At 43.0% G+C, this 576,716-nt stretch overlaps 1 protein-coding gene across 13 annotated transcripts; it reads right to left on the bottom strand.

The window, feature by feature from the left end:
- Positions 1-2,663: 2,663 nt before the first annotated feature.
- Positions 2,664-458,064, bottom strand: CADPS (calcium dependent secretion activator). Of its 13 annotated transcripts, XM_070390905.1 has the most exons (32): positions 457,286-458,062; positions 349,829-349,942; positions 339,994-340,326; positions 256,824-256,904; positions 243,876-244,109; positions 239,100-239,221; positions 185,429-185,540; positions 177,823-177,962; positions 166,667-166,733; positions 157,603-157,711; positions 151,288-151,500; positions 137,886-138,022; positions 134,185-134,372; positions 132,074-132,232; positions 119,484-119,585; positions 118,024-118,087; positions 117,567-117,690; positions 115,158-115,226; positions 114,272-114,289; positions 101,915-102,021; positions 96,966-96,986; positions 95,594-95,750; positions 94,677-94,818; positions 87,134-87,280; positions 83,663-83,818; positions 79,814-79,961; positions 73,285-73,359; positions 72,323-72,406; positions 48,668-48,700; positions 41,737-41,844; positions 6,983-7,087; positions 2,664-3,864 (listed from the first exon to the last, which is right to left on the bottom strand). In XM_070390905.1, the coding sequence occupies exons 1-32, from the start codon at positions 457,724-457,726 to the stop codon at positions 3,685-3,687; spliced, it is 4,290 nt and encodes a 1,429-aa protein (XP_070247006.1). In that variant the 5' UTR covers positions 457,727-458,062; the 3' UTR covers positions 2,664-3,684. The 13 variants fall into 13 exon arrangements, with proteins under 13 accessions (XP_070247006.1, XP_070247010.1, XP_070247007.1 ...); XM_070390909.1 differs by lacking the exon at positions 87,134-87,280 and having other exon boundaries at positions 457,286-458,064; XM_070390906.1 differs by lacking the exon at positions 96,966-96,986 and having other exon boundaries at positions 457,286-458,061.
- Positions 458,065-576,716: the final 118,652 nt, after the last annotated feature.

Here is a 576,716-nt window from a genome sequence, read left to right on the forward strand (position 1 = left end):
GACCCTTTCACAGGGGTCACCTAAGACCATCAGAAAACACATATATAATTACATATTGTTTTTTTGATTAATCACTAAGCTTTAATTATGTTCAATTTGTAACAATGAAATTGGGGGTCACCACAACATGAGGAACTGTATTAAAGGGTTGTGGCATTAGTAAGGTTGAGAGCCTGGCTGTTTCTGGCAGTGCCGATGAATATGTGCCCTGATTGTTATACAGTGAATGCTTTTCCATCAGGTTAACACTTCCATCAACACCTCTATGCCTCACTGTGCACCGAAGGGTCGAGGATTCGATTCCCAGTCAGGGCACATGCCTACGTGGAGGGTTTGATTCCTAGTCAGGGTGCATACGGGAAGCAAATGATCAATGTTTGTATCTCTCTTTCACCCTCTACCTGCCTCTCTCTAAAATAAAAAGGGGGAGGGGAGGAACACGAGTTTCCCAAGAGAGACTACCCACTGCTCATACATATGTTATAAAGCATATGTATGGACTCCATTTTTATAATCAAGTGAACTACAATTATACACCACTACACCACTTACCAAGATGATAAAAATTAAAAAGAGTGGCAATACCTCGTGTTGCCAGGACGTTGCTTCCCTGCTGGTGAGAGTATAACTCTGTTCACCTCCATGGAAAACTGGCAGTGTCTCCTAAAAATGAACATGCCTTTACCCATCACCAGGCAATTGCATCAAAGGACATGTGCAATGAAATTCGTGGCAGCATTATTCCTAATAGCCCCAAACTAAAAAACAACAACACACTTTCACATGAATAAATAAACTTGTGGTAATGTCATACTTTGGAATATAGAGTAGTGAAAAGAAATGAACCACAGCTACACCAACAATCTAATGTAGAGCACAAAGAAAACAGACGCTAGAGAATATATGCTGTGATTCTAATGATGTAAGGGTTCAATTCAACGAATGCAACTGGAAATCAGGATAGTGGTTACCCCTGGAGAGTAAGGAGGGGGTAGAGATGGGGAAAGGGCCTGGGCATCGGTATGCCTGGGGGTGTCCATTACCTTCTGTTTATGACCTGGTGGTGTTCCATGAGTGTGTTCTGTTTGTGGTAAATCACTGAGCTGTACACTTAAGATCTGTGCACTCTTCTGTATGTCTTATATTTTAATAAAAAATAATGAAAAGCAAAGAACAGAAAACTTAAGATTTTATCCTGAAGGAATAAAAAATAAGAAAGATCAAGATACCAACACTGCCTCCTTCTCAGCTTTGAGTGTCTAGGATAATCGTGACTTAACCTTGGCCAGTCCTTCCTCTCTGATCTCTTCTGATGCCACATCCTCCCCACAGCCCCCTTCCGGGACCACTACTCACCACACCCCTCACTGGGAGGCTGTGAGGAAGTCTCCTGTTGAAGGAAATGTTTTAACTTTGGTTTTAGAGACAGTCTTTATGACTTGCGTCTCTTTATGCCTCCTGGATCGTGTCTTTAGTTAGTTATCTGACTCGCTCAGTTTGCTCTCTCCCAGAGTTCCTGAGCATTTTTTCTTTTCCACTTTCATACAGTAGGCAGATGCTTCCTCTTTACTTGCACATTTTTTTAATTGTTTGTCATTGTTGCAGGAAATATGCTTTAATTTGCAACTCAGAACATAATACAACTAACTTGATAAAAATGTTGTCACACTGACTTAACGTGGTGCCATTGGGCAAAGATTGTTCCCACCTGAATGATGCATCCCACCACTCATAGCACCGGGACCTCTGGATTCATGTTTCTACAGGAAGTTGGGCCAAGGTTGGACAAGTTACCTTAACCTTTCTCATTTCAATGTTCTCATTTACAATCAGGATAATAACAGTCCTCTCCTCTCAAGTTTGTTGTGATATTTAAATGAGGTAATATATGCAGATTGCCTGACATAGAAGAGCTGCTCAATAAGTGAGAGTTATTCTTATAATCCCACCAAGGGCAAGGAGTACTGTGATTTGCACCTGCAGGCGTCGAGGATTAAACAAGAGTGGGAGGTGCTATTCAGAGGGATTGGTTTGTAGAGAGCAAGGGGTGAGCACTGTGCCTGGTCCTATTGGAAAAGTGGTCATTTCGCCTAAACCTCGGTCAGCCCCAGGCAAGGTCAGCCTGATTTAGGGACAATCACAGATGAAAGAGACCAGGCAACGCCGCCTTGGTTTCTTTCAGACCCAGGTGATTACATTGCTGACAAGGCTGGGGAAAGAGAGACGTGCTCCACATCGTAGAGAATCCTGTAAAATGCTGTAACAAATATATAAGAATCATATATAATTGGCACACGCTTTGTTTGAATGCAAACACTGCTGTTAAAGTGGTGCTTAAAAACAGTTTGTTGGCCTTCTCTGCGCACAGGAGAAACATTTCTCTCGTTTACACGACTCCCTTGCTTAGCAAACCCTTATTTATCCTATAATGCAAGTGTAATCTGCCCAACATGTCCAAATGCCCGCAGACTCTGCATCAGTGGAGGCTGAATCCACCAAGTTTCCGGCTGTCCCTTGTGCAGACTAGCTCAGAAAACGACCCAGTCCGGCAGGTGCGAGAGCGCGCTAAGAAAACCACTCCTCCCTCCCATCCCCACCGCTTCCCGCTTCCTGTGTTCCAGTTCTGACTCCAGGAGACAGAGGAAGAAAGACTCACAAGGGTATTCTTCGTACGTTTGAATACTTCTTTATTGAGAAGCCACAGTTGTTCACACTTTCATAACTGTAGGCTTTATATAAGGCAAAAGCAGGATGGATCCACTAGTTTACACAGAAAGAAAGAGCTCTGCAGCGGACCCCAGGGTCGTGCAGTTACAGGTCAAAATGCAATGTACATGACAGATATAAAAAACAGGTGGAACCAAACCATTGAAATCATGGTTACAGTCTACTGAGGGAAATACCCATATCTTATTATAAACACAGGTATAGCCTAGGGTTGTAATTTAAATACTCAGTTTTTTACATACACGGTTATTGAAACAGAAAAGCATAATGTAACATGTAATAGGATAAAGTTGGACAGAAGACAGTTGCTCTGAACTGTGCTTGATGTGGAGTCTCGGTAGGATAACCTTTGCCATGGCAATGAGGAGGATCAACCTACAGGTACGTAGCCATCCTGTTTTGGCTAACTATAAGGAGAAATGAAAGGGTGGTAACAAGGTCACCAGGGGTTCATTGTTGAGCTTGAAGGGAACAGAGAGAACCAAACGTTGGTTGTTGGAGCATTGCCTCTTGTTTCTCAAAAAACAAAGCGGAACTATGTGTCTTAATTAAATATTTATTATACTCATTTAAATAACTGACACCCACATACGTGAAACAAAGAAGTGAAAGTACGGGGTGAACTGGCCCTCACATCCATTCACTGTCAACGCATACACGGTACGTTAATGAAGCATCATTTGACTTTGCTGGCAAAGGGACACGCCTAGCAGTGGGACTATGTGTTCTCCATGAACAGGACTTAAAGAATGGTGCTCCAGATCGCTGTAAACATATAGTCGTGGGTCAGGAGATGGCGGGGCTTGAAGGTCATTTGCTAATCTTGATACCACAGAGCTAAAATGGCAATTGTATTGGTAAACATCTCATGGGCGTGGTGGGGGACAGAAAATTCCCTAAGGGGGTAACTAACAGACTAAGGACATGCATTGGTTACAGGGTCCAGGCCCGGGCCTTCTAATCGTCCTCTTCGTCCTCCTCGTCGCTGTCCTTCATGCTGATGCCCTGCAGGCCGCCGCCCTCGCTCACTGATGCCGTGGCTTCCTCCACAGTGAGACGGTTCCGGATGGTTTCATACGTCTTGCTGTTCAAGGTCGAGTCCAGGACCCCTTGCAATCGGAAGTCCCTGTAGGTTTTCTAGGGAGGAAGACATGCAGGGATAAGGGAGGGGAGGGACAGGACAGAGCAGGTGGGGTGTGAGAACACTGGCCGTCAGCCGCAGTCACACTTCACGCGTGGTCAAATGAAAAGCCACCACGCTCAGATTGCACTGGCACCGAAACAGACTTGTTGAGTGACAGAAAATGAGACACTGTGACAGGATACACTGTATTAGATGAGACAAAGCAAAGAACATAAGCTTGTGTTTATTCAGTTCCATAAAGGGAAATGTTCCAGAATTGTTTTGGTTCCTTTTTTTTTCTTTTTTTTTTTTTTTTGGGGGGGGGGTCTGGTTCTTTCTCTTACATTATTATAATAGGATATGAGAGACAGTGTAAGGGGCTATTAGCATATAAATTATGGATCGAGTGATTATGGTATTTTGCGATTCGTGTTGCAGTCTGGTCTTTAGTATTTTTGAGGCTCATAACTGCATGGCCCTCTGTCTCGCTCACAAGACAGACATATGCATGTGGTGTGGGAAGTCTATTAGGCGCAGCAAGGATTGCGGGAGACGGAGCGCTAGAGCCTCGCCCGCATGTTGCAGGCATGTGACTCGTGTCTCGTCTCCTTGGGAAAGAAGCACGTCTCTTCCGCTCACAATTTCAGGGTCTCAGGGAAGAAATCTGGCCCCCTTTCAAGATGACTGGTTTGGGATTACTGTACCACAGACTCTTTCTTTGTTCCTCCAGGCAATTTCTCTCGGATTTCCTTAGGTAGCCCACGGACTGTTTTTCTAGAAATCCCTTAGCGTTAATTGAACATGACCAGAAGCATCTGGCTGTCGTCTCCTTCGTAGGGAATTGCACTGAGAGAGTCTCTCTCTTGCTACAGCTCTTCCCGTCACACTGCATCTCATTTAGCTGCGAGTCTGCTGTTTGCTTCCCTACTGACGTGGGGAACTTGTTACGGGAGCGAGAGAAGGACCGGGGACACACTGCAAACCCCTCTAAAGCAGGCATAGTGTCCCGGTCCCAGTGTCAACCCCTCCTGAAGGTCATGCATTGTAATGACTGCACAGTTAACTAGCGAATGCATCCAGCTCGCAAAGGCCAATCATATAAGATGATTGACAGGATGACTCCATGTCTACTTGGCCAGCTTATACCTGCTGTCCCGGCCTGATTTTTCATAGCACCTGCTTTTCCCCTGAAAAGTGACCTGGTTCTGACACTAAGTTAGAAGGTCATCCTAAGTGTGGATGGACACGCTAGCTCTCTAGGTAGCTACCTGAACTGTCTTCACCTTGAGGGGCAAAGCCAGGAGGCTGGGTAGATGTAGGTACCAGGCAGTTAACCTGATTTGTTTTGTACTTTTCATTTATCCTGCGGACACTTAGCATAACTTGTTTTAAAAGGTGGAAAGCACTTGAGTGTTCTCCCCTTTATGTGTATTCCAGAGCAGTGTGTTCTCCAGCTGGGCAGGGACTGCATCTCAGTACTTTTCAGTTCTCCATCTTGTACTATCTAAGTTCAACTAATGTTTGTCCCATGTTGGATGGAGGAGGAAAAGCTGCTGAATAATGAATGGCTGGGTGGATACCTACAGAGGCGGGAAAGCAAACCAGTTACCTTCTGACGTCTGCCTCGGAGAAGGAGACTCTGGGTAACGTACTTTGTAAAGAGGAGGTGAATTCTGCCCCCCCCCCCCCCCCCCCACATACTGAGGCTCTAGTTAAGGGCGGTCGGGCCCACTCTTGACAAAAGTGAAGGGGTCCTTTGACAGTGATGTTTCTGTGTCCCTCCTCTATGGTTCATGTCTTTTTTTTTTCCAGAAGGCTAAGAATAAACCTCCTCTCTGATATATTTTTTTTCTTAATAAAATAGTGCTAATTCCAATATTCCCAACATAGACCTGGAGATATTAGTAGTGGGAAGATATTTTTAAATATTAAAATTAATGTCTCCTTTTTATGTCTATTCAGTGGGGTCAAACAGAAATTCCCCCAAAGAGAATTTATACCCAGAAAATGGAATTCAGGTAGTCAAACAATATGGCTAAGTGAATTTGCTTTAAGGAACTGAAATAAAAAAATGTGAAAATTCTGTTGGGGCACAGTTCGAGTGGACATATTCTTCTTTAAGAGCGGCAGTGCACTGCTGTAACCTCCCCTGGGTGGACACTGCCAGATCACGCCCAGATGATAATAATTACACTCAACAGAACAGTAGCTGGTTTTGTCCGTACTGGGGAGAGGAGCACCTCAGTGAAATGGTGCTAATCCGAAGGAGACTAAGAAAAGGAGGTGGGGAGGGGGGAGGGTAGCAGGGGTGTAGGGACCTTTGGCAAACTGTTAAGCAATATAAATTCAGCTACGTTTTATTGCTAACATATTTTGAAAGAGACTTTGAATGAGACTTTTGCATACAACTGTTTTTAAACCTGCTACAGAGAAGCATCGAATGGAAACTGAAATGATCAAAAACGTATTTACCCCCTTCTGTGATCTTATTATTTCATGTAAACCACTGAGATTTCACGCTGAAATAATTATCATTAGTCCAAGGCACACACGCAAGAACAGGAGAAAAGCTACTTTCAGGGTATGTGATCTCACCTTTGTGAGCCTTTCCATTGGGTCGCACGCAGGCATTGTCAGAGAAACTACTTCAATTAACGACAGAACAATATTGATTTGCATCCTGATAATGATCTCAGGACATATTTTAGAAATAGCTGGAGGTAAATATTTCTATTAAATCAATTGTGGCAAAAACGTATTTAATTCAACCATAAATAAAATTGGTAACTGACGTGATTAGCATGGTGGTACCAAAAGTCAGCTTTTGAAAGTATAATGCAAAGGGTGCGAAGGCCCCTGTGGTATTTTTACATGGCAAATACATAAAGTACTTTTGCAGCCTTGAAAACATGTCAAATTTTTTTCTCTTAAATTTTCCTTTGACGTCTGAGCAATAAATGAACCATGCACCCCACAATAACTTGAGAGGTTTTTCTTGCATGAGATACTGTTGTGGAAATCATTTTGTTTTAATGTAAACCCACATTCCTTGTGTTAAGGAAGTTCTGCAGTTTGCCAATGAAACGCATTTCAGTAAGCTATTTGCAAAGAAGAAGAATGCTTTTCTTTTACCTTTACCATCCTAATTAGTGTTTTCAACTGATAAATGTGAAGCTGTAAGTCCATCCGGTCCGTCAACCAGGTGCAGATCACACTCATGGAGCTGTTGTACCATTGCTGAAAAGAGAGACAAAAGTTCTCCAGCGACACGTCATGGGCGTTTATAGAGCAGAGAGGGGCAGGCACCCCACTCCGTTCCAAGGGGAAACAAAATGGTTAAAGAGGATTTGAGAGCATAGAGATCATGAACAATCATTGACACACAATCTCAAGAGACCAGACCAGACTTTTTAAAAGAGATGGGTCTGGACTCAGAATGTAAAACAGAATCCCTCCACTATAGACACCTCGTGTACTGTATGATCAATTCATATAGATCACACTTTTTCTTCTGATTCTCCGTTTTGTTGGTCAGTTTTACTCACTGGAGACTCAAGTCTCTGTTTATTTCCTAATGCTATTGTCTTGGTGCCCAGGAGATAGGGCTTCTCCACTGAGCTAACTGATGCCACTTACTACTTACCTTTTGAAATATCCAGCCTTCGTCTGCTAAGGACAATTCCAAGAATCATGGTTAAGAGCCTTAAAAAAATCTAGGACCAAGTTTACTTTCATTTTCCTCACTGAGGTGTTTGGATCAAGACAATGAAAGAGGGTTTCTCTTTAATGGCCAAATTATACTCTGGGCCTCTTCCGTGCCCTTACATGGGCTGTGCAATCTGTTTTAATCTTAACACCAAAAAATTATGGAAGATGAGAGAAAAAAAACCATCTAGAAATGAGCTCATTTCAAGCTGTTGAAATCATACTTCCCCTGAAGGGGGTTAAATTTTGCTTCTTGTCTGTGAAAAATGCTTGAAGCTGTGTCACTTTAGACTGCCACCCCTGTGGAGCAGGAAGTCTCTGGTGCGGTTTAATTCTGCAGCACTGCTCATATATTCATAAATCTCACTCGGAGACATATGAACAGTGTTATGAAGTGTCAGTATGAAAAAAAAATCTAATCTTTTAAACTTCACCAGGTTTCATTACGCATTGCCGCTTATACCAAACAATTTACAAATAAAATGAAAAGGTGTGGATGGACCTATGGAGTTATTTATTGGGCATCTATATGAACTGGGCACAGAAAAGATGTAAAAAAAAAAAGAAGAGAAGAGTGGTTAGAGAATTGAGACGATGCACACGCTCATGCTAACCAACACACATACATACATATGCACACACACACACACGCACATACACTGCACACCAGTGGGGATCTGAAAAGCATAAATAAAAACATGTTTCTGAGGGTAACTCCACCCTTTCTCACCTAAAGATCATCCAAAATCAGTTTATGCCTAACACTCACAGTTTTTCCCAAGCCTTGTTTCTGACTTAATTTTCTTAAAGAAAATTAATTTGGGTTTTTACTTGCGAGGGAGAGCTGCCAAGTTTCACCTTGCAAGAAGCGGCGGCGTCTCAGCCATGGCGCTCAGCGGCCCCTCTCAGATCTTTTATGTCTGGGCTCCTTCCTCGGCAGAGCCAACTGCGCTCTCCTTGGAGCCCAGCCGCCATCAGAGACCACACGCCCCAGTCAAGGCAGCGCCGCAGCCTCGCCGCCAACTTCTGCTCTTTTAAAGATCAGGAGGCGACGCTGTCGGGGGAGGCACCTTCTGTCCCTCCCCAGGGAGCAGGCGGCAGGGGTGGGGGTTTCTGTCTTGAGATCTGCGCTCCCCTCCGTGGAGGGGCGCTTGCCGGGTCAGGCTGCTTCAGGCATGGACAGGTTTTCCCCTCTAGGAGTGAGAACATGTTACGGAAACTTTTTTCCAGGGGGGTAGTGGTTATTGGGGTGTTTTTGGCACCTCCTGCCTTGGGATCTGGAGCCTGTGCTGTCACTGGATTTGGGTTTGTTAAGAAGAGGCCCAGGGACAGGGGTGTCACTGGGTCACTGGCGTGACCTTACTCTGGGCAACTGGGGATGCTCTTGTGTTCACCCCAAACCTCAAATTCCACATTTACTGGCTGTTTCTGACATGCAACCTAGGGACTCGGATAACCTATTTGGAGAGTTATGAGCAATCCCTCTATAGTCTATATCCTCCACCCCCAGCTCCTGGGGATGAAAGATGACCTTCAAGGGGCCCGGATGACCTCCTGGCCAGACCTGCAAGCCCAGGGCCTTACGATGGCGCCTCTCAGGGACACAAAGAGGAATGCGGCGCTCTGGCTTCTAGGCAGAGGTGGCATTTTGCTTTGGCTGTGACAACAGGCAAAGCGGCGCTGGCTCCGCTCACTGCCAGCAAGCCTTGGGCGACATGCCTTTTCTCTTTGCTGAGAGACGTGCCACCTTCCAGGAAAAAATAACGACCCCCACCCCTGTTTTACAAGAGTGGCTCCCCTTCTTGTAAATGGCTTCGAGGGAGTAAAAAATAAACACACACAAAGGTAGAGCACCATCAGGACGCCCTCCGCTGCGGAAAGGGTGGCGGGGCGGCCCCGCAGAGCGCAGCGGCTCCGTGGATCACACGCACAGATTCCCACCCCAGGAGAGCAAGCAAGCCCTGGAACATCCATTCCTCCTGGATCTCACATCCAGCAAGAGAAGTGTAAAAAGTGGATGATGCCCCATTGGCTACACATTTAAAGAGGCAAAAGGGAGAAGTCGCTCCTTCCAAACCTTCTGCTCAGGAGATGAAGTTGGCGGCACGTTTGGCGCAGCACGGTGCTAACTTGGTTTTCTGCAAAGGCGCTTAGAGGCATTTGGATGTTGGAGAAAGCCGGAGTCACTGCCTTCTAGAACTTTAAAATGGCAGAGGGGAAAGGGACCTTTCATATTATCCTTTGCAGAGGAGAAAACAACGGCCCAGAGAGGTGAAGCAACTGGCCCAAGGTCACACAGTGAGTGAGTCCAATTCTCCAGGATTAAGCACGGACTGAAATAGTGGCTCATCTGATCACTCCTCCCTGAGAAGCTAAAACAATGGTGTGCTCTTCAGGAGAGCTAGTCCCATGCATCTCTTCCCAGCTTCACATCCAGGGTAGCACCTTGGTAGGCAGGAAATAGGCCATGGCGGGAATATTTACACCATGGAAATAGGCTAATGGCACAGACCAGGGCATTCTCCCTCCCGGAAAGCCCGTTGTTAAACAGTGATCAGCCGGCTCCTGGTCTCTGGGTGGCTCCTGTGCTTCCTCATGCAATTTATGGGGCTTACTCGCCAGGTTTGCTTTAGTTGAGATTGATGCTAATATAGCAGATTTGTTATGATTCTTCTGAAGAGGAAATTAATACAACATTTTTAGTTCTTCCCATTTTGTTTTCTCTGTGGTTCAGATAAGCCTTTTCCAGAGATATTCTAACACCTGGGCACTACAGTTTTGGCAAAATGTTCTCTAAATCCTTAGGAATAAAAATTGTGAGCTGATGACATGCACTGAGTATTTAAGTATAATCGCGGCTCCTTTGCTGCCTGCTCTTAACTTGGGTATATTCATTGGAAACTTCCTAAGTAAGGTTATTTTATCCTAAAAAAGCACTGGAGAAATAAAATCCCAGCACCCTCGGCAGCTGTACAGTATGCCCTCTGGGGATATCTTGGAAGGGTTTGGTAGTTGGAACCAGAAGGGATGCCTGTCATAGCTGTGGCCTACAGGACAACTGGGCCCTGGGAAAGTTGGGGACTGCTCCAGGAGCAGCAACCACTTCCGAGGGCTCGAAGACGAGCTGGAGGCTGATCTAATACAGGGCCATTTAGCTCTTCTTCCTTCCATCCTACAATGTGGGCAGTAAGAGCACACACCTTACCTGTCTCTTGCCTGAGTTTGTGACCTTGGACAAGTTACTTACATTCTCAGAGACTCACTTTTCTGACCAAAAAATGGGGATTAACCAGTCTTTCCTAGCCTTTTTGATGACTAAATGAAGTCACGTGCGTAAAACCATCATCACAGTACCTGGCATGTGATAAAGGCCTCAGTAAATGCTGCCACCATCGCCACCACCACCATCACCATTGTCATCATCTTCCCCCTCTCCTCTCACTCTCTCTCCTTCCTCCCTTCCTCCCAACAAACACCAGGAAACAAGGGGGGAAGCAGAGCAGGCACTGGGGAAAGCCGTGTGGTGCAGGGGGAAATGATTCCTAATGCGTATCTCTGGAATGGCAAGCATAAGTTTTAAAGGACACATGGCTAGCTCTTAGCAATGCAATTCTGATAGGCCATCACCCAAACCGACTAAACCATTCTGGAGGCATAAAGCACATTTTAAGTATGCTGATCTAGATTCAAACCCTGAGTTACAGCTTCATCTTGGGTTGCCCCCTGTTGGCTGGGTAAGCTCAAGCAAGCAACTTGACTCTCTGACTCACTTTCCTCTCAGGGTGAATACCGGTCCCTAATTCATAGGGTTATTGCAAGTATTAAAAGAGACCATTACTTTATGTACAGTGCCTCACAGAGCGGCTGCCACATAGTAAGCACTCAACAAAATGTAGCCACCTTTGCTACTATTACTCTCAGAAATATAATAGATACTAGAGGCCCAATGAATGAAGATTCATGCAAGAATGGGCCTTCCTTCACCTGGCTGCCGGCACCAACTTAGCTTGGGCTGGAGCTGCCTTTCTGCCTTCCCACACTGTCCGCACCACCCCCAGCCGCTCGGCACCTGCGTATGAAAATTAACCCACCATCGTTGTTGGGTTAATTTGCATACTCACTCCTCATTGGCTCGTGGGTGTCACAAAGGTATGGTCAATTTGCATTTTCTCTTTTATTAGTGTAGATAAGTACTTTCAATATGGAACACAAAGGCGTTTTCTGGATTTATGTCTAGTAGAAGCTTAGGTCACTAACATGCAGGTATACCAGGTCACACACTCTGCCCTGTAAACACACACACCGTGCAGAGCACCCTTACACATAACATGTCTCCTCTGCAGTGTCAGGCTGCACAATAACCAGGGTTAGGGAGAAGCAAGAGAGGCAGGGTCTTTGCAAGCACAGGATTGGATATTGTCTTTAATTAATATTTTGACAGTTTGTTCCTCATGGGTTTTTGGCATTAATTCTGATTTTTTAAAATGTTGTATTACAATATTATTTTTTCGATTCCTATATTTTTTGAAACTGAGAAGTTCCAAAATTTTGCAACTGAGAAGTGACTCATGTGCCTTCCTCCTCCCCACCCTTAGGTTCACTGTTCCACTGGAAACTTTATCTCTAAGAGAAGCTGCAGAGTTGAGAGATAAGACAGATACTTCACACCTCACTGGACAATATAGAGTCACAGAAAATGGACCTTCATTTGGATTTGGAAGGTCCCTAATCAGCAAGATGGAGCATCACTACAGTGACCATGGTCACCTCCACTTAGATCCCCATCCGGATGTTAATTTGATGTCCTAAAGAGACCTTACTGTTAATGACTCACTTGTTTTCAGAGCAAGTCATGTATCACACGAGTGGCAATGGAAACAAGGAACCAAGGCTGAAAGGAGGTGGAACTATTCATTGTGCTTCCATACTCACTAATCATGAAGTTAACTTACCCCTTAACTTACACAACCTGTCAGACCAGCCCATTCTATAAGACATCAGAGTCTACTGTTTTAAACAAAGTACTGTTTCATACAAGGTTATACACACACACACACACACACACACACACACACACACTTAATAAAAATAGCTACCAAGTTGTTGAATACTGAGCCCTTACAACATGCAGACACTATGCATTCTACAAGCATTACATCCTATATAATAAAGAGCTAATATGCTAATTAGACTGAACAGCAGAACGACCTTCCAGATGAAGCCGGGGCTTTGAGGGATGCGAGGGGGCTGTGAGGGCCGGTCGGGCTGCGAGGGCCAAGCCCCTTGCATGAATTTCATGCATCGGGCCTCTAGTAATTACATAAGAGGTTGACACTATTAACAGCTCTGTAAAAAAGGGGGGCATAGATAAATTAAATAACTAGGTAGCCTGTTATTAAGCTCAATATTTTAAAAAACTAATGGCTTGTTTATATAGAAACAGCTCTAGTTCCCTGGGCAAAGTCATTCCGCTTGGAACTTCTCAAAGGAGAAGTGTGTGGGTAGGATAATGCTGTTGAACCTGTCTCAGAGCCAGAGCGTGGCTTGGTGTTGAACAGATTCTACTTTTTATGGGCTTAGAAAGTTGCTAAGCCCAGTGTGGGGAGTCAGGGGGATTCCCATGGAAAACCACTCAGTAGCCGTAGAGACCTGAAAGATGAGAGTCAATCACTATTGACAGTTAAGGGACATGATTAGAAGTTGGGTGGGGGTGAAGGGTGCCATTTGGTAATAAGAATCAACATATTTTTTCTTTTCTCCTGTAGCCCTGCCTGACTTACTTCCTTTTAGGTTGGTAACTCAGCAATTGCTACTGGAAAAAAGTGAGAAATTCTCACTGTGGGCAGTTTGAGTTTTCAAGGATTGAATTTTCCTAACAAAGTTTTGCAGATAAAAAGTTCTAACACTGATCAAAATTTTGATTCTGAAAACTTACACATCATAAGCTTTAAAATTGTCAGTGAACAGGGAGCGTGCAATATAGTAGAGCCTTGGGGAAATTCAGTTTCCTGTGAAATTAAAGAAGATGTCATCAGGGTGCCCTATGAGAGAGACAATATGGACAGTCTCATGAAAATGGTGTGGTGCAAAACTCAGCTCTTTCTGTGCTGCTTTTTTCTTTAAAGAAAAATTTTGTTGAGTGTGACATGCATGCGGTAGTGTATCACTTTCAGGAAAACACACCCACATATGCACACACTTCCAACAAGACATGTTTTCCCAGGCCTATAACTGAGGGCAATATTTTGCCCAATATCGTAAACATGAGCTCTTTTAGAAACTGGATGGTATTTGACCTAAGGAGCAATAATTGTATCATGCACAAACACATATCTTTTTTGATCAAAAACGTGTGACTCAGTCCAATATATCTTAAGCATGAATGGGTGGAAATTCACAAGGATGTGAGTTCTATTGTTAGTTCACTTCTAAATATGTATTTCCTTTGAAACTGGCATGTTCCAGTCATTATACTGCAGGCAAGCAAAGCACTAAATGCCTGGATAGTTCCTGGCCACACTCTAAAGAGTTGAGTCTTTATTATCCTCGATAGTCTCATTTCACAGAGTAAAGTGGTCCAGCAGCTAGCAAGATATGGAGCCTAGCCGAACCGGTTTGGCTCAGTGGATAGAGCGTCGGCCTGGGGACTGAGGGTCCCGGGTTCGATTCCAGTCAAGGGCATGTACCTTGGTTGCGGGCACATCCCCAGTAGGGGGCGTGCAGGAGGCAGCTGATCAATCTCTCTCATAGATGTTTCTAACTCTCTATCCCTCTCCCTTACTCTCTGTAAAAAATCAATAAAATATATTTAAAAAAAAAAAAAAAAGATATGGAGCCTGAACTCAAGAGCTGAGAGGCAGTGCATCCTAGTGGCTAAGAGAATGGCCTTGAACCGGGCTTCTCCTGTGTTTGATTCTTCACAAACCTGTTAACCTCTCTCTGCCTCAGTTTTCTCCTCTGTTAAGTGGGGATGGTAGTAAAAACTACGTAGGGTTGTGGGATTCAATGAGTTAACCCTTTTTGGTCCAATGTCGAGGCTGACTCAACAGACCAGGTGCTAGGAGCAGGTCCAACGTTAAGGCTGAGGTCGACACCGCAAACCGGTTCAACATTCAATCCCGTCAATTAATTTGGACCAGACTGTTTGAATTCCAAAAATAAAATTGGACCGCAAAGGGTTAATATTTGCGGAGTGTTTACAACAGTGCCAGGCACGCACCCATTGTTAGCTGTGATGAGCTGAACCATGAGTAAGAAAACACACCTCCCTAAGTACAAGCTCCTCAGGGCTGTGCAAAGCTTTCTGAGCAGGTTCTATTCTAAAAAGGTCTGAGCAAACAGGTCATTTGTAACCTCTTGGTAACCAACCTGAATTTCCGGACTGAAGAAGCACTGTGAATGCTGGAGGGGTTTTAGCTTTTCTTTGGAAAGTACCCTTTCTCCCACTCGGTATCTTGCCCAGAGTGTTTAATGGAGAAAGGGCATTTTCTTTGTTGGCAAGGAGTCAAAGAGGAAGATAATACTTTGTGCTACACCCATGTGACAAAGTTCTTCTCTTTGCTTTTTGTGACCAAAGTGGGTTATAATTAGTTAGGAAAAAAACCCCACAGCCTATTTAAACGGATATATTGAAATACTGTAATGAAATCTTTTATGTTTGAAGCTTTCAATGCATATTTCTTCCTTACAATTTGGGCAATTTGAGAGCACGTGAAAGCATCATCCAGGGTTTCTTTACGCTTCTACCGAAGTGTCCACAGCTTCATTCACCTGAGCCGAAATTCCACAGCTGTGTCTCTCGGGTGGAAGGATGGCCAGGCTGTGGCTGCATTTGTGTTCTAACTCAGACTCCCAGAGGCGGTGCCTAAGAAACACTGGCAGGCTCCAGTCTTCCTTACTAAGCGGGCAAAGCCCTGAAGGACTGCATGCAGGTTTCAGGACTCGTGAGAGCTCCCTCGGGGCTTATCTCAAAGGGCATGTCATCTGAGTGCTTCTGCCTTATTGGAGTGTTGTCATAATCCAGGATTTGATTTACCAGAACAACTGCTCCCAGAAATGGGTATTTCCCAGTCGCAGCGTCAGGACGCTCAGCTAAGAGCACAAAGACCCGGAAATCAGAGGTTACAGATTGTCGGAATGACCTGAAAGGCTGTCCCAGAGGTTCTTCGCAGTTGAGGGTGTTTTTTTCAACATCTGTAATTCTTTGAGTGCCTGAAACCCCATCTATTTAAAGTCTTTGTACAACTGTCCCAGTGCCATGGCTCTTCAAGGTGCTAAACTCTGGACTGCATCCCCTGAAAGTCTGATGCATCCAGCCTGATGGGGAAGGCAGGTTACCTTGTTGAAAACCACGGTCCCATTGGCTATGGTTTCTATAACCTGGTGCCGAGGGTATACAGCTATGCTTTTGCCTTTAGCTTCTTCTTCTAAGAAGAGATCGTGCAAACAAAAAATAACTTTTAAAACGTAATTTAAATTCTTTACTGCTCAAAATTTTTGCTTCTTCTCTAGGAATGTATATAGTATTTAGCTTTTGGGAGCAATATTATTTTAACCTCCTTAAAAAGTACCTACATATTACTTTTACTAAAATAAGTCAGTGATTTTTAACCTTTTTAATCTCATGGCACACACGAACCAATTACTAAGTCTGTGGCACACCAAAAATCTATTATTTGCCAATCTGACAGAAAAAGATATAATTTTGATTCATTCACACTGGGAGGCTATTGTGTTGGCTGATGCCATTTTTAAAGGAAAAGAGAAGAGAGTGTCCCTAACTAAATAATCTTGCAGCACACCGGTATAAAATCGCTGAAATAAGTAGTTACCTATTCAACACCAAATCTCAAGTCTCTAATCCTGAAATGTGGAGAAATACCAACCAACAAGTGTCTTGAGTATTGAGATTTCATATGAATGATCAAAATGATGACTCCATACTTGGACTCCTGACCTACTGTGCTGTGGTCTTCTAACCCAAGTCCAGTGCTGTCACTAGCAGTTGCCTGTGAGACATATAAGACAAGTCGAACCTGAAGGACCTTTCTGAAAGCAAGTCAAGCAGGAGAGCTTACAATTCAAAGCTAAGCTCACGGGAGACTCTCCCTGGAAGACATGTTCTTTGTTTTTATAAGTGGTTTGATTAACTTGTTGGCAATATATTTTAAAATTGTTATCTATTAATTTCAGAGAGAGAGAGAGAGAGAGAGAGAGAGAGAAATATCAATTTGCTGTTCCACTTATTTATGATTCATTATTTGATCTTGTTATGTGCTCTGACTAGGGATCAAGCCTGCAACCTTGGAATTGGGACAATGCTCTAACCAACTGAGTTACCTGGCTAGAGCTATTTGTTGGCAATCTTAGTAAGCTATCCAAGCTAGCCAAAGCCAGACTAGAAACGAGTTTTCTTTTCTTTCTTTCTTTCTTTTTTTTTTTTTTGCCTCTGCATCAATCAGATTGCATGAAACCCAACTAGTCATACGTTTTCTTGCATCCTGCCCAACGCCATGTTTCAATATGGCAGGTGGTTACCTGCAAGGAGATGCGATGGTCTCTGAAAGGCTTTCTTCTCTAATACTTTCCAGTAGGTATTGCTGGACATGGTATGCCACCTCTCAATGAAAAAGCCAAGTCAAATCAACTCATATGTTTACCCAAAGACAGGAAGGCACTAATATCTCCCTAAAGCAGAAGCTGAGTCAACTCAAACAGAGATCCCACTATGCCACCATTCCCACAACCTAAGTAAGTGCTCTATAAAAAGATGGAGGTCAAGCTTTAGAGAACCGATGCAAAGTAAAAAAAATTGAAAGCAGGATCTCCAAGAGATATCTGCACACCCATTTTCATAGCAGCATTATTGATAACAGCCAAAAGGTAGAAGCAACCTAGGTGTCCCCTGATAGATGAATGGATAAGCAAAAGGGGATATATACACACCATGGAATATTCTTCAGCCTTAAAAAGTAAGAAAACCCTGCCATATGCTACAACATGGGGGAACCTTGAGGGTAGTGTACAAATAACTGAAATAAGCCAGTGAACAAAAGCCCAATGCTGTCTGATTCCCTCTTCCACGCAGTATCTGGAAAGTCAAGTTCATAGAGAGAAATGGGAAGGCAGTAGCCTGGGGCTGGGAAGAGGAAAATGGGAGCTATTGTTTAATGGGGACAGGATTCAGTGTTGCAAGACGAAAAGAGTTCTGGAAACTGGTTGCACAACAGTGTGAATGTGCTTAACACGACTGGAAGTGTACACTTTGAAATGGTCAACATGGTACATTTTATGTTTATTTTGCTATAATTAGAGCAAAAAGCTGGGAACTGAAAAGTCACTTCCCACCCTGGAAAGGAAACTGTCCTTAAGAAAGCTCGGTTATTGAGCAATAACTGGAAACACAGCCGTGTCTCACAACACACCCCACATTCTTTGTCAGATGAACATGGGCATCTTATTTAATACCAGGACTGAGACAATTTCTCCAGGCCAAATTTTGAGACTGAAGAACAAAGAACAAATCTGGTACATTTGCTCAGTCATTTATTTGCTTTATTTAAAACATGCCATGGGGCCAACTTCTAAATCTGTGAAACAGAATTAAATGAAGCCCCGAGATGAAGACTGAGATCCTCATAGAGAAACGGGTCCAAACAACAAAAAAGGGCACATTTTCACACTGTCACGTCACCTCGTGTCTTCACGGAGACTCCCCTTACCAGCCCCCACCCCTGACTTGCCAAGCACAGATTTGTTCCAGCAGCGCTCAGCCCTGACACCCCGTCCCTCAGCCCCAAAGGGCAGCAGCTCCCCACCCAGGAATCACTCCCACCACCACCGACTTACTAAGGTTTGGAATGTGTGCGCAGGGAGCCCTTATTCTCGGAAACAATTAAGTAGAATTAGGCTAATAATGCGAGGCTGGCAGAGCTTTTGCCCTTTGCTGAGGAATAACTCCTACATGGAACAGTTATACTAATAAAAATCATGTAATACTTAAACGCCTCGAAATGATCTTTGCACCAAGCTCAGCAATTGGCACCGTCCCTCTGAGGAGCATTCATTCCCCAGGCTGGGGGCTAAATCTCCGTGCTCGCTCCACCAGGTCCTCCTTCGGTGGAAATACAGTCTGAGGCTTCGGGCAGGGAAGAGAATTTCTGCGAGTGGGCATGTCACACGGGGCTCAATTCCCTGGTCATTTAGAGGGTGCAAGGGACTCGGGAAGGGCTGGGTGCTCCCCGCTAGGCCCCAGTGGAGGCCCAGGCCAAGGTTTTCTTGCCCCTGTTCTTGACCTTGAGGGAGGATGGGAAGAAGGCCTTTCTTCAGGTGGCCTTGTCTATGAGGGGTTTTCCCTACCACCCAAGCCCACTCTCCTCCTCACGGGAGCTATTCATGGCCTTCTTCTGGGCCAGAAGCAATAGATGCGCCACCTCCAAGTCTGGGCAGAAAGTGACCGCTGAGCAAAAGGGGGACGCAGACCCTCCTGCGGGGCGCTTTGTCTCCTTGACAACACCCCAGCTGGTGGCCCGAGGAACAGACTTAATTTCTTTTCGCTCTTGCCCACCCTCCCTGCCCCATACCTCTTTCCCCTTTTCTCTCTAGACGCAAATGTACCACATCCAACATAAAGTCGCCGAAATAGCAATCTTGTCTCTGAATATATAAATTGCAAAAAATTGATATGAATAAATCTGCAAGTAGCACACTGATTGTGGCACATTTTATCAACAAACGGCGCTTGGGTGCCTGGTGGCTGGGGAGGGGGTGGTGTCATTACACGTACAGAAAAACAGCTGCAAACTCCCAGTGTGTCTACTTGGATCCGAACGGAGGCCTGACCTCCTGTTCCTTGCCATGAACCCTGAGTTCACACTCATATTTTACATGTTACAGGAAGCCCCAGCTCGCCCCAGGGGTGCTGCAAACAGACACGCCGAAGCCAGATGCAGCCCCCCTCCTGCTCCTTAATGCACCTGAAGAAGCTCGACATTCAAAAGCTGACATGCTCACAGCTTAAGGTCACTTCGGATTTTGTAAAGAGGAGGACAAAACCAGGAATGCTTCTAGGGCTGGGCTGCCAGCGGGGAGGCGGAGGGATTACAAGAAACCTGTGACTCTGCCTCTTTCTGCCTTTGCTGGTAGTTTTTTTTGTGTGTGAACAAGTGCCATACAACAGATTGAGCCTCGTATAAAGGCCTGAGACTGTGCAAGGGCTCCCCGCTGGGCCTCAGCTGTGCTTGCAATTAGCAATAGGCACGGAGTGATTATTGTTGGGGTAGCGGATGGCAATGCGAAGTGACAAGTTTTATGGGGGAAGTTGGGAGTGGGGATGGTCTGCAAGTTTCTCTTTCTTTCTCTTTTCTTTCTCTTTTCTTTCTTGTTCTGCAAAAACCCTTCCTTGGGAGGCTGCAACCGCCCGTTTCAGTGAAAGCTGCTCGCCCCCCTCATCATTGAAAGGAATATTTTTCTCGGTGCTTTAGAATGCGGTTTTCTAGGTCAGAGCTTCCTTGCTGCCCTATTTAATGTCAGAAATACCCATTTGCCTCAAATTAGCAGAGATCTCGGAGTTGAGGGCAGGAGATTAAGCACACAAAATTACTCAGCAGGTGACGGTGGGGTGGATTTGGGGGTTGAGAAGTCTTTAAAACTGACTACAAGACATTATATACTTCTGACAAAGGAACGTAGTAATCCTACCTGCTTGCTTTAACCACTGTTGTTTGCCTATTATTAGGTGCTTTAATGCTCATGAGAGCAAAACTATTGCTGCTACTACTCAATTACCATAGTAACTCACACCAGTGACCTCTTAGCGCAGGGCTTCCAGCCCAGCTGAACCAATCCAGAGAGTTTGTGTCTTTTTACTTCTTTAAATAGTGACATAAACTTGGACTGGAAAGCTCCAGAGAGAGGCTACTCCCCTCTTTGTCCAGGGGAAGAACATGTTTTGAAATTTTGAGTAAGGGCCTTTCACCTTTTGAATCCAAGGTGGTTCAGAAGTTTGTGGATTCGAGGGGGGGTGGGGAACGCCTTCAACAACATTATGAAGACACCGAACAATGCCCACTAAAAAGCAAAGAGCCTGTGCATCAAAGGCAGCGGCCTCCCAGCTGCGGGAAAGCCCTGCCCCAGCCTGAGTCTCCAGCTCCTTGCCCCAAAGTTTGGGAGGAGGAAAATTGGAGAACATCACAAGCTCGAACATTTGTGATGGGGAACGTTTACTATTTTATAACATCAGTTGGGCTAAAGGCAGACAGGACAAAACCACCCAGAGGGATTTGGTTGCAAGTTTTTAAGAGGAAATAACATTAACAGTAAATTTCCCCAGCTTTGCATTTTTCACGGGCCTGTAAATGTGTATGTGAATACATACAGGCATTCTGTACACTGTGCCTGAATACGATTGGCCATCAGACTCATAAGGTTACAGTAACTTTAAATGCTCTGAGAAGTCCTGCAGTAAAAAAAGAACATCTCCATTTGACTTTGGTTTGTATTTTCCAAATGTATTTGACTAAAAAACAACACTTTTCCTGAGCCACCTATTAATATCTCTTAGGGTACTTATGTTCCATTGAATTCACTTTGGAAACGAAGTTCTATAGTGACATTAATAATAATAATTATCAATAATAATGAGATAAAACAGTGGTTCTCAACCTTCCTAATGCCGTGACCCTTTAATACAGTTCCTCATGTTGTGGTGACCCCCCCAGCCATAAAATTATTTTCGTTGCTACTTCATAACTGTAATGTTGCTACTGTTATGAATCCTAATGTAAATATCTGATATGCGGGATGTATTTTCATTGTTACAAATTGAACATAATTAAAGCATAGTGATTAATCACAAAAACAATATGTAATTATATATGTGTTTTCCGATGGTCTTAGGAGACCCCTGTGAAAGGGTCGTTCGACCCCCAAAGGGGTCGCGACCCACAGGTTGAGAACCGCTGAGATAAAATAAAAATTAGCAATAAAAATAATGAGTAAATATGTAGTGAGCATTTATGTGTCAAGCACTATTCTAAGCAGTTTATATCGAACTCTAATTTACCTAACAACCTCAAGATGTAGTTACTTTTTAAATCCCATTTACATTTCGATAGCATATACTATTTATATGAATTTGTTCTCTCTGCAAAAGAGAGAAAGGGAAACATAGTAAGCCATATCTAATAATTGGTTTTTAATTTGCATTATATGTTTCCTGCTTCCGACTCTCCAGAGATCCTGAAGCAACTGGGGCTCCTTCAATAACAAATTCTTCCTGTAACTCCGTGCCCTACTTAATACCAAGTTAAATGAGTGAAGCATGACTTCCTGCAAAACCCTTCCACCTTTGAAGTGAAGGTGCCCAAATAGCAAAATATGCCTTTCCCTTCTCTCTCTCTTCATTAGTCTCCCAAGCCCTCCTGTCCTGAAAGAAAGAATCCAATTTCGGTATCAAAATTAGATCTGTGCTGGCCTGTACACAATCTGACTTCTGAGACTGCTGGGCGTCTAAGTAATTGAATAAAAATGTAACCAGTGGTCAAGCCCCGAATGAACAATGGAACATGGCCCACCGCTAGCTGTTCTAATGCCCCCTGGCTGGTCAGCAGGAACCATCACAGCAAATCAGGACGGACTGGAGCGGGTGACTGCTGTTAAATAGACAAGTTTTGTAGCAAATGTCACTTTCAGTGAGCGGACTAAGGGAACTGTGATACTTAAGAGAAAAGAAACAGCTCTCTTAGGTACCTGGATTTCCTCAGTTCAGGCTCTTTCTCCCTTCAAGAGACATGAATAATGAGTGCAATGTGATTAAGCCCCAATCAGCTTCTGTCCAGGCCTTGTCTGCCACCTGGGCCGCCCAGGGCAGGTGTGCAGTTTGCGAATTAACAAACTGACTCTGGTTAACAATACCTTTTTCTGGGGCCTATTTTTCTCTGGATATGTTGGGGATTTAGTCCTAGGCCTCCCTGTGCATTGAGAAAATGGACCCCCGTGCCTTTAGCCTCTGTCCTCTCAAAGGAACCTACTGTTTTGAGAAAATGTATAGTTACAATCCAAATTCACACTTTCAGGCCATCTCAATCACTTGACACTCAATTATGTTGAAAACAAAATTCTAGTTTTGGTGGCACATCCTCCCACCTATTATCCACGAGAGGAGTGGGAATAATTGATCTGAAAACTATTCTCTGATGTGCATTCAGGGACTGCCTAGGTAACGAGAGGGATTCATTCTGTGAGCTGAACTCAGATTATTCACGAACAGCATCTGCCCACCCCCTGATTGCTTCTTAGGTACAGGAACTAACTGCCTTCGGAGTTAACTGCATTAATTCACAAGCAGATTGATGTAAGCAACTGAACAAGAAATTTGCATACCATATAGAAATGATTATAGAAATCAGACTCTAAAATAAGGATTGTAACTCATGAACAGAACAGAAAGACCAAGTGGAGTGCCAGCGTTGTCTTCTTAAAACAAATGTGGTTGGTTAATCACATTAGGGCTAATTTCATAATTTGCACATATTAAACTTCCTATAGTTATGACTCATGAGAGTTTTGTGAGTCGAAGTTGAAGTTCTTATGCAGGAAAATTCACCTTGACTTTCAGGGAGCTGTTCTCCTGGCTGGGGCAGTTGAATCGTGACCCTCGATATAAAACCACACGTGATGCGTGCATTCACATGTTTCCCATGTTACCACATGGAAAACGCTCAGGTAAATAGATCAATGCTTTAGGTCAAACCACCCAGCTGGCCTCCCAGCAGATAATGAAAGGACATGACTGTACCAGCCTGGAGGCACCGTCCAGAGCTCAAGAATTCCAAGGCAACAAAAACTAGCAACTATAATGAGGCCAGTTTAAAATGTAAAAGTCCTCTAAGCCCCTTACCATGAGCTCTATGTCAACCTACTCAGCCTGGGCTCTCGGAAGGCTGATTTCTGAAGAAGGGGTACCATCTTTTTAGGAACCAGAGATGGCACCGAGCGGTTTCCAAAAGGCAGTCAACAGAGAAGGCTTGGGCGCAGGCATGCTATCGGATGGTGGCCTGGAGCTGGAGGGAATGTTGGGTTTCAACAGAGAAGGAGGAGTGGCGAAGGCAGGAGAAAGGTGGGAAGTGACCGCAGAGCACGATCGCGCAAGGCTGGCCAAGGCTTCTCAGACCCCCGGAGGAGACCTTGGGGGTGCAGAGCCACCGCCCCAGTGAGGGAGGCCGGAAGCAGGTGCCGCTGCCCCGGGCTCAGGGCTCAGGGCTCAGGAAAGAGCCGCAGTGCTGCCTCGGAGCCGTGAACATGTGTTCCCCGCATGCAGCTGGGACCTGCCTCCCATGGCGCCCTTTCCTCTTGCTTTATTTTTAATCTCTGGAAACCAACTTCCCCTCTTACTACTTCTCACTGCGTGTGACTCTATTTTTTCTTCTCTTTCTGGGAGAAAAAAAATCAACAACCCACATTTGCCAGATCGCTCACCCCAACCCCCTCCTGGGGAACCTGCTACCCATCCTTGGAGAAGGCATGAACCCCCAAGCCTGTCTTTGCACAGGACATGCTTGACCTTGCTGGGTGTCCTCCGCATCTACAGCTGGTTTTGGACCGCCCGGCGGGGAGGAGAAGCCGGCTCAGACCCCCCGCCCCCACTCCACACCCCGGCCTCTCAGCCAGGTCTAGGGCCCGAGCACACAGAGATACACCCCACATCAGCCATGAGTTAATGTGCGGCCGGGCCGGCTGGGATCACCCTGCCCCGCCATAAATGCTCCGCGTCTGTCCGCAAGCCTCCTGCCGCCCCCCCCCCCCCTCCCCGTCTCCGCCACCCCCCCCTTTTTTTTGAGGCGACAGAATAAGAAATTAAACACTTGTGGGTTCATTCGGAAGAGTGAATGAAATTGAATAAGCTCTCAGTACTTGAGGCGCACAGCGAGCGCCTGAATGGGGCAAACCTCCTAAGTTGAATGGAGAGTCTTTTGGGACCAATTTGTCTCTTTTCACTCTTTATTCTTCCCTTTTTGCTGACAGATGTACAAAGGCGGAACTGCGCCGTGCAGCTTATCCGCATGCACCCGCAGCAGCTGTCACTTTTGTCGAGCAAGTTAATCAAGCAAATGCCACCATATCCCACTTCTATAAGGAACAACATGTTATAGACAGGAGTCTTGCTAGAAAGAGACTTTATTTTAACTTTGATTGGCTTGGGTTCCCCGCCCCTCCCAATACACCCCCCTTTTTCCCCCCAGAAAGGAGGGGGAGAGGGGGATTGTGCCCAAGCCAACGATTTGGCTACGATCACGTTAGATTTAATAATAATATTGTGCGTGGGGCTGAGGACTCATTTGGAGTTCTCTCCCAGGGGCTGAGGGGTGGCCCGGGTCTGGGTGGGTTTTTTTTAGCGTGCTATAGTTTGTGTTGGATTGTTAGGCTGTCTGACTCAAGTAGTAAAAAGAAAAGCCGAGGGCAGAACATAGTATTACCCCGTGGATGTCTTGGATTAATTTTATTCTCTTTTCCTTTGTAAAGCAGGTTGTGTTATTTACATATTTCTTTTGATAGACCCCCTTGCCCGGCCAAGCTCACGAAGTCTGCTAAACACATAAAAGCATTTCTTTGTGCCTCTTGCCATTGGTGAGTTCTGGAAGCGGGCTGCCCACATCCATTTCTAATGTGCACCAACGAATGCACACAGGCCTCCGTTTCTCTGGTTCTGTGGGAGCCAAGCGGGAGCCTTTAAAGAATCCCGTCAGGTCCCCATCCCGGTCCCCTGTGCGGGGTCACCACGACTTGGTGACGTGCAAGCAGCCACAGGCAGGAGCCAGCCTCGCTAAAGGGTGCACGTGCTGGCGCAGCTACTGCCCCGCGCCCCTCACTGGGGAAAGTGAATGCCGAAAGCAGACATATTTTGAATAAACAAACTCTTTAGAAACAATGCAGAGAGAGGACTTTCCACAGGCCAAGGGATTTGCCACGTTCAAGAGCTGGCTAACAGCTGACGATCTATCTGGTAAGCCCTTTAAAGCTTCAAGAGGGAAAAACAACTCTTTCCCTCCCTCCCTCCCTCCCTCCCTTCCTTCCTTCCTTCCTTCCTTCCTTCCTTCCTTCTTTCCTTCCTTCTTTCCTTCCTCCCTCCCTCCCTCCCTTTCTTCCTCCCTCCCTCCCTCCTTTCCTTCCTTCCTTCCTTCCTTCCTTCCTTCCTTCCTTCCTTCCTTCCTTCCTTCCTTCTCTCCTTTCTTCCTTCTCTCCTCCCTCCCTCCCTCCCTCCTTTCCTTCCTTCCTTCCTTCCTTCCTTCCTTCCTTCCTTCCTTCCTTCCTTCCTTCTTTCCTTCCTTCTTTCCTTCCTTCCTTCCTTCCTTCCTTCCTTCCTTCCTTCCTTCCTTCCTTCCTTCCTTCTTTCCTTCCTCCCTCCCTCCCTCCCTTTCTTCCTCCCTCCCTCCTTTCCTTCCTTCCTTCCTTCCTTCCTTCCTTCCTTCCTTCCTTCCTTCCTTCCTTCTTTCCTTCCTCCCTCCCTCCCTCCCTTTCTTCCTCCCTCCCTCCCTCCTTTCCTTCCTTCCTTCCTTCCTTCCTTCCTTCCTTCCTTCCTTCCTTCCTTCTCTCCTCCCTCCCTTCTCTCCTCCCTCCCTTCTCTCCTCCCTCCCTTCCTTCCTCCCTCCCTCCCTCCCTCCCTCCCTTCCTTCCTTCCTTCCTTCCTTCCTTCCTTCTCTCCTCCCTTCCTCCTCTCCTCCCTCCCTCCCTTCCTTCCTTCCTTCCTTCTCTCCTCCCTTCCTCCTCTCCTCCCTCCCTCCCTCCCTCCCTCCCTCTCTTCCTTCCTCCCTCCCTCCCTCCCTCCCTCCCCCCTCACTTCCTCCCTCCCTCCCTCCCTCCCCCCTCACTTTCTTCCTCCCTTCCTCCCTCCCCCCTCCCCCTTCCCCCTTTCATTACCTTATCACATTGTTTATTGTAAGCTTTGGCTGGTACCAAATCCAGGAAGGGCTTTGGTGATACCCGATGGCAAATGTTCACCTCGCTGACACCTTAGGCATTATTGGATAATGACCACATAATGACTTACTTGCAACTACATTTGTATGATACACAGACTGTATAACCAGGCTATTCTGTAACTTTGGATTACTTCGCCCTCCTGTAAAGTATTGCCGATCTGTGAAACCTCATAGTGCCATTGAAAACAGCTATGTGGGTAAGTTAGAGTCAACAAGGCCTGGAAGGAAAATCTTGAGTGATGTTTAATAATACCAGAGTGTCAAGCTTTGCTTAAGGAACTTCAGCTGCTACCCTAAACCATTTATCAGCCGTCTGGGATGTAATGGCATTGTGTTACCATCACCGCCTCATCTCCCTCCTCTCCTCCCCCCCCCCACCCCAATAAACCACAAAACTTTATTCTTATGGGATAAAAGATCCTAGACAGAACACCGAGGGAGATACAGACTGAAAGCTAAGCCCACCCTCAGCGGGGCCTAGGTGGACGTGGTTTTTTGGTTTTTGCAGCACATATGGGATGCAGGCTTCGCCATGGCGCCACGGTCCCTCTCTGCTGAGGATGGGGTTTTGCCCTGAAGGGGGCGCAGTCGTGCTTCTAGGGGCCTCCCACTTTTAGGTCCAGATTCTGCTGGCATTCCTGGGACTTGAGCCCAGGGACAGTGTCCTCAGATCCAGGAGGAGGCCTGCCCCAGCGGGGCTGAATTCTTCATAAGGGGTCTGCCCAGTGAGCTATACAACTCCCCAGATTGTTGGTGGACAAGCCCCTCTCTACAGGGGGTCATGGAACTGCAGTTTCTGTCTTCTGTCCTGCCATGTGGGCAATAGCGACTTCCATCGCAGTGAGTCCACTGGATGCCCTGGGGTGCAGAGCACTGTGTGTGTGTGTGGGGGTGGGGGTAGGGGGTGGGGGGCGGAGTCTGGGGCACATATTTGAACAGTGTAGGTTTTTTCCTAGCACATTGTGGTTAGGTTTCCAGTTTGCAGCAGCAGAAAAAAAAAAGACTTTAATTCAGAATTGATCACTTCCCAGGCTTCCGAAGGTAGTGGTATTGACCTCCCAGTGCAACTGGTTTATCTGTGAAAACCTGCCTCACAGGAAGTTATAAAAATTACACAAATGATTACATTTGAGTGCCTGGCACAGTACCAGGTACATAGCTAGGGCCTAATAAATATGAACTCTTACAAGCTTCCACAGCTAAAAGTGAGAATCATTAGCTACCCACCTCCTGGGGCTGCTAAGGGCATGTAAGAGAAAGAGTATCTTTAACAAGAAGATGATGCTATTGTCTCCAGTGTACAGTCAGGAAAATATACACAAGAGGAACTCTAAGTTATCAGTGTTGTCATTATTAAACAGCCATTTATCTCAATTAATTGCAGTCTTTCCCTATTTGCATTTGCCTGTTAGGAGAAAGCTGCCCTTTCCCTCTTCCCCAAAGTCCTCTTTGGGATCGAATCAAAAGAGCAGCTTTCGGAACGTTTTCATGCTAATGAACATTTCAGCCCCACCTTCTCAGACAGGAGTTGTGGCAGAAAGAGGCCTGTGTTCGGAGAGCGGGAAGTTACTAGCTGTGTGATCCTGGATAATTCCCTTTGTTTCTATCCCAATGTCTAGAGCAGTGGTTCTCAACCTTCTGGCCCTTTAAATACAGTTCCTCATGTTGTGACCCAACCATAAAATTATTTTCGTTGCTACTTCATCACTGTAATGTTGCTACTGTTATGAATCGTAATGTAAATATCTGATATGCAGGATGGTCTTAGGCGACCCCCGTGAAAGGGTCGTTTGACCGCCAAAGGGGTCTCGACCCACAGGTTGAGAACCTCTGGTCTAGAGAGTGACGCTAGGGGCTAGTAGGGCACAGCCAGTCTTGAAGGATCTCCACCCAGAGAATCAGATTCTGTTTCAAATGCCCCGTAAGGCAGAAAACAGAACTAAGACATTTTAGAAATTATTTCAAGGTCTCCCCTTCAAAGACATCAGGTGACAATTGCAATAATTAATAGTGAGATATTTAAGGGCTCTACTTACTACTCTTGAGTTAGAATTGAAAATAGAAATTATCCTTGATAAGGGGCTAAGAATTCATCAATACCAGATGAACAAGTAATTATTGAGAGCTTACATATGCCAGACACTGGGGGTGCGACGGTGAATAATATAAACAATATCACTGCTCTCAGGGGGGCGATGGAAGAACCACAGTTTCAGGATGGGGTCCCTGGGGCCTTGGAGTGCTGGGCGAGCTCTACTGGACCTTAGATTCTTATCTTAAAAGTAGAAATAATAGTACCTTCCCCTATCTTTTCCTACTGTTGCTAAATAAACAAGCAAGCAAATAAATAAGGTTATGCCCTAACCAGTTTGGCTCAGTGGATAGAGCGTCGGCCTGTGGACTGAAGGGTCCCAGGTTCGGTTCCAGTCAAGGGCATGTACCTTGGTTGCGGGCACATCCCCAGTAGGAGGTGTGCAGGAGGCATCTGATCAATGTTTCTCTCTCATCGATGTTTCTAACTCTCTATCCCTCTCCCTTCCTCTCTGTAAAAAATCAATAAAATATATTTAAAAAAAACAAATAAGGTTATAGAGTTGTCTTGTAGGACATAAAGTAAGAACAATATTTATAGAAGTAATAGAAATAAAGATGTTTTCAGTTTCTTTTATGCCCTAAATCAGGATTCATGAACCTCATCACTGTTGACATTTTGGGCCGGATAACTCTGTTGAGGGGGCTGTCCCGTGCAGTGTAGGCTGCTGACCATCTACCATGGCACCAGAATGGCACCACGCTGTCATCCGTAGCATCCAGCCCCTAACCAAGCATTGACAGCAAAAGTGTCTCCAGAGATTCCCAAATATACCCTGAGTGACAGAATCCCCCACCGTGGAGGATCACTCCCCTAAATCAGTGGTTCTTGATCCGATCACACCCTTGGATTTATTTATTATTTTAAAAAACGTGCCTGAGTCCTTCCCTAGATCTCCTGACTCAGAATTTTTGGTATACAACTTGGATGAGGACATTTTAAAGATTACAAACAACAATACACAAGTTATTCTGATGCACACTCTGGTTAGGAAGCACATAGTAAAAGACAACACCTATTAACATAAAGAGAATTTAGCCCTTAGGGCTATGGAACAGCTAATGCCTACAAAGCGAATATCCAGATGCCTAGATCGGTGTCATCACAGCCTGGGTGACATCATCCCTTGTCTCAGTTCTAAAAGGACCTGTCCAAAGGGAAGCTCCGCTAAGGCTCTTGAAACATGTGTTGGTGGGTCAGGGACGCTCTCCGCTTAGTGCCTGAGCACAGAACCCTTCCTCTTTCTCTTTTCCCAGTCCTAGACATCTGTCCTCCAACCATGGAGCTGTGCCCTCTGGGGCTCCAATCGCACTGGGTTCTTCCTCTACTTTAAAACAAAGTTCTTTTAGGGACCCTGCATACAACTGAACTCTTTGCTACTTATTATCATGACCTCTGATCAATTCATCTCTGGCTCTGAGAATCCCTGGAACGTATCACTTTTCTTCTCTCTTCAAAGCTTATCTTGGTATTAGGTAAGGGTGTCAGCTGATTCTTATGTTATTACTTATTACTACCAGTGATGGAGATGAAAGGAGAAGCATTTGTGGAGTAATTTCTATGAGGCAACCATTGTGGTTTATGATTTATAGGCATCATCTCATTTAGTCCTCCTAATCCAAATAGCCAGGTCATGCTTTTATCCCCATTTTACAGAGGAGGGAATTAAGGCTTGGTAAGTAAGTTATCCAAAGGCACCCAGCTAGCGAGTGGCAGACCCAGAAATGGGACGTGAGGGTGCCTCACTCCACTGCCTATGCTCTTACTGTCTGTTCACTGTAAGGGAGCCAGTTCCTTAAATGCTTCCAGGGTCACTTTCCAGTAGAAGAGCTGCTGTGATCCTTATTTTTTTTTAATGTTTTTTAAAAATATATTTTTGTTGATTTCAGAGAGGAAGGGAGAGGGAGAGAGAGAAACATCAATGATGAGAGAGAATCATTGTTTGGCTGCCTCCTGCAAATCCCCTCACTGGGGATCGAGCCCACAACCTGGGCATATGCCCTTGGTCAGACTTGAACCTGGGACCCTTCAGTCCACAGGCCAATGCTCTGTCCAGAGACTAAATGGCTAGGTCTGCTGTGATCCTTTCGTTGAAGCACTGCAGCTCCATGGGAACACACATGGGCGAGTGTTAAGTTCAAGGTGTTAACTCCTTGGTTTTTATTTTTTAGGCCCTAAAAAGGTAGTTAGAATGAAGCTTGTCAAAAGGATTTTTGATATTCATTTCTTTTTTTAAAAATTATTTTCCTTTTTTTAAAAAAATATATTTTATTGATTTTTTACAGAGAGGAAGGGAGAGAGCTAGAGAGTCAGAAACATCGATGAGAGAGAAACATCGATCAGCTGCCTCCTGCACACCCCCCACTGGGGATGTGCTCGCAACCAAGGTACATGCCCTTGACCGGAATCAAACCCGGGACCTTTCAGTCCGCAGACCGATGCTCTATCCACTGAGCCAAACCGGCCATGGCTTGACATTAATTTCTGAGCAATCTTCCAAGTAGCGTATTCTTCAGAGACAGTCACTGGTGTCCCTGGGTGGGAAAATGACCCTCTCAAAGGGCCCAGACCATTCAAGACAGGATTTTTCACTCTACGCTATTGACCTGTGGAGCCGGGCCATTCCTGGCCGGGGGTCCTACCTGTGCATGCAGGATGCTTACAGCCTCCCTGCCTCCTCACTCACTTCGAACAGCACCTTCCCATCTGTGAAACCAGAAATATGTCCACATGTTGCTGAATGTTCCCGTGGGACCAAATCACCTCTGGGTGAGGAACACTGGCCTGGTGCTCCCAAAGCCAGCGAGGCACCTTAGCACGGCACTTTCTCTTTAACAGGATTGTTTCCTAGGCTGAATAATGACTTTTCTGAACAAAAGGGAATGCTATTTCTCCTCCTTAAACACTGAGTTAGAGAATTTCATAAGAAAGCTCATGAAATGAACTTTGCTTAATTTACATATTATTTGTTCTTTCTAAAATTTTTTTTACACAAAAAACGAGAGGGTCTTTTGTGTCCCAATTGGCATGCAGATCTGGTAATTAATAATACCCCCATCCTGGGCAAGACCTGGGGGTTTGCTGGTATAACTGGCACTAGTCCAGGGATGGTCGGAGTGAAAAATCTGCCAAAGGCAGTCAAGGCGCCCAATATGGCAAGTGACACTATCATCGCACGCCGTCCGACGTGGGAATATCCACACTGCAGGCAAATCACTTGACTCCATTAACCGGATTTTTAATCAACCCCTTAACCTTTCTCCTCTGAATTGGGAATTTGGAATGAATGAAGTATTCAAGTTGAGCTTTCTTTGCAGGTTTTTGGACACACAAAAATAACTGGTAGCCACCTGGTCGAAGCAAAAATTAAAAACAAAACAACAACAACCAAGGTCCAGGTGGAATTATACAAAGCAAAGCAAAGCAATTGAGGGAGGCAAGCGGGCATCCATACTGCTGATCAACTGTGCTGCCCGGTCCTTCCCTGGGCTCAGAGTGGGACTGTTCAGGGGAGAATCGGGGGTGGAAGGGGTGGGCTGCGGGGAGGAGTCGGGATGTCTCACAAGCTTTTCCAGCCATTGCACCAAGCTCTCCAACACAGTCTACTTCGGAGACTGGCACAGCTCCTGAGCGAGCTCCCGGGTCGACCATGTCTGGAGGCATTTTTGGTTGTTACAACTGAGAGGGAGATGGTCCTGGCATCGAGAGGGTATGAGCCAGGGACGCTGCTCCACATGCTCCCATCCACAAGCGGGAACCCACAGCAAAGAGCCACCTGGATCAAAGGTCTGTGAGGCCAAGGGTGAGAACTGGGGCAAGGTGGTGACCTATGAGCGCGTGTGGAACCTTTTGATCGGTTGCCACCAATCTTTCTGAAGATGGACTAGAAAATCAGAGTGTAGCATAGTGCAAATGTCAGCTCAGAAACTTTTGTTTCATGTGCATATGGGTGTGTGTACACACACATACTGAGTTACAATGTAAACTTTGTTTCTTGTGAGTCGTGATCTTATCCAGTCACTGATCTTATCCAGTATTTCTCAAACTTTAATGTTCACTCGACTCAACAGAGGATCTTGTTAAAATGCAGATTTGGAATCATTTGGACTGGGGTTAGGACTTGGATCTGGCACTTCATACAAACTCCCCGGTGAGACTGATGCTGAGCGTCCATGGAGCACACTTTGAATAATAAGAACCTAGATGATGCTTTAGATTCATTCATTAAAAAATATTAGAGCAAGTGACTGAGTATGCTTAGACAGTGACATCTTTAGAAAGTAGCCACTACACAGCCGAGCAGGGAGAGAAACAGTTATTTGGCTAATTCATGGGAAGTATTTGAGGGTTTACTATATCTTGTGTCTTGCAACACAATGTGATAATATTTGTTCTACAAAATGCGCCGTGACTACCGTATGTGTGTGTGTGTGCATGCATGTGTGCACATGTGTGGTGTAAGAGTGTCCCTTACTGCCTCCATGCTGTAAGCCTGTCACAGGGGAAAAACATCTTTCCTAAGACACAAAAGCATCCTATGGGTCATGTTAGCAAGGATACCGTGACCTTAACATCACAGAGCAATCAGTCTGGCTTCTTAGGATGAATATTGGAACATTCTCCTCTGGAAAAAAAAGAAAAGGAAAGAAATTGACTGTATCCACCAAACGCCTCCTGGAACGCAGGGAGCTGTTCCGGTAAAGACACGTAGCAGAACTCGTCGTTGCACACGGCTCCAGAGAAATTGCAAGACTGGTTTTACATAAGGTTTGCCCCAAAGTAAACAAGACCTATTTCTATGACTGGCTGTAGGGGGAAGAAGCTGGATTAGAAAAGAACTACTTAAAGACGTGCCACTGAAGTGTAAACCTGTAAGGATGATGCTGACAAAAACAAACCATTCCCTTTGGATCGCAATAACCCATTGGACACAATCCAAATAATCCAATACGATGAATGACCCTTATCTTTTCTGCACATAGGGTCGCTGAAACCTCAAACAGCCCAGGCCTGGGAGAAAAACATTCCCATGTCCATGTAGAATAAAAATGTGTTCTATATCTAAGAACTCCAAAAGCAAAGTAATGAACTGTTATTGTTTACGCGTTATTGTGAAGGCCATGGGGTGAGAAAGGATTCGCGTTTGAATGTGAGATTCACTGTAACAAGGCATCGGCATACGGAACTTCTTTACAACCCTCTCACCCTGGTAAGAGCTTGCTTTCTGTCATGTCAAAGATCAGAAACTTCTCTTAGGACCGCCCTTTCCTTTTGGCTAAATATTTGTAATATATATGATTACAGACAGATATCTTACAGTGTAACAAAGCCAGGCGAGAGGGGCCAGGCCAGGCCTTCTCTTTCCTCCCGCTGCTCACGCCCGCGGACTGTCCAGTCTCCACACTATTCTCTAGTGCTTGACCCCGGACACGGCTTAACTCCCAGAATTCACTTTGGAATTCAATATTCAGTGGAAAATCAGTGGCCTCGCTTTTCTCAGCTGCCTTTCCTGGTCCGTGCTGACTCTGTTTTCCTGTCCCAATGTATAAAATTACGCAGATTCTAAAGGCAGTCCTAGCAGAGGGAAGGGCGTGCTCTTCAGCCTGCTAATTGAGGATGATAGGGGCGAGGCCATAGTTCAATTAAAATTTGATCTGAAGAGAATTGAAAGCTCAGCTTCAGACCGACTTGAAGGGCGTAATTTCAGATTGATAACCTCAGGAAAATCCTAGTAGAATTAACAAAGGAAACTTCCCCATGACCATGTCAAAGTTACTGGTCCAAGATTTCATCAAAGCAGTTACAGTGACACAGGAAATACTGGACCATGACCATGGACCTTAGATTTACCTATTGAGCTCAGATATCTATTCCCTAACACACGAAGTAAAATCCCCGCAGCTCTTCACATGGCCAGCCTGTGTCCTGGCCTCTGTGGGTTTATTGTCTTTGTTTTTTTTTTTTGTTTTTGTGTGTGTGTTTTTTAAACTAGCTTCAGAAATTCTCCTTACACACAGAGGACAGCTTTAAAAAACCCTGATTGAATTATGCTGAGTTACTAATTATGTCTAAAAAAACTACTTGGTTGAATTCAGCTAGATTTTTTTTTCTCTTCAAATCAGTTCTATGTTTAGATAGTAATAAACTCCTCCAGTCTGCAGAACAATTGGCGCGGGTCCTCTTAACAAGTCAGGCTCAGGAAAAAAGGGCCAGTGCTGGAAGAAAGAAATGCAAAGCGCGTCACAACCAGATGTGGTGTGGGGCCTGCCCTGGATCCTCGTTGGCTCAAACCAGCTGTAAAGAATACTGTGGGGCCCGGCCAGAGTGGCTCAGCTGGTTGAGCACTGCCCTGTGCACCGAAAGGTTGCCTGTTCGATTCCCGGTCGGGCACATACCTCGATTTGGGGTTCTATCCCGTCGGGCCACGTATGTAACGCAACCAATTGATGTTTCTCTCTTCCTTTCTGTAAGCATGTCCTCGGATGAGGATTAAAAAAAAAAAAGAATATTTTGGGGCAAGTGGGGAATTTTGAATATGGATAGTGTATTAGATGAACATTTGTTGACAAGGAAAATGAAGATCACTAACTTAAAAAAGCAATTTTTTTCCTTACTTATTTTAGTACAAAGTACATAATGTATATAAGCACGCAGAACAAGATCCAAATGAATAAACGCTCAAGTAATAATCTCTGGGTGCTGGGAACATAACATTTTCTCATTTTTGCTTAGCCGTATTTTCTGAATGTCTACAAGGTATGTATATTGCATCTGTAATAATAAAAGGTATTAACCTCTTCTCCCTTTCGCCCCGCCCCCAAATTCCTCGCATTCAAAAGGCCAGTTCTGATTTATTTGCTAATGCACTGCAGTTTAGTTTAGGGCAGTGGTCGGCAAACTGCAGCTTGTGAGCCACATGCGGCTCTTTGGCCCCTTGAGTGTGGCTCTTCCACAAAATACCTACTTCTGCGCATGGGCCACAAAGTTTCAATCACACTATACATGCACGCCCACACATGGTGTTTTGTGGAAGAGCCACACTCAAGGGGCCAAAGAGCCGCACGTGGCTCGCGAGCTGCAGTTTGCCGACCACTGGTTTAGGAGATGGGCCTACGTCATTTCAACATCTATTGAAGGAATGAACAGCTCTACGAGATGATGATGATGACAATGAAAGACTTGCTGAATATTTCATTATGACAGTCTACACCCATTATGTTATTTAGTCTTCCAACAACTATAAGAAGTCAATTTCTTTACAGATGGGGAAACTGAGGCTCAGAGAGGCTGCGTAGTTTACCGGAAGTTAGACAGCCCAGAATGGCAAAATCAGGATTCCCGCTCTTGTCTGGCTCACTTCACAGCCCCGGTCCTGACCACAGCTGTCCTGCCTGTTTCGGAACGGTGTGTTACCACAGGTAAAAAGGGCCACCAGGCCCCTCCGCCAAGCAATTCTAAGCCAACGGGGGGTTGATGTCTGAAAGTGACAGCAAGGCTCTTACGGCACCTGAGGGCGGTTGTGAAGTTTTGTTTCACAAGAAAAGGATGTCTGAGAAAAGCACCCCCCCTCAGTGACGGGGAAGATGAAACAGTGGTGATGGTGGTGGTGCTGACACTTTCCAAAGGCTGCCCCAGGTCCCGGGCTGCAGCTGCGCACAGCCTTTCACCCCGGGCAGCTCCGGGAGAAGGTTTCGCTTATCATCATCTCGTTAGGCAGGTGGAGAAGCCGAGGCTCAGCGACTAAACACCTTGTCCAAGGTCACCCAGCTTGTAAGGATCAGGGGTGAAGCCTGGAGGCTCCAGAAGCGAGGCCATGGTCACTACACAGAGCCCCCATTTGGGGCAGTCAAGCCCGCTATTGCTTCCGGGGGAGACCACGCACTCTCTCACTCTCTCCGCCCACGGGGCCAGCGCCTGGCTTCTGTGTAGTCCGCCCCGAGAGCTGCAGCCTGCTGACTGCGGAGCCCTGTGCGCCGCTCCCCACTGCGCGCTTTTGGAAGTAGTTTCCCTCACCCGGACAGTGGGTGGGCACCTTACAGATTTTACATAATAACATGTTCTCCTTGTAGCCTGTTCCTCCGTACTCACTCCCTCAAGCAGACTGACTCCTACTTTGATTGGTATGTGCACATGGAGAGCGCTTCTGTGATTTAATAAGGTTATTAAAATAAGGTCATCTGTGGTTTCACACACAAATACAGCAAATCCAGGGTGGGGCACAAGTAGGTTTACAGTGGCTAGCCTGGAAAATAATACAATAATTATTAAATAATAATACAAGAATGAACTCTGTTTGGGGTACTCGCAACTATAAACCTCCTTTTGCCCCACCCTATTTTAATAGGCAGAGGTTTCATTTTTCCAATTGCCCCTTTAAAGGGAAATATTCACACTCAATGATTGTGCTCACACCTAAAGTGGACACATCTACGATTTGAAAATGGAACAGCAAGTGGAAATCGGTGCAAGGCAAAGGACCCAGGCAGTACCCCGCCCGACACTGACCGGGCCATGAAGCGCACCCCTCCCTGATCTGGTAACTGCCACGGAGAAGCCAAACGCAGAGTCAATCTGCGAAAACCTAATCCTCCAGAAGGCAGATTAAGCGTATAATTGACCTATATAATCCACGTATCATCTCCAGGCAAATGTTCCGGGCCCGGTGCAGGAGCCAGTGCGGTGCGCGCTACCCGGTGTGGATCCCATCCAAGTGCGGATGGCTTTTAATCACTCATCTCCGAGCCTGGGAGGGTTAAGCAGATGAATTCGCCCTAAGCATTAAAATCTCTTTTAATCCTGATTTTCTTCTCAGTCTGTGTCTTCAAGAAGTACAAGGAGGAAAGAAAAGAAATTAATTTTTGTTTAGACCTTGAAATCTTAGGTGCTTCTCTTGATGATCTGATCTCTAATTTCAAGAAGCATGTTTCTGTTTTGGGGAAGATGTTGAATTAATCACCAGAGAAGGGGGAGAGCCATCTGCATGATTTATGGACACTCGAGCTTTTAAATCACTGCCTTTGACTTATTTCTTGGGCTGTGCGATCCTTCTCATTTGCTGCTGTAGGAAGATGGAGATGATTTCATATCCATGTTTTATATTTTCTTTAAAAGTCAGCAATAATTTTCAAGGAGGCCAGGTTTCCCCTTGAGTCTGACAGCAATCTGATTCTCTTTCAAAAAATTCAGTATCTTTAATAAAATTTAAATTCATTGCTATTGTACATATCCTCTTGCCTTTGTTTCAAAATTCTGTAAACTGTTACTTTGCAGTAACCGAAACCAGTTTACAATTGCATGTCATTTTTTAGAAAAAAAAAAAAAGAAAGACAAAACGCAGATAAAAATGTACAGCTGCATATCTCAAATACTATGCGAAGCTTTCTGAGGGCTCTTTTCCAATCAGCACTTAATTTTGGACAGTTAGGAGCATTACCAAAAAAGTTGAAGGTATTTTATAGGCCTCTGTAAATCAATTATATTAACACACAGGCAATCTTTCACTGCATTAAAAAGACCTGGTTAGGCAACGTTATGTCGGAATATATTTCTCCAATAAATCTAGAGAATGCCTGCTTTAAAAAAAACAAAAACGGTAAAGATGAATTTAGAAAGCTGTTCTTACGTTACATAATAAAATAGATAAAAATGCAGAACATCAAATATAGAGCCCCAAATGCTATGCCGATAATCCCCCACAAGCACCCAGTTCCAGCCAAAAGTACATGACGAGGCAGAGAAAAAACCAGCTCCGAGAGAGCACTGAAATGAAGGCCTGGCTGACACGGAAGAGGCACACATTCAATGACCAGCTATTAGTCCAAATATTCCCAGATAGGAACCCACACCAGTGCCACCCAGCCTTCCCTACAAGGCACTCTCAAAACGCCAAAGAGGGGGCTCATACTAAATAGCAAGAACGTAAAGGACTTATCAGGTAAATAAAACCAAGACTAGAAACACAGCTAAAAACACAACAGGATCCCTGAGAACGTGCCTGGGAGTGACAGATGCCAGCAGGAACTAACCACCAGAGAATGCCACAACAGTCAGAACCAACAGCCCCCAAATAGCAAACAATCCCAGAGATATAGATCCCCCCCATTCAAAATGCTAATTGTCTATTATTCATTTGTGCCATTTGTCAAAAGGCAACAATTTGGAAGAGAAACCTCTCAGATCGACATTTTTCTCAATGGGTTTCTGCCAATTGTTTAGAAACCTGCCCCAGAACCCCCGTCGGGAGGAATGCCGTGGCAAGGGCAGGTCTCTGCTGCAGGAATTTAGGGTGGCAGGTTTCACAGACCTCTGCCTTCCCCTTCCTGTCCCCTTGCTCAGCTCGGTGGACACCAGGGCCCTGCAGCGCAGATATGCAAAGAAATAAACACCATGCTTGAGGAAACAGAAGCCGAAAATAATCAAACATGTTGGTAATCTGATGTTTTGCTGCTAGATTATAGAAAAACAGTAAGTCCTGAATTAAATTACCGACACGGCATGGTAATGAAGCTTCTTGAGCAACTTAGGTTTTTTAAACGACAAATGTTTCAAATCCACGACAGAGTCAGTAACTTTTCTGCGCTTCCTCAGTGAGGCTGCCTGGCCCCAATGTTCTGGGAGTTCGGGGAGCAGGTTATTTGAAAAGTAAGGAAGTCAATGGCAAAGAAATTTCTCTCTAAAGAAGCTGCTGATGCTCAGGGAATGACTGTGATGGTGAAGTCTGGAAAATGCCATCCTCGGGGAGCTGGAACTAAGACACCCTCAGGAAAACAGAACCGGCACAATCCAAGACTAAATTGTGGGGGTTCTCGCCACGTTGCTGAGGCCATTTCACGCTGGTCAGCGTGGAATTCCCCAAGGGACCGGAATATTTGTGAATTTTCGCATCGCCTTAAACATAATTTGCTTTCTGAAAAACATATTCATTTTTGTTTTTCATTATTCATTTTTCTTTTCAGTATTCATTCACACGAAAGGCCCGAGGGCTTGAGTTTGCCTGCGTCCTTCAGTAGTCGGACGAGTCTGTTTTTGCCATCTGTGCGAGCCAAGCCTGGACTCTTACTTTTCAAATAATTCAGCTGCACTTTCCCTTTAAAGAGGTCACAGAAGAGGACAACCTGCTTAGAGCGGCAACTGACGGAGCAGCTCCTTTCGGCTCAGTGGCTGGCTTTGGGAGTGCAGACACAGGGCTGCCTCAAAAAAACGTCCCCTTGCCCTTCTCATTAAACAGACAGAGAGGGCAGTGCGGGGCATTTGCTAATGGAGCGGCAGGCGAAACTGCAGATGAAACATCAGATTCAGCGCCAGTTGTTTTAAAGTTTGCGCGAGCATGAGGTTATTCGCATACACGCTCACACAGGAACACGCACGCACGCACACGCACGCAAAGGCCACACAAAAGTGAGAATCAGAAGATACTGATCAAAGGGGGGAAAGGCAACCTAGGCATTGAAAAGAACAATCCACAGGCTTCTGGGAAATGGGTGGTTTGGAATTTAATTCAGTGGAGATGGGCAGTGTGTCCACACGCCTAACCGCAGACCCGAGGGTGCTGCCGGCCTGTTTTCAATGCCTATGGGGTGGGGGACCGTCCCCCCGGGCATTCTGGGCTCGGGCCTGTCATAGAGGCAGCATGCAGACAGGGGGAGGGCCCGCCGAGAGCTCAGTGCAGGTATGAGGCATTCTCAGTGGGTGCGGGTCATGCTAGAAGATGTACACAGGAAGATTATTTGATTCTGATTCATGCCACTTGGTATAATGTGATAAAACATTTGACATGAGAGATAAGTTCCATTTTAACCCGAGAGGGGACGGGTGGGAATTAAAAGTAAGAAGGGTTTCTCGGAGAAAGGAGATGCGGAGGAAGGAGCGATATTGAGCACAGAAAGCGGATGATGGGGAAAGAAAGAAAGAAAGGGGCCTTTTCAACACACGAGGAAAGCAAATGAGCTGGAAGACAAGGCCTATAAAAGTCAGGAGCTGCAATTCCCTCAGCGGTGCCAACAATGAGCTCACTGAGCTGCGGAACAAACACACACACACACACACACACGCACAAACGCAATGTAAACGGAACACAATCACAGGGAAATATAGAAACACGGATCCCATTGTAGACCAAAACATTAATGTTCGGGCTGGCACCGAAAACACGGGAACCTGGACAGGAGGAGCTCACGCTGCACGAGACAGAAGTAGGCGGCACGGTTGGAGCCACACGAGACAAGGGCGGTCGCGTCCCTGCACTCTGGCCGGGGCTACACTGGCAAAGGCGGTGGAAACTCGAAGCAAAATATCTGGCTAGATCAGACAGCCCCGGCTGCTTTGGCCTGAAAGAGGTGGGCGATTGGAGACCAAAGCAGATTCCTTTTTCCTTTCGGCTCAGTGGCTGGCTTTGGGAGTGCAGACACAGTGCCGGTGGAAGTGAGAGCGCGAGGCCCCTGTGAGCCGTCGGAAATCTGTGTGTCCAAAGCTCAGGCTGGGTCGGCAGCCTGACGTGGGTGCTCTTTGTGCCTTTGCTCTTTGTCCCAAATTTTCAAGTGGGAGGGTGGGCAGGGGCACCTTGGCTTAGAGCGGCAACTGACTGAGCAGCTCCAACATAAGCGTTTGCCAAAACCCAGGGCTAAGTAAGGATCTCTGGTCTCCCAGAAACGAATCCTTTTTGAAGCGGTAACAATGCCACGGTTAGGCACATCTGCACGCCACAGCTGGTGTCCGGGAGGGTCCGCCCCCAGGAGGGGAGCTGGCTCCGCCTCCCCACGAGAATATTCCCTAAAGCAAGGCCAGATTGCAAGGAGGAGAGCCATGACCAGGAAAGGTCTTTGCGGGTTAGAGAAAGCTGCCCCCAAGCGTCCTGCAGGACCGAGCCTGCTGGCCGAGAGGCTGTGCGCCGTCCTGCGTGCCACACAGATGGGGGCTGAGACGCGCCACACCAGGGTGGGCTCAGAACAGACACAAGACAGATAGGAGCCTAAGGCAGAGGGAGAGGAAAAGATTTTGTTTGAGTCGGGACCAACCCATGTTCTCAAAATGTGACTTATCCTCCTGTCTCTTATTTTGTCACATTTTGGAGGGTCTCCTCCTTGGTCTGCAAGGAGGAGAAGGCATTTACTTACATCAAATAACCTTTCTATGTACATCTCCTCATTGACCTTATCACGAAGGACATCCTGAGAGTGGCGGACGAAAGTCACGTAGGCATCGGCCACGTCCATCCCGGGTTTCTGCAAAGAAACAGGAGAACATGAAAATGGAATTCACCCCTGCATTTTCCTCTCTCCTCCCCCCTCCCTCTTGCGGGAGTTCCAAGCTCTCCATGGTGTATGTCACAGCTGTTCACAGCCCGGACTGGTCAGAATAGGTATTTGAGCCTTCTGCACTTTCTGGAAATCACACCTGGCTGAGAACGGAGTCGGGATTACAGGGTTTTATACATATTTTTCTACTATTAATTTTTTTTCCTGGCAAAGATACTCTAATGAATAAATATTCACTGGGTAACCCAGAGACATTACCTGGCTTTTTTTGGGGGGGGGGGATTGAACCCTCTTCCCCTTTAAAAAATACCCACATATACTCTGTCTTCCATGGTCTTTCCTTACTGTAACGTCAGAAAGGTGACAGCCTTCCCACCCCCTTTCCTTTTAAAAACATTAAGAAAGTGCTAAGTAAAGAAATCAGAGTTCAATCTATACCCCTTCCACCCATCCAAGTCACATTTGGGGGGTAATTTAACCGAAGTATGTAGTATTTCCTCATCAGTTTACTCAGGAGACATTCAATCATTTGTCTTTGCTCCTGGGTGCAGCTTATAGTCCAAGGATTAAAAAAAAAAAGGGGGGGCAGGGTCAAAGGATTTGATTTTTAAATAAATTAGATTTTCTGGAAAGGTAAGCAGGTGGTTCATACAGTACAGTATAGGAAATGATTTATTGTAAGAAAAAAAAAGAAACTCAGAATGCACACTGCTTGACATGTCGTAATCAAAGTTATCTCCAAAGAAACCTATTAAAACACTGTAATATGGGTCATTAGGAGAGCTGCCACAAACCCCTTAAATTTCCACAGCAGATATGTATATTTGCTAATAACTAAAAAGATTAGCTTTCATTACTGTGATTTACCTTAGATCACAAAGTATCATTTCCCTACAAGATGGGACTGTCAAGCACTGCAAATTGAAGTTAGTTAACACTTCTGTGTAATTTCCAGGGTGAAAATGAGGAAGGTTTGGAAACAGTAGGACTGTATTTTTTTTCAAATACAAAGCAAACAATTATCAAGCAAAGGGCCAATGCTTGGCCCCTGGGATGCTAGTAACATTTCTTAACACCTGCTGAAACAATGACAAGGTATTAATTTGAAAAACAATGAAGACAACCCAAAGCCACAGCAGTCAACTGTTACACTTTCAAGCAATTTTCATGGGATGGATTGAGCAGGTTCTGTGACGGGCCTATAATTGCGGCAGTTTCATGATAGCAAACAATAGAGGTCTCCAATGAGATGGAAGTGATAGCTCTCCGTTCTCAAGGCACCTCTCCCCTCCTCTCCCTGTGGCAGTATCAAAAGGCATCTCCGTGGGTATAGGGACCCCTACCTGGGGGATCTGAGAAACTTATTATTACTGTTTCCATTCTTTTCCTGGTGCTGCTAGTGGCAGACATGGCCTTTTCCAGGACACATGCAGCCACAGTAGAGCTAAGACCCAAAGCCACAGCCTGCAGACAGATTAGTGACCCTCAGTGATAGAAACAGTGATCCACAGTAATTGGTATTTTCACCACATTTGTTATCCTCAAAGGGGCGTTTAAGTTTTAAAAAGTTTGATTAAAAACCCCCACACAGGATGATTCATCTCTCCAGGTAGGTAAGAAACTCCATAATTCTCTCTTTCTTGACTGTGTTTAATTGCCCTTCATAGCACTTACCAGTATCTGACATTGTACTATGTATTTAGTTACTGTCTTTTGCCTGTCTTGGACAACTAGAACCTAAAATCCATGACTACAGGGACTTTATTTGCTCTATTTTCTACTGAATCCTCAGCACATAGTTGGATGCCTGGCACACAGTAGGTGCTTGGTAAATGTTTGCTGAATGAACAAATCCATGAATAAATAAGTCCCTCCCACCTCCTTTCCAAAGCTCTCAGTCTCTCTACGGCAGGTCCTCCACTAACGTTGTTTTCTTTCATGTCTTTCTGTTATAACGGTGACAAGATGCCCCAGGAACTTGACTCTTGATGTCCATTAGCCATGCTAAAATCGGTTTTGTTAGTTGTCATTTTACTTAAAGGCACAGTTTCCAAGAACCTATTGGTGATGTTAAGTGAGGGCTTTTTAATTGGACCCCCCACAAATGGAAACTTGTGAAAATCATTTAAATTTCTCCGGGCCTTAGTTATACCATCTGTGAAATGGGATTAAAACTCCCTACTTATCTTAAACATTATTATGATTACCAGCTAAAATAAAGTATGTTCCAGTGCTTTAAAAGCCATATATTACTATATAAACATCGAGCCCCCGAATGTTATATTATTTCATAGCCTTACCTACCTTTATAATCTACTTTGGAACCAAGAAGAAGAAAAAAGGACCTCAGAGAAAGCACCAGCAAAATAAAAATGACAAAATCTCTGCAGGAAAATGTGTAGTTTTCTTTTAATAGAGTCCTCAGGCCCCCACTCACAACCATCTTCATTTCTAACCAGCTTTCCATCCAATTCCCAGGAGTTTGTTTTTCATCCCATTGGTGGCCAGCAAGGGGTGAGTTGGTAATAGAGAACTACTGCTTTCCCTGGTGCCCTGTATGGGGGAAAAGGCTGCCAAACGGTAGCTCCACACATGTAGGGTCACCACCAGCTGGGGTCTGGGAGAGGCAAGCTACCCTACCACTCGGGGGCCCTGGGAGTCACAGTCACTGTGGTGATCCTCCGTCATGGAGGAAGCGTTGAAGTATGGCCAGTTCCCTATTTAAAACGGCAGGGGAGGATGCGTAATGCATTTTAAGTAGATTTCCAACCAAATGGTTAAAATAAAAACTGTTTACACACAAACAAGCTAACTTGTAATTATAGATGGAAATTTCTCTTGGCTAAACAACCGATGCTATTAGAGAAATTAGGCTTGATACCACATTGCTATCTACAAACAGTGGGGAAAACGCTAGGCAATGGTTTTAATACCCCACAATTACAGTGCTTATTTTAAACGTGGCTTGGACATGAAATAAACAACAAATACATTCATCTCTGTGTAGTTAACTCCATCCACCTGTGGAAGATATCATTGTGAAGGATCCACTCTGTGGCTTAGAAAAAATAAGGCATTTAAATCAGAGTTTGTTCCTACCAGGATACTTCTGAGTTTGAGAAAACAAATTCAGATTCTTCAGGACCCTTAGCAAGCCCTAGTTGGGAATGCAAACCTGCTACGTATACCATGTTTGAATACTTCATCTAAGACAAAGTGATGCTTTGGGATTTATGCCACGTTTTCAATGACTGGCAATAATGCTTCTCTCCATTAATGTGGATAATTAAGAGACAGGTCTCTAAGGTAACTAACTACTAATTCCCACATAGAACTAAATCAGCGAACCACGTGCCAACCTCACAGAGCAACACAAATGAACTCAGTCTTCAGAGCTAGAAATAACTTGAAAGATGATTTTATCCAATAGTTGTTAAGCCGGCTACAGATGATATGGACCTGGGAGCTTTAAAAACACCGATGCCTTGCCAAAACTGGTTTGGCTCAGTGGATAGAGCATCGGCCTGCAGACTGAAAGGTTCCGGGTTCGATTCCGGTCAAGGGCATGTTCCTTGGTTGCGGGCACATCCCCAGTGGGCAGCTGATCGATGTTTCTCTCTCATCGATGTTTCTAACTCTCTATCTCTCTCCCTTCCTATCTGTAAAAAATCAATAAAATATATTAAAAAAAAAACACAAATAAACAACAACAAAAAAACACCGATGCCTGGACTCCACACCCCAGAGATGGTTTTAATTTGGCAAGTGACCTGGCACTAATGGCTGTAAAAAGCTCCCCAGGTGTTTCCAATACGTAGGCAAGGTGGCGAATCACTGATGGAGCCCATTGGTTCCCAAACTTGGACCTGCCTATCAGAATCACGTGGAGAGCCTGAGAAAGAGACTTCCAGGCTCCATCCCAGAACCACTGAGTCAGCATCTCTGGAGACGAGGGGCTAGAAATCTCTATTAGAAAACAAAACAAGACAAGACCAAAATCCTTGCCAAGTATTCGTGCTGCACATTCTGGTTTGGGGACCACCAATTCAATAGGCAATGGCCGCTGGTGTGCTGGTAAACTGGCTCTTTAACACAACAAAACCAAACAACACAAACAACCGACCTTGATTTGTAGTGCTTGCCAATTTCCATGGTGTAAATACTCTCCCCATGGCCCAGTTGGTGCTGCTAATGTGCCCTCATCAAAGACAGAGTTGGAAAGAAATGCACACAGTTGGCTTTCATGGGAGCCAGTGCCAGCAGGCTCCCTCCACTTAGTCAAAGGGTGAGCACCTGACCGTTCATGCTCCTGTTTACTGGCCCGGAGGCCCTGGGCATGCAACTAACCTCCCTCCTCTCCTCAGTTGTGGAACAGGATGAAAACATCACCCCTCGGAGGGTGGTTTTGAGAAGGAAATGATTACTGTTATTCACTACATGTAAACAATGGACATATAGAATACGTCTTCTATACACTATTATTTTCTCTAAAATTGTTTATCAAAACATTACTTATACTATTATTGCTATATAATTATTGTAATACTATTGCTACTATATTATGATAATTTACACTATCACTATAATAGTATTTGCTATAAAGCACACTTTAATCAACTTAATTTTAAAGTTTATCTTTTTTTCTAAGCCATAATAATTGGTAAAATCATCATGATTTGTAGTTTTTCCAATACCGAAGTACAGTAATTACTCAATTAACCAAATAAAGATGTTCATCTGCCCACTCACTGAAACCAGCTGGCAGGTGCACAGTGTTGAGAGCACTGCTTGAAATTTCAGCTCCCCCACTTAGCAGCTGTGGGACCCTACGGACGGGAGCCTCTCTGGGCCTCAGTTTCCTCATCTTGAAAGTGGGGTTGTTATCAAGATTAAAAGTAAAGTGCTTTGAAGGGTGCCCAGCGCAGAGTGGGTGCTTTAAAAGGTTTGGCTGCAGTTGTCATCCTCATTGGGAAGTGTGCCACATTTGGGGACGTGCTGCTTCATTTTCTAATGCCTCCCTAGAGGGCGAGAGACTCGGCTAATTCTTTTGGTTCCCCCAGAGCCCAGCGAGGCTTCTGCTGTAGCATAACCCATCCCTGGACATGGGATGGCTACAGAGCAGGGCACTTTTGCTGTGCATTTTCCTTCAACTTTACCGTCAGTCTGAACCACAGGAAATCGCCAGTTTTTGACTTTTCTGACCTCCCCCAAATGTCAATTTGAGTTGCCCGACCAAATTTCTCTGCGTATTTGGGCCTTGCCTACTCCTCACCTGTTCTACCCTCACTGGTGTGATCTTCCCTCTTCTTTGAGGCCGACAGAAAACAAACCTCAGCCACCAGATCTTTGAGTCACACGCCGAGAATTCCAGTTTCTATTACTGTTGAAGACCATGGCAGGCCAGAGCTACAGTCAGCAAACCCAGCCCCCACTCCCACCCTCCCGCACTGGATTGTGGGCCTCACACGCCCACCCCCACCCCCACCACGTGCCCTGCTCCTGCAGCTGAAATGTCTGATGAGGGCCAGGCCTGGTGCCCAGGGTTCCACACATGTGTGCCATTTAAGCTGCACAGCAAACCCGTGTCTTGAGTACTACTATCCCTTTTAAGGATGGAGAAACAGGCCCAGAGAATGTGAGTAGTTTGCTCCCTGTGAACTGAAAGTTGATAGTTTGGGGCTAGGGAAAAGAAATTGCTTAGCGTTTCTCTCCCTCATTGTAAGGATTATCTCTGTGAAGGAGCCTGAGGTCCCTCGATGAGAAATATTATATAAATTCAAAGCACAATTATTGATTGTACATTCTTTCATTAAACAAACAATATATGCTAATGCCAAATTCACTCCAATTTTCCATTTTGCCTTCCTGTGAGGAATAAGCCAATAAACCATTACACACTCAACTTCCTGGGGAAATGAATTTAAATGTTAATATAAATCCCTTTAGAGAAACACAAATTTTAACAAAGAAGTATTTGAACAAGGAGGGCACTTAACCACGTTCAGAATGAGAAACATTCAGTCCGAGACCCTTGGTGGCTGTTGAGATAAGCTCTCTAAATTTAATATTTTATAAGAGACTCCCACCTCTTTTGTTAGAAACGGAGATGCAGAATCACTTGCCTTCCCCTTCATTGGCATATGCTGAAATCGCTGCAATTTTATTTTGCTAATAGGCAGGGCAGAGTCCGCCTACAAACGTGTCCTGCTCATCACAGGTAATCCCACGCTCTCGCCTCCATGTGCGTACTTAACCTCAATTTAAATGTAAATCCTGGACACCTCCAAGTGCTTCGGCTGTGAACTTGGAGAGCTCTCTTCATTAACGAGGTCTGCACTAATCACACACAGTTTGGTGAGGTTTCCTTAAAACAATTGCAGCCTTGACCCCAAAATGAACAAATTCAGGATTTATTTGTTTTTAAAACATACCGGCACCCTGTGCACGTTTCTAGGTCATGACTCTACTTCCAAGGGGCGCGTGCAGCGGGGAGGTGAGTGGCCACAGACTGAAATATGTCAGAGAAACTGTGGTTACCCTCAAACAGGACCCGTCTCCCTGATGAAAGAAGCCGTGCCCTCTTCTCATCTGATACAGTTTTACCAGGAAATGTTCGTGGCCTCCCCGCTCTGGTGATTCAGTTCAGGAAGATACACAATTTAGCAGCGACTAATGATAACAGCACCATCAAACTTCTCATAAAGGCAAAGCAAAACAAGACAAAACCCCGCAAGTAAACAAACAAACAAAAAACCCACCAAACCCACCAAGGCAATTTGCATATACTCACAGGTACATCCACATACTTGGAAGCTGCCTTCACCTAAGAAGGAAAGAAGAGGAAGGGAGTGAGGCTGGTGTTTATGTTTAATTGTTCACAGCTCAATGCTGAATCCCCATCAGAGTTACAACAATACGCTGGCACCTGGAGCTGGCCAGGAAACATGGGAAGGTACGAAAAAATAAAATCTGTTTGCTATTTTCCCCCAAGCCATAGCTATTTATTGCTTGAGAGAGAGAAAGTGTGTGTGTGTGTGTGTGTGTGTGTGTGTGTGGTGTGTAAGACAGAGAGAGAAGAAGGAGGAAAAGAAGGGGGAGAAGGAGGGGGAGGAGGAGGGGAGGGAGGGAGGAAGGAAGGAAGGAAGGAAGGGAGAAGGAGAGTAAGGGAACAGAGAGAGAGAAAGAGAGTGAGGTTTTCCTGACTGAGAGTCTGTAGCTGGGGTGGGACCTTTGCATTTTCCTCCCTCCCTTTAAAAGGGAGAAAAATGACTGTAGCTAAACCCCGGCTGATGAGTGGAGGGCTCCCCAGTCTAGAAAAGCACCTAAGGCCGGTGTCAGTCTTTGGCTTGGTGTAATTTGGCTGCAGGTTTGTCTGAATTGAACCCTTCCGTTCTCAGCTTCAATGAACTCTCCTCAAGAAGAGGGATGTGGTGGGTGGGCGTCCTTAGCCCAGAGGGAAGTGGGTGTCTGCGGGTGGGTGTTAGAAGGGGTACCAGAGCCTTCCAAACCTGTCCCAAGGGTGCTGTTGTGTCTCTTGGATTTAATTACTAGAAAACCCAGAAGGAAGTGCAGGAAGTGGCTATGAAATTTATTTTCAGTTTTTGGAGAGGTAGTCTGGCAGAGTAGAGTGTTTGAGAGCATGGTGTTCGGAGTCAGAGCAGGTTCAAATTCTACCTTTTCAACTTACTAGCTGTGTGACCTTGAGCAAGTTACTTCATCTCTCTGAGGCTTAGTCGCATCATTGCGAAATGGAGATCCTACTAGAGCCTGCTTCAGCTGTCGCCATAAGGGTGAATACACACAGAGTCCTGGGACATAGTAAGCATGCAACAAATAGTGGCTAAGATGTGAAATTCCTAAGCAAACCTGGGTCAATCAACAGTGGGGTTTGAGGAATAACATCTATGGGAGCCCAGTTGCTATTCTATGTGCCTCATTCTGACTTGCATTTGGTCACACATGCTCCTCTAGGCATAGGTAAGACTAAGGGGCTATATTTGGGGTCAGCGAGGGTTTCCAGTGTTATGGGCGACCACAAAGGCTGCGATGCACACACAGCAGTTAGGGTGTCTTTTCCCCTCTCAGGTAGGCTTCCCCTTGACATTGGGCTGTGATCCATATGGGAAATCACAACCTCCACCCACATCAAAGTACCCGGGGGAGGATACCTGCCTTTTTCCCAGAGATACTTCGCAAAATGTCACCTCCCAGGGGCGAGAAGTGTGTGGTGGAAGGAGCCTAGGGTTTAGAGTCAGAAGTTCCATAAGTGACAGGACCAGCTGGCCCTGGGATAATCACTTCTATGTCTTAGTCTTGGTTCCTAGATTTCTACAACAGGGTGCTAATACTGTGCACTTTGTAGGGTTGAGAGCCTGATCATGTGAAAAAAATATTAGAAAGTGCTTCATAAACATTAAAGGGCTGAGCACACATCGATTCATCATTGAGAGAGCGAAGCATCCCATCTTCTGGAGCCACGCCAGCACCCAAGACGATCCGCAGGCCCCTGTCTAACCAATTCTCCCGCACCCCACACTTTTCCTTTGCCGCCCTGATGGCCACGAAGGCCAGGCACTTTTGTGCCATGTCTGTCTCTCATAGATTGGCATGTCTCACTCATGCCTATCTTCCCAGCGACTCACTTGGAACCTGTCTTAGAAAAGGCACTTGGGGAAAATTTGTAGCAGGAAGGAAGGAGAGAAGGCTAGTGAGCAGTTCTGGCTTCAGGATGGTTGAGGAATAGCAGAGGAATGACCAGATCAAGAAGCCACTGAAAGCCGACATATATATATATATATATATATATATATATATAGCGCTAATATGCTAAGTGTCTGACTGTTTGACCGGTTGCTATGACATGCACTGACCATCAGGGGACAGACACTCAACTTAGGAGCTGCCGTGACATGCACTGGCCATTTACAGAGAAATGGCACTGCGGACCTGGTGCTGACAAAGCAACACTTGGCTTACCCCAAGTGGGACACAGGCCCCACCACCACCCAGGAACAACACCCCACCAAATCGCAGCTGAGACCGCATGGCATAAAATGTGGACCACAGCCCAGCCCAGCCTGGAAACGGTGGCTGTGGGTGCCGGGTAATGACATCACGTAGCAACGCCTGGCTTCCTCTCCCTAGCAACTAGCCTCCTTGGAGTTTCTTCAGCCTAGGAACAGGACTTGCTTTATAGCCAGGTGGAAAAATTTTACACTTTAACCAAATGTCTGTGAAGCGTTTTCACATGCCTCATCTCATTTGATCCTCACAGAAGTCCTGGAGTAGGTAGATAGGAGACTCGGTGGAATCCTATTTTCTTTTCATTAGCAAGACAACAGAGATTTAGAAAGCTTAGAAACTTGACCTGACTGAAGAGAAGTAAGAAATGGTGGAACTTAAAAATGACTTCAGGTTTTCTCACTGAGCAGAATATAGTCAAACACTGCTGCAGTTAAATATTTTACCCTTTGTTCTCCCTGTGTGACCTACAATAAGAATCTGCTTCGTGTTGATATTTACTGCTGTGTTACTGACAATTACCTGAAAGAGAAGTTGGGGTGTTTCACTGGGCTGGAAAAAGTTTATCTACATGAGAAAGCAGGTCTAATTAAGCAAGTTTATTCTATATCTATAAAAGGTTAAGTTGACTCACACATGCACAAAACATATAAAACTCTTACTGGTGCCAATCACATGTGTGTGTTTTGATCTGTCATGTCGATCATGAATTTGGTTGACACTTCTATTATAGAGAAAGGGCAAATAGTGATATTAAAATATTTCTTCTAATTAATTTTCTTTCAATGTGCACGAATTTGTGCACCAGGACACTAGTGTTTCTATATAAAGCTGGCCACCTGCAAAGCTGGTGGGAGAAGCAAACTGCTCTGGACCATTAAAAGCTTTGAGGAACGTGTTCCCGATTTTGCACAATACTTATATTAAATTATTCAAACCCCAAATCATTCCTCTCCATTCCTGTTCCAGATTTTAGTTTGGGCAAAAAGGTAGCTTTCCTTTCTTCCAAGTCTCCCCCATTTAAAATAACATCTAACACTTTTAGGATGTTTTTCACTTTGCAAAGAACTTTTATATGCAGATACTTTTAAAAATATTATTTTGTTGTTAATCCTCACCCAAGGATACTTTTTCCATTGATTTTTAAAGAGAGTGGAAGGGAGTGAAGGGAATTAGAGAGAGAGAAATATCTGTGAGAGAGACACATTGATTGGTTGCCTCCTGCACACGCCCTGACCTGGGCCAGAGATTGAGCCTGCAACCAAGTACACGCTCTTTTTTTTTTTTTTTTTTTTTTTTTTTTTTTTATTTTTTTTATTTTCCTCTTAAAGTATTACAAAGGGTATTACATAAGTATCCTTCCCCCCCCCCCCGCCCTTGACAAACCACTACCCTCCCTTACCCCCCAGTGTCTTATGTCCATTAGTTATGCTTATATGCATGCATACAAGTCCTTCGGTTGATCTCTTACTCCCCTCCCTCCTGCCCCCCAACTCTCTCTGGCCTTCCCACTGCAGTTTGACAATCAGTTTGAGGCAGCTCTGCCTCTGTATCTATTATTGTTCAAAAGTTTGTAATGGTCTTTATTATCCATGAATGAGTGAGATCATGTGGTATTTTTCCTTCATTGACTGGCTTGTTTCACTTAGCATAATGCTCTCCAGTTCCATCCATGATGTTGCAAATGGTAGGAGTTCCTTCTTTTTAACAGCAGCATAGTATTCCATCGTGTAGATGTACCACAGTTTTCTAATCCATTCATCTACTGATGGGCACTTAGGCTGTTTCCAGATCTTAGCTATGGTGAATTGTGCTGCTATGAACATCTGGGTGCATATATCCTTTCTGATTGGTGTTTCTGGTTTCTTGGGCAAGTACACGCTCTTGACAGGAATCAAACCTGAGACCCTTCAGTCTGCAGGCTGACACTGTAACCACTGAGCAAACTGGCTAGGGCTGTACAGTTTCTTCTTTAAGCCACCCTGTAAAGTGGGGGCTGTGAATCATATCTATTTATGACTGAGAACACAAAAAAACCCCATAGAACTTAAGAATTTATTTGCTAATGACCTCAGCCAGGAGGTGGAGAAGCCAGGAGCCCTGAGCCCCAATTTTCCCTTTGGAACTCCTGATCTCCTCACCAGTGACAGAATCGGGCAGGGAATTCAAGCATCAGTGGTCAGAGCAGGTGCTGGCAAAATAATGGCTCAGTGGGAAATGGCCTCCTTTGCTCCATAGAGTTGGTGCTTGGCAGTTGGTAGGAGTTTTTGCTGCAGCTGAAATGATCAACCTTTAAACACGCCTACTCTCCATTTACCACTAACATGCCGTTCCAATCCGGAGAATGACACCAGTCAGATCCTGCTTCTTCCCAGGCAGTTCGGGAAGACGGAGCAAGCTCTGTGCAACTAACTAAAGCCGTCCGCTCAGCTACAGGCACCGCCTTCAGTTCCTGAGGCTTGTTTTTTTCTTTGATAACCGCTGACCTGCACGGGGTCTTATCGATCTTCCTCCAGTCCCATAACAACAGGAAAAACTGGCTCAGAGTAAACGGTGGTTCTATTATTGTTAGAAACATGTGGTGGGCCGTTTTTGGTTCTGGGCATTGAGCTTGAAGAAGGATGTTGATAAGGGTACAGGGGAGTCTGGAAGGGTCTGTGTAAGGGAGTGAAAGCAGAGGCATCTTGCAGCAAAAGGGTAAAGGCAAAGAAAACCATAGTCTTCTTGTAGTGACGCAAGGGCTGCAATGCAGGTGAAGTGTTGTCCACGGTCCTCCTAGCGCATAGCATCCAGATGATGAGTGAAATGACAGGGCCCCGAAGAAGGTGCGGACACCTATCTCAGTCTAGCCGGGTGCGGGCCAGAAATCTGCTCTGTGGGTAGCTCCAGCAGAGGCCATGGGATGCTCTGGGTGCGAGCCCAGCCCTCCGTGCGAGGCTCCCTCCATGGCTGTGTCCTGTTCTCTCATGCTCATCTCCTTGAGCTGCGGGCAGCTACCACCAGCTCGTTTTCACAGCAGACGTGGTGAGACACAGCAGAGCGGGCACCGACAGAAGCAGGGTCAGAGCTCTGGTCCCTGGAGCCCCTCCTGCCCAATGTCCACAGTGCTACCTTTACGCATTATTTCTTTTAAGCAGCCCTAGGACTATGTATTTACCAGCTGCGCTCTACACAGAGAGGAAAAGCCAGCTCCCCCCCCGCCCCGCCCCGAGCCTTTGAAGTTATCGCCAAGGTTAGAAACTCACGAGCACGGATCAGATCCACAGCAGGCCTTACAATCGCCACAAAACTCTCTTCCATCACATGTCGATGCTTTGATAAATAAAATATAAATGTCTTAAAAAGTACTACCTACTTTATAGAATTTTGTCACCATGTATTTTTCGCCATCCATGATTCTCAAAAGTGTGTGTAGTTTTCTCTCTCTTTTTAAAAAACTTTAAAAGAAATCCTGCTAGTGACGTGACTAAGAGGAAGGGGCAGGATTGCTGGTCAGAACTCGGGCTTTGCCATTTCCTAGCTTGTGACTTTGCGCAAGTTGCTTCATTTCTTTGAGCCTCCTTTGCAAATGGGGCCATCGTAATGTGACTCAAAGGGACACTGAGAGGGCTGAATGAGGCAATCAGATAAGCATGCAGAACAGTGCTGGGCGCGCGGTAAAATGTACCTGTTCCTGTCCTGATTAGGGGACATACTGGCTCACTGGTGTAGAGAAAGCTCCTTGCCCCCACCTCTAGACCACAGGCAATTTCCTACCATAAACAAAGGACGCTGGGAACTCCCCAGCTTACGAGCAGGTGTCTGAGCAGATTCCTGGTCTGGCACACACTCTGCCAATTCTGTGAACATCCCAATGCCTCGGAGAACTTGCCCTTGACGTCCTGGGGCAGATAGCAAAGCCCTCTGTCCCTCCCTCAGGATGGCTGAGCTGAGGCTGAGCCCAGGGGCGTTCCCAGACCAGTGTACTCTGTGATTCAATGACGCCTACTTACTGCTCTCTGGGACGCAGCTATGTGCCCTGGGCATGGGGGGGTGAGGATGAGGGTGAGGGGTTTGCCCCGACACCTAGTCTGGCACCCTATCTAAGCAGGGACCCAAGTACCCTCGAAGGAGAGGCAAGGAGTGTGACTTCATTTCCTGAGACTCCTTGCTTTCTCACCATCCCCTCTGGTGGGATGAGGACTACCCTTTCTCTAGTAGTATCCGTGGGCCCCCTCCCACCTGACCGCTGGAGACGGCCAGTGCTGGGAAAGGGATTCGAAAAGGAGACACAGCTCAGGGGCGGCTGTAGGGGCGGAGGGTGAGGGTCGGGGATAAGCTGACAGTGAGCAGCCTGCTCGTGTGGCTGCAGGTGAAGGCTGTGCTCCGCGGTCCAGGGCCCTGTCCTTAGACGCTGTCTGAAGGCACGATCTCTCCAACACTCGCAGGAGTCGTTTCCACCCAACAATTACGATCTGGAAGTAACCCTTCTTGAGTGCTGAGGACTTGCTGGGTGAGGAGCCGGGAATATTGCATTTGTTGTATTTCATCCTCACAACAACCTTCTGAGGACAGGGATGTCCTAGTAACATTCCCTTTTTACAGTTGAAGAAACTGAGGTAAAGAGCAAGGAAGTGACTTGAAGTCACACAGCAAATAAGTTACAGCTTTGGACCTCCCATCCCTAGGATGCCTATTATTCAGTTAAAAACACACACCATCACACCACTTCTATTGACCAGTCTTGGTGTGTGTGTGTGTGTGTGTGTGTGTGTGTAGATGCCACCTAAAATGGCCTCTCCAGGAACATGTCTGAGGGATTTGAATAATTATCTGTGCTGACTCAGTTAGGGCAGAAGGTCCAACACGGTTTCTCTGGCCCGAATGTCCCAGTTAATTACCCGACCCTCCACCTGACTTAGCGTGTGTAGGCAGGCTTAATGGGTTCTCCGTGGAGCTCTTCCATTATTTCTCAGGTGCCCAAGGTAATCTTTTCATTGAGCACTCACCATTCCGGGCTTTGCACAATGCCGATGACTAAGGGATTTTCTTCTGCCTGCTCCTAACAAGGGGACCTGCGTTAATCATTGTGAAGCTTTGATAGGAAGCGCGGCGGGGGCTTAAGCCACTTCCCTGGCTTCATTAGGGGAAAAAGCGACCCAGGTGCAGACCACGCGGGCCTCAGGGTTTGATACTATTAAATCAATGCACAGACAAAAAAAAAAAGTGGATTAGGCCCTTTTTGCAAACAGAAATCTGGTGGGTCAGATTCAAAGATGGGAGGGAAAAAGTCTGAACAGATACCACTGCATTAGCGACTGCCCGAGCTCTCCTCTCTCCCCACGGTCTCTTGGGGAAAAAATCGGCCAAGGAAACAATTTACGCTCCACCTCTGCCTGTCTGACTTCACAAGGGCTCTGAGCTGATTTCTCCGCTTTTGCCTGAAAACGCTGACCACACCACCATCTCAAGAGACTGGCAAAATTGGCTACGACCTTTGGCTTTAAAAATTTCTGCAGCCAGCCCAGAAATCAACCGAAGCCATTATGCTTAATTAATATTTGATAAAGGAGACAATAGCATACAATGGAGTCAAGACAGTCTTTTCAATAAACAGTGTTGGAAACATTGGACAGATACATGCAAAAAAAAAAAAAAAGAAAGAAAGAAACTAGACCACCAACTTACGCCATACACAAAAATAAACTCATAGTAGATAAAGGACTTAAACATACGATGGGAAACCATAAAAATCTGAGAAGAATCCACAGGCAGCAAAATATCAGACATATGTCATAGCAATATCTTTATCAATATGGGTCCTAGGACAATGCAAACTAAGGAGAAAATAAACAAATGAGACTACATCAAAATAAAAAGCTTCTGCACAGCAAGAGAAACCATCAACAAAACAACAAGAAAGCCCACTGATAAGAGAACATATTTGCCAACGATATCTCCGATAAGAGTTTAATCTCCAACATTTACAGGGAACTCATACAACTTAACAAAAAAAAGATAAACAATCCAATCAAAAAATAGGCAAAAGACCTAAAAAGACACTTTCGAAAGTGGACATACAGAAGGCCAAGAGACATATGAAAACATGCTCAAAGTCACTAATCATCTGAAAGATGCAAATCAAAATGACAATGAGGTACTATCTCACACCTGTCAGAATGGCTATCATCAACAAGTCAACAAACAATAAGTGCTGGTGAGGATGTGGAGAAAAGAGAACCCTCGTGCACTGCTGGTGGGAATGAAGACTGGTGCAGCCACTGTGGAGAAAAGTATGGTGTTTCCTCAAAAAATTAAACTTAGAACTGCCATTTGACCCAGTAATCCCACTTCTAGGAATATATCCTAAGAAGCCAGAAACACCAATCAGAAAGGATATATGTACCCCTATGTTCATAGCAGCACAATTTACAATAGCTAAGATTTGGAAACAGACTAAGTGCCCATTGGTAGATGAGTGGATAAAAAAGCTGTGGTATATTTACTCAATGGAACACTTTGTGGCTGTAAAAAAGAAGGAGGTCCCTTTGCAACAGCATGAGTGAACCTGGAGAGCATTATGCTAAGCAAAATAAGCCGGTCAGAGAAAGACAAATATCACATGATCTCACTTATATGTGGAATCTAATGAACAAAATAGGTCCAGAGGCTTGGATCATGGAACAAAATGACAAATCTCAGTGGGGAGGGAGGTAGAGGAGATGGGAAGAGATTAACTATAAAACATATATGCATATATGCATAACCCATGGACACAGTAATAGTGTGGGGAAGGCCTGGGGTGGGGTTGGGGCTGGATGGAGGAGGGTAAAGGTGGAGGAAATGGGAGACATATGTAATACTGTCAACAAGAAATAAATTTTAAAAAAACACACCATTAATGAGCAACCTGATTTTCACCTGATCTTTAATGATTTTATTGAGCACATGCGTGTGGGGTACTGTGCGAGGCACCTTCTGTAAAATTAACTCAATCATCACTGAGCATTAGAAGACTCAATTCACCATCCCTGCCCCACAGATGAGGATGTTGAGGCTCAGAGAGGTTAACCAGTAAGTGGTGAAGTGGAATACACGCCCAGGTCTGGTTATAATGTGCAGAGTCCTTTCACTACCTCAAGTTGTTGATGTTCTGAAAATGAAATTCTAAATCTATTTCTTACCTACCAGGCACCTGGGATCGGGGAGAAGGGGCTTGCTTTGTGGGACATACAGGGGGCTTTGGATCAGCCAGTACTTGGTTTTCATTACGTGCCATCACTTACTAGTTGAATGAGCTTGGGAAGCATTATGTAATTTCCTACGGCTTCTATAATCTCATCTTCAAACTGAGATAGTATGATAGTATCTTCTTCAGAGGTTTCTTGTGAGGCCAAACGGATTGACATCATGTAAAGTGCTCAACACAATGCCTGGTACACAGTAAGAGCTCAAGAAGCATCGGCTAATAGTATTACTAGTGTTTAACTCACTTGTGGTTCCCTGGGCGTTGATTGCCAAGTGTGCTCCCCTCTATCCTTAACCAACTAGAACAAGGGTCAGCCAACGATGGCCCATGGGCCAAAGCCAGCCTGCTGCCTGTTATCATATGACCCACAAGCTACAAATGGCCTCTACATTTTTCAAATGGTTGAAAGAAAATCCACAGAAGAACACTACATGTGAAAATTACAGGATATTGACATTTCAGTGACACAGCCATGCCCGTTCACCTACATCTTGTGTATAGTTGCTTTCATGCTACCAGGGCAGAGGTTGAGTGTCTGGGGCAGAGACCTTGGAGCTTCTAAAGCCAGAATATTTCTTGTCTGGTCCTTTCCAGTAGAACCTTTCTGACTTCTGGATAGAACATGATTCAAGTGGGAGACGCGAGGTGTGGGAAGAATCACAAAATGTACATTTCTGATCCTAATTCACTAGTTGACTGACCTCTGCTACTTGCCCAACCCGTTGGCCTCACGTCTTTATCTGGTGTAATAGGGTGCTGGGGTGATGGTTTTCCTGAATTCCTTCTGGAACTAAAACGAAAAAATGCCTGTGACTGTTGGCTGGTGTGCGAGGTAGGTTCTGGTTAGAACGTGGAATAGGAAGCACTTCCCACCTTGGCAGGGTTATCCATACTCTAGCAGGAAAGCAAAGGCTGCTACTATTTTAGCATGAATAAGAGCTCTGGAAAGGGGGCTTTGGGAAAAACTATAGTAACAGGGAAAAGGGAAAAAACATTCGAGATAAATAAAGACCATTCACACAGGTACAGGCAGTGTAGCGTGGCCAGTGGGTAGACTTGGCAAAGACATGAAAGGACTACAATAGGCAGCATGTGCTGGTGGTTACTCGGTGCCAGCGCTGTTTTCGGTGTTTCTCACGAGCCACCTCATTTCATATTCCAGCTCCCCTTGGTTGCTGCCTCCTCATCTGTACCTCCTTGAGCTGTTGTAAAAATTAACGAGGAGGATACATGCACAGGGACATAATAAAGGGACATGGCAAACCCTCGGTGCGTGCGAGCCACTAGATGACTCTTGTTGGCATCACCAGGCCAAAGAACAGCTTCCTGTGGCTGGGCTCCTGCCTCTCTGCTGCTTGCCCATCTCCCCCTCAGCCTCCAGTTTATGTTCTCCTTCTGTGGCAGAAATGGGGTGGGCAGGGTTTACATCTAAACGCACGGTAAGCATCGTGTGGGCCAATAACATGGAAGATCCGTGACCACACCATTGGAAATGGATGTTCCTAAAACAGGGAGTTTCCGGTGGGGATTGGAGGCAGTAGAGGGAAGTGGTTTAGAGCACAGACTCTGGCATTGGATCACCTGGCACCAGATTCTAGCTCTACCACGTACCAGGCACATTATTTAACTTCTCCGCGCCTCACTTTCCTCATCTGCAAAATGGGAGGAATAGGACTCCCCATGAAGCTGTGCAGTTGTTAACTGAGTTCCTAGAACAGGTTTCAGGGCACAGTAAGGACTTTCCAGGTGTCAGTGATGACTATCATTTCTGCTGGAAATTCAGGCTGTTCCAGGTAATCAGGTTTCCGTAGTAAACTTGGTCTGGCCTTGCACGATCCAAGAGCTACAGGGGGCTATGTGAATTTATGAATTTAAACAAAATACAGTGAAAAATTCAACTCTGTGGTGGTACTGGCCACATTTCAGGTACTCATGAGCCACATGGGGCGGTGGCTATTGCAATGAACAGTTCAGCTATAGAATATCTCCATTATTGCAGAAAGCCCTATTGAACTGTGCTGGTCTAGACGTAAGAGATGTTCATCAATCAATACACACGAATCCATTTTTAGTGACAGAATGAAGAGATGGTCATTCAGTTCCCATTTTAGACCCAGAGAGCAACTGGAGGAGAAAGCAGGGGAAGGAAAGGGCGTGGGTGTCCACAGCTTCATCTTGTGGGTGAAATGAGGACTAAAGGTGGATGGGAATTATTTAACGTTGTAAAGAGAAGAACAATGCTACCCCATGTAACAGGAGGAGGAGAAGGGGAAGATGGTGAAGTGGGCTAAAGCTCTGTGACATTGAGGGTCAGCCTGTAGATCCATCAACATAAGGACAGTACCTAGAGCAACGACGATAAACACAAAATAGTTTCACAGGTCCCTCCTGGGGTAAGGGATGAAGGGTGGAGAGTGGTAGGACAGAGGGATGTCATCTTTAAAAAAACTGTTATCACAAATGCCTCTGTCCTATTTCATTTTTTTAGCCATGTCAGACTCTATATTCTTTCATTAAAGTTTGTTGAGAAAAGAACAAAACAAGTGATAGAATGTTTAACACTCAGGGAAGGGCATCCTGCAGGAAGGCCTCCAGGCTGTCTGCTGGGCTGAAGTCATGATTCTGAGATGTGTCTTCTGCCAAGGCACAAGCGAAGCCCAGCAGACACCTCCCTCGGTACATAATCTGGATGCTCAAGTGCATCTCGGGAGGAAGAATGCATTGCGAGTGCCAACCGAGGGACCGACTGCTTGGGGAAGACAGAATGTGCCAGTGGGTGGATGTACTGGGACTGTGCGTGCGGGTGAGCAGTTGAGCAAACCTCAGGGGCTCCTGCTTGGGGCCAAGTGACAGTGACAGTGGGAGCCCTGTCCCACACTGTCTGAGACTGCAGAAAACACAGCCCCGGAAGCATATCTGGAGTCCCAGGCGGTGGGATGAATTCTCCGAGCTCTGTCACTGGAGGGGTGGACCCGTCCTCAGAGCTGGCGGAAGACCAACGGCATTTCCACCACCTGGGAAGCCTGTGCCCACGACGCACCCTGGACGTGCTACATGAACACGCAGCTCCCTGGGTTTTCCTTTTCAGAAGGGCCAGGTGTGGGAACTGTGACACCCAACATTTTTTATGGGCAGATCATCAGGTGGCCATTGCTGAGAAACATGATCACTGGCTTTCAAACTCAGATTCATATTTGAAAGATAAGAGTTAAGCATTGGGATGTTTTAAAATAAGGTTTCCCTGAGTTGTCAGTGTTAAATGGGATGAGTGTTAAATTTTTTTTTTTTCAGATACTAGGGAGTATTGGATGCCAAGTCTGGACTTTCAACTGTTGTCTATGTGACTCTGAGGAAAGCATTTTTTTTTTTTTGGCTTTCTCATAGACAACACAGAAATACTTAATAGTGATACATAGTCACATACAAAAATACAGATGTATTTGCCAGTGATTGAATGCCTGATTTACCCCATCTTACTCAATTCTTCTAAGAACTTGCCATCTCATTTTGCAAATGAAGGAACTGTGGCTCAGAGAGCTTAAGGAGTTTTCCCCAGGGAACACAGCTACAAGGTGGTAGAGCTGGAACTTGAACCCAAGTGGGTCTGACTTTAAAGGACCTGCTACTACATTATGCTGCTCCCTCTGCTGCCCTACCCTTTTCACAAGAGAGTTCACCAAAGTCTGAAGATGACTTTGGAAGTACTTTGAAAACCAAAAAGTGTTATAGTGATGAGGATACACACTTACGATCACAAGTAAGACCTCATTGATAACTACTGATGCAACCACCATGGATATTCTGCAGTGGCCCCTGCGACCCCTGAGAGCTCCGGAGGGGCCAGCAGGAGGAGGAGAGGGCCCAGCTTTCCTGGAAAGCGTCCTTAGGCGAGAACACGGAAACCCTGAGTTGCAGGGCTGCTGGGCTGATTGCGAGGCTTCTGTGCATGTTCATAAATATTGATCGTGATTAAACTATTATCATAGTGATGAGGGTAATGATGCCTCCTACAGCCCTTCCCACCACTCCACTCAGAGTCCCCACCTTCCTTTAAACAAAGAGCTGCTGGCACTGCTGGGGCGCGGGGCCAGAGGCAGGGAAATGATCTCTATTAAACAAAGGCATTCTGTTCCACGCACCGAGTAGGAGCTGCCGCCTCATTAACCAGGAGAATTGTTCGCGTCTCCTGTTGCTCAGGGTACTGTGTTCCGAGACTGGGTCCAGGAAGTGTATGTTCTCATCTCTCTTCCCCCCCGGGGCTTCCGAACAGATGCCCGATTGAAGTAGACCGTTTTCCTTCCAGTTTCCCTTGCCTCTGTCCCAACCCTCCCTTCCCTGAAAGGATTTCTGCAAGGCTCGCGGCTCCTTCAAACCCACCCTGTGGATGCCGCTAAGACTTAACAATGGCTGCATGCTTACTACCTGCTTGGCACAAGGCTAAGCCATTGGTAAGTAATTCGCCCTCACTACGGGGGGCATGATGAGGATCATTACAGATGAGGAAACTGAGGCTCAGCGAGGCACAGCGCCTTCCTAAAAGACCCACAGCTGGTGCATCCGAGAGCTGCCTGGAAACATGGGTCTGTTGGCTTCAGGTTTGCCCTCTTACTGGCACTGTCCTGCCTTTTTACTCATCTACGTGGCAAACACTCCTTTTAGAAGAAACTCAATGTACAGATGGGGAGTTTTAATTTTGTAAAATCTCTAAGCAGGTGGGAAGGCTTGTTCTTATTTGATTATAAGTGGGGGCCTCTGCCCACTCTGGCACTTTCAGGTTTTGCTTTGCCTTTTGAACATCTCTCAACACGAAGGAGCCCATAGAACGCAAGCTCCAGAGCGTAAGGGCCAGATGTCACTTGTGTGCCTGGCTCCGCATGGCCGTGGTGCCGGGCGAGTGAGGGCTGTGTCGTCGTTACTGAACAGTGATGTCTCTGCACAGGGATCACCTGTCACCGTGATGCCCTGCCCTTCCCCGCTTGGCTGCCTCAGTGTGAACTTGAGGGTATAACTAGTTTAATCCCTGCTGCCAGCAACTTCTTGTCCTTTATTGTCAGCCTAGGTCCGTGGTTGGCAAACTGCGGCTCACAAGCCACATGCAGCTCTTTGGCCCCTTGAGTGTGGCTCTTCCACAAAATACCATGTGCGGGTGCGCACGTACAGTGCGATTGAAACTTTGTAGCCCATGCGCAGAAGTTGGTATTTTTGTGGAAGAGCCACACTCAAGGGGCTAAAGAGCCGCATGTGGCTGGAGAGCCACAGTTTGCCGACCACTGGCCTAGGTAATCTACACAGTGGAGTGTTTTTACTTCTTTCCCCCTCTCAGCTCAGATCGAGTGGGGAAAACAAACACATGGAAGAGATAGCAGGTCTGGGTTCTGTGCCTGAGCTAGATGTTCAAGCCATTGTCCTTCTCTGGTCTCAGTTTACATGACTGGAAAATGGGGTGGTTAGAATGTATCACAGCTTCCCAAGTCTCTGGCACCCACGCCACCTTTCTGATTTTCGCTGTTGCCTGTATGCCATCTATACTATATTTACTCATTTTCTTAATATTCTTCTTTAAATTGGTTCAATTTAAAAATACTTAATTATAAAAGAAAATGTTGTATCACTGCCACACATGAAAATCACTATCACTTTCAATAAAAGAAAGTAAAATAAACACAATATAAGTAAAATAAAGTTATTACATTCTAAGTAGACAAGGTTGCCTGATAAGAATGTGGAGCCCAAGGCCTATGCTCTTTCTCTCTCTCTTTCTCTCTCCCTCTCTTTCTTTCTCTCTTTCTCTCTCTCTTACACATGAAGACTTGACATATTAGAAAAGTGAAAGAGACAAATAAGCACCCAATGGAAACTTTCTTTGTAATGTAAGGATAAGAATAAAAATAAAGTTATAAAGGGAATAACCCTCTCACAGTGTGATTGGAGTTATTTAATGCTGAGTTTTTGTGGCATCTGATATCTTCCCAGGTGCCAGGTGGTACCTACCTTATGCTTGGAAAACACTCAGTGACGTACTAATGAAAAGGTTCTGGAGAAGGAAAAGAAAGGAGAAGAAGAGGGGAAGAGATGTCCTCCTTGGCTGGTAGTGTTTGCCTATTCACTGGTGCAAATAGTCCATTTCAAGCTACCAATGTGACATCACTAACTGGGGAGACGGGGAGGTGTGGAGAACTGACTCTCCACAGTAGTCGGAAGTGAGCGCACAGCCCTCCAGAGCATCACTGGAAACACTGGGCCACAAAAATCTCAAGTCACTCCTGTGCATGCACTTTAGACAGTAACTTTCAGGTAACAAAGATAGGGCCTTTTCTTTTTTATATCTTTCCATATCTACAACTCTAGCTCAATAATGTACATACAGGACTCATTTAAAACATGGTGGCTGACTGAGTAACACATTCTTATACTTAGTACTTGGTGACATAACCAGAGTAATAACCACAATAAAAGCCATACCTAACACGTAGTGAATGCTTACCCCATTCCAGGTATATAACTCTAACAAGACCATATCATATAGGTCATATTATTATTCCCATTGTATAGGTCAGTAAACTGAGGTCAGCAGTTAATTAATATGTTCAAGGTTATACTCTAATAAGGGCAGAACTGAACAAATTAGTACATTGAGATAAATATGATCCAAAATATGCTTGGAGAACGGGTTAAGGAATTCTGGTTAAGTAAATATTTGGGATAATAGAGAGGTAATCTAGAGACCATGTATGACCGAAAAGTTCTTGAAGAATTAAAATAAAACACTAAATGCTAAAAATACACTATGCTTAATGGAAGATACCTTAGATGAATCAAAGTTTTGAGTGTCAGAATGTGCTGAAATAGAAGTTATAAGAGAGTTTTGGATGGTCCTATTATAGATAATAATTTGGGTTGCTTAGGAGGAATGATTGCAATGCTAAGGAGTGAACAGGTGAGAAAACTGTTGGTTAAAGTCACGAGGGCCATTTAACCCTTCTTACAGGTTTAAGTGGAAGGTACGGTTACAATGGCTATTTGTAGGGCACGGCGCTTTTTTGGTCCATGTGAACAACATGTCAGGTACCATGCAAGGCCTACCGCTCACTTTATTTCTATTTGTCCCATCAGCTCTCTGAAGTAGGCACCAGCATTCCCACTCTTCAGATGAAGAAACCGAGACTCACAAATGGTCAATTACTTGCCCACATTTCTCTTAGTCTGCGCTTCACAGTCACATGGCTCCCTCTGACTTTCTGGTGATGAGCTTCTCACTGCCTGGGCTGAGAGGTCAGGTCAAAATCTCTAACTTTTTACTTCAGAACAATTATTTCATATTTGAAGCCACATGCGTATTCATGAGGTACTTCTTCCATAGCTGACATTTCTGTGACCTGGTTGCTTGCACCTCCTAGTCTGAAGAAAATACTGTGTTTGTCTTATGTTCACTTTGAGTGATAAACATCTGTCTACCAAAGAATATTAAGGGAAATGGTTAACTTTGGATCCTTATTTTTTCCTTCTGAAAGCTTCCCAAGGGTTACTTTGGACAGCAGGTATGTTAATTGTCAACTGTGTTTTCAAGGCATGACATGGAAATGAGGATGATGTCCTACTAGGTGACAAAATTATCTGTCATAGACCCCAAAGTCGATGTCAAATCCTGAAACGTTGGGGAGTGGCTGATGAAAGAAGTTGGGAGGATCAGTGCTTTACAGTCTGGCACAGATCTTTGTTGGTCTATGTGGACAAAATACATTAGACAAAATAGCTTTGCCTTCCAATGGTGGCTCAAGGCTTCAAAATCAGAGAAGACCATAGACCCAACACCAACTTATAACAGGTAGCCTGTCTCTCTGTGACCTCTCTTAGCTTCTCCAACAGAATCAATTTTGATAATGGCTCTGTGTAAACCCTTAAATTCCATCATCAGGGGCAAGCTCCTTTATGATCAGTCTCCTGACTAGCTCTGTAACCCCATCCCTGTCCTTTTTTCCTTTGATTTGACCTTTCCCCAAATAACAATGAACTTCCAGTCCTCAGAATGTACTTCACCTTCTCTTTCTTCTTTAAGTCTTTGTACCTTGGAAACCTCTTTGTTCTCTTCTTCACTAGGTGGAATTTTTCTTATGTATTAGATCTTAGCTCAAATGTCAGTCAGTTTCTTCATGGTTTCCCACATGAGGTTGGGTCCCTTTTGGATATGGTCCCATTGCATTGGCTCCTTCTTTGAATAATTGCCATGCTTGTAAACTACTTGTTGAGAATAGATCTCCCTCATGGAATATACAATAAAAAACACTGTCCCTCATCCATTGCTAAGCCCCCAGTGCCTAGCACAAAATAGACACTCAATAAACATGTATTGAATGAATAATTAACATGAAACTAAGGATTATCTGGAAAGCCACAAAGGAAGTAGGAAATTTTGAATGTCTATTCCTTCAGTGTTATTGCAAACTGACTAGCTGGTTGCTAAATTATTCATAATTTTTTTCTGGTCAGATATGAAAAATGATGACTCTTTCTTTTAAGAATGATATCAATTTGTCTCCTGGAAGAGTCGCTAACTGACTTCATTTATGGGTGTCTGGGTTTCTATGGGAATAACATTCTGATGATAATACAGGAGACTCTACGGTGGAGTCTTAGTAGCTGTGTGACTTTGCATACCTTCTTCAACTTCCCTCATCTGTAAAATGGGGATAATAGTTGTGTCTACTGCATCAGGTGAATGTGAGGATCCAATGAGAAAGTAAGTCACTTAGCACAGTGCCTGTCACAGAGTATGTGTTCAATAAACATCAGCTATTACGACCACAGCTTTATCTCCACTCTGAAATATAGAGACCAACAGATTGGCATCTCCAGGAATTCAGCATCTGATCGCTCTGAGGGTGGCCCAAGACCTCTCTGTCTGCACCACCATCACCAGCCCACAGTGCAAACAGCCATCTCTCCCAGGCAGGGAATCCCCCAAACCCAAAGCAAAAGTGGAATGCCATCGACGACAACACTAACAAACTACTGTGAACACTCACCCACACTAAAATCTGAACTGCTTCCCAACCAAAATATTCTGTAGACAGAAGCGCATTTCCTTGGTCCAGTTCTGGCTTTGACCAGGTGGCAGTCTTGTTCTGTGGTGTGACATCGAGACGCCTGCACAGAAGCAGTCCAGGCTGCTGGTGGATCTATGCTAACCCCAGCCCTTTGTGGATTTCTATAGCAAGAAGAAGCACGTCTACTTTGTTTTGTTTTAAGTGGCAAAAAAATGCTTGAAAAAGGGATAAAGTATGAATGAGGGTAAGTTGAGACCTAGCAGATTGGACATATAATGGGGTTTGGGTCCCTGACAACCCTAAAGTGGACGTTCTGGATCCTGTCCCAAGGGGCTTCCATGTTATGGTATGACCACCTCAAATGAATTTGGTGGATGGGGGATCTTGGGTGAACTCTAGGGGGCTTCAGAGGAGTTGATGTAATTGTTCTGTTGGAGCGAGGGCTCCTCCCACATCTTCACTCCTCCTTGGAGGCTGCAGTGTTGGGAGGAAGGGCAGATGCCAGTCAAGCTGGAGGGCTTCCCCTCTCTGAGCCTCAGTTTGATCCTCTGTGGAAGACTGTTCTAGAATGGCATTGTTCAGGGGATTCACGAGGAAAATCTATTGAAAGCATCTAGCCCTGTGCCAGGCACTTAGCAAGTGTTTAAGCTCTCGTAGCTATTTCAGACTCGAATTCATCTCATACCACTGGCGTCACAGTACACGGAAAGGAATGAAAAGCCCAGCCTGGGTCTCCTAGCCCAGGTCACAGAGCTCCCTGGTGAGGGTGGAGCTGGGGTTCCCAGGCCTCCCCACTCGGGCTTGTTACTGTGCCCACTGACTGTCAGGACTCATTCGTGCAGCCAGCTCCTCGGGCATCACAGCTCCCCGCCTTCCACCTTGGCCCACCTCCATCTGCTCAACCCCAAATCCTGTTTCTCTTACCGCCATAGTATCTAGAAAAATCCCGCCTGCCTCCCTGCCTCGAAGCCATCACAGGCATTCTGTCCAGAAGATTCTCCTCTTCTTTACCCAAGGCTGCCCCTTTTCCACAGCTGCCCTATACCTTTCAGCTCAGTGCCCGCGTCCACCACCATCCTAGCTGAATTGCCACCATCCCCGACCTTCCGTCTCTTTCTCCCTCTCTTTCCAGTATGTGGTGTCGGCACTTTCCCTATTCTACAGTTTCCTTTCCTTTCTTACTGTCTGTTTCCTTTCCCGACTGTAAGCTCCAGAAGGACAGAGAACATGTGACCCCGGCTCCTGGCACGATGCCTGGCGCAGAGGTGCTCAGTCAACATGCCGGGTGGGTGAACAAGTGAATGAATGAACGAATGACCGAGCGAACCAGCATATTCGCTAAGGCCTGGAGACGCCCTGCAACGGACGTGAACTCGCTGGGAGAGGGCCCCTGGCACCTGCTCGTCCTCCTTGCTGGCCTCCTAAAAGAACAGCGTGAAGCTACCTACAGGCAGGACTCCTGCCGGCAGGCAGCCCACACAAAAGCACATCTTGCAGGCAGGGGAAATGGGCGGATAGTTGCTAATTGCGACTTCCAACTGGGCTGATCTTTCCCAAGTTCCAAAGGCGCCTGCCTCCCTAAATGCCGGGCTGCTGCCGCTGCCGAGGGAGCCGGGCGGGAGGAGGGGCGGGCGCCTGGGCGCGGGGCTGGCACCAGAAGCCCCATCTCCTCCCCTCCTCCCCCCAGCTCTTCTCCAAGAGAGGAAGCAATGCAGATGGAGATGAGAAATAAATATTCCTGCCTGCTCTGTGCCACTGCAGTTTCCAAAATGTCTGGCTTGGACCACGAAACCAAGCCCAGGAAAGGAGGCGCTCGGCGGGAGAAAGAGGGGGAAAGGGTGGCATATTTGTCGATACTTGTCAGCTTTCTTGGGGGCAGAGCACATGGCTCATCCTTGGCAGCCCCGCTGGGTGGGGACGTGGTAAGTGCGCAGTAATACTTGCAGAGCGGATCCGAAGTGGGAGCCAGGGAGGGGGTCCTGCCAGGGTGGCACCCTATGGCTCCGCCTTTGTCCGGGGCCCAGGACTCCTGGTTCTCTGGGCCTTGATGGCTCCTCCCACGACACCCGTTGCCCTGCTCCCTGTCCCCTGCACTCCTCCTCCCGGTAATCAGCGCGGCTGGGCTGCAGGCAGGCTCCAGGGGCCTCTCAGATTTGGGCAGGAGCTCAGAATCCACGCGCGGAGATGTTCCTGCCGCCTCTCAGCACAGCTCGGTCTCCAACATGGGAATCCACAGAAGATGAGAACACGCGCTGCGAACGATAAGTGGGTGCCTCTGGCCTGGGGGTGGCCACGTGTGTGGGAGAAGAGTCACCGAGGAAGGGCAGGTACAGCCAGCACAGGCAGGGAGGGTCCTGCAGTGGCGGGGCCTCCAGGAGGCAGGCCGTGTGGCTGCAACACGTCTCAGAAAAGGGAGAGGAGAGGGTGACGATTCCGGCTGGGACACTCCTGCAAGTTCTGCGAGGTCTTCTTTGTTTCAGACGCTCCCGTGAGAATCTCCCTGGTGCCAGGCCCTTGGCAGCACTGCCACGGGACCCCTTTTACTGGTCCTCCTGTGAAGGCCGTCATTCGGGAGGGGCCTCTGGTGGATGGGATGCTGCCCAGGAAGCCGTAGAGGAGCTTTCGGGGTCAAGGCCAATGCAGTCAAAACCTTTGCTCAAAATAAAGGCTCCGAGAAAGTGATGTCTTCCGTGGGAGTCAGGGGAACATCTTCCAGAAGTGCTGCCTTTCATTCTGCCTCTTTTCACCATTTCCATGACTTCACCGAGGCATGAAAGATTATCTACTATTTCCCACTCATGAGCCCTGAATCCTTCCTCATGCATCTTCCCCACTCAGTTTCCCATCTGCCTTCTAGTGCCAGGCAAGTGCCAGCTGAATCCCACTCTCTTCAGGAAGCTGTTCGGTGGTGGGGGGAAGCTGGCAGAAACCTGGGTTCCTGTTCCCATGCTGCCCATTGCTGTGTGACCTTAGACAAAGTACTCCCCCTCTCTGGGCCTTGGTTTCTTTGTTTGTCAAAGGAGTGGGTTGGGTAGGTTTTCTTTCAGCTGTGACACATTATGGGTAGTTCTACAGAGTGAAATCAGATACAATTCCTTTTGTCACCACTCTCTTCCTGTTGTGCCCAGATTTCAAGATTCCCAAGAAACCACATCAGGGAGCCAATTCGATGTAAAAGCATAAGAATCTGTATTCAAGCTAGCTTGGGCTCCCCATCCACCAGGCTCACCGACATCAAGGCAAACCAAATGGCTGAGCGAGCAAACCCCGCCTGAAGACCGGTTATATAGGGGGGGTTGGAGTAAGGGGAGGAGAAAGAACTGTGCTCTGCCGCCTGGGTGTGGCTAGCAGAGTAGGACGTAGCCCCTACCCTGGGGCAACCTAGCCCTCGCCCTTTCACTTCCCACCCCACCTTTGCCAATAAATTCCTGGGACTGGGGTCATCACGCTTTCTGGGATTGAGTTCAATTCTCACACCTCGGAAGGTCAGAGCTGCATATCAAATCAAGATGGGCATGCAGATGCGTGGATGCTGTCTAGAATTGTTTTAGATGTTCTCTGTCTACATTTCCTTTAATTCCCATGAAATCTAATGTATGGGTTAAGGAAAGACCAACGAAGGGCATGTTTAGAAAGAACTTGTGTGTGTGTATATGTCTGTGTTATATAACAAACATATTAGATATCTTTTATTAATAATAGTTGCTACTTTTTGAGACCTACTGTGTGCTAGGACTATGCTAAGCTCTTTCACTTACATTATTATCCTCAAAGAAGCTCATTGTGGAAGACGTTATTTACTCCCTACTTCCACACAATATTGGTATTAACTGCAATTAACACACACACACACACACACACACACACACAGAAAAATGATACAACAGCACACCTCCCTAAAATCAAAACCAAAACCAAAACCAAAACCAAAACCAAAACTAAAACAAACCCCAGGAGGATGAGGCTCAGGAAGGATGAGACACCTACTTAAGATCTCACAGCTGGTCGGTATTGGTAATGGGATTTGAACTCGATTTTGTTGGATTCCAAAGATGATGATGTGCTACCCTCCATCCCGTGCTGGGCCTTGCCTTGGCATTCAAGGCCCTTTTAGGAAATTCTTCATAAATGAAGTCTCTTTCAAAGACTCAAAGATAGTGGGTCCTAAATGGCCTTTCCTATGGCATTGTCAGAGGATAACAGCTGGTACCAGAGCCAGCAAGACCCCTGCCATCAGAGATGGCAAGGAGGCCTGCAGCTGCAGTGCCCGCCTAGCACAGCAAGGGAAGGACAACACACCCCGGAGCAGTCCACTTACAGCCACCCACCCCACTTACCTCCAGAGAATTAGGCTGGCCTCTGCCCACCACCTAACTAACTTCTATGGCCATGCCCGATTCTGGCACAGACTTAGAGCCTCTCAGATTTGTACAGATTCGATCATGTGTGCCAGGGGTGTAAACTCAAGTGTCCCCAAGCCCTGGCAGGTCTATGAACGAGCAGGACAGTCCGGAGGGGGCTCGAGGAAACTGGCGAAAACGGCTGGACTGTGAGACACTGTGACTGAGCCCTGCAGACGGCTGCTGTGCCCACAGACAGGCCTTCGTAAAGCTGCTGACTGTCACTTCATAGAGTCCTGGGATTCAGGCTTCTCTGTGAATTCTGATTTTTCAATGCGGGAAACTAATTCAGTTAAGGAAAGTGTACCCGACACGGCGAGGACCAAATAAAACATATTTCCAAGCTCTCTCTGACCCGTCAGTCTCCACTTGCAACCCCTAAAATTAATTCACAGACGAGGAAATGGTAGCTCAGAAACGGTAAGTGTTTTCACCTAAGAAGCTAAGGTGGGCTCAGTCCACCAACTCTCCTTGGATACAAATATATAGAGGCATACAAGTGTGCACATAGTGTATATTCACAAATGAAACAGAAGCAGTGTGGCGGCTGCTAGGAAGTGCCCTGCTCCTTCTCCCAGTGTTATCAGCAGACGCTGATGGGTGACCGAAATTAACACACACACATACAAATCCAAACCAAATGCCACAGCAGCACTCTCCTCATGTCAGCTTCTTGACGTTCACCAGCTCATTTTACCCAGCGGAAGCATTCCATATTTCCTTAAGAAAACGATGTAAACCTCTTTACTTACGGTGAATGACAAGAAAGAAGAAAACAAGGTCCCTTCGTCATATCTGGATAATTTTGCCAACACTCCTTCCAAGATAGTAACGAACTAGAAAAACCACAGAAGAAAAAAAAGAATTAGTGTTCCAGAGTAGAATTGCTCACGATAAAGAGCAACATTTCCAACCAGCACGGAGCCTCTGCTCACGTTCGCCTTCTATTATGTGATCGCAGCCTGCGGGGAGAGGAGTAGACGCCTCGACACAGAAATATTTGACTTATCCGGCTTTCTCTTCATTATTATGTGATTGCAAATAGAGAGTGCTCCAGAAGTGCAAAGTGACAAAATATTATTGCGTTGCATATAGCATGCGATAATATTAAATGCACTTTTCAAAATCCCAAACTGCGCAAAGCCGTCTTTATGTTACATATTAGCACTACATTTAATCCAATCTATTTTTATTTGTATTTTATCAGTAATTTGGGGGAAACAGAAGTTTAGCACTGGCAAATATAAATGTCTTCCCATTCAACATTACTTAGTTAAAATTCTAGAATTCATGAGGGTGACTGAAATAGCTTTATCTGACTTTTCTGCTTTATTATGACTCTCACTGCATGTGAAACTAGGGGGAAGGGGGTTCCTATGATGGCAGAATTCCTTATTACCGTTTAACTTTCTGTATTTAAAAACCTAACTTTGTCAATGCTGAAAAACAAAACAAACATTTCCTGCATAACCTAGTGCAGCGTTTGGGGACAAATTCTTATTAAGTTAACATATGCCACTTCATCGCTTCATCCTCACTCGGCTCGCAATCATCAGAAAAATCACTCGGCACTGCGGCTGGGTGAGGCGCAATCCTGTTTCCTGAGAAATATAAGTGCCCGGCTCAACTTTTTGACGTGTGACATTTTAATGGGAATGCAGACATAACAAAGCAATGCTCACAACGAAACATTTCACCTGAAACGGAAGATTACCTTTGCCACCAAGAGTGTTATCATTTCTTTAACAGTTTCTTCAATTAGTTCGTCTATTTTTGAATGGTATTGATGCTGAAGAACACAGAGAGACAAATATTAGCATGTTTGGGAGGTGATGGCATGGCATCCGTCGGTCATTTTTAGACAACGCAATTTATACCTAAAGCCTGGCCTGCCCACCCCGTCCCTCTCCACAGTCCTGGAAGCAGCTGCCAGATTCTGACCCTGTGTCTTTGATGAGGAGAGATTCGAAGCTCTTAAAAAAAATTACCAGGCACATTGCTCCTCACCCAAAGCGTTCAATTGCTTCGATATGTGAAGAGACACACAGGCATTTACAAAAGCTGGCATGGGTGGCTTCACAGCCCAGCAGCGTGTTGATCTGGGTCGTACAAAGCCTGATACCACAACAATTTAATACAGGGACGAAAATTATCTTTTGGAAACTGCTGGGAGCGGTGGCTTAGGAGTACACCCTTCCGAAGGGAATTTGACCAATACACTGCGTGGCTTTGCAAAAACTGTTCTAAGACCTTTGGCTCTTTGGGGTGAATGCCTCAGCGCCCCTCATTCCACCTCAGTATGTTGACTCAGTGCCCGGGCAGCGCCTCTTTCTCAACCCTGGTGGCTGCCACTCGTCTTCTCCATGATGGGCAAGCAGACCCAGGCTTAGAGCACTAATCAGTCTGCTACTAAGTTTTTCAAATTCTCTAACTGCTGCTGTCGGTTATTAAATTTAAATAGTAATGCAAAAACAAACCCCACACAAACAAAATCTGCTGCACATGCCAGGAGGAAAGAAAACGCGATTTCAACAGAAAGCACTGTATGCCAGCTCCTTGACATTTATTAGAGCATCTCAATATCCATTGAGTTATTCCACATTTCCTCAATGGAAAACAACAATGCCAAGCACGGCTCTCCGGAAAGAAAATGCACTTACCCACTCGTTAGCAAACTTTCAGAGGGAGGAGGAATTAGGAATCGAAAGAAAAGGGAACAATGCAAATGAAAATTAGGACAATAGGGCACATGAGAAAAGAAAAATTAAACAAACCATCCAGAAAGCTATGAAAACATGCAGAAATCATAAGCCATATTAATGTGGTTTGATATTCTGATAACTGGCGATCAGCAGTATTGAAAGGGAGCAAGGGGATGAGAATGAGGTTAATTCATTTCAAGTCATAGTGGGGTTTTATTTGCAACTGGAAGACCTAGACAAAACCCCAGTGCAAAGTTGGTTAGTTATGTTGCCTAAGAAAACATAGTTCGGTTTCTTCATCTGTAAACAATAACAACAACAAAAAACCCTAAAAAACACACACACAACAGATACTACTACTACCTAGGATCAATGGGACAGGGGAGAAGCCAGTATAAATTATTAATGATTTTGTAATGGGAATGAGGCACGCCCTGTGTAAAGATATTTAGCAGGTCTGTTTCATTATTACTATTTATTTATTTATTTATTTATCCTCACTCAAGGATATGTTTTTATTGATTCCAGAGAGAGAAGACAGGAGAGAGAGAGAGAGAGATCAGGAGAGAAAACATTGATTGCTTGCCTTGGATATGAACCCACATGGAATGGGTGGGGATTGAACCCACAACCTAGGTATGTTCCCTGACCTGGCACTGAACCTATAATCTTTTTGGTGCACAGAACGATGCACCAACCAGGTGCCACCCAATCAGGGCTATTAAAAAATCAGGGTCAAGTTTTTTTCCTGGCAGTCCTGCTCTCAGAATCATTGATCTAGTTTGAAGATGTACTGAGGGTCTAGATGTAGAAACATTTTGTCAACTTATAATTGCAATTCCAATATAATTTGTTGAAATTCATAAAGTAGAAAGCAAGGGTAGGGGGAGATGGTCTTATTGCTCCGTCATCTCATTTTACTTGCCTTTTAGTTGACTAGAGAGAGAGAGAAAAAAGCAAATGGTGGTGTTGCACAGTCCTGATAAACAGAACCCACGTTGGCTCTGCTGCTAACTTCACCAAAGAATTTACTAGGAAGTGGCAGAAATCTAGGGCTAAATGCAAACACTATCTGCAGGGTTCTGTGCTAAAACACAGAAAGATGTCAGAACAAAGGACCCCAGGAATGTTGACAGGGCTCCCAACTCATTTTTAGGTCTTGTGATAAGATCCTGAGTCACACCCTCACCTGCCCTCACGTGACTGCGCCTTCTAGATTCTCTTTGGATCACTATAAGTGATTCACATTTATGACATTAATGATGAGACTTAACTCAGAAAAGTTAGCTGTTGGCAAAGATAATATAATATGAAATATTAAATGAGAAGCTTCTAAACAAACAAAGAACATCATTGAGAACAGAAACATTCTCTCAAAAAACTTAGCTGAAATGGCAAGCAGAGCCAAGAGCATGTTCCCTATGCATCACTCACGAAAGATCTCGGCACGATCTGTCCTGAGGAGTTAACAGTGTCTTTTCTGAAAGACAGACAAGCTTTCTCTTCCCTCCTCTAAGGAATCCAGACGGAAGTATATGGAGACACGGTGGTTTGGGGAACCTCTAATTGCTCTCATGTTTTCCATGCCAAAGTTGGCCCTGACTCCTCCCAGGGTACTCCCACTGTCTCTCCCTTTCGCTATCTATGAATATACGAGTATTATCACCACTCCTGTCCACATTTCTTTTATTCTGCTTATTAAAAAGTGGGTTTTTAAAAAAATATATATTTTTATTGATTTCAGAGAGGAAGGGAGAGGGAGAGAGAGATAGAAACATCAATGATGAGACAGAATCATTGATTGGCTGCCTCCTGAATGCCCCACACTGGGGACCAAGCCCACAACCCGGGCATGTGCCCTTGACTGGAATCGAACCCTGGACCCTTCAGTCTGCAAGCCAACGCTCTATCCACTGAGCCAAACCAGCTAGGGCTATAACAATGTTTTGATATGCTTATTCTGCTTCTTACTTCTAGAGGAAATTTGAGTATGTCATTTCTGTTAGTCTATTTCCTCATTTACTCATCGGGGCTAGAATTATCCCTGTTGTTAATATAGAAATCACTACAAAGTAATGAAACAATGCATGGGCACATGGTTTGGAAACTTAGAAGTGCTACAAGGCAATATTACTGCTGCCGTAACCAATGATTAGCATGGTAGTTACATGTGTGTATTTCTCTAAACTCATCTAAAACCTACATACTTTGTTGTATGTCAATTATAATCTCAATGAAATAAAACCCACTTTGGAGGGATAGTAGGGCAGGGTAATATCTATTCTGCTTATTATGTAGCAAAGGGGTATTTATCTAAGTAGCCTTCATTCTTACACAATTAATTACCAAATACATGGATTTCTTTTATCAGTTTCTTCCAAGACTTATTTGATTGACTTTTCTGGAGCAACAGTGAGTACTCTGCCTTTACTCTGCTCTTTCTCAGGGGAGTAATTGTTCCATGCAGATGTGACGCTCCAGGAAGGAGTATAAATACTACCAGGTATTGTTTAATTATCATCCTTCCCCACCCCCTCTAGATTATCTTATCACAACATTTTTTGCAGTCAGATGATTTATCCAATTTGGGTACAAAGAGCGCTCTTTCTTATTTTTGCATTTTTTCAGTCCCTTCTCCTGGCCTTCTTGGATTGGCTTGATAATAATAACTAATAATAATAATTATAATAATAATACATTATATTCCGGGGCCCTAGATCATGATATAGCAAGGGAACTACTAATCTTCAATGGCATGGAAAGTTTGGGAAGTTTACTTTTGCTTCTAATGAGCTAAGTTGCTGCAAATTCACAATCACACTGGGAAAATCATTCCACTTGACTCCCAGTGCTGCACATTTTGCCTTGTCATGGAACAGATTGTGTGTATGTTGTCTTTCTGTTAAGACCATCTGACCTTGGAAATGAGACGAAAACACTCTAGACCAAGTGAGAAAGTATTTAATATACAATTTCCTCTCTATTGGTGCTTTGCAAATTTTAATGAAAAAATAAATATTTAAGATGGAAAAGTATGGTTAACAAATGTTTCAACAGCTGCCTTTAGATGCTACTTTACCCCAGTGATGAAATTCAAGAAGTGACTTAAAACTGGAGAATCTATTCTAAAACTCCTTGAGGGCATTGGAATCCAGGTGGAAACAGGCATCGGTAACTAGATCTATAATAGGAGTTCAATATCAGATACTCACAAAGTGAAAACTCAAAAAAAAAAAAAAATTAAACGTTCATCTATTCTCCCAATTTCAGGATGTTCCCAGTCATCACCTTTGGCCAATGTCGTTCTAACTGTTCAGTTCTACTTTGGAGATAAATGTCCCCATTCTAGAAGATGGGAAGAGTTGACGAGGGACCATTTGCATGAGACTTCTCACTGAAGTTCTACTCAAGGTCACAGCCATGGAGCAAGGTCCCTCAGAGGACTTATTTCCTATCATATATTTCCAACGGGGTCTTCAGTTTGGCCTGACAAACTTCCCGGGTCCCTTGAAATTGTATGTGAAAGTATTTTTTCCTGGGAAATGGCTCCATAAGTTTCCTGGAACAACATGTATAAATCTTAACATTATGCCAGATGAAAGAAGGCACAAATGCCACATGTTAGTATATTCCATTTATAAGAAATGTTCAAATAGGCAAGTCCTTATTAACAGAAGTAGGGGCTGGGGAGGGAGGGTTGGGGAATTATACTAATGGGTCCAGGTTTCTTTTTAGGGTGATAAGAATGTCCTGCAACTGATTGTGGTGATGGTTGCACAATTTTGTGAATATACTAAATGCTACTGAATTGTATACTTTAAGAGCGCATTTTATGGTATGTGAATTATATCTCATTTTAAAAAAAATAAAGCTCCAAAGAGAGAAAAGTTCAGGAGGAGAAGGATTCTGGAAGTCACTCACGATTCTTAGAGACCATCCAAGACAGGTTTTTTTAAGTGGGCTCTGTGAAGCCCAAGAGATGGTTCAGAGTCACCCAGAGAAATGTGAGTGGGTGATGCCCCCACTGCATCCAGAAATTTTATTCGTTTCACATGCTTGCCCCTCCCTTTTTCCTCCAGTAAGGTCTGAAGAACTGATTCTGCAGCTAAAAGCAGCCTGAATAAAACTAGAATAGTGCTATCATTTTACAGATGAAGAAACCGAGGCCCAAAGAGGCTGAGCCACTCAACCAGCTCTGGTGGGCAGCACAGCCCGGGTGAGACCCCCCCAACCAGGAGGCTGTCCCCAGCCCGAGCCTCCCCCAGGACGCTGTCCTTCCTGCCTGAGCCCTTCTCCACTCGGGTTTGGATACTGAACCTCCAGACCAGTGGTTCTTAAGGTGTGGTCTCCAGACCAGCCAGTGGCATCAGTATCACCAGGGGATTTGTTAGAAATTCGAACTCTTGGACCACACCCCAGACCTATTGGGAACTCTTGGGGTGAGACCCAACAATCTGGGTTTGGGAAGCTCTCTGATTAGCCTGATGCACTGAAGTTAGATCTGCTGCTCCAGATTGCTCACCTCCAGCAAAGGGAACCGGCAGAGAGAACCCCTTGCATGTGACCCAAAGCCTAGACCATAACCTCGGGGAAAGGTCCCCAACCAGAAAGTCACAAATGTGGCGGAGGAAGCTGGTCGGGGGGAAAGAAGCTTAAAGATGATCTTGCCAGGAAGAGAATACCACCAACCCACATTTAAAAATGGAAGGTGCCGAAAGAGAAAATAAATAACGAATAAGGAGCAAATATAATTTAGTAAAAAATTCTGAGCATGTAGGGCTGGTATCGAAAGATCTGATTTAGGAGCAATTTATGCCAATTGGCAACAACACGAGAGTTGCCAGAAATGTTTTTGCATTAATTCTAAATTGGTATATGAATATCTCGCTGGCGTAAGGCCATCAGAGGAAAATGATCACGATGGTCTTTAATCAAGCCCGAGTTGCTGTTGCTTTCTCCTTTACATTTTAAATACCACTTTGGAGCTGGAAACTTAGCAAAGGACTAAACTTTTGGTCAGGGAAGATGCACAATCAATCTCAGGAAAATTAAAGTCTGTGATTTCTTAAAAATTCAGAACCTGCTGCTGGCGACTGGGTAGCAGGGTGAGCCAACATTATAGATCCTGGAAGATGCTAGATTCGAAAAAGAGAGCTCTCCTGCCGTCCAGATGTTCAAAGTGATAAAATGCACTTCAAATGTGAAAATGACTTGCATTCTGGCAAACATCTGTTGGAGATACCAGCCTAATAAATAAGATCATCAAACATCATTGGACTTAGAGGAACTTAAGGGCCACTCCAACGCCAGCCAAGAATCACTACCAAGTGACCGGCATGCTCATTAGCACAAGCCTTAGACATTTACTTAACAAACGGACACCAAACATTCATCTGTGGCTTAATCTACAAATGTTAGAATATATTTCTGAAGTTAGCAGACTAGTGTAGATGGAAGGAATTTGTGAAGTTTTCTTCTACATGATCAATGGTGGGAGGGGGGGCTGTAAGGGAGGAGAGATCTATATATATATATTTTTACCTCTTGGCCCATTTCCATGCTGCAAAGTTTTGTTGATTGAGCTTTGGCATCAACCATAACATTAAACATGGTGCATATTGACTGTGGGACTCGAAAATCTGTTGATCGACTGGTTTTTTGCAGCTTAACTTCAAATGCAATCCTGGTTCTATTAAAACAAAGTAGGAAAAGACCAATTCAGCATTCAGATGGCAGCGGGAGGAGGAGACATTTTCTGAGAGGTCAGTGGAAAAGAAAATTGAAGGCTGTAATCAGTTTCAATCGACAATGACTTCACATGTGTTCTTTGAAAAATGACTTTCCCAGCTCAGGAAGGCCTATTCAGGGAGACAGCCACGCACACCCTTCTTTCTCGGCAGTGCACAGAACACCTGTAGCTTGGCGTATTTCTGTCTGTCGCTCACATGCTATGGAGAAGTCTAATTGCAGGAGAATGAATGAATGAACAAAAACCCAATTACAGCACGTGTAAGTCCTCTCACACTGGCAACTACCTACCTTGAATCCCTTCATTTATAAAAACCACCCCCCCCTAGCAAAAAAAAAAAAAAAAAAAAAAGAAAGCAGTTTCTAATCTTCACAATCTCCTGGTGGGGAAAAAAAATCTTAAATGACATTTATTGTTTTATTTATTTATTAATTTTATCCTGACTTTGAAAGAGGCTGAAATTAAAAACAACAACAACAAGCTTATTAGATTGCTTTAAAGACTAAAAAATGAGATGACTACCTTTGCGGAGGAGAGTGAAATTAGGAGAGGTGGTAAGGGGGGGGACTTCCACTATGCTTGCTTGTTTGTTTGCATTGCCATGTCAATGCTTTCTTTGGCAATAAAGAACACATTATACTTATAAGTAAAAATGTCATGCCATACTTCCCACTTCAAGACTTGTGTAATGGTGGAGATTTACTGTGACATCATTCTGACTTAGGTCAAACTATGATCCCAGCAATGTGCTAACTGCTCCCGGAAAAGCTCGGTTCGACCTGGCCAGCTGGTGCTACAGGTGTGAGATTTAATCCCTGATATCAGCCTGTAGAGGGGCCCAGTTATGGTTTGAAAGGTTTCAGAGAAGCAGGTCACATCCTCATCACATGTCTTTAGAGAAAAGCACCTGGTTAGTAAGTGGTTTTACTAAAGGTCCTTTGTCCAAGGCATCTTTTCAGCATTGTGCCAGGTCAGGTTCTAGAGATCGCGCAGCCCCCAGGAAGGCATCGCTTTAAGAGGCATTTGTAGCAGTTTCCTAACAGTGAAGAGAGGACCACACAGCTAGCTAGCTCGGAGAGGGTGCCAGCTTGCTAACACACCCTGGGTGCATGGGAAGCCAAGTATAATTTCTAAGGTTGGAAGCCCAGCTCTTAAGCAAACTACTAAAAAAAATGCCTTCAAACACTCCTATATATTATATGATCATGTTAAAGATAAATGTATCTTGGCTTCTGAGGACTCGGTGCACTGATGTAGCTTTCTGATCACGATGATCATTTTAAGCTAAGCTGCAAATACATCACGTTCTGGTTTTGTGCAAAGGAGGCCTGATGGGGACTGAGTTGGACAGGTCCCTGTGCTGATCTTCTCAGGCTCACTGGTCAGTCCCGGCCCAACTTGAGACAGGGAAATGCTAAATTGATTCCTTACAATGAATGAAGTAACCATCTGCTTTCCCAGGAGAGCTGCTCATAGCCCTTACAGCGTGGGGCTGTGAAAACAGGGAGCCGAATGCAAAATTAATATGACCAAGAGGGCTCTACGGGGCCAAAAGGCAGGAATGGAGAGGTCATTTAATCCAGCTGATGCTTTTTGAGGGCAGAGTTAGGGCACCATGTTGTGTGTGGAACAAGGCGCCTGATGTAGACTAGACTAGAGGCTCTGTCAGGTTCACTAAGTGGATGATATCATCAAATAAGTTATTTCAATTTCTTAGAAACTTGGCAATGAGGAGTACCGATTGACTTCGGTGTTGCCTATTTACATCCATGAAATCATGTCCTTATTCTGTTATCCTAGAACAGGGGCCCTTTATTCTGTCCCAAACAGTAAAGCAAAGGTTCTAGGCTTTGCGAATGTGGGCTCTATGTCTTAAAACACCCACGGACTGTTTCATGTCTTGCCCTCTGACTCTGGCTGTCTGGGGACGATATTTCCACTCATGTTTGCTCTTGTCTGGTTTGTGCTTAGACTGGGGCCTTAACTGGAAGGGACACCAGGGTCAGGAGTACATGTGCAGGTGACCAACTCCTAGTAATAAACAGTTACTTAACAGCTACCATGTGTCAAGCATGATGCAGGGACCTGGGACGGGCGAGGAACTCAAAATGAACAAGATACACTGCCTGCCTCTGAGGAGCTCACACTCTCTGAGTGGCTGACCCCTAGCCCATCTATATGTCATCTCCTATTACTTATTATCTATGCAAAAGACTGGCTCTCCAGAGAAGGGCACTCGTGTCTTTCTGTACAACAGCGTGCACAGCTCAGAAGCGAGTGGGCCTTCATTCTAATGCCTTACAGTCCCAGGGAGCGTTTTGCCAGAGGAGCCACTTTGACAAGCAGTTTTTGTGTGAAATGGTTTAGCCATAGGAGAAGATTGGCTTTTCCTAAAATTGAGACAGACTCTGTAGGAGATGGTGAGAGTCAAAACCCTCAGGAAACATTTTGACCTTGGGGTTGAGACATAGGCCTGCCTTTGATTCCAAGAGTGGGAAGAAAAGGACGAAGCGCAGGACCTGGGTCACCGGGACTTAAGTTCCTGAGGATTCTCCATAGCACGTTGCTCTTCCTCTAATTCCTGCCAAGAAGCTCACCTACCTGTGACTATGTCATTTTTGCCTTCTGGTTCCAGTTTTGATGCTATTGCATCCCTTTTCTTTTTCCAAGATATAACACGATGAACTCAGAGCACTCCCAGCCAAACCCAGTCCCTCACTCCCACAACTGGTCCATCAACTAAACTACACAACATCTGGAAAGCCAAGTGGCCTGTGATGCTTGCCGTCTTTTTTTTTTTTTTTTTTTAAAGAGGAATAATAATGGAATTGTTGGGAACTGGCAGAAGCACTTGGACAGGTGTCTGGGGATAGACAGGGTGATGATAATGGTGTCACATCTGAGGCTGTGTGGATACAGTCACTCCATGAAGGAAGGGTTCAGTCCTTGGTACGCTGGGAACGCAGTCCTGTGCCTGCGGAGAGGAGGAGCTCAAACAATTCCTGGAGAAAGGATGCACGCTGTTCTCCTTTTCTTCTCCTTGCCTGCAGAACAGTCACCTGGGGACTGCAAGTGCAGCCTTCCCACCCCAATCCCACATCCCACGGGGACAAAGCAGGCAGCATGCCCTCTTGGTGATATCTAGTTAGATTTTGCACAGGACATCTAATAGCTGGCAGGTAGTACAGGCTCGGTTCCCATGTACAGAATGAATGATGCTGCTCAGGTCCTGCCCACATGGCTGGAAATTCCCTAGATTCCTGCTCCTGCACTGGAGTCACTGGCTCAGGAATTGGATGTGCTTCTTTGATTTCCATCTAGCTGCCCACCATGCATACATTCCTACATCTAAAATATGTTTACTAAGTATTTTGTGCCAGATGCTGCTAGATATCAGAGATATAAACAAGAACCGACATGGAGCCCTTCCTATGGAGCTCAGTGAAATAACAGCCACGTTGTTCGCTTGGGGCAGGTGTGGGGCAGGTGAACAGAAGCTGGACTTGGGTGGCCACCACTCCAACTGACATTGATAAGCAATCACTTTCTCAAAAAAACTCCAAGTTATGGCCAATCAGCCCTGCCCTGGGCCAGTGTGTGGTGGGAAAGGCGTGCAGAGACCGCCCAGGCGCCGGGCTTACCTTTTGACACAAGATTCTATCATGTCACTTGCCATCAGCTTCAGCCGTTGCTCCAGGTGCTTCCCAAACTCTTCCTCGGGCCAGTGTAAGTCCCGAATGAAGGTCTGAAGGGCATCGAGCTTCCAGAACAGATCCTCCGAGGTGCCTGATCCGTTGCTGGCAGGGTAAAAACAAAAAACCAAGAGTCACCCACTGGCCTTGGGCTCTGAAGAGCTGACACAAAGACAACTGGGACTAGAAGGCTCGAGGCAAACAGTAGCTTCAACATACAAAACGACGCGTGTTGGCGGTGGAGGTGGGGGCATTCTCCACCGGCAGATTTTGAGTTTTACCATACATGACCTAGGCGGCTTTGTTCAGCCAATTATTCAGACCAGTGAGAAGTCCGAGGGACGTATTGCCCCATCACGGCCAGGAGAACAGTGTATGGTAAAAATCAGCCTTCTTTTAATAACCACATTAACACATGTGATGATTCTGATGAAGGCCACGAACCAGAGGGGGAAGTAAGTCTCAACAAATAATAACTACATGGCAACATGCAGTTATTAAAATTCGGGCTTCATGCATTTCCCCAGCTCCCCTCCAGATGGAGGCCTCTTGGAGACTGCACAGACTTGGAGTTTTAAAGGGACAGTGCTAACAAAGTGGTGAGCGAGGACCTGCTTTCTCTCTTGAAGAGCTGGAGAGAAGTTGGGGTGACTCAAATGGAGATGAGTCCACCTGGATACCTTGAATCCATGCGTCTGTTCAGATTGGTCATTATTCCAATAGACCAGCCCGTTGCATAGGCAGCCCCAGGAGGAGGTTGGGGGTGGGGAGGTGAGTGGACAAGAGATATTTGCAAAGCTTGTTTGTTTGTTTTTTTTTAAACCATTGCACCATCTTACCCAGTCCAGATGGAGGAATTGGTCCTGATTCCTTTCTGTACAATGATGTGTAAGAAACTTTTACCTGGGGCCTCCACGGAAAGCCTGTGTAGGGGAAACGCTCCATCTCTCACCCTCTTGCCCTTCTCTGGCTGGCTTTCTCTTTTGTAACAACCCCATTTGGAGCTCTGAGGGGTGGCCACCTCCCACCCCCTTCCTCGCATACCACTAATGCTAACACAGTAATTTATAAAATGTCCAACACACCATGCATTACCACTTGTTCTGACATCGTCTATAGAAACAGATGAGAGTGAGTGTTTCTATTGTGACAGATGCCAGCTGCATTGAATTAATGCTTCAGAGAGAAATATAGCTAGTGCATAAATGCATACACAGCTACTGCGGGGGGGGGGGGGGGGGGGGGCGGGGGTGCTCCCAACATGCCAAGAGGGAGCCTACGGCCTCGACCAACAGGGACATGTTTTCAAGGACAGACCAGCCTGAGGTCAGTACGTAGACGTATCTGACACGGAGGAGCAGGTAACATGGAGACACGACCTTTAAATGAAAGGTGGCAAAGGAGGAAACTGGAATTATGAAAAGATATAGAATCAGGCATTTCCTGGTGGGCGATTGAGAAGCTAGGCCTTCTTTTCAGATACTGCCATACGCATTGCTCCAAAGTGGGGGGACGCTTCGTTTCTCCGTGGAGGTTCAGCCTTCCCCCTTCCCCCATCCTAGGCTTGGGAAAAAGAAACCCCAACTTTGTCTAGTCTAAACCCCGTTTTGGAACTGCATGGTTGTATGTTTTAAATCATTAAGTACATATGAATGCAATAATTGGTATTTATTACAACAACATTTTGACACCCATCTGGTTTCAGAGTTTCAAAAAATTCTTCTAGGGTTTTTTTCTTTTTCTTTGAAGAGCTTATTATTAAGTTTTGACATGAGGAAAAGAATATTTTCTTTTTATTTTTAAGATAAACTGTTAATGTTAAGGCAATAGCACCAAGATTATTTTGATTGCTGAGCAGTTACCAAAATGTGTTCCCACTCATGCCTTAATTAATCGACAGAGACCATTATCTGCTTTATTACAATGTCTTGATTCATATCTTTTCAAAAACAATGTCACAGAGCATGCAGAGAAGAAGGTAAAAAGCTTTCAGATATTTATTTTTAATTATTAACAGATAATACCTAATCTAACTTTTAATATAGTCATCTTAGCATGAATATGACTTATGTGAATTTTTTTTAGATCTTTTCAGATATAAATTTTTAGAGATTGTGATTCATCTTTAAAAGAGAAACAGACACACTGACCCTGTGATTTCATTGTGAACTTGTGAACAAGCTCAGTTTTTAAAAAAAATATGGGCAGCATTGGAGGAGCCCAGTAGAGCAGTGGTTTTCAGATCCTGTGCTCTACCTGCATCACAGTGCAATGGAAATGTCCCAGGCCATCTTGACGGATGTGATTTCGAGGTTTCAAAACTCACTGCCAGTTTCAGATCATTTTTTATTCCTTTGATAATAACACTTCCCTTTGAAAACGTGCCAATTTATTCTTTCAAGAAAAAGCTTATCTGGCCTATAATTAGCTGTGGTCTAAGAAAAGGATCAAAGGGGGCACAGAATCGCGAAGCCTTATTTCACTTATTAAATCACGCACGTGGTTCTCATTTCATTTCCCTGAGGTGGAATTTAGAGGTGCTGGATCTTCTTCTTGCTGAGGAAAGAGAGGATTCGTTTCCAAAGCCTTGGGACAAATGGCGGCTCAGCCTCCATTCCCCTGACCTGCTGGCTGGCATGAAAGGGATGGCTCGGCCTCCAAGAAAACGAACCCCGCGTGGCCCGGCATTTGGTCAAGAGTTTCTACACTCAGACCACAGGGGATACCGCTACCAAAAAGCTTCATTATTTGTTTTTTCAGTCTTGCAGTCTCCCATTTAGAGACTTTGCCACCTAGGTCTCAGTGCTCAGTGCTACTCGATGACCTTGGAAAGTGTTGTTACGTACATGACTGGGGCTCGATCCATTCAGAAATTTTCATTTAGCCCTCAACATCCTGCTACTATAGCTTGCCTTTTGCTGACACCAGAAACACACTTTCTGGTTTAAACAGTCTCTGGGAATTATTTATTATTATTATTATTTTCAAAAAAGAAAGCTTCAGGTAGGTGTGCTTCCCTCTTAAATTTGGATCAGGCCAGAGATGACGGGTCAGCCCATGAAAGAGGTTTCCTGGACTATTTCTGGATGAATAACTCCTAAAGCCATGCCACCTGTATTAAAAATAAAACAAAACAACAAAATATGGGCAGGATCTTTTTGCAAAAGAATTCAGGAAGTGAAACATAGTCCTCAAGCATTCAGTGGGCGTAAGAAAAATTGTTAGTGCTGTATATATAGCAAACATCTTACAAACACGCCACATGCCAGAAATAAACAATATCGTCTCTGTATGATCAGCAAAATATGTCTAATTATCCCTCTCCATCTCTGTTATATGGGATGTATAGAAATAAACAAGACATATCCATGCCAAGATCACTTAAATTTAAATTAGATCTAATGTGAACTGAATACACACTCAGCATCATATATAGCAGCCATCCATGACGGTGCCGAAAAAGTAGGCATTTGTGGGATGCCTAGAGGGATGTTAACTGGTAGATTTGGTACTTTGGGAAGGTTCACATTGGGTAGGTTCACATTGGGTAGGTTACTGGTTAAACTCCTGTGGAAGAAACAGACAGAAAGAAAAAATACCATCACAGTGACAATGCAGATGAGGCAGAAGCACGCGACAGGTGTAAATAAATTGGCTACGTCCACAGCAAGACAACAGAGACACACTTCAGAAAGTAGCTGACGGATGGGCAGCGGTGGTGTGGCTCAGCAGTCAGAGAAAATGACAGAGTTTAATGGAGAAATTAACCACAGAGTGACCTAAAAGCGTGGACAGTCATGGACACCTCTCCACAATGATCACATATTTCAATGCCTTTGTGCTGGGTCTGCAGCTTCCAAATCCATTACCATGAGCGTCTAGAACTTGACCTGTGCTAGAAACGTGAAGTGCGTGGAATCCTTGGCATTGCTGTGGCTAAGGGTGCTGAGGAGTAACTGGGATGGAAAGAAAGGGCAAGCACTTTTATTTTTCTTACTTTTGTTTGTAACCTATTTTTGATGGGGTCACATTCCTTGGGTCAGATATTAGCTACACGATGTAACAGGAAATGTACCCACCAGGTGGTGGTGGACAGAAACAGAATTCTTTCCAACCGCTACTTCTGAAGACAGCTGTGTGTGCCATGGGGCATCTGAGTTGATGGCAAAGACGAAGGTATCAAGAATGACTGGCTTCAAATACTTTTACAGAACACTTGAAAACAATGGAAACTTCCCCTCTCAAATTAAGTCTAACTAAAATGAAGAAATATTTACAAATTACAAATTAAAAACACACACCCAAATTTAGCTCTTATAGTAAATTCTTTGGCCACAAGTGGATTTAAAATGTGGCCTCATGTTATAGTGATTGCCCTCAAACATGAGATAGAGACCTTAGAATGAACGGCGGTGCTCCTGGGGTGTTGAGGGGGGCTGTTTCTTGATGTGTGTGGTTGTTCTATAGGTGTTTTTAGTTTGTGAAAATTAAAGATGTATTTTCCTATAAGAAGTTAAAATTTAAGTTAAAAATGAATAAATCATTTAAAAGTGTGACTTTATAGAAGCTTTTTGTTGTCGAACGAAGATCGATCAAATGATGTGATGAAAGAGAGAGGAAGGGCTTTATGACTGGAGAGAGAAAAACAAAACAAATCAATAACCCCAACTCGAGTCAACCGTGCCTCTTCCAAGGACTGTGTCATATGCCGTCCCAGGCTGGCACCGCGTGCCTCTGTAGCGGCATTTTAAGGGTGTTCATCCAGCCAGAGTCACTGGCACGGTGGAGCCCAGCCTATGCATCTGAGAGGAGCCTTCCTGTGGAAGGAGGGTTGACAGCACTTTGGCAAAGGAGTTGAGGCTTTCTTTTTGGATCTTGCAGGAGAAGAGCGAGTTTGCCAAAGCAGCTCTGCCCCGGGCAAGCTGTGTTTGCCTAACAGAACTCTTGCAAGGGCTGGAGCCGCCTCTGGGCTTGCTCAGGGGGGCAAGTCAGAAAATCTGGCCCCTGTAGGCAGTCTGGGCAGGTGTCTCCCTTTAGAAACAAGTTCTTTCACAACGACAACATGGCTCGTAGATGGAAAAACCTAGAATGTAAATTGCCAACCGGCATTCTCTTCCTGAAGGGACACAGGTGTCTCACAGGTGTGTCCTTTACCCTTCATATGTGGGAAAACGAATTGTGCTTTTCTACCTGGGACTAAAGGGTGCTCTTGTGGAAATGGTCAAAGGAAGAAGCTAAATATGACAGTTAAGTAGAAGGGAAAATGGCACTTTCTGTTCATGTTTCTCTGTTTTCCTGGGCATTTGCCTTTGAATTCAGTCCCTGGTGGTTCTCAGTCTTAAATGCTGCCACGTAACAAAACCGTTGGCGATTTCCACTGAGACATGTGTAAGCCCACATAAGCACATGTGATCATTAGATGATGCACACACTGAATAATGATCGAGGAATTAGGAGAGCTTTAGAGATGGCAGTGTAGAAAGTTAAAATGTCAATTCTGAGCAAATTAAAAGTAGCTAGAAATGAATAACATACAAATGTATGCAAAAGCAACTTAATTTAAACACATTAGTGGATGGTGGCTACACAAATCAGAAATGAGCTTCGTCTTGCACACAAAAATTAAAAAATACTTATATTAATCAGAACATATTGTACTTGTAAAATATGACATTTTGGCTGGACTGCTGCGCTGGACTCATAAAACATTTCCTTCATGTGACATATTATAATGCTCTGCTTTCAGAAGGCTGAAGCATGCTTGATATTTCTGCTTTTAGCAAAATAATATCGTGCATTACTAAGGTTACTAATATTTCATTTGGATATTAATAACATATTAATAATTAGAGAGGCAATTCCAAGCATTAGATACATGTGGATCCGCTGATGGATATAACCAATTATTATTTTAGAGGGCCCGTTAGCAACTACCTAAAAAGTCCATCATGCTTCTCTGTGAGAATCATAATTGGATATCTCTGAATAGTAGAAGTGTGAATTGCAATCCTCACATCTGATACATGTTAAAAATTAGACTCATTCATTTTGGGGATGTGCTGAAAAAGGATCACTCCCATGCGTGTCAAAGGGCCCCGTCTCCGGAACATTGAATTAAAAAATTCTCATCTGCTCGCTCCCACATGGATGAAAGCAACAACTATGTGGGCACCTCATCATCTCTGCTGATGGCAATGACTAGAGCGAGAGTCATTCCTTGCTTCTGGAATTGATTATAATGGAGACTGGGTCTCCCTGCAGAGATGACATGGTTGGGTCTTCTCTCAAAGGAGCTTTAGGTTTATGGATGGGTTCGATGTAAGATACGGATGTCTTCTATGTTATCAGCCATTTGTTGCTGAATATATGTAATACATCTTGTCGTCTCTCGGTGCTCTGGACACGAATGTCTCTCTCTGTGCTTTTCTTAACTCTTATTCCTCCTTTGAGGCATGGGCACTTTGAAGTCTCAGAGTTTTGGGCAGTATTTATCAACCTTTTATTCATTATCATCATCGAACCTCCCGACTGCCTTCCCCATGAAAATTTAATAGCACTAATATACTGTATGTGAATGTATATAACAAGAGCAAGATATTTCTTCCCTCCCCCACTCCAAGAACCAATCTGCACCAGCTCCGGGAGCTGTAAAGCCCCCGTTTAGAATGCACAACCTGGAGAATAAAGTTTCAAACTTCCTGGGATTTTAGAAGGTCCCACACATTGCTCCAACCTTATTGCTTGCCTCCTTTATAATCCATGCTGGCCCAACAGGGCGTTGAGTTTCCATTGCACACCTCACTTGCCCCCATGTATCTACTTCTGCTCATGCCCTTTCCCAGCATCTCTGCGCCTCTTGAAATCCTAGGCTCCCAGCTGTTTATTTCATGACTCTTCAGCAGAAGTTCATCCCCTTCCAGGCTAAGCTCTTCCTTATGTGATTTGGTAAATACTATGGTGAACATTTAAAGTCATTTTTCTTGCATGCTTATTGCTCAGACCCAACTAGACTGAAATCCCTAACAGGGGGATATATCTTTTTCTTCCTCCTTTCCCACAGTTTTTCTGTTGTATCCTTACAATTTTTAGCCTATATGGTTCCCTAATAAAGGCCAGTTAATCAATAAATACTCACTGCACACCTATGTCCCAGGCCCTGTTCTAGGTGCTAAGGAGGCAATGGTGATTAAATGTGAATATGGAAAATCACATCTTCTAGAAGGTTAGTGTTGGAAAAGTCTTGGGAATTCAAAGTCTTTGGTTTTCAAAGAAAGATACTAAGGCACAGCAAGGTCTGCTGACTTGCCCAAGGTGACCCAGTACTTTGCTGGCAGAGTTGGGAGTCTGACTGCATGCCTACATCTTGTCTACTTCAAACAGGCCATCTACATATTGCTAAGGTGTCTTTGGTCTGACAGTTTGTTATTCATTAATATATTGACAATCTGGAAAATGATATTCTTTTTAAAAATAATTTCCATATGTATAGCTCAGACAGAGAGAGGGAAAGTGCATGTTGAGAAATTCAGATTTTCCGTGTATATACATCAAGAAGCAGGGTTCAGCTCTCCCACTCAGTCATCCCCGCCTGAAACAGGAACCACGACATCGTGATTCCCTGTGCCTGCAGCTGTTCACCTGCAGATCGAGAGAGGATCTGCCAAGGAGAGGGTAGTGCAGAGAGGGTACTAGGCTTGGCAAGCTTTGGATTAGACACTTTCTAAATTTTCTTCCACAGTGACTTGACTAACAGCGGACCAACTCTAAAGAGCTGGTGGAAATGTTGCCCATCTGCTAGTTAGGACCGAAAGCTGATCCTCAGGGCTGCCGGAGGGCTGTGCACACCTGTCCCGCTTGGGTGGTGGCCCAGTGACATTTCCTGACGGAGACCTTGGAGGGGGCTCTGGGCTCCAGCTCAAGCCTGGCCTGGAGAGGCTGTCTGTCTCCAGCTGTGGCGAGCAGCTAAGTGCTAATGTTCTCCGCCCGAAACACAGAGGTTCTAACCGTGACTCTCTCTGGCTTGATGGGAACAGCGATGAACCTCCCTTTGTTCTCCTTGCAGAGGTGGAAGGCCATCCCTCTAGAGTAGTGGTTCTCAACCTTCTGGCCCTTAAAATACACTTCCTCATGTTGTGACCCAACCATAAAATTATTTTCGTTGCTACTTCATAACTGTAATGTTGCTACTGTTATGACTCGTAATGTAAATATCTGATATGCAGGATGGTCGTAGGCGACCCCTGTGAAAGGGTCGTTTGACCCCCAAAGGGGTGGCGACCCACAGGTTGAGAACCGCTGCCCTAGAGAAGGCAGCACTAGGACTGTGTCTTTTACCCTTCCTGCCAAATAACTTGTACCAAACCCTAAAGATGATTACATCTCTATTTGCTTTTATGTGGCCATATTTTAAAATAAGAAAATCTGAAGAATATTTAAAATCTGCTTTTAGTGAGCTTGTCAGAGTGCTGTTTTTCTTTAACATTTTGAACACCAGTTCCCGTGAAGGAAGCTTTTGCAGTGCACTCTGCAGTCATTTAACCTATGGTCAGATACCTATAGTTATGACTTTTGAAAAGTGGAAGAACAGAACTGAGTGTAACAAATGTTTGAAAGAAGGGCTGTGGTCTCTCTATGTGTGTATATTGGGGAATCATGTGCCAAACCTCAAGAAGATTGAGGAAACCAAATCTACTTATGTAAGTCAGTTTCTTGTTTTTGAGTAAGTTTGATGAAAAGCATTCCAAAAAATCATTTTTTACTTAGAAAAACATCCACAAAGAAAAATAAATCTCTGCTTCTTTATCAAGCCCCTAGCTGGTCAGATAAATGTTTGTTCTTACTTCGTTTCTCTTCACATGGAAGGGAGTACAGAGAGACTCATTCCTTTTAGCACGTAAGCATGTCCCCAGGATCCTTCCCCTTCGTTTCCTGCTGGCCATTCTGCAAATCTGTCCCATGGTATCCACACTTTGTATACAAATCCCCTAATACGATGTGTGGTTTCCATGAATTTTAATTTAGCCTATGTTTTAGTTGGCACTTTCAAATATCTCTATATACTCTGAAGGGCATATCCTATTTAGCATGAATTGGATAAACCACAATCATGGTAAAAGCTACATAAAAAATACATCAACAAAAAAGATTCTCAGGTTATTATTTATGACTATCAATCCTTCACTAATTTTCAGACCTTTAAATTACTGATCCATGAGTTCAAATTTTATTTTGTTAATCACTTAAAAATACCCAATAAAATATTCCCGCAGTAAGACCTCCAACTGTGAAAATCAGTTTGATTCTGTCTTTACTTCTGACAATATTAAGAATAGTCAGCACTTCAAAAAAGAATTAGCAGTAATTTGCTTGGTGTCTGAAGAACGGAACAGATTATAAAGTGGCTTTAGTGGCCTTGTCACAGAACTTCTTGACAATTCTTGGACACCGAGTAGGGACATTTTTAAAAGTCAGTTTTGCAGATGAGAGAGCAGTTTCATTGCTTTTGTTAGCCTTCTGGCTAGTGAGTGGAGGGCGAGGCCCTCGCTCTAGGGCCCTTTAAGAAGCAGTGCGGGATGCCAATCATTTCTTCCTATGTGTGTCCATAGTAATAGCCTCCACATCTAAACCCAAGCAAGTAAATGCTATTTCAATACCATAGCTATTTTCAAAATGTGAATATTACTACATTTTAGCCTTTTCCCTTCACAATAGTTCTTTAAGCACAACTGTGGGGATTACAGTGAGCATTAAAAAAATAGAGTCCCTTGTTAATCAAGGGACCCAGTTTTATTCTCATGAGTTAAAAGTCACAGGGAAAATAGTAAGAGACTGTTGTGGAATTGAGAATAACAAGCTCAACTCCAGATTTCTTGGTATGTGTTTGCAAATAAAGAGCTACTGCCTATTAACCTGCTCGCAGTAGGGTAAGTTAAGACACTTCCTTCCCGGCTCTGATGTGGAAGGAGGGCTGAGAAAGCTATTTTACATTAATTTCTTTATTAATTATCTCTATCTAGGAGCCCTCTACGTCCCCAGAACGCAGAATCTGGACCTGCCCTCCGGCATCTGGGGTCCGGCCCTCCTCCTTGCCTGGGAGTGGAGATGGCAGTGAATCCGCTAGACATTTCAAGTAGATTCCCCAGGCAGTTGTGGATATGCTAAATTCACAGTCCACAGGATTTCCTGGAATTTGTCCTTTAGATTGATATCCCATTAAAAAAAAATGAGTACTGTGGTCAAATAACCCTGGGTTAAGCAGAGTTAAACAAGGTTCTGTATTACTATGTTAGAGTTTTGAAATACACTGACTGGTTGCTTTGTGGCTCCCCAGGAGGCAAGGGTGTGGAGTACATAGAGGTTTCTAACCGTATTTGGCCACAGAGTCCTTTTCTTGAGGTACATCTCAAAGGCTTAGGCCAGAGAATGGCTAACTATGGCCCACAGGCCAGTCTCCTGCTTTTGCAAATAAACTTTCACTGGAACACACGTTTATTCCTTTACCTATTGCCTATAGCTGCTTTGGCGCCACAGCAGCAAAGTGGAGTTGTGACAAAGATCATGTACTTTGAAAAGCCAGAAGATTTATTACATGGCCTTTTATAGAAAAAAGTTTGCTGAGCCCTTGTCTAGACCCTGTGGAACACACTTTGGGAAACGTTAACTCCTAGGGAAACACCAATGGAGTAAGATGCTCAGTAAAAATACCACAACTGGGGTTCTATCCCTTATTCCTTATTTACTCTGTGAAATAAAACAAAGATTTCATTTCATAAAACATTTATCGACCTCTTTCCCACTCCCCCTTTGGCCAAAGAGACCATGTGCATCTGAGTTGGAAACACGGCCAGTGTTTGCTCTCCGTCATGCTAACACTGAAAACCATAAGACACCGTTAATCCACTTCCGTATGACTCTCCAGCTATTTGCACCCAAACTCCAATGGTATCAAAAGAGGTTTCCTTACTTGACTGGTTCCCATGACTCCCGCTCAAAGCCCCTGTGAATGGATTGTGCAATTGAGGACTCCATCAGATCCACATATCTAACCACAAGTGGGGCAAACAGGTCTTGCAGGTGCTTGTGGAACTTTCCATTGCACAGATTATCTAGAACAGAGAAGCAAAGTCTTGGTAAGGGCCCACAGTTGCTTTGTCAGCATGCAGCATACACACAGAAGGATTGTCTTTGACATTAAATCCATGGCTTCTAAGAGAGCCCCTACCCCCAAAAAAGAGAAAGAAAAAAGTACAGGAACAGAACCAAATTTCATGCTTCAATCTGTGTGGGAAAAAATGGAATTCTAAAACATTTTACCCATTTGTGTCCCTCCTCTCAAAAGGAAAAACAATCATTTTCCCTTAAAAGCAACAAAACAGCAACCGACCCTTTCTTAGGAGTTCCTGGCACCCACTCCCTTCCTCCCACGGTGTTACCGGGAGGAGAGACTATGCTACCCGCCCTTCATCACGGTCCCTGGGCAGGAAGGTTCACTTTACGACTCTGTGTTCGGTAAAACACTCCAAGATGCTTAGGGTGTTACTTAGCTAGACTTTTTTTTTTTTTTTTTTCCATCTAAAAAGCAACTTTGGATAAAAATTGAAAAAATGTGAAGAGGTTAATTAGCTTGTTCCAGAACAAAAGAACCCCACAGACACCACTCCTGCCACTGCTCTGGGGTTCTCCGGCTTGTTTAAGAGAGGGCTTCCCTGACACAGGACATTTGTTGGGAGAAAGGCCATCACCTGTCAGTTTGCTTGTTTTTGAATGAATAATAAACCTAAAAAGAGCTATGTCCAACCTGTAGTCTGTCTGGGATAAACGCATTTGAACAAGGTGCTCATCTGCCACGACTTAGGGCAAACAGTCGAAGGTGATACGTACAGTCGGTGCGCAGAAAGTCATTCAGCAGCTGGAACAGTGGGAAACTGTCCCACGTGTCTGGCGGCTGCACCTCTAACGCTGCATCCATGTCCACCGCGAAGAGCGACAAGAACGTCTCGGCGTGCTCCACCATCAAGTCCGACCACCACGCAAAGGCCTTTGGAATTTGGCAGAAAAACAACAGACAGAAAGGCAATGAGCTTCTCACTCCCCGACGTGAGATGGGAAGTGAAGCCCTCGCTGGCCAAGGTTAAGTGTGCATCAGCAGGGTTTGGTAGTTTTATTGTAAAGAGAACAGTATTTTTGATTCAACAGGGCCTCTTAAGCGTGCCAAGGCCATGCTTTTCAGGATTCCAGTCCTGCCTTAGGAAGTCTTTCCTCTGACCCACTGGTCAGAGGCCTCAGCTGTAGCTGTGACAGACACGGAATTTCTGTTCAGTTTACAATAACTCGGTATGTTTTGGGTCATGCTCTTCATCACTGTTGTTGGCTGGTTCTTGCTCGAAGGTATTAGAATTTGGGAGTTTCTTCACTGTGTTTATGGGTTTTCTGCTGGTCTAACTTGAAAATTTGCAATGAGTGTTCGCTTATGTCTACACGTGTGGGGCTTAATTGTCTACAGTCTCATAGAAGGTCGATGACTCGTGTTTCTCCACTCGTTGGCCATGTTACTCCTCTTTCATACCAAGGCAAAGGAAACCATTGTTGCAATTGTCACAAAACGTTTGAGTCAAAATCTCTGTAAGTGGGGAGGCTCTGGTTTTGTATCCTGCCTGGAGGGAAGATCAGGCTTACTCTGGGAACCAGTAAGATGAGGACTTACTTTGCTACTTTTCAGAGGGCGGGGTGGGGTGGGTTTGGACACATATGTACATTGAAAACCAAAAAATATCAGTGAAGTAACTCATTTTCATGCACGTGGGTCCTTGGAAATCATTGTGCAGGGTCTCGGGGCGACATTCACATCGGACCGGGCCAGATGTGAATGCAATTCAGAGGCATGCATGCATGTTGACTAATCAGTTCTGGCAGGGAGCATGCAGAATGAGTGGCGGTCACAGGCCCTTTTTTTGCTGATTTCAAAGACAGCAATAAAACAAAAACATCGCCAGCCTCGTCTTGTCCCCCGCCTCCCCACCCAGTGCCGTAAAGTATTTACATGGGAAACACTTTCAGGAGCATTCACCGAAAAAAAGATGGAAGGCGTTTGACAACATGAATGATGATTATGGAAATAATTCCATAAATGAAAGTGTTTGTTCAATAGCCAAGCTTTTCTGTAATCTATGGTTATTTGGGGATATTCTAACAGCCACTAGGAGGCAGAATAGCGGTCCACCTCTCCTCTTTCATGGGATTTCATTTTACTTACTTCTCCTTTATCAACATGTGGCTGGTTTGCAAATTAAATGGAAAAAATCAAGTCATGGACCATTCTTCAAGGTCAGCTTGGCTGGAAATAGATACCTGCTGTTTCCATTTTCATTTACAGTAAAACCTCACTGATTCAGAGTAATGGCAGGGGAGAAGGGCTAGTGGGTCAGCATAAAAGCCTAAATTATTGGACTTCCTAAAAGTAAGTAGTTGCTGCTTTCAAAGGCAGTCTGAGCATCAAAGTAGAAGGTACTCACTGGGTATTATATGAATGCATCATAAATGTAAAAGTGTTTCTTTTTCAAAACTTCTAATAATCGTAGATAAATTGACATATAAATTGAAGTCAAAGGCACAAAGGTTTAATTTGGCAGGTCCCGAGGTGACACTTGTAAGGAGAGCCTTCAGAATTTCCAGAGAAAGCTGAGATCATGTTACACACTTTACTTAAGAAAAATTAAAAGATACCCATCTGCAATGGCATTGCCACAAATGTCAAGTGTTTGCGTCTGAATCAAGGAGGTTTTATTGTAGGTTTACCACCTGAGGTGTGGGGCTTGCTCGCTGACTACCTGGTGGAATCCGGCGGAGGCAGGGGGCCTCCAGCCCGCCCTGAGCTCTCCCAGCAGCAGCCTTTTAGGCAGAGACTCTCTGCTTGTTGGACTTTGCTGGAGCCCCGCCCCCACCCTAACTGGAGGGCTGACTGTCATCCATCCTGATGCGGGATATTCACAGAATTCACAAAGGCACATGGAAATATTGGCTGGTACTTATTCTACTTATTCTTTAGTTATTTGATAAAAACAGTTACTGGAGAGACTGAGTTGCTTTCTCTCCACCCCCCACCCCCCACCCCAGGATAACAGGACAAAACACCAGCCCTAAATGCCTGAAATTAAAAATTGTTTAGCCTAGCCTTGAACCTGTTTCTTACCACCTTTATTTAAAAGTTGAAAACCAGAGACCATAACCAGCACCTCCTTTACTATTTGTAGAGAGCTCAGTCCCTCCTTGGAATTTAATAAGTGATCGAGCAATTGTCTGCAGTTGTAGTGTGAATAATCATATAGGTAGGTAGCCCTGCAAAGAACCATGGCTGCTGTGATAGGAATGCTTGCTCCTGAATTCCGGCAGAGGGACTTAGGGTTCTAGGGAACAGAGAGAACTGAAATGCGTGGCTGTGAGGGAAGGAAGGCCGGAGCTGTTTCTGGGCGCCCAAGGTGATTCTTTCAGAACCTCATCCTTGAACCCGCCTCCGAGGAGGAGGAAAGATTCTGGCAAGGGCAGGAATGACCAAAAATGAGCAGAGTCTGTGTGACTGGATTGGGCAAGGCAAGTCTTCAAAATTAAAAACCAAAACAATACTTATTGGTTTTGTTTGCTCAGACAGGTGGACACAATTTTGGTGCATGAGCTAACTCAAGGTCTGTGGGCATTGAAAGTCTTTAGAAATCTTTTCCAAAGAAAAGAAGAAGTTATACTTCGGCTTCTAAATACTTACCCAGTGCTTTTCATTATTTAAAGGCAAAGATGTATGCTTTAGGGGTACAGTCAACCACACTGAACACACTGTATTTTTGTACACAAATTCTAAATATATATGTACCCCTCTGTGTACTACCACAATACATATATACATATACATACATATACATAGAGAGAGAGGTTGGGAAGTTAAAGCAACAATACATGAAAGTGTAGTGTAGCGTGTGTGTGTGAATAACTTAGGCTCTGAGAGCAGAATTATGCTGCAGGTAAGAGATGAACGTGACACGGCTACCATACACTACGTGTGTGTATGCGATGTGTTTGTAGCCATGGAAAATTTTATCTCTTGGGGCATTTAATTACTTTATATTGGAATTTAAAATGGCTTTAAGGATTATTGATTTTTGGTGCGAGAGCAAGTCTGCTTGTCACTTTCATTTGTGGTGCCACCAAACATCATGGCTACACAGCCAAGATGGTGCTTAGGATTCAGTAATTTGTTAGTTTCTTGAGCACCCAGAGGATGTGGCAGTGAGTACGGGCAGCAGAAAAAATGTTCAGACTTCAGCCTTGTCTCTAGCATGCCAGGGCAAATCCTACTATGGCGGCACCCCTGGCTCTTGACTGGGCTCCCTACTGTAATCAGCCAGGCAGTGTAACAATGGCCATACTTAGTCCCTCCCATGAGATTCCACCTAATGGACCTGGGGTAAGACCTGGGCGTCAGCAATTGTTAACAGCTTCCCAGACGATCGCAATCTGTCAATGAGCCTTGAGGACAGGTGCTGGTGCCCGTCTGGACAACTCCACCTTGAAACCAACCCACTCACCTTTCAACATAGTCTGTCTATAGCATTAGTTTGGTGCTCTCCACCTCGGTTTGTACTTTTTATGGTCCTTTTTATATGTTCTGCTTCCATACCAATTTGTTCCTCATCACACAACAGTAGAGTTTTGTTGAGTGCTTACTATGTACCAGGCTTAATACCAGATGCTTTGCCTAATACAGCCTTCCATCCTCACAGCAGCCACGTGAGCTAGTTTCTATAGTTATCTCCCACTTACAGGGCAAGAGAGGTTAAGTAACTAGGCCGCGATCACAGAGCAAGGAAGAAGCACAGCTGGGATTCAAACTCCAGCGTCTTTGGCACGACTGCCTCTGCCTCCTTGTCCTTCAAAGAAGCACAGAGGCCATCGCCTCAGTCTCAGCACACAGGTAGCTTTTGACTGAGTGAGTGCTGGAGCTTTGTGATTGGGTGAAATGACTAATTCAGGAAATAATCCTGTACTTTTATCTAAGAACCAACCGGGTCTCCAAATTCCAAAGCATGCTGAAGTCTTCATGCCTAACTTCTAGAGCTAGTAAATGAAAACAGAACTGAGTTGATGTTTACCCTGACTGGCTTTCGCAACATGTAAGATTAAACTATTTTTGTGATCATGGTTACCAGGGCAGTTTCAGATGATGATTAGCCCTTCGTGAAAAAGTATTTGGGGAAAAGTGAAAACTGTCTTTTTTGGGATATCAACGTTGCTTTGGTACCTCTTTTGAGTAATTTGGGGAAATACCCATCCTTTCTTAGCCTGTAGCAGCCTCAAAAAGAACTTGATGATAAAGCAAGGACATCTGCCATTTTCCTTCTTTCATTTAATTAAAAGTACAACAGTGACTGAGGAAGGCCTTCTTCTTTGTGTGCGTGTCTTCAAAAATGTGTGATTTGGTTTGTTATCAGGGGAGGGCAGTCCCGAGCCCGCCACTCCCTGGAGGTGCCCTTGCAGACACCCGGAAAGAACATACTTACCATCCCCTGAGCCCCAAATGCCCCCAACCTGTAAAGAACTGCTATCAGATGGGATAGAGTAGGAAACAGTTCTAGCCCAACTTAATTGTATGTGTCTGGATGTTAGTCCCAGGCCTCTGTTTGGAGGGTGCTGGCTTGGCCCCTCTCCCCGCTCCCAGCTGTGCGTTGCTGGGGCAGCAGGAGTTAGACACACCCATCTGGAGGGGTCCTCACCCCATTCCTGGGAGGGTTCCGGACAAGTACCGATCCTGTGGCACTCTCTCTCTATATAAGTACTGTATATACAGTTCACAGACAGACAGTTGCAGAGGGAGATTAGTGTCACTCTGGGCAGCTACTGGTTACCACGCTCGGTACTCATCTGCGGTAGGTACAGACGGACAGAGGGACTAGGACAGGCTGAGGACAGAGTCACGGCAGGAAGGAGGCACGTGTCGGGATGTAACTGCAGTCGTGGTCAGGTGTATCCACTGCTTCATGCACGCACGAGAGGATCCCCCCACATTCCTCTGGCGTGGAGGGCCCCCCATTTCACAAGCAGCCCCCTGCAAGTTGCTGTTACATTCCTTTGGTCAGTGTTAGAAAGCGGGAGCCCCGGGAAAGTCCCATCGGAAGACAGGGCACCGGAAGGGCATGCACAGACTACGACAGAAGGTGGCTGGCTCATTCGGTGCAGGCACATACCTCTTTCCCCTGCCACGATCAGCCACGATTGAGTGGAACAGTAGAAAAACAGGGAGGAAATTTAAATATGCAAATCAGGCATTATTCGGGATGACTGGGTTTATGGGTATTAGATATTAGTTAGCTGTACTGTCAATTTCATTTAGTCGCAGGAATGACCATTTTAGGTGCTTGAGAAATTACTGTTATGGATTGCCTTTTCTTCCCCTTCTGCTGTAGAGTTGAATGGAGAGGAAGAGTGGGATTAGTGCAGTTTTCAGAAAGAGCTATGATCTTAAGCCTCCATGTTGAAGGAGGCAGTATTTTCACAGTGGGACCACAATGGAACCTTGAAATCTTTCTTGGAGGATCAGATTATTTAAGTCCTTACAGGTTTGGGACTTAGTTAGCCTTGAAATCCCTTGGTTTATAATTATTATCACCGGAACCATAGTTTTGACAGTGGTCTGTAAGAAAAAGTAAGCTGTATCTATTTAGATGTATGTTGGAGAATCGACAAGTGGAACAACACAGAATAATTCACTTCTGGCCCTGGGTGTAGCCACCCAGGTCGCCTGAGGTTAACAAATGAAGATAAATCCAAAAACGTGGCCTGCGATCCACACACCAAATAAAAGAAATAAAAGCAACAGTGGTGGCAACAAAAACAACCACAAAAGACCAAAAAGTATTTTGCGTGCTCCGGACAATAACCATATGCTGCTTGCATATTATTTTAAAAACACACTCACCTCTTTGGCTTGTTGCTAGAAACATCTGAAAACTTAAGCTGAAATGTACAACACGTGATCCCTTTTGGGTCGTATTCAACAGCCTTTCCCAGGCTTCTCCTCACCCACCTTCCACTTGCACTCCCTTGGCAAGGCCAGTTGAAAGCAAAGGGGGTTAAACACCTCATTTCCCACGTCACCTGTACCCTCAGTTCCGCAGCCGCAGCTGAGGAACCCGGGCCGTTTCCCAGGGTGCCGCTCACCTCTGCGTGATGCTCCTCATTCTGCTGGAGAACCTCAATGACTAGTTCAGCGAGACGGATTGTGTCTTCGAGCTTTTTGGCGGGAGTGATTAACCGGCCTACATTTTCTGGAGTACAAGAATCGGCGTTAAAATTTGGTGAAAGCAGCGGGCTGGTTTGGTGGCCGTTAGCACGAGTGGATAAGAAATTTTGAATAGTCACCAATGTTTTAAAAAAAGTGTCATGCAAATGTTAAGAGCCACAAGATTAGTAGTGAGCAAACCAGAAAGCCATATTATTGTTATCATCGCCATCATCATCATCATCATCATGATCGATATTAAGGGAAAGCAGTGCTCCAGCTTCCAATTGGCATGTTAAGCTACAATTTCTTTGACAGCCCATTTCAAATTGAGTGACGTTTTGTACACACGTTCTTTAAAGACAGCATAAGGATTCTATCTAATAGCACAGGATGCTACAGGACCTTGATCTTGATTGCTGCTACATTTGTTGCCTGGATTTGTCCTTAATCATGTGACACTACAGAATCTTTTTCATTATAAGTCTGCAAGTTTAACAGGCATTGGAATGTTCGTTTTAAAAAAGCAGAGTCACAGATCTTACTGTTTTAAGTTGTCCAGGGAGGAGACTGAAACTTACTGAACATCCCTGGGCCATTAGGTAGAAGGATCAAATTGTTGGAAGGGTGTTGGGGGTAGATTATTGGTCGTCTGTGGTACTGGGGGGCACAATTGAAATCTTATAGGTTAGGTGGCAACAAAGTACTCAAAGTTTTTTCTCTATTTTCAGTTTTTATTGTGTTGAAAGGGTTCTTTTTAGCTGACTCAAGCACAAACCGAACTCTGATTTAGGTTGCACCCTTTATAGAGTTGAATTCATGAAAGTTTAACAATGTCATCACATTACGCAAACTTACAAACTTTTTTTCCTGGCGGAAAAAAGTAATATTTAACATAAAAAGGGTTTTCTTAGCCAATGAAATTGCCTGGATTCAAACAGTCTGAACTCACAGGGGTCTTGTATTTCATGCTTAGACCCTTCACACCTTGAAGCCTCAGTCAGTTGTAGCCCTGGGGTATAATGGCAATAGGGACCACTTAGCCCAATTCCACAGGCAGGCACATATGTGCAAGAAAGGACTGCTGACACTATTTCATCTCTTCATCAAAGCAGATGTGTTTTGGCTTCAGGATTTTCCTTGCTAGAGAAGATTACTTAATGCTTCACTGGAAGGTTTGTTGTTTTGTTTTGTTTTGTTTATGGGAGGGGTGGTGTTTAAACAAAATCATAGGCCCTGGCTTGGGTTGCTAAGTGGTTAGAGCCCTGGCCCACAAACCGAGGGTCTCGGGTTCCATTCCCCGTCAAGGGCACATAAAATCCCTGTCCTGGTAGGGCGTGTGTAGGAGGCAACCAATCCGTGTTTCCCTCTCACATCTATGTTTCTCTCTCCTCCTCCTCCACTCTCCCCCCTCCCCGCCCTTCCACTCTCTTAAAAAAAAATATCAATGGGAAAAATCTCCTCGGGTGAGGATTAACAACAACAACAAAAAATCATAGGAAGTTGGTCTCAACTTTACAAAAAAAGTGCCCCATAATTTTCTCTTTGTGCATTTGTTAGATAGGTGATGACTATATCAAATGATCAGTAATTTAGGCTTAAAAAAGGAAAAACAAGTTCAGTGAAACACTATGCAAAATGAGTGCCCTAGCCCCTCTGGGAGCTAAGAGTGGTGGCTGGGACTGGTAAGATTATTGAGGGAATTCAGCCAACGAGCCTGGTGACTAGTGTGAAAATGGGCTTTCTGGATTCGGGCCAGCGGAAAGCTCCATTGTCTCTGCCGTGCTCAGGTGGCAGCGTGGCTGGATATGGTTAGGGCCTGAAGGTGGGAACTGAAGGGAACATAAATATGCAGAGCAGGCAGCCACTACCCGACACTCAGAGCAGGCAGGTGTGTGGAGCTGAGCTGACAGCACAACGCTTGGGCCAGAGCAACCAATATTTGGAGAAATAGTGAGGGGTTTGTGTGCTTTGGGGGCACCTGGCCTGTCTATAATTTCATAAATGGACTATGATAATTTCATTAGTAGACTTTCAGGCATGTCTACAAACATACTGTGTATATATGTTTGGGTAATATGTGTAGAGTGAGGTGCTTGCATTTTGATAGTAAATATGCATAAGGCTACTAGTTTTTATTTAGTTGATACTCACATTTACACATCAATTTGCAAATTCCTCAGTCTATGCTTATTACCCATTCGACACATACACCCACATACATACATCACACACTTACATACATTTTCTAGTAACCAGACAAGCCTGCACATTAATACAAGTCTGCAGGAAGTCCAACTTGGGCACTTTGAAATCTCTTGCTTTAAAAATAGGGAGCATTGTCCTTTTGGGTGGAATACTTACTAAACGTAGGGAATTTTGGCTGCACATGATATATCATGTAGAAATGAAATAATTCCCACCAATATTTTCATGCACCTCCATTTAAAAACTGTGAATGATATTTATGTTTGGAGAAATCCAAGATGCTTAAGCTAGGACCACCTGAAGGTTTGTTTTAATATGCAGTACTTTTAGATCAACTACAATATATATCGATAGATACACATAAAGTGTATATGTGCATGCAGCCATTCTCTGGGTGCGTGCACATGTACACAGACATGTGTATGCCTGATGTATATATACAGACAGTATGTTTAATAAAACCTTTTGCAATTTTACTTTAACAGGTAGCCATTAGAGTACGCAGGTTAAGGATCCTTTAATCTAGAATGCTTGATTCTCCAATTAACCTATGTAGCCAGACTTTCATTTACCATTAATTAGCTGCAATTCCACTGTATGGAGATCAAGCCACTTTATTGAGACATAAGACTCTTTTCCTCTTTCTTTGCATAGCTAAGTTAGTATCTAAATGGCAAAAAAAAGGTACTAAAAGAGACTTCTCTAAGATGTTGTCTTTAAAGAAAAGATTGTGCAAAATCCTCTAGCACCTCCTCCCTCTCCCGACAGAGGTGAAGGAGAAATTTGAGCTTAGAAATTATTTTTTTGGGTCTCTTTTGCTGTCTTGAAATGTATCGCAATATTCCTCTCACCCAATCTTGTACTAGCTGGAGCACTGAAGGGGAACTAAAAATACAATATACTTAGTAAACATTTCATACAACAGAATTGAAGCTCATAACATAGAAAGAAATCGTCATGCAAAATGTTATGCAACAACAATGTTATTTTGTGCTGACATTGAGATTTGAAAATGTTGCATATGTCAGACATAGCTAGACAAAAAAAAATGTGGACATTTGGAAATAAATGCTCTCTTTCCTAAAACCTGGTGTCGAACTTGAGAGCCCGAGCCTCAGCTTAGTATTCCAAACCAAAACAACATTTCAAGAAGGAAAATGAACGGAAAAGCAAACCAAACTAGGAAGCTGCCGAGTAAAGAAATAGGAGAAGTTTATGGTACTTGATTTTGGCCTAGTTCTGCCGTTGAGCCTCTGACATAAAATGCTGGTCTGCATTTGGGTGGGCGGAGGAGGCCCAGGCGTTGGCCGGGGAGCGGCTCAGGTGGGTGAAGACAGAAGGTAAAAAAGTAAAGAGACAAAGTTGACTTTCACAAAGAGTGACCAGTAGGATGACGAACTCTGAAAAGAACTACCAAACAAGCAAGAATGATCAAACACAAATGGGGAGCCGCTGCTTTCTCGGCGTCACTGCCCCGTTACTGGACTGGACTCTGACCAGTGCCACCAGCACCACCCTGCGGAGACACTGATTGGCTGAATACTCAGACTGGACGTCTTTATCCAGAGGGATGCACATGAAGGATGATGGCAGCATCACTGACCGAAACAAGACACACTTTTGCACAGCCACGGACGCCTGGATGGTAGAGACTGCCTCCTCCTCCCGGTGATCAGTCATAGCTGGGAGACTGGCGTCTCCCCCTTCCTATGCTGCTCCCCCTCCTACGGAGCCTTGCCCCTTCTACTTAAACCTCTCTGTGCTTCGGTTTCCTCATCTAGAATTTGGGAATTCGAATACCTTTTTGGTGTACCTTGCAGGGTCGCTGGTAAGAGCAAATAAAACAATGCATGGGCTAGATCTCTGCAAAGCCCAAGGTGCCTACCAATGTTCATTGTTCTCGCCAATATTGTGCCAAGGCAGGAATTAATTGCCTCGCAAGAACAGATGAAGGGCCGCTATTAGTTCAAGTGTGCTAGGGAATATTCTTGCTCCCTTTGTGGAATTTCAACATGTCAAAATCTGTCATTTGGGGGGGAAAATGTGTGGTATCTGATTGTTTCCAGCTCATTTAATTATTTTCAATTTGGAATTTTCATGGCTTTTATATTGTGGGTTGAATCATATATAAAAGCTTGCCAGCTTATCAAATATGTTACTTGCTATTCCAAATGTTAGAATGCCGTAATCAGCACTTGACCCATCTGTCTGGTGGTTGACAGTATCAGCACAGCAAACATCCTAGGACAATGGCCACCCCTTCCACAGGCCCAGGGCACCCTCTGCTCCCCACGCCCTCCCTCTGACAAGCAACTCATTAACCTCAGACCTGCCGCTTCCCAATAGTTCCCGTTTATAGAGCAGCCTGCGCAGTGAGAGGGGACATACTCCATTGCCAAGTTTGCTTGAATTTTCTACTGGGAAAATGATTTTTACTGCGGGCTTATAGCAAAGTGTAATTCTAGCGACATTAATGAAAATATCCGTAATACGAATAAATATAATATTCTGGCAAAACTATTGATTAAAAGCAAAAGTTGATGAAATTTTTTTCTTGCGGGGTCACCTCAAAGTTTGAATGCATGGCTAAAAAAATTCTTTAGTAGTCTCCTCTTGTTTAAATCTTTTGTTTGAAAGATTGTGTGTAAATGGAATTTAGAAAAATTAGTTTTAAATAACAGCTACTCAAAAGAGGACAATGACTGAGGCTTTCTTTATTTAAAAAAAAAAAAGTACTCCTGTTTAATTTTTCTTAAAATCTGGTCTTCTACCTACAGCAGAGTTGAAAGTTAGGGACGTCTCTGATGACACAACCTAGTAACACCTCCTGGCTTTTTAATGAATGTGTGCTACCTGAGTGTGCAGTTCTCATGGGAACTCTCTTTCTTACCAGAGAACAGGGCCTGCGTAGAGAAACCCTTGCACTGTGGTTTATAGAACAATGAAAGGTCCCAGGCTGATCCGTAACCCGCCAGGCAGCAGCTACATATTTCAGCCAATGGGTCTTGATGAAAAGTTGTGAAGGGATTCCCGGCTGCCAAGTGTCTGTCCAGAATTCTGACAGTGAGGTTTGCCACTATAGAAACACAAGCTCCCTATTTTTTCCCCCTCACGGAGCAAAACAAAAACATCATACCTTGGTTTCCAACTTCATTTACCCAATTACCATTGCTCATGTTTACACAATTAAATCTGTTTGGCTTCCAGAGAGAGAGTTACATGTGACTGCAGGAAACAAAAAGAGAATTCCTCTGCGTGCTCAGCCCAGCCAAGGAAGGGAAGCATCCAGGAGCGAGAGGCACTCCAACTAGCCCTTAAATAACCTGAGCATCCGGGTTCCAGGGAGCGAAGTGCCAGCCCCCTGAAATACCATGTGAGACGTGGATGTGCTTGATGGAAGCCCACTTACTACAGGCTCCAATCTGTGGATGTGTCGCTGAAGATGCCAGTGTTTGTATTGTGCTATTACTGCAAATCACTAGCCTGTAGCCATTTGCTATGATTTGGGACTCGGGATGGGTAAGAGCTAGATAGGAACAGAAAGCTAAGGACATAGCCACGGCACGTTTCCCGGGACCCTGCCTCCCTCATAGGATGGCTCCACAGGCCATACATTTAATGCAGCATTACAATTCAGCACCATTTCCTCAGTGGGGCTGTCAATGACATCCCCTTGCAGGACCATCACTCCCTTTCAGAAGATTCCGTCTTTAGGGGAGTATGAGGTATACGGTAATACAGACTGCTGGATGAATCATGGCTCCTTTGCTCTGCTCTTTTCACTGCAGTTGTCTTTGTCTCTGCTGTGAAACATGCCCCTGAGCCTGCCCTACTCCTACTCAAAGCCTTTAAGAGATCCCTTTCATAACAAGAGGGTGCCTTCATCACAAAGCTCAACTCCTCTGCTGATACCCCTACTTGTGCAAGTATGGCCTTTAACAATAGCAAACCATACACATATCCCCCTCCCTCTATGCCCAGCGAATTATGTGTTTCTGGGGCTTGAACAGAGCCTGCCCATGGCAGGTCCTTAAGGTGGGAGGAAATCCTCAGTGGATCCCACCCAGTGCATTGCTTTCATGGCAAAGCAAAGACTCGGTATTGCAACACGCATAGACCGGATGCAGCAACTCTTCTCTCCTAACCAAAGCCCTTGGTTACCTAACGCATGCACTAAGCTGAACTGTGAATTGTCAAGAGTGTAACCTAAACTTCCAAACCCGAGACCAACTTTAGGTGTCTTAATGCAATTTAAAATGATTTCAGATAGTTAAAAATACTTTTTATTTAAATTAAAATAATTTGTATCTACAAGGAAGAAATAATGCTATTATGGTATTTTTCTTCTCTAATTTGGTATCTTTGTCCTTAACAATGAGCTGTTGCACTTAAAGAAAGTGAGCTTAATTCTGGATAGACACAGTCAGTAGTAGATATCTGCTATTCTTGTACATGTAGTAACCTTCCTCAGGAGAACTGCCTTTCCTCCACTCTATGTGGTTCTGGTGTGAATGTCAAGCAATGAATCCCACAGGGGCAGTCATGTGAGCCAAGCCAGGCCAACCATATACCAGCACCGTCATGGAAATTCTGATTGGCTCAGAGATTAACATGTGACTCAAGCATGCCAATGAGACCCTTATCTGGAATTTTATACAGTTTCTTGGAAAGAAAAGCTTGTTTTCTTTTAGGGTTTATTTAGCTAGGATGAATGCTGGTCCTATCTGCGACCATGTTGTTCCCAACCTCTCTACCATGACCTCCAGTCACATTAAAGACACCTGTCAGCAGTTGGAGAGATTAAAACACACTAAAATTCTTTATCCTGAGACCAGTTCCTCCAGGCATTTCCTAGCTACACTGGCTAAAAAAATCCCTTTTCTTGCTTAAACTATATGAGGTGTGTGTGTGTGTGTGTGTGTGTGTGTGTGTATTTTGTCACTTGCTTTAGAAGGAATACTGATTTAATAGTACTATTAAATATCCACCCAGTCCCCAAATAAGCTTTCACATATATGGCCGCAAGCTCTCTGGGGCAGGATCTTGGAGCATCTGGAAGGATGATGAATAGAGGCAAATATTGTAACAAGGCCAGGGGCCCCTTAGACAGTTCTTCTTGGGAAACCAGCCCTTGGCCTCCAGGATGACATCCTCCTTGCAATGCATCAAAGACCCTGGCCTTGGTGAAGACGCTGCAGCACCTGGCATTTCCCTTTACTACAGGCAGAATGTAACTACATGTTTTATGCCTGTGCTCCCACTATAATGTCAGCTCCCTGGGGGTAGGGACCATGACTGCTCTTGCTTGTTGCTCATTCCCTTGTTATCTGTCATGGATCCTGGAACTTAGTAGGTATTTAACAAATATGTGTGGAGCTATAGTGCTATGTTTTATTTTGAAATTAATGATAAAAAGATCAATCAACTGCCTCCTATATTCCACTGACATCCAAATTGCAATCCCTGGATCAGCAGCTCTGCATCACCTGGGCACTTGTTAGAAATGCAGGTTTCCAGGCCCTGGTCCAGACCTGCTAACTCAGAATCTATGTCTTAACAAGATCCTCAGGGATTTGTATGAACTTTAAAGTTTGAGATGTATTCTTTTATATTCCAATTTTGAAATAAAACAATATATCCATGCTACACATTTAGATTGGGACATTTTCTTTTAAATAATAATAAACAGATAATATAATGATGCTAACTATGCGAACAGGCACTATGCTAATAGCTCTTTTCGGAATATGTGTTTCAATCTTTGCAACAACCCTTTGGGGGAGGAAAATAAAAGTGAGGCTTAAAGAGGTTAAAAAGCTCACTGGAGCCAGGATAGCGATTTCAGTTTTGGTGCCCAGGCTGGTCCTGAGGTGGCATTTTCTTGGAGCTGCATATCCAGGATCCTGTCCTGTGGACATTGTTCATCTTCAGCTGTCATGCTGAAAATTCGGGCCAGATGGGCTGGGGTGAGGCCATCGTCTCTTGGCTGAAAGGTAAGGTCACCTGGTTGGGGGTGAAGGCTCCTGAATAATGTGCAGGATCCCAAACTAGGGTCACTAACTGCCCATCTTATTTAGAAACCTCTAGGCCTCAGTTTTCCTGTCTTTCAGGAGACTGTTTGGGACTAGATGATTGAGAAACCCCTTTTTAGTCTTACAATTTTATCACTAACAATCACGGTGTTTCATAGCTTACAAGTTCAACATGTAGGCTTAGGAATTAAGCTCATGTTCAAATTCTGTCTCTGCCACTAACTAGCTGTGTATGCTTGGGCAACTTACTTAACATGTCTCTATTTCTCTCTCTTTGTATTTCCATATTCAAAGAGTGAATTCTTATTTCATTGAGTGTAAGTGGCACATTTTAACATTTCTGAAATTGGGTGCATTTACATTTGATGGCGTCTAACAATTTAGTTGGCAGCATTGTTTTGTTCTTAGGAGTATATAAATTAATGGTACATCTTATAATTGATGGCCTTTAGAGCCAAAGAAATATGGTAATAAAATACTACTTATAGAGTTGTGAGAATTAACTGAGATATGCATGTAACTACTAAATACATACTAAATTCTCAATAAAGGACAGTTGTCACCATCGTCATCAGCAGCAGAAGCAGCATCTATTTTTTTTTTTTTTTCTGATAGAAGAGACACTGGTTTTACATGTATTGGTTTATGGCATCTTTTTAAACACCTCCTTTTTTCCTCCGGGTCCCTCCTTGGTGACAATGTTGGAAACATGTTCCTCCTTGCCTTCCTCACTTTTTATAACATAGATGAGGTATTAGTCTACAAAATAATCTGGGCTTAGAAACCCTGAGTGATGCGTCCCTGAAACAAGAAGGAAGGGAAACATTTAGTTTCCTGTGTAAGACATGAAGCATGAGGTGGTACCTGGTGGGAGGGGATTTGCCCTTGGGTAGGTGGCTCTGCACTATATGTTCAAGGATTGTAAGCTTAGTTGTCTCTTCTTCTCCTTCAACTGGCCTTGGACCTGTAGGAAGTTTGGCTGAAGACAGGGAATGACACTGAACCTCAGCACTACAGATCTGCTTGGTAGTCCTTTGGGTGAACTTGTCCTAAGTTAGAGGGTTTCTGTCAATTGGGGAGAAAAAAGTCTGCAGTTCTTTGGGAATCTCAGGAAATCTCAACTGCCCTGAGGAAGACTTCACGATGGAAAGATTTGGGCAGTGATCTGGTCTCAGAAAGGACTTTCTGCCTTTGGATAGTCTTCCTGGATTAAAAGTTGTAGGTATTTTTGAAGGTATCCATTCATTGATAACTATCCAAGTGCCTACCACATCAACTGGGAAGGTGGGAGTGAGAAAAGAGATGAAAAAGCATGGTGTTTGAATTTAGAAAAATCTGGTTCAAATCCTGCTTGAGAAATTCTCTTATCCTCTCCAAATCTCAGCTCCCTCTCCTGTAAAAGGGGTAAAGATGGAGTCAGATTATACATATGAAGTCCTTAGCCCAGAGGTGGGTTGGCTGGCTGTATATCTATCTATATCTATGTCTATGTCTATGTCTATGTCTATGTCTATGTCTATGTCTATGTCTATGTCTATATCTATACCTATTTATCTATCTATCTATCTATCTATCTATCTATCATCTTCTATCTATCATCTATTTATCTATCATCTATCTACCTATCATCTATATATCTATCTACATCTGCTTATCTATCTACCTATCTTTTAATCTAATTTTGCAAATCTTTGGTATAGTTGAAGAAAAAGTTTTTTATTTTAAGTTTCAATAGAATTTTTATGATGCTCATAAAATTATACAATTATTTAATCAAGAATTGAGGCAAAACAGCAATAGGAGTATATCCATAGAGCTTGCTGGGTTCAGAACATGTGATGAGTTAAGTGGAAATATATTTAAAATAATAAATTTATGTGCGGGAGTCACAACTTTTCTTTCATAGAGTAGCAGCCTTTTAATTTTTTGAGATACTGTAATTAAACTGAATATTTAATTTTTAATAATGCTACCAGACAGAAAGCACAAGTCCACCAAAATGCCATCTGCCAAATCTCATAGCCCCTCTAAGCACAGCCTGAGCAAAGGGCTCCTAGCTGTCCACACTCCACCCAATTAGGGCATGTAACTCTAGCTGTGCCCTGCTACCTCCATACAGTTGGTTTTGAATACCCACCCATGTATTTGTGCTTAGATCTCTCTGAGGGAATTGAAAAAGGAGAGAGAGGGTAAGAAAAAAGATGAAAAGATCTGGAAAGAAGTCATTATGATTATGATTGAGGTTTGTTTTGCTTAGAAGCCGCAGACATACCAGGCTTCAAACCTATCTCTGCTTTGACCTTAACTTTTAGGCCCAGTTTTACTCAAGTCCTCCTTCTTAGTCCTTTCTCTCCATCAAAGCCAGTGTGATTGTCCTGGAGTGCCAATCACCAAGCCACCCTCTTGCTTAAAGAGCCTTTACTGGCTCTATCATCTTTGGATGTGAGATGTGTGGAATTTTTCCTTTGAAAATCTATATGCCTTCAAAAGTTGGCATAGAGTCCAGGTTAAAAACTTTGGACCATGAGATATAATCTGAACTCTATTATTAGGGCATATCAAGGCTTTTGAGATCTTGCCTACTGTCTACATTGCCATCATCAGCACCCTTTACTGCCATCACTTCATTTCATTGCAACCACATTGAATTACAGAGTAGTTAAGACTGTGGCCTCTGCCTGGACTCAGATTCTGTCTCTACCCTTATTCTACTAGAAGTGTGTTATTTGACCTCTCTGTATCTCGGTTTGCTCTTCTCTAAAATGGGAATAATAGTAGTATCCACCTCATAAGGGTTTTTGAAGATTAAATGAGTTTAGCACATATAAAGCACTTAATAGTCATACCTGGTACATAACACACACTGAATAAGCATTCGCTATTTTTATTAGCTATATGGTTTTACGTATTTGCGCATATTACTCTCTCTGTCTAGGATGCCTCTCCCTTCCCAATCCCAGCTCCCTTTCACTGATTCTAATTCATCTTTCAAGATGCAGTTCAATCCTTCCAACCTTGTGAAGATTTCCAAGGCGTCTGACAGTGACCTCTTATGCACAACACATCGGTGCAGCTGCATACTTAATTTGTAAGTGACACTAGGCACCCATTTGCACACAGTCTTCATAAGGTTATCAGCTGTTCCCTGTTGTTTACATAGTCCCTGGGTTGCACTACCGAACCTGGCACATGGTGGGCCCCACTAAAAACTTGTTGAATGAATGACAGAGTGAATGAGTGAATGAATACCTTCCCTTCTCAGGAGAGAAAGGCACATGTGTCTTGAACATAGGTTCATGAGTCTTCAAACACTTATTGCCAGTCTGGTGCTTGGCATGTGCTCAAAAATCCTTTCTGAGTTGATCTGAAATATGTTCATCTTTGATTAAATGAAATAGGTTTAAGTTCAGTGAAACAATAATAATCTTTTGAGAATCCTTTAGACCTTAAAAACAAAAGTTAATACTATATTTTCACTTATTAGAGCTTTCCTTACAAAATGCTTACAAGTGTTTGGACTAAACAAGAAGAACACATCCAAAGTCAGAGAATTTTCTAAGAGCTTTCCTCTCACGAAGCTTCTGCCCTGTGCTTGCGCCCTGCCTCACCACACGATACACAAAACAGCACAAACACAACCTCTCTCCATCTTGGCTGATAGACATTCATCAAAGAACACAAACTTCTCAGTAGGGTAGGAAACAGAAAAAAGAAATGAGAAACAAAAGGGAAGATTCGTTTGGTTCAGTAACTATTTTTAAAAAGCACACGAGGCCAAATCCCTGGAATCCGGAAACCAAGGATGAAAAGTTCTGTACAAACCAGAATTCTGTTCCTCCAAAGCTTATGCCTTCATGGAAATTCTACTCTATAAAGGTTAGCATCTGATGGGCATGAAGGGTATCAGACAGCACAAATTAACTCCTTAAGTATCATTGCAACTCCACGCCAGTCTTTGGGAGTACATACATTAAGGAGCCGTTAAAAAAAAAAAAAAAGAAACTAAATATAACTCAACAATCCTGATAGTTTATAATGCATATACAATTGGTTCACCTGCGTCCTTTTGATTCTCTATTTGAAAGAGAGAGCACAACGAGGAGAAAAGAGAGAGAGAAACAAGAACACATATGCAGGATTAATGAGCAAGTGGACCAAAATGCCCCCCACTTATGTGTGATATATGACATTGGAAGAAAAGGTCGCCCTTGGGTTCCCACCGCCCCGAAGTGTGGGGGCCAGCAAAAAAAGGCTCCTTCACAGAGGTGAAAAATGCTGCACAAATAGAAAATTAGTAAAATTAAGTTTAATGTGAAATCAAGCTATGAAACATACATGAACTTTCCAAGTGACAATTAAGTCATATGTTCTAGCCAAAGCTTAGAGGACAAGGACAAGTCAAAATCTCCAGAGAGAACAAGGAAAAGCTTTCCAGTTCGAGAGAAAAGAGACAGGAGGCATGTAAGATCTCATTTTTACAGAGAATGGACCACCTCATGTGATCTTATACCCACAATAGTTGGACATGTTAAACATGGAAAAGAAGGCATGATTTTGCCCCAGCTGTCCTTTATCTGGCACCTAACATATTGCTCCCGGCCTAGATGCTATCTTTTTATTGTGTACCAGTGACAAGCACTTTACAAATTGAGGTTACACACAAGCAAAGTAAAAATGCATTCAGGTCACAGACAGAGAATAACTGAAAAACTTACAGACAAATCTGAGTTTATCACAAACAAATGGCTTAATTGTCTAACCTGTTTTAGGCTGATAAAAAGTGACTGGACTTCTCACACTGGATTTCACAGACAGAATCAACAGACAAGCCAATGCTAAACAACTTGAAGCAAGGAGAGTGAGTTGATTGGATCTGTATTTTCTTGAAATAATGAAAACAGAAAGAGTGAAGACAGCATGGCGAGGAGTGGTAGGTACTCACGAATGGTTAAATCCATCACTTGGGAGGCCAAGCAGAAGACAGGATGCTCATACATTTCTCTCTTTTTCCCTATAAAAGAGGATTTGGGCATGCAAGAGGCTTAGGTCAGAGGTAAAGAGGTTAAAGGTCATAGGTTAGAGGAAAACGTTACATTAGCTCAAAGGAAATTAGCCACAGAGTATTTTGGGATAAACACAGGATAAAGGAAAAAGGAGTTTCAAAATCGGAGATCTACTGGATTAACCATTCAGCATGCCGTGAGTCACGAGAGAGATTGTGACCATGATTTTACACGTCTCTTTAGAATTGTTTGCAAGAATACAATGACCAAAAACATCATGAGTAAAGGGAAACAGAATTTCATTGATTTAAGGCTCCAAGATACTAAGGATTTCAGACTTTAGTATCTAAGGCTCTTGAGGTATTTCTTCATAAACATAGTCGCCAGCAAATATTACTACAACTTCTTTCCAAAATTCTCTGGAAACTAAGCTGTCAGTGCTCACAGAGGGGCTCAAATGTAAAAATGGACAGTTTCTTTTCTGAGTGTAGGATTGGAACCTTGTAAAAGAAAGTTGTCTGGTAGTAATATCTTTACAGCTGCAATGTCTCAGCCTATGGTGGACTATGTTCATGAAAGAAAACCTGATACATGCAGCCAGAGGATGTTGGGTTGTCTGAATTAACAATCCCAGCATGCTTTGAAATTGGCGTCACAGCCACTTTTGCAGAGATAATGTCAAAAAGTGGCTGAGCCAATCGCGAACAAGGAAGGAGAGAAGCAAAGAGAGCAGGTAGTGTGGAATGAGGTACTTCTCTGAAAAGAGAGTTGGAAAAAAAAGATTGGTTTCTTCAAAGAATCCCCAGACCTAAAAGTCACAGTGCAAAAGATAATTAACACAACCAAGAAGAATTGAGGCACAAAAGGAAATTACAGACCAGCTGATCTACTTTGGAAATGAATGCATTTTTACTTACAGATCTTAAAGTTTGTTTTTGGATATATTTATCTGAAAGAAGAGAGCAGATCTTACCAAGACTAGTAATAGCTAGACCAAGACCTAGGAGGCAGCAGCCATGGCAACCGAACGTTTCTTGATTCCATCCCATCTCTGGCCTCACCTAGAATTATTAGGTGCCCGGTTGGCATTACCAAATACAACCAATCATTGTGTCCTGGGAAGGTAAATGCTGGAACAATTATTTTCTAATATAGCCCTTTTACCAATCTTCTTGTTCCTCTATTTTTGTCACTCATTACCAAGTCAAGAGTTGATAAACATCCTTTTAGTGCCCAATTCTTAAGTGTTTCTCCCTGGATGCATAACAATGAATTCATTACCACTGGTACACAATTTGCATTGTCAGACAGACAAAATTGAGAGAGGGAGACATGTAATGTACAGAACACTGTGAATTTGACATGATCTTCGCCTAATTCTCTAGGGAAATAAGGACTTTGGCAGGATAACGGATGGGTTTTGGTAGTTGGTTAGGTCTTTTTATTTTTCCCCCCAGTCATGTCCTGAAGGCAAACAATGGGTATTTGCTGGCATTTCACATGTGAGAGAACATCAGATTCCAGAATGCGAACACATTGAGTTTTGCACACAGAACTTCCACATTTATACACTTACACCACTGGTCAAGTTGGGTGTGGTTTTCAAATCACCCTATAGCAGCCAACAGGGTAACAATGAAAAGTGATTAATAAACTGCAAATGAATAGGTCCCAAAGAACCATATCTTTTCAAGTAGAGTTTACTCAAGGTGACTTTGGGGTAATTACTTGGTCATCAGTGACTGCTTCCCTAAGGTTTGAGAGGGCAGCAGTGACGGCCATCCTAGGTCTAATGTTGCAATAACAAATGAGATCAAAAGCAAACTAGGAGCCATCAGAGAGGGCTGGACATTAATTTGCCGTCAAGTTTGAAATGCTACCAAAGACAGCTCTTCGTAAGTTCAAGGGACAAGAAAGAGTTCAGCAAAATCTTGATGTTGCTTTATTCAATTGTTACTTTACTTGCAATGCCATCAACAGTGGACAACAAACTGCTTTGTTTTCCTCTATTTAAAGCAGGTAGTAATCCCGCAGAACTCCTTCATTGGAAGACATCAGCCACTTTGGGCTGACACAGACTCTCAGAGGGACCTCAGTTATCGGATAACATCCCACGTTTAATATTCTTCCCCTACAAAGGCTGATTTCTGAGCCTCTGATCTTCCATTCACTTATTTGGCCACATCCAAGGAAGAGTTCACATTTTCATATTTTGAGTGCTTTCAAGTTTCAGCTTAACATACTCAGATGGACCCCTGTTTCCTGGTGCCCATCAGAAATGAGAGAGACTTCCCCAGGGAGGCATACGAAGTTTTAAATTAAAACCTGGGGGCAGAAGGGAGTCTTACCTTCGATTTTGGCATACTCTGATAGCCGGGAATAGTTGACTAAAGCAGCCTGCTCTAGACATTTACGGATGACTGTTTTTACCTCCTCTTGTGGCACTGGGGTAACGATGTCTTTCATCAAAACCTTAAGGTAAGGAAGGAAAGGTTATTCAGATGGTTCAATTAGCTGCATTACTCATTTATATTTCTTAGAGAGTTCAAATGCACAGTTAGAATGGCAAAGCCTGTCCATGAACCAGGGAAGGTCCAGGAACATGTCTTCAATAGATCCAACTATTTGTTGTCTGGAGAGAAAACACCTAGATTTTAGGCAGTTTCTTCATGCTTGCTTTGATATTTGATGAATGGTAAACAATACCTCAAAAATTACAGTCTAGGTTATTCAACCACAATATTCCATTACAATTTTGTTCATGTTTCTATATATGTGGAATCTGTCTTTGACTTTCATTCTTACCCTTTCCAGGAGTGAGAGAGTAGCTTTCAAAGCACCTTCGGGTCGACCAAATGGAAAGCAGTACCTAAAAAAGAGAAAATTCTTCAGGTTGCCCGATTTATTACACTTTAGCATGAAGTATACTGAAATTTGATTCCTATAGACATACTGTGAGGAACAGAAAGTGCTTTCTATTTTGTCACGTTGTGTTATGTTAATCTGAATTCACACCATCTATGTGTGTATATAATGTATATATGTGTATGTGTGAATGATGACTGAAGAGAGACTCTGCAGACGTCTGCAGCAGACAAGAATATTTAGGGTGATGACAAGGCTCTGTGTAGATTTCTATTGTGAAGAGAACCATTTGTTAGCTCAAAGGAGACCTTAAATATTATTATAGAGACCAGCATTATAAAAATATTAGTTGAAAGAGGGTAAGATTAATCCCTAAAGGATTCATATGGAAAATGAAGGAAGGTCTTTTAAACAAATTCATGGTTCTGCAAATTGTCCTTCTTTGCCTGTGGTTTTTAATTATTAATGGATTTTCCATTATTGGCAATGCATCTTGCATGTAGTGAATGATCAATAAAGATTTATCCAGGGGGGTCTGTGTTAGATATCACTAGGAATTCCACTGTTTTAAGCTGTCACCAGCCCTTTGGGACACTGTTCCTTACGGTACAAAGGGACCAGCATGGGCTACTTACACTCAGACTGGCCTGGGGCAAGTCTTGAACGTCTCTCAGCCTCAGTTTACTTGCTGTTTAAATGGGGACCACAATAACTTCCTTACAAAATTGTTCTGAGAATAAACAAATAATGAGATGCTTATCCAGCCCCTGTATCTGGAAGGGCCTATAACAAGGATGTATTTATTATGCCATTATAAATGGGCTTCTTATTTTTGAGTTACTGGTTCAGGCTTCGGGTCCAGAACCACAAGTGCAGCATTAGAAATGACGGATTTGTCCCAAGGAGAAGTGGGCCACATGGCACCAGGCTCAAGGCAGCCACTCCTGCTGGCTCCAGGGTGTGGAGAAGAGCCAACCTGCAAGACCCATCAGCTTTCCTTCCCTGAGGAGCAGCTCGCCCTGTCCCTGAGGGGAAGGTGGCTTCCCCTGTGGGTGCCACTGCCTTCCTTCCCTGATCACATGATGTGGTTCACAAGGCCTTTCAGTGCTTTATTTAGGAAACCTGAAGAAGCTTCCCATACAACTTTTTAATGGATTAAACAAAAACTAGGTTGATGACCACGGTCAACTTGTACAAGGAGGGGCTGTTCCTTTGGTGGAAATGAAATGACCTTAAGATTTCAAAGTCTCTGAGCTATTGTGGAGCCCAGTCTTATCGGTTTGCTTTTTCATTCGGTTATTTCTAAATATCCAATGTGTATCTGATGGACTTACCATTTCAGTAAATCAAGCCCCCCTAGTCTCCCCCTCCTAAGGAGCCCCTCTACCCCAGATCCTTACCTAAAATGTGTAATCTGATTTTCCAACAGAACTCGGAGTCTCTCTTTGATTTCTTCAAAACGTTCCTTTTCTTCCACAGTCACAGTTCCGATCCCATCGGGCCTGAAGGAAGACATGGCAATGAAGTGACAGGAACCTCGTGTGCTGACACCATCCAATCAAACCTCCAGCAGGAGGAAACTGTCTCTTTCAGAAGAACAATGGCAATGACAAATGTAGCCTTAGGGGAAGTCCTGCTTCTCAGAGCTGGTTACTAAAGGGGGTGCGGTGTTTTGGGTTATCATTTGCAAAATTGTCGCTCATTTATTGTGAAATGGTAAAATGTACAAACTAGTGGCTTGGAGGTTCAACTTTTAGGTCTGTGTGTCTCATAGTTTCTTAAAATTTTTAACTATTTGCCAACATTTTTTAAATTAGGAAAGTTTTGTAATACAATTCTCTTGAAAATTTGGAACAACTGACATTAGCAAAAAAACAAACAAACAAACAAAAAACCCCAAACAATTTGATTAAAAATTGGGCAGACAACTTAAATAGATGTTTTTCCAAAGAAGACATACAAATGACTAACAGGTAGGTGAGAAGATGCTCAACATCATTAATCATCAGGGAAATGCAAATCAGATTCACAATGAAATATCATCTCGCAACTGTGAGAGTGGCTATTATCGAAAGGTCAAGTATAACAAGTGTTGGTGAGACGATGGAGGAGAAGGAACGCCTGTGTACTGTCGATGGGAATGTCATTTGGTGCAGCCACTGTGGAAAACAGTATAGAGGAACCTCAAAAAATTAAAAATAGAACTACCAAATGATCCAGCAATCCCACTTCTGGGTATATCTGAAGGAAAGGAAATCACTATCTTTAAAATACATCTGTACCCCCATGTTCATAGTGGCATTATTGACAATAGCCAGGATGTGGAAATAATCCAAGTGCCCACTGACAGATACATGGATATATATTTCACACATATTTTCATATATATATTTCATATGTATATAACATATTAAACATATATATATAAAACAAAGGATAAAGGAAATGTAAGCTATTATGTGTGATGAAATATTCAGCCATAAAAAAATAAGAAAATCCTGCCTTTTGCAATAATATGAATAGACCTTGAGGGCATGATGCTAAGTGAAATGTCAGTCAGATAAAGACAAATATTGTATGTTCTCACATATGGAATCTAAAAAAGTCTAACTCATAGAAATAGAGAGTAGAATGGTAGTTGCGGGGGCCTGAGGGGTGGGGAAAATGAGGAGGTGTTGACCAAAGGGTACAAACTTCTAGCTAAAGCAGAGCAGGGGGACTCTAGTGAATAATCTATAATAATAAAAGCATAATATGCAAATGACCAAATGGCCGAACAGCAGAAAGACCATCCGGACGACCTTCCAGTCGACATTCCGGGCAAAGCAGGGGCTGCAAGGGCCTACTCTTGCACAAATTTTGTGCATCGGGCCTCTAGTACTTATTATATACTTCAAAGTTGATAAGAGAGTAGATACTAAATGTTCTCACCACACACAAAACAATGGTAATTATGTAAGGGGATGTAGGTGTTAACTAACCTTACTGTGATAATCATTTTACAATATATCTGTGTATCAAATCATAACATCGTACACCTTAAACCTACAAATATTTGTCAATATCTTAATAAAGCTAAAAAAAAAAAACACAACCAAACAAGCCACATATGATATTTTTCAATCTTAGCAAACTATTGTTCATTTTAATACAACAGACCTTAGCACAAATAAGTGAATTTCAGTTTAATCATGGTATTCCCGTGTTTCTAAATTGGCATTAGGTCCACACACATTTTCCCTGTTTGGTTTGGACCATTTAAGTTGAAAATACAAAGGGACACTGCATATCTACAGCTCAAGTTTATCTGTGCCAAATTAGATGGAGGGTAATCTGACCCATTCAAAGACTTCAGCTTCCCAGATCGGTAGTGACTTGTTTTGACTACTGCCTGAGCCAGTTTGCAGGCTGGTGCGTCACCATGAAACTTCTATTGGAACATTCCTCAGTTTGCAAATGCAAGTCATCTTGAGACCAAACAAACGGTCTTATTTATAGGCCTTCTCAAGGATCCAGCATAAGTTGGGAAAATCCTGTACACTAGACCAGTCTGACTACACAAAAGGCTTGGCAAATTATAGCAATGTACCTCCTGTTAGGGGTTGATCGGTCAGTTTCCTTCTTTGAAAATACTGAAAATGTCCCACTGGAAAAAAATGAGAACGCCCCCCTCCCCGCCACACACACAAAACACTGCTAAATGGTAAAATCCTGTTATGATCCACCTTTTCATAAAAGTTCCCTTGAACTTAAGGGAAGAAAAAAGGCAAAATGGTAAATATTGGGTAGGCTGTGGTAATCTATGAATGTGCCCTTATTTTCAAAATTTCTGGAGAAATCTCAAAAAGTTTATTAAAAATCTGTAGTTAAATCTTGAATTCATTGGCCCCCATAAAATACATGTGACATTTTCTGTGCTAAAGTCTCATGTTTAATCTACAACTTCTTTTAGCTGTAGCTTTTGGAATTTTTTAAAAAATATATTTTATTGATTTTTTACAGAGAGGAAGGGAGGATAGAGAGTTAGAAACATCGATGAGAGAGAAACATCGATCAGCTGCCTCCTGAACACTTCCCACTGGGTATGTGCCCGCAACCAAGGTTCATGCCCCCGACCAGAATCGAACCCGGGACCCTTGAGTCCTCAGGCCGATGCTCCATCCACTGAGCCAAACCAGTCAGGGCTTGGAATTTGTTTACACAAAGTATGATTTACGGACACACCGAATACATGTTTATACAATTGGCATGTGTGTGCATATACTCGATTGGGAAAAAAATAAGCCATTTTAAGATTTTTGTTTCTTAGCAGGGAATTAACCCAGAGAAAAATGCTATTAAATATTATTTACAAGTCACAGAGGGGTTTGGCATGGAACTATTTAACACTAGAGGCCCGGTGCACAAATTCATGCACTGGTGGGGTCCAGCCAACCTGCCCCAATGGGGGCCATTGGTGGTGGGCTGGCTGGGGTGAGGGGCTGTGGGTGGGGCCAGCCAGGGTGAGGGGCCGCAGGTGTTCCTGTCATTCCGTTGTTCGGTCAATTTGCATATTACCCTTTTATTATATAGAATGGGCAGCCCAGAGATGCCTGCTGCCATTATTAGGAGATAAACTTCTCGGAATAAAATCATTCATTCCTTAACTAACAAGTCTTCTATGGCTAACTTAGGCAATTAAGAGGGAACTTTTAGGTTTGCATCTCAGATGAAAAAAACTAAACATTTTGTGTGTGCCTGGCCTTCTCAGTTAATTCTCACTATGAAGGGTATTATTACAATGTAAAATTTGATTATGATTTTCCCTTTTGTTCTGATGACTCAGATTTGTAATGATTAAAGGTGTCAGCTAGCACCTCCCACTTCCCTGACAATCTCTCCTTTCTGAACTGTTATCTCACTATTCAGAAAAAAGTAAACAACTAAAATTTATTGTTGTAATCTATTCTTAAATTTGCTTCTTAATTGCCTATGTTTGTATGAATACTTTTATTTTAAAATAAATGAAACTAACTCAACATCTGTAAGGCATGTAGTGCAGACACACACACACACACACACCCCAAAACCCAAAACCCAGGTGATAAAAAAAATCAGGATTTTGACAACGAATGCAAATTTGTTTGCAATTGCCAGAACTGCTCTGAAATGGTAGTGGTAACAGGGGATGTTATTTTACAAAAGGAAGAGACATGAGGGAATAATAGAATTTGTTAAAGATCACAGGTTGTAACCATGTCAGTTAAAGAGCAAAAATATCCTTTTTTTTTTTTTTTTAACATAATTAGTTTTGAACAGTCTATCAAACATCAACTTATTTTTCATGGACCCTTAGATTGCTTATGCTAATTGTACAGGTTTAGAAAGATTTCTACAGAGCTATTAATTGAAAAGTCCTGTTCAATATTTGGGGGAGCACTTCTCACAGAAGCAATGAAACCCCTTCCCTAGGGCAGTGCCTCAGAATGACCTGGACGGCTTTGCCCTGACCGCATGGCTGGGCCCCACCCAAGAGTTTCTGGTTCCGTAAATGTGGGGTGGGGTCTGAGAATGCATTTCTAACAAGTTCTCTGGCCACGCTGGTTTGGAACCCACACTGAGAACCTCTGCCCTAGAGCAGGGAAATATTTTTTTGCTGGCTGTTCCTGTAGCTGAAAGGATATTTCTGATCCAGAGTTCCCAATTTCCCTCGGATTGGAGTGAATTAAATACAAGAGATGAAGATTTAAAACACACACACAAATAAATATAGCATTTAAATATCTAAAAAGTAAATAAAAATAAAAATAAAACCAGAGGTCTCCTCCAAGTGCCTGGTGCCGTGGGGACGCTAGCAATCCCTTCCACAAGTGCCGTTTGCACTATTTCCAAGGTCATGCCAAGTGGTGCTGACCGAGAAGTAAACAGAAGAACTTATTAGTCTCGGCAGCCACGCTGATGTTGTTGTTTTCTGGAAACATTTGGGGGTGAGTCTACAATTGCCATAAAACTGGTTCCTTTCTCAATACTTTTAACACTTAGGGTGTCACAAAGAATGGGAGAGGAGAGATGGAGCTGGGTCTTAAACTCTTAGCCAGTAAATCCCAGCTAAGAAGTGTCTACTCAGAACACACGTTGAGGACTGAACACCCCAAGTCCTCTCGCGTCCTGGCTGGTGCGTTTTCTGCCTCTTTTTTTGTGGCTTACCGTCCATTGCTATTTCCTAAAGCACCTGAATTTCCTCTGGAGGAATGACCTTGGCAGCACTGTGAGGACCTTGGGGAAGGTACACTGAGGTGCCTATTTCCCAGCTGTTGATGCTGAAGACCTTCCCTTGGGCCAGTTCCTCCCTCTCATGGTCACTGTCCACTGTCCTGTGACCTAAACTCAGCCCATGGACAGAAGAGAAGACACAGGTGGATTTGCTGGTCCAGCAGCTGTGCCCTCACCAGACGATCCCCAACGGTCAGTAGCTCTAAGCTCTGGCTGTATTTTCTGGAACAGTGAGAGCTCTGGTCCCGTCCGCAGGCTCTGGTTCTTCTGTCTGCAGCGGGGACTAGACCTCGTCATGGCTCAAGCCCCCCAGGTTATTTTAATGGCAGTTACGGCTTGAGAACCAGAGCTGTGGTCTGTTTCCCACTTTTCTGCCACTGCCCCATCCCAGTTCCCCTCCCACTCCCTGCGGCTCCCAGCATCACCTCCCAGGCTCCCAATTTAGTGGAAGCGCTGGTACCTTTCAACCTAGGTGTTCACACACACACACACATGCCAAGGAAAGGTGGCACCTGGTCTCTGGTTCCACCTAACTGCACGCTGCCTCACAACTCCTTGTGTATCATGATCCTGCAAACGCGAGACAATATGCAGGTCAAGTGCAGGCATTTCTGGAGCCGGTGGCAGGCGGGGCCCTTTCCTTGCCACCTGCAGGCCATCACTGTGGCCAGAAGTGGGTCTCCCCGGCCACTGGAGACTATATTGCATCTGACACAGCCGGCATCTCCGGAACCCACCTTTCAAGTTTTCGGCAAACCATTTTCTCACTGTCCTTCACAAAGCTGACATTTTCAGCAGCATGAGAGGAAAGATGTCACGTCGGCTGCTCTTCAAGTCCTTGTCACCGTGGTTAGCACCAGTTCTGTCATCTTCACTCTCCTCACAGGCTCCCATCCTGAGCCATGTCACAAATAATAATATATCTGGAGTTGTTTTTCTTCCCCTTGTCAGATGTAAACTACCCCAACCCAGCTGCCCGTCCTTTAAGTTACTAGCTACGCAGCTTGTTCTCCTTCCCCTAATGCTCCTGAGCTAGAGCTTGTTAATTAACGTCTAGTGTAGGATTAATCCAATGTGACCAGGCACTAGGCTTCTAACGTGAAACATCTTATTTTGATCTTTGGGATTAAGTATGAGCGACCTAGTGGGAGAAAAGAAGCTGCAGTGAGTCTTGTGAAAGTGAACTTATCTCTTGGGGTTGGTAAGCAGTCCCTACACACCCAGGTGTGCAGACTCCCGGCGTTTAATGATCCCACTGGCAGTCTCCACATTATGCCGAAAGCTGGGACACAAAACCCTGCTCTGCAAGGTCAGATACCTTTTCAAGGCAGTCAGGTTACTACATTCATTCCAAGCTTACGCTGGCTGGTGTGTTCAGATATTGCATCAGAATCCAGGTGTCAAAAGAAGGTCTGGATTCAACAAAAGAGGAGAGAATGTCTGGCTCACCTCTCCACACACAGCCAGCTTTCAGCTCCAATCACCACCAACAAGGGGTAAAACTCCAGCTGAAGTGGGAATAGACTTTCTCTCCAAATGCAAATGTCCACATATGCTGGTGCAGGCGCTGTAAACATGATATATTCTCTCTCTCCAAATGGATGCATGCCTGAAGACTGCATTACGGATCCACGAAAATGTCCTCAAACAAGATGATAACAATTCTATTTGCTACGAAATTGTTCCAGCCCAGAAACCCGAGAGTGGCAAGGGCCAGAGTGGGACAGCCTCTCTCGCTGACGTGCCTGGCAGCGCTCCTTGAATACGACACTCAGGCTGAACACGCTCTCTTAGCTCTTCCTTTTATTTTAATTGACTTCTAGAAATTCTTTATCCTTGCAACTTTTAGAATGACCTTTGAATTTACTCCTAGACTAGAATCTTTTACTTTGTGGCTAACAACTACAAATTCAAGACAGCACCAAAGCACTGTCATTTCACAAGGAGACCTCCCTGCCCGCTCATCGGGATGGTTTGTGTAATCTCTAGGTTAATGAAGAGTAGTAATTAGGGCTCTCACTCCCATGGTCACTGCTTCATTAGGAAGCCCAGCCTTAGCCTTTCCTTCTCCTCTCCCTCCAGCCCAGGCCCTTTTTAATTATGCCCGGACGCCCCGGGGCCAAGACATGCTGTTAAAACAAATACATCAAAGTGTTTATATCACAAAGGGTAAGATACAAAGCAACAAGGAGCAGTTTCTACAACATTACAAATGTGCATTGCCGCTCCTAGAGGTGGGCAACTTGAAAAAGACGCCTGGAGATGGCAGAAAATATACCAGCGAGGTCTTTTCTGACTTGTTGACTGTTTTTCTAAACATGCATGATAGCCCAGCAATATCAGAAGGTCTCTATTATATGGCCGGGAGTGATCAAGAAGTTTTTCCTACTGAACAATCTCAGAGAGCATGGATGCTATTGACACAAAGGCATCCATCAGAGTGGCCCAGGGGAGGCCCAGATATGGAATGAAACAAGAACCCAACAGATGATAGAAAAATGATATATAATGTATGCATTGCAGGAGAGCTTATATTTCTTTCCCCAGAGAAGGACCAATTTCCAAACCTGATACTATATAGATTTTTCTCTTTGGGGATTAAGGGAAGAGATTAGTTTCTTTATTTCCAGATAAACACAGCTAATTAGACTTTAGCTTCCACCTGAACACCCAATGTGTAGACTTTTAAGTGGTCAGACACATTATTGGAATTTTAGAAGGGAAATGCATAGTACTTGAACATTTTTTAGAAAGATTGCACCGATGGGACAGATAATTCAGTACATTTTATAAGATTTTTGTGTCTGAGTTGGATACTCTGCTGTTCTCCTGAGGCAAATTTCCCAAGGAAGAGAGTCACATAAAAAGCCACAATGCAAGCTCTAAAGAGAATTTCTCCCTGCGATGCAGACTTTCTTTGAAATGTGTTTGGACTTTTCCCCTCTCCCCGTTACAAGTACTTCCTATTAGGTGAGGCTTGTTCTTTAGAATTTAGAGAGCATGACTCAGCCATAAGCAGGGCCCACACCCGCTCAGAGCCTGAAGGCCAGTGCAATAATGTTCAGTGTGTAACATGGGCCACAAATATGAGGGTCACTGCCACCGCTCCTTCCCCACGCACACCGGCCTGCTACTAAAGAGCCGTATTCAGAAATCAGTAAAATAGAGCTATCCCTGCTACAGTCTTCTCTCTCTCTTTGGGGAGGGGAGAGTCAAAAAGCCCCAGACATAATGTCATAATAGGTGTTTATGTATGTGACAGAGGGAGAGGGAGAGAGGGAGGAAGGTGAGATAGGAGTGAAAGGAAAAATAAAAATATGCAAAAAGCACTCATTTACTCCCAGGTAGGAATCCACGAAAAAGAAATAAAAGAAACCATCGTGTGACGTGGACTGGGAGCGAGGACCAACACGGGAGGCAAGAACACAGTCAATAAGGCGATCACTGTATCCAGGGGAGAGTCAATCAACCTGAACTCTGGTAGTGACACGAAGAGATGGAGAAGTGGATGGACTTGAGAGAGACTTAAGGGCACTGACAGGGCAGAGTAACTGAATCCCTGTCATGTGCTGAGATGTGATGTGGAGGAAGGATGGCTCCTGAGGTTTTGTCCTGGGCAGCTGGGTAGATGGAACCATTTGCTGACTTAGGGACCCTGGTGGAGTAACAGGAGAAAAGTGAGTTCCATCTGGTTGCCCAGTCACTCAGATCTAACCCACAGGGATCCCACGGTTCCTGCACACAAGCAGCCCCCTGGCTCCTCAGACATCAACCGAAGAATATTTGGACACATTTTTGGAGATTTTTTAGGACTCCTGCCCTCTTACATCTGCTTGCAGACTCATTAATCTATGCAGCTTACTTTGGATTGGGGCGGTTGGCATTATGGATTTGTTAATTGCTGATACAATGTACTTTCTCCGCAGGCCATATGTGAAGAGCAGCACTGGCATTCAAGAAATGTTAAATAATAATGTAAATGAGAAAATTTCCCCACCCCAATATTAAAGGGATCCAAGGAACATTGACGCAAGTTGCCATCATCGGAGCCATTTGATTGCCTTGTCACCGTGGGACAGTGACCAAAGTGATGCTAATCTAAATGTCATCTGGAAAGAATACTGAAAATATTATGGTGAAAATTAAGTACTGCAACCTTAGGAGCCGATTTAAAAATTAGAAGATACAGTGATTTACATCTGTCAATTTCATGATCGCCAACTGCAACCAGTTGAACGTATATTTTCCTTTTCCCTCTCAGAGAAAATAGGTTCGATTTTAAAGAGCTGGCCCAAACTAATGTTCCCTCAATGAGTGGTCCTCAAACATTGCTACCTGTAGGAATCACTTGAAGAGATTTAAAAGCATGGTGCTTAGGCCATATCCCAGAGTCATCAATTCCGAACCTCTGAAGGTGGGGCTAAGGTGTCAGCATTGACCAGGCTCCCCAAGTCATTCAACGTGCAGCCACGTTTGACAACCAAGACCTTAAACCAGTGGACTCTGAAGGCCAAATGCCTCACAGTTACCGGGAGGAACTAGTTAGAAGTGCTGGTGTCCGGCTCCATCTAAGACTTGCTGAAACTAATTCTTTTAGGATGGGACCGAAAAGATTTATATGCAGACTAGAGTGTGGGAACCACTTCGCAAGCTGAAAATCAGTAGTGGCAACTGTTATGCCTTTAGACACAGATTAAATTTGTGTAAAAAATCCAAGTAGAGGGGAGAAAATTCAGCCCATCACCTGGGAGTTTGTTTTGAAAGGCTTTTTCTTTTTTTTTGCAGGGGCCATCTTGTTCATTGCAGGATATTTAAAAACATCCCTGGCCTCTACCTGCTCAATGACATTGCACGAACCCTCTCAGTGTGACAATCAGCAATATCTCCAGACATTGCCAGATGTTGCCCGGGGGAAAGATCATGCCGGGTCAAGAACCACCATTGCATTAGGCTCATACACGTATTTGCTATGGTGTAAAGATGCCAAACGTGTGGATGGTTCCACCTCTTGCGGTGAATGAGCTGATGGCAGGGCAAATAGCTTCCTGGCTGACCAGAGTGTCCCCTTTGGATTAGGTGTCTTTGATTCACATAGGCACAGGTTGTCACAGAGATGTGACACAGGCTTCCGGGGAAGGTGGGAGAACCTCGGTCATTGGCCCCTGGGCACTCACTGATGATTTCCAGCTGCAGCAGGCCAGAGCTCTGCCTCCACCGTTGGGGCTGCTGAGTTAATAGTAGGTTAAAAAGTTAATAATTAAGAAAAAAGCAATTCTCTATCTAATCTGAAGCTGGTTGTGAGGTGACAATAGAAATAGGTACTATTGTTCAGTTAAATCCAGTGAAAGGGCCATTTGTGCCCATGACTCATGAATTCCTTCCTAATCTGGGTCAAAGAATAGATGACATCTCTACATGCAAACAGTGCTCATCCTGGTGCCAGAGGTTAGGAAAATGGTCCACACCAAGGGCTGTGGTTAGTGTTCAAAGGAGACTGTCCCTTGGGTGATCTAACACTTCAGATACGGCCCTGACTTTCTCCACCGTCCAACATTGTCAGGAGGGCCAAATGGACTTTCGACATTTTTAGGACAAAAATGGAAAACTCTTAAATTAATTCATGACTACTATATATCTCACCTGAGATGTTTAACCTCATATCAAAGGGCTGAAGCTGGCATCTCACATGTACACAATGTGAATGCAGGGCAGGGAGGTGCAAATGCAAGCTCCATGTCAGAATATTCATGCTGGCATTAGGCACACACACGTATTTGTTATGGTGTAAGTGACCGAACTTATCTGAGCCACAAACTTCTCATCTGTTAGATGAAGGTAGTAATAACACTTATCGGGATGTAATAAGGATAAAATAAAATAATATATGTAAGCAGCACTCCACACAGTGCCTGGCATGTAGTGAGTGCTTATCAAATGGCAGCAACTGTCCTTATTTTAATTAAACCTTATTTATGAAATCTGATAATGTACTACTTCATTTGCTATTATAACCCATGGAAGATAATATTAGAGATTGGTGAGATATTACTGATGCTATGATTCTGTGTGCCCATTTTGTTGATGAGAAAACTGAGGCACAGAAAGGAGATACAATAATCCTAGATATACACAGAACAGGTTCTAATACTCAGATCTTTAGAATCTATGTACAGTGCTGATATATGCAAAGAGAAAGACCTTAGGACTCAGAACATCCGGGTTTGCTGCTTCAATGAGCGACTCATACAGTTTAACCATCTGCAAAATTGATGTAAAAATAGCCCAATTGAAAATGTTATAGCAAGTGAGATAGAATATATAAAACTGCTTTGTAAACTGCAGAATGTTACATAACTGATACTTAATATTATGATTTCTTCTTCTTTAAAAAATGCAGGCAAACACAGACCATAGGACACACACAATCCTCTCATGGTACCATTCAAGATCCTTTTGGATAATTTTTCATGGCCCAGGGACTAGGTCAGGTTCCATCAAGGGTGACCATTCACTCTCTGTTCTGTTTCAATTCTGATCACTCCCAAAAGCAGCACCTTGGACAGAAGCCAGAGTCTCCAGGCACCTGCCACATTCTCAAGGCACTTTCTTACTGGTTGCCCTGCCTTGCGACCCCCACAGGGAGGCACACATAGAAACTCCACTTCTCCTCCAGCCTTACATACTGCAAGTTCAGAAGACGGGTGTCCACATGGAATCGGAGCTTTCTGTGACCTTCACTATTAGACCTGGGTACACTGTGGACAGCTTGCCACCTGCTCTAAGGAAGTGAAAGTTGGCATTGTCATCTGTCTGCCTACACATGACTGCATATATTTCAGGGCTTAGAAATATTCCAATGGATAAATTTATCCTGATGCACAAAGCATACCTGCTTGTGAACTCTGTACGGCTTGGCAAAGCCAGCCAGGGCTATAAAATCAGTTTCAAAACCACAATGAAGACATTTGAAAATATTAGTGTTAATTTGGAGCTAGGGTAGGGAAGGTGAAGAAGGACATAGGGGTAACACAGGAAATTATTGTAAATCTAATTTTAAGGGGGAAAAAGCCACTAATTTGCCATTTTATCAATTCACAAAGAGAGTGTCCCTAAAGGTCACAGGAAACAGGAGAGGATAAACACAATTTTATAACTTAAAAGTGCCTTCTGAGTGAGCTTATTATATAAGTGATTCTTCTACTAAGAGGCTTTACTTTGTGACTTTATTATAAATTGTATTTGAAGATCAATTTCTTTCACAAATTAGTGTGGAACTGAGGGGAGTTTGCTGAAAACGACAGAGCCGCTATAAATGTATAGACCCATCTTATGCCAACACGTTTTATTTGCTCTTGAAACATAATTTCAAAATTATAAATCACGGGTTGCTTAATATGAATGACTTGGTAAGGTACCAGGACCCTAACTAGATGCCACTAAAACAGCAATCTGACTCATGATTCTGTGTATATATTGCTCAACTAGTTTTTAAAAATAAGAACATGTTTTAAGCATCACTAAACACCTGACTCCAATTCAGCCCTAATACATGGTATTTTCACCCATGGCTAGGATTATTTTAAAGTGTGCTCTTGACAAACCTTAAAGGAAAAGAGACCTCAGGAATACAAAAAGCCTGCTGTTTGCTAAGGTAGAGGTTGTGGTGTGGATGGGGGAGGGTGTAGGGGAAGGTCACAGACATTGCAAAATACAAGCCAATACACACGTAACTTCTTACCTTTTGGGCTCTGGGTTTGCCTGAGTTTTGAAATCTTTTCTTCTTTTACATTCCTTTTTTGTGTCTTTTTTAGCCTCTGGTTCAGATGGGGAGGGAGTTTTGCTCCCTTCAGGGTCTGTGTGTGGTGGCAGCCCACTAAGGTACACATGCATTTGTTGACTTTGGAGAGGGGGTGTTGGCACGGGGCATGCACAGAGAGTGGCCAGCACAGGAGAATCAAGAGCACACACACATGCACAAACAAAAGAAATAAAAAGAAGGATGCATCAAACAGCAAGAGCAAATGCATTCAAACCAAAATAATAAGGAAAAAAGATGCAAACTTGCATAAGGAAAATCAGAACTGAAAAGAAAATAAGAAACCCCAAACTGTTTCCATGACAAGATGTATAAACCTAACTGTGAAGCAAGTGGCAGTCTTACAATATGAAATCCAGACAATGTGTATCATAATTCATGATGATGTTTACCAGGGAGTTTACAACAACACTTCATTATTTTATAACACTTTCTTATTCAGTAACATATGTAGAATACAGTGTGACAACCCAGAGAATATAATGCAACTTCTCTCTCTCTCAAGAATTCAGTCCAAGAGGCTGTAACAGATAGTCATCAAAGTGTACATATTTATAAAAAGCAGAATTATGCACAGATACTTCTCAGGTATCAGGTTTTCAAAAATATCCTTTGTGCAAACAAAAGGTCATATGCAGGGCTAGTGAACCTGGTCATAATGGCAGATGATGAAAACCTTATTGTCCGCTAACTATGCAAACCTACAATGCTATTGTTATCTAGCTCTAAATGCTAAAGGTGCATTTGATAAAATCCACCACCACTAGAGAAAGGAAAGGCACAGAGCAGATCCCACGGACATTCCTGAGTTGTATCGCTTGCAAAGATGAAGACGACTGACACGGTTCTGACTTGAAATAAATGCAGTCAGTTCAGGACTCCCTCACATGAGAATTTCCCAGAGCAGCAACTTTTGCACCACAGGCCGGGCTTCTGAAGCACCTAGCTTCCCCTGGGGGTGCCTTCCCTGGCGCCCGGGTGGGGTGCTCTGGGGTAAGGCAGGCTCCTCTTTGCAGCCATGGGAGGCTACATGCATTGGGCTAGTAAACTGGCTGCGGCAGTGTTGAAATTTATTCCACGTCTTCAGAGCCAAATGCAAACGTTCTTAAATTATTTGCTGTTTTGCATTATTCAGAACTTGGATCTTTTCCTCCAGGAGCTGGGCAACGTCTAAAGGAAGAGAGTACTTTGCACAAAGTTAGGAGAACTGATGCTCTGGTCTTGTCTATGAAGCCTGTAAAACGAGGGGGCTGATCACACGGTGAGCTCTGACGTTCTTCCCAGCTCGATGGCTAAACCAAAAGCCTATGATTATCTTTGCCTTTCAGCTTCACCTGCTTGTTCTAGCTCTTGAAATAGACTTGGCTTCCTCCCCGTGCAGGGCATTTGCCTGGAGCTGCTCAACTCCTACACTTGCTTCAGTTCTCAGTCCGAGCATCGCTTCCTCCAGGAGGCCCGCTGTCGACCTGCCCCTCCCTCGGAGTCCTGTTCCTTTATTAAATGCTGCCAGGACATTTTACCCGCTTTTCTCAGAGCACCGGTCTCTGAGCACCTCTGCCCTTGTTTGGTGCTTGATTTCTGTTCACCGTGCATGCTGAATGTATTCCAGAGTGCCTGACCCTCCGTTGGTAATCATTTAATATTTATGGAAAGAGTGATGGTAACAGCAAGGCGAACCTTAACCCCTTGCCAGATCCCAGGCATGTGCTGCGCCCTTTCTGTGCCCTGGCATCCTCTCAACAACCAGCTTAGGACATCATTATCCTGTCTACAGAGTGAAGACTGTGGCACAGAGGCTGTAACTACCCAGGTCCTTGCTAGCGAGCGGAGGGGCCATGATCTTAACCGAGACGGCTCTCATTTCATAGGCCACTCTCCAAGTCCAAGTGACACTTCCTGTTCTCTGTGTTCCCTGTGTCTGTGTGTCCTACTGAGGGAATGGGGAAGGGCAGAGAGGTAGAGGTGACCCTACAAGCAGGACCAGGCAGAAACCAGGAACATGACCTGGAGGAGGACCTGCGGCCGGCGCTCACCTGTTCCCGTGGACGTGGGATGCACAGAAGGCAAAGCTGTAGTGGAGGAGGGTGGGGTCGATCATGGCGCCGTTCTCCGCCCGCTCCAGCAGGTCTCTGAGGTAGCAGAGATGCCGGTGACACCCTCGGACTCCGTTCCGGGCACAGTACTCATCTAGCACAAACACCTGGCCAGGACTGAACCAGCCCTGTTTGGGGAATAAAGGAGAGACTTCCTTTTAAATACGGGTTGTTGCTGTTCTTCAGGAGGGCTGCCAGAATTGGGGGAGAGTGTGGAGGGTTAAAAATAGCCGGAGCTGATTGCTTAGTAAGTGCCCGCTGCTATGCAAACCCCTGTGGTGCTGTCTGTCCGTGTAACCTCATCCCAGCCCCGTGTAACCTCATCCCAGCCCCGCGAGCAGGTGCCGGTGGCCCTGGCGATGGGTGGGAATTCATGGCATTTCCTAGCCTCAGGGCTGGTGAGTGGAGGTGTCTGATCAGCAGAAAGCATGATTCAGAGAGGGCCTCCCACTTTCCAACACTGAGCTGTACATCGTAGAAGAGTGTTGGAGTGGGCGTGGGGCAGTCTTCATTACTGACAAGACAAATGAAAACACGAGTGCCTTAGAGTGGGGCAGTGCTCCATCCTGGACAGGGAACTTTCAGCAGAGCCCAGGGCGCGGAGGAGACAGGACAGATTCCTCTTCATTTAACTGACAAGGAAATGGATCAGGGCTAATAAGTGACTGACAGAAACTACAAACAGAGGCAGAACTCGAATTCAGCTCTGACTCCGCGTCTTTCTGGAGCATTAGGACATACTGTGACTGGTCTGCATGCACACCAGGACTCCATAAATCCCCCACTTGGGAAGCAAACACTTGGGGGAATATAGTCAATAATATTGTGATAACTATGTAGGGTGCCAGGTGGGTACTTAAAGTGTCAGGGATGGGGATCACTCTGTAAAGCACGTCCTTGTCTAGCTACTATACCGCACCTCTGAAACTAATACAGAATATATTGAATGTCAACTGTCATTACATTTTTTAATTATGAGGATACTTTTCCAAAGAGAATAACATACTAAGTTTTGAGGTAGTGAGTCAGATACAGTTCAGTTAAACAGAGAGGAGCTTCTGCCTTAGCCGCCGCCCCCCCCCCCCACCCCCCCGCCCCCCGCCAGCAACTATTTGTCTTATTATTTATTTGCTCGCTGAAGGACCAGGTGAAACTCTGCCATGAAAGAGAATCCCTGGCTTGAGCAGACTGGGGGGCATGAGGCACGCAAGGAACCAGATGCTCAGAGAGGCCAAGGGCCTTGCCATTCAAGGTCACCCTTGGGCCAAGCCTGGGTCAAATGACTGACTTCTTTTGGTTTCAGGACTTTTCTGAAGCAAGAAATAAACCACTCGAGGTGGCAGTTTGTGAGCTGGGAATTTAGGATTGTTTTAAATATAAAGTTAATTTTACTCGGAGGGTCTTCTCTGAGTCACCTTTTGAATACTGCTTTGTCTTGGGAGAGAAAAGGCAAAAGGAGAAGGTGACAGGGTGCAGGTAGAGGCCACAGAAGGGCAGGGAGGGAGGCCTCTGCCACCCTCCGATCTCATATTAGTGATCTGCAGACTCTTCCACTGACAACCTGCAGCTCAGCAATGCATCCAACGAGACGGCATCTTTCCTATTTCAAATGATAAGTTACTGCAGAGGGCGGGAGAGTAGTCGAGGCAGTGGGCTGCCCCTATAGGCAACTTCTTTGCCACTCCATCTGCTACCCCAAATGCTAAATCTTAGAAACAACACTGCTGTGAAAGATTAAAATATATTTTCTACGACTCGGATGACACCACGTCTTTTGTAGATGCCAAAATAGCTGCTTTGAAAAGAGTTGAAGAAATATCAATTAGGAACTCAGTCGAAGACACAGAAAAATTTATGTATCCCTGCTGGTCGGTCTCCAAAACTAACTGAAATAAAAAGATTGTAATAATGAGAAAATGGAATAGAGAGGCAGGAGATAGGGCTTTTTAATTGCTGTTATTTTCTGAAACTTTGGGATGATGATTAATAGATATAGGTATGCAAATGGGGAAGAAAACAATTTTATGCTATTATAATTAATTCTGGATTTGGGAGCATATTTGCAAGCTTATATATGACTAATAGAACACAGTTTCAAAATCAAAATTTTATTTCTGGTTTATTTATTTTATTTTTTTAGAAAATCAAGTCTCCTTGGTGATAAATTTCTCAGTGAAAGAGAAAATTGGTTTTAAAAAATGATGTAAAAAAAAGTCCTGAAAATAATACACCTCAAAAATTTTTTTCAAGAGAAAAGAAATTATATGTGAAGATAATGAGTAAAGTTCAGAGGCATATTCTTACAAGTTTCATGTATGCAATTTATAATTACGCTAAAAATCACATAATCGTTGGAAATACATTTGAGAAAAATTGCCTTGCAATGCAAGGTAAGCTTTTTTTTCCCTTTTTATTTTTTTTAAGTCAAAATGATATTTTCCTTTCCAATTTGGCAAAGTTCAGATTTTTCTGATCAAGTGATTCCAAACCTGAGAGAATCAATGCATCTTTTATGAGATGCAGATTAATAAATTATTCCACATAATACTGCTTTGCTTTTTAACACTATTTTTAGCTACTCTTTTTAATATTTTGGCTTCAGGTACAGAAAAAAAGAAAGAATTTAAAATAAAAATTAGTTGGAATAGATTTAGGATATAGCTATGCCACTTAAAAAGGAAAATATTTTCATTATATGTATGCTAATATAATGACATGTTAAGTATATCATGTTAATTACTGAAGTATATCACATTCATAATCTGCAGATATATTAACCCTAGGAGCAGGGATGAGGCTTTTCCTCTGTGTAAAGTCATTTCATCATTTCCCTCACCTTTCCCACCTATAAAGTGGAATTCATAACATTTACCTTTTAACAATGAAGTAATGTATGGTTTGCAGAAGAAAAGAAATTGGGTCCTTTTTATGCTTCCAACTTTGATAGTAGAAAGCCACAAATGTCTCTTCGGGAATCCAGTAACGACATAATAGCAGTCTCTTGAATGTAACCAATTTAACTCTGGGCTTAAAACAGGATTGCAAGAGACGTGCTCCCTTGCCGGGAGCTGGACTTCCAAACGCCTAATGCGTCATAAAAACTTCCCCCAAAGGGTGAAATGCTCTAAATACCACTAAGAGAAAGAAGCCACCCACCCAAGCAAACCCAAACCAGTTGAGCTTATGCGAAATCAAGTGGAGTGTGTTTACAAAGCACTTTAATCTTTCAAAAATAAACGGAAAGATTCAAGTCCTTTCTGAGACAGGAGCAAAGGGTCTACTCTGGGATGGGGAGGGAGGCAGATCTTCAAGTCTAGAAACTGAGTCGGGTTTTACAAGTTCTCCACCAGCAGATGCCAAACTCGATTACCCTCTTGGGAACATTTCTCATGTAGCAGCTGAAAAGGGGGAAGCTCAGATAGGGAGGCTGGGGAGTTGGACTGTCTCTACTGACAACTTCCTGCCGACTTCTTTCTTTGGGAAGGAAAACTACCTCGACCCAGGAAATCAAGGACACATTGATCATTGTTAAAGGGGCTCTGTACTGGAGAAAAGAGCTCCTAACAGCAAAGTAAAGAAATATTTCATTTAAAAAAAATGTCATCGTGTTTAAATTGCTGTAGACCAAAGAATATACTTGCCAGGCAAGAATAGGAATCATTAAGTCTGTGATCCAAAGTAAGGCGTTGCACCATCTCAAAGAGGGAAGCGTGGTCAAAGTTACAGGGGTTGGACGAGATAAATTCATCCATGCCATGCTTTTGAGCTCTATCTGCGTCTGTTCATTTATACATGTAGAGAGAGACACAATTTAGAGAAACACATCACATTTTCTTTGACATTTCAAATACACAGGAATTCACTAGGCATTACGAACACTAGCTATTTCCCATCACCTCCCACCAACACCCCCCGGATATTCCTTTTACCTTCCCATTGTCAACTTGCATCACTTACTGGTGAGTTTATTGCATTTAGGCAAGAATATATTGGCATCAATATGTTTATCAAATGATCACAACTCCAGTGCCTTTATGCCGTTCTTTAGAGACTAAGCACACGACCGTAACTTCACCTGCTTTCCACCGAACACTGAAAGCAGATCGGATCTTTGCTTCTAAAAGCCTATTTAGCTCTGTAGGTTTTTAATAGATTCTGCCATTCCAGTGGTTATGTCTAGAGCAATTTCTCTACAATTATTGGGATTATCTGGAAAAGGGTTAAGCTGATTTTCAGCAAAGTGACAATATTTGTATCCACCCCTTCCAGGGCCCCACTGCCAATTTGGTTTCACAAAAGGTTTGGGTCTCCACCCTCCAAAATTAAAAAAATAATAATAATAATAACAAAAGATTTTCATTGAAACCTGGAGAATAAGTTAAAGGGGACTGAGTGTGGGGTAGCCGGGGACATTGCCTTTGCGTGTGTGTGCTCAGCTAGCAAAGCTTATGGGAGAGACAAACCAATGTACTCCACAAGGGCTGTGATCTGCCATTTATTGTGATTTAGTCATCTCAATGTATTCACACTTTTCCTTACAGGGTGAAGGCTGTAGGCAAAACCTCCTAGGGGCTAACTAATTAATCTCAATATGTGTAACAAAAATACTCTACACTCAATCGGCAAAAGAGCTCAGAGAATCCAAGCAGATCCTGACGAGGTAGGAATGAAGGTCCGAGACATTAAAGGAGTCAGCTCACTCCACCTCACATGTGCTCACTCTCCTGATATGCAGACTGTGGAGAAAAAGAATCTTGTTTCAAATCAAGCAAGAGTTGATTCATTCCCTGCCTGCGCTATTCTACTGGAGTGGGGGGCCTGCCAGGGACCAGGAACGCTGTCAGGACACAGGGAAAATCAATGTTTGACTCGAGAGGGTGTTTGGGTAATATTTTCATATGTGGCCTTCATTCCAGGCAGCTTCATCCCCCTTCCATGCCTGGGGGGAATGGCTGCAAACTTGGGTTACCGTAGCAGTGTGACTTTAAGATGATGATTTAAGATGACGATTTATGTAAAGTGATGATTTCTCCTCACATTATAGATTTTGTGGATCTAAGCAATGTATGCATGGAATGTTAGATGTATGCCTCCTTATTGTTAGAATTTTCAAATCCTCAGTCATTTTTCACAGAAGCAGCAAGTGGTCAGTGTTTGAGCAGTGTGTGCTGTTTGTGCCTGAGACGCCCAGAAGAGACCGTTTCCAGAAGGCACGTGAAGAAGGAGTATTTTAATAGCCAAATCGCTCCGTTCGGAGGATGAAACACAGGCTTTTAGAGGGAATATCACATGTGCAGAAATTATATTAGAGGATCTGAAAGAATCCTCGTTGCTGTGTTCATTGTCAGATTTGTATTCAAGGAAGTGCTTTCAATGTGAGGTTAGGTGCTGTGTTTAGGATTCTTTTGTTTGGTTGTTTGGTCTCCAAGCTACTTTCTCCCTTGACTCGGGGTGGTTGGCAAGAGAGGTGGCCAAGAAGTTGGTGCTGGGGACAAAAGCTGGCTGCTTCCAGAGTGTGCGTGCATCTGTGTGTGTGTGTGTGTGTCGGGGGGAGAGGGAGGTGCCTCCTCTGGCCCAAGACAAGTGTTAAAGCTGCTCCGACTTCAGGTCCCCCCTCCCCACAGAATGGCACTCCTGCCATCCAGGGGTATCTCTGCATCGCTCCGCTTCATCCTGTCGGCCACTTTAATTCAGGAGAGACTAACGGGGGTGCATGGATTGCTCATCCGGTGGCACCCTCTGCCCTGCCTCCCCGTTGGAACAGACAGACAGGCATTTCTTAGGTAGCACAGCTTCCTGCTCTGAGATTTCTCAGAAGGAGGCTGCAAGCTGATACATCGGCCCGGCCCTTTCTCTGCCAGTTTGGCTCAGCTACTTTATTGCTCTTCAATGATGATGGTGCCCCCGGTCATTTAGCTCAAAGAGAAGGGGGCTCTTTTGTAGCTGGTAAAAATATGGCACGTGTCTCATGTCGCTGACTCTTTCTTTTTGGGTTGAACCTCTTGAAAACTTCGCGATGAACTATTTTGCCTGCTGCCCGCTCAGGAGACGGATCTGAAAAGGCCACTTGGCTCCTTGGCAAAGACCTGGCTGCAGATCCCCGCGCTGCCTCCCCACCCACCACAATGCGCCTTCACCTGCCAACTCAGCCCAGAGCACATCTGACGAACAATCATGGTTTATGTTTCAACACCGGCTCACCGGAAAACAGGCTTTAGCTGGTTTTCTTTTTAGAAAGTAACCCTATTCACATACAGTTTCCTTTCCCCATCTTCCTTTCTTTTCTCTCTCTGAGTCGGATGAGCCTGGGATGGGTGTGGAGGTCTGGATTCAAGTTTAAGTTCTGTTACCAAATAGCCGTGGGCTGCTGGCTGAGCGATCTCTGACCCTCCGCTTCCTGTGCAAAACGAGCTGAGCTTTCAGTTCCCTTTCTGCTGTCACGGCCGTTCGGCCACCTTACGATCCCTCGCACACCTTCTATATGTGTGGGATGGAACTGAACGGAGTGGCAATTTCTAGTAAGCAAAAGGAGCAGCCCCTGGGTTTTGCTTACACAAAATCGTCATTTACTCAGAATCAGGCTCCTTATCTTAATAACGGTTCCAACAACTCAAGAGCACTTAAAAGGGTGGCTGGCTCCCGTGGAATCTTTGAGAGTTTCATTGAGCTTGTTATATTCAGAAAAGAGAAAGGGGAGTGGAGGCCGGGAATACTGTTTTAAGATATCAGTGGAAGGGATCTGATTTTTACGTTCCTTTCGAGCAGGGATTTTGTGTGTGTGTGTGAGTGTGTGTGTGTGTGGTTGTTCTCATTATATTCGCAGAACCTAGACTAGTACCTAGGACATGCATATTAATATAATGAGTTTATTTCATTAAAATAAATAAATGCACTCTTTCAACAAGTATTTTCTGTTTCTTGAATTCTTGGAATGTTGACACACTAAATTCAACGGAAACAAGTTTATTGAAGCTAAAATAGCAGGTGGCTAAGTGGGTGGGCTTAGGGGCTCCCAGACTGACTTTGAGGCCAACTCTGCCTTTCTGAGCCTGACGCGAGGCAGGCAGGTTCGTAGTTCTGAGTAGCATTTTCCTCATCTGTGGGCTGAGCTTAGTGTTTGAGTCTCCCCTTAGGGGGCTGTGGAGAGGCTCAATGAGAAGGGGCGGGGAAGCACCTAGGGCCTGGCACAGGGTGAGTGCTCAGTCCACTGGCCCTGTGAGTGAATGCACAGGCTTCCTCGTGCTCCCAAAGCCATCTTTTTAATGTGATTAGGAGTGAAGGTTGTCTCCAAACTAAAGCTCCTGTTAGTCACAGGCTGCTTCTGAAACTGTTTTGTTGCTCTGAAGCTGGGAGTCCTTTCCAATCGCTCCGCTTTATGCTCCTCCTGGCCCCTGGATAGCCAACTCCTAGGTCAGCGGTTCTCAACCTGTGGGTCGCGACCCCTTTGGGGGTCGAACGACCCTTTCACAGGGGTCGCCTAAGACCATCGGAAAACACATATATAATTACACATTATTTTTGTGATTCATCACTATGCTTTAATTATGTTCAATTTGTAACAATGAAATTGGGAGTCACCACAACATGAGGAACTGTATTAAAGGGTCGCGGCATTAGGAAGGTTGAGAACCACTGTCCTAGGTCCTGTCTTTGTGTTTTCGCTGGGTATGTTCCAGTTTCTCTGTGGATTCCCTTGGTGGGTAATATGTTCCCCGGGGGTAAGTTTCTGATCTGTAATTTCCCCTGCAGCTCCCGGAGGAGCCGGGCCCTTCGGAGGTGTTCACTAATGGACTGATTCTGACACTTCCACCCCAGGAAACTTCCCACTGACTTGAATAAGGAGTCACACACATGGGGATTCAGATGGCATCTTGCAAATCCCAAAGTGGGAACATGTGCTCTTAGGGGAAAAAATCTCATAGAAGGAAACAGAATTGTAGGTGCAGGTGTCTTTGGCTACCGTTCAGACTGTCTGCCTGTGTCTCCATACATGTCTAGGACCATATGCATTACATATGTTGTCTATTTTAAAATAAAACACTGCAGTGGTCCAGCTGTTCCAAATTCTGTTTCAAAGAACTTGTGGGTGCTTCCCAAGCAACACCATATAGTCATTCTTGCACTGTCCCAGACTGTTCTCCTACGGTGCCAAACATTAAAAATTAAATGCTCCTTGCAACTCTTTCCGCCTCTACAAACAATTGGATTTGGTTGATTTTTAAAAAATGAAAACTCCAATGTTGACATTACAAGGGGGAAATAACCCAGAGCCAAAGTATAAGAAAGTTAATTCTTGAATTCGGGACACCTTGGGATCCTTTCCTTTGCCAATGTTTGGCGGGTGTCAACAGAATGAAAATGAATTTTAACAGTAGGGTGAGCAAATTAGAGAACTAGGAGAGTCAAGTGGCTGCTTGAAACTCCAATGATGTTTGTATTACCCCTTGCTTTAGGGAGATGCATACCAATGCTCTTATTATAATTACTATTCGTCATCATCATCATCATCATTATTTAGAAATCAACGATTGACTACTGCATTTTACGGATTGGCTTTAATCTTTGCCCTGTACCTTTACCAGCCCTGGTTGGGCAGCTCCTAAGTTGTGCTTGGTTGGCGAGGGCTCCAAATGTACTGCAATGGGCTATGCAACTTATAGGACCTGCAGCTCGGGCATAATCCAACACACCTTTGAGACAATGCTACTTGTTTCTCTTCTGGGTGGGTAACTGCATCAGGAGTGTGAAGTCCTTTACGGCGTGGGCATAGGAGACTGACTTCAGGCTAGACTTGGTGGGTAAAGCTGATACTGGCACCTCACTGCACTCGGAAACTTAGCGCACTATCAATGGTCTCAACGGCACAAGTGCAGGCTGATGGACACAGAGACTTATGGAAGGAGCGCTTCCAAGTGGAAACTAACCAAATCCTTTAACCCAGGTTTGCTAAGAAGCAATTTTGGTTTGGCATTTAAGCAATGTTGGAAAAATATCCGTTCCTAAAATGCTACAATTACGTAGGTTCTATACTCTCATTTAATCTATTGATTAAATTCAAGTGATGTTCCTGATCGACCACCCTACCATTTATAGTGTTCTGTAATTGATCATGATGTTTGATATTCTCAACCATGTCTTGTTTGATAGTCTTTCCCCTCCCCCCTCACAATGGGAATATATATATATATATATATATATATATATATATATGATATTTTTTCATGATTTCTTATCTTAATAACAAGCATAATGTGATTTTGTTTCAGATATAACAATTTTTGGATCAGTTTGCAATAAGTTCTACCAAACAAATGTAATTTTCTTGGGGGGAATAATAGAGCTTTCAGTTTTTCATTCTATTGAGATTTTCCTATTATTCTAACAGCTAAAAGAATGAAGACAAAAGTTCAATCTCTCTATTATGTAATTTTACATTTTGGGACTTTTTGTGGGCTGGAGAAAAAGAAATTCTGCTATTGAGAATAATTATGATTGTATTAATAAGCTGTCTGAGAGAGGCTCCTTTCTTTAATGAATCCCTTTTACAATAAGCTGGAGGTAGCTGTTTTATCTCTGAAATTCAGAGCACAGTTATGGTTGTTGTGACTCCGGATGGATGCTAGAGGCAAGAGAATAGCTAATGTAACTAAAGTCGCTGTGAACCCAAACTGCAAATTAAAAGGTGACTTTGTGTCTTTCTTATATGGAAAATGTGTACTTGTCATATCTGCTTGACAGTACAAGAGTGAATGTATGGTTTGGACAATAACGAACAATGACAGTAGTCAACCTCATCAGAAGACATGAAATAAAGAAGTGACAATGATTAATGGCAGCTGGCTGTTCACAGAATTTTCTAGAAGAGTTTTTCTTGGCATGATCAAGTAACCAGGGGATGTTGCTGTGCCCCTCCTGAGCTCTGAGCAGCAAACAAAAGATTGGTCCTCCCATGCCTGCTGCCCTTGAGAATCAACTTAATCCCTTCATAGTCCCTCCGACTAAATCAAGCTGACGGCATGGCCAAGAGAGGATGGCTTCTTCAGAACTATGAAGAATTTTGCAGAAATGAATTTTGCAGAAACTTTGAATTAAAAACTATTATGGCATATATGCATAATAACCCATGGACACAGACAATAGTGTGGTCAAGGCCTGGGGAGAGGGTGGGAGTAAGGTAGAGAAGGGCATTGGGGAATACAAAGGGAACCTGTGTAATACTTTCACCAATAAAGATTTTTAAAATCCTATTATGGCAATACACAGTACACACAAGGGGATAAACATGTGATGTGTATTTCAATGTTAATTTTTATAATTCTTTTTAAGACAGCTGCTTTGAATAAAAATCATAACAGAGATTTTGTTAATGATTTCAGAATAAATAAATTATACTTAATTTTCCCTGCTGTAGTTATTACATCTTCAATTAATTTGCAGAGTACTTGATGTTTTTACATTCCCTACAACATGAGCAAAAATAAGTTTTCTCTAGTTGACTGAATTAATATGTTAAATGTGCCTGAAGTAGTTAATAAAGAAATGAAGTTTCATTTAAGGTGGTCTATTTAGGTCATATCATGGTATTTGGAAAATTTGGGGCCTGATTGTGGAGATTTATTCCTTTAAAAGTTCATTTTCTTTTACAATGAGAAGGAAACTGATTTACAGTGTGGTTTGGGGTCATGCAAATTAAGTTAATATTGAATTAATTCTTTGATATCACACTCCTGCAATGTAGCAACTGCAAGTTGACAATACAAGAATATATAGCAAAAATCTCAAGAGATAAAACCGTAGAAAGGAATTAAGGCAAATGAGTATCGGAAAATCTACTAGGATAGCAATGCGTTATTGTGCAAATACATGTAAATTTACGCAGAACAAAATCCATTCAGTCATCTATTCATCCATCCTTTCTTTCATTCTTTAAAAAAAGTAAAGCAAAATCCTAAATTCCCACTAAGTTCACATTCTATGATAAGCTTTTAAAAATGCCTCATCAGACATTCAAAGGAAATAAAGTTACATCATTTATCTGCTTGGAGTGTTAAAAAATCTGTCTGCTAGCCAGGGGTACATTTATGCAAAATAAAAGAAAAAAAATAAAGGGGAAAAGAAAGCAAATTCAATAAACAAAAAGAATTAGAAGAAGGACTATTATTAAATTAGGGAAAATGATATGACCTACGACTTCTAAATTAGCATTCAAAAGACTCAAGTACATATTTGCCTGCTCTCTTGACCAATTTTTCTAGCTCCCTCTAATGTCAAGTCTGCCTCAACACAATTTTTGGTGGTCAGGTTTTTCTACATGAACAAAGAAACTGTATACTCTCTTTTATTCATAACTCAAATAGTGAAAAAAAAAGATTTTCCTAAGTTTTAGGTTTTGCTCTTTCAGGAGTATTTTTAGAAAAATTAATACAAATACAAGTGATTTTGAAGAAGTTACCGTTGTCATTGTTCTTGGGGGAGTAGCAGAGAGACATTCGAGACCAGAAGTCAAAGTCCTCCCTGGCACTGTGAGATTGTGAACAAGCGACATGGACACAATCGAGTCCTTAGTTTCCTGTTTGTGTGTGTGATAGTCCCATGCAGTACTGCTCTCCTTTCAAAATTAACTCTCCATTGGGTCTTACTTAGAGCACACCCTCAAGCCAGGTAGAATTCATTCTTTAGTGTTCAATGAAGACATTTACTTTATTAATGGTATTCTGCAATTTCTTAAAGTTTTGTTCAGTTTCCTACCCCACCTTTCTATTTGTTAAAGCATCTATGGTTACCACACCATTGGGACACTGACCATTCCGGTCTTTGGGATGGGAAAGGAAAAAACGAAAGCAGCAACACAGTGTCAGAGAGCAGGATGATCTGTTTTCAGGCATTAAGCAGTCAGGTGGCTGTGAATTCCATGAAACAAAGGCATTAGGTGCCATTTTGTTGTGATGTTAATATTCTTGGAATGAAAAAAATGAAATGTTCATCGTTGGCTTTACTCGGAGGATCATTTGATGCCAATATGAAAGCCAAGGAGAGGAGGCAATTATGCACACGTCACATGCATCCTAGTTTCAGTATGAAGCTTACATTTCAAACCTGAGGTCAGGAAAATAACATGAAAAATTTTACTACAAAGTCTAGACAGGAGAAAGATATAAGGGAGAGGGAGGAAGCACATTGCAGGTGTCAGATAATCTAGTCTGATTATCTGAGCTGTGCTAGCTATAGGGGAACACTTACCCTTCAGTCCAGCTAGAAGTTAGCAGGGTAAGAAGGAACAAACCAGAATAACATAAAGACTAGCAACAAGGCTCAGGAAAGCAGACAGGAGTTCTAACCTAGCAGCTAAAGTTCTTGGGTTTGAGCAAAGATTGAACAAGAAAACTTAAATGAAACAAAACAAAACAAAAACCAAAATTAACCCCTCCCCCTCAAACCAACAGTAACCAAGATCCCTCTAACTGTGGAAGACTGTTCAGGTGGAAGCAAAAATAGAACAATTCTCAAAAACACTGAACTTTGGGGATCTGTGATGTGATAAACAGTTATTAATTGAGAAACAGACATTAAAATGAGACTCATTGCAAGTGATATATCAATCAATTGACCAAATACAAAGCTTAAAATACCACCCCTCCCACTCTGAGGTCTGATTTTCTCCATTCCTCTAACACGGGATCAGGTGTCTCCATAAGAGGCCACTGACATAATAAATTGTGGCAACACTCAAATACGGATTTGGACATAGTTTCCAAGGTAAGCACTACTGGCCTTAAAATTGGAAAATTGCAATTTAAAAAATTTTTAAAAAGTTGCTTAACTAGGCACTGACTTAATTTTTCTCAAGTTTTAACCGAAAAGGCGTGGGGGATTAAATCAACAACAACACACATCAAAAAACCACAAAAGAACAAAAAAGTTAAGGTTTGGTGGAACCCTCCCAAAATCATTGTAGAGTCATACAAACTAATGAATAGCAGGATCTATTTTTTTTCTGGTATTTACAGTTGAATATAAATACTCCACTCCACTCTTTCTTAGACGGGTCTTTTCATTCTGAAATTGAGCTTTTGAAATGGCAAAAACTAAAAACTGCACCCAGAAGTTCGTTAAACTGAATTTAGAAAGACCCAAATAAACTCACAATTACTCCCAAGTTTCCCAATCTGTAAAATGTTCCATTCTCGAGTTTCCCTTGAACAGACGTGACAGGACTGGAGTGTTTATTTTTTTCTACCCCAAAAGTCCTCTCCCATTTATCTGTAGCTTCCCTTTGCCATGTAAATACTAATAAAGTAATTGCAAAGTTTACTCATTGAAAGTCATTCTTAAGAATTATTTACTTGTAGGAATGGTGAATACTTTGGGCATATATTCAGAGACAGGATTTGATGAGGTGTGTACAGAATAAAGTATTTAACAATGACCCTTACCTTTCGGAAGTCAAGGAAACCTTTTTAAAATGCAATACTTGAGTGTTTGACTCTTTTTGTTAGAGAATCTGTGATTGACTTAAAGTATGCGATGAGACACAAAGCAAATGGGTGTCGAGACTGAGAAGGTAAGTGGAGGATCACATTTCCCACCTGTCCCTGTGCTGGGATTGTTGTTCATTTCCCTCTAAGTTGGCTTTGTAGGACCAGGTGACCAGTCTGCACCAGCTTGTCCAGGACTGAGGACACAGGTCTGGGGTCACAGGATTTAGTGCTAAAACCAGGGAAGTCGTGGGCAAATCTGGATGAGTCGGTTGCCCTTAGGTTTGACTGTGCTCTTTGATAGTAATAGTTTAACATATAAAATGCAGCTGTGAAGTAACTGTGATGTAAGTCTAATAAAATTATGACCCCTAGCCATTTTGGGGGTATATGTATAATCACTCATGGCACCACAGAACGTAAAATCCCTGGTTCCTTTTTTGATCTTTCTCATGGGTTTCATATACTCGTAACTGCAGGTGACCAGGTGCGGAGTGGGGTCGGTTGAATCCTGACCTGGTACCTCTGTGGGCTTCTAAGTCATGGGAGCAGACGCCTCACTGGCTGGTACCCTGGAGTAGTGAAGTGCCTGAAACGGCAAATAGATTGAATCTGGAGTAGTATTGAGGCTCTGTTTCTGGGGTAATAAAGGAACTATGGGGTTACTGGGTTCAACACTGTAGGCTAAGCTCTGGGTAAGGATTGTCACTCATTACAGGGTGGTGGTGTACTGTCACTCATTACAGGGTGGTGGTGTACTGCTGTGTAGATTGGGCGCTGCACAGATCAATAGGGCCATTCACATTTTTGTCTGTGTGAAAAATGCCTCCCGCAGCACCTGTGCATGGCTGGGAGTGGTGGCCTTGTTCTTACAGAACCTGGTGGGTGTGGTTGGGCCCCACACTCTTTGGAGAACCCCCATTCTTGGGCAGCGATTGAGGAGGCCATAGAGAAGAAGAAGGTGGCTTCACCAGCCGGGTCCTGAGAAATCCCAGAGGCATGAGTTATCTGACCTCACTCATCTCGCAGCCTACCTTCCATGCTCTCTAATGCAAGTTCCTGCGTGAACAGGGGAGTGACATGCACCAAGCTCCTGTGTACCCAACCGAGTCTTCCTGCTGATGCCGATGACTAGCACTTCAACTTCAAGCCAAATGAGTCCTGCCCACAGAGGGAAATCTAAGTCGAGCGCCCCTGAGTGTTTCCGTGAGGAGACATCCATCCACAGCTCCCACCAGCCGTCTCTTGTTTTATCCGTATTACTCCTGAACGTCCTTCCTCTTTCCTACTCTAGTGAGGAAATAGTGGGCTAAACACAAACCAAGTAACAATGTCTTAATCAGGGCAGATGAGAGAACAGATACACTGGATGTAAGGTGAAATGACTTCAGGAAAAAATGGAGATTATTTGGAAATAACACTTGAATTTTCCAAATATCACCTGAGATACATGTTTTATGAGATTGAATGGGATGGAGGTTATAATTAGGAAACTTTTCTGCTGATACACAAGATAACTCCCTTTCAGAGGGTGTGTTATTTCCAAATGTATTAAAAAGGAGCCTGTTGGGTCTGGATTGTGTGGCTCAGTGGTTGAGCATCGACCAACCCATCAACCAAGAGCTCATGGTGAGATTCCTGGTTGGGGCACATGCCCGGGTTCCAGGCTCTATCCCCAGTGAGGGACATGCAGGAGGCAGCATATTGATGATATTTCTCTCAAATCATTGATGTTTCAATCTCTTTATCCCTCTCCCTTCCTCTCTCTCTAAAAATCAACAAAAACATATTTAAAGAAATATATTTTTAAAAGGAGCCTGTTGGGCAAGGTGAAAGGAGGAATTCCATCACATAGGTGTTGTTGTTTTTTTAATTAAATAAATATTGGATATGGTTTATCTCAACTAACAACTAAACAGTTAACAAGAGATGATGCCTGCTCTCATTATAGCTATGAAACCTGAATGCCACAAGAAGAAAGTGGGGACGTTGGGGTGGTTATAGTCAGAAGGGCTGTACCTTCTCCCTAGTCCCTCCTCAATTTTTTCCTCATTGTTTTGGGATTTTTGCATGGAAGTCCACAGTGGCTGTGTGATTACTTACAATGTTCCACAGGGCATGCATCTTCCTTTAAGAATCATCAGCATTAGACAGAAATTCCTGGGAGCACCTGATTGATAGTATTTTTCATCCAAAAAGGGTTTTTCCCCATCAGCAAAGGTGTTACAAGGTTTAGGAGGAAATTCTCATTAGACAGAAATGGACATGGCAGTGGAATTCATTGGCAAGAGCATTGATCTCTATTTAGTTGCTGTAGCTGCAAAATTATTCCACCCATATCCACATTTCGTTTAAGAGCAACTTAAGGAGAGGGACTATGTCAGAGCACCGTGCTAACAGCCGGGTTTGTGCTGTGGACCTTCACACTTGCTTCCCCTTCTGCCACACTTCTTTTGCTGCAGATGTTTGTGGGACTGACTCCCCATCATTTGGATTTAGACTCAGATGGGCTGTCTAATATCCCCTCTCCTCACTCAGCCACTGGGCATGACATTCTTCATGGTATTTTTCAGTGTCTGAAACTATCTGATTTCTTTGCTGACTTGCTGGCTATGTAGACTCCTCCACTGGGAAGCAGGTGCCCTGAGAGCAGGGACCTCGTCTGTCTTTCTCATTAGCGTGTCTCATCACCTAGGTAGGTGCGCAGTGAGCCAGACTGAATGGGTGGGTTAATGCTAAAGTAAGGCGTTGCCATGACGATAGCTAAAAATGACTTGTCCCTGCGCTCTCTCTAATTGACTTGATAATCAGGAAAAGGCAAAAGCCACTATTTAGGGTCAATGTTTGTAACAAAAATGAATTATTTGATTGGGTGCTTTGTGTTTCCAATGTTGCCATCTTCTCTGTTTTAAGCCAAATTTCGCCTGACCCTGAGCATCAGAAGGCTCAGGAGAGAAAACAACTCTCCAAGTAGCAAGAAGACATGGCAAAGAGGAAAGAAATCAAAACGCATGTAGAGGTAAGAGGAGAAGAAACTGGAAGAGAACCAGGGCTATTTAAGGAGATGGTTTCACTTTTTGGGTGCTGGTGTCTTAGCTCAGAATGGGATTTTAGGGGCCCTGGTTTTTCTTTGTTTGTTTCCACTGCATGTGGTAATGTCATCATTTCTTTTTAAATGGTTCTAGGTTGCAGATTTACATTAGTTTTCAAATCAAACCCTATTTTCATAGGAAGAAATGAGGCAAGGACATGCATAATCTACTATTTTTGAAGGACTCGAGCAAATATATGTTTGGTTTCGAATTCCAAACTCTCACAAAGAGATACAAATCCACCTAAAATATACTTCCCTTTGTTTAGTCCTTAAAGTGTCAAGTATTGCACTTTAAAATTACTTTCATCTAACATTTTTGCCCCAACTTTCCCCCCCGGGACTCACTGTGTTTTTTTTTTTTCCAGCAAACATGATTTTTATGAATCTTTCACATTAAAGCAATTAGGTTCTTCTAATTCAGCTTTGGAGATTGCCTCTACAGAACTATTTTGAGCAAATGGCAGATCTACTTACAGAATTGGGATATGGGGGCATCCAGCTGGGGCACGTTCCCTCCCTTGGCGTTGAGTTTCTGCACTTGGGTCGGGGGCACAGGCTTGTGTGACTGCCCAGTGGCCCGGTACATGGCTTGGACCCACAGGATGCGATCTTGCTCGTCATCACTTGCAAATATCACGGTGTCTCCTTCTTTGACTGCATTGAAGAAGGCTCGGCCACCTTCCAAACCTGGAATAAAAGCAATAAAAACGACTAAGCTGAGCTCAATGTTCTTGGCCGGACTGAGCCCCGAGAAAGGTGGATTCTGCTGCTTTTCCTTGGGCCAGAGAGGGCAGGAGCAGTTGGTCTGACTCTAGCGGGAAGGAAGGCTGCTACCCACTTGGCCAGAGGGGGGGCCATGATGGTAAGGAGGCAGCTTTGAGCGTGGCTTTTGTCCCTATCTTTGTCTGGGGCCAGAATGGTCAAGCAGGCTGCCTACTGGCTGGGTGAACGTCTGCCTATACATATACTATTATTTTTCTCACCTTTCAAACAAATAAACAACAACAAAAATATCTCTTGACCCATACCTCTCCCTTCTCCTTCCTGCGGCAGGGGATAGCTACCAGGGTTGCTCAACTTTTAGTGCAGGTGTGAGTCTCCTGGGTGTCTTGTTAAAATGCAGCTTCCGAATCAGAGAGTCTGCATTTCTAACAAGTTCCGGACCATGCAGATGGTGTTGGTGCAAGGACCACGCTTCTATTCTGCCCACAGCCCCTCCAAGCAGGCTATCACCCCACTGAAACTGACAAAGTCCCCCCCCCCCCCCCCCCCCCCCCCCCCCCCCGCCAACTTGCTGAATCCCATGGTCAATTCAAAGTCCTCATTGTATTCCATCCATCTACTTATCAGCCAGATGTGACTCTCACTCCGTTCTCTTGGAAATGCTTTCTTCACTTGGCTCCAGGCCACCTGATTTCTTCCTCCCTCCCTGGCTGATGCTGTCAGTCTCGTTTGGGATTCCTCCTCTCCTCCTGCCTCCTAAATGTTGGAGCATCCTGGGGTTGTGTTTTTGGACCTCTTCTTTATCTACACCCTGTCTTCCTGTGATGCGACCCACTCTCAAATACCAGGAACATGCTCGTGGTCCCTGTGTTTCTACCTCCATCCTGGACGTCTCCCGTTGAACAGCAGGCCTGAATACCTAATGGTTTTCTTGACATCTCCATGCTTATGATATACAATACTGACTCCTGGTCTTTCTCCCAAATGCCTCCCCATCTCAGTAAAGCTGAGAGCATCCCTCTAGTTGCTTAAGCCCACAGCCCACTCCGTACTGCTCACTTTCTCTCACTACTCACTTCCAGGGGACTTCTCATGGCCATTAATTCTTTAGGACATTATGCCAGAACTTGGCCCCTTCTTCCACCCCTGGTGCTGCTACCCTGAATCGAGCCATGCTCACCTCTCATTGGATTATTTCACAGCCTCCTACCTGCTCTGTCTGCCCTCATACTTAGAGTTGAGGGTAATTGGTTGAGCACAAGAGTCTGGTCACGTCAATCCTCTGCTCAAAACCTGCCAGTGATTCCACATTTCATGCAAGAAAAGTCCGGGTTCTGGCAACGCCTGCAAGGCTCACATGAGTTGACCCTCCACTACTTCTACTCTCCTCTCTCTCTCTCTCTCTCTCTCTCTCTCTCATGCACATATATGAACTCACTTCATGGTGGCCACGCTGGCCTCTTGCAATTCCTCGAACACTCCAGGTATGTTCTCACCTCAGGACCTTTGCACTTGCTGTTTCCTGTGCCTAGATTACTCTTCCTCTAGACGTCTGTGTGATTCACACACTCACTTCCTTTATGTCTTTGCTCAAATGTCAAATTCTTGTTCAAGCTTTCACTGATCTCTCCCCTCATTACTCATCTCTCTTACCTTGCTTCTTTTCCTCCATAGTTCTTATCACTATCTTACAAGCTAAATAACTTACTTTACTTCATAAGGACTATGAGGTTTTGTCTGTTTTGTTCGCTGCTGTGTCCCTTGTACCTAGAATAGTACATGGCACATAGTAGGTGCTCAACAAATACTTCTTGAGTGAATGAATGCTCTATAGGCCCATCATTTCCCAGGGGCAGTTCTCAAGGTTACCATTTAGAGTAAGGGAGGTAGAAGCCTCTATGAACTCAGGCCACAGTTACATTGTGTCTGTCAACATATTTCAAAAGCTGGTGTTTTGGGGTTACTGGGAACTCAGTGGCCAGATACAAAGCTTCCTGTCTTCATCAGGTTCCTTATCATCCCACCAATTATCAGTTAAAACAGAGAGAATGATTGGTGTAATTAGCAGCCCCAAATTTCCAGCAAGGCCCAGCCACTAATCTGCTTGACATTTGTTTGGCATTGAAATAGGTGACACGTGGACTTGGCCATCATGTTGATAATACTAACCCACGTGTCCATTCCCCACGAGTGGGTGTATGTTCGCAGCTTTGCACGTAGAGTTTCCAGGGATTCTAGAACAACAGGGGCTACTCCTTTATATGGAGGGTCTGATGGTACAGCATTTTTAATGAAAGATCTTGGGTGGTTATAATTATGGGGGGATATTTTTCCTAGTTTTTTAAGGAGGGATTTTTAGAATGTGCAAGTTGGGTAGGCTAATGTACAGTGAGCAAGCTGGGAAAACTGATGAAATGGATGGATGACATGATAAGGAGGAAAATTCTGGAGGGGGCAAGAGAAAGAGGAAGATCTTTGAGGGATGATTGAAGCCCTGAGAAGCGAGAATGAAGAAGCTCAAAGGAGAGTGGCCATCAGACCTGCTGTAGTCCAGGCTCCCTTGGGATGAGCTGCTTTGATCTGTCAGTGAATGGGGGGTAGACACCACTGGTAGGAACTTTCCCTGCCTCCCTCCCCCCTCCCCCCAACAAGGGCTGCAGCTAAGGTCAGAAAGTTAGTTCACAAGTTGCCTCAAAGTGCACAGGTAGAGAGAGAATGATGCTAAGAAGTTTTCAGATTTGTATTTAATCCTCCCAACAGCTCTCTGAGATAAGTACCATTATTCCCATTTTGTGAAGGAGGAAATGGAGTCACAGAGAAGGCAGGAACTAGCCCATGAACTCAAAGAGGGGCTGTGAGCATCAGAGGTGAGCTTCCGGTCCCAGCTATCTAACTTCAGAGCCGAGGACTGTGACCACTGGGTGCACAGCTGAACCACATGGCCAGATGCACAGAATTGACGACTGTAACCACTGGGCAGCAACGGCCGAACCACACAGCCGGGCACAGTGACAGCTGTCTGCGATCGGCCATCAGCAGCACTAGAAGCCTCATCCTGGAGGCATCAGGGTGAAGAGAAGCATCTAAAGCAGCAGCAGTGATGACATGACTGCAGTGGAGCGCAACAGAGCTTTTCCAGAAAACACAGAGACCAGGCCATGCCAAGGGGAGCAAGGAGGGAGCCGAGCAGCGGGATGAAAGGAAACCAGGGAGAGAGCGCAGTGAGCAATAGACGCGTGCCTCGGGCACAGTGTTCCACAAGGAGCAGTTCCTGGGGAAGGGATCTGTGAAATGGGCGTGTGGCAGTGCCCAGGCTCTCCATGGCGCACCGCACAGGCATCAGGAGCAGTGGGACACTCTGGGAACGGACAGAGGCGGCCCAGGCGCAGGACGCTGGCCGGCTCCCGGGGGAGAGACTGGCCAATAGCACACAGGAATGGACCATTTACAATGGGAAAGCTGTGAAAGAATTAACTTAGTGGTTTGAATGATTTTGAATGAATATGCTTTTATTTGAAAACTTCACCGCTTACTCTAATAGGAATCGAGACATTCTCGCATGTTCTCCGAACCACACCCGGGGAAAGGTAGGGTGCAGTGTTTTTGTCTTTAGCTTGAAACGAGTAGCCTGTATTTAAAACTTACATAGTTATGTACCAATTCCCCGAGTTAATATGTCAAGGACCCTAAGCAAGGTAGAGTTGACTTAGTGCAAATGCTTGTGTCTGGGTGACCACTGGGTCCCAGGATGATACAAAGGCGAGGACATCACAGCTACAAGGCTACCTGCCCCACCAACACTCCACAGCTGGGCCCACTGACAGCTTGGATAACGCCAAGAATGGGGGCGGGGCAGATGGGCTCAGAATCCTCTCCATTCGCATAGGCACCTTTCAGGGGGTAGCTGGGAAGCTCCTCACACCTCCATGGGCACTGGCTAAGTTGTACTTTCCTTCCACCTCCAGCTGGCAAGCCTGACTGTGCATAAAACGCCCCACAAGGCTTGTTGAAATATGAGGATTCTGTCCTCCCCTCTTCTGGGTCAGAGCTTAGGTTTGGGGCCCAGGAACTTGTATTTCTAATAAGCGCTCTTTGAGAAATTCCCAGTTAGACTTTTCTTATGACAATTAGGAGTATTTACATCTCATTTTCAATCAAATATTACTTTGAAAATAAATAGGACATGGCACACACAAGGCAAAGAAGCTGCTGCTTATTATTCTCAAGAACACAATCAAATTACTTCCCCTTTACATCACTGGTAAAGGGACTTATAAATTATGTCACACGGGGGCAACGTGATAAGAGGAAGAGAAGCTTTCTAATAGACGCGCACATTCCTTGGCTGGTGGGTGAAGAGCTGCCTCCCCCCACCTCCCCCCCCCCCACCCCCCCCCACCCCCCCCCACCCCCCCCACCCCCCCCCGCTGTGGGGAGAGGATGTGCTTCCGGGAGAACATGAGAGCTACAGCTACTCCAAGTGCCCAAGGGGGCGTGGGCTGGCCCCATCCCAGCCCAGTCTCTCCCTTTACAAAACAGGACGGCAACCCTGGTCCTGTCTCCTTCGGGGTGGGGTTGGGGTGAGGACCAAGTGCAATCATGTGGAGGGAACAGTGGTGAACTGGCTTTAAACGAGTCACTGTGGGAAGATGTGGCCATTTCCCCCCTCTTGTTGGCCTCCCTCCTTACCCTGCAGGTCTCAGCAAAGGTGGAACCCATTTCTCTGAAGGGAACTCAATGGTTTGAGAAGATCGCAAACCATGACAGAACACCCGAGGGTTGGCTTTCTAAGGCAGGAGCCGCATCCTTTCAATGAGATGTCCTGTGACATTGTTTCAAACTCCAGGAGGTTCTATCTGTGATGAAGGATTTCTGGGCAGAGCCTTTAACTCAGGCTTTCTGTGGTGTGCTCTGGGGGATGCTAACCACCTCCAGGGCGTGAGTTCCCTAAGTGGACTGGGCCCACGGGCTGCCTAGCCACACCCTCCCAGGTTCACACCCCATCTTCTCTCAAACTCTGTTTTTCTTTTATGTGTATTTTGTTGCATGTGGGAGAGCAATATGGGAGTAGAAAAAAAGGTTTTGGGCCAAATAATGCAGTATGGTTGGAAATGCTTCCCTGTGCAGATTTGGCATAAAAATAAACTTCTCCGGGAGAGGGCTGTTGGTGCTTGTTGTTCATTAATATGCTGAAATGATTTCACACCCCCACCCATTTTGAAGGTTCTCTGAGGCTGATTTCTATTCATTTTTTTTTTCTGGGAAGAAGATAAAATGGGTGGTGGCGGGGAGAGGTGTGAGGGGGCAGGAAGTAGAACTTAGGAGAAATACTACTATTCGCGTGGTTCTCTGAGTTACACAGGCTTAGGAGCTCGGATGGCTATGCTTGTGGATTGGTGTCTTCTTGGGAAAAAAGACATTTAGAGAGCGCGTTCTCTTCACGTGCCATCAGCCAGCCTGGAAGTGTAGTTAGCAGATCTGGGTGTACAGGGCAGGCTTGGCCATGGGGACACACTATACAACCACAATACACAATCACCGGTGGAACACCACACACACACACACACACACACACACACACACACACACAGTCCTTGGTGTTCCTATAGGATTTCTTTCTCAGGAATTTCTTTTTTAGCATTCTAGGGTAGAGTATCTACTTGATGTGGGCACAACTACGTAAAAAATCTATGCAGGGTGTCCCCCAAAAATGTGTATACATTTTAACAGCCGATAGCTCACTTTTGAAAATGAAATGTTATTTTAATAAACACTGCCTTTATAATTATTCAAAGTGTGTGTGGACATTTTTGGGGACAGCGTAGCTATAGTTTTCGTTTTGATTTTACAAGGATCCATTGAATAAAACCAACGTTCTTGATTGGAATGGCATTTACCCAACCCAGATGGAAATTCCACAGGCCAGGGACTGCGTGGCTGTCCGGGTCACCTGCCTCCGAGCCCTGGGAACACGGCTTCATTAAGTAAATGCCCGACAAATACTAGTGGGGCAATGATTTGGGAAGGGGGGGGCTTTGTGGGTTCAGGGCCGGTGGGGGCTGGTACCTGGCTGGGGGTCGGTGTAATCCACAGTGTAGCCGTCCAGCTGCAGCAGCTCCTGAGGCTCCGCTTTCTTCTCCCGGTAACTGCACATGGCGAAGGTGTACTGACTGACCTGGAGGAGAGGCAGATGGTGAGGCGGGTCCTGGGAGCCCACAGCCCCAGGAGACACCTCAGCCTTTAGCACATCCTCCCCCACCGCCCCAGGAGGCACCTCAGCCTTTATCATGTCCTTTTCCCCGAGGCCCTGTATGCAGGAGCAGGGTTCAGAATAAGTGTTGTCACCCTTGGCTGTGTGGCATGGAGCAAGTTACTCAGCCTCTCCGGTTCCGTGACCTCATCTGTAGACCGGATGTAATCTGAGAACCTACCTCCTCACTCAGTTTGAGGATTGAACGGGTTCACAAGGAATGCACGTAGACTCGGTTACTGATGCTCAGTAACTGCTTAATAACTGCTACCGTCACTGCTGTTATTTTAATTGGGATAAGCCACACGAAATTGCCATTTTTGCAGGTTAAATAGTGGCAATTGACTGTGGCCCTAGCCGAGACTGCCAAGCTCACATCATAACACAGGCCTTTTGGTCAGAAGTTAGGGATTACACTTTCATTCATTTATGCCCCAACTTTTTAATATGTTTTTTAGTATTTCATCTTTCCAGGCCAATTCTCAGCATCAAGCCTCCCATTCCATTGAAGGAGAGCCTTCGGTTCCTCTGAAAAGTCTTCTGCTCGTCTCGGACAGACGCAGGAGTGACATGCTGTCAGAAGCAATGAGTGTGTCATTGCTGGGAGCCAGTCATGGGGCAGCCACCCTCTCCCACGGCTCGGCCGCTGTCCCGGATGTAGCCCACGCTACCCACACGGGCGGGATGCCAGTGCCGGTGGGCCTGCGGCTGCAGGCGGCCCTCAGGACCTGTCGCCACGGTGCATCCAGCCCCGGCATGGATACTGCTCTGGCCCGTCTGCCAGGAGCCCGCGGGAGAGTGAGCGTCCTTCAGGCTTCAGGCTATAGGTTTGTGGCATATTAACCACCCCCGATGTCAAATGCCTTGGCGGGAAAGTGCCACCTCCCTCATCTCTTAGTTCCCTTTATTAGAGGAGACATGTTCTAAGTGAACTTTGATGGCTGCTGGGGACATTCTCAGTCTCCTCCTCCATGGTGAAGTTTGTCTCTTTTTTTGAAGGCAAGAGAAATGGGCTCTCTCAAGCCCTGCAGCACCTCCCGCCTAGGAGGCCCCAGGATCCCAGTGGGAGATAAAGGGAGTGTGTTTCCCGGCTGCTTTATCTGCTGCTGCCCTCTGTCGGTTTCTGATGAAACCTTTCTGCACGACTTTGTGTCTTTATACTAAAGCATGGAGTTTGCAGAACCTGTTCCTTATATTGCAAGGCCTTGGTGGGCTTCAAGGGAAACATACAGCCAGGTCACTGAGTATTTTCATGAGTGGGTATGTATTATTCTCCTGATAAGCAGAACACCCAATAGCACCCTCTTCTCTTAAAGTGATATTTTAAAAATTTTAAGAGTGCAAGTTTGGTGGTCACCCAGACCTGCGCCCCACCCCAGCTCTGACAAGCTGTCACCTATCTATGTCTGAGCCCTCACCTGTATTCTGCCTGCGTCTTATTGGTGCTGGGGGATTCTCTGAGCAGTGGAGGGCTTTATACAGTGTGCGTGACCCTCACAGAGAAAATGCTCAACACATGCATTGATGTAAACAGTTTCCTGGCATTTGGCACTGACATTCTAATATAGAGTTGGCTTAGGGAGTCATATATTTTGGTTTTATTCCCCATACAGTGGGTATTCACTCACTGAGCCTGATTTTTCCTAGGAAGTTGAGTATGTATGATCTAATAAAGAGGTCTTCTCCTTCTCCTTCTCCTTCTCCTTCTCCTTCTCCTTCTCCTTCTTCTTCTCATTAACTTACATATAGTATTACTCCAAGCACAGCGCCAGGATTTTCCAACCCATTACTGGTCCTATAGGTAGCTGATCCCCCGTGATGTGACCGTAATTACAGATATTGCTGGAACAGCGGACAGGATTTTACCTGTCTCTGGCAACACCAGATGATACAGTTTGCTAATGTGAGGATTTGCCAAACAAATATAGAGTTGCAGACACTCACTTGAGAACAGAAAAAATCACAACAGAAGAGTGTTATTTCAAGATCATGCATTTACTATTACTATAGGCTCCGGGCTTTTTGATTTTTTCTTGTTTCAGTGTGATTTTTTCTTGTTTCAGTTGCTTGCTTCTTGGAATGCTGTACACTGCTGCCCCCTTCTGGTAATACTGCTGAAGTTGTTCCTGACAACATTTGGGCTAAAATCCCTGGTTTATTAGGACCACTTTAATTTAGGATTTGGCAACTTACTTTAGGAAATCAAGGAAGGGAGAAGAAATGTTTCTCTTTGAATATCTCTACTTATTTCAAGTTTTTGGGGAACCTCAGTTTTTTAAGAGTGCTTGAGGGCGAAGGAATAGCAAAAGTTTGGCAGCTTTTTAATTTTTTTAAAGCATCCACAAGACATCACTAAGTGAAAGCTATTCCCAATGAAACGCATCTTCTTATGTCACAGTAGAATTCTACTTACACTGTATTTTGAAGAAAATTAATGAAATAGAGAGCATCTTTGCAATAATAGCATAGAAGAGCCTAGAACACACGTTGGAAGTCAGAGAGTCAACCAGCCCAGCTTGAGAGCCTGGACCAGAACAAAAGAAAACATAAAGATCTAGTTGCCTCAAAGCCCCAGCAGAATCTGAAAATGCACTCTGGAGAGATGGGCATAAAGGACTACAATTTTCACAAGTTTGGTATTTTTCAGCTGGAAAGCACCTTTTCATGGAGTCCTATACTCCTGAGGGTACAATCTTCCTGCTTTTGCTTTAAAGGTGGCTAAGCTTCAGATACACGAGGAACCCCTTAGTTATTTCCAAACAATTACTTAAACTAGGAAAAGGTTTGCAATAATGTTTTGTACAGAGTGGACAGGCCACATGCCTAGAGTGTGTGTATCTGGTGGGGGTAGGTTATAAATGTGCAGATTCTTTAAGTCAGAACAATTGAAACAGAATCTGAGGTCTGGGAATCTCTATTTTTCATAAGTGACTCAGGTATTTCTGATGCACACGAAAGCTTGAGAACCACTGTTTTAACATGTAGGAACTGTCTTGAAATTCTAAGTTTGCCCCGAGCTTCAATTATAATTAGCAACTAGAGTCCAGATAGGAGGGTCGGTCTTTTCTTATTCCTGACTCTCCCTCTTCTTCCTCCCAGCACCCATTGGAGATTATAGTACTGGGACATACAATTGATGAAATACATTTTGTCTGAACCCCCTGTTCTTGCCTTTACTATCTTTCTTTGAGAATGATCCAGCTGTCATTTTTACTGAACCCTGGTCACTAGCCCTTGTTCAAAGTTCACATACATATATTTTAGAAAAGACTTCTTTCTGCATGGCAGATTCATTCATTCATTCAATTATTTGTTCATTCGCCAAATACTTAGGTAGTAAGTGGGTGCTGGGAATATAAAGATATACAACACCAGATGTGGCCCCTGCCCTCATGCCTAGCAGAAAGGTAGACATTAATTATATTAGCTCAGAAATGTGACATTAATGGCGATAAGTATTAAAAAGAGATCTATGGTACTGTAAGAGCTTGGGGATTTGGTGTAGTTGGGTGGTCAGAGAAGGTTTTAATAAGGAAACATTGACTAAAACATCACAGAGCCAAGACCTGAGGATGGAGAACACTTTTATAATGTGAAGCATACAGTTCCTGGGACCAATGACCATCTTTTAATGTGACATGGTTGTGTATGAAGAACCAGAGTCTAAATACCAGATGTGTGTTAGGTTTCACTGGCCACCCAGGAGCCATGGCCTTTGGGCAAGTCATTCAGCCTCAGTTCACTCTAATGTAAAAGGGGGATAAGACACTGACAGGAGGGCCACTGGGTGGAGTAGAGGGAGAGAAGGTTTGGGAGCCATACAGACCTGAATTTGAATCTTAGACCCGTTATTTTCTAGATATGCAGCCCCAGACAGCTCAGTTAACTTCACTGGGACTCAGTTTAATTAACTTTAAATGGAGGTGATATTATCTAGGGCATTTCTTAAAGTCTTCCTGCAGAGCATTTATTTTCTTCTGGTAACTGAATCCTAATTTTCCTTGGGGTAACTCCCTCGTCTCCATTTTCAGCCCATATAGTCTGTGTAGGGCCTTTAGCTGCAGGTAGGGTAGGTGGGACATAAGGCTCAGGCCTGGCCAATCTGTATCAAATCTCCTTGGCTGCAGTGATTGGTGTAGGGATGGGCACATGACCACTTTGGGCCAATGAAAGCCCAATAGGGGCCTCTGCTGGAACTACTGGGAGTGAAAAGCTTTGTTTCCTCTGGGGATGCTCCACTGTTCTAAGCCTTGATTTTATTCCTGAGTTTATTCCACAGAAAGAGCTTGCTTGAGGGTGAAGCCAGCTCAGAGGAAAGCACAGTCAGGAGATGGTAGATAGAGAGAATGAGTCTTGTTGACTCCATGGAGCCCTGGACCTAGCCAGAAGACCCTTAAATTAATTACTAATTTAATTAACTAACCAGTAGGATTCTTCCCCTTTTAAAACTTGAGCTAGTTTGGGTTGATTTTTATCATTTGCCACCAGAATATGAATATAAATGCCCTTAAGGACAATTGTGAAGTTGAGTGGGAAAAAGAAACACTCATTCAACTAACTACTTACATGTCTTACAATTCATTTTCATGGTTAACTTATGTTAATATTGTTTCCTGGTGACAACTGCTCTGTTCCAAGGCATTTTACATTATTTGTCAATATTTTACCTCGTTTAGATTTAGTAATGTTTCTGAAAGCTAGAGCTGTCAGCATGTGTTTTAAAAAACTATTATGTTACCTGCAGAGAATCAGAAACAGGATTTAGGGACCACATTGTCTCTATCTGATGTAAGACAAGTGAGTTCTAGAAATTGTATGCACATAAAATCTCGCTGAGCACCAGTCCCACCTAAGTGCTTGGAGTCTTGAAGCCAGAAAGACTTTGGAGCCAGAAAGAGTGTGTGAGGTTTCACTAGCTGCCTAGGGGCCATGGGCTTTGGGCGAGTAATTCAACCTCCGTTTGCTCTAACGTAAAAGGGGATCAGTCTTGTCCTCACTATAGTACAGAAAGGTTGTAAAGACCAACTGGATGACCACCTTGTGAACTCTGAGGACCATGTAAATATAAGCAATAATTAACATTACTAGAGGAACCACAGAATGTTATGGTTTGTATGGTGCTAAACAGGAAGGTGGGGGGTGGGTGGATATCTCAGAAATACTTTGGCTGAAGACCAAACAAAAGCTGATTTTAACCTGAAATCTTTTGGGCACAGTGGACCAATAATATGAGAGGGGAGACTCCCTACCATGGTGAGAAGGCCTCTTGTCCCTCGTCCTCTGGGGAGTTGTCGCTCTCCAGGCTCTTCTCCTCTCTTCCTTTCCCTTCCTCCTCCCACTATTTCCGGAATGGCCCTGCCACACACTGCGCTGGAGGAAGTGTATGTGTGTGGTGGGGGAAAGAGGAAGGATCACAAGGTGAATCGGAAACAGAACTGGCCTTGAAACACATAGTGCATTGGGGGAGGCCAGCAGAGGTCCAGGGAAGTCAGAGAGGCTGCTGGGCCACGTGAGCGCAGTGAGGGGAGAACCACCCATAACTTAGCACTGCTTCTCTGGATGTAGCGTGTCTCTCCATCTACATTGTGCTCTCCTCACACTGGGCATCAGCTCTTCTTGCCTGCCCAGCATCCATTTCTCCTGGCACTGGCATCCTGATTCTGCACTGGAGACAGCTCCATGGGCCTGATCATCAAAGTGCCATCGCCTGCCCCTGCTAAAAGTTGGGTGCGTGATCCAAGCTGGACCAACCCAATTCTCTCTCTCAGGTTTGGCTTTTGAGTGGAGACTGGAGGACAGAAAATGGTCAGAGCTGACTTTGTCATGACGCTAGCGGTGGTTCCCACAACCTAGATTTCTGGAACTGGTTCTGTTTGTAATAAGGACTGGTCACTCAACCTTTTCAGCAATCCCATGGATTACCTCAGTGCCTTCCAATACAGTCTTTTTAAAAAAAAAAAGCATAATTAGCTTGAATCTGTTTGTGCTGTTTGCCTATAAAGAACTCTAATAGAGTTCTTCTGGAAGTGAGGGACAGGGCCTCAGAGTCCTTCTCTATGAGCTACCAATGAGCCCTATACAAAGTAGGTGCTCGATAGATATCGGTCCATTGGTAGTTTGAGGAAATGTATCTTAAAATAAAAGCTCTTTTATTGCTTAGCCATGGATTCTTTTGGAGGTTGGACATCATTCCAAACCTTTCATTTGGCTAATTTACTTTAAGGTTTTGCTGTACCCCATAGCAGTATGAAAGCAAAGATCACCTTTTGCTTACAGCCAGAGAAGCATTTTGCCTCAGTGGCAGGCACTTGAGTAGATCTGTAGAAGGTCTAGTCTGAGGAGCTCAGGGTTGGTGGAACTTGCAAGGCCTAAGAGGTGTTTGCCTCATGGTGAGGTTTCAGAACTGAGAGTGATCTAAATACCAGTCAGTGCTTAGGGCCAACACAGTAACTTGATAAACACCTTAGTCACTAAATTAAGGTGGCACACTTTGTGATGTCATTCAGAGTACAGCAGAAATTAACTTTTCACAAATTGAATTATAGTTTACATGCTCTGGTGGAGCCTGCAATTAAAAAAGAGGCAATGGCAATTTCCTCTGTAAATGGAAAAATCCTGATGCAAAAAGCAAACAAACAAAAAAAGGAGGGATTTTCAAAGACATATATTACTATTTTTGGTTATTTTTTTCTTAAAGAAATACTCAAGAGCAAAGATACTATTTAAATATTACTAATGTATTACTAGTATCAATATCTGCATCCATATCTGTACCTGTATACATTGATGTTCTGTGCTGCATGGTTAATAATAGTCCCATTTGGGGAAACCTAGAAGTCTATCAAAAGGGAAAATTCTAGTTGCTGAGAGAGTAAATCTTAAAATTTCCCATCATAAGAAAAAAAAAGGGGGAGATTTACAGGTAATAGAGCCAGAGCTATATGTGCAAACATAGGGAAATGTCTACAATGATTTTTTAAAGCAATTTGCAGAACAACTTGAAGAGTTTGATTATTTTTGGTTAAAGAAAGTCTATCTGGAAATATACATTCCAGACTGTAAACATCGTTATAGGGGGTCAGTTGAGGCTTCTGGAAGCCCAGGCATCAAGAAGAGCGGAGTGCTCCCCTACAGGTAGTTAACTATCAAACACACTAACAATAAACTAGACCACCAACTTACACCATACACAAAAATAAACTCAAAATGGATAAAGGACTTAAATGTAAGATGGGCAACCATAAAAATCTTAGAAGAAGCCGTAGGCAGCAAAATAGCAGACATCTGTCATAGCAATAGCCTTACTGATATAGCTCCTAGGGCAATGGAAACTAAAGAGAAAATAAACAAATGGGACTACATCAAAATAAAAAGCTTCTGCACAGCAAAAGAAACCATCAACAAAACAACAAGAAAGCCCACTGCATGGGAGAACATATTTGCCAACGATATCTCCGATAAGGGTTTAATCTCCAACATTTACAGGAAACTCATAGAAATTAACAAAAGGAAGATACAAAGTCCAATCAAAAAATGGGCAAAGGACCTAAATAGACACTTTTCGAAAGAGGACATTCAGAAAGCCAAGAGACATACGAAAACATGCTCAAAGTCACTAATCAGCTGAGAGATGCAAATCAAAACAACAATGAGGTACCATCTCACACCTGCCAGAATGGCTATCATCAACAAATCAACAAATGGCAAATGCTGGAGAGGATGTGGAGAAAAAGGAACCCTTGTGCACTGCTAGTGGGAATGCAGACTGGTGCAGCCACTATGGAAGACAGTATGGAGTTTCCTCAAAAAGTTAAAAATGGAATTCTCATTTGACCCATTAATCCACTTCTAGGACTATATCCCAAGAAACCAGAAACAACAATCAGAAAGGATATATGCACCCCTATGTTCATGGCAGCACAATTCACCATAGATAAGATTTGGAAACAGCCTAAATGTCCATCAACAGATGAATGGATTAGAAAACTGTGGTACATCTACACAATGGAATACTATGCTGCTGTAAAAAAGGAATTCTTACCATTTGCAACAGCATGGATGGAACTTGAGAGCATTATGCTAAGTGAAATAAGCCAGTCAATGAAAGAAAAATACCACATGATCTCACTCATTTATGGATAATAAAGAACATTATAAACTGATGAACAAAAATAGATACAGAGGCAGAGCAACCTCGAACAGACTGTCAAACTACAGCCGGAAGGCTGGGGAGGGTTGGGGCAGGAGGTAAGAGATCAACCGAAGGACTTGTGTGCATGTATATAAGCATAACCAATGGACACAAGACACTGGGGGCAGGGGAGGCCAGGGGAAGATCAAGGGGGGAAAAAGGAGACATATGCACTACTCTTTGTAATACTTTAAGCAATAAAAGAAAATTTAAAAAAATAAATTAATTAAATTAAAAAAATAGATGTTAAAAAGTCCAACTAAATTCTGAATTTTCTTTAGAAACAGCAAATTCTTCTAAAACAATGTTGGTGTCCCACTGCCCTAAACGGGCACAGGCTTGCTCCATCCCTGGGGCCCCCCATCACAGAAGGGGTGGGAGTTCACCTCTCCTACTTACCTTATATAATTCTGTATTATCAGAGTAGAAACTAATGAGCATGCATTGACTTTTAAAATTTTTAAAGTGATATAGAAATAGGCAAAGGAGCACAGGGAACCCTGGGCTCTGAAAATGTGCGTCTGCCTCTGATTGGTGGTTACATGGATCTGTGAGGGCACAGCTGCACTGAGCTGCTGCTTGAGCTCTGTGTGCTTCAGGTATTGACATCTATTAAACACCATCCGTTAATCCTGTCACAGGGTTAAAACTGATGGCTCTGAAGGCAGATATTAGAGTTGAAGAGTTACCTGCACCAACACAAAGAACCTTTTCTTCCATCTCTTCCAGACATTCTTGCCGATGGCCCATAAATACCTAAGGAAGAGGAAAAAGACACAATTGCAGTAATGCTTGTGTGAGTGCATTGTTCAAGTTGTCCTGAAACCAGCGGTCGCCAACCTTTCGGACCTCACGGACCACTAACACACTTGACCATGAGGCTTGGTGCTCATAACCAAACACATGCACACGGCCCAGAAAGAGAAAGCAGATTCGAGCTGAGCAAGAAACAGCAGCCAAGTCACTTCCCATCCTCAGACGGACGGCCCCAGGAGGCACCCTGAGAAAGTTACATTGTGACTTAATTTGTGCACTCGCTAAAAGTCTTTTAGGTTGGGAAACTCCTAAAAGGTGTGTGCAAAGAGAAGAAAATTTGTGCTAAATCTCACAACTACCAATTCTTTCACCTCTTACCAAGTTGCATTAAGGAAAACCTTCCCTCAGGTTCTTTTTTTTTTCCTGCCAAAGGCAGGTGTATGCATTACAGGGAAGAATTTGGAAGAAGTTATAGGGAAGAGGAGAGAGAAAGTCCTCCCTGGACTCCTCCCTTTTCCCCAAATGCTCTTCTGTTGGTGGAAATTCATCTTTATACAGAAACATGAAATAAAAAAGAGGGTTAAGGACCACGGAAGCAAGGGCAAAGCCGTCCGGAGATTTTAAGACCAGTGTTGCTAGTTCACTCAGGAATTACCCTGTGGATTGTTACACGTTGAACTGGCGCTGATCCAGGAAGGGAGGCTGGTGGTTTTCAGACTCTCCTAGGCCAGGTGAGGAGAGAGCTGGTCAAACCCCAACACTTTCAAACACCCCAGCCAAGGACTGGCTTCACCTGCTGTCAGAACCAATGGGGCAACTTCCAAACCCTCACTTCACCAAGAATCAGACAGCATTTCCGCTTGGAGCAGAGAGAACAATGCACCTAATTACAACTGATGCTGATTGACAAGTTTCAGGGGCCCTGGGAGTGGCTGGTGGCCTAAATCTACTCAGACCTTCAAGCCAGAACCTGGGAGTCTCCTGGTGCCTCTGTCCCCTCCTCCTTGCTCCTGAGATGCCAAGTGCAGCTGATTCACCTGCTGCAAAGTTCCTCCTATGCTCAGTCCTCCCCTTCCACCTTCACCACATCAGCCCAGGCCACAGGTCTGCGCCCAGGGACAGTGCGGGGGAACCTCTGCAGGGGTTTTAGGGACCCCGTCATGATTTCCTCTTCCTGGTACTGGGATAGGGCCACCGTCTGCAGTGCTCTCATGCTGCACCCCCGCCCCGCCCCCTGCTGAAACTCCATGGGTCTCCCCATTTACATGAAGGGAGCCCCAAACTCTGGCCACTCACATTCCGCTTTCATGATTTATCCCATATCTGCCTGCCTATTTATCCTATAATTCACTTGAAAGTTTAAGTTGACTTGTTTAACATGAATACATTTATTTTGAAAGAAAACTTTACATTGTAGTCTTGATAGACCAATGATATGTTATGCAACACACATTAAAATGCATGAGGACCTATTTAACTAATACAAGCTTGTCTGTGCATCAGGAAGCGACCTTGTGTGCCCTTAGCGGTGTGAATACCCTGGGGGAAGCCTTCGCCTCTGGAGACAACATGCAGCATCCTGACCGGCCTGGTGGCGCTTCCTTTTCTGGCCCCGGTGAACTCTCCAGGCTCCTCTGGTGCCTCGTATTGTCTGTAATTCCTGGCCGCGTGGCTTCACACCTCCATCCGGGACTTTGCACAGTTACGCTGCCTGAGTGCCTTCTCCCCGCTCCTGAGCCAGGGGTGGGCAAACTTTTTGACTCGAGGGCCACAATGGGTTCTTAAACTGGACCGGAGGGCCGGAACAAAAGCATGGATGGAGTGTTTGTGTGAACTAATATAAATTCAAAGTAAACATTTTTAGTTTTATTCATTTCAAACGGGCTGGATCCGGCCCGCGGGCTGTAGTTTGCCCACGGCTGGGTTAGACTCACATCTTCCTGGTCTCCGTCCTTACTTGATGTCACCGCCTCCTGGGCCACGTAAGTCAATTCTGTGCTGGCAGCAGTAACGTACTAGCACAGTACTGTCTTTTATACTCACACACCAACTGGACTGTGAGCTCCTGGAGGGAAGGAACCTGGTCCTCTCTTTCTAAGTTTCTGGCACAGAAACCTCTCCTTTTCAATTTCCTAGTGCAGTTCCTGACAGACCTGCCCCTTGAACTGTGCAGGTCCGCCAATACACAGATTTTTTTCAGTAAATACAGTCTGCCTGTCGTATCTGAGGGTTTCACATTTACAGATTCAGTCAACAGTGGATCAAAAACAGAATTTTGCATTCCCAACCACAGTTTCCCAACCTCGGATTCTGGCAGACTTCAACCTTGGATGAATCTACGGATGTGAAGGGCCTGTGCGGGGGTTCAGTGTCTCTAACTGCAGAACAGCTGAGGGGTCAACTGTGTATGGCAGGTGGTCAGTACGTATTTGCAATATTTTAATTGGTTTTGAACGCCATGTTCTTGGGAAGCCAGAGCAGCCTTTATAATGATTTCTGATGAGATTTAAAAACATCACATAAAGACGTGGAATGCATCACCAAGTCTTTGGAGTTCTCCTTCCAAAGTATATCCCACCTATTTCTACCTCCACTGCTACTCCCCGACTATGTCACCTCCACCTGGGCCATGGCAATAGGCTCCTCCCTGGTCTCCCCTCTTTCGCTGTTGCCCCAAACTCCATTCACTTCACAGCAGTGACATTTTAACTCGGGAAATTGTATCAGTAACACACTCATCCTAAATAAGGATGGAAAACTAGGGAGGGTTTTAGGCAGGGGAGTGACAAGGTTATATTTCTACTTAAGATGATCCCAGTGGCAGTGGTGGCGAATGTGCTGTTGATGCGAGGGGCAAGAGAAGCAGGGAGCCAGCGAGGAGAGGGTGACCGTGTGCAGATGAGAGGGGGTGGGCCGGACCCAGGCTGAGGCTGCGGGGACGGTTGGATGGCTGTTCGTCACCCTGCAGCCAACTGGGTCAGCTCTGTTATTATGTGGAGCACACTGCTGTCCTGGACAGAGCTCTCAGCCTTCTTGAGGTAATATCTATATATATAAAAGCCTAATATGCAAATTGTCCCTGTGGGAGTTTGACCAGGAGACTGATCACTCACTATGATGTGCGCTGAGCACCAGGGGTTGGCGTGGAACGAAGGAAGTCCCCAGTAGGCAGCCGGCAGCTGGTGAAGGGAGGCCCCAGTCAGCAGCTGGAAGGCCCCGATCGGCCCTGATCACTGGCCAGGCCTAGGGACCCTACCCGTGCATGAATCCCATGCACTGGGCCTCTAGTATTATCATAGTCATGCAGAAATGGAGGCTGGGCCAGGGACAGGGACAGAGAGGGTTATTGTCTGTGCTGGTGAGGAGCCTTCCAGCGCTAGTTCTGCCAGTTCCCTTAGATGCTGGGCAAGCTGCTTAACCTCCCGGTGTTCTCCACACAGGGCCAGGGTTGTGTTGTGTGGGGGCAGATTAAGCAGGTGATGCTTGAGAAGTATAAGCATGAGGCATGGCAGAAAGTAGATGCCCAATAAAAGCTGCCTTATGATAAAACCAGAGGCCTGGTGCACTGGGGGGGTCCCTCAGCCCGGCCTGAGCCCTTTCACAGTCCGGGACCCCTCGGGGGGTGTCCGGCAGGCAGATATCTGCGAAGGGGTCCTTAGCACTGCTGCGGAGGCAGAAGAGGCTCCAGCTACTGCCGCTGTTGTGCTCACCAGCCATGAGGCTGGCTTCTGGCTGAGCGGCGCCCCCCTGTGGGAGCACCACTCTGTGTTGAACGTCTGCCCCCTGGTGGTCAGTGTGCATCATAGCAACCAGTCATTCTGCTGTTGGTCGATTTGCATATTAGAGCTTTATGATATAGGATATCTCCCTGTACAGAGGAAAGCATAGCATTACTTGTAGTAAACAATAGCTAGATGTGTGAAAGGAGATCTCCTTGGGCATATGTACATAGATGAAATAAAAGATCAAATAAAGAAAGTGCATGAAGAATTTTATATTTTTAGTAGCAACTGCCAGGTTGTAACAGTCTCATAATTTCTGAAATTATACTGGCAGCTACTACTCATTTTCTCTTCCCCCCTTAACTTAAATCCACATACAGAGATTAGAAACGATGAATGCCGCTGCTACATCTAAAGCGTTTATACTTTTAGTTGATGAGAATGGAAGTAGGAAAACGAGTTCTCTGGTTCCCATAGAATGTAACTCACATGGAATCACTAACTTTTCTTCAGAATAAAAACACTAGGCACTGCTGAGGGAAGTTGTGCTCGCCTTCTGTACTATGCCAAGCACTTTGCAGGAATTCATTGCACCCACACGGAGGGGTTAAGAGCTCGACTGTGGAGCCAGTCTGCCTAGGTTTGTGTGTGACCTTGGGCAAGTCACTAGACTTATCTCTGCCTTAGTTTTCTCACCTGTACAATGGGGATAATAACAGCGGTATCTCCTTCAAAGGCTGTCATGAGGATTAAAGTAGCTAGTGAGAGATAAAGTGCTTAGAACAATAACTGGCACAACACAAACACTTATTATTTGCTATTAATCCTACTTTTCAGTTTAAGAAACTGATGTTCAGAAAGTTCAAGCACCTTCCCTAGGGCCCCAGTAGTGAATGGCAGCAGCAGAATTTAATCTAGAACTGGAACAGCCTGGCTCTAGGGCACCCTCTTCCCTACCATCTCCTCCTGGTCTAGAGGACAAGCTTGGTTTCTTTCTTGAAATAAGAGCAGGAATAGTTATTTCAGCTGGACACACACACACACACACACACACACAGAGAGAGAGAGAGAGAGAGAGAGAGAGAGAGAGAGAGAGAGAGGATTTCTGGTGAACGGCTCCGGGTGGGCGAGCCGAGTGGGTCAGAGAAGACGCAGCAGCCCTCCCGTGGAATGTGGAGGGTGATCTGTGTGGAGGGGGGCTTCCCCTCGGAGGTTTTCCTCAGAATCCATCGCTAGCTAATGTGGCACCTGCCTGAAGATGTCAAAACAGAGAAAACTGAGGGCTGCAACGTCCTGCTTCTGGCTGGTGGGCTCCTGCACTGTGTTCTCTCAGGGTGAGACGTGCTCATAAACAGAAGGGGAAGCGCCTGGGGCAGATGAAGCCTGTCATTGCAGACGCACAGGTGCCCCCCGCCCTCACCCTATGGACAGCTGTCTGTGCGGACATTGGTGGCCCCCAGCTCTCTCTCCAGGCCACCTGGATATGTGGAAAGCTGGGTTTATGAACAGATAAACCAGTGCTGTGGTGCAGTGAGTCGAAGTCTGGCCTGGTGGGTATATCTCAGACTCAGAGTGGGAACACCTAGGTGAGAGTCCTGGGCCTGTCATGAGCTGTCCCTTGGCTTAGCTGCCCGTGCCTCAGTTCCCTTGGCCGTAAGTGGGGATAGCACAGCACCTACTCCATCGGTTATTGTGAGGGCTGGTGGAGATGATGCATGTGAAGTGTTTAGCACAGTAACTGGCATGTAGTAGGATCTTGATAATGTTAGGCATTGCTGTTGCGTGTTGTAATTCTTGCTGCTACTAGTAGTAGTGGTAGTAGTAGTAGAAAGAGTAGTCCTAGTAGAAAGAGTCTGTAACTACCATCTTTGCAAAGGATTCACCTTTGGCTTCTTTATTTCAATCGATGTCCAGCTCTCAGGCACCTATCTGTTGGGAGACAGGGAGAGGTGCACATGTCTGGGTGTGGGTCTCCAGGTCACATTTTGCATCAGGATTCTAATGCACCCTGTCCTGTAGCATTTCGGTAAGTCCCATGCTAGTGGGCCACTGTCATCCCTACCACTCCCTGCAGCATTTTAGTTCTATGAGAGGCCAGAGTGAACTATAAAGGACTAACAAGAGACCAGGAAGCCCGGCTGGTGTGGCTCAGTGGTAGAGCATCAACCCAGGAACCAAGAGGTCACCAGTTTGATTCCTGGTCTGGGCACATGCCCAAGTTGTAGGCTCAATCTCCATTATGGGGCGTGCAGGAGGCAGCAATTGATGTTTCTCTCTTACACATATTTCTACCTCTCTCTCCCTCTCCTTTCCTCTCTCCTTAAAAATCAATAAAAACATCTTTTAAAAAAGAGACATGAGGAAGGTGCACTTGGGTTCAACTTAAGTCCCAGGAATCCCAGTCAAATGCATGGAAGACTCCCTGGTCTCAGGGTCCCCTGCCCTGGACTACTTGGCAGGGCAGCACCCGGGTGTATAAAAAATGGGACAGTGTCCTTCACGTGGTGTTTGTGACTGTAAGTGAAGTAGGACCTCAGCTGTTTATTAAGCACCTACTGTGCTTAGCACTAGCGTGCACATGACGGGCACTCAATAGGTATCCCTGGGGAAAATGTTTTATTGTGTATCTTCTGTTAGGGTGCCTGGGGATGGGCAGCCAGTGCCAGGAAAAGAGCAGGTGGACCCTCACATAGCCCATGAGCACCTCACAAAGGAGCCAGAGTGACTGACAAGCCCAGAAATGGGGGTTGGTGCTGCCCTGGTCCAGGAGGAGAGGGAGGCCCTTGTTTTCTCTAGGCAAAATCTTTTCCCCCCAGAAATTCTTCATGACAATTTTTTTCCTAAGAAGAGCAGTCACAGTGAGACAAAAACCATGATTCCTACCGGGAGGCCTCCCTCCCCTCCCAGGGGAGTGAGAGAGAACAAGGCGGGGAGCGCTGAGACTCCAGTGGCTCAGTCTTGTAGCAGCCTAGCAGGACCCATGGCTGAGGAAAGGCACAAAGCATGGGTGAATGCAAACGGCACCAATGATAACCACCACCACCGACTCTGCTGTAGCTGTAGCTCTCACCTTGCAGCAAAATGCTTGACATTTATTAACTCATTTAATCCTCACAATAACCCTCGGGGCCAGTGCTAGCATTACCTCCATTTCATGCGGAGCAAAACGAGGTCCAGAGAGGTAAGCAACTTGCCCTCAGCTAGTAAGTGGTAGTGCCAAAGATTACAGTCTAGGCAATTGACCAAATTGGCATTTCTATATACTAATATAATAAAGAAGATAAAATGGAATAATAAAGGCATTCAATTAATTCAAAAGAAGGAAGAAAAAGAGGAAAAAGGAAACAGATCAGATGGAACAAACAAAAAACAACTAGCAAGATGACAAACAGCAATGTAATTTAAACCTAACCATTTCAATAATTATCTATATATATAAAAGCCTAAGTGACTGGCAGACTGACCGACTGGCCGGTAGCTATGATGTGCAATGATCACCAGGGGACAGATGCTCAATGCACAGGCATAGAAACATGGAACAGACTGATGAATCTCATAGGGAAGCGGGGAGGAGGGAAGATGGGAAGATATTAACCAAAGATCTTATATGCATACTAGAGATTTGTGCACCAGTGGGGTCCCTTGGCCTGGCCTGTGGGGATCAGGCCAAAACCAGCTCTCCAACATCCCCCAAGGGGTCCTGGATTGCCAGAGGGTGCAGGCCAGGCCAAGGAACCCCACTGGTGTATGAATCCGTGCACTGGGCCTCTAGTATTAAATATAAATAGGCTAAATAAATATTCTCATTAAAAGGCAGAGCTACAGCCTGGCTGGTGTTGCTCAGTGGTTGAGCCTTGACCCATGAATCATGAGGTTGTGGTTAGATTCCCAGTCAAGTCACATCCTGGGTTGCAGGCTCGATCCCCGATGGGGGGCATGCAGGAGGCAGCCGATCAATGATTCTCATCATTGATGTTTCTATCTCTCTCTCCCTTCCTCTCTGAAATCAATAAATAAAAAATTATTTTAAAAAAAGGATTTGTTAAAATGTAAAAGGAAAATCGGAATTCTGAATTACTCCAGGTTGATGGACCGTGGTTCATTGAATTTAAGTTTCAGGTTTGTAGTTAAGGTTGGACTGAAACTATTCTAGACCTGGCTCTGAGGCTCACTCTGACGTGGGCAAGTCTTTTCCTTATTTGTAAAATGTGGATTCTGAGCCTCAGTTTCCTTATTTGTAAAATGGGGCTCATTCATTCACTTATTTATGCAACAAATAATTTATTGGACTTTTACTTCATGTCAGGCTCTATAGTTGCTTCCTTGAACAAAGGAGACAAATGTCCCTAATGATAAGGAGCTCACAGCCTAGTGGGGAAGACAGACAACAAACGAATAAAGGAAGTTATGAAATGTGAGACGATGATAAGTGCTCTAGTAAAAATAAAGCAGAGTAAGAAAGAGAGGGGGGCACAGGTGGGCCCGGAAAGGCATTCTGATAAGGTGCGGAGACATGCAGAAACCAAGGTGAGCCATGCGGACATCTGCGTGGGGGAGAAGGAGCATTCAAAACAGAGGAAACAGTGGGAACAAGAGCCCTGTGGTGGGCGTCCACTTGGAGTCTTTGGGAAGAGCAAGGAGGCCAGTATGTCTGGAGCAGTGATCAAGGTCAGAGAGGTAATGAAATCCTCATCAGACAGGGCCCCGTAGCCATAGTAACAGCATTGACTTTTACTCTGAATGAGATGGGGAATCAGTGGGGGTTTCTCCAGAATTTGAGTGATGGGATCTGACTTGTGTTTTGCAAAAGAACTATTCTACATGGACTACAGGGAGGCAAGGACACCGGGGGGACTGCATATGAGGCAAGTGCAACAGTGAGGGGAGAAGTACTGGAGGCTTGGATTCTAGTGGAGATGTGGAGGTGGGGATGAGAGGCTGAGCTCTGGATTTATTATGAAGGTGGAGTGAGGAGAATTGGTTGATGGATGAGATGAGGGGTGAGAGAGAAAGAGAGACCAAGATGACTCCAAGGATCTTAGTCTGAGCAACTGGGTGAAGAAAGAGGCCATTTATTAAGATGGGGGGATAATAGCTGTAGCTGGTTTGGCTCAGTGGATAGAGCATCGGCCTGCGGACTGAAGGGTCCCAGGTTCGATTCCGGTCAAGGGCATGTACCTTGGTTGCAGGCACATCCCCAGTGGGGGGTATGCAGGAGGCAGCTGATCGATGTTTCTCTCTCATCGATGTTTCTGACTCTCTATCCCTCTCCCTTCCTCTCTGTAAAAAATCAATAAAATATGTTTTAAAAAAAAGAAGAGCCTTAAAAAAAAAAAAAGATGGGGGGATAATAATACCTAATCCTTGTGAGGCTGTTTCAGGGATGAAATGAGATCATGTAAGTGAATGCACTTCCTGAACTTAAAACACTACGTGGATGTAAAAGATAATAATTAGAAAGCCACTGAGGAGTTGCTAAGTCTCAAATATGCCCAGGTACCAATGTCTTAAGGCCAAAAGGCAGTGTTGATGTTCTTACTGACATTTTTCTATTCAATAAAGAAAAGTTGTTCTGAACGGGGCAGGGGCTCATTCAATAAACCACAGTCCACCAACCAGGGGTAATTCTGAGTTTCCTTTTATGTTTCAATACACAGCAAAGTAGATACGACTCATGACCTCAGCCAGGTTTCTTAAAAACTCCTCTCTCTAACCCTCTAAGCAGCGACACTGCTCCGAAGTTTCTTTCACTCTCCCCCACACAATGGGGCTCAGTAAAGCTATTTTAAGTTTAAATGAAAAAAAATGTAGTTCATAATATTTCCATTTTCCCTGAATCTTCTCTTGTGCAACTAAGGTTGCTCCCCTGGCTCATGCCACGCTGGCTCTGATGGTGCTGTATCAAGGTGCCCACTGTTCACTTCTCAGGACTATTCTAGGCCCTCCTGGTATATGTCCCGGCAGGGGTAATCTTTAAATGGCAGTCTAGTGATATTAAATAGCTATGGAACAGGTCAAAGTGAGCTACATATTTATTCTTTCATCTATAGGATCAAGATACCTGAAATATGTTAAAAATTTTACAAATAAATCAACAGAAAAGTTCCTGAATCCAGATCAGTTAATTCAATTTCCAACAGAGTCAAGGAAAAAAAATGTGGGAACTTGTCCAATGGGAAAAATAATACCTACGCCAAGTATTTGCTCTGGGGATGACATGAGGGAGTATTTGTGAAACTCCTGGTATGGGGCTCCCACAGCCAGGAATGTGGGTTGAGCTACTGATCCCTTTAAGGAAGATTTTAAAGAGCAGTTTTGAGGACAGATATTCATTCATATTTTTGGCCTGTCTCTTTGGTCTGCCCTCCCCTCCTCACTTTTCTCTCTCTGTCTCCCGCTGTGAGCCAGGGTTTTGCTAAAGATGCCGACTTCTCCCTGTGCTACAGAAACCCCACAGAATTCTCCAACCGTTTGCTTGAAACCCGGATGTGTACCTTGAAGAGGAGAGAGATGCAGGAGAATTCCCATTCAACAGTTTGGAATATATGCCAGGAATAAAAGAAGGAGGAAAAGCTGATTCCATATGAGTTGATTGTTTGAAGGTCGCCAAGGGCAACCGCTCACACCCTCTGTATGTGGTTGTTAACGAAGGTGCAAGAGAGGGAGTCACAGGCTGAGAAATCAGAATGCCTGGGACAAGGTAGATGAAGCCAATGGAACCTCTGAAGCCGGAATCACCCAGCATGCTTCTAGGATGGCAGTGGCTGTCCTGGGAATCCCGGCCCAGAGGAGAAGGAAATGGTTCTATCTTGACAGTTAGCACTGAGGCAAACACAGGGCGGTGATCCTAAGAACAGAGGAAGCTTATGGCACAGACGGCCCTCTGCTTCCATGGGTCCCGTGTCCTGTGATCCAACCAACTATGATCAAAAATATTCTAAAAATGGTAGGATGTGGCCAGTGTCTACTATGTAGTCAGGCCTAGATGGCTGAGTCTGTACTGAACACATACAGACCTTTTTTCTTGTCATTATTCCTTGAACAATATAGTATAACAACTGTTTACATAGCACTGACATTGTATGAGAAATGATAAGTAATCTAGAAACAACTTAAAGTATATGTGAGGATGTGCCTAGGCTACATGCAAACCCTACGCCATTGCCTCCTGGGGGGTCCTGGACCCAATCCTCCATGCAGACCGTGGACAACGGTAAATGTGAGAATAAGTATTTTAATAACCTCCCATGCATCCTTTGTATTTCTTTCCATGTGGTTCTCTGAGGATCAGTTTTTCTATTTAGAAAACATGTTAAGAAATAAATAGAAGCGTGTCCAAAATTGCCCCTCAGAGAAGGAGCACTTACCCAGAATGCTTCATGTTTTGAGGCTTATCCATTCGGACAGCGAGTTTGATTTTGAGGTCTTGATCAGGGCAGTTTTTGGAGACTGTCATTTTGTGCCACTCTGACTGCTTGGGGCTGTTCGGGGTGGGATGGAGAATAACCTGTTGGAATAAAGGACAACCGTCTTAGCGGGGAAATAGAAGTGCTGCTATGGGCATATTTTGGTGGATGAGAAACTTTGCTGCGGAGAAGGCATGTCTTGCGCAGGTTCTATTGCCCAAGGGAGGGCAGTCATGTGAAGCAGATCTTGGCCACCGGACTCAGAACCAAGGCTTTGCCTCCCAACCCGGCTTCCTCCTGCCACCCAGCCTGGCCCGAGGACGGAAATGCTGTTCTCTGCTCCCTTCTCTCTCTTCCTGGCGAATTCTCTAAAAGTAAGGATTGTGGCTTGCCTGGTCCTACTCTCCTACTTTTCCAAAGCTCAGAAGCACCACAGCAAGAGTGTTCTCCGCCCATCATCCTCTTCCCAGAGAAGACCGGTGTGAAGGGAAGAAACACCTTACATCTCACAGGGCACTGCTCGCCCACTCTTCCTCATCCTTCGGGATCCCTCCCACCATCGCAGCAGGAGAAGCCCTTGAGGCTGCAGGGAAGGTGGGGGGACCTTATTTGACGGATGGGAAATGTGCCATTTAGAGAGGGAAGGGACCTGCTGCCAGTCACACTTCTCAACCGATTTCAGCTGCACTTTCATCTCATCACAGGACGGCCCGCTCTGCCCTGACGGGAAGGGTGGGCTCCGAGACAGACTCCGCAGTGGGCTTCGGGGATGGTGCGCCCGTGGGCCTTGTGCCTCAGGTCTCCCTGCCTCCGCGGCTGTGAGTGAAGCTTGGTGACTCCCCTTCTGCAGGGAGATGAACGAGTTCCCAGGAGCATGTGGGGTCTGGGGAGCGTGCACCCGGGAGGAGCGGAATTTGGAAGATCCCCTGAACCCAGGAATGGGAACTAAACACAGGACAACAGAAGCTGGGCTGGCTGAGCTTTGCCTCTGGGCTGGCAGCCTGCCCTGGTTGCTTTGGCTTTGCTTTCAAAGCCATTTTCTCCAGGACTGGGCAGGCCGGCCCCTCTCCTGGGCTCCTGTCACCTCTGGAGGGCTGGGAGGGGCCCTGCAGAGGCTGCCCCGCTGTCACGCGAGTTCAGCCTGGGCTCAGAGACCAGGGGCCCAGGGCTCTCTGGGCGACTGTGCATCAAGAGCTCCGAGAAGAGGAGGGGCTGAGGCAGAAAAGGACCATCTGTCCATATCACAGGCCTCGCTTGTGCTGATTTTCACCCTCTGACTCCAAGCCTGACCCTTTATTTTTTCTTTTTCCATTAAATTCCCTCTCTCTGATGAAGGGAAATTTGTATATTTTTTCAAAGACGAAATTAGAGTCTTCTCAATGTCTTATGATTGAAATAAAAGAAATCCCCATATTTCAGACCAGAGGCTGCCAATGTGTTTTTGACCATGCCCTACATCAGTAAGATATTTTTGAGCAACTGGCCCAATGTCTGTAACTGTATCACTATCAATATAAAATATGTCAATATGAACACAGGCATGCCTCAGAGATATTGCGGGTTCAGGTCCAGGCCACTGCAATAAAGCAAGAATTGCAAAAATGTGAGTCACACGAAGATTTTGGTTTCTCTGTGTATCTAAAAGCTATGTTCACACTATAATGCAGTCTATTAAATGTATAGCAGCATTATGTCTAAAAGTACTTTTTTGCTAAAAAAAATGCTAATCATCATCTGAGCCTTTGGAAAAATTGTGCTGATGGAATAGCTCAGGCTTGCCACAAACCATCAATTTATTAAAAACAAACAAACAAAACACACAAAACAAAACGGGAAAATTTGATATACTGATATATAAATATCAGTAAAAATATATACCCATATATATATTTCACATTTATATGCCTACTTTGTGTTAACATTAATTGCATATATCATAGAACATACACAAATACAGACGTCTTAAAAGATGGGCTAAAGACAAAAAAACTGTAGTCTACGTGTCTTGCGCATGGTGGTGGCTGTGTTCTATGATTAGCCTTACTTGCTGTATGTTCAGGGCAAGGCTGATCGTTAAGGGTACGGGATGTGAGTCTGCATTTCCCATAGTCCTGACCGGCGTGGGTCCTGTATGATCACCGGCCGCTTAGTCTCGGGTGGTGACGGAACTCTGGGAGCAGGCCTGGGGGCAGGCCACCGTTTTCATGCTGCTTGTCAGGCTTGAATATTAGGACTACCTTCAATCAGAGCTCCTCTGTGGGAATCTCTTTGGGCATTTGTTCATTCTGTTAATTTAGGGTTAATTTAGCTAAAATTCAATCATCAAATACGTAAGTTCATATCACTGGCACCACTGGCCTTGGACTTGCTGGAGGACGCTGGACGTAAATGAGTCAGGGTGCCATGGGCGGGGGGGCGGGGGGGGGGGACCACTCCCTGCCCTCAAGAGAATTCTGTCATCTTCTGTATCCTGAGACCTGAGCCTGGAGGGTGGGAGGAGGGCTGCTGATCCCGGTGAGGCTGACCCTCTCTCCTGGCAGGTGAGGTGGGGTGATGTGCAGGGAGCTCAGAGGAGAAGCCCAGCCTGGGCCGGAAGACAGCAGGCCAGGCCCTGGGCCTCCTTCCCTCCTGCCCGTTTGGCAAAGTCAGTGGGAGCAGCGCCCTGGGCGCCCGGAGCTCGTCAGCAGGCCTGCCACCATATGGTTCTGGGCGTTTCCCACGTCCAACATGATGTCCGCTTGCCAAAGCAAATGGCCTCCGCTCTGTACTGGCCTCTCTACAAACACTTCTTCCCCCACGTGGGGGCCTCTGGGGGGGACCTCCTCTCCAGCGTGGATGGGGAGATGAGGTCACTGCATTCTCCTCTGTCTTCATCCCCACCCTCCTGACCGGTCGACGGCTCCTTTGTACGTGTCAACCTTGCTGAATTATTAGGGTCCTTCTGGGTGCACGTAAGCCCGGCGCAGCCCAGACACCTCATCTGGACATTCCAGGCTGCTAATCAAGCACTTCGTCATCTCAGCCGCAGCCATGTGTGCTGTGCTTTGATGTGGTGATGCTGATGTGGGAACACAATTGGCCCCATGCAGGAGCGGTAAGCTGCACGCCGGCCAGCCCTAGCTGCTCTTAGGAACCTGGGCACCCAGGCAGGTGCTCCCGGGGGACTGTTTCACCCTGATATCCCTCCCTACCTCTGTGTTCCCCTGGCTGGAAGGGACCCCTACCCCTCAGACTGGACTGTGTCCCCTGGCTATGGGCTCTAAGTCCTAGTTTTTATGTCCATAGCCTTTACATTTTTTGAGGTTAAGTTTTTGCCTGCCATTATTCCTGTTTGCTCTGTGCATAGCACAAGTGACAGGACACATGGGCCCACAATCATTTTTAATGCATAAAAATTGCATAGTATTGGAGTATGGGCATGGGTTTGGGGAAATAGTCACTCTCGTGCCTTTTGTAGAAGTATCAGTTGGCATATACTACTCCTTTGGGGACAATTTGGCAGTATCTATCAAAATTCAAATTTCATTCAGCAAAATATTTTTTGACATTTATCCTATACAGGTACACAATATGTGCAAGGAAATAAATTGAAGATCATTTACCGAAGCTTTGTTTATATAGCCAAAGACTGAAAACAACCTAAATAAATTCTGATGCATCTACACAATGGAATACTATGCAGCTATGAAAAAGGAGGGAAGTCAATATGGCTGACATGGACTAATCTCCAAATACACTGATAATTCAAGCAAAGTGCAGAGCAGTATGCATACAATAATTTTCTAGTGTGTGCTCCTTTTTAAAGAGGGATATATGCACACATGCCTATATATGCTATGCTTGTATGTGCATAGGCTATTTGGGGAAGAATATACAATAAACTGAAAACAAGGATCTTTCTTTGGGAAACAATACTAGGGTGAGGTGGAAGGGATCAATGGTTTCACTACATGTCCATTTATTTTTTTTTTTACAGCATGCATGGCTTTTTATTTATTTATTTATTAGAAAGGTTAATAAAAATGAAACATAATAAGATGAAACAAGTTACTACTGTGGGATGAAGGAAGGTAGAACCGGGATTTTGAACGTGGCTGTGTCCTGCTACGCTTGGGAAGAACAGCATAGACCAGTGGTCGGCAACCTCATTAGTCAACAGAGCCAAATATCAATAGTACAACCACTGAAATTTCTTTTGAGAGCCAGATTTTTTTTTTTTAAATATATTTTATTGATTTTTTACAGAGAGGAAGGGAGAGAGATAGAGAGTTAGAAACATCGATGAGAGAGAAACATCGATCAGCTGCCTCCTGCACACTCCCCACTGGGGATGTGCCCGCAACCCAGGTACATGCCCTTGACCGGAATCGAACCTGGGACCTTTCAGTCCGCAGGCCGACGCTCTATCCACTGAGCCAAACCGGTTTCGGCAAGAGAGCCAGATTTTTTAAACTTAAACTATATAGGTAGGTACATTGTTATTAACTTAATTAGGGTACTCCTAAGCTGGCCTTTGCTAAAAACGTCCTCAATCTGATTGAGGTACGTTCGCTGAGGTCGACCCCTTCCACTCTCCCATCCACACTCGTCTTGTATACTTGTTTCGTCTACCTCCTTTCGCTCATCCTCTCTATATGTCCAAACCATCTCAACATACCTTTCTCAATCCTCGACACTACATCTTCTTTCACTCCACAACGTTCCCTAAAATTAACTTAATAAACTTTACTTAAAGTTTTAAGTCAACTTCGCACTGTACGTGCACGCCCGCACGTGGCATTTTGTGGAAGAGCCACACTCGAGGGGCCAAAGAGCCGCATGTGGCTCACGAGCCGCGGTTTGCCAACCACTGGCGTAGACACACTCTCCTGAGGGCTCCAAGGCACTTCACATTGAAAAAGACCACTTAGCAGTCACAGCTGTGGCCTGTGGCGGTGCCACCAGCAGAGGGCGTCCCAGCTGGCACGAGGGCCCGCAGGCCAGCGCCAGAGCAACTGGCAGGAACAAGTGTAAACTAGTATCTGGGGGAATATATAAGAGAGAATGATCTATTAAGAAAAGAATGGCAGTGTGGGACCTGTGGCGAGCTCATGGCCACAGAGCTGAGGAGTGTATTTCTGCTGAGGACGCTGTGGTGTAGTAAAAGTGGCCTGCGGTGAGGCAACATCACTTCTGGTGAATTACCGCCTCCGGACCCAGCGGGCAGGTCAGTACAGGAGGAGTGCTATCTGCAGCTGCCTCGCTGGGACCATGGTGAAGGCTGGACGAGGGGCGGCACATTAAGGGCTTAGGACAGCGCTGGCCAGCACTGCCCGGGCCCCAGCAAACCCGGGGGCTCTGGGTAAGCTTCCTGACTCTTCAGGAATCAGTTTCTCATCTACAAAATGAAAGGCTTTGGCTAGCCCAGTGGTTTCAACTTTTCTGAGTGGGAACAGCTTTGAGAAGCTGGTGAAAGCTTTGAACTAGTGAGTCCAGAAAAATGCACATATCCACTCCCCACGCCCCCCACCAACACACACACACACACACACACACACTATTTGCAGACAATTTCCAGGGGCTCCCGGGTCCCCTGGAATCCTCCCTGGACTCAGGTTGAGTGCTCCTGGGGTTGTCTCTTCTAACATGCATATCCTAGCTCTCTGAGACTCTCAGGATTCTTGACACAATTCTTCATGGAAAAAGAAGTTTGCAGAAAAATAAAAGGCAGGTGACTTCCCCATCTGTGTGCCTCTCCTGAGGAGCAGAAATGAATACTTGTCATTTCTCAAAGAAAACACTACACGTCTTTTTTTCTTTCATCCCCCTCTTTTTTTTGGGGGGGGGGAAGCACTCTTTTTGCTATTAGCTTTGTTTGCTTTGTGTTTTACTTCCATCTGTGGTGCGGGTCCCAGTAATATGACTCCAGGTCAGGTCTACAGATGAAAGGCAGAAAAGGAAGTGAAAAGACAAAGGAAGAGAGAAGGAAGCGTGGGTAATGTGTTCTTGCTGGCGTTGTGATGTGCGCACACCTGTGTGCTTATCTTGGGGTATTCTCTTATTCTCTAGATAAAATATCAGAGGCCCAGAGAGGTTAGAAGTCTTGGCTGAAGTCACACAGCTTTCAGAAGAGATTGTTCATTCGGCCAGTGGGAAATGAAGTCTATTGAGAGTCTATGTGCTGGGCTCTGGGAATGGGGTGGCGGACAAATCGTTTAAGTTTCTGTCTCCATGGAGCTTTCACAGCCTGGTGGGGAGGCCGGAGGTAAACATTTCTGTAAATTCTTCCTCTCTTTCTCTCTGTGGTGATAGGCTCAGTGGAGGATGTGAACAGGGGCTGCAGTAGCAATTAAAGGAGGATGGATAGCCAGCAAGGGCTGCCTGAGGAGGGAGGAGGGGCATGTATAAAGAAGTAGCCTTTCAGAGATTCGGGAGGTGGGGCCAGGGCTCCAGGCAGACAGAAAGGCCCCGGAGGAGGCGGGAAGGAATTTAGTTTATTTGAGGGACTCAAATTTGGCTGAAGATGCTGGGGCTCAGTGGCAGCAAAGGGCTGAGGAGGCGGGCAGAAGCCTGATCCCGGATCACCCGGGCCTTTGTAGGCTGCGCTCCAGAGCTCAGATGTTATACGCAGTGTAGGGTGATGGAAGCATTTCCAGCTAATTAACTTCCGGTCTGAAAATACCACTGGCTTTTTGGTGCAGCGTCAATAGCTGAGATGCAAGAAGAAATGCCTTTCTGATCTCAGTAGTACTCAAAGGGAGTGGTACCTTCCACCGGATGTTTCAAAAATTGGGCGGGAGGACTTTTTTGGTTGAAAGTCATTGGTGCTGAGCTCTGTTGGTATGGTAGTTGCATGGTGGGCCCCAGGGATAGTAAACATCTGGGAACGGAGTGAGATAACCCTTTCCAATAGGGAATTGTCCTGCATCCCACTGACTTTTGAGTATTCCCACTGACTATAAACGCAGGTGGGAAAACCTGTTGATGACTAACTGAGTCCAGCTTCTAAAAAATGTGTTACCCATGCACTCAAAGTATATTTAGCACTTTTCCAGGGAAATCAAAGCAATGTTGTTACCAACACTTGTTTATCCATTCAATAAGTCAGTTCGCTGGTGCTCAGGCTTTGGAGTCGCCAACCTCCACAGCAGATTTTTATAATTTCACATCTTGAAATGATACTATTATTGAGTCATTGCCTTTCCTTCTCCCTTTATGTGATGTTGTGTTGATTTAGATTGTTAGGTGGGTCAGTTTGTTAAGTCACCTAAGACTTTCACTTCAGGATAGTAAAGGGCATGGAGCGCTTTGGCCTGAGCGGGTGTGGGTTGGAAGGTTGGAGGACCCTGCTTGGTAGTTGGTCTTCCGCAGAGTGCACTGTGGTGACCAGATTGGGGGCAGGGAAGCTGAGGCTGGGAGAGGTTGAAGCACTTGCTTGCTCAAGGTTGCACCGTCCATGCAGAGAGCACCCCGGGATCTCAATGGCCAAGCCAGTCCTTCAGCTCTTAGCAATGCTGCCTCAGGGGAACCAGAGACAACCGCTCTCTGGAGCAACCTACGTGCATCCGGCTGTGAGGGGAGCACTTACCCGCCCGAGTTCCTTGTCCTCCAAGGCCAGGACACCGGTGCTCTCTGTGAACAGCTTCACCTTCACAGCAGGCAGCGCGTGGGTCGTGGAGAAGTCGCCCTGGGTGCCCCAGCTGTGGACAGAATGGGAGAGGTCAGTGTGGAGACCTCTGCCCGGACGATGCTAAACTCAGCTGCCTTCTTCCTGGGTCGGGGGAGTGCAGGGTTAACCGAGGCGGTGCTGGCTGTCACATCCTCTCCCTCCCCCCCCCCCCCCCCCCCAAAAGCTGCCACAGTGACAAAGTGTTAATTATCTTGTTAGGCAAATGCAAGACAGATGCTCAGAAAGTTGCCAAGGGTCTTCACGGAGACAAGGAGGAATCAGGAGGAGTTAGCATGAAATCAAGTGGTGAGAACTTTCCCTCATGCTCCTGCTATATCTACACATATTCTCAGGTAACCACTAACGAATATTTCCTCGCATCCTCGGAGTCCCTGGTTCTTAGAAGCTGCAGTTCCAGATTTTGAGATGGGGCTTCATTTGGTCTGAGCCAACACCTGACTTTAAAACGAGACTTCCGTAGTAGTGGGAAGTGGGGTGCTAAGGAGCCTCACTTCTCTTGGCATTCAAAGATGAGTGGGATAGAGAGTGGATGGAGCTCAGCCTGTCATGAAAGATGGAAGGAGGGAAGTGGTAAAGTCCCTTCCCCACTCATGGTGTGTGGGCATCTGAGTCTCAGACCACCCAGAGGAAAGCCTGGCTTACCTAGCATAGGGTAGAGTGCCAGGCCAGGCTGACAGGAGCCCCTGAGGGGCCCCTCAAATGTGGCCTCTCCATTCACTCACCTTATGGATACATTATAATTTACTTAATCATTGTTCTATTATTGAGAATGGGATGGACATTACTTTTTTATTTCAACTCTGATCATTATTCTTACTTGTTAGTACAGGGCCATCTCCACCCACTCTTGTATCTGAAACTTGACCTTCTGGAAGTGTCACTGCATTGCACTGAGCTCCTGCCCTAAACCCTCCCGTGGTAGCTGCTCCAATGCCCACAAGATGCCATCCAGACCCCTTGGTGTGGTCTCTCATTCACCCGCTGCAGTGCCATGGGCGTCTGTCGGGGCCACCTCCGGCTGTTGCAGGGCTGTTCCCTTTGCTGGTGCTTCTTCCCACCACACCCTCCTTTTGGTTCTCTCTTACGTCAGCTTGGACACCCCTTTCCCGGAGAACATGGCCCATGGTCTCCTGGTGTAAATTGGGCTCCAGTGTGAAACGCTCTTAAACATATTATTTAATTTTCTGTCCTGGGAATCACTGGATTTAACTGTTGATTTTATGATTGTTTATAGCTGAATCCCCTATGATTCTGGAAGTTCTGTAAGCACTGAGACTGTGTTTAGTGCTTAGCACCTAGAATGTGCTTAATGAGTTTTGTCTAAATGATGCCAAATATATATTCTTTTATAAAACGAGGAATCAGGAAGAGATAAAACTTTATACAGAGACATGTCTTTATTTTGCCATCTATGGTGGCAAATTTCCATATTGCAAAATATTCATTAGCTATACTTTAAAAAAATATTTTATTGATTTTTTTTACAGAGAGGAAGGGAGAGGGATAGAGAGTGAGAAACATCGATGAGAGAGAAACATCAATCAGCTGCCTCCTGCACACCCCCTAATGGGGATGTGCCTGCAGCCAAGGTACATGCCCTTGACCGGAATCAAACCTGGGACCCTTCAGTCCACAGGCTGATGCTCTATCCACTGAGCCAAACCGGTTATGGCAATAGCTATACTTTTTAATTACTCTCTAATACTGTACCTTATGGATACATTATAATTTACTTAATCATTGTTCTATGATTGAGACTGGGATAGACATTTCTTTTTTATTTCATCTCTGATCACTTCCTTGGGATAGAGACCTAGGTGGGAGGTCATTTCTTTATGTGTCAATAAGCATGAATACTGTCAAGGCTTGGGCCCCCTATTCCCAAGATGCTTTCCATAAAGGTGGGGACTGTCCTCCTACCACCTGGGAATGGGAGTGCACATCACAGGGCATCTTGCCATCATTGGGTGTCCCTAGTCACTTTATTTTTCCTGGCCTATTTTGTCATCATTTTCATGGGCATTTTTTGACTAACAGCAAGCTTGACTATTTTTTTCTGTTTGTTGGTTGCATTTTTTTTTGGTAAGTGATAGAAATCTGACTTCTAATCTCACTGTTGTACTCAAATAAGATCAAAGAACTGAGGGCTCTAGAGAGAGTTGGCAAGAGAGCACCAGAACAATGCGGGGAGGGGAGCCCATACCCATGGGGGTCTGTGTGGGCAAGAACCATGAGGAAGCGTAACAGCCACAATAGAGAAAGGAAGAGGACACAGACAAGGACACGAGCAGAACAAGAAGTTACAGGTTTCAAACCCATCAGCAGAATGTTCAGTGTATAGATAGAAAGTCTTAATTTTGATCGTCAGCAATTGTGGCAAGCCCCAAGATAGGGCAATTTCTGTCCGAGCAAAGGCGACTTGACAAGGCACAGCATTTTGAACCAGATATCCTTAGTTCAAATCCTGGTTAATCACTTACAAACTGTAGGACTTGAGGCCAATTAATTAATGTTCCTTTATCTCATGTGCTCAGCTATAAAATAACCTAATTTCACAGAGAAAAAATAGTAGCAGGCTTGGAACAGGAGGAGAACACAACACATTTTGGCTTCCTTCCCTTCTCTGAATAAGGATATGTCAGAAGTATTCTCCTAAGGGTGACGACCACTCATGTTTCATGTTATCTACTCAATACGTATCTAGGAAGCTCCTTAACTAAGTCTGTCCCTTTGCTGGGCAAGCAAGACAGATACTGTCCTTCCTACTACACAAGGTAACTAGTAAGGCCGCTAGTATCATCCCTATTTCACAACTAGAGGCCCGATGCACGAAGATTCATGCAAGAATAGGCCTTCCTTCCCCTGGCTGCTGGCACCACCTTCGCTCCGGCCTGGAGCCGCCTGCTGCCTCTCGCCTTGTCATGTCAATTTGCATATTCCCTCCTTATTGGCTGTGGATGTTGCCATCTTTGGTCTGAAGTTATGGTCAATTTGCATATTCTATCTTTATTACATAGGATTGAAAAAACAGGAGAAACTCAAGATCTTGTGTATCTTATGCCAGTGAATTGCAACTAAGTTGGCCTAGAACACAAATCTCTCAATTCCTAATTTGCAGCTCTCACTTTGATTATTGTCATGATTATCAACAACAAGCACTATTAATGATTAGCAAATAGGTGAAAACATGAGCATTAAATTATTATTTATGATTCATTGTGCTAATAATCTCTTTGGCCATTTATCATGGTTGGTTATAGGGATGAGGAAGATTCCTGCTGGAAACCAGGATAGTTCTGGAATGAGATGCTTTCACACTGAGCCATCAAGAGCTCTGATCCCAGTGCCTGGGGCTCCCCACACTGCATCTCCAGGATGCTGTCCCTGGACCTGGTTTGTGAGATTTTGTGGCCTGCTCAGTAGGCACCAGCCCAGTCTGCCTGAACCCCAGCTACTACCCAACGATGCTCAGCTCACAAGGCATTCTATGTGCCTTGGACTGTGGGGCAGGGTGAGGCCTCCAAGACCCGGTCAGCCGGATGGAGGTCACGCTGCTGGAGGCTGCCCTGACCACCCCTGGCCACCGGACACTGAGCTGCTTTCCTTTCCCATCAGGCCCACAGCTGTGCTCTTGGATTCCTACCCTGACCCTCGGCTCACCTTAAGTTGTTAGGTCACTACTGAACCCCACTTTACCCATCGGGTTTCAAAATGGTAACCTGGCCCTGTGGAGAGGCAAAAAGAGAGAGTCTCCAGTCTAATCAGTACTGGCTACATTTTCAGGGCCCAGTGCAAAATGAAAGTAGGGGCTCCTAATTCAAAAAGCATGAAAAAAGTGCCACTCAAGGTACCAAGATGTGCAGCATTTTCCTTTCTCTGAGTATTTCTTTTGCCCAAATGCACGTCCCATTGTTTCATCAAACTTCACTTACAAACACAAGTTCAAAGATAAAATTATTGAGAATTTCAAGGTGGCAACAACAGAGCATTTCACCCAAATTAAGGCCTGTGTGAGCGTGGGGCCTGTGCAGCTGCTGAGTCCAGTGTCCTCCAGTCTGTTCTGCCCGGACTGAGGAGGGATGGCTGGGAGGCTGTTCTGCATGGACGGAGGGGGTGCAGCAGTGGGAGGCTGTGCTGCATGGACGGAGGGGACAACAGTGGGAGGCTGTGCTGCATGGATGGAGGGGGGGGCAGCAGTGGGAGGCTGTGCTGCATGGATGGAGGGGGGGCAGCAGTGGCAGGCTGTTCTGCGTGGACCGAGGAGGGACTGGCTGCCACTGGTGTGACATGAGACCTTTGTCCCTCGCTACAGTCATTGAACTCTGTAAAAACCACTCCTGGCTTCTTATTGTTAATCTTTCTATTCTTAGGAGCTGAGGAGGTTTAATTATTAGCATCCTTCCCTGTCCCTCTCCCCTTTGGGAAGAAACATCATGAAAAGGTCCACTCTTTGTCTTTTTCTGGCCATGGGGAGACCCGACTATCTTTATATTAAAAACAGCTGGTATGTATTCAGAGAGTACTATGTGCAAGGCACAAATTCCTACCTCAAAAATGTTATACAGTCACGCATGCATTTTATCTTGGCCATCCTGTGAAAGGCTTACAATTACACCCCCCCCCCCCCCTGGGTACGGATGAAAAACAGAGGCTCAGAGAGGCCAGCAAAGGGCCACAGGCAGGGAGCAAACACCTGTCTGACTCCACAGCCCACTCTTACCCCTGCCTCCATATCGCCTTCCTCACACCTTCCCCAGCTCTCTGCTCGGTGGCTTGATCTGGTTAACATCAGTTACCTGTGAACTCAATGGGAGAATTCCTTTTCAAGACCAACGGGACTGGGCTGCTCTAACCTCTCAGTTTGGATTTATTCACATGGTCAATACATGTCACAGAGTGCGACATTCCTGCGGCCAAATTAGCTGGTGCAGGAAGCGGCGACCGGCCTGCGGGGCCACAGTGGATCAGTGACTCTCCGTCTCATTGGGCCATCCCTCTCTGCTCATTTCATTTCCTTTGCTGTGCACTGACTGGTTATTAAGATGAATACCTCTTCTTCAAAGTTTCCCCGAACTGAAATAAAATTAGACTTTGAAGAGGCTGATGGTTGGGAAGGTTAACTGATTGACTTCTCTCTGAACACAGGCAGACAAAGGACAGTGGGTGAGGGGATCCCCTGCTGTGACCCCAGCTTGTCTACCACGGAACTCACACGGTACAGCGAGCTTGCAAAAACGCTAAAAATAGTCACCAATTACTGGGTGCTTAGACTTTGCCAGGACCTGGGCTGATTGCTTGGGATAGATGATCTTATTTAATCCTTCTGACAGTTCTGTGAGGTCTGTTCTGTTATTATCCCCACATTATAAAAGAAGAACTAGGATTTGGAGAGGTTAGTCACTGGGCCAGGGCTTCAGGCTATCATGGAGCTGGGATTCAACCTCAGAGTTTCTGAGCACAAAGCCCACGCATGGAACCACAGAGCTTACTGCCTCCCCATAACTCAGCCCAGCATTAGAGTGAGTATGAGTGTGTATCTGGCTCTCTCTTTAGAGGATAAACACCTTGGGGGCAGGGAGCATAGCATGATTTTTAAAAATCTCCTACACTCAACACAGGGCCTGGCATTCAATAAGTATTTGTTTAAGGAAGAAGTGACAATTTCAGAATAACTGTGTCACCAAGTTCAGGAGATTCTGGAAGGAAGTGGCACATGAGATAACCAAGGGTGTGACTGCTTCTTTTGAACCGGGGCTTTATCTCTCCCTGAGGATTCGGGGTTTCCTAGGAGCAGCACGCACAGCTGGACAGCTCTCTGAGGAACAAGGCACAGGCCCTTGGAGGTCAAGGAGTGGCCCCCCAATGAGGCCAAGGCCTGGAAGCCAGGTGGATGCCAATAGGTATAATGATAGTGCCACCAGCACACAGCACAGACAGTAGATATGCCATCACCCCGAGTGGCACCTCTAAATATGAAGAAATGAGTATTGAGAAACATGTGTCCTATCCAAACCAAATACCTTTTGCACGAGGGTGAGGAATAAATAGATGAACAGTTGGCTCACTAAGCCTCCACACACCAAGTACTACATGCACTCCTGTAACGTACGTGCATGGGATGAAGCTCTGACTTCCACTGCTTAGGGATCCTACCTGATTAGCCCCTCACTTTTCCCTTCATGTAGAAAACACTCCCTGAATGTCTACCAGGTGCAGATCACTGTGTTAGGTGTTGCTGTGGGTCCGAAGGTGAACGAGATAGCAGCGCTGCCCTTATGGACCTTATATTCTCCTTCAAGAGATGCAGAAATGAATACAGTTACCACTAGGTGTGAATTTGAGCCCTGGCTTTACATCGTAAATTGGAGCTAAGAATAGAATTGACCCAAGAGGGTCCATGGAAGGATAAATAGGAGATAAGTTCTTATATACACACTAGAGGCCCGGTGCACGAAATTCATGCACTCAGGGCAGGGGGAGGGGGCCCTCAGACTGGCCTGTGCCCTCTCACAGTCCAGGAGCCTCATGATTGATTGCCCTCACAGAGGGAGGCCCCGCCCACCTGCCACAGCCCACCGGTCAGTGGCCTGGGCCTCCCTCTTTGGGGTGATTCTGGAGCCCCCCTGATTGATCAGTTGCCCCACCCGCCAGTGGCCTGGGCCTCCCTCTGCAGGGCGATCATGTGGCAATGGTTGGGCACCCGACCAATGGCATCACACCCACCTTGGCTGGCCTGGCACTAGTGGGTGTCATAGCATGGTCGTCTGGAAGGTCGTCCGGACAGTCATTCTGCTGTTGGGTCGTTCGCTTGATTTGCATATTATGCTTTTATTATTATAGATTGTTCAACTCAATATCCAGCACACAGAAAGCATACACAACATGTCTTTCATTTCAGGATTATAAGCCAGGGGCTGGTAAACTACGGTCCATGAGCCCAGTCTGGCCAACTACCTGCTTATGAGCTAAGAATGGTTTTTATATTTTTAAATGGCTGAAAATAATCAAAAGAAGGAGAATATTTCCTGGCACATGAACATTATCTGAAATTGACATGTAGTGTCCATAAATGGTTTTATTAGAACAGGACTAGGCCCGTTTGTCTACGTGTTGCCTAGGCTGTTTTGTGCTTCAGAACGAGCGGAGTAGCTGTGACAGAGACCATATGGCCAATGAGCCTAAAGTATTTATTTCCAGGTCCTTTCCGACCCCTACTACACACAGGTAGAGCGCGGGCTCAGTCGAACGTGAATAGCTTTATTTTCATTAGCGGATCAGAGTGTGCTAGCCCCAGTGCATCCATAAAGATGAACCGACAAGGGTAGCTCACTCCATGGTGATCTGATTTGCTGCTCGCAGCTCTTCATGGCGCTCTCGCCTGCAGTCTTGGCGCGTTGGAAAATTTGGGATTGCGTTTCGTAGCATTTCAGACACGTGGTGCCCAAATGCTGCTTCCAGACCGACTTGAGCTGGCTGACTCACTTAGTCACACTACATCATTATTAATACCAAATACTAAACATGAGTAGCAGATAATTCATATTTTGGGGGGTGGAGATGACTTTTAAAGTCACAGCACATTATTTCTCCAAGCTTATGCCACAGTGCCATGCTTTGAAAGTGAACACTTTGATCTGGGGGAGAAACTAAGGGAGAGAAATATGCACGGGGGGTGGGGGGGTGGGGGTGGGGGGCGGGGAGAAATCCACAGGCAGAGCGCCCTTCCCTGTGTTTGGAGAGCATCTGCTTCATCGCAGTCACATCTCTGTTTACTATTTAAAGCCTCTTATTTGCGGAAGCCTCCTCAGACCATATGTTATCAACAAATGTTGCTAATCAAGTACAGTAATTTTCATTAGAATTTCCCCCACCCGCTTCAAGAACAAAAATCAACATTTGCCACAAAGGGAATATACCTCCCAAAATGACAGCAAACATCCCCTGCGAACCTTTGACAGCAGAGTGATATTTATGAAGGCGCATGTGAGCCAGCCAGGAACGCATCCACTCGCAGCAAAGAAGGACCCTTGGAGAATTGGATTCTGTGCAGGTTGGTGCCGGGGGATGATGTCATTAGTTGCCATGGCGATGCTTAGCATAAGGCCACAATTCCTGCCACGAAGCCGGGATTTGCATTTATTCAAGGTGGATGGCTCCTGTGAGCTGGGTGTTAAATTGGTTTAGTTCATAAAATTAAGTGTGGGCTTTAACAAGGGAGAAGTGTCATTTGAGGGAATTAACATGCCTTGGTCCCGCTGCTGAGAGGGAGCGTTAATACTTGCCCGGAGATACCGCATCCAACCTTTGGCCTGCTTGCAGGAGGGCTTGCAGGAGGTTCTATGCAAGCAGATCACTCGTGCCATCGCGGTGACTCCTGTCAATGGATTGACAGGATGCAATGCCTCCAATGTCCTAGACAGGCTAGGCCACCTCTTACCTACATAAATGAGGTGTTTGCTTTGCAGAAACTGGGTTGTCTGAGAGGTGGAGAGATGAAGGCTCAGTTCGCCTACTTGACATTTCCAATGGTGCCCCCTCCAAGGAATAGGAAGTCAATGTGCACAAGCCTCAGCGTAGCTTCCCTCCCTCACATCTGTTCTCCTAAGGCACCCGACTTAGTCACAGGAACTGCCAGCCACCGAACATTATTGTCGTCTCCTCTTCACCCCACATCCACTTCATCACCGGACCTTTCAGACCTCCTACGTGTATCATAGATTGCTCGGGGGAGCATAAACCGGAAAAGGGAGGTTGGAAGTGCCAGGAGGGTGGGTGGAATATTTAAATACAGCGGCCAGCCAGGATCACCTGTACTTCCTTGTTTTTCTGTCTGCCTCTTCCTGCTAGAGTATAAACTGCACAAGGGCAGGGATCTCTGTTTCCCCCATTGCTTTATCCCCAGCACCAGGCACAGTGCCTGGCACCATGGAGCACGCTCAGTGGGCATTTGCTGAAGAAATGAATTCCCTGAATTGTGAATTCCTCCATACACACGCACACACGTGCGATGAGATTCAAGTTGAAAGTTAACTGGAGCAATGCTTGATTATCGTGGACTTACATTCTTTGGGATGGTTAAAGAGGACGTTCAAGCAAACCCTATACTATACCAGTAAACTTCATAAGGGCAGGGACCAAGTCTGTCTTGTTAACTGTTGTATTCCACGTTTAGCGCAGTGCCAGGTGCCTGTGGAAGGCCTGGGGAATAATATTTACAACGATTCACTCAAATACAGGAGATCTGTGTGCCAATCTTTATTTCCTCTTTAGATGTGTGGACCTAGGCCACTGGCAGAGTCGCGGTTTGCTGACCGGTATCACGCGGCCTACTATATTTTTGTTCTAAAGACAGATCCTGGGTATTTGATTTCCAGCATTTCCTTTTGATTCCTTCTTAGAGTTTCCATCTCTCTGCTCATGTTACCCATCTGTTCCTGCATGTTGCCTACTTTATTTTCTCCTAAGAGCCCATATTAACCATAGTGGTTTTAAATCCCGCCCGATAATCCCAGCGCCACTGCCGGACCCGAGTCTGGTTCTGATGCTTGCTCTGTCTCTTCCGATGTGTTTTTATTTTTAGTCTGCCTTCTCATTTTTGTGAAAAGCTGAATGTGATGTACTGGGTAAAGGGAACTGTGTGTGCAAGCAGCAGGCTCTGCGCCTGGCCTCTGCCGCGGCTGGCTGTCCTTCTCATTTGGGGACAGCAGTTTGCCCCGTTACCTAAATTCTCTGGTGGATCTAAGAGTTGCTGATTTTCAGTTTGTTCAGCTGTTTTCTTGTTGTGGGGACGGGAACCAAGACTTCCACCTTCCATGTATGCCAGACCGGAAACCAGAAATCCACTAGAAAGAATCTGGATATTTCAGGACCCTACCCAGATCTGTGAGCTTAGCCAGGGGTGGGCAAACTTTTTGACTCGAGGGCCACAATGGGTTCTTAAACTGGACCGGAGGGCCGGAACAAAAGCATGGATGGAGTGTTTGTGTGAACTAATATAAATTCAAAGTAAACATCATTACATAAAAGGGTACGGTCTTTTTTTTTTTTTAGTTTTATTCATTTCAAACGGGCCAGATCCTGCCCACGGGCCGTAGTTTGCCCACAGCTGGTTAGACTGTATTCTCCGGAGGCTGAGGCATGAGAAAACATCTAGGTGGTCAACAGGAAAATCTAAATGGAAAACTCACTATTGGGGTTAAGTAGCAGGATGGTGTGGGATTAGGGAGGGTGGGCGGCTGCAGTGCTGTGGGCAGGGCGGGGTGAGCCTGATGGTGAGGGACTAGGGAGGGTGGGTGGCTGCAGTGCTGTGGCCGGGGTGGGGTGAGCCTGGTGTTGGGTGTCCTAGGTTTGTGGGGCGGGTGAAGTGGGGAGGACTTCAAGGGTTAAATCATAAAGATGACAGCACATCACATGGCCTGAGGCCTGAGCATCAGCATTGCCTTCTCTGGGATGGAGTTTACAGCATGGCCCAAAGATACCCGTCACTGTGAAAGGAGGTGAGGTTTCTGTCATTGGAAATGATGGCTGTGTCCCAGCCTGAGGTTCCTCTGCATTTCCATCATCTAGCTGCCTAACTCTACTCTAATCATTGGTTTATTCCAAGTTCCTAAGGACCTTTAGAGAAAATGAACTGCTCACCACATGACAGGCAAAAGAAAGAAAGAGAGAAAGAAAGAAAGAAAGAAAGAAAGAAAGAAATAAAGAAAGAAAGAAAGAGAAGGCAGGGGGGCGGGGGCTCTCAAGGAGTTGCTGGGAATACGTTCATTTACTTTCTCCTCTCTGTGACTCAGCCAGCCAGCTCCTTGCTAATTTCCCACACTGGGCTTTTTCCTGTCATCACTCTTACAATCTGAGCTGGTTATTATGGTTGTAACCTGTGATTTTTATAAGCAACTGGGAAGCCCTGTGGTTAACTGTGTCTTTAGAACCCAAATCTGCCCTGGGACACCTTGCAGCCTCCAGAAGGCTCCTGGCTGCACAGAAGCCACCCGACAGTCCGCTAGGCCACTCGAGGAGGGGATTAGAAAGTGAAGAACCAGAGGCAGGGATACACCCAGCAGACTGACAGCTGTCAGGGGGGCAGGCAGGGGGACCGGATGAAAGACATGAAGAGGACAGCCAAAGAGCATATAAGCATAGCTCTTGGGCACAGACAACACTTGATGGCCAGAGGGGTGGGGGGCGTGGTGGGCAAAGCGGGGGAAATGGAGACATGAAGACACCTGTAATAGTGTCAACAATAAAAATAAAGTTTAAAAAGCAAAAGGGAACTTGACCAGGGAAAAAAAGAGAGAATGCATTGCAAACCCCTTTGTGTTCCAACCAGTTCCACTGAGGGGGTGAGCCACCTGAGAAAAGATGAGAGACACGCAGAAGAGAGGAGAGGAGCCCCGAGAGCACTTGGGCCACGCCCGTCACGTACACGGGGAGGAGGGAGGAGCTGTGGCTGCGGGGAAGGGTTCGGAGGCAGACAGACTTGTTTCTGTCATCTAACAGCTTTATTATTAGACAAGTTTACTGGCCTCTCAGGTTTCACTTTTCAGGTCTCCAGCAGAGACATGTGAACAGCCTCAACCTTACAGGGCTTCCTATCTCAGTGAAGTGAGAGAAGCACTGAGTGCAGTGTAAGTTCTCACTAAAGGGCAGTTCCATCATCTAGGGAGCACGGGATTAAGAGGGTCTGGACTCTGGCCGCCTAGGTTCCACCCCAGCTGGGCCACGTTCTACTTGAGTGATTCTGAGCAGGTGACTGAATCTCCTGCAGCCTCTATTTTCTTACCTATAAAATGGGTATGTTAATTGTGCTCCCCTCTGAGCATTCTCTTGGTCGAATTAGATGAGAAAATGCCTTCCGGCCTGATCGTCAATGAGCCTTCCATAATGATTCGGTGACATCGCAGAGATACATGAACAACTTAGCCATGTGACACCAGCACTAGACTCAAACATGAAGATGTGAGATGTTTCAAAACCATCTGAGCAATGGCATTTGTGTTTCTCAGTCTGGGCAAAATAACACTGGGACTAAAATTCAGGTTTGATTTTTTGTTTTTTTCTTTCCTCTGGCGAAGGAGAAGGAGCTGAGAACTCGTCCTCACTTTCTTGGACTTCCTTCCTTCTCTAGGTGCCCGGAATACTTCCCCTCACCCCCCATCCCACATATCTTTCTTCTCTGGCCTTCTCTTAAGTTAGATCAGATTATTATTCAAAGAGCTTCCCTCTCTCCTGCCTTCCTCAACAGGAGAGTTTTCTTCCTGCCCTGTTGATGTTGGGTTTGTCCATGTGACTACTTGCGTAGAGCATATATCTCCATAACTTGATTTTGAAATTATCCGTGTGACTCTTTGGGCCAGTGGGGCATTAGCAGATGTGATGGAAGCAGAGGCTTGAAATATTCTGGCGTGGCTGGGCTGGCTCTCTGGTGCCTCTGTCATCCCCATGATCAAAGCGTCCTTCAGGGCAGGAGTCAAGGTCAACCAGACCCACAGCTTGAAGCATAGCCACCCAGCCAAGCCTCGTATGAATCAGCCAACCCCAACCAATCTGCAGCTCATTGAATGAAATAAGTGACTGTGGTTTGAAGGCATTCAGTTTTGAGAGGGCTTGTTTAGCCATAGCTAACTGATACAGTGCCTTTATCTGGTACTGAATCACACCATCTTGGTTCTATTCTTGGTCCTGTAGATTGGGATGCAGTCCTCCGTTAGCATAGCACATCCTGGAGAGCCCAGACACATTTTACAGTCCTTTCACACAGTTAGAAAGTCTATTACAGTCACTCAATAAACACCAGCCTAATGACCTCGCTGGCTTGGAAAAACAGTTCCTAGCTCATATGTCCTCAGAGAATAACCAGCCTGTTTGCAATGTCAAATGAGGCAGTCTCTCCACAGTGTGAGAACTGGCCTGAGGCCTGACTGTGCTGGCTAAGGCCGCCGCAGGCTCTGTCTAGGTCCCCTAATGAGCGAGGGTGTCAACGTGTTCCAAGGCCCAGGCAGGCAGCCAATGTCTCTCAAACCACTGGTGGTCAAGTGCTCCCAGGGGAAGCCCAGCCACATCAAAGGCACTCCAATCAAGCCTCCCCCATGGGAGGCAATGAGCAGCAAGCCAACCTCAGCAGCACTGAGTGCCCCGACATGTGTGGCTCTATCTGAATGGATATCCAAGCTGTGGGGGGCATTCAGAGGTAGCCCTTGGGGGGCTCAGGGATGGCTTTTCAGAGCTTTGGCTGCCCTCTGCCTAGCCAGCCCCATCCTGTGAGACCTCCCTGTTGCCTTTGACAGAGGGATTATGGGAGCTGTTGTTGGTTTTACTTTCATGGGCTGGGTTCCCATCATCCCACAGAGAGGGGTCCCTGAGGACACTGTTGTGAGCCATGCTTGTCTCTACCTCCAGGGACTGGCTTGTGGATTTGTTATTTTTTCTCTCTGTTTAACATTTATGAGAAGTCACTGGGAGTGGTCACAAATGCCAGGAGTCTCAAAGGGAAATGGTGATGGGCCAGCTGGCCAGATGCCCTTCAGTAAGGACTGAGATGTTTTCTTAAAGCATTGGGGAAAGTGCATGGCACAGGTCCCATCAGGAGGCAGAGAGTTGTTCTTGAAAAGTGACAAATCTCAGTTGTGGAGAAATATCACCACCACTCAACCAGACCACGATATACTAACGCGCCTCAGCGGAGTGAGATACTACTTGCACTGCCAGTCAAATCTGACTCTCCTGCACTGACCACCCAGGTCCCCCAAGGGCCCAGCTACTCGTACTTCGGGACTCCCACTCACATAAGAGTGGACATACTAAAGGCACTCCAGAACATGTTGTAAAATAATAGAAACCTGGATGAACATTGAGTAGCAGTCAACCAGTGGATATAAGGTTACATTTAAAAAACAATTCAGCATTATTTTTATTTTGCAGCTATCTTTATTTTAGAGTTAATCCACTTCCTTTGGAGGTTTGGGTCATTTCCTAGACCCTTGGAATGATTTCTGCCCCAGACACTGTATCTACTTGAGTCTAGCAGATAAGGTACTCTGCCGGCCAGATGGTCAGGGGCCACGGTATAACTAAAACTGCATGCCTGGTGTTCGGTTTTCACTCCGAAATAATAAATTCCAAGGCTCACTAATTCATAAGAGCCAGCATTAACTTTAATTCCCTTCAATGCCAACTTGCCCACACCCTCCCAGTAGAAATCAGTTTCATGTCCTTTGCCCAGGCTGAGTATGTGGCAGACGTTTCTGCCACGTGCTTCTACCTGGGAGGTCCATGTGCTCTTCTTGTCTTCGCACTGGGGGACATAAAGTCAAAGGAAGGTGCCTGAAAGGCCCAACACAAGGGCCCATCTCTCTCCTTTGGACTAGGGCCTAGTGCAGGCGTGCACGTACAGTGCGATTGAAACTTCGTGGCCCATGAGCAGAAGTCCGTATTTTGTGGAAGAGCCACACGCAAGGGGCCAAAGAGCCGCATGTGGCTCGTGAGCCACAGTTTGCCGAGCCGCAGTTTGCCAACCACTGGACTAGGCTTTCTCACTTGCTATGGATTTGACAGCAACAAAACTTGCCCTCCTTAGCCCCCTGGGTAGGTAATAGTTGTAAAAACTTTCAGTGCCTCCCAGACCTTTACCAATGTTAGTTATCATGTTCAGTAAAGCCTTTTTTTTGTTGTTGTTCTATTTTGTTTTGTTGTTGTTTTTTTGTTAATCCTCACTGGAGGATATTTTTCCTATTGATTTTAAAGAGAGGGAGAAGGGGAAGGAGAGAGAAGAGAGAGAGAAACATCAATTGGTTGCCTCCTGTACCTGGGAACCTGCAACCCAGGTACATGCCCTTGACTATAATTGAAACTGCAACCCTTGGGTTCCCAAGCCAACACTCTAACCACTTGGCATGCTGGCCAGGGTACAGTAGAGCCTTTTCTTTTTGGTCACATCGGCCTGCCTGCTATCTTCCTTCCTGCATCCTTCTCTCCCTGGTTAGAGATGGGAGCCAGGTGTGCAATGTGATCCATTTGGGGCCCGGCAGCTTCTGGTGGCTCTCCATTCTCATGGCTCCTGCTTGTCAGGTGCTCTGTTTTGCGTTTTAAAGTTTCCACCATGTTGAGACTCAGCACCTTAGAAAACTGAGTGTCAGGGAACAAAGCCAGGTGTAGCCTGAGAGGAGATCTAAATATCTGTGCTTCAAAATGTGGCTCTCCAGTCAGATGGCCTGGTTTGAGTCTTGATTTCATCTCAGGAGTGGATGACTGTGGGCAAGACACACAACTTCTCTGAGCCTAGTTTCCTCCCCTGTAGGCTGGGGATAGTCAAAATACCTACTTCATGGGGTTGTTGTAAAGAATAGATTACAGAATTCAGGAAAATCACTAGCACAGTGGTTGACTGAGTAACGTGAGTTACTGTTATTAACACAGTCCTGGAGGTGGCAGTGCTCGAAAAGACCCATTAAAAACCCAAGTGGTTGAATTTGGAGGCTTTCTTGAAGAAGGCCATGACTACAACTGTAACAAGTCCTTTCTTTGGCATAGGTGGGTTATGACCAGCTGTAATATATTTACCACCAAATCCCATGCACCTTGATGAACTTGTTTACAGAGGTTTTCCATCAAGATAGCTATGTAGACTCATTCACATAACAAGTGAACATGAGTTCCCTTTCCTGATTCTCCTCTACCTCCCTGGCTATACCTCATTTCCCTGGTTGCTTTTCTTCATTTTCTCTCTAAACCTGAGCACACCCAGGCCTCAGTCTGCATATCTCTTCTCTGTCTACATGAGTGGTTCTCAATGGGGGCGGTTTTGTCCCCACCATTTGGCAATATCAGGAGACATGTTCGGTTGTTATAACAGTGGTGGGGTGTGTGTGTGTGGCGGGGACAGTGCTGCTACGCACACGTAGTAGGTAGAGGCCAGGGATGCTGCTAAATGTCCTACAACGCCCAGGATAGTCCCCAACAATAAGCAGTTACCCATCTCAAAGTGTCAATAGTGCTGAGGTTGAGAAATCCTGGTCTGCACTGAACAACTAGTGATGTCTAATAAGCACCTCCAACTTAATATGTTTAACACTCAGCTTTAATCTTCTCCACCCCAATTCCAAACTGGCTCCTCCTGAAGTCTTCTTCAGGCCAACAATTGGCCATTTCAGCCTCCCAGTTGTTCTGACCAAAAGTTTAGAGTCATCTATGACTCCAGCAAATATTTTGGTCCTACTTTCAAAATATAGGCAGAGTCCAACCACTTTCCACCACTCCACTGATTCCATCCAGGTCCAAGCCATCATTATCTCTCCCCTGCTTTATTACAATAGCCTTCTAATGTGTTTTTCAACATTTCCCCGGTGTCCCTCAAAACCCAAGGGCAGTGAGCCTTTAAAACAGCGGTTCTCAACCTGTGGGTCGCGACCCCTTTGGGGGTCGAACGACCCTTTCACAGAGGTCGCCTAAGACCATCGGAAAACATATATAATTACATATTGTTTTTGTGATTAATCACTATGCTTTAATTATGTTCAATTTGCAACAATGAAATTGGGGGTCACCACAACATGAGAAACTGTATTAAAGGGTCGAGGCATTAAGAAAGTTGAGAACCACTGCTTTAAAATGTAAGACAGCTCTGATCCCTTCTCTGTTCAAAGCCCTCCAGTGCTTCCCCACCTCAGTCAAAGTAAATGACAAAGTTGTCACTATGGCTTTCAAGGGTCCACGAGTTAGACCTTCATTGCCTCTGACTCTATCAAGTTCATTGTTGTTCACTCAACTCCAGCCATACTGATCTCTGCTGTTCTTCAAAAATGCTAAGCACATGTCCACCCTAGAGTCTTTGTAGCTTCTCTTCCCTATGTTTGAAATGCTCCCCCGCAACACTCTGCATGAGTCACGTGTCAGCTTCTTCCAGGCTCTGCCCAAAGTTACGCTACTAGTGATCTGAGCTTCCTGGAGCATCCTGCATAAAATAGCACGAGCACTCCTTATTCTCCTGCCCTCTGGTTTTCTCCTTAGCACGTATTGTCATCCAACATTCATCCTACTTATGTTCTTGTCTGTTTGTTGCCTGTCTCCCCTCAATAGAGGCCAAGCTCTCTGGAGGTCAGGGGCTCTTGTCTGCTCTGTTCTCTGCTATATCTGCATCTACACTAATGCTGACTCATTTTAGACACTTCACAAATACTTGTGGAATAAGTAATAATTTTTTAAATAGTGCTATTGAAGAGTTCTAATATCAGTAATTTTCATTTCCCATAAATAGAATATCCCCAATGTACTAGGCCAGCTGGGATTCTCTTCTTTGTCACTTGTATGTTGTGTAACCATGGAAGGCTATTTAAATTCTTTAGATCTTAGCTTCCTTATCTGAAAACTCACCAGAGTTTCAATTCCTAAGCCATTCTGAGGTTAAATGGAATAAGACACAGAAAACACTTGGCATAGTGTCTATAACATACTAAGCACTGTATAAACGGCTACAGGCGTAGTGATGATAATGGGGCTTTACAGGGGGACATTATCTAGTCTAGACAGGAGCCCACTAAGAAGTCCTCCTGTAGCTGCCCAATTTCAGATACTCTCCCAGAGTGTCCCCCGGCCTCCCCATCCATCCCTGCTAGACTTTCTTGTTTTCTTTTCTTCCCCTGCTAGACTTTCTAGGTCAGGTCCAGAGTTTTCTAGACTTCTAAACCCTCTGATTCCACTTATTTTAACCCAAATCAATTCAATAGATAAGAAATCTATTGCTGAAGGATACTGTTATGTCAATAATTGAGATGAGTCACTGGGCACCAGGCAAATGACTTCTGCCCTAAACTTGCAAGACAGGAGGCTGGAGCAATAGCACAGAATTGGGCATAACAACACAAGGGAACCAATTAAAGAAATTCTAGGTGGTAAGGGCAACTGCAGAAGGAGGAGAGAAGAGTGAGAGCTGAATTATTCCCAACAGGCACTGAGGGGGTGGGGCCTGAATATGGGGAGGCTGGGGAGAATGAGGTCACCCTTAGGAGCGAGGAGAAGGGAGCTTTGGGCATTGGGATTCTGCCAACCAAGCAAGCATTTCCATGCACGGAAGGCTGCATTTGGACCCGCCTGCGTGGCATCCACAGCTCTTGACTTCCTGTCAGCTGCTTCTCACACTAGCAGCCTCTTTGTGCTCATCGTCCATCCTTCTGTCCAGGTAATGGTCCTCTGAACACAGAAATGTCCCCAAGAATGTGACATTCAAAGGCCACTTTTCAGAGGACTCTGGCTCCCACAGCCAGAGATCTGTCTATACTTTGTATTCACATAGGTGTCCCAGCAAAAACTGCAACACGTGGGCAGAGGGTAAATGAAAGAAACAGAGATGCGGGATCAGAGGGGAGTGTTTATCTCCCAGAGAGAGAGTGAAGTTTGCTCAGAGTGCGTGGGACTGGCCCAGCGACTAGAACCTGGGCCTCCAAGGGTGGGGCCCTGAGCCGCACACTCTGGCTGGTGGTGGAGGCCCACGCTAATGGGACCGCCAGGGACAGGACCGCCAGGGACACGGTTTCGGAAGGTGTATATTTGCTCACACTTCCAACAAGGTGGGGCATGTGGGTGAGCGCTGGTTTGTGAAAAGTGGCTCCGGAGTCGAACTGTCTGGGCTTGAATCTCAGCTCAGCCTTTACTAGTCTGGTGGCTGCAGTGGGTTCTCTAACGTCTTGGGCCTCAGTTTCCTCTCTGCACACCACAGTGATGACTGCACCTGCTCCGGGCGGTGTTGTGACCATGGAACAAGATGCCGGGTGTGTTTGGAACAGTGCCTGGCAATGAGTGTTCAGGAAATGTTAACATTGTTGTTGCGCTTTAGTTGAGTGACCTTGGTCAGGTTGCTTAAGGACTAAATTTCAGTGTCTTCATCTGTAAAAGGGGGTGAATGCTCCCCCTGCAATGCCTGCGGTACTGATTCAGTGAATCTTGCAGGCTCCGCACAGACCAGACACATAGTGGGACCCACTCAATGCCTTTAATGAGTGAACCATTAGGCACCCATCCCTAAATGCTAACAGTCCCTCAGCCCCACCTGCCACTCCCACCCTGCCAAGAGGAGGGGCTGGGTCTGTCCGGCAAGAGTAGAAAAATCTGTACCAGCCAATAAACAATGAATGCCTTTCTGTACATCACTAACAATTGCAATACTCCAAATTGGTAGAACAATTTTTCTACCAGCAAACATGCCAAAAAAATAAACACAAAAGAATCCATAATGATAACCTCAAACCAGGAGGTGCGTCCTTAAGCAGCCTCCGTCCACAAATAATACACTGATGGGCTCGAACGGAGCACCTAAGACAGGTCACTAGGGGAGAGGGCATAAGACACCATGCCATGAGCAGTACCGACATGCTTCCTCTCCTGAGGAAAACTGAAATGCTTCGAGAAAACCTAAAAAAAAAAAATAGCACACCAAAAATGTTTTTTAGCTCCTTATAAATGTTCAGTTTCCCAAAAGGGCAGAAGGAACATGCTGGGACCAAAAATCAAAGAGACACACTGGCCTCTCCCGACTGCTGTCATCTCTCTGGTGGAGGGCGGGGCTGCGAGGCCTGGAGGAGCCTCCTCTCCTCCAAGCTGTGACTCAAGAGCCGCATTAGAGACACGGTAAGTGCTCTGCGTGCAGGCCAGGCTTTTCAGGCTGGAACGTGCATGGCACCCAAGGTCACAGAGGTCAGCAGGGAGCATCTTCCTGTCATGTCAACTTACCAATAAAATTCAAAACATTATTTTTATGTTGAAACAAACATCCATATGATGGAGTAGAATGCAAATTGTGTAGGGTTTTCTCAATCAGAAAACTGAATAAATGTGCTGCTTACAGAGTAGCATTTCAGGCCGTTCCACCAGGCTCCTGTGAGTTCAGGTTTACCCTTTGTGTGCCTCCACCATTAAACAGAACTGAGTGGAAACACCAGATCTCTTGGGGTCCCATTCATGCTGCAGATACCTTTGTGAGGAAACAGGCTAGACCTCGGGTCAGCAAAGTAAAGGGCCAGATAGCAAATACTTCAGCTCTGCGAGCCAGGCAGTCCTCGTCACAACTTCTCAACTCTGCCATCCTAATGTGATGTGTGAATAAGTGGGCATGGCTGTGCCCCCAATAAAACTGTGTTTACAAAGGCAGGCAGCTGGCCAGATTTGGCCCAATGGACATAGTTAGGCAATCCCGGCATTAGACCATCCCTAGTCATCATTATCCAAGTAAGATTAGATTATTGTACAACTAAGCTACATTGTTAGTTCATGAGAGCAGAGACCCTTCCTACCAATTAATGGAAGTATCTAATACAGTGCCTGGGCTTACTAGGTGCCAGTAAATGAGTTAAATGGATGGGTCAAGGAAATTGGGGTTTTCAGACTAGTCAATATTCTATAAGAACCTGAAGGAATAGAACTCAGGACAAGTGAGGTTTGGTTAAGAGGAGTTCTCAAGAAATGTTCCAATGATGGGGTAGTGCCAGCCCAGCTGGAAGAGAAAAATGCCAGGCTCTGAGCACAGGCAGCATGAAGAGATGAAAGGAAGAGATGCATGGAATATGGGAAGATGTAATTGGAAATGAAGCGGGCAATGAATAAAGACAGGTAGACAGGGCTTTGTTTTACTAAAACCATCTTTGTTTCAATTATCAGAAGCATAATTCAAACTGGCTTAGACTGAGAAAAGATTTCATCATTCCATGTAACTGAAGAGTCTAGGCCAGTGGTCGGCAAACTCATTAGTCAGCAGAGCCAAATATCAACAGTACAACGATTGAAATTTCTTTTGAGAGCCAAACTTTTTAAACTTAAACTATATAGGTAGGTACATTGTTATTAACTTAATTAGGGTACTTCTAAGGCTTAGGAAGAGCCACACGCAAGGGGCCAAAGAGCCGCATGTGGCTTGCGAGCCACAGTTTGCCGACCACGGGTATAGGCCTACAGGCATGGCTGGATCCAGATGCTCATGTGATGTCATCAAGTGTTTCTCCTCTCAGCTCTTTCCCTCTGGGTTGCCCTCCTTCGCAGGCAGCCTCCTTCCTTATGGAGACAATCTGACTGCTGCCAATAGTTCATGGATTACATTCTATGACAACTAGTAACCCCAACAGAAAAAGCTTTGCCTTCTGTGGATTTAGCCAAAGTCTTGTGACTGAACCTCATTGAATCAACTGAGTCAGGTATCCACCACTGAACCAGTCATCGTAGCCACGGAAATGCGACTGGGTCAGCTGCACCCAAACCGTAGGAGCCAAGGTGGGGGCGAGGCGGTTCCCAGGGAGGAACTGGAATGCTTTAAGCAGAAGGAGGCACACGGTTGTTCAGCAGGAAAAAGTAGCAGATGTCCATGAACATCACCCATCTCCCTGGGCCAACTCTGCCTGCCCCGTGGTAGCTCACTCACCATACCAAACCTACAAGTTTCTACCCTTTATCCAGCGGCCAGTCAGCCACCCTCCATAAAATAGTGAAGAACCGACTCCATGGGTGTTAGATGCTTTTACAGAGCTACAGAACAGCCGTCCCCTCTCTCCTTCCCACATTCAACACGCTCCCGTGTTGTATGGTCCCCTAGCCCCTCTACTTTGCCCTTCACAAATATCATCACGCCTTTCATTTGGGATTTCTCCACCAGCCTGGGAGCTCATGAAAGTGGGGACCATGCTGGCAAGAACTCCAAGCACAGTAGGTGCTTGATAAGTATTTATTGATTGAACAAATAAGCATGGAGTTTTCATTCATTGGAGAGCAAAGGAACATACTGAAGGACTTTTTCTGAACCACAGTGTTCATTGCCTCTATTATTCATTTATTAGCTCACTGTATTTTGCCTTGGGACTTTTTTTTTTTAAAACTATCTTAAACTACTTAGTTCCTCTGTGCAGTTTTTTTTAACTGTTCAGGTAATTACTTGGTTTTTCAAATGAATTAGGACAGAACCTGGGAGTAAGACATCTTTGTAGCACCTCAAAACTTAACATTGTGGTGTACAAAGAGTAGATTATCAATTAATGCTTATGAAGAGATTGATCATACATCATTTCCCAGGGTGCCAGGGTATCATAAAATTTAAGATGTCTATATTTTTCTGCAGGATTTTTTATAGGGTTAGAGGGAAATTTGAGTAAAAATATTTCTAATATAATAAATGTTCCTAAGTTGACTCAAATAATAAATTTTGGACATAATAATAATATATAGATAGATTATATAGATAGACCATATCTTATGATAAATATCTGTGGTATTAGACACTTAAAAACTGCTCTCTGTTTTGGAGACTCTCAAAGGCACCTCACCTGTAAAGTAGAAGTGTTCATACCTACACCATTAGGTTGTTGCAAGGATTCAAGCAGATGATGCCTATACAGTGCTGGGCATCGTGTCTACATGGTATGCAGTCAATAAATGTTGCTGACAGTATAAGAAAGTGTGGAATTCAAGATGAGGTGTGCTGTAATATGATCCAAGGGCCTTGTGATAGATGAGACTTTTGACTTTCGGGGGAGCTATTGGGATGGACTGAATGTAATATTTGCCTGTGAGAAGGACATGAATTTTGGAGATCCAGGGGCAGACTGTTATAGTTTGAATGTTGTATCCCCCCCCCCCCCCCCCAAATTTCTTATTGTAAAGCCCGAATTCCCCATGTGATGGTATGGGGAGGTGGGACTTTGGGATGTAAATAGGTCATAAGGATGGTGCCCTCATAAATGGTATTAGTGTCCTTATTTTTTAAAAAGACACAGAGAGAAGATCTCTCTCTCTCTCTCTCTCTCACCCTCTGCCAAGCAAGAACAGAACCTGGGAGGGGTCTCTCATGAAACACTAAATCTGCTGGTACTTGCACTTCCCAGCCTCTAGAACTGTGAGAAATAACGTTTGTTGTTTAAGCCACCCAGTCTGTGTGATTTTTATAGAAGCCCAAGCTGAGCAAGATATTGACAGAATGCAAAAATGTGGAATTACAGCTCAGCCGGCGTGACTCAGTGGTTGAGCATTGACCTATGACCCAGGAGGTCAAGGCTCGATTCCTGGTGAGGGCATACAACTGAGTTGTGGGCTCAATCCCCAATGGGGGGAGGGGCATGCAGGAGGCAGCCAATCAATGATTCTCTCTCATCATTGATGTTTCTAACTCTCTCACCATCTCCATTCCTCTCTGAAATCAATAAAAATCTTTTTAAAAATGTGGAATTACAGACAAGATATGCTATAACACGATCAATTATTACAGATAAAGCATTGGCCACGCCAAGGTCCCTAGGCATGACCATCAAATTGGAATCTAACTCATTATGATTAGGTGTGAATATAAATCAAATATGTAAACTGCCCAGCAACACCACTGCTGTAGTAATAGCTAAAGTATATGTCAGTCAGTCATTTGTATCACTTATCTGATTTTTTGGCATTTCCTCTCACTCTCCACCAAAATATAGCTTTTTTCCCATCCTCCATGAAAAAAAAGAGAACATTTCAACACCTTAATTATCGCCAGTATTTGTGCCTGACATAAGACAGAAGGAAAAGAAAAGTCTGCTGATCCAAACAGATCTCCATTTTCATGTTGATTTTTAATGATGCAAATAATTCACAAAAAATTACAAGCAATCATAATGGATAATAAAATTACTCATCTCTTAGAGTGATGGAATTAATGACCACAGTTCTATGAATTTTCTTGGATGATTGATGGAGGGAATCAACCTGACTTTTGGCCCTGTAACGAGCTGCTGGAGCCTAAGTTACTGACAGTCAGATGGGAGGGGGCAGGCATTTGCAGGCAGAGGGCAAAGACAGTCTTCCTTGGGAGGATGTGGACTAGAGCTTCCCTGAAAGGCAGTGTCGCATTGGTTCTGCTCCCCATCTGGGAAGGGTGGTGCAGCCGTGTGGCCTTACTCAGAAGTTACGCAGTTGTCTTATTATCCATGTAAGTCACAGAGTTATGAGGGGAGAGGTTAAAACACTATTGGTGACTGAATTTCCATTTTCAATGATTTTACATATCACAACATTTTACTCAGAGACAAATGCCTTCTCTCTTCCTCCTCTTCCTCCTCCTGCTCCTCCTCTTTCTTCTCTCTCTCTCTCTTTCTCTCTCTCTCTCTCTCTCTCTCTCTCTCTCTCTCTCTCTCTTTCTCTTTCATTGGTTCCATATTGTTGGTTGCTCACAATATTGTGAGGCAGTCACAGTAACACAGACTTCCTTTTCTTCAGGAATCCAATGCTTACTTTACTAAATGACATGGTTGGTGTAAAGCCACATAGAACAGTGATTGGCACATAGCAAGCACTCGGAGCTCTGTCATTATCATCATCCTTTACCGAGTGGAAGACTCACTCTTATAACTACTACTAAGAATCACTATTATAATAACTTTCAAATCATCATTCCAAGAACCACTGTTGCAACGCAGCCATTAATGGCTCTCAAACTAGAAAAGAACTTGCCTATGGTTAGCATCTCAAGGAAACTGAGTAATTACTCTTTCTTCCTTCAAGGGCCACCTAATATTGAGGGGAAATCTATGATTGGGAGATTAAGGCCTGTCTATTTGTTCATCTTTGTGAACCTTAGTCAAAGGCCTGATTGCTGCTTGTTCCACATACTGATAAGAACTGTAGACTCTGTGGTAGTCCACAAACATAGCCAAACAGCAAAGCCACCAAGGAAGATTATTAAAAATAAACACTCTATATAAATTCTTGCATAGTAGGTATGGAACAGAGCCTGAAAATCCGTATTCTAGTACCTCGCCCATCTTCCCTTTAACTCATGATTTTGAGACCCTATCTTGTCCCATATAAATTATTGTATACTCCCAGCCTCCCCTTATTCTGAACTATTCTGTACATTCTTTTCTCTTTTCTTTTCTTTTTAACTGTTGACAGTATTATAGATGTCTCCCATTTTACTCTCCTTCGCCCAGCCACTGGCCACCTCCCCAGGTCTTCACCACTTGTTGTCTGTGTCCATGGGCTATGCATATAAGTATATAAGTTATTTGGTTTATTTCTCCTCTTCCTCCCATGCCCACATCAGGGTATGTCAGTCTGTTCCATGCCTCCATGCCTTGGGTCTTATTTTGTTGGTCAATTTGTTTTGTTCACTAGATTCCACAAATAAGTGAGACCATGTGCTATTTGTCTTTCTCAGATTGGCTGATTTTATTCAGCATAATAGTCTGTAGGTCCATCCATGCTGTCCCAAAGGGTAGGGGATCCCTCTTATTTACAGCTGCCTAGTACTCCATAGTGTAAATGCCCCACCGCTTTTTTATCCATTCATCTACTCATGGGCACTTGGGCTGTTACTGTATCTTAGCTATTCTAAATAACGCTGCTATGAATATAGGGGTGCATATATTATTTCAAAATGGTGTTTCAGCATTTTTAGGACATATTCCCAGAAGTGGGATTGCTGGATCAAACAGCAGTTCCATTTATAATTCTTTGAGGAAACTCCATACTGTTTTCCATAGTGGCGGCACCAGTCTGCATTTCCACCAGCCATGAACTAGCATTCCCTTTTCTCCACATCCTCGCCAACACTGTTGTTTGTTTGATTTATTGATGGTAGCCATTCTGACATGTGTGAGGTGATATCTCATTGTGGTTTTAATTTGCATTTCTCTGATGATTAGTGACTTTGAGCATTTTTTCATATGTCTCTTGGCCATTTGTATGTCCTCTTTGGAGAAGTGTCTATTCAGGTCCTCTGCCTATTTTTTAATTGGATTGTTTGCTTCCTTTCATTGAGTTGTATGAGTACTTTATATATGTTGGAGATTAACCCTTTATCAGATGTATCATTGGCAAATATATTTTCCCATACAGTGGATTCTTTTTTCATTTTGATGGTGGTTTCTTTTGCTTTGCGGAAGCTTTTTATTTTTATGTAATCCCATTTGTTTATTTTTTCCTTTATTTCTCTTGCCCTGAGAGATGTATCGGCAAAAAATCTGCTATGTGAGATGTCTAAGATTTTACTGCCTATGTTTTCTTCTAGGATTTTTATGTTTCATGGCTTAAATTTAAATATGTTATTTATTTTGAGTTTATTCTTGTGTATGATGTAAGTTGGTGGTCTAGTTTCATCTTTTTGCATGTGTCTGTCCAGTTTTCCTAACACCATTTGTTGAAGAGACTGTCTTTACTCCATTGTATGTTCTTGCCTCCTTTGTCAAATATTAATTGACTATAATGGTGTGGATCAATTTCTGGTGTCTCTGTTCTGTTCCATTGGGTGATATGCCTGTTCTTGTGCCAGTACCAGGCTTTTTTGATTATAATGGCTTTGTAGTATAGTTTGATGTTGGTATTGTGATCCCTTCAACTTTGTTTTTCTTTCTCAGGACTGCTGCAGCTATTTGGGGTCTTTTATGGTTCCATATAAATTTTTGGAGTATTTGTTCTAGTTTTGTGAAGTATGCCATTGGTATCTTAGGGATTGTGTTGAATCTATAGATTGCTTTGGGCAGTATGGACATTTTAATGATGTTAATTCTTCCAATCCATGAACATGGTATACTCATCCATTTGTTTGTATCTTCTTCTATTTCTTTTTTTCAATGTCCTATAGTTTTCCAAGTACAGGTCTTTTACCTCCTTGGTTAAGTTTATTTCTAGGTATTTTATTTTTTTGTTGCAATGGTAAATGAGTTTTTTTTTTTTAGTTTCTCTTTCTGAGCGTTCATTATTGGTGTACAAAAATGCCATCGGTTTCTGGTATCCTGCTATTTTGCTGAATTAATTTATTTATTCTGTATTTTCTTGACCAATTATCATCATAAATTATAAACCATCTAACATTTATTGAGAACTCTCCATTGAGAACACTACCCTGAACCCATAATATTCACTGTCTCTCATTTAATCCTCACAACCCCTCAAAGAGGTAGACATTATTATGTCCCCATTTACAGGTGGGGAACTTGAGGCTCTGAGGGATTAGGAGATTTCCCCAAGGTTACAGAGCTGCCACATCTGTATCAACACCAACCCAGAGTGTCTGATTCCAGAGCTCCAGCTCCTAAGTGTTACATAATCATGATTACATCATTATGTACACATTATGTACATACATACACAATAATTATTACATCACTCCCCTGCCCAAGGCTCCATCTTCCCTGAAGCAAGGATTGCAAATGTAAATGTTTGCAAAGGCCAACCAACAAATACCGATTCCTGAAGATGGTGGGGATAAGGAATAGAGCTAAGATTCTAGTAGCAAGCCTGTCCAGGTACAATGCCTTTTCAAACAGTGGCCAGGTCCTTGGCTCTCTGCCTTCGTGAAATCAGCAACTACATAATCAACAAGAATCACTGATTGAAGCACTGATCTTTATTGTTCTTTTTTAGAGCTTTGCTTCTTAATAACGACAATTTCTATATCATAGCTCAGACACTAATTTTACAAGCAGGAGTCAAAAGTTGCCCTTGTGGAGAAGAGGAAGTTAAAAGGTCCAGAGGCTAAAGAGCTCAGCCCAGCTTCTCTTTCTGACCACTGCCCACCCACCTACTCACACAGGTGAAGCTCTCTAGGGTCTGCTGATCCCGCCTGAGATCCTACAGTCAATTCATCAAAGCAAAGTGGCTAAGAAAGGGACTCAAACATCAGAAAGAGGGAGTCATATCTACCACATAGCAAATATGTGACTTTTGTGAAATTACTTAGTATTTCTAAGGTTCAGTTTCCTTATCTCTGAAATGAGGCTAACATTCCTCCATACCCCCTAGCATCACTGTGAGGATTAAATACCAGTAAGAGAATGTGTGGAAAGATCTTGAAACAGTGCCTGGCTCATGGTGCTCAATAAATGATAGTTGTTGGGATGAACTGATGCCCATGGTAGTGATTAGTAATTAAAATGATTACATTACTCAGCTGAGAGTTTGACAATTTGAGATTTCCCCAGGCCCTTTCCCTATGAAAGATGGGGAATTGGGATGGGGGAAGGGATATTCTCTCATGGTGATGCTGACTGGCAGTACTTCCGGGAGAATAGGGAAGGGTAGGGAGATCTGTCCTCTAATGCCTTCCTTTCTCCATGTTTTCTAGACCTATCCCACCAACAGTGTCACCCACAGCAAATGGCCTGCCTTTCTTCCTTCTAACCAAGCCTCTTATGTGATTTCATTAATTTCCCCTACATAGTAGCAATCAGTTTTACCTGATTACACCAGGCCAGGAGGAGGACACTCCAGTTTCAACATCCCTTAGAGATGACCTTGGTTATCCATAACAAAAATTATTAGCTAATAAGAATTTCCTGGTGCATTGGTTAGTTTCATACAGTTTCCCAAAGTGTCCCCCACTACACATTAGCCATTCGTGATGCTCTTTGGGGAAAGGGCTCTATAATCACATAAGTTTGGGAAATGTTATATGCTGTGGGCCCTCTTGAGAGTTCATAATAAAGACTGAGAAATCCTGCAAAAAGGAACCAGTCTTTGTGTAAGTCAGCATTTCCTAACCTAATGTTATCATGAGGCCCTTCTTTTTCATAACATCTGCTCACTACACTGTGCATGCTCAGGCACTTTCACCTGAATAATCAGGCCTATTTGCATTTTCACATCTGATGTGTTTTCCAGAGCATGGTAAGTAAAGGCTTTCTTGTCTTAGCCAGCCTTCATGAGATAAAAAATGTGAAAATGTTTTACAAATGAAAAGTGCCAAACATTAGCTGCTGGTATTTTTAGGGATCCTGGCTCCTTCTTCTTATATAATTCTTTGTTATTTATCTCTGACCTTGGGCTGTGCGGATACACTGGCCCATTTCATCATTTGTTCACCAATAAAAGAGTGAGACAAATAAGACTCCAGAAGTCCAGGTGGAAAATGAAGTTATGATAGGATTTGGCCACTAGATGGCAATCACAAGCTGTAAATGCTTCTCTGATTTTGGCAAGAGATTTTCAGAGAGCTTCCCCAATACTTCTTCAACCACAGTGCGTTTTTACCCCATGTTCCCAAGCATATTTCCATTTGTTGTGGAAATGTTTCAGTGGATGTGGAAATGTGGAAGAACACACTCACACTAGGTCCTTTGCATTCTTAACTACATTGTTAATTCAACCAAGTAGAGTTAATTGACAATAAAAATGAACTGCAGCCAGGGTTGACATTCAAATGTAATTTAAAAATGCACCTTGGTTATTTTTTTAAAGTGGACCTCGATTCTGCTTTATATAAAAGCATAATAGTGTTAATAAAGGTAAGTGTATCTCAAGGAAATCCCACCTCCCTTTCTAGGAGGAGGCCCCCACAGGTGGGGTGCAGGTGGGGCCCCAGTGGTGTGTCTATGCCAAGTGGCTCTGCCCCTTGTCCAGAGGTGACCGACAGACACAAGGCTGATGCACTGCTATACTTTGGAGAATGTGAAAGTTAGACCAGGGAGATGCAGAGGCAGGGAGCTGAGTATCTGAATGGGAAGTGCCACTGGATCATTCTTTATTGGTGGCTGATGACTCCCTAGTATTTCATTAATACTGAAACTCAACCCCTCCATTTCCCTGATCGAATAATGTCAATTAGGCTCCAGTCCTGGACATCAACAGGAAATGGACTAGACTGGAATGTATTTCTATTTATTGTGGGCACGTGAGAAGATCGTAGGACTCAAGCATAAAGCCCTAAATTGATTTACAACAAATATCTAGCCTTCTTGGTCACTATTTGTCAACAATATGAGGAGAGTTTGGTCCTGGCTGGTTAGCTCATTTTTTCTGAGTTAATCACCAGGCACTCAGACTCTCTGCTATAGTTTTTCACTGATGATCCTGCCTGCAAGGCCAAAGAATGCAAACTGCAACTTCCCACAGCTGAACAATCATTTTCTGAAACCAAGGTTCTAGTTCAGCCGTGGGCAAACTAGGGCCCGCAGGCCGGATCCGGCCTGTTTGAAATGAATAAAACTAAAAAAAAAAAAAAAAAAAAAAAAAAAAAGACCGTACCCTTTTATGTAATGATGTTTACTTTGAATTTATATTAGTTCACACAAACACTCCATCCATGCTTTTGTTCCGGCCCTCCAGTCCAGTTTAAGAACCCATTGTGGCCCTCGAGTCAAAAAGTTTGCCCACCCCTGTTCTAGTTAGTAGAAACAAATTAAAATGTTTACTATCACAGATAAAAAGGATTAATAGCTAAACGAATGGTTCTCAATTAGGGGTGCCTTTGCCCGCCCCTCCCAGGGGACACCTGGCCATGTCTGTTGATATATTTTTGGTTGTCACAATGGGTTCGGGATGCTACTTGCATCTACTTGGCATATATTTACAGACTGGTTCTCTTCTCCCCTTTATAACTTTTAAACATTGCAAAGCCCAGGGATGCTGCTACAAGGCACAGGACAATCGTTAACTGGCCCCAAATGTCAGGAGTGCTGAGGCTGATATACCCTGGTCCCAGATCTTTCACCTTCATCCAGTGGCCTGGGAATTGTAGGCACTTCAGGTGCCATCAGAAGGACTGATGGTGGTCTTGACTGTTTGGTCCCTGAATATCTTCCCTTCCCTCTCATCCCCACCCCAGTGCATTTGCACAGCCTTTCCAGCTCCAGTTGTTTAAGAATTGCATCAGACTTTCCATCTGTCTCCAGAAAAAAAAATAATCCAAAAATGCAAATGACTTATTCTCAGCAAAGTACACAGCTGTGCAAAGAATCATTTAAATCAGGGCTGGTAATATGCGTTGTTTTTTTTTTTTTTTTAAAGGAAACTATTCCAAAACTTCTCCAGCCTCTTAAAGAGTTCCTTAAAAAATATCCTATGGCTGGGTTGAGAGATAAAGTTGCCCATTTCTTTTTTTAAATGAACTGCTTCCTGCTTTACTGAGAATTTGGAAATTCCCAGAGAGAGATTTGTCTAACAACTTTCTTTTGCATTTTCAAGTTCCTTCCCATCCTAGGGCAAGTTACCTGATGGTTCTGTTACTTGTAAATGGGGACAACACCTACTTCACAGGGTTGTTCTGAGGTGGGTGCGCCTAGTATCCAGTTGAGGACAACCCTTTCTCTCTGATTCCCTCTCTGTGCCCTGGTTTGACCTCCAGCAGCCACACCTGATGGGACCAGCTGAGCACCTGACCAGGCTGATCCCATCAGATCCCCTTCTTCTGAGCATTCTCCTCTAGTTTTCCTTCTAACTGTACTTATTTCTGTAAGTTCTTGCTCCTTGGTTTAATTTTCCAGGCTCTTTTTCACCGCTACTCAACCTATTTATATATTTCATTCCTTTCCCTCCCTTTCTGCCCTTTTAGAACATCCCTTCCCCACACAGCCCTGCCCCTCTGAGACTAGGTGATGGTGGGCATGGCTTCCTTTGCTGGAATGCCCTCCCCTCCAAACTTGCACTTGCAAAAAGCCAAACTCAAGGCCACTTCAAAAAGCCGTCTCCTCCAGGAGCACTTTTTTTGTTTGTTTTTCCAACAAGAAGGAGCCCACAGTTCTTCTCAGAAGGGATTTTTTTCTATTTTATATTGATCACTAATATACACAACCCATTTCCCTGTGAGTATGCATGCATCCTAAGGGCAAAATCTTGGCTTTGCTTTTTTTCATCTTTGGCATCTAGTAGTGTTGCTCTCAAAATAAGTTGTAGATACTAAAATGAATTTATCAAATTAAGAATTATTCACTCTATTTATCGTAGCCTGGGAACTTCTTCAACAGTTATCATTTTATCTACTTTAAGGCTGTACTAAAATGTTGATGTATATACAAATAAAATTCAGAGAGAAGTAAGGAGCTGTTTCAAATGTTTCCTTTCCCATGGAACTTTCTTTGGTTTTCCCATCAGGAATTAACAATTTCATTGGCTATTTTATTCAGATATTTCAGGAGACAAAGCCAACTGTGAAGTAAAGTGTTTTCTTTTGTCATAACTATGGGCATTCAACAATACCACTAATTAAATGTTTCTCATTCACTTCACTTGCAGCTGTCATGGAAAGATTTACTAAGCAGAAAAGAAACCATGGGATGGCCTGTTCTAGAATGAATGTTAACCAGAGAAATTCAGAGTGTAATTGACAATATAACCAATAGAGACTGGGTACTGTGATTCTCAAAATGTAGACCTTGTATCCTGGAGGTGATTCTAAGTGGCACAAAGATGAGACAGAAAATATTGTTAACGTTGTAATTAGCTAGTTATTAGTATTAATACAAGGAAAGGAGCAAAGGGAACACCAGACATAAGCAAGGCCATCTGGGCAGCTTCACCAGGAAGCTGCAATTTGACACACCCCAGGGCACCATGGGTCCATTCCCTGCAGATCACTGGGAAAAGGGACTGGACAAAGGGGAAGATGGGTGCATGCCCAGTGAGTCAGGATAATGTATGAGAACAAAAATAATTGGCCAGAAGGCTGGGCCACTGCAAGCCTTCCTGCAAACATTTGCGAAGATATTAATCCCAAGACAAAGGAATTCTCTCTCTCGTTCTTCTTGTTTCACTCCTGCTTTCTTGCACTCACCAGTGCTCCCTCCATAGCCAGGTGGCCCTAGAAGCTGCATGGCCCATGGCTGTGAGGACCCCACACACAATGGACTGCAGCTGCGAACACAAGCGAAAAGCTAGCCTGATGCTGGGCTGGACTGTGCAAATGTGGAGCAGAAACTCTGGGCAAAGGCTTTGATCCTATCTCTGCTGAAGAAAAAATAGTTCTTTTCCTTGGAGGGACAGGAGGAGATGGGAACTTGGAAACTCAGGGGTTTAGTTCCACAGAAATAAAGCTTTCCACAATACCTCATCCTCCTGTGGAGGCCTCTGGAAATTTGTTTCCTGTGGCACCCAAGGAGCCCACTTCCATTGGTAATATGTGCGGACACGGAAGACACCCCACTGATACCAAAGTGGCCGAGTGAGATGCCATTCTCTCCCATTCCTCTGTTGACCTCAGGAGGAGTCTGTATGGCAGGAGAAGGTCAGATGTGTCATCCTCTTGTTTTGGAGACAGGGCAGTTTGGGTGACATTTGTAGCCTCCTTTTTCAGTGAAAAGAATCCATCTAGAATTTACTAACATTTTGTTTCCACTGAAGTTGTTTTTATGGCAACTATTTGTCATCAAACAGAAAAAAACATATGTTTAAAAATGGAAGCAGATTGAAAGAAAAATATCCTATATAATAAAAGGCTAATATGCAAATCGACTGAACTGTACAACGACCGGTTGCTATGACATGCACTGACCACTGGAGGCAGACACTCAATGCAGAGCTGCCCCCTGATGGTCAGTGCACTCCCACAGGCGGAGCACCGCTCAGCCAGAAGCCCTGAGCCGGGTTCAGGGCTGGCAAGCACAGTGGTGGTGGTGGTGGGAGCCTCTCCCACCTCTGTGGCAGTTGGACATGCCCTGAGGGCTCCTGGACTGCAAGAGGATGCAGGCTGGGCTGAGGGTCCACCCCCTCCAAGTGCACGATTTTCGTGCACTGGGCCTCTAGTAAAACAAATAATAGTTTTGGTGGCGTGCGGGTAAGGCAAGAGGGTGGTCAGGAATGACCGAAATCTCAGAAAAATGCAGTTCGTGCTGCTGTAGATTTAACTGCAGTGAACGTTAAAAATATCTTGGATTTGAAAAGGGAGGGTGACTTAAAAGTAACTATCTGTCCTAATTCTTCACAAAGCCATATTTGGAATAGATTTTTCTATGAAGACTCATCATTAATATGTATATAGGAGGATTTAGTTTTACATAATGTTAAGTCCTTACTTCCTCTGAATCATATCCATATTACATTCTACTTTCTTTCCATTTTTTTTTTGGGGGGGTGGGGGTTGGTGTGTATGCACCCTGCTCTCAACAGAACTGCAAATACTGTCACATTCGGATGCTGATGAACTATGCAAACTCCTGCCTAATCCAATTATCCTGTGTAATTAAAGCAGTTTTTAAATTACAACTGAGCTCAATTTTAAGGGGGAAAAATAAATCTCTCTTTTTAATTTTCTAGTGCCTTAGTTTTATCCAGCTTTGTGAATTGTACTTATGGCCTGTCTATAAAAATAAACCTAAAAGTAAATTATGGTTTAAATCCCCATGGGCAAGCCATTCGGCCTTATTTGTTAGAAAGCAAATAAGACCTACTTTATGGCCTGTTTACTAAACTGAAAATTTCAAACCAAGGGCTTTAAAAGACATCAGTTATATGGATATCATAACGATATAAATTACTAAACTGAGTAATGCTCTCAGGAAAATCTAAGAATCTTAAAAACAAAACATTATTTGATGTTTTTCTTTTAAATTATATGCTGATATGGACTTCAAAATGGTATATATGCACATTACTTATGTTCACCATGTAAGCTGTTGTTTAATCAGTGTATAGAGTCATAAGACTCCAACCAATGTGGGTTTTGGTGATTTCATTTTGACCACAGAGGTCACTCAAGGGTGCTTCTATTCCCCTCCCCTGATCTGGACTGTGTCACCGTCATTGCTTTAACAACCAGTGGGATGAAATAGGATTCCTTTCTCCTTAAAAAGCCATTATTATCTGAGGTTTCAAATATATCCAGTCTGGACTGGTCCAATGAAATGCTAATTGAGAAGCCCTAGGTGAGCAAGGTGTTCCTAAATCAGTTGGTGGTTCCTTGCCCTGAGGAAGTTTTTGCAGGGACACGTTTCGTGCTAATAATGTCTAAATATCAGGTCTTCTCTATAGTAGGGGAAGTAGAGTGTCCCTCCTCCTCTCTTCAGAGTCACCAATTAGGGAGAAACCAATTAGGAAGGTGTTCTGCTGTGCAGTTGCTCCCAAGGGCATAACGGGGTTGGAAAGCAACGCACCTGCCGCGTAGGGAGTAAAGCTCTGGTCTAGTTCGTGCTGTGACAACAGAGAAGGTGCTTCAGCGCATCCTCAGCAGCATCCACCGCTGGGGCCATGACTCAGCCCTGAAGGCGGCAGGTGACACCACTCCCCCAGCACTTAACCATCTGGCAGTCATTTTCTCCCAGACTCAGAAAATGCACAAGACAATGAGAGAGATCTCAGCAGAGGATGCTCCCCAATCTTCTGTGTTTGGTTAACTTTTCTGTGTAGGTGAAGTTTAGTAACTAACTACCAGTCACATGCTTCGTACTGATGGTGACCCACCAGGTGTGGTGACAAACAATAACCTGCTCTTCTGCAGCTCAGGAAAGGGCACCTCAGCTGTCTGGTGGCTCGAACCCCAAACCTAGATGCTACTCAGGATTCCTCTCACCCCACTACACACACACACACACACACACACACACACACACACTTTTTAAAAATATATATATATATATTTATTGCTTTCAGAAAGGAAGGGAGAGATAGAAACATCAATGATGAGAGGGAATCATTGATTGGCTGCCTCCTGAATGTTGGACTGAGCCTGCAACCCAGGCATGTGTCCTTGACCAGAATCGAACCTGGGACCTTTGAGTCTGCAGGCCGATGCTCTATCCACTGAGCCAAACCAGCTAGGGCTCACACACACTCTTAATTAAACCACAAACCTTTCCGTACATTCTCCAAAGCATACCTATTTTTCTTCATTGCCAGTACCATTTAAGCCACTATCATCTCTTGCTTGGATAGCTACAATATGAATTTTTTTTCCTGATAAGTGTTTTAAATAACAACTTTATTGAAGTATAATTTACATACCATGAATCATCTCTTTTAAGTGTACAATTTGAGGATTCTTAGTACATTTGCAACACTGCACAGGCACAGCTAGAATCCAATTTTAGGATGTAACCCTCACCCCTAAGGGTTCTGTGCCTGTTTGCAGCCTGTCCCACGCCCCCTGCCAGCCTAGGCCCCTACTAGTCTACCTTCTGTCCCCATAGCTGTGTGTTTGCTGGACATTCGTATAAATGGGATTCTGTAACATTCGGTCCTTGGCATCGGGCTGCTTTTCCCTGTGATGTTTTTGAGGCCTATCCGTGTTGTAGCATGTGTAACCACTTGCTTCCTTTTTATTGCCTAGTAGTACACCCACATATGTAATTTCTGAAGCATAAGTAAACAAACACCAGGAGGCCATCACTCAACTTCCAATTAGAATATTATAAAACTATTCAGAGCTCCGCTTCTCCCTCAATCCGTCGCCCACCTAACAACTGGCACGGTGGTCATCCCTAGCTTTCAACTGCCTGGTGAATTCCTGTGACCGTTAATATCAAATCCAAAGGCCATGAGTCCTTTCATGGCCCACAAGGACCTTGCTTCTCTCTTATGACTTCCCCCTTACTCACATACTCCTGACACAAAGTCCTTCTTTCTGTCCCTGGAACATCACAAGTGATTCCCACCCCATTTGCAACTTGCTTTGTTCTCTCCCTCAAATGTTTCTGTGCTTGGTCTACCATGACTGGACCCCTGACACTGTAATCTCCATTCTAGTCCCTCAGGGAGGGACTTCGTGGCCAGCCATCCAAAGGGGATTTCTCTCCAGCCAGTCATTCCCCTCACATCACCCTGTTTTGTTTTGTTTTGTTTTGTTTTTGGAGTCCTACTGCTGTCTTTAATCATCTTATTTGTTTACATGTGTATGTTTCCTCCCTGAGGGCAGGGCCTATGCCTTGTGTCTGGAGCATTGTTGAATTCACATTTTATGTGAACAACTACTTATTTATTAAGTAGGGAGACGTATGAATCAGGGTGCAGAATAAGCAGGTAAAATCAGGTGCAAAGTGGATCTGGAGACCTGAGGCAGTGGCCAGCAGAACTCACCAAACCGTGGTCTTTGCTTAGTTGAACTGATGATATTTTTGGATCGGTGCTTTCCCATTTTCTTTTGAAAATAAGTATTCCTCTGAAGAATTTTAATCACTCATCAACCTTGATTAGGTTTAACCTCATGCAGAGAAAGTACGCACTTCTGATCAGCACTTTGGGTCTAAATAATCAGTGCAAATCCTGCTGGCTTGAAGTTTTGTGTGATTTACCCCCACTTTTTAACGAGGTGTTTGATGGCAATTTCAAGAGCCTTGTGGTTTTAATCACCCTGGCCACTTGGGTTTAGAATGAAGTCCTATTAACCACCTCTCTACTTAGAGCAGTGGTTCTCAACCTTCCTAATGCCACGACCCTTTAATACAGTTCCTCATGTTGTGGTGACCCCCAACCATAAAATTATTTTCGTTGCTACTTCATAACTGTAATTTTGCTACTGTTATGAATCGTAATGTAAATATCTGATACGCAGGATGTATTTTCATTGTTACAAATTGAACATAATTAAAGCATAGTGATTAATCACAAAAATAATATGTAATTATATATGTGTTTTCCGATGGTCTTAGGCGACCCCTATGAAAGGGTCATTCGACCCCCAAAGGGGTCGTGACCCACAGGTTGAGAACCGCTGACTTAGAGTATCTTCAAGGTTATGTAGGCTTCTTATCCTCTTTTGTAAGTTCCTCAATATTTTCCATTTCAAATGTGGGTCAAAACTTTTTTGTGTGTATATATTAAAAAGAGATAATAAAAGCCAAAAAGGAGAATCCTTTTCTCTCTCTCCCCTTCCCTTCCTCTCTCCTTTTTCTCAAATTATTTTTATATTTGTTTTTTATATTCATACATGCATAGTTTGTCTATATAATCATTTTCCCTAGACCCTACAAAAGTTTAGGTATTCGGTTACTTCAGTTGAAGCCAGGGGTTCTAACCCTGGTCCTAGCACTTGCTTGGCAGACATTTACAATATGGATAGATGTCCAGATCCCTGGTAGGTTAAAAAAATGGGAAGGGATTAACGAACAAACTGTTTAAGAAAAGGACTTAAATTGTTACTAGTTATTGCAAAAGGCCTGGAAAATGAGCCATGTTTGTTTCATTGTCTCTCCCTGTGTACTGTAATCCTGATGTTTTCTCCTGATGCGTTAAACAAGATCTTGCACAAATATAACGAAGGCATTAATTGCTCTCACCTCAATGTACAAACACCACACTTGCTGTTTATATAATAACTAGAGGCCTGGTGCACGAATTCATGCACGGGTGGGGTCCCTTGGGGTGGCCTGCAGAGATAGGGCCCCAGCTCGTGCTCCCAGCCTCACAGCCCCGCCTGGCACCCCCCTTGGCCTGGTGCTTCCCATTCACCTGCTCTACCATCCCACCATGGTCCCACTCTCATCAGGGCCCATTGGGGCCAGCAGCACCTCCACTGCCACCTGCTGCCACCTGCTGCATCGCCGATGCCCGCCATGTTCTGCACCGCCCCTTGGTGGTCAGCACATGTCATAGAAAGCGGTTGAACTTCTGGTCGAACAACTGCCCGAGGGGACAATTTGCATATTAGGCTTTTATTATATAGGATTCTAATAGTGAAGCTTTTTAAGTATCTGGACAAATGGAGCAGATTGAGATCGCTCAGGGAGCCTGGAGAGTGACCTTTGTCTGCGCACAATGACTTGCTTGCTGTTTGTATACAAATAATCGACCCGCATTTTAACTCAAGGCTCAAGTTTAAAAGCGTCAATGAGTTCCTGAGGCTGCCAGAGACAAAGGTGGCATCCTGGTGGAAGCTGAAAGCACAGGGCTTCTGACCAATACATTCAGTGAGTGACTGTTGGCCGTACACTCTCCCCCAGGACTATGTCACTCAGACAGGGCGGCCAACTGCCAGTTTACCCAGGACACTGACTTTCAGTGCTAAGACCAAAACCCTGGACAAACCAGGATGAGCTGGTCACCTTACTCACCAACACGAAGAAAATAACTAGCTGTGAACTAATAATACCATTTCTAGGAATTTCTCCAAAAGAAACAATCAGGTGAGTATAAAGATTTCCATAAAAGGTTACCTATCACATGCATATATCTGTGGGTGTGTGTACCCACACTCAGAGATACAGAAGAGCAAGCTAGAAAACACCGGCAAAATTTTACAATCATTATTGCCAGGTATTGTGATCATGACTAATATTTAACTTTTCCTTACTTACTCTTTCTCTCAGTTTTTGGCAATGATTTTTGATCAGAAACATCAGATCTAATTTTAAGTACTAAGCCAATAATAAGACCAGTGCTTGATACAATACAGAGACTAAAAGAAAATGTTGTTGGAAATATAGGCAAAACATACGTACTTCCCGCCCAGATGTTTCAGCAGCTGCCTCTGTGAGGAGAGCCCTGGGTCTGAGAGTCCCCTGCAAAGTTGGACTTGAGCCTGACTTACTTACATGCAATTAAGCACTTTCCTCCTGAAAGCTTTCAAGGCCCCAACACTCCCATTATCTACGGAGAACCACTCTCTGGTGCAGTGAGATTGGACCCATTGTAGGCGATTTCTTGAGATCCTTTCACATTAATTCTCCATCAGTGGCGAGCATTACCGTAGCACAGTACACTCTGACTTTTAAACGAAGCAGCAAATGAAACCTTCAGGGGGAAGCGAATGTGTTCATTTTCTCTTTTCATTTGGTGTCAATGACACCCTAATATCAGCATGTAACGTTCTGTAAAAGATACGTCTCTGCAAATGTGGAGAAAGAGCAAATGTGGTCCAGCTGTGGAGTAGTCCTGTGGGAAACAGAAGACTCGGCTGGAGAACTGACTGTCCCAGTTCCCAGCTGCTCATCCATTGCCCACAAGGTTGTAAGAGATGCTGGCTGGCTTCCACTCCCTCAAGGTCATTCCCCGAGACGCCGGAACGACAGGGTGCCAAATGGCAAGCGGTCTGTGCAAAGCCAGGTTTGGGGGTAATAAGCAATTGCACACTCATGAGCGAAGAGCCACACGTTGTCCGGGGCTAGAATGCAACCTCCAGAGGGTGTGGTACTCTCTTTGGAGAAAGAGCAGACTAGGACATAAGGAGGGTCTTGGTTCTAGGTCCCAGTGTGTTTTGAACTTGTCTCTTTCACTCCCCTTTCTCTGCCACCACCAGCCACTACCATAGGCCACATGACAACAGCAGCCTCCCAGCTGGTCCCGGCTTCCACTGCTGCCCATGCCCCGCATAGCCACGCTCCAGACAGTAGCCAGAGGGATCTTTCCCAGACTACTGGGAAATAGGATCAGCTTACTTTGGGGCTTATAATCCGAACTTCTTACCTTGGCCTCCAGACCTGGGATATGGCCTTGCTGACTCCCTTCCATTCCTTCTCCTCTCAATCTGCTCACTCTTCCCAGCCCCTCAGATACGCAGGCTCCTTATCACAGGGTCTCTGAACTCTCCATTCTCTCTAAGCAGCATGCGCTTTGCCAGACTGGTTCCTTCTTGACCAGTTGTCACTTCTTAGGGATGCTTTCTGGCCAATCTAACAAAAACAGTTTCTCTCTCCAACGTGGTTAATCTGCACCGGATCACAGCAGAGCTGAGGGCCCTGACCCTACATTGACTGAATGCTGAATGAGCTGAGAGTTACAAGTAAATATTTGGCCAAAGTATTGATCACAGAATAAGCTTCTGGGAATACAAGAATCAAATTAAATTATTAACAATGTAGTTATCATTGCAACTTTATTATAAAACTAGAGGCCCACTGCACAAAGAGATTCGTGCAATAGGCCTTCCCTTCCCCTGGCTGCTGGCAATGGTTTCCTTCTGGCATCTGGGACCCAGGCCTTCGCTCCTCCGGCTGGAGCCTTCAGTCTTTGCTGCTCCGGCAGGAGCCTTCAGTCTTCGCTCCGCCACTTCATGCCTACATATGCAAACTAACCGCCATCTTTGTTGGGTTAATTTGCATACTCTCCTGATAGGCTGGTGAACGTAGTGGAGGGACGATCAATTCACATGTTTGTCTATTATTAGGTAAGATTTTAATAGTCAACATTTAAACTTTTGCTGTTATGGCGTAGGAAAGATAATTTCTTAGCACTATCAGCTAAAAACTCCCCCTTGCATCTTCATATGACACACTTAGGATAGACACCAAATACGTAGATGTTTATTTTGCCTCGAGGGCTGGTGCAGGAGATATTTTGGGGTCAGCTCTGCAGTGTGGGGAACTGTTAACTGTGACAGCTTTCCTTCCATTTGGATAGGAATGGATTAAGGTAAGCTTCACCTTATTTTGTTTAATGTGATAATTGCTACTATGCTAAGCAGGTCTGCAAAGGTTAGAATTATAACATAGCCTTATCTTAATCTTTTTGCCTTGCATTATTATTTATGTTATATAAAAATTTCTTGGCTCAAAAGGGATATTATAGTCCTCCTAAAGCTATCAAGTTACATTATTTTATCTACTTATTTATTCATTTGTTTGAAAATCTTAATATTTTTCATATAAAATAAGCAGTTTTATAGAGTCGGTTATTACCTGTTGACATTTTGATTTACGCATTTTCACTAACTGATAGGATTCCAGCACATAAGGCACATTTAACCATTTTGACTTCAAAATGCATTTGGAATGCTCAGTGATATTTCAAATGAATATTCTGTATGAACAACGAGGAAGAATGCCATGCCTTGCTTGTGTTACAGACATTTGTCACACTGATTGACCATGAGGGTTACCTATGTGTTGCGTGATCATGGAGTGGGCACAAGTGCAGAGACACCACACATGACTTTGAAATGACGTTTGACTATGAGGCTTTCCAAAGGCGAGGCTGGAGAAAGCTGTATAGTAGATGTTGATTGAACTGTAGGCCAAAGCCAAACTCAGATGCATCTCTACCCAATGGCTAAACATGGTCTTGTCTAATATCTGCCTGTCCATTCGAAATGGTGCCATCGTGGTAGGCCTTTTGCTTCTTTGGTTCCTGTTGTATCCCCTGCACCTTGCAGAGTGTTTACATATAAAAGTCACTCTCAGGGCTGAGAAAAAGGAAGGACAGACTGAATGGAGTGAATAGCATCATGTGCTCCTCTCTCTGTAAGCAGATTCTCACCCCGATTTACATGTATTTGTGGGGTCATGTGACAGGCCCTGGAGATGAGTCCTGCTCACAATAACCAACAGAGCACAATGAGCTCTGGAGGCTGCCGTTCTAGAGGACAGGCTGGTTGAGGTTTGTTTTGTTTGGGGGTCTCTCTAACATAGGAAAGTGGGAGGGAGAGAGAAGCCTTTTCCAGGTCCCAAGCCCTGACACATTCAGTGCAACAGAAAATCGCCTGGCTCTGTACCTGGAGTAGAAACTGCATGAGTGACCCTGGGGAGAAGAGCAGGTGACAGCACGCGGCAGGGCAGAAGTCCCAGCATCTAGGACTTCAGATGTAGACGCCGAGATTCCTGCCTCCAATTCCCCTTTAATAGTCCTCAAATAGTGACACTGCAATTCTATGGTACTTCTTGCACTGTAAACAAGTGATAGACAAGACCTCTCTTTTTATTCCTTTTATCTATGGAGTAAATTTACAAAAGAAAAGAAAATCTGAAACAATAAAACCCTGCCTCGATTAGATCACATGGCAGCCTGTTTGCTAAATGTCAAGATATCTCCACGTTTATATAGGTTTAGTTTAATTTGGCATGCACCTAGCAATTCCTTGGGGGATGTGTGTGTGTGTCGGTGTGTCTGTATTCTGTTCATAACTTAAAAAGTGACAGTGGTTTGGTGTCAAGAAGAGTTCATACACTGGGTTCACTCTATTTTCCAGATTTTTCTGTTGTTTTTGTGTGTGTGTGTGGATATTTTGCAGCCATTTCTGTTGTTTTGAATATTTAGTACTCACTTGAACGGTGGAGAAATTTCTCTGCTCATTATATCTTTATGATAATCAGTATTCTAAAGAGATTTCCAAGTCCATCACATGGCCCTCCTTTTTATTTTATTTTATGTTTTTCATGCAAAGGGATAGTTTAAATGCTTTAATTTTCTTTTTTAATTTTAATTTATTTTTATTAAATTTATTGGGGTGACATTAATAATAAGATTATATAAGTTTCAACTGAACATTTCTATGATACATGATCTGTATATTGTATTGTGCGCTCACCACCCAAAGTCATCTTCTGTCACCATATATTTGGCCCCCTTTATTCTAGTAACTACCATACTATTGTCTGTGACTATGAGTTTCAGTTTTATACCCCACATGTGAGTGAAATCATGGTTCTTAGCTTTTCCTGACTGAGTTATTTCGCGTAGCATGATATTTTCAAGGTCCATCCATGTTGTCGCAAATGGTAGCATTTTGTCTTTTCTTATGGCTGAGTAGTATTCCATTGTATGGGCCTCCTTTTTAGCTTTTTCTCAGAGCCCTTCACCATTAGCCATTAAGGCTTAGCTTTGAGTATTATTGACCATGTCAGGCATTGTAAGAAAACTAGCCGGACATACAGATTTTTCCAAGTGCAAGTAAGAAATCTACATGTAAATGAACACATTACAAGGGAAACTATGAAAGGGCATCTAACTGAGAGATAAAACACCTTAAGCTTCTTTAGGTCATATCACCTGACTTTGGTGGCCTGTACTATCTCTTTTCCTTTCTACCCAGACTTCCCTGATAGCAACCATAATTATAAACACAAGAATAACAGTTTTACACTTGTGCCAAGTGCTTTGCTGATATAATTAAATTTGCATCCTCCATCAACAAGCCTTCAGCCATCAACTGAGGTTCAGAAGGATTCAGTAGCTTACCCAATGTAACAACTGGGATCCAAGCTAGGTCTTGTCTCACCCGAAGCTTTTGCTCTGACGCCTAGGCTACACCTTACTTTCCATAGAATCACTAAAATGTTTCCAACCAGCTTCCAGCTAGGAGAGCCCCCCAGAAACAGCTGCTCCACCCCAAACCCTCTCAACCAGAGACTACAGAGGTGGGGCAGCTTTTGAGTCCTTACCAAGGAACCCTGGGAACTTTGAAAGACTCCGGAATTTAAGCACCAGAGGCCCGGAATTTTCCAAACACTCTGATGGTCGGCCTTATGCCAAGAAGAGCATCTGTCTTCCCAGAGGCCCCACACTCACCTGCATCCCTGCAGGGAGATGAGCTCTATATCACCGCGCAGGGGGAGGCACGGTACTTATGAACCTGTGGAAAGTATGATCTCAGCTGCATTCTAACCTCTCTGAACAAAGGCTCCAACCCAGAGAGAAGCTAACAGAATGGGCTTGAGGAGGCCCGGCTGTAGGGGCTGATGCCCCGTGTGCTGTGACTCTGGAAGGGGACTCAGGGAGGACCCCGCCCTTTCCCATTCTGTTGTCCTGGGGAATCAGCTCTCCAATCAGCAAATGGATAGCAGTCACCCCGAGGGTCTGTTCTCGCCTCTTGGAAGCATGTTGGCAATAATGCCCTTTCTCATCAGGCGACATTGCTATTTGCTTCCCAGGTGCTTGGAGTCATGGAGCCTGAGTTTAAGGAGCTGTAGGATTTAGGGCAGGCTTCCGAACTTTGCTGAGCTTCTTTTTCTTTATATGTAACTAGAGGCCCAGTGTACAAATTCATGCACTGGTGGGGTCCCTCGGCCTGGCTGGTGATCAGGGGGCCTATCGGGGCTGTCTCACCCAGTCCTGATTGGGGCCAATCAGGGCCGGCCAGCAGTGGGGAAGGACCATGGAAAATTGGCTGACCCTGGGATGTTGGATGTGGGAGTGCACTGACCACCAGGGGGCAGCTTCTGCATTGAGCATCTGCCCCCTTGAGCATCTGCCCCCTGGTGGTCAGTGTGCATCATAGTGACCGGTTGTTCAGTCACTTAGGCTTTTATATATATAGATGAGGGGGTTAGTGGGTATATATTTCTTAACAGTACCAGGTAGGATTCAGTGAGGTTACGGTGGGTTTTTACTGTTAATAATATTTCCTGAGAAGTACAATGTGCCATTCATTGAACTCCTCCCTGAGCATGGATCATGTTATTTTTCAACACCAAGGCCATGGGGCAGGTTATATTATTGTCTCCATTTCAAATCTGAGGAAACCGAAGCTCAATGAGGAGAAACCACTTGCTTGGGGACACCCAGCTGGTGAGGGGTGCAGCTGGGATTTGGACCATGTCTGTCAGACTCAGCGATAAGGTACCAGCTAGCTCTGTGCTGGGCATCTAGTAGATTTCAATAAATGGTTGGGCAATTGTTATTGATACTGATTTCCATGAAGAAGGATGGTGATCATTACCATTAGTGGCTCCCCTGACTTTGTTAGCACCTGAGGGCAGGGTCCACCTCTGGCTCATCTTTGCAGGCTCACCTGTGTAGCACCTGGCAGTGCTGCTGGACATGGGCTGAATGCCGCTGCTGAGTGTCTGCAGAGATGGAACATCTGTGAGAGCTACTGCATCACAGCACACTCATCACCTTTTACACAGGTCCAGTGATTTCACCCACAAAAATACCCAGTTTATGGGAAGGAAATGAGCCCTGTTAGATAGTTGTGCTGAGTAATTAATGCTAATTACATTACTTTCTTTTAGTGGTGTGATTTCTTTCAGAAAGATAGGGTAGCGGAATGAGTTAAAAGTCCAGGCTTTGGGCTGGGCTTGGTGTGGCTCAGTGATTGAGCATTGACTTATGAACCAGGAGGTCATGGTTCAATTTCCAGTCAGGGCACATGCCCGAGTTGCAGGCTCCCAATCAATGATTCTCTCTCATCATTGATGGTTCTTTCTTTCTCTTTCTCTCTCTCTCTCTCTCTCTCTCTCTCTCTCTCTCCCTTCATCTCTGAAATATATATATATATTTATATATAAAGTATATATAAAGTATATATATATATATATATAAAGTATAGGCTTTGGGTTTGATTCTTGGCTAGCTATTTATTATCAGTGCAACTTTGACCAAATCACTTAACCTCTCTGAACCTCAGTATTTTCATCAGTAAAATGGGAATAACAATAGCACCTATCTTAGAGGTTTTGGTAGAGCATTAAATAAGACACTGACTATGAAATACTTAGTAAAGCACCTAGCCCAACATTTTGAATCAATGTTAGTGATCACCATTCTAAATCCAGGTCACTCTTTTTTCCAATTCTCCATTTCCCCTCCAAACAAGAATGAAGCCACGATAATAATAGCTTTCACAAGAATGTGGAAAATTTGGCATGAAGGGTTAGGTAACCTGCCCACAGTCACATAGCTGAGACCTGGTCCCAGCACTGTGGCTTCTGATTCTATGCTCTGGTCCATAGCGCCATACTGCTTCTATGCAGCAATTAAGCTAATCCAAGCCTCTCTTGTTTTCTTATTAGTGAGAATGTAGAGTTTCTGGGCTGCATCCCATTATTACAGGTAAGTAGCTATATGACAATCCTTCCCAGATTCTTCCTGATCATTAAGTAAGAAGTAGAGTGGATTTTCCCACTTGGGAGAAGTGTATCAAATTAGATTTCACTGAACAGTGGTGTGCAATCAATTCAGTGCTCAGGTTACTCAGCATCTATAATAATACAAACATACTATGCTAATTAGACCGGAGGTCCATCCGGACATCTTTCCAGACGACCTTCTGGATGAAGCGGGGGCACGAGGAAAGCCCAGGTCCGGGGTGCCAGAGGGAAGCCCAGGTTCCGAGTGCCAGAGGGAAGCTGGTGCCGGCAGCCAGGGGAAGGAAGGCCTACTCTTGCATGAATTTCATGCATTGGGCCTCTAGTTAGATCTAATTGGCAAGTAAGCTCAGGCACAGTATTCAAGAGCTAAACCAGCGAGCCAGCCAATGACCTATTGTCACTTAGTCCTTAGAGGGCCATTAAAAAATACATCCTTGCCCTGGCTGGGTGGCTCAGTTGGTTGGAGCATTATCCTATACACCAAGAGGTTCTGGATTTGATTCCTTGATAGGGCATATACCTAGGTTGTGGGTTTGATTCTTGGCACAAAAATCAATAAAAATCAATAAAAAACATCCTTGGGTGAGGATTAAAAAACAAGACCATCCTTGTGTCCTAGCTACCCATTTAAGTTCCCATGAAATCAGAACTTTCCAGGATTTCTCCCACTTTGATGGAGCATCACTGTCTCACTGCCAAACTCCAGCCACCACCCAATCATCCAATTTTGGAACTCCTACCAGTTCTAGAAGTTTCACCAACTGAATGTTACTTGCAATTCCTGAGAACTCTGCCTTCAGTTCTGCCACTCTGGGTCTCCTCTGGATCAGCTGGGTGAAAAAGAACTAGAGGACTGCTGAGGGAGAAGGGGTCTTAGACACCACTTCTCAGCACATGGTGATGCCAGAAAGCGTGGTGACCTATATGACACAGGCGGCAACTTTGTGTCAAAGTCGGTGCAGCACGAGGAGCTCCTTCTGCAAAGCTCTTTCTCCAGCCCCCGTCGTGTCCCCGGCTCCCGCACTGTTTGCTGTGTTCCCTGCCAGCATACTCTCACCCTCCAGCTCACGAGGACCCAGCTTCCTGGTCTGGGAGGAGAGTCTCTAAGCATCCCAGACTGTGATTATAATTTTGCTTCCTCCCAACTCACATATCTTCAGGGAGCCTAGCAAAATTGAATTTCTGGGTCAGCGCTGGCCTTTGCCATCTATGATTTAATTAACCCTGAGAGAAGCTAAGCCTTTTCTCAGAAAGGAAAAACAAGAGAAATGGGAGACAAGCTCCCACTCAGCACTACATAACTGTCTCCCGGACTGTGACCTCGGGCATGGGGTTCTGAGACAGGCAGACAGACAGGAGCTGCTTTTGAGGAGGCTACTTTTCCAGGTGTTGGCTCTTGAAGAACTGATCACTCTGGGCCCAGCACTTGCATGTTTCCAGCGAGCTTTTCTCCGGGGCTCTACGATGTCAAGGGACACGTCTACATTAGTCCCCACTTTCACACCAGCACCTGGCAAACAGGATGGGCTCCAAGTATGGAACAATATGGCTGCTGTTCTAAGTTTATTCTGGGCCTTAAAAATGCTTCAGGTGTTCAGATAAAAATCCAAACATCTGTCCCTGGCCTAAAATCCTCCCCGGGCTCTTGGAGAAGGCCTGCAAGTCCTGGTTGTCTGGCCCTCTTGGCTCTTTAGACTCTTCCTGTAGCACGCTTCCCCTCGCTGACTCAACTCCAGTCACATTGCTCTCCTCTCTGGTTCAGGAACACATCAAGCCCCTTCCTACCTCAAAGCCTTTGCACCTACAGTTCCCTGGGCCTAAAATGCTTCTCCTAGCTCTTCCAGTGGCTGGTTCCTTCTCTTCCTTCAGGTATCAACTCACGCATTCCCGACTGTGGGCAGCTTCCCTGGCCGATCGAGTACTCTCCAGCTCCATTAAATTTTAGTGCAACAGCCTTTTCATTTCTTTCAGAACAAAAATACAATCTTCCATTATCTTATATATTGATGTATGTGTTTGCTATTGCCCATGTCCTTTACTAGAATGTACGTGCCATGAGGCTATGGCTTGACCTGTGGAATTCCTGGTTGTAGCCCCAGCAATAGTGAGAAACAAGCAGAGTATCATTCCTTACATGCAAATTTCAAAGGAGCTACTCAGGAAAGACATCGTTTGCATTTCAACCATTGCAAGGCCCAACACACAGAAAATGGTTTTTATCAGGTAGTTGTATTGAGAAAGGAAGTACCATTAGGAAGATGATACACGAGGCAGGGAACTGGAGGCCACAACTTCCTTTTTCTGACTTTAATTGACTTAATGGAACTGCATTTCTACGAATAAGTGGGTTAATAAGCTGAGCCCATTCTGAGTTGTGCCATTAGGACAAATAATATATTTCACAGAACATACTTGTGCTTTGCTCTTTTTAAACAAATACGGTCTCATTAGATAAGATGCCATTGAAAAATGCCAGGACTATAGCAAGATTTACCAGTTAAGGTATTTTTTATTTTTATCCCTCAGAAAGTGGCAGCAAACATTGATTGTTTTTGAATTTCTGACAATAATGAAATCCACGCATCATGAAGCCATGCTTATCATGGAATAGTGAACTTGTTACATAATCAAATGCCAAATGACATCCTTGCTTTCAACTTAGGAGAATATAATTTCAGATAAGTCAGCAAAATATTGGGCTGCTAACTCCAATTGCCTTTCTCTTCAGCCAAATGACCTACTTTTCTCTGGTATTTAAAGGTCAGGGCATGCTTCTTTAGAGGGTAACTTACACTGTGCAAATCCACGGGAGAGAGTCTTGGAGCGCACCTTCCACTCAAGGACTACGCCAGGTTTTCTTACATCAATTTCCCCAACGTAATTTGCATACCATCCTCCCAATCTTTGCCATCTCCACATAGCAACACAAGACACTTTCATGATTTGTTAATCATATCTGGTAACACCTGTGCTATTATTTACTTAATATATTTTATTTAAATTAATTCACCTTTTAAATGTTAATATATTTCTTTAGAAAAGAAAACCATGTCGCTGCTGCCACCGACAAAGGGGCACCACCAGCCATGAATGGAGGCAACACAACCCCAGCCTGCTATTTCCCTTTATCTCACTTGTTCCTTTGCTACTGCCTGTTCTTTACTGAATGGACGCTCCATGAGGCCACGGCTCGGCCTGTGGTATTCATGGCCGTAGTCCCAGCATTCGTCAGAAACAAGTGGAGCATTGCCTGCACACCTGTTGAGAGAATGCAGGTGCCTATCCTTCCTATCATACCTCACATCTAAATTTCGTGTTTCCATTTTAACCATACCAAGGACCAGCACAGAAAACGTTTTTGATCAAATGAGAGCTGAACAATGCTATTAAATTCTAACTGCAGGTGTCAAAGATTTACTAGAACCAAATCAAAACATTCTCCTTGACTTGGTCAGAACTTAAGAAGAAATGGGCAAAAAGTAACTTCCTTATCACGTGATTGTTACTCAATGCCATGTTGGTAACACCTAACACAGTCTCTGTTTTCAGCAGAGGTGAGAGTGCAACCCTTTGAGAGACGTTGCCTTGTGGCAAGAAGAGTCCTCTGCTCTATTTCAAAGGAGCTGGACAAAACGATCTGGGTTTTTGAATCCACCAGCCTTTCCCTTCTCCATCGCCATGCCTTCCTGACATTGGTCACCTAAAACGTGATTTCAGCTACGCCAGCTTCCACCCCCAATGGTTTCCCATAAGAGGCAGAAACAATGTGGAGCAAATGTAGGCAATATTTTTTAAAACAAATAGAAATCTTAAAAACTTTTGATCATATATTCTCCTGGCTTTCTATATTAAAAACCCAGGATATATAGTCTGCTTGAAAATAGCCCACATGTTGTAAGGAGATTGATAAAATGAAGGATGAGTTAGGGCTACACACACACCATTTTTTTCCCAAACAAAAAGTATAATTAACTTATGAACACTGCATTCTTATGTGCAGCTGATCCACCATAACCATGCCAGAGAGGGCCCTGGCTCCAAGTGGAGAAACATTGATAAAGGAGGTGAAGGAAAGTTCACCCTCTATTACTGGGTTTGTACGATATAGACCAGCATTTCCAATGAATGCCAATAGGTGTTAGTTAAAAAAAGATTGGGAAATGTATTGATAAATCAATTTATTTACTCTTAGAAATCTTCAAAATCTTCAAAGCTTTTGAAATGACAACATACACCATGAAAAGCTCACTATGACAGGGAGATGTAATGTCATAGCTCCCAATCTTACTAGTACTTGACCAAAGTGCCACTCTCCCTGCCACTGTTTTCCTTAGCGTATTCTATATATTAAAGTTCCAAAAGTCCACTCTTGGACAAGCTGGGTTATGTAATGTACTCCTGGATTGATGACTGTACTTGGAAAAAAAAGACAAAAGCCAATTTCTTGTAGATACATGATAGGATAGATGTTTGTGTTCCAGTTGTTGGGTGAAACACTTGGTAGTAGCATCAGTAGAATTTATGAGTAATAAATAAAACTGGCTTGGGTGCATTTTTAGTTTTAGAATGACTAAATAAGTATGGGCATCAGCTGGCTGTAAGAAGGGCCAAGGACAAGGTTCGGAAGAAGAATAGGGCAGGAAAAAAGCTAAACTTGCCAGGCGATGAAAGAATTTTTAGAACAGATGAAAGCTAACTCTCCAAAGGATACTTTTTGAGATAATCAAAATCAAATAGCAGAGATGACAGCTGGAGATCACTAATGGGAGAAGCTGTAAGTAGAAGAGGGGATGAAAGGAGAAGAAATATAAGCTTCAAAGAAAAGAAATGATGGAGAGGATTCTCTAAATGAGGGAGGGAGGAAGAAAATGCAGCTGCACAAACAAGCTCATCTATCCTCCAGATAGAACTGGTGGTGGAGGCAGATTACCAGAACGGAGCTATGACAAAGAAAAGACAAAGAAGACACACAGGAAAAGAACTGTGGATTTAGATGGGAGATGAGTAGAGGTTATAAGGAGAATTCATACAGAAAGGATAAAGGAAAAGACAGAAAGAAGAAAGAGCATTGGCAGATTTCAAACTCTGGGTATATTTCTTCGGGATACTAGGAAATGGCAAACACAGGCAATCATACTTCTTCCATTTGCATGGCAGACATTATAAGTAGATCATTGCACTATTTTCCTCTGAATACAAATTTGACTTCAGAACCATTCTCAACACAACGCTCTAGGTATCCACTGTGGACAGATTTGACTTGCATTCCTACTATATTGAGAAACCAACCAGCCAACTAACCAGCCAGCCAAACAATCAACCAACCAACCTCCCCTCAGTGGGGTTTTGGTAATACCCACTCACTGATTGAAGAGGAATAAAAAAATTATACACCAGCTAGAAAAGCAAAATGTTTCAGTGTGAGATGTTTCTTTATACAGACATAATGATGTACATGTATGGATATGAGTGAATATATCTGTGAAATATGAGTATTTCAAGTAGGTGGACCCAAGTATTCTATATTAATTTATAATTTGAAACTTGGTTTTAAACATTCCCAAGTGCATGAAATTCAGCTCATTATTTACCTTGGCAACTGACATCTTTAAACCCAGTAAGATGATATGAATTACATTTTGAGTTAAAATACCACATATAAAGCAACAGCCTGTTAGAATAATCAGAGCCTTTTCCTTCCTTATTTCACTTGTGACACTATATTGGGCCAAACATCTTAAAAGGTTGGCAGAAATACCCAGTATATGGCACTTTTAAAAAATTGATTTCAGAGAGGAAGGGAGAGGGAGAGAGAGATAGAAGCATCAATGATGAGAAAGAATCATTGATTGGCTGCTTCCTGCACGCCCCACATTGGGGATTGAGCTTGCAACCTGGGCATGTGCCGTGACTGGGAATCGAACCATGACCTCCTGGTTCACTAATTCATATGCTCAACCACTTACCCATGCCAGGATATATGGCACTTTTTAAAAGCACATGTAAATAACGCAGCATGATATAATAGCATTGATAATGACCAGGCCATGGCAACAGTGGGGGAAATGTTGGGATTTCATCAATAATGGTTTTTTAAAAATTGCATTCATTTACAGCTTGAAACTAAGTTTTAAAAAGGGAGGAAGGGTGGCGAGTGACAAGTTGCACGGGTTTCCATCTCCTTCTGCAGATGCTCATTAATTTCACGCAGCTTCTGAGCATCTGAGGCCTTTGCCTATTCATGCAAAGAAACACTTGAAGGCATACAATGCCCTCATATTTTCTCCAGTCTGGGAAACATTCAGTGCTTTCTTCGAACTATTTTGTTTGAACATCCTGGCAAGTTATTCATGTTCTGCTAAATAGCGCATAATACTGTGAGGGAGGAGAGGCAGTAGGCTGCTGTTCGGAGTTTCTCCTTCTATGACTTTCTTTATGAATGAACAACAATAAGAAAAGATTCTCATTAGCCTAAGCTGGCTTAATTGAGATAGAAAAGAAAGAGAGAGAGGCATTGGTTAGGCAGAGAAGAGAGCAGCGATCTCTCAAGAATCCTTGAGCTCTAAGAGTTGTTGACTCAAATGAATTCATCATCATCACTCATGTTTCTCCAGGCTTTTTCCCTCATGGCCGGACAAGGTCCTTCATTGTGAGTCCCCTTCCTGCCTCACTGGCAGCTTAGGCATACCTTATTCTCAGCCCACCAGCTCCACTGGCCTTTCAATTCCTCCTTGCCACAGGGCCTTTGCACAAGCTGAATCTTCCTGGAATCCACTTTCCATTCCCACTGCCCTTGCTCAACTTTTATAATATTAGTCCAACTGGCTTGTAACTCCTAAGGAAAACCTACTCTGTCTCCACAAACTGGTTTAGGCACTCTTTTCTCCTCAGCGTTTATAACTATTTGTAGTTATCAATTTGTTTGATTATTTTTCTGTTGCCCACACTCAAGTGTAAGCATTGTAGGGCTATAACAGTGACTATTTGAGAGTTTGACAAATATGCACAGACCATAGGAATAATGTATTAGGTTTAACGTAACAGACTGCTTTGCTAATATATTTATAACTGTGGCACATAATGATCTTGGAAAAAAATTGTTTCTATAATAAACCAAATATTATTTAGAAAATATAATAAAACAAAGTTATGTCCAACTGTCCTGCACACCACACTGAAGGATGGAAGTCGTGACTCTCTGCCTCCAGAGAAGAGGTTGTTACTCTAATTTCCTTCTGTTCTCTGCTTTAGAGGAACTTGAACACGGGTTATGGCTGCCAAATAAAATGTAATCAAGTCATCTTGTTTAACAAATAAACCAAGTATACGCTTTCTAGAATTTTCCATGGAAACCGGACTTTGCAGCCCGTGATCACAGCCTTGTGGGCAATAAATGCTGGAGAAACAAAACTTACGTGGGCTTAGACGCCTCGGCCTGGTCCGTCTGTAGTTTCTCTCCCCCTTCCACCTCCATTGTGCAGTACACAATGCGATTGGGAGCCAAGGATTTGAGGCCTTGCACTTCCATGATCACCACCTGGAAACAATCACACACAGTGGGAGTTATTGCCAAAGACCATGGGCAGAGCCGTCCAGAGGAAATATATGAATGAGAAGAAGTTACCGAAAAGCCAGCACATACCTGATGGCTTCCACTAGGTTTCTGCCAGCCACGCTGGGACCAGTCTAGCATGAAGATGTAATTCTTACTGTGCAGCTTATTGCCTCCCAGATGGAAAGACAAGTCTCACTAATTCATCTGCTCACGGGGGCCAGACAGGTAATGTGAAATGGCTACTCTTTTCTATGTTAGTCACAGGATCTGTTTCCATTTCCACAAAGAAATCCGCTATCTCCCATTTCTTTAAAAATAATCTAGGTTTTAATTCAGCACTTGGCAGAGACACAGGCCCGTGAGTTTGCATTAGCCTTTATAGTAAGACTAAAGGCCCAGTGCATGAAATTCGTGCATGGGGGGGGGGGGGGGGTTGGGAGGGGAGTGGTCCCTCAGCCTGGCCTGCAACAATGCCAGCATCCCTTGCCCCGGCCTCCGGCCCATGGTCCCTTCCCTGCACTCCCTCCATGTGGCCAGTGTGCGGACGCTAGGCTCGCATTGCCAGGGCAATGCCACCAGCGTCCCACCTCAGCCACTATGGGCACCGCCATCTTTGTTGCAGAGTGACAGTTAATTTACATATTACTCTTTTATTAGATAGGATAAGCGATGATGGAAGTGCTAAGATTAAGGGCAAGTAGCATTAAGCACTACAGTCAGAGACGAGAGGGAGTAGTGGGACTGTGGCAACTGGAGAGCACACTCCATCTAAGTGGAGCAGTTGATAGTTGTCATAGCCCTTGTGGCCTTGTCTTTCCCTGGCCCACTGTTGCCAGATACTCTCATTTTTCCTACCAGAAAATGGAAATCTGAATCAGAATCCAAGTCAGATATCTGATTTTGAAATTTTGATAATAATTCAAAAAGGGGGGAATAAAATACCCAAACTTTGTGCAGGACAACATTGCTGGGTCAAACCAAAAACATGTCTGTGGCTGCATACACTGTTCTACTTGGAAGGAAAAGGCTAGTGTATTGATTTACAAGTCCTTCCACTTCCCACCTCTACCCTCAAACTCATCAGTCACCTGCTGTTATTCTCCTAGTCACTGGTACGCCCTGTCACCTATCAGAGAGGAGGGAGGGAATGAGGCGAGGGCAGAGACACTGGTGTAAGAATCTAAAACAAATGGCATGCATCAGAGATCTAGAATGAGTAATGTATATTGAAAAAATCAATTATACTCTCGACGAGGTAATGACATTACACAAGGAAGGGATGTAGGCATGCAAACACGTACACTTCTGTATGGGCTTGATTCCAGGAAGTACAATAAGGCTGGCATTGAGACAGGATTCACAAGTTAGTTTTGCTGCTAATTAGCCCAGTGGCTCTTAAACTTAGTGTGACTATAAATCACCTGGAGGGCTTGTGACACCAGAGACTACTGAGCTGCACCACCAGTTTCTGATAAGTAGGTCTGGGGTGGGGCCAAAGACTTTTAAAAATATATAGATTGTTTTTAATGATTTCAGTGAGGAAGGGAGAGGGAGAGAGAGATAGAAACATCAATGATGAGAGAAAATCATCGGTCGTCTGTCTCCTGCATGCCCGGCACTGGGGATTGAGCTTGCACCCTGGGCATATGCCCTGACCAGGAATTGAACCGTGACCTCCTGGTTCATAGGTCGATGCTCAACCATTGAGCCATGCTGGCTGGGCAAGACTTTTTATTTTTAACAATTTTCCTGGTGATGCTAATGTGTTGTTGCTGATCCAGGAGTCATACTCTAAGAACCATTGTACTTCTCATGTGATGTTGGGCAAGTGACTTGTTCTGGAAGTCACTCCACTTTTCTTTTCATATACCTGAGCCTCAGTTTCCTCATCTGTAAAGTGGGCACATGTGCCCTCTCTTGCTGTGGCTTTTGTGTGAGGTCCAAATGATGTATGGAATTGAAAAATTTTACATGAGGAAGAATCATAGAAATGAGAAGAAATGGTAGGCACAGGAGAAAGAACACACGTTTTGGAATTTAAAAGGTCTGAGTTCAAATCCCGAATCTGCATCTTCAATAGCTGTGCAATCATTTATAAGCTCCTTAACCTCTCTGAGGCTTTGTTTCCTCATCTGCAAATGCCTCCAAAGATTGTTGTGAGGATCACTGAGTGGATAGTGGCAGAGCCCCGTCCACAGTGGCATTCTTTAAGTTCCTACAGTTTTCATCAGAGCTCCCCCTGCCCACGGCCATGCCACTCGGCCTCCCGGACCTCGGTTCTCTTGCTGCAGTTAACTGCTCTCTGGTGTCCCTTCCAGCAGATAATTCTATAATTACATGAAATCTGTCTTGTTCCAACCTGAAAACTCAAACCCAGCCTTCCCTAATGAGATGACAGCCGTTCTCCCTCTTCTTGCCTCCTGTCTTTATGTCCCCAAACATGCTCACAAATAGATAAACAATGATTTTTGCTGGCCGTTTCGGTGTGATGTGCGATTTTGTGTTCTGATTTAAAAGCCTTGGGGAGCCCTGGGGCGCTTTATTCTGTGCTTGTAATTACGGTTAAAGCCTGTTTGAAGCATGTACGCATGTGAGGATGGCTGGGGACTCGCCTACATTGGCATTTCAGCTAATCAGCTGTATAATATTGTCTACTAGTAAAGAATCAGAAAATTACAGATTTAAAAGCTTCATGTAAATCAATAAAGCACGTTTTCTCCTCTCTGTAGAACAAGAAGCAGCCGGGAATAAATTGCCACCTCTAATTGGCAATAATCAAATTCAAAGACACCTAAGAAAAAGCGTGCAGTGCCTCAGGTAGTGGTATTAAAAAAGAAAGAAAGGAAGTTTCTGTGAAATTACACTGATGACATTTTTCACACAACAAATGGTCTATATTTAACCGAATACTGCTTCTTTTGACAGCAAAATGCATGTCGGAAATACTGTAATGTGGCTATCTCAACCCAAACTGAGCACAGGCGAATTACCTGAGGTTAATTCACAGCAAGCCTTAATGATGTTCCAAATTAATTCAGTTTTTACACATTCTAATTACATCTACAGAAATTTGATCTATTCTCTTGGTCTCCCTAAATCTAGGGCCATCATAAAATCCTGGGGGGTAGAGCTGTAATAAGATATGAATGGGTCTCAAACTTGGGAGTGCATAGAAGTACCTGGGTAGCTCATTAACATGCACATTCCTGGCTTGCATTCACCTAGAGATGCTTTTTTCTGATAACTTTATTGAGGCATAGTTTATATATCATATAATGAACCCATTTTAAGAGTATAAGCAATGATTTTAGCAAATTTACTACGTTGTGCAGCCATCATCATAAATTAGCTTTAGGTCCCTCATGTCCGTGTCCACCCGCTGCCTCAGGAAACACTAATTTCTTTTCTGTTTCGGGAGACCTGCCTTTTCTGGACATTTCATATCAATGAACTCAAACAACATATGGTTGCTTGTATCTGGCTTATTTCACTAAGCATGAATGTCTTTGAGGTTCGATAAATCAAAGCATGCCCTGCCAGTGTGGCTCAATGATTGAACATGGACCATGAACCAGGTCATGGTTTGATTCCTGGTCAGGGCACACACCCAGGTTGTGGGCTCCATGCCCAGTAGGGGGCATGCAGGAGGCAGCCGGTCAATGATTCTCTATCATCATTCATGTTTCTAACTCTCTTTCCCTCTTCCTTCCTCTCTCTGAAATCAATAAAATCATATATTTTTTAAATATCAAAGCATATATCAGTAGTTTATTCCCTTGAATTGCTGAACAGTATTCCCTTGTCTGGATGTACAAAACTTGACCCATTCCCCAGGTGATACACATTTAGACTGTTTCTGTTTGGCTCTTATGAATGATGCTGCTGTAAACTGTTGTGAGCATGTTTCTGTGGGATGTGCTTTCAGTTCTCTGGGGTAGATATCTAGGAGTAGAGTCACTGGACATACCTTGGTTTTATGTTTAACTTTTTGAGAAAACACCAAACTATTTCCAAAGTGACTGCACCACTTTAAATTCCCACCCCCTAGAGATTTGGGTCAAAAGGGTCTGCAGTCTGAACCAGCTTCTGGGAAATTCTGATGAAGCTGGATCAGATATGTCAGAACAGCAAACAGCGGAGTAGAAGGTATGGAGAAGTGTAATGACATACCAAGCATTCTACTGGAATTCTGGCCCAACTGGGTTTTTCCTTTGGGTTGTGAGGTAAACTAAAAAGGCTCCACGGAGCCAACAGGAGAGATGGTGGGAAAGACAATTTACAACTCACCACAAAATGATGCTCGATTGCTTCTCTCATAACTTCAACCCAGGTTGCCCAGACTTTAAACTTTCTAAATTGCATAGCTCTTTACAAAATCCTTGATCACTGGCTTAAGACAGTACAAGTAATGTGAGATGGGATCTAGGAAGTGGTTCTTAAGGCTGCATTTCCTTGAGAAGAGCATGGGCTCCCGGGGGCAGGGAATGGCTTGCTGATGAGCCGGCCCGAGCTCAGCAAGCTGTGCTTTTAGGAACTGCTCCTGGGGCACAAGGAACACGCAAGCTGATTAGAGGCCTCTGATCACCGCGTGCTGCTTGCGGGGCCAGGAGACTGTCAGGGGGCGAGAGCTTTTTACCTCCAAGGAGAAAGCCAGCACGACGTCTGACTTGGAGAGCTGGTTCTCACTCTCCTCGCCCAGGTCGATGATGGAAGCGTTGTGGCTGCGCTTGAGCTTCTGAAGCTTGAACTCGCCGCCCTTGGACACTGGCATGCTCTCTAAGTTGGCCATGAGCAGGTTGACGGACGACTTCAGCTCCTCAATGTACATGTTTTCCATTTCTTTGGATACAAACTTGGGGAATTTGCGTTCCTTGCAGAGAAAAAGCAAAATATGAACAGAGGAGTAAATAGGGAGGGATTTACATAGGTTTACATCTTAAAGCCCAGAGTTAGGATAGTAGCCACCACCCAGGAGCTTAGCACCACCCGGGTGCTAGAAAAATGTTCAGTCTAGTTGAGTAGACAGCTGCCGGCCTTCTAGTTATAATCCCTAATAGTTACAAACGGACATGAACATAGAGTAAGTAAGGGTTTATTATAGTTCTAGTCCCCCCATCCCCCCAATTTTCTCTGATTTGTGGAAAGAAAAATGGGGTAATATTTTTCAAGTCCGGATTCAGTTGAAACAGTTTTTCTTTTTAGAGAAGTGCAATCGGTTGTTTTTAATTATGTTGACAGAAAGACACCTTATTTCTGGATATTTATAGAAATGTTCTCACATAAATAATTCAAAAGGAGCTCATTTAAGATGTTTCAAACATAGCCTGTGGCTATTTTTGAAAGAATAGTTACTTTTCTAAAAAAAAATTGAAAAAATTAATGAAGCAATGTAAAGCATGAGTAATATTATTTAGAAAAGAATATAAAGCAATTCAGTATCAAAACAGACCATTTTTCACTTCCTTGCTTATGGATTCAGTTGTAACAGTAATATGCCTTAGTTGTGCGATTTATTTGTGTATTCATGCCTCTAAGGTTGTCCAGGTGCCTTGAATATACTTTGGATTTATCACCTTCTCAAATAATAAGTTCCTACTTGAAACATCAAATAGCCCTCCCTAGCCATGCTCTATAACTGATCAGGTGAGGGGCAAGACAAATCAGTTTGATAAATATTTTTTTTTGCCAGGAACAGAAAAATCCAATTTGAATTGGCTTGAATAATAAAAGGAATCTATTGGCTTGAAAATGTCCTGGGGTAGACCCAGCTGTAATCAGCACTCAGGTGACATCACCACAACTGAATGAGTTTTTACTCCAAATCTTGGTTTGGGTTCCTCTGGGTTGGCCCCATGCTCAATCTTGCTCCTCTTAATGTCACAAAAAGGTTGTTAAAGATCCAGACCTCACAACATCCCATCACAAAAGAAAGAGTGAATATCTCCTCTTGTAATGCCCATGGAAGATGAGAGTCTTTAATCTGAGAATTCTCTCCCCAAAAGTCTGACTTATGTATATACTGGGAACCAAAGGCCAGAAGCATGCTGTGCTGAATTGCTTAGGCATGAGTTATGTCCTTCATCCCTGAGGCTGGGGGTAGAACTCTACCTAGATCACAGGAATCTGAATAGGTTTGCCAGTTCTGGGTGACAAAAAATAATAGGTCTATTACATGGGCACCTGATTCAAAGTCAACCAATCAATACTATTAAAAGGCCAATGATCAACCAGATTTATTCTCTCAACAATTGAACTGAAAGATATTGAGTTTTCAGTGAGTGGTGGAGCTGAAACAGTAGATCATGTAGATTCATGAGTGGCTGCCATATTGGACCTGGTGGAAGCAGAATAAGATCCCTGGCAAAGAAGAGAGAGAAAGATGTAGAGAGAGAGGAAGAGAATGAGAGGAGGGGGAGGAAAGAGAAGAGTGGGGAATAAGCTGGCTAGAGTCACAGGAAAGGAGCTTTGACTTCCACTAGTGTAATTCCCACAAAGTCTAGTTATTCCTTTTGCATTCTAGTTCGAGAGTCTCTTATTTTGCTCTCAATAATTCCCCCTATCCCCTAGTTAGCTAGAAGGGTATGTCTTCTTTGTCACCATAAAGCTTCACTCAGATTCAAATAGTGGCTCCTTTATATAGACTTAGAGGTACATTTTTGCTGTCAGTCTTCTTCCTACAGAGACCGTCATAAGTATTTCCCTTTCCTCTGCCTCCCTAGGTAACTCTCAGCCATCTTGTCACCTTCCATATTTCAGCCTCAAAACTTAACTTTCCTGGGGTTGGGTCCTTTATTATACTTTTATTGTAATTCTTAGCTTACCTTCTTGGTAACACTTATTATAATTAATATTATAAAATTTACTTGTTCAATGTTTATATGTCCTTCTGGGCCACTAGGCAGGACCATACCTCTCTTGATACCTCTGTTGAATTCTTGATATCTAGAATGATGTTTGGCACACAGTAGATATTCAATACATATGAGCTGAATAAATGAATGATGGCTTGTCAAAATGTCCATGGTAAATACCAATGCAACTAAAAATCATCAGTGAGGAGCAGGTGAAGAGATGATGAACTAAATCTGGAAGAACACTGAGATTCTGCTTTTCCATGTCAATGACTAAAGGATCTGAAGCCAACCTAGCAGCTTTAGAGTACCGATTCCTTCTGGAACCTCTTGGTACAATTGTTTCCTGCTTTACGGTTGGGCTCAGCCCACTGTGTGGTGCTTTCTGAACATCCTGTGAGTGAATGTGAGGGGAGAAGCAGGATGGATAATCTGAAATGAGATGATAGACAGGTGAGCTCAACAGGAGCTAGTCATGACTCAATGCAAAGGTCTTATTTCTCTAAAATTTCTGCATGGTGGGCTTGATTTTCATCATTCTTGGATTCATCAGGGCACCTCAAAAACTTGGGTACCCTTTATGGAAGGATATGGAAATGTGAGGACTTGGCTGCTGGGCCATCATCACTTGGAAAACATGTAATGCCATCAACAGTGTTTCTGGTCCAATACTAGGCACAAGGTGATCGTGATGTAAGGATACAGACTGTTCTGGAGCTTGCAGCGAGTGGGGGGAAATATCTATGAGGAAGCATCAAAGCTGATGTGGTAATGGAAGTCTCTGAGGTGTGAATGCTTCCTGAGAGAATTAGGGTGGCTTCCAGAGGAGGTGACCCTTGGGCTAAGAATCTGATCGACAAAGAAGAGCTTTCCACCAAGCTGAGTTGGTTGAGACAGGGCCACTGCTATTTTCTCCTTTCCATGGGAAACATAGTGGGCAACCATGAACCTCAGAAGGTATACATAACTGTAAGTGGTCACAAAATATTTTCCCATTTCCTTTTGAAGATGGCCTCTTGTGAGAGCAAAGGGGAAAATGAGGTAGATTAATTCATAGTCTCTAAGGCTATGTTAAAGGAGGCCAAACAGCAAAGGTTACATCCTAACAGCCTGAGGGCTGTTAGACTGACCTCTCTCTTTTCTCTTCATATTGGAGCACAAACCTCATAACTACCTGGGATTCTTGGACAGCTGGGTAAGTGGTATCTTTGATTTCTACTGGCAACTGCTGGCCTTCGAGTCGCCATGGAGATAGCGAAAAAGCCATCATGTCTACGAAGTGTGTGCTTTCCTGCTAATCAACCTTGAGAGACCTTACCATCAAGTGCAGATCCTTTTATTTTTTTTATTTTTTATTTTTTTAAATATATTTTATTGATTTTTTACAGAGAGGAAGGGAGAGAGATAGAGAGTCAGAAACATCGATGAGAGAGAAACATCGATCAGCTGCCTCCTGCACACTCCCCACTGGGGATGTGGCCGCAACCCAGGTACATGCCCTTGACCGGAATCGAACCCGGGACCCTTCAGTCCGCAGGCCGACGCTCTATCCACTGAGCCAAACCGGTTTCGGCAAGTGCAGATCCTTTTATCACAAGCATCTTCCGAGACTACTCAAGGCCTTTTAACGCTACAGTCTAGCAGTTTGGGAAGAAGACCCAGTGGTCACTGACAAGATCACTGGGGCCTGGAGTTAGCGTCCACCAAACTTTTATGCAGCAGAATATTGGAAAAATCCAAAGAATGACACTCCTCTCAGAAGTTGGACAGTCCTTGATGGCATCGTAAAACAGGCACATGAAACGGAAGTGTGCAAGGGACAACAAGGTCATTTTTCTGCCCTGAGTACTTAAGCCTTGAGAAGAAATAGCATCATGTCGACCTAAGCTGAGGTTCTTGAGGGGAGTTTTGAGCAGCAGACCCATCACAAACACATTTCAAACCTGAAGTTGTGCCCAAATAAGGGAAACAGAGTCATCCACCTCGATTGTACTTTCCCACGCGTAAGAGTAAATTAGCCTCGACGAAAGGATTGCTTTTTCACTCTGCGCTATAAAAGACAGAGCATACGGGTGAACAGGCTTCCAGGGAAAATGTTAACTGGACATTCATTTTTGTTTTGGGCTGATAACATTCCTCAGTGGGGAGGCCTCTCAGGACAGTTCCCACAGGCGAGTGTGTGCTCGGCAACATGGAGGGATTTGGGGAACATCTTGAAAAATGGCATTTGAAAGTGCTAACAGCTGTCGGCCATTTGCTTTGCTTTTCTGCCTTTGCATTTTTGCCCACAGAGGATGAAGTGGGTACGTGTGAAAGCTAATGAGTGTACTCCACTCTAGCGGATCCTGAGACCCCAAAGGCTCAAATGACATGTCCTGATGGACAATCAGAAGAAAGGAAGTGGCAGAAGAACACTTCGTAGACGTGGGAACTCACCAACAGTGGTGCAGTCATTCAATTCCATCTCTAAAGCGCGTCCTGTCATGTGTTGGGTAGTATGGTTGCTGCTGGGGACAAAGGAGTCAGCAGAGAGGCAATGGTATGGGGGGCCATGGCAGAAAACAACCAATCAGACACCGTGTGACAATGAGGTAACAGAGGATGTGCGGGGTACAAAAGCCACCAGGGAACCATATCCCGTCCACATCAGCAAAAATGATTTCACCTCCTTTGAATCTTGGGTCTGCTACTTACTAGCTGTGTGACTTTAGATAGCTTTCTCAATCTGTCTGAAATTTAGTTTCCACATTAAAAATGGGGATATAACAAATCTCATAAAGTTATTGTGAAGACTAAGAAATAATAACTTTAATTCCTTTGACCACTGACTGTGTGCATGTGTGTAAGTCCATATATATATATATATATATATATATATATATATATATATAACTAGAGGCCCAGTGCACAAAAATTTGTACACTCGGGGCGGGGAGGGGGGGTCCCTCAGCCCTGCCTGTGCCCTCTCGCAGTCTGGGACCCCTTGGGAGATAACGACCTGCTGGCTTAGGCCTGCTCCTGGGTGGCAGAGGGCAGGCCCAATCCCTAGGTGCAGCCCCTGGTCGGGCTCAGAGCAGGGCTGATTGGGGAGTTGGGGCGCCGCCCCCTGTCATGCACAGAGCAGGGCGGATTGGGAGGTTGGGATGCCACCCTCAGTCACGCTCAGGGTGGGGCCGATTGGGGGGTTGGGGCACCGCCCCCTGTCACACTCAAGGCAGGGTCGATGGGGAGGTTGCGGCGCCACGCCCTGTCACGCACAGAGCAGGGCGGATCAGGGGGTTGGGGCGCTGCCACTGTTACACTCAGGGCAGGGCCGATGGGAGGTTATGGCTCTACCCTGTCACACACAGAGCAGGGCCTGTGGGGGGTGGGGGGGGTTGGGGCACTGCCCCCTTTCACGCTGATCCAGTGCCAGGAGGCCTCTCGGCTCCACTGATCCCGGTGCTGGGAGGCATATTACCCTTTTACTATATAGGATAGAGGCCTGGGGGCCGGCTGGTTAGCCCTGAAGGGTGTCCTGGATCAGGGTGGGGGTCCCCACTGGGGTGCCTGGCCAGCCTGGATGAGGGGATGATGGCTGTTTGCAGCTGGTCACACACCCTTCAGGGTGGGGGTCCCCACTGGGGTGCCTGGCCAGTCTGGGTGAGGGGCTGAGGGCTGCTTTCAGGCTGGCGGTTGTTGACTGAAGCTCCCAACCGCTCCTTTTTTTCTCTTTTTTTTATTTTATTCTGGGCCAGCTTTAGCTCTGGCTCTAGCTCTGAGGCTTCCGCTGGTGAAAGCAGGTATCTGGTTTGTTTGCGTTTTATAATCAAAACAATGTATAACTCCAGCTCTGAGATCTGGGCCGGCTGAAAGCTGGTTTCTGGGGTTTTGTTTAGCTTCTATATTTGTTAGAATGTTTCAAACTGCCAGCTCAGAGGCCGGCAAGTCAGGCGGGGAGTGTTGGAGTCTGCAGTCACTGGAGCAAGCAAGCCTCATGTTCGCTTCCAGCTGCCTGGCTGCTGGCCGCCATCTTGGCTGACAGTTAATTTGCAAAAGGATATGCTGATTAGCCAATGGGAAGGGTAGCGGTCGTACGCTAATTACCATGTTTCTCTTTTATTAGTGTAGATCATGTATCCATATATGTATACATATACACATATAGTCATACTCATATATATATTCACATACACATACACATATGCACATATACATATGAACATATGTATATATACATGCACATATACATATATACATACATAAAAGCATATACACATATGCAAATACACATATACATATATGCATATCCATATACATCAGGCACCATGCTACCACCAACAACGCCAACAACAATACCACTAATAATGATGGTGACTATAGTAAAGGTCATGATACTAGTTGGCATTTACTGAGTGGCAACTGTACTGGGCACTAGTCTAAGCAATTTACATGTTACCTTATTTAATTTGTCAAACAGCCCATTGAGGCTAGTACTACTATTTATTTCTACTTTCTGGAGGAAAATGAGGCTTAGAAGTTAAAAAATTCATTAGTAGAATTGCATTTGAAACCCAGAGACTATGTTCTTAGCTACCACACAGTAGGGCAGAGCTGAGGTAGCATGATGGGGCTCTCAGCACGGTGACCCTCCATGCATCGCCTCACGTCCCAGCATTTAGCACAGAGCTGTGACAGCTTGTCCTCCACAGCAGTGGCCGCTCCACTATTACCAGTGAATGTGGGTAGTGGGCAGGGGTGTGGCCGCTCCACTATTACCAGTGAATGTGGGTGGTGGGCAGGGGTGTGGCCACTCCACTATTACCAGTGAATGTGGGTGGTGGGCAGGGGTGTGGCCACTCCACTATTACCAGTGAATGTGGATGGTGGGCAGGGGTGAATTAAGGGGTGGGGGAGAGGGTGTTAAGAAAGAAAACGAAGGTCTTGGCAGTAAAGGTACCACAGTTTCCTGGGTTGGCTTCTTTACTGAAATCTTTCTTTGAGTGGCTTGGTCTTACTTCCTCAGCTTTTATGAATTGGTTGGACATCCCGTCACTGGAATAAACTTCAGACGACCTCTTGGCATTTAGACTTTTCCTTAAACTCAGATCTCTCTGGGTTCTTAGCTCCCCGACAAAGGCCAGGGTCAGGGAGATGCTCCCTGTACAATTCTTTCAGGAAAAACACTGAGCTTAGCCCCTCCGTGCTCACGGATACTGTGCCACTTCCTGACGCAGGGTGGATGCCGGGTACAGCAAAATTAATGTATTTGCTGGGGGCAGCATCTTTCTCTGGTAGGAGCGGAATCCATTGTCTGATTTTGGCAATGTATGAAGCAGAAATTTTCCATCAGGGAAATGTTTGGGTATTATTTCCTTCCTGGGGGCATAGTCTCATCAATGTTTGCAACAGGACCATGGAATGAGATGGAAATTTTGCTCTGCAGAGAATAGGGGTCTAAATGGCAACTTCACATTTAAATGATAGCCTGCAAAAACAATGCTATTTTGCATCCAGACCTCTGCCACTAATACTACAGAAGCTGTATTGTTTGTCTTATCTAATTAGCCCAAGAGTTTCGGAATTTTACCCTAAAATGTGGCCAAAAGGACCGACAAATATCATAGCAGCCCCGATGCACAACCTGCCTGTTTAAGCTCCAGTGTCATTTACTGATCACACAGTTTAAATAACTTAGACTTAATCCGAGGGTGAAATTTGGGGACCCTTTATTATCAACCTGAGAGGATTTGGGAAAATGTTTGAATAGGGATTAAGAAGTCTTTTCTACCAGATTAAAAAAAAATACATTTAGAGCTCATGGAAGTTTGCAGGCAGCATATGACTGGTGTTCACAGTGCGGGTGAGGGCAGCGGTTCCTGTCTGATAATTCGTGGGGCGCTGGTGTGATTGAATTGATAGGTACTGTGTCAGGACTGTGGGTAGAGGAAAGCCACCTTGCACTTGCCTCCCTTCTCTCCTAAGAAGAAAAGGCAAACATGTGTCTTTCATACGTGTGTGATGATGAGAATGCTGGGGGCAGGACAACCTTGGGTCCTACAACCTCCTTTCCAGATTCCAAAGAAATCAAAGTAGAAAGGACTCAGAATTCCAGGAGCCAGTTCTGCCTGCTGCTGTGGCTTCATTTGGCCTCTGGATAAACGGAGGAGAATACACAGCTAAGTTTAGTGGAAGAGAGAAAGCAGTTTCCTGGAGGGGCAACCCCTAGGGAGAGGGGACCTGGGGCAGGCCTGTCCTGGCATAGCTTCCTGTTGTCACCTGACTGCTCAGAAGAGGAGCATGACACTTGGCATTAAAGCACTCAGCTTCCTCCCTACCAGCTGAGCAAGCTTGGACACATCACAAACTCCTCAATGTGCCGAAAGTGGGGGAATTACTGTAACTCCCAGGACTGTTTGTCCCAGGTCAAAAGCTACTCTCAAGTATAGGTGAAATCACACAGCCTGACACATTTAATAAAGGACTGGCTACCAGAGAGAGAGAGAGAGAGGTCAGGATGAGGTAAGGTGAAGGTCTGGGTGAAGGGCATGTTGGAGCCGTGGCCTGGGGTGATGAGGAGAATGAGGGTCTGCATTTGGGAAGGCTTATCATAATGGTGATGTATGCACAGTGGTTAAGACTGCAGATTCTGGTCATCGGCTGACCTTGGCCAAGTCCTCTGCTATCTCTGCTCAGCCTCCTCTATGAAATGGGGATAATGATAGCATCCTTTTCATAAGGTTATTGGAGGCTATTAAATACAAAATGCTTAGAAGAAAGTCTGATACATAGTAAATACCATGTAAGTCATAGTTATTTATTTGGGGCATATCTTGAGGTGTCTCCCAATTCATAATGACCACTTCACCCACAGCCTGTCCTCTCAGGTACCACTCTCACTTTCAGTGGTATTTCCAGCATCCATGTGTTTGGTGAGGCCCTCATTCTCTTTCCACAGTGGATTATTAATGGCTCCAGGGGTTGGCCCTTGAACAAAGTCAGCCAATCAGAGGCCTGCCTCTTGAAATTATGACATTGAAGGTGGTAGTAAGAAGAGGGGAAAGGGAGATAGGGAGAAGATTTGAGAGAGAGGTTGATTGGCTAAATGATTTCCTATTTGGCCACACTGGAAACATGGAGAGCTGTGTAGCAGCATGTTCCCATCTGAGAAGCAAAGAAGGCTGGTTTGCAGAGAAAGAAGGAATGATGAACGGGACACACAGACCTAATAGATGAGGGAAGTCCTGACCACTTGGCAGGCCCTGGTTCCAGTTCCTTTCTGAGTTTTGGCTGCATCTTGCCCATGAGCTCTGTGAGACATTCCTAAATCCCTAGAGTTAATCCACTCTTGTTACATAAGCTTCCTCTAGTTGGTGCCTCTAACTTTCAATCAAAATGCTCTACCCATTTTTAATTCAGAGAACAGAGTGAATTATATGGATGATATCCTCATCCAGGAATTTCTGGTTATGAAATATACAGGAGCTGATGTTCAGCCATATGGGGTGAGCTGCACACCCTCGCTAAAATCCAGTGGGATGCCGGAGATAGGAAAATCGGGGCGTGCTGAAAGAGAGCAGGGTGCCCGTTTCAGTATCTCTTCATGAATTAGCCAATATCTGAGATCTTGATATTTCATTCAATGTTTAGTAGATGAGCTTGTTTAAGGCAAAAACAGAATGTATTTTTCTTGGAATCCAACTAAACTGAGGGAAAAGCAGTTCCGCAGCTGAGTCACAGAATAAGTAGATCCAGGGACTTGACCATTCTGAAAATTTCAGTATAGTCCCTGTCTCGGCTTCTTTTCTATGTTGGCCTCACTCTCCCCTCTTCTTGTCCCCACATAAGAGAATTAAAAATAGCTGCAGACATCTTCCTACCCCTGAAAGGCACAGCCCTGTTGGCATGTAGTCCATAGCCCAGGGAAAGGACTCATTGGTTTAGTTGCATTGGGCAGGCATCCAGTGCTGAACCAATTACCATGGCCAGGGCAGGCTGAGAAATGTGACTGGTTCCACTTAGATGAAGAGCTCACTTCCAGGACCAACTAACTCTGCCAAGGGGCCACTGGCATGAATGAGCCCTGAAGAGGGCAGTCTGTTCCGAGAAGAATAGGAGATAGTAGTGGGCAGATTTTCATACAAATCCTCTGTACCCTAAACGGTTGGGGGGCCTTCCATCTACTTTGAAATTATACTCCATGCTCTATAACTAATGACCAAGATTCGCTTTAATTGCCTATTTCCGTGGTCGGCAAACTGCAGCTCGCGAGCCACATGCAGCTCTTTGGCCCCTTGAGTGTGGCTCTTCCTAAGCCTTAGGAGTACCCTAATTAAGTTAATAACAATGTACCTACCTATATAGTTTAACTTTAAAAAATGTGGCTCTCAAAAGAAATTTCAATCATTGTACTGTTGATATTTGGCTCTGTTGACTAATGAGTTTGCCGACCACTGGCCTATTTCATTAGCTAAGAAAGTCTAATTCTAAGTTGTTAATAATATTCTACTTGGTATCAGAATATATGATGGTATGGGCTGGAGAGAGTTCTTCGATCTACTGTTCAGAGATGAGCAACTTGGATCACTATATGACTGTTGTTCATCCATGGTCTTTTAAACATTAAAATTAGCTTACACTAGGTTCTGAAACTATCATGTTAAACCTCAAAGTAACAAAACAAAACAACTAAAATAAAGGTGCCATGATCTTGTTTTTGAAGTGTGTATGTGTGTGTGTGATTTTCTTTAAATGGGATAAATAGTTAGTTTGGGGTGTAATTGTGACCTAAAGGCAGGGAATGGAGCAAATGACCTCCATTTTCAACATAATTTGTTGTGGAGACACTGAGTTTGCAGAAGTAAATTCTAAAGCCTTATTGATATTTACTCCCATGTTAAGCAGGGTTTTCAAACATAAGAGCCTTTTATACTACCTTTAGCCAAATCCATAACTGCATACTATTTTTAACCACCAGACTGACTGTACTATAAACTTTGAAGGTGTCCAAAAACAAGATACAAAACATTTCAATAAAACTGCTTGAGCACAAATGGGCTTTGCATGCTTCTTGGAATCTCTCTTCAGTTTCTCTTCCAGTAGAATTCCTTTCCTTGTGTCCACGTCCTAAGATATTTATTTCCATAAAGAGAAAGGTTGAATGCCAAGCTCCACTCTCTGCCCATCCTCCCTCCCTCTCCCACAGCTCCTACCCTCACATGCACACATGCCTGTCACTACCATAGAACCAGCAAGATAGGTTATTTAATATTTTGGTATTTTGTTTTTCATAGATGTTTTCTGTATTAATTATGAGTGTAAAATATTGCATTAAAATATTATATATTTTTATGAATGCATTTGTCTCCTACTTTTAAATTTTGTTCCTGGGCCGAGTACCTCACCCTTTTCCCAACTCAGATTTGAGTTAAGGGTGCAGTGTAGCCTCTTAACAGTTCCTCAGTCTGAATTTCCCATCTCTAAACAAGAGTGATAACTGCAATGTCCTCATAAGGCAGCTTTGAGAATGGAATGAGATAGTACATGTAAAGCACTTACTATGCTTGACACAGAGTCAGCAATCAATACACACTGCTAGCATATCTACTGCTAATGATAACACAAATGGCAGGGATAGGGATAATACTTAGGCAAACAGTCATCAATAGTAAGATATAACCCCAATCCTGGGAAAACCCAACCTACTGGGATGCTCAGACACGTAAACGGATCACCACCATTCAATGCACTGTTGTAATAAAGGTTCATACGTGGCATGAATAAAGCACAAAAGTAGGAAGAACCAACTGCTAAGCTCTTAGCGAGGGGTTTTAAGTTGAGTACTGGAGGCTGAGTCGGAGGAGAGAAGAAAGGTCATTCCAGGTTGAAACACCAGTGGTTACCAAGGCAATAAGGCTGGGAAAGGCCTGGAATATTCAGAGGGAGACATTCTCCGTAGTTGGAATGGGGATTTCTGGTGGAAAAGATGTGGGAGGTGATGCTAATAAGGAAGGATATAATCCATGAATTAAGACCCTTGGACATCATTCTAAAGAGGTAATGTTTTGTTTTGGGGACAATAGGGGGTGCTGTGGAATGATTTTTGAGGCCCTGTTTTGAGATGTTCATATATAAATTTTATAATGGCAACTGCATGAAGAACGGACAGGAGAGGGGGAGAAACTGGAGGCAAGGATACCCATTAGGAGGCCATTTTTAAGATTCAGGAATAGAAGATGAGGGTCTGAATCAAAGTGCTAGCTGTGGTGCTAGAAAGCAGTACAAGATCGGGGCCACATTTAGGAGGCGGAGACAATGAGCTGGGTGGGTGGTTGAGTGGGGAGTGCTGTGGGGAGGAAAGAGAAGTTGAGAATGATTAGGAGGTTTCATCCATAATACCTGGTGGAGAATAGTGAGGGGGATAAATGTAGGTGTATGTATGTGGTCAGAAGAAGAAGAATGGAGTCAGAGTTTGAAGATATTCCATTTGAAATACCAGGGTACTGTCCAGGTTGAAATGTTCACTAGCCAGTGGAAATAGCAATCTGGGACTCAGCAGAAAGGTGAGGCTGGAGTTTGGGATAGAATAGAGTCTGGGAAATACATGTGCTAAGTCTGGGAGAGTTGCCCTGAGAAAGGAGGGTGGAGGCCCAGAGTGATCATCCTCAGTTTTATCTTTTGATGACTCTTCATAATGTGTCTTCCCATGGGGGACTCTGGCCTGGTCTCCCAGCAAATGTCCCCAGTCTCCTTACCCTGGCTATTTGGTCTGCCATCTGGAGTCGTCCATCCAGCTCCCGTCGGATCTGTGCTGCCTGCTCATCCGGATTGTCCAGCTGCGAGAAATACAAACATGGAGACTTTCAGTCTGTGTCACAAAAGCCAATAAACTCAAGGCTTTCCATCTCACACCATCTCTGTGCTCTATGGACATGTTTCACTAAAAGTAAAAATTCCTGTAACAGACAAGTCCAGTTTCAATGAAATCCCACGTTACATTCTTTTAGGCAGAGCGTGAAGTGGTTGACAGTTGCTAAGAAAGATATCGGAATGAGCTTGTACGAGAATCACGTGTGAACTGCTGGGCAGCTGTGTTTTCAAGGAGGCCCCATGCAGCACCTCTGTTTTGGGCCAATGAAGAAAGTGCTTACACAGCAGATGTACAAGGAAAGAGATGAACTGCTCTAATGTGTGGAGCAGAGTGCGCATCCATAGGGCCTACATGGCACAAATTCTTCTGCTCTCCTGCCGATGGACCATGCAAGGTTAGTCAGCCATGGCTTTCCTTCTCCCTGAGTCTTCCCAACCAGCACTCCAGAGGGCCACTCCCACTCAGCTGGGGTTGCTGTCTAAGCTGAAATCTATCTTTGTCTTCCATGGTTGTTAGAGCTATTATGCTGTAAGGATTAGAACATGCAAGCATAAATAAATCCGGAAAATTCCTTATTATCTCTAGTTTCAATTTTCCCATCTATGGAATGGAGGGGGTGGTTATATAATCTCCATCTTTTCCACATCTTTCTATGAATCTATGAAAGAGATTGGCAACAATTTCTGTACAGGGCCATATAGTTAATATTGTAGGCTTTGGGGACCATAGATATATCTCTATTGCAATGACTAATGAAGTGTGAAAACAGCCATAGACAATCCTATCTATATAATAAAAGCATAGTATGCAAATTGTCCCTTTGACCGGAAGTTCCACCAGGGGGTGAGGCCGGCTGGGGGGAGGGAGGGAGGCCCTGGCCGGCAACTGGCAGCTGGCAGCCGCTAGGGACCCTACAAGTGCATGAATTCCGTGCACTGAGCCTCTAGTATGGAAATACTAGTAAATGAGGACTGCTATGCTCCAATAAAATTTTATGTACAACAACAGGTGGCAGGCCAGAGCTGCTCATCTCTGCCCTGTGAATTGAAGTTTTCCCCTTATTTCTAAATGAGCCTAGTGTCATCCTTCACACCATAATTGAGTCTGCTTTGTTCAGTAACTTATGACTTATTTTAACCAGAGTAAAGGTTAATAAGTAGGGAAGAATAACATTCAACCAGGATGGGCTTTATTCTTCTTTTTAGTAATATTAACTCACAACAAAAAGTAGCATAGGAAGACTGTGTGTTTTCTAAGTTCCTTTCTTTTAAAAGCTACTTTTATTCATAAACTTGAAAATGAGGAAATTTTTATTCAGAAATTTGAAAATGAAAACCCAGGTTCATGCTAAAGAAATAATGGCATCTATGCTGTAAAATGGTATAGAAAAGAAGTTATTTGTACCAGGAGGCAGTTGCTAAGAAGAACACTAGGAAATGTCTGGTCATACTTTTGAAGCATCATGGCTAGTCTTTGTTTTACAAAACACATAGAAGCCCATCTGGCTTTATGCTGTGCATTTTTAAAAATCCTCACCCAAGGATATTTTCCCATGAACTTTTTTTAGAGAGAAGGAGAGAGATTGATGTGAGAGAGACACATCGATTGGTTGCCACGTGCACATGGCCTGACCAGGCAGGGGTTTAAACCTACAATCCAGGTACCTGCCCTTGACCAGGAATCAAGCCCGGACCCTTCCGAGCATGGGCCGATGCTCTAACCACTAAGAACAGAGGCCAAGGCTATGCTGTGTATTTTTTTTTATCACTCTATTCCATTCTCCTTTCCACAGTTTTGAGGAGCAGGACTATGTCATAGACCACAAAACTGCAACTTTTGGCAATATATTCTATGGTAGCATTTCCAAAAGGGTGTACTACTAAACATCAGTGTTATTGGATACTCCAGAAAAAAGGGTTCTAGAAGGCTCTGGAAAAATGGCTAAAAACGTTTGGGAAAATTCTTAGTTGAAATGCATAAAGTGTCTGAGAAGTTCTGCAGTAAGGATATCTGTTAGACTTTGACCAACTAAGATTTTTCTAACTTAAATTTTGTGTTTTTTGCATAATGTCCAGAGAAGAGCAGTTGGAAATTCTGTTCTCAATAAAGAGAACCTCCTGAAAACAGTCACATTTCTGACCAGTGGTCCACTGGTCCCTGCTTGCCATTAGATGCATGTGGAAAACAATATATCCTTGATGTTGTTTTTAAGCTCCAATGAGCTGTTTCTATTTGATTCCCCCTGAAACCCAACAGTTCTTTAGAACCAGGTGCAAACCCACTGGGAACACTCAGAAACGGCTTGTTCAAAATACATATGCAAAGGAAACATCGGATCACTTCACTGAGAGGCAGCAATGTGATTTTGTTAGGGGCTAAAGTTGAGAATTCTGTCAGACATAAATGCTAAAATCCTCAAGAAAACATTAGCAAATTGGATCCAGCAATACATTGAAAATATCATACACCATCATCAACTGGGACTTATTCCAGGTTGGTACAATATACACAAGTCAATAAATGTGATACACCACATAAACAAAATGAAGGATAAAAACCACACGATCATATCAATAGATGCAGAAAAAGCATTTGATAAAATCCAGCACCCATTTATGAAAAAGAAAAACAACCCTCAGTAAAGTGGGACTAGAGGGAATATGCCTCAATGTAAGAAAGGCCATATATGGCAAACCTACAGCCAACATCAAACTCAATGGGCAAAAATTAAAGCATTTCCATTAAGATCAAGAACAAGACAGAGATGTCCCCTTTCAGTGTTCTTATTCAACATAGTACTGGAAGTCCTATTCACAGCAATAAGACAAGAAGAAAAAGTAAAATGCATCCAAATTGGAAAGGAGGAAGTAAAACTGTCATTATTCTCAGATAACATGATATTGTACATAGAAAACCCTAAAGACTCCACCAAAAAGCTACTAGATCTACTAAATGAATTTGGCAAAGTAGCAGGATACAAAATTAATATTCAGAAATTGGTGGCATTTTTATAAACCAATAATGAACTATCAGAAAGAGAAACTAAGAAAACAATCCCATTTACTATTGCAACAAAAAGATAAGGTACCTAGAAATAAATTTAATCAAGGAGGTAAAAGGCCTGTACTTGGAAAACTATAGTGCATTGAAGAAAGAAATAAAGGAAGATACAAATAAGTGGAAGCATAAACTGTATTCATGGGTTGGGAGAATATCATTAAAATATCCAAACAACCCAAAGCAACCTATAGATTCAATGAATTTCCATTAAAATACCAATTTCACACACCTAGAACAAATACTCCAAAGATTTATTTGGAATCCCCCCCCCCCCGCCCCCCGCCAAGGTCCCCAAATAGCTTCAGCAATCATGAGAAAGAACAAAGTTGAAAGTATCACAAATACTTACTACAAGGCCACTGTAGTCAAAAAAGCCTGGTACTGGCATAAGAATAGACATATAGATCAATGGCACAGAACAGAGACCAAAAATCAACCCACATCTATATGATCAATTAATATTTGACAAAGGGGGAAAGAGCATGGAGTAAAAAATAGTCTCTTTAATAAATGGTACTGGGATGGGGGGAAAAGGAGACATATGTAATACTTTCAACAATAAAGATTAAAATGGTACTGGGAAAATTGGACAGGTACATGCAATAAAATGAAACCAGACCACCAACCTATACCATACACAAGAATAAACTCAAAATGGATAAAAGACTTAAATGTAAGTCATGAAACCATAAAAATCCTAGAAGAAAACATAAGCAATAAAATCCTAGACATCTCTTGTAGCAAGGCTTTTCCTGATATACCTTTAAGGCAAGAGAAACAAAGAAAAATAAATAAATGGAACTACACCAAACTAAAAAGCTTCTGCACAGCATAAGAAATCATAAAAAATGAAAAGGCAACCCATTCTATGGGAGAACTTATTTGCCAATGATACATCAGATAAGGGGTTAATTTCTAAAATATAGATAGAACTTATACAACTCAACACTAGGAAGACAAACAATCCAATTAAAAAATGGGCAAAGGACCTGAATAGACACTTCTCCAAAGATGTCATACAGGTGGCCAATAGACATATGAAAAAATGCTCAATGTCACTAATCATCAGAGATGCAAATTAAAACCACAATATCACCTCACACCTGTCAGAATGGCCAGCATCAATAAATCAACAAACAACAAGTGCTGGCAAGGATGTGGAGAAAAGGGAACCCTAGTGCACTGCTGGTAGAATGCAGACTGGTGCAGCCACTATGGGAAAAAGTATGGAGTTTCCTCAAAAAATTAAAACTGGAACTCCCATTTGACCCAGTGATCTCACTTCTAGGACTATATCCTAAGAATCTCAAAACACCAATCAGAAAGAATACATGACCTCTATGTTCATAGCAATGTTATTTACAATAGCCAAGATCTGGAAATAGCCCAAGTGCCCATCAGTAGATGAGTGGATAAAAAGATGTGGTTCATTTACACAATGGAATACTACACTGCCATAAAAACAAGGAAATCTTATATTTTACAACATGCATGGACCTGGAGGTTATTATGCTAAGTGAAATAAGCCATTGAAGAAAGAAAAATACCTTATGATCTTACTTATATGTGGAATCTAATGAACAAAATAAACTGATGAACAAAATAGAAAAAGAGGCATGAATACAGGAACAGACTGACAGCTATCAGAAGAGAGGAGGAGAGAGGGACTGGATGAAAGAAGATGAAGGGCTTAATCAAAGAACATATATGCATAGCCCATGGACACAGACAACAGTGTGGAGATGGCTAGAGTGAGGGGGGACAGGAGCTGGGTGGAGGTGGGCAAAGGGGAGAAAATGGAACATCTGTTAGAATCCTATATAATAAAGAGCTAATATGCTAATTAGACCAAACACCAGATGACTGTCTGGACGACCTTCCAGACGAAGCCGGGGCAGCGAGGGCCAAGGCAGCTGGGGCTGCGAGGGCTGAGCCCCTTGCATGGATTTCCTGCATCGGGCCTCTATTGTTAACAATAAAGAAATGATTAAAAAAACTGAAAAGGGGAAAACAGCATAATAGAACAATCCCCATTACTAAGTTTTGCAGAGGCATATGAATTCTCCCACCGGCCCCATCGGATGCAACTAGAAAACAGCAGAGAATGACGGCATTGAAGACGAGCAGGCTAGGTCTACACTAAACTTCATTCATTAATTCATTGGTTCACTCATTTACTCATTCACTCATCAGATGTCTATGGAATGTCTTGATACGCCAAGACACTGGAATCCAAAAAGAACAAAGCAGACCCAGAACCTGCCTCTGGAACACTTAAATCCATCAAGAACAGATATGGCTATTGAACAATTCAGGCACAAAAGAGAGGGGATTAGTATTTATTGATGCTTACATCAAGCCCAGGTACCCCATGACCTATATTTCAGCCTTTTCTAAAGGATCCCAAGAAACAGATGTTAATGTTAATTCTCTCAAGAAGAGGACTCTGGGGTCAGGCAATGCTGCTCCCTCCTGCACATTTATAATACATGTCAGTAAAATAAAGATTCTGGGAGATTCTAGAGTAAATAAAACTATCTAACTGCATTTAGCTTTGCCTTTTACACAACTATAGCACTGAAAACAAATATCCCACAGAGCAGTCTGGGAAATCCCACAAACCTCATGAGGCAGGTATCATTATTACCCCATTTTACAGATGAGGAGCCTGAGCCTCAGTCAGGTTCAGGAGCGTGCCCCAGGTCCCACCGCTGGGAAAGTGATATGAGCCATTTAAAAGGGACTCTGCCCTCCTCGAACTGGAGCTCTTTGCTCTGTGCTACAGGGGCTTCCTTCTCAGATGCCCTGTTTGGTTTTCTAATTGGTCCTGACAATGAACTAACCCAAAGCTCTCACTTTGTTTCCTATACACATGGGCCGATTTCACACACAGAGCCTCCACTGGGGGACAGGAGGGGGGAGACATATAAATTATCTACCCTTTGCCACCTGTCATGACTGGCTGATTTCTCCTGGTTTCTGGGGCAGCTGTAAGAGATCCCCACCCCACTTCCAAGAAATGATAGCAATGGGTGTGTCCTTATCCTGGCTCTGCCCCTTAGTAGCTGTGTGATCTTGGGCAGTTACTTAACCTCTCTGTGCTTCATCTGAGTGATCAGGATAATAACTCTACGTAAGGCTATAATGAGAATTCACTGAGACATAGATATACTGAAGGGCTCAGCCCACTGCTCCGCCTGCAGCAAACCCTAGGGAAATGGTGGCTGCCCTGGTGTTATTAGACCGCCCATGTTGGCTGTATTTCTGACATGGGCCACAATGGGGCGTCAAAGATTCAGAGGAGAATAGGTCAGATGGGACCAAGCACCCCCTGATGTAGATCTGAAGTCCTCCTGTGAGAGTCCGCACAGGAAAGGAAGGCGATCAGGGGCTCCTATTTCTTGACAAATTTCCCTGGTTTCTCTTTCACGTTCTCCAGGTCAAGCCCCTTTGCTCCTAGACTTTAATTAGCAGGAACGAGTGAAAGGCGGACACTGCGGCCTGACGCTAACCATCTGAAGGGAAGATGACAACGGACATGCAGCCCAAGTTCCCTGAAATAGCCTGGCGTGATAGAGAAGGACATCCTCAGCCAAAGGCTTGACAGCCCCACTGCATGAAATCCAAAAATATAAAGAGAAATCAAGTAATTATCTTCTCAAGTGCTGGCAAGAAAGCCAGAGAACACGCTTCCATGGAAACCAGATTCTGTCTGCTGCACTGGTCCTTTCCACCCCCCGGGGAAGGTCGGCTGGCGAGTCAGGCCAAGGGCAAGCCTTTCCCATTACCAGCTCATTAGGGTTAAAGCATGGACATGGGCATTAAGGCTCTTTACCTAATTAGGCAAATAATCTTCCCACTAGCACAGGTCAGGCAGAGGCAGTCTGGTTGTTTGGATTTGCCAGCCAAACAGAGGGAACTCTCTCCCTGGGCTTCTTTCCTTTCCTTTATTTTTCTTTATTTTTTTAAATATACGTTTTGTTGTTGATAGAATTACAGATCTCTCCTATTTGCTGGGCTTTTCTTTTAAAGTCCTGAGGAACTGATTTAGCGCTGCCCAAGTATGGACAGGTATCACCTAAACTACCCGTTCAAGCCGCCCCAAGGCTTGGGAGTCCCTGCAGGTTACGGCTCTGCCCTTCAGTCAATGCAAAGACAAAAATGCAGGCCAGCACCTGCAGGGACACCCTGTGGCAGAGCTCACGGCCTGGGAACCGGTGAAGCGGAGCCTGGGACCAGCTATTTCACTCCCTGGTGCCATGACCTGGTCAAGCTTCTTCACCTCTCGGAGCCTCAGTTTCCTCAGCTGCAAAGTGGGAATCATGTTTATCTCGCACGGCTGTTGAGAGGACTAAAGGAGACCACTCGAGGCATGCTTCGAGGCACATCAGGCTGACTTGGGTTGAGTCTTGGCTCTGCGGTTTCCTTACTTAAAGGGATCGAACAAGTCACGGAAGCTTCATAAGCCTCAGTTTCCTCGTCTATAAAACGGGGATAAGACACCTACCTCAGCATGCTGCTAGGAGAATGAAATGAGATAATGTGCTAAGCACCTAGCATGGTCCTGGCACATAGCAGGTCCTATACTTCAGCAAATAGTTTCTAGGTTTAGCCCTATTTTAGGGTGGCACTCACAGGTACCAGTTCCTCTCCCTGATGTTTGTGATTTAGGGATGAAAGCAGATGCAGGAACTGGGGAGCCTGGAGAGAATGTGCTGGAGCATCTTGGGCCAGAGTCAGGACCGCTTCGTCACTATCCCTTCATCTGAGGTGATGTCCCAGGAGTCTCTGAAACCTAGATGAGCATTTCTCAAAGTTATATTCGGGGGCACATCAGTCCTGTGGATGCTCAGTGAGAAAGGGTTCTGTGGCCAGATACAGTCTGCTGGGCCTCCCCTCTTCCCAGAGAGCCACGAGCCCACACCAGGCGGCCTCCACTGGCCCACACCCCCCAAACTCATCTGACCAAGTGCAATACTTTTGAGCAACCCAACAGCACATTTGGGCATATGCTCATCTATGCAATTCTCGTGTGTATTTCACTTTTCTTGTGTCCATGGACAGAATTTGTGGCTGGGTAGAGGGTGAGGGCCGGGGGGTGGGGGTGGGGGGGGTGCGGGGAGCAACCCTGCTATGCAAACGGGTCTATATCTCAGTAAAAAGGCAGCTACTTGTGAATGCCCTGTCTGACCTCTAGGGTGAGGGAGAAGTCATCACAGGGCCCAGGCACAGAGCCCCCTCATTTACCTCCAGCCCTGGAGGATTTACCTGGACAGTGAGGCAGGGGGCTTTCCTGAGGAATGCCTGAATTCCCCGAGCTCACATGTTTCAATGACATGGAGGTGAGGCCCGCGCTGGACTCTTTCAAAGTCATCATTTTACGGCTGCGAGACAGCCTTTGGTCAAGCCAAGAGAAGGCATGATTCAAATGTGTAGAGAATTTAAGCAGAAATAGGCAGATTACTATATACATTATTTGCATAATTGTTCTGCTTTCTGGAAAAGTCTGTGGTACTCAGCCTCAGAGCAAACAGACCCACTTCAGCATAAGGACTAAAGTGAAAATGGTCCAGAGTTGTGTCTGGAAGCAGCTTTAGAAATGATGCAGTAACTTCAGGCTGGTGGGTAGGCGCTGCCGAGCTCTGCGGCCTGTGGGGCATCCCGCCCCCTTTCTGGGTGCTCCATTGGGTCCCTCCCTCCTGCTGCCAAGCCTTTGCACCTGCTGCTCCTCATGCCCGGAGCACTCTCTTGTGTCCCCTTGACTGCTAATCACTTCTTCTCCTTCACCCCCAGCTTTGCATGCCTCTCTGACGCCTCCAAACTGGTGAGTTGCTCCTGTCACCTGCTCCCCAGGCACCATGCACCTCTCCTTGGTTAGCACTTGCCACAGTTGTAACTTTACATGCATTCCCCTCGTTATTGGCATTTACCTATTAGCTGTCAGCTCCACGAGGGCAGTGATGGGTGCGACTTAGCCTGGTGTCAAATGCATAGCAGGCTCTGATGACTGCCTCACCAGCTAATGAACCGTGACCTAAAGAGGGAAAGTGACCTGCTTACAGTCACACAATCATCAGTGAGAGAGCTGGGACCAAACTCCCAAGCTGCTAACTTCTAGTTTGCTGTCTTGCAGTTCAGTGGCTGTGTCCCGGGAAATGCCATTCTGTGCAGAAACTGGAAAAAATGAAACTTTGCTGGCATGTAAGCAGGCCCGATCCTGATAACACACCCTTAATTCTGGGCCTTGGGGCTGAGGCAGGTGTGCCCAAGCAGCTGCACTGCAAGCCACCTGCCCACCTGGGTTTAGCTCCATCTGTTCCCCTGGTTTCCTTTCCCTTCCCAGCCCGGCCCCTCAGGTCCCAGGGATCAGTGTCAGAAGGAGGCTGCCCAGAGCTACTGCAGAGGAGGGGGAGGCGCCTCCCTGTAAGTCACTCCTGTCCACAGCTCCACCTTTTTGCCCTCCTTTAGCTCCAGGGCATGCTGCCTGCCTGGTGCACTGCAGTGTGGAAAGTTACAGCCGGGACAGTGTCAGTCCCCGGCCAGGCGGTGGCTGCCCACGCTCCTGTCCAGGACGTGCTGAGGTTGGGACTGTGGCTGCATTACTGCATTCAATGAAGGGGCCCCCTCCAATCCCTTTCCTCCCTCTCTTACTGCCTGTCTCCCCCTTGTCTACCTCCACTGTGGAGGTTGTAGGAGTTCAAATCCCTTGTAGAGGTGCCTGTCCCCTTGGAAGCTGAGGGATGCTGAGCAAGTTATTAGATCTTTCTGAGTCTTAGCTTTCAACTTTTTCCCAACTCCCTTAACTCTAAATGGGTACAAGAATGGTAATTGCTACCTTGCAGGATTGGTAAGAGGTTAAATGAGATTGTGTGTGTGTGAACTTAGCAGAGGACAGTGCTTTCTGTCAATCTTACAGCCATTAGATTAGCACTTGGCGTTCTGCTGCCTGCATACTGGTGCAAATTCGGATCTTAATAACACAAAGTGGCAGGACAGGCATCCCCCACTTAAAGGCAAGACACCAAGCTTCAAAAGATTAAATAGTTTGCCCCAGGCGGTTTTGCTCAGTGCTTAGAACAGCTGACGGACTGAAGGGTCGCAGGTTCAATTCTGGTCAAGGACATGTACCTAGGTTGCAGGCTCAATCCCCAGCCCCGGTTGGGGTAGGTGTGGGAGGCAACCAGTCGATGTGTCTCTCTCACATTGATGTTTCCCTCTCTCTGTCTCTCCCTCACTCCTTCCCTTCCACTCTCTCTACAAATCAATGGGAAAAATATCCTCGGGTAAAGATTACTAACCACAAACAAACAAACAAACAAGAATAAATAGTTTGCCAGTAGTCCAGAGAGAGTTGGCCCTGCACTGAAGGGATAGCCCTTAGAACAAAGAGCATGGATTTTAGAATCAGAAAACCTTGAAATCAAACCCTACTTCTTTCACATCCTCACAGTGTGACTAGGGCCAGGGTACTCAACCTCTCTGAGCAATTGTACCTGTAGATCTAAAATAATACTTTCTCAGGACTATTGCAATGGTGATAATAATAGACATTTTCACACTGTAGGGGCTCAATCCTAGAGGCCTGGTGCATGAAATTCATGCACGGGGGTGGGCCCCTCAGCCCGGCCTGCACCCTCTCCAGTCCGGGACCCCTTGGGAGATGTCCAACTGCCGGTTTAGGACATCTCTCTCACAATCTGGAACCACTGGCTCCTAACCACTCACCTGCCTGTCAGCCTGATTGCCTCTAACTGCCTCTGCCTGCCAGCCTGATTGCCTCCTAACTAATCCCCTGCTGGCTTGATCGTCCCTAACTGTCCCCCCTGGCAGCCTGATCACCCCTAACTTCCCTCCTTTGCTGGCCTGATCCCTTCCTAACTGCTCTCCCCTGCCGGCCTGATCGCCCCTAACTGCCTCTGCCTCGGCCCCCGCCACCGTGGCTTTGTCCAGAAGATGTCTGGTCTAATTAGCATATTACCCTTTTATTAGTATAGATTATTACAACTGGGGTGAATCTGATGTAACCTGCAGCCTTGCCCCCCTCTGAGTCTCCATCAGGGCTCTGCTCCAGGGGTATCTGTCATGAAAATGTGGTTTGGTGCCCTATTCCCACTCAGCTACCTTCTGTTTTTATAAAAATCCCCCAAGGATTTTCCACCTCATTTGTGGAAGAGTTAAAATAAAATCTTTTCTTATTTGTGTCTTTTTTTTATTATGCCTTAATTTCTTGCCAGGAGAAGACCTTGAGCAGGTCAAAGTTTCCATTCTAAAGGGTGTTATGTCTCTTTGATTGCAAAATGCAGGCTTGAGCTCCGGAGTGTGCCAGCCAATAAGAACATCCTCTGCATTTGAGTCACTGCTTTTATGTCTTTGCTGGCTTCTGGCTATGCAGTAAATAGAACACAAGAGCTCCAAAGGCAGTCATTCTCGGGGCAAGAAGCAAATAAACATAAAAAACACCTCAAACAGAAAACCAATTCATTTCTTTATGACCCTGTAGTGCTCAACCAGGCTTTCTCCCTTCCCACCCCAGCCCTGGAGTGACCTCTTCTCTCCTTCCCACCATTCCCCATCTTCCATATCATTCAGGGGCTGGTTTGAGACTCCCTTCATTCAGGAAATCCCCCTTGATTACTTTAGCGATGTATCATCTTGCTTTTATAGACATTGCTGGCCAGTCCAGTATCGAAACCTTCCAAGTGTCACATGTCTTAGATCTCCCTTCTGGGCCAGAATAGCTGTAGGGCATAGTGGTCAGGGACCCAGGAACTGGAAACAGTCATATCTGAGCTCAAGTCTTTGCTCAGCCCCTTACCAGACCCATGACACTGGACAATATACTGACCTCTGTCTGCGGCCTCCTCTGCAGAGTGGGAGTGCTAAGAGTAACAATGCCAAGAGCAGAGAGGCTTATTATGAGAATGAAAGGAGGCAATACTTGTCAAGCACGGAGCGGGTCCACAAAGCCGAGTCTATCATTTAGTGACGTTGCTGTCGGTCTCTGCGGTTGATCCAGCATGCAGGACACAGCTGTGTTTTTTTTTGGGGTCATCTTAATGATCTTCACAGCTGGGGTGGGCAATGGTCCGATTCACCCGCACTATCTTGGGGACACGGGGAACTGGAGCCATTCAAAGAAGAGAGTGGGCACTGCCTTTCTGGGTTAGAGTGTGGCAACTGAAGCCCAGGGTGTGCAAGAAGCAGGAGGTTTGTGAAGACAGGAGGCTGGGACCAGGTCGGTTTATCCTCCAGTAACTGTGAGTTGCCTCTAAATATCTTTTGAAGCCATCTCTTCTGTGTATCCACTTCCCTGGGCCCGACTGCCATGGTCTCTATCCTGGACCACTGACCTGTTTACCTGTATCCTCTCTGATACAGTGGTTCTCAATCCTGCTACACAGTGGAACCACCTGGGGAAATGAAAGAAAACCCCTACATCCCAGCTGCACCCAGACCAACTAGATCATTTGGGGCCCGGGCATCGGTATTTTTAAAAACTGTTTAGGTGATTCCAATGCGCAGCAAAAAATGAGAACTGCTACCAAAAGCTAGTGGTTCTCAAACTATGGTGCACATCATGGCCTCAGCCCGGGAGAGCTTTGACTCAGTAGGTCTGGGGTAAGACGCAAGAATTCGCCCTTCTAACAAGTTCCTGGGTGTTGCTGTTGCTGCGAACTGCATTTTGAGATCAAGGGCCAAATCCACGCTCAGCGCTGCATCCTGCTCATCTTTTTGAACGTGCATTTGCTCATGTTACTCTCCTGCTGAAGACCCCTCGATCATGCTCCATTTTCCTTGGCAATAGAAGCCCCAGTCCCAGGATATTATCAAAGCTGAGGGAGCTGTTGCCATCTGGCCCTGCTCTGCTCTCCAGCCTTATCTCCCACTACTGGGTCTTGCCCTCCAGGCTCGGGCCACTCTGTACTTCTGGACCTTAAACATGACATTCATTCAGGGCCCCAGGCTGACGCTCACGCTCTGCCCTTCTTTGCCATCTTCGTCTGGCTAACACGTACTCATTACCCTGACTTCCAGCCTCAATACTGCTCCCTTAGGAGGCTTCCTGGCCCCAGCCAAGGCCACATTCTCTATGTCCCCGTAGCATCCTGAACTTTCTTTTTCATCACTCCCATCACATTGGCATTATGTGCTCCAGGGCATGTTCTCTGTAAGACTGCGCCTGCCCGGAGGACAGGGGCCTTGTCTGTTTTATCCTATAGAATCTCCAGTGACTGAGGCATGGCAGCTGAGCAAGGATATTTGCAAAATTAAATTTAAGATGAAGATAATGATATCTGCTGGGCTGCTTGGCTGTTTTGATGAGTTAATGAGAAAAATGTTCCCAAGCACTTAGCACGGCATCTGACACTTAATAGGTGCTCAAATCATGACCTACATAGAAATCTGAATGGAAATGCTTTAAACTTAATAAGTCTTCATTGAGTGTATAACAGAAATTGAGTATTTAGGTGCAAAGGGAACAGAATAATTGACTCAAGGGGTGTGAAGAATAGAGGTGTGAAGCAATTATACTCTGGTAGTCTCAGTTTCCTCATCTGGAAACTGAAAATATTAACACTCAGCTCACCATTTAAAATATTCATTAAACACTTGCTTTGTACTTGACATTGTACTATGAGCTGTGAGAGCAGGATAAACACAGAACATGCCTTCTATGCACTTATGGTTCATCTTCACATGTATTGAATATTGAATATTGAGTATTTACTGCAGCCTGGCATCATAGCGAGTGCTTCATTCACTGTCTTGTTTAATCCGTGAGGTAGGTATTCCTATCACAATCAATACCACTTTACAGATGGGGATACTGAGGCTCAGAGGGATTAGAGTAACATCTGAAGGAAGTGGTAGAGCTGGGATATGAACTCAGTTCTAAGTCCAGAGTGCACGCTTTTAACCATCTCACTGTCACTACAGCCAGTAGGGATCACTTTCAGAATCCCTTCAAAAAACAGAAAAGAAGTGTTATTTTTCAAAATGATCATGTTGAACAAATGTAAATTATTATTTTTATAGCCATTAGTTTTTCGATTTAATTACTACTAATTTCTGAAATTCTGTTCAGGCAGCTGATTTTGACATTTTGTAAAAAATAAAATGCCTTTTTGTGCTGTTGAACAACATTTGTATCTCAGCAGCATCAAGTCATGGTGAGAAGCAATTTGTAACTGGCAAAAATAATGCGCCCCAGGGGAAATCCAGAAACATCCGATGATGTCTAAAACACCTCTACACACTAATAAAATCGAACACTTTTGCTAAAAATGCCTGCTCTTTACTTTAAGAGGAAGTGACCTTCATTTTCAAATATTTATGATGCAATATAAAAGTTACTAACAAGGTCAAAGTGAAACCAAGTTTTGCAGCTTCTACAATTATGGTTTAGTGAATGTATATGTGCAAGCAGGTGTGTGTGTGTGTGTGTGTGTGTGTGTGTGTGTGTGTAAGTAACAGAGACCTCAGGCAGTAGAAAATTTGCAGAGCTCTAAATTATAGAGCTGCCGACATCTATTAAAATTAAGGCAAGTAGTATAATTTCCAGGTTATGTGAGAACTGTCAGAGGCACCTCTGTTACCTTTGAGTGGCATGTCACAAATACAAGACATGCTTAATTTCTAGTCCCAGGCTGATCATTACATAAGTAGCTGGTAGAAACTGGGTGTATTCACAAGTCTACCCACATATATCATTATCTCATTTTTTTCTGCCCTGAAGAGTGTGTCTACATTAGTGATACCATTGTTCAAAGCCAAAAATATTTATAAAGGGTGTGTTTCACCTTGGTTAAGACCTGTCAAAGGAACATTAATTCTTGGTGTCAAATCCATAACCAAGTAGCTATATATTTTTAAAAATTATTTTTATATGGTTTTATTGATTTTAGAGAGAGAGGGAGAGGGATAGAGAGATAGAAACATCGATGAGAGACATCGATCGGCTGACTCCTGAATGACTCCTATTGGGGATCGAGCCAGCATCCCTGGCATGTGCCCTGACTGGGAATCAAACCAGGGACATCTTGGTTCATGGGTCAACACTCAATCACAGAGCCACACTGGCTGGGTCAATTATATACATATTTTTACTAGTTATTTTAAAAGAGTCTGTGGGCAAGAAGAACAGGTAGTATTAAAAAGAATGAGGTCCCACCCTGGTTGGTGTGGCTCACTTGGTTGCTACGTTATCCAGTACACCAAAGGTTGTAGGGTTTGATTCCCCATCAGGGCACATACCCAGGCTATCGTGTATATGGCAGTCAACTGATCAATGTTTCTTTCTCACTTATCTCTCTCTGTCCCTCTCTCCTCCTCTCTTTCTAAAATCAACAAAAACCATATCCTCAAGTGAGGACTTAAAAAAAAATGAGATGACAAGCAAAGGTATCAGGATGTCATCTATTCTAATATAGGCAACAGTTCTTCATTATTTGTGGGAATATATCAATGACTGCCGCTCTTGCCATATTCAGCAAGTTAGAAATAGTTGGGGGGTGGGGGTGTTCAGAAGTAGATTTTGTGTTTTCGATGAGCTTGAGGTCATTAATCCCAGTCAGTCATAAGCAAGGATAACCATGTGTTACCCTAAAAAATATAAAGTAATATCTTTTAAAGTAAAGTCAAAAGGGGGACAAATTCATCAGGATTGGCTAATTTATTCCATGGTAACAAATTAAACCTGAAATCTCAGTGTCTTAAGACAACAATGGCTTATTTCTTGCTTATTCTACATGTCCAATGGGATCATGAGGGACTGTGTTTCACTCACTGGGGGACTCGGGAAGATGGAAGCACCACGATTTTGTGACCCTGCCATCTCAGTTTGTGGCTTCCCGGGTCACTGTGACAGGGGAACACAGAGCATGGGGAACTCAGCCTGTTGGGTGGAACCAGTCATACAGCCCTAACCTAACTGTAGGGGGAGCTAGAAAAAGTAAGGGGACATAAAATATTTTGTGAGCATTACTGTCTCTTGCCGGAAGCCAATGCCAGCATGTCATAATTGCAAGAGTTTCATCAAAAGGTTGATGGAACTTGGGGACTCAACAAGGGCTGAGTCACATATGTTGTCACCTGTTGGGAATGGCTAAAGGCATTTCCCCAAACCTGAAAAGGGATGATTGCTTGCTGCCAGACAGCTCAGGGCATCTTAATCTACATGTTATTGCCTCCTACTGGCCAAACACCTGAACAGCCGTAGGCAAATGCTTCCAATATGACAATGGATTCTGTACCTAACCCTACCCTTTGAAGTGTATATCTCCACCTCGCCTTAGAACAATTTGTGTTAATAAATAGCAAGGGGTCCTGAGAGGAGAAGGTCTTAGTTTCTTTAGCTAGGCTCCTCTGACTCCCTATAATGCCTTTCAAAATTATGTTTTGTCTCTGGACTCTTATTTAAGTTATACACAGCCCTTCTCCAGATTGCTGAACCCTTCTAGATACTGGAACAAGAAACCCGGCAGTCTCTGCCATAAAAATACTGGTTAGAATGCTTATAATACAAAGTCTATCTTAAGTATATGAAAATTGTTCTATTCTCTATTTTACCCGACCTGTGTGGACAACTCTACAACAATTCAAATTAACCCAAGAGAACATGTTATAATTAAATTTCCATTGTGAAAGGTGAATATAGAGACATTAAAGAAAGACATTAAAGGAGAGACATTAAGGAAAGAACGACCCCTCTGAGAGAGAAACCTGCAAATAAACAGTATTTTAAGCAGCATAAATGAAAACAGTAGTGACTGAAATACACAATTCTGGCGCTGGAGAGGTTCAAATTAGTCTATTTCTAATATATGTCAATTGCCCAGGCTAAGAAACACTTTGAGGGGTAGGCCACCATCAAGACATTATTTCTCCTCTTTTTAAAATTTATTTGCAATTCAGAAGAAACTGTTATTAAGACTGGATATTTCATTTGCTGATATTTTCAAAAGCACCTAAGTTGAATTTTCTTAGCAAAGGGCATGCTTTTTAGGCCTTCAGAGCAAAAACTGTAACAATTATAGCAAATATCCTTCTGTCTTTTAAATTACTATAAAATATCAAATGAAAAAAAAATAGCCAGAGATTCAAATAATCCCTTTAAAATTTACTTAAAAAAAAAAGTAAATTCACAATGGGGATTCTGTTTTTAAAAAAGAGCAGGGTGGGGGGCTATAGGAGGACATGGACACATATGTAATACCTTAATCAATAAAGAAAAAAAGAACAATACCAATTGCATGTGTCAGGTTAATACCCTGCCTTTTTCATGCATACCTGGACACAGATTTGACTTGCAAAGTGTTAACTTTAATCAAGATGTTTGTTGTATGTGAAGGCAGGAGAGTGGAAAAATACATTTTTGAGAAATGGTTTTAACATGAAATGAAACCCAGATAGTTTTCAGGTTAACTGCTTAGCTAGTTTCTGACACTATATATATATATATATATATATATATATATATATATATATAGCAATTGCCTATAAATATTTTATCCTCCATGTAATAGGGAACCTCAGTATTTGAAGCTGGTCTATGTGGTATATATATGCTTTAGAATTTTAAAACATTTCCTCTATGTTTTTATTATTCAACCTATAATGGTCATTATCATCAACTCTAATGATTCAGTGATTATTGAATCAGTTACCTATTAATTTTACTTGATAAAAATAAGGGAGTGTCTAAAAGTACAGGATTTAGAGAAAATGAGATATTTAAATAGGTATAAAAATCCTCTAAAAAGTTGAAATGAGTGTACAGAAATATTATCATTATTATTGATGGTGTTTTACCTCCTTTTAATTCCAGCAGGCATTTTGCTGACATTTCAACAAACTATATGTTCCTGTAATTTCTGACTGTGAAGTTTTGCCATAGAGATATCACATCATGATGCCACAGCCCCTGGGTTTCAGATGCTGCTTAATGGATTCTGTCTCTGCAGTTTGACGTGTGCAGTTGAGTTGGAAATGGCTGATTAAAAAATTTAGAGTCAACATATGCAGGCAGCCTGCACAGAACAAGATAACGCCCTGGGTGACAGCCGGTGGCTTTGATGTAGGACGGTGGGAGGGATCTTCGACTCCTGATAGGAAGTCAGACTGCTGCACCCAACAAGGAAAAATTCTGAAAAATTCATAAGCTCCCCTACCATTAATAATTAATCTCTAAGTCAATATGTACTGGCAGTTTATGCTAGTCAGTGCTGGGGAACAGCCAAGGACTGGAGCTGCTACCCCTTCCTCTGCAAACCCCTCTGAAGCAGTTATTTTCATGGGGACCTGCAACTTCTTGTCAGAACTGCGGGAGACAATCTTCAACATAAACTGGAATATTAGACACCGTAATGTATGAGATGGCTGCATCAGATATTTCCTTACCCATAGTCTCCTCCCAGTAATAGGTTTAAATTCAAAAAAGACTCAGATTGAGATTTTTCTGACAAAATACTATGATCTCTATAGGCAATTGTTGTTTTTTTAAAAAATATATTTTTATTGATTTCAGAGAGGAAGGGAGAGGAAGAGAGAGATAGAAACATCAATGATGAGAGCGAATCATTGATCAGCTGCCTTCTGCATGCCCCCTACTGGGGATCAAACCTGCAACCTGGACATATGCCCTTGACCGGAATCAAACCCGGAACCCTTCAGTCCGCAGGCCAATGCTCTATCCACTGAACCAAACCAGCTAGGGCAAGGCAATTGGTTTTTAACCAGATGAAGAGGGACATTGTGATTTTTACACGCCCCCCCCCCCCCCCCCCCCCCGGGAACATTTCGTAAAGTCTGGAGACGTTTTTGGTTGTCCGAGTTGAAGGAGAGAGATCTACTGGCATCTAGTGGGCATGAGGCCAGGGAAACTGCTAAACACCCTCCCATGCACAGGCCAGCCTCTCAGGAGGCATTTATCCAGCCCCGAGGGTCAACAGTGCCGAGGGCGAGAGACTCTGCTGCAGATGCGACCGTGGGCAAGCAGCCTGTTCGCCACGGCATTTGTTGGTGGGGCCTAGAGCACGCTGCTGAGCTGACACGGCTTAACTTCTGCATGCTAATCCCCTCACAGCCAGACTCTTCCCCAGATGACCAGCCTGGCTGAGATCTGAAATACTTTGAGGAAAGAAAGAGATAAGAATGGGAATTTCAGAAGTCCATCCTGTGGCTAAGAAATTTGTTCAAGAAGATGCCAGATTTGCAAGAATACTCCAGGCAGGTATTTGCAGAACACTGTTTTAGAGGCTACTTCATGGAGGTGTGGGGATTCAACTGGCAACTTGCCAGGAGCCACTCACTCTGTTCCATGCCTGGCCTGCTGTAGCTCCCTTGTTCCAGAGAAAAGCTGCAGGCAAGTCCGGGAAACATGCTTCTCTAATGCCTGTCAGATGTACGCTGACTGGCACAGAGCCTGACCTAGGGCTTTAATAAATTCTTGTGGAAAGAAAGAAGGAAATGAACTTCCTGTGTGTAGCTTTTCTGATGGCCCCTCTCATAGCATTTAGCACTGGGGAACTTGGTATTACTATTATTGCACACACATCTAATCTATACTAATAAAAGCGTAATATGCTAATTAGACCAGACAGCCGAACAACCTTCCGGACGTCCTTCTGGACGAACTTCTGGATGAAGTTGGGGCTGCGAGGGCTGAGCCCCTTGCACAAATTTCATGCATCGGGCCTCTAGTGCTCCTATAAGAGAAGACGCTGCTGAGGGCAGGAACTGTATCTGGTTTCTCCATGGATTTCATGAACAGAAACCTACACTGGATTCTTTTTATCCAACACTTACCTTTGGAGCCCCTGATACACAGTCTTGTTTTGAAGAATTCTGATTCTTCAGTCACAACTCAATGATTCACGATCATTTCAATATGTCCACGAGCTACAAAATTTCTTTGCTTGACCCTGATTTCTGTCCTGCCTGACATGTAATGGGTAAGAAGGGACAAACAGAGGGAAGAATGACATTGTGGGCCTTTTGTTCTCCAGAGGACCTAGCTGGGGAGAAATCATATTGAAGGAGACACCCATGTTTGCACCTGCAGAGGAATTGAAAAGTATGTATCGCAGGGCTGCCTCATTAACTGGCAATTCAAAGGCAGAAGACAATGAGAAGGGGGGTGGTGAGCTATTTTCAGCTGCACACGAGACGAAGGGCATTCAGAAAGGTGGAGGCTTCCCTCTTTAATAATTGAAATCCTATTTCACAGTCCACAGATTTTGTGGCTGTGCCTTGATACCACAATAAAAGTTTTCTGGAATCAAGGAAAGAGCTCAGCTTTTTCCCTCTCACTTTAAAGATAAGTACAGGAGCTATTTTTTCACTGTTTCTTCAACTTTAGCACAAGGAACCGATACCTGTAGGAAGCCTGTGAATGACCAGAAATGGACCCCTCGGTTTCCGTGATGTGAGACACTTCAATGCTCAAGCAGCCCCAGCCCCAGCAATGCCAGCGCTTTGTGACTGCTGAGTGCACCTGCTCAGCTGCATTTCTTTCCCGAGTTCGATGTTAGTGCTTCACAAACCAGGGCTGGAAGCTGAGCGCCCAGCAAGTCACAGGACTTTCAAACTAGTCTGTTTTATTTTTTATTTTTGTTCATTTTTAATTGATTTTTTGAGAGATAGAGGGAGAGGGAGAGAGATATAGAAATACCAATGAAAGAGAAACATTATCTATCTGCTGCCTCCTGCACACCTCTTACTGGGATTGAGCCTGTAACCTGGGCATGTGGCCTACTCTTATTTCATTGAGACTACAATTCCAAACTGTGACCTCCTGGTTCATAGGTCAACACTCAACCACTGAACCACACTGGCCAGGCCAAACTAGTCCATTAACAGTCTCTCTCACTTTGCCATTCACCAGTGTTGGGAGCTGAGAGGTCAGAAAACTAGTTTTAACATTTCAAAATTCTGGTTTAAGATGTCAGTATCAGTTAAGTGATTTTATTACATATGTGCACCAATTTTTAAGAGGTTAATGAGCAAAACTTAAAAATGGCATATTGAAATAGAAAGCAAGTTATTTGCTAATGAAATGTTTAAAATTTTCAGATTATGATTTCAAAGTAAATTTTACACTTTGCTCATTATTTTAGGCCCAAGGTGAACAACATTTAAGTAGAATAAAACAGAATATGAAAAGGTAAAAAATAAAAAAAGACATCTGTATCTTTGGAGAAGAAAATGTTTTTAAAAAGGATTATGCCTGGCCAGTGTTGCTCAGTGGTTGAATGTTGACTTATGAACCAGGTAGTCATGGTTTGTTTCCCGGTCAGGGCATATGCCCAGGTTGCGGGCTCAATCTCAGTAGGGGGCATGCAGGAGGCAGCAGGTAGATGATGTTTCTAACTATCCCTCTCTCTCTCTATCTCTGAAACCAATAAAAATATATTAAAAAAATAAAAGGGATTGTAACAGAGCAGTTCATTCCTTCTTCTGTCTCTTCCATCTTTCCACAAACATTTATTAAACGTAGATTGTGCCAAGCAATGTGCTGGATGCTAGGCATCCAGTGATGAGCATAGCTGAACTGGTCCTTCCCTCATGGAATGTATACAACAGTGAGGGATGCAAACAACCAAGTAACCATGCACATGCATGTAAATTACAAGTAGATAATTATTCCAAAGGATGAGAACATGATTCTGCAAAGAAGTCTGACCCACTGGCTCTTGAACTGAGAATTAAAGATAAGTAGAAGTTAACTAGGGAAAAAGTGGGGAAGCACGCTTCAGACAGAAATTGTATGTGAAGAGGGCCTGTGGCTGAGGGAATGTGGGAGCAGGTTGGTGTGGCTGGAGTATAGGGCAAGGGGTGAGTTCTATGAGATAAGGCTGGGGGATAGGCAGGGTCAAGCTGTGCCTGGGGTCATGGAAAGCCTCTGCAGAGGGTCTTGTAGGTTATGGGAAGGTTATTTATCTTTATCCTAGAAGCAATAGGAATCCACTGGAAAGGCTAAAGCTGGAGGTAGGATGGGAAATGTGGGAAGGAGGGATGAGAAGCCTACATTAGCGTTTCATATGGCTTATATGGAAAACAGATGGAAAGGATTAAGGGTGAATCCTGCTGATAGTGGCCAGTCAACTAAACATACCAAGTGCCTACATCAGTCTAGGTGCTTTCTAGTGCATATGTATTCATTTAATTGAGACTACAATCCCATAAAGGTCTTTTTAATATTTAAACTAGAGGCCTGGTGCACAAAATTTGTGCACTCTGGCAGGGGGGTGGCGGGTCCTCAGCCCGCCCTCTTGCAATCCGGGAGCTCTCAGGGAATGTCCTACTGCCAGCTTAGGCGGGAGCGGGCCTAAGCCAGCAGTCAGCCATCCTTAGCGCTGCCATGAAAGCAGGAGAGGCTCCCACCACCGCTGCTGCGCTAGCCAGCCATGAACCCAGCTTCTGACTGAGCAGCGCTTCCCATGGGAGTGCACTAACCACCAGCGGGCAGCTCCTGCATTGAGCATCTGCCCCCTGGTGGTCAGTGCGCGTCATAGTGACCAGTCGTTCCACTGTTCGGTCAATTTGCATATATTAGCCTTTTATTATATAGGATAAACTTTTTCTTTCAGGCTAGTTTTAGATTTACAGAAAAGTTGCAAAGACAGTACAGAGAGTTCCCATGTACCCCACACCAGGACCCCCTATTGTGAATACCTTACTTTACCATGGTATATTTGTCAAAATGAATGAACCAGTATCAATATATTATTATTAACTAAACTCCATGCAGTATGTGGATTTCCTTGTTTTTTCTGCTTGCAGGGTCTCTTAAAGGACACCATGTCACATTTGTCATTATGTTTCAGACTTCTGTGGGCTGTGAGAGTTTCCCATACTTTCCTTGTTTTTGATGACCCTTACAGCTTTGAGCGGTACTGTTTAGATATTTTTAGAACATCTTAGATTTGGGCCATTCCAGGTTTTCTAGTGGATTCTGTGTTTATGGGTTTTGAAGATGAAGACCACAGAAGTGAAGAGCCATCCTAAGCATATCATATTGAGGGTACATGCTACCAACGGGACTCTTTATTGATCAACCTTGATCAACCTGGCTAAGGTCACATTTTCCAGGTTTCTCCACTGTACAGTGACCTTCCTTCTCTCTCCCCTTTATCCTCCTCTCATTGGAAGTAAGTCACTAAGTGTAACCAAACTTAGTGGGTGGGCTATGCTCCATTTCCTTGAGTACTATCTACATAAATTATTTGGAATTCTTCTGTGTGGGGGATTTGTCTCTTATCCTCCATTTATTTAATAAGTCATTTGTTTATTATAAGGATACTTATTATATCGTTTATATTATAATAACCCAATGCATTATTTATTGTGTCATTATAATTGCTATATATTTGGCCACTGGGAGTTCTTTCTGTTAGCTCCTGTGTCCTTTTTACATATGTCCATTGTTGGAGCTTTTCTTTAAGCACTTCCTTAATTTTTGGTATTCCTCGATAGTCCAGGTTTCTCCTGCATATTGCCTACCCTAGCCCTAGAATTCGTCATTTCTCTGAGGAGCCCTAGTGACTTTTACAGGAAAATAGTATTAGAAATCAAGATATGGGCATTTCATGGGCTCACTGCTGCTGGGGAAAGAAGGGTTTGTATCTTCAATTCACACTTATGATTAGAAAAGTTAAGTCACTTGCTCAAGTAAAGAACATAGTTAAGTGTCAACCAAGCCTCCTTTCCTTAATGCTCCTTTGTCAAGATACTCTAAATTTCATTCCATACCCATAATTTTCCTAGTTGGCCCATGCACATTGGAGGAAGCTAATCCTATCCTCAGCCCCAGGTGAGGGTTCTTCCTGGCTTAAGCCATTTGGCAGATCCCAGTCACCTGGCCACAGTGATTGCATCACAGACACCATACTTTGATATAAAGTATATGCATCAATAAGACACAAGATGGCATTTCCTACAGGCTTTCCATGTAAGAGGCTTTCTCACTCTTCTGAGAGAGATGTCTGGGGAATTCTGTCTTCCTGCTGGATGTGGATGGAACTGTGAGATGAATCTATTGCAGGATAAGACTATTCAGTGCACTGTGTCCCTGAACCCAGTAGTTTACAATAAAAGTAGAACACAAGATCATACTGAAAATTCTGCTACCAATTAAAGACAGTAAGTGATTCATCCATTCATTTGCCTTTAATTTACAACAAGGCATGAATGCATCAAACCTCTATGGACAAGGCTGCAAAGGACATGAACTGGTTGAAAAAGTGGCAATGGTAATTTCACTGAAACACTTAGGCTGAGGAAACCCACTGTAATTGAGCAAAAACAGGACTGTGAATTCCTAATCACCAAAGGCAAAATGAGGAACATGACAAATTACTTTGTTTTCATGACCACACTTTGATTGGTTGCCTCCCACGCACCCACACTGGGGCTGGGGAAGCTGCAACGGAGGTACGTGCCCTTGACCAGGAATCGAACCTGAGGCCCTTTGGTCTGTGGGCTGATGCTCTAACCATTGAACAAACCAGCCAGGGCTTGGTTTCACGTTTAACTGGAGTTGCATAGCAAATGACAGGGAAATGAAAACTGGTTTTGAGTTCAGTATAGCATAGTTAAGAATTCTGACTGGAGTCAGACTTGGTTGGGATTTGCATTATTATGCCTGTGTGATGGCTATTCACACCTGAAATAGGATTACTTTTCCTTTCTTAAACAACTTTTTGTGTTCCTTGGAAATAATTGCTTTTGTGTACTTCCTGCTTATTCAATCCCAGATTCTTCACTGAACCTCACTTTCCTCTGGAGATATGCAAATGTTCAGATTCATCAATTAACCAATCAATTTCATCTTCCTAAGGAAACCTTTCTTTGAGTTCTCTGACCTGCTTTCTGAGGGCTGATTGTCTTCTACAACTGATAGGTAGATTTCCTCCTGGGATCTCCCTGCATGTCATCTGAGGAGGGGATTCCCCTCACTTCTCTCCTGTCTCGTATTAGCTCTCCTTGTCCTCTATGTTAAATATTCCTATTTCTTGGTTTACTTCCCTATTTTGTGAATAATCCCTTCAGCTGCTTTTAAAGAATGGATACATGGGACATAATTTTTTGTTAAGACCTTGCATGTCTGAAAATACCTTTTTCTTTCTTTAAACTTTATTGATAGTTTGACTGGGTATGTAGCTTTTTAGATGGAAAATTAATAATTTCACCCTGGCTGGATGGCTCAGTTGGTTGGAAAGTCATCTATACATCAAAAGGTTGCCAGTTCAATTCCCAGTCAAGGCCTTACAAGAGTTTCAGGTTTGATCCTCAGTCGGGGCATGTATAGGAGACAACCCATTGAAGTTTCTCTCTCTCTCTCTCTCTCTCTCTCTCTCTCTCTCTCAAATCAATAAAAATATATACTTGGGTGAGGATTAAATTTAAAAAAGGAAACTATTCATTTCCAGCAGTTTGAAAGCTTTACTCCCTTGCTTTGTAGCTTATAGTGTTGTCAAAAAGCCCCACTTACTACATTACCCTTAGTTATTTAAATCTATCCCGCCACCTGACCCCACCCACCTCTCCTGAAGCTAGATGTTCTGACTGTCACTCTGAAACACTCTGGTATGGCTTTGTTTTCATCCATTGTGCTGGTCCCTTAGTGGAACTTTTTAATCTGGAATCTTTAATTTGAAACTTCCTTGAATTATTTCACTGATGACTTGCTCACCTTCATTTCCTCTGGTCTCTATTTCTGGAACTTCTCTCATTTAGATGATGAATCTCAACTGATTCTCTTATTTGCTTATGATTTCATTCCTATTTTGAAAATCTTTTTAAGCCTTTGCTTCATATTTTAGAAAATTTTCTCAATTTTTATTACAATTCTTCTATTGAGTTTTTAACTGCTGTTACTAAAGTTTTATTTTTATTTTTTTATTTCCAAGAGTCCTTTATTGATCTCCAAATGTTTGTTTTTTCTGTAACACATTGTTCTTGTTTCATGGTTGCAATATCTTCTCTGATCCTACCAAGGATGTTAACATCTGCTGACATTTTCTTCTTTCTTGTGGTCTATGTTTCCTCCGAGTTGCCTTTGATTTTCATTTTGGTCTCTATCTTTCATGCTAGAGGCTTTGCTCAGATGCATGGTAATCATTAGTTTCTGATTGCCTTTAAGAAGGGAACTGGGAGCTAAAAATCCAGTTGGGAGTATTGAGAACAGAGCTTCACTTAGGATGATCGAGGGGCTTACTTGGGGGCAATCTCCAATGTTGCTATCTCCATATATACCTTATTGGATGCTACAGAGTCCCCAGGATGATGCTTCCTATCTCCTGCTTGGAGGATAAAGACCTAATTACAGCATCAGGTTGCTATGCAGCAGAAGAAAGCTGAAGATCTCAACATCCAGTTTGCATCTGCCCAGTTATTCCCCGTTCACCATTTTATCTACACAGTCAACTATGCCTGGTGTACCCATCCAGAGACCCTGTAGCTACCCTCTCCAATCCTTTCCCAGGCAGGGTGAGGCTGGTTTTCTGAGGGTAACAATGCTTCTTAGACTTTCAACAAATCCTTATTTGTAGCTCTCTCTTTAACCCCCATTTTCAGAGCTACATAGTGGCACCAATTTCTGAGCCATTTAAGGATACATGTATAATAGGGCACTCAGAGTTTGTTCCTTATTGCTGGTTTAGGATTATGTTTCTTTGGAGTTGCTAAATCATTTATCTCTATTTTACTAACCAACTTACATCGCTTTGTCCTTATTAGTTTGGAGAGGCTGCTGAAGGGAATGATGGTATTTACATGTGTTCTGTCTACCATCTGGAGTCAGTGTTTTCCGAATTGTGTTCTATTGAGTCTGGGGTTCCCCGGGGTACCTCATGGCCACACGGCGGTCTGCATAGAGGACAGGCTGTCCACCAGCACCTCAGGAAGAGCCGATCTAGACTTCAGTCCAATAAACATTCTGCTGTTAAATGCAACTGCCGTGGCACTTTTTTAAAAAATCTACATTTGATACTGAAACAACTATGTGCATGCATGAGGGCAGAGAAGTAGTGGACACATAGATGTAAAACTGTGACAGTAGGGAATAGTCTCCAAAATCACCTCTAGCAAGCCTCCTCCCTGCAGGCATGGGCCACTCCTGGTGTCAGGAGGTGGAATCTCTTCCCAGCTCCTTGAGTTTGGGCTGGCTTTGTGATTGGCCTTGGCCAACAGGATGTAGCTCAGTTATGTTCTGGAAGTCCTGAGGCCAAACCTTAAGTGGGCTGAAAGCTTCTATTTCCTGCCTCGTCAGGCCCAGCTGGCATGCTGAGACAAGCTCGCCATGCATGGAGGTGTGTGTAGTGAACTGAAGCTCTCTGTAAAGTTGGACAGCACTAACTGCCACCACGAGAGAAGCCGTCTGTGACATACCAGCTCAGGGAGTGCTATAGGTCACAGCAATCCTAGCTGTTATCCCACAGAGCAGAAGAACCAGCCAACCAAGCCCAGCCAACCCATAGAATCAGTGGAAATGATAAAGTGGTTGCTTTTTTAAGCCAAAATTTTGGGGTAATTTGTTATGTAGTGACAGAAAACTAAAACAGAACATTTTTAGGGCCTGTTTATTTCCTTCTATGTAGTTTTCTGATTTTTAAAATATTATTTTAACATAAACTAGTTATTTAATCCCTCCCTTCTTTAATAATCTACACTAATAAAAGAGAAACATGCAAATTGGTGCCACTGCACTACACCCACCAGCCAATCAGGATGAGTATGCAAATTAAGCCAACAAAGATAGTAGTTAATTTGCATATGCAGGCATGGAGCAAAGATTGAAGACTGAAGACTGAAGACTGAAGAGGCTTGGCTTCTCCGCTGTGGCCAAAGCGAAGGTCTGGGTACTGGGTGCCGGAGGAAAACTGGTGCCAGCAGCCAGGGGAAGGAAGGCCTATTGCACGAATCTCTTCGTACAACGGGCCTCTAGTAAATTATAAAAATGGATAAGTAGAGAAATGATGTTTTTTGCCTTTATGAATACTTCTTGTGTTCAGTTTTTATAATGCAAGATGGTCACCAAGGTCTGATGTGGTTATGGAGCAGAATAAAGCTAACCATTCCTCACAGTTATGAAACTTGGCATGCTTACACACACTTATGTACACACACGCACATACACACACACACACACACACACATTCCTAACACAAGTGATCAAAACTAAAGGAATAAAGCCCTGGGCGGGTGGCTTAGTTGGTTAGAGCATTATCCTGATATGCCAAGGATGCAAGTTTGATCTCTGGTCAGAGCACATAGAAGAAGCAATCAATGAATGTATAAATAAGTGGAACAACAAATCTCTCTCTCTCTCTCTCTCTCTCTCAAATTAATCAATAAAAATAAAAGACTTAAAGGAGTACATAATCAAACAATCAATAAACTTTCTGTGGGGGCATTTGGTGGAGTAAAAATATACCATATAAATCAAAGAGTGGTGATAATGATGCTAATATTTGGAAGAGAAGGGGCTCAAAATAATCTAACCCTAACATTTCAGCTTAAAGGTTAGTGAACTGAAGCCTAGTGTGAAGTGACCTGTTCACCAGGCCTGAAGGTGGCAGTGAGGAGCCTACAGATGGGGAGCAATGCGGGGTGCAGGGGGGAGATAGGGGGGAGGACACAAGTTAACTGCATTGAGTAAATGAAAAAAAACCTGCACCCTACATGTGTTTAACAAAAGAGCATTTTACTTTTCTCAACATAACATTTTAGATGCAAAAAATACCTGGCCTTTCTACAGAGAGAAAATAACAATACAAAATTGTATTTAAAGTTATTTCAGAAAGAGGCTGAGGAGGATGCAATGGGTCAGCTGACTTCAGTGGGCAGGAAGGTGTGTTTGGTCCCAACAACAGAAACACATATGTGTTAACTGTGAACCTAAGAGACTTTCCCTTGAATTTCTGAAGCGTTTTTTTCTATTTTAGCAATTGCAGTTCATGTACATTATAAGTCACAATGTAATAAAAAGTGACTAGTCTGCAGACAAGCAGAAGCAAATGAAATCCCAGGTTTCAAAATGGCATTTGCTTGAGGATTTATCCTTTTATTCTTTCTGTGTCTGCCTTTTTGAATGTCCTGTTTATGGACTATAGATGGTCCCTTGCCTAGCTAGTCTTGCGGCTTAAAATAGATGAGGTCCAACTTATTTGTATTTTAGTGCACATGTCAAAATGTCCACTTATTTAACATTATGCAATTTGAGACTAGCTCCCACTTAGAGAGTGTCCTAGAACTTACTGGGGAATTAGGCAGGGATGTATTGTAAGCTACCAGGGACTAGAGCAGTGATGGCGAACCTATGACACACGTGTCAGAGGTGACACGCGAACTCATTTTTTGGTTGATTTTTCTTTGTTAAATGGCATTTAAATATATAAAATAAATATCAAAAATATAAGTCTTTGTTTTACTATGGATGCAAATATCAAAAAATTTCTATATGTGACACGGCACCAGAGTTAAGTTAGGGTTTTTCAAAATGCTGACACGCCGAGCTCAAAAGTTTCGCCATCACTGGACTAGAGAATCTGCCATTACTGTACTACATACGCCCTTTGGTCTCGTGCTCCTTCCCACACAGTGATGCCCAGAAGATGCCGGCCTCATGCTAGTTCTTAATAACAGGATGGGATGGTGGTGTTTGCTGTGAGTGCCACCAAGCAGGACAGCGGCAGCTGTCACTACAGCGTGGGAACTTCCATCAGGAATGTTGCTTCTTTTATGGCCAAAGGCTTGTGGCTCAAGCAGCAGGAGGAGCTTTGTTTATGACAGAGAAGAGGGATCAACAGTCTTGTTTGTGGATTAGGGTTAAGGGGGCACCTAAAAGGGGGCACAAATCTCTCCCATCTGCTCATGTTTTCTAAAGGGCTGATGTCAGTGGACAATTTAAAACGGCTAAAGTTCCCACTCACTGCCCTCAATATCAGTTTATAGTTTGTAAGTTCACACTGACTTCCTCGGGGAGTTTGTGAAAAAGTCCCACACAGGCCAGTAAATGCTGCCAAGTGCCATCAGATTCCAGTGGAAATGATTCCTCCAAGAGCCAGGGGTATCTTGTTAGAATACTGTTTACAAATTCTAAGAAAGAGCACTTAACTGCTGCCAACTAAAGGAATCTCTTTCTTTCTTTTTAAATTAAGTAGCAAGCAGGTAAATAACAAGAAAGGAGGCCTCTGAGACCCCAGGGTACCAGGATAGGACTAGGATGGATTGGGTTAAACATTTTCAATTTTCAGTGGTATCCTGACCATTTCTTCTTCTGTTAATATTATCTACTAGTATCCCAGTGCACGGATTCATGCACATTGAAAGGAAATTAATTAGAAGAAATATTTTAATATCGTTATTCACCCTTTTTCTATAATAGAAGTGCCAACCAAACTCACGATCGACAATGACAGATCAAAACACACACATGCGATTGGCTCCAGTGAGAGCTGTACAGTGGGGCCTTGACTTACAAGTGTCCTGACTAACGAGTTTTTTGTGATATGAGCCATCTCTCGGCTGATTTTTTGCTTTGAGTTGCGAGCTAAAATTCGGGTTACGATCCAGCTTCAAATACCCCACCGCTAGTTGGCGCAGCGAACATCACAGTGGACGCCACAACATCAGCCCAGCATCACGTGTCTCACTCGTTCACTTTAATGATTTGACATACAAGTAATTTGAGTTATGAGCTCCGTCACAGAACGAATTAAACTCATAAGTCAAGGCCCCACTGTATATGTATTGCTCATGCGCGAGTCAACTTAGTCTTTTATATACACAGAATAAACTTGCTTAATCAGACCTGCTTTCTGATTTAGCTAAACTTTTTCCAGCCCAGTGAAGCACCCCAACTTCTCTTTCAGGTAACTGTCAGCAACACAGCAGTAAATATCAACAAGAAGCAGAGTATTATTATAGATCACACAGGGAGAATTAAAGGAAAAATATTTAACTGTAGCAGTGTTTCACTATATTCTGCACAGTGAGAAAACCTAAAATCATTTTCAAGTTCCACCATTTCTTTTTTTCAGTTGGGTTAAGTTTCTAAACTTTCTAAATCTCTGTTTTCCGGTGAATGAAAAGAAAATAGGATTCTACCGAGTCTCCTATCTACTTACTCCAGGACTTCTGTGCGGATCAAATGAGATGAGGCACGTGAAAATGCTTCACAGACATTTGGTTAAAGTATAAAATGTTTCTACCTGGCTATAAAGCAAGTCCTGTTCCTGGGCTGAAGAAACTCCATGGAGGCTAGTTGCTAGGAAGAGGAAGCCAGACGTTGCTATGTGACGTCATTACTGGGTGCCCACAGCGACCGTTTCTGGGCTGGGCTGGGCTGTGGGCTGCATTTTGTGCATTGGGGTCTTGGCAGCATTGGCTGCGATTTGGTGGGGTGTTGCTCCGGGGTGGTGGCGGGGACTGTGTCCCACTTGGGGGAAGCTGAGTGTTGGTTTGTCGGCACCAGACCTGCGGTGCCGTTTATTTTTAAATGGCCAGTTGCATCATGGCAGCTCCCGCATTGTCTGCCCTCTGGTGGTCAGTGCGCATCATAACTACTGGTCGGATGGACAGATGGACACTTAGCCTTTTATATATATAGATTGTGCATTTTGAATCTTGTCCTTAAATTTCAATGTTGTGCATTAAAAGTTTTTCCTGCATCTTCCTGGTTACCCTTCACATTTTTTCACTTCTATCTTAACATGTATATGGTATTATTATATTATTATACTTTTTTTTAAATTACAAACAACTTTCAAAGACACTATATCTCACCTGAACTGAACGATGTGTGGTAGGTGGGGGCATTCTATTTTGAAGTGGGTATAACTGAAGTAAGTCAAACCCATTTTACATTTGAGGAAACTGAGTCCCAGAAAGGTACAGAAAAATGCCAGTCTATCATTTCTCTAACCCCATTATGCACCCATTCAATAACTATTTAGTGAGCATGCACTGTGCACTGTGCTAGGTGCACCATTACATTACATTGATGAGGCGCGTAAAGCACTGTGGTTGGGAGACTATTTGGGAGGAGAGGTTAGGATTTAATCTAAAGCTTCCATCAGTTTATAAAAAATGGGTATCACAGTCTCTGCCTAACAGCATTGCTATGGCTAATGACTTGACAAGAAGTGACCAGTAAGTGGCAGCTGTTGCTGGGTTGTCAGTCTTATTCAGGTCACCCAGGATTATGGAGCGCCTACTAACAGGAAGGTGGAGGCAGATCCAGGCCCTCAACTCCAGGCCTGCCTTCCATATGCGGTGCTCCATGGTTCCAGCACTGGCAACTCTTCTGGGCCTCCAGCAAGCCAAAAGGCTCATTTAATTCCTTCCCTCGCTGTCTGTAACCTAGTCCTGTGCTAGTTTGTCATCATCTCTTGTCACCTAGTTGTAGGGAAGCTTGCAGGTTTCAGAAAGGCTTTTCTCAGGCTGACTGTAGAAACTGGCCATCTCAGAGGCTCCATGTCATGGTGCTCCCTGTTCTCATGAACAGCCCGCAGGTGGGTCACACAGCCCTCAGAATGGCTAGCATCAGAGGGACCTGGGAAGACTATGACCCCAAGGAGTCCATGGTAGCAGTGAGAGGTGATGTGAGAAAAGAGGAAGAGAAGAATTGAGTTGACATGGTCAGCAATTTTCTCCAAATGAGTCTCAGAAAAAAAAATCTTTTCAGAATGCGAATAAGAATAATAGTATGACAACTAAAGTTTCTTTTGACTTCCTTTGTTACTAGGCTATGATTTGACAGCTTTCAAGAGTCTTTGTGATTTTTATTTATAGAAAAATGTCCACGTCCTATGAATGACCACATCTCGAATAAAAAAGGCCTGACATTTCACTTCATCTGAGCAGTGAAGTGTTTTCTCTAGGCAAAGCAGTACAATTAATTTTTCCACACTGCACCTGAGCTGGAAAAAAAAATGCATCCCTCTATTACATCTTTTCTGCTTATAAGGTGGCTTATAAACACTTGAATAGTATGAACTATGACTAAAGAGGCTATACAATGAACTTTAAATCATAATGTAAACATAATTAAGATATAATGACAAGAGAATATAGAATGTCACCTTGAGATAATGACCTCTAACTGCAGTGAAAGTGTGGAAGGAGAAGAAAACCGATGCCTAGAAATGCAGGCTGGGCACCAGCCAAGACTGGACTTGAATGTCAGTGCCCCAGGGCTCCCTGAGTGGTAACTGACTTGCTGTTTTTTTAAAGGTAGTCAATTCCCCATCATTCTCAGGTTGAAGAATTATAAGGCTTGGAACAAAAACAACATACTAATTTGTATTTGGATGATGTGTTTGTATAATCCTTTGAACATGAAACTTGCCAAAAAAAATTTCTTTTTGCCAAGTCACCAAAAGGTATCAGATCCATTTCCTAATCTTTCAAATCCTTAAATTCTTCTTCTCGTTGATAAATCAGTTCACACAAATGTGCTAGTACCTTCTTGGGTTTCTCTTCTAGGAGATACATTTCCCCATTAATAACTAGAAAAGCTGCTAGGAAGAAGTGGCTCCTGAGATGGACAGAATACATGGAATTTCAAAACATGGCAATGGGAGATGAGAAGAGGGGGCATTCTAGGTGAAGGAAAGAGCAGAAGCGAAGTATGGTGATAAGAAAGCTCAAAGCAAATTTAGAAAGATGATGTCTGTTTGACCAAGAGCAACACTGGTGGAGAACAGGAGTGAGCATTTTATCAGGGAAGAGGATGAGTCTTCTTTAGACTAAAGGCCCAAGCAGGTACCTCATTTGCCATGTTTAGAGTGAAGATGTGCTCTGATTGTTCTATAACATGTTTTTCAGTTGAGATTTTTAACTTCTGTTGAAACTCTAGAAGACCTGTGAAGAGTGGGCCTATGATCCTGCTGGAACTGGTGCCCAAGAGGAGCTGCCCTGTTAGGGGAGGTGTTCATTCTCCAGTTGGTCACAGTCCTCACCATTCCCTATTGTGTTCACCACACAGTGAGGAAAAAAGGCAGTTGTAATTTTTGTTAAATTCTCTTTATGGCAGATAATCATAATACCCAAGAAATTTAGGGGTATCTTAGCCATGGGAGCTGCTATAAATTGGGCAGTTTTTAAACAGCTGAAATTTATTCCTCCCAGTTCTGGGAGCTGGGAAGCCCAAAATCAAGGCACCAGCAGATTCCATGTCTGGTGAGTGTTCACTTCCTGGCTCATAGCTGGCTGTCCTGTGTCCTCACATGGCACTAGCACCAGCGACCACACGGTCCTTGGAGGTCTAAGTTTCAGCTCTGTGCACCCCTCTTAGCCCACCTTCTGCCCCCAACTCCTGGGACAGTGGCTGCCTCCTGTAGCTTTCATGGAACCTTCACGTTCTCCTTTCACCTCTGAGTTACTTAGTAACAACTTTATAACTAGCTAACAATCTTTCATAGTAAGTCTTCTCTTCAAATAACCAGTGTGTCTCCTAACTGACCCTGACTAGTCCAGGCAGACAGACTGGCAGCTGTGGGCACTGCCACAGCCTAAAAGAGCAGGTCCCAACCTTGGTAGTAGGGGAGGTGACACAGCCAGAGGAAAAGCCTGTTAGCAAAGGGAGCCATTCCATTTAACTAACAGGCCACCCCAAACAACATGGAGATGGGGTGCCAATCCTATTAATGTGTCCAGTGGCAGGAGTGGGAAGACAGATGCCCAGTGGCCTGGACTCATTGGTGTGGCCACACCTGTGTCTCAGTGTGGCCTTGGTCTGGAGAGCTTCCCCGTCCACCAGGGACCATGGCGCTGGTGGACCAGAGCAGGACTCGGTGCGGGAAAATGATACTAACATTTTCAGAGCACCTGGAATGTGAAAACCAACCTTCTATTCTAATGCCCACCATATGCACAGTGCTTCAGAGCTTTTAATACATTTCCATAGATTATCTGATTCAATCCTTACAAGAACACTGAGAGATATAGGCAGTTAAGCACATGGACTTTAGAGACAGAAAGACGAGTTTGAATCCTGGCTCAATCACTTCCTACCTATGGGATCTTGGACAAGTTACTTAAATAGTTTCAAAAATGGACACCCTGACATTGCCCACCTCATAGGGCTATTCCAATGATCAGAAAAGAGAAGGTACATAAAGCACTTAGCATCCTGCGTCATGCAATGTCTATTCAGAAATGCTTGCTGTTATGTCATGGACAGAGGAGAGAGCACTGGAGAGGGAATTTACTTGCCCAGGGTCATTAAGAGATGAATTCAGGCCTCACTCTTGTCTTTGCATTCAAGTTCCTTCACACTTTTTCATTAGCAACACAATTCTTCTGGAAGCCCTCCCACCCCCCACCCCACCCAGGTGTGTCCTGTGTAGGCCACATCTCATACTTAATTTCCGATGGTGAATAACTACACAAACACAGCAACCTGGGACCCCTTCTCCTGGCAAGTATTGGCTCATCCTGGCTCTGACATTCTATGTGGCTGTCATCCGGGGTTTGACATTTCTCCCTGCTGGGCCTCAATTTCCTCAAGTAGAGTGATCACCCCCACAGCAGTGGAGCTTCTTAATGCTGGCTGTGCTTTGACATCACCTGGGAAGCTTTTAAAAATATGTTTGTATTGATTTTAGAGAGTTAGGAAGGGAGAGGGATAGAGAGATAGAAACATCAATGAGAGAGAAACATCATCATTTGGCTGCCTCCTGAACGCCCCCAACTGGGGATTAAGCCTACAACCCGGGCATGTGCCCAGACCAGTAATCTAACTGGAGACCTCTTGGTTCTTGTGTCAATGCTCAACCACTGAGCCACATCGGCCCAGGCTGGGAAGCTTTTTAAGAAAATACTGATATCTGGGTTTCTCATGCCCAGAGATTCTGATTTAATTGAGATGTGGCTTAGACGTTGGTCATTAAGAAAATAATCCACTTTAGTCTAGTGTAAAGCCAGGGTTGATAAATATTGTCCAGGCCAGGGGTTGGCAAACTATAGCCAATGGGACAAATCTGGCCAGTGGTCTGTTTTGTAAAGTTCTGTTGGGACACAGACACACCTGGTAGTGTGCATACTGCCAGTGGCTGCTGTTGCACAATTGCAACAGAGCCGAGTCATTGCTACAGAGACCACATGCCTGCAAAGCCTGAAATAGTTACTAACTGACCTTTACAGGAAAATTTTGCCAACCTTTTCTAAGGTCCGCGTGATCTCAGTAGGTCTTCTATCTCTACCCATGATTCCTAGCTGATAAATCGGGCAGTATAGTCAACCCTGAGAAGTGACTTTTGCACTTTTTAGACCGCAACCTAGAGTCAGACACATTTTATGTCTGTGTTCGTTTTAAAAATACATCTACAGAGTCCCTGCAAGTCTTCCTTTTAGGAGGAGGAGCCTAATTCTCCACCTAATACTTGAGTGTGGGCTGGACTTAATGACATGCTTCTGAAAAATACAATTCAGCAGAAGTGATCTTTTGTGATTTTAGAACTAGGGCTTGAAAAGGCATTGTGGTTTTCATCCTGGTTGCTCTTTCTTGGATTCCTCCAAGGATGAAATTAGATGATACAGGTCAGGCATTTGGTATAGTGTTTGGTACATAGTAAATGCTCCTTTCATACATCTTAGTTCTCATTATTATAATTATCAATGCTCAATCCCTGATAGTGGCTCACTTCTACTAGGAATGATTTTTTTTTTTCATTTTAAAGGGAAGAATTGGGGAGCTAGTTCTATGATTCATTGGTGTCATTAAACTGGAATTCTAGGACTAACACTATAATCTCTACTTAGCTTTTACCAGGCCTCAGGCAATGTGCTTGAACTTCACATGCTTTGTCTCCCTCGACTCTCACGCTAACTCTATAAGGGATCTACTATCATTATCCTCAGTTTATGGTTGGGAAAACACAGCACAGATTTTTAAATAATGTCCCCAAGGCTTCACAGCTAGTAAGTGATAGAGGCAGCATGGGAACCCATAATCGGATCCTAGAAACTGCATTCTCACTCACATTATTCTTCTAGGACAAGAGAGAGAGCAGCTACTTTGGGGAAAAGTTATTATTGGTTTTGGTGGTTGTGAGGGGTGGGGTTCCAGCACTTAAAGATCCCAGTAAAGAGGCCTAGAGCTGCCCCTTTAAACTTAAAGATGCAGGTATGAATAGAATGTGGCTAGGAGCATAGCTCCCGGGCTCTCTGAGGGGACCATGAGACTCCCGGGGAGTCTCTCTGAAAAGCCAAGGGAAGATGATATTTGGAGGAGATGCCCTGCTTGTCATCTGCTTTCACAGCGGGTGCTTCCAGGCTCACGCCTGTAGGCGCTGCCTCAGGCACAGGCGCAGTTCAGAGCAGGGTGCCTTGTAGAATGACTAAGAACTAGATATAGCCTCCTGGTCCCAGGCAGAGGAGGTTTGTTCATTTACTCACAGACTCATCCATTCATGCAAACATCTGAATGCCTGTTACATGCCAAGGGTTGTGGGAGACACACAAATAAACAAAACATGGTTTCTGCCTTTGAGGATTGGGGAGACTAAGGTCCAAGGGACCAGTCACAATGCTGTGGGCTGAGCCCCACAGAGGAGGAAAGAAACAAGTGCTGTGGGCTCAGCCTGGGGAAGCTCTAGAGCAACGGTTCTCAACCTGTGGGTCGAGACCCCTTTGGGGGTCGAATGACCCTTTCACAGGGGTCGCCTAAGACCATCGGAAAACACATATATAATTACATATTGTTTTTGTGATTAATCACTATGCTTTAATTATGTTCAATTTGTAACAATGAAATTGGGGGTCACCACAACATGAGGAACTGTATGAAAGGGTTGCGGCATTAGGAAGGTTGAGAACCACTGCTCTAGAGGATGCCACAGAGGAGAGTCATTGGGAGACCAGTTGACCTGTATCATCAAGGAATAAATGGATTGTAAATGATGAGAACAGAGAAAAGGGAACATAACAATTCCGACTCAAGAGTACCTGCTGACTGACTGGAAGAAAGCAAAGGAAGTGCAGGAGTTACTGACAGGATTTAAGTCTGTTTCTGACAATCCCTATCCAACACAACTTAATGAGATGAAGAGCCTGTTTTGTCTGCATGTAGCTACTAGTCACACACAGCAATTGAACACCCAAAATATGGCTAGTGCAGGTGATTGATTTAACTTTTATGTCATTTTAATTAATGTAAATTTAAAACACTTTAAACGAATTACCTCACTTAATTCTCACAATAATCCTATGTAATAGGTACCACACAGCCTCATTTCATGGATGAAGAAACTGAGGCACAGAGAGGGGAAGTCACTTGAGCAGGATGACATGGTCAGCAAGTGGAATTTGAGCTGAGACATCCTGGCCCCAGAGCCCATGTTCCCAGTCACTCCATTATGATGTCAGCATTCTGCTCACACTAATCTCTCTGTAGAGGTAATCCCCATTATTTAAGAAACATATTAAAAGGTTGTGAAATTTTGACAGTAGAAGTATTTATAAGGTATTAAGACAGCTTGTTCTTTAAATGAATCCATGTGTGAACACCTTGACTGAACTTTTTTTATATATCATTAGGAATTTGCTAAGATGGTTCACACCTCCAACTAAGTGACCCTACATAATTATTTCAAAAAATGTAGTAAACTGCCCAAGTCTTTTCTACCAGAAGTCACTCAATCCAGGGAGGGACCTCTTGGTGGGAATGGGGAACGGTTCTGTGGTTAATCTCAGGGAAATTGCTGGGCATTTTTTGACTTGAGGTACAGAAGTGGCATTAGAGCGCACAGCTGGAAACTCTGTTGTGTGGGTTTGAGAAATCTCCCGGGAACATCTTTCCACTGTCCTCAAAGATTGCTGACAATTGGCCTGCCCCAGGAGGAAGCTGAAATTGAATTCTGATATCAATTTTTTTCTTCAGTAGAATTAATGGTAAATTGAAGAGAAAATTCACAGAAGTAGCAGACCTCAGGGAGAGTCCAAAGGAACTATGGGGCTCTACGATAGGTTTGAGCCAGTGGCTGCAGTGGACGAGGGCACAGCGACAGGATACCAGTGGAGGTCCCATAACATGTTAACACCAAGCTGAAAAGCAGGCAAATCATACTGAGGTGAAATGCCAGATCATATTTCCCCTTAGTTGCAAAAGGTACAATTCTGAAAGATGAATAAAAATTCCCAATGACCTAGCCTCTGCATATGATACACTATTCAATCCAGTTGACCCTTCATTAGAGCAAAGCATCTTCTTTGGCAAGTCCTTCATCTCTAGAGTAAGGTGTCCACAAGTGACTTCCTGGCAACATGAATTCTGGCTATTCGACACTAGGTCATCATGCAGCAGGACTTGATTGACTCTGTTCATTGCTTCCACCCATATATTGGACACCTACTCCATGTTAGGCAAGATTGTCGGTACTAAGGACGCAGCACTGAATGAATCAAACAAGGTCTCTGCTCACTTGGCACGAACATTCTAGTGGGGAAAGAAGGCAATAAGCAAGAAAATGAAACAGAGAGGACCATTTCAGATCATTATACCTGAGCTGCAGGAAAGAAAACAGGATGCTTTGAGACCATGGTGTAGTTCAGTGATGGTGAACCTTTTGAGCTCGGCGTGTCAGCATTTTGAAAAACCCTAACTTAACTCTGGTGCCGTGTCACATGTAGAAATTTTTTGATATTTGCAACCATAGTAAAACAAAGACTTATATTTTTGATATTTATTTTATATATTTAAATGCCATTTAACAAAGAAAAATCAACCAAAAAAATGAGTTAACACCAAGCTGATGTCATAGGTTTGCCATCACTGGTCTAGTTGTTTAGGACATTTCTCTTGGCCTGAGTGATAAAGCTTTTTTTTACGCCCTAGTGTTTGAATATTTCCTACCAGACACTCCTGGTAAACTGTAGCTGTGAGATATTTGTCTGTGCTACACTCATGTGTGTGTATATTTGAATTTCATTCATTTCATTTTTCATTGGACCTCATATATAATGTAATGACATCTAAGAGTTTTGCTGATATCCTTTGGGGTTCTATTTATTTCTTTTTTTTTTTTATTTTTTATTTTTTTCGCTTAAAGTATTACAAAGGGTATTACATAAGTGTCCTTTTTTCCCCCCCGCCCTTGACAAACCCCTACCCTCCCTTACCCCCCAGTGTCTTATGTCCATTAGTTATGCTTATATGCATGCATACAAGTCCTTCGGTTGATCTCTTACTCCCCTCCCCCCTGCCCCCCAACTCTCTCTGGCCTTCCCACTGCAGTTTGACAATCAGTTTGAGGCAGCTCTGCCTCTGTATCTATTATTGTTCAAAAGTTTGTAATGGTCTTTATTATCCATGAATGAGTGAGATCATGCGGTATTTTTCCTTCATTGACTGGCTTGTTTCACTTAGCATAATGCTCTCCAGTTCCATCCATGATGTTGCAAATGGTAGGAGTTCCTTCTTTTTAACAGCAGCATAGTATTCCATCGTGTAGATGTACCACAGTTTTCTAATCCATTCATCTACTGATGGGCACTTAGGCTGTTTCCAGATCTTAGCTATGGTGAATTGTGCTGCTCTGAACATATGGGTGCATATATCCTTTCTGATTGGTGTTTCTGGTTTCTTGGGATATATTCCTAGAAGTGGGATCACAGGGTCAAATGGGAGTTCCATTTCCAATTTTTTGAGGAACCTCCATACTGCCTTCCATAGTGGCTGGACCAGTCTGCATTCCCACCAGCAGTGCACAAGTGTTCCTTTTTCTCCACATCCTCTCCAGCACTTGTCGTTTGTTGATTTGTTGATGATGGCCATTCTGACAGGTGTGAGATGATACCTCATTGTTGTTTTGATTTGCATCTCTCGGATGATTAGTGACTTTGAGCATGTTTTCATATGTCTCTTGGCTTTCTGAATGTCCTCTTTTGAAAGGTGTCTATTTAGATCCTTTGCCCATTTTTTGATTGGATTGTTTATCTTCTTTTTGTTAAGTTGTATGAGTTCCCTATAAATTTTGGAGATTAAGCCCTTGTCAGATATGACGTTGGCAAATATGTTTTCCCACGAGGTGGGTTTTCTTGTTGTTTTGTTGATGGTTTCTTTTGCTGTGCAGAAGCTTTTTATTTTGATGTAGTCCCATTTGTTCATTTTCTCTTTAGTTTCAACTGCCCTAGGAGCTGTATCAGTGAAGAAATTGTTTTGGCATATGTCTGAGATTTTGTTGCCTTTGTATTCTTCTAGAATTTTTATGGTTTCCTGTCGTACATTTAAGTCCTTTATCCATTTTGAGTTTATTCTTGTGTATGGTGTAAGTTGGTGCTCTAGTTTCATTTTCTTGCATATGTCTGTCCAATTTTCCCAACACCATTTATTGAAGAGACTATCTTGGCTCCATTGTATGTTCATGCCTCCTTTGTCAAAAATTAATTGAGCATATTGGTTCGGGCTAATTTCTGGACTCTCTATTCTATTCCACTGATCTATATGTCTGTTCTTGTGCCAGTACCAGGCAGTTTTGAGAACAGTGGCTTTGTAATACAGCTTGATATCTGGCATTGAGATCCCACCTACTTTGTTCTTTCTCAGGATCGTTGCAGCTATTCGGGGTCTTTTTTTATTCCAGATGAATTTTTGGAGAGTTCGTTCTAGATCTTTGAAGAAGGCCATTGGTATTTTAATGGGAAGTGCGTTGAATGTATAGATTGCTTTGGGTAGTATGGACATTTTAATGATGTTGATTCTACCAATCCAAGAACATGGTATGTTCTTCCATCTGTTTATGTCTTCCTCTATCTCTTTTTTCAACGTCCTGTAGTTTTCTGAGTAGAGGTCTTTAACCTCTTTAGTTAAGTTTATTCCTAGGTATCTTAATTTTTTTGGTGCGATGGTAAATGGGATTGTTTTTCTGATCTCCCTTTCTGAAAGTTCACTATTGGTGTATAGAAATGCCTCAGATTTCTTGGGGTTAATTTTGTATCCTGCTACATTGCCAAATTCATGTATTAAGTCTAGTAGCTTTTTGATGGAGTCTCTAGGGTTTTGTATGTATAATATCATGTCATCTGCAAATAAGGACAGTTTTACTTCCTCTTTTCCAATTTGGATGCCTTTTATTTCTTCTTCTTGCCTAATTGCAATGGCTAATACTTCCAGTACTATGTTGAACAGGAGTGGTGAGAGTGGGCATCCCTGTCTTGTTCCTGTTCTTAGGGGAAATGGTGTTAGTTTTTGTCCATTGAGTATGATGTTGGCTGTGGGCCTGTCATATATGGCTTTTATTATGTTGAGGTATGATCCTTCTATTCCCACCTTTCTGAGAGTTTTTATCAAAAATGGGTGTTGGATTTTGTCAAATGCTTTTTCTGCATCAATTGATATGACCATGTGGTTTTTTTCTTTCAATTTGTTTATGTGATGTATCACATTTATTGATTTACGGATGTTGCACCATCCTTGCATCTCTGGGATAAATCCTACTTGGTCATGGTGTATGATCCTTCTGATGTACTGCTGGATCCGATTTGCTAAGATTTTGTTGAGGATTTTGGCATCTATGTTCATGAGGGATATTGGCCTGTAATTCTCTTTCATTGTGATGTCTTTACCTGGTTTTGGTATTAGGGTGATGCTGGCTTCATAGAATGAGCTTGGAAGCGTTCCTTCCTCTTGAATTTTTTGTAGTAGTCTGAGGAGGGTAGGTTTTAGTTCTTCCTTGAATGTTTGGTAGAACTCCCCTGTGAAGCCGTCTGGCCCTGGGCTTTTGTTTGCTGGAAGCTTTCTGATGACTGCTTCAATTTCTTCCATAGTTATTGGCCTATTGAGGTTTTTAGATTCTTCCTGATTGAGTTTTGGAATGTTGTATTTTTCTAGGAATTTGTCCATTTCCTCCAGGTTGTCTAGTTTGTTGGAGTAGAGTTGCCCGTAGTATTGTTTAACAATCATTTGTATTTCTGTGGGGTCTGTTGTTATTTCGCCTCTATCATTTCTGATTTGGTTTATTTGGGACCTCTCTCTTTGCTTCTTGGTGAGCCTGGCTAGGGGTTTGTCAATCTTGTTTATCCTTTCAAAGAACCAGCTCTTGGTTTCATTGATTTTCTGTATTGTTTTTTTGGTCTCTATTTCATTGATTTCTGCTCTAATCTTTATTATCTCCTTCCTTCTGCTCACTATGGGGTTTTCTTGTTGCTCTCTTTCTAATTCTTTGAGTTGTAGAGTTAGATGATTGACTACCATTTTTTCTTGTTTTTTGAGATAGGCCTGTAGAGCTATAAACTTTCCTCTCAGGACTGCTTTCATTGTGTCCCAGAGGTTTTGGATTGTTGTGTTTTCATTGTCATTAGTGTCCAGGATGTTTTTAATTTCTTCTTTGATGTCATCGGTAACCCAATCAATATTTAATAACATGCTATTCAGCTTCCAAGTGTTTGAGTATTTTGGGTTGTTTTTATTGTAGTTTATTTCTAACATTATGCCATCGTGGTCTGCGAAGAAGCTTTTTATGATTTCAATCTTCTTGAATTTGTGGAGACTTTGCTTGTGACCCAATATGTGGTCTATTTTTGAATATGTCCCATGAGCACCTGAGAGGAATGTATATTCCGCAGCTGTGGGGTGAAGTGTTCTGAAGATGTCAATTAAGTCCATCTGATCTAGTGAGTCATTTAGGATTGCTGTTTCTTTGCTGAGTTTTTGTCTAGCGGATTTATCTAGTGATGTCAGTGGTGTATTAAAGTCCCCTACTATGATTGTATTGTTGTCGATCTCTCCCCTGATATCTTCCAGAAGTTTTCTTATGTATGTGGGTGCTCCTGCATTGGGTGCATATATGTTTACCAGGGTTATATCTTCTTGTTGTATTGATCCCTTTAGTATTATGAAGTGGCCTTCCTTATCTCTGGTTATGGCCTTCACTTTGAGATGTATTTTGTCAGATATAAGTATTGCTACCCCAGCTTTCTTTTCCTTTCCATTTGCGTGAAAGATATTTTTCCATCCCTTCACTTTCAGTCTGTGTGAGTCCCTTCTAATGAGGTGGGTCTCTTGTAGACAGCAGATGTATGGGTCATGTTTTTTTATCCATTCAGCCACTCGATGTCTTTTGGTTGGAGCATTTAGTCCATTTACATTTAAAGTTATTATTGAAAGGTACTTGTTTGTAGCCATTTCTTTTTGTGTGTGTGTGTGTGGCTGTTTTCTTTCTGAGCTTGATATTTCTTCTTTTTACACCAGTCCCTTTAGCATTTCTTGCATGGCTGGCTTGGTGGTGATAAACTCCCTTAGCCCTTTTTTGTCTGTGAAACTTCTTATTTCCCCTTCAATTTTGAATGATAGCCTTGCTGGATAGAGTATTCTTGGATTCAGTCCTTTGCTTTGCATCACTTTGTAGATTTCCGTCCATTCTTTTCTGGCCTGATGTGTTTCTGTTGAAAAATCATTTGATAATCTAATGGGAGATCCCTTGTATGTTACTTTCCGTCTCTCTCTTGCAGCCTGTAAGATTCTCTCTTTATCCTGAACATTTGCCATGGTAATTATGATGTGTCTTGGTGTGGGTCTTTTTGGGTTCACCTTGTTTGGGACTCTCTGGGCTTGTGTGACTTTTTTCTTCCCCACCTCAGGGAAGTTTTCTGATATTATTTCTTCGAATAGGTTTTCTAATCCATGTTCATCTTTCTGTTGTTCTGGCACCCCTATTATTCGTATGTTGTTTCGTTTCATGTTGTCCCAAAGCTCCCTTAGGCTCTCCTCCTGTCTTTTAATTTTTTTCTCCATTTGCCGTACAGTTTGAGTGTGTTTTGCTTCCTTGTCTTCTAATTCACTAATTCGGTCCTCCGCTTCTCCCAGTCTACTGTTGATACTTTCAATGGAGTTTTTTATTGAAGCTATGTCACTCTTCATTTCTTCTTGGGACTTACTTAAGTTGTTGATTTTTTCATCTGTTTCTTCTAGCTTCTTGCATAAGTAGTTGAGTTTTTCATCTGTTTCTTCTTGCTTCTTGAACATCTGGTGCATGTACTCTAGGAACCTTATTCTGAATTCTTTTTCCGTCATGTTGCATATCTCTGTCTCACTTAGCTGCTTTTCTGGCGAGTCCTCCTTTTCTTTCCTTTGGGGGTTTCTTTGCCTACCCATGTTTGATCTCGCTGACATATGTAGATGTTGAGATGTTCAGTGGCTGCTCCCTGGGTGGCAGGGGCTCCTTGGGTTGTGGTTGCTGCTCAGACGGTTGCGGTAGCAGCTGCTTTCCAGTTGGCAGCAGCTCCTCTGGTGGGTGTTGTTCACAGCTGTGTTGGCTCTTCTGGCTGGTGGGGGGAGGCTTCACGTACAGCTGCTGTTCCACAGACAGAGGGTGTGGTGATCAGGAGGCTGTGGTGATCAGGAGGCTGCGGTGATCAGGGGGCTGCTGTTGCTTGGATCTGCGGTCTGGGAAACGCTCCTCTCTTACCAGCACTGCATGGTCTGGGAAACGCTCCTCTCTTATGGGCACTGCATGGTCTGATCAGTTCCTCAGGATCTGGGGTTCTATTTATTTCAACTACTGTTTTCTTTCTTCACTTTTTGCCTCCAACTAAAATCCCTAATTAGGTCTGACGGATTTTCCTTCATCTGCCCACTCTGAACTGGAGCGAATGCTAATGAAGACAGACTTGTACCTGGAAACTGAAGTTGTCATCATTAACAAGTTCTGAGGTTACTGAGTGTGGTTTGCTTGTGCAAAGCCAATACCAACTAGACACAGCACTCCTGAAATTCTAAGAAGATGCCCTAAAATTCAGAAGGCATAGAAGGATCCAGAATTAAATAGCTCCCAATAGCACCTGTTTTTTACAGCCTTTGTAGTTGTTCTCTAGACTGGCAATCTTTTAATCAATTAACAAACTGAAGCACAGAAAGATGACTTTTCTCTCTTCGTTGTTCCACTTCTGAAAGCCCAATGGAGGGGAAAACACTCCCAACAGAGTCAGTAAAGTAGAAGGACCCAGAACACAGAAAAAAAATATCCCCACTTAAGTTAATTAAGTCCAGAAACTCATACTTTGATGATGCTTTGGACTCCAGATTGGTGCTAAAAAATAATCTGTGACAAAACTCTTATTCCTGTGGCTAAGATGAGGAGTTGCTTGGGAGAAAACTGGTAAGATCAGCCTCCCTTGCATGGAAGGGGGCCTCCTAGATCGCCTCCTATCCATTCTGCCCTCAACAGAATATCTGTCTCCACATGGTGGTATCCTGTGTGTCTGTTCAGATGTCCCTTTCTTATAAAAACACCACCCCACTCTAGTGACCTCATTTTGACTTGATTACCTCTGTGGAGACTCTGTCTCCAATAGGGTTATATTCCCGGGTGGTTAGGCCTTCAAAACAAGAGTTTCCGGTGGACACACTTTATCCCCAAAGCAACATACTTGTCCCTTTGCCTCCATAACATTCAATACAGTGTCTGACTCATAGTAGGCACTTAATAAACTCTTCTTGAATGAATGAAAGAATCAAAAGCTGATAATGGGCCCTGAAGGAGAAATACTGGATTGGTAAGTTTTCATAAAGGATGGTCATAGGGTAAAGAGTTGCTGTCCATTACATTAGCCTCAGCCCCACATGGCTATTGAGCACTTGAAATATCACACTAGTCCCAATTCAGTTGTGTTACAACTGAAAAATGCATTCCAGATTTCAAAGACTTCATAAAAAAATGGTAAGATATCTTAATAATTTCTATATTCATTATATGTTGAGATAATAATGTTTTGGTTATATTGGGTAAAATAAAATGTATAGTTCCAATTAATTTTACCTGCTTATTTTTACTTTATTTGATATGCATTAGCATGCATTAGATTTATATTGAACAGCACTGGGTATAAGTAGAGCTGAGAGCACAGAGAAAGTGTCAAGATGAGAAGAGGAAGGAAAAAGTAGCCAGCACAGTAATTCTAGCTGTTGAGTGCATATTGACACACACACACACTGAGTGGCCAGATTATTATGACCACCTGACGTTTGTAGGCAAATTAGCTATAATTTCGCACTGAAGTTGCTAGAGGGCCAGATTATTATAAATGTCTGAATAGCACAACATACCTAAGTATTGATGCTGATCAAGTTCATCCTATCATGTTGATGGCGTATCCCAATGGAGATGGCTTCTTCCAACAAGACAATGCGCCATGCCACAGTGCTTGTATTGTGCAGGAGTGGTTTCAAGAACAGGAGGGAGACTTTACCTTGCTTAGGTGGCCCCCACAATCACCAGATCTCAATCCAATTGAGCATTTGTGGGACGAAGTTAAAAGAGCCATCAGGCAGCTGGTTCCACAACCATCAAACCTCACAGAACTGGACAGTGCTATTCATCAGGCATGGTGTCAGATTCCTCGCATCACCTTTCAACATCTTGTGGAGTCAATGCCAAGAAGAATCGCCGCAGCACTGAAGGCAAAAGGTGGCCCAATGAAGTACTGATGGGGTGGTCATAATAATCTGGCTGGTCATAATAATCTGGCCACTCATATACACACACACACACACACACACTCACACTTTTGATGTATATATTCTGTGTGTATTATGCATCCATCATTGTGCTAAGTACTGTATGTGCAAAATCTTATTTAATCTTTATGATGTGATGTGATGGGTGTTATTATCACTACTATTATTATCATCTTCCTTTCATAGAGGAAGAGGTGAGCTACCCAGAAGCCAGGTAATTTGCCCAAGGTCAATAGGTGGTGATTTAAATCCCCCCATCCTGCCCCAGAGCCCACTGCCTCCCTCACACACTGCTTCCTTTTCAGGAGAGAGTTATCTATTTGGAGAGCCAAAGCACTGAGGGGCACCAATGCCTGGATCGGGCATGGAGAGCCCTGTAGGAAAATGGAACCTCCTGTCCAGTCTTGGGTAGGCCTGAGCCTAATCAGACATAAAGAAGAACCCAGCTGAGTCACTCTGACCTGCTGTAATGCCTCCACAGCTGGATCAGTGATGCAGCCAAGCCAAGCAGCTGTGGCACCTGCAGAAGCTGAACAGGATACAGAAAGGGGCAGGGGCATGGAAAGCAGGTTTTGACTTTCAGGGAAGCCCGAGGGACTGATGTGGGGCAGAAAGCAAGTGCAGATGGAACAGTTAGCTAACAGCCTCTCTCTTTGCCAGGGCTCCGCCCCAGAAGAAAGCTCTGTGGGATGAGAGGAACCGGCTCCAATGCCAGAACACCTTGCCTTTCACTGCACCGGGGTTTGAAGGGCTTGCAAGTGCTGACTCAGAGCTTCCAGAGTCTGTCTACCAGCATCTCAGTTAACACTGGCTTTCATTCATTAGGGGTGTCTCCAGCTCCTGCTCCCACAGGGGGGTGGGGGGTCAAACCAATATTCTGATTAATCAGGGCACTTCCTCCTCTTCCCATCTCTTCCCATCACACCAGTCCCTCCAGGGTGAAAAACAAAACTACATTTTTTCTTGAGCTACATTCAGACTTGAGGTCATTGTGAGAGACAGGTGACTCCCCAGTCCCTTGCTAGTGGACCCTGGATGAATTATTTCACATCTTCAATTTGCCGTTTTCTTCTGTGTAGAACTGAGTGCTATTGAATGCATACTGTTAGAGAGTTGTTGCTTATTATCATTATTATTTTAAATATACTTTTATTGATTTCAGAGAGGAGAGGGAGAGAGTGGTAGAAACATCAGTGATAAGAGAGGATCAATGATAGACTGCCTTCTGCACGCCCCTTATTGGGAATCCAGTCTGCAATTCAGGCATGTCCCCTGATTGGGAATCGAACCATGACCTCCTGGTTCACAGGTCCAGGCTCAACCAGCCAGGCGAGCTGTTGCTTATTATTAAACTAGATGCTTATTATTAAACTGTATGTGAAGCGCTTGGTCCAGTTACTCATGCTTCCAATAGCTATTTACTGTTGTTCACCTACTATGTGCCAGACCTTGCGTTATTTATTGTTCCTTAAGCAGATTCCTTAAGCAGACAGCTGGTGAATCAGCATCTTTGGGGTGCAGCCTGGGAACGTTATTTTCAACACACTCCTCAGGTGATTCTGAGGATGGACACTAAAGCTGCACAACCTCCTAGGTTACATGCTAGCATCACAATAGTGACAATTATCACCTGTACTTTATTTCACTTAATGAAAAAGTTTGAGAACAGAAATGATTTTTTTTTTGAAAAAGAGGTATAACTGCACAAATCTTAAATGTACAGCTCAGTGAATCCTATATAATAAAGAGCTAATATGCAAATGGTCATCATGCCCTCATGTGCTTGCACCGGGGCTGGGGGACCTGAGGCCACGCCCCCCGCCCTGCAGGTCTTGATGGGGGTGGGGCCGGCTGGCTCTGGGTCTCCTGCGATTTCGAGGTGCGCGCGGGTGTGCGGAGACTTGACTCTGGGTCCCGCAGAGTGTCCCAGACTCTGACAGGAGGGAGATTTTCATATACATTTTACTAATCTTCTTGCATCTCTGATACTTCTTTTATAGAGAAAGGGCAAATAGCAATATTAAAATATTTCCTCTAATTAATTCCCTTTTAATGTGCATGAATTTCGTACACCAGGCCACTAGTTTTTATATTAAGGTACACCCATTTAACCACCCCCAGATCAAGACCTGAAATATTTTCAGCTATCTAGAAGGCCCCCTCAGTCAGTAACACACGTGACCTCTATCCCCCACACTGATAGTCTTGTGAAGGCTCTCAGGTGATTGTAACGTACAGGTAGGTTTGAGAATCACTGACTCAGATCCTAGAGCATTGGACTTTCCATCTCTAACCTCTTCCACCACATTGGTGAACTGGTCTTTGGGCAACTTCTTCCTGAGGTGATAGAGGATAGAAAATAATGTGGTGAATCTTAATAAGTGAATTATCAGGGCAAAGAAGTTACTAATTAAACATTCGACATATAACATTAGGTAGTTTCTTGTGTACAGCATAATAATTTGATATTGTACAATTGGTAAAAAATTTGCCACTACTAGCTTCTTCAATGATTAGCAATGTTGAGACTTTTTTTTCACATGTTTATTGTATATTTATATTTAGTCAGTGTTTATGCTCTTTGCTCATTTTCCTGTTTGGATTATAAACATGTTTCTTAGATGATGAATTAAAACAAAACCTTATTGCTCACCTCTGAATTTCTTTTCACCAGCTTTCATCTTTAATGTTATTATAGATGAATCATTGCTACTTATATAAAATATGAGCAGGCAAAAATTCTCTTGGAATGAGGTAGGATTATAAATAAAAACCACTTTTTAATGTGTAAACTAGGGTTGTATGCAGCTTACCTCAGTTCCCCTTGTGGACTCCACTGGAGATATCTGGCACTAAAATCCCCCTCTCTCTCTCCCTGAGTCCTGGACAGTTGGTCAGAAATTGTGCTCTTCAGCAGCTCTCTGACATAACGTATTATTATCATCACCGTTTCGTACAAGGAGGAACTGGCCAAAATGTTAAGACTTACAGTCATAAAGTTAATGGGTACAAAGAAGCCAACATCAAACCTGGCCAATGCTGAGAATTCTACAGCCTTGTATCATGGCTGGATTGTTGCTCATTTTCTCTTTTATACTGCAATAATAATACTGGTCACCATTTATTGAGACTTTCCCAAATGCCAGATGCTGGGAATTTTGTGTGTTATATTCTTTAATCCTATTAACACTCTGTGAGATAATGAGATGGGCAGGTTGTTGTTGTTGTGTTGTTGCCCAGACCAAGTCTCTTTCTCCTGGTAAAGGACTACACTTTCCTTTACGACAGGGGTGGGGAATGTCCGGCCTGTGAGCCTTATGAGGCCTGCAAAATCATTTGGTCTGGCCCTGCCAAGGCATTAGGACTGAATTAATGAAATGTTTGACCAAATCTAGCAGGCTAATTTAAGTTGATAATTTTGTATGGCCGGCGAATGATATTGTTGGGATGATGCCCAGCCAACTGAGCCACACTGGCTAGGAAAATATATTCTGTGTAGTCATTTAAAATTCAGTGTAGCATTGAGAATACTATCAGACTATGCATATTCACATTTATCTCTTGTTTGTAGATAAGAAAACAATAGATTACTATGAGTGGTACAACATTTCAATTTATATTATTGTAAATCTAGATCCAGTAGAACATGGGAGGAGACTGTCTAGAAAACTCCAGAAAGCTTTGGGTCTACTTCCTTGAATCATAGGTGTCTAATTGTGAAGTCAGACCTTTATGCCAAATTGAAACAGTCTATATCACTTGCTGGCTACATGGCTTGACAGATCAAAGCACTTTGCCATTTTCTGAAAATGGAATTACATTAGATACTGTCATCCAAATGGGAAGACTTGGCTGCTATTTCTACCACTTGTCTGTACCAAAACCTTTAAAACCAACAGTATTTGGGCAGAGAGATGATATGATCTTTATCTTTAACATTAGACTTATAGGTTATTACAATTATCTGAAGAGTATAGTGGTCTCTCATCATCTGCTATCTAAATTCTATCATGTAGCTTGATTAACTTTTAAGCTGAATTGGTGGATATTTTGCATCACAAAGTCTTGAAAATTGAGTGTTCTTATTTCAAATGATCCTATTTTTCCAATCTCCTGGTGGAATAAATGCAGATTCTAGCAACCTTGGTGGTTCATGAGACCAACTCTGGGCAGGCAGAGATAATTCAGAGACAGTGACGTCCACAGGGGAGGCCTCCAAGCCAGCTCTTCCATCTTAGGTTGTTTCAGAACTTCTCAGGAGCAGGGCCATCTACTCTGTAGATGTAGCCAGAGAAAGTCTATACATTGGAACTGATCGATTTTCTTCTTCTACTATATGCCAATATCTCAAATTCATTCAGGTCTCTTTCAACAGACCCATTACACTCAAGACTAGACAGACAGAATGATGAATGACGAGTTCTATTACTTGCCCATCAAAAACTAAATGAGATCGGATCTGCTAGAGTTCAGTACAGAATATCACATGTTGTCCTAGTAAATACATTATTTGTTGAATGAAAAAAATAGAACAAAGCCAAATGTTCTGGTAAAACAATGCGAATTAGTTCTGTCGTATTTGGCATATATTATACAATTGAATGCGCCAAGTGTATCTCCAGCCCTGAGCTCCAGGCATAATTGTATGCCTCTTAAACATGTCCACTCAGATACCTAATAAAAGTATCAAAGTTGACTTACACAGCAAAGACATTTTAGCTCCGCCTACACCAAGTCTGCTCTTTTCTCCTCTTTGAAAATAACACCTCCATCTACCCCGTTACTCATATTTAGAAACCCGAGGATCACCCTTATTTCCTTTGCTCTCATGCTCCATGTCCAGTCTAGCAGCAATTCTTCTTGGTCCCTTCTCTGTATTTTCTGCTGAATCTGATAGCTTCTCCATATCTCCAAACCACCACCATCTCTCGTGTGACCACTGCTCAGATTCCCACCTACTCTCCCTACATCCATGCTTATTTGCTCTTCAGCTCAGTCTCCCCACAGCAGCCAGAGTGACCTTATCCAGGCATAGAGACAATCTTACTACTTCCTTGCTTAAACATCACCCATGGTGTCCTGTTGCCAAGGGATAAAATCCAAACTCGTTATCATGGCCTACCAGGTCCTGTGAGATCAGGGTCCTGCCCACCTCTCTGACTTCATTTCTTACAACCTTCCTCTCTGTCCTTTATGCGCCACAGCACCTCACACCCACTTTCTCCCTGATGTTCCCTCTGCATGGTCTCCTCCCAGTTCATGGCTGACTCCTCATTATTAGTTCTTGGGCCAAACCTAACCTCACTAAGAGTGATTTTTCTCCTGGCCACTCCAGCTAAAGAAATTGCCCCTCCCCTCCATGACCCTACATTATTATATTTAATTATTTACATGTTTTTCATTCATCTTGTCTCACCAGAATGAAAGCTTTCCAGAAGAGAGAAGTCACTGGCCCTGTCCCACCTGTCACCTTGCCAGGGCCCAGCACAGTGTCTGGCTCATTGCAGGTACTCAATGGACGATGGCCCTGCTAGGAAATGAATTAGTGCATTGAAAAAAGCACACACAACAACCCTGTCCATTTCAATGTTTGAGAGCCCATTAAACCAGGAACTTTTTCTGAGGGTGTAGAGGTTAAACAATTCCCATCATTAGAGAGTTTCCAAACTATATTTTTCAACCCAAAGGGAAATAGCCAGAGAGCTTGCTGTTTTTCTGTCCCAGTCTGAAGGGCAACATCCAGGCTGTGTCTCTCCTCTCCTCTCAGATAAGCATGGCCAGGTGAGATGGTTAGGCTACGACTTTGCCAGTCCTGGTTGCTTCCCAGAGGAGTGACTTGCTCACATCTTTCTGTCCATGTTCAGATGTGACGTGAGACGGGCTGGGCTCAGTGAGTGAACCAGTTTGGACAGCAGATCTGGAAACTCCAACCCTCCAAGGTCAAGGAGATAACACCTCACACTCACAGGAGGGGACAAGTACATCAGCCCCGTGGGGAGCGTTTGCTGCCCACAGGCAGGTGTGCTCCTATGAGTGATGCATGGCCTCCTCCTCAGCGTCTGTGGGGAGCCTCCCTGACTGCGAGAAGGGCACTCACAAGGGGACGCTTGTTATACAGAAGGTGGCTTGGGGCTTCAGGCTTGGGGAGAGACTCAGAGTACTTGCTGTACAGGCTGCAGGTGAGGTACGGGCCTGTGATTTCAGAACACGTCTGGTGAGGGACAGGACTCAGGAGCCTTCCAAACACAAGGACTCCTTTGCCACTTTGGAGTTCATGGGCACCACCTGGGTTTGGACGCTAGTCCTGTGCACTAAGTCCCTCAAAGGCTTCAGCTCCTGGTGGAGATACAGAAGCAGACCTTGAGGGATCTGCATGACCTGCTCCCTGCCCGCCCTTCCAGCCCCGTCTGCCACTGTGCCCTCCTCGGTCCTGCTCTAGCCACACAGCCCTGCTTTCAGCCCTTCATGCTTTCCCGGCCCGGCCAGGGCCTCTGCATGTGCTGTCCTCTCTCCTGAAAGTGAATGCCTATGCAGCCTTTACACACAGCTCAAACATGAGGGAAGACAGGCTACCCCTGACTCCTAGTCTATATCTCATTCCCCACAGAGCTCCGTTTCTTTCCTTCAGAGTTCTTAATAAGTATGAACTCCTTGCTGAGACCTTTCAATTAATTTGGTCTGTAAGTTACATGGGTATAGGGATTTTTATCTGGGTTTGCTTACCATTATATTCCCAGTGCCTAGCACAGGGCCCACCATCAATAAGTATTTGTTAATTATAAGTAATTGGGTAATCTGTAAATTAGGGTGCTGCATTCCTGGAAAATACACATCCCGAAACATGCAGCCAATGCCAAAAGAAAAAAAATGTATCCTACTGTTATGCTAATGGTCATTTGTCCTATTGCACATTTCCAGCCTCTTACCTTCTGCTAACATGGTAGCACTCAACTTCCTATAGCTGTCAGGATTGGGTGGGGTTATGTGACTAGTTCTGGCCACTGAGTTGGGAGCACATGTGCTGTATGTCTCTTCCAGGCTAGATCCGTTATTTGCTGGTGCAAGACCCTCCAGAGCTTTCTTTTGTGCTGGCATAGTGGGCACATAATTTGAAATGGGGCTGTGCCAACAATTACTGAGTAAGTATCATGAACAGGGCTCCCTTGCCAACCTAAGATGGACACAACCCAAAAGAGAAAATAGCCCTTGTCTTTCAAGCCACTGTGATTTGGGGCTGTTTGTTACTACAGCACAATGTAGCTTATCCTGACTAATGTAAGAGCTAAATCCAAACGTCCTTGCTCAAATAGTAACAGGAGAAAAAATAAGAATGACAACAACCCAACTGTGGGGAAGCAAGAGACTTGGTTGGAAAGTTGTAAGGAGGATGTTCTGAGAAAAGGGAAGTGTGTGGAAGGCCGCCTGCCCTGTTTATCAGAATTCCGACTTAAGGGAGACTTAGGAAAGTGTCAAAGGCGGTGCCCCTAATTATTCCTTGGCCTCTCCAAACAAGTCTGTGCACGTGCAGACCTCTGGGTGTTTACTGGAATCCTTATGCTTAATCCCTGGATGACCTTGCCTAGAGGACAATGTAAACACATGTGTCCTCCCAAGATTAGTCACCCTATTGATTGTATCTAAAAGATAAACTTTATATCAAACTGCTATTACAATAAAAGGCTAATGAGGCAGGCAATAGAGGCTGCCTGGTTCTTTTGGCCAGGCCATCCCTTAGCCCTCTCTTTGACAGCTAATGTTGTGTTGGAATAATCCATTCATTTGTTGCTCAGGGGCTGCTGGACAGCCCCAGCACCCAACAAAACATATGTCACATTTGGTTCTATAAGTTTTATAGGAATGATCTCATAGCAACCTTGCAAGAACAGTATAAGGAAGTCATATTTTCATTCTCAGTTGACAGATGGAGAAATGAGGCTTGGGGAGGTCAGATCAACGTGCAACGCCAGCCTGTTTCTGAGAGGGGGAGCCTGATTCTGCCTTACTCCCAGCCGTAGGATGTTAATCACCGAGAGGGCAGGCCAGCCAGTGCAGGCACAGCCACTGGGACCAGATTCATCCAGCACAGGCTTCTCAACCTCAGCACTAATGACACGTGGGGCTGGTCGTTCTTTGTTGTGGGGCTGTCCTGTGCCCTGTGGAATGTTGAACAGCATTGCGTTCTTTAGCTTCTACCAGATTTCAGTAGTACCCTTTCCCTCTCTCCCTGAGATGAACCAGAAAATCTCACCAGACACTGAAAATGTCCCGGAGGCGTGGGCAATAGGTGTCACACTCCCCAGCAGAGAACCACTGGTCTAGCAGCTGACTTCACTCATTTGCTGAGGACCGACTATAGTACTGGACTCTGGGCTGGTGAAGGGCACGTGAGAGGTGGCTGGGGCCTTAAGGAAGCTTACACTTTTGAGAAAAGAGCCAGATGTTATCCAGTCAGTCCTGTGAAAAATTGCCTTGCAGAGGGTGCTACAAAGGAAAATTACAGAGCCTTCAGCTGCGATGACAAATATGCTTGAGTCTGGCTGCAAAGAGGCCATTCATATGGGCTGGATTTTTATCAGAAGATGTTATAGGTCTCCAGTGAATGCTAGCAGATTCTGCTAAACCCGAGTGTGACCAGGCTGTAAAGCACCTTCAACTTGAAGGTTTTTCCAGGCCAAGGAACCCTGATGCCAGCCTCAAGACCAGCAGACAGAAGAGGAAAAGGGACACAGCTGTCCCCAGCCCTGCTTTGGCAATGTAGGGAGAGGTGGGGGGCGGCCCCTGCATGCGCATGAGCGAGACTCCACTGGGTCTCCATCTCTCAAGTGGCCCCCTGAAGGGCTCAGCAGCTCTGGGGATAATGTTCTCCGATATTTATGGGGCCAGATGGTAAAAGCATCCACGGAGACTGAGGCAAGCAGAAAATATATCCCTCTAAAAATAAACCTGATTTTAATTTCAAACTGGGTCAGTTTGGCTTGGGAATGGTTGGGGGTGTGGCTGAGCTGCTCAGGAGATGAAGTGGAACCCTTGCTAATTTAATTTGCAGGTGCTGCTCAAAATGCCTGCTGCTGGAAGCCTGGCCGCTCCTGGGTCTGGCAGCCCTTTGCCACCTCTGCGGGCTCCATCTGAGAGGCACTGTGGGAGCCGTGGTCTCAGGGAGGGCGCAGTTTCCCGGGGTGGTCTGGAGAGCTTCTCCAGGGGCCATGTGTCTGGAACAGGCAGAGGAAGGGCTCGGGGTAGAGAGTATCACAGGTCAGGCGGCCTCATTTGGGTCCTGCGGTTTCCTGGTCGTGAGATGGAAGCCAGCTGTTCCCCTGCGTGCACTTGACCTTGCTGGGTGTGCTCAGGACACATGTTCAGGAGGGCCCAGGATCAGGGGCAAAACCAAAGAAGTGGACGCCCTGTAGTGGGGCTTCAGATCAATCCTCACACCCCTGCTTCATTCAGGGGCAGGAAGAAACCACAGGCTCTTCGAGAATTCTCCTTGATTTTTTCCCCACCCACAGTTCCACTAGCTTATCTGTCTCTCAAACTTGGCTCCTCCTTCCCTAACAGCCCAGCTGTCACCTGGCACTGCTGTGATGGGCACCACTGGGCACTTCCCAGGTTTGGAGACTCACGCACTAAAAGTAATAATTTAAAATAAGTAAATCAAGGCATAGATGTACATCTTATTTTTTCTGCTAAGGACATACAAAGAATTCCTACCATCTATTATAACACAACTAGAGGCCCGATGCATGAAATTCGTGCACTGCAGGGGGATCCCTCAGCCCAGCCTGCACCCTCTTGCAACCCAGGACCCCTTGGGGGATGTCCACCTGCTGGCTTAGGCCCGATCCAGGGGGGATTGGGCCTAAGATGGCAGTCAGACATTCCTCTCGCAGCCCGGGGCTCTCGCAGCCTGGGACCCCTCGCTCCTTACCACCGGCCTGAAGCAGAGGTGTGAGAGGCTCCTGCCACTGCCGCTGCGCTCACCAGCCATGAGCCCGGCTTCTGGGAACCCTGTGGGAGTGCACTGACCACCAGGGGGAAGCACCTGAGTTGAGTGTCTTCCCCTAGTGGTCAGTGAGCATCATAGTGACCGGTCATTCCGCCATTCAGTCAATTTGCATATTAGGGTTTTATTATGTAGGATGAGCAGTATATCCATAAACAAAAGGCATTCTAACACTGAAAAAGTAGAAAAGCAGTCATCTCCAAATAATAAGGCGTTCTCAAGAAAGTAGTTAGAATGGTTGAAATTCTCACATACAGTAGGTTCTCGGGTTACGTTGGAGATCTGTTCCTATGGTGCGAGGTAATGTGATTTTCGCCGTAAGTCAGAACCCACCTACATAAGCACCTACGACACTCACATGGAGCACATACACAGCAGTAATGAAGTGAAACAGTAAAAAAAATTTAAAAGAAAGATAATTCCTGACCTTTACTTGTGATAAATAAATAATAAAAAACATATGTACATACATCTAAATGATGGAACTTTTATTTTTTAATAAATAAATGGGAGATGGCAACATAACCACGAAACGACGTATGTCTAACAGAACTGCGAGGATGGGAATGGCTCCACAGCTGTGCGTCCAAGATGGTAGCTAGTAGCCCCGTGGGCCGGTGAGCACCTACATGGGGCCATGTGACCAAGGCACTGAATTTTATTGTTAGTAAATTCTAACAGCTACTGGTGACTTGTGGCTACTGCATGGCACAGTACAGGTCTGGACCTTTCCCTGTGAGTTTCATTCTTAACCTGGAACCCAGATAAATTATTCTACAAATGTCCAAAGGGAACGTATCCTGAACTGGAGCCGGACTCTGGGGTTCGAACAGTAACTCCAGCCCTAGTTGGCTAAGTGACTGTGAGCAAACTTTCACTCTGTGCCTCTGTTTCCTCACTGTAAAGCAGGAATAACAATAGTACCCACCTCACAGGGTTAGCTGATGATGAAATGAGTTAAATAATAGGTTTTAAATGGTTAGCTACTGTCTGGCATGGAGGAAGCACTGGCACGTTTGCCATGATGATGGAGTTCAGACCATGTGTGAAGCCGCGTGGCTAAGTGTGGACGAGCTGCTGAGGACCAGACGCTAGCCTGCTCCTAAATAGATGCTCTGGAGGTGTCACCCCAGAAACAGGCCATCGCCCCTCGCAGGCAGCGGCAGAGCCACTGTGAATCCCTCCCTGAAACTTACTGCCCCACTAGGAGGTGCTGTGCCCACTCCCCGTCCCTGAGAGAGGGTCCCTGAGGCGGAGAGACAGTCTCCCAGGCCGGGCTGCTGGAACGTGGGAGCTGGACTTGAGCGCCAGGCTCTCCACATGGTTTCGCGCTGCCTGCTCGGCTCACTGAGGAACGCCTGACCATCGCTCATGAAGAATGTTACGCTATGCCGAAACCGGTTTGGCTCAGTGGATAGAGCGTGGGCCTGCGGACTGAAAGGTCCCAGGTTTGATTCCGGTCAAGGGCATGTACCTGGGTTGCGGGCACATCCCCAGTAGGGAGTGTGCAGGAGGCAGCTGATCGATGTTTCTCTCTCATTGATGTTTCTAACTCTCTATCTCTCTCCCTTCCTCTCTGTAAAAAATCAATTAAATATATTTTAAAAAAAAAGAAGAATGTTACGCTGATGAATCAGAAATGGACAGGGGAGAGAAACAGGCCGAGGGGCTAACAGGATGGAGCTGCTGAGCAGCTACTGTCCGCAGCTATTGGAAGGAACTCTGCCTGCCCACCCTGATGAGGCGAGGGGACAGGGAGAGAAGTGGCCTCTTTGGGTCCATGGAGGTGCTTTTGAATTCATTCTGTTGGAAAAATAATTACACTGTTTTCTTTCATAGCGCTTCACAGCATAAGTAATGCATTTACACCTCTTTTCCCAAACTTAAGCTCTTGACTTGTCTACGTTCAAATTTGAAATTAAAGAGTCACATTCCTTGGACTAAACAAAAACAACCTTGAGGTTTTCAGACCGGATCTTAGCCACAAATACCGGGAGGACAGGAGCCATCGACCCAGTCTGCACTGGAGGAGACGTGCAGTCAACTTACAACATGAGGTCACTCAGCTGGGAAGGCTAATTTGCTTCATTATTAATTACAGAATCTAAGATTGCTCAGTTTCTAGTTATGCAGGGGATGTGCAATATCTTTAAGTGACCCATTAAGTGTATCGATCAATAGCTAATGATAAATAATCCTGGATTCTGGCAAAAGAAAGCAAAAACAACCCTTCACTCAAAGTAATTAACCTTCTGCTTCCTTTATGTTTTTCATACTGACCAACAAACTCTCAAATAAAAATTCTCTTTCTTTCTTAATGGCACAGTAAGATCAGAAACACCACCCACAAGACAGTCAGGTTCTATTTGTATTGATAGGCATTCGGGAGTGTTATGAGGACTTGGACAGATTTTCAAAGGCAAATCTTTTTCTTTTTTTTTTAAAAAAAGGCGTTGCTTTAAAAATATTGGTAAGTATCTATCAGGAAGATATTCTACACCTTACAGAAACTTGAAAAATACTCAGCTGGATCATTTTTATGTCCTTTTTTTCTAAAAGGTCCTTTATGCTCTAAATTAATCATTTCTATGTGCCTTATGTCAAAGCTGGCAAAATGTAAAACATTGGTTATTTGGCCAAGTCCTTCATCAGCCTCAACTTCATTTGCTAATATTATATCTTCATAATAAAATTTAAAGTAAAATAAAAATAAAGACATTGGTAAGAACCAATTGTGGGTGAAAATGTGAAGCACCAGATTCTCTTTTATTGAATGAAACCACTTATTGGTGAAACCACTTTGGAAAATGGTTGGGCAATATCTACTGAAGATAAACATCCGCATACATATATCGGTCTCATGATCCAGAATCCCACTCCTGGGTATCTACCAAAAGAAATGAGTCCTAACACTCATTAAATAACATGTATAAGAGTGATCAGAACAGCTTTATTCCTAATAGCTCCAAACAGAAGCAACCCAAATCTTCATCAACGGTGGAATAGATCAAATTTGGTACATTCACATACTGGAATACTACAGAGCAATGAATGTGAATGAGCCACGGTAACCTGCAATAGTCAAAATAAGTCTCATAGGCATTAAGCTGAGAAAAACAAGGCACACCCAAGAATATATATTATCTATATAATTTCATTTATAGGGAAGTTCAAACAGCAAAACTGATCTATAAGAACAGTTTCAGTTGATGGGACATCTGGGAAGAAATTTTGATTTTTAAAGCCCAATACCTAGTTTTTTCTGATTTCATAGTTGTTTCCATAGCGATAGTTACAGACTCTAAACTGGACAGCCTCTTAAACAAAAGAGACGTTGTCATCCTCACCAGCTGCCTGAGAAAGTTGCCAGTGCCCTGTTCAAGTGGCACCTGCAAGGATGTGAGCTTCCTACACTCTTTTCCATTAGAGAAAGGTTTTGCAAGTGATGATACTAACATGAGTTTGAAACACCATGGAGGCCTTTATCACCATTGTCTTGAGGGACGGGACTAACATGCATTTAGAAGCAAACATTGTTGTTTCAGTCCTGGGAGCCTGTGACTCATCTGCTGGAAATCCTAAAGAAAATTCCCCCAAATACTTAGTGTGACTATACCTGGAGTGAAACTAAAATGAGATTATTCTAGCTGCTGGACTGGCTCTGTTTCTGGACATTCTATAGCAAGGGTAGGTTTTAAGAAGTGGCATACACTCAATTTTGGATCATCTTGTGCTTGTATAACTCATCAATTTATAAATTTATAGTTGAAGGCTCTATGTCCTTCAATTATGTAGATAACCCTACAAGGCCAAGAGAGCACATTTTACTGTTTTATTTTGCAGATGGGGAAATTGAGGCTCAGTAAGTTGAAGTCACAGCTCAAACTCACACAGCTAGGGAATGACAAGGCTGGAATTCAGACCCAGAATGGGCTACCTGCAAAGTCCACGTTCCTTTTGCCATTCTGGCTATTTCCATGTAGCAGGGCCTGGCCTCTCAGACTTCTGCAGGGTGGGAGGTGATATATGCTCCCTTATTACCTTGAACAATATGTTGCTAACTTAATTGGAGAAACCTTTCTTCAATGTAACACCCATATCCCTTTTTCCTTAAATAAAGTCATTTAAATTTTTTGGAAGATATTAAGAGCGACATCTCATTGTCTCTTCCTACCATATCCTCACTCCTATACCAATAATTATTACCAAAGATCTTTAATAGTTCCTTCAAATATGGATTGAAAACTAAAGTTTGACACAGCAAAGGAAACCATCAACAAAATGAAAAGACAGCCTACTGAATGGGAGAAAATATTTCCAAAGGATATATCCAATAAGAGGTTAATATCTAAAATATATAAAGAACTCTCTATATATTTTTAAATCTGATTAAAGAAACAGACAGAGCCCTGACTGGTTTGGCTCAGTGGATAGAGCATCGGCCTGTGGACTGAAGGGTCCCAGGTTAGATTCTGGTCAAGGGCATATACCTTGGTTATGGGCACATCCCCAGTGGGGGGTGTGCAGGAGGCAGCTGATCGATGTTTCTCTCTCATCGATGTTTCTAACTCTCTATCCCTCTCCCTTCCTCTCTGTAAAAAAATCAGTAAAATATATTTTTTTTTAAAAAGAAACAGACAGAAAACCTGAACAGAAGAAATACTGATGGCAACAGATGCATGGAAAGATTCTCAACCTCACTAATAAATCAAGGAAATAAAAATCTAAACCCCAATGAGATATAACCTCACACTTGTCTGTATGGCTATTATCAAAATGACAACAAATAAGTGTTGGTGGGGGTGAGGAAAAAAGGGAACCCTCATGTACGGTCAGTGGGATTGTAAGTTGATGCAGCCACCATAGAAAACAGTGTGGAGGTTCCTCAAAAATTTAAAAATAGAATTACTATATGTTCCAGCAATTTTACTTCTGGATATTTATCTGAAGAGTACAAGTACACTAACTCAAAAGGATATATGCACACCTAAGTTCAATACAGTATTACTTATAATAGCCAAGACATGGAAGCAACCTAAGTGCCCACTGATAGATGAATGGATAACAAGATGTGGTACATATAGACAATGACATATTATTTGACCTAAAAAAAGAATGAAATCTTGCCATTTGTGAAAACATGGATGGATCTTGAGGGCATTATGCTAAATGAAATAAGTCAGACAGAGAAAGACAAGGACTATATGATTTCACTTATACGTGGAACCTAAAACAAAACAAAATAAAAATACAAATAAAACAAAACTGAAACAGACTCATAGACACGAAGAACAAATTGATGTTTGCCAGAGACCGGGTAGGGTGAAGGATGGGCGAAAAAGTTGAAGGAGATTAGGAGGCACAACTTTCAGTTATAAAATAAATGTCATTGGGATACAATGCACAGCCCAGGATATATAGTCATAATCCTATACAATAAAAGGCTACTATGCAAATAGACTGAACAGTGGAACAACCAATCAACTGGTCACTATGGCATGCACTGACCAGCAGGGAGTGTGTGCGGAACATGGCAGGCGTTGGCTGCGGCAGGATTGTGGAGCAGGTGAGCAGAGGCACCAGACCAAGGCTGTCGCTGTTCACTGTCATGGGGGTGAGCCTCTGGTGGTTACTGAAAATTCTTTGCTCCTATGCGTCGTGGTCCCGCCTAGTGCTTGCACCTGCTGCTTGCACCAGCCACGCTTGTACCTGTTGCTGGCGCCAGAGCCACCGCTCACACCCACTGCCAGTGCTGGCCCCACTCGCACCCATAGCCGGTGCTGGAGCCACCACTGGCACTCGCTGCCGGTGCCGGGACTGGTCCCAATCGCTTGACGCCATCAGTGGGTGTGAGTGGTGGCTGCTGGCCCTAATTGCTCCTGAGGGCTTCTCTACTTCTCCCTGCTCCTGAGGGGTGATTGGGAGCAGGGCTGCCAGCAGACAAGGGACTGGGGCGCGGCAGGAGGGGCTGGGCAGGGGCACAGAGGATGAGCCAAGACCCGCCCCTGTGCCTACTGCAGCCTTGCAACCCACAGTTCCTTTCAAGGTGCACGAATTCATGCACTGGGCCCCAGTATCATAATAACTTTACACGATGAGGTGACATATGGCTACTAGGCTGATCATGGTGATTACTTTGTAAGGAATATAAATGTTGAATCACCTAAAACTAATATAATATTGTATGTCAATTACACTTTAATTTCAAAAAATAAAATAAAATAAAATGAAAGTTTGAGCTTGAGGGAGACTTTGGAGCCAGTGCCATTTCATATCCAAACCTAAAGGTCCTTTCAATGATAATAAGTGAGCAAGTGCTGTTATTCTGAAGCTGCTTCGGAAAGCTCGACTATTACTATACAAAATAAATTCAGTGACTCAGGTAATCTTTTGGCCCAAGGGAAAAAAAGTGAAATATCTCTGTATCTTTTATTCTCCTTTATCTTTGGAATAAATATTATAAGTTTGACTTGGGAATGGGAAAAACACTAGAAGAAATGGGCATGTGCACGCATGTGTGTGAGTGTGTGTGTGCGTGCGTGTGTGTGTGTGTGTGTGATTAAAATGTTAAGCAACTTCATATGTACACCAGGGTGAATAAATGCTTGAAATTTGGAATCAAGTCTTGAATCTCTCCAAAAACCTGCTCTGTGGCCTTGGTTAGTTAACGTCTCTTAGCTTCAGGTTTCACATTTCTAAAATGGTGATAGGTAAGTGAATAGTATTTGTCTGCATGAGAAAATGCATACCTATAACAATTCCTAGCACAAATGCTAGTCATTTTTATTGTTGCCTGCTTTTGCATCTGGGATAAAAAGCATCTGGGTCTTAGCATCTGGGCTCTGGAAACAACGAGTGGCCCTGGGCCTGCTTCAGGTGGAGTGGTCCCAGCATCCTACGTGTTCACGTTGCTGAGTGAGTTAGTGTAGGAGCCTGTTTGCTTAGGACCCAAGTGGATGCAGAGCTCAGTGCTGCCTCTAAATGTCTGGAAACATTCTATTTATTTCTCTGAGCACGATCAGGGAATGAAAGGATGCAACATTCTGCAAATCCATCTCAATCACACCTGTAACTTAAACCACAAAGAGGAGGAGAAGCTACAGGAGAGGCAGCTTGCTCCTTCCACTCAACAGTGAGAGGAAGTGATTTGCACAACAGCTGAATTGATTTATAAAGTGAGGTTTAAGTGCTCAGCCTTCGGTGTCAGAGAGATCTTGGGTCAAATCTCTGGCCTGCCGCCTACTAGCTGTGTGATGTGATTCTAGGCAAGTTACTGAAGCATTGTGTCTCAGTTTCATTCTGTAAAATAAGAATGAAAGTACAGTTGACCCTTGAACAATACAGGTTTGATTTGTACAGGTTCACTTATATGTGGGTATTTTTCAATAAATATCTAGAGTACTATAAATGTATTTTCTCTTCCTTATAATTTTCTTAATAACAAATTCTTTCCTCCAGCTTATTTTATTATAAGAATAAAGTATGTAATACACATAACATGCAAAATATGTGTTAAGTGACTGGTTATGTCATCAGTAAGGCTTTCATTCTGTCAACAGTAGGCTATTCATAGTTAAGTTTTTGGGAAGTCAAAAGTCATATGTGGATTTCCGATAGCACAGGGTTGGTGCCCGAACCCTCGCATTTTTCAAGGGCCAACAATGAGTTATTGCATGACAATTAAAATTCTTACATATAATAAGCACAATTCAAATTGTAATTAATATTACATTAGTGTTGTTCTTGTGGTTGTTTTCTGGAAGTACTGGGCCACCTTGTAGGTCCTGCCTCTCACACTTTCTCATTCTGCATCAGCAGGGAAGAGAGAGCCCTCCTTTGCACCTGTGGTGCTCATTGATGCTACCTGCCAAATACTTCCAGTTCTCTCTGCTGGGCCCTGGGAAGGCTACACTTCCTTATGTCCCTGCAGTTGGGGAGACTATTTCTGCCCAATGGATTGTGAGATAAATGCTGGGATGAGCATTTGATTTCTGGTGTGAGACTCATCAGTCCTCTTTTCCCTCTCACATGGCAACTTAAGACACTGTAAATGTTGGCTGCTCCATCAGCCTGAGCCTCTGAGTAACTGAGAAGTCTAGGGTCTTTGTCACCCCGCAGTGGCCATGGAGTATGAGCAAGGAACAAGCTTTTGCTTTTTCTATCTACTGAGAAGCTGGGCTCTTTGTTACTGTAACCCATCTCGCTGTCCTGACCCTACCACATCCCTATTGATGGTGCTGTGGTGTTTAGCTGCACATTTGGAAATGTCTGGGGTCATTTTGGTTTTCACAAATGAAGAGGTGTGTGTGCTACTGGTACTAGTGATTAGAGGCCAGGGATGCTGCCAAACATCCTACAATGCACAGCCCCCATAAGAACAAATTACATAGCAGAAATGTCAGTACTACTGTGGTCTAACACTGAGCTTCCCTCATACTCTTCACCCTGTGAAGCCACTCCTGCCAGGTCCCATTCCCTCTCTTCAGAGAATGTGCACACCACGGGGACCAAGCTCATTTCTCACTGCACAGTGTGACCCTCGACCCTGTTCAATGTTAGGGCCAATGAATATTCCATCACGAGGATTCTGCAGACCATCCCTGGCCCTGCCCTGCATCCAGGAACAAGCATCTTTCTCTCTGTCTTTCCACTGCAAGCTGCCTCCTTTGCCACCGAGTTACACAAGTCCCTGATGTCCTCTGGGCAAGTTACAGAAAAATCCATATTCCGGATCATTAAACATTTCAGTTAAAAAGCTTGAAAGGAAAGAGAATTTGACATAGGTATGAGATGTCCATTTGGATTAAGGCCTCTGACAGTCCAATACCTTTGGGCAATACCTGAGCTTGAATTCTAATAGGCCTCCTTCAGAGAGACTGATGCCATATTCGACAGGAGTTTTAAAATGACATGTCCAAGGTAACAAGACTAGTGGCATAGCCAAGATGAGACCCAGACTTCCTGTTCACTCCCAAATCTTTTGTCCTTTTGTTGTTAATACATGTAAGGGAGGGAAGGGGGCTGGTGAGTGGGTAGTGATACACTCATGGTGCAACTAGCTTGGCCTTCAACGTCTGGTTGCCCTGAGTTTTGTATTTTAACTTATTTGCCCTTCAGTGTCCTATATAACAGTTCAGTGCGAGTTGAGAAGAACATATGCAAAATGTTAGTGCAATGCCTGGCATGTAGTTATTTATTACAGCATTGCCAAATGCAGCCCCGAGAGGGATGCCCCAGAGGGGTGTAGGCTATTGGTTGCTTTAAAGGTATGAAGAAACCTGGAGGAGAGGCAGGGAAGGGAGTTGGCAGAAACCGAACACAAATATCACTATCATTTGTATGATAGTGTCTTAATATTGTCTTACCTCCCAAACAGAGGGAATCCCAGTTTGTCATTGCAGCTTATTAATAACTTGCACCTGAAGTTGCTTTGCTTGGTTGGGATGGACACTCTCAAATCTCAGTGCAGTAAAGAGCCCCCTTCCCCAGGACAGCACTGTTCTGATTCTAAACCTCTGGAAACTATTACAGGTACGATGACTCCTACTGGCACCAATTTTACAAAGTAAATAAATTACATGGTTTTTTAAACACATATTTATTGCGTCCTCCCCTGTGGGGGGCACTGGTAAGACAGGAAAGAGTAGGATGATCAGGCGGGTTCCTGGCCTCGTGGAGCTCACTAGGAGACCACAATAAGCAAATAAAATAATTCTGGATGGTCATTTGTGCTAGAAATGAAACAAATCAGGTGCTGGGTTCAAAGAATGGCCTAGGGATCAGACTTTAATATTCAGGGAAGGCCGCTTGGAGGTGGTGGCATTTAAGCTGAAACATGAAAGATGAGGAGGATGTGGGGGAAGTGAATTCTAGGGGACAGGCCATCCAGGAGAAGGAAGCAGTGAGTGCATCGTCCTCCATAGACGTTGTCTCACTCTGGACTCCCTCACAGTCCTGTGAAGTGAGCACTTCTGACATGGCCCCCAATGACCCCCACCTTGGTGTCCACACCCTTGTGTAATTCCTCCATCTTGTGTGAGGTCTGGACCTAGTGTCTTCATTCTCACAAATCAAATAGCCAAAGCCACAGCATGTCACTCCATGATCACATTAGTAAAATTACAACTCCTGTCTTCCTAGCAGACTTTCTCTCTGGCTGGTGCAAGCTGCCATGCTGGACAGTCCCACGTGGCAAGGATGTGAAGCCTCAGTCCCACAGCCTTCAAGGACTGAATCCTTCCAACAACCACTGAGTACGTTTAGAAGCAGATCCAGCTCTCATTGGGAAGATTGTGCTTCTAGTTAATACCTTAACTGTAGCCTGTGAGAGACCCTGGAACAGGGGGCTCACCTAAGCTCTGCCCAGCTTTCTGACTCTCAGGAACTATCCTATCTAATAATGGACAAACATGGTAATTGACCGTACCTTTGCTATGCCTCCCAGTGGCTAATCAGCACGATATGCAAATTAACTGCCAACAAAGATGGTGGCTAATTTGCATATACCGGCTGGGAGTGAAGACTGCAGACACTGTAGAAGGAAGCCAAGCAATGGAGCTGAGGTAGTGGAGATGGGAGGGAGAGAAGCGGCAGAGACAGGTGGGGTAGCATTGACAGAGAAGGGAAGGGTAGCAGCAGCAGAGACGGGCAGGGTAGCAGTGGCAGAGAGGGGTGGGGGTAGCAGTGGCAGAGACAGGCGGGATTGCAGCAGCAGAGAAGGGAAGGGTAGCAGCAGCAGAGACAGGCGGGGTAGCAGTGGCAGAGAGGGGCAGGGTAGCAGTGGCAGAGACAGGTGGGGTAGCAGTGGCAGAGAGGGGCGGGGTAGCAGTGGCAGAGAAGGGCGGGGTAGCAGTGGCTGAGAGGGGCGGGTAGCAGTGGCAGAGAAGGGCGGGGTAGCAGTGGCAGAGAAGGGCGGGGTAGCAGCGGCAGAGACTGGAGCGAAGCCCTATTCTTGCAGGAATCATCCTGCAATGGCAGAATGACCGAACAACTGAATAACCAGTTGCTATGATGTGCACTGATCACCAGGGAGTGCGTGCAGAACATGGCAGGCATCCGCAGGAGGTGGCAGAATGTGAAACATGGCAGGTGTCAGATGTGGTGGGATGGTGGAGCAGGTGAGCAGGGGAGCCAGACCAAGCCAGGGCACCAGTCGCTGTCATTGGGGTGAGACTCTGGTGGTTACTGAAAATTCTTTGCTCCTGCCGGGCACTCGCACCTGCTGCTGGCGCTGGCCCTGATTGTTCAGCACCATCAGCAGGTGTGAGTGGCTGCCAGCCCCAATCGCCCCTCAGGGCTTTTCCACGTCCCCTTGCTCCTGAGGGGTGATCGGGGCAGCAGCTGCAACTTGCACCCGCTGAGGGCTCTGGCTCCACTTGCATCCATTGCTGGTGTAGGCCCCAATCGCTCTGCACCATCAGCGGGTGTGAGTGGGGCCAGCACCATTAGCGCATGGGAGCAGCGGCAGTGGGAATGGGGCTGCCAGCAGATAGGGGACTGGGGGCTGTGGCGGGAGGGGCTGGGTGGGGGCATGGAGGATGGGCTGAGACCTGTCCCTGTGCCCACTGCAGCCTTGTGGCCCATGGTTCCTTCTAAGGTGCACGAATTCGTGCACTGGGCCCCTAGTGAGATAATAGATGTGTATAAGTTTGGAGTTATATGTTACATAGCAATAGATATTACAGCATTCATTCATTCACTCACTGTCTCACTTATTCAGTAAATCTTTTTTGAGATATGCTGCAGCCAGGCAGTGGCCTAGGTGCTAAGGAAACAAGATGCACTTCACAGTCCTCAGATGCTCATAGTCTTGCAGAGGGAGACGATGCGCCTGGTAATGGATTGTAGGACAACTGTGCTCTGTGCTGTCCTAGTGGCTGCCCTGACTCATGGTGGGAACAAATAGAGAGACAGCAACTTCCTCCTGGCAGTCAGCAAAGGCAGGAGGTAAGGACACGGAGGCTCAAGGAAGGTAAGAAGTTGCCCAAGGTCACACAGCTCTTCGGATTCACTCTGCTCTGTCCAGACATGATGGAGGACATGTGTTTATCTCCAGTGTATGACTGTCTATTTCGATATACAATTCTCACACTGCTTCTCTCTGATGCTTCTTGATAATCTTATACCAGATACATGTTAAAAAGAATCCTCTATTACAAATGCAAGATAGGCAATGGGTTAATCAGGGCTCTGTCACAAAGATTAACATTACACTTCCAATTAACTTTCATAAAACAGAAATCAGACCACTCTAATCTAACTCATTACTCTGCATACATCTGCCCATGGTTGGGGTCACACATCACTACTCAGACAAAGATGCTGGTGCTGAACAGAAAAGGATTGAAACCATGCTTCATGGAGGAATCTAATTAGCAGCATAGATTAATTACGTAGAAATGTAACAAGGATAGTGAGCCAGAGGATCCATAGATGCTTCCCAATTTAAGGAAACTTGCTTGAGAGCTCAGGGTTTTATTTCGGTTTTGATAATTTCCTAAACCTGTATACTAGAAGGAGCTGATTTAAAGGCAATGATAAATAATCTCCTTTTAAAGTCATGTTAATTTGCTATTTTTATACGGAGCTTTTGTGCTTTTTTTTTTCTTCTGAGTTCACATTACATATTACATTTAAATTCAAATTTGAATAACTCTTATTTATAAGATTTCCCCCCTTTTTTCTCTTTCCTATTTCTTTTCTGTGCCCTTTCCCCTTAGTTTATGAGGCATGGCATATTTATTTTGAAGTACATTTCATTCATGACGCATAGGCACTGTAAACGTACACATTTCAAGCATACACCTTGATTAATTTTGACATTTGTACCAAGCAGAAACCACCCAGCTCAAGGTAAAGAACAGCCCCAAAGAACTGTGTAAGGATGGAAATGTTCTGTCTGCATGTCCATCTTGACAGCCACGAGCCATACATGGCTATTGAGCACTTAAACTGGCTAGTGTGATTGAGGAACAAAATTTTAAAGTGTATTTAATGAGGCTAGTGGCTACCATTTTAGACATTACTGATATTGAACATTTTGGAATTTGAGTACCTTCAAATCAGTACTAACCCAGTGCCCCTCCTCTGTGGAGGCAATCACTATTCTCTTTTTAAAGTACTTTTTTATTAATTTCAGAGAGGAAGACAGAGGAAGAGATAGAAACATCAATGATGAGAGAAAATCATTGATTGGCTGCCTCCTGCATACCCCACACTGGGGGTTGAGCCCACAACATGGGCATGTGCCCTGACCAGGAATCAAACCATGAACTCTTGGTTCATAGGTTGATGCTCAACCACTAAGCCATGCTGGCCGGGCACAATCACTATTCTGATTTACATTGCCACAGATTAGATTTTCCTGATCTTGAGTTCAACATAAATGAAGTAATGGAATATGTACTTGTTGGGTTGGGATATATTCTGTCAATATATGTAAAATTCATCCTTTTTGTTAAAGGCACCAGTATTCTTTATTTATTTGCTTGAGTATTATGTTGTATTTATCTGTTCCACCGTTGATGGGTATTTGAGTTGTTTCAAATTTTTGGCTATTGGCAATGAAGCCACTCTAAATATTCTTGTGCATAATTTTTGGTGGACAAATATGCTAATTTCTCTTGGATATGTACCAAGGGGTGGAACTGCTGAGTCTTATCCTTCCCACAGTAATGTAGGAGAAGTCCAGTTCCTGCATTAAAATAAAGTTTTCCATTTTGAACTGACTCTTTGTAAAAAATAAAATAGTTATTTATATGCTGTTCAAAGCAATGCACAACTAATTGAAGAATTATTTGGTGATATCTAATACCTTGAAGATGCAATTCTCTCATGACCAGTAATTATGCTTCTAGGTACGTTCCCTGGAGAGATTTTTTTTTTTTTTAACGGTTATTAAACTAAAAACTTTATTCAAGTTTTTTCTTTTTTTCTCTCTAAATGTCCTTTTTCTGTTCCATGATCCAATCCAGGATATCACATCACATTTAGTCATCATTTGGAGAGATTCTTATACATGAGCACATGTATAGAAATATTTACAATAGCATTTCTTTGTAATAGTAAAAAACTGGAATTTCCTTATTAAGTAAATAAGTGACAACATAAACATAATGTAATATCATCCAGAAAATAAATGAGCTGCCTGTATCAATATGAATAAATTTTTCAAATCATGATGAACACCTCCCAAAAAAATCAGTGGCAAAAAAAAAAAAAAAAACCAATCACAGTTCAATATGTCTTCTATGAAGATCATAGAGCCACAACAGTACTAGACCTGTTTAATTCTAATGCAGGTGAGTGAAGAATCTGGACCAATTATTTAATTAAAATAATCTTTATGATATCATTTTTTATCTTTGTTCCATCACTGGGCAAAAGAGGATAGCAGGCATCTCAAATAATCTCTCTTCGTGTAGCTTAACCTGCAATCTCATCATGTAAACCAAGCTCAACTAGTATTTCCTCTATGGAGAGGCCACTGACCAATCAACCCCATTGTTATCTGAGATCTCTAAAGCCCTCCAAATGTTGAAGCTTACATCATTATACCACCCCCCCCACTACTCCCTCACCATTGCCACTAACTACCATGACCTACTCAGTCTCTATCATGTGACTCTTATTTCTACTCAGTAGTTATTAATATCTATGCTTTATAGAAAAGTTAATGAGCCCACTAAAAGTTAAATAACGGAGCCTAGATTCATACCCAGATGTTTCTACACAATATCTCTACTACTATATTATGCTACCCTAATACATTACAGCTGTCTACAATGTTATAAATTGGCTTTGTATTGTGGATGGATTTTGCTTGCATATTAATTTTGTCCCTTCAAATTACATTGTATACTTCTTGAAGGCAAGATTTTTCCCTAGCACAATTTGTTGGTTTGATTTCAAGAACTGATTCCAGAGAACCAGCCCAATCCTAAACATCATTATTCAGCAGAGTGGAATTTACCCACGACATAGGAATTCGATTAATTCGTGGTGGCTAATAAAAACTGGTACCAACTATCTTATTAGGTGGAAGCTATCATTACTCTGATTTTGTATATGCAAGACATGAGGCTCAGAGAGGTTAGCTGACTGGCACATGAACACAGAGTAAGTAGTAGAGCCAGAATGCAAATGTCTGCAACTTTAGGGTCCTATTTTCTAACACTGGTGTTCAGTGTTCAATTTCTGTACAATATTAGAGTTAAATTATAACTATGCTGAAGGTTTTAGCTGTGAAATTCTACAAAGACCAACAGTTGGTAAATGCCCAATCATGGGCCAAGTCTTGGATCAAGTGGCAGTAATATAAATGATGATTATTCTATTTTTTTTTTAATGTGCATATGCCCAAGCTTGGTGCTAGGTAATTCATTTGTTAACTTATCATAGTCTCACAATAAATTCAGTAAAACACAACCTGTTATTATTCCTATTTTACAGACAAGCACACTGACACTTAGGGGTGCTAAGTGGCTTGTCCGAGATTTACAGTGCGAAGGAGCAGAGCCTGCAATGAGTCTGGTGTATGAAGAATCTGACGGAACATACTTGGCTCCTGTGTTATATAATGATTGTCTTCAGTTCCAACATTGTAGACAATTGTCATTTCCTACTCTTCACACAATGATGAGCTAAGTTTTAGGTTAAAACATTTTGCACTGCAAAGGTAACATCTTATATCCAAAGTGTAAGTTTATAGAAAATAAAAAATTCTTTGTTATAATGTGATATTTATTTAATCCAGGGCCGACACACTGCCGCCCTTGGGTCAGATCTCTACCAGCCGCCCGTTTGGGAAAGCAAGTTTTACTGGAACTCAGACCTGCCCATTTCTTATATATTGTCTAGGGCTATTTTCACTACAATGACAGAATGAAGTAGTTGCTACAAAGACTGTAGGATCCACAAAGCCTAAAATATTGATCGCCCTGGCTTAATTCTTAATTTAAAACCTTTGTAATTTGAATTTTCACGTGTGCTTTTGTGGGTATGCCTCCGGAGAGCAACTTTGCTTTTATTCTGGGTCCCTGGGCCTGCCAGGACGGGGCTCATGCTGTGAACCACCACGTAGCTACTTTTTAAAGTCAGAGTTGGCGAGATCCCACATGTGCAAGGACAAGACAAGGAAGACAAACACATCTGATCTTAACCATCCTCCAAACACTGTGGGGCTTTATGTATGTTTTTAAAAATTAAACCAGGAAACACTAGCATTAATAAGATAAAACCTAAATTAATGAAATAAACACAAACCTAATTGGGCTCCATTGAGTGAAGACATACCCACTAAAATAATTTTTAGTTAAAACACAGAATTGAGTCTTCCATTGATCTTCCTTTTACCCCAATAAATTTTAGAAAAAAACAGGCCCAGGCTTTTAGAATTTAGTGACACACACATATTTGTATAGGCAGGGTCAGTAAAATTTCTACTTACTCTCAAGAACTTCCTATATTGATGAAAAACACTACAATTTTCAGCAACTGAGCTGAAGATTTTATTTTGGAGTCATGCAAACTTGAGACAAATCCTGATTTTGCTGCTGACAGCTGCCTGACCTTGGAAAATTTGTTCAACTCTTCTCTCTCTTTATTTTTTCCTTGCTAAAATATGGGTAAAATATCTAGCTTGAAAATCCTATATAATAAAGAGCTAATATGCTAATTAGACCAAACAGCAGAACAACCTCTGAGCGACCTTCGGGACAATCTTCCGGACGAAGCCAGGGCTGCAAGGGCTGGCCAAGGCAGCCGGGGCTGTGAGGGCAGAGCCCCTTGCACGAATTTCGTGCATCGGGCCTCTAATGTATTATAAGGCTTAAATATGATAATATATGTAAAGGATTACACTTAGTGCCTGGCACATAGTAAATGCTCCCACTTGGTGGGCATCATTACTGTTCAAACTGGAGGTCAGAACACAGGTCACAGAGCCTCCCCAAAAGTCCATGAGGAGCACTCACTAGCCAGGCAGGACACAGAACTCAGGGAGCGTATGCTTATTTTCAGAAAGGGTTCAAACCGAAATATTTAACGACAACATTTAAGCAGTCTACTACACCCCAGTTCCCAGGTCTCTGCAAACTTTAGGTCTGAGTCACTGGAGAAACAGGAAGGCTACATGTTGGGAGAAGAAGGTAAATTCAAATCATTAGCAATGGAGGGTCTGGGTGGCACACGTCACAAAGCTTAGAAAACATCTCTATTTGCAAAGCTGTGTTCGATGGTTTATAATAGCTTCCATCATTAAGTGAGAGATGACAAGCATAGAAAACACCATTTCTGTATGTCTTTTTCTGAAAGCACACCTCTTTAACACCTCTGATTACAATTTTGTAGTTCACTGCTTATGAACAGACTTGGAATAAAAGAGCACATTGATGGCTCCACTTTGGCAACAAAGGGAAGATTGCTAAAATGTCTATAGCAGTTTTGAAGGCTGCACAAAAATACCCAATTCCGTGTTCCTCAGATGCAGGAATACCCACCGTCATTCAATTCCAACTTCCCATTGCAATTAGTCTTTCAACAACAGCAGGTGCAGCCAGATGGAAATATCTGGCCACGCGTTCCAGGAAGAACTTATAGAGAAGAATTTTCTGATGACCCATCATAAAAACATCATGATGGGGCCTCCAGAGAATTGTTGCTCTGGGAAATTAAATACTCTATCTGGCCCTGTCCCCTCCACATCTTTCATGCCCTCAAATTTTGTCTCTCAGAACAGAAGTGAACATGTTCATGGGGTATATGCCTTTGGCCTCTTTCCACATCCCAAGAATACTAAAATTAAAGCACACTTGGCAAGCAAAGCCACTGAAAACCAGCAATCCATCAAATATCTAATGACTGTTAGAGGCTGTGCGTGACTTTGGAAAGCAAGATTTAATTTTTTTCAACCCTGTTTTGGGAGAAACAAGTGGAGTGTGACTGGAGGGAAAGTTCATAGCTGAAGACATACCGTGAACCTCAGGTGAAATCCACACTATACTATAGGAGTATTGGCAGGTGGATACAGGTCTCAGATTGACATGCCTGTTCCATTGCTGCACTTATCTTACCAGAAACAAATGGCCAAACAACACACATCTTTGTGGAATATAATGTGGGTATGTAAGCCCCAGGAGGCCATAAATGTCTTGGCCTCTGCATTACTGATTTAGTTGAACATCTATTTTGTGTCAAGCATGTGCTGAGTGTTGGCCATATAGTTGTGAATGCAACAGACATAGTCTTTCTCTTAAAGAGATGGTCATGGATGTGTGTGTGTGTGTGCGGGGGGGGGGGGGGGGGGTGTTAGCAATAAGAGAATGAATAAGTAATATAATATGCAAAGTAATTTCATATTATGTGAAGTTCTATGATGGTAATAAACAAGTCACTGTCACAAAACAAACAAGGAGAAGCCTTCTTTAGGCAAAGTGATGAAAGCGTGCTTCTCTAAAAAGGACACATTTTAAATTGATGCTTGAAGAAGCCAGCCATATAAAGAACATTGAGATGGGGGAAGAACACTGTGGCAGAAACCCTAGGACAACATCCAGTGAGTCACACCCTATTATAGTCTCTCCCCCTTTCTGGGTAGAGCTTGTGTCTTGCTTCTAATCAATAGTATATGAGAAGAATGAAGATATTTTTCAGATGTTATTGAAGTCTTGAATCAGATGACTTTAATAGAAAAGGGTAATTATTCTGGGTGGGCCTGACTTAATCAGGTGATTCTTTTAAAAGAGGATCTAGAAATCAGATATTTGAAGCATTGGAGACTCTCTCTCTCTCTCTCTCTCTCTCCCACCCTCCCTCCCTTGTTCCCTCTCTCTGTCTCTTGCTGGCTTTGAAAAATTCTACAGCTGTAAGGACATGAGCTGTAAGGGAGCTTGAAGTGGGTCCTTCCTGGTTGAGCCTACAGATGAGAACACATCCTACAGAACCATCCTTCTAGCTTTAGCTTCCTGTGTCCCCGAGTGGAGAACCTAACTAAGTTGTGCCTGGACTTCTGACCTAAAAAAACTGTCGGATAACAAATGGGTATTCTCTTAAGCCACTGAGTTTGTGATCATTAGTTACACAGCAATACAACAAATACAAATACAATATCTAAGCTGGACAAAAGCTGTAAGGTCATTGGGAGGTGTCTTGTGGTTAGCAAAGAGAAAGATGATCAGGAGCTAGGTCATGGGGCATTCTATGATGAGTAGGGAGGTTTAGGCTTCATCTCCAGCATTTGACATTCAGTGCCTAGTGTATAGTAGGTGCTTAAAATATATACTCAATGAGTGGGTGAATTTATGACTAATGAAAGGTTTGTTAAATTAAAGTGTTAATACTAGACTCTCATTGCCAGCCCCCTGAGATTTTAACCCATTTTTCAGTGATATATTAATTAAAAAACCATTACATGCAAAGAACTGTATTGGTTTTAGAGGGCTAAGGAAAGTGATTAAGAAATAGAGGCCAGTCCAAGAAGCAAAATCTCAGCCAACAGTTAGATCTCCTGCACATTTTTGGATTACAGACTCTACAATGAGGCATGGATACAACCCAGTAATCTGGGTCATAGTTGACCACCTGCTAATTTGAGCTTTCTCTTCAGAGACGAATAAACGCTCTGAAAATCTGCCAAGTGCTTATCAAGTCAAAGGAAGATGGCACTGTAATAAGATAACCACATCATCAAAGGCCACACTGATGATGGTGTGGGGGAAAGGAAATAAAACGTTAAGAAAATTAGTAGATCAATAATGATGGGGAATTCAATTTTGAAAATGCAGAGGTGTTTGTAGAGGGGAAAATTGTAACTCATGTGTCTCTAGTGAGGTCTCCCAGATTATGTGAAAAATCTCTAGAGATTCCGTGAAGACAAATGAAGAGAATGCTGTCATCTTCTATTAGCGTGTTATCCCTGCTGCCCCGTAGGCACAAGTGCTGGCTGAGCAGAAGGTCAGCGTCATACAGCTGAGGTTTCAAGGCGCCACAGGTGAGATTAATAACAGGACAATCAGAAATGCCATTCTCAAAGTGCAGCTTCCAATCAAGAAGAAACATACTCCCCTTGGAAATGAGCTGGGTTGCTCCCCTAAGAAGAGTTTATGTGCATTTAAAAACATGTGGAGATGTAGACCTGCCTTCTTATAAAACACAGTTCAGCAATGTTTTTCAAGAGAACATGTGAACACGGTTGAGAATGAAGCAATTAAGAATAACTCATCCAGCCCAGCAGGCATGTGTCCTGCCTGGGAAGCAAACCGTGATCTGATCTCAGATGACGATAAATGCGCTTCAAGGAGAAAAAGAAACAAACTGATCCCAACTGCTGGGCTGATTTATGAACCAGAAGGTCATGGTTCGATTCCTGGTCAGGACATCTGCCCAGGTTGTAGACTTGATTTCCAGTGTGAGGTGTGCAGGAGGCAACCAATCAATGATTCTCTCTCATCATTGATGTTTCTATCTCTCTCCCTCTCCCTTCCTCTCTGAAATCAATAAAAATATATATATTTTTAAAAGAATAACTTGTCAGTTAAGCAGAGGGGTCAGAAGTAGCAGATACTTGGTACAACTAGACATCAAATAAATTCATTTTCAGGCCATTAAAAGGAATGGGAGGGATGGTGCTTTGCATTTTTAAAACTTTAAAAACATATCATCATCATCACCATCATCATCATTAACTTTGCCTTTTATGAAGATGGCAAGAAGGTCTGTCTTAGTCTCATTTCCCAGGTGTTCTAGCCATTCTCAAAGAGGCTAGCATATTTTTTTTTTGTTGGGTTTAGAATTGAACTCAAATGCCCAATAGGGACATAATTAACTGCTTCCTCCCAGAGTCTAGGAAAATAAAAACAACACTGATTTCATAATAAGAGTTTCCAGTTATTTTACATTGATTATTATGTTGAGTATAAGCAAATGCTTCTATGAGATAGGACCAAGCATTCTCAAATAAGCCAGATAGACTGTAAAAACTCCCATATGCAAATATGAAGACTTTGTTAAGCCTCCTCACATTTTAAAAAGTTTTGATAGACATGGTTCGAGTTACAATAGACAAGTAGAATATAACTGAGATAATGTCTATGTGGTAAACATCATTTCTTATTTGAGATGCAAACTACAGTTCCTGGAAGAACCTTACAGAGATCAGGGGAACCTTCAGAAGCAGCAGCAGAAGTCAGAAGACAGCTTCTTGTGGAATGCAACGTGCGTGAGAAGAAAATGTGTACATTTCTGGTTTTGGAAGCACCTAGAAATTGCTTTGTCTCCAAGGAAGGTCCAGAAAATACAAAACAATTTAAACAGAGTGAGAATGAAAGCCATGTGATTTTTCCCTCTATAGCTTTGCTCCTGTGTTAATAGAGTTCTGCTGAGTTCAGTGTGATATATGACAAAGCGAGGAAATGAATCTATAATTTATTTTCTAAATTAATTTTTGACTTAAGAGAGAAAAAGAGTGATAGAGAGAGATTGATTTGTTGTTACACTTATTTATTAATTCATTGGTTGCTTCCTCTATTTGCCCTGACTGGGGATTGATCCTGCAACCTTGGTATATTGGGACGATGCTCAAACCAACTAAGCTACCTAGCCTGGGCCTCAAATCTATAATTTTTGAAAGCTGATTGCAGGTCGTGAGAAATGCAGACTTATATGAATGCTCTTCTGGTCAGTCTGGGGCTACTTTCAGGGATGGTATCAGGGGCTCAGCAACCTCAGCATGTCAGGACACATGTCGCCCCAGCCATGCCTCCCACATCACTGGTGTGTGGATGATACATGAGGGCAGACTAATGAAGAGCTTCTGTTTCACTGGTTATATGTCGCTTTAATGCATATTGGCTGCTTTTTAAACTAATACTTCAAAGCTGTGATTTTACTTACATTCATTACTTCTGAAGAGAAAGATAGGCTTAAAAAGTGACTTAGGAGTTGGTTTAATTAGAAAAATTAAATAAGTAATCATACAGGTAGGACTTGGAAATGACAACAAGTATGAAGTGGTATATTAATGGCTGAAGCCTAGAAAACAATGCAGAAGATTTTCTTCTTATCCCATTGTTTTGATAGCGTCTTTGCTGAGAACTTTGGTATTTGGTTCCATTTACAAAATACTTTCATGGTTAAGGCAGAAAATTCAGAAACACAGAAAAGCACAAATGAAAATAATAGAAACCAACCACAATGCTACCCCTACAAACAAGCAGTTACGATTTTGTTTTTCACCATCCAATTCTTTAGCCATAAAAGTAAAATCAAGCCTTCATACTCTGTGTCATAGCCTAGTTTTCCATTTTTAAAGAGCCAGCGAATGTTTCCCATGTGGTAAGCTTCCTTCTTCAACAACTATTTTACTGGCTGAAAAGTATTCTTTTATGTGGTTAACTCAACACTCTTGTACACACCTCGGAGTATTTGCCTATAACCAGTTCCTAGAGGTAGAACTGCTAGGTCAATAGGTTTGCCCTTTACAAATGTGCTTGGCTGAAAATTAACAGATTACTCTCCAAAAAGGTTAAAATAATAAATTATTCCAATAGTCAGTGATGAGAATATCTATTTCTAAAACATCTGCAATGTGTTATCACTACCACTGTTATCTTTCTTTTAAAATACTTGTATTATTTGTCAATATACTTACATAACTCAGATTATTAAAGACATGGAACATACAATTAATCAGATATTTAGAATGCATTTATTTTTGTGTGAATTACCTGCATATGCCCTTTATCTTAATTTCTAGTGATGTGAAGCCCTGAAGTAATAATCAGACTTAGGTGTGAGACTAGAATATAGTACTAAATGCTGTAAGTATTCCTGTCCCAAGAATACTGTACGTTTCTCCCAATTCTCTTTTAGCTAAAGACAATCATTATTCTTGGGAGAGAGGCCATTATTTTTTCTTGTATTTTTTTCTAACTCATGGGAAAGATTTTGAAAATATGAGTCAAATTAATTCATTTTTTAGGAGAATACAACAAACTATGGTCTACCCACATAGCCCTATTCAACAAGTTCAAAACTACTGAGATAAGAAATGGCATAGCAATGGATCCATTCCAATGATGCTGACATTTGAGCATGAACAGAAAACACCCACAACACACTGTTGCAATTAGAAGGAAAGTTAATCCCTAGGCTAACTGTTTGCCTGTCAGGGTTAGGAGCACTTGACTATCTCTGTAATTTCTAATCTTACTTCCCACCCGGGTGGGTGATTGTCAATCTTTCTGGAGCTCTGAAAACCCACCTCCTTGTGGTGGAGAAGGTAGCAGTGGAGTTAGTGGTGGTGCTGGATGGTAATACCACCTGCCTACACCATGAGAGATGCAGTAATATTTTAAATTAAAAAACAATTTAATTATATATTGAGGAGAATTTTAAAATACTTCTTGACCCATCAATGAAACCCTCTACCTTTGGGTTGGCAATCAGTGTTCTGAATTAATGTGGCCAAGGAGAAAACAGGATGTCAGAAAATCTTTAAATGTAATGTACATATTATATTATGAAATGCTAAATAGATTCCTACTTACTAACATACCCAGAAAATTCTGGATAAGCCATAGGATGGACAACAAGATCTATTTACCAGTTAAAATAATCTGCTGTCATCCATTTATTAATTCAGTAGGCAATTATTGATCACTTACTATGTGCAAGAATTGTTTCATGTACTGAAAATATTAGCAAACAATGAAAAGGTGAATGAGGCTAACTGGTGAAAAATGAGCAGGGAGAGGAAAACAGATAATAAACAGGCAAAAATGGATGAATAAGAAATGGAAAATAGTGGTAAGGCGATGATGGAAGTAGGACCGAGGTCTGGGATGGAGTGACTCGGTGAGGTGTGAGGCAAGGGAGAACTTTAGATGGGTGGCCTTGGAAGGCCTCTTGGAGAAGTTGGCATTTAAGCTGTGCCAGTGGGAAAAGGTGTTGGCAAGAGCATTGTAAGCTGAGGGGAGAGCAAATGCAGAGGCCCAGATGAATGTGAAGTGCTAGGGAAATGGGAAGGCCTGTTGAGTAAGCATATGGGGAAAGTGGTATGAGCAGCCCTAGCTCATGTACTGCCTCAAGGGAGTTGCGGTGCCTTCTACGGATGATAGGATGCCACTGGAAGGTTTGGGGACAGGACTGGCATGATCCAGAAGATCACTCCAGCTGTGTTTGGTGGATGCGTTACCATGGGCAAGGGAGGAGGCTGTATTATCAGTTGGGTAGACACTGTGGTTGTCCAGGCAAGAGATGTTGGTGCCTTGAACTAGGAGGTAGCCATGGAGGCAAAAAAAAAAAGTAAGCCTCAACATCCTGTAGCTCTTATGTCAATCATCTGTGGCACTGTTCTGATACTGCATTGACTTTTTGTCTCTTCCAGTGGACTACAATATATTTTAACCACTACCATTTATAAAGTGCCCCGTGCTGCTCTGGGCTTTATACACATTGATTCCTTATAATAATTCCATCCCAAGCTCACGTGTGGGGAGGTTAACTATCTCCCTACAGCCACAAGCTAGTGAGGGGCTCATATTAAGATTTACCAAGGTCTGTCTGATTCTGCACAAGGCATAAATCTTAGCCAATACGCTAGTGTCTCCATTTAACCTACCTTAGGAGCAGCGTTGGCGCAGGTGAACCAGGCCATGGCTCAGTTTCTCTAATGGTTCTCAGAAGGAGAGGGCAGCAAAATAACCAGGGAGGGGAGCTTGTGTTTAGAATGCAGATGCCATGGCCCTGCCCTGAGAATGCAGAAGCAGCATTTCTAGGGCTGGGGCTTGGACGTGTGCATTTAACAAATGCTCCCAAGTGCCAAGCACTAAAATCTGCAGAGATTGCAAAGCTGCCACTCAATAAATATTGGTTGTATGAATGCAGGAATATAATGGAGAGGTTTGCAGGAAATGAAGATCTAGGATAAGTACCTCACTCTCCCAACCCCTGATCCAGAGAAAACAGAAGCCCATTTTGAGCTGGGCCCAAGCAGAGCCTCAGCTAGCCCCTTCAGATCCACGCAGAGATTACTGATGTAACTAGCACAGGGGCCTGGCATACTCTGGAAGCTTTCTATTGCAAATAATTAGTCTTGATGACCAGGCGGGAGGTCCATGGTCTCCCTAGCTGAGTAAATACGGCCCCTCAAGAGGATTGTTTTAAAAGCAAAACAACCTTTTTTAAAGAAAAATCAATGAATTTGATCTTATTGAATTTCTGACACATGGGAGCTAGGTCTTACTCATAGGGCTGATTCACCCTTAGATACAATAAGCATAGTACCCAAGGCCCATGAGACTTCTAGGGGCTCGCAAAATGTTTTAATTGCTTTTAAAATCAGAAGAAAACCATCCTATCCTGTTTTAGCCTGAATTACATTCAACTTTTACCAATGCAGTTGTAAAATATAGTTTTTGATGTTTGTTTTTTTTTTTAATCAAGAAATGGCCCAAGAAGGCAATGGTGTCTAGAGCACACAGAAGTCATCACATGGCCCTGCTTACTCACCACTCTGTGCCCAGGTGATAGGCAGCTTACCTGGCAGGCGTTGTACAAGAGCTGATGTTCAAACTTCTTGATCCCGAGAATGTTCTGGAACATCTCATAGAGTTGCTCTTTGCTCAGAATCAGCTCAGAGGCTGCGCTGGCGGTCATCCGGGCCTGCTGCTTCCTGGGGTCCTCTTCCCCGCGGTAGATGGCATCGAACTTGGCCATCCAGGAGCTCAGCACCGTCTCCTTGCTGAGGCCATCGATCTCGGGGAGGCTGCGCACCCTCTTCTCGATGTGCTTCTTGAAGACCTCCCGAGAGTCGTTGGCGGAGCAGCCCCCACTCTGCACCATGCGGGCCACGCGGTCGCTCTTCAGGAACACCTGAGCGAGAACAGGGCCAGGAAAGGCATCAGAAAGTCTGTCCTGGAGACCAGCTCACAGGCGTCACAGGAGGCCCGTGTGGTCACAGCCCCACCATCTCTTAGCTGTGCAAACTCAGAAGTCACACGTTTGGCTTGGGGTCCAAATGTGGAAAATGAGAATAACAACAGTACTTAGCAGTATTTAGCAAGGATCAGTGAGACAGTGACATTCTGGGAGGCAGCATAAGGCATATAGACTCTGAGCCCAGGCTGCCTGGGTTCTTTCTCTGCTATTTAGTGGCTATGTTTCTTTCAGCAAGTTAATCTCTTGTTCCTCTGTTTTCTCATCTCTAAACTAGGGATAATAGTTCTCTCTACATCACAGGTATTTTAAAATGAGGATTAAGCCCTAACCGGTTTGGCTGAGTGGATAGAGCATCGGCCTGTGGACTCAAGGGTCCCAGGTTCGATTCCGGTCAAGGGCATGTACCTTGGTTGCAGGCACATCCCCAGTGGGGAGTGTGCAGGAGGCAGCTGATCGATGTTTCTCTCTCTCTCATTGATGTTTCTAACTCTCTGTGAAAAACCAATAAAATATGTATTTAAAAAAATAAAATAAAATGAGGGTTAAATGAGTTAATATATGATAAGCACTTTTAAAAATAACCCATATTAATGCCTAATAGGTTGTGGTTGTTGTTATTATAATAATATGTAAAGCAATTGGCCCGATGTCCCCACATAGCACTTAAATGTTAATCACTACTTACAGCTCATTTTAGCCTCTCAGTGATCCTGATCACAGTTGAAACGGAACAAGTATTAAGCAAATCTGTATTTAATGTCCGTCTCCCTTTCCAAAAATGCAAACGCCTCATGGGCAAGGACTGTGTCCTTCTTGTTCCCCCAATGTCATGTGGTCCCAGTACGGAACCGGGCACTTTGAGAGCAAGTGCACATAGAAAGCAGGTGCTACATTAAGTCCATTTTGCAGACAGAAAACTGAGACTCCAGGGAGGGGAAGGGACTTGCTTTGGTAACTCACACCGGCTGACTATAAATGCATGGCCTCATGGTTCCTTCCTTCCCTAAGGGGCTCCCCTACCTGGTGGGGAACCCTGGGTTCTTCTATTGGTGCTGCCTGGGTTTTGGGGCTGAGACATTCATTAAATCAGTTTGCTCTCGCTCCAGGGCCCAGCACAGCCACATGGTTCTGTGGTGTAGACAAGGTGGAGAAGCGGCTGCTTCCTATCCACGGCAAGGGGGGAAGTAGGGGGGTGGGGGGGATGGGGGGAACACCTGACATCTGTGAGCTGTGTCCTGGTCACCCTTTAGAGGAGCATACGTGCCTTGTCAGAGGCAGAGCAAACGTTTGCTCCTCATCTGGGTTCAGGAATTGCCCTTATTGGCCACGAGTTGGCATCGCTTGGGGTACATTTCATCGCTGCCACTTCATCACCAGGGCACTGTGTGTGACTCCATGCTCTCACTTAGAAAGGAGGGCTGCGGGTTTGCTTCATGGGCTAGAGGTCGTGGCCCACTCGCCTGCACCTCAGTACTGATCCTCAGCTGAGACCTTAGAGTTCATTTAAAAATCAACTTTAGAAAAAATATTCAAATGAGTCCTTAGGCCTTATAACCTGTAAGGAGCTGAAGAATTCACCTGAAACCCTGTAATGGTTAATACAGATGGTTTCTCCAACTAACACACAGTGTCTCGGTTTTAGATCTAGATCTCAAAGAACTTACAAATTTTGAGGCAAATAGAGAAATGTTGTGGGGAGGCAGGAGCTGTAAACCATGGTCCCAGGCCAGGTCTGCCACTAGCTTGCTGTGTGACATTGGGTGAGTCACCTCCCCTCTCTGAATTTCCAGTTTCTAATCTGTACACTGAGGGAGTTGAACTACATTATTTGGGGGTTTGTCCTTCCAGCTGTGATATCTACACTCTTCTTTATGAACCTGTTCTTCTTTCTTTGAGCACCTAGTAGGTGGGAAGCACTGTGCCAGGTGTCAGGGATACGATGGTGAGCAAAACAGATGCAGACCCAGCCCGCAAGCCTCCATGACATCATCTAATAATCCCACCCAAAGAGCGTTACAAGCTGGGACAAGTGTTATCAGGGAAAGTACAGGGGTTTGGCCTAAACCCAGAAATCTGTTCTAATGTGTGGTCAGGAAAGGTTTCCTGGAAATGACATGTGAAAGACGTTAGGTGAAGAGAGGGTGAGATAATATTTCAGAGACAGGAAACAATATGTGTAAAGACCCCAAGTATCTGAGGACAGAAGAATCCAGGGTGGCTGTGGCTCTGAGGGGTGGGGGGATGACTGATGTAAGATAGGCAGGAAGGGTCAGGTGGTCACAGCATGGGAGGCACCATTCAGTATGTTGGTCTTCATCTGAAAGGCACTGAGAGGCCATTGGAGGTTTTAAGCTAAGACATAACAAAATCAAGTTCACATTCTCTGTCTTTAATGTGGGAAACAGGCCTGAAAGGGGCCAAGGGAACTGACAGGAAGCTTTGTAGAACTCCAGGAGACTGGCAATGGAGGTCACCTGGACACAAAGGGGCTGGGGTTAACTCTTTGTTTTCAGCTCTAATGAGCATGAGAGGTGACTTGGAAACAATGAACAATGAAGTCACACTCTCCTCTTCATCTCTTCATACCAGGGTCCCATTCAGCTGGGCCAGTCATAAGCCCTCAGCACCATCTTCCTTCCCCCCAAACCCTTCCAGAGTTGCCATTTGCCATCTGTCTTTGTGACTCTTGGTTAATATCTGAGTGTGAGGAAGGCAGGGGTTGTAACTGCTTTTTCCTATTTTTTTCTTCAAGTGTCTAAGACAGTGTCTGGCTCGCAATTGGTACTACGTTGAATGAGTGAATGAATAAGAACAAAGCAGACTTCTCGAAGCAGAGACCCTACTGAGAGCCTATCTGGATGGGGCAGGAAGGTACAGGCGAAACCAGCGAGCACAATATATTGGTCCCTGCAACAATGGACTGAAGCTAGCTATCTGGGGGACCTGCGAACAGTGGAAGGAAATGGCCCCAGCTGGCATCCATACCTGGTGGTGACGCCTGGATCCTGCACACATAATCAGCTTGGCACAGTCCCTTCCTTCGTCCCTGTGGCCACTCAATAAATATTTGTCACTTAACCTCTATGAACCCCACTCTCCTTCCCTGTCACACGGGGTTCATGCAGCCAGCCTTCTTGGATGAGGATAAAACTTCCTGAAAGGACTTTGGAAAGTAGAGGGCTCCATCTGTCCAGAGGTGAGATATGATGGCCAGGCCGGGAAGGAGGGGAGATGAGTGGAATGTCAAGAGTGTGAGGAAGGAGGCTGAAGATTGAGGAGACAGCGAAGATGAAATGCGAGACAGCCAGGGGCAGAGGGGTGGCAGCAGAAAACTAATTTTCCAGGCACATCCTCTGTCTTGGCTTCTCAGTTCATCAGAAGGGACGTGAGCCTGGGCCAGCCTCACCCTGTCTTGAGTGCAGCCACTGAGCACTGATGTGCTTGTGTCTCTAAACCACCCTTGATGCTCATTTGTACTGGGAGCGCTACCTGGTGTTTTCATTTTGTTTTGTTTTTGGCTGTTCCAAGGGACTTCAACCCCAGGCACAGTTCTATGCGGCACATCCATAAATCCTCCCTCCTCTCTGCCAGCTTCCAGAGAGGTCATAATGGGAGACAGAAGATGAACAAATAAATATGGAATGGTGAAGGGCAATCAATTCAGTGACTCGCTCTCATCCATCAGTCCCTCCCTCCCTCGCCAGAGCCAAGCAACCTCAAGGTTGTTTTAGAAACCCACAAGCACACCAGTACTTTAATGACGGTACCCGGTGTGGGGCAAAGCTGGCCCAGCGCCCACTGCCTTGCTGACAGGCTGAGGAACCAAGACAGACCCTTTCCTGCTCTACAAAAGCACATCATCCAAAATAAAGAGCAAAAAGACCTAGATGTTAAAGTAAACAAGATCTACACACACACACAACAACCTGCTTACTACTAAGGAATGGCTGCATAACAAGAGGAGCAGGTTCTAGTTAGAGGACTTGAGTTCAAATCCTGACTCTACCAGTTGCTAGCTTTGCTCCTAAGCAAGCAGCCTAATCTTTTGGGCCTTCAGTTTCCTTAACTCTCAAATGGGAATCATAGCTACAGACCTGGAAGGACTTGGGAAAGAATTCAACCAGACAATGAGTGTCAACCGGTGAGCATGGTGTCTGCTGTAAGAATGTAACTAAAGTTACTATTGCTTTTTAACAGATTACCATGCAGCCATGAAATAAGCTATTTTTCCCACTGGCATCTAAGATGTCCATGATCTGTTGTTAACCTAGAGATTTCAATGGTAGGGGTGATGTGGGCTAGGAGGATAGGAGCATGACCCTGGGTCAAGAACATCATAGGTAATAAAACCTTCTACTGATGAGGGTGTCATATGTGTGATTTTCGCAGAGGTAGAAAGGAAATTGAAAACTACTGTGCTACTAAAACAAGTGGATTATTAATATATCATAGTAATTTTACATCTTAATACAGAAATCAAATAGCTATTGGTATGTGTACAGACACATAAAAATATCTGAAGAGATATATACCCCAATTTAATAGTAATTGTTTAGGATGATGGAATTACAGGTATTTTTCTAGCCATTTTCTTTTAGATTTTTTCTTACACTGTCTAGTTTTATAATTGGCATGCTTTACTTCCATAATTACTTAAAACAAGTCTTTCTACATGGAGAAAATACAGAATTTACCTTTGTTGAGGCACAATGAATGTTAATTTCTAAAATAAAATGCACCTTTGGATCTTAAAGAGATCCCTCACCACAAATTAAGGGATCCTGGTGCAAACTTCAGATGCACATCTGGGGCCATGACCTGTGGTAGATGGTGGGGTTCAGATTCAGAGTGGGGTGCCACCGGATGGAATGGGGTAGGAGTAGATTCATACCAGTGACAGGGCGCCTGTTATATTCTGTGGCCTGGCTTCCTAAGGTTCTGTTTTTCCTTATGCTTGGTTATTTCTTTTAATAGCAAAAACAACAAACGGTTGTTCTTGTTGTTGTTATTATTAAGGCTTAATTTAACCACAGTCCATTTCTGTTGCTAGCAACTGGAGAATTCTGTGATACACATTCAAAGGCAGTTTGACAAATGCTACCCAGGCCTTTGCTAGAGGAGATCAGCTAAAAACAAGATACAACAAGCAGAAGTCAGAGCAGTGGCATGGCTGACACCCGATGTCAGCTGTGGTGCTCCGAGTGTCTGTGCGTCGCCACCGATCTCCACCCTCAATTCCCACCACACCCCACTTTCCTTCCAGGTGGGATCTGAATGAGAACGGCTTTGTAAAGCTCTTCCACCGCCTCTCTTCTCTGAGGCCCAGGCCCAGGCCCAGTGTGTGAAGGAACCAAGGAGCTGGGAGGTGTCGGTGTAGCTGGAGCTGAGGGTTAGAAAAGACGTGGGGGCTGTGGAGGAATGGGTGGCTCTCCGGTGTCTTAGGGCTGTGGCTATGGCTGTGGCTGTGACTGTGGCTGTGGCTGTGACTGTGGCTGTGGCTGTGGGAACAGGCAGACCTCAGAGTGCCCAGCCCTCAAAGCCCTAATGGAAGAGATTAAGGATTAACCTGCTGTCCTGTGTGATCGGCTTTGACAGTCAGGGCCACCAGGAAAGGATAAAGTAAGCCGACATGCTCTGGAGAGCCTCAGAGAACCTTGCCTCCCTCTCTCCTGGCCCCGCTCACGCCCAGGCCTCCCAGCTTGCTGGTTAGTGCTGGCCAGCCGGGGCCACACTGGGCTGATGGGCACAGGTGGAAACTGTCTTTACTCCTCTAGTGTGTGACAAACCGTTATTCTTTAGCACCACAAGGCCAATGCCTGATGTTGACTTTGACTTTGCCTAGTGCAATAATCTCAGGACTTTTTGAGTAAAGATTTTTTCTTAATGACATCACCTTGGTAAACTGGAGGTGCGATATGGTGGCTGAGGTAGGTGTGAGAGAGAGAGTACGTGTATGTGAGTGAAAGTGTGTGTGAGTGTGTGTATGTGAGAATGTGTGTGAGTGAAAGTGTGTGTGAGTGTGTGTATGTGAGAATGTGTGTGAGAGTGTATGTCAGAGAGTGTGTATAAGAGTGAGAGTGTATATTGAGAATGTGTCAGTGTATATTTGTGTATGTGTGTGTGAGTGAGAGTGTGTGTGAGAGGGTGTGTGAGTGATTGAGTGTGTGAGAGTGTGCATGTGAGTGAGTATGTGTGCATGTATGTGTGTGAGTGAGAGTGAGTGTATGTGAGAGAGATTGTATGTGTGAGAAAGTGTGTGTGTGAGAAAGTGTGTGTGTGTGAGTGTGTGTGTGTGTGAGAGTGAGTGTGTGTATGTGAATGTATATGTGTGTGAGAGTGTGTGTGACAGTGTGTGTGTGAGTATGTGTGTGTGAGTGTGTGTGTATGTGAGTGAGAGTATATGTGTGTGAGAAAGTGTGTGTGTGTGTTTGAGAGAGCCTTTAGAAAGAGAATATATGTGAAGTTTTTTGGACAAGCATACATTCCCCTTCTCCTGGTAAAAGCCACCCTCATTTCTCACTGGGAAACCATTGCATTTTCAATACAGATGGCTCTGCCGGGACTGAGCCTGCACTCGGGCTCAGAGGTGCTGTGTGTCCTAGGCCTGAGTCCCGGTCTGTTCCACCCCCTCCTACTGTGATCGGCTTCAGAAAAGACGCCTGACCCATGTCACTCCATCCGAGTCACCTGGCCTTTTGCTGGGACTCTCAGTAAAGAGGTTCTCTGTGCTCCTGGGGCTGCAGGGAACGAACCTGCCTAAGCAGGAAGCCGACGGACGAGAGCAAAGCCGAGTGTGGAGGAAGATGCTCGTGCTGCTGCACCTTTGCATCTCAGGATGGAGCCACAGCTAAGCCAGGCCTCCTGGGCCTTCAAGAGGCTGGAGCAGATAAAGCTCATTTTGAAACCGGTTTGAAGTAGGTGTCTGTCATCTGTAATCCAAAGACTCGTGACCAAGATAGACACTGACAGAAAAGTAATTGCATTTCAGATTCGGGGAGAGGAAGAGACATTAGCTTCTCCATCACCGAGAGAAAAGGGAAAGGGGAGAGAGGAGGGGAGCAGACAGGCGGTGCTACCCTGACCCCTGCCTGGGGGTCTGTGCTGCAGGGGGTCCCAGGAAATGTGACCCAAAGGCTTTCAAACTTTACTGAGGACTGTGGTAAACAATTCACACCTCACCTTATTTCCTGTCACCCAAATCTCAACATTAAACAGTCAGTAATTTCTCCAAGCCTAGATTCTCATCAGACTAAAAAAAAAAAAAAAGTGATTTCAAACAAACTGGCCAGTACAGAAGAAAATACAGGGTCACTGTAGATATAATGGTAATTGACAGGGACTTGATAGCATGCTGATGACTTCTAATTTTCAAATTGAATTAATGGATAGAAATGACACTTTCTTTTCATTTATGTCATTAGTCAAATGAGCTTTCTAATTAAGATGAGCATTCTCGAAATTTACAAACTGGTGAATGACTTTAAACATGAACTATCGATAAGGTTCTGTCTGGTCAGAACTGGCTTTCAGAACTTGAAGAAAGGGCGGGGGGCGGGGGGGGGGCAGGGATTCATTTCATTTCCTGGCAGTTTCTAGACAGAAATTTTGTAAAATGTATTCAAGTTATTCACTGCCATACCCTCATCGTGATTCCAAATCTCATTTCCACTTTCCATTAAATGCAACCGAAAAATTACATCACATCAGGCAAAGCAGTAAGTTTGGCCCTTATTGCCAATAATTGGTACTGCTTATAAAATGTAAAGGAAAAACTTAAATTTGACAAGTGTGAAAATGAACCCAACTTCTAAAATAGATTCGCATAGAAATTTCACTGAGGAAATGACATGTAAAATGAGTCTGTGGCCAGACTCAGCAAATATCATAAAGACAAAGGCTGTTTACTATGAAAAACTAATTGGCAAGCTAATCAATAACGTTTTCCCAGGGTCTAATTGTGGTCTTGCTCTACTCCCCGTGAAAGGAGAAGTCACATGCTCTAGTCGGAGTGGAAGGAAGAGCACCAATGTTTCTAATCTGAAATAATTTGCTCCCTAATAATTTTAAAAAGAAAGTAATCCATTGTGAAAAATTCAGTTTGTTGGATTTCCTTACACTTATTTTAGAGTTTATTGTTATTACTTTGAATTGCATATGACAACATCCCATAAGTTTTTCCATGCTTAGAGGATAGTTTCTAATGCTTTTAAGCTAGTCTTGACAATGGGTAAGACATTTGAGGCACAGGATTCCAAACACAGAGAATATTTGGATCATATGAAATAGATTAATATAAAGTAAAATGTCTTTCAATGACCAAATCATCATTTTTGAAAATGTGTATGTCAGTTAAACATTGCCAATAGGAAAGCATGGCATGTCCACTTGCCATTAATGATGTACCAATGATAGCCAATATTCACATTATGTAAGAATAATTACTAAATTTAAAGTAAAATTATATATATTTAAATTGTACACATGATTTTTTAGGTTACAGTGCGAATATTTTATGTACATATATAGTGAAATGATTACCATGATCAAGCTAATTAACATACCTACCCATCACCTCAGTTAACATTTTCTTTTTATTTAAGATCTACTCTCTCAGCAAATGTCAAGTGTATAATAGTGTCATTAACTCAGACATCATGCTGTACACTAGATCCTCAGAACTTACTCGTCTGAAAACAGAAAGCCTGTACCCTTGACCAACATCTTCCATTTGTTCCCCTGTAACCACTAGCAACTGCCATTCTTAAATTTACACGTAAATAAATATTTAATGCTAAAAAAAGTACTAGTGGAATTCTAAATTCTCTTTACTAATAAATACATCACTGAGGTTTAAAGGTGAAAGATAACTTGTAATATATACTCAAGATATATTCTCTCACATCTAGGTTTTCTCCTGAGAATAGTGGTGCATTTTGGATGGTGTTCTAACTTGCAAAAAGAACCATCTTAATAGCGAGAAGAGTAAGATAGTGAATGCACTGTCCTTAGGAGATGTTAACATCCTTCAGAAAGGCTGTACGTGGAGGGAACAGGCTCCTGACTCACTTCAAGTTATAGCAGTGGCACTTAAAGAGTGTGACCTTGAGTAATTGACATGGCCTCCCTGAACCTCAGTCTCTTCATCAGTAAAATGGAAATAATATCAGGACCTAACTCTGAAGGCTGCTATAAGGATTAAGCAAGAAATTGCATGTACAGCACTCAGCACAGGGCCGGGTATAAAAATCAGCTGGTAAACAGTTGCTTCTTTTACAGTTCTCCCCAAATAAAATACAATTATTCCTTAACACTGTAACCAATCACCCACCGCTTTGCCTCAGGAGCAGTGGTCCTATGGCAGGCCAAGGCTGCTGTTCCCACTGAGCCTGGGCTGCAGGCCTGAGCAGTCCCGCCATCCTTCCTCATGGTGCCTTACCTCATAGTAGCTCTGGACGGCGTTCATGAAGGCCTCGTCAGCCACGATCTGGGTTTCCCCATTGAGGAAAGCCTGGAAGCGGTCCTTGACGGTCTGCAGCTGCTGTTTGCTGATCTGGAAGAAACAGAGGAAGAGGAAGAGTGAGCACTTGTTCCACCCAAGGATCATGGTTCTTTGCACTGAAGATGCCAGGCCCGTTGGTGGGCCTGAGCCGGCCTACACAAGCATGTGAGAGCTGAATGCTAAGTTTGCAGGAATTTTGTGAGGCAGTTGTTAAACACAGCCATTTCTAAACATTAATATAAATTACAGTCAAATAAACATATTGAAGTCAAAGTTAATACATACTCAACATTCATTGCTTTTTTATTATGTTATTACATTTTACTATGATCTGTACTTTTGGGGTTATTTACATGTATGGTGTGTATTGTAGAGATGATATATATGGGCTACTACCCCATGTCTCTCCTCAACTCCACATTCAGTGACATGTTATTGGAAGCTAGAGATCAGCCAAGGTGGGAGTAATTACAGCATGGAAACTGGCAACTGCTGCAAGTTGGGGCTGTTAGTTTGTTTTAGAGGTGGCTGTTCCACACACCACTGCACAGGCACCTCGGGTGGTCTGAAATGCCCTGCTTTACAAAGCGATAGTGACCAAAAAGTATAGTGCTGGCATTAAAACAGACACGTAACCCAATGGAACCGCACTGAGAGCCCAGAGGTAAACCCACGCATATATGGTCAACTAATATTTGAAAAGGGAGCCAGGATACTCAATGGGTAAAAGATGGTCTCTTCAATAAATGGTTTGTAAAAACTGAATATTCACATGCAGAAGAATAAAATTGGGTCCCTATCTTAACCACTCACAAAAATTAACACAAAATAGATTAAAGACTTAATTAGTTAATCCCCCCCAAACCTGGAAAACTACTGGAAGAAAACAGGAATAAAAGCTTCTTAACATTGTCTTGTTAGTGGTTTTCTGACAAGGAAAACACAAGGAACAAAAGGGAAAAACAAACAAGTGGAACTACATCTAACTAAAGAGCGACAACATAGGCGGTGGGTCCAAAATGGTGGTGTAGGTGGGTGCTGAGCTCACCCTCTCCCAAGACCATATTAAACATATGCCTATATTTTGAGCAATTCTTCCTGACAGACAACTATGAGCCAATCAAACAGCTTCTGCACAACAAGCAAGAGAGAGGGACTGCATAGAGAAGGTCAGGAAACCATGAAAGCTCTCCGGGAGCTGAGGGAACAACCCAGAACAAGAGGGACTGGTGCGCGCCATTATTTACATTTTTTTCTGAATGTGGATAGTGGGTGGGAGTCCCTCCAGCTTCTCTGGCTGATTTGCAGAGCACTGTGGCATGTCCCCAGGCACCCCTCTTGGAACCAGAACAAGCAGAAATAAGGGGGCACCATAGCACACACTGAGATGCACACACAAGGGGCTCCCCCACCTGAAAAAAGTGGAGCGCTGACACAATGCTGTGGTGCACAGCTGCAGGCTTCCTCATCCAGAGCAAGTGCTGAGGTAGTGGGCACTGCTGCGTGCCACAAAGAAAGTATGGAGCTAGCAAACCCTTGTGGTACCCACACTCAGGGGTGCCCTCTGTGGAGTAAGTGGAGTGTTGCTGTGCACACACAAGGCTGCCCCTGGGGAGAAAGGGCAGAGCTAGGAGGGCACTGAGAAGCGGGCATGCAGTAGTGCACCCAGACCATGCTCTGACTGCGGACAATTAAAGCCACAGGGCACACAGGCAGGGATGACCATGTGGATGAGGGGCATGACTGAGTACATGAGGAGCTGTACTCCCTAGAGAGGGAACAGAACTAGTGAAGTGCAGCCATGCACACAGAACAGACCTGTCCCACCCAGAGAGGACAAAGCTGGTGGAACATTGAACTAAAAAAAGTCACCCTGCCCAGACCCTACCCTGATCACAGACAGTTAAAGCAACAGGGCATGCTAAGAGCACACCTAGCAGCCCCCTCTACATCAGGCAGCCACACCAGATTAGAAAGGCAAGGAAGCAAAACAGTCTAGGTTGCTCCATCTGGAACCCACTCCTTCAGACCAGAGGTCATATCAGGCACCTCAAGCACCCATTCCAACTAGCCAGCTTGCCCAAACTGTCCAAATCAGTGCCTACACAGAGACCACTTTTTCAAGACTAGGAGGGACAGCTATTTTAGCCACATCATAGAAACTCAAACAATGGGGAGACAGAAGAATATGCTCCAAATGAAGAAACAAGAAAGAAGTCCAGAGAAAACCCCCAATATAAAGGAGATAAGTAAAAAAGAATTCAAAGAAATGGTCATAAGTATGTTAAAAAAACTTGAGAGTACATAGAAGAATACAAAGAGATAAAAAATGTAATAAAGAACCAATCAGCTGAAACCGGTTTGGCTCAGTGGATGGAGCATTGGCCTGCGGACTGGGGGGTCCCGGGTTCGATTCCGGTCAAGGGCATGTATCTGGGTTGTGGGCACATCCCCAGTGGGAGATGTGCAGGAGGCGGCTGATCAGTGTTTCTCTCTCATCGATGTTTCTGGCTCTCTGTCTATCTCCCTTCCTCTCTGTGAAGGATCAATAAAATATATTTTTAAAAAAAAGAACCAATCAAAAGAAAACAATATCTAAAATGAAGAACATATTAAAAGGAATCAATAGCAGATTAGTTGATATGGAAGAATGGATTAGCGACCTTGAAGACAGAATAGTGGGGAATCACCCAATTAGAATAGGAAACTAAAAAGAGAATTTTAAAAAATGAGGATAGTATAAGAGATCTCTGGGATAACGTCACTATCATTTCACATAATAGGGATTCCAGGAAGAGAAGAAAAAGAGAAAGAGAAAGCGGCAGAAAGAATAGTTGAACAAATAATGTTTGAAAACTTTCCTAATCTGGGAAAGGCATATTGTGATTAAAATGGCAAATGCTAAGAATAAAGAGACCATCTTAAAGGCATCAAGAATGAAACATCAAGTCACATACAAGGGAAACCCCTTAAGGCTATTAGCTGATTTATCAGAAGCGACTTTATAGGCCAAAAGGGAGTGGTGGTTGATAGTCCTGAAAGAAAGGAATCTACAACCTAGACTATTTTATCCAGCAAGGTTATCAATCAGAATTTAAGGAGAGAGAGTGTCCCAGACAAGCAAAAACTAAAGGAGTTCCCAATCACTAAACTGGCTTTATAAGAAATATTTAATGGTCTTCTTTATCCAGAAAAAAAGGGCCATAGCCAGACATTAAAAAAAAAAATACAGAAAAGGGGGGAAAATCTCACTGATAAAGGCAAATCTATAATAATAAAATTGTAATATGCTAATTAGACCAGATAGCCAAACGACCTTGCAGACATCATTCTGGACGTCCTTCCAGATGAAGCCACAATGGCAGGGGCCAAAGCAGAGGTGGTTAGGGGCAACCAGGCAGGTAGGCGAGCAGTTAGGGGCAATCAGGCAGGCAGGCAGAGTGGTTAGGGGCGATCAGGCAGGCAGGCAGAGGGGTTGGGGCAATGAGGCAGGCAGGCAGAGTGGTTAGGGGTGATCAGGCAGGCAGGCAGGTGAGCGCTTAGGAGCCAGCGGTCCCAGATTGCAAAAGGGATGTCTGACTGCCAGCTTAGGCCTGATTCCACAGGGATGATCAGGCTTAAACTGGAAGTTGGTCATCCCCCAAGGGGTCCTGGATTGTGAGAGAGTTCAGGCCAAGCTGAGGAACCCTCCTCCCCCATGCACAAATTTCGTGGACTGGGCTTCTAGTATATAATAATCACAGTGAATTAACTACTTAAGAAACTAATATGAAGGTTAAAAGACAATAATAGCAAAATTAGCTATAACTATAATAAATAATCATGGGATACACAAAACAAAAAGATATAAAACATGACATCAAAAACATAAAGAGTGGGAGAGAAAATGTAGTGCTTTTTGAATGCAATTGAGCTAACATGCCTATCAGCTTTAAGTAGAATGCTATAGATATAGATAGATATATATGAACGTTATGGTAACCATAAACCAAAACTAAATAAAAATACACAAAAACTGGAGAGAAAGGAATCCAATTAAAAGGCACCATCATTGATGGACCTAGAAGGTATTGTGCTAAGTGAAATAAGTCAGACCGAGAAAGATAGACACTGTATGATTTCATTTATATATGGAATCTAAAAAATAAAACAAATGGACAAACAAAACAAACAGAAACAAACTCACAGATACAAAGAACAAACTAATGTTTATCAGAGGGAAGGGGATTGGAGGGATGGCTGGAGAAAGGGAAGGGGATTAAGAAGTACAAGACTCGACTGCTATAAATAATAAACGTGCAATTCGGGGGAGAGACCAAGATGGCGGCATAGGTAAACACCGGAGATTGCTGCCGAAAACAACCACTTCAAAAATACAACTAAAAGATGGAACGGACATCACCCAGAACCACAGGAAGGCTGGCTGAGGAGAGACTCTTCAACTAGAAGGAAAGACAACAGCTTACCGAGGCTCAGAGGAGGCGCAGTGTGGAAAATATAAAGGTGCGGAGGTGCGCGCGCAAAGCGGGCTGGTGGCTGAGGGCGCGGTTGTTGTTTTCAATCAGGAGGGAGTCTCAGACTCTGAGCTCCAGATCCAGGCGAGTCTCTAGGGACTCAGACTCAAACAGGAGAAGTGGGATTGTCTGGCATCAGTTGGAATGTGAGGGTAGCTTTCTCTCCGAGGTTTGCAGGGTTGCTGGGGTTCTGAGAAGCAGAGCCTCTGGGAATGGGACTGAGAGCAGCCATAACTGCTCCCTCCGCCCACCCTGTTGATCCCGCCCTGCCCAAGCCCTGCGCACAGCCATTTGCCGGGTAGCCTCAGGCAAAGGCTAGATTAGCACCTCCACAGAGGACAGATGTTTTCCCACTGCAGATACAGCTGATTCTCACAGCCAGTTGGCCTGGTGGTCAAATCCCTCTAGTATTAACTACAACAATCAAGGCTTAACTAGAACAAGACTGCGCACAAAGACCACAAGGGGGTGCACCAAGAAAGCATAAAAAATGCGGAGACAAAAAAACATGACAGAAATGGAGGATATAGAGCTAAAAAATGCAATTTTGAGGGCTTGCAATAATGTGCTAGAAGCTGCCAATAAATTTGATGAGAGTCTCATGAAATCTAATGAGACCCTCGATGCTATGATAAAGAACCAACTAGAAATTAAGCATACACGGACTGAAATAAAGAATATTATACAGGCACCCAATAGCAGACCAGAGGAGCGCAAGAATCAAGTCAAAGATTTGAAATGCGAAGAAGCAAAAAACACCCAACCGGAAAAGCAAAATGAAAAAAGAATCCGAAAATACAAAGATAGTGTAAGGAGCCTCTGGGACAGCTTCAAGCGTACAAACATCAGAATTATAGGGGTGCCAGAAGATGAGAGACAGCAAGATATTGAAAACCTATTTGAAGAAATAATGGCAGAAAACTTCCCCCACCTGGTGAAAGAAATGGACTTACAGGTCCAAGAAGCGCAGAGAACCCCAAACAAAAGGAATCCAAAGAGGATCACACCAAGACACATCATAATTAAAATGCCAAGAGCAAAAGACAAAGAGAGAATCTTAAAAGCAGCAAGAGAAAGAGACTCAATTACCTACAAGGGAATACCCATACAACTGTCAGCTGATTTCTCAACAGAAACTTTGCAGGCCAGAAGGGAATGGCAAGAAATATTCAAAGTGATGAATACCAAGAACCTACAACCAAGATTACTTTATCCAGCAAAGCTATCATTCAGAATTGAAGGTTAGATAAAGAGCTTCACAGGTAAGGAAAAGCTAAAGGAGTTCATCACCACTAAACCAGTATTATACAAAATGCTGAACGGTATCCTTTAAGAATAGGAAGAAGAAAAAGGTAAAGATACAAATTGTGAACAACAAACATGCATCTATCAACAAGTGAATCTAAGAATCAAGTGAATAAATAATCTGATGTACAGAATGAACTGGTGATTATAATGAATCAGGGACATAGAAAGGGAATGGACAGACTATTCTTGCGGGGGGAAAGGGGAATGGGACATGCGGGAAGAGACTGGACAAAAATTGTGCACCTATGGATGAGGACAGTGGGTGGGGAGTGAGGGCGGAGGGTGGGGCAGGAACTGGGAGGAGGGGAGTTATGGGGGGGAAAAAAAGAGGAACAAATGTAATCTGAAAATAAAGATTTAATAAAAAAAATAAAATAAAATAAACGTGCAAAAAAAAAAAGAAGTACAAGACTCAAGTTACAAAATAAGTCATAGAAATGTAATGCACAGCATAGGAAACAGAGTCAATAATATCATAATAACTATATATGGTGACAGATGGTTACTAAACTTACTGTGGTGATCATTTTGTAAGGTATATAAACGTTGAATCACTATGTTGTACACGTGAAACTAATATAATATTACTTATCATATTATATGTCAACTACAATTAAAAATAAATTTTAAATAAATGCAAAACCTTTCCATGTTCAACTTTAAAGAAAGCTCCTGCACAGCCAAAGAAACCACACCACCAGCCACATGAAAAGGCAGCTTATGGAATGAGAGAAAATATTTGCAAACTATCTGACAAGGAGTTAATATCTAAAATACATAAGGAACTCATACACTGTATAATAAAAACAATCGGATTTAAAAATGAGGAGGACTCTAAATAAACATTTTTCCAAAGAAGACATACAAATGGCTAACAGGTACTTAACAAGGTGTTCAACACTGTCTGGGAAGTGTAACTCGAGACCACCAGAGGATATCACCTCACACCTGTTAGAATGGCTAGTCTCAAAAAGGCAAGAAATAACAAGTGTTGTCCTGCATGTGGAGAAAAGGGAACTCCTGTGCGCTGCTGGTGGGAATGTAAATAGGTGCAGCCACGATGGAAAACAGCATGGTGGCTCCTCAAAAATTAAAAATAGAACTACCACATGGTCCAGCAATCCCACATCCGGGTCTATTGCCAAAGTAAATGAAAATGGGTCTCATTTCCAAAAAGAGTCTGTGGCAGCCCTATGTTCAGTGCAGCCTTATTCACAATGGTCAAGATATGGAAACAACCTAAGTGTCCGTTGACAGATGAATACATAAAGAAGATGTGATTATATATACAAGTCGATGTTATTCAGCCACAAGAAGGAAGGGAATCCTGCTGCTTCCACAACTTGGATGAAACTTGAGGGCCTTATGCTAAGTTAAATAAGTCAGAGAATAGGAAATACAGGATGATATGATGTACATGTAGAAACTAGAAAAAGCTGGACTCAGCCCTAGCCGGTTTGGCTCAGTGGATAGAGCGTTGGCCTGCAGACCAAAGGGTCCCGAGTTTGATTCAGGTCAAGGGCACGTACCTTGGTTGCAGGTTCCTCCCCAACCCAGGACCTGGTCAGGGCTCATGCTGGAGGCAACCAATCGATGTGTTTCTCTCAAATCAATGTTTCTGTCTTTTCCTCTCTCTTCCACTCTCCCTAAAAATCAATGGAAAAAATATCCTTGGGCAAGGATTAACACACACACACACACACACACACACACACACACACACACACACCAAAAAGCTGGACTCAGAGAAGCAGAGGGGAGTGGGATTTGCCAGGAGCTGGGGTCGGGGTGGAGGAAATGGGGAGATATTGTCAAAGGGTATAACATCCAGTAAAAGATTAACAAGCTCTAGGAATCTAATACACAGCATGGTGATTATAGCTAATATACTAAATGGTAATTATGTCAGGGGATGGAGAAGTTAATTAATCTTAATGTGGTAATCATTTTATAAAATATACACGTATAAAATCATTACATTGTACACCTTTAACTTAAATATATTGTGTCCATAATACTTGTCAGTTATGGCTGAATTTGCTAGATGATCTGTCTTGTCTTACTGTTTCGTTCAGCAATGTTTCCCCAGGGCCAACTTATGCTTTACGCACGACAGGCACTAAATGAAGTGCTTGTTAAATAAATAAGTGAATGAAGTGCACAAAAGATAAATTCTTTTCAATATCCTTTCATCAGCTCTAATTTACATAAGAAAGTCAGCTAAAAACTTTGCTCTTTCCACCATTGTTTATAAAGCTGCACTTCATAACAAGAACAGGATACTGTCTGAGAACTGCTGTCCCAGTAGAAGGAGGAGGACAATTCCAGTCCCCGTTCTACCCACCTCTGTGTCATCTTGGAAAAGCCACTTCTGTTCTCTGAATTGGCCAGAGAGTGAAATGCCTTCTGGAAGAGACTGGGCTTAAATAAATAAATGTCATTTCCTCCTCAGTCTTCTCACTTAGAAAGCAGATAACCTTTCACTCGGAAAATGGTGATAACTCTAATAGCTATTCAATGACATAACGTAAGGTCTTTTTAAAAATTATGAGTTTCTATAGGGTGTCCCAAAATTCACGCAAGATTTGAATTTTGCATGAGCATTAACAACAACAACAACAACAACAAAAGCCTAATTTTACTTGGTTTATTGAATCAGATTCTAATATCTGTTGCCCTTTAATTTCAATCCCTTCAATTTGATAAGCATTACCAAGTACCAATTATGGCCCAGGAGCAGGGACAATGAAGACTAATGAAGACCACGACTTTGCGTATGTGCCAGCAAAGCCATGGAGGCCATTTACCCAATGTGCTATTCCATATATAACCCTATACTGTATACTTTATGAATCAATAAAAAATTTAGAATTTTTAATTATAAACCTGTGTGTTCTATCAAAATTACTTCTTGCGTGAATTTTGGGACACCCTAAAATTTAAGATGCTTTCATCTTTAAAGCCATATATATATGAAATCAAACCCAACTCCTTGATTTCAAAGAGGAAGGAAGAGGGAGAGACAGATAGAAACATCGATGATGATGATGAGAGAGAATCATTGATCGGCTGCCTCTTGTATGACCCACACTGGGGATTGAGCCCACAACCCAAGCATGTACCCTGACCAGGAATCGAATTGTGACCTCCTGGTTCATAGGTCAATATTTAAACCACTGAGCCGGCCAGGAGTTAGACTTTTATCAGAGTCATATTTGTTAACCACATGTATAATTTTATATTTTCTTGTAGTCACATTTTAAAAAGTAAAAAGAAACAGGTGAAATGAATTTTAATATACTTTATTGAACCTGGTATATCCAAAATCATTATACAAATTATTAATGAGCTATCTTACATTCTTTTTCTATGCAATGTCTGCAATCTGTGTATGTGTCACTGACAGTACATCCCGGGCAGAATAACCACCTTGCGAGTGGTCAGTATCACATGTGCTAGTGGCTACCGTACTAGACAGCACAGACCAACGGCACAGATGAACTCACTTCTAAGCTACTTGAGCTTTTGTGTTCTCACCAGGGATATTGGAGCTGGACAAAAAACTCATAGTTATTTTGTATGTACTTGAAACCATTTAAACTGAAATATTGGGCAGAAGTTGATTTGCTCATAAAAGTGACACCCTACCATGAATTTCTTTTAAGCAGGCCAGCTTTAACCGGCTTAGATCATAAATCTTTACTGTGTAGTACCAACTAAGGTGCCTCACAGAATTTCTTGCTCAGAATTCCTTCCAAGACTGGGTCAATATAAATTTCATGTGATTTGGGGGGTGAGATGGAATGGGGTGATGGGGCAGGAGAGGGAAGGGAGACCAAAAAACCTTGCTTTCCTAAATACTTAAGCAATGGAAATAAAATTGAGTGCACAGCCTCTGAATGATGACGATTGATTGTTCACTCAGACCAAATCCATTCTCACTCTAACCTTTTGTTCGATAAGCAAAGTGATCATTTTTCAAGAAATATTTACAGAGCACCTATCACCTGCCTGGGCTCTGGGGGTTTAATGATCATCAAAACACACTCAATCTCTGATCTCCCTGGCCAGGCCCAGGCCCAGCGGAATCAAAGCCATAAGGGATTGTCCCCAGGGAACTTGTCGTCTAGAGGAGAGGAAAAAGCAGGTAAAAACTGCACAAAGGAATGTTTTGAAAATTCAGAAGGGAGAGATTGCAGAACATAAAAGACTCAGAAAGAGGGGGCCTTCAGCAATATCATTTCAGTCAGGTTCAAGAACGCCTGTCATGAAGCCCCACAAATATCCCCCACTTCCCTGGACACCTCAGGCTCTCAGAGGGAGAGGTGGGGCCACGGACTCTAGAGGCAGATCTCTGTCCATGTCTAGGTTTGGATACCTAACTGTCCACGTTCCCTACTTTTCTCACCACTGATTAAACAAGTGCAGTTTATATAGTCACCTCACTAGCTGTGGTTCACTGGGCAAACTAACCTCTCCTCAGTTTTTCCATCTGTAAAATGGAACCAATACTGACTTCACAGGATTGTTGTGAGGTTAACCCAGATAAGTAAAATATTCATTGCAGAACCTGGAACAACATGAAATCTCAGTAAACACTAGCTGTTGTCATGATTAATTCTCATCTTTTAGTCTTTGCACATATTGTTCCCTCAAGAAAGCATGCCTGTGTTCAATTCTATTTGTATTTTCAAAATCTAGCCCATGTGCTCCTTCCCAGACCTTCCCAGGTGGAGTTTGCTACTTAATCAATGCTTTTTTCACAACCTTAAAGGTACATGGATCATGCTGGGAAGTAGCTATCTAGACACCAGTGCTCAGAGGCAGGGTCAGGAGAACACAGGGCTATGTTCAAAGGGATATGGGTTCAAGTTCTGGGGATACCACACACTTCCAAGCTGGGTGGCGTTGGCAAGCTGCTTTCCCTAAGCCTTGCTTCCTCATGTATAAAATGGGAGTTGTTAGACCAGGGCTGCTGTAAAGATGAAAAGGAAATGAGATGATGTACTTAAGGATCATAGTATACTGCCTGGCACCAAAGAAGAGTCAAGTGATAAGGACCCAGTGGCCCCGCATGATGTGGTCTCTGCTGGCTCCTGGCTTCGTCTCATCCCACTCTGCTCTCCCCTTACTCTGCTTCAGCCAAACTGGCTTTTTTCTATTCTCAAATGTGCCCCAACCTTGCTTGCCTGGGTGCCCTTGCACTTGCCATTTCCCTGCCTGGGATGCTCTTCGCCTGCCTCTCCCCATGGCTGCTACCCTCTCACTCTTGGGGCTCAGCTTACCCAGCATCTCCCAGGAAGGTCTTCCCTGACCACCCTGTCTACAGGAGTGTCCCCCAAGCTAATCCCTGTCACGTTGCCCTGGGCCCTAGGCATTGCCTTCACAGCCATCATCATAGTCAGCACTTTTCTCTAAAATCAATTTAGTTAACTGAATTATAACATGATTTCGAAAAATATATGTCATAAGCACAGAGTTTGAGGAATTTTCACAAAGTGAATTTTCCCATGGAACCAGCTCTTCTTTAAGATAAAGAACATAAGCTGGACCCCTGAAGCTCCTGCATGTCTCCAAGGTCATTGCCCTTCTCCAAAGGTGCCCAGTAGCCTGACTTCTAGCATCATAGGTTCGTCTTGCCTATTTTTGAACTTGATGTTTATGCAGTCATGCATTATGAGATTCTGCCATGTGATTGGGGGTAGCAACAGTTGTTCATCCCCATACTAAGCAGTACTCCATTGTATGACTCTACCAAAATGCATCTGTCCTCCAATTGATGGACAGTTGGGCCTTTGTTCTTTATTTTAAAATTGTGCTTACTTTTCATTACTTGTCTCCCTGTAAGAGCATATATTTCACATGTTCAAGAACTATGTCTTCTAGGTTACTGCTAGGCTTCTAGTATCTAGGACATAATGGCCTATAAACTAATATTTGTTGAATGAATACATAAATTTATTGTGTTTAATATACACCAGGCACCGTGTTAGGTTCTGGAAATATAAAATCATCAAGGCACAATCTTAAGTCCTCAATTTCCTTACAGTATAGTCAGAGATCACATGCTCTCTTTGATTCCTTACCACACTTCTGCTGACTGCATGAGGGAATGGAAATCTCTCCTAGGAGCTCCCATAAACAATCAGTCTAAGAACATAACTGTGGGATAGAATTTATCTCCAGGTAAAAGTTAACTGACCTAGACAAGCTTGAACCCTGAAGGTGACCTTACATGGACACTCAGAGATAATTGGCCCGGAGTAGCAGACAGCACAATGCTAAGAAGACAACCGGGCTTCTATGAGCTGTTTACAAACAGAACCTCCTGAAATAGAAGTCCATTTACAAGCATTCAATATGTATAGAGACCACAGAGCCTCAGATCAGAACTCAGATTTGAACTAATGAGTCCCAGGAGCAGAAAACCTGAACAAATGAAAGGTAACCATTGCAGAAGGAAGTGCTGCAGCAGCGTTTGCTAGGTCTACTCAGGCGTTCGTGGTCCAACCCACCCATTAGGCAAGGCCCGGAAAGTCTCACTGAATTGCAGTCAGTTTGCCATTAACTGCAGCATCTGGAGCAGCTTAAAATAGGACCAACCCATAGTGAAGACAACTTCACGTTTGCAGTGCCGGTCCCAGGAGAGGCGATGGGGAAGCAGAGCCAGCTCAGGCCAAAGTGTGTCTTTAATAGAAGTCCTTGGGCAAGCAGTTAACTCTGGTTTCCTTCCCTGTACTTAGGAGCTACTCTCACCTACCTCATGGGATGTCCATGAGGACTAGAGGAGATGATTTATGTAAGGTACATAGCACTGTCTACGGAACAGAGTTAGGACGCAATTAGTAAAAATAACAAGAAGATTTTTGTTATGACTTAATTTTTCCTTTTCATTTTCATTAATATTTTACCTTCTTTCAATGCTCCTTTTACTCACTTATTTAGTCTTTTGCACTTACTCTTATGTGGTATTTTTTACCCCCTTCTTCTTAGGCTCTCCCATTATAGAGGCTGAGAAGCTAACTTCTTTCCCATCGCCTATGCATCTATGAGTAGCCACGCGGCAGAGGCAGAAAGCTGTTGAGGGTCTTTTAGAGAAACTTTTGAAATTCTCATACAACAAACCTGTCCGGTGGTATAGCCCTTTTCCTTCCTGCTGCCCTTCCTTCTGCTGAGAATACAGCTACATTGTCTAGATCTCTGGTATCCAGTGTGTGACCACAATGGAAAGACAAAGACCATCACAGGGATCTTGGTCCTTATATATTTGAGGAGCGGAACACATGTCTGTAAACACCCATCTCTGGCCTTCTCATTATGTGAGAAAATATGGATCACTATTTGTTCAAGTGTTTTCTCTTACTTGCAGCCAAATTCTTGCCTAATGGATATATGTGGCTTTCTCTAGACAAGAAAGAAAGCATACTTACTAAGGTTTTTATTGGTTAATATGCCTCCTATCACAGCAGCAACTATATTATAGAAGAGGGGGAAATGACGTTTGTCCCAAGGGAATAGAATCTAAAATGGTAGTATGGTAAGCATAGGCAATCAGTAATATAAGTTGTTTTGGGGTATAAAGAGATGTTCCAATTATAAAGTCCTTCTCTAAAGTATAAGTCAGCATTATGTATTACAACCAAAATAATATGAGCTATGCCTTTTCTTTTTTTTAAAAAATCATTATTTGGGGAAAAACAGTTTTTTAAGCTCTTCTTCACTATAGAAAGCTGGCAAAAATGTGAAGTTTTTTTTAAAAGCCATAAGTTTGAGAGCAATGCTTATGTAGTTTCCTTTCCTTGAAGGTTATCAAAAATTGATATTGGTCCATTCAATTTTTAATAATTAAAATCTCCTCTTTCTACAATTAGATTAGAATATGTTCTACCCTAAATGAAGTCGTGCTTCTGGGAAATTTAGAAATTGTATCATGCTAATCAAATATTACTTAATTACATAAAGTTCTTCTCACCTTCTACATTACATCCATTTACATAACCTATTCTGAAAAAGGTGTTTTAAGTGAGTTTTGTTCATTTGGCTTGAGCAAATAAAAATCAGTTTGAAAGCCCTCTTTATGGAAAAGCATGACTGACTAATTCGGAAATGAAAGTTGAGAGCAAAATATCACAAGTGGGACTGCTGATGGTCTGTGACCCTGAACTGCTCTTTGGAACATGGCTTCCCCCGATTCAACAATTCACGTAACATCGTCATGAGTATGCCCTTTCCATATCCCAGTGTACTACTATTTCCTTTATATTTTGCCTTCAATACATTTCAAATAACATGATTTTTTTAAAAAAAGCTGGAACTTGTTTTAAGCAATGACATCTGTGAAATCATAGGCTTTATGTACTATCATTAAAATAGTAAGTATGATCATCTACCACATTTTAGGAAGAGCTTCTTTAGAAAAAAATTTAAAATCTGTTATAAAAGCTCTTGCTAATTGAAAAAAATAGGGTAGCAGAAGCTGAATGTCTTTACTTTCAGAAAACCAACTCTACATTTTTAAATCATTAGAAAACTAGAGGCTCTGTGCACGAAATTTGTGCATGGGGGTGGTCCCTCAACTCAGCCTGCACCCTCTCCAATCCGGGACTCTTTGGGGGAGGGGGATTGTCTGACTGCCAGATCAGGCCTAATCCAGCAGTTGGACATCCCTCTCGCAATCCGGGATACTTGGCTCCTAACCTCTCACCTGCCTGCCTGTCTGATCACCCCTAACCACTCTGCCTGCCTGCCTGATGCCCCTAACTGCTCCCCTGCCTGCCTGGTCACCCCCAACTGCCCTCCCCTGCAGACCTGGTTGCCCCCAAATGGCCTCCCCTGCCAGCCTGGTCGCCCCTAACTGCCCTCCCCTGCTGGCCTGATCACCCCTAACCACCTCTGCCTTGGCCCCTGCCACCATGGCTTTGTCTGGAAGGACGTCCAGATGGATGTCCAGAAGATGTCCGGTCTAATTAGCATATTACCCTCTTATTAGTATAGATAGAAAGACCAACTAGTCATGTTATTCCTACAGACTTACTTGGGCAAGTGAGAAAATACAAAGGGTTCTATGTTCTAAAGGGCAGTGAACTTGGAAACAAAATGTAAACATTGATGAAGCTGGAATTCTCTTAGTAAACAATTACTTAGCACAAGAGAAGAAAATGAGTTGGGCTAATGGTTTGATTGAAGATGGGATGAGCGGAGGAAAAGATTAGGAGAAAATGCCCTACACACCAGTGTACACAGCAAAGCAGTTAAGAGATGGATCAAGTGTCTGACCCCTGAGTGAAGCACATACAGGTCACCTAGATTCTTCTGACAGGTGGTCAGATACAGATTTTTAGACCTGGAGGCTTCATTAAGAGTTATTCTAATTGCCTTGGTTCTCAAAGATTTTGGTTTCAAGTCTCTTTAGACTCTTAAAATTTACTTTGTTTTGCAAGTTATGTCATGTCTATTGATATGTACTATATTGATAGTAAAATTAGAGTTTGAAATATTTACTAATTAATTAAAATAACATTAAATTCATTGCCTATTAACCTAAACAATGGACTTTTATGAAAATCACTGTATTTGCTGAAGCAAAAGTTAGTAAAATGTCTGGCATCATTGTTACAGTATTGCAAGTCTCTTTTAGAGATTAAGAGAGGAGGGCTAGGTTTGCATGCCATTTCCACATGGTTGAAGAGTGTGAAGAAAATATGGCCCCCACAGATATGTTGTTGGAAAAGGGAGAAATTTAATGCCCTTCCAGGACATGTGGGTAGTTTTCTTTGATAGTAAATAAACGTTCAACCAGTGGCATTTTCTTAAATGTTAGTTGCAATGTAAAACTGTAAACCACATCAATGAACTTTTTGTCCTCTATTACATTAAAACTTATTGCTATATCTCAGCTCTTTGAAAGAATTTTTTACCCATGGATGGTTTAAAAATGTATATCATACATTGGGCATATGGAAAACAGTAGTTTATTGAGTTATACAAATATTCCAAATATTGAAACATTTCATTATACAATATGTAAATGATCATATTACTTAATATCACCATTGGTATCACAAAAAGTCTTCAGAGCTTCATAGTTCAAATTTTATCATCAGCAAAAAAATACTATAAGTTGGTTTATGTTGAAATAACAGGCTTCCTCCATTTATTTTCTGGAAAACATCTACCAACTACCTAAGTTTGACTAACCTTAGTTTGTCTGTCAGTAGTTCTTTCAATTAAAACTGATGTTCCATTAAAAAGTTCAGTTGACGTCTGGCCTGTGTAGCTCAGTGGTTGAGCATTGACCTATGAACTAGGAGGTTACGGTTTGATTCCCGGTCAGGGCACATGCTCAGGTTTCGGGTTTGATCCCAGTGTGGGGCATGCAAGAGGCAGCCAATCAATGATTCTCTCCCATCATTGATGTTTCTGTCTCTTTCTCCCTCTCCCTTCCTCTCTGAAATCAATAAAAATATATTTTTAAAAAGATCTTTTAAGAAAAAAAGTTCAGTTGACAACTCAGTCACACAAGCTCCTGTCCAGAAGACAACCACTGCCCTTTGTTACGTACTTGATGTTTACTTAGCATTTCGTTATATAAAATACTACAAGAGTGTGTCCTGGCAGTTTTCAAACGAGTGCATGGCTGGAGGTATGCAATGACCAGTGCAGTCTGCCAGCGCTGCCTGGTTTTGTGCTGACACACAGTTTTCCTCACCATTCCTTTTGCACAATGAATGCAACTGTCAACACAGTTGGGCAAAAAGAAAATAAAGTCTCAGTATGACTAGGAAAACCACTCCAAGGGTTGGTGGACCACACTTTGAGAACCACTGACCTAGTGAGTAAACAAACTTGACCAGCTATTGATGCTGCAGAAGCAGGAGAGTGGTCCAGTGATGTCGGAGAGGCAGGGAACAGGGGTGCAGGGCCTGTGTGCCAGAGAGAGGAGTCGGGATTTAGTTCAGAGTAGGATGGGCAACCACTGAGATGTTTGAGCCAAGAGAGTGACATGATTTGAGAGCATGCAGGGTCAGGGAACAGTAATGAGCTCTTGAGTTCAGCATAGAATCAGGAGAACATTTCATGCTAGCGGTGACATCTGAGCAGAGAAGGGTCTTGAGTGGTGTTGAGAATCTCAGTTGGCAGCGACAGGAATAGCTGGGAGACGGGAGGAGGGCAGAAGGTGGGAGAAGGGACGAGAAAGGCATTCCAGGGTTGGGGCACAAAGTGAATGGAGAAAGAAGAGAACATGCGGGGCCTATCTGGGGACACAGTAAGAATTTCTTTTGTCAATTTATAAGTTAGACCCTACAGACTTCAAAAAAGGGTGGGGATGAAAGGCAGCTCTCAGTGGGGACATTGGAAATGGAAACAGCTGATTGTTCCAATTGGCTGAAGCCCAGATGAGAAAGACCAGCTCAGCAATGTGTGAAATTACTAACACCAACCTGAGTCTTATGAGGTTTCATTGTGAATTATCATTAGCAATCGTTTCCAGAGGAAAAGCCTAAATATCTGAATGCAGTCTACATACAGGTTATAGAAGACCCTTTAATGCAGGGGTGGGGAACCTTTTTTCTGCCAAGAGCCATTTGGATATTTATAACATCATTTGTGGGCCACACAAAATTATCAGCTTAAAAATTAGCCTGCTAGCCCTGGCAGTTTTTCTCAGTGGTTAGAGCAGGGGTCCTCAAACTTTTTAAACAGGGGGCCAGTTCACTGTCCCTCAGACTGTTGGAGGGCTGGACTATAGTTTTTAAAAAAAAAAACTATGAACAAATTCCTATGCACACTGCACATATCTTATTTTGAAGTAAAAAAACAAAACGGGAACAAATACAATATTTGTATTTGCATGTGGCCTGCGGGCCGTAGTTTGAGGATCCCTGGGTTAGAGTATTGGCCTGCAGACTAGAGGGTCAGGAAACTAATTGATGTATATCTCTCTCACATAGATGTTTCTCTTTCTCTCTCTATCTCCCCTTCCCTTCCCTTCCACTCTCTCTAAAAATCAATGGGAAAAAAATATATCCACGGTGAGGATTAACAACAACCACAAAAAAATTAGCTTGCTATATTTGGTCAAACACTTAATTAACTTACCCCTAATGCCTTGGCAGGGCCAGACCAAATGATTTCTCGGGCCGGACATTCCCCACCCCCACTTTAATATATCACCTCTCAAACTGTGACATGAAGTTACTGAAACTGATTTAGGTAAGAACCTGTCCTGTCCATCATGAACGGTGAGAGAGGATAGAATTGGTCAGCGGTCACTCTTCAGGCTGCTGGGGAACTGGGAGGGATGTGGAGGCCTTACCCTGCTCCAACAATCTCGATTCATGATCCAGAAGGGCAGCAAGAAATGGGACAAAGTCAGAAGGTGCTCTGAAATGGGGAAACACTAGAACCACAGTGTAAACCCTAATGCAAATGATGAACTTCAGTTAACAAGAATGTACCAATATTGGATCACTATTTATAACAAACTAGAGGCCCAGTGCACGAAATTCGTGCATGGGTAGGGTCCCTAGTGGCTGCCAGCTGCTGGCCGGGGCCTCCCTTCCCGGGGCCTTCCTTCATTCCACGCCACACCCTGGTGGTCAGCGCACGTCATAGTGAGCAGTTGAGCACCTGGTAGGTTGAACTCCTGCCTAAGGGGGCAATTTGCATATTAGGCTTTTAACTATATAGATGTACCACATTAATGCAAGATGTTAAGAATAGGAAAAACTGTGTTGGGGGAAGGGAATACTCAGAATGTGGGAACTCTCTGTACTTTCTGCTCTAACAAATAAAGTATATTAATTAAACACACAGAGTTTATATAAAAAGGGAGCCAAGCATAACAGCATATGTAATGCAGACCTAAGCCTGGACAGGGGAAAACAGAAATCCTTCCACTGGAGCTAGTCCTGAAAGTCAGAGGCAGGAAAGAATAAAAAGCCATCAGCGTTTCTGTGTTCCATCTCCTAACACCTCGTGGCAGTGGGAACCAGCGGGGCTGTGCAGGCATTTCGGGGACCTTTCTGCACTCACACATGAGTTCTGGCTCATTAAAATGGTATTTATCATGGCTCAGTCCTCCCCCAAGATGTTGTGTTACTAATATTTTAAAGGCATCAGTGATCTAATCTTGCTCCATCTGACCGAGAAGTAGTTTTGGGAAGCAGCCTAGAGGGTGAACTTTCTTCCTAAGTGACGTCATTTGTCCTAATAATGGACAAGCAATGAATTTTTTAGTATTTTTTTATTGATTTCCGAGAGGAAGGGAGAGGGAGAGGAAGATAGAAACATCAATGATGAGAAGAATCATTGATCAGTTGCCTCCTGCATGCCCCTTACTGAGGATTGAGCCCGCAACCCGGGCATTTGCCCCGACCGGGAATTGAATCATGACCTCCTGATTCAAAGGTCAATGCTCAATGACTGAGCCACGCTGGCCGGGCCAAGCAGTGTTTATGTAATGCACTGGTGAGCACATGGGTAGTCTGCATGGAATATTACTGAAATCTTCTTGAGGAAACTTTTTTACTCTTTGTAATATTTGTCTACAATTGGGAAACAACAGACTTTTATACTATGTCTAGCAGATTGCCCCTATGATTTGTTAACAATAACTCAAATTCCATTTTTCTACATGTGTTCATGGTTGCACTTATTCTTTGTTGGCTATTAATGTCATTTAAAGGCCTTTCCTGCTGTCTTCTACCTTCACTTTCCTCACTTGGCTAAAGCTTACTTGCCTATCAAATGCTGTTAAAGGCCACCCCTCTGTGATGGCTCCTCCAGCCCCTGAGCTAGAAGCCCCATCTCTGACTCCTTCCTCCCGACCCCTGGCATTTATTCTAAAGTTAATGTAAGGCATGAACTCTGTCTGTCTTTCCTGCTCCACTGCTCCTAAGGAGAGAAACCTTTTTTATTTAAATCACTGAACTCCAAGTCCCAGTAGTAGCCAAGAGACTCAATAAATTTGGGGGTTCGCTATTGATGTCAGCATTACCCATGAAGCTTGTAGAAAACATCAATGCTCGTGGCCCCAGTTCAGAGTCACTGCAAGGCAAGCTTAAGGACTGAACGGACTACGGTGTGTTTTTGTAAAGGACTACAGATAGTTTGCTATTCTCTTTAGCATGGTTTAATTATTCAGCAATTTCATGTGAAATAGAGACTAGGTTTGTCTGGGCAGCTCCAGAAGGTTAAACTAGGACTGGGTAGAAGGCACAGGGAAGCCGATTTAGGGGTAACCTCAAGAAAGACTTCCAATTATTTGGAAATTAAAACAATGAATGAGATTGCCCTTCAATGCAGAGTTTCTGTCATTGAGAGTATTTGCTTGTTTAGCGGGGATTCATTGCTGAACTAAGAACTGGGGTCTGTGGTGGCCACAGCCCACAGAGTTTATGGCACTTTATTCTACGGAGGTGTTTTCTAATCTTAGAAATGCCTGATCAGGAGATAAGGAGCAGTGCATTATCCTCTCTGAACAGGGTAAACAAACTGTTGGCTTTGAATTTCCTCCTGGGGAAGCTCAGTGATGTTCTGATAAAGGCCGAACAACTAGATCTCATGCCCTTTAAAATCTAGACTTTTAAACTGGGAGGCATTCATCCAGCTACAAACTCAGTCTCAATGCAGCAGTGTATTACCTGACCTGCTTTACCTCCCATCGCCCATCCCAATTTTAATACTAAACTCAAGTGAAACGTCACCTTCTCCAGGAATCTGCCTTCGAGCACCCAGATACGGCTCTCTACTCCTGTGGCTCCTGGGACTTGTGATTCTCAGCACCCTTGCAATCATCTGTGAACATGCACCCTCCCTACTGTCATGGGCCTATAAAGGCAGGACTGAGTTTGTTCCACTCGGTTTTGTGCACTAGCACAGGGCCTGGTACAGAGGAGTTGTTTATTCAGTATCTGTTAGGTAAATGGACACCGTCAGATACAATGGGACACAGTATTTTAAAAATCCCTGGTGGGAACGAAGATGAACCAGGTGCTCTCCCTGGCTTCACCCCGTGGAGCTGTGTGACTGGGCATTTTCCCTACGTCCTCTAAGTTTGCTTGTCTAATGGAGATGCTGGTATTTACATCTCGAATTCTTGGAGATTAAAGTGGGTATTTATTAAGAAAAAAATACCTGAAATTTGGAAATAAAGATAAAAGATGACTGTCACCTTTTTTGTTTTTGTGCAGGGCATTGTCTACCATACCTATGCAGAGGTCACCTCATTCTCAGAAGAACTCTAAGTTTGTTTGACTTGTTTCTATTGACGAGGGTCCAGACGATGTGAACCTATAGATTAACTTGTAGAATATTGATAAGTTGCAAATGACTTCCATCTGGTAGAAAAAGATAACCCCAGAAGTTACAGCTCTATTGGCCTGTACGACAGTATCCAGTTCTGCATATAACTTAACAGACTTATTTTAGCATTCCTTTGCTGGCTGACTTCATAAATCCTGTATCCTCTGGTGCTCTTTGAACCAGCTATTCCCTCCTGCTGGTACTTTCAACAATGAGTTAAAGAAATCGCTGATAAATGCTCATTGTGTATTTGCATGGGAGCCATGTTCTGAACTTGGAAAACATGCTTTTATAATATGTAAAGGCTACCACAGGGCTTGGCAGTTAGGTGCTACCCAGTGAGGGTTAGTCCTGATCACTCTCTCCAGGACTCAGTTTCTACATTTGTGAAAAGAAAAAGTTGGTTGATGCTTAATAGGGTCCAATTTGCTTCATGATCTGGAGCTCTGGCTACTGATGTAAACGAGGCATTTTGGAGACAGGGAACTTTGGGCTGTAGCAGATGTGTTTTCCTGGGGGTGAGAGGACACACTACTGCACTCACATAGCACATAACCAGGAGGGGGCCTCCACAGCCCCTCTCAGCAGTGTTTACTGCTCTGAGGACTCACAGCAGACAAAGCCATCAGCCCTTGCTGAGTTGGCTGCTGCCAAACACAAGAGCAGTGAATCTGTGGGCAGGAGAAATTTGGGGGCGTGTGAGGACAGGCACCCCATTGACACACTCCCATTTAGAAGAAGAGAAGCCGTTCCTACACTGGCCTGCTTCTTTCAAAGAGCAAGCAGCTGTGAAGTTGGGTGTGGAAGCCCAGAGAAGAGCAGATGTGCTGGTTTGGCCTCCTGGGCCTCTGACAGACCAGGATGAAGGGACAATGACACACTTGACAACAAGCGTGGGCAGCTGAGAAGCCTGGAGCATAAATAGAAAGGGGGCCATGCGGGACAAGGCTTCTGGAAAGAGCAAGCTCAATTCCATGGAGAGGGCACAGAGGACCAGACTTCAGGGGAAACTACTGCTGGGAGCCGAGACATGCTGCGTTTGTGTGGGGGGCAGACGGCCGCGGAGTGAGCGAGGGCGCCCCGTGGCAGCCGGGACCCAAAGCCAAGTAGACCACGAGAGGGAAGGGGATGCAGAGGCTGGGATTCCAAGTCTCTGCATCTCAGAGACCACCTTTCGGAAGACTGCCCTCTTTGATTTTAAAAATTAACAAGAAGAGACCAGAGAAGGTTGTGCATCCTCCACTTCACTGAAACACGTCATCTCCTTTTGATCCCCAGAACCCTCACAACTTAATTGAGATTTTTTAGTTCTAAGAAGCTCTTTTAAAAATCTAAATATCTATTTCTAGTCACTCATACCCGAATGCTCTAAGCACCCCCACCCCGACCTGCCGACACTAAGCTGACATAGGCTCTATTGAAAGATCTGGCCTGGTGGTGAGGGCAGGGGAGAAGCATCATTCTAGAACTAGTTGGAAATCTTTGGAGAAAGGAGAGGATATCCAAAGGCAGGAGACTGGGGGCGGGGGGGAAGCATTTTCCCTCCTTGGTAATTTTTGCACAAGGCAAACTAATGAAGTATCTTTAAAGTTTAACATGAGCAGTTACTGTTCAAATTTCCAGAGCCCAAATTCATTCATCCATGTATTCGTTCATTCAGTTGTTAATTGAGCACCACTACGTATCAATCACTGTTCTAGGCACTGAGGATTCAATAGTAATTTAAAAAGCAGAAAACCTTCCCCTTTTGGAGCCACTATTCTAGTTGACCCTCAGGATGCCCAATGGATGGCACGAGTTCATGTCCATTTCTTAGTGTATAATAAAAGAACAGGTAAATTCTGACTCACAAGTTTCCATGTAGTCAACAAAGGAAAAATGTCTTCATGGGCCAAGTTTGGCCATGAAGGACGGCGGAATTTCTCTCTCTAGAAGGACATGCACATTTAAAGAGCAGAGATACTATGTTACCTGGTGGCCAAACCCTAGACAAGAGGAAAAACGGCCTCAGAAACTGTCTGGTATTTAAGTATTTTATTCTAAGAGTTTTGGATATAATCTAGACTATTATCTTTTTAGTAATATCATCTGCCACCCCATCCAGAGTATTCCTATGGTCTCAGAAAGAAAACAAACAACAAAATGTATGGCTTTCCTTGAACAGAGACGACCGAAGTGGCCAGTTTGAGGCCTGGGTGAGCTGTCTCATCACTGTGTGCTTCTGGCCTGTGCCCCAGTTTCAAGTAGAGTTAAGAATGGTGCACCTTCCCAGGGCCAGCCCGAGGAGTAGGCAAGTCTCAAATGGTGGCTGACCAGCTGCCCAGAGCCGCCCGAGGCTCAGGTAACCACCGCCAGCTGAGGCTTGTGCTACTGGCAGTGGCAGCAGCAGAGGTGTGATGGGGGCATCGCCTTCCCCTGACCGCTGGGTTGCCTCCCGCCCCTGAGGGCTCCTGGACTGTGAGAGGGGGCAGGCCAGGCTGAGGGACCCCCTCCAGTGGATGAATTTTCATGTACCGGGCCTGGAGTATATATATATGTGTGTGTGTGTGTGTGTGTGTGTATATATATATATATATATATATATATATATTTATGAATTGTACTAGATACATATAAATTATACTATGCATGCATGAATAATACTATGATACATGAATCATGTACTATATATAAGCTTGTATCCCATTTCTCTTTAACATTATACTGCATAAATATTCTTTGAAAACATAAAAAAAAAAAAAAAAAAAAAAGAATGGTGCACCTTGAGTTTTTCCACCCCCAGGAACTTCTATCTTCCCCCTACGGGTCTAAGTTTTGAATTGTCTCCTTCTTAAAACTTAGCCTCGCCCCCGCTTACTTTTACTAATCAAAGGCAGGGTAAATTTTAAACTTCAGTCCTCAGTACCTCTGCATTGAACTGATATAACTACAGGTCCAATGTTTTAGTCTTGGGATAATAAAGACACAGCAAATACAAACCTGGCTTCTGGAGCTGAACAGCAACCTGGGGTTTGAATCCCAGCTCAGCACTTATTAGTTGTGTGACATGAGCAATGAACTTAACCTACTAGGCATGGGTAAAGGTAGGTGAGACAAATTTTAAAAAGATATATGCACATCTATTTATTGAAGCATTATTTATAATAGCAAATATCCATTATTTGGGGCTGGCCGAATAAACTATTGTATCACCATACTATATATTGGAGTACTATATAATTATAAAAAAGGAGTGGGGAATAGCTTTAGATGCTGATGTGAAATGACTTTCAATACATATTATTAATTGAAAAAAATGAGTCAGAGAAATGTGTGTAAAATATGGTACCATTAATCTAAGAGAAAGGGAGAGAAATACACACATGCACATATACACACATGCACGCTTATATAGTTTACCTTTGAACAACACAGATTTGAACTGCATGGCTCTACTTATATGTATAAAGCCTGTAGATATATTTTCTCTTCCTTATGAGTTTCTTAATAACACTTTATTTTATTTATCTTACTTTATTATAAGAATACAGTCCATAATACATGTAACATATAAAATATGTGTTAATCTACTATTTATGTTACCAGCAGGCTATTAGTAGTTAAATTTTGGGGGAATCAAAAGTTATATGTGAATTTTCAACTGTTCAGAGGTTTGGTGCCCCTAACCGCTATGTTGTTCAAGGATCAACTTTATTTTTTAAATGGGGAATAAGTCAATGCTTAAAATAAAATGGTTTCTAGTTGAGATTTATAAATACCATTTCCCATGAAAACCAATGAGGGTTCCTCAGCTGATTCCCTGTCCAAGGCATGAAATATACACAATGAACCTTGTCTTAGCAGAAATTAAGGAAGCCATCAAAGACTTATGAGCTCTTGTTAAAAGGACTCAGAAACCAGTTAAAGAAGGCTCGCACTGGCCATAGGTGATTTAAGATTCAATAGAAAAAATGACCACACAGGATGTGATGTCAAATATGTTTAAAGCACAACACTACAAAAATACACAAGACAGAACAGAACAAAAAATGTAATTGGTGACCTTCCAAGGATGCTAAGAAACCAACCCATTATTTTGACCATGTAAATAAAGAGTAAGTATCAAGTATTCTTTTTTGTGTGTGTCTTTCCCGTATGATTTGTACCTCAGAGTAAACAAATAATTGATGGAGGAAACTTTCCCTTTAGATACTTGTTCTAGCTGATACATGAAAAATAGTGAAAAACTGTCACCCTGTAGCAACCCCCAATAAAATAATGCACTTAAGCAACTGTCATCGAGGGCTAATAACATTCCCAGAAGGGAATCAGTCACTATGTGACTACTGATAGAAGTGCAAATAGTACCTCTGAGGTATTCTGGTAAAAGAGTCAAATCTTAATGTGATTATCCACTGGATCATGTTCCCATTCTAAGGGGAATGCAGAGGACCATGTGAAATAATACCAACAGGGAGCAATCAATCAGCAAAACAAAGAATATGGAAACTCTCTGAGACCGGGGATCTTCTACAAAATGTTGGAGGCAAAACCAAACAGGTAAAAAAACAAAACACAAAACAAAACAAAACAAAAGTGCTGTATTAGTCAATTACAATGTAATTCCTGTTTTTGGAATCTTATTTCAATGAACAAACTAAAAAATATGTATGAGACTTTTAGGGAAGTTGAAAACTGACTGGTAGTTGATATTAGGAGACATTGTTAAAGTATCAGGTATAGTAATGGTACCATAGGTTATATTTAAAAACAGGTTCTTATATTTTAAGATTCATACTAAAATGTTTATGGATACATTAATATGTCTGGGATTTCCTTTTATATAATTCAGTAGGGAAGCCTGGGGAACTTCATGACCATGAAGTAACAATTAACAAGCTGAGTGTTGGGAACATGAGGGTTTATTACACTAACATCTCTACTTATACATATACCTTTGATATTTTCATAAGTTAGAAACAGGTTTCTTTTTTTTTTAAGTTAGTGCGTGCTCTAACTCTGGTGGTTGGGGCAGGGGCAGGGAATGTAAATGACCAGGGTTAGTTAAAGCAATTTAACTTTTCCACCATGATATGGTTGAGACCCAGCTTCCTACCACCATGAGTTTCATTTGTTTATACTGTTATTTGAACATTTTGAAAAACTGGGTTTCAAAATGTCATACACCTTAAGCCTTGCTTTTGCTATCCAGTAATTTTTTTTCTGGTTGATAGCAAGGTAGTCTTCTTAAAGAACTGCAGTATCCACCCAGCTCCTAATGGGGAGATCTCTGGCCATTCTCCAAACTAAGGAAATGCAAGAAAAGAATGCACTGTGTTGCCATCAGAGGCCTGTCAACTTTCATCTCCCTTCCCTGCCTACGGAGGGTCAGTTCATGACCATAAGACAAGCAAGCACAAGTGAGTAGGAAAATGGCTGAATCAACACTTCTGCTTTACTCCTCATCGGCCACATTACAAGGTAAAAACAAAGACGAGTTCTTCTCAATGTATGATTATGAGGAAAATATTTGAAATATGGCTAATCATCACCAACCCTGAACGCCCTTCCTCGCATACTGTCTTGAGACGTATGCTAATGATATTTTGAAGCCATCACACTGGTCAGCCACATAATATCAAGCAGCTAGAACATAAACTTTTTTTTTTAACTTCAGTGGAGAGAGAGCAATTTGAAAGCAGAACTGTTTTTGGAAATGATTCTTTTATTTGTGTGATGTCAGGGTGAGTCCATATACTTGATGTACCTATAAAATATCTTTAAAATGTTGGAAACAATGTTATAAAACCGATTAGTCAGCTTTTAGAGGTTCTGAACAAAGAGTATTAGTAAGTTTTGCACAAATTCTTAAAAGATATAAAGACCCAATACTTATTGAATAACAATAGATTGTCATTGGGAAAGACAGCAACTTACTAGCTGGATTTCAACAAAAACCTCTGCATAACAGGTAGGTGGAACCGAAACACACAAATCTTGATTTAAAAAGTGCAGCCAATGACACCTACCTCCCATTTGGACCTAAAGACCTTTCTAAAGTATCTATTTCAGTCATGGTCAAGTAATGAAAAAAACTCAAAACTGGGCCTTTGCGTTATTATTCCATAAAATATTCAATAAAAATTTTCAAAACTACTGAAGCGTATTTATACATACTCCTGACATCAAAACATTAATTGTAAATAAATTGATGCTAGAAAAAAAACATTAATTATACTTTTATGAGATCAAAAATACTTTTCTTTCATTGATAAATATAATAAAAGCAAATATTACTTCATATTTGGTTTTATTATATTATTATGTAGAATGTGGTTCATTCTTTTAAATTAATACTTTATATATATTATTGTGTACATAGTATATTAGTATAGTATTAGTTATAAATAACTCTAAAGAGGGGGTGTCCTCAAAAAGTTTTATTGATGGGATATGTGTTCAAAAATATTTGAAGACCAAGAATATTAAAGGTCTTCATTTTGGAGTCAGATTGTCTGAGTTTGAACTCTAGATTTATTGCTCCCTAGCTCTGTAGCCTTGGGACAAGAACTTGGCTTCTCTAAGCCTCAGTTTGTTGGTCTATAAAATAGATATATTAATAGTGTCTTCATTATAAGTGTTGCAAAGACTAAATGAGGTAATGTATGAAGTTGTAGCTCTGTCCTTGGCACAATGGTAGGTAAACCAAAATGTTAGGTACTATCATCATCATCATCATCATCATGGTTAGCATCCCTGTCATTGTCACCATCATGATACAGTCCAGCTGTCTAGTCTCTACTATCCATGCTGTATGTCCTAAATAATAAAATTCAAGTAGCCTCCAGTGCATCTTTGTGGGATCCTCACAGTTGTGTAAGAAATTCCATAACTTATTTTGGCAGTTTTATTAAAGGCATGGCTAGTTTGAATGACATGGTTTGTCCACACACATTCAACTCTGAAATAACTGAAGGGCAGAGCACACAATACCTCTCCTTACTAGTCGCCTTCCTTCATTTATTTTCAAATTAAAAAAAAGAGGCTCTTGGGAGAAATGAGATGAGGTTCAGTGCCAGCACCTGTCACCCCACCTTTCTTTCTCCAGCTTCCTCTCAGGCTCTGCGTGTACAGCTGCATGATGCAGCATCTGTATCCCTAGGTTTCCTCAGGTGAGAACAGAGTTAGGAGGAAGTTGAGATAAGAATGCACTTTATTGTGGGGATACTCAGAAGTTGCTGACTCATAGAAAGTTACTCATTTCTCAGTGTCTGCTTCACTAGGATTTATGCCTTCAATCCATGTGTTTTAAAGACCCATCAGAATGGCCTGGCTGACCCACAGAGCTGCGTGTTATCCTGCAAAGCTACCGCATGTGCACTCTGTCCAGAGCTAGCTCCTGAGTCGGTGGCAGGCCTTGCTGCTAGAGCCTTTCCTGCAGCCAGGTCTCGTCTAAATCACGAGGTTATTACTGTGCTCGCCAGCACAACTTGTTTGTTTGAATAATCTGCTGTCTTGCCGCTGCACGTGCTCAACCAGAAAGCTAATGAATGCAGGCAAAATAAACCTCTTCTTACACAGAAAAGCAGGATTCCACACAGACATTTTCCCAAGAAGCCTTTGAAGATAAATTCCACAGAACTTCAGGTTTGAAAGGCTAGTGGTTTAGTATATTTTTCACTGAACTTAAATAGGACTGCAGATGGGGAACAGAGCTGAAATTCTAATATTGATCTGATCTGGCTACATAGTCAATCCTGGTGCTTTGGCAGTCATTTCAATGATCAGAAACAATGTTCTCACTGATTTCCGCTGAGAGCAGACTAGCTTCTGGATGGTTGGTGTTACGGGGCAGAGTGTGTTGGTTAAAACACAGGTTATGGTTCCATATAGAATTGATAGAACTATACAGTTCCCAGCTATGTGATCTTGGTCAAATTAATACATTTTCTCAGCTTCTGGGAATAATAGCACCTATACGGTGGTGGTTGTGATGATTAAATGAGAGTAAATGACAAACTATATAAACGCACACTTGCCTGGCCAAAAATAAGTGCTTGTTTTATGCAAGCTTTCGTCAGCATCCTGATGATCATGATATCACCAGCACATAAGTAAGATGATCATGGAGACATATGGCAATTGGACATAGGAATAGAGACACTTTGGTTAAAGTTCCAGTTCCAACATTCTTCTGGATTCCTGGCATGCCAGAAGCATTTGTTATGCAACTTTGGGTCCCCTTTTCTCCAAGTGGAAAATGGGCTCAATAAAATTTGCCAAGATTTCCCCAAGTGGTTGGCTCAGCAAAATCTAACCTATTAATCTCTTAGAATTTAGAAGCCAATGTCAAGTCCATTTCGTTCTCCATCGCCACTAGGGAGGCAGCTCTGGTATCAGCGGCCACCACTTCCTGAATGTGACTCTGAGCTAGACTTAGTGTTAAGAGCTTTATATGCCCTGTCTCATGGGCTGTTCCTGACAACCTGAGAAGTAGGCACTGCTATGACAACTGAGGAAACCAAGACAGAGAGACACAGAACCAGGAGAGCAGACTCCAAGTTCCAACCAAAAGCCAATGTTTTTAATAAGCCCATTATATCCCCTCCCTAAAGGGGGAGGACTGTGTGAGGCCAACCAGCAGACACTCTACAAAGCACCAGATTGGAGATGGCATGATTGTTATCATTTCCTTGTTTTTCATAAACTCAATAGTATTTTTCTTGAGCTCATTTGCCCCAGGGATTGTATTCTTTGAGCCTGAGCAGACATCCAGTGACAGCAAGGAAAATAAGCTGGCAGAAAAATATGCTGGCTATCATGAATGAGGCTTCTAAAAAACAAAACAAAATAAAAAAGACAGCAACCAGCTGAACATGTTTTAGAGATATTCAACAAAGGAAGCAATCCACATGAGAGTATAAAAGAAATAGGTTGGAGTTTTTCAGAAGTTTTATGTTTATTCTCAGACATAATTCCAACTAAACCTATAAAAATGTTTCCATGCACTGAGAATGTGTGTGCAATGAGAAGAATTATAACAACTTTAAAGAAAGTAATACTTGTAATTAACATTTATGAAGCACCATTACATGCCAGGCTCTGGGCTCATAATTATTTATTGAGGTTCTACTATGTTTTAGATACTATTCCGGGCTCTATAGATAGAGTCTTGAATAAAATAGTCATAGCTCATATGCTCAAGGAGTTTACTTTTCTGTTTTATTTTGGATACGTGAGTATAAGCTTTTGGGAGGGAAATTTGAAAACTTTCACTGAAGGCTTAAAATCTTTTTTTAAATTTTTTTAAATGAACAATTCTAATTTTACAGATTTATCCTACAGAAAGTTATGTCAATGTTTCCTACAATGATGCTCATCACAAGGTTGTTTATGATAAACAAAAGGAAATATTTGTGATTCAAGTGGATACATTTTGATATTACCATACAATGGAATATTACGTCAGCCACTGCAAAAGACTTAGGATCTTATAAAATGACTTGGGAAAATGTTCATGATAATTAAAAAGAGTACATTATCTATTTTTATAAATCACACAAAAAAATAAAAAGGCTACATAACCATCACATTTATAGTAGTATCTCTGAATAGCTTTGCTATAGGTGATTTAAAAGTTTTTCTTATTCTATTTTCTAAATTCCTAAAATGAATAGTACCACTGACACAAAAAGAAATTACTTTACAAATATTATAGCCCTATTCATTTTCATTCCAGACCATCTGTTTTGATTCCAATGTCTCCATGTATATATTTGACAGAATGCAAAGAAACAGAAGTAAAAGCATTATTTTCACTGCTCACTATGTCATTCAGATAATCCAGTTGGTGGTGGCAGGGGGATGGGTAGGAAGTGGGGGAGGGTGGAAGGGTGGTGGGAAGGGGGGTGACTTGATTCACATCAGTTCAGCAAATATCACCGTGCCCTTAAGAGCAGCTCTAACCAGCCCCAACTGCAAATTCCATCTCCTATTTGAGCCTTTGTTTACCCACCTGCAAAATGGCAGGACTGGACGAGATGATTTTTAAGGAAATTGTCGATGATCAAATGATTTCCTTACTCTGTTTGGCAATGACCATGGCCTTTAGACCCCTCGGCCTCCATGGAGGTTCAGTCCCTGACACAGCTGTGTGTGGGGAAAAGGCACAGTTGTGACTAGAAAGCACCAACGAGTGCTGGGTTTGCAGACGCACCTCGTGGTTCTCGGATTCCAATGAGAACACGTTGCTTTTGGAGTCAGGACAATCCTGTGGTTGCCTGTTTGAAAAACAGTGACTTTTTTTCTCAAGCACATGTACTGAATCCTAAACAAAATAAATATATTTTTCAGTACCCTTTGGGCAATATTCAATAACCTAAGAGATGATGAGGAAAGATACTCCTTTTCAGGCCAAAGAACTAAGATAAGAATGTATTTGGGATTCTCATAATAGATTCTTTTTCTACAGTAACTGCATCTTCCGCAGCAGCATAGTCCAACCAACGTGCTGATGGCAGTGCTGACCTGTCTGTCTAATATGAGGACAAGAGCCACATGTGGCCATTTAGCACTTGAAATGTGACTAGTGTGAATGAGAAACTGAATTTTAATAGTTTTAAATCTAAATAGCTACATGGGGCTACTTGGTACCTGTCAATTTGTACTTCTTAATCCCTTCATCTTTGGGGGATATAAAGTATAGCAAAGGGAATCCTATATAATAAAAGGCTAATATGCAAATTGACCAAATGGTGTAACAATCATTCGCTATGATGTGCACTGACCACCAGGGGGCAGACGCTCAATGCAGGAGCTGCCCCTTGGTGATCAGTGCATTCCCACAGGGGGAGCACTGCTCAGCCAGAAGCTGGGCTCATGGCTGGCAAGCTCAGTAGTGGTGGCAGGAACCTCTCCCGCCTCCACAGCAGTGCTAAGGATGTCCAACTGCCAGCTTATGCCCACTCTCTGAGCCGGCAGTCAGACATACCTCGAGGGCTCCTGGACTGAGAGAGGGCGCAGGCTGGGCTGAGAGACACCCCCCCTTCCCGAGTGCACAAATTTTGTGCACTGGGCCTCTAGTATAGTCAATAATCTATATCGTAAAAGGCCTGTGGTCGTGACGCCGTAACAGCATCATGACCAAATGAGTAGTGGCTCTTGTGGAGGGCGGGGCGCAATCTACTAGCAGCGGAGAGCTACTAACAGCAGAGAGCTATGAGCAGCGGAGGGCAGGGCAAGAGCTAAGGGTGGTGATGGGATGGGCAGGGCGACCAGCTGAAGCAAGCGGAAGCATGCGCACTGGGCCTCTAGTATTGTAATAACCATGTGGGTACTAGCCTTATGGGGGGATCACATTGTAAGTTATAGAAATGTTTAACCATTATGCTGTACACCTGAAACTCATATAATATTGGATGTCACTATAATTTAAAACAACTTAAAATTTTAAAAAATAACTAGACACATGTGGTTTCCTCATTAGACAGCTCAGGTTAGAGCCTTGCAATGCGAAGTGTGTGGTCCATGGACCAGCAGCAGCAATTACCTAGGGGCTTGTTAGAGATGTGGAATCTCATTCCCTACCTGGAGCCTACTGATCCAGGATCTGCACTTTGGCGAGATCCCTGCGTGATTCACATGCAGAATAACACATGAGAGGCACGACTCTTGTGGCTGTTCAACTTTCCATTATATTCCATCAGTTAATCAAGCAACCAACTGATCTTTCAATGAGTCAGCTCATTAGAACTGCTCCCTTGCCAGGTACCAGGATCTGTCCATGGTGCCAGTCACTGGATTAGGCACACCAGGGAAAATAAAGAAGGCATCAATCACGGGCACTGGGCAGTAGAACATGTAGATAGGAGCATGAGTGTGGGTCAAGTTGTTCTGGCAACACCCCTTTCTAAACATGTACCAGGAGCAAGTTACTCTACTTCTCCGAGAGTGCCTCCCCACCTTTTCAACAGAAACCATGTGTAAAGATTGAGATAATGCACTTTAAGTGCTTAGCACATGTCTAGCACACAGCAAGCTGCTGTTTTATTTATCGAGGCTCTTAGAATGCAGCTGCCACACCTCTGAAGACCAGTTGTTCAGATGGACTGTGCGGCAGACGAGAGCCCATGCTGAAAGGATGCTACCTTCTCAAGGAATGTCATTCTCACCAAACTCAGCATGTAGGAAGAGGCAGAGCCTCTGGACACAGATACATTTTTCATTAAGTAAAATGGCATAAGATAATCAATGTATTGGAATAATAGTGTATTGTTTAATTTTTAAAGGTCATATCCTCTGCCACAGGACCAATTAAAACACACAGTAATTCATTTACTTAACAAATACTTTGATAACCTAATTTGGGGAGGCAGTGGAGATTTAGAGCATGGATTCTGGACCCAAGCTACCCACTCTGCTGCCTACTAGCAAAATTTCCTCTTCACCTGTAAAATGGGAATAATAGTAATATCCACCTCACAGGGATGTGTAAAGATTAAATGAATTGAACATTTATAGTACTCAGTGGAGTGGCAGGTACTTAGTAGCTCAGTAAATACAAGCTAGAAAGACACCGCTAGCAAATGAAATAAAAATATACATGCATCCTTAAAAAACTACTCGGCGAAGTGACAAAAAACAACAACAACAACAAAAAAAAACACCCCAAAAACCTGACTAAAGGTTTTCAGCCTAAAAAGTGTTTGAAAGTAGTCTTTTCCTTACAAATTAGTCCTGCCCAGTTTTACTCAGCTTTCAAACTAAATGTGGCAAGCACATGTGAATGCGAAGTGACAAAAAGCAATTTTGTAGTGTAGACTACGGCATCACTACTTATATGATTTCTCGGAGCAAGGACATCACTTGGTAGCTTTTTATCCTGGCATCTTTGGGAGCCAATGTTTCTGTTAGCAATAGAGCCGAGTTATCTATGTGAGGCAGAATTCCATTGGTATTGTCTATAACCAAGTCTTCTTGGAAAGACTCCAACACAGCTGAATTATGCAAATTCTGGTTTAGTGGTGCTGCCAAATGTACCCATGAACTGTTAAACATTGTGGGAGAGGTTGGAAAAACAAATTCAGCAGTTGGGCTAATATATGCAGCGCACCATCCCATTAAACACCCTTTCTCCTTTCCAGCATGACTATTAACCCAGAACACAGACGTTTTGACAGAAACCACTGCTAGAAAGTGAGTGCTCCAAATAACTGGGGTCCGTTCCCCTGATGTATCCTAACCCTCGCTACAAGAAACTTGGTTCTCTCACACTGAGAATAGTTAATCTGGTTTTTAGAGAATTTCAATGGATATGTTTATGGATATCCAATTCTCAAAGAAAATTAAAGGAAAAATGGAAACAATCCCGAACATGAATGTGTGTGTGTGTGTGTGTGTGTGTGTGTGTGTGTACATGAGTGTGTTTGATGACTTTCTTCCTCAAAATCATTATTATAGGGGGATCCAAGATGGTAAATGTGGTACTCACATCCTCCCACAACTGCATCAAAATTACAACTAAAATATAGAACAACGATCCTTCTGAACTGCCTGAAATCTGGCTGAATGGAAGCCCTACAATTAGAGAATTAAAGAAAAAAGCACATTGATACTGGCAGGAGGGGCAGAGACCTAGAAGGGGCTGGTCTGACACTCACACATGTGGTGTGTTTTTAATTGGGAGGGATATCTCAGCTATGGAGGTTTCCCTGAGGAGCGAGGGGTACCAGTCCCACAACAGACTGCCCAGGGTTCTAGTACCAGGAAGAGAAATCCCCATAACTTCAGGCTATAAAACTCAGTGGGGATTGTAGCTGAGTGACAGGGAGGCTGCTGGAGACCCAGGCACTTCCTCTTAAAGGACCAGTGCACGGACTTACTCAGACATTCCCTCTCAGTTCCAGTGCTGGGGCAGCAGCTTGAAAGGATCCAGGGATGTATGGGGAGGAACTAAATTGTCTGGCATCAGAGCAAGAACTCAGGGACATCTTTCTCCCAGACAAAAGTGCTTGGACCTACTCCTCTCAGAGCTGATCCCACCCCATCCAATTTGCAACCCCACCCAAGTTGTTTGCAGGGTTTTTTCCATATGAATGGCCTGTTCTGGCTCAGGCTTCAGACTTTCCTAAAATCTCTCAAATAAGTAGCAGTTGGACTCAGTGTGCCCCATATCTCTGGTTAAGTGGACCAGGCCTGACACTATCAGCAGCTTGCCAAGGTTCACATCTTGGCCACTCCTGGGCACTCCCTAGCACAACAGAAGCAGCAGCCATCTGCAGATTGCTTAGAAATATCCTAGGATTTATTTAATTAGTAGGTGATTACTAAAACTAAATTAATGGGAACCAGTGTTTTCCTATCAATGTTTTATTGATCCAAAGAATTTCTGTCAACATCTTTTTTATTCCAACACTAGAGATGTGGTGCACAAATTTGTGCACAGGTGGGGTTTCTTGGCCTGGCTGACAATCAGGGCTGATTGGGGCCATCTTGCCCAGTCCCAATCAGGACTGATCAGGGCCGGCCAGCCACGGGGAGGGACCACAGAAGGTTGGCCAGCTGCGGGAGGTTGGCTGTGGGGGTGCACTGACCACCAGGGGGCAGCTCCTGCGTTGAGCATGGTCAGTGCACATCATAGCGACTGGTCATTCAGTCCCGGTTGTTCAGTCCCAGTCCTTATGGTCGCTTAGGATTTTATATATATAGATTCCCTACATTTACTCAAATTTTACTTTTTTTCTGCAGCACTAACACAAGTTTGTTACGTAGTGTAGCTTGTTCTCAAATATGCTGATGCAGAGTGGTTATAAAATATTTATGCAGGTCATTTAAGTTGAGTCAGAAATGGTTTCTAATTAGAGTGAAATCATCTCTGAGTTTGAGAAAATGAAGCCAGTATAAAAAAAAGAGTTGCCTTATACTCATGCCTAAACTCTGCTATAGGTCTTCTACAGAAAAAGATGTAATGACTTTTAAACACAGCATTTGTCTTCTTATATAACTCCTTCATGGACTTCATCACCCCTTCCCTTAACTTGACCAAGTGCAAACTGCTGCTCTTCAGGAGCTCAAAGAAAGAAAGCTTTGAGGTTGTTTCTTAAAAATCTAAAGAACTTAACAACTCCCCTGGAGATTTTACTCTCCTGAATAAAACCCTCTCTAGCACCTCTGCAGGGGTGGGGAACCTTTTTTCTGCCAAGGGCCATTTGGATATCTATAACATCATTCATAGGCCATACAAGATTATCAACTCAAAAATTAGCCTACTATATTTGGTCAACCATTTAATTAACTCACCCCTAATGCCTTCGCAGGGCCAGACCTGGAACAAAGGTCTCACACAAAGTAGACAGTCTATAAGAGATTATTGAATGAATGAATGATCTGACCTGGCTCTTAAAATTTCAGAATCTCCACGCGCTGATGGAGAATTCACTGTCATGAGTCTCTAGACGCGCTGGTATTACCCTCTAGAACTGTTCACCCGTTTTGGCTGCTTGTCATTTTCCAGCATCCTGTTGCAATGGTCGCTCTCTGCACAGCCCATGTGAGTCATGTGCTTCTAAATTGCCCACGTTCCCCAGGAGAAGAGCAGCACTTCGCAGCTAGTACACCCTTGTTGACAACACTTATCTCTGTGTTTTGAAAGACTTCTCATTTCTTAAATGGATGTTTAAAGCATCAAATGAGACCAGTTGCCCAGACTCGGGACTCTTGCTTTTGTGACTTGCTTTTTCATCTGTCCAGTGTCAGCTAGTTAGCCTGTGAAGTGCTCCGTCTCTTGGGACAGACTTCCCACACTCAGATCTGGGCTCTGTCACCTACTCTCCCAATAAGTTCCCCTGTGAAGCACCCTCCCTTGAAATACTGGTGAGAAGAAAGATGAGACCTTCATGAACCCAATCTAAATTCTTTCTACTTCTATACAGCAAATTGTTTCCTCTATAACAAATATTCAGTAGAAGTATATTTTGTTAAGTAGTGAGATAATGTCAGGAATAAGGGCACAGATTCTGGAGTCAAATAGACCTGCCCTCAAGTGTTGGGTCTGCCACTTCCTGCATATGTGACCCTGAGAAAGTTGCTAAACCCCTCTGAGTCTCCACTATGTTTCTATTTAAATGTGTATCATACTGTCTATTCTTAGGATTGTAAGGAGGGTCAGATGAGAGTATGTATACAAAGGGTTTAACTCAATATCTGAAAAATAGGAGCTCAATAAATGTTACCCCTAGCAGCAGCACCATCATCATTGTTGGGCAGTGACTCCTCATGATGTTTGTACAATTCTTGTGACAACTTTTATTCTTGACTATCATTTCAAGGATGTTTATATTTTGGAAGATGGGGATAGGGTTTCTCTGCAGGGCGGAGGAAGGATTTGCTTCCCGATGAGGATAATACACATGCGGTCTCCCTCAAGGACAAAAGTTGGGCAGATTTGCTAGCAGCAATGTCTGAGGTTTCCTACACTCAGGCTGCCTCAGCTATGACACAGACAGACTGAATATGCAGTATCTACCAGGACATCTCCATGTCAACCCCGTGAGACTTGGGGAGCAAGAGAAACTGGTATCAACAGGAAGCACATGCCACCTGCTGTGCCAGGAGTAGGCAAGTCCTTCTTCATGGATATAAGAGTTTGGGTCACCTGCAGCATCTATGAATCTCTGGCAAGTTAGCTTGTTAGCAAGCAAGTGGAGTAAAATCTCAGACCCTCCATAGTTCTTGATCATCATCATCATCATTCTTTTAAGTGAAAAAAATGTTGAAAGCAAATAGTAAAGTCTTCATCGAAAGTGAAACTCATTGGATGATTCAGGGGTACCGCTCTCTTAGAAGGCACTAATTATTTACTTTAATATACATACCATGGGTTACTTATTATACTCTCACTCAGAATCATGCAGAAAAATCAAAATTAAATGAACTTGGAAGATATTTTAAATTACAGTTAAATTTGACTGTATTTACTGGGTATGAGTTAAGCTGATTAATTAAATAGAGAATTACATTTAATTTACAAATTGCAGGTTAGCATATTCCTTGTGAATATAAACAGGTTTGTTTATTTCTGCTTGCTTTGAAGGCTAAGAGTTCAAAACAGCCATTCGTGCAATTTGGTGTCTAAATTGTGCTGCTATGATCTCCCAGAATGTTTCTTGATATCTTTTTTATCTATATCATTTTAGTTAAATGGTTTGGAATAAACCAGAAAAAAAAAATTAAAACATTGCTCCCAGAAAACTCATTTACAAAACATTCTTCTTTGCTGTCTTAGTAATAAAACAATTTTATACCAAAAGCCCCCACTTTAATGTTCCTTCATTCTATTTTTATACAAAGCCCTTTATTTCCCTGTCGGGAGCATGCGGTCCAGCTCTATTTGTGAAGGTGGCAGGCTGGGGTAGAAGACAGGGATGAAACAGAATAAGGTAAATAGTCCTTGATCCACGTCCTTGATCCATCTCTGTGACTAACCTTGAACTCTAAACCCCAATTTCCTCCTCTGTGAAATGGCATTATCACATGTCTCTGAGACGTACTTGAGGTCTGAGAGATAGTGCTTCATAAACACTATTTAAATGCATGCATATAAAATAAAAGATTATATGATCTGCATATTCAATGCTACAAAATGCAAGAATGTTTTTTAGCAGATATATAACATTGAATTAAAAATAATTCCCGCCAACAACTGCTCTTTGGCTTACTCTGAAAGATTAAAGAAGAAATAAATGCATAGGATTTATATTTCTTTGCTACGGGTATGATGTAAAAGATATTGTCCCTGTGTTGTTCATGGAGGCCTCAGTGAAGATCTGGGTAAAACATCTCTTTCATGCTTAACTCCCCAGACGATTTTGTCTTAAGAGGAATCCCTATGCCTTTACTTGATTAACACTGTCAGTCCTGAAACTTTCCTGTTTTGCTGTGGACACCAGGAAGCTCTGAGTGAAATCTGTGGTTCAATGACTAAAATCCAGCTGTACCAGCTTTAAATTATGAGTCAGAGTAATGGCAGCTACCGTTTATCGAGCATAACGATGTGCCATCTTTACTTCTCACACTGACCCTCTGAAGTAGGGGTCATCAGCCCATTTTACAGATAAGAAAACAGGCGCAGACAAGTCAAGCAATTTGTTCAGCTTCCTAGGAGGTGAAGCTGAAGTTTGAATGCAGCTAATTCAGACTCCAAAATTTATGTTCTTTCCACAATGTCATAGTACTTGCCGTTTAATCATCTTTCTTATCTGGATGTTCCTGGATCCTGATTTTCCTTTTATAGTTATTTGTGGGGGGTTTTCTTTTGTTTTGTTTTTTAAAATTTTACTTATTGTTTTAAGTGAAAAAAATTCACTTAATTCACTAAAGTATTACAAATAGTAGTACGTATATCTCCTTTTTTATAGTTATTTGTTTTGTTGGACACAATGCTGTATGCATCATACCTCTGTCTCGCTACGTTTGTGTTGACTGGTTATTGTATGGTTTCTATCCTGTAAGGCTTTCATAAAGACAGACATTCAGATTGGAAACTTGCCTTCCAAAGCTGAACTAAACAGCAAAAGTCAATTCTGTGTAGGCAACTAATATATGTCCATGAAAACTAAACCTGACTGAACCACAGGACATATGAGTTTTGATTATAGCCTAGTATCCAGTGTGGGCAGCGGCCTGTGATGACAGATTAAAACACACATGTACTTACAAACATGCATACCTGTAAAACACACATGACTGGGCTTCCTGAGATAAAGTCAGCCTGTCTGCTGGGCCTTTGAATATGCAGTACTCACGACCTGGAGTGCATTCTTTGTCTCTACCTTCTTCACCTAATTCATGTCTGCTCATTCTTCATGAACAGCCTTCACACCCACTGAGCAAATTCTACTCCCCCTCTCCAAGGCTAGATCAAACCTCCTTAGTCCCCCTAACAGGTACCAAGCACCGCTTCAAAGTGGTAGTCAGAGTTGTCATTTGACATTTACTCAGGTGCTTCTTTGATTTCTTCCTCCTCTAATATATCATGAACTCCACGATGTTGCCTAGCACACGATACACACCAAATACATTTTCATGAATGAGTTAGAAAATCTTTGGCTGATGAACTTTGAAGGTGGTAGAGTTAGAGACCTTGGGTGAAGGGGGAGGTTTTGAAATGAAAAAAATCTCAACACACCCTCTTGACATCCCAGGTGTTAAATGAATAAACCAACATTTATGGATACTTATTAAGTGACATTCACAATGTTAGGCACCTTCACATTTTTCAAATCAATAATCTGAAGCAAGCTCATTATGGTATGTCATTTTTCCCAAAAGTACACCACAGCCATCCTCTCCCACTGTTCTCTGGTCCTGGGTGCTGATCCAGATAAGGATACACTCTTCTGTGTCCTCAAACTAGATCTTCATCAACCAGGACCCTGCACTGCTAAAAGGCACTAGTTTTGACTCAGAGGTGGCACTGCCTCAGGGTACCAGCTAGAGCTGAATGGGCTGCTGAGATGAGCAAGAAGAACCCTCGTGGATGGAGAGGGCATGAGGCAGAGAACACTGACCTGCTCCTTAACCTGCCTGCACATCTCCACTCTTCCACCTTTAAGATACATATAATTGACTTTTTTTACAGAGAGAAAGGGAGAGGAAGAGAGAGGTATAGAGAGAAATATTGATGAGAGAGAAAAAAATATATATAATTGACTTTTTTTACAGAAAGGAAGGAAGAGGGATAGAGAGTTAGAAGGGAGAGGGGTAGAGAATTAGAAAGATCGATAAGAGAGAAAAAATATGTATTGTTGACTTTTTTTACAGAGAGGAAGGGAGAGGGAGAGTTAGAAATATCGATGAGAGAGAAACATTGATAAGCTGCCTCCTGCACACTCCCTACTGGGGATGTACCCATAACCAAGGTACATGCCCTTGACTGGAATCAAACCTGGGACCCTTCAGTCTGCAGGCCGAAGGTCTATCCACTGAGCCAAACCAGTTAGGCTCAAGATCTATTTTAACACTCAGGAGAGCCCAGCCACACAACTTCATATCACTACTCTCGCTGGGTGGTTGATGAGTGGGGGTCGAGTACCCACCAACTGGGGAAGGAAGGGACCATTGCTCAGAGGTGGATCTTTGCAAGAACCATATTTTGAAACAAACACTGAAAAAGCTTAGAAAGGAGCCTGGAAGACATCAGTATAGTCATTACTGGGCGAGGGGGTTTGAGAGGTTTTAAATTTTTTATCTTTATATTCAGCAGGGATTCTCAACCAGGATGATTTTATCCTCCTATCCCTACCCCCAGGACAGCTGCCAGACACTTGACTTTCAGTTGTCACAACTGGGGGAAGAGGCAAATTGCTACGGGCATGTAGAGGGTAGAGGGCAGTATTGCTGCTAAACACCCTAGCCCCTGCCCACCTGAGAGGTTGAGAAACCTGGATACATAGCTATGTAACTTTGGGTTTTATAACCTCCTGGTGCCTCTTTTTTCATCTGTAAAAGTGGGTATAATAATACTTATCTCACAAGTTGGATGTGAGTATTAAAGGAGTTACCATCACTTAAGTTCTCTCAACCCATACTAGTAGAAAATGCACAATAAATGCTAAATATTGCCCAGCTGGAGTGGTTCAGTTGGCTGAGAATCATCCTGTACACCAAAGGTTGCTGGTTTGATTCCTGGTCAGGGCACATACCTGGGCTGCGAGTTCAATCCCCAGTCAGAGCATGTATAGAAGGCAACCGTGGTTCAATCCCCAGTCAGAGCATGTATAGAAGGCAACCGTGGTTCAATCCCCAGTCAGAGCATGTTATAGAAGGCAACCGTTTTCTCTCTCTCTCTCTCTCTCTCTCACTCTCGCTCTTCCTTTCTCTAAGCATGTCCTCAGGTGAGGATTAAGAAATAATAAAATAAATAAAATAAAAATAACATTACTCAGACTTTTAAAAAAAATAAAGGAAAAACAACAAATATTAAGTCGATGCTGGGCTTAACATAATTCCATTTTCCCACTCCTTTCAGAATAACTTCAAACATCTTCACTGACTCTGCTCTCTCTTCTCCAGCTGATTTTGTCCCATGTCCTCTCACCACTGAAACTTCACGCCCCACTGTTTATTCCCTGAACACATCCAACTCTTTCCTGCCTAGGGGGGCCTCTGCACATTCTAGCCTTTTCCTAGAGGGCTCTTCCCCTGCCTTGCACTTGGAAAACCTCTCTTCCTTCTTGCCTTGCCTTAAATGTTGCCCCGTCAAAGAGATCTTCCTTGTTCAGACTACCCAAGTAGGACTAGATTTTGTTTTCTATCATCACCCCTGCTTCTTTCACAGCCCTGGTCACAAGCAGACCTTATTAATTTGTTTGCTTAATTGATTAATGTCCCTATGCTCCAGGAGGACAGGGACCATTAGGCTTGTTCTGCCCTGGCCAAGGCCTGGAGTAAATATTTGATGAATGAACAAACGAATTGGATAACTGGGAGGAGCACTCTTCCTTTGAGGCTGGAGGGAATGAAGCAAATAGTGAAGGCCCAGAGCCATCTTGAGGTCAAGAGACATTCCGCTTTAATAACCTCAACTTTCTCAAGAGTAAAGTCTACTGTTGTCAGGGGTAACAACTCTGGGTAGAGAGAGAAAAACACACCCAAGTGATTTTCAGGGTGATTCTTATTTAAATTGATGTTTACTTCCACTGATCTATTGCAGATCCATTACTGTTAAGAGTTGTGGCTTTAGGGCCTCACCAGAGATTACAGCTGCAGACATAACAATGGGTTCCAACATATCGCCCCCTGGTGATTTGAAATGCCCCTAAAATAGCTCTGCATTGTTCTTCCTTAGAAATCTATAATATGTATTTGGCCCAAGTGCTTTCATATTGAGTAGTTGTAACTCGGATTATAACATCTCACAGTGATTTCTGTTTCCCTTATTTATGTATTCATTTATTTAACATGGTGAAGGAAATGTCACAAAGTGCTGAAGTGTTATATATGTAATACTGCCTCATGTTTTTTATGGGAGGGGAGGACAGAAATCTCAGATTTACTGAGAGTGAAAAAGGAGTAGTAATCATGGGTCTTAAACATGAGTATTCCCTAATACCAGAACGAAGATGTGAGATGGAAATATTCTAGGCCAGGGTTTCTCAACCTTGGCACTGCTGGCATTGTGGGCCAGATGATTCTTTGTTGTGGAGGATTAACCTAGGCGGGCATGCTAAAATGGCCAAGTAGGCGCCATGGCTTCTACTCACTGGATGCCAACAGCACCTCCTTGGTTGTTACAACCAAAAATGTCTCTTGATGTTGCAGAACATCCTCTGGGGTCAAAACTGCCCCCAGTTGAGAACCATAATTTATTTGCTAACATTTCTTCAGCACTTCTTTCTGTACCAGGCATACTATATACATCATATTCACTCCTCAAGAGCAGCCTATGAATTAGATATTAATCTTATGTCCCTTTCTCTAAAGACGGAACTAAACATATTTAGTCACTGCCCTTGATCACAAAGGAAGTGATAAAGGCAGGATTCAAACCTGGGTTGGTTTGCTTCCAAACTTTACCTTCAAACTATCATGTTACTAAGAAAAGTCTTTCTCAATTTATATTTAAAGATGATTTTTTCAACATTTTATGAAGCCCTTTCCTTTCTTTCCTTTCTTTCTTTCTTTCTTTCTTTCTTTCTTTCTTTCTTTCTTTCTTTTCTTTTCTTTTCTTTCTTTTCTTTCTTTTCTTCCTTCCTTCCTTCCTTCCTTCCTTCCTTCCTTCCTTCCTTCCTTCCCCTTCCCCTTCCCCTTCCCCTTCCCCTCCCCCTCCCCTTCCCCTTCCCCTTCCCCTTCCCCTTCCCCTTCCCCTTCCCCTTCCCCTTCCCCTTCCTTTCCTTTCCTTTCCTTTCCTTTCCTTTCCTTTCCTTTCCTACACATGTATCAGCACTTGTCACATAGAAAGCAGCTCTATGGGCTAGGGGAGGCTCTGCAGCTTCATCTGGGTTTACTTCTCAGACCCAATCACCTCCCTTCCCCTGCATTTAGGAATGTTGATTTCTGCAGACTGTCTTACCCAGTGTCCTTGTCTCCTGGCTTTCTGTTGGGCTCAGCTAGTGAGAGGCTCCAGAGGGAGAGCCCTCTGTTAGGATGAGAGGGAGGTTGGAGTATTTGCTTACTGGCTCCCTGTCTGTTAGATAGTAGTTTGCTGCTTCTTTATCTAAAGCCACACCTCCTGTTGGGTGGCCCTCCTGTCCTCTCCTGTCCTGTCAAGCCATGGGTGCTATGGACTCCCTGCTGTTGCTAGCCCCAGGGAGCTTGTTCATGCCTTAAGGGTTTCCCTTACTCTGCCCACTCTTCTCCTTTTTTTTAATCTTCTTGGAGGTTTTTTTTTTTCATTGATTCTAGAAGGAGTGGAAGGGAGGGGAAAGGGAGAGAAACATCGAGGTGAGAGACACATTGGTTGCCTCCCACTCATGCCCCTACAGGGGCTTGGGGAACCTGCAACCAAGGTATATGCCCTTGACCTGGAATCAAACCTTTGACCCTTTGATCAGCAGGCTGACGCTCTAACCATTGAGCAACCAGCCAAGGCAACCACTCTTCCTAAATAACCCTTTCCTCCAGTATACCTCAGTTGCCAGTCTGGGTGAGCCAGCTGAGTTTTTTACTAGGATTCTGAAGACTGATACAGAGGAATGAAAGGAGCTAATAAAGGAACAGAGCCTAACCCTTGTCTTGGAAATTTTTCAACCAAATCGGAGAACAAATCATCAAACCAAGCAGGTAAGTACATTGTGAGCATGGAAAACATGCAATACTAGTAACAGTGGTGATAGTAAAGACTACAATTTATTGAGCATTTACTTCAAGACAAGGTACTTGAAGTCTTCCTCTCATAAGTCTTATAATAACCACAGTGGTGTGTGTGTGTGTGTGTGTGTGTGTGTGTGCTCCCATTTAAGGTTGAGGAAACTAAATTCGAGAGATTAAGTAACTTGTTTAAGGCCACATATTCAGAAAAAGGCAGAACCTGTTACTGAATTTAGCAATCAAAGTAGAGTCAAATTTGACTAATATTAACCTCAATTGCAACCAAATGCAATTTAAAGAAAACAAGCATAAGAACTATCAAGTATTTTAGAGAGAATTGTTTCCAGTTGAAAAGGCACTAATTCAGATGATGCTAATTCAGAAATTGTCCTTGCTCAGGCAAGGAATCTGCTCTCTTCCTGAATAAGATTCTAGCACAATTATTTCTTCTCGAACATTTACAGTCTTAACTGCAACAGCAAAGACTGCAGTCCAAAATTGTTCACTTTTTTTAAAGATTTGTTTTTATTGATTTCAGAGAGAGGAAGGAAGAGGGAGAGGGAAATAGAAACATCAATGATGAGAGAGAATCATCCATTGGTTGCCTCCTGCAGGCCCCCAACTGGGGATCAAGCCCGGGACCAGGGCATGTGCCTTGACCAAGAATAGAACCATGACCTCCTGGTTCATGGGTCAATGCCCAATTACTGAGCCACACCAGCTGGGTTTATTCACTTTTTTGATCAAGGACTTTGAAATTAAGAATTACTTCTATGGGCCTTAATATCTAAAACAGTTATTAATGCTTCCACCTTAGAGGCAGTAGAGTTCACAGTGCATTATTGTACAAAATGGACCTCGCAGGGACTAAGACATTTTGGCCCCCGAGTTTGACCCTGCCATTTCAATGCCACAAATGTTTTGATTACAAACATTAATCAGATTTAAATCAACACTGCAGAATTTTCATCAAGGCTGGAGTTTCTCAGGTAAATGTTATTAAGCCAATTGAATTCCTTAATCAAATTTCTTTTCAGCACAAGTGAATCATCTCTAATTTTTCCATCTTCATTTTTACTTTAACAAAATTATTTTCATAGGAGGGAGCTCATTCCTTTAGAAAAACTTTAATAAGCATTCGTTTCATCTACCCAATTTTATTCACAATGACTTCAAAGATTTTTTGCCACAGTGAGTTTCTCATTGGTCATTCTTTCTACCAAAGCTCATTTCCCTCGACCAACTTCTGCAAGATCTCAATGTTATCAAGATGTTATTTCCCATAAGTTTTTAGGCAATATGACATTTTCTCATGTGCAGTTTTAGGTATCCTCCTACGTTGGGTACACAAACATTTCCAAATGTTCTATCTTCCCATTAGATTGACCCCTTTATCATTATGCAATGCCCATCTTTGTCTTTTATTACAGCAAGTCTTACTTTATCCAAGTATTTCTAAGTAGGGTAGACATAAATCTCTACTCCACTCCCTGACCTCAGGTAGAGATGCAACCTGCCCACAGAGAGCTATTGGAAGGACTCAGGGCCCCAGTATGTGTTGGGTGCCAAGCACAGTGCTGAGGGTGGAGGGACACGGGAAAACCCAGATTCCTTCTCTCCTTTCACTTCTAATGATCCTGAGTAAGAAAACCAAAGGAATTAGAAGGGAAAACCAAACCCAGACATGGGGTGTGGTATTTATATTACTACACATTGCTTATAAACCAGCCCTTCTTCACCTAGAGCCCATGACATTGTAAGTAAAAAGGTGGATGCTGAAATATGAATGCACACAATCTATTTTTTTTTTTTTTGGATGGAGAGAGGGGAGCCTTAGCTTCCATTAAAGCTTTCAAGGAGGCTGATGACCCAACCAAAGCTAGGAGTCAGAGATGGGAATTACAGAAAGAGTTGGATGTAAAGCACCCTTGAATCAAGTCAAACTCACCACAACATCTTTACTATTTGGCATTTTTGCCTAATTTCTCTCTCCTTCTTCTGCATAATCCACCCACTTTTACCAGGCAATTTGATACAATGACCTTCTCCTGTACTTCTCTGGTGCTGTGCATGGCATAATCAGCACTAGACTCAGCTGTGTGGCATTTTCCTCTCTCAGAAATACACATTGTCCACCCTGCAAGCTTCAAGAAAATGCATCCATGAGGCAGTATGAATTTACATCTGTTGTATTAATGTATATAATAAACTAGAGGCCCAGTGCACAAAATTTGTGCACCTAGGCCTGGCCAACAATCAGGGCCGATCAGGGCCTTCCTTCCCCCGGCTGCTGGCTGCTGGCTGCTGGCCGGGGCCTTCCTTCATTCTGCACTGCCCCCTGGTGGTCAGTGTACGTCATAGAGAATGGTCGAACTCCCAAGGGGACAATTTGCATATTAGCCTTTTATTATATAGGATAATTACAAAAAACAATATTTGTAGATAAAGGGGTATGCCATGTGACTGTTAAAAGCCCTGCACTACAGAGACTTATTTCAATCCTATCCCATCCTTCAAACCCCAGCTAAGAAGGATGGCTCACCCACCCCTCCCTGAAACCTTCTCCAGTGACTGCCTCTCTTTCCTCTCTCATAGGTATGACAAATATTTTTGCTCAAGCAATTGAACAATTGCATCATACTGTAGTTGGTAACTCATGATTTTTCATACAGAGCAAGGACCAATGTTTATTAAATGTTCAACAGTTGATTTTTGTTGGAAAGTAACTTTCTCTCTAAAATGAGGATAATTTATGTGATTTGCACAGATAAGATATACACTTCTTTTTAAAATTGAGATATTAACACAGAACATTTTATGACTTTCATAATCATTTTTATATGTATATATTGCAAAATAATCAGCACATAAGTCTATTCATTGTGAACCACCATAGATGGTTACAAAAATATTTTTTCTTGTGATATCTTATTTGATTTCTTCATTGACCTACTGGTTGTTTGGTAGCATGCTGTTTAATTTTCATGTAATTGTGATTTTTCTGGTTTTCTTCTTGTAGTTGATTTCTAGATCTATCCACTGTCTTTGAAAAAGATGATTGATATTATTATATTCTGTTTACATTTATTGAGACTTGTTTTGTGCCCTAACATGTGATCTATTCTGGAGAATGTCCTGTATGCACTTGAGAAGAATGTCTATTCTGCTGCTTTTGCATAGAACGTTCCGTATATAACGATCAAGTTCATTTGGTGTAAAGTATTACTTAAGAGCAATATCATTGATGTTCTGTCTGGGTGATATATCTATTCATGTAGGGGTTTTACAGTTCCCTACTATTATTACATATTCCTTTAGATATGTTAGTATTTTATATATTCAGGTGCTCCTATGTTGGGTACACAAATATTTCCAAATGTTATATCTTCCCATTAGATTGACCCCTTTATCATTATGCAATGCCATTTTGCCTAATATAGGTTTAGCTACCCTAGCTTACCATTGGTTTACATTTGCATAAAACATATTTTTCCATTCCTTTACTTTCAGTCTCTGTGTGTCTTTGATCTGAAGTGAGTCTCTTATAGGCAGTATATACATGGGTCTTGATATTTTTATTCATTCAGCCACTCTATATATTTTAATTAAAGACTTTAGTCTGTTTCCACTTAATTACTGATGAGCACTTACTTATTATTTTGTTGTTTGTAGTTATTCTCTGTTACTTTCTTCTTCCCTTGCTTTCTTCCCTCGTGGCTTAATAACTTTCTATAGTATTATGCTTACATTCCTTTCTCATTAGCATTTGTGTATCTACTATAGGATTTTGTTTTGTGGTTACCATGAGGCTCACACAGACAACATATATAACAGTATTTTAAGTTGAATGCAAGTTAAGTTTGAGTGCATTCTAAAACTCTTCATTTTTACTCCTTCCTTCCTACACCATTCATATTTTGATGTGACAATTTACATCTTTTTATTTGTGTAGTCCTTAACTAATTATTGCAGTTATAGTTATTTTGACTACTTTTATCTTTGACCCTCACGATAGCTTTGTAAGTATTAACCCACTACCTTTACTGTATATTTACCTTTACCATTGACACTTTTACTTTCATATGTTTTCCTATTAATAATTAGTGCTCTTCCTTTTCAGATTAAATAATCTTCTTTAACATTTCTTGTGAGGCTGGTTTAGTGATGATGAACTCCTTTATGTTTTACTTATATGGAAAACTCATCTCCAATTCTGAATTATAACCTTGCCAGTAGAATATTCTTGGTTGGAAGTTTTCTTTGTTTTGTTTTGTTTTCCTTGCAACACTTTGAATATATTACACCAACCTCTTTTGGTCTGTAAAGTTTCTGTTGAGAAATATGCTAGTGGTCTCATTGGTATTTCCTTTAGGGAACAGATTATTTTACTCTTACTGCTTTTAAGATTCTCTCTTTATCATTAACTTTTGACATTTTAATGTGCCTCTGTGTGTATTTCTTTGGATTCAACTTCCTTGGAACTTTCTGGACTTTCTGGATCTGGACATTTGTTTTCTTCTCCAGGTTGGAGAAGTTTTCAACCACTATTCAAACAATTTTGATGCCTTTTCTCTCTCTTCTCCTTCATGGATCCCTATAATACAAATGATATTCTGCTTGATGTCCCATAGTTTCCACAAGCTATCTTCACTTTTTAAATTTCTTTTTAAAAGTCCTTTCATTTGTAAGTTAACCTTGAACGGTGAGGTGATGATGTCCAGACCGTCTAGCTAATATGCTCAATGTTAATCAGCTAGTGTGAATCAGAGCTGAAAACTGAATCTAGAAACATCAAACTGAAATTTGAAATAATTCCTTCCTGCTAGAAATGAATCAACAAAAAGCCTTCTTTGATATTCGAGATCAATGTAAGAGGCAATCATAAAACACGTCTCTCAGCTTCAGATATGAACGCAATCTTATTGTAAAGGCAGCAGAGAAAACAATTGGCGTGCGCTGCCTCCGGCCACATATGCTACCTCGATGGTCCTCTAGGCATGATGCAAGTCAGTCACAGGGGCAAGGAAATGTGACCACTGCATCTCTGAAAGAACATACACACATTCTTTTAGGGAACTGATGTTGAACTCGTTTGTAAAGTGTAAGAGATCGAGTGAAGTCTCCATCACTCTATTTGAGGCAGTGCCCCAAAGCATCAGCCCAAAGGCATGGTTCTTCAGGCAGCTGGTTTATGTATCTATATGTAAGAACCCCTTCCCAGATCACTCACTCTTGGTTGATGACCCTCTACATTTTCTGACTTGCTTGTTTGGGGAGGGGGAGAGACATGAGAGTAGAAGGTCACTGGTGAAAAGTATCTAAAACAGGGCAGAGTCCATAATACTGCCCTGCTCCCTCCAGGGTCTCTACTGGCCATACACTCATTCTGTGTTCTTGCCTTTCTCTTCCCTTGGACTCTAAGCTCCTTTCCAATAGAAGCTGTGCTTTGTTTATCACCAATCCACATGCTTTGCCTGTTTGCCAGCAGAAGCTTAATAAATATTTAATGAATTAATTAATGAATGAATTAAACAAACATGTGGGACTTTTATTTTCAACCAGAGGCACTGACTATATAACACAGCTCTCTTACCTCTACAAACAGTTGGCACTTGCTAAATGTCTACTAAGGTTAGGATAAAAGCTATGACATAACAAGGCAAAATATAGCTGCAACCAAACTAAGTCCACACGTGCCATGGATCTGTGGGTAAATGTAGAAAGTAAGCACTTAGAAAGCAAGCACATTTGAAAAACTCACTTCTCTAATCCCACCAAAACCCAATATTTTCTGGGCCAAACTACTAGTTTCTAGTGATGTGAAGGTTAAAAATACAATATAAATGTAATGTGGGCCAAATATGTAAATTTAAATTTTCTAGTAGCTGTCTTAATACAGAGGAATAGAGAAAATTTACTTTAACAATATATTTAATCCAATATATCTACAATATTATTATTTTAAAATGTAACCAATATAAAATGTTATTTATATGACTTTTTTATCTGATTCTTCTAAATCTGTATTTTACACAATACAGGACTATAAGTTTCCAAAGTGTCTAATCCATTCTCAGGAAGAAATTATACTATGAAAGACCTACACTATGGTGTTCTCAAATTTCAATTTTTTTCGACACTGGCAAGCCGTATTCTGAAAATGTCAATGTGAATTTGTTACTGAGAGAATATGTTTCCAAAGAGGCTGGAGTATACTCCGTGTGTTCTGCCATCATTAGGGATAATTTCCATGAAACTTAATTGTTGAGCATGTAAAGTACCCACTCTCTTCCTCTTTCAACTGTTTTCATTACTTTAAAGATCAAAGCAATTAGTCAAAAATATAAATCACTAAACATTTTAACATTTCAAAAGCAAACTCAATTCTGAGGGCTCCACAGAGATACAAACTTCACAAAACAGGTTTTGCTTTACTTCTATCTTTTATTTTTTAAATATATTTTTATTGATTTCAGAGAGAAAGGGAGAGAGAGAGATAGAAACATCAAAGATGAGAGAAAATCATTGATTGGCTGCCTCCTGCTCACCCCACACTGGGGATAGAGCCTGAAACCTGGGCATGTGTCCTGACGGGGAATTGAACTGTGACCTCCTAGTTCATAGTTCGATGCTCAACCACTAAACTATGCCAGTCAAGCATTTACTTCTATCTTATTTTTGCTCTATCCCTTAACAAAGCTAGTCAACCCTTTTAAAATTGCTCTGTTGCACTTCTGAAGTATACAGTTTAACAAAACAAAAAACACTTAGCCCTGGCGGGTGTGGCTCAGTTGGTTGGAATGTTGTCCCAGACACCAAAATGTTCTGCGCTTGATTCTTGGTCAGGGCACATTCCCAGGTTGTGGGTTCAATCCCCGATTGGGATGCATATGGGAGGCAACCAATCAATGTTTTGCTCTCATACTGATATCTCTCTCTCCCTCTCCCTTCCTCTCTCTCAAAAAAATCAATAAAAACATATCTTCAGGTGAAGTTAATACATTTTTTAAGTAAAAAAAAAAACCACTTAAATTTCTGTTTCTTAGATTTTTGTAAGACTATAGTTCTTAAGATAAATGGTGAAAAAATAGCAGATGTGGCTCAGTTGGTTGAGAACTGTCCCATGAACCAAGAGGTCATCAGTTGATTCCTGATCCAGGCATATGCCTGGATTTCGGACTCCAGCCCCAGCAGGGGGCATGAAGGAGTTAGTGATTGATATTCCTCTCTCTCTCTCCCTCTCCTTCCCTCTCTCTCTAAAGTCAATAAAAACATACAAAAGTATGTATGTATATATTCACCAAAAGATATGTACAGGTCCCCCCAGCCCTTGCTATCCAAAGGTGGTGAAATACTATGAAATGTTTTTAAAGCCTAAATGGCATAAAGTGAAGAAACAATTATGTGCCTACTACAGGACCACTTTGCTATTAGCAGAACCAATAGTAACTCCGCAGCTGTCAAGATTCTTTTTCTCTGTGTGAAAATAGTATGGGTAGTGGATGCTTGCACCTTCAGTGCACCCACAATGTCTTTATTTCATAGACCATGATCGAACCACCAAAATCCATCCAGTTTTACACTAAGTGGAATGCCCTTACAAGTTCTCTTAGGCTTTTCTGATACCCAAGTCACATTTTGCTAAAGGATGCACAGAGTAAATGGAGATAAAGCACAAGTGCTCACAGACACAGTTCAAAGCTATACTGCATGAATGCTGTGATGCAGAGTGTAGCTCCTGGGCAGGACCCGGCAGGGACACTCTTCCTGCTGGGGGTACCCTGTCTCCATAATGACTCCCTGACAAACACTGAGTGCTATTCTCAATTTCTGCCTTTTTTCATAAAAGCAAAATCCTCTCTGATTTTTTATTTTTAGTTAGCAACAGTAGATACTAAAGGATATTACATTTCATAAAAGCAAAGAGGCATAATGCAAACTTTCTAGAAGTGGGGGATACTGGCACTCGGTTGATCATGGGAACGTGAATTGTAATAGTCCCAAACTGCAAACAGCTGGATGGCCATTACCAGTAGAATGGCTAAACACATGTGGCACAGTTAATGGAATATACACAGAATGTAAATTAGTCTGTTTCTGCTGCAACAACACAAACGGACCTCACAAACAAACCAGCAAGCGGCAGGAGCCAGCCAGATAAGGAGATGTCACACTGTGCGCTTCATTTATATAAAGTCCAACAACAGGCAAAAGGAATCCATGATGCCAGAACTCAGAACAGTGGTGACCTGCAGTGGAGAAAGTGATTGAGAGGGGGCTGCGGGGACAGGTAACATGTTTCTTGATCTGAATGCAGCAGATAACACAGGTGTGTACATGTAAGATCTGTGTAATGTTCTGTACATTCATTATCCTTTGATAACATTTACAGAGTATTATGCTAAGCAAACTAAGCCAGTCAGAGAAAGACAAGTATCACATGATCCCACTCATATGTGGAATCTAATGAACAAAATGAACTGATGAACAAAATAGATCCAGAGACATTGAAGCATAGAACAGACTGACGTATTTCAGAAGGAAAGGTGGGGAGAGGGAAGAGACTAGCCAAAGAACTTATATGCATACTATAAGCCCAGTGCACAAATTTGTGCACTTGAAAGGAACTGTGGGCCATGAGGCTGCAGTAGGCACAGGGTGGGTCTTGGCCCATCCTCCACGCCCCCCCTTGCCCCTCCTGCCGTGGCCCCTGGTCCCCTCTCTGCTGGCAGCCCTACTCCTGCCACTGCCACTCCCATGCACTGACAGCACCAGCCCTGCTCCTACCTGCTGACAGCACAGAGCGATTGGGGCCAGCGCCAGCAGTGGGTGCGAGCGGGGCCAGTGTCATCAGCGGGTGCAAGTGGCAGCTGCTTCCGCTATCACCCCTCAGGAGCAGGGGGAGGTGCAGAAGCCCTGGAGGGTGATCGGAACCAGCAGCCGCTGCTAGCACCCACTGATGACACTGAGTGAGCGGTGGCTCCGGCACTGGCAGTGGGTGCGAGCAGGGCTAGCGCTGGCAGCAGGTGCAAGTGCCGGGCAGGCATGGGAGCAAAGAATTTTCAGTAACCACCAGAGGCTCGCCCCGATAACAGCGACTGGTGCCCTGCCTTGGTCTGGTGCCCCTGTTCACCTGCTCCACCATCCCACCAAGGCCAATGCCCGCCATGTTCCTCACACACACCCTGGTGGTCAGCACATGTCACAGTGACCTGTTGTTCAGTTGTTTGGCTGTTCAGTTGTTCCACTGTTCGGTCTATTTGCATATTAGGGTTTTATATAAATATATAGACTAGTGACCTGGCGCATGAAATTGCGCGACCCTGCCCACCCACCCGCTCCCCACCCACCCACCCGCTGCCCCGCCTTGACACCCTAACCTCTCCACCCAGAGCTCAAGTGCACATGGCCCTGCCCCTGACCCCTCTGGCCTTCTCTGGCCACTTCAAGCCCCACCCTCAGTCCCGAAAGTCACCTCGGCCTGGTCCCACCTCCTCCGGGCGCCTCCCTGCTTCTGCCCCATCTCTGGAGCAACTCAGCGGCTCTACCCCATCACAGCACCAGAGGAGAGCGTGGGAGCCTCCCACCTGCTGCGCTGCACTCTTCTCCTGGCAGGTGGGCAGCGGGGTGCTCTGAGTGTGAGCAGTGGGTGGCGAAGGACTGGTAAGGGGGTCACTACAGACTCTCACCCCCGCCCTCCCCTCCACAATATGGTCCCACCTCCTCCGGGTGCCCCCCCCCTCCCCCGCTTCCACCCCGTCTCCGGAGCAACGCGGCGGCTCTGCCCCACCGCGCATGCAGCCTCCTGCTGATTGGTTGTTATGACATGAGGGTGTCACGGCCATTAGCATATTAGCTTTTTATTATATAGGACAGGCATAGCCCATGGACAGACAATAGTGCAGTGAAGGCCTGGGGATAGGTGGAGTAAGGGGGAGGGGAAAGGGGAGCATCTGTTATACTTTAAACAATAAAGATAAATTTTAGTAAAAAACCAACAACAAAAAAAGAAAAAAGAATAACTAGATATGTGAGAGAGAAGCCTGGTGGCATACACTCCTGCCACATGTGTTTCTATTAAAGATTGGTCACCTTATGCTGCCTCGTGCTTCTGCTTTTTGAATTTCTAAGGAAATAAAACAACTTATGTGGCTTTTACGTAAAAGGCATGTTCTCTCCGTGTCTCTGCGTCTTTTGTTTTCTCCCTTTCTGTCTGACTCTGTTTCTCTCTCCCGGGCCTACTCTCTTCTTCAGGTGGGCAAATTCACTGACAAAGGCGAGATTAGTCATAACTAAACTCTTCGGATTGAATCAGAACAGCTGACGTTTGTCTCTGAAAGCTTCAATTTTATCTTGTGATGGTGACGTGTGGAACTTGAATAGTTAAAATATTTACTGTTCATTTCTCATTTCATTTTTCATGTTGAGCAGGACAAGAGATCAATTTTTCTCCACCCATCTAGCTCCCATGGAGAGTGACTATGGGAGATGAATCTATTTTTTTTAAAGCCACACATTTAGCAATTACATGATAGACTTCAGACCCTGTCCTGCTATGAACATTTAGCATATTTATAAGAAATATAGGCATGGCCAAACGGACAAAATAATGTGATGAGAGAACTTAAAAAAATCTATTCACAGCTTAGGGCAGTCATTTAGAGCAAGCACATTACTCCAGGGTGAGAAAAGAGAATAAATTTTTCCCTTGGTGGCAATTTGAAAAAAATAAATTAAAAGAGAGAGCCTGGCCGGTGTGGGTCAGTGGTTGAGCATTGTCCTATAAACCAAGAGGTCACAGTTGGATTCCCAGTCAGGGCACATGCCCAGGTTGCAGGCTCAATCCCTAGTAGGGGATTGGCAGGAGGCAGCAGATCACGAATTCTCTCTCATCATTAATGCTTCTATCTCTCTCTCCTCTCTTCCTCTTTGAAATCAATAAAAATATATTTTTTTTAAAAGATAAATAAAATACAGGCATGGCTAACTGAAGCCTTCCTGGTACTGCTGGGAAAGATGACCCGGCTATCTGCAGGAACCTGATGCTGGGCATTCAGAAAGCCTCGTGTTTTACACAGGAGAGTTTTTAAAATGCGGTTTCTCCTGGAGTACATCAAACAGAGCTGACACATAGTCATCACTCCTTTCACATCTCAGCACGTTGCGCTAATCCCCCAGCTTTCAAATCTCCACAGTCTGCAGTGAGAGGCTAACGGAAATCTACTAGTGACCCAGAAGCTGCATGCAGCTCAGCTTGTCCTTGGCCTTCTCCTCAGCAAAATGTTCCAGCCGGAGCTGCAAATGAAGCGAACGATCTGGGTTGAACTTTCCTTGGTCTTTCTCAACCTTGACCTACTAAGAATAACACAAAATAGTCCACGGTCCAGAAATAAAAACAAAGACAGGGAAGGTTGCTAGAGCCTCTGAGGATTTGAACATCTTCCTTCCTGAGGATTTAAAATATCTGCGTCCACTCACATGGAAAATCAAAGGTTGATTGATGAGCCTTTTTAAACATTGCGATTACTCAATATTTAATAGACACTGCATAATTTGTTTGCTTTTTGCTCTCTGGCTAACTTCGGAACCTCATATCTTGAAAGGCCAAGTATACAGTTTTTAAAAAGATGCTTTATTGCTCAGGGATGGTGGGCATTGCCAATCAGCTGCTTCCCACTTTCCTAAGGAACAGGGAAGGGCCTCTGCATGACTTTCTGTGAAACCACATCGCTCGGCATTTTCATATCAGATGCAAACTGCATGTCATCTTTCTATTAGCATGTTAGAGCAGTAGAGCATCCTGGGAAAAGAGAACCAATCAACGCGTACATTTTCAGATACCTACTTTTGTAGAAACTTTTTGGCTCCTGAAATACTCTGATTCTTTACTCCTTTAACTATAGAATCATGAAGCAAGGGTCAAAACAACTTCCAAATCTGGAGTTTCCTTTAAAGAGAAAATGGCCAGGGCTTATTAAATAATTTGGTAGAACTCTTTGTTAATCTTCTTTTGATGTTACATTGAGGACCTTACGCTGATAGCTTGTTCAATATGCTCTGCAAATCAGTATGAAGAAATTATAGAGTAGAACCCTAACTTTTTCTTTAATATATTTTTGTTGATTTCAGAGAGGAAGGGAGAGGAATAAAAGAGGTCTCTGTTTATCCTCGCTGACTACCAGCCAGGGACTGCTCTCAGCTCCTAGAGGCCACCAAAACCCTTCATCACATGGCCACCTCCATCTTCAAGCCAGCCATGGAGCACCGAATCCTCCCAGGACTGAAATCTCTCTGACTTCCTCTTCTACTCTCCAGCTGGAGAAAATGCTCTGGTTCAAAGAGCTCATATAATTAGATCAGGCCCACTGGAACAATATCCCTCTTGCTCCATAATCTAACATAAGCAAAGAGTGGTATCTTTTCACATTCACAGGTTCTACCAACACAAAACACAGAGAGGATTATACCACGGTGAGGGGCCCTGGACGTCACTTGGAATTCTGCCCACCATATCTTCTTTGCCAGTCTCTTTAGCAGCTTCCCTCAAATGTCTAATTCCTTATTTAAAATTCACCTTCCATGTTAGAATGTAAGCTTCATGAGGGTAGGAAATAAATGCTTCTTATTCACAACTGGTGTCTTGAGAACCAAGCATGAGACTGAGAAGGCTGTTGTTGAATGAATCAATCAACAAATGGGTGGGTGGGTAGGTGAATGGATGGATGAATGGATGGATACACTGGCAGATGGAAAGATAGATGGATTTCTATCAGTATAGAAGCTGACCCATTCGCTTGTTCATTTGATATCGAAACATTAAGAAACACAGACTTGACTAATGGGACTTTTGTTTTCAGGCAGGAAAATGGTGGGAAGAAGTTGGGTTTGCAGATTAAGAATCCCAGTGTCAAGGTTGAGATAATGAACCCAAGACTGTGACTGATGACAGTCAGAAAGAAACTTACAAAAGCTTACGTTCTGTCACCACATGAGGAATGACCTGCCACTTACTCTGCAACTTTCTCTTGGTTTCTCCAGGGATATCTATTACCTTTTCAAAAAATTAATAGCTGCTGACAATTCTATGACAGCTTGTGCGAAAACAGTATGTGCCTTTTGCAGCTGTACTAACTCAGCTGATGCAACTTCAACCGCAGGCATACTTGTGCTGCTAAGATTAAAAGCCTATACTTCGCCCTCAGCTGCATTGCTAAATCAATGAACAGCCTCCTTGTAAGTACAAAATCCCAAACGGGCTGGAAAAACATTGTACATATACAATGCTGCATCTCTGATGAAATAACCAGACTCATCTATTCCACAGTTATGCACACTTCTGAAGCTTGTCCTCGCTAAGGAAAATACAAATGGTTACATTTAATTATATTTCCCCTTCCGGTGACTCAGTGCAGTACTATTTTTAACTGAGTTTTTAAAATTTTATTTATTTTGTTTTTTAATTTTTTCCCTTGTTATTGAATTTATTGGGGTGACAATAGTCAATAAAATCATACAGGTTTCAGGTGTATAATTCTGTAATACATCATCTGTATATTACATCATATGTTCACCCCCCCCCCCCAAGTCAAGTCTCCTTCCATCATCATTTATCCCCCCCATACCCTCTCCTACCTCTTCCCACCCCCCTTTTACTCTTATAATCACCATACTGTTGTTTGTGCCTATGAATTTTTTTCTTAATCCCTTCCCTTTTTCACCCAGTGTCCACCAGCACCCCCCTCCCAACAGCTGTCAGTGTGTTCTCTATTTATGAATGTTTCTATTTTGTTTGTTAGTTTATTTTGTTTGTTAGATTCCACATATGAGTAAAATCATATGGTACTTGACTTCCTCTGATTGGCTTATTTCACTTAGCATAATACTCTCCAAGCCCATCCATAATGTAAGAAAAATGGTTGGGGGCAGAGAGCCTGTAGCTAGTAGAAAAGCAGAGGTCAAAGAGGGGGCAAGATTAATGTGCACCTCCAGATTAAAACACACAGCTGCAGTTTAAATATTTGAATACATTTTAAGGCCGTCCCTTTTCTCCACCCCCTAAAGGCCTATCCCTTTGACTGGCACCACAGTCTTATCAGAAAACAAGACTACATTTATTCTAGTGCACTGAAGGAGGTGAGCCTTCATCTGATTAATTGTTTCATCCATGATTTCTTTGAGTAAAGGAAAGCAATTACGATTTCAATTTCTGCTGGTTGCCTTTCCTAGGAATGAACCGACTGGGGATCGGGCAATTCCATCTTTGCTGGCCCTCAGGGGGCGGCAGGTTTAAAGCTGAGTGATGGCCTGCGGTGACCCTGTCACGCTTCGCTGCCATGGCTGTGCCGATGTTCTCCATCCGACTTCTCTTTGCAGACATTACATAATGTACCAGGGGAAATGGCCCAAAATAATCTCCGATTAGGAGGACTTGGACAAAGAACCAAATCCAAACTGACATCCAAAGCCGAGCTCGCATTGCCATTCAAATCTGATTCTGAAACATTTTGCAGCTTGAGTTTTGGTACCTGTTGCTGTAACCTCAGAAAAAAATAGTCTATCCTCATAGATACATTTTAAAACCCAGCCAATTATTGGACAAAAAGCTGAAGTTACTGATGTTTGTATAATGCATGACTATTCAACAGCTAACACCTGCTAAAAATGGAGTCAATTATACCATTTGCTGCGGCAATGGGTTCAATGGCACCTAGAATCTGGACGTCAGTTTGAGTCTCACACAATAAATCTGACTTTTATCACAGACTGTGAGACTGTCCTCTTCGATGCTGGAAGTCAGAGCACACAAGGAGTCTGGAAGATGAATTAGTAAAAAGAGACCAAGGGTTGCAGGCAATGTCAGGAGATACAGGGCGCAGAAGATTATTAAAGTAATCTCTCAGTTCACACCTGGGGTTCCCTCTCTTTATAAAAAACATCAGTGATGGCAAAGAAAATAACATTTAGAGTGATTTTTTTTTTTTGCACTCATAGCACAAGTGAATTACATCACTTCTTTTTCTCAGAAGACAATTCCATAGACTACAGTTTATTCTATCAACAACTGATGTAATCTGGTGTATTTAGAGAATAGCCCAGAGACTGAAATATTTTAACTTGCCTCTCTAATGAGAGGTTCTTTGCAATTCTTCTAAGAACACTTGTTTTCCCAGCTTCCTTCTCCCACATTCTCTCCCACATACGCATGGCAAAAACTGGCATGCAGGGTGGGCCCTGACGGGGTAAAACAGTATGTGTTGGGTGAAGCTGGCACATAAATATCCAGGAAGTGTGTGTGCATACACACATGCCAGCACACACATGTGCACATACCTCCAGCATGAAGCCCTTAACCCCAAATTTGCTTTTAGGGGGAAAGGCCCTTCTAAACTGGGAAATATAAAAAAAAAATGGCTGTGCACTCTTGTCAAATATGCTTGATAATTTCATAGCCTTTTGAGATACATTGCTTGTTTACAAATTAACCAGAGGGTCAGTTTCAAGAAATTCAAAGAACTCAGTTTTGGAGATTTTTTTTTTGCGGGGACAGGGGTGGAGGGTATCTCACTCCTTATTGGTTTGGAGGGGAACTAGCTTCCCCTGGGTGAATACCAATGGCCAGGTATGTTATTAGGCACTTTACATCCCTTATATTAGGGGTTCCCAAAGTGGGGTCCCAAAGGAATCACAGGGTCCCCCAAAGTGTGATTCCCCAAACCAGCAGCACCTAGAAACTTGTTAGAAATGCACACTCTCAGGCCTCACCCAGGACCTACAGGATCAGACTTGAGGTGATTTGAAAGCCTGCAGGTGATTTGAAAGCGTGCACAAGCTTGAGAACCACGGCTTTAGAGCATTTAAGCCCCTTCACTGCCTTATGAGGACAAATTGTCATCTCCATCTCCGATTTGCAATGGATGAGGAAAGCAAAGCTGAGAGGTAGGTCATGTGTTGCATAGCCGGTCAATAATGGGACTGGGACTTGAAACTCCAATTGTTCAGGCGTCTAACCTTGAACCCTTCCCATGCAGCCTCCAATAGTTGGCCACTGTTGACTAAAGAAAATAGCTTCATTGCCCAGAAATGAAGCAGTTTGCCAGGCATGAAAGTGTAATGGTGTTTCCTATGTGCACACCTGCAGTTAAAATCCTTCCTTTACCACAGCTCTGTCTGCCAGACCAGAATCCGAACCCCTCAGCAAATGAACGGCAGAGTAGTAGCCCAGGGTGACAAACAGATTTTCAAATTTCTTAACTTCGCAGAATTCAGACTTCAGCATCCTGACTATGGGCCATGGGCTTAAGTAACTGAAACATGGGCTGCTGAGCCTTATCCTACATCCTAATGTGACCTCAAGGCATAACACTTCACTCCATCCCAAGAATTCTGAACCAGGTGATAGAAGACACAGTGAGGTAGAAGACAGAGCAAGGGAGACAGACAGACAAATTCTGTGGAGCTACTGAGACCTTTCTGAGACCATTTTGTTCTGGCCATGTTTTCCATTAATCGGAGTTATCATAAAAAACTCATTTAAAATTGGATTTGTGACACTAGGTTTATATTTTCCTTAGAAGTGGCATCATAGTACAGGTAACGCTTGTGATATTTGAATAAGGTTGATGAATTGTATTGATTTTCTGGTGGTGATATTGTAGCATAACTGTGCAAGGTGCTACTGTTAGGAGAAGCTGGGTGTGGTTTTGGAATGGGGGTGTATAGAACCTCTCGGTATTGTCATAACTGCACGTGAATTTACTATTATCTCAAAATAAAAAATATACAAAATTGGTGTCATCTTAGGAGATGGAGGAAATGTAGAGATATTGATCAAAGGGTACAAATTTTCAGTTATAAGTTCTGGACATCTAACATATAGCATGGTGGCTATAGTTATTTTACCACACATATATACAAAAGGTAAAAAACTAGTTGGGTTAATTAACTTGATTGTGGTAATCAGTTCACAGTGTATACAGATATCAAGTCATCACATCATACACATTTAAAAAGAATGTACATACAACCTGAATATAGATACTCTTTAATTGTCAATCATACTTCAATAGAGCTGTACCAAAAAAAATTGGTGTCATGGCACGAAGAGCAGGAAGTGTGGTCTGGGGAGAGTAACCTGGGGTCATACTATCTTAGATCCTTAGCTGTCATCCTTTCTGGGCCTTCAAGTCCTTGTTTCTCCCAAGCAGCTGAAAGAGAGGCTCTCACAGCATCTCACCCTTTCACAGAGTTGCTGAGACCAAATGCTTCTGCTCACATTGAAGTCACACTCTGAGGGAGGGTCTCCTTGATCTAGCAATTGGTGGGCACGTCTAGCACCTACCCTGGGCAAGGTTGCTAGGTAACATGGCCGCTCTGCTATATTGGTACAGCATATCTCAACCCATTCATCCTGGAAAGGGGTGGACATGTTGTGGGGAAAGAATCTTTGTTAGAATGAAATCTGCTGGTTGCTGCCTATCCCATTTCCCCCCCCAATACCCCCACCTCCCCCCCTCCTCACCCCCAACCCAAGCTGCCAGACAGAGTATTTAAAAATACACCTAAGCTGTTGTTGGGAGCCAAGAATGACACATCAACTGACGGCCTATCTGCTGTTAATGGTTTGGATGAGAGGATTGATGTGACACGCTCACATTCCACTACATAATTTGATGGCAGAGATCAGACAATGTACTGCAGAGCAAGGTGGAAGCTATTTCTTATTTTTTTCCTCCAGTTTTACAAAGGAATCTCACCATCCCTTGACCAGACATACAATGTAGTCCCTAACCAGAAGTCTAAAAGTGGAATGAATGCTCTCATCAATAGTGAGGTGTGAAAACAGGCAGGATGGCCACTTTTCAAGCAAATGTTGAGGATTGAAAAGATGAAAATATATTTTCATTGGACATACTCATTATGCCAAAGATACATGATTTAATCCTTACAACACCCATGAGCTAAGTATTTTAACCCCCATGTTATAGATAACTGAAAATTAGAAAAGTGAATTAATTTGCCAAGATCCGATAGCCAGTAGGAATGTGATGGGGTCAGGCCTCAAACCGGATGCCTTTGGATACTAAATTCATACTCCTTGCAGTTATGCTGTACACACCATGTAGACTTTCCAATTGTGCATTTTTCATAAATGACCTGGAAACAATTCTTTCGAATTTTGAGTAGCTTTGATGTTAGCTACTGGTAAATGACCACTATAGTTGACACTATCAAAAATAAACACATCTGGTAAACTGAGGGGTTTTCCTAAGAATAGAGAGAACCAAAAGGTCTTAATGGATCAAAAGAACCATTTCGGGCCCCAATGGTCCAGATTAAGCCATGTTAAAATAAAAAGGGAGATTATGGGGCCGTACAGTTCAGAATTTTCTGTAAAGAGCTTTGCCTCTCTGCTACTTAGAGAAATTATCCTAACACTTCCCACGCACACAATGCTTTAGGGCTTACAAAGCACTTTCACATATATTATCTCATTTGATCATTATAATCCTATAAGCTCAGTAGAACATTTCACAAGCGAGGAAAAGGAGGTTCACAGAAGGTAAATAAATTGCCTAGAGCACAGTTTCTCAAAGAGAGAACTTACAAGTTTTGTCCAGGTCACTGCTTCATTGTGTGGGACTGTCCACATCACTGTCCAGTGAAGTCCTGGGCTCCCACCCATTAAACGAAAAGAGCTCTGCCTAGTTGTTGTCACAACCACACCCCATCCAACCACGTTTTTAAATGTACTCTAGGGGAGTTGAACCCCACATCCTATGGAGAGCCACTGATATGTGGCAGAGATTGGGATGGGGGTCACACTTTTACAAGTCACTAGAGGTCCAGTGCACGAAATTTGTGCATGAGGGTGCCCAGCCTGCACCCTCTCCAATCTGGGACCCCTTGAGGGATGTCCGACTGCCTGTTGCATTTGACATTTGCAGTCAGACATCCCTCTCACAATCGAGGACTGTTGGCTCCCAACCATTCGCCTGCCTGCTAGCCTGATCACCCCCTAACCACTCTCCTGCCAGCCTGATCGACACCTAACTGCTCCCTTGCTGGCTCGATTGCCTCTAACTGCCCTCCCCTGCCAGCCTGGTCACCCCCAACTGCCCTCACCTGCTGGCCTGGTCGCCCCTAACTATCCTCCCTTGCAGGCCCGGTCACCCGCAACTGCCCTCCCCTGCAGGCCTGGTTCCCCCCAACTGCCCTCCCTTTCAGGCCTGGTCCCTCCAAACTGACCTCCCCTGCAGGCCTGGTTCCCCACAACTGCTCTCCCCTGCAGACCTGGTTCCTCCCAACTGCCCTCCCCTGCAGGCCTGGTCCCCCCTAACTGCCCTCCCATGTAGGCCTGGTCCCTCCCAACTGCCCTCCCCTTCAGGCCTGGTTCCCCCCAACTGCCCTCCCCTGCTGGCCTGGTCACCCCTAACTACCCTCCCCTGCAGGTCTGATAGCCTCCAACTTCCCTCCCTTGCAGGCCTCATCCCTCCCAACTGCCCTCCCCTGCTTGCCATCTTGTGGAGGCCATCTTGTGTCCACATGGAGGTGGCCATCATGTGTGTTGGAATGATGGTCAATTTGCATATTACTATTTTATTAGATAGGATGGAGCAGGGGTTCAAATCTGGTCTCCAGGTAACAATACTAGCACTCCATCTACCACATTGCCTTTCTAAACCATCAAATGTGTAGCAGCCTAACCAGGAATGGGCAGGCTCTGTAAAACCGTTCCTATTGTTTCATTCACCAGAGAGAGAGAGCATTTTAAAACAACTGAACAAAACTAAAATTATCACTAAAGAACTAAGAAAATGACCAATTGGTCATTGAAGTAATCCTACCTTTGCAATAAAAGCTTTGAAAAAAAGTTATCAGAATCTGCACCTAAAGGCAAATGGATACAGAAGAGCCTTGTAGGACACAAAGGTTAGGTCTAGATGTACCTCACATATCATTAACCTTTGACTCTTTCATTTAATGTAATGATATGTTAATGTTTGGGAAGCCAAATTAGATCTTTAAATATGCTTTAAATAACATGTAAATATATAACCAACAGATTTTTTTTAAGTTCAAAAATTTTATTAACATGGCATTATAGATGTCTTTATGGAGGGATCTAAGGTGTTTTCCTGTAATACAAATAAAGGGACTACAAAGGGTAAAATCTTGACTAGTATTTCTCAAATAGAAAATATAATCATTGTCATTACAGTCATAACATCACTATATTATTTAACTGAATCTGCATTGTGCTAAATAATGAGCATATATTATCTTACTTAATGTGCAAGCCTATAGAATAGTATACCAATAGCTTTTTAAAAATTATCTCTTGTACTTATTATTTTGTTTAGGACTTATTTTTTATTAAAATTTTCTGTTGAGGTTGCAAAATGGATGCTTATGATCCCAATCCTATCAATAAATGAGAATGTTTGCTTTGGCCTACCTGTGTGTTTTACTAAGAATTTTATTTTGGTTTCCTTCAGTTGATGAACACATGCTCCATTTCATCACAGTCTCCACCACTTCTAACTATATTTCATTTTGTTTACTTTGTCTTTCACCTCCTATATATAATATAATCCCTGTAGGCAACTGAATTTGACCACCATATAGAGGTGCATAGATCAGGACTGATTATACAAATAAAAAAATTTGAGAATTGACAAAAATGATGCATATTAAGATCTTAGGGACCTAATAGCTAATAGTTTAAAATTATACAGGTTTTCACCTTCTGAGACCTTAGTTTCCAGGCATAAAAAAAAGTACTTATGATAAATGATAAATTCACCCGTATCACATGAAGATTGAATTAACAGATAAATATAAAAACACTTAGATTCAAAGAACAACATCTGCACATCCACAAACTATCTACCAAGAGCCTACGATTTACTAGACACTCTTGGTTCTTGGGTTCTGGGCCAAGAATAATGAACAAGTCAAAACTTCACGGAGCTGGTATTAGCTCTTTAAGCTTTAAACTCAACATTAAAGAGTACTCTACTCATTTCTGACAGCCAGCTCTTCATATAGGACCAAATAATAGTTCATGCAAGAAGGAGACTTTCAGCTATCACTTAATTGTAAGTTTCAGGAGCTATTTCTGCCCAATAACCAACCTGTTGTCAATTAACAAGGGCATCTCCTCCACTGAAATGTCATTCCTCTCTTGCCTACAACCGCCAGGTGGATGGGTTCCCCTTTCTTTTCTCCTATAGTATCCTGTGCTGAGCTCTATCAAAGAACCTATCACATTCTATTGCAATCATTTCATTACAAAAAAACATAAGCATCTTCACACAAAGCCATGGCTCTGGTGGAGGTCTGGCACGTAGTAGGTCCTCATCTTTGAAACCTGTTGAAAGAACCATCTAGAGCTCATCTTTGAAAATTATTCTCCCTCCATTCTAGCACACAGCAAGTCACCAAAGTGCTGACATTTTTACAAATCAGGATCATCTTAACATAAAAGAGAACATTACCCCCATCTGAGTTAAAAGCTTTCTCTCAGGCCACTTTAATCTTAATCATCTGCTAGCCATCTTCCCTCCCACCTCCACCCCCTTGAATATGCTTATCAACCAAATTGGTACATTAAGTGAGAGAAATGCTGAAAATACTTGTGCTTTTTGTCTATGTCACCCCCCCCCACACACACACACTTGTTTTTTCCCTAGAAGAGTAAATACAGGAAGGACAAGGTGAAGGGATAATGGCTATGCTGAGTGCTAGAAGCTAAATTAATTAGAAACCCTACAACTCCACTCAGTCATAAACAAAGTCTCCCGACAGGAAATTGGGTCTATAGCAGCACAGGCATGATTTAAGAAATCTTTCAATCCATGGCCTTTCCGATGATGTTAAAGCTATTACGCTGACTGATGTGGTGTGCTGGGCTGGATGTTTCTCTCCTAAGATAATATTCCCCATGTTCTGCGGTGACTCAATTAGATTATTCTTACATTAGGAGAACACAAACACACACAAGAGGTCCTCTCATCCAAGCCCAGGCTGTAGATGCAGTAGGACATCTTTATTATCCAGTCAGTCTTTCAGTAAATGGATATATAACATCCTCATATACGCTCATGCAAGTTGTGGACTTTACCAACTGTCAGCCATGGAACAGTTCCAATTTCCTGGGGAGGATTTATTCCTTCACATGCACAAATGTCAGTGCATTTCCTAGACATAATTGTATAAAAGTATGTACATTTCAAAGATTATAACCAGGATATTTGCTTAATAACAAACACCCACCGTTTTAAGGGTAGCAGGCTATGGAGCTTCTCTAAAGTCCTGGACAGCTTTTAAACAGAGACAATTCACTTTTAACTGTAGATATGATAATAAGTATCATAATAGCTGACATCTATTCCGTACCATGTGCCAGGCACAAGGCAACACTATTTATACCTAATCCTCACAAGAACTCTGAAGTAAATTTTATTCTCTTCATCTTCCAGATGAAGAAACTGAAATGCAAAGGTAAAAAAACAAAAAACAAAAAAAATTTCCAAACTCACACAGCTAAAATGTGAGTCACTAGTCACACTGGGGCCAACCTCAAATTCACCCCCTACATAAGGTTGTTTCTGTGACAACAGCCACATTGGCACAGTCACTGGTTAGACGGTGATTTTGTCCTTGGGAATGAGCATGGAGTAAATGTCTTAAAACCTGGATTGCAGACAGACTCTATCACCAAATCGCTGTGAGGCCTTAGAGAAATCATTTCATCTCCTTAACCTTCAGAGTCTCATCTGATTAAAGCATAAGAAAACACAGGAGCTTGTAAAAATTAAACAAGGTCACAGATACGACCTTCTAGACCAGTGGTTCTCAACCTTCCTAATGCCTCGACCCTTTAATACAGTTCCTCATGTTGTGGTGACCCCCAATTTCATTGTTACAAATTGAACATAATTAAAGCATAGTGATTAATCACAAATACAATATGTAATTATATATGTGTTTTCCGATGGTCTTAGGCGACCCCTGTGAAAGGGTCGTTCGACCCCCAAAGGGGTCTCGACCCACAGGTTGAGAACCACTGTTCTAGAATGTAAATCCCATGAACATATTCTCCACTGTATCCCAAACACCTAGAGTTACAGTAGGAAGTGCTAAAAATTTTTAGTTGAGTGAATAAATGGTTGATGCAACTAAGGAAAAGTCACTACACCAAAGGCATTAAATTAAAAAAACATCTATTGCACAGCTGATCTGAGTTGACTACCTTTTAGGTGCTACAACCTAATCTAGATAATTTCATTGGGTCCCAAGAACACCCTTCAGCGTGGGAACTTGTATCTCACTCATGAAACAGGTAAGGAAAGAGATGCAGAAGACCTAAGGATCTTGTCCAAGATTGCACGGCTAATAAGTCTTAGAGCTAATTTTTGAACCCAGATTCCCTCTGGTGAAGATATGATGGCAATGCAAAGTGAAGCACACACTGGTCTCTTCTCAGGAAGCCTGTAGTTCATTCATAGGCAAGCTACTTGCAGAAAGAAAAAATGGGGATCTATTGGGTTAAGAGTTATACAAGAAAAACAGCAAACACAGGAGTGTAATTGTGAATGGGTTCGTCAGGCTAGTGTTGCTGAATCCTGGCTGTACTGTAGGATCATTGGAGCATAGTACACCACACCTCCGAGGTACTGTGGGGTTGGTTCCAGACCACTGCAATAAAGCAGAGCCTAACCTTTTTGCTGGTGAAAAGTCTTGCCTTCAATTTGTAAAAAATAAAAAATAAAAATCAACATCTGTGAAGCACAACAAAGCAAAGCACAATAAAAGAAGTTATGCTTGTACTAGTAATTTTAAAAAATACTCCAGGTGATCCTAGTGTATAGCTATAGTTGAGAGCCACCAATCCATGCAAATCTCTTCAAAAAAGTGCCTTATGTTAAGCTGTAAGGGATAAGTTAAGGTAGCAGGTGATCTCAGAAGAGCAGAAAGCATAAATGACTTGCCCAAGGCCACATGCTGTAATATGTCAAAGTTAGAACAGATTCCAGAAACCCTGGGCCTGGGTCTTAGGAAGCATTCATGAGATAAAGATGCTGTTGCTACCGTAGATGGCATAAAATGTAACCAGGAGGGTGATTTCATTTTATCAGAGGACGTTTAGAGAATCAATTTCACCTTTGGAGCAGAGCTTTCACCTAGCTCCATAAATTCAGCTTGAAGCTCCGTGTCACCAATAGGACTAAGAAATGGAGAGGGGGGCAGAATCCGTTTGGTTGTCTCTCCTCACGCCGCTCATCATCATTTGTGATGTGAAAGCACAAAGCTTACTTAGTTCATATCTATAGATCCTAAATGCAAAGAGACAAGCTGCTGCCACTAAGGCTTGTATGATCGATGAAGCCAACTATCGCAACTGCTGAAAACTCTTCCAGCCTCACAGTCACAGAACTGAAGGACAGGGAGCGGGGCCATCTGCTTCTCGCGGGCTACAGATGCATCCGTGCTTGGATAGACGAAAGAGCCCCTCCACCTCTTCAGAAGAAGCAACACAACCAACAACTTCTTGTTCATTTTTGGAGAAACTGCTTCTAGGTAGGGGGTGTTTTCAATATGTCTGTATGTCTAGAATTAGAAAAGAATGTGAAAACCACTCAGTACTTTCTGTCCCCATTTCTCCTTTAATGGTCTAGGCTTAGGGAGAGTCTAGACTACTTTTCTAACCTGGGAGAACATAGCACAGATTTTTCTTATTATTCTGAAATTTCAGAGAAATGATAGTTTCAACTATTATGCACACTAGTACCTTTTTAAATAAAATATGTCTTTGTTAATTTTTAGAGAGAGAGGAAGGAGAGGGAGAGAGAGAAACATCAATGTGAGAGTGAAACATCGATTTGCTGCCTCCTGCACGCCCCTTAGGGCTCAAGCCCACAACCCGGGCATGTGCCCTGACCAGGAATTGAACTGGCAACCTTTTGGTGCACAGGATGACACCCAACCAACTGAGCCACACGTGCCAGGACTACTACCTTTTACTAATTTTATCCTGGAGGAGATGTTCATTATCTAAGTTCTGGGCTTTGGCCTGTGGTGCTTCGAGATCCCCCTGTGAGGGGATAAGGGAGACAGAAAGAGAAGTTGGTGCTGAGTGTGGGCTCACTCCTCTTCCTCTGACCCCTTCCCCGAAAAGATCATTTTCATTTTTACCTGTTTACCTATTGAGGTTCTGTATAAGATTGCTTTTTAGAAAACTATTTCAGTTATTAAAAAGTATCAATTAAAGAAAAGATTATCAACCATGTGTATAGGATAATCTAACTTTTCAAAATATATGTGTGTGTTTATAATGATCAGAAAAAAAGCATACTAGAAATAGGTGCACTGAATTATCTCTTACTGATGCAATTTGTAACGATTCATATTTTCACTGTTCTGCTTACTTGTATTTTCTAAATTCTCTGTCATGGGATTTGTGAGGAGAAACAAGAATCACTAGTGTAGTTAAAAAAGAAAAGTCATGTTTCCAACACATTTGAGCCTTTGAGGAGTCCTCAGCAGCATGAAGGTGTGGCTGGGTACCACCTGTGGTTGGGCACTCCTAGAAATGCCACTTGAGGGAAACACCCTGCTTCTGGTGTGGGAGCACCTGCCCTGGGCATCTCTGAAGCTCCCACATCCATAAATGGGGCACATTGCTGGCTTTCCATTGGCCCCACCCCCCATCCTATAGAACCACCATTTCCTATCTAATGGTGATGGGATATCCAATAGTGGGCCATTCAGATTTAAAGAGCAGTATAATGCACTTGAGCAGATGCCCTGGTTTTATAGACAAGAGGACAGAGAAGTGATTGCTGATGCCCACCACACACTGGTTCCAGAAAGTCCGGACTTGATCCTGGGTCTCTTGAGGTCCTCTCAGTCAACTGGGTGTTATTCCTTCTTCAGTGACAAACTGAGTCACAAGCATAGAGTTAAAGGCACCAACTTTGGGGTCAGACATCTGTCAAATCTTGGCTCCACCCCTAATCAGCTTCAAAAGCCACCTACCTTCTCCATGCCTCAGCTTTCCCCACTGAAACATTGGGTCATGATAGTAGTGTGTAGAGTCCCTGTAAGGTGTAGCTACAAGATCTCATGCATGTTGGCTAACACGGGGCTGGACCTGGTCAGGGCTCACCAAATTCTACTAGTACAATAAATATCATCATCGTATTTCTTTTACTCCTCTATCTATCTGCTTTCCCTGGGAGCATCAACATTGTTTTAGATTGTAAGGTCAGCCAACTTATGGAGGATGATACAACATAGGTTTAGGTAAGGGGCATCCCTCACATGTGGGAAAATAAGGCAAGAGACTGCAATGCTCTCCCAATTACAATCCTCTTACACAAATATGCTGCCCAGGTAATGGGTAACAATGATTAGCATCATATCCAGTCTGTCATCAAATTCAAATATGGAATTTTACATCCATTTTCCATTTGCTTGGAAGAGTGGATAATATTTGAAGGAGCAAGGCTCACTCTTTGGAACACAAATTATAAAGTCTGATGAGCAGAGATCTTTATATAATTTAATTTCAAAGTTTTCTAAATCTTTGCAAAATGTAAATCCATTTTATAAGAAACAATGTAGGTTTTGAACTGGAAAAAGAAAGTTAAAGCACTTTTTTTTTTAGTTTCATGGAAATAGAGAAAGATATACAAGACAGTAGAGTTTCTTTGCCCATTAAGTTCTATCTTGAAATAAAAACAAAAAGAACTGATATTATAGGCTTCTTTGCAGCAAATTAACATAATCAGAAAATGATACAGAGATCGGTATGTCTAATCCAGAAAATTCTATGTAAAATGCCACAGGAGTAGAATTTTTGAAAACCCTATTTTGATACAGGCATTTATATCATCTTGAAATTCAATTTTCCTGTATCATCTCTGTAAAAGACACCCAAACACATCCTCCTTGTTACTTTTCATTTCTGAGGCTGTGATTTGTTTGTGCTTGGCTCTTTAAGAGCAAATATAGGCCATGTAAATTAAACATCAGTTTCCTTTATCATCACCAGTATACACCTGTAATCATGAATTATGCAGGTTGGTATTAGCTGTCCTATTATGAGAGAGAGCAGCTGCACAGACCTCACAGAGGGGACATGGAAGTCACAGAAGGAGCAAAATTGAGCCCTGTGGTCTTGACAGGAGGAACTGCCAGGCACCTCCTGTTCACTGTGATGTTTATCAAGGTACACTCATAGCATTTCAGGGACACTCAGCTGCCCTATCCCAAACCTAGACTTGACCATGCCCAACAGAATTAGAATGAAAGAGAAAGAAAAAACTGAAACCGTCTACATTAAATTATTTTTGAAAATATTTTATATTCCTGAGGAGGAGTCAAACTCATTAGGTGACTCAATCAAAAGCTAATGGTGCCCTTTTCTCTTTCCCTTCCTCTCCACTCTTCTCTTGCCCTTATTTATCTACAACTGTATATGGACACATTGCCCAGGTGAGCTTTATTGATTGGATGATTCAATCACTGTACACCTCCTGGTTGATCTAGTGTTTCTTCACCCCGATGCACATTGGAATCACCTGGGAGATTATCAGATGTACTGAGGCGAGAGTATCTGCATCTTTTACAGATCCTGGGTTAATTCAGTGTGTAAAAGTTTGAGAATAGCTGCTCTAAATATATGGGATTTATCAAAGATAAATCTGGCATTTTCCCTCTCTAGTAACTTAATAAATTATCAGCCAAAATCAGACCCAAATAAACAAACAAAAACTAAGCAAAAAAATGTCCTATATCAGTCCTTCCTTCCTTCCTTCCTTCCTTCCTTCCTTCCTTTCTTCCTTCCTTCCTTCCTTCCTTCCTCCCTTCCTTCCTTCCTTCCTTCCTTCTATTCAAATATGTATTGAGTCTTTATTATATGACAGAAACTGAAGCAACAGAGACACTGTCCTAAGCCCCAAGAGTGCACATCTGGTGGGGAACAGGGGCAATCAAAATAAGGTGAGGAGGCCTGGCTGGCGTGGCACAGTGATTGAGAGTTGACCTATGAACAAGGAGATCATGGTTCAATTCCCAGTCAGGGCGCATGCCTGGGTTGTGGGCTTGATCCCCAATGTGGGCCATGCAGGAGGCAGCCAATCAATGATTCTCTCTCATCGTTGATGTTTCTATCTCTCTCTCCCTTCCTCTCTGAAATCAATAAAAAGAAACTTAAAAAAAATAAGGTGAGGAGAAAGGTAAGCACTGAATTCAAAGGGATCTCAAAAGGAAGCCCTTTGGCCACCCAGAATGTAGGTTTAGGTAGCAGACTTTTTAAGGAGGTAATATGTGACCAGAATGTTCACGGTGGAGCTGGCGTTAGCCCATACATATATGTGTGCGCTTGTGTATACATAGGTGTGCATACATATATTATATCAAGGGCATTATCGTCAAAGGGAACAGCATGTGCAAAAAGGCATAGAGAAGGCTGTGCACCTTTGGAGCCATGGGTTTGTCAATGGGACTGAAGTAAAAGGTACATTTGCGAGCATAATCAGAGAAGCTAGAGTGAGATTATAAGAAAGTATCGTTTGCCAGACCCAAGAGTTGGAGCTGGGCCCTGACGGCTGTGGAGAAGCTCTGCAGGGCCTGAAACTAGTGAAATGCAGGGTTTGAGGCAAATCCTAGAACCTTCTTTTGATACAAGAAGGAATCAGGGACAAACTTGTTCATGCCAAGATCTCTACAGTACTCAATTTCTCTGCCCATCTTTATGCCAATGTGGAAACCCGGCTGCTCAGCCTGAATTTATTAAATATTTTTGTAGGTAACTTGTTTCCGTGCAATGGGAAGCCTTTCACCATTTTTTAGTATTTGAAAGATACTAAAACTCCTCTTCCAGGTAATACAACAGTAATAATAATATTACACATGGTGAAATGAAAGCTCAGTGAAGTTCTGTAACTTGCCCAAGATCACACAGCTTGTCTGTGACTGAGCTGGGTGAGAACTCACGTCTGACTGTGAAGTTAGGGCTCTTTCCTCTCACACATTTCAGTTCCCAGCCCACAGAGAGAACATCGCCCCCTGCTCCCCATCACCTGCCAATAGGCGGAGAAACCACAGCATCAGCCACTGGCCAAGGCGCTGATAACAGCCCTGATGTGAAAATCAGCCTGAAAGGGAAGATGTGGAAAGTATAGCCAGTTTCTTTCAGTTATAACGTCAGAGCCTCAGGAGTGCTAATTAGGGCCCAGGCCTGGGAATAATCTGGGGAGCTTTACGTGCTGGATGTATCTTCCAGAAGCAATGTGCAATAGCCAAAGCAAAATGTGCTATAGCCCCTGATTCATGGCTTGGGTTACTCAATATTCCAACCTCTTTACACTTGTTGCATTTTTTTTTATCGTTTGAGCTTCCTTACACCATGTTTCACAATGAATTATCTAGTGAACACAGAGCAAGCTATTATAGAGCAAAGAGTATGGACTTCATCAAATATAAATTTAAATGTCTGTTTTACCACTTATTAACTGAGTTGACTTGGGGCAAAAGACGTAGCCGCTCTGGGTCCCAGTTTCATCATCTGTGAAATGTTGGGAAACTGTGGCCCACATAACGCATGAAAGTCAAGGTCCTGTCACATAGTGAACCCTCAACAACTGTAGAATTTGCTTCTGCAGTGATTAAAGATGGATTAATTAGGCACTGGTAAAACAGCTTCCAAAATGGACATGCTGAAGTGGACAGAGAGGATTGGCTTTGCATGAATGGACTAGCTTTTAGGAAAGCAGATGTCGCTTTCTGATACAGGTGAGAAATCCTTGTGCTCCTTAAGTATATAACCAAGGAGCGGGTTCTGAGAGCCAGCATCTATGCCAGTGGTTCTCAACCTTCTGGCCCTTTAACTACAGTTCCTCATGTTGTGACCCAACCATAAAATTATTTTCGTTGTTACTTCATAACTCTAATGTTGCTACTGTTATGAATTGTAATGTAAATATCTGATATGCAGGATGGTCTTAGGCGACCCCTGTGAAAGGGTCATTCGACCGACAAAGGGGTTGCGACCCACAGGTTGAGAACCGCTGAGCAGACTTGAGAAGACATGATACCTGTGGAGCACCTGGAGGTCCGCCCAGGGGCTGGTCTCATTAGCTGTGCGTACTACTGTCCTCACTAACAAACAGGTAATGGAATGATGAGATTTGGAGATGCCTCAGAAACATGTCCCTGGCTAGACAGAGGCGAGGCACACAATTTAAAATGTGATAGAGGGAAAAGAGTTGGTTTTTAGAAGATAAATTTAAAGACCAAAGTCATGGGGAAGGAGGGAAAGAGTATAAACCATGCAATACTTTGAAGATGAAATAGCTTTCAGATACTCTAAGTAGGAAAATCCAACATTAGGGTTGTTCAGCTGGGATTGTCAAACAAGGGATTCTCAGATGGTCCTCAGGGAGTCTATGAAAACCCTATGACTGTGTACCTGGTAGAGTGTGTTTTCAAAAGGGTTAAAGGCACAGACTCTGCTCAAATCCCAGCTCTCCTAATTTCTAACTGCGTGATTGCTATGAAAGTTGCTTAATCTCTCTGGGAATACTAATAAAATGTACCCCATACTGCTGGTAAGATAATTAAATGTGTTAACATTTATAACGCACTCAGAAAAGTGCCTGGGAGATAGTTAGTGTTCATTCTTCTTCATCATCATCATCATCATCATCGTCATCATCATAATCTTGGATGTAGAAGCAACTGCTTATCCCTGGGTCCTGAATAAACCTTGCCCTCAAATTAATGAACAAGCCATTTGAGAAACCTGGGCACCAAAAAGTCCAATATATAAAATGGGATGCCTCTCAGCTCTAATAGCTCAGGATTCAAGGCCTGCTTTGTAGCAGGCACTGGGTGAGCCCTCTAAATATCAAGGTATGATAATGCCCCTTCCCTGGAGTAACTGGTGGTCTGAGACGGGTAGATAATTACAAAATAAGCAGAGATAATTATAATTAGCTGATAAGTTCAACAACAGAGCTACATTCAGAGGCTTATGGGGACATATATGAGAGATGCTAATTCAGTTGCAGGGAGAGATGACTTTCAACATCTGTCTAAAAAGCTTTGCGTAAAGCTGTGGTATTTTAGGAGAAGGGAATGGCAAAGGTTTTATATGCAGAGAGTATCAGCAAAGGCCAAGAGACAAATTCACCAATGCAAAGTGTGAAGGGCTGAGGTGGATTCATGGTACTAGAGTCCATACTAAGGGACAAGAAGTGATGAGAGGAGCTAAGACTTGTCCCATAGGGAATATTATAGGGTTCCCATGGAGGTGTGAATCTGGCAGTGAGTGTGAAGAATGGGTAGAAGAGAGTGGGGACTGAAGGGGTTTGAAATATACAAAGAGAGAAACAAGGATGGCCAGAACAAAGGCCCAAGCATGAACTAGGTTCTTAGATGAGGAGATACTACCAGGAAGAAAGATACATGAAACATCTCAATGACTTGAAGATATATTATACATGAGATGCAAGGGAAAAGCATTCAAGTATAACCATTGAGATTTCTGGCTTGGGTGACTAGGTGTATGGTGATTCTGAAATTAAGAAAGTGAGCACGAGCTAATGATATGTTTGGGGGAATCATGGGCTCAGTGTGGGACATAGTGAGATGGAGGAAATTTAGTAGAATGTATTGAGTGAGCCATGACTAGGTCACTAATAAAGATTAAATTAGATGATGCACATGGATTACTTTATAAACTACAAAAGACTAATTATCTGCATTACTATTGCCCTTAGCTTATAGCCTGAGCCTCACAAGTTCTTATTTAACCTCTCTCAGCCTTAAATTTTCCATCCAATTCAATGGGAATGAATATAAAATAAAATTGCTTATGAAACATTGACTTCTTTGTGGGAAAGACACATAAATCTAATATAATATTATTAAATGGCATTAAACTCCAAGAGATCAGACATTGTATAATAATAATTTTCCACAATATTTAATAAGACAGTCACACCTCTGAAACGCATGGTTTAACACCACAGCCAGATCACCAACATATTTGTAATCATATGAGTGAGAACTTAGTCATCTATCTACTTTAAAGACTCCTTTATAGAAAGCAAAATACCTGTGTTGTTTTTTTTTTGTGTGTGTGTGTGTATTGTATGCGTGTGCCTAGAAGTGTGTAGCCCTCACGTGTACAGATTGCAAATAAACAATTAATATAGTTAATAGCCTGGCTCCCTGGAATTGGTTGGTAAACCAAAGCTGAGGAAGTAATACTTTTTATACTAAGTTTTTACGCTTTAATATGAACTCTTACATCCTTACCAGCAGAACTGACTCATAGGAAATATTGAAAAGTCCAAATTAAGGACTGACAATTTTCCAAGATATTTGGAAAAGCCTGGGTCCCAAATAATGCACATTTGTGTTTGCATATCTAATTTTCTGGATTAATGTTAACTCTTTATGATATGTTGGCCATGTCAGAAACTCACAATAGAATCAGTTAGTTGAAGCCCTGTTTGTAGAGCTAATAATTGTGGTGTCTGCAATCTTGACTGTCACTAGGCAGTCTTTGCATTCGTTTATCTGAAAGTTCACTTACTTTTGAGCAAAAGGAACCTCATTTACTCCATTCCCATCTCCAAGCACTAAGTGGTATTCTGAAATTTCTCCTTGTAACACATTCTATTCTTTAATAGCCCTTATTTCCAGCAAATATATCCTCTGAGTCTCATCTAAATCCATTATTAGGTACCAACCAGCATACAAAATGTTGAGAGAGAAACTAATCAACTAATGAGTAAGTAAGAAGAAAAAAACTTTCCATCCAAAACAAACAAAAGGAAAGCCACTAGCTGAGATTTTCATTGTATAATCCTCAGAGTGACATGTGCAGAGGACATTGGCACATTGAAACACTGTATGAATTTGTTCCCTGGCCAGTGTTCTCAGTGGTTAGAGCGTTGGCCCATGCACCAAAGGGTTGCAGGTTCAATCCCCAGGCCGGGTTGGGGCATGTATGGGAGACAACCAATCGATGTGTCTCTCTCACTCACATTGATGTTTCTCTCTCTTTCCCCCTCCCTCCCTCCCTTCCATTCTCTCTAAAAATCAATGGAAAAAATATCTTCAGGTGAGGATTAACAACAGCAATAAAAAGTGTCTGTATGAGTTTTTCTCACAAATACCTTACTATCTCATCGGAGAGGAGGAAATCCTTATCTTTTAAGCACTCATGTTGGTACATGGGTCTTTAATACATAAAATAATTCATCTCAGAAGAATAGAAGATAGAAAATCCTATGGTCACGTGGCATCCCTTTTTAATACTGGGACTTCCCTAAGAAGGAGCTTTGAAACTATGTCTGCTAACTATACTGTTCTCTCCCAAATACATCAATATATTATGTCCTTCCGCCTTATGATTCTCTCCCCCTACAAATTAAGGTTGAGAAAAACGATTTATTTCCTTTAAATAAAAGCCATTGTTCATTACTAAAAATGTTTCCATGACAGTTCTCATATTCATAGACTTTAGCCATGAATGTAGATTTGGACATCATATATCCTCAGATGAAACCACATCCAAGAAGCAGATAATCCTATTTGAAATAAAGCAAAATATTTGGGATAGTTTATACAGAAGATAAAATCTACATGGACCTCGTCCATCCTGGGTTGAAAGGGCACAATGTTCACAGGTCTACTTGGCAATAACAAGAGCAGGCACTACTATAGCACCTCGCAGTGCCCAGGAGTGTTCCAAGAGCTTCACAAATAGTATCTCATCTAATTTCACTAGGACCCAATAAAGTACTATCATCCCTATTTTTCAGATGAAAAAACTGAGACACAGGGAGATCAACTAACTTGCCCAAAGTCACACAGCTGGTAAGTGGAAGGGATGAGATTAGAATCCAGGTAATCTAGTGCCAGAATCTGCACTCTAAACCACTGTGAGGATTTTTGTAAGTCTGTCCATTATACAGCCAATCAAGATAATCCTGTTTTTTCTTTCACAACAAGACTGTGTGTTTAATTTTCTGCATGATCACCCCAATTATCTAGTTAATCATCATCACCATATAAATAATAATGATCATAAGAGCTTTTTATTGCATGCCAAAGATGTGCCTAGCATTACAATAGGTACATTGCCTAGATTATTGCATTTAATTGATTTTTTTATAAAAATTCTACCAAGGAAGATACAAGACTCATTTCATAGATAAGAAAATTGTGGCTCCTGGAAGTTAAGTGCCTTTCCCAAGGTCAAAAACAAAAAGTTAGAGAGCTAGCCAGGAATGCAGACCTCATGGCCCATGGCCTCCGACAATGATATATTGGTTCCATCTCACTCAATAGACATAGCTTTGGCTTAGAGTTATGATAAAATTTTGTACTCCCCATCATAATGGACAGGACTAGGCATACATATAATAGGTCACACTATTTAACCAAAGTTCACTTCAAAGTTTCTTTGAGCTGTAGCCAAGGAGTCTGTTTGAAAATTCATGTTCTTCCTACCCACGGAAGGCATGGCACTTTGTGAAATACATGACAAATGTGTTTAAATAAAAAGATGATTAATCATCAAGTTTAGTGTCACTATCACTCTGGTATAATGAAATGTTTTTTATCCATTTTCCATGGGATAATTCATTTTCAATTTTTTTGAACTGCAAAAACATTATCAGGTAATTCTATCAAAATGATCTTTTCCATGAGACAAATGATGCTGTTTCAAGTTAAAGTAAATTAATCTTCCAAGTATTAGATGCAAATATTCATTTCAGTGATTATTAAACAGAAAAAAAATTAAGTCTACATTATTTCCTTATTCTGTTTATGTCTAAAACCACATGTATCTTGCATTATTAGTAAAATCAATCTCTAATAATAAAAGCGTAATATGCTAATTAGACCAGACATCTTCCAGATGTCATTCTGGATGTCCTTCCTGACAAAGCTGGGGCCAAAGGAAAGCCAGCTCAAGTCCCAGGTGCCTGCCGGTAGATGGAGGAGGGAAGCAGCCTGGGTCCCGGGTGCCGGAGGGAAGCTGGTGGTGCCGGCAACGGGGGAAGAAAGGCCTACTCTTGCATGAATTTTCATGTATCAGGCCTCTAGTAAATAATGAAGACTCATGGCCATCCATGACACAGATATACCTGAGGTTTCTACATTATAGACAGACAACATCTCATGCTTATATTACTAATGGAGATACAACTGAATTATTAAATGACCCCAAATAACAGTGACATACTAGTAAATGTATAGCAGGTGTGTGTGTGTGTGTGTGTGTGTGCTTGTGTGCACACACATGCAAACTAAAGCTGAGGAGAGTGGTACATAGTTGGACTCAACTGCATCTGAGCTCCAGTCACTTCCATTTTGTTGCTCCACCATTTTCAAAGCAAAATTTCTGCTTGATGGTCCTAAATGGCTGCTCAAACTCCAGCCATTACATCTGCTTTCCAGACAGCAGGCAGGAAGGAGGGGGAGAACGGGAGGGCCCTTTCTTAATGCCATGTCCTGGAAATCACACAGAAACCTGTGCTTTCATCTGATTGACCAGAACTTAGTCCAAGGCCATATCCAGCTATAAGAAGGGGATTGGGAAGTGTCTTTATTTTGTCTCCAGCTGAAAATTAAGACCCTGCTTTTAGGAAGAAGAGGAGAATGGATGTTATAAGGCAATTAAAAGTCTCTATCAGAGCTTACAATATAAAAAGATTAATACTCTTTTCCTTTTAAATAAGCCATTACCTTTGATCTTTGTATGTATTTTCCCCTCTCAGCCCCAAACCTAGGCCCTGGCAACTATATGTAATCTTAATTGGGATTGGGTGACCCAGGGCCAAATGTAGACATTTTCTACAAACGTGTGGTCAAACTCTGGCCAAACTAATCAGGGTTCTTGATTGAAAATAAGAGAAACTAATTCTGTGAATTTAATCAAGAAAAGAACTTACTGGAAACAATCGGGCAGGCTGCAGGGTCTTTAGGAAGGCAGAATGGGTTTGGAAAACAGGCTCAAACCAATGCTGGGCTCCGGAGAAAAGAGCCAGATCATACTTGGAGACAGTCATGGACCCTCGCCGTCACAGGCAGGGTAGCTTGTAACTCTGACAGCCTTATTCCCACTGGATACAGGATGCTATTACTGTGGGGAGAATGCATTCTGAGTGCTTCCTATTCCTTTGCTTCAACTGGTCCACACTTTTCAGCTCAGAAAGAAATGTCCATCAGATTGGTCTATCTTAGGCCAGGTATTCAGGCCTTGTCAGAAGTCTGGTCTGTTGAGATTTTGGTGTAGAAGACAGCCCCATATCCCAAGACTCACATTTTTGTTATGTCCCCCAAATAGGAGTGTCCAGATGTTGAGCAGTGAAAATGTAGCTGTGCACATAGAAACTGCAACCTGTCAGATGTGTGATCATGAGCAAATTACATAAGCTTTCAGGGACTCGAATACATTACCTCTATAAAAGAGATAATTAATGCATATCTAGGGTCATTTTGAGGCTCAAATGAGGTGATACATGTAATTCTAAGTTTTGAGTAAGCATTCAATGACCTAACATGCAGCTGTGAGGAAAAATATTGATTTCATCAACATTAACAATTTTCTTGATTGTTATTGTCATCATAACTGGATTTTGAGAATTTAAATTCCAAACTCCATTTCATCTGTGATGCCCTAAAGTCGTGGTCAGCAAACCGCGGCTCGAGAGCCACATGCGGCTCTTTGGCCCCTTCAGTGTGGCTCTTCTGCAAAATACCACGTGGGTGTGCGCACGTACAGTGCGATTGAAAATTCGTGGCCCATGCGCAGAAGTCGGTATTTTGTGGAAGAGCCACACTGAAGGAGCCAAAGAGCCGCATGTGGCTCGAGAGCCGCAGTTTGCTGAGCCACAGTTTGCCGATCACTGCCCTAAAGTATTGATGTAATTGGGTGATATGTTTCTTAAATTTCTTTTAATCTATCAACATTTCCTCCTCTTCTGCTTCCTTCCCCTTTCTCTTACTCTCATCTATCTCTTCCTCCAATTTTGTTATTGTGGTTAAGGAGACCTGATATTTTATTCTGAAGAGTTTCTGACAGCCCAAATTCTCCTGATTTCATCCCCATCTGGCATGGGGCACAGTCCTCTCTCACTTGGACTTTCTGTACTTCGATAGTTAGATGTAGATGACTGATCAGACTCAAGTTCAATTTTCTGGCAAGACTTCTCCATAAGCAGGGTGTTGTGCTTCTATCAAAGATACATAATGTCTAGTTATTTGTCTTTTTTTTTGTCAACACTTAGATCATTGCCTAGACCTGTTAATTAATTAGGAGTTGCAATATGTTACTTGAAATGCTCTGTAAGAAAAAACTTTCCCTTCTCTGGTTGCCTGAAAATATAGTCATAAGGAAGGGCAGGATAAATGCTTCTTTACCTTCATGTATCAGTTTTTACAAAAATTGGTGTTCTAGCATCTTCCAAAACTGATAAATTAATAAATGAGTATTTTTCCTAGTATTATCATAATCTTATGAATTTGAATACATTTAATAGGTTCAAACTGTTTCAGTTATTGTCCTTATTAATGCTTCTGTGGCCCATCTCTAGCCTATCAGAGTGTATTTTAGTAACTCCGGGATCCTTCTGGCAGGGTTCTCATTGTCTTATGGCTTTGTTGGTAACTCCTTTGCTTTTTGATATAACAAAATGTTCCCAACCCACCACTTCCAGTTACAAAATCCCACCAGCGGCCTGTGAGATGACTTTCCCATCCTTTCTTTCTCTTTTTCTGCCAGGGGCAAGTTCAATTCATAATGGCCCCATCAACAGATTGTTAACATTTACTCCTTAGCTTGACCTTTTTTCTCTAATCTCTCCTCCTCAGCCACACTCTATAGGTTTACCAAAATATTTTAAATATTTTAAAATATGAGTAAGCAGTTTACCCATATTTTAAAATATTTACTAACTCATCCTCAGTAACCATATATTAATTCTGAATTCACTGAGTTTTGAGGTTCACCTGATTTGACCCATTAGCCCCATTTTACTTTGAATTTCCTGAAGCATCTCCTATGCCCCAGCCAAACGACATCACCCCAATTCTTTAAAAATTCCCTGCACTTCTCTACCTCATGACTTTGCCTAAGCTAATCATAATTTCCACTTTTTGAAATTCCAGAATATTTCAGGACACAGGTTATAAGCCACCTCCTTCTGGGAGTTTTTACAAGCCATAAACCATCTTTGTCTCTTCCCTATGACATTTTTATATTTAATATTTCACATTTTAGGTATTTATCCACATATCTACACAGCATCAAATGAATAAATAACTACAAACTTAAAATACTCAGATCAGAGCTATGTTACTGATATTTTTTATATCCCATTGTTCCTTTTTTTAAAAAAAATGTTTAAAAGAAATCAGACTGACAAAGACAAGTATCACATGACCTCACTCATGTAGAATCTAAAGAATAAAATATACTGATGAACAAAATAGATCCAGAGACACAGAAGCATGGAACAGACGGAGGAATCTCAGAGGGAAGCAGGGTGAGGGTCGGTGGATGGGCAGAGATTAACCAAAGAACTTACTAGTATATGCATATATGTATAACCCATGGAAAAAGACAATACTGTGGTGAAGGCCTGAAGGAGGAGGGGAGGCTAGAAGAGGTCAATGGGGGAAACAAGGGTCATATGTAATAGCTTCAACAATAAAGATAAATTTTAAAAAGATATCAGATTGATAATATCTTCTAGCATCTTTTCCCCAATTCTCCAGTGATATGTAAATGAGCTGCAAGCCCTAGGAAGTCTGCCTGAGCAGTGGTTCAAACGCTTTATCTTACACTTGACATATTAATTTTGCACAAACAGAACGAACTGAATTCCTAAAGGAACTGCCAATTAAACAGAAAAACATCACAGTGATCACTGCCACTTTTATCACCTTTCTTCTATAGGCAGGCTAAAAAGAAAAAAGAACCTCTAGAAAATAAAACACAATTCTACCATCACACTCGGTCACACTGTTTTCAGGACTTTGGTCTGTAAGTCAAGGATATAGTGATGTTGTGAGACAGCATCTACAATACAGGTGACAAAGTAAGTAAGTGGAAAGGTTGAATTCTCTCTTGGTGTCATGTAGCTCAGCATTTTCAAGACCATTTGTTCAAAAAAAATATTTGGAATGAACAAAAATATCAAAATCACAGCTCAGAAAGTTTTAAAAATTACTTGCTTGTTAAAAACTCCAGTCCACAGTTCAATACTTCTTTAAGTGTGCAAACTAGAGATAGAAACTAATTGGTTGGGATTTATAGAATAAAATTACCAATCTCCCTGTTAAAGCAATAACTTGCTCCGTACATTTCTTTCATAGTTTTGCCCTGTGAAGGTCATAGCAAGCTATCCATGGACCTGGTGGCAGGCACATTCATCATTTCTTTTCTGGTGAGGGAATTTTATTCTAGAGTCTCTAATACAAAGAGTGTAATTTCAAGCTTCAAATCATCCCTTTCTGAGGGAGAATACTCATTAATGACAAAGGGGATTTTTGGGAAATGCCTATAAGGATTGGGTGTTCTCAACTATCAAGGAATATGGAAACCAATACGAGTATTAACTCCTATCTCAGGAGTTTAAACGTAGCTTTTCTGCATGGGTGTGGCTGAGAAATATGAACAGGTGGGAAAAGTCTACCTTGCAAAAGATGACATATATCATTTGATTGTCTAGGATTGTGCAGTCATAGTAAAATGGTGTTCCACATCTTCTTCCCAATACAAAGCTCCTACCTGAGCCTGAAAATACTTCCCTATGAATGCATGATAAAATCTTCCGTAGAATAATAGTGAAATTTAAATGGAAATGAGATGCTAGTTATTTGACTTTTCAAAACTGGAAATATTTATTTAATACAAATGAATTTAATTAAGCTTTTATTCTAGTATGAGCTTTTTAAGAATGAGCCCTATTCACAATAAACAGATCTCCCCGCATGAAAACTGGATTTCTCTTTCTTGGGGAAAACTCAATTTTTACTAGATATAAGTTCTAATATTTTCAAAGAAATCTATAAACCCTAATAAAATTAATTGTCCTGATTTTAAGTGTTTCAAAATATATGTACACCAAAGTGTACGCACCATTTTATCTTGTCATGTATAGTAGTGACAGAGAAGTCAATGTTAGCCAATGAAATTAGAAGAAAGGTAAACATGTAGGAAAACAAGGAAAATTATTTTAATTTGAAATAATTCAGGATCAAGAAACACGAAAAATACCTTAAAATTATTTAGAATGACAAGCAAAAAATATTTTTAAGTTTATATTTTTTGTACTAGTACATGCCAACAAAAACAACAACTGCAGAATTCCTCTCAATGCAATTATTGTGGGTTAATTTTTTTAAAATTAGTTGAAGTAGAGAATCTTAGCACACAAGGTAACAAATATCTAATTTTACTTAAAATTTATAATTATTCATTTTCTGATTTTTTTATGTAGGGTTACACCCTGGCACTGATTAAAGTTCCACAACCTCATTAACACCCATAGTATCTATACTAATAAAAGAGAAACATGCAAATTGGTGTCACTCCACTATGCCCACCAGCCAATCAGGATGAGTATGCAAATTAATCCAACAAAGAAGCCAGTTAATTTGCATATGCAGGCACGGAGTGAAGACTGAAGACTCTGCCAGAAGACTGAAGATCACTGAAGACTGAAGACTGAAGACTGAAGAGTCTTGCCTTCTTGGCTGCGGTTGGAGCAGAGAAGCCTCCAGACTTGGCTTCTCTGCTGCAACTGGAGCGAAGGCCTGGGTCCCGGGTGCCGGAGAAAAACCGGTGCCGGCAGCCAGGGGAAGGAAGGCCTATTACACGAATCTCTTTGTCAACAGGTCTCTAGTTTTCAGTTTTAATTTGCTTAAAGAGGAGTAAAAGTTTGTAAAAATTGTGAAGTAATCTGACCAAAGAATTTTTAGATTTTATTACTTTTCCATCAAAATTGTACTGTTTTGCCCAGCTACAAAATAAGACATTTTTAGATGTAATTGAATCTTCTCGAAGCAATTAATTTGGTTAACATAAACACAATTTTTGCTTTCACAATCATATCTTTTTAAGTTATGTAATATTAAATTATGAAATTACAATAACTGCTAAAACTAGCTTCATCAGGTTTGGGAAACACAATTACTCTTGAGCATACATCTCAGCTGATGTGGCAGAAGTGCCAGGTGTATTAGGAAGTAGCCCATTAGCCCTGAGCACCTATGCTTTGCAAACGGAATGGGGGGTTTTGGTTAATGCAGGAAAGGGCACGCATATAATAAATGTTATAGTTTACTTAGAAGTAAATTTAATAATAAATATTTAGAGCATATATGTTGGAAGATAAAAAATAAACTAAGGTATATTAAAAAATATTTGAATTAATGCAGAGATAGTCTTAGTTCTTAGGATTAGTCATAAATGTCACAAAAATGTCAGCTTTCCCTACATTACCCTATAGATGCAATCGAATTTCAATCAAAATCCAAACAGTTTTTAATCTAGACTGAGATTATCATTTAAAAAAATTTCCCTCAAAGAATTAAAAAATGGAAGAAGAGTCAGGGATATTCTCAAGAAGGGTAATAAAAGAAACTTCCCTATTAAAATACCCTAAAACCTATCATAATGTATAGTAATAAAATCATAGTAATTTTGGAACAGGAAGGTAAAGTTAGGCTAATGGCTTTCTACCCAGAACTCAAAAATAAAATCAACTATTAATAAGAATTCAGCGTATTTGATCAGGAGACATTTAACATAACTGGAGAGCAAATAGGTTATTTAATCTATGATGTTGAAAAAACTGGCTAGTTGTTTGGAAAGAAAAGTTGCTTTCATACTTCATTCATTAGACCATTATAGATATCAGATGAATCAAAAATATAAAGGTAAAAATGAAACCATGAAGAAATATGTATGAACAGTTTTATAATCTTTGGGTGGAAAAGGTATTTCATTGCATGAAACCCATAAGCCACAAAGGGGGAAAGTGGCGAGCTTTCATTGCATTAAGAAACTTTGTTCAGGTAAATATAAATAGGCCAACAAATTAACAAACAGAAAACAATATCCAAAAACAAAATACAGAACATAAATTATACAGACATGACCAAGTGCTAATACCACTAACATAGAAAATGGATGGGAAGAAACAGGTAATTTATAAAAGAAAAAATCAAAAGAGGCAATAAACATGAAAAAAAGGAAATGAAATACAAAATTGTAAAGCCATCCCACAGGTTGGTAACGTTGGAAAAAAACAAAAAAGATGTCTAGGTTTAATGTAGAGAACCAGACAGTCTCATGTCCCACTAGTGGGAGTGTAACTATTAACAGATGCTGTGGAAATTGGTACAAAATTTTAAATAAACATACTCTTTATATTTAAGGGCATACACAGTTGTCGATGTGTACGAAAATATGTACACAAAGATGCTCATTATAGAGTACATACCATAGTAAGGAACAAAAATCAACAGACAACTGGTTAAGTTATGGTTCATTCATAAACTAAATTGCTACAAGCCACTTAGAAGACTTGTATTTTTTTATATTTACTAACATGAAAAAAAAAATTATTTTTGTGCAAAGAAGCAGGATGTAAAAGTATACTTATAGGATTATTACTTTCATATAAAAGTATATATAATATTAATCTATCTACATATTTACATATCTATATATGTATATATAGATATACCTACATATATACGTATATATATCCATGTAGATAATAAAAATATATTTTACGTGTAGAGTAGATGTCTGTGGGTAGTGGGATTAGGGGATTACTTTTTGAAAATATATTTTTATTGATTTCAGAGAGGGAGAGGGAGAGATAGAAACATCAATGATGAGAGAGAATCATTGATTGGCTGCCTCCTGCACACCCCCTACTGAGGATAGAGCCCGAAACCCTGGGCATGTGCCCTTGACCGGAATGGAACCTGGGACCCTTCAGTCCGCAGGTGGACCAAGTGGACACTCTATCCACTGAGCCAAACCAGTTAGTGCTAGGGGATTACTTTTAGTTCTACTTTATATGTTTCCATATTACTTGATTTTTCTGTAATAAACATGTTTTATATTGTTTATTGAAAAATATTTAAAATAATCAATTTAAGTCAATGAGGAAGAATATTTTATTGAATTCGCTTTAGCCTCTTAGTTATAATAAAAAATAACCTTGTGGTAATACATAATTAATACCTTATTAACAAATTTTTTGGTCAAATTATAGAGTTAGAAGGAAATAATTCATTTTTGTTTTTGTTTTTTTATTCGTACACAATAAATAAGATTTTATTTCTACTTATGTCTGAATATAAATATGCAAACTAAATTACATAGTTAAGTCAAGTTCCAGAATTCCTATTCTGTAAGTAAAGAAAATTCTACCTTAGCCCTGACCAGTGTAGCTCAGTTGGTTGAGGGCCATTTCATACACCAAAAGGGTGCTGGTTCAATTCTTGGTCAGAGCACATGCACAGTTGGGAGCTCAGTCCCCCAGTAGAGCATGCAGGAGGCAGCCCATCAATGCTTCACTCTTACATCGATGTTTCTCTCTCTCCCTCTCCCATTCTCTCTCTCTAAAAATCAATAAAAATATTTTTAAATGTATCTTTATTATTTAAGTATTACAGATGTCCCCTTTGTGTTGTGTTTTGCTTTTTTCCATTGACCCCCTCCACCTTGGACCCACACTTCTCAGGCTTTCACCACTCTATTGTCTGTCCATGGGTTATGCATATGAGGTCCCTGGCTAATCACTCCTCTCCCACCACCCCACTCCCTTTTCATCTTGACGGTATCTTTTGCTATACAGAAGCTTTTTATTTTTATGTACTCCCATTTGTTTATTTTCTCCTTGGGTTCCTTTGCCCTAGATGTATCTGTAAATGTATTACTATGAGAGATGTCTGAGATTTTGCTTCCTATGATTTCTTCTAAGATTCTTATGGTTTCACGACTTACATTTAACTCTTTTATCCATTTTGAGTTTATTCTTGTGTATGGTATATGTTGGTGATCTAGTTTCATTTTTTTTTTTTTTTTGCATGTACCTGTCTAATTTTCCCAACACCATTTATTGAAGATACTGTATTTACTCTATTGTATGCTATTACTTCCTTTGTCAAATATTAATTGAGCATAATGACTTGAGTCCATTTCTGGTTTCTCTGTCCTATTCCATTTATCTGTATGTCCCTGTTCTTCTGCCATTACCAGACTGTTTTGAGTTCAGTGGCTTTGTAGTCTAACTTGATATCTGTTATTGTGATTCCTCCAATTTTGTTCTTCTTTCTCAAGATTGCTGTAGTTATTCAGAGTTTTTTTTTTTGGTTCTATATAAGTTTTTGGAATATTTGTTCTAGATTTGTGAAATATGCTGTTGGTATTTTAATGGGGATTGCATTGAATCTATAGATTGCTTTGCAAGTATGAACATTTTAATGATGTGGAATCTACCAATCCATGAACATGGTATATTCTTCCACTTGTTTATGTCTTCCTCTATCTCTTTTTCCAATGTCTTGTAGTTTTCTGAGTACAGGTCTTTTACCTTCTTGGTTAAGTTTATTCCTAAGTATCCTAATATTTTTGTTGCAATGGTAAATTAAATTGTGTTTTTAGTTTCGTATTCTGAGAGTTCATTATTGGTGTATAAAAATGCCATAGATTTCTGGGTTTTTATTTTGTATCCTGCTATGTTGCCGAATTCATTTATTAAATCCAGTAGTTTTTTTGGTGGAGTCTTTAGAGTTTTCTAGGTACAATATCATGTCATCTATGAATAATGAGAGTTTTACTTCTTCCTTTTCAATTTGGATGCCTTTTCTTTTTTCTTCTTGTCTGATCACTATGGCTAGGGTTTCCAGTACTATGTTGAACAAGAGTGGTGAAAGCAGTCAACCCTGTCTTATTCTTGTTCTTAGTGGAAATGGTTTTAGTTTTTGCCCATTGAGTATGATATTGGCTGTAGGTTTGTCATATATGGCTTTTGTTATGTTGAGGTATGATCCCTCTATTCCCACTTTGCTAAGAGTTTTTATAAAAAAAAGAGTGTTGGATTTTGTTAAAGGCTTTTTCTGCATCAATTGATATGATCATGTGATTTTTGTCTTGCAATCTATGTGATGTATCACATTTATTGATTTGTGAATGTTGTACCAGCCTTGCAGCCCTGGAATAAATCCCACTTGGTCATGGTGTATAATCTTTTTAATGTACTGCTGGATCCAATTTGCTAATATTTTGTTGAGGATTTTAGCATCTATGTTCATCAGAGATATTGGCCTGTAATTCTCTTTCTTTGTAGTGTCTTTATATGGTTTTGGAAATAGGGTAATGCTAGCCTCATAGAAAAAAAAGGAAAGAAAACTTTACCATAAAATGACTTACACAATAAGAGAATGGCCCAATATACTCACCAGAAACTCAAGTTTTTTCCAAATCTCAACTACTTCACTATCTTCAACCTCAACTCCAGCCAAAATTGGGTCTCCTCATGGTTCTAAAATGGCTGCAATAGCACTGATGGCACGTGCTTCCTTGGTCTGTCCATCAAGGGAAGAGTAAAACTTTTCTCCCAAGCATAAAATACAAGTTTTCCCTTCCGTATGAGTGAATCCACTTAGGTCACATGGTCACCCATGAGCCAATTGTCCATTCAGTATAATGCTATGTGCTGATTGGCTTGGACTAATCTTCATTTATTTCTAACATTGGGGATGGGGAAGATTACCTAAAAAACTGCAATTCTGTTTAGGATTGGGGTGTAAATAATAAGTAGATACCAATAGTTTCCACTAAAAATAGGACATATACATTTATATCTATATATGTTTATAAGATACAATTGAAAGTTTTATTGGAATATTTCAATTGGTTGGCTATATTGGTTAAATTTACTGTGTAATATGGGGGATTATCCACATCACTGAATGCTATGTGTTGCTTATATAAATCTGAGGTCATGGAACAAGTACAAATTTTCATCCAACTTAAATGTCTCATATTGATGGTTGTTCTTAAAGATAAGGCATTTAAAGTAGGCAGGTAAATTTAGCTTAAATCAAAATTTTTAAAAAGAATTCATTCTCTAAATATCTTTGTTGCTTTCATATTTGTAGAAAATCTTTGTTAAATCTTAGGAGTAAATTATTTTTGTTTCTGACACCATAGCTCAGTGACAAAGATAATCTTGAGTAATAGATTGTGCTGAAAACAGAAGAATAGGTCAAAGGACAGTGATTAGAGAAAGCATTACATAAGACATTTGGCTGGTATACAAAACAGAAATGCAGAGTTTTTACTGTGAACAGAGAAGGAAATGTTCTAGGTCATAAATCCTCCTAAGTTTTGGCATATACACAACATATAATGTTGAATTTGGTTTTCTTTTCCAAAAAATCTTTTCTGACATTGTCATTTACTATGAGGTTATAAGGAAGTAAACACTTAATTTGGCATAATGTTTAACTTATGTTGGATCAGACCTACAAGTGAAAAATTATGGTTTGTTTTCTACACAAGCAAATGGAGGCTAGAGCAAGTGGCTACATTATGCCTCCTTATAAGAACTCAACACGGCCTTCCAACTTAACTCCTAACTGAATATTGACTAAAAGACAGTTTTTGAGCTTTTAGTGCATAGAAATGAAGGGGGAAATATGAAAAGCTCTTTGGACTAAATGACAGATTGACAATGGTTTAGAACTGCTGCTTTCTGGGGAGGGTTGGGGAAGGTATTTCTGATTAATTAAAACAAGTACAAATCTTCCCCAGTGTCTGTTCCCTTTGAAGGTCTGTTAATGCTGAATCATAATACACAGCGGTATATAGGCTGCCTGTGGAGAGTAAGTAGAAGAAAAGAATCCTTTTCTTTTCTCCACTGCCAGGTAAACAGGAAAACTGGCAAGTTATGTGGGGCCATTGTTCCATGCTCATAGGAAGTTGTTTCTAACCTGGCCATGCAAAAATGCTGGAGTAAATCATGTCCTTTGCAAATAGACATTTTGCTTGTGTTGACAATATTCTTTGAAAAATTTTAATCTTCCAAGTGCCTCACAGAAAAACTCATCACTTCAAGATAATGGCAAGACCAATCACCTTCCCATTTGGCAGTCACCCATATGGCTGTATTATCTTTGATAGGCCCTATGGCTCAGGTCAGTGGTATTTCCAGTGGGGCTACACAGGGGTACTGGTCATTCTTAAAGGCTGCCGGTTGCCTAAATAAAGGACAACTGACAAAGTCTAGTAGTAGTCAATGTTCACCACTACCGGGTTCCAGCCCTCCTTTCTAATCTCATGCCTGGTACGTGCTCCTTATTCTAGCTTTGTGTGGCTTCTGTCTTTGCTCATGCTGTCCCTAGAGTACCTATTTTCCTGCCTCCTGGTGTTCAAATAGTACCTATTCTTCAGATACAATGCAACCTCAGGTAAGTCATGTGGTGTCCTGAGGCCTTAAAGATGGCGTGATGACATGGTAACTCAGAAGTACCTATCTTCTCAGGAGAGCTACACACACACCTAGCAATGACAAAAGGAAAATAAAACCCCTCTTTATTATTAGAACTTTAGGAGACTGGGCTGGAGTATATAACCTTTCTCTACTGGAATGCCCACCTCCAAACCTTACCATTTCTATTAACAGATGAAAGATAGAAAAGATAATGGTACCCAAGGATGTGCAAGAACAGAAACATTATTGGAAACCTTATGCTACCCTTTGATGTGACTCATACCACTAATAAATGTGATCTAATAACTTTTCTCCAATCATCACTAAGATCAAAATCTTTCTACTTGAGGAATGAGGAAGGGCAGGGATGAAAAGTGTACCAATGCCCTGGTTCTTTATGCAAACCTCATCAGTTTTTAGTGGTAGGGACACGTCCAAGTTTCTCTTCTGGCCTGGTTGGGCACGCCTTGAAATTATCGCTCCAGATTCCTTACTGATACCATCAGCCAGGCTCCCTCCTCAATCCTCCTGTGAGCTTGATATAAACCTAGGCTTACTGTGAGGCTCATTCCCTTTTGGGCCCATATTAAGCACCATATGAATCCTCTAGGTCAGCTGGAATCTGGAATGGAATCACATGTACCATTTCCGAAATTACACCACGTCTGGCTCTATGATCTTTGTCCAAGAAACATTATGTTCTCCACAATGTTATGCAGGAGTGTTTTTGCACCTGCACAGGAAGGCATCAGAACATTGGGCACTGAAATTAAGTATAATTTAGAGGGCAGGCACCTTGCTTCGCATTTTTAAGATTGTAAGAAGAGAAATGAACACTCATGCCTTACACATTATGACAAATACATAAAAAATACTAGAATAAAACAAAAACAAGAATCAACAATTGTTCTAGTGAAATGACTTTGAACTAGTAATTGAAGACACTTTTACATATAGCATTAATTTTTGAGATTTTCCACAAATTTCCCCACAAAATTGTAAAGATAACCTGGGCTGGCTAAAACATTCAAGCATAATTTGTGACCTTTTTCATAATGTGGAGATGGGTATGCTCCTTCTTTCTCTCCCTTCTCCATACTCTCCACCACTTCACTTGGATCAATCTCCAAACACTACGCTAGTCAGGCCGCTGCTCTCTCTGAATTCTTCAGTGGTTCTCCACTGCCTACAAGATAAAGCCCCCACCCCTTCCACCAGCCCTTTTACTCTGGAGTTCATCCACCATCAGGAACCAACCTCTGTTCTTTTTTCTTTTATCTCCCATTTTGGAATCTTATACAATTGTTTTCGTTCAGAGGTCTTCAAACTTGCTTTGCATGATCTCATCTCTGAATACTTGAAAGTATCTTTCTTCTCAAAATGTATCACATCTTTATCCTTTGATCTTCCCAGTTTGAGGCTTAACTCAAATACCACTTCTCCCATCAATCCTCGTCAAAGGCTTAAGCAACAGATGCATGGTGACCAGTGACATCAAACTTCCCAGGGCCCTAAAAAGCCCAAGATCTTAAATAAAATGTATTGTTTCCCAAATGAAAAACTAAAATTGGAAAATTGAAATTACTAAATGTTCAATTAAATGACTTTAAAACATATGTCAAGTTCACTAATTGTTAAATTTAGTACTAATAATTGAAAACAGTTGGTGAGATCTTTTTTTAGCTCACAAGGATTCCTGTGAATACACTATGACTCCTCAGATATCATAGTCATTTATTAATCAAGTTATGTAGACAAATAGTTTCCAAAGATTAAAAAAGTTTCCAAATTTTTTCATAACAAAAAAGATAGTGGATGTGAGATGTGAGGTACATGTTTACTACAAGCTGAGGTGGACCTTCTGAAAGTGTGAGTCTGACCTTTAAAAGTCAGCAGTGGCCTGGCCATACTTAGTGTGAATCTGGGTCTGACTGCACAGTAGGGAGCCCTACATGCATTTAGGAGGCCCAGGTGGAAGTTCAGTAGTTCTGTCCAGACAGTGGGACCTCTCTGGACCTTCTGACTTTTGCCTGTAACAAAACATGATTTTAGAGTTCCTGCTCCATCTACTAAAAAATGTTGCTTTAAAGAAGAAATGAGATCATCTTAATGAACATACCTAAATGGTGAGAAATTACTGTTCTCTAAATAGTCATGAATTTGTGCACCAACTATTTTTTGGACCATCTATTAGGTGATATGCTATCCATCAGTCACCAGGGGATACTAAATGAAATCTCTGTAGAGTCAGGAGAAAGAAACAAGTATACAATGAAGTAAGGTGTGCTCAATGCCCTAATGTAGTAAATATAGCACATGGTTAAGAGTGCATGCTGGGTTGAGACTCCCTGGGCCCCAACTCAGCTCTACCACTGACTAAATGTATATCTGAGGCAGGTTTTACTGCTTTGCCTCTTATTTTGTTTTGTTTTGTTTTTACCTGGAGAATTGAGATAATTAATACCTATCTTATAGGATTACTGTGAGGATTAAATGAGCTAAGACTTATGAATGAATAGAATGGTACCTATCTAAGTAAACATCCAATATTCACTATTTAGTCCTGTTCTTTATAATAAATGAGTGCCATTGTCTACCTAGGAAAGTGATGGAAGGCAAGGTAGGAAGGGCTTTTCAAGCAGGAGAAACAATACATGCAAAGACACTGAGGCACACAAAACAGTATACAACAGTGTAGGAATGTGAAGTGATTCAATGGGCTGAAGTTGAGGTTGTGTACAGAATTGCAGGAGTTGAGGCTGGGTGGTGTAGTAGGATACAATTATACTATGCAAATGAGTTTAGAGTTTATCCTGTGCATGCAACCAAAAGCTACATAAGAATTCTGAGCAGAGAAAGGTCATGATTAAATTTTTGCTTCAGAATGATCACTCTGGAAGCTAGAGGGAATGTAGTCAAGAAAGGAGGCAGGGAGAACAGTTAGAAGGTTATCTCAAAAGTCCATGTAAATAGTCATAAGGACCCAAAGCAGGACACCAGTGATGAAGAAGAGGAGAAAGAGAAGACAATGTTCTCAGCAGAAACATCAACAGGACATGTGCACCCTTTGGTGGTGAGGATGGGCAACAGCAAAGGTTTGAAGTTGAGTTTTGCATTTCTGCCTTCCTTATATAGTAGCTCTAGAACAGTACTCCACAACCATAAAACAATATGTTTGTCTTCACTGAATTAGAAAAGAGAGGGGGCAGGAGTCTTGGTGAGAAATTCTATTATTGAGTGGTCTGAAGACTTCCATGGGAAGGTGTCCTAGAGGTCAGGGCGCTTCCTACTCTGTAGACCTGTCCAGTCTGTGAACTGTTTTTATTGGTCCTCACCAAGATAAAGTTCTAGTGCTGGGGATTACATTAACTTCATCACTAAACTATTCAACTGATGATTTTTTGTAGGGAGACTTTCCTGAAGAGAGCAGAGTTGATTTGCATTTGAATGCAAGTTCCTTACCTTCATATATACCCATGAGAAAGAGTTCACTGACTAGGACCAGTCTGAGATCACACCTTCAGCAGCACTAATGTAAATGACTAAATATATGGGTTTGAGGTCTCATGAGAGGCCTGTGCTTGAGATCACTGAGAATGGAAATGTAGAAATGTTAGTAGCTACCACCATTGTTCAGAGGTGAGGTTGCTGAGAGACAGTATAGAGATGAAAAGAGGGCTGTATTGGTTTACTAGGGCTGTGGTAACCAAGTGCCACAGACCAGGTGATTTTAACAACAGCAATTTATTTTCTTACAGTTCTGAAGCCTAGAAATGTGAGATCAAGGTGTAGGCAGGGTTGGTTCCTTCTGGGGGCTATGAGGAAGAATATATCCCATATCCTCTCCCTTAGCTTCTGGTGGTTTTCTGGCCATCTTTGGTGTCCCTTGCTTGTAGAAGTGTCACTCCAATGTCTGCCTTCTTTTTCCCATGGTGTTCTCCCTATGTGCATGTCTACGTTAAATTTTCCTATTCAATAAGGATGCCAGGCATAATGGATTAGGGTCCAAACAAACTTTTCTTTAACAATTACATCTGCCAAGAACTTGTTTCCATATAAGGTCACATTTTGAAGTAAGGGTGTTAAGACTTAGACATATGGATCTGGAAGGGGGTGGGTGGCGGGGGGGGACACAAACAACTCATAACAAGAGCCAAGGATGGAGACCCGAAGAACACCAATATTTAAGATTCAGATACTCATCGCACTCTGACTTACAGTACAAGGTATGTTCTAAATTGGTGCACCTCAACTTCTCAACCAGATGTATAGGTTTTTGGAGATCAGGAAGATTGTCTAAAGTGCCTTTGCATATTCTGCCTACAGGATTGAGTGAGTTTCTTATATGTGTAAGTAGCTCAAAACAATGTTGTCCAATGATTTGTAACAAACAAAAATTGAATATGGAAGAGCCCCTAAGAAATGTTTTGAACAGAGTATGTTATGACACTGCCATATAGACAACAGTTGCTGTACTTGTCAGAAAAATCGCCAAAGTAGATGTTCAAGCTATGTTTTAACTCATTTGCTTAAACAACTCCATGCCTATCATCCACACCAAAAGGCTGTTTTCCTGCATGGGCAACAGAAGGCATAATTATTTGCAAAAAATTTCAATGTTTATCATTTGCTTTTCTAAGTGGCACAGTAGATTCGCTGTACCACTCCACATGTTTGCCAAAATCCTATTTCACACCCATCATATTCTTATTCCCCTATCCAATACAGTATGCCATAGTTATTATTTATTTATATCCTAACTAAAATCATAAAAGACCTCCAACATAAGAACAGCTTATAAGAGATAAAATAGTGCCAAGACCCTACAGAGAATAAAACTAGAGAAAAGCAGCATATTTACTTATGTCTAAATACATAGAACTTATAGGTTCTATTCTATAACTTTGGCAACACTGAGACTGATAATATTAAAAACACCTAACTTTCAATATAATACTGTGACTGCCTTTTTTTCCTTCATAAAGAACTAAAGCAAATAAGACATCCTACAGAACATATTTCCAATATAGAGATTCTGTTCTCACCTGGGCTCTTCCTGACTTAACGTTGGCCACTTAAACATGCACTATAGTGATTCCAGTTCAACTGGGATTCGGCTATTGCAAGAAATTCACAATTGCTTATGGTTTTTGAAAGAAGACTTTTTTTTAAATGGATCTAGAAATTTATCAGTTGTTGGTATAAAGAAGCTAAGGGGAAGTGATTGATGGTATGTTTCTGCAACATAAATAATTTTGAAATCATTTGGTAATTTATTTACCCTTCATGTTTTCCACTGAGAAGTTTTGATAAAAGTAAATAAGTCATTTTTTTTTTTATTAGAGGTGGATTGTAATTATGACTCCTTCACTTCCTCTCCTGGAATATCCTTGGGAAATAAAGCAGCAGAGTTTAAACAGTTGGAATGTTTACAAGCACCTACTATGTGCCAGGCACTATTTTGGGAGATGAGGAATCGAGAAGTAATAAAGTGTGGACCATGTCTTTGAGATTGTTACAGTCTAGTGCAGGAGTGGGCAAACTTTTTGACTCGAGAGCCACAATGGGTTCTTAAACTGGACAGGAGGGCCGGAACAAAAGCATGGATGGAGTGTTTGTGTGAGCTAATATAAATTCAAAGTAAACATCATTACATAAAAGGGTACGGTCTTTTTTTTTTTTTTAGTTTGCGGGCCGTAGTTTGCCCACAGCTGGTCTAGTGGAAGAGATGAATCCACACAAAAGGATAGTTAATTATAGTATACAGGATGTAACATGGGCATGAACCAGGGAGTTATGGGAACTTTTAGTCCAATATAAAGATTTGGTAAGGTTTTTGAAGGAGATAATACCTGAGTTAATTAAAGGACAAACAAGAGCAAGGCAGGTGAAAAAGATGAGAAAGATGTTCTAAAATAAGGAATAGCATGAGAAAAGGTATTGTAGTATAAAATAGCATTGGGGCATTGATGGACAAAAATGCAAGAAGACTATTTTAACTGTTGCTGATAACATTTGCTCAACATTTACCCCATATTAAGGACTTGTTAAGCAATGAACATGCTTTTTTTCTTGTAACACTCAATATTATTTCCCCCATTTTACAGGTGGGGAAACTAAGACTTGAAGAGATTGGAAAATATGTCCAAGGTCACATAGCCTCCAGGTCACAAAACTGATCAGGGATTTGCACCAGAGACTGCAGAGTTAGTGAAATGTCTCAACAAAAGAGGAATAGGGGTTCATTGTACCTTCTACCTTATTTGTTCATAGACAATGCTGTAACCATATCCACTGCCTTGTACATCTGCTTATTATAGCAATAATAATGATGATTACAATGATGGCAGCAATACTAAACAAGGCTTGCTATGGTCAGTAGGCCACATATATTACACTTTTTAATCCTTTCACCAATAAAAATAAAACAGCATTGTACATACCAACTTAGCAATAACAACACATAACATTTAGCACATGCCAGATACTGCTTTAAGAGCTTTACTGTATTATCTTACTGAATTTTCACAAGTACCCGGTGATGAAGACACCACTACTATCTCCATTTTATTGAGTAAACTGAGTCATAGAGGGGTTAAGTTGGCCAGTATCACACAGCCAGTTAGGATAGCCAAGAAGCAAGCCTAGGCATTTGAGTTTCACAGTCTATGCTCTTAGCTACTGTTCTTCACTGTCCATCGTCTGTCAAAAACAATGATCAGAATTCAACCCACTGACCAACCTCACTCCCCTTTCTATACCTGCTATTGACAGAGAAGTAATTCTATCACATGCTTGGACTGAGAAATGAAAAAGTAACAAAGTAATTCTGATCATAAGCTCTCTGATTCTGCAGAAATGATAAATCTGATCCTAACATGGAAACTGTTGCCAGAAACAGGAACATAGAGTTCCAAATTCCAGTTTCTTTTTTTGGATGCCTTATAGGTGCCAAGGTCAGACCGTCAATATCTGTGCAACAGTGGCGAGAAGAGATGTTGTTGGCAAGAACCAGATAGTCCTAGCATCTATCTATCTATCTATCTATCTGGTATCCTTCTTAGAACAAGCATAGTTTTAGTTAAAAGTGATCAACTTGCCATTATTTAAGTAATGTCTTGGTAATCTTATTTCTATTGCTTTTTGCAAACTCATAAAAGCTTAGGCCCGCTTTGCTACATCTTCCAGGTATAAGAGTAGCCAGAAATACAGATTTTTAAAATGTGAAATATTTTAATAGTTTTAAATTCCAAGAACTAATTTTAAAAATTAAAAAATTCATTGTAGCCCTAACCGGTTTAGCTCAGTGGATAGAGCATCAGCCTGCAGACTGAAAGGTCCCAGGTTCAATTCCAGTCAAGGGCATGTACCTTGGTTGCAGGTACATCCCCAGTAGGGAGTGTGCAGGAGGCAGCTGATTGGTGTTTCTCTCTCGTCGATGTTTCTAACTCTCTCTCCCTCTTCCTCTCTGTAAAAAAAAAAATCAATAAAATAAAAAAAATTCATTGTAGAAAAACAAAATACAATTGTGGGTCACTTTCAGGCCACAGGCCACAGCTTACAATCTTTCATGTAGTCTGTGGTCTTATAACCTTTTAAGGTCTCACCTCCTTGTCTGAAAATTCAGATAGTTGGACAAAGGGAACTCTAACTTCATTTCTAACTGCCCTCAGATTCTTTGAAGACACTGCCTTATTTTGTAATGTAAAAACATACCAAATACAAGTTTAAATGAAATTATAAGTCTTGGTAATAAGTAACCTCATCATCCAGAAAAAAAAAAATGATCAGTTTTTATATATAGAGGGGACATTAGATAATATCTGAAGCTTCTCCATCCCTCAACTCTACATGACAGATGACACCAGAGACAGGAGATGACTCGCCTACAATCAAGTTGCAGAGTTTGAACTCAGACACAGGTTTTAACATATATCATTTTCCACCATCAGCCAGCTTTCTTATTCTGTTGAAGAAGTAATTTGAACTCCTAGATCCAGCCATTCCTGCAGTCACCTCTGTACTGGATTTTCTAATTACATGCACTAATAAATCTGTCCCCTTCCCATTATTTTCTTCTTGATTTAACCATTTGAGTTAGGTTTTTGTCACTTGGAGCTAAAAAAATCAGACTAATAGTGTCCCACAAGCAATGACTCCTTTCCATACTTCTGCTATCTCATGCTCTTCTCCAGACTAGAATACCTGTCTTTCCTTATGCTTACAAGTCATACAAATTCTTTAAGATCTAACTTCCTCAATGAATATGTTCCTACTATTAAATCCAACTCTGTGTGTGCATGCATATCTCTCCACTACTTTTGCATTGTCATCAGCATCTTAATTAAATACTTTCTTATTATCAACTTATTTGACACGTATATATGTTATCTTCCAAACTAGAACATAGATTCCCAATTCAGATGCATATCTCACAGGTATCTTCTGGTTCAGCCACCAAACCTGGGAGAGTGCTTAGTGCAAGGAAAACACGTACTTAAAACTTAATTCTAAGTTAATAGAACTCTCCTGGTCATTCCAGCTTAAGTTGTAAAGACACCTAGCCCCAAGTCACAAGTATCGAGTATATTTTCATGGCTAGCCTATTATTGTGTATTAAATTTCCCTTAGAGGGGAAAGATCTCTGAATCATTTTACCACTTTACACAGTACAATTCTTCTGGAATAAAATATTTAATTTCTTTTGTTCTTCAGTCTAGTTTTTAGAGAAGCAGAAGGCTATTCCAAATGTGTAATGAGGCAAGAACCTCTCTTATTACTTTTGCAGTGTTTCACATCTTCAGAATGCCTCTGCCACTACCAATGCATAACGGTTCCTGCCTATTGCACCAAGGAGGTGTGGAGGCAGGGTTGCCAAAAAGCATATTTAAAGAATGCATCTTTTCCTTGATGAAGAGAGAAACATGTAATTATTTTTAAAGCAATCTGGTTTAATAGTTACTTTGTTTTCTCAAAATTAAAATATTTATTTTCTGAAATGCAAATCATATATTGCACTGACTAAGCAACCCTTAAGAATTCTGAGTAGTGGAGCTAATCCAAATGCCTCAAAACATATCTGAATGGATGAATCACTAGTATTGACTTAAAATACAATATGATCATATTGACCAATGTCACCCTAATAAACTTAATTTGAAATATATATATATATATGCATATATATATATATCCTATCTAATAAAGAGGGAATATGCTAATTGACTGCTACGCCCTCAAATATGGCGGCGCCCACAGCCACAAGATGGCCGGCAGGGGAGGGCAGTTAGGGGTGACCAGGCCAGCAGGGGAGGGCAGTTGGGGGGGACCAGGCCTGCAGGGGAGGGCAGTTGGGGGCGACTGAGCTGGCAAGGGAGGGCAGTTGGGTGCAACTAGGCCAGCAGGGGAGGGCAGTGGGGGCAATCAGGCTAGCAGGGGAGCAGTTAGGCGTCAATCAGGCTGGCAGGGGAGTGGTTAGGGTGTGATCAGGCTGGCAGGCAGAAGTGGTTAGGGGCAATCAGGCAGTCAGGCAGGAGAGTGGTTGGGAGCCAGCGGTCTCGGATTGTGAGAGGGATGCCTAAACTGGCAGTCGGACATCCCCTGAGGGGTCCCAGATTGGAGAGGGTGCAGGCTGGGCTGAGGGACACCCCCCTCCAGTGCACAAATTTTGTGCACCAGGCCTCTAGTATATATATACAGTGGAGCCTTGACTTACGAGTGTCCTGACTAACGAGTTTTTCGAGATATGAGCCGTCTCAAGGCCGATTTTTTGCTTTGAGTTGCGAGCTAAAATTCGGGTTACGAGCCAGCTTCAGATACCCCACCTCTAGTTGGCGCAGTGAACGTCACAGTGAACGCCACAACATCAGCCCAGCATCACGTGTCTCACTCATTCACTTTTGATTTGACATAGGAGTAATTTAAGTTACGAGCTCCGTCACGGAACGAATTAAACTCATAAGTCAAGGCCCCACTGTATAGTTAACTAGCAGTAGGTCTTAAATTTTATGAAAGGTATAGGCTCTTGAGTCATGACCAACTAACAATGTCAAGTGAATAAAGATGAATTTAGTGAATAAAGATGAATTTAGTGAATAAAGATGAATTTTTATGGCTAACAGTGATTCAACATTAGTCATACTTTCATGGCAAGATATAAGCTGAATTACATGGAAGTGAGTAGCTTGAACTTACTATTCACCTGGTTGAAAGTCCTCCTAAGCGATATGGGAGTTCATATAGAACAGGCACAATTTTAGGGTTGCCTCTTTTTCTCAGCACATACATACATACACACACAGACACACATGTACACAAACCTACACATGCACACAATATTCATTTTGGACATTTGTAATCCAGGCATTATAAGTAATTCCTATCCACTTTTTAAAAAGTGCGTTATGTCCATCTAAACAGAACACAACTGCTTACAGTGCCTTCTTTTACATTCCCTTGGTAATATTGATAGTAGCTACTTCACAGGAGGCAGCCGCCCATCACCGCCACTACAGAATTTACAAACATATGGTGTCACTTTGCCATGCCAACTTCTAGGTATTCACTCTGCATTTTGACAAAAGAAGAAAGCTAAGCACAGAACTGTCTTTCAGATAATCATTTATGAGCTCCTGAAACATGGTACACTGTGCCAGTATGATGGTCAGGTTTTGATTTTGGTCATAAATTATCACTACCACCACGTTATATTTAGATTCACAGCAGTACCAGAAAAATACACCTATAAATAATACACTATGTTTTCACATAGTCCACTTAAAGAAAGCCTCATCTTTTAACTGGGACAATTGTTGGAATGCCCTGAAACTCTTTTTTCCAGTAAAAGTAAAACCAAAGTAATTAACTATCAGAATTATCCAGCAATGGCACCTTCGGCCTCTGCTCCTTCCCTGTTGGTCTTCTGAGCTAAAATACTTTTTTTTTTTTTTCAGCTGGAACCACATAGAAAGACTGTGAACAATCTGGCATTCAGATTTATCAGCTCACATTTCTCATATTCTTTATGAGGCTAGTACCTAAATGTATATATTGCCCATGTACTCCCCCCTTGTCTGCGGTTTAGCTACCTGTGGTCAACCATGGTCCAAAAATATTAAATGGAAAATTTCAGAAATAAATAATTCATGTTTTAAATTGTGTGCCTTTCTGAGTAGCATGTTGATTTCATGCCACCCCCTTCCATCCCTTGTAAATCGCCCCTTGTCCGGCGTGTTCAGGCTGTATATGCCACCTCTCCATTAGTCATTTAGTAGTGCCTAGGTTATCAGACTGACAGTCATGGTATCACAGAGCTTATGTTCAAGTAATACTTTTACTTAATAATGACCCCAAAGCCATTTGCATAACTTAAAATTGCTCTACTTCATTTTTATTTATTGCTGTTAATCTTTACTGTACCTAATTTATAAATTAAATTTTACCATAGGAATGTATGTATAGGAAAAAACAAATTACATATAGGGTTTGGTACCATAAATGGTTTCAGGCATCCCCTGGAAGCCTTGGAACTTGTGCTGTGGATCAGAGAGGATCACTGGACTTGATAGATGCCCTAAGGGATGTAGGCCTCTCTCAACTCAAACAGAAATAACCCTGGGTAAGAAGTACACTTACGTTCTCAGGATGCTAGGGTTCTGTTTTTCACGTTAGAATATCTCTGGCTGGTGTTGCTTATTTAAAAGATAGGATTTGGAATCAGAATGCCCCGTGCTTCAGTCCCCACTCTTTCACCTATTTGCACAGTGCTTTAGGAAAATTACAAAACCTCTCTGAGTCTGTTTTCCCTTCTAAGAATGAGGATGGTTACCCTTATGTTGTTAGGGTTATTAGGAGAATTTAAAATGACTTAAGAACAGAAAAGGAAATTTAGGTAAAAACTAAGAAGATCTGACTAAACTATATATTTTAGTTAATAGTAAGTATCAATATGGGTTCTGTATTGTAACAGATGAACCATATTACAGAAAGATGTCAAAAATGGGGAGAAACTAGGTGAGGGGTATATCGGAACTTTCTGTACAATTTTCTCAATTTTTTATTAAATCTAAAACTTCTTTAAAAAATGCAGTCTATTTTTAAATATAATCTAAGTGAAGTGCCCTGCACATAGTAGGTGCTTGGAAGGTGGTTGCCAGTATTATAAATGTAGACTCTTTGGTTTTGCAATGTGCATCATATGCAGTATAATACGATCTTATTTTTATCCCCAGCTTTATTGAGATAATTGACATATAACACTGTCTAAGTTGAAGGCACATAGTATGATGGTTTGATATGATCTCTTCTTTTTCCCAATTTAGCAACTCTTTTTCATAGGCAGTTTTCTTTCTCTCCCTCCATGTCACTCTATTCTCTTTCTCTACATCATTCTTCATAGCTATTTCTAGTTCATCCATGTCCAGTCTACTACAAACTCATAATTAGTTTACAACTTGTTTATATTTCTCCAAGACTAATTTCAGTTCATCAATCTTATCTGTTGGCTTGGAATTTTACCACAGTAATTATGCAAATTTTTTAGTTACTTTCAATGATGGGTCATTTTAAAATTTTTTTAATATTTTTTAATTGATTTTAGAGAGAAAGGGAGCAGGATAGAGAGATGGAAACATGGTTGAGAAAGAAATATCAATCAACTCCCTCCCCTAAGTCCTCTACTGGAGAATCAAGCCTGCAACATGGACATGTGCCCTGACCAAGAGTCAAACTGGGGACCTCCTGGTTCATGGGTCAACGTTCAACCACTGAGCACCACTGGCTGGGGTCCTTTTTTTATTATTATTATTTCATTCAAAGTTCCCAGCTTTCTACTGGGAGAAAAAAAATGGCAAAACATCCTATTCCAGAAAGACTCTAGCAATGGAAAAGTTCGGCTTTTCTTGTAATAAGAAGATAGATACCCAGCTTCCTAAGTCAGCCAACAGTCCTGAGGCAGCTTTGTAGGATGTGTATTAGCACTAATTTGTTGCAATATCTAGAAATAGTTTGACAAATACCAGTGTTATCAATCCGTTTTGTGGTCTCTCTGATGTTAAGGTCATGTGTAAAAACAAAACTCACTTGCTCCTCAAAAGCACAGCTTTGAATGGATTCAGATAAAAGGTACAATCAGATGAGAAGACTCGAGCCTCCTGATAATCTCTCCCAGGTGGCTGGCTGCTGTTTAGAACTGGGTCTCTGGGAGAACAGATTTCTCTCGTTCCAGTGCTGGATGTCAGCATCTATCTAAAGGACAGCCCAAGAGCCTTTTGGTTGATAACAGGAAGTTTGTTTCTTATTTTTTCTGTAAATCACAACAGTTTTCATTGCCAAATAACCAGGACATCTTTAGTTGTTGGTGATTTATTAATAGGATAGATTTTAAAGACGGAGTTTCCCTTGCTATAAAGACAGTTACCATAATAATTCCAAACTGAAACCTGAAATATCAGGCCCCATGTGTGGACCCATCATCCAATGTTAAAAGAACATCCAAGAAACTTTGACTATTCTGAGGATACTTTTGCTCTACTGTAGTCCAAAATACAGGTGGAAAAAGCGAGGAGCTAGTGATGGGGGCGGAGAATGGAGTGTGTAGTCCACCTGCTATTTCTCAACAAGGAAATGAGTTTTATTTTTAATAAAATTGGTACGTAAGCTTGAGCTAGCTGAAATAAATCATCAGTGCTGGCGGGTGTGTGTACATATGTAAGCAAAGCAAACAGAAACCTGGGCTCACTCAAGATAAGGGTGGATAAATATAGGAAAACCTCAGACTCTACTACAGCAACATAAAATTCAGCGTTAACTGGCAGCAACCAGAAATTCACTATTTTAAGAAACTGGTCTCACAACCTCGATGGGGCTGGAGCTGGCTTCGCACACCGCCCCTCGGGGCCCTCACTGGCTGCTCTGATAGCTCACGTGCTGCACATTCACGGAGGGAGGAGACAAAACACATCCCTGACTTTCTTCCCTGACTCGCTCCACCTGAGTGCTGACCCCTTCCCTCCCTTCTTGCCCCTCCTCCTGCAGGCACCACCCCCCTCCTTTCTCTGGCTGGAGAACAGCAGATAGAAATAGGCGCTATTTTCACATGAAAGGCGGCCCGCAGCCGCCGCAGCCTTGCCCCAGACACAGAAAGCTTCTCAAGCTCATAATTGCGAGGCTTTTTGCTGAGGCATCGAGGGCCTCGGAAAGCCAGAAGGTCGCGGCGAAGTCACCTTGGGATGAAAAGAGGGTCATAGGGAAGAAGGTAGAAGGCCTGACCCGGGCAGAAGGACCACAGGGGGTGCCCTGCTTTGGGGTTAGTGAGGAAAAAGACGGGGGATCGGAGGGCACCCCCATGGCCCTTAGGCGACCCCAGTCGCGATCTGCTGACCCGGGGAAGGGAGGAGGGTGCCCTTCCCGGTGAGACTAGAAGCTTCGCCTTCCGAGCTGGCTTCCTCCCGCCGGGCCCGGCGGTGGCTCTCTGCTTCCGAGAGCCAAGCGCTGCACAGAGGCGCTCGGCTGGCTCCACTCGGGCGCCCCCACCTGCCGGGCGCCCCCGCCGGGCGAGCGCACGCTCAGGAGGGCGGGCCTGGAGCGGAGAGCCGCCGCCCGCCGCCGGGGAGAGCCGGGAGCCCGCGAGCGAGCCAGGCCTCTGTGGGCGCCGCAGGCTGCAAGTCACTCCCAGCGCCTCCCGGGCCACGGAGCAGGACCTGCCAGGCTCGCATCCCGCGCTCCCGGGGAGGCCCGGAGCGCGGAGCTGCACTCCAGGCCCCTCCGGGGTCCCAGCCGGGGAAAGAGGGCCTCGCAGCCCCTTCCCCAGGGCGCGGTCTCCACCCCCTGCTCCTCCTCGCCCGCGGCGCCGCCAGCTCCCATTGTTCGCCCCGCCCGCCCGGCCACTTCCCGGCGCTGCTGCTGGGCCTCCCGGGCGCACCTACCTTCTGCTGCCGGCGAGCCATGTCGGTGGGCTGCTTGGCGTTGAAGGGGTAGGCGATGCAGCGCATCACGAACACGTAGAGCTGCAGCCGCTTCTTCCTCTCTTCTTCCTCCTTCTGCAGCCGCTCCAACTCCTCCTTCTCCTTCTCGCTCACCACCGACGGGCTGGGGCTGGAGGGCCGGCCGCCGCCGGCGCGGCTGCTGGGCTGCAGCCCCCCGGCCCCGCCGCCGCTGCTCGCGCCGCTGCCCCCGCCGCCGGCGCCCATCCCGGCCCCGGCGCCCGCACCGCCGCCGCCCCCCAGCCCGGCGCTGCCGCCCGAGCCCTCGCTGGTGCGGCTGGGAGACAGGCGCGCGCCGGACGCGGCCGAGCCCAGCACCTCCTTGCCGCTCTCTTCCTCCACGATCTCATCCGATTCCTCTTCGCTGGACGAAGGGTCCAGCATGGTGCCGCCTGGAGAGGGGGTCCCTGGAGCCCCGACTTGGGATGCAAAGGATGGGGGGCGCTGGAGCAGCTGGGGGTCGGCTCTCCCGGATGGGCGCTTCTCCCCAAATCAGGGAGCGAGCGCCCTACAGCTCAGCCTCGGCCGCCGCGACTGCTTCCTTCGCCCGGCGATCCGGAGCTGCGCTCAAACCCAGGAGCGCGAGGGGAGGAAGGGAAGAGAGAGTTGCGTCCGTGGGTCCGCGGTGGGCAAAGGGGACAGTCAATGGCCAGCCCGGAGCCCGCAGCCGGATGCCATCTGCAGCCGCTGAAGGAGGCGCCTGCAGAAAAGATGCCGAGTGTTGCAAGCTGTCGATGCAGCCAAGAGCCGAAGAGGCAACTTGCCGATTGGGGAGGGAGCGGCGCTTACGTGTTTATTGGCTTAACTCTCCAGTGTCCGTGGCGTAAAGGGTGGCTGCAGAGGGCTGGAGGCGGAGAGCGCGAGCGACCCCAGAGTCTCAGAGCTTCAGTACTGACTCTAACGCTCTCCTACCCTCTTCTCCCCCTTCCTTTTGTGGACAGTTTCCTCCTTGATCCTCAGCTCTCACTGCCTCGACCTCTCTCCCCCTCCCGCGGACAAAAGTTTCTTGGGGGAGGAAGAAATGCGCTACCCAGTGATGACTTGTTGGCGAGGAGGCTAAATCCAGAGCTTCACTAAGCGAAAGCCAGCGAGATGCCGTATGGTAAAAAGTCTACCTCTTTTCCCGTCTTCTTCGCACCTGGGGCGTGGGCAGCGTATGGGTCCCACCTGTGTAAACTCGGACTCCAGCAATTTGCTTTGCATACGCCCACTCTCGTTAAAATAACAGTGATCAGAGGAGAGCGGATTTGTGTATCGGCCTTGCAGCTCAACTCATTTAAGTAGAATCCCCGTCTTGCCTAACCCGAAAAAAGCTATGATGAACATCCTTCATTTCCAAGAACTGGGAACACTTTCTTGCCGTGATGAGCCAAGCAGAGAAACAGAAGGGTTTCTGGTTGCTCAGCCCTTTCTCCATTCTAGCTCGCTGGAGGATCCGTGTAGAGGCCTGGGGACCCCGAGATTAGACAAAGTCCCCCCCCCCCCCGAAAAAAAAGAAAGAAAACTCGTTGGCATCAACATTTAATACGATGACTCTGTCGCACTGTCTTCATCCCTGGCTCCCAGTTATCTATTAATTCAAAAGCAGCAGATGGTGCCTTCCTCCCTGTGCTCCTTCCTCTCTTAGGCCAATAAATCCGCCGAGAGCGGAGCTGGCCAGCGTGCTGAATCTAATCAGCGACCCGCAGATGGATTGAAAACAAACCAACACTCCCCACCCTTGGATCTTAAGCTATCTAGAGACTTCTCTCCACCCCACTCCTTCCACCCCATGGGCTATATTTATGTATTTTCTAATGATCTAATTATTCGAGGGACTGATGGGAGTTGTTGTAAATGTGTAGTGGGAATTTAAAGTTTACATCACATCTGTCTTTATGTACCTTCAAATGCTTCACGAGTTTGCTAGAGGCTTTGATATTCAAGTGAAGCTCCCTAACTAGTCTCTTTGAGAACTAAAAATAAACCTAAGTTTCGACTTAACCCTAACCACCCCTGTTTGGTTTTTTAAGTTAAGTAATATATTTGACGTTACCACCATACTCTCTTCAAGGGCAAAATTTTTGTGGTCATCATTCATTCTCTACCAATTTAAAATAAACCAGTGATGTGGAAATGGTTACAATTTGGCAGTCTTCACGTTATAATAATTTTAAAGACATAAAAGATGTTCAAAGTATGTTGTACTGGTTTCCCTGGAACAGAAAATGTAGCAAGCCAAACAATTGAGCAATAACTTTTTTTCAGCACTTCTTATGGGGTGAACATTGTTCTAGGCACTTAGGGTGGATGCAATTTTTAGAAGACATTGTCTTAGAGTCTATAATCTCCTTTAGGAGATACAACATAAACAGGTGAAAAAAGCTGACAGCACATACTTCAAGGCAACATACCAACAAATCCAAGTTAGTACACTGCTAAAAGCTTGCATGGATGAAATAACTGAGAATGAAACAGAATCACATATTTCTCAAAGAAGAGAGCTACATTTTAAAGGAAGGAACCATATGCATGGATGGTGCAAAGGGAAGATATTACAAATGGGAAAAGTGATTTGCAAAGCCATAGTGATAGAACAAGGGACCAAATGAGGTACAAAGTGTTATGGAGATGGGGTATGGGCAGGTAAGGGGGAAACGAAGAAGAAAAAAAAAGAACTGAAATAATAACCCATTTGGCCAAAAGGAGGGATTGTGTTTAAGACACAAATGAATTTAGTTAGATAGGGAGCATGTGATGATTTGTGGAAGGGGTGCTCTTGAAGGTCAGAAAAAGGCCATTTATCAAATATATCTTTTTTAGACACAGATAGAGAGTGACCATGACTTCGGTCTTCAGAACCATTTGGAACTTCTTAAATGCTATAATAAGGATATATTTCAGAGAGGAAGGGAGAGGGAGAGAGAGAAAATCAATGATGAGAGAGAATCATTGATAAGCTGCCTCCTGCATGCCCCACACTGGGGATCCAGCCTGAAACCCAGGCATGTGCCCTGACTGGGAATGGAACTGTGACCTCCTGGTTCATAGGCCGATTCTCCACCACTGAGCCACATCTGCCAACAGGGCGAGTTTTATATTTTTACAAATTCCTTTAGATTTGTGGGGGGTTTTTGCCTATTAAACTAATTAAAATATAAGCTCTGTATCTACCTTTGTTAATCATATAAATATCTGCTTTGGTTATTAAATATAACATAAACTAGACAAATATAACGCTCTTCTTAATGCTCCCTTAGACAAATATAATGCTCTTCTTAAATCTCTGCTTTGGTTATTAAATATAACATAAACTAGACAGATATGCTCTTTAATATAACGTTATATTTGTCTAGTTTATGTTATATTTAATATATTCAAATAGACATTAAGTATTCAAATAGACATTAACATATTTTAATATAAATACTTTTATAATTTTTAATGTCTATTTGATGTCTATTAAAATGTATATCCTTTCAAAGATACTTTTACAAGTTAATGTTCTTGGAGCTATCATAACTCTTTTCTACCGCTGAAGATCATATATATCAAGCAGGACTCAGGCATCTAACCAGGAAATACGGCTTTCCTAGATTCAAATTCTGATAAACAGAAAAGAAAATAACCCCAGAACACATTCAAAGTCTCTTAACATCTACCTTTTGTTAACATCCATATTCTTCTTTTAGAAAAATACAATTCTACCAAAGATTCCAATATGCACAAGTATTTATATCCTCAAATAAGCTCTTTTATGTCTGCATGTTTGACCCCACCTCCTCCAGTTCTGCTTGGAATAACTTGAATAACCTCAAGGTGATGGAATAAATTTTAGTCAGCCATCTGGAGACCATATCATGAAAGTAGTAGTTATAGCATTGCTTTTTTAATCCCACCAACTAGGAATAAAGTCTAGAGGAAATGGAAATAAGTATAAGACACTAAACCAAGGTTTTCTAATCTAGACCTAGATTATCACCATTCTCCTCTGAAGTGTTTGATGTGATTATGTAAAAGACCACAAGTATGAGGGGATGTCTAACTCTTTGGCAATTGATAGACACTTTGGTGAAAAACAATCACATCTTTACGTTACTCATATAACATGGTTCAGTGAAATAAAACTGAGTTTAATGCCTATTTTAATGTTTTTGTGTGTTTGTTACTAAGAGAGTTTGGCCAAGTGAAATTTTTTTAGTCTCACAATAAAGTTCATGTTATCTAGAGGGTAATAATCTCATCCAATCAATATTTTATTTATAATTTAAAGAATAACTCACAAGCACCAAAATGGTCATTTGAACGTTATGGTCTGCCCATGTTGGTTAAATTCTTGGTCTCTCAATCCCAATAGCAGAGTTATTCTGAGAAAATTATTTAATGACTTAGATATAAATTCCTCGTGTAAAATAAGGGATAATAGTATTTACTGTGGAATGACATGAAAATTAAATTAGATGTTATATTGAAAATATGTTTCAACAGATTTTAGGCTTAAATATTTTTTTCAACTAGTAGAAGAGGAACTTGTAATAAGTGAGATGACCAAAATTGGACATAAATAATTGAATGGAAAAACAATATTCAAAAAATCAAGTCCTCGCCGAAACCGGTTTGGCTCAGTGGATAGAGCGTCGGCCTGCAGACTGAAAGGTCCCAGGTTCGATTCCGGTCAAGGGCATGTACCTGGGTTGCGGGCACATCCCCAGTGGGAGATGTGCAGGAGGCAGCTGATTGATGTTTCTCTCTCATTGATGTTTCTGACTCTCTATCTCTCTCCCTTCCTCTCTGTAAAAAATCAATAAAATATATTTTAAAAAAAAATCAAGTCCTGGCTGGGTGGCTCAGTTGGTTGGAGCATCATCCCATCCATCAAAGAAAAAAGGTTGCTGGTGTGATTCCCTGTCAGGGAATCAACTAACCACTAATTGATGTTTCTCTTTCACATCAATATTTCTCTCTCTCTTGCTTGCTCTCTCTAAATATCAATAAAATATATTTGGGTGAAGATAAAAAATAAAAACTTTAAATTTTTAAAAAATCAAATAATCTAGAAATAGATTCTTGAGTAAAACAATGTTCACTTGCTAATTTATTTAATTGATCTTGTCTTGTTTTAGATAGTATTTTCAGGGACTTAGAAAGTGGTTTATTTGTTTTTGAAATCTCTTCATCATTACTCTATCATCTGGTGATTCTTGCTGATGTGAAAGGAATTGGGTTAGGATGGAATTAAAGGATAATCATAAAACTAAAAATAATAAAATCAAGTCACACAAAAATATCTTTCACTGTAGGCAATAAGACATGCTTTGGAATGATAAATAATGATAATTACAGAAATTGGTCTTGGAAAACCACCTTATTCAGGTTTTCCTAGTTAAGAAGATATAAAAGAGCCTTGGCAGAATAGCTCAGTTGGTTAGAACATCATCCCTATACGCCAAGATTGTGGCGTTCGATCTCGGGTCAAGGCACATACAAGAATCAACCGATGAATGCATAAATGAGTGAAACAGCAAATTGATGTTTCTCATGCATGCGCTCTCTCTCAAAAATCACTTTAAAAAGATAAAAAAGAAAAATAGAACAATGTATTTTACAATAAATATTTAACTTGAATTCTGAAAATCAACTATTCACAAGGGTAACAAAATTTCTTGCCTACACAATTTATTTGAATAGAAGTGAGTAGCTAGATGTGGTATACATTGAAATGCATACCCAAATAGCTATTCCCACATGATAATATATTAGGTAAATGCTTTGCTTACCCCAATTCTTCAGTTTGGCTTACCTGAGTAAATGTTGCCATTACATCTCCACCTTCTCAAAATAGTTTTCTGGGTTGATTGTCTCAGTTGTATTTATTTTCACAAACTATGGTGGCTTTAGATTGGGAGGATTTCTGGGGATGATGAAATCAGCATTTCATATGAATAAGTTTCAGTTTTATAGAACTGAAAATGGAGAGTTCTTTCAATTTAGGCTATTCAAAAAATATGAGTCTTAATCTTTTGGAGGAAGAAAGTGAGGGGGAGTAAGAAGTCAAGAGGAGCTTGATGGATGAAGGAAAAGTAAGTGAAAAGTAAGGATGGGTTCAGAAAAGACTACCATCTGAGTCAGGGGCCAATAGGTGTGAACATATTGGAGAAAATGATCTAAGCAAGGTATTGTCACCTAAATGCCAAACCAAACTAGCAAAAGGGAATTTCACAGTTTATGGCCTGGGCTCTGCTCCTAAGTGTACCTCTTCATCTTCCTCTTCTTCTTAGGGTGACACTGAGTCTTCTTAGTGGAGTCCACTATTCCAGCCCAGTGCTTGTAAGAATGCCATTACTCTTCTATCATCAATAAGAAATTTCAGCCCAAGCTGATTCAAAAGCATATTTAGGAAGATACTGACATGCTGTTATTTTTCATTTTAAGTCCTACCTAACAATTTATGGTGAGGAGCAAGGGACTTCTATGAAAACCTTGGATTGTATTATGATGGGGTTTTGGTTTATTTCAACCAGTGTAACTCCTGTCTTTTCATTCTTTCATCCATGTGGCTCCTGGGAGATATACAAGGATCAGTTGCAGATTAAAATCACAATGCCATTCTGAGGACAACAGGGCCAGAGCTTAATAGACTTACACATATATTTTAGGCTTTGTATCTAAAAAACATCTCAGCCTTTCCTATCCAGAATTCATTTCTTGATATTGTATCACTTTCTTCTCAGTGCTAAGGTACAGGAAACGGAAATAACAGTTAGTACATTTAGGCATGTCTGAAAAAAAGAGAGAGATAGAAGGGCCTGCCCAGGATTGCCAGCCCTGAATTCACTCAGCTCAGCCACATGGAAAAAGAAAGCTGAAAATATATACCTGGTGCCAGAGTACTTTATTGAAAGGTGACCTGACCGCTCATAAACATGCCCCAACTGGCAAACATCACCTGGTTAATCTGATTACTATGCGCTCTTCTAGGGGAGGAGAGAGAAGAGAGTAGCAAAGTAGGTTGGCAGAGAGAGCTAGAAGCTTGCCTTTCTCCACAGCAGCGATTTTCAACCGGTGTGCCATGAGAATTTTTAAAACACGCAATACCTAACTATTTAGTCAGGGGCAATGACCTCTTTTCCCTTAGTCAAATAAGAAAATGACAACAACCAATACAACAATAGCCATCTGGTGTGAATGAATCAAAATTATAACTTTTTGTTGTTGTTGTTGTTGTTAGATCGGCAAAAAATATAACAAATGTTGATGTGCTGCAGAGTTTTATTAACTAAAATGTATGTGTGCAATGAAATTAAAAAGGTTGAAAATTGCTGCCATACAAGATCATAACTCAAGCTACCACCTTTCACCAGGAGGGCCAGGCTGTCAGACCCCTAATTGTCCTGCAACCAAGAATCCAGATGGGCCCTGTACTTGTTTCTCAAGAGCGGATCTCTCTTTACCAGTTGTACTTACTTGGAATTTTTGGCACTACTTTAGCAATATCTTTGGAGGAGATAATGCATGTATGTGCTTAGAATAAACTCTAGCCCATAGTAAGCTTCTGGTATGCTAGTGGAGATGCAGTTAACTACTATGAAACTTTTATTGTGAATAACAAGTCGAGGGCCTATTTTGGGGGGAAGAGGACACAGTTAACTGAAGCCAGTGACAAACCTCTTGCTCCTTAAAAGAAAGACAACTTAAGACTAGACACCTGCAGTAGCCAAGACAGTCAACATCAGAGGCACAGCACAGGTCTTGGAAGTAGTGGACCTTGTGTTCTTTCAGTTCAGATGTAATACCCACCCCTTCTTCACCCACTCTGATATCTTGGTCCACTTTTATATTTTGAGAAGGTACATCAGCATAAAGAGGAGAGTTAAATGAAGGAAAGGGGCAAAGTAGGAAAGCTGGAAGAGTTGGCGAGGACTCTAAGGGGAACCCATGGAGCACATCTGAGCAGGCACATCAACTGCCATAGAAATACTTTCCTTGCAGAGGAAAATATGTTATTTTATGCCCTAAAAAGACCAGTATACAGACTTTCCTTGGATTGGAGAAAGTCCATCTACATTTTAATCAGCTCATCACAGAAAATGCATTAAATGATGCACTGGAAGTCAACTCACAGAAGAGAGACTGCAAAAAGCTAGACCCAAATGATAAGGCCTCAACTCTCCTTGCATTATTATTTATACTGCACAACAAAATGAGCCGCCTATGAGTCATCAAGTCATTTGCACTGTTAGCCCTTAAAACAGCACATTTTCCATGCAGTGGCCATTACCCATTTGATTACTCCAGAATATCTGTGGAAAAGGGAAAACCTTACATGTGTGATGATGCCTTCAGGCAGTCAGTTGAGTAATCCAGGAAAACCCAGTCATCATTTTTTTCCACCCAAACATATACATAGTCTCTGGAGACTTCATAGGTGGTAGTAATGACTACTCATGGAGTAACTTCATCGTGGGGCTCAATGACCTCAGGGTTATTGAGGGCAACTGAGTCTTCAATTCCTTGTTGACATTTTCAATTGGGTAATACAAAGTGATAATATTAAAATTGTGCCCAAATTCATGGTACAAAATATGTAACTTTAAAATTAATTTTCATAGGAGTAACTCTTTTAAAAATAAGAGAAATTGTAGCCTGTTGTTGTGAGTTTCTCCCCCCTAAGTCTTCCCAGGTTATTTGGCCTCTAGGTGATATCGGCAAATTTCTGACATCCCCATATCAACCTTATATTCCATAATTATTAAGTCCCAAGGTCAAATAATCATTATTTGTCCTCTCAATTACCCTTGTTATTGCTATTGTTTGCTTATTTTCTTATTCTTATAGACATGACTCACTGGATAAAATGTGTCTATGTACCTATTGTTTTATTCATTTAGTTGTTTCAAGAAAGAAATACTCAAGCTGAAAATCAAATCAGTTAATTTTCATAAAGGCTATGAGTTGTGCCTTTGGAGTCAGACAAAGGTTCAAATATTGATTCTACCAGTTGTGTGAGTTGGAAAAAAAGATAGTTCATTCTTTGATTCTCAGTTCAACCTCGAAATTGGCAATGAACATACCAACAATGCATAGTTTTTATAAAGGTGAATCAAGTTCATGCTCCATCTAAAATGCTTAGCACAAAGTCTGGCACAAGTTCAGGAAATAGAGGCTATGAATTTGTGTCCTGCTGAATGGGAACACTAAAAGAAGAGATATATGTACATTGCCTTCTGCAGAGAGATAAGTCCTCTTGGAGAAACTTCTGCAAAAATCCTGTGTTATCAAGAACTTGACCTTCCATCCCTGAATAAAGAACTGCATTTGAGATAGCTTATAAAAATACATGAAGTTATCATTGCATATTTTATCAAAAGTCATCTCAAAAAGAACTGATTTGCCAAATGTCCATGAAATAAAGATGTTATAACTAGGCTTGTAATGAGGTTGACATTCCTAGGAGAAAAAAGGAAAAAAAGGCCTTTCAAACATAGCTCTCTGAGGGCTCAGCTAAATAGCTTTCAGAAAGAGCTTCCACTGGCTTTCATTTGCATAACAAAAGATCCCCCCCACCTTCCTATAGTTTTACTTGCAGATCCCAAATAGAATATTTATTAAAGTCTAGATGCAATTAAACCTTTTGTGAAATTTGTGTTTGATCATGAATAGCGGTGAGTCAGAAAGTCTGTGAACATAAAGGGAAGTACACAAGAAAGCATTCCATCTTATGTTTAGCAATAACATTCAAATAACAAAAACAAGGGAAGATTTCAGAGCAAAGTGAAGTTTTCTGTTGATTGTGTTCATCACTAATCTTGGTTTCTTTGTTTATTGCTCTCATTAACTCAACTAACATATGGTGGATGTGGGTAGATTTGCTTATAAAATGGTGATGGGAAAGAAAGGTAGTCTTGCCCTAACCTAATCTGTCTGGATTCTGAAAGTGCTTCTGTATGAAAGGAAAATATAGTGAGTCCTCAAATAGTAACGTGTTTCATTAACATAACAAAACCCATGCTTCAGATTACTACAAAAAGATGCCATAAAAGCTAAGCTTTTTTATTTCACTCCAGAAACTTAAAAGGAAGTCTGCTGTCACCTCTAATTGTTCTGAATTAGGAATTCTTTTTAAACTGTCTACATTTTACTATGAATATTTCAAAGAGGTGGTTCCTAAGGAATTACCTCATCTGCAGAGGTATTTGGGGGATCAAGCAAGGTGATTTTTTTTAACATAAAAGAGGGCTTAAAATTATTAAATAATCTGTCTGTAATTCTAAGGACACCAGAGAAGAGTTGTGCACATGGATGGTGTGACTGAGTCAGAGAGAACAAATTTCCTTTTGCTATGATTCTGTAGATTTAAATTTCCCAAAGTAATTTTCCTGCCACCTGACCTTATTTTCTTTTGCAAAAGCAAAACAAATCAACTTGAGAGGAAAGGGGAAGGAAAAAAATAATCTATGTTTTCATGTTCCTGGATTATTTGATTCCCTGTTCAGCTTGTCTTGCTTATTTATAATCATACCAAAATATTCATAATTTAAAAATTGGCAGGAAATGAAACTGCAATCCTTCTGTCCCTGCTGGAACAGAGCAGGGAATCGGGATTTTCTCTTATCCGGGAGATTCCTTTCAGCAGGCACCAATTTTCAAGCCTGGGGATGCTAAATGACAAAAATTATATGTGAAATCTTCCAATGAACCAAGAGTTCTGGTGTGTGTGCCCTGAATGTGCATTCCAGGCCCTCACGGCATTTCAGTTCTGCTATTGAAACGTGAATGCATTTTTACCATTGCAACAGGCAACACTAGTCATTTAAGTTAGATTTTGTGAGCAGGCTCAGATAAACTTTATCATTTATGGCCGGTATATGGTAACTTCTAATGCTTGTTAAGTAACTTGACGTTAGAGTTTAATTCTTTTTTTCATTGATTTAATAAACACACATTGAACTGTTATTATGTACCAGCTCCTGGATTGGATCCTGAGCACCAGGTTAAATGAAGCAAGTTTCCTGCTCCCAAGGATCTCACAGTCTAGTTGGAAAGATAGTCAGTAAAAGATAATGATAATGTCCTCTGTGAGGTCCACGAATAGAGCTATGGCCCTGGGTGTTATGGGATCAGCTAGGAGGAACCTAGAACTGGGATGTGAAATGTTATGAGGAACTAGAAAAGCACAGTTGACAATGGGCTATACAGTCCAAAGTGTCTGAAACATGGAAAGTGTATCCAAGAGGGTTATCTGGGGAGAATCTCTATTTTGAATTATGTCTCCATGATAGTGGCAGAAAGGTCATAAGGTGATAACTTTCTAAAAGGAGAAGGGCAGAGGGGATTTTTTCTGGGCAGGGAGAACTATGTGAAGCAGAATGGTACATGGAAGGATCTGCTCAGATACTGGAATCAGGTGGGCCTGGGTTCAAATCCCGACTCTGTGACTCTCTAGCTAACATTGAACTAAGTAGTCATTTCCTTGAGCAGTTGAATCTACTCACAACCCACTTTACTTTTTTATTTTATTTTTTTATTTATCTTTATTTTTATTTTTATTTTTTATTGCTTAAAGCATTACAAAGGGTATTACATATGTGTCCTTTTTTTCCCCCGCCCTTGACAATACCCCGGCTTCCCCTACCCCCCAGTGTCTTATGTTACTTTTTTATTTTTAATTTTGTCTTTTATTGTGAGCTTTACAGAAGTCTAAGGTTAGTAAGCTTTAAAATTGGTCCTCTTTGGGAAATAATGGTAATGATCATAATGATAAGTGTTGTTGTTGAGATAATGATGATGAACACAGCATTCATTTATGAGGTGTTTGCTTAGTCTGTGTAGACACTAAGGGGTTTACAAGTTTTCTCTGATTCTTTTTTTCTAACAAAGCATCTGTGGTCTTGATTTGAACTTGTTTTGTTAGACGCCTCAGTATACCATAGGGCAAATGAGGTTCTAAGATCACTTGTTCATTGTAGTTTTGTTATCGTAACAATCAGCTAGTTATTGATATTAATAGTAGGAGGGGAGCAAAGAGAAGACCAGACATTGCAAGCATGGTCATCTTGGCTGCTTCACCAGGAAGCTACAGGGAAACCACTGGTCCATTCCTTGCAAGTCACTGGGGGGAGGGATCAAACAAAGGGGGAGATGGACGCCTGCGCAGTGAAGTTGGACGCCTGCGCAGTGAAGTTGGAGTGATGTAGGGAAGGTGCTTGCCTGTCCGTCCAACCTGGGAAAAAAGATAATTGGCTAGGCGGTGGAGCACTGTAAGTGCAGGAAATCCTGGAAGTTATAATCCCCTCACAGTTATCTCTCTCTTGCTTTGCTCTTGCCTACTTGCTTCTCTCTTGCTCTGCGACCCACACTCACCCATCCTCCAGTCATAGCCCTACGGCCTTGAGCAGCCACATGGCCCAGGGCCATGCAGACTCTGCAGACTGGACTGGACTGTTTTAATATGAATGGAGACTCTAGGCAGTGGCCTTACTTCTTGCCCTGCTGAAGACAAGATTGGACTTTTCCCATGGTGGGACGGAGGAAAATGCAACATTGGAAACTCAGAGGTTTAATTTCATGGATATAAGGGTCACTTATCCTCCTGTGTGAGTTTCTGGGAATTCCTTTCTATTAGAGTCACCGAAGGAGGTACACATTGGTTAGGTCATCTGGAAACCTAGATGGGCTGAGCCCCCAAATGGTACCAGCACCCAGGGACGAGGAGTCAGAGATTTTAAAGGACAGTAGGTGGGCTTTTTCAGCAGGGAATTCTCTGGGCCAGTCTGGATCCTGGGCAAGACCTGAGGGGAAAGATAATAGTCTTAGCAAATGGAATGTGGTCTAAGCAAAAAGGAATGCCGGTTGTGAAGTGGTCTAAAGGTCAGTTCCCAGGGGAGGGGGTGTTGATTCAATTATTTGATCAGACCTAACACTTTCCTTGTGACATCACAAGAACTCCGCTTCCACCAATAGCAGATGGGAACACAAGGGGCACCCCACCGATAACATTTCTCTGACATCTATGTCTCTCTCCATTTCTCTTTCTAAAATCAGCAAACATATCCTCAGATGAGGATAAAAAGAAATAAAGAAATAAAGGCATGGCTGTGAAATCACCTCTGTCCCCATTACAAAAACCCACGTTATGGTCTGCAATAAAGTGAGTTTCAGAGCACACCGCCATCTTGTGTGGCATGAGAGACGAACCTCCAGGTCCACAAAATAGCATTCACCCCAGCATTCATGAATGTGACTCTGAGTTGAATTTAGGAAGGAGCTTGTGGCTTCTGGAATTTTTAAGGTCTCTCCCCCTGAACTGGGAAGAAACAGGACTTACTGCTTTGGCAATGAGGTGGGAAGGAAAATGCAGGTTTCCACTACTTTTGTCCTTTCTTTTTTACTTCCCCACTCAACCATATTTGAGCACCACAACTTCATGTGGGGCCTTCCCTGAAGATCGGAGGGGTACGGTGATAGGAAGCCCCACTCTGCATAAAACATTGCTCTTACCATTGGGCCATGGCTCTCCAGTTTTAGTGTGCAGAAAGGATGCCTGGAAACAATCTGAAAGATGGAACTTTTGGGACTCCATTCCCCACATTTTTGATGTATTCGGTCTGTGGTAGATTTCTGAAATACACATTTTTGTCAGATGCCCCAGGAAGAATTGGTGCAAATGGTCCATGCCCCTGTTAGAGAAATGCTCCTTAGGGAATTTTCATTCTGACGACACATAGATGGAGGAGATGAGGCAAAATCCCAAATTATTACTTGTGCAGGAAGTACTGGACAGAACCTGGAAGGAAGAAAGACATTTCATCTACATATGTAGGAAAGAGAGCCTATGGGGGCGGGGGGCAGGGGACGGGGCAGAATGTCTTCATGACAGTGTCATTCTGAGGGAGTCAGAATCAGGAAGTACTGAAGCCCAGGAAAAGGACATTGTCCACAAATTACCACCTGAAGGATCTGCCCTTTTCCGAAGACTGATTTCCTCCCTCTCCTGTCCACTCAGCTCCGGGATCATCTAAGCAGCCACTCCTCCCTCCCGTAGGACTTCCTAGTTCTACTTCAAGTCATCATTCTCAGCACTTCAGAGCCTGCGTTCTTACTCTTAGCTTCCAGGTTGCAGTTTGATGGAAACAGGATGTGAACACCAGATGCATCCCTCTTGGCAAAGTGACCTCTGAGAGCCTCTCTGGCCTCGCCCCCTTCCCCACCTGAGGGAGAAACAGCTGCTCACCACAGAGAGTGCGAAACCTGGGCTGGAGTCTTCACTCAGGAATGGAGCCCCTGTGCACAGTATCCAGGCAAATAACCACCCACAACACCAAGGCTTATGTCAAACCATAGAAAAATGAGCCAGGGCCCAGATGAAAATTTTCTTCTGATTACTGCTCGATGGGAAATATATTTTAAGACAGGAAAGCTATTTTTAAGGATTCCTTTTATTAGTCTATTGATTCCAGACCCAGAAATGGGTCAGCTCTCCTCCTGTGCTGCTAAAGGTATTTTTAAGAAGTCCTTAGATAATTGCAAAGTCACTAATTTGCCCCTTGGAGCCCTGACTCATGCTCAGCGAGGATCAGAGAGCATTTCGTTCTTAGCCTGCTTTTGCTGTCAGCCTATTTTTCATTCACTGAGAATCTCTGACCTCCCCATCCCAGGTTAAGCAGTCAGGAGCCCCAGCGGCATTCTCATACGCAATCTGCAGCTATTTTAAGCCTTTAAATTACATAAGCAAGGCCTTTTTAGAATCCCTTCTTAGGGTCAGTCCTACACAGGACATCCTTAAAATTGCTGCCACAGCACGTGAGCAGTTTGGCCATTTGCTCTGTTATGATTAGGGCTTCAGAGGGAAGCAGAGTGCAGGTCATCTGGCCTCGACTCCTGCAGAGTTCCTGGGAGCAAACACTCAGCACAGAGGAAAGGGCACAGGAAACAGCCTGTGGTTACAGGGAATAGAAACTCAACTCAGAGTGGTTTAAGCACAGAAAGGAATGTATTGGCTCACACACCTAATGTGCAGTGATAGAGCTTTGAGCACCACCAGTCCAGAGCTCAAGAGAAACCATCAGACGCCTTCCGTTCCTTTCCTTTCAGTTCTGCTTCGCCTTGTGTTGACTTTACTCAAGGTCAGATCTTCTTTGTATGGCAACTCCGGACAATGTCCTTTCAGTTTAAGTCCTTTGGAAAGAAATACTCTTTCTTCTTAAGAGTCCTCCAAAAGTTGTGACTTGAACCTCACTGGTCTGACTTGGGCCAGATGTCACTCATATTCAGTCGCCATGGCTAAGGGCTTGCAGTGCTCTGATGAGGCAAAATCCCACACCCAACCTCAGAGACAGAATCACCCGTGGAAGGACATGAACTTCAAGAGGAACGAGTGATTTCTTAAGGAAAATAAGTGTTTGGTCTTCAGAGGAAAATCAGGGGATGTTGGGGGGAAAGAAAAAACAACTTAATATTACTTGATTAGACAAAACAAATGGTGACTGTTAGTCCCTTGCTGGACTTCTGAATTTGGGGGAGCGCCTACTACCCTCAGGTCCCTCACACCTCCAAATTTCATTAAGCCTCTAAAATATGGCCAAAGGAAAAGAAGCAGGAAGGCTATCATGCTACCCTATCATGCTACCACCTGCTTGTTCTACCACTGAGTCCAGTGCACAGGAAGCTAAGCATATCACATAATCTCTTTCAACAAGATAAAAATTCTATGATTTAGCAAGTTCCTACAATGGACCAGGTGCCATGCTAGATCTCTCTCTCTCTCTCTCTCTCTCTCTCTCTCTCTCTCACACACACACACACACACACACACACACACAGAGCAGATATTGCTAATCTATACAAACTATTTAGATTCATACTGCTGATCTATGCATACTATTTAGATTCACTGGATTGGGGTAGTGAAAGAAATACAGCAGTGTTTTTTAAAAAAAACACCTTCTTGAGGGTAGAAAATATATCAATACATCTAGTTTATGTCTGCATCCTTATATCACTTAACTGAGCACAGAATCTGGCATATTAAATGTTGGTTGAATGAATGTATGCCCACCTAACTAATCTATTCAGTTTTTACTAGGTTCTGGCACTATGTAAAGTACTTTTTAAACCCTAACTAACTTAATTCTCATAACAACCCTATGAAGTAGTTACAGTTTTTAATATCCGCTTATAGATGGGAAAACTGAGACACAGAGGGGTTACACAGTAGTGAATAGAGGATCCGTGTCCAGCCCAGGCAGCCTGATTGGAGAGTCTCCCCTAAACCATGTGTCAGGAGTGTGGACATGGAGATCAGGACCTAGTTCCCCGACTCGCACACCATACTGGACAGCAGAGAGATATCAATACCTACCCTGTTCCAGTAAGTCACTGGCCGCAGGCGGCCATTTAAATTGAAATTAAGTTAACATTTGGTTTTTCAGTGTACTAGTTAAATTTCAGGTGCTCAATAGCCCCAGGTGACTAGTGCAATTACAGAACAACGTTCTTCTCACAGAAAATTCTACTGGGTGGCAATAGTAGATGAACTCTAAATGTCATTTTCAATCTTGACATGGGGAGGGGGGACGGACTGTTTTCAGGGGAACATCCCTCCTCACCATGCTGGCTGCCCTTCCTTACCGGCAGTGTCCTTCCTCCTCAAATGGGCAGCCCCGCCCTTCCATGCCCCTCCCCTTACACTCTGCTCTGGGCATCTCCACAGTCTCAGCAGGCAGAAGTCAATAGCTCATAACTGCCATGCTTCCCAAGTTCCACTTTGAGTTTTCAGGCAGAAGATCTGGCTGCATTGTTGGCAGGAATCCCTGGCAAAGGTGGGGCTGAACATACAAGTCTGAGTTTGATAACCTCCAGGTGACTGCCTGTGCGGTGAAAAGCCTCATGTTTGGAGACACACAGACCTGGGTCTGAAATCCACATCACCACATACCTATGGAAGGACCTCAAATAAGTGGCTCGAGCCTCTGATCTTCACCTATAAAACGGAGTTAAAATGGTATTGACCACTTACCTTATATCATCATTGGTGTCCTTGACACAGTGTCTGGTAGCCAAGAACTGGCAGCTGCTGAAGTCACTGTTATGATTATATAACTCACATGACACAGAGTTGTCCAGACTGCGGGATCAGCTTTTTAAGACCGACAAGACAATACCCTGAGCCAAACTCAGTAGACCATGATCACCTCCCTCGGTAATTTCTGGGACACGCCGAAATCTGTCCTGGAGACTTCATGGCACCCCTCTTTGGTCTGAACTACATTTTCAGCACAACATGGGTTAGTTCATTTCATCGTCTTGCAATACGTTTCCCTCTTTGCTTTATCCATGCCAAGCATAACCACAGGGCCTTCTCTAAGCCCTCCAAAACGCAATGGTAACAAGATTGTGGTATTTAATAAACTTAAGGAAGGAAATTACAAAGCAGAAAACAGAAGTTTAATATTGGATCCTGACTATTACTACTTGTAGTGTCCATAAATTGTGTAATCGCAGAAGGGACTCTGAGCTCTCTACTCTATCACCATGTTACAAGGGTCAAATGACCTCCCTCAGGCCATACAACCTAAAGTCAGAGCTGTCCCTTACCCCAGAGCTGGTAGAATAATCCAGCCCCAGTCAAGCCAAAAAAAAAATTGGCCTTCATACCTATTCTGAAGTGACTGATTCAGACAAATAATCTCTACTTCCTGATTTGAGGGCAATAAGTAGAAATCAAGATGACATGGACGCTAGTGAAAGGCGAGGCAGGGGAATACATTGCTGATTCCTCAGTTCCCCCCAAACCAACATACTGCATCTCGGAGTGGATTGAGGAAGTTTCTCTAATTACATCTGGCTCTCCTCGCTGCTCTTTGATGGTTTGGTTTGCTCTGAGATGCAGAGCAATGAGCAGTTCATGTGGTGCTCGCACTGTGGCCTGTGTCAGTGCCCGGTGACTCTTGAGCACTTGGCTTCCAATCAAACCACAGGCTGGCTCTCACCCCTCTTTTGCAGCCTGGGTTCTATCCCTGAGGCTTCTATTTATCTTTCAGAGACAAGACAAATGGGCCTTAGCAAGAACAGAGGGCTCGGGAGAGGAAGAAAAGCAGTGACTGAATGAAGACAATGTGTAAGTGGCCCTGGAGAAAAGCTGGAGCTTCCTTAAGGAATTGTCCCCTTGGAGTGGCACCTTACAAACAACTGCTCTCACTTAGTGAGCTCTCACGATGCACCCGGCACTGCGCTTGCGCTTTTGAAGGTCTGATCCCATTTCATGCATAAATCAGTGGTAAGATTAGGTATGTTATCCTCCTTTTGGAAGCTGGAGCTCCGAGGGCAGGTAACGGGATCCAGATTGCTCGTGGGTAATGAGGAGCAGCACAGTCAGAGATGGGGTGACTCCAGGCTGTGTGCTCAAGCTCTACCTTTATACAGGTTTCAGTGATCTTCCAGGTGTGCTATCCCATTTTCCACAGTAGGTAATGAGAGCAGGAAGCAGTATCAGCCTCATTTTGCAAAAAGGAACTGTAAACTCAGAGAGTTTATGCCGGAAGCCAATGCCAGCATGTCATAATTTCTAGAGTTTCATCAAAAGGTTGATGGAACTCGGGGACTCAACAAGGGCTGAGTCACATATGTTGTCACCTGTGGGGAATAGCTAAAGGCATTTCCCCAAACCTGAAAAGGATGCTTAAATTGATTGTTTGCTGCCAGACAGCTCAGGGCATCTTAATCTACATGTTATTGCCTCCTACTGGCCAAACACCTGAACAGCCGTAGGCTAATTCTCCCCATTCTGACAATGGACTCTGTAAATGAAACCCTGACCCTTTGAAGTGTATATCTCTGCCTCGCCTCAGGACAATTTGTGTTAATAAAAAACATGGGGTCCTGAGACGAGGAGATCTTAGCTCCTTTTAGCTAAGCTCCTCTGACCCCAAATGCCTTTCAAAATTATATTTCATCTCTGGACTCCTATTTAATCTATGCACAGCCTTCTCCAGATTCCAGAATGCTTCTAGATGCCAGATCAAGACCCACCAGCATTAAATGTCGCCCAGCATTCGGCAAGTTTATATGACTCAGTGTTACCTGGGACTCCTGAATTCTAATCTAAATAGTTGCCATTATGTTGAGCAGAAGTGGCTGAGTTGAGATTCTAGCTAGGACTTTTATAACAGAAATTCTTCTTCACTGGGCATTTGGAAAGACCAAAGGGGACTAATCTATTTTCATAGCCATCCCTGTGCCAAAGATTCTGTTGAGGTATAACATTAATAATCATAAAGGAGTTGATGTTCATTACAAGGAATCTAATATCTCAAATGTGCTCTGATTTAAGAAAATGACCTTTTTCCCCTTCCCTAGTAAGTCTTCTTGAGGTCACGGGGGCTACATCACCCTGCAAATCAGATGGCCTTTCTTTGTTATTTATATTGCCCCTAACTCATTATTTATACAACTGCTGCTAGTTTCAAAGGCTGCCACAACCCCTCCCGCTCAAAAAGAAGGTCCATGATTATTCAAAATAGGAAAAAATAGTGATGGATAAATCTTAGAATTTCCAGTAGGATACAAGCACCCTAAGGTACTATTAGACACCTCTTTTCCTACTCCCTGGAAGAAGTTGTCATGGTGATAAGAATGGCCAGTGGTGAAGCAAGGCCTAGTGAAGTTACCATCACACTTTGGTTTACAAAATCTCTGTGAAAAGCTCTTTCCATCGAGCTCAATTGAGGACTTTGCTTGGTTGCATGTTGTGCAGGGTGTTTGTGATAATAAATTCAGTTTGGTCATTGTCTTTTTATGTTATCATATGACTCTCAAGGGGACTCAAATATTAAAAGAGGAACAATGGGTACTTGTAATTGTCTCTACATCTGGCTTGGAATGTGGTTGCTTTCTTGAGACAATAACCTCATTTCAGGGTGTCTCTCTTACAGAAATAAAGCATCTATGTCTATATAAAATTGTAGATATCTAATATATAAATAGATACAGATGGCTAAAGATATTTATTGTAACATTGTTATAGTGGAAAATAAAAGCAGGAACAAAGTCTACCGATAGAGAGCAGGTTGATTACATGATGACACACATTTATATCACGAAATACTACATAGGTATAAACAAAAATAAAGTAAATTAGATCTGTATGTATTGTCCTGGAGGGATGTTCATGATATAATCGTCAAATGAAAAATACAAGCTTCAGAGTAGGAAGGATGCATGGGAGGAAGGGAATATTATTAACTTCTGTTTGACGTGTATGATAAGTATAGTTATGAACCTCATACTGACCCTTCAGTCAGCTACAGATCACATACATGATGGTGGTACTGTAAGATTATAATGGAGCTGAAAAATCCCCATCGCCTAGCGACTTAGCAGCTGTCATAACATTTTAGCTCAACATGTTACTCACGTGTCTGTGGTGATGCTTGTGTAAACAAACCTATTGTGCTACAACAATTGAAAATAGAATCAATGACTATGTTCCTGGTTTATCATTAACTTTACTATATGTTTTATTGTTATTTTAAAGTATACTCTTTGTATTTATCAAAAATAAAAAGTTTGTTGTAAAATTGTGTGTGTATTACAGCAGCAGCAGCCTCGGACATCTCGTGTTTACCATGTCTTTTGATTGTATCATTTCTCTTGTGCTTGTTTTGATCTGGTGTGCTTGATAACCTTAGTGTAGCCTAAGTGCACAGTGTTTATAAAGTCAACAATAGTGCACAACAACCTTCACTCACCCTCATGCAGGGATTCAAGCAGAGCAACCTCCAGTCCAGCAAGCTCCACTCCTGGTAAGTGCCCTATACAGGTGCACCATTTTTACCATTTATTCTGTATTTTGACTGTACATTTCCTGTGTTTAGCTATACTTCAATACACACATCCTTACCATTGTGTTACAGTTGCTTACAGTATTCAGTACAGTGACATGCTGTATAGGTTTGTAGCCTCGGAGCAATAGGCTACACCGTATAGCATAGTGTGTAGTAGTGGGCTGGACCATCTAGGTTTGTACAAGTTCACTGTATAATATTGCATGAGGACGAAATTGCCTAACAATGCATTTCTCAGAATGCACCCACATTTTTAAGCAATGCATGACTGTACAAATTATATTTATATTTTTTAAAAAATCTAATAAATTAAAGTCAATAATAAAGGGAGGGGGGGAAGGAAGGTGATTTAAGACAACCATTGTGCCTGAATGTTGCTCCTGGCCAGTGATGTGGGAAGCCAGCACAAGTGCTGCTGAGATTCTTCTGATCTTTAGAACCTATAACAATAATAAATCCAAGAAATGGGAGAGGTGGGCTGTTATTTCTAACATTCTCCTTCATAATAGCATTTTCAATGAGACCAGTAGAACCGTTACTGCCTAACAAGGACCAAGTAGACAAATCTATTATTTTCCTTCCCTCTTAGAAAGCATTACATAACTGTGGGAGTGTTTCCCAAACTCAGTATTCCTGGAAGAAGAGCACTGTTTAAGCATTTTGAGTGGGAGAAGAAATGCTGGTGGATTAAATTAGGCCCCTGGAAGTATCTGAACAAATCTGTTCTTCCTCCTCCCTCTCGCCTCTCTTCCTCCCTGCTTTCCTCCCTTTCCTCTTTCCCCCTTTCTCCCTCCTTCTCTCTCTTTCTTATTCTCTTTGCTCCTTTATTTCTTAAAATTTTATTTATTTAATATTTTAAATTCTTGCCCTAACCGGTTTGGCTCAGTGGATAGAGCGTCGGCCTGCGGACTGAAGGGTCCCAGGTTCGATTCCGGCCAGGGGCATGTACCTTGGTTGCAGGCACATCCCCAGTTTGGGGTGTGCAGGAGGTAGCTGATCGATGTTTCTAACTCTCTATCCCTCTCCCTTCCTCTCTGTAAAAAATCAATAAAATATATTTTAAAAAAATATTTTAAATTCTTTTATTCAAGTATTTGGATTGCAGGTAAAGAAGTGACCAATTTAGTCTTTACATTTTATTCTTCATTGATTTATAGTAAGATATATATTACAATGGAAATCACAGAATATTCTGTATCACTTTACATTTAAAACCAAAAGTCCATTGGATGTCTACCACATTAGAACTTACAGATTTTTCTCAGTATATGCTGCATTCAGCTTGCATCTTAGTTTTTTGATCTCACATTTTGGGGAATCACATATATTTCAGCAAATAAGTTACTTCTGTTGAGCAATTTATTATAGAGACTTTTCCTAAAAGCTGTTAATCACTCTTTAAGTGAAAAGAATCATGCATATCCAGGAGTCCAGTTAGTGCACAGTGGGGAGTTAGTAAGGAATTAGTTGATGTTAAATAAGAGAATTCCCAGAAGACAGCATCCTATGTCCTAAATGTTTGGGGGGCTTTTCCCACTTGTGAGAGCTTTTTGTATCTGTTTTCCTCTCTCTTGAAGAGTTAGAATGTGGCTGGAGATTATCTTTCATTTTGATCTCTAAGTTGGATACCATGGTAGTTTTCTAACTTTTGAAATCTTTACATCTAAGGTTAGGGTCTTCCCACATAGTCTTTTCTTAGAAAGTTCAGCCTTTTCCTCTTTGGAATGGGTACATTTATGTAAAATAAACATTTTTATGATTATTGAGTCCTTGAATCCAGGCACCACCTTTATGGACTAAATAATATCCTCAAATGCCAAGACCATCCGCAGCACAAACTGGGATGCTTCCCATGTTCATGGGCAGGTGTTCTATAGCCCGGGATACTAAGTACTGACAACACAAAGACAAACTTTCTGGAGAAGCCCTCTGTGGGCAAAGTCCTTGACTGGGAACCAAGGTCACATTGCCTGCTTGCTTCTTCCTCCTCTCTGGGAACCCTGTTACTATGGTGATGGGGAAGAGAACGCTGAATTGGGAGACCGCTGGAAAAATATTGCAGTTGGCTATACAAGGTATTTTAAATTGACTTTTTATTTTTGCAATCATTTTACACATAAGAAAAGTTACAAAGATAGTTACAGAGAGTTCCCATGTACCCCTCACTCATTTCCCCCCAATGTATATCAGCATGGTACACTGTCAAAACTGAGAGACTGACATTGGCATGTTGTTATTCACTAAGCTTCAGACCTTATTGGGTTCCAAGTTTTTTCATTAATGTCCTCCTTCTGTTCCAGGATCCAATTTAGGGATCTATAATGCCTTAGGTTATTATGCCTCCCATCTCTCCAGCACGCCCCCAAGCTTTCTGCATCCTCTGACAATTTCTCAGTCTTTATTTTAGAAAGGGTTTCAATCTGCCCAGAATTTTATAAAAGTTTACTCCTTTGAGTGAGGTGGAGTCGTTGCACTATTGCTTCTTTTGTGTTTGCTGTGGCTCCTATGCAGATAAACTAGTCCTCAGGACTCTTATGACGTGGCAAATGATGTGTCTGGTATATTTGCTTCATGTGAATCCTTTGACTGTAAGCAGTGATGACCACCAAGAAAGGCATGTTTCTGTCTGGTAATATTTTTCTTCTGTTAGGCACATTATCTTAGCTCTGACTTAACTAATTGTACAAATAATTTAAACCTTTGATTCCAAAGTATCCACATAGTTTTCTACCACCATGACAGATTGTGTGGAATGGGTTTTCCCCCTCTCCACCTTCAGTACTCTACAAATAGACAGTAGTTTCCGCTAACGAGGCTCTTGAAACAATCTGTTGATACCACCCCACAAGCTCCATGCCCCAATCTGTTGTTTGAGCTCCAACTATTTAAGTGTTGAAGTCGTTGCCGAAGCAGAATGTCCAAAATCAATCTTGCTGCTTGATTTTCGTCACCACCTCTCCATAACATCTGTTTTGGAGTCTAAATTGAACACTTATTTTGAAAGTGTTCTGTGTTATCCTCTTTACATTAAGCTGAGAGTACACACTTGGGAAGCAAAGAGATTGAACTCAGCTTCTAGCTCTGCCGCCCACACTAAGACCTTAAGCAATTACTTACCTTCTCTGAGCCCCCAGTTCCTCATCTGTAAAATGGGGGAACAGGTGGTCTTCTGGATTTGATTTTCAAAGCCTTTAATATTTTCTGAGTTGTTCTCTTTGTACCTATTTGCTATTACATTACGGTTAGCCAGGAATGAAACAATCTAAACATAGAGATAGCTGCTTCTGGTTCTCTTTCTCCTCACCGTCAAATACCTGGAGAATAAAAAGAACAGAGTGAAGGTAAAAGGAATGCATGACCATCAGCCAAGTGTTTGCTGATGCTGGTTTTATATGGACCCCTGGAAAGGGGCTGGGGCCCTGGTGGGCTGGCAGGAGGAGCATTTTGCAGTGAATTGGGTGGTGGGCGGAACGGTCAGCAATCTGCTCTGTCTGTGGAAACGTGTTTCAAGTTGTATCCATTGCCGTTGGGTTCATGTTGGGATGCTCTCCCGAGAGTGGGGCTCCCTTCATCTCCTCATGTCCTTGCGTTCATTCTGCCACCTTCTGCGGACTCTGCCTTCACACACAATCCCTGAAAATGTACCCTGGACCCGTCAGAGATCTGATTCATCCTTCACATGTTAACTAACACACTTTTGCCACTATTCCTGGTGCTTTACAGAGGTAAACTTAAGCTCTATCTCCAGGCTAAAAAATATATTCACATTTTCAGCTGTTGTTTTTCCATTTAACAATCCATGTTTGTGAAGAAGATTTTCACAGCTCTCCTGACTACACATTTTGTGGACAGTAACTAAGAGCGGACTCTTTGGGTTCCCCCACCCCAGATTTGTCATCTGATTCTCCTACTTGAAAGTATTAGTTTGCCTGTTTGATTCAATGCTATTTAGTGAATACTAATTCTGTGGCGAGCACAGTGCTGGGCAGTGCTGCTGTGTGGATAAAGAACTTTGGAAAGCACTTGGCACAGTGCATGTTCATGTTCAATGCTAAAAATGATTGCATTCCTTCCCCTCTCCTTTGTCAACAGTCAAATATTGATCTATTGATCAGAGTGACTAACAGTATCTGATGCAGTGGCTATCCATGTCTATACAACAACTCAAAGAAGGAATACTGAAATGTTCATGCTATTTCTCTTTCCAACTCTCTGCTATTTAAAGAAATAGATGGGGTCAATAAAGCGGGGGTTAAGAGGGAGGAGGTAGTGTCAAGCAACTTCTTTTGAATCCCATTCCATTCTTGCCATGTGTTCACCTTAGTCAAATTACTCAATATTTTGCTAGGCTGGCATTGCTCAGTAGCTGAGTATCAACCTATGAACCAGGAGGTCACGGTTTGATTCCCTGTCAGGGTAATATGCCTGGGTTGTGGGCTCAATCCCCAGTGTGTGGTGTGCAGGAGGTAGCAGGTCAATGATTCTCTCTCATCATTGATGTTTCTATCTCTCTCTCTCTCCCTCTCCCTTCGTCTCTGAAATCAATAAAAATATATTTTTTTTAAAAATTACTCAACATTTCTGAGCTTCAGTTTTATCATCTATGAAACTGGGATTTCAAGAGTAAATATTTCATAGAGAAGTAAAGATTAAATAAACTGATAGATATAGAACCTTTGTCTTAGTGACTGACATACAAAAAAAGTACTCAATAAATGGTAGGTGTTATTATCATTAGTATAAATACTATTTTCTGGGAAATGATTACTAATTATTTCATAAGGTCTTAATAGATCAAGCTACTCTAAGAGAGTTGTGCAACATTTGGCTTTCCACAAGAGGTAGTTTTCTGAGTCTAAATGTTCTATTTCCAAAGTAGCTGCATAAATCTATTTTCCTGCCATATTCCATTGGAGGGTCTAAATATGCTGGATAATGCTATTTGCTTCAGGGACCACCATTCTAAGTGTTTAAATAACTTGTCATCCAAAGAGAGTGAAAGAGTAACATGGTTTGTGAGGGAAATTTGTCGTTCTCATCAAACAGTGCATTTCTGAAACATTTCTATCTTGGACATAGAAATCACAACAGTTAGTTACTCCCACTGAAATGGAAATATTACCTAGAATTATAGTTATTATTGTCTAATCTGAATACTTGATGAATGAGTGGAGAAACTAGGAGAGAAAAAGAAATGATAGGTGGTGTTAGGAATAAATTCATAAAAGACTAAACTTCAAAGATTAATTTGGTGGCTATTTGTAGTATGGATTAGAAAGAGAGAAATCCTTAGAGGTAGATTGTTAAGGTAATTATTTGTGATCTAATCTGATTTTCTTTTCTTGAGGGAGCCAGGAGACTAGTAAATTGGGGATTTTAGGCAATTAATTAATATCCTGCCTTAATCCTTAAAGAACTCAGAGTGGCTTAAGACCTGCAATATTATTCTCATTAGAAACTTTGGGTTTGATTATAATCTAATTCCTTCCTTCCTTCTTTCATCCTCCCCACATGTATTTTTCTTATAATTCTTTATTGTTGAAAGTATTACATAAGTCTCCTTTCTTCCCCTCATTGACCATCTCCAACCCACCCCCACCCCCTGCCCCAGGCCCTCACCGCCCCATTGTCTGTGTCCATGGGCCATACATATATGCAAACAAGGTCCTTGGTTGATTACCTCCCACCCACCCACCCATCCTCCCCTGCCTTCACGTGTACTTATTGATGATCTACTGTGTGCCAGGCACTGTGTTGTTGCATGTATATTGGTTGGTAATTTGATCATGGCCCTTGGCCCTGTTGAACATACCACCCATTTCTAGCTGATGAGAAACTCTGTGTACCATTTTGTCCTTTCCTGGGTTTAAGCCAAACATGTTTCACACTGTAAAGTTTTTAACAAACTTCTTTGGTTTAGAACACAGGTGCACTTCCAATCATCTGAAGATGGCAATCTTATGGAGAGAAACAGATTATCCCAGGGAGACACTGCTCATGGTGGAAGCTCCGTGGGAGGCCCAAGTCTTAGGAGGCAATCAATCACCGTGACGAATATTGCCAAATAGGCAAGTGTAGTCTTTCTAGTGTAAGTCACCAGGGTGGTTAAAATTAAGAGGCCAATGAGTGGCTTGGTGAATTTGACTTCCCTCATTCAGCCAAAGGCTTCAGAGAAAAGGTAGAAAATGAATAAATTACTAGCACTGGGGAATATTGTTAGTTGTGGCAGGTATAGCTGTAGCTGACATTTACTGAAGGCTCTGTGCCAGGCACCATGCTGAGTGTTTTATGTACATTAACTTGTTAAATTCCCAAATATTATATCCTGCTTCCCATTATGGTCTTCTTTCTCTGCGATCTTCTAGGTGTAGCATATCTGAACTGTATCAAATGCGTGTGCCAAAAATTTGTCATAAAACTTAAAAAAAGAGAGAAGTGAATAAGACAATAGTGTAGTTAGATGGAGTAGATTATGCACATGCTTCCAGAGTTTTATTTAATTGCATTAGTGCCAACTTGAGGTCCATGTATAGATACATGTCTTCAGTATGATTCTGTCAACACTTTTGTTAATGACTTGTTACTGCACAAATCCATAGGTGACAAAAAACTGAAAGGAATTCTAAACAACCTAATAGGTGCTGACTACCTAAAAAGATAAAAATCAAACACATTTTAAATAGAAAGTTTTCTAATTGGTTAAAGTATTCAATAAAATAAATGTTGAATGGGGGTGATGTGACAACCGTTCATGTGATAAATATACATGGCACAGACACATGCATGGTTCAGTACACAGCAGCAGGCTGTGATCTCCATGGGGACAGGGCTGATGTTCCTTCAGCCCCTGGCACAGTGCTTGGTCCATTACTGTGGTTCAATAAATGTGCCTACAGGGAAGAAGGGAGAAATCTGGAAGACATCAGGGTGGGGGGCTGGGGTGATGAGATGGGAGAGACAGTATATAGAATCAAATAGAAAGTGATGAAGTTCTACATTTAATGTTAAAGACAATTAAGTGGTGTGGACACTGTCCGTGCTCCAGCCAGGTTTCCTAGAATTCCCCTTTGCCTGTGCCCCTCCCCTGTCTGCTGTGTGAGCCACACCTACAGCTCTTTGGCCTGGAGCTACCAATCTTACTTCAGGTAGAGAAGTGGAAGTGGCTGGGAGGTTCTTTCACCCCAGGGCACCCTTAAGACCACGACCAAGCAAGATGGTGTGGGTATGAAAGCCCAGCTCTCCTGCTTCCAGTGGGAACAAGCTCCCAGAGGTAATTTAGAGTCTAGTCCTCTCTGGTAGGACCAGCGTGAGGTTGAGATTCTGCCTGAGGTGGCCCCTGTGATTGGCTTTTACTCCATCTGCTCCTTCATTGGTTCTCCTGGGAGCACTGGATAAATCATTTGCCAGTGAATCTTAGTCTTGGGGTCCCCTCCTGGTGAGTCTGATGTAAGACTGTAAGTGATTCCCTAGAGGTCAAAGGTTGTGAAGTTTTCAAGATCTCATCCCCAGAAAGAGATAGAGTGCCAGGCATATGGTAGGTGCCTCAGAAAATCTTGAAGGAAGGGAAGCAGGGAGGTAGGGAGAGAAAAAAGGAGGGAGGGAAGAAGGAAGTAAAACCTGAATGACTGAAGGAAAAATCTGTATGTAAATGTAAATAGAATATATGCAATTTCCATAAATAAATACTCAGAGGCATTAGAAAGATTTTTTTAGGACATCATTCAGGCACATGAAAACTTCTAAGGATAAGAAGAAAGAATAGAGAAAGGTTGAAGAAGTCATGTGTGCATCTCAGGAAGGGATATTCAATCCTATCTGACAACTATTTACTGAGCATCTACTACCTCAGGTCCTATTACAGGTGCTTGGGATACATCAGTGAACTAAATAATGATCCTACACTCACTGGACTTACATTTTGTGGGGGGGGGGGGGGGGGGACAGACAATAAACCTGAAAGTAAGTAAATGATACAGTATGTAAGAACGTTATAAGTGTTTGGAAAAAAGAAAAGAATTGAGGTAGCTGAGAACAGTGTGGGAGGAGGCGGTTTTAGTATTGAACAGGTCAAAATAACCTGAGGTGAGTGAAGACTGGAGCTGAGAGACTGAGTCAAGCAGATCTTTGGGGGACAGATGTTGCAAACTGAGGGAGCAGCTAGAAAAATGGCAGAGCTGGACCTGGCATCTTCAAATAATGAGGAGGCCGGTGTGGCTGGAATGGCATGAGGAGGGGAGGAAGAGGAGGTCAGAGAGGGAAGTGGGGGCCAGGGCACAATATATATATTGATTGATTTCAGAGAAGAAGGGAGAGGGAGAGGAGATAGAAACATCAATGATGAGAGAGAATCATTGATCAGCTGCCTCCTGCATGCCACCTACTGTGGATCGAGCCCACAACCCTGGCATGTGCCCTTGACTGGTATCGAACCTGGGACCTTCAGTCTGCAGGCCGACACTCTATCCACTGAACCAACCCAGCTAGGGCTCACAGCTAACATTTATATAGCAATTGTTATGTCCCAAGCACTGTCCTAAATAAATGCTTTATATTCGTTCATTTTTGTGATGTTCAAAAAAGGCACGGACATATGCTATGAGTATGTCCATTATAGGAACCATGGGACAGGGAGGTTCAGCAGCTTGCAAAGTTCAGGCAGCCAGCAGGCAATGCAGGGGCTGTTGGAATCCAGGGAACTTGGTGGCAATGTTTGCTGTTGCTCCCAAAGTTTGATCTTGTTTATCTTTCATCTTATCTGTATTCTAATTGGAAGCTGTTGTGGGTTTTTCTCTGACCTTTGGTTTATTCTCTTTCAGCTCTAGATTCTATGTAATGCTACCTACAGCTAACCTGCTAATGAAGTAGTTTAATTGGATGACCTAACACTGAAACCAGAGCAGTAAAATGCCGCAACCAGCCTCATAGTTACTTTGTAAACATATGGCGCAGGGGCTGCATCCTAGTCCAGCAGAAGTCCCGTGCGGGATTGCTTTTTGGGCCCCAAATTTCTTGAAATCTTATTCAGAGGTCAATCAGTGGTCCTTTCAAAACATCGCAGCATTTGATTCATTGGCACCTCACAAGGTGGGACAATCCCAATCTCACTGGCTAGAGCCATGGGCGAGCAATTCTGCAATAATCGTTCCCTTGGTTTCCAGATATTTCTGAATATCGTGCACTCACACAGGTTTCTTAACAAGTAGCAATTTGTAGTGGTGATATTTAGCTGGGAGAAGGGTTGTTACTTCCGAGAGCTCCAAAGCTGGTCATTATCGCCATGCACTGAGTGACGGTGGTTTTCACTCTCAGATTTTCCTGAGAGAGGCAGAGTTTGGGTATGGAAAGGACATGAGACTGGAAACAGGAATCTCAGGTTTAGTTCTAGCTTTGCCTTTGCACAGATCCGTTCTATTCGGTGGGTCTCAGTTTTATCTTCCATAAAATAAGGAGTTAACAAGTCCCAGGTCTTACAAACTGGCACTCTCTCAGCAAACATTTCCTGTGCACTTCTGGGAGTCCGTTCCCTCCCAGACAATGGGGCCCAAGTAGGGAACAAAACATACGTCAAGTCTTGCCCTCATGGCACTCACATTCTACAGCAAGATTATATTTCCCCTAAAAGGTCCCAGCAATATTCTGCCCCACATGTTCTCCCAGAACTTTGTCTCTCCTCTATCCAAGGTGGAGCCTAATTCTCTCCCTTCATACCGGAGTGGGCTGTGACTGATCCAACCAACAGAGTGTGGCCAAAGTGATGCTATATGACTTCCCGCCAGGTCACATTGCCTAATGCTCTCTCTCTCTCTCCTTGCCCTTGGGTCCTGGATACTTGAGTGAGGAAATCAAACTAACACACCTACAGGGATCACACAAAGAGGCCCATATGGCTTAGAACGTAGTAAGTACTTACTACTATCAGCTGTTATGACCTTAGCATAAAGTAGACAAAAAGATAATATTTTAGCAAGAAAATGGAAATGTCAGACACAATACAGTCCCTGCCATCTTACACCAACCTTGCATCTCTGAGAGAGATGAGGAACCAGGATCAGAAGGTTAATTAACTTGTCCAAGGTCACACAGGTGGCAAGGACAGAATTTTGGTGCAAACTTCAATCTTTTTGGTTCCAAAGGCCCCTCTTACTACAGCATGGGATTAAATGACCATGACTAGGCCTGTACTTTATCTTACAGGTGTCTACTTTCTATCCTTCTATGCCTTTGCTTATAGTTTAAGTTTTCTTTAAATACCTAAGAATTTTCTGGAAGTGGTTTTTCAAATATCCAACTGGAAATGCAGCGGTGGACTAAGTAAATGAGTGGTGTGAGTACACAGGAAAGTCAGTTGGAGCAGCATGTTAGAAACTGACAAAGAATAAATATTTAATATTCCTCAATTCAAATATGGCCCAGCAATGACATAAATGCATAGTGTTCTATGGACTTAAGTGCAAACAAGAGTTTCAGAGATGCTGCCAACCTCTCATCAGAGTCTGCCTTTAATTAAGCCATTTTCTGTAGTTGTTTCCCCATGCAACTTGCAAGCAGGCACCCAGCCACCGGGACTCAGTAATTGGCATTTTACTTCCTTTCTCCCTTTCTGCCTACTTGAACTGCTTTTATCATCATTTCCCCTGATTGGCAACAGATGACACGGGCCAGTGGAGAATGGGAGGCTGTGGGTGGGAGCCAGAGTCCTGGATTGGGAAGGAGGACGCCTGGCTCGTAGACCTTTGTCTGTCTCTGACTCACTGTGTGACCTCAGGCCAGTTATTCCAGCTTGTCACGCCTCCCCTTCCTCATTTATAAGACGAATCCTCGTAGGTTAGCTTTGACAGACAATATATATGTACTTTACAACTGAAGGCCGTGTTGAGAAGACCTCTGAGGTACATGCAGGTTAGGCAGGGAAGGCCTCCTTCACGTGTGATTAGACGTGTCTGCCGTGGGAAGGGAAGACATGAGGACACACATATGTGGACGAATTGAGAGAAGTTGGGTGGTAAAAGCAGAAGGTGGAAATGTACTCAGTTGCCCTCAGTTCCCCCGGCGGGAGGGGACAGTAAACCAACTCGATGAGATTGACCTGTTTTCCATCTTCCATCACCATACTCTCCTTGTGTATTTAATTGTAGTTACACATCCATTTCCTCTTCTAGAGAGTGAGCTGCTTGTGGGCAGGAACTGTGTACTAGTAGATCTCACTCTGGAGATGCAGTAGGAAACAATAGCTCAATATTTAGATTCCAGAGAAAGATCTGGGTTTGTCTTGGCTCCTACTGTTTATTAGCTGTGTGGCTCTTAGGATGGTTGACATCCTCTTTAAATTTTATTTTCCTCAATTGTAAAATAGATAATAATTGTACCCACCTCCTACATTTATGAAGAAATATAAAATTAATTAGTGCAACAAAAGTGCTTAGCCTAGTACTTGCCTGTGTTAAACAGTTAATAAATATTAGCTATCATTTTTATAATCATCATTATTAATTTTTAAATGCCCAATGGCTAGCACAGGGATAGCACCTGGTAGGAACACAATAAATGTTCTCTGCACAAATCCTATATAATAAAAGGCTAATATGCAAATTGTGCCCAAGGCAGGAGTTTGACCTACCGGGAGTCTGACCAACTGGGAGTTAGATGTGCACTGACCTGCGGCAGTGGCAGGGGGTAGGGCTGGCGAGCTGGTGGCGCCAGGCCAAGGCTGGTGCAAGTGGGGACCCTGATCGCCCGGCTGTTCGCCCCACAAATGGCAACTGGCGACCCACAGATTGGCCCTGAATGCTGGCCAAGTTTAGGGACCCTACCTGTGCATGAATTTCGTGCACCAGGCCTCTAGTATATAAATACATATGTGTGTGAATGAACTGTGGAACATAAGTTGGGAGTGCTTACACTTACAGTCAGTTTCAGGCTCACACCACTTCCTCGGTAGTTCCATTGAAGGAGTGCTCATTGTCCAACCAGGACTGGGATTGCATTGTAATTGTGTGGGCACTCACCCTCTTGTCCCACTTAGGATTGCCAGATTTAAGGGTGCATTAGAGGGGAGGGGACTAGGATGTCTAGTTAAATTTGAATTTCAGTTAAACAATTCATCACCTTTTTAGTATATCTAGGTATTGCATGAGGTATGCTTATCTGACATTCCAATTTTACTGGGCATCATGTATTTTAGCTGGCAACCTGAGCCCCACTGGATTGTAACTTCTTGAAATTAGGTTCAGTAGTCCACCCTTATCTGAGGGAGATATGTTCCAAGACCCGCGGTGGATGCTTGAAACCAGGGATAGTACTGAACCCTATTTCTACTATGGGTTCCCTATGATAAAGTTTAATTCATACATTAGGCACATTAGGAGATTAACAGCAATAACTAATAATAAAATAGAACAATTGTAAGAATGTACTGTAATAAAAGTTCTGTAAATGTGGCATTATTAAGTAAAATAGGGCCACTTGAACACAAGCGCTGTGATACCGGGCAGTTGATCTGATAACTAAGACAGCTACTAAGAGCATCTGTATATGGAGGAGACACTGGACAAAGAGATGATTCACATTCCTTGCATGACAGTGTGAGACTTCATCATGCTCCTCAGAATGGCACACAATTGAAAATTTATTGAGTTGCCCTGGCTGGGTGGCTCAGTTGGTTGGAGCATCGTTCTGATGTGACAGGGTTGTGGGTTCAATCCCCAGTTAGGGTGCATACAAGAAACAACCAGGAGTGCATGGATAGGTGGATCAGCAAATCTCTCTTTCTTTCTCTCCTTTCCTCTCTCTTTCAAAAATCAATTAAAAAACACACATGAATTATTTATTTCTGGATTTTCCAATTTAATATTTTCAGACTAAGGTTGATGGCTGGTAACTGAAACTGCGGAAAATGAAGCTGCAGATAAGGGGGCCACTGAACTATGACTGACTCACTTTCTATCTGCTTTTCAGGAACGAAAGGGACCTTCAGACCCAATAGTGAATTCTCCTTGGGTGTCCTTGCTATTTCCCCTGAAGTGATGATAATCTTCTCATGTACTGGGCCAGAAAGCATTTTAAACTTGTCACCAAATTGCCCTAAGAGCACAAATATTACCCCAGCAGCAGAAAAGAAGGGCTGTAGGATGAAGAGTAATTAATTTATCTTAAGCACGTGCACACACGCACAATTACTCTCCAACATCTACAATAGCTCTGTTTTTTTTTTTATGTTTTAAGTTGCTTACCAAGGAATAAAGCTTGATTCTCAAAAATAAATTAAAAAGGCCCTTTTTACCTTGCACCTTTGCATAATTGCTTAGCTCTGGAGAAATACCAGCTGAAAAAGGACCAAGTAGGTTGGTTGGTGTCACAGTTGAGTGACAGCACAGCCTGGAGGTGGTTGGGGGAGAAGATTGAGTTGTGGGAAGCCCCAGCCACGAAGCTGCAACTCAGAGTGGGAGGTGGGAGGTAAAGCTGGTACGGTGTTTCCCAAACCTGCTTCACCGAAAAACTCACCTATGTATTTAACAACTGCCTCCAGCAATTCTCACCATTAGGCAACTAAGAGACACATAGGCATGTGCAGGCTTTACAATCAGAAATGGATCTGGACCACATCAAAATTACAGCTAAACTACAGAACAACCATCATTCAGAACCACCTGAAATCTAGCTGAACAGAACTACAAGTAAGGATATATAAAAGAAGCCACATTGAGACTGGTAGGAGGGGTGGAGACGCAGGATAGGCTGGTCCCACACCCACGTGTGGCTGATAAAAATTGGGAGTGATATCTTGATTGCAGAGGTCCCCCCTGAGAAGTGAGAGCTCCCAGCCCCACACCAGGCCTCCCAGGCAAGGGTTCAAGTGCCAGGAAGAGAAGTCCCCACAAATTCTGGCTCTAAAAACCCATGGGGATTGTGACTGAGTGAGACAGAGGCTGCTGGAGTTCCTCTTAAAGGGCCCACTCACAGATCTACTCAGACTCATTCCCTCTGAGCTCCAGTACTGGGGCAGCAACTTGAAGGGCACAGGGACACACAGGGAGGAACTGAATTGTCTGACTTCAGGGCCAGGGCTGGAGGCACAAAAGTGTTGGCAGAGACTGCTATTCCGTTGCTGAGCCCTCCCTGCACAGACCTGGCAAGTGCCAAATCTGAATTTCCATCAACCTGGCTATCATTGTTTGCCCCACCCTTGTGATTCCAAGACCCCATCCCACCCAACTTGCAAGCCCACCCAAACTGTTTCCAGTGGCTTTTCCATTTGAATGGCCTGTCCTGGCTCATGGTTCAGACTTTCCTAAAATCTCTCAAACAAGCAGCATCTAGACTTGTCATGCCTTGCACCTCTCACTAAGTGGCCCCAGCCTGGCACTAGAGGCAGCAAGCCTTGGTTCAAAGTTTTTCTTCTCTTGGGCACCTCCAAGCTCACCACAAGTAGCATCCATCTATAGATCCCTTTGTTGCTTATGCTGGGAGGCCCTAGGTCAGTGATGGTGAACCTTTTAAGCTCAGCATGTTAGCATTTTGAAAAACCCTAACATAACTTTGGTGCCATGTCACATATAGAAATTTTTTGATATTTGCAACCATAGTAAAACAAAGACTTATATTTTTGATATTTATTTTATATATTTAAATGCCATTTAACAAAGAAAAATCAACCAAAAAATGAGTTCGCATGTCACCTCTGACATGTGTGTCATAGGTTTGCCATCACTGCCCTAGGTAGAACACAGGCAGTGGCTGACCTTGGCCTGTGCCTCCTGGGAGGCCACACCTGGTGGATAGCTTCAGACAACATGGAAGCACCACCTAACCAGCTCCACAAGTGACACACTCAAGGGCAGCCTCAGTGGGCACCAGAGCCCCACTAAAGTAAGTCCTGAACCCTGTACAGGTGATCCTCCAATGGTGGTGGCAGCCACTTCTACAGGACACCTAATACATAAGCCAAGACTGGGAGACATAGCATCTCCAAATAATACATAGAAACAAATACAGGGAGGCTGCCAAAATGAGGACACAAAGAAATATGTCCCAAACGAAAGAACAGAACAAAACTCCAGACAAAGAACTAAACAAAATAGAGACAAGCAATTTACTAGATGCAGAATTCAAAACAATGGTTATAAGGATGCTCAATGAACTTAGTAAGAACTTCAACAGCATAAAAAAAGACATGAAAACCACACACAAACACACACACACACACACACACACACTCACACAAAACAACAGTCAGAAATGAAGGATACTCTAACTGATATGAAGAATAATTTACAGGGAATCAACAGTAGAGTAGATAAATCCAAGAATCAAATCCAGGTTTGAAATATAAGGAAGCAAAAAACACACAATCAGAGCAGTGAAAAGAAAAAAAGAACCCCAAAATGAGGATAATGTAAGGAACCTCTGGGACAACTTCAATTGTACCAATATTTGCATAATGGGGGTGCTGAAAGAAGAAGAGAGAGAGCAAGAAATTGAAAACGTATTTGAAAAAATAATAACAGAAAACTTCTCAAAACTGACAATAGACACACAATCCAGGAAGTGCAGAGTCCCAAACAAGATGAACCTAAAGAGGCACACACCAAGCTACATCATGATTAAACATAAAAGGTTAAACACAAAAAGAAAGTCTTAAAAGCAACAAGAGAAAAGCAGTTAGTTACCTACAAGGGAGCTCTCATAACACTTTCAGCTGATTTCTCAACAGAAACTTTGCAAGCCAAAAGAGATTGGCAAGAAATATTCAAAGTGATGAAAAATAAGAACCTATAACCAAGATTACTTTACCCAACAAAGCTATCATTTAGAACTGAAGGACATATAAAGAGCTTCCCAGGCAAGAAAAAGCTAAAGGAGTTCATCACCACTAAACCAGTATTCCATGAAATATTAAAGGGTCTTCTTTAAGAAGAAGAAAAAAATATTAAAACATGAACAATAAAATGGCAATAAATATGTATCTATCAACAACTGAATCTAAACAAAATGAACAAACAGATACAGAGAACATTTTGATAGTTGCTAGATGGGGGAGTGCTTGGTGGGTGGATGAAAAGGTGAAGAGACTAAAAGTACAAATTGGTAGTAGCAGAATAGTCATGGAAATATAAAGTACAGCATAGGGAATATAGTCAATAATATCCTGATAACTATGCATGGTGTGAGATGGGTATGAAATTTATCGGGATGATTACTAGTATGTTATATAATGTCTAATCACTACAGTGTACACCTGAAACTAGTATAATATTATATGTTAACTCTAATTGAAAAATAAAAATAATTTTAAAAAGGGGGGCAGGGAAGAAAAGAATCTGTTTCTTGACCCTACAGCTTACTAGCTAGCTGTACAGTCATGGTCCATTTCATCATTTGATACCTCAGTTTCCTATAAATGATTATTATAATAGTTTTTTGCAGAAAAGCAAAAAATAAGCTAAAATAAGCCCAAAATAAGCCCACCATTAAAATAAGCCCAAACTCCCACCAGCTTTCTAAGGATTTGCTTGTTTTAGGATAGTGGTTCTCAGAATGTGGTACTCCAAGCAGCATTATTAGCATCAACTGGGAACTTGTTAGAAATGCAAATTATCAGGCTCTGCCCCCAACCTGCTGATAGAAACCTTGAATGTGGGGCTCAGCAAGTTGGTCTTTTTCCACAAGCCCTCCAGGTGTTCTGATGCTAAAGTTAGAGAAGCACCTTTCTAATCCATATTTTCATGTGCAAATTCTTGCAATTGAATGGATTAACCTAAATCAAGATTTTAAAGTAAAAGGACAGCTTTAAAATAAAAGGGAATCGGCACCTATTTGAATTAAAATCTCTTTACTGACAGGAACAAGGAATTAAAATATTTGCAATTGTCAGTCTGTTAGGAAACAGTCCTTAGGGTCATTTAATCATATAATCATTTATTCAGATACCTTATACCTCAAGGTGATCCGAGATCTGTGCTGGGTGCTGGGCAACAATGGTGATAAAATGGGAATCAAAGAGCAAAACTCCCCTGGTCCTGGTCCCTGCCCTGGTGGAGCTTACAGCCAGGTGGGGCAGGGAGACCATTATCAAAAATACACGGGCAAATGTAAACTTTCAACAAGAGTGAAGGAGGAGAGACCTGAGGTATGGAGAGTAGCTGTAATAAGGGCTGAAGTCCAGGAAGGGAAGACCTCCTTGTCATTCCCCTGAGGAAGTGTCACTCAATTGAACTCTAAAGGACAAACAGGAGTGAGTGTACAAGGTGAGGTAAGGTCATTGTACCCAGAGGCACGAGCTTGGCAGAAGGGCGTGCTGCTGGAGCAGAGAGGAGGGAATGCATGGTTTGACATCCCAGTTGACAAGGAAGTGATGGCCAGGCCACATTAGCTTAAATAGCCAAGTTGAGATGCTATGCCTTTTCCTCAAGAACAGTGGGAAATGCTGTTTTGTTTATTCACAATTAAGTCTACATATTGAGTGCCTACCCTATACAAGCCCTGTGCCTTTACTCTAGGTCACAGGTCTTCAACCAAGAGTGCTCTTGCCCCCTTGGGAACATTTGGCAATGCCTGGAGATATGGTTGTCACAGGCAGGGGAGAGAGAGGAGGAGTTGAGCTGACATCTAGTAGACAGAGTTCGAGGTGCTATTAAATACCCGACAATGCACAGGACAGTCCCTCAAACAGAGTGTCCAGCCCAAAGCATCACACGTGCAAGGCTCAGACACCTTGGACAAAGTGGAGAAAAGATATATAGTTGTCTATTTAAAGAAAATAGTTCCTCCTAAGAGAATAATGCTGAGCTATTAAAAATAAAACAAAAACAAGACCAGTAACAAAAATCTTACTTGAGCTCAGTGGTTCTTTTCTGAAAGACAGACATTTTCTGGCTCAGAAAGAGATTTGATCTTAATAAAACACACACGCGCACACATGCACGCACACATGCATACACACACACACACACACACACACAGTCAAGATTTAAGTCTACATTTTCTGATTCTATAGCTGATAGATGGGTATGCAACATAGTCATGAAAATATGTGACTCTGCTTCTGCAGGGCATTGGTTCCTTGAAAACACATGCATACAAATACATTAAAAATAATCTCAAGTCTGAGAGACAAAAGCGCCTCTCACGCATGTCCCCGGTTGATGAATTGCAGTTGGTAGAAACAAAGTAGGAACTACTTGGGCAGGGAAAGACAGGACGAGGATGGATTTTGCACATAATCGCACATTTCTTCATCTCAAGGCAGTATGGGCGCAGCCTGAAAGCCACCGCCAGCCTGTGCTCAAGAGGCTGGGAGACGACCCCCTTTGCACAGGAGGCACTTGCTGAGGCTGAGCGGAAGGCCAGCTCCCTAGCTCCCAGTTTGCATCAGGGGAGCTGCCAAATGCACAGTGGGCGCCGCAGTCTCCTTATGGTGTTCGGTTTCCTTTCAGTTCACTTGGCAGCTTGTGTGTTGGCTGTTTGCCCTCCCTTCCCGCTGATGGCTCAGTGCACGCGGACCAGGCCACGAAGCTCCCCCAGCCACTTCAGAACCAGGACCTGGCCCTCCCTCCAAAGAGAAAGGAGAGGGATCCGAGCTTCAGAAAGAAGAGAACACAGCAGCCACCGCCCCAGGACTGCAAAGAGCCCCAGGCGCGTGACCACTTTGACTTTGGGCACCTGACCCAACAGCTAGTGCTGATATTCCAGCTGTGCCCCTGCTGCTGCCACTGGGAAAGCCGTCACAAAGTGGCTCAGACATTGGACTCACCATTATTTATTTTCCTATTTTGTGGATAGTATTCGGGTGTTGGCCCCAAAATAAGGGAAATGAGCATTCCAAGGCAGGAGAGATCCTGCAATATCTGGGAAGACTTCTTGGAGGAGGAGAATATATCACATCCTGTGGTCAGGTGGAAGCAGAATTGGCCTTCCCTGCGCCCTTTTAACAACCAAGGATCCAGGTGGAAGAGGGAGACCTGAGTGTCCTGGTCCAGCTACACCTCCATTGCCTGGCTGAGTCCATTTCCCCAAACCCCTTTTGGAAAGTTGACCCTTCTGCAGACTATCCCTGGGTCAGGTACTTGGTTCGGAGCCTGACTGTCATGCTGAGGGCACGGCCATGTCATTTTTACGGTGGGACATCCTCCATCCTTGGTTTTTTGCTTGTTTGTTTAGGTGCTTGAAAAATACCCAAGTCCATCAGGGATCAGAAACCAAAGACAAGAAATAGCTTCCCTGTTTCATTTTCTAAATGGCACATCTCCTAATAACTCCTAATCTATGGAGGGGTCAAGAGTGTAAGCTGTTTGTGTCTCAGTTTCTCCATCTCTAAAATGGGACGATACTTCAACATGGGGCTCTGCTTCATAAAATTATCATTAGCAGTACACAGGGCCGGGTGCATAGCCATTCAGAATAGTGCCAACCACATATTAAGGGCTGGCACATATCACCTGTTGTTTTAGTAATACACGATGAGACTTCAGGCCAAACCCAGACCAAGCACCTCTTCCTGGTGCTGCCACCCCCTTTCCCACCATTGCCCCTGGTCAGGGGCAGCCTTAGCCATGGCAGTTTCTACAGTGTGTGTTCTGGCTCCACTGCTCCCTCCTCCACCGGCCCCCCCCCCCCCCTACCCAGAGTTGTATGGGCCAGGGATGAGCACAGCTGGCGATCCATGGTCCAGGCAGCTCTGCAGGAGAAGGCCTGGAAAAAACACCCACAAACAAACAAACAAACAAAACTTCTGCCCAAGTGAAGGTGAGCTCAGGCATCAAGCTCTGGCCTGGGACTTTGCGTTGGGAAACATGAAGCCCACCGCATTGCTAAGGGTCCCAGGTCGAGTTGAAAGGTACCAAGTGGAGCATCTGGGATCCTGACAAACAGAAGTGGCTGGGAGCTGTCAGTATGCAGAAGGCACTAGAAAGCAGACGCCAGGAGTAACGGAACCTATGAGGTACAGTGGGCAAGCCAGCTAGTGGGCAGTGAGAGCAGGGCCAAAATCACCAAGATGGGACAGAGCAGTCAGACCACCTGCACGGAGCAGTGGTGGGAAGATGTGCGCAGGCCACTGCCCAGGTCTCCTTGCTTGGGCTTCCCCTCTTGCCTCCCTGGGGCCCACTCTCCTGGGTTTCTGTTGTGAGATCCCTGTCTCCCTGACAATTAACTTGCTTTTTTTTTCATTGGGTCGGAGTCAGTACCTTGTGAGCGTATAACTGTGCAACTGGATGTGCTCTGCAGTTCTGCAGGTCCCGGCTTCTCTGCTTCACTCTTTGTCCATTTCTTGCTCAACGCCTACATGTTTCAAAAAGGTAGGCTCTGTTCTGACTTGCACAAGTTGTAAACAGGATCATAAAGAAATAGGCACTTACTCTTCAGTGCTTTAGAGGGGGTGGTGATATGTTTTAGAAGCAAGCAGCAGTCATCATATTTTATCTGTTCCCTCATTATTCAGAAAGTTCTGTGTTTGAGCAATATTTCTGAGTGTTTTCTTCCTTTTCTTTTTTCTCTAAATTCTGAGGTAGAGTACAGCATGATGGAGGAGAAAGAGCTTGACTCTGGAGTCCAGGAGACCAGAGCTGAAACTCGACTTCTTTAAATCACTTAAGGGCTTTGAACTTGATACACCCAGGGACCTCAGATGAATTAAATCGGTAAACTTATGTAAATGGTCTAGCAGGTTGTAAGCTTTTAATAAACACTGGATCCCTGACATGCTTCTTACCGAGTTAGGCACTTGGGTTGCAAGCAACAGAATGCAATTCCAGCTAAGTTACACACATTGGGAAATACACTGTACAGATGCAGGGGCAATTCCAGAACTCAAAGGAAAAGATGCAATGGGCTGATGAGGGATTTGAACTACTGAAAAGACATAGAGAACATGAGTAATAATTGTTTGACATAATGTTTATAATAGTTAAACAAAATTTATAAAGATTAGAAAGCCATTTACAGAGTTCTATATTAAAGAAAAGGGGCACTTTATTTTAAGAGGGAATCCTAACTGGAAATGAGTTAATTAGCAATGGTTTATTCAGAAAAACAAACTACAGGTTAAGATGCCTTTGGGACTGCTAACGTAAGTTAAATAAAGTGCTAAAAATGTTAATTACAAGCATATTAGTGGAGCAAATAACAGGTACGTGTTCCAGGAGTATTATCTAATTTATCAGATTCTACAGATTTTCTTAATTATTTCTTACTGAAATAATTATATTTCCAAAAATCCGGGAAGGGATGTCTGACATTGCTGTTCCTGGTGAGGCTGCCATTACACCCACGTTTTACCAAGTGATGTTTCAATAAATGCTAAAATGTTTAAAGAAATAAACAACATTTCTCTTGGCAAATCCTCTTAATTCTTCTGCCCTCTGTCTCCAAGTTTTCCTGCTACTCAGCCCCGAATCATGTGGAAAATATTCCACCCAGACGTCTAAGATTATGTCCCTTCCATTTTTTGAAGCTGATATAGAATAAATAGGAGTCTCTTAATCTCAATTCCAGATTTCCAGAACAATTCCCAGTTAGTCTTTCTTGAATGAGGTATCTAACCCTAATAATAGTAATCAAGATGGTGGGGTCACATATACTAAACATAGCTGCCAATGAGCCAACCTGAATGAGACAGGCCCATGGATCTGCAAGCTATACCATGGTTGAACATGGGTTCTGGAATCAGACTCCTGGATCTGATTTCCAGTTTCATCATTCATAAGCATGTGAAGTTGGAAAAGCTACTTAACGTTGTAAGTCTCAATTTCCCAAATATACAATGGAAACTATAAGGCCTCTGTCCCAGGTTGTTGTGAGGACTAAATGTAAGGACTAAAAGAGCTGACCTATGTAAATATCTTAGCATTCACAGAGCGGGGGATGGGAGGAGGCAGACACAAGAAGGTATCTATTACAGTTGCATCGTCGCACATTTTAGTGACTGAATTTTAATTTCTCAAAAACATGGCATTAAAATGCCAAGACTATTAACTCCCTTAAAATACAGAATCTTTTGTGGAGCTTGTGATAGTTAGAGATCCCAAGGGCTAATTTAGAATTTCATTGAAGAAAATAGCATTTTGACTACGTCAATTCTAACATAGAAATTGTAAATTAAATGAGGTTGTTAGTTCAAAAAAAAGCTGTAAACTCTGCTCAAAGCATTAAATGCATTTCAGGTAGAATAGAAATTTGGTATTAATTTCAACCCCAACCCAGTCTATGAAGATAATTTTAAATAGAATTGATATGCACTCTTTGCCTTTGATGCAAGTTTTGGATCTGAGTATGAAAAAAACATTCTTTTTTTAAATTGTTTTATTGCTTAAAGTATTACAAAGAGTATTACATATGTCTCCTTTTTTTCCCTCGCCCTTGACAATCCCCTGGCCTCCCCTAACCCCCAGTGTCTTATGTCCATTGGTTATGCTTATATGCATGCATAAGTCCTTCGGTTGATCTCTTACCCCCCTCCCTCCTGCCCCCCAAACCTCCCCGGCCTTCCCACTGCAGTTTGACAATCTGTTTGAGGCAGTTCTGCCTCTGTATCTATTATTGTTCATAAGTTTATAATGGTCTTTATTATCCATGAATGAGTGAGATCATGTGGTATTTTTCCTTCATTGACTGGCTTATTTCACTTAGCATAATGCTCTCCAGTTCCATCCATGCTGTTGCAAATGGTTAAGAGTTCCTTCTTTTTTACAGCAGCATACTTGAACATTCTTGCTTTAGATGAATCTTGAATTTAAGATTTGACCATGGTCATTTTGTCCTGAATCATACAAATATCTTGCTGTATGAAACATAAGATTTCATTCACCCTGGGGCTGGAGGCATCTTATACCACATTAGGCATTTAGGCAGGAGTCAGGATTCTTTCAAGTCAATTCTTTGCAAGCTTCAATATTTTTCATCTACCGCTCAGGGAGACATAAGCCTTGGGGAGAACTAGGTCCATAAAAGCTTCCTCTGAGAGATTCATTTTTTTTTATGGGCACTTGGATATAAAGATCGTGACTGAAATCTGGTGATGTGTGCTTATGAAATATATATCTACGCCTGAATGGATGGGTAGATGGCTGGCTGGCTGGCTGGGTGAACAGAGATGATTAGATGGGAGGATGGGTGGGTGAGTGGGTGGATGGGTGTCTGGCTGGCTGGGTAGCTGGGTGGCTGACTGGCTGACTGAGTAGATAGGGGGGTGGGGGGATGGATAGATGGCTGAATGGATGGATAGATAAGTGGGTGGGTGAATAGAAGAGAAGATGGGTCACATAATAGACATTTATCTTTTTGTTGTTTCTGTTATTGTCCAGAATCCTATCATTAAAATCTAATCATCCAACTGTTTAATCCAATCATTAAAGCTATTTCTCCTCTTAGAAATGTGCCATTGTGTGCATTCTTGGGAAACGGAGAACAAGTGGAGCCAAATTCCCTTTATCTTCATTCTGGCAAGTTCAAGGGCAGGCATTGGACTTCACCTTGGCCAATCAGACAGTTTCTTGTGGCACTTGGAGTCATAGTAAGTGCTGCAGGGTGCAGTGGGTTTGGAGGAAATCCCCTCGGGGCAGAGGTGGCCTGTGGAGGGGGGGAGGGTCATGGGGGGAGGAAGAGAGGCGGGGGAGGGGGGAGGGGCGAGGGAGGGGGAGAGATCTATTCCCGCTGGGAAACCGCTCTGATTCCTGAGGCCTGGCCTCCAAAGGTTGCTTGCTTTGCTTTGGGCTTGTTTTCTCAGCCTGGTTCTTCAGCCTTCCTAGTCTCCTCATAGACTTTTTTCTTTTTTTTCTTAAATCAGCAAAATGGTTTCTGTAGCAATCCAGAAGTCTGCCTGGTACAGACACTTAGAAGTAACAGCTCTAGGCACCTTCCAAGTTCTTTACCGGCATTAATTTATTTGATATTTAAAATGATACTATGAGTAAGTGCTTTCATTATTCCTGTTTTATACAGAAAAGTAAACACAGACAGTTTACATAATTTCCCAAGATCACACAGCTACTAAGAGCAGAGCTTGCATCTGAATCCTGGTAGCCTGACTCGTCTAGAGCGTACTTAGCTCTGCATTTTTAACTGTTTTGTAATATTGCTTCTGCAAAGATGATAGAAGGAGGGAGGGAGTGGGGAGGCAGAGTGGCAGAAACAATGAGAATTTCATCAAAACCTTTTCCCTTTTCTCCTGACACACAGTTAGCTTATATTTCCCAGCCTCCTTTTCACCTGGATGTAGACATATGAGTGAATGCTGGTCAATGGAGTGTGAAGAGAAGTGATTTGTGTCCTTTCTAAGTCAAAGGTGTTAAGATATGGGTGGAAATGACCAAGCAGAAGGGATTATGATGTGAATAAGAAACAACCTTGAGTTTGTCTCACTAATATAATTTTAGGGTTGGTAGGTGAAGCCTCTAACTTGCTGTAACATGGGTACACTTGAATTCCAGTGGACAGAGATCTCTGACATTTTCATGGACTTGTGTTTCTTTACCGGAAGGTGAAATCCTAATTCCCTTGAGAATTCTTCCTGGAACCCCCACCATTCCATTTTCCTTTCCATCAGGACTTTCAAACGTCCTGGTTTTCACAGTTTTCTCTCCCCTAATGACTTCATGTCTTTCTCACTGCATCCCAAAGCAGATGGGATCTGAAGATTGAATCACTTTTTAAAATCTGCCTTTTGGAACTTGTCCAAAACCTTTGATTATCCTGAACCTGTACTCTTGCCTTTCAAGTACTCTTTTGTTATAAGCCATATCTTACAATTTAGAAGTGAACATTTTACCTCTGTGCCCACAAATTTTGGTGCTAGGCAAGAATAAAATATGATAATTTCATGACATTGAGTTTGTTAAATTATGCACTGATGAGGCTTCATATTTCTCTTTCTAATTAGAGGGTAAGATTTGAGTAATAGCAAGTAAATTGCTGCAACATGTCTAAACGCATTCTTTTATTTTGAATGACACCCTAGTAATAAAAAGGACTAGTTTTACAACAAATCTCTTATCTCAAAAGGTCAAAATATTATATATTTTCAAAAGCTTCCCTAGCTGTAAAACATCTTCTGGGAAATTCAATACCCTGCCTTATAGGGAAAATAATTAGCCAGGGATAAAGATGCTGTCCATCAAAGAATTATGAAACCATGAGGGATTACATAAAGGGGCTTTTTCTGTGCATTTGCTAAATTGTACAACAAGAATGTCATCAAATACATGTAAGACTAAAATGGATAACTGCCGGGGTTCCCCATTGAAATGGGGGCAGGAATATTTAGGCTATAATATAGGCTATAAATAGCATCTTTGGTCACGTTAATTCAGACATTTAACCTTGAGCTCCATCAAAATGAAAATACTGTGTATAAAACAATCTTTGCATGTTTTTCAATTTGGATCAGAGACTGGGGAGGAAGATTAGATGACTTCTCAAGGCCCCTACAATTATAACTACTGTACAAATCACCTGTTTTGTTTTAAATCTATGAAGAGGACAGAAATGGTCAGCACCATTTATGTTGTTCATTGAAACCAGGTCAATATATGAATTCTATCAATGAAATCACTAATGCATGGTCAATCACAATATCAAAAGAAGTAAGGTTTGAAAGAGATCTTAGGCAGCCATCTAGTGCAATGCCTTTATTTTATAGATGAGGATATTGAAGTCCAGAAAAATAAAGTCGTTTACTCAAGGTCATCTATCAAGTGATTGCTTGATGTAACTGAGAAGTCTGGGAGCGAAATCCAACTGAGTTCAGTAGCAGCTGCATCTAGGGGCTCACTCATGTCATCAGGAATCTGTCTCTGTCACCTGGCTCTGCTTTTCTGGGTGTTGCTTCTTCTCAGGCTCACTCTTACCATGCAGTGCTAAGATAATCCCAGCCTTAGGTCCTTCCAGTGCAGTGGCTCCAGCCAAAAGAGAGCTTCTTTATTCTCCTGGTTCCAGTAAAAGTCATTAGTCTAGTGTGGGTGGTTCTAGATTTTTATTTTCTTGATCTGCATCAAGGTGCCCATCAACAAGGCAGGGAGTCAGGTCACCTTCGCCTAAACTATGTGGGACTGTGGTTGGGAGAGGAAGTTCTTGAAGGAGAGTCCTGGCAACATTGCCAGAAGAAGAGAAAATGATGCTGAATTTCCTAGCAACAGATGTCTGCTGCACACAGCAATGTTTCATGAATCCTCTTGTCAGGTTAATGAATAACTTCATTATTTCACTCATGGCATATCATGGAGAAGAAATTTTATTTAATAAATATTTCAACCTATACTATATAATAAAGAGATAATATGCAATTGACTGTCACACCCTCATAAGATGGCTGCCTATGACCAGGCCAACAGGGGAGTTAGTGAGGGATGACTAAACGACTGAGCAAACAGGCTGCGTGGGGTGACCAGGCCAGCAGGGGGGGTTAGTGAGGGACAACCAAATGACTCAACAGGGAGGCAGTTGGGAGTGACCAGGCTGGTAGAGGGGGGCAGTTAGGAGCAACCATGCAAGGAGGGATGGGGCATTTGGGGGCGACCTAGCCAGCAGTGGGGGGCAGTTAGGGGCAACCAGACCAGCAGGGGGGGCAGTTAGGGGTGATCAGGCAGGCAGGCAGGTGAGCGATTAGAAGCCAGCGGTCCAGGATTGTGAGAAGGATGTCTGACTGCCGGTTTAGGCCTGATCCCAGGGATCAGACCTAAACCGGCAGTCAGACATCTCCCAAGGAGTCCCGGATTGGAGAGGGTGCAGGCTGGGCTGAGGGCACCCCCCCGCACCCCCCCCCCCCCCCCCGCATGAATTTCATGCACCAGGCCTTTAGTAGAGTATAATAAAACAAAAAATTAAAAGATCATCAATAGTAATCATTTTCTATGTAAAGAGAAATGCCAATATTTCTCCTATAAAGAAAGCCACTCCAGTTAATGTACTTTGAATTAATTCTGGAACAAAAATACATTTTAAAAGGACATCATATTTTATTTAATTTGAGGGTTAAATAAAATAGGGATTGGTTTTTAACAGGTGTTACAGCATGAAAATAGATTTTTAAAAATGGCTGCATGACTTGATTGGTTGGAATGCTTGGATTTTTTTAACTCATTGTACGCCTTAAGCATCTGTAGACGCAAGTGGTAGACCTTCCCCACAAGCCACACGCGTCTGTTAAAAAAAATGTTTTCCCTAAGTGGCAGCCCTGACCAACTTTAAAATCATTTTTCATAAGAATTTTCAGCTGAAAATATTCAAGAACACCCGAATTGTGAGTAATATATTTATTTTTATAATATTCATTACAAATTGATTTTTTAAATTAAATTCAAAATATCATGGTGTGTGGGGATGGTTTCCATTTTGGATGCATGGCAGTTAACTGATTAAGTTTATTTTTAATGTTTCGCTGTTTTGTTTCCAAATGAAAAGTTAACAAAATATTTCTGGGCTTCTACTTGCAATGTTTCTCTGCATATAAACCATCATATGGGTAGTTATTATTATCTCCAATAAATCAAGAGCCAAATTTAGTATAATCACCACTGACATGCTTTTACTAAGCAATGGAAGATGGGGCAGTAGGCACAATTCTGATCAAATTAATCAATGTGTGAATTTAGAAAGTGCCAATTGGAAGGGAAATTGTAGGGTTGCCCTCGTTTTCATGATCATTAATTTCTTGCTTTTTAAATGCTTCCTAACTTTATCCTGTCTAGTAAGAGTATAAATTAAGTGGGGAAAAAAAACAAAAAACAAATAAAGCTGTGCACCTGTAAAGCCCCTGTTTAAGCCGAAAATGGTTAGGAGAAGTGGCCACATACCTTGAAAGTATCCTGATAAAAGCTGCAAGTCCTCAGGCTATTCTTTTTTTATTAACTTTACCTGATTATATTATGGTCTTTAAAGATCAGTGAGTGCAGATACCCCCAAAATCCCCAAGCCACGCAAACCCTCAGGACATATCTAGTGATCTCCGGGAGTTTGCAAAATGCTGGTCTGCAAGCGCCGGCCTCCTCTGAGCGTTTTCCATGTCACTGTGAAGACTTCATTTCTAAGGATGACTGCTCCCTCCCTTCAGGTGACAGCCAGTGGAGCACTTCAGTTAGTGCTAGTGGTGTCCTCACTTCTCCACTGCGTTATTATGAGGAAAAATCCCTAGTGTTTGCCTCCTGTGAATCGCTGTGAGGTGCTCACATGGGGGAGTCCTGGAGGAACATGGCATTGGAAGCTGGGCAGAACTGAGGAACCCTAGGTCTCTCTTTGGATCTTGGTCCAGCTTTTTGCCTGGTTTATCTGGACTTGGTCTCTTCACTATGAGGGAGGCATGAGCATCTCATTTGCATTGAGCTACATGGCTCATGATCAGGACTGTGTAGACCAAGCATGTCAAACTCGCGGCCCGCCAGCCACATGCCTCGTTTATTTGGCCCATGTTAGCCTTTGAGTTTGACATGCTTGGTGTAGACCTAGACCCCCATCCTCACCCCATGCCATGTGTCAGCAAGTGATTTAACCTTTCTCACTCTGGTTTCCTTATGTGAAAATGGGATAATAGTGGAACACATCCCTAGGACTGGTGCAAAAAATATGTAACTAGTCGTATATGTACTTGTTCTTGAGTCCTCCTTCCTGTTCCGTGCCTGGAAGCTGACCAACAGGGACATCGATGGACTCCCTCATCCTCTGATTGTTCTTGAGTCAGTGGGAGACATGAGGGCAAGAGGAGCATGAGGTCAGGATGATTATTTCTCCAGCTCCGCCCTGCTGGGTGGCCTCTAGGGAAGGTCACAGCTCCTCCCAGCTGACTCTCTTAAGCAGTTCTCACTAGGTTCTGGGGACCCATTCCTTCTCCTGGTTACTTCAGACTTACCTTCAGCTTGGTGAATAACGTTTTTATTAATGTCCCCTCAAATGTGAATGTGCCCCCTCTTTCCTGCATGCACACTATGCGCTTCCTAGTGTACACACCATGAAAAGTGCTTAGCCTGGTACACAATAAGCATTTGCATGGTTGTTGGGAGGATTAAATAAAACTATGTGCATAGAATAATTGGTGCAAAATGGGAGTCAATTCATGATAATAACAATATATTAATAATAATAAAGAAAATATTATTGAATACTATATTAGCTATTATTTTAAGTGCTTATTATAGAAAAAGCACTAGATTAGCACTTTATATTCATGATTTCATTCTGCTCCTCTCATTCCCGAATCTACAAGTAGTTAAACTTTTCCCCAATGTATGAACAAGAAAACAAAAACTCAGAGATTTTCAAGTAACTGACCCAGAACACACAGTAGGTTTGTTCTGACTCCAAAGCTCATTCTCCTAATCACTTCACTGCCTGAATTTCTACTCATGCAAACTTTTGTTTTTAAGTAGCAAGTTATTTTAATAAAAGATTAAAACAAAAAGGCAAAATCAATACAAATGTTGATAATATGACAAATTTGCTCCAAGTGTCTGAAGGATCCCAAGAAGAGACCCTGTGATCACATCTCACACTGAAATCTTGGGCCCTATTACAGAATTTCACCAACTTAACCTCTCTTACCACATGTGACTTAGGTATTGCTATATATGTACCACTACTTCCATTGGCGATATATGAAAACCAAACCTGAAACTCACAAACCATAAAGAGAAATATTGACAACTTTTATTAAAGACCTAGAAGTGAGAAACAATGCTTTAAAAGTTCTAGAAGAAAATATAAAGGCATACCAGTGTTTCCTGTCATAGGAGTTCTTTATATGTTTTGAACACTGATCCATTATCAGATCTATGTGTTTATTGTTCTCCAGTCCCCGCCCCCCCACTTTCAGTTAGACCTCAAACCTTGGAGGACTCTTTAATTCTCTGCCTCCCAGACTCTCATTCCTCCAGCAAGTCCTCTTGGCTTTGTTTATGCCCAAATCACCATCACTTCTCATCGCTTCTGCTGCCGCCTCTTAAATCAAAGCTATATATATACACGCCACTAACGTTGCTTCCTAACTTACCTCACCTCTGCCATCTGCAGAGAAAAGATAGCTGCATGCCCAATAAAGTTGGAGTGACATAGGGAAGACATTTAAATGTCAGTCACACCTGGGAAACCATGGATTGGCCAGAATGGGTGTGGCCACTGAGAACACCGGCAAAATTGGGAGTACGTAATCTCCTAAACAAAGGAATTTGCTCTTGTTGCTCCTTGCTGTGCTTGGCTCTTGGCTTGTGCGGCTCTCTTGCTCTGTTTCCTCTGTAGCCATGTGGCCCTGCAGACCCCACACCCAAGGGACTAATGCCTGCAACTGGAGACACTAACTAATTTAGCCTGATGCTGGCCTGGAACCAGCTCCAACCTGCAAAGAAAACTCTGGATACTGGACTAAGGGAAATGGGACATTGGAAACTCAGGGATGTAATTCCATGGAAATAAAGCTTTTGACTATAATTCATCCTTCTATGGGGGCCTCCAGAAATACTTATTCCAGAAGTACCCCAAGAACCCCACTTCCACTAGCAACTGGGGGAGATGAGGCCCTTTTCTATCCTGGAACAAGGCCACATACCTAGGTTTCAGATTCAATCCCCAGTGGGGAGTATGGGGGGCAACCAATCTCTCTCTCTCTCTCTCTCTCTCTCTCTCTCTCTCTCCTCACTATTCCTTATCTGGGACACTTTTGCTTAAAAACAACTAAGTATCGAACCAGACAGATGCTTTGAATGGTCAGGAAAATGAATTCTCTAAGGTACAGTTAAAGGTCATTGATATGATAATTTCCCCACCAGACATCTTTCTAATAGAATTTCACACCACCCCGTGGAGAATCTGGTCAGCCAGATTCCTTCTCAGTGACCCCACGGATATGAATGAACAGAAAGGTGGAAAGCAAGAGAAAAGGCCATGGTATGGCATTCAGGACACATGAGTTTACCCAGATCTGTCATTTACTGGCAAATCATTTCCACTTTCTACACTTCAGTAGCCTTGTTTTATAAAAGAATGTTGACCATTCTCATTTTTCTCCAAGTTTAGGCTGCATAAGCATCACCAATTGGGCTAATTAATATGCAGTTCTCAGATCCTACCTGCATATCATTAACTCATTAGAGCTAGTTCATGCCCAACAATTTGCATTTTAAGCCAGCACTGAGTTAATTCACTTCCCAATGGTCTGCTTTGTCATACCACATCACTAGACTAGGTGACCTCTATTTCTGCCTGAAATCTTCTGCTGTATTGAGTTAAAAGCAATATAGTTTCGATGTTAGTGAATAGTGGGGTTTTTTTTGTGAACAACATTCTTAAATATCACTTGAAATGTGCATTTAAAAAGGGATATTTTGCCTCAATATACTTCTACTTGAGTCTTAACTGTTATTTCCCTAATTTGATGGAAGTCACTATATTCTTTCATCATTTTTTTTTATTTCAGTTAGGGTTTAGTGTATACATTCATGTTTTCTGGGCTAAGAAGGATTCCAATAATGAATTTCCAGAGAGGGAGAAAAATATAAAGCTATCACCATGTATTTACTGGGAACAGTTCTGAGAGTAATTGGAAAGTGGCCAAAATCTGAATTATTGTACTATTGAATTCAAGTCAGAATTGTAGAAAGCAGGAACATTACACTGGCTAACTTATAGCCTTTGTTCAACTGAGGCTTATCCTGTAATAAGAAATACAACTTGAAAATAAACAACTACATGGTATTTTAAGAGGAGGCTCTAGTTTCCCCAATCGTAGTTTCAGACATGACCAGTTTCTACCATAAAGCAAGAGATAACTACTCCTGTCTTTCTCCTAATTGGATAAGTGATGTGAACTTCTGTGATTTCCATCTGCCTACCATTAATTCATCCTTCTTCTGATAATGACACCCTAGTTGATTCTGGGCAACACAGTTTCTCTTACTCTTAGCTCATGTGTTTTGTGGGAGCAGTGCTTTTAGGGCGAAAGGACATTCCTCTTAGCACAGGGATTGGTTCAGGGATGGGAATGAGACAATACAGACCAGTAAGAATTAAGCTTCAGACTTTTCTTTGAATAGCTGAAGAACAAACAAGTGCTTTCATTTTGCTAGATTTAAAGCTGGGGTGGATGTGGGCTAGAGCTGCTCACCACTGTTTTGTCATTCAATAGCTTCTAAAAATGGGGGCAACCTGTGGAGAACAGGGCCAAAAAAAGCAAGGGAGAGAAGGAATAGCCAATACTTTAAGCTGTGTTTGAAGCTGTTAGATCTACCCATGAGTTGATTTTTTTTTTTTAACCAGCTTTCTTTCAGTTATTTGAAACCAAACAAATCCTAGCTGATTCACTCAGCAACTTTGCCCAAATCATTTAAGTTCTTTAAACTTCAATGCTTTATTTGTCACTTTTTAAAAATATGCTAAATAAATTGAAAATAAATTTCAATAAATTGAAAAAAAACCTTGAATTCATCAAGTTGTAATGCAATTATCAGAATATATAAGCATATACAAGAAAACAAAGGCTATGTAAGAAACTGGTAATCATGTTTCTATTGAGGAATGGAGTTGGGAGGAAGACAGTTTTTACTGTATACCCTTTTGTACTATTTGTAATTTTTATTATGTATACATTTATTATTAAAAATTCCAATTATAGCCCTGGCCAGTGTGGCTCAGTTGGTTGGGCATTGTCCCATGCACCCAAAGGTTGCTGATTTGATTCCTAGTTAGGCCACATGCCCAGGTTTCAGGCTCGATCTCCACTGGGGGTGTGTAGGAGGCAGCTGATCAATGTTTCTCTCACATCAATATTTTTTTTTCTTTCTCTCTCTCCCTTCATCTCTCTCTGAAAATCAATTTTTTTCTAATTGATTTTTTACAGAGAGGAAGGGAGAGGAATAGAGAGTTAGAAACATCGATGAGAGAAACATCGATCAGCTGCCTCCTGCACACCCCCCACTGGGGATGTGCCCACAACCAAGGTACATGCCCTTGACCGGAATCGAACCTGGGACCTTTCAGTCCCCAGGCCGACGCTCTATCCACTGAGCCAAACCGGTTATGGCTGAAAATCAATTTTAAAATCACAATTATATAATTCTACAAAGACAATTTCTTTAATAAACAATAGCATGTTTATTATTTAAAAACCAAATTTGTCTTTTGAATTTAATATTTGGTAGCACTGACACAGTGAATAGATGCCAAAGTATATCTTTCCATTTTTTAAGATTCTTTTTTGCCCTGCCATGTGCTAAAACAATGATGATGACACAAACATTTAAATTAATCTTCAGATATCTTCAAAATATACTGTACACTTTATTCTACTAGAATCTCTTTCTGAATTTTGTAGACAACATATCTCCTCCCTCATTTTCCTAGTATTAATTTAATTTATCAAGGTGCCATCTGCTCAGTTCCTCTAATCCTCAGCTCACCCATGTTGAAGACGAGACGTCTCAAAGTGCATGCATAGTTCAAATTGAGAACTCGGGGCGGCTTATGTAATTCCATTTTGTTACCTCTTCAGCCTCAGGGATGGGTTATGCCACTTCATTTCATTTCCCATTGTCCCGACATCTTATTATTTGGTTTTTGATGAATAGAGCTTATTGAAATGATTTAAGTAAACCTTCTGCTCAGAGGAACAGAAAGACAATACCTAGAAAAGAGATCTGTAAAGATGAATATTAATTGGGTACATTTAGATCCTCTTTGTGGTTTTTTTAAACTTGATTTTTAGAGAGAGAGAGAGAGAGAGAGAGAGGAAGGGCAAGAGAAAGAGAAAGAGAGAGAAAAATATCAATTTGTTGTTCCATTTATTTACACCTGCATTGGTTGCTTCTCGTATGCGCTCTGACTGGGGATCACACCTGCAGGTGTGGCTACATTCTAACCTACTGAGCTACTGGGTCAGGGGCCTGTGTTTTCTTTATCTTCATGATTTATGATCAGGGTCAGAACAAGGTGCTCTTCAGAGGCTGCTACACTGCCCAGGTATCAATCCCCCCTCCCTTCTTCAGGTCCTGATTGTAGTATCAGTAATAATTTATACCTAAACATTGGACCTGAAAGGACCCTGTTAGAACTCAGGGATCTAGGGTTACTTTAGCAGTCTAGAGATGCGGAGTTTACTTCAATGTATTTTACCAAATGTTTAATGCTCATTTATTTCTCTCAATATCCCTTTTGAACAAATGCAATTATTATTCCCATTACACAGATGAGAATAAGGAGATAAAAGAGCCTAAGTTGAATAACTTATCCAAGGTCCCACATGTAGGAAACAGCAGCCTGATTGCAGAACCTGTGTTCCTTACTCTTCTCAATGGGCTCAGACTCCAGAAGGCAGATCTCAGCTTACGCCAATAGACAAGGGTGAAAACAGACTCAACTACAATGCACAAACATAGATCAGAGAAGGGCAGGATTTATTTTATCTGGAGAGACCAGAGAGCTTCCTGGAGGAGGTGATGTAATAGGTAGGTTTTGAAAGATAAATGGGTGTCTATCAGGCAAACACAAGTGTATATCAGGCAACCACAAAGTTCATGTGCAGAAAAGGCAAAAAAGCAATTTTATTAACTGATCTCTGAACTAGAATTTAAGACTACCATAGCATATACATACAAATTAGGGACCAAGATGCTAGGAGTAAAAATGAACTTCAGCATTGATACAACTCATAGTTTCCCTACTAAAAGAATTAATTCTCTTTAGTCCTTAGGAATGTATTTAGCTATATGAAGATACTAGAGGCCTGGTGCAAGGATTCGTGCACTGGTGGGGTCCTTCAGCCTGGCCTGCAGGGATCAGGCCAAAACCGGTTCTCCGACATCCCCCAAGGGATGCCGGATTGTGAGAGGATGTTTCTTGGGTGATGCACCCCGTAATCGAGCTTCCTCCTCTCTGGTTCCAGGTGCATCACCCGAGAACCACAGCTGCCAAGTCACCGCAGCTTGGCAGCTCCTGTGTTGAGCGTCTGCCCTCTTGCCCTCTGGTGGTCAGTGTGTGCCATAGCTACCGGTTGGCCCTTCGCTTAGGTATATATATATATATATATATATATATATATATATATATATATAACAATGCTTTGCAAAATACACAAATCACAGAGAAATGTTAGTTCTTACTATGTAAGTTATATGGCATATTGATTGCATTAATGGCCTCAGTTCTTTCCTCTCTCTTGTATCCCAAGTTTGGCTGTGTAACTTTGTAATTCCTTTCACTAGAGATGCAGAGTTTACTTCATCAACCTTGAATCTGGGCTGTCTTAGTTGCTTGCTTTAGCCATGGGGATGTTAGCAGAGATGACACAGAAGCTTAAAAAAGCATGTGGGGGAAAAATAAGGGGGAAAATATGACATATTTTTGAAACCAGACAACCAATGGGTCTGGTCTGCCTGTTACTACTTGAGTCAATTAAGCAGAGACAGGGTTGAATCATATGTGAGTATTTATTCCCATAAACAGGTCGAAGCAGCAGGTCAGCCACGAAAATCTGCTCTGCGCCCACCCATAAACCAGCTGCTTATATGGGGTATGTTAGGTCTGGTGCCTGGCAGAGTGGGCGGAGCCCCTGTTACGTGAAGCAGGGGCCCTGGGCTCCAGGAGCTAACTTTAGACACTCTCAGAAGCGTGCATATGCTCGTGCCACTGGCATCCACCCTGAAAAGCATACGTGGTTAATATTCATGAGGGTTTCTACCAGGGGAGTCTGTCGGGGCATATGGAAACCCCAGCCTCTGTTCTCAGCAAGTTTCCACCAAAGTGTCTGAGTCTATTTACTCACAATTTGCTGATGTTTTGACATTTCTTCTCGGATTTGCCGAATGCCTCATGGCACATTCATGATCAGAAGTGATGTCCCAATGAGCAAAGATTGGCTTCTCCTGTTGCCATGGGCCATCCTGTCTCATTTTCTCACAGAATAAATGTTGTACTCAAGTAAAATAAAAAAGTGGCAGCCCCAAATGTCTGCAGTTTCTGTATCTTATGCCTAACCCTGAGTTCCTGCAGTTTCTGTGTCTTATGCCTAGCCCTGAATATCTGCAGGTTCCATGTCTTACGCCTGGCCCTGAATAGCTGCAGTTTCTGTGTCTTATGCCTGGCCCTGAATGCCTCCAGGTTCTGTGTCTTATGCCTGGCCCTGAATATCGGCAGGCTCTGTGCCTATGCCTAGCCTCCGTGGGTGAGAAAGGAAAGTCAAGCCCACACAGCTAGCTCTGCAGCAATAGTTTTGCAGACAACATTTCCACCTGCCTGGTGAGACAAGGATAAAGAGAATGTCAGACTATTTTTCAAATTTAAAAAATGAAACATGTTTGCTGCCAATACAAGCAGTGTAAAATCTGAAAAGCAAAACTTCCTCTCCCATCTCACTCCCAGCCCTGTTTACTTAATTCTATACACAATGTCAAAGAAACATATAGGAACACATTCATTCACATAAGTATGTGGGTTTCTTGCATACTGAATTAAAGCTAAGATGTCACTGATTATGTAATCTGTCATTATTTTATATACAACATCAAGACTATGGCCTAGCTAATAGCATTTACAAGATATCATAAATTATGACTCACCTTAAAAAAGTGTGAAAATGCACATCTTGGAATCAATGGAATATGGCATTGTTTTGCATTGTTTTTCTTTTAACGACATAGCACAGATATATTTTCACTTCAGGGCAATTGCATCACCTCTTTTTAACCTGTTACATATTATGACATAGTTATCTGGCCCACAATTTATTTAGCCATTATATATAAATAATATATAATATTTAGTATATTATTTACACCATGGTAATTTCAAAGATACTATTGAAATAGCACTGGATGAGCATGTACCAGTATAAACCGCCAGACACTTCTATACAGACTTATATGAAAATTTTATAAAACATATTCCTAGAAGGGTGAAGGGTTATGTACCAATAAAATGTTTACTAGTATAGTTACTGAGAAAACAGGAGCTGATGGTTTTAATCCCCTTTTCCAATGGGAATACAGTGGCTCTGAGCATGCGAGTGCCTGGCTCAGGCTCGGGTGGTTAGCAAGAGGTGGAGCAGGTTGCCAATTGTTTTCTGACTGGGCAAGACTCACAACCCCATACTTATCCTCCTCTGGCCTTTCCACTGTGGACTCATCATCTACACTAATAAAAGAGAAAAATGGTAATTAGCGTACGACCACTACCCTTCCCATTGGCTAATCAGTGAGTATATGCAAATTAACTGTCAGCCAAGATGGCGGCCAGCAGCCAGGCAGCTGGAAGTGAACATGAGGCTTGCTTGCTCCCGTGACTTCGGACTCCAACGTTCCCTGCCTGCCTTACAGGCCTCTGAGCTGGCAGTTTGAAACTTTGTAACAAATATAGCCGCGGGATCTCAGAGCTGAAGTTATACATTGTTTCGATTATAGAACCCCAAACAAACCAGCAGCGGAAGCCTCAGAGCTAGAGCCAGAGCTAAAGCTGGCCCAGAATAAAATAAAAAAAAGAAAAAAAGGAGCTGTTGGGAGCTTCAGTCAAAACCACCAGCCTGAAAGCAGCCCTCAGCCCCTCACCCAGACTGGCCAGGCACCCCAGTGGGGACCCCCACCCTGAAGGGTGTGTGACCAGCTGCAAACAGCCATCATCCCCTCACCCAGACTGGCCAGGCACCCCAGTGCGGACCCCCACCCTGAAGGGTGTGTGACCAGCTGCAAACAGCCATCATCCCCTCATCCAGGCTGGCCAGGCACCCCAGTGGGGACCCCCACCCTGATCCAGGACACCCTTCAGGGCAAACCAGCCGGCCCCCAGGCCTCTATCCTATATAGTAAAAGGGTAATATGCCTCCCAGCACCGGGATCAGCGGAGCCACGAGGCCTTCTGGCAATGGATCAGCGTGACAGGGGAAGGCGCCCGAACCCCCTGATCACCCTGCGGCTCTGTGCCTGACAGGGGAAGGCGCCCCAACCCCCTGATCAGCCCTGCTCTGTGTGTGACAGGGGGTGGCGCCCCAACCCCCTGATTGGCCCTGCTCTGTGTGTGACATGGTGCGGCACCCCAACCCCCCCCCCCCCCCACACACACACACACAGGCCCTGCTCTGTGTGTGACGGGGTAGAGCCATAACCTCCCCATTGGCCCTGCCCTGAGTGTGACATGGCGGCGCCCCAACCCCCTGATCGGCCCTGCTCTGTGGGTGATAGAGGGCGGCGCCCCAACCCCCTGATCCGCCCTGCTCTGTGTGTGACAAGGGGCAGTGCCCTAACTCCCCTATCGGCCCTACTCTGTGTGTGACAGGGGGCAGTGCCCTAACTCCCCTATCGGCCCTACTCTGTGCGTGACAGGGTGCGGTGCCCCAACCCCCTGATTGGCCCTGCTCTGTACGTGATAGGGGGTGGCACTGCAACCTCCCCATCGACCCTGTCTTGAGTGTGACGGGGCGGTGCCCCAACCCCCCAATCGGCCCTACCCTGAGCGTGACTGAGGGTGGCATCGCAACCTCCCAGTCCGCCCTGCTCTGTGCATACAGGGGGCGGCGCCCCAACTCCCCAATCGGCCCTGCTCTGAGCTCGACCAGGGGCTGCACCTAGGGATTGGGCCTGCCCTCTGCCACCTGGGAGCAGGCCTAAGCCAGCAGGTCATTATCTCCCTTGGGGTCCCAAACTGCGAGAGGGCACAGGCCGGGCTGAGGGACCCCCCTTCCCCGCCCCCCCCCCCCCCCCCCAGTGCACAAATTTTTGTGCACCGGGCCTCTAGTATATATATAATTTTTTAAATTGATTTCAGAGAGGGGAAGGGAGAGGGAAAGATAAAAACATCAATGATGAGAGAGAATCATTGACCGGCTGCCTCCTGCATGCCCCCTACTAGAGATCGAGCCCACAACCCCGGTATGTGCCCTTGACCAGAATCGAACTTGGGGCCCTCCAGTCCGCAGGCCCACACTCTATCCCTTGAGCCAAAATGGCCAGGGCTGGGTTCATCTTTGATAGAACATGAAATGATTGGTAAGTTTAACAAGCAGGCATTTCAACTCTTGGCGAGAGGTAGTCACATTTTTATAAGGCTCTGAACCTGACATTCATGGGTACAGCCGTTTACTTTGTGGGCATTAATGATCTGTGATGGTAAAGCCACTTAAATTATTTGTATGCATTTCTGAGCAGTCAGATTCAAGGCTGATTGGTTCGGTTCAGTAGCAGTTATTCTGCTTTTGGGAGAGAAAAAGCAAAAGTACAGGTCTTCTTGGCTCCATAGAGTGGTGAGAGTACTTGTACTTGTGAGTTGTGCTAAATTGACTGTCCAGATTAGCTAATCGGTGCCAATTTGGCAGCCTTGCACTGACCTTCCTCGGCCTTTTCTCTATCGCCCTGCCCCTTATTTAATAAGAAGGAGTGTCTATGCAGACCTGGTCACATCAAACCAAGCAAATTTCTGCTGTCACCACACTCAGGCAATGTTGAATGGAAATAAAACTTTATTTAAAAACCTATAGAACTATTCTGATTGACAGCCAACACTATTCAAATCTCCTAGAGCAGTGCTTCTGTGCACATGAATCCCTGGGCCCTTATTAATTTGAGAATTTAGATTCTAATTCAGAAGGTCTGCGGCAGGGCCCGGGTTCTGCATTTCTGGACAAGGGGATGCAGAGTAGCACTCCCACTATGGGAGCACACTGACCACCAGAGCACAGCTCCTGCATTAAGCATCTTCCCCCTGGTGGTCAGTGTGCATCATAGCAACCAGTCGACTGGTTGAATAGTCGAACAGTTGATAGGTCGCTTAGGTTTATATATATATAGATTAGGTCATCTGGACACCAGATGGGCTGAGCCCCAAAATAGCACCAGCACCCAAAGCCAGAGAGCCAGAGACTTTTAAAAGATTCTAGGCGAGCTTTTACAGTGGAAAATTCTCTGGGTGGGTCTGGATCCTGTGCAAGTCTGGAAGGGAAAGAATGGTCTTAGCAAAAGGGAAAGGGAATGTCAATTGTGAAGTGAATTAAAGGTCAGTTCCCAGGAGAGCGGGTATCAATTCAATTATTTGATCAGACCTAACAGTAACCACATAGGATGGTCTGAAATTAAAACAATTTAACTAAAAGCAGTTTATGGCAGGTGGTCACATCCTAGGCCAGTATCTTCCCTGACAAAGGTCAATCTTTACCTTAAGTAAGGCTGTCTGTTGTCTTTTTGGATATATAATAACACACCTTTGGAATGTCAAAGTAATTTCCTTTATCTGGACCCTTCATTGGGATTGAGTTAATTGTTGACTGTTAGCTATCCTCCACCCACCTGTGTAAAAGAAGTATGTGTCTATCATTTTACTTTTTATCCAATCCCAGAAGCTTCTCCACTTTGCTGTCTCCTACCTCCTTAATCTATCACCAATGGATTTCATGTAACCTTCCTTATGCCTCCTCCTTTGATTGTAATGTATAAAATAAGGTGCCAAATTGTCATTCTCTGTAGCATTTTTTCAATCCACTGAGATTTTTGCTTCCTGGCAATTGTCAGTTTGGCTCGAATAAACTCACAAAAATTCTCTACAGGTTTGAGTTTTTCTTATGTTGGCACCAATAAACATTTATCTAGCACTTTTTATGCACTATATATTGTGCTAAATGAATACAATTATGAACAAGTTATGATCACTATTCTCATGGAGCTTATATTTATTTTCCCCTTTAATATTTCTTCAAGTTACTATACCCTCCAAACCTCAGTTTTCTAATCTGTAAAATGGGAGTAAAAATACCTAACTTTTAGGATTGTTGTGAGAAGAGAGCTAGATATATGGTAGTTTTTTTTTTTTAATTAGCTGTTATTGTATCATTTTTATTATTATTCTTACTCTCTAGATTTCTGAAGAAAATTTCCTTACATTTGCTGGCTGTGTGTGTGTGTGTGTGTGTGTGTTTCCTTCCTGGTTATTCAAAAAGAACTGTATCTCAGTGTTACTTTCTCCTCAAATTTTAAAAGAAAGGTTTAACAGTTCAAGCATCGTTTTGGACTTTGAAATCTCTCTTTGATTTAAGACCAAAGCAGGAGCAGCTTTCTCTACTTGCTTAATCTGCCACCAGTGAGGTGCTAATGGTGACATGGCCCCCAGTGAGAAAGGGTGGAGGGGACAGCAGGAGGGCCTCACACTCTCAGCAAGAGGAGCAGCCTTTGATGGGATTAACTAACAGCTCCCTATGGCAACCTCCAATAGCTATTATGCTAAACAGCTGAGGTGAATTTTTTTCTTTATTGATTAAGGTATTACATATGTGTCCTTATCCCACCATTGTCTCTCCACCTCACCCCTCCCCCCCCCCCGCCCCCCGCTTGTGCCCTCACCTCCCTAGTGTCTGTGTCCATTGGTGATGCTCATATGCATGCATACAAGTCCTTTGGTTGATCTCTCCCCCTTCTCCACACCCTCCCCTGCCTTCCCTCTGAGGTTTGACAGTCTGATTGATGCTTCTCTGTCTCTGGATCTGATTTTGTTCATCAGTTTATGTTGTTCATTATATTCCACAAATGAGTGAGATCATGTGGTATTTATCTTCCTCTAACTGACTTATTTCGCTTAGCATAATGCTCTCCAGGTCCATCCATGCTGTTGCAAATGGTAGGAGTTTCTTCTTTTTTACAGTAGCGTAGTGTTCCATTGTGTAGATGTACCACAGTTTTTTAATCCATCTGCTGATGGGCACTTAAGCTGTTTCCAAATCTTAGCTATGGTGAATTGTGCCTCTATGAACATAGGGGTGCATATATCCTTTCTGATTGGTGTTTCTGGTTTCTTGGGATATATTCCTAGAAGTGGGGCCACTGGGTCAAATGGGAGTTCCATTTTTAGTTTTTTGAGGAAACTCCATACTGTTCTCCAGAGTGGCTGCACCAGTCCATATTCCCACCAACAGTGCATGAAGGTTCCTTTTTCTCCTCACTGAGGTGAATTTTTAATTCATTATTTACTCAATTTCTAATTCAGTCTGAATCAAATTCAGGCTGAAAGAATCAAAAATTTCTCTTTGGATCATTGGAAACCCACATGCATGTTTATGTTATTTTGTATCTGGATTCAACCTTTAATGTGCTATAAATTCTACACGGTTGAGCATGATGTATGCCTTAATTTTGTTCCCTAGGAAGCAGATCTTGAAGCAAAGATGAGCATGACTGGTTTGTTTGGGAAGTAGGGGAACAAGGTAGAAAGAGAGGGCAGTGGAGTCTGGGTGGGTCATCATGAGTTGGCACATAGCTACACTAGAGCACTCCTGCAGAGCCTGGACTATAGGGTAGAAAACATGCCTTGGAATAGCTTTCTGATGTCACCGAGCAAAGTTGCTGGGTCCATTGCTGTCGCGCACAGAGAAAACAGGGTCTGAGGCATCAGGGTTTTTGCAGAGAGAAGGGTCTGCTTGCCATGCAGCCAGAGAGGGACACCCAGAGATGAAGCCCAAACCAGTCTCCCTGAAAGAAGACTTGAAGCAGATGAGAGGAGAGACTGCATATGTGTTCATTCTAATTCAGGGGTCTGAGTAGACAGCTTGGGAACTGAGCCATCTACGTACTGAATGTGGTGGAGTGGGATTGGTCAAGCTTCTATGTGTTCCTGTTTGGTCTGGGCACCCGATCTTCCTTGTGGACAGACGTCTGGCTCTTTAAAGGCTTCTGGTGACTTGAGTTCTGTGAATCTGGTTCCACTGGGCTCTGGAGGTCAGGTTAGGGGCACGTGGCTGCTACTGTGCCTGCTCAAGCCTCTGGGACCAGTTTGACCCAGCTTGGTCTGCTGGTCCCAGGAGCCCTTGGAGAAGGCCTGCTATTACCTCCTGAAAGACACACACACACAAAGAAAATACAAAAATAACTAGAGAGAAAAGCTCGATTAGGGTCTGGTTTTAGTGTTTGGCCTGGTTTCACTGAGAGCTGAGGCTGCTAGAGATTTTATGCACCAACTCCCATCACTAGGTAATCATTGCTCAGGCTCCTGTGTGCTAATATTCTGCTCAGGAGAAGCAGCTACTGTCCATTGGGAACAGCCAGAGGGCAGCGAGTGGCCCGCACGGGACTGGCAGCATCGGATGGCCAAGCTATTTCCACTTCCCGTGCCTGAGTTGTGTACAAACTAGGGCTTACTCACTGAGTGTTGATTGTCCTATACTGGGTGAATCTGGTCATACACACCAAACTAGGGGTAGGGCCGGGGGTGGGAGGAAACCTGCCTAAGTAAATGTAAGCATTTGTGGGAAAGTCTTCATTCTGTAGAGATTTTGAAGAGAAGGAATCAAGCTTCCTTGATGTTGATAGGGTTCGGAATATACTTTCCCCAAATATCGTACCTTGACATTGAATATTTTAGACTGAAGGAATTTCAGAAAATGGCAGAAGTCGGAAGGTGACCCCGACCTTCCCCCATCCTTCCCTCTTATTCATAAAACACTTTTACAAAAGGTACTCTCCCTACACCCAGAGGAAACAGCACCCTTGTCTGCAAATACGAAGGCATGCCAAGGAGAATCGGAATACACAGGCCCTGCTCATCCCCCCAGTTTACCTGGCTGACCACTCCCTCTCTGTCCTATAATGTTTCTCCACAGCTGTCCACTCTTCATCAAACCCAGCATCAAAACACCAAAGTTTAACTCTTCAGGTCTTCATTTGGTTTTTGTTTTTTTTGAAGGCTCCCGTATCAATATAAAATGAATATTGAATAAATTTGTATGCTTTTCTGATGTCAATCTGTCTCTGCCAGTTTAATTTTCAGCCCAGCCAGGGACCTTCCGAGGGTCATGGACAACTTTTTCTGCCCCTGCGATGCTCTAGGTATCAGAGGGAGACGCTGACAAGCTAAGGAAACAAACGAATTGAAGTTCTGATTCTTCACACTTCCCCAAGTCAAGCATATATTTTTTCCAAGATAAAAAAAATCCATAGCTAGGGTTATACTAGACATTATAACATTTATATATATAAAACTAGACATTTTATATATATAAAAAAGATATAACAGTGATCAGGGCTTGTGTTTTAGGACAAGAATTTTAAATGTCTAGGTGTCAAGGGTTAGGTTCTTGAGAAGTAGTTGCTGAGATAGCGTGTGTTCTGCAGGAGGTTTATCTAAGGAATATCTTAGGATCAACACCAGTGAGGGAGAGGGATGAAGCAGAATTGAGCAGAGAGCAACTGAGCTGTGATGCAGGCCCCAAAACAGCCTCTGCCAACTGTCCAAGGAGCTCAGGGTCTAGAAAGGCCCTCATGAGATCTCCTAGGTAGCAACAAGATGCCCAGGCCCTTATACTCCTGTCCACTGGATACAGGCTACCCAGGAAAGAGAAGTGGTCCCTATAGTCAAGGCCATTCCTGTAGGGACTGACAGTACTCCCAGCAGCAGGGGCCATGAGTCCTTCACTGAAAGGGGAGCTGGGTGGTACATCAGGGTCCCCCACACTGAATATTCTCAGCTTCCCCTGCCCCAGGACTCTGCCCCCACCACAGGTTTGTAAGATTCTCTACCTTGATCCACCAGAGCTGCATGATTTAAATTTGAATGTGATTCTCATGCTTCACAGCCCTTCAGTTTTTCTGGAACCTGCTCTGCCTTCACCATTATTTGGTGCCATTGGATTATATTATGGATCTATTGGAGGGTCATCTCAGTTTTAATCTTCCTGGAGCTTGAAGTAACTAGAACATTGTTTTTATTTTATTGATATGGTGCATTAAATTGATCTTTGGATATTAAAGCAACCTTATGATCCTGGTATAAAACTCACATGGTCATAGTGAATCATCATTTTTTGTTGTTGTTACTGGGTTCAGTTTGCTAGTATTTTGTTGAAGATTTCTATATTCTTAAGAGATCTGGTCTATAGTTTTCTGTCTTTGTCTGGATTTAGTATCAGGGTTGTTCTGGTCTTATTCAATGAGTTGGAAAGTATTCCTTCTTCTAGTCTTCAGAAGAGTCTGTGAAAACTGTTATTAATTTTTCTGTAGGTAAATCTTTAAGTGTTTAGAAGCATTCACCAGTAAAGCCATGTTGGCCTGGGATTCTTTTTTGTGGGAAGTTTCAAAATCACCAACTCAACCTCTTTCCTTGCTGTAGATATACTCAAGGGAGTCAGTTTCTTTTTGAGGGAGTCCGTTTCAGTAGTGATTTCTCCATATTATCTAAGTTATCTGACTTGTTGGTAGATAGTTTTTTAGTTTTCATTTATAATCCCTTTTATTTCTGTGAGATGAGTAGTGATGTCTCCCTTTCATTTCTGATTATCATAATTTTGAGTCTTTTTTTTCTTGGTCAATTACAAGAATTTTGATTAGGAAGAGAAGGATACTTGGCACTAAACTGATCTTGACATTTGTTTTTTATTTTATTGACATGGTGTATTACATTGATTTGGCACTGAATCCTATCTCTTTCAGTATGTGACTGTCATCCTTAAACCTTGGTTTTTAATAAAAAAAAATGGAGATAATAAAATATTTCATTCACTTAACAAATATCTATAAAGTACCTACAATGTGCCACCCTCTGTTTATGGCTAGGGGTGAAAGAGACAAAGTCCTTTTCCTCCCGGAACTCACGTTTCACCTTTTTGTGAAGTTTAAATCAGATAATATGATGGAGTTACTGACATATAGGGAATGCCCAGTTAATGAGGGCTATTGTCTGTATCTTCCTCACATGTGGTATTGGATTATAATTCAGGTTCTCTTGGGAAAGGTGTTGGGTGACTTGTGATACTGTCTGACAAATCTGTCTTTCTCACACCTCATCATAATCAATTCTGCTCAAACACAAACATTGCAGAAGCAATTTCCTTTTAATCTAACTTCTAATTATCCATAAACACATGCTTTTCTGAGATGAGTCTCTTCCTTTGATATATGACAGCAGACATGTAGCTAGTCAAGACCCTGATTGACTACCATGCTTGTTGCATTGAAACTCAAGTAGTAGAGAGATCTGTTAGAATCATTTACAAACATGTTAAATTGCATGTTTTTCCAATGTATTTTTTTCCTTCCTCCACTCCAGCAGGTAGCGAGTCTTGCTCTCTTGCCTCAGGGAAGGTTAGCAGCAAACAAGAAAGAGAGGGCTCTATCCCCCTTTGGGCTTTTGATCTCAAAAGTCTAAGTCCATTGAGTGGATGATGCTAGACTTCTGGCAGGGAGACAAGAGGGAAGGGGGACTCCATGGGGAGCAAGAGTAGAAAGGCAAAAAAATTTTACTTTGGATTACAAAGGATTTTGGGTGACAGAAATTGTGTGTGTGTGTGTGTGTGTGTGTGTGTGTGTGTGTGTGAAAAAGAGGTGGGGGACCTAAGCAGTGAGATTTGGGCTGTTCTTGGAAGTGTTCTTAAGAGGTATCTAGAGTCTAGATCAGGGGTGGGCAAACTTTTTGACTCGAGGGCCACAATGGGTTCTTAAACTGGACCGGAGGGCCGGAACAAAAGCAAGGATGGAGTGTTTGTGTGAACTAATATAAATTCAAAGTAAACATCATTACATAAAGAGGTAAGGTCTTTTTTTTCTTTTTTAGTTTTATTCATTTCAAACAGGCCGGATCCGGCCCGCGGGCCGTAGAGTCTAGATTCTAGACCACCAAGCAGGATGACCACATGAGGTACCAGGAGACACAGAGGCCCCAGTCTTCCCAAAGTTCACAGGCCCTGAGGCTGGCCCTGAGGCAGTCATCTGGTCAGAAGTACAGGGACAGTGTGGGCCGGAGGCACTGTGGACTCTCAGTGATAACCAGGATGGGTTAATGTTGATGACCAGAGAGGTGTCCCAGAGCTTGTGTTGCTGCACAGCTCCAGGATGTTGGTCGTCTCAAGGAACGGGGATCTCTAATGAGACAGCATAGGGGCTTGGGCCCGGGAATGGGAAATATGGGGCGGCAGGAAGCTAAGTTAAGACCAGGTGGTCAGAAGGAACTCGGGATAAGGTGACCACAAAAATATCACTACTCCTCCTCTCCCTACTCACAAATGCACAGGTGCTGATTTTGTCTTCTGACTGTCTACTTAAATGACTGCTATACAGTTGACCAGGGTTTGACCGCTGTTCGGCTTTCCTGGGGTGGTGACAATGAGCGATCTGCCATCTTGTCCCCACAGTGTAGGCATGAACATAGTTACCACTCAATGCAGCTGGGAAAGGAAGTCACCCGACCCTGAAATGAACAATTCCACAAGCCCGCCTTTTTCAAAAAGCTGCCTTTTCACACAAGCTCACGTTGTCCCCAGCTTATAAAAGCAGCCACCCAGAGCCAGCCCCCGAGACAGTTCAGAGAACCTCCCTTTCCTCTGTGCTGCCTCCCTTGTGCTCAATTATAAGCTTAGTAAAATCTGCCTGGAAATTTTCTGGGGTTCCTCTTGATTTCTATCTTGGGGCACCCAAGAACAGGAATGTGATAACACTAATAGCCCATCTCCCTCCAGTCAGCCAGGAGGTGTGAACTCTGAATTGGCACCAAGTGGCTTTTAAAAAGATAAGAAAATGTATAGCTTTGTTTTGCACATCTAAGCTCATGAGCTGAGAGTCATACCTGCTGTCTAAGGTAGCTACAAGGCAGGAGCTAGTTAAAACTCGGGACTTCCGGCTCTGCTCACGTAGCTCACACTCCTCTTCTGGAGTCGAGCTCAGAAGTGTGCCTTGGATTCTTTTCCCCAGCACTTTTCTGAGCCAGTTGTCGCTTTCTCATTTTGGAGAAAGGGGCAGAGAAACCCAGCACAGACCATGATTTACACACAACCCCAAAACCAAGCCGTGGCTGAGTGATGTTGCTGGAACTCGCAGGGGAATGATGAGGCACATTTCTGTAACACATGTTCAGGGAACGTTCAGAACTGAAGAGCATTTTCAATCTACCTTCTGATTTATAAACCCAGCTCCCCCACGAGGCTTGTTGAAGACAGGAAGTATTTTATTGGTATCCCCCTGTGACTCACTCCGTGATGGAATAGAGCAGGTACTTAACATATGTTAATTCATTAATAAAAACATGTCATTATTAAAAGTCTATCTACTATGTTCCTGAAATTGCCCTAGCCACTGGGGGAAATATTATCTCATTTAATCCTTTAAACAACTCTTGAAGTGAGTTGCTCAAAGTCTCAGAGTTAGTAAGTGGCAATATTCCAGCCCTGCTCTGACATCAAACCCACCATTTCTTTAGATATGTGAGTCTTTTTAGTATAACAGCAGAGAGAGAAACATCAATCTGTTGCCTCCCTCACGTGCCCACAACGAGGGATCAAACCCACAACCTGGGTATGTGTCCTGATTGGGAATCGAACCTGACACCTTTTGGTGTATGAATAGATTCTCCAACCGACTGAGCCACACTGATCAGGCCAATCATTTGGCTTTTAATTTGCATTATTAGGGAATCCATTTCCTCCCAACTGCTCGTCCTTTCTATCATTCATCCATTTAGTTAAAAATATATATATTGAGTTATACATGTCAGATACTTGTCCCTCTGAATTACTTTCCAATCAGTAGGAAATTTATAGAACTTAGTAGCCGCAGAGAAAGAATATTCAGGTTCCAAATATGTTCAGTTGTCTCATTAACTGCAAGCTGAGGCCTGGGCTGGTGAAAAGGTTTTAGAACTTGGAATTAGAAGATGTCGGTTTAAATATTAGGTAAATTATATCCTAGCTTCCTAGCTAGTTTTGCTTTGGGCAAGTTGGTTATCCTCTCTGAGTCTGAATTTTCTTTTCTGTACAATGGGGATAATATACACATGTGAGAAACTTGTGAGGTAATGCATGACAGAGTAGTTGGGAATCTAAACACATGCAACCTTTACTAATTATAATCATGATTATTATCTACTAGAGGCCCGATGCACAAAATTCATGCAAGGGGCTCGGCCCTCGCAGCCCCGGCTTTATCTGGAAGGTCGTCTGGAATGTAGTTCAGCTGTCTGGTCTAATTAGCATATTACCCTTTTATTATTATAGATAAGAAGAGGTTTAATAAATCTACTATGAGGGGAAATGGAGTGAGGAAATAAGGTCATTTTGGAATTTGATAAATTCTAAGGTTGGTAAACCTTAGAAATATTTTTGCAACCTCTGAGGAGATGCAGAAAGAGGCTAGAGTAGGAAAGCCATGTACAACTGAACACTTTTGAGCTGCACAAGATTACCTGACCTGGTAGGCAGAAGAGGTCGGCTAAAACACAGCGTATACTTTTCAAGGGGTGTCTATATCAGCTCAAAGAGAGGGATGCCTTTTTTCTTATTGTAATGTTTTCACCAGAGAGGGCTTCTGTTTGCATTTACACTTCTGGGAGAATCTTTTTGTAATTTTCTCAATGTCTCCTCTGAGAGCAAATCCTGAGGCAAGGACTTAGGTACAGATAGTTTATTCAGGAAGAGGAATCAAGAGGCACTGTGAAAATAGTGATACAGGGAGGAAAAAGTTAATGAAGTATGCTTATCAACTGGCTTATACTTGGGCAACTAGAATTCATTTACAATGCAGACCCTCTGAGGAGAATTTGGAGAAATTATCAGTCAAAGAATAGGAGAGCACATCACTTATTCACTGACTTCAATCCTCCATTGGTTTAGGTTTGCCCCTGGGACACCAATTACCCCACATTTTAGGGCCAGTTCACTTCTGAGGCAGAAAAGTGGATAGACTTCTCCAAATGTGCCCTTGAGGTGGACACTGGTGTTATACAGGGAATTGTCCATCACAGTGGTTCTGAAGTCGGGTGGGCTCAGAGAAGTGCTTTAGGGCAAGGTTGTAGGCTAGGGGTTTCGCCAAGAGTGCTCCAGCAAAAGTGGGTTTGAGGAAAGGGCATGCTAAGGAGGCCCGGTACTTACACAGACCTGGCCAAGAACTGATACTGGTCAGCACTCATTTTCATTCCATTTTACTTCCACTTGGTCTCCTCGTGCCCATGAATCACGCAGAACCTGGAGTCAACTCCTTGCTCTCTTCCCTTAAATAGCTGTCTGGGTAGCCAAGCATATGACTGGATACAGAGGACATTAAAATGATAAACTTGGCTATTCTCAGATGACGCAGACCTGCTGAGTCATCGCATTGCTTAGGTACCACAGCAAAACAAATCGTCCAGTGATTATGGTCTCCAAGGACTCTGAAGTATCTCTCTTTCTCTCTCTGTGTCTCTGTCCATCCCTTTTTAATTTTATTAACATACATTCATGGGAGTGAGATTATGATCTGAATAATCACAATCATTTCTAATTACTTGAGGTATTTACTTATTCAAAAAATATAAAATGTTTCTTGAAGGCCTGTCCTATGTCAAATACTAGAATACAGAAGTGAACAAGGTTGAAGGTTTTTGCCTTCACAGAATTTACATTTTGGTGGGGAATAAATAAGAATGAGAAGAACATAATAAAGAAAATAGAGTGGTAGGTTACAGAGTTCCTGGCCAGTCTTACTTTGGATAAGGTGGTAGGGGAGGCCTCTTCAGAGGACCTGAGACATGAATGACAAGAACAACCTTCTTAAGCAGAGGGAAATACAAATGAAAAGGCCCTGAGTAGGAAAGAGCCTGTTGTATTAGAGGCCTGTTGTGGTTTTAGGGAGTATAGTACAGTGGTTAATTGGTGGGCTCTGGAGCCAGAATCTACCACTTAGTAGCTTTGTGGTCTTGGGCACATCTTTAATCTTTGGGACCCTCAGTTTCCTCGTCTGTAAAGTGGAGTAGCAGAATTACTTCCTCATGTAGATGCTGTAAAGATTAAATAATATATTGTATGTTAAGTGCTTATCTGTAGGGCGCGGCTATAGGGTTAAGCCTCAGACTGACCTGTTGGCAAAGCCACAAACAAGTCCCAGCTTAGAGGGCACAGTCCTCTTAGCATAATTAGGCTTGACCTTATGACGCTCCCTAGACCCTTCCTAGGTAGCTAATGGGCTGTGGGAGGTGCAGCAAGTGCTGCCAAAACAAGTGAAACTCACAAGAACATTGTAACTATGGTGACCACTACCTTGTTTACCTCTGGCTACAAAATAAAGGCTGAGCTTGCCTCTGGATCTCTGTCTGTGGCCTCAGCCAGGCACAGGAAGATCCACCTAGACCCAGCTTATTCTCTTTGTCTGTCTTTTCTTCATCCCTTCACCGCCCTCACTCAGGCTTTCGAACCCTTGGCTGAGCTGGCTTGTTACACTTAACACCATTACCTGTATATGGTAGAAGCTCTACAAATGCCATTGGGTTAGCCATAACTCTTTTTCCCAAAAATACTCAGCTCAGAAAATAAAGTGAAATGTGTAACATGGCAGAACATTCTAAGACAGTTAAACTTTTAGGTGTGGTTTGGTCTAGAGATTTACAATGGACTCTGGTCTCATTCCCTTAATTCCTTTAGTTATATTTTCCAGGTGATTCTGCATTTGCATCTGACTGGCTACTCACATGATGGCAAAGATGGCTTCATCTGATACAGCCTTATTCTTCCCGTCCCTCTGGGTGTCCCAGGCCTCACACCTCACTCCATTCTATGTAGACTAGAGAAAGAAAGCATATGTAAGAAGGTTTCCTGTTGAAGTTCTAAGAGTCAATCTGATTGGATTGGCTTAGGTCGCATGCCTATCTTGAATCAATCACTAGAACTAGAAGGTGGAATGAACTGATTGGCTTAACTCAAGTCTTGTGCTCCTCAAGTTGTAATTGAGTCAAATTTTTAAAGGTTCCATAAATCTCCAATGAAAATTGGGAGCTGATGGAAAAGCAAAGAGAAAATGATGCTGGGATACAACAGTATGTGCAGGGATGTTATTTTTCATTATTATTACTTTAATTAGATAATAGAACATTGTGTTAGCGTAAATTAAGAAACTCGTGTTATAATTTTGATCTTCTCACAGCTCCAAGACTTGCGTATTCAATTAACCCTTAGAATTTTGGTTTCCTTATCTTAAATTTATTTGCTCAACATATTAAACTTGTATTATGGGCAAGACATCTATGCAGTAGAAATAAGCAGAGCCATCCTTATCCTCATCAAGCTCATGGTTTAGTCTAGCGGGATTTAAATAGGAATTGTAAAGCCCCATCAAGCAGATGTTCTTAACATCAAGGTGCAGTAAAATGTGGTACATCTATTTATTTTGCCCTGGTGTCATGATTCCTCCATTTTACTTTGCACGAGGGAAGAAACTAAAATATAATATGAAAACTATAAAACAGCTCATTGTAAGCTTTATTTTATTTTAAACTGCTCATCTAAAGGAATTTGGTTCCACTAGAAACTCTTCTTTTATGATTCCATTGTAGTCTGTTTTATAAACTACCAGTTCCTATAAGCATTCGTCATAAAAAATGTTATGGCATAAAAGTAGAAACAATACTAGAAGGAAATATAATTTATTTGTCAAAAAAGTAAAGATTTACAGCATCCCTGGGGGAAAAATATTTGATCTAATAAGGAATCATTCTAATTAACTAGCAAAAATCAATCATAGAAAATAAAACATGTGATTCACTGGCTGAAACGAAAACTTTCATTTCTCTGTGTGTGTGTTTTTAGAACTAACTTCTCTAGTTGGAGATGTTTGCTGGTTTTATTTTACAGAAATAATCATCTTTTTCCTTTGAAATTTATTGCTCCTTACAAGAGCTGAGAATGGTAGTTCATTTTGCTGTGAGTTCCCAACACAGCGATTGTTACTGCCACTATAAAAAAGGGCCAACCAATTATGATGATGGACTGTGTCCTTTGGCCATAGGTATGATTTTGAGGAAAGACTGATGAATTTGGTCTTCTGACTAATAGAAATGAACCACACCCAGCCTATTCTCCCTCTGCCCTTTGTTGGACCATTGACTCACCAACCATAGTATCATGTAGGACACTTATTACTTCTGAAGATTCTTCTTTTTTTAAAAAAAAAAAACACAAACAGCTTTACTGAGGTATAAGGGACCTATAAAATTGTAAGATATTTGAAGTGTATGTCATGACAATTTGATGTAAGTATAAATTTCAAAAGAATTTCCCCCATCTAATTAATAAAATACCCATTTCTTCATTTATTTATCTTTTTTAGAACATAAATGCTCAAATAATAATAATAATAATAAGGAGGAGGAGGAGGAGGAGGAGGAGGAGGAGGGGGAGGAGGAGGAGGAAATTCCCCCTTTAAGTCACATCAAAACTTGACCATGGCATTAAGCATATAGAGGCAAAGCCACACCTCTTGCCTGGTGTTGTCAGGGGCAGTGAGTGGCCAACCTCCTTAGATTTCCCTAAGAGCAAAACTTGCTCATTAGGCCAGGATCCTGCCCTTCCTCTGGGAATCCTCTTCCAATCTGAGCAGAATACTTCTGGGCAAAGATGACCTTGCCCCTAGTTCCAGGTGTAGATCTTGTGACCCAGGCCTGTGCCAGTCGAAGGATTGTTCCCCTTGCCTATATGATTAGTTCAGAAATAGGTACATCACTATGTTCATTAAAGAAGCAATTCTCTGGGGTCCTGGGTGATCCGTGTGATAAGGTAAGTGCTTTGTGAGTAATAGCTACATTTCCAGACCTCCTTCCTCCATGATAGAATTTTTACACTGGAATGATCAGAACACAACATTCCTAACTAATTAAATCTTCATAAAAAAATGGAGCTGTGCTTTAAGTGTAAAGTTAATATGATTAAAAATAATGTTAATGAACTTGTTAATAACCATTATATTGGTTATATATTTAATGATAATATTTTGGATATATTAGGCTAAGTAGAAATTATTGTTAAAATTAATTTCACCTGTTTCTTTTTACTTTTAAAATACAGTTACTAGAAAATTTAAAATTGTATTATATGACTTGCATATATTTCTATTGGAAAGCATTGCTCTAGTAGAATCATTTGGTTAAAACCTTAGCTCAGTGATGGCGAACCTATGGCACGCGAACTCATTTTTTTGGTTGATTTTTCTTTGTTAAATGGCATTTAAATATATAAAATAAATATCAAAAATATGAGTCTTTGTTTTACTATGGTTGCAAATATCAAAAAGTTTCTATATGTGACACGGCACCAGAGTTAAGTTAGGGTTTTTCAAAATGCTGACACGCCGAGCTCAAAAGGTTCGCCATCACTGCTGCTCTTACAGGCTGTGTTACCTTGGCCAAGCCATTCAACCTCTCTAGGCTGAATAAGACTTATGATAGTGATATTCATTCCCTGTTTGTTTGTTTTTTAAGGATAACAAAATTTAATACACACCTTGTGCTTCCCACAATGACACGTCATAGCATGCAATAAATATTAGCATTTAATACATTTAATGTGTATAAAGTATTATTGCTTTGCATATTTATTATCTATGCTATAATTTTCATTTGGGGAAATACCAAGAAGCTATTACTATATGTTCCACTCCACTGTGGCCAAGTTCCTCTGGCTTGTACTAAAAATAAAGGTTGATGCCATATTACTCAAAGCAGATAGGAGCTTGTGTGGTATGTTAGGGAGAACGCTGTTTGGAGTCAAGGGGTATGTTTGTTCATCCCTGGGCTGCTGGAGTCTCACAATGTGACCTTGTTCCACTCACTGGGCCTCAGTTTCTTCCTATGTAGTCAGTGATGCAGGGGAAGATAATGTCTCAGAACTCCGTTTCTGTATATGTAGCCTGTAAGTTTGCAGGGCTGTTTGAAGTTCCAGTACCATTCTTTTGCTATCCAGCTTTTAATTACGAGCTCCACCATTACTTCTTGGGAAACTGTCTCTGACTTTTCCAATCAAGTCAGTTCTTCCTTTTGATTTGCTCCCATAGAGCTGTGTCTGCCTCCACCAGCTCTTAGCATTGCTTAAATGTATTTGCATTATTCTTTAATTAATACCTGTTGCTCATCAGACTGTAAGATCCATGAGAGAAGGGACCAATTTTTTTTCCTCAACAGGATACTCAAAATATGTTGGATAAATGAATCTAAAGGTATTTCAGACTAATATCGTTACTAGCTTAAAATTATCACTATGAGTTCTTGATTATCATTTGAAGCATACACCGTCAGATGAAATAAAAATGAATTTGAGATGATGGACTGTTTTAATCTACTAACAGGGCCTCACCTGCCTTCCCAGGAAGCCTTTACAAATAATCTGTATTCACATTATTTTCTAAGTAAATATATTATGTAAAAGCACACTGACAGGTCTATGAATGAGTTGGTAACAGGCAATCTTAAAGTTTCTCTATTTTGAAAGAAAAATGGCTGTCTTAAAAAAATAAATTATAGAACCCTTTACATCGCTTCTCTGACTTTTCTAGGTAGAGAATCAAACACATTATTAGGAATTAGTGCCTTTTAGTCTCTTTTCTGCATGGTTTTTCTGTTAAACTTCTTTTTAAAATGTAACAAGTATTAAGAAATAACGTGTTTTGTATTATTATGTTGAATGAAAGACCCGGACAAAAGAGTATATATTTTATAATTTCATTTGTGTGAAGTTCAAAGCCAGGCAAAATTCATCCATTATTCGATGTTAAGTGAGTAGTGTTGGGAGGGTAGAGCCCAGAGAAGACCTGAGAGGAACTCTGGGGCTGGGATTTTGTGTCTTGGTCAAGGTGCTCATTTCGTGGGTTGAATTTATGAAAATTCATCCTCTGTAGAATTGATTGTGCACTCTTCTTTGCAGTGTTGTACTCAATAAAGTCCCACAAACTCTGAAGCATTTGGAGTGTTTTAAAGCAAGGAATTGACCACTTATTTTGGAGCTTGCCAATGACTTAGGTGAAGGCCACATTTGCATGACTGAAAGTTGAATATTTCAGAAAAATGCCTAAGAAAGATGAGTTGAAGAAGTAGCATTGTATTCTGGTCAAAATTTCTGAGAACTGGTTCTGTATGCTGCTCTACCCCAGGGTGGCTGGGTATCTGGGAGGCTTAAGGAACTCCGGAGAGATCTGGAGACTGAATACCCCAGCAGGCTGGCTCCAGAGCCCAATTCCTGACACTATACTCGATTGTGGGCAGTACGAGTAGTCCTTCAATCTGACTGCCATTGGAAACTCCTAGAAGCTTTAAAGCAACAATACCAGTGCCCCACCATTGGGATTTTCAGATGAAATTCATATAGGATCTGGGCAATGAAATTTTTTAAAGCTCCCCAGGTGATTCTGATGTGCATCAATGTTTGAGACCACTGGTTTTTCCTATATTATTATAGTAGATTGTTATACTTTACTATAGTACTAATTCCATGTCATGCTCTGTTAAGCTATGCTATAGTATAGTATAACGTACAGCTACCTAATGTTACATATTGCTTAAGAATACCTATATATGTAAGATTTGAAAATGCATCAAAAGGATACACACAGCCCGGCCGGTGTGGCTGAGTGGTTGAGCATGAACCTGTGAAGTAGGAGGTCAAGGTACATGCCTGGGTTTGGGGCTCAATCCCAAGAAGAGGGCATGCAGGAGGCAGCCGATCAATGACTCTCTCTCATTGATGTTTCTATCTTTCGCTCCCTCTCCCTTCCTCTGTCTGAAATCAATAAAAAGTTTTTATTTTTTTAAAAAATGATATGCACAAAATAAAATATATTGATTACCTCCAGGAAAGAGTAAGGTGCCTGAAACCAGGAAGGATAAATGGATGACTCAACACACACATGTATTTATATATATTATATATATTATATATTTTTATATATATTTATACTTAAGCTAAATAGTCAGCACAGAGAAAATGGAAATAATTCACTTTTTACAGTTACTCTTTGAGCCCCTACTATGTCTCAGACTCTTTTCTAGGTCCAATAATATAACAGGAAAAAAGGAAAAACAAAAATATAGAATCCCTGACTTCATGGATCTGATGTTTTAGTTAGAGCAACCAGGCAATAAGTAAGTAACAACTCAGTCTGCATGGTGGTGATGAGTGCTGTGGAGAAAAGTAAATCAGGATAAGGGGATCTGAAATCCTGAGACTCAGGTGGAGAGAGACCTAGTTTACTTAGTGTGGTCAGGAAGGGCCTTTCTGATAAGGAGACATTGTATAGAGATCTGAGAAAAGGAGTCAAATAGATCTTTTGGAAGAGAAAGTTGCAGGCAAAGGGAGTGTACAGGGCTAAAGCTTGGAGCGGACACGAGAAAGGGCTGGGCGGAGGGGGAGAGGAGAATGGCTGGGAGGTGGGGAGAGTCCCTTGCAGAGCTGGGAGGCCCGTGTTGGAAATGTGCCTTTCATTCTCTACGAAACAGGAAGGCTTTGGAGTGTGCTGCATGGCAAGTGCTATTCTTTGTGCCTTTTGGGTATGCCTTCAACATTTCATAATAAGGTTTTAAAAATAGAGACATTATTAGGCACAGATATTTCTAGGTGAATTATTTTATTGGATTCATCATCTCTAGGATAAGAGGGATTTGGGGCAACTTGAAATAAAGTTATTTAACGTGGGGAGAAATAACCCAAGAAAAAGAGTGTGTGTGTGGCGGGGAGGGGGGGGGGGGGGCGGGGAGGTGGTACGTGTGTGTCTTAAGTGAAGACAAATTATACTTCTCGACTTGATGATTAGATAAAAGTACACAAGCAATGTCTGGGGATGTTCAGGGAGGCCTAATCACCAGGCAGAGGCTGCAAATCTTGGGAGACCAGAAAGTACTACTCTCAAAGAAGGCAGAGAGAAATAACAACTCAGATCAGCATTCTAACCAGAGGGCCAACTTCTGATCCTGCCTTGTTTTAAAGCTTCCATCATAAATGCCTTCTATGTCTTCTGTTTTCTTTCATCTGTTTGTGGAAGAAGAAGCAGAAATTCTAATGCATCAGGATTTTAAATGTCTGTTCTTGAAAGAGACTCCAGTAAGTTAACATTTGACAGGCTGACGCCATCTCCAGGCCATGAGCTTTGGGCCAGCAGGCTGCTCAGGAAAATTCCATGGTTTGTGCTTTCTGTTTGAGGCTCATAAGCAATGCATTCATTGCCTTTGCTGTGCTCCCAGCTACTTCTCAGGGGAAAAGGAGAATTCTCAAAGCCAAATGCTGAGCTACTTATTTCTCTTAGAGGTTTGCAGACAACATGCACAAGTGTATTGATTCAGAGCAGAGAGAATCCACGAGGAAAGAAAGCTTTGTTGCTCTCTACCCAATGTATACCATCTCCAATCTTTGTTCAAATAGACGCAAGGAAATTAGAAATGACCACCTCTAACTTGTTTACCCTTTGTTTCTTTATGTTTCATCTTTTGCTGTCAATTATGGGTGTGGAGAGCAGTGACCGAGCTTCCAGAGTGTGAAGAATCCATTTAAAACCACTATCTCTGTTCTTGGCTGTGGGGAGGGAGAAGTCAATTAGTGATTTTGTTTTAGCATCAGCCTGCCCATTTTCATGAAGCTGTATGTTTGTAGTCCACAAAGAAATCTGGCCTGCTTTTTAAGTGATGAATGTCTACTATTGCACACTGGTTTGGATAATCAAACTAAGAAAGCCAGTGCTTATATTGAATGCTGTACATTAAAGGACAGTTGATCTTTGAAATGGCAAAAAAAAAAAATCTAAGAAGATGAAAGACATATACAATATGGTAAAGAAATACACCTGGCTACCCCTTGGGAGAGAATGGAACTACATTTTATTTATAATTTTAAGTTGTTTATAGAATGCGAATATTTAGCGAGCACTCACTGTGTGCCTGGCAGGTGTAATTAGGATCTGCATTTCTCAAACTTTGACGTGCATCAAGTCACCTGAGGATCTCACTGATTCAGTAGGTCTGGGTGGAGCTCAAGACTCTGACTTTCTAACAAGCTCTCAGATAATGCTGGTGTGCTGGACTTCCAGCCACTATTTGTCCAGCAAGTAATTTCATGATGCGTTGTATAATTCAATCAGAGTGCAACTCAGCCAGGTTGCTAGTATGACCACCTCTTACAGGTGAGAAAACCAAAGGTTAGAGAAGGTGGGCAGATTTCTCAAGGTCTCAGGTAGGACAAGGCAGGTTTCAATCTGACTCCAGAGCCTGAACACTCGAGAACTGTCTTCCAACCGCCTCCTATCAAAATGGACCCACTCTTAATGGCTTTATCCCATAATGAATGACTGGAATTTAATAGGCAATAATATATCTAAACCTTTAGTTTAGTCAAGTCAGTCTTCCTTTATTTTAATAGGTTTCCGCAGCCTGTGTAAGCTCAGTTCATTAAGGGGAGCTTGTTTCTTTCATTTAGACCAACTGGTAATCGCAAACCACACCGATATTTCCCAGACTGCCCCTGGCATACTAACTGTGTACAGTGTTAAGGTGGTTTCACAGGAGAGGTTAAGGAGAATGTCAGTCTTGGGTCAGCCATGTGCCCTGCGCTAAAATGCAGGCTGGGTAAGGATCTCTCTTAACACTTCCCACCAGTTATTATGAATAAGCACATTGTCAGCATTCATATTTGATATTAAAGCAATTAGTCTACATTCAGTTCAATTCCAGAAACATTTATTGATCGCCTACTAGATTCTGGGTGCTGTGACTTGGGCTATAGTGAAGGCAGAGAGAAATAAAGGTAAGCAGGTTGTCTTAAGATCTTACAGGAGTACCCTAACCTCTCAATGAATTGGCATTTTATGTAATTAATTAACATCACTGCTAAAGTGTAAGACTCAATCGTGGGCATGTTCATAAATTGGATGAAGTCTGCTTGCATTAGACACATTTCATTTTTTAAAATCTTGAGAATAAACAGGTTCGATGCTGTTGATGTGCTAACGTGTCCTGACCTCAAATGAATCTTTTGCATGTCTGTTGGCTCAAATTAACAACTACTTTTAAAAAGTCACATGTATATTGTGAGTAGCTACATTGCAAAGAGAATAAAAAATATTATCCAGGCGCATAATGTGCGTGGTCTTCTCCTTCCTCCACCGCTGCTGTCTCCTTCTTCTGCCACTCCTGGTGCTTCCCATGTGCTCCTTCGGGTCCTACCTGGTACCTCTTTTGTGAAAGGGCGGCTAAGGAGAAATCAAAACTGAGAACAACGATCATATTCATTTGAAGGTGGCGGGGCAGGATGGCTCTGGGGTGCAGTTTTTCGATTAAGAGGCACAGACCACTTAGCAAACTAATGAAAGCCTATTGTGGACGACAGGGTTTGTCAATGAGCCAGATGTGATTCCAATTTGATGGGCAGCCAATCAATGAAACAGACACTGCAAACTCGGACATGGAGGATGAAGGTACAAGTGATGTGTTCCTGCAGCAGACGAGAGGCGTCTGCTAAAAGGGGAACTGCTACTTTACTCCAGAACTTGGCTCCTCCAGACCAAGAAGACATTCTCCATTAGAAAACTGCTATTTGGTCCCACCACACCCTGACTATTACAATATAGTTTTCTCCTCTTTCATTTTCCCCTTTCCCATTCCTTTACTGGATATAAAGAAACTGATGTATATGTACAAGCATTTGCATTTTTTTTTCAACTAAATGGCCAGTGCTATGTTTTGATTGACATCAAATGGAGATGGGGTGCGGAAAATATTGGTTCTGAGAAAACACCCCCTTTTTCTATTAGCAGCTCATTCAGCTCTTATCTTCATATTCCAGTAAGTTATTTTGCTCTCACTGTTTAGTGAAAAAGAACAAAATAAACATCCTTACATACTTTGTTTGATTGAAGAGTTTTAATGTTTTTCATTTATCATTGTTAAGCCAAGGACAATTTATAACTTTTTGTACGTAGCTGTTACATGTAGGGCAATCTGTCTTTAATTAGGGATAAATTACTCTAAAAGAAATGAATCCTAGGTAGTGTTCTCTCCAAGTTAAGCATCTTGTTGTTTAAATAAACTTAAACTTCTTTTTAAAAAAATCTTTATTGTTGAGAGTATTACAGATGTCCCCCTTTTTTTGCCCTCATTACCCCCTCCCCCCGCCAGTTCCCACCCTGCCCTAGGCCTTCACCACCCTATAAACTATGTCCATAGGTAATGAATATATACATATAAGTTCTTTGGTTAATATCGTCCCACACTCACTACCCCTTTCCCTCTGAGATTCGTCAGTCTGTTCCATGTTTCCATGCCTCTGGTTTATTTTATCCATCAGTTTATTTTGTTTATTAGATTTCTTGTTTATTTATTTTTATTTTTAGATTCAATTGTTGATAGATATGTATTTATTACCATTTTATTGTTCATATTTCTCCTTCTTCTTCTTCTTCTTCTTCCTCATCTTCCTCTTCTTAAAGAATACTCTGCAACATTTCATGTTATACTGGTTTAGTGGTGATGAACTCCTTTGGCTTTTTCTTATCTGTGAAGCTCTTTATCTGATCTTCAATTTTAACTGATAGGTTTGCTGGGTATAATAATCTTGGTTGTCAGCCCTTGCTATTCATCACTTTGAATATTTCTCTCCTCTGGCCTGCAAAGTTTCTGTTGAGAAATCAGCTGACAGTTGTAGGGGTGCTCTCTTGTAGGTAACTAATTGCTGTTCTCTTGCTGCTTTTAAGATTTTCTCTTTGTTTAAACCCTTGGCATTTTAATTATGATGTGTCTTGGTGTGGGCATCTTCGGGTTCCTCTTATTTGGGACTCTCTGTGCTTCCTGGACTTATAAGTCTGTTTCTTTCACCAGGTTAGGGAAGTATTCTGCTATTATTTCTTCAAATAGGTTTTAAATATCTCTCTCTCTTCTCCTTCTGGAACCCCCATGATGTGAATATTGGCACACTTGAAGTTGTCCCAGAGGCTTACAATATCTTCATATTTCTAGATTCTTTTCTCTTTTTGATATTCTGATTGGGTGTGTTTTTGTTTGTTTGTTTTTGCTTCCTCATATTCCAAATCATTGATTTGATTATTGGAATCCTCTACTCTCCTGTTGAATCCCTTTAAATTATTCTTTATTTCTGTCAGTGTATGCTTAATTTCTGACTGGTCCTTTTTCATGTCTTTGATGTTCTCACTAAGGTTCTTGAAATTCTCATTAAGATCCTTGAAAGTCTCACTAAGTCCCTAGAAGCTCTCATTAAGATCCTTAAGCAACCTTATAACCACTGTTTTGAACTCTATATCTAGTAGTTTGTTTGCTTCCATTTCATTTAGTTCTTTTTCTGGAGATTTCTTTTGTTCTTTCATTTGTGACATGTTTCTTTGTCTCCACATTTTGGCTGCTTACCTGTGTTTGTTTCTATGTATTAGGTAGAGCTGCTATATCTCCTGGAATTGGTAGAATGGCCTTGTGTAGTAGTTGTCCTATAAAGCCCAGTAGCTCAGCCTCCCCAGTCAACTGAGTTGGACATTCTAGGGGAGAACCTGTGCAGGCTATGTGCACAGTCTTGTTGTAGTTGAGCTTTGATTGCTGTTGGCCTCACTGGGAGGAATTGATCTGTAGGCCAATTGGCTGTGAGGGACAGCTTCAACTATAGAGGAAGAACTGCTGTGCAGGAGATATCCAGATGAAACAGGACTTTCTTCAGTGGGGCTTTGATCTCACTGAATCTGCCATTTGAGTATGTTGCTTGTGGATGTGTAAAGTTTTAATCTGGTATGGTCTGAAGCTGTCTACCAGGTGCACTGGCTCTGGGGCCTCCTAGGGGGTGCAAAGTCAGCCACTGCTTGGTACCACCCTGCAGGAGCTATAGAGCTATCTGCAGATGGCTTCTACTTGTGTTGGGTTTGGAAGTGCCCAGGCGAGGCCAAGCTGTGAAGCAAGGCAGCCTGGTGCTAGTGCTGGGTTTTAGGCCTCTTATTGATAGGTTTGGGGCACACTGATGCTAGCTGCTTCTTGTTTAAGAGATTTTAGCGAAATCTTAAGCCTGAGCAGGACAGGCCATTCATATGGAAAAGCTGCTGTAAACAGCTTGGGTGGGGCTGCAAATTGGATGGGGCAGGCTTTCAGGGAATCATCAGGGTGGAGTGAACAGTGTGAGCCAGGCTGATGGAAACTCAGATATGGCTGCCAGTCATTTCTGCAATGGAGGAAGTCTCAGCATAGGAATAACGATGCCTGCAAGTACCCCTGTCCTAGAAAAAGCTGTCCCTGAGTTCTTGCTCTGATGTCAGACAATCCAGTTTCTCTCCATATGTCTCTGGATTCCCTAAAGCCAGTTCCCCAGCACTGGAGCTCAGAGGGATCATGAGCCGGCCCTTTAAGAGAACCTGTCTGGATCTCCAGCAGTCTTTGTGTCACTCAGCCACAATCCCCCACTGGTCTTTACAGCCTGAAGTTACAGAGACTTCTCTTCATGGGCAGGGGGTCTAGTGTGGGGCTGGGAACCTTGCTCCACAGCCCAGATAGCCTTCCCAATTAAAAATATGCCACACCTCATGTGGATGTCAGCCCAGCCTGTTCCATGCATCTGCCCCTCCTGCGAGTCTTCATGTACTTTCTTCTTTATTTCTCTAGTTGTAGGACTTCCATTCAGCCAGATTTCATATTGTTATGAATAGTTGTTCTGTATTTTAGTTGTAATTTTGATGTGGTTGTGGAAAGCAGTGAGTACTGGCATTTACCTGTGCCACCATCTAGGTTCCTCTGCTAAACTCAAACTTCTTGTTTAAAAAAAATATATTTATAATCATCCAAATTTACCTAATCAGCTAATGTGTATTGTACACTCACTATGTGAAATATTTTGGGCCAAGTTTTGAAAAGTACAACAAATGTATCAGGCATTTTTCCTGCTCTTAATGAACCAATAGGCTAATTCAGTGATTGTTACACTTTCATGAGCATAATAATCACCAAGGATATATTCCCACACTTGAATTCTTAGTTATAATAAGAAATGAACTATTGATACACTCAACAACATGAATACATCTCTAAAATATTGTGCTGAGAAAAAGAAGTCAAACATAAAAAAGTATTCATTTGATATACTCATTATTATAAAATTAACTATTATGAATACACCAAATAACTATCAAAAAATCTCATGCTTTTAAAGCTGTTTCATGGAAATTTTATCCTTGACCACCCAATCCAATGGAGACCTTCTTTGTTTATTTTCTTCATAGCATTTACCATAATTTGTAATTAAATTTTATTTACTGATTACCATGGTGATCTCCCTATACTAAACTATAATTTTCTTTTTTTTTTCTAGACTCTAATTTCCAAGAGGCAGCAATTATATGTTGTTTGTTTGCCACTATGTACCTGATGACTTTTACAATGGCCAGTATCAATAAAATGCTTTTTAGGTAATTGTTGCCATAATTGATCTCCAGCTCCTTGAGGGAAAAAAATGGCTCATTTTTCTTTGTGTCTGCAATAACTGATAATAAGTACAAAGAGGGCTGTAAAAATACTTTTGAATAAGAGAAATCACCAGAAACTATTATGTGGCTCATAATCTAGATAAAAAGGGTAAGTGATGTGGGATTCTTTGCCCAAATTTGGAGGGATGACTTTCCAAGTAGGGGAAATTAGGCATTATGTAAATGATGCAAATGAGTCTCCATTTAAGCTATTTTAAACTAAATAATGGAATAGATTATGCCAAAGGTGCTCCTTTAAATTAATTACATTTCAAACAGACAGCAGAGTCTAGGTAAGTGCTTCTCAGTTCTGACTACACCTTAGCACCACCTGGGAAGCTTTACAAATCACAGGTGCCTGGATTTTTCTCTTCATCCCCTGAAGCTGTGATTGGACTGTTTTGGATGGGTCCTGGATATTGGTAGTTTCAAAGGCTCCCTAGGTGATTCTCGTGTGTTGTCAGGTCTGAGAACATTTGACTAAGGAAGGGGTATATGAAGATGTAATATAATGGGAGCTTTGGTCAGAAAAAGCAGGATTTAAATCCATCTTAGTCCCTTTCTAGCTGTGTGACCTGATGCTGATTACTTAATCTCTCAGAGCCTTGTGGTTTACTTTTATAAAATAAGATAATAATGTCTACCTTTTAAGGTGGTGAGGATTAGAAATTACATAATGTTCCTATGCATAGTAGATAATCATAATTGATCACTGTCATTATTTCTACATATAGGGAGGTAAGATACTTTATTTTCTTAGTTTAGTCCCAGACATCTCAGGTACATTTACAGTGAGCATATGGCAATCGCATCTTATCTGATCTGTAAATGGAACTTGCATCTCTAAGAGCTCAAATTTGCAAATAGGGTAACAGCTTTATTATCAAAGCTAGCTTTTGAGTGGTAAATCCCTCATTTTCCAAATGAGATCTAAGGAAATAAGGTACATTGATAATGGCAGAAAATCAATAATGACATTTAACCTTTCTTGAGTATTTACTTGGGCAAGGTACTGTTTTATAAGCTCTACATAAATCATGCCATCAAACTTTGGAGCATCCAAATGGGTTTGGGTACTTTGGTACTCTTATTATCACCCCCAATTACAATGAAGGAAAATGAGGCACAAAGATATGAAATAACTTGCCCAAATCCTACAGTTGGTAAGTGGCAGGACAAAGATTTGAGCTCAGGCAATCTGTCTTCAGTTGCCCTGTTCTTAACACCCTCCCCCATCACTTTCTTCCCAAAATAGCCCTCTATCAATTTGGGTAAGAAAATGCCACCTAATTAGTCTAATATAATATGTGTTTGGAGATTGAGTGGCTATGATTTTGAATAGAAATAAAATGGACCAAGTATATGAAAATAATGAGAACTCTTACATATCATGGAATGATTTTTGAAAGCTATATATTGAACAATCAACTTTGCATCTTCTAGTTTTCCTTAGGCAAGAAGAAACTTCTTTGAATATGTTCTCTTATTATTTTAGTATTTCCAGTTGCAGGTCTCCCCTCTGTCCCTCAACTGAATGATGCCTGAGACAAAGGCCAGGAGTCTGTCACTGGTGAAGTTGAGTCGCATTTAAATTCAAGCATCTTGTCCAAGACAACCCTATAATTTCCCTGCTCTCCTGTCCATTTTCTGCCTAATGCACATGTTAGGGAGGGTGGGATGTTGATGGTAGTTTGGAATGGCTCTTCTTTTCAAGTGGATGCAGACCCTGAGCGACGGATGAACAGATTGCTGTGACACACATTTCTGTGAAAGAGAGGGCTAAGGGACTCTTTTACTTTAAAAGTACAAAGCAGTTCTGCTCGCCTGTCTTTTGGGGCTTTTATTGTCACAACAGCTTGAACTAAAATTAACCTCTAGATACTCAGTAGGTTAAGTATCCTTGAAAAAGTATATGCTTCTACAAGGTCGGATCTTTAAAGACTAACCATAGAGATTCTAGCAAAACACCCCAGGGGATTGGACTTGTTTGGAAAAGTCAAGGTAGGGGCTGGCGCCTTTAGCAAGGTCCCCTCAGAGGCCCCCAACCTTTCGGAGAATCCTCCCTTACAGACCTTCCAACCAAGCCCCGTGCTTCCCCACAGATGCATGGATATTTTTGGAAGCCAACTTGTATCTGGGCCTTTTATCTCTAGAAATCTGTTGCATTTTGTTATTTACTTGAAAATTGTCAAAGGGAACATGACTCTGGTTAAACTCACTTCTTTCCTTATTCAATAAGCATTAATCAATCAATAACCAAAGGCTTGACTGTAGTAGGTGTTGGGTATACAATTAGAAGGAACATAGTGTCTTCTCCAGAAGCTCATAACCTGGGGTGGGCTTTCTGCACACTCCCTTCAGCGCTGCTCTCTTAGTCACTTAGTCACCAAGCAGTAGTTTACTAGTGTAAGGATGACTTTTTTGATTCTCGGTAAGACCTCAGTGGAGACACTGCTCAGGCTGCTTTCTGATTTCTGCATCTGCCAGGAGTATGCACAGGGATGCCTTCTTTTAAAAAAAAATCCCATTTTCCAAAGCAGACAAATAATTTAAGCAAGAATTTGTCTCTGAATTGCTTAACAAATAAATACTTCCAATAAGTGGAAGCATTCAAAAAACACATTAGAAATCAGCTTGTCAGAGAGGGTGAGACCAGAGAAATCTGTGAGCTCAGGATTAGAGGGTAGCAGAGACTGACAGATCCTGCCAAAATCAATCAGAAGTGACGAAAATAAAAATAACATGTTTCTGGGGAAATAGGATCAACTTATAACAATGTGATCTGCATACAACTTTTTAATGTTGCCTCTGAAAAGTGGGCTTCTCCAACAGGGACTCTGCATTTAGTTGCTGAAAACTCAATTTTTCAGCCATTAGAAAGGATACAAGTAAGTCCTATGATCAACAGTCACTCTGTCGTAAATGTATAGCAGGGTGACCAGCTGAGTACAGCTGACACCCTCTCCTCTCTGTGCAGGTGTTGACTTGTAAAAGTTGATGTGGGTGGTGAATTGATTGCAAAAATGTACTCAATTCTTAATACCCTGTATCCATGCCCATTGCATGGTCAATAGTTATCAAAGACTGGATCTGGACAATAGAATGTGGTAGAAGAGAGACAGTGTTTGCTACAAGTTTTGGCTTCAAGAGGCCTGTGTTTCTGCTTTCCCTCTGATGCAGTTGTGTGAGCAAGTCCAGGGAGTCTGCTAGATGATGAGATAGCCCTGTCACACCATTGCCCTGGTCAACATCCAGTCATCGTCAACCAGCGAGGTCCCAGAGACCCTGTCTGAAGATGAATGAGTGAGCCCAGCTGAGCTTAGCCGAGGATGGTCCAGACCAGCAGTGCTACCTGGTTGACCAGTACACCACGAGAGGAAATTCATGTTTATTACAAGCCATTGAGCATTTATGGCTGCTTGTTATGCAGCATTATTTTGGCAGTAGATAACTGGTGCCAGGTGCAGAAAAGCTTTGCCACTTGGCAGAAAGAGTAGAGAGTATGTGAATTCCAGGTCTTACTCATTTTCTTGTCCTGGAAACCTCTCTACTAGTATTTCACCCACTACTCCCACCACTCATCATCATCGCTGCTGCTCCCTTAGCACCTCATATTTGACTTAATCTGTTGAAACTTCTCATGCTGTCTGATACTACTGTGCACTTTCCTCCAGGAACAGTAAGGTTGGCTCTGGTTTTGGAAGATTCAGAGCCTAAATTTGTTGAGAGAGAAAGAGAATGGATGAACATTTATTGGGCATCTTCTTTATTCCAGGCATTTGATTAAGCTTATAAATAAGGTTAATCACAAACATAACCATGTGATAATAAAATAGCCAACAATGTTTATTAAGAAGTCCTATGTGCCTGGCCCTGAGTTAAGGAATTACATGCTTTATTGCACTCTTCATAAAAACTCTAAGAGGTGTTCCCCTGACACAGTTAAGAAAAGGAGCTCTTCTAGGTTAACTTGGCCCAGATCATACAGCAGGTGACAGGGAGCTAGTCTATATATGTAAGTGCTCATTTGCTGATCTATGTGAAAAAGTGGCATAACTCCTTATTTGATTTGTGTGGGTACTAAGAGTCCACCCAGATATGTGGTTAATGCTCATGTGTCCAGAAACCGAAGGTTCTCCTCAGAGAGAACATGTGTGCTTTGGAGGAAGAGAGGGGAAGACCAGGAAGAGACATGTGTGCATTGGAGAAGAGAGAGGAAGACCAGGAAGAGAACATGTGTGCATTGAAGAAGAGAGGGGAAGACCAGGAAGAGACATATGTGCATTGGAGAAGAGAGGGGAAGAACAGGAAGAGACATGTGTGCATTGGAGAAGAGAGGGAAGACCAGGAGAACATGTGTGCATTGGAGAAGAGAGGGGAAGACCAGGAAGAGAACATGTGTGCATTGGAGAAGAGAGGGGAAGACCAGGAGAACATGTGTGCATTGGAGAAGAGAGGGGAAGACCAGGAAGAGAACATGTGTGCATTGGAGAAGAGAGGGGAAGACCAGGAAGAGAACATGTGTGCATTGGAGAAGAGAGGGAAGACCAGGAGAACATGTGTGCATTGGAGAAGAGAGGGGAAGACCAGGAAGAGAACATGTGTGCATTTGAAGAAGAGAGGGGAAGACCAGGAGGAGAACATGTGTGCATTGGAGAAGAGAGGGGAAGACCAGGAAGAGAGCATGTGTGCATTGGAGAAGAGAGGGAGGACCAGGAGGAAGGAAATGGCTTTTTTTTTTTTTTCAGACAGAGAGAAACCTGGGCCACACCTTCATATTTTCTGCAGCTTAAAAAAGTGTAGAGTAATTAAAGCAAAACTGGTAGCACAGCTCCCCAGAGAGCTATTCCCCACTGTCTTGGTGACTCCCACTTCCTGTCAGACTGAGCAGGTTTTCGCCCTGGGAAGCCTGAAAACAGTCTACTGTTCTCTTTGGGCCAGTACAACAGTAAAAACTCCCGACTTCACACCCACCATCAGTGCTCCACACTGGCGCACTGTGCTCCTCTGAGGCTGGTTTTCTCTGTCCTCAGGTTTTTACCCCGAATTCGAGAGTCCTGGGACAGTGGGCGCCCCTTGCTTGGTGTGGGAAGCTGGTTAGTGGCAGCAGCTGTGATGAACAGGTGCCACAGAGCACTCTGCTTAAAAGGTTAAAAACCCTTGCCTTCATCGTAGACTACGCTTTTCTCTCATACCCACATCTAATCCATCAGCAAACCCTGTTGCCTCTGCCTTCATAATATGTACAGAATGCGGCCACTTGTCACCTCTTCGGCTGCTGTTGCCATCTGTGCCATCTTTACTTTGTCTGTGTGGCTGTAGTACCTGCAGACAGCACCCCTGCCCCCACAGCACAGGCAGACTGAGGCTGTTATAATGTGAGATCATGCCTTTCCTCTACTCAAAATCTGCCCATGGCTCCCAGCTCATTCTTAGAAAAATCAAGGTCCTTCTAGGGCCCAGAGGGACCTACAGGTGTGGCTGGCCCCTCTCCCCCTCACTCACTCCACTTCAGCCACACTGACCTTTTTTTAAAAAATATATTTGTATTAATTTTAGAAAGAAGAAAGGAGAGGAACAGAGAGATAGAAACATCAATCAGCTGCCTCCTGCACACACCCTACTGGGGATCAAGCCTGCAACCAAGGCACATGCCCCCCATGGGTATCAAACCTGGGACCCTTCAGTCTGCAGGCCACTGCTCAATCCACTGAACCAAACCAGCCAGGGTCACATTGATCTTCTTGCTGCTTCTACAACATGTCCAGCCTGCTCCACCTCAGGGCCCTTTCGTTTGTGGTCTCCCAGATATCCTCAAGGGCCCTCCCTCACTTCCTTTGAATCTTTGCTCAATGTCAGCTTTGTTATGATCACTATATTTAAACCAACACTCTCCTTGCTCAGGCCATCACATGTAAACATTGTCACCTCCTCCTCGCCTCCCTACTGTCTGTTCCTACTTTTGTCTTGTTCCATAGAATGATCACCTTCCAAAATATTGTACAACTTACTGGTTTGTTTATACATCTTCTCCTGTACAGACCATAGGTTTATGAGGCCAGAGATCATTGTGTCTTTGGTTTACTGACAGTGTCTGACACATAATATGTTTTCAATGAATTTGTGTTGTATAGAGGGATGGAGTTTAAAAGGATGTAATTTAGTGTGGTGTTTAAGGACAGGGACCACGGAGCCAGACTGCCTGGCTAAAAATCCTGCTCTACCACTTACCAGTCTTGGCACACTTACTTCACCCCTGCAGGTCCCAGTCTCCTCCTCTGGAAGTGCATTTGATAATAAACACAACTCAGGAGGGGATGCATACAGAATACTAAGCTCAGGGTCAGCATATATTGAATTCTCAATAGATATCATTATTGTACAATTTTTAAAATCAGTATTTGAATCCTTCTTTTGCTCTCTTTGGAAGTACAGTGATTTCAGAAGAAAAACAAGGTATGGGGGTAGGGTATTAGCATTCAACGAACACCTCGGCTCATTTAACGCTCACACCCATCCTGGGAGACAGTGTTGCTTTCTTTATTCAGAAGATGAGCCACGGTGTTTAGCGAGGGGGGGTGGGTAACATGCCCAAGTCACGAAAGAGGCAGAGCTGGGGTTCACATCCAGATTTGTCCTAACCTATTGGCCCTACTCTTGCCCCTGTCACCCCCGCCCCCTTCTCTTCACTCCAAGAGTCATAACGCCCAGACATTCGCATTCCCTGAACGCCCTGCCCTTTCCTAGCTCTGAGAGTTTATGTTCTCTCTGTCTAGACCAGTGATGGCGAAACTTTTGAGCTTGGTGTGTCAGCATTTTGAAAAACCCTAACTTAACTCTGGTGCCATGTCACATATAGAAATTTTTTGATATTTGCAACCATAGTAAAACAAAGACTTATATTTTTGATATTTATTTTATATATTTAAATGCCATTTAACAAAGAAAAATCAACCAAAAAAATGAGTTCACATGTCACCTCTGACACGCATGTCATAGGTTCGCCATCACTGGTCTAGACTCTCCTCTCCCTCAGTCCATGCCCCTTACATTGTTACCCATCCTTTCAGGTCCTGCTTAGATGCCACCTCCTCCCTTTAGCCCTTCTGACAGTCTTCAGAGTTAACCTCTTCCTCTGCTCTGCCTGAGACACTGACTACTTCCCTTTGTCCTTCAGTGATTCTGGACCGTCTCCCTCCTACATAAGGCTGGGATCTCCTGGACTCAGACACTGCTCAAGGCTCATCTCTGTGTCACCACGTGCCTGGCACAGCACAGTGGAGTCACAACACAAGCAAATCCACCATCCAGGATCTCAGCCATGCCCGGCCACAATGCCACCATCACATTAGCTATTTTAAATAGCCAATGGGTGTAGGTAAGCCAGCCACAGTCAGTGCATGTTGGCAAAACCTATGGAAAAAATGTGTGAATGACTCTCATGTGTGCTAACCAGTGACCACGAGGGGAAATACATTGATTAAGTGGCCAGGCAAATAGGAGGTGATGCTCTATCAATATCCTCAAGGAAAGAAGTTCAAATGTTAATTGTGAGTCATAGAGTAACATTGAATAAAAAGAATATAGACATACAGATACAGGGCTGTAAACACCAAATTGCACATGTAGTATGGTACACATTGGGTGAGTCAGGAGCATTTCAAAAGTAATTTTACTGTACGTAATTTTTGTCTAAACAGAATAGGCATTCAACAAATATTTGCTAAGCTGTGGGGTTAGTCTGAATCAAAATAAACCACCAATTATATAACTTTGAAATTGCGGAGATACAAAATGTATCCGGAAAATAAAATTCCTTTCTAGCTCTTAAATAGTGTCCCATAACTTGGTATATAAATAGAATGTATCTTGAACGCTAAAGATAGCATAAGTAATTGAAGGTGGACTGAAGTGTGACAAGTGATTTGATTGGAAAGGAAATTCATCCTGTCACTTATTACCTGCAATCCAAATTGATCCAAGACCAGCCAGGAGGCAATTTTCATTTTATCTAGGATAAATCAGACCTTAATCTACCAAAACTTGTCATCTGGAATCTCTGAAATAGTCATTCAAGTAGGTAGGTTCCCTATTGTTTAGAATGTTTGTTGTTTTAATTGCCAAGATGCCTTGATTTTCCTAAAATATTTCCCAGTGCAATCTCATTATAACAGGATTTTCTGTAGAATGACCCTTCCTGGGACAGACTGTAGTTACTGAGTTTCAAAGACTACTGTATCTTCCTGAAAGGTGGACAGTCTCTGTGGCCCACACCACGCAACCCTGGCCTGCCCAGGGCAGTTTCATGGTGAGGGGTTGGTTGTACACTGGTTTCCCTCACCCTTTGGTTGAATTTTCCCTTCACTGGTGTGTCAACAATGGTGGCTCACAATCTAGCAATGTTGGAACCTGGCTCGCCCTACCTCATGATGACTATTTTCCATCCTTCTCCACTGGACTTTGTGCCCTGGGGGGCCAACCTCTGTGGACTGCAACATTCAGGACCTCCTGCCCTGGGGCTTCCCGCTGAGTTTCACTAATTATGGAGGCACTGGAAAGGTTGAAAAACAGAAGGAGTGTGAATTTTGGGGTTTTATTTCTTCCAGGACACAATACAGCTTGGTGTTTGTTTGTTTGTTTAAGTCATAGCTTCTATTAAGTATCTCTCTTACAATTATAGCAACCGATTCCAAGTTCCAGAATCTCCTCCCTCGCCTTGTGTCCTCATGCCTAGTTGTGATGGGGGATCATCACTAATTCTTCTTGGTTTCCCTTAACCCACAACCTTATAGTCCCTCTCAAACTCTCCCTGTACCCCCACTTAAGTGTGTCACGTTTCCTAGTAAGTCTATAATGCCCTGACACCAGACTACGTCAATAAAATACCTATTTGTACAATATCTGCGCTTACCTTAGCTCCTCGAAACAGCCCATGATCTTCTCAGACTACTTTATCTGTGATAGAGGTCCTGCCATTATCATCTATTACAGCATCCTGTTTGTTTTCCTTATAACACTTATAATCCAGAAATGTAGTGTTGACTTATTATTTATCTGTTTATAGTCTTCTTATAGCAGGATGTAAGCTCCATGGGAGCAGTTGTCATCTTTATTTTGTGAATTGCTCTATAGTAATTGATACAGGGTAGAAGGAAATGAAGGAATGGGTTCCTGTCTGGGGAATCATTGGGTATGACAGGGCCAGCCACCAGTCCAGGCCTGGGGTCAAGCACATGGTCATGACTTAGTCTCCAGGAGCCAAGCAGGTCCTGGTCTCCAGCTCAGCTTTAGGCAGAATAGAACAACAACATTGTGGGGCCCTCTGACTTCTAGGTGCAGTTTCAAGTTTCCTCCAGTCTCTCCATTGTTAGATGTTACAGATGAGAAGGAAGTAGAATTTTCATCCTGAAGTGGCTGCTGGTTTTGGCATTTGGAGATATAGGTCAGGCTAAACTTTAAACTGCATTTGGCATAGATAAGAGGTTTAAGTGATGTCCTATCTTTAGTAACTGGAAACATCATAGGTACATGAGGTTTCAAAGGGAGAACCAGTTACAGCATCTGTGACCAACATGGGAGCCCAGAAACTCACTGTCATTCCTTAAAGGGCGGATGAAAATGATTGATTATATGACTTAAAGTGATTGTTCTGGTTCTGAGGGGTTTGACTGGGTGATACTTCATGGTCTTCCATGGTTAGAAATGCATCCATATTCCTGCCTGATAGAGGATAGCTTTCCCACTGTGACATTGGGGAGATTTTCTTTCCTAGCGAACAAATAAACAAAAAAAATGATGCAGAGATGACAGTCCAAAAGCAGAACATGGAAGCGAGTGCAGAGCGGGCTCAGAGAGATCCGGGAAACTGCAAAGCCATGCAAATGGAAGGCAAACCATTTCTAGCTAATGGGCAAAAAGCAATTTTCAGAATGCATGGGAAAGAAGCAACCTCTATTTTTAATCTAGTTGATCAAGCCTTTATTGTACTTCAAAGCGAACTAACAACACAGATTCATATCAACAGGAAAACATATTCTGAAGGTCAGGTCAGAATAAAGCAGTTGAGGACTTGAGTCCAAAGCGTTTCTCAGAAAAAGATAATTCCAGTTCCTCCTTCAGTGCTCCCCGGAGAACCGGAGCAATCAGTGTCAAGGCCGTGGCTGTGCTGCCCTTCGTGCACAGGCTCCTTCCGGCAGGACTCTCACAGCTGAACCACGTCTCTCTTAATCAAAATGATGAGCACTTAGCAGCATCTCATAGGAGGCGCTTTGCTTTGCAGAACCTTTAAACCCTCCTAGATGGGAATGTTTACGGAGCCTTTCAGAAAAATGCTGTGTAAACCCTGAATCTAGTACATTAGTCATAACCGGAAGCTTAATGGGTCCCTCGGGAAGGGGTGGGGTGCAGGGATGAAGCTAAAGTCTACGGATGAGATCGAAATTAGAATGATGCTATTAATGGGGTTTATCTCCCTAATACATTTGTATTTAAGAGCCTTTTGTTTTTCATGTTTTGATTACAGATTCCAGGCGTTCCAATTTCTTCTTCAACATAAAATTTGCAAGTACTAGTTTGCATTTGCAAATCAAAATGTCTTATTTTTCCATATCTAAATGTAGTGGGTGGCATTGGTTAAATTATGGCAAGATACATACAGTAACTGGAAACATCATAGGTACATGAGGTTTCTGAATTGTTAGGAAGAATTGAGTCTCTATGCCATTGGATCTGTTTTGAAAACAACTCATCTATCACTCTCTTTCACTTTCTTTCATGGAGGAGAGACTAGAACACCTGAGGAATTGCCCATAAATGAAGATGAATTGATATTCTACCCATCACATAACATCACCTCATACTTTCCCCAAAATGGAAATCATTTAAAATCTTATCATTCCCTTTATCTTGTTGATCTTAAAAGCTTATCAATTTCTTTGCTCACCATAAAATGTCATCACTTCTAACTTCTGAAAAGGTTCATACAAAAATGATATTCAAGGACTGAGAATTCAGTAAGATATCCCCCACGCCCCAAACTCCCTCAAATCAATGGTTTAACGTGTATACTATCGAGTGACTTGATTGTGAGCACATCAGCAGCTTGGGTGGCACTCCATTCATCTTAAGTGTTGCCACTTAATTAGATTCAGTAAGTGGGTTGAATAAATAAAAGCTAAATCTCTATTTTGTATAATTAGTCTGAACTGAAATGTCTTTTAACCACATTGTGTGCATACCATCCAATTCTTTTTCTTCAGATTGCGGTTGAAATAAGAAAATAATTAACAATTATCTGGTTAATTTGGTAGAAGACCTAGCTCAAGTAGATGAATACACCCAAAAGATTCAGATTTATGTGGAATGTTGCCTAAAAGACCAAATCATAATCAGTGATGTCCATACAAAGATTGTACAAGAAGGTTCATAGTAACTTTTAATAATAGCCCCAAACTGGAAATAAAACAAATGTCTATCAACAGGAGATTGAATAAACAAATTGTGTATATTCGTGCAATAGAATACTGCTCAGACACACACACAAAAGAGCCAACTACTGATACATACAACTAACTACTTGGCTAAATCTCAAATATGTTTGTTACACAAAAGAATACACACTATATGGTTCCATTTAAGTGAAAGTCAAGGACTGTCAGAACTAGTCCATGGTGATAGTCATCAGAACTGACTCTCTCCATGGGGCGATGACACCCGTGGCAAGGGAATCTGAGAGCTGCGTGGCTCCACCAGGCCAGGCAAGGGATAGGAAATCAGCTTCCTGCTTGGTCCCACTGGCCCACTGCAGGGGGGGGGGGGGGGGGGGGGGGGGGGATCAGAGTGCCACTTGCTGTGAGGATGGAAGGCCAGCTCCTTGGGTAAAAGAGTGGCTTCCTGTTTGACCTTGTTAAATTCTGGGAGGGGGAGGGGTGAGGAGGGGGCATTTGTTCTGTTGGTGTTTGGTTGAGGGAGGGTGGGCATTACCATAAATGTTTCCTATTATTAGTCTTTTTCTGGCCCTTTGGTTAATAGGAACAGGCTTCTCTTGGAGTGCCTTGTCTGTCTTGATTGGTGGTTCAGAGCTGAAGGCTTTGGGGGTGCCCTGTCCTGGTTAGAGGAGAGGCACTAAGGAAGCCCAGGCAACTCACTGAATCCCAAGGTCCTAAGACAGTCTGCCCTCTTCTTCTCCCTTTCCAGAGCCTTCCTGTCTGTTTATCAGTTAAGCCCAGCAATTTTTCCTTTGTGAGAGGGGCCTGGAGCGTGTGGGCTACTCTCTGAGGGGTTGAGTGAGAGGCCTTATAAACTGTAAGTAACCGCGCTTGCCTTGCTGACTTTGCTGCTAACACAAGTGAAAGCAGGTCTGCGTCTCCAAAGAACCACTGTCCTTGTGGCCTTTTCTCTTTGTGAGGGAAGTTGGACTTTCAATGGGCTCCTCAGTTTTCCAGAGGTTCTGGTTTCAACATTAGTAACACACTGTTACCCTTTGTGTTCGAGACAAGTCAGAAGAGGAAATACATTCTGCCCCATTTTAACAAGGGTAAAGAGAAGAAGAACACCTCTCCAGGCAAACCCAAAGGGGAGCTCTTGAGAGAAAATGCACCCCCAGTCGCCTTAAAGCGAAAACACTACCCAATGTCTTAAATGGATTCGTTTTGGATTGCATGTCTTTTTAAGGTTGTTGCATTTTATTTGAAAAAGGCCTTTCTGAAATTATAAAAATGCATACCTATTATTGAATTCTGACCTACAAGCATTATATGGCTTCGAAATCTTTATAGTAAATGTCACTGCAGAGGGACCCAAGCCACTCCTGGGCTCCTTGTTAATGCTCACCTCCCTGTACCCCCCCCCCCCCCCCCCCCCCCCCCCCCCCCCCGGCATCGCCACAGCCAAGTTCATTCTCTCTGGATGGCCTAAGGTTGCTTTCAGGAGACAGTGGGCTCAGTGGCATCTGTAAGGCCTGCACAGCCAAAAATGCTTGCTCTCCTCCCTCTGCAAGTACAGGTTGCTGCCCACCACTTAGCATCCCTCTTGCCTCAGTCACTGTCTCCTCAACTGGCCCTGCCTCCTCTTCCTGGTTTAGGAACCCAGAGTCTTCCAGCGCTTAGTTCTAGGCACCCCTTCATCTCGTCCTTGACTCCAGGCCACTGGATCTCAGCCCCAGCTAAGTATTAGAATCACTTGGAAAGCATTATGACAATATTAATGTCCTGGTGTCTCCCCCACCCCACGAAGTTTTGGGTTAATCAGTCTGGGTTAGGGCTTAGTCCTCAGTATTTTCTGAGAGCTCCATGGGTTACAGTTAAACATGCAGGGTTAGGAACAATTTCTCCAGGTGGCTTTATCTAGCTTCAAGCACCCTGTTTATATTGATTATCTCCATGAACTGTTTTTTTTTGTTTTGTTTTGTTTTGGTAATTTGCTTCCTTTTCTTTGTGCTTCTACATTGAAAAGAAGTAACCCTTAAATTTAAACAGCAGAGTGGACAGAGATGGATGTTATCCAAAAGCCGGAAAACACATTTTTCCCCCTTGCCAGGGGGCCTTGATCTGTCCCAGAAACAAACTTTATTTTTATGATGACAAAGTGAAGAACAAACAAATTGGCATCTGGGGGAAAGTGATTGTTGGGCAAATGTTGAAAAGAAATCGCTCTATTTGCTAAAATTCTTCCTGGCGTCCTTCTAGCGCTTGAAATCTGCTTTGTGCCCACGTGAGATGTCGTCAGTGTCTTTTCTCCAGTTAGCTTGCAACTGCTGTGTCTATGAAAGAGTCTAGAGCCACATAATTGCATATTGTGGGCAACTCATCTTTCAGTTGCTAGAGGAAAGAAACTCAAGCTCAAAATTATGCCTTTCTTATCTGTGAGTAAGGAAAAAAAAAGTCTTATATGTCCTGTCACTTTCCTCAGAAAACCTGCCATCTCTTTTAAAAAGCATTGTTTGAAAGCAGTAAATGATGCAGAACAACAAGCTGTCAGAGGAAAAACCAGGGATGTTTTAAGACCTTGCATAACATTTGTAAAAATTCTCAGCATCAGAGCAGACATCATGATCTTGAGAGAGGTTGCACTGAATTCAAATAACTGGCTTTTACATGGACAGAGGGGAATTTTTGCCTTAAAGGACAATTTTGAATTTCCTAAGTTTTTTGCTTCAAACCTATTGTTACAACAATAAAAAAGTCTGTTGACTGATATTTTAATCTTTTAATGTTAATTCCTTTAGTCAACTCAAGGACAGGAAAAACTAAACATCATGGGGACATTGGTAGTGGTGGTAGGGAATGAGGTAAGAATTTTTTTTTCTTGGAAGAGGCCAAAAAATGTAAGAAAAGAAGAATGAGGTGCCATTAATAATTGCCTTTTAATTTGAATAATAGAGAGCTTGGTCCCACAGGGGAGCAAACTCAAATGAGAAGAAAGTGGTTGCTTCTCCTGAACACATTCTCTATCTTTAATATAAACATTTAATTAACTACTTTATCTTCCACTAAGAAAAAGAGAAGACCAAAAAAAAAAAAAATACTAAATCATACTGAAATCATACAAGACTGAAATACTGAATAAAACTATAAAGAAAATGGCTTGCACTTTAAAGAAAAAGAATTAAAGAACTAAGATGAGGAGATATTTTCCTATTTCCTTCTTTAATTAACCAACCTGAGCTGGTAGCAAGACAATCTGTGTTCAAAGTATTTTAAAAAATTGACAAAGATCCTCTTTAGCTGTGTGATCCTTTTTACATAGGCAGGAATTAAAGAAAACAAGCTCAAACAATAAGAAATCTATCATTTCTTATGATAGACTTTCTATTCTTGTCATGTGGGTTTTACCTGAAAGTCTCTTTATATATATTGTGGTTATTGGATTGGATGACACAAAGGAGAAATATCTAAAAGCTAATGTTGGTGAGTAATTTAAATAAGTTCTGAATGGCATTTCCATTTCTGTTCTGCTGATTCAATAACATAAGTTGGTAGTAAGTCCCAAACTTTAATTTCTGATTAGTTGAGGATAAACTCCATCAGTGAGCCCTGCCAGCATGGCACAGTGGTTGAGTGTCGACCTATGTACCAGGAGGTCATAGTTCAATTCCTGGTTGTGGGCTCAATCACCAGTGTGGGGTATGCAGGAGGCAGCTGATCAATGATTCTCTCTCATCATTGATGTTTCCATCTCTCTCTCCCTCTCCCTTCCTCTCTGAAATAAATAAAAAATATAAACTTTAGAAACCTACAGTGTTTTATGCCTAGTTCTTTTCTTATTTTAGATATAATTATAAACCCTATATGAAAATAAACTCCTTTCCTCTCCACTGTCACACTCTCATGCAAGCACGCAAATCCACATATCCATGTATGCTTTAGTATAAGGTTTGCAAACCTTACACTAAATCATGTAGACATAAGAACATTCAAATCTATAGAAAATTTTAATAAAGTTATTGAGAGTTGATTTGAGTCAAATGGAGGAGGAAGACATGCCCAGAAACAAGATCTCAGTGGATTGATAAAATACTCCGGAGGAAATAGCAGTTCTACAGAGGTGTTTGTTTGTTTGTTTTTGTTGTGTGTGTGTATGTGTGTGTGTGTGTGTGTGTGTGTGTGTGTGCTTAATGCATTTGGTATCAAAGGAGAGAATGTAAGGAAGATTATCTGAAATCCACTAGTGGTAGATTAAGGAGGCAGGAGAAAGCAAGGGGGAGAAATCCCTATGATTGAATACAAAGTAAAATGGAGAGATACATACTTCTTTCCCATTGGTGCATACAGATTAGTTAATATTCAACGTTTGCAGTAAATAGGAGTGGTATACAGGCATAAAGGTCACGTGTTGGGGTCTGAGGGATCTGAAAAACAGGATTCTCCTGGCATTTCAAAGGTGTGTTAACCTACATTCACAATAACAAGGGACAGAGCTTGCTTAAGGCAAAGATAAACCTTTCACTGTGGAAATTACAGGCCTGAGGGGTGATTACCCACCATGCCCTGCCCAGTTAGGGATTTATAATCAAATCACGCTAAGAGGATAGTTTCGCTCATGAAGCTTGTCAAATTTACTAGGTTGTCCCCTTTTCGTTCATAGTCATAAAGAACAAGGTGAGTAATATAAAGGAGAAGAGGGAGCTCTGTGTAACACAATAGTGAGTCCTGAGGACTTGGCTGAACAGATTGCTTGAGGAGGTAGCTGCTAATTCTCTCAGTCCATTATTGACATGTGAGAATACAATTCAGTATTGCTAGGTCCTCTTATTTGTAGGAGAAGCCTTGAATCCATGTTTTATGAAATTTCAAAATTTTAAGCTTAATTAATTCAACTAAACATATAAGCAAACAAGCAAACAGAACACCAAAAATGTGTGTCTGTGGTCTGTATTTAATCAGTTCCCTACCAGGATGCTGCCTGTGGCTTAGCAGAAAGTCAGGAGGCGTAGATTTCAATCTCTTCTTTTCATTCCCTGGTTGGACAAGTCCTATAAATAAGAGATTTGCACCAGAAATGCAAACTGATTTGAAATTTTAGAGTGTAAGAGAATTTAGGTGATATCTCATCCCATCTACTTACTTTAGAGATGAGGATGTTGAAGTCTAGGTAGGCTCACTGGTTCATCTAAGTTCCTCAGACTCCCAGGCCACTCAGGGAGTAAAGCAATGAGAATATTCAGGTCAAGGGCAGATGAAGTCATGACAATAGTTCTTCATTTTAAAAAAAAATATGTTTTTTGAATTGATTTTTAGAGAGAGAGGAAGGGAGAGGGTGAGAGAGAAACATCAATGTGAGAAGCACCAATCTACTGCCTCCTGCATGCCCCCTACTGGAGATTGAGACTACATTCCGGGCGTGTGCCCTGATTGGGAGTTGAATTAACATTCTGGTGCACCCGAGGACGCCCAACCAACTGAGCCACACCGCCTGGGGCAATAGTTCTTAATTTTAAAAAATTCACTTTTTAAAAAACTGTTGAAGGGTCGGGTCTTTTCTGCACCTACCCAGCATCCAGCACCCAGCATAGTCCCTATCATACCTTATCCTCAGTACATAGTGAGTGAATGAAGGAAGGGAGGAAGAAATCACTGTATTCAGGACCAAAGGTCATCATTTAGAAGTTAGTGACCAAATTAACAGAGGAAAGCTGTAGTTCAGGGATAAATAAACTAAACTTAGCAAAAACAACTACAGTATGCTAGAAACAACATGAAAATAAACAAAACAAAACATAAAAAGCTCCTTCCTGCTGAATCTCTGTCTTAGAGCGAAGTGGGAATATAATCTTTCTGAGATCTGATTGCGGATTGCTCCTGAATGCTGGGAATTCAATTTGTTGACTCCATGGAAGTGGCCTGTAGAGAAAGTACAAGCCCTGGCTGAATGTACGTGATACAAAGAAACTTAATATTAAAGATATCTTAATATCTCTGGTTTTCATGAGAGTCCACAGAAAATAGAGCCAAGCCAAGCATGCCCTTGTTCGTGGCTTATTAAGAACCAAATTTTTCAGGAAAATGTATGTATTTTATGGAGCTATGGCCTAGAATTTAATGCACATTGGTTTTATATGCCCTGTGATGCGTGCTACTCCCAAGCTAAAAAGCCTGTCTACTTCCTTCTTCATCAGTTATTCTACTGATCAATTTTTCTCTTTTATGAAAAATTGAAATGTAAGATGAATAAGACAACTCTTATAAAGTTAAAGATTTATTTGAAAAATTTTTATAAAGTTTCAAGTAGAACATATAAACCATACACACGACAGTACATGAATCTGGTAAATTATGCCCTCAGTATTCTGGGTTTTATGCAACAGGTCACTGTCTTCCTGTATAAACTATTCTGTTGCATAAAATTTTAACTACCACTTTTCTGCCTTGTCTTTGAACAGTCTCATAAAATGGGGTGCTAATAGAACATGGAAGGAAAGGCTGTGAACTTTAGTTATGATTACTGTATTTGGTTCTAGATTTCTAGGTAGCTGGCTGACAAGGTCAGGCATGACTGGGTGTGACCCAGAGCCCTGGTCAATGCCACTGTACAATATCCTGGTAAACTCACAGAAATAGAGATTTTGAGCAGTACCCTGTCAAATCTACTGAGGTGAGAAATGAATTACATTGGGGATTTTGTATATATGTTTGTTTTCGAGTCCCCTTCTCTCTCCTAGGCAATTCTAAGCAGATATTTTAACTAAATGAATATATATTAATTGGCCTAGGTGTGTTCAGTTCTGAGACACAACTAGCTACGCTTAGAAGCTATAAAACATTTTTTTGTGAGAAAGCAACAACTAATATTTATTGTACTTTCCACATTCTAGGCATTAGACATTAATTTCCATGTATTTTCTCATTTAAGTCGCTATAATAATAATATCAGTTTGGGTCTATTATCATCTTCCTTTAACCCAAGGTTTAGGTTAAATCACTTGCCCGGTCAGGTCTGCCTGACCACAGAGCCTGAAGTGTTAATTTCCTTGCAAGGTTTCAACATCATTATTTAGCCCCAAGAGCAGGGCTCAGTGATGCTCAGAACATTGAAGAACACTCATTTCAGCCATAAACATACCCTGGAAATACACCGGGTTTATTGTGAATCAGGCAGAAAGCCTCAAGCATGTTTCAGTGCCTTGGCTGTTTCCTTGCGGCTTTCTGCTGCTGGGCCAGCCACCGCTCAGGGTGGACTCCGATGATGCCTACCAGCCATTAGCACCCCGTCCTGTTTTATACGTGCTACTGCGAAGTTTTCCTTTCTCCCTTCTCTTCTCACAGAGGTGGAACTTTTCGACATTACATGCTGACATTTAGCTTTATTAAGAACATCCATCTAATTGTTCTGATCTTTGTTCTTTAACAAATTGTCAACAGTTCTAAGGTTTATGATGTGTGATCACTTCCTGGTCCCGAATAGCAAATATCCATGTACAGTAGTGGATATCGGCTATTTTTTTGAACTGCCAAGTTTGAACATGATTTCTACTTTGGGCGAACCCTTTGCCTGAGTCATGTTGGGAAGCAGAGCTGTCCCCCCACCTCCACACTCCGCCCCCCACCCCCGACTCCTGCTACAGGACCCAAAGGAGCCAACATCCCTCTTCTTGACCCTGTGGCCGAGATACAGGCCTATCGCCGGGACAGGCCATTCTGATGATCCTGCCAGGACCTTCAACTCATAAGGGAAGCATGTGGAGATTCAGAGACAGTGCGGACATATTTTCGGGAGGTGGCAAGGTGAAGGATGCAGCTTTGAGGGGCTGTTTCGGGGCATGGCCTCGGCTGGTTCCTGCTGCCTCCGTTCTTTAGTCCCTGAGCATCTGCAAAGATGGTTCTTCAGCCTTTACATGCACCCACCCCGCCCAACAAAAACCCTCCCTTTGGTGCTAAAGAGAGGCAGGTCGGTTTCTAGTGCTTGCAACTAAAACCCGGACAGAGGCAGGTGACTTTCCTCCTCCTCCACCCCCATCCCCTGCAGTGAGGACACACCTCACCGCTGGACCAGTGCAGGTGCCTCCTGCCTGCTTCCTGTCTCCACCCACTGTGGTCTGGCCTCCTGCAGCCCCCTGGGCCCATCACTTAAAACCGAAGTCCGACTAGGCCATTCACCATATACTACCCTTCAGTGGCTTTTTCTCTCATTAACACCAATACCCCAGCATCCTACCTTGATTGCCTCCATGTTGAGCCTCACACCCCATGACTCCCCTCCCACCCCCAAGCCCCAGCTGTACCAGCCCTGCTGCTCCCATAGTACACCAAACTTAGCCCTACTTCTGAGCCTTTGTACTTTTGGAGTTGCTAGATTTAAAAGGTCTTTTGTCACCAAGAGTATAAAAACATTGCTGTTTACCTGGACATTCTGTATTTTTGTTTGCTAAGTCTGGAAACTCATACTTGCTGCTCCTACATCACCTGTCTAAAGCTGCCACTCCCATCCTCGCTGTCTTTACACTATTTATATTTGTCAAAGCACTTACACTCTGAAGTTACCTTATACCTTTATTCATGCTTATTTGTATGCTTCTCTGTTTCAGATATGTCGCCACCTAGAAAGTGAATTTAGGTGGACAGTGGCCTTGACCGCATTGGTCTCAGCTGTATTCCAGGACCTAAAACTGTGCTTGACCTGCAGTACATGCTCCATAAATACATACTGAATGAGCAAATGAAATTAATGTCTGAGAGAAAGCCAAAGAGGAACCCTAAATTCAATGATTTTCCAAGTAAAACCTTTCTCCTTTTCTAGCTTTTAATTGCGCACCGATCACCCCAGATTTTAAAAATAAACAGTCACAATGAGGCATTTTACCCAGCAGCTGTGTTGTTCTATTCGGAATTCTCAATGGACCCTGACTTGTGGGAAGCTAGGTGCAGTTTCTGCTCCCCTCAGAGAGTGTGTAATAAATCGTCTTCAAGTCTATGTTGGTTTGTATTCTCCATCTGAAAGGCAGGACGGACTCACTGAAGACTTGACTTGTTGCTTTCCTATTTCTGCTGGAAGGTGAACTGAGTTGAAAAGATCCCTCAATTCTCTGACACCTCCAATGTTCTGTGTGTTACCTCCAATATGATGAATGGGACCCAAAGGCCATGTGGTCTTATCATAGGGAGGTGTCTGCTTTCCATTTCAGAGCAGATTTAGAAATCCACCAGCATTTTAACAGAGTGAGTATCTCTCTGGAGGTTTATAAACTTGGGAGATGAGTTTGCGTTCTACAATATAGACATTGGTACTTGCATTAATTTGGAGACCTGATTCCCTCAGGAAAGGGAGAGTCTGTTTCAGCTCTCAGTAGTCTTCCAAACCTTTGTTGATCTTATGCTTGAGTTTTTTTTAACAGGATAGCAGAGCCTACAGAGAGATGCAGTCTTGGAATACACATTATTATGACAAGAGTTGAGGGAGGGAGGAAGGGAGTGTCACCAGGGTGCTGGAACGTGTTGATTGGCTAGTTCTGCCACTCCATTAGGGAGAAAGTGGTGAGTAATGTCAACTCTGCCCAAACCCCAGTTACTGTGGTGGAGAAGAGATGGTTTGTCGAGGAAATTTGGGTGCTGTTTTTAAATAAAGAGGCAATAAATCATATTTTCTTCTTTTATCCCCCACCTCTTCCCTCATGATACCTGACTGCTCTTACACTATAAAGGACTTCCTAACAGCGAAGCCAGTGGCTGCCATCACTTCACTGTACCAAGAGGGGCCCTGCAAACTTTGTACTATAAACAGGGCAAGGCGTAGACTTGGCTTTCAAAACAGTGGACATCAACCAGCAGAGCACATGTCTGAAGGTGTTTTTTCAGGCAACAAAGCAGAGAGCAGATGAAAGACTTGCCTCTGCAAGATCTTCACACACAACCTTACTCCCCAACCCATTGCTCGAAATTTGTTCAGCTTCGGGTGCTTTGGGAAAAAGCAATACAGCTTCGAGTAAACAGGAGGGATTGCCTACATTGTTGATCTAAATTTGTTTATAAAGTAATGATGGTCCTCCATTCCTAAATGCATAAATCCTTCAGAGTGCACAAGTATGACAGCCCCTATCACGCTGTACTCTGAGTGTATGATGCGATCAGCCATCCTATGAAGTATCTGCTATGATCACCCCCATTTTGCAGATGAGGAAACTGAGGCCTGGAGAGGTTAAGTTATGCAAGGTTCCACAGCTACTGAATTGTGGAGTCAGTTTTCAAACCCAGGCAGTCTGACTCGGGGACTTGTGCTTTAACCATTAGACTTGTGTTTCTTACCAAGTGTTTGTACGCATGACGATCCTCCTTGAAGCAGTGTAGTTAGGTATTACCAGCCATACTTCACCAATGAGGTAATTAAGGCTTATAAAAGGAATGGAAACCTCAGACTTCCTGATTTCCACGAGTGCATCCTCAGCAAGTCCTAGCTCAGTGATTCCCAAAGTGGGTGCTACCGCCCCCCGGTGGGTGCTGCAGAGATCCAGGGGGCAGTGATGGCCACAGGTGCATTTGGGGGCGATGAGTAACTGCTATGAAAATTTTAAAAAAATTAATTTCCAGGGGATGAGTAATATTTTTTCTGGAAAGGGGGCGGTAGGCCAAATAAGTTTGGGAACCACTGTCCTAGCTCATGCTCTAAGCTTCATTGCCCATGTGTGCCATCAAATCTCTTCACCAGCCCTTTCAGGCAAGCTTAGCATGGGAACAACAACCATCAGAGCAGCCATACAGCTGTTTGGGAGAAAGTCATTGGCGCCAGTTTGCTGTTGTTCCAATACCAAATCCATCTCCTACTCACAGGTTATAGTAACTCCATCTCCTGCCCCCAAAGAGTTGCTAAGAATGAAATGAGAGACCATAAGAGTATTTACAACAGTGCCTGGCACATAATACATACTCTAGGGCCATTTCTGCAGGGTCCTTCGCTATTACTTGTCAGGACTTCATATCATATAAAACAGAAACACCCCTTCCCCTGGCTCAAGGACACCTACCTGGTGGTGAATGAGCTTTGTATTATATTGAGCTCTCTCTTTCAACAGCTGCACCTACACTTAACTTCTCTTACAAGTGTTTCTTCCCCAATAAGCAGTTTGTTCCCATGACTCTGGACACTTTCTGCAGAGTTGATCAGCGGGCCTGCAGTTGCGAGTGTGAGGGTGACGTGGTAGGAAAAGCCTAGGTGGGCCGCAGTCAGTACAAGTGAGACTGAACATGGGCCCAGGCACTTATGACCCGTATGACCTTAGGGATGTTAATCAACTTCTCTGAATTCCATTTCCTTGTTTGAAAAATGAGCACAGGAACACGTCCATACCCGAGCAAGGTGAGCACCCCTGCTGTATGCACTGGACACGTGGCACACAGCCTGAGGGCCAGCTCTGTTAGGAATGGCTCAACGGGCCCCAGGTTTTTGTCACATCAGGGTTTCTCGATTCTGTGCTTTTTGCCTATGAGGGCTGAGTCTTTTGAAAGCCCTTTACAAGACTTTCCCTGCTTCCTGTTGGTCTTTGTGGGCAGATTATTCAGGACAAGGCAGTTTTTATTGGCCAACTCTTTGACTCCAGACATAAACATTTCTATATTTTCTTTTCATGAATATAGCAGATATGTGATGTTTCAAAACAGTCAGAATGGTAACTATGACCCGTTATATACCATTTATAAAGCTAATAAATGCTTCACAGGTGCAGTGTCCATTGCTGTTGGGGAGCACACGAGACTTGGTTGGAAAGTTTGTGCAGAGGACATTCTGATAAAAGGGAAGTGTGTGGAAGGCCACCTGCCCTGTTTGTCAGAATTCCAACTTAGGGGAGACTTAGGAGAGCATCAAAGGCAGCACCCCTAATTATTCCTTGACCTTTCCAAACAAGCCTGTGCATGTGCATAATACCCCCGGGTGTTTACTGGAATCCTGATGCTTAATCTTTGGGTGTCCTTGCCTAGAGGACAATGGAAACACATGTGTCCTCCCAAGATTACTCACCTACTGGTTGCATCTAAAGATAAAAAATCCGATTTTTTCCTCGGAGGGTTGGAAGATGGCGGCGATATAGGCAGACGCGTCCCAGGTCTTGTCCCGGAGCAAACGGAGTAAGCAGCTGAAACTAATAACACCCACCCCGAATTGGCAAATTTACTCAGCTGGTGAGACGGCTTGCAGCCTGGAAGGGCAGACCTCCCCTGGAAAGGTTAAAAACCAGGGATCTGGGCAGGAAAGTCTGCCAGACCTGAGCCCAGAGGGTCGGAGGGAGACCGCATGGCAGACAGCCGCGTCTCTTGGGACAGACACAGACCCTGACCAGGGTAAGGAGTTCCGCGGGTTTGCTGGCGCCAGGAGATTTGAGATTTGGATTTTGTGACTGCGGAGAACTGAGACTAAAGGGGGCATCCTGAGGAACTGATCAGACCATGCAGTGCCCATAAGAGAGGAGCGTTTCCCAGACCGCAGATCCAAGCAACAGCAGCCCCCTGAGCACCGCAGCCTCCTGATCACCACAGCCTCCTGATCACCACACCCTCTGTCTGTGGAACAGCAACTGTACTTGAAGCCTCCCCCTACCAGCCAGAAGAGCCAACACAGCTGTGAACAACACCCACCAGAGGAGCTGCTGCCAACTGGAAAGCAGCTGCTACCGCAACCATCTGAGCAGCAACCACAACCCAAGGAGCCCCTGCCACCCAGGGAGCAGCCACTGAACATCTCAACATCTACATATGTCAGCGAGATCAAACATGGGTAGGCAAAGAAACCCCCAAAGGAAAGAAAAGGAGGACTCCCCAGAAAAGCAGCTAAGTGAGACAGAGATATGCAACATGACGGAAAAAGAATTCAGAATAAGGTTCCTAGAGTACATGCACCACATGTTCAAGAAGCAAGAAGAAACAGATGAAAAACTCAACTACTTATGCAAGAAGCTAGAAGAAACAGATGAAAAAATCAACAACTTAAGTAAGTCCCAAGAAGAAATGAAGAGTGACATAGCTTCAATAAAAAACTCCATTGAAAGTATCAACAGTAGACTGGGAGAAGCGGAGGACCGAATTAGTGAATTAGAAGACAAGGAAGCAAAACACACTCAAACTGTACGGCAAATGGAGAAAAAAATTAAAAGACAGGAGGAGAGCCTAAGGGAGCTTTGGGACAACATGAAACGAAACAACATACGAATAATAGGGGTGCCAGAGCAACAGAAAGACGAACATGGATTAGAAAACCTATTCGAAGAAATAATATCAGAAAACTTCCCTGAGGTGGGGAAGAAAAAAGTCACACAAGCCCAGAGAGTTCCAAACAAGGTGAACCCGAAAAGACCCACACCAAGACACATCATAATTACCATGGCAAATGTTCAGGATAAAGAGAGAATCTTACAGGCTGCAAGAGAGAGACGGAAAGTAACATACAAGGGATCTCCCATTAGATTATCAAATGATTTCTCAACAGAAACACATCAGGCCAGAAAAGAATGGACGGAAATCTACAAAGTGATGCAAAGCAAAGGACTGAATCCAAGAATACTCTATCCAGCAAGGCTATCATTCAAAATTGAAGGGGAAATAAGAAGCTTCACAGACAAAAAAGGGCTAAGGGAGTTTATCACCACCAAGCCAGCCATGCAAGAAATGCTAAAGGGACTGGTGTAAAAAGAAGAAATATCAAGCTCAGAAAGAAAACAGCCACATACACACACACAAAAAAGAAATGGCTACAAACAAATACCTTTCAATAATAACTTTAAATGTAAATGGACTAAATGCTCCAACCAAAAGACATCGAGTGGCTGAATGGATAAAAAAACATGACCCATACATCTGCTGTCTACAAGAGACCCACCTCATTAGAAGGGACTCACACAGACTGAAAGTGAAGGGATGGAAAAATATCTTTCACGCAAATGGAAAGGAAAAGAAAGCTGGGGTAGCAATACTTATATCTGACAAAATACATCTCAAAGTGAAGGCCATAACCAGAGATAAGGAAGGCCACTTCATAATACTAAAGGGATCAATACAACAAGAAGATATAACCCTGGTAAACATATATGCACCCAATGCAGGAGCACCCACATACATAAGAAAACTTCTGGAAGATATCAGGGGAGAGATCGACAACAATACAATCATAGTAGGGGACTTTAATACACCACTGACATCACTGGATAAATCCACTAGACAAAAACTCAGCAAAGAAACAGCAATCCTAAATGACTCACTAGATCAGATGGACTTAATTGACATCTTCAGAACACTTCACCCCACAGCTGCGGAATATACATTCCTCTCAGGTGCTCATGGGACATATTCAAAAATAGACCACATATTGGGTCACAAGCAAAGTCTCCACAAATTCAAGAAGATTGAAATCATAAAAAGCTTCTTCTCAGACCACGATGGCATAATGTTAGAAATAAACTACAATAAAACCAACCCAAAATACTCAAACACTTGGAAGCTGAATAGCATGTTATTAAATATTGATTGGGTTACCGATGACATCAAAGAAGAAATTAAAAACATCCTGGACACTAATGACAATGAAAACACAACAATCCAAAACCTCTGGGACACAATGAAAGCAGTCCTGAGAGGAAAGTTTATAGCTCTACAGGCCTATCTCAAAAAACAAGAAAAAATGGTAGTCAATCATCTAACTCTACAACTCAAAGAATTAGAAAGAGAGCAACAAGAAAACCCCAGAGTGAGCAGAAGGAAGGCGATAATAAAGATTAGAGCAGAAATCAATGAAATAGAGACCAAAAAAACAATACAGAAAATCAATGAAACCAAGAGCTGGTTCTTTGAAAGGATAAACAAGATTGACAAACCCCTAGCCAGGCTCACCAAGAAGCAAAGAGAGAGGTCCCAAATAAACCAAATCAGAAATGATAGAGGCGAAATAACAACAGACCCCACAGAAATACAAATGATTGTTAAACAATACTACGAGCAACTCTACTCCAACAAACTGGACAACCTGGAGGAAATGGACAAATTCCTAGAAAAATACAACATTCCAAAACTCAATCAGGAAGAATCTAAAAACCTCAATAGGCCAATAACTATGGAAGAAATTGAAGCAGTCATCAGAAAGCTTCCAGCAAACAAAAGCCCAGGGCCAGACGGCTTCACAGGGGAGTTCTACCAAACATTCAAGGAAGAACTAAAACCTACCCTCCTCAGACTACTACAAAAAATTCAAGAGGAAGGAACGCTTCCAAGCTCATTCTATGAAGCCAGCATCACCCTAATACCAAAACCAGGTAAAGACATCACAATGAAAGAGAATTACAGGCCAATATCCCTCATGAACATAGATGCCAAAATCCTCAACAAAATCTTAGCAAATCGGATCCAGCAGTACATCAGAAGGATCATACACCATGACCAAGTAGGATTCATCCCAGAGATGCAAGGATGGTACAACATCCGTAAATCAATAAATGTGATACATCACATAAACAAATTGAAAGAAAAAAACCACATGGTCATATCAATTGATGCAGAAAAAGCATTCGACAAAATCCAACACCCATTTTTGATAAAAACTCTCAGAAAGGTGGGAATAGAAGGATCATACCTCAACATAATAAAAGCCATATATGACAGGCCCACAGCCAACATCATACTCAATGGACAAAAACTAACACCATTTCCCCTAAGAGCAGGAACGGGACGGGGATGCCCACTCTCACCACTCCTGTTCGGCGTGGTGCTGGAGGTATTAGCCATTGCGATTCGGCAAGAAGAAGGAATAAAAGGCATCCAGATTGGAAAAGAGGAAGTAAAACTGTCCTTATTTGCAGATGACATGATATTGTACATACAAAACCCTGGAGACTCCATCAAAAAGCTACTAGACTTAATACATGAATTTGGCAATGTAGCAGGATGCAGAGTTAACCCCAGGAAGTCTGAGGCATTTCTATGCACCAGTGGTGAACTTTCAGAGAGGGAGATCGGAAGGACAATCCCATTTGCCATCGCACCAGGAAGATTGGGATACCTAGGAATAAACTTAACTGGAGAGGTTGAAGACCTCTACTCAGAAAACTGCAGGACGTTGAAGGGGGAGATGGAGGAGGACATGGACAGATGGAGGAACGTGCCGTGTTCTTGGATTGGTAGAATCGGCATCATTGGAATGTCCATACTACCCAAAGCAATCTATACATTCAACGCACTTCCCATTAAAATACCAATGGCCTTCTTCACGGATCTAGAGCGAACTCTCCAAAAATTCATCTGGAATAAAAAAAGACCCAGAATGGCTGCAACGATCCTGAGAAAGAGCAAGGTGGGTGGGATCTCAATGCCAGATATCGGGCTGTATTGCAAAGCCACTGTTCTCAGGGCTGCCTGGTGCTGGCACAGGAACAGGCATGTAGATCAGTGGAATAGAGTAGAGAGTCCAGAAATTAGCCCGAACCAATATGCTCAATTAATTTTTGACAAAGGAGGCATGAACATACAGTGGAGCCAGGATAGTCTCTTCAATGAATGGTGTTGGGAAAATTGGACAGACATATGCAAGAAAATGAAACTAGACCACCAACTTACACCATACACAAGAATAAACTCAAAATGGATAAAGGACTTAAATGTACGACAGGAAACCATAAAAATTCTAGAGGAATACAAAGGCAGCAAAATCTCAGACATATGCCGAAGCAATTTCTTCACTGATACAGCTCCTAGGGCAGTTGAAACTAAAGAGAAACTGAACAAATGGGATTGCATCAAAATGAGGGGCTTCTGCACAGCAGGGGAGACCATCGACAAAACAACAAGAAAACCCACCTCGTGGGAAAACATATTTGCCAACGTCATATCTGATAAGGGCTTGATCTCCAAAATTTATAGGGAACTCATACAACTTAACAAAAAGAAGATGGACAATCCAATCAAAAAATGGGCAAAGGATCTAAGTAGACACCTTTCAAAGGAGGACATTCAGAAAGCCAAGAGACGTATGAAGGCATGCTCAAGGTCACTAATCATCCGAGAGATGCAGGTCAAGGCAACGATGAGGTGCCATCTCACACCTGTCAGAATGGCCATCATCAACAGATCAACGGACGACGGGTGCTGGAGAGGATGTGGAGAAAGGGGAACACTTGTGCACTGCTGGTGGGAATGCGGACTGGTGCAGCCACTATGGAAGGCAGTGTGGAGGTTCCTCAAAAAATTGGAAATGGAACTCCCATTTGACCCTGTGATCCCACTCCTAGGAGTATATCCCAAGAAACCAGAAACACCAATCAGAAAGGATATATGCACCCAGATGTTCATAGCAGCACAATTCACCATGGCTAAGATCTGGAAACAGCCTAAGTGCCCATCAGTAGATGAATGGATTAGAAAGCTGTGGTACATCTACACGATGGAATACTATGCTGCTGTTAAAAAGAAGGAACTCCTACCATTTGCAACATCATGGATGGAACTGGAGAGCATTGTGCTGAGTGAAACAAGCCAGTCAATGAAGGAAAAATACCACATGATCTCGCTCGTTCGTGGATAATAGAGACCATTACGAACTTTTGAACAATAATGGATACAGAGGCAGAGCTGCCTCGGACTGATTGTCAAACTGCAGTGGGAGGGCCGGGGAGAGTTGGGGGACAGGAGGGAGGGGAGTGGGGGATCGACCGAGGGACTTGTGTGCATGCATGTGGGCATGGCTAATGGACATGGGACACTGGGGGGTAGGGGAGGGTAGGGGTTTGTCAAGGGGGGGGGGAAAGGATACTTATGTAATACCCTTTGTAATACTTTAAGAGAAAAATTAAAAAAAAAAAAAAAAATATTTCCTCAAAAAAAAAAAAAAAAAAAAAAAAAAAAAAAAAGATAAAAAATCCAATAAAGGCCTAGCGAGGCAGGCAATCAAGGCAGCCTGGCTTCTTCAGCTGGGCAAGCCCCTTGGCCCTCTCTTGCACAGTGAAACTGTATCAGAGTGATCTGTTCTTCCGTCGTTCAGGGGTTGCTGGTCAGACCAGGCACTGAATCACTACGTGCCAGACATTTGATTACTATCTATACATTGAGCCGAGGAACCAAGGATCAAAGGGGTAGAGTAACTTCAAGGTCATAGGATCCACATGTGTAGAATCAGCCCTCGGACTCATGCTCTTACGTCCTAACTCCTTTCCTTCCCCCTTTCTCCCTCCTTTTTTGCCCCTCCTCATATTCTCTCCCTGTTCCTCCCATCATCCCTTCTTCTTTACTTCTCACTCTCCCTTTCCTTCTTTTTCATTCAATAAATATTTTCTGAGAACCTACACAATGCCAGTATCCTGTGCAATGGAGAAAACATTTCCAGGCACAGATGACTTAGCAATCTTGAAAATAATATTCTAGACCAATGGTTCTCAACCTTGGCTGCACATTAGAGTCACCTGGGAATCTTTTTAAAATCTGATTTCTGAGCCTCATCCTCCGGAAATTCCGTTTCTTTGTTACTAATGTTGTGGCCCCACCCCATAACAAAGAAACAGAATTTCTGGAGGATGAGGCCCAGAAATCAGGATTTTAAAAAGATTCCAAGGTGATTCTAATGTGTAGCCAAGGTTGAGAACCAGTGCTCTAGACTAACCTTGGATCCTCATGAGTGAACACTCACCAGACCTCAGATCTTGGACAATCCACTGATTTCAAATAAAGTTCTTTGGTTTTTCTTTGAAACTTTCACATGGGTTCTTGCCAAGGAATTAGAATTGAGAGTATGGGCTTTATTAATGAAAGAAACAATACAAATATTTTAAAAAATGGAAACAACTAATAGTCAAATCTAAGCCACGAAACTATTGTTGCTTAAAAGAAATGACAGTGGTGTCATATTCTATACTTAAATTCACCTTCATAGGCTTAGCAAAAAGAGAGAAAGGTAGAGTTGGTAGAAGGGAGGTAAGAAAGAGAATAAAGTTAAACAATTTAAATAATGCAAGAAACTCAGGCCATGCTCCATCAGAGTCCCTGCCTCAGGGTGAGCTTGGGACATGGTGGCAATCTACTGTTTTCGTGCTTAACTCAAGTGTGGGCACCAAGCCATGCTTAATGTGATTCTAGAGTTTAAAAGTAATTATTTGTCATTCAATGTGTCCCCTAAATGCCAATGACCTTGTGTTGAAGAAGAAAGAATGATCGTGTAGGTGTGCAGGACTGCTAGACAGAGGCTTGTTGGTCTGTAACACAGTGCCTTTCAAGGGTTTGTCAAGAGCCTAATTTTGACTGCACACATTTTTCATCTTACACACTCACTTGGGAAGCTTACCATGGTAGGAACCATCCCTGCATTACATTTCAAATTGGTGTCTGCTAAGCCCCCTATATAATAAATAATGGGTTTGCATCTGCAAATTGTAATAATCTCTAGAAGGAAATAATTTGCAAGGACATTAACTTGATAGGCAAGCGACCATTAATTAGAATCTTAGCATGTTGCCTTGTAAATGACTAATTAAACCTCTATTGAGATGAAGTGCAGGTAAGGACAACGTAGTAATACGAAAATAGTGTTCATTTTTTTAATTTGACTCTGCTCTAAAAAGGAGAAAAGTCCAGGAGGAATTCTTGGTAAGAAAAGAACTGTCCACCAACGAATTAACAAGGAAACCACAGGAAAAAATTAGAGCTGTCAAAATTAAGAATGGAGTCTATTACCTTCTGAAACACTTGTATCACTCACTGCAAGATCTGAAATGCTCTCAGGATTGCTCTTTTAAACCAAGTGTGTAAAATGTCTTTAAATCCTCCAGAGGCACACAACCATTTTCTAGAGTTAAACATTTCTTATGTAATTTGACATTATGCTCCCCCCACACATTACAAGAGTGCAAAGTGACACCATCTTAACTGTCAACAAATGCCGAAGCATCTCACTTCTATTTAAGTCCTGCCATTTTGCCTCCTCTCTCTCTTTTTAAAAAAATTTAATGGGCAAAAGCAGGAAGCCCCATTCCTCTGTTTTCAATCTATCCATCATAACCTGGATTTAGCCATTTCTGAGCAAATGTCTTCGACAATACATTTTGATTTCTCTGATCCTTGATCCTTTGCTTCGGTTTCCTGAGAACAGTGTAAAAGGAAAGAGGCAAGTTTGCCTGGAATCCCCATGAAGGAAGCCAGCTGGTTGGGAGCAGGACACACACAGGTTTTCTTATCTCCGTCACGGACAGTTCTCCAGAGTAACACTTGCCCCTTTTCCTTCTGACTCACAGAGCCCCAGGCAAAAATGCCCCCAAGAAGCATGGTAGGGAACCCCACAAAATTCAGTACCCCCACTTTTAGACATCTATCTAATTATTTGGAAACTAGAGGCCTGATGCATGAAATTCGTTAAAGGGGCTCAGCCCTCGCAACCCCAGCTTCCCCTGGAAGGTTGTCCGGAAGGATGCCCAGAAGGTTGTTCAGCTGTCCTGTCTAATTAGCATATTATACTTTTACTAGAGGCCCGGTGCACAAAAATTTGTGCACTCGGGGGCGGGGGGGACCCCCAGCCCGGCCTGTGCCCTCTCATAGTCTGGGACCCCTCGGGAGATAGCGACCTGCTGGCTTAGGCCTGCTCCCGGGTGGCAGAGGGCAGGCCCAATCCCTAAGTGCAGCTCCTGGTCAGGCTCAGAGCAGGGCCGATTGGGGAGTTGGAGTGCCGCCCCGTCATGCACAGAGCAGGGCGGATCGGGAGGTAGCAATGCCACCCTCAGGGTAGACTGATTGGGGGGTTGGGGCACCGCCCCCTGTTACACTCAAGGCAGGGTCGATGGGGAGGTTGCGGCGCCACCCCCTGTCATGCACAGAGCAGGGCCAATCAGGGGATTGGGGCGCTGCCCCCTGTCACTCACAGAGCAGGGCCAATCAGGGGGTTGGGGCGCTGCTCCCTGTCACTCACAGAGCAGGGCCGATCAGGGGGTTGGGGCGCTGCCCCCTGTCACTAACAGAGCAGGGTCCATCAGGGGGGTTGGGGCACTGCCCCCTGTCACTCACAGAGCAGGGCCCATCAGGGGGTTGAGGAGCTCCCCCCTGTCACTCACAGAGTAGGGCCGATAGGGGAGCTGGGGCACCGCCCCCTGTCATGCACAGAGCAGGACCCATCAGGGGTGTTGGGGCTCCGTACCCTGTCACTCACAGAGTAGGGCCGATAGGGGAGTTGGGGCACCGCCCCCTGTCACACACAGAGCAGGGCGGATCAAGGGGTTGGGGCGCTGCACCCTGTCACACTCAGGGCAGGGCCAATGGGGAGGTTATGGCTCTACCCTGTCACACACAGAGCAAGGCCCGTGGAGGGGGGTTGGGGCGCCACCCTCTATCACCCACAGAGCAGGGCCGATCAGGGGGTTGGGGCACTGCCACTGTCACACTCGGGGCAGGTCCGATGGAGAGGTTATGGTTCTACCCTGTCACACACAGAGCAGGGCCCGTGGGGCGGGGGGTTGGGGTACCGCACCCTGTCACACACAGAGCAGGGCCGATCAGGGGGTTGGTGCGCTGCACCCTGTCACACACAGAGCCGCAGGGCAATCGGGGGATTGGGGAGCTCCCCCTATCAGGCACAGAGCAGGGCTGATCAGGGGGTTTGGGCGCTGCCCCCTGTCACGCTGATCCCGGTGCCGGGAGCCTCGCTGCTCCGCTGATCCCGGTGCCGGGAGCCTCGCTGCTCTGCTGACCCCAGTGCCGGGAGCCTCGCTGCTCCGCTGATCCCGGTGCCGGGAGGCATATTACCCTTTTACTTTATAGAATAGAGGCCTGGTGCACGGGTGGGGGCCGGCTGGTTTGCCCTGAAGGGTGTCCTGGATCAGGGTGGGGGTCCCCACTGGGGTGTCTGGCCAGGCTGGCTGAGGGGCTAAGGGCTGTTTTCCCGCTGGCAGTTGACTAAAAGCTCCCAACCGCTCCTTGTTTTTTCTTTTTTTAATTCTGGGCCAGCTTTAGCTCTGAGGCCTCGCTGCTGAAAACATGGATACAATGTTGCGGTCCGGGGCTGACTTCTTATTTGCAACATAGTAATAGTTGCTTAGAGTTGCAGTTGAGAGTCCGGCAAGTGAGGCGGGGAACGTTGGAGTCTGCAGTCCCTGGAGGAAGCAAGCCTCCCTGCTCGCTTCAGTGCATGGCTGCCGGCCGCCATCTTGGCTGACAGTTAATTTGCATAAGGATACGCTGATTAGCCAATGGGAAGGGTAGCGGTTGTACGCCAATTACCATGTTTCTCTTTTATTAGTGTAGATTATTATAGATTAACAAAGAGTCAGGTGATCGTTTCACAAGTTTTTGACCAGGTTTCTTGGTTTTAAGCCACAGAACGCAACTCTGGGCATCTTCTCTCAGGCAAAAGGACATGCACTGAAGACCATCAGGTTTACGTGGGAGGTTTCGTGGCTACAATCCGGGACAAGGGGAGGTTCTAAGGCAACTCCAGAGAGCCGGGATGCGGGGCACATCATTACTAGGACAGGGACCACGGGCCACAGGACTTTGCTGGGGGAAGTCCCCCCAGGCATTCCCTCTGCCATTCTGTTGTTTAAGATTCAAACACCTGGGACAGAGAACCGGAATGCCTGAGTTTAGCAATAGGATTGCCACCTTCCGTTTAAACTGCTTTCCAATGAACTCTGAAGTTACAGGGACTCAATTAAGTTTCTTTTTACAGAATGGACAAGAGCTAAAATTTCCCACTTTCATTTCAGTTACTTGTGTTCCATTTGCCATCAATATTCTTAAATATTTATTTTGTCAGATCAATAAGGTTGAGGATAATAAATTAGAAAAGTATTCATAAAATGACAATAAATTAACCATTGCTAATTAATTCTACTGATTTGGAATCATTTACTGATCTTTGAGATAAAATAAGAGTTTTCTCCAGAGAGCCACCAAAGATCATTTGTTTTCTAAAATAATGAGAATAAAAATTTGTCACAATTTCTGAAAGATTTTTTATAAATGCTCACAGATAACAAAGATACCTATTTCACTGGTTTCTCATAAT

This window comes from Myotis yumanensis, unplaced genomic scaffold, assembly GCF_028538775.1.
Source record: "Myotis yumanensis isolate MYYU_CA2020_CCGP unplaced genomic scaffold, mMyoYum1.0.hap1 SCAF_14, whole genome shotgun sequence".
Classification (NCBI taxonomy): domain Eukaryota; kingdom Metazoa; phylum Chordata; class Mammalia; order Chiroptera; family Vespertilionidae; genus Myotis; species Myotis yumanensis.

Bases quoted from the DNA above. Each gene is read 5' to 3' on its own strand.
- CADPS (XM_070390905.1), bottom strand. From the start codon at position 457,726: ATGCTGGACCCTTCGTCCAGCGAAGAGGAATCGGATGAGATCGTGGAG. The intron at 115,227-117,566 runs GTAAGACTCCCT...CCTCTTTTATAG, and splicing joins AGAGTATGCCAAAATCGAAG to GGAAAAAGAGAGAAATGTAT. The intron at 96,987-101,914 runs GTGAGCGGCACC...TTTGCAAACCAG, and splicing joins ATGAGGAGCATCACGCAGAG to CCACATGTTGATAAAGGAGA.